This window comes from Carcharhinus amblyrhynchos, chromosome 35 (assembly GCF_965287045.1).
Source record: "Carcharhinus amblyrhynchos chromosome 35, sCarAmb.v2.hapA, whole genome shotgun sequence".
Lineage (NCBI taxonomy): Eukaryota > Metazoa > Chordata > Chondrichthyes > Carcharhiniformes > Carcharhinidae > Carcharhinus > Carcharhinus amblyrhynchos.
The window spans coordinates 7761712-8338427 of record NC_137358.1 but is presented as its reverse complement, the minus strand read 5'-3'; the positions used below and the strand labels follow the sequence as shown (position 1 = coordinate 8338427).

General features: G+C 46.5%; 9 protein-coding genes across 18 annotated transcripts; 5 read left to right on the top strand and 4 right to left on the bottom strand.

The window, feature by feature from the left end:
• The first annotated feature begins 56663 nt into the window (after positions 1-56663).
• LOC145361601 (tumor protein p53-inducible protein 11-like) lies at positions 56664-84902 on the top strand. Its single transcript, XM_080217453.1, has 7 exons — positions 56664-56794; positions 64399-64595; positions 71810-71868; positions 75302-75350; positions 78921-79020; positions 80420-80521; positions 83895-84902. Exons 2-7 carry the CDS (start codon positions 64464-64466, stop codon positions 84026-84028), a joined length of 576 nt encoding a protein of 191 aa, XP_080073579.1. The 5' UTR covers positions 56664-56794; positions 64399-64463; the 3' UTR covers positions 84029-84902.
• Positions 84903-105773: 20871 nt separating this feature from the next.
• On the bottom strand, positions 105774-174370 carry LOC145361564 (paired box protein Pax-6-like). Of its 3 annotated transcripts, XM_080217395.1 has the most exons (10): positions 174300-174370; positions 168442-168586; positions 127217-127389; positions 122565-122730; positions 119017-119175; positions 118032-118114; positions 115790-115940; positions 112433-112530; positions 109945-110104; positions 105774-106158 (listed from the first exon to the last, which is right to left on the bottom strand). In XM_080217395.1, the coding sequence occupies exons 3-10, from the start codon at positions 127223-127225 to the stop codon at positions 106073-106075; spliced, it is 912 nt and encodes a 303-aa protein (XP_080073521.1). In that variant the 5' UTR covers positions 127226-127389; positions 168442-168586; positions 174300-174370; the 3' UTR covers positions 105774-106072. The 3 variants fall into 3 exon arrangements, with proteins under 3 accessions (XP_080073521.1, XP_080073520.1, XP_080073522.1); XM_080217394.1 differs by lacking the exons at positions 168442-168586; positions 174300-174370 and adding an exon at positions 160711-160887; XM_080217396.1 differs by lacking the exons at positions 168442-168586; positions 174300-174370 and adding an exon at positions 160279-160359.
• Positions 174371-184988: 10618 nt separating this feature from the next.
• LOC145361746 (F-box only protein 47-like) lies at positions 184989-220195 on the bottom strand. The gene is made up of 10 exons (XM_080217680.1): positions 219991-220195; positions 217314-217475; positions 214730-214806; positions 210940-211017; positions 208510-208618; positions 202218-202394; positions 197838-197981; positions 195705-195847; positions 194630-194789; positions 184989-185101 (listed from the first exon to the last, which is right to left on the bottom strand). The coding sequence occupies exons 1-10, from the start codon at positions 220193-220195 to the stop codon at positions 184989-184991; spliced, it is 1368 nt and encodes a 455-aa protein (XP_080073806.1).
• An 11405-nt stretch (positions 220196-231600) lies between these two features.
• On the top strand, positions 231601-256038 carry rcn3 (reticulocalbin 3, EF-hand calcium binding domain). 2 transcript variants are annotated; one of them, XM_080217681.1, is made up of 7 exons: positions 231601-231710; positions 233709-233937; positions 240064-240257; positions 246507-246685; positions 250180-250240; positions 252459-252658; positions 255301-256038. In XM_080217681.1, the coding sequence occupies exons 2-7, from the start codon at positions 233714-233716 to the stop codon at positions 255406-255408; spliced, it is 966 nt and encodes a 321-aa protein (XP_080073807.1). In that variant the 5' UTR covers positions 231601-231710; positions 233709-233713; the 3' UTR covers positions 255409-256038. The 2 variants fall into 2 exon arrangements, with proteins under 2 accessions (XP_080073807.1, XP_080073808.1); XM_080217682.1 differs by lacking the exon at positions 240064-240257 and adding an exon at positions 239790-239983.
• A 6471-nt stretch (positions 256039-262509) lies between these two features.
• On the bottom strand, positions 262510-280735 carry nosip (nitric oxide synthase interacting protein). The gene is made up of 10 exons (XM_080217683.1): positions 280649-280735; positions 278894-279019; positions 277794-277881; positions 275427-275532; positions 274810-274891; positions 273991-274132; positions 269097-269215; positions 266682-266869; positions 263818-263926; positions 262510-262600 (listed from the first exon to the last, which is right to left on the bottom strand). The coding sequence occupies exons 3-10, from the start codon at positions 277861-277863 to the stop codon at positions 262529-262531; spliced, it is 888 nt and encodes a 295-aa protein (XP_080073809.1). The 5' UTR covers positions 277864-277881; positions 278894-279019; positions 280649-280735; the 3' UTR covers positions 262510-262528.
• A 10806-nt stretch (positions 280736-291541) lies between these two features.
• On the top strand, positions 291542-318284 carry LOC145361715 (transmembrane gamma-carboxyglutamic acid protein 4-like). Of its 2 annotated transcripts, XM_080217638.1 has the most exons (8): positions 291542-291560; positions 291788-291923; positions 304730-304854; positions 306247-306410; positions 310059-310098; positions 313123-313252; positions 314420-314590; positions 318010-318284. In XM_080217638.1, exons 3-8 carry the CDS (start codon positions 304746-304748, stop codon positions 318038-318040), a joined length of 645 nt encoding a protein of 214 aa, XP_080073764.1. In that variant the 5' UTR covers positions 291542-291560; positions 291788-291923; positions 304730-304745; the 3' UTR covers positions 318041-318284. The 2 variants fall into 2 exon arrangements, with proteins under 2 accessions (XP_080073764.1, XP_080073763.1); XM_080217637.1 differs by lacking the exon at positions 291542-291560 and having other exon boundaries at positions 291736-291923.
• Positions 318285-326139: 7855 nt separating this feature from the next.
• LOC145361592 (proline-rich protein 12-like) lies at positions 326140-399855 on the top strand. 3 transcript variants are annotated; one of them, XM_080217438.1, is made up of 16 exons: positions 326140-326548; positions 356363-356475; positions 359245-359406; positions 363170-366717; positions 367925-368444; positions 369982-370292; positions 375805-375921; positions 376229-376486; positions 377878-377994; positions 380812-380945; positions 383141-383343; positions 391064-391189; positions 392454-392551; positions 393674-393826; positions 395567-395662; positions 399659-399855. In XM_080217438.1, the coding sequence occupies exons 1-16, from the start codon at positions 326454-326456 to the stop codon at positions 399797-399799; spliced, it is 6192 nt and encodes a 2063-aa protein (XP_080073564.1). In that variant the 5' UTR covers positions 326140-326453; the 3' UTR covers positions 399800-399855. The 3 variants fall into 3 exon arrangements, with proteins under 3 accessions (XP_080073564.1, XP_080073566.1, XP_080073565.1); XM_080217439.1 differs by lacking the exon at positions 326140-326548 and adding an exon at positions 355185-355276; XM_080217440.1 differs by lacking the exons at positions 375805-375921; positions 376229-376486.
• A 23772-nt stretch (positions 399856-423627) lies between these two features.
• On the top strand, positions 423628-478340 carry med25 (mediator complex subunit 25). Of its 3 annotated transcripts, none has more exons than XM_080217491.1 (20): positions 423628-423778; positions 429314-429493; positions 431429-431474; positions 433733-433857; positions 437391-437489; positions 439069-439189; positions 442177-442333; positions 444027-444202; positions 449750-449858; positions 452491-452720; positions 454638-454754; positions 455363-455448; positions 456059-456116; positions 458552-458659; positions 460553-460741; positions 461989-462096; positions 464202-464285; positions 469851-470027; positions 474835-475039; positions 477237-478340. In XM_080217491.1, the coding sequence occupies exons 2-20, from the start codon at positions 429360-429362 to the stop codon at positions 477338-477340; spliced, it is 2433 nt and encodes an 810-aa protein (XP_080073617.1). In that variant the 5' UTR covers positions 423628-423778; positions 429314-429359; the 3' UTR covers positions 477341-478340. The 3 variants fall into 3 exon arrangements, with proteins under 3 accessions (XP_080073617.1, XP_080073618.1, XP_080073619.1); XM_080217492.1 differs by having other exon boundaries at positions 431429-431478; XM_080217493.1 differs by lacking the exon at positions 469851-470027.
• A 5588-nt stretch (positions 478341-483928) lies between these two features.
• LOC145361574 (protein kinase C and casein kinase substrate in neurons protein 3) lies at positions 483929-555465 on the bottom strand. Of its 2 annotated transcripts, none has more exons than XM_080217411.1 (10): positions 555186-555465; positions 511225-511354; positions 507098-507254; positions 502252-502487; positions 498538-498693; positions 494768-494943; positions 492705-492825; positions 489041-489126; positions 486545-486657; positions 483929-484903 (listed from the first exon to the last, which is right to left on the bottom strand). In XM_080217411.1, the coding sequence occupies exons 2-10, from the start codon at positions 511282-511284 to the stop codon at positions 484791-484793; spliced, it is 1218 nt and encodes a 405-aa protein (XP_080073537.1). In that variant the 5' UTR covers positions 511285-511354; positions 555186-555465; the 3' UTR covers positions 483929-484790. The 2 variants fall into 2 exon arrangements, with proteins under 2 accessions (XP_080073537.1, XP_080073538.1); XM_080217412.1 differs by having other exon boundaries at positions 511225-511351.
• Between the last annotated feature and the right edge of the window lie 21251 nt (positions 555466-576716).

Sequence of the window (576716 nt, the reverse complement as noted above, 5' to 3'; positions counted from 1 at the left end):
ATTCACTCAACATGAGAAGTGTTGGGAGGGAGGTTCAGTCGAGAAAGTTACGAACGCACAAACATGTGTTTTGTTGCTAAGATACTTCAAAAGAGGTCGCACTTCTTTGATTTGGACCATGGAACATGGGCGCCGCTGGCAAGGCCAGCATTTATTGCCCGTCCCTAACTGCCCTTGAGAAAGTGGTGGTGAGCCATGCAGACACGGGGAGAATGTACTAACCTTTCTCTCTTCCACTTTCTCTTTCACTCTCTCTCTCTTTGTCTTTCCACCTTTCACCCATTCACCTTTGACTCATATTAGCTGAAACACAAACAATGTTATTGACAATAAAATCGTCAATAAAAGGCTCAGAGATGATCCAAAGTTCACTGGCAGGAAACCAAGGTAATGAAAGCTCTTTCATTTACTTATTGAACATTTATGATGCCAGTCTTTCTCAAGTAACATTGCTTAAAGGCGAAATATTGAACATAATTTTAAAATATTAAACAGGATATTAAAAGTTGTCTCCAAAGTTATCCGCAAAGGATTTATATGGTGAACCTTCTCAAAACAAGTTTTTTAATACAATATTTGACTTGCAATTTTCAATTACCTTCACGGTCAACTTAATTTTCACATTTTTTCAATTTCCCGATGAGTTTTAGATCTCCTTTGTATTTCCTTTTGACCTGGTAACCTCTGCACATGATTTTAAGTTTAAGTTTATTTGTTAGTGTCACAACTAGGCTTACATTAACATTGCAATGAAGTTACTGTGAAAATCCCCTCGTCGCCACACTCCAGCGCCTGTTCGGGTTCGCTGAGGGAGAATTCAGCATGGCCAACACACCCTAGCCAGCACATCTTTTGGACTGCGGGAGGAAACCGGAGCACCCGGAGGAAACCCACGCAGACACGGGGGGAGAACGTGCAGACTCCACACAGGCAGTGACCCAAACCGCGAATCGAACCCAACTCCCTGGCGCTGTGAGGCAGCAGTGCTAACTACTGTGCCACCGTGCCGCCCTACGTATATCGTACATTTGTCCTTTAACTGCACTGTATGAGATTAAATCCCGAGTTTAGCCAAAAGATGAAACAGTTGAAAAGGATAAGAGAAGGGATTGCGGGCGGCATTCTCTGCTCTTTTCGCTTGTGTTGTAGTGGATGACATGCCCCTGTCTACATCAACGGGGATGAAGGGGAAATAGTCGAGAGTTTCAAATTTCTAGGTGTCCAGATCACCTGTCTTGGTCCCCTTACACTATAGTTAAGAAAGCCCACCAATGCCTCTACTTTTTCAGGAAGTGAAGGAAATTTGGCATGTCCACGACGACTCTCACCAACTTTTACAGATGCACCATAGAAAGCACCCTTTTCAGATGTATCACAGGTGGCTCCTGCTCTTTCGAAGACCACAAAAAAATTACAAAGGGTCACCTGGACTCGAAACATCAACTTTTTTCTCTCCTTACAAATACTGCCAGATCTGCTGAGATTTTCCAGCATTTTCTCTTTGGGTTTCAGATTCCAGTATCCACAGTAATTTGCTTTTCAAAACTACAAAGGGTAGTGAAAACAGTCCAGTCCACCACACAAACCAGCCTCCCACCCACTTGGGGGGGGGTGGAATTTGCCTGTCCCACCCACCACAGGAATTGTAGCAGGGACACAGAACATACAAAGGTCTGTTGACCTCAGGTGGGATTTTCTGGTTTTGGGTCGATCCCACCCATCGATTCCGAATACAGTTCCTGCTGGGGAAACCCACACAGACACAGGGAGAACATGCAGACTTCATCGAGACTGTGACCCAAGCCGGGAATCAAACCCAGGTCCCTGGCGGTGCAAGGCAGCAGTGCTAACCATTGCGCCGCAGTGAATTTGGTTTATGGGGCAGGCAAGGCATGGATTTGGGTTTGCCTGGTCCATTTTGAGCATTGCCTTTGTAAACTTTAAGAATGGAGTAAAAAATGTTTTAAAAAGACATAAATGTGTGAAAAGTTAGACAATATTCTTTACACAAAGACCTGCTAAATACTTTGAATGTTTTGCCAAGTGAGGTATTAAGATCGGAAAACATTAGGTACTGAAAGTAAGTCGGAGTTACAGTCACATTCCTGCGATTCTGGGCCCTCGTACATTCCTAACATGCCAACTGGTAGCTTTCAACTACCTATCTCTAAAAACTCTAGAATTCCCTCCTGAAACTTCTCCACCTCTAAGACACACCTTAAAAACCCTCCTGTTGCTTTGGCGTCAAGTACTTTCCCCCCCAGGCTCCTACAAAACCTCCCGGGGCTCTTTGTAAATGCAAACGTTGGTTTATTGGACGATATGTTTCCACGGGGGCCAGTGATCTCTTCTCGGTCCCTGGTTGTTTGCTTCTGTTTTCCTTCGTCTGAACATTTTGTCCCTGTGCGGATTATATCTTGTTGACACTGAGGTTAAGTGACACGGCACAATGTTGGATTGACGGGGGAGCGAGGACGGCATAATAAAAGCAGATCACTGCAGATGCTGGAATCTGAAACCAAAAGAGAACATGCTGGAAAATCTCAGCAGGTCTGGCGGCATCTGTTACGAGAGAAAAGAGCTGACGTTTCGAGTCCCGATGACCCTTTGTCAAAGGTAATGATTGGCTGAGCTGATTTAAGACTGGAAAGTCCAAATGTGCCACTAGCCCCATTCCAGAGAGGCCAAGTTGTATCCCAAGACCCTGCCTCTGATCTCGAACCAACAATGGCTTCAGGGCATGCGTTGGCCACATTGGGTCATGAGATGGATGAATGTAGTTGGAGGGCATATCACTATGAGTTTCGAGGCGCCAAATAGCCTTCATAAGATACTATCCAAAGATGAATAGGTCACCAATAGCTACGGTCTAGTCCATCCCATAGACCTATAGAATTGTACCCTTTAAACAAGTCAGTGATTTCAAAGGCAGGGAGGGTGAGGATAGCCCCAATAGGAAGCCAATAGCCTAGTGGTCTTGCCACCAGACTAGTAATCCAGAAACTCAGCTAATGTTCTGGGGACCCGGGTTTGAATCTCGCCACAACAGTGACACAGGAGCAGGAGGAGGCCTTTACAATCACGGCTCTATAGCCTAATCCTGCTCTCTCCCCATAACCCATTCACCCCAAGTGCTATACCCAGCTTCTTGTTTTTGCTTCCAAAGTGAATAACCTCACATTTAACCAAATGATACTGCATCTGCCATTGATTAGCGCACTCACCCACCCTGTCCAAATCCTGCTGAAGGATCTCTGCATCCTCGTCACACCCTCCCACCTAACTTGTAAACTTTGGGATGTTATATTTTGTTCCTTCACTGAAATCATTAATATATATTGTGCATAGCTGGGGTCGCAGCACTGAGCTCTGTGGCACCCCACTAGTTACTGCCTGCTAATTTGAAAAGCATCCATTAATTCCTCCTCTTTGTTTCCTCTCTGCCAACCAATTTTCTATCCATCTCAATACACTTCCCTCAATCCCATAAACATTAATCCTGCATGATAATCTGTTGTGCGGGACTTTGTCAAATGTTTTCTGAAAGTCCAAATATACCAAATCAACTGGTTTCCCCCTTGTCAGCTCTACTAATTACATCTACAAAGAATTCCAACAGATTTGTCAAGCATGATTTCCCCTTCACAAATCCATGCTGACTCTGCCTGATCCTGTCACTGCTTTCGAAATGCTCTGTTATAAAGTCCTTGATAATGGATTGGAGAATTTTCCCTGCTACCAATGTTAAACTTGCTGGTCTATAATTCCCTGTTTTCTCTCTATCTCTCTTTTCGAATATTGGAGTGCCATTCGCTACCCTCCAATCTGCAGGGACTGTTCCTGAGCCTATAGAATCCTGAAAGATGACCACCAATGCATCCATTATTTCTAGAGCCACTTCCTTAAATACTCTGGGGTGTAGATTATCAGGCCCTGGGGATTTATCCACCTTCAATCCCAACAATTAAGAATCTACTGATAACCATGAAACCATTGTCAATTGTCAGAAAAAGTCATCTGGTTCACGAATGTCCTTTAGGGAAAGAAATCTGCCGTATTTACCCGGTCTGGCCTACATGTGACTCCAGAGCCACAGCAAGGTGGTTGAGTCTCAACTCCTCTTCAAGGGCAACTAGGGATGGGCACTAAACGCTGGCCAGCCAGCGACTCCCATGCCCCATGAATGAATAAAAAAGAACAAAGAACAATACAGCACAGGAACAGGCCCTTCGGCCCATCAAACCCAAGGTGATTTGCGGTTCCTATCCCTCTGTTCGCCTCCTGTTCACGCCTCTATTCAGATACACCTTGAACATTGCTAACATGCCTGCTTCCACCACCTCTACTGGCAGTGTGTTCCAGGCACCCGCCACCTTCTGCACCTTTCCCCTAAACTTACCACCTCTCATATTAAATCTGTGCCATCTTGTAGATGACCCTTCCACCCTGAATAAAAGCCTCAGACTATCCATCCCATCTATGCCTCTCAACATTTTGTAAACTTCAATCAGGTCGCCCCTCAACCTCCATCTTTCCAGTGAAAACAATCTGAATTTATACAACCTCCCCTCATATCTAAAACCCTCTAGACCAGGCAACATAGAAATCATCGAATCCCTACAGTGCAGAAGGAGGCCATTTGGCCCATTGAGTCTGCACTGGCAACAATCCCACCCATGGCCTTCCCCGCAATCCCACATATTTATCCCGCTAACCCCGCTAACCTAACCTGCCCATCTCTGAAATGTGGGAGAAAGCAGAGCACCCAGAGGAAACCCATGCAGACACGGGGAGAATGTGCAAACTCTACACAGACAGTCACCCAAGCCGGGAATGGAACCCAGATCCCTGGAGATGTAAGGCAGCAGTGCTAACCACTGTGCCATCTTGGGAAAACCTTGTTGCATCCTATCCAAAACATTCACGCCCTTTTGGTAGTGTGGCAACCAGAACTGTATGCAATGTCCCAAATGTGGCCTAACTAAAGTTTTGTACATAAATTGTCAACCTTTATACTCGATGCCCCGGCTGATGAACTCAAGCATGTTGTGCGGCTTCCTGACCACCTTATCTACCTGTGTCGCCATTTTCAGAGAACCGTGGACCTGTATGCCTGGGTCCCACTGTGCACCAAGTGCTCAATTTGATGCCAAATCTCATTAAGGATATTAAGATATAAAACTTGGTCAATAGGTGGAGAGAGGTGGAGAGATTTAGGGAGGGAATCCCATAGCTTAGAGTCCAGCCAGCTGAGCACACAACCAGTAATGATGGAATGATCGAAGCAGAAAAGGGTGCGCGAGAGGGAAGAACGCTGAGGTCTCGGAGGGTTACGGGATTTGGGGAGGTTAGCAGAGGGGAGAGAAGTAAGTCTTGGAAGGGTCTCAAAATAGCACTGAAAATTTGAAAATGTGCACTGGACAGGGAGCCAATGTAAGTCAGAAAAATACAAGGTTGATAGGTAAATAGAAATTGGAGACAGTTAGAGGGGAGCAGAGAAGAAATGGGGTGGGGGTGGGGGGGGGGGGGGGCGCGATTGGAAATGTGCCCAGAATAGAATGCAATAAGTCTCGGGGGGAAGTGACTCATCGAAATGGCCACTTGCCTGTCTCGGGAAGAACAGCTTGTGTCTCCTGAATGTTTGTACGACTTGACAAGGCCAGATGGAATTAATAGTCGGAACTCTGCCAAGAGTCTCCCGACGAAACCACAAATGAAGGGGCCACTCATCCTGGGCAGAAGGGAATAAATAAGTCTTTTATTTGCTTGAAATATTAATATTGGCCTCTTGAAAGAAAAATACTGTCAAGTTCAAAATATTTTCTTGTCATAATAACTTGAACAGTTAGAAAACACTCAGTGATAGAATCGGAGGCAAAAGAAAACAATAATAAAGGAAACATTGGCCATTGGAGGTGGGAGATGGGTTGGAGGTTCTGAATCCCTCTCCCCCAGTTAAAAGGGACAATTATCTAAATTTGCTCACTGTCTCCATGTGGCCAGCAATGGACCTGGATCCCCTGTCAAAAAACTGTAGGGTTGCCCCAAGGAACCATCCCAACACGTTACATTACCACCCCTCCTGTTACCCAGCCCTTCAGGAAACATTCTGTCCTTAGTGCAGCACGGTAGTTAGCACTGCTGTCTCGCAGCGCCAGGGACTCGGGTTCAATTCCGGCCTCAGGTCACTGTCTGTGTGGAGTTTGCACATTCCCCCCGTGTCTGGGTGGGTTTCCTCCAGGGTACTCCGGTTTCTTCCCACAGACCGCTTGATTGTCCTTGCTACGTTGTCCCTTTGTGTCAGGGGGAATTAGCAGGGGTAAGTACATGGTGTTACAGGGATAGGGCCTGGGTGGGATTGTCGTCAGTGCGGGCTTGATGGGTTGAATGGCCTCCTTCTGCACTGTAAGGATTCTATGATCCTTGTGTCAAGAATCAAGAGTTCCCATGTTGGTGATGGTGCAGTCAGGAGTAGGCCATAAGATCATTCATCCCTGCGCCAAAATTTAGGATCACAGCTCATCTATAATCTCAACTTCACTTTCCTATCCTGCGAAAGGGGTCTTTTTTGGTTTCCTTATTTGAGGGAGGATACAGGTGGCATTGGAGGTAGTTCAGAGGAGGGTGACCAGGTTGATCCCGGGGATGAAGGGGTTGACGTATGAGGAGAGATTAAACACTTTGGGCTTGTACTCGCTGGGGTTTAGAAGGGTGAGAGGGGATCTGATCGAGGTCTATAAAATTTTAAAAGGGATTGATAGAGTAAATGTAGATCAAATGTTTCCTGTTGTGGGATAATCTGGAATAAGAGGTCACAGGAATGAGAGGCAGTCGATTTAAAACTGAGATCAGAGGGAACTGCTTCTCACAGAGGGTGGTGAAATTGTGGAACTCACTGCCCCATAGCGCAGAGGAATCTGAATCATTGAATGGGTTCAAGAATGAGATGGATATATTTCTGATAGAAAACGGGTTAAAGGGATATGGGGAAGAGGTGGGGAGGTGGATTTGAGACCAGGGAGAGATCAGCCGTGATCTGATTGAATGGCGGAGCAGACTCAAAGGGGTGAATTACTGACTTGTAAAAAACAAAAAACAAAGAAAATTACAGCACAGGAACAGGCCCTTCGACCCTCCAAGCCTGCACTGACCATGCTGCCCGACTGAACTAAAACACACTATCCTTCCGGGGACCAACCCTGCAGTTTTTTTCTGCTCCTAATTCCCATATTCCTATTTCCTATGTCTCCATATCCAGTTCCACCCTAACTCCATCTCAGAAAAGTATCTCCTATCGCGCTTGTGCGGTGTTGAATTGGTGTAGATTTGTGTGGTCTAAGACTATTTGAACTATCCAGAAGGAAAAACCAGTTCAAAGACTTGATGGGCCGAAGGGCCTCTTTCTGCACTGTAGGGTTCTATGGCTCTACGGTCAACACCGTTAGCACTACTGCCAAGGACGCAGGTTCGATCCCTGGCTCAGGTCACTGCCTGTGCAGAGTCTGCACATTCTCCCTGTGTCTGCGTGGGCTTCCTCCGGGTGCTCCGGGTTCCTTCCACAAGACGTGCTGGTTAAGTGCATTGGCCATGCTAAATTCCCTCGCAGTGTACCCAAAGAGGCGCTGGAGTGTGGCAACTAGGGGATTTTCACAATAACTTCACTGCAGTGTGAATGTAGTCACGATGTGGAGCTGCCAGCATTGGACTGGGGTGGGCACAGTAAGAAGTCTCACACCAGGTTAAAGTCCAACAGATTCATTGGGAATCATGAGCTGCTGTGGAAGGAACAGCGCTCCGAAAGCTTGTGATTCCAAGTAAACCTGTTGGACTTTAATCTTGTGTTGTGAGACTTCTTACAACATTTACGTAAGCCTACCTGTGACACTAAGAAAAAGAAAATTAAATTCCCAATAAAAATTACTAATACTGGCACCGATAGTTCCGGAATTCCGGTTTAAGGTGCACAGAACCAGTACAGGCAAGTCTTACTGCTACCCTTCGTTTCCAAGTCTTACTGGTTAGTCCTTGATTCAGAATGCTTAAAGTATCACACGGAACGGGCAGAGGAAATTTCATCCCATTGGGCAGGGGGAAACAAATCTTCCCTATTCAGCCGCCCCCAGAATTGGACCATACTGGGGTCCGCTGACCTCGGGTGGGATTTTCCACTTTCAGGGCGAGTGCAGCCGAAAAACCCCACCCTAGATTTTTGGAGTGAAGGTGTTGATTGCCAGAACACGAGCCTGATGTCACCTCGCACGATGCTACTCGCTTCCACGTTCCACATGTCAGATGGTTTTCTGACATCTGCTTTTGCCTCAAAGTGGAGGTGCTCTCAGGTGACTTTTTAATACTGGAATAAGACTTAATATTGGCTGGCCCTGATTCCTGGGGTGAAGTGATTAGCTTGTGGGGAAAGTTTGAGCAGGTTGCGCCTATACCCATTAGAGATTAGGAGGATGAAAAGTGAATGAAAGGGGCAGCACAGTGGTCAGCACTGCTGCCTCACAGTGCCAGGAACCTGGGTTCAATTCCAGCCTTGGGTCACTGTCTGTGTGGAGGTTACACATTCTCTCTGTGTCTGTGTGGGTTTCCTCCGGGTGCTCCGGTTTCCTCCCACAGTCCAAAGATGTGCAGGTTAGGTGGATTGGCCATGCTAAATTGCCCCTTATTGTCCAAAAATGTGCAGGTTAGGTGGATTGGCCATGCTAAATTGCTCCTTAGTGTCCAAAGATGCGCAAACTCGGTGAATTCTTCATGCTAAATTGCCTCCCGGTGTCCAAAAATGTGTAGGTTAAGTGAATTGGCCAGGCGGAGGAGGGGGGGAGCGATGGCTCTTGACGCACCAACTCAATCTAATCAGGGCCTAGCGTTACTTCAGACAAGTGGGAGTTTCAAACCATGTTAAACTCACTTTCCTTTTATTATCCTTGTTTATTAGCTAAGTGTATGATGTCATGCAATTTTGCAATTGATAATCAAATTATCCTGCACCGAAAGACACAGGATTAATAACTCGGTGGAATTTGCAATTGTTTTTGGCTCCCTCACAGCTCTGAACACCAACCATGAATTATGAGGTGTTAAATTAAATAAGCTCCCCCCTTGGCCTTCTGGAAGAATCTTTAACCAACACCCACCTTCTTCTTAAAGTTTATTTATTAGTGTCACAAGCAGGCTTACATTAACACTGCAATGAAGTGACTGTGAAAATGCCCCAGTTGCCACACTCCGATGTTGTTTGGATACACGGAGGGAGAATTTAGTATGGCCAACACACCCTAACCAGCACATTTTTCAGACTATTTAGGGAAACCCACGCAGACATGGGGAGGATGTGCAGAATCCGCTCAGACAGTCACCCATGGCCAGAATTGAACCCAGGTCTCTGGAGCTGTGAGGAGCGGTGCTAACCACTGTTTTTTTTAAGTTTAAAGTTTATTTATTAGTGTCACAAGCAGGCTTACATTAACACTGCAATGAAATTACGTGAAAATCCCCCAGTTGCCTCACTCCGGCACTTGTTCCAGTAACACTGAGGGAGACTTTATCATGGCCAATGCACCCTAACGAGCACATGCTTTGGACTGCAGGAGAAACTGGAGCACCCGGAGGAAACCCACGCAGATACGGGGAGAACATGCAGACTCCACACAGATAGTCACCCAAGCCGGGAATCGACCCTGACGCTGTGAGGTGGCAGTGATAACCACTGTGCCACAGTACTGCCCATACGCAAGTGCTCATTTATTTGCTTCAAGCTTAGAGATTCAGTTCTCAGCATCCAGGCACCTCAACCCCACTTCAACATAATCTTTTATTTTGCCCTTCGTCTCCTGTTTGAAGAGTGGGGGATTTGGGAAGTCATTTTCTCATTGTCTGCTATCGCATCTTCAACAGGTCAGACTGAATTTCTTTGCTATATTGTGGGACATGGGCGTCGCTGGCTGGGCCAACATTTATTGCCCATCCCTAGTTGCCCTCAGAGGGCAGTTGAGAGTCAACCACATTGCTGTGGCTCTGGAGTCACATGTAGGCCAGACCGGTTAAGGACAGCAGATTTCCTTCCCTAGCGGACATTAGTGAACCAGATGGGTTTTTCCAACAATCGACAATGGTTTCACGGTCACCGGTAGATTAATTCAAGCTATTTTTTATTGAATTCAAATTCCACGACCTGCCAAATTGGGATTTGAACCCAGGTCCCCAGAACTTTTGCTGAGTTGCTGGATTAATAATAGTCTAGTGATCAAACCGCCAGGCCATCACCTCCCCTTCAACAAGGAGTTAGATGTAGCTCTTGGGGCTAAAAGGATCAAAGGATATGGAAGGAGAGGGGGAGTGGAAATCAGGCTATAGAGTTGGATGATCAGCCATGATGATAATGAATGGTGGAGCAGGCCCTAAGAACAAAATGGCCTACTTTACGCCTATTTTCTATGTTTGCTGAAATGTAACCAACAACCTGCGAGAGGCTACTCTTCAAACAGTACTTATTTGGCTGTCTAGCTATACAGAATCATAGAATCCTACAGTGCAGAAGGAGGCCATTTGGCCCCTCGAGCCTGCACCGACCAAAATCCCACCCAGGCCCTATCCCCATAACCCCATGCAGTTACCTTAGCTCGTCCCCCTGACACTAAAGGGCAATTTAGCATGGCCAATCCACCTAACAAAAGTCTTGTTTCGTTGGGGTGTGCCTTGAATGTAGAGTTACCAAATCTGGTCGGAAAGTTATCCTGCGGGATTCATCGCGTGACCTTTTGCCCCTTAGCCCTCTCACCCAGTCACCTCAGCTCTCTTACACAATCTCGGATGGTTTGAATAAAGATGTTCAAAAAAAGACCTCTTTTTTTTTAATGCCCCTATTCTTGTAACAACATCCTGGAGATTAATGTACAATTCCTGGATACTCCAGGAGAATTGGCAACCTAAGTTATACGGACCTTGTTTTACTTGACTTGTAGACAAGAAATGATGACCAATGAGTTGAAACATTTCCTCATTGTCGCCAAGTGGCTCTTGACATTAACCGGCTCCAAATAAGTTATCTCAAGAAATGCAATTTGATAAATAACTTGGAGGAAATGGGTAGAAATCCTGTGTTTATTGCTGGAAGCTCTGGGGCTTTTCACTGAGATTAACCTTGGTCACGTTTCGTAATCATTGCGCAAGGTAAATTAATAATAAACGACCTTCAACAGAGTTGGACGAGAGAGGACAAATCCCAGTTGCAATAAGATCAGCCGCAGGCGTCAATGCTTCAACACAGTTTAATACATAGAATCTAGAAGCAGGAGTAGGCCATTCTGCCCTTCAAGCCTGTTCCATCATTTGTTATGACCATAGCTGATCATCAAATTCAATATCCTAATCCCCACCTCTTCCTCCATATCCCTTGATCCCTTTAGCCTCAAGGGCTCAACTAATTTCTTCTTGAAATCGCACATTTTACCCTTAACTACTTTCTGTGGTTGTGAGTTCCACACATTCAAAGATGTGCCGCTTAGGTGGACTGGCCATGGTAAATTGCCCCTTAATGTCAGGGGGACAAGCTAGGGTCAATGCACGGGGTTGTAGGGATGGGGCCTAGCTGGGATAGTGGTCGGTGCAGACTCGATGGGCCGAATGGCCTCCTTCTGCACTGTCGGATTCTATGATTCACCACCCTCTGGGTGAAGAAATTTCTCCTCACCTCAGTCCTAAAAGGTTTACATAAGATCATAAGAACTAGGGACAGGAGTTGGGCCATCTGGCCCGTCGAGCCTGCTCCGCCATTCAATAAGATCGTGGCTGATCTCTTCGTGGACTAGGCTTCACTTACCCGCCCACTCACCATAACCCTCAATTCCTTTACTGTTCAAAGGTTTATCTATCTTTGCCTTAAAAACATTCCATGAGGTAGCCTCAACCGCTTCACTGGGCAGGGAATTCCACAGATTCACAACCCTTTGGGTGAAGAAGTTCCTCCTCAACTCAGTCCTAAATCTACTTCCCCTTATTTTGAGGCTAATCCCCCTAGTTCCTGTTTCACCCCAGTGGAAACAACTTCCCTGCTTCTATCTTGTCTATTCCCTTCATAATCTTATATGTTTCTATAATATCTCCCCTCATTCTTCTGAATTCTAATGAGTATAGCCCCAGTCTACTCAGTCTCTCCCCATAAGCCAACCCTCTCAACTCCAGAATCAATTACCCCTTATCCTCAAACTACCACCCCTAATTCCAGACTCCCTCAAAAGAATGTATTTGATGTAAGTCTTCCAGGGGTCTACTGCCTTCAATGGCTCAGCTGGTAGAACATATGCCTCTGATCTAAAAGATCATTGGTTTAGGTCTTACTCCAGGGAGTTAAGCACAAACATCTAAGTGACACTCCCACCGCAGGCTATCTTCTGGAGGTGATCTTGAACCGAGGGTTATGTGAAAGGGGCTAAACAAATGCAAGGCTTTCTCTTAGGTCTGATTATTTGGCTTCACTCATAGTGAACAAGGCCATAGGAGGTTTGTGAGCCAATAGAATATAAATAGGTGATTAGAAATGGTCTAAAAGGGGCCCTATTCACCTCTCTCTACCAGAATAGATAATTGGTTAGAATGGAGATCCTGTGGGTCTGTCAGATAATCTCTGAGGGGCACCATTGGTCTTGACACCTTGGGCAGCAGTATGTACAATCTGAGAGATGCACAGCAGAAAATCACCAAAGATCCTTAGAAAGCATCTTCCAAAATCACAATTATTTCTATCTAGAAAGACAAGGGCAGCAGACGCAGGGAACGACGCCCCCTGCAAGCTCTAAGCTACTCACCATCCTGATTTGGGAATATATCGGTCATTCCTTCACAGTCAAAATCCTGGAATTCCCTTGTGGGTCAACCCACAACACACAGACTGCAGCGATTCAAGAAGGCAGCTCATCACCACCTTCTCAAGGGGCAACTAGGGATGGGTAATAAATGCTGGCCCAGCCAGCGACACTCATGTCCCACAAATGAATAAATAAAAACTTAGTATTAGGACAGTAACACTGGGCGATGAGAGAAGGCAGTTACTGAACTAGTAATCCGGAGACCCGGGCTATTCCTCTGGGAACCTGGGATTAAATCCCATTATAGCAGCTGATAGGATTAAATTCAATTAATTCATAAATCCAACAAATAAATCTTTGGAATATAAAGCTAGTCTTAATAATGGTAACCATGAAACTGTAGAAAATTTGAATCCAACACATTATAGCTTAAACAACTAATGATTTATCATTAATGTAATAAATATCTACAAGTTAAAGTTCTGATAGAATTAATACAAAAGTCTATTCTCATCTCTATCCCTGGTTTTAACTGAGGTTCGTCCCTGTCCCAGGATTCGGCTTCCCGCACAGCCTCTCAATAGGGTCTGCACCAATCACATGGCCCAAAAAAGAATTGCCCTCTTTAAGGGGCCTTATTACCACAGAAACTATCATCGACCGTTGCGGGAACCCATCTGGTTCATTGATGTTCTTTGGAAAATTCTGTCCTTACCCAGACTGAAACTGCCCCAGGATTGGGCACATCAAATGGGTGGCACAGTGGTTAGCACTGAGGCCTCACAGCGCCAGAGGACCCAAGTTCGATTCCCAGCTTGGGTCACTGTCTGTGTGGAGTTTGCACATTCTCCCCATGTCTGCGTGGGTTTCCTCCGGGTGCTCCGGTTTCCTCCCACAGTCTGAAAGCTGTGCTGGTTAGGGTGCATTGACCTAAACAGGCACCAGAGTGGGGCGACTAGGGGAATTTCACAGTAACTTCATTGCAGTGTTAATGTAAGCCCTTCTTGTGACTAATAAATAAACTTTAAACTGTCCCAATTCAAATTGTCCTGGGATTGGGCAAATAAAACTGCCTCAGCATTGACACATCACATTTCCCTGGGGATTGGCACATCATGGCACATCACAGTCCAAAGATGTGCGGGTTAGGTTGATTGGTCATGCTAAAAATTGCCCTTAGTGTCCTGAGATGTGTAGGTTAAAGAGATTAGTGGGTAAATATGTAGGGATATGGGGGGTAGGCCTGTCTGGGATTGTGGTTGGTGCAGACTCAATGGGTCGAATGGCCTCTTTCTGTACTGGAGGGTTTCCATGATTTCTATGATATTTCCCTAGGGATTGGCACATCACATTTCCCTAAGGATTAGCACATCACATTTCCGTAGGGATTGGCACATCACATTTCCGTAGGGATTGGCACATCATATTTCCGTAGGGATTGGCACATCACATTTCCGTAGGGATTGGCACATCATATTTCCGTAGGGATTGGCACATCACATTTCCCTAAGGATTAGCACATCACATTTCCGTAGGGATTGGCACATCATATTTCCCTAAGGATTAGCACATCACATTTCCGTAGGGATTGGCACATCACATTTCCCTAAGGATTGACACATCACATTTCCCTAAGGATTAGGGCATCACATTTCCCTAAGGATTAGCACATCACATTTCCGTAGGGATTGGCACATCATATTTCCCTAAGGATTAGGGCATCACATTTCCCTAAAGATTGACACATCACATTTCCCTAAGGATTAGGGCATCACATTTCCCTAAGGATTAGCACATCACATTTCCGTAGGGATTGGCACATCATATTTCCCTAAGGATTAGGGCATCACATTTCCCTAAGGATTGACACATCACATTTCCCATTTCCCTAAGGATTAGCACATCACATTTCCGTAGGGATTGGCACATCACATTTCCCTAAGGATCGACACATCACATTTCCATAGGGATTGGCACATCAAACTGCAAATCCAGGAAAGGCTTCTCTAAATCCGAAAAGACAGAAATCCACGGATCGGAATATTAACTTGGAAGTAGCTATCAGGGGCCTCGTGGGAGCACAGGTTTCCTAAATAGAAGTCAATGGAAACATGGAAAATACCTGGAAACCCGAGGCTGGAGAGCCAGGGAATTTTTCCATGCATCCGGCATGGGAGGAAATTGCGCTCACTTCAACAGGAATTCGATAACTAAAAATATTTGCAAGACTACAATAGGTATTCAACACCAAAATAAGAAAGCTTTTTTTACCTTTTTCTGGTTATATTCAGTTAGAAAAGGAGAGAGGGCCCTTTGCTGTTCATAGTATTTAATTTCTGTTTCCCCACTTCCAGTTAGGCCTATCTCTTTCACGTAGGCCTTGTTGTCCCGCCAACCAATGCTGATTGCTGTCTGGCCTCCCCTCACCCCCAAGACCAGAGTTAAGCCAATCCGGTTCACCAATGTCCCTTTAGGGAAGGCAATCTGCCGTCTCTTACCCGGTCTGGCCTACGTGTGACTCCAGAGCCACAGCAATGTGGTTGACTCTCAACTGCCCCTCTGAAAAGGCCGAGCCAAGGGCAACTAGGGTTGGGCAAGGAATGTTGGCCATGTCCCACGAATGAATAATAAAAATAATCATTGGAACAGCAAAGTTGCTGGATAGGAATCCATTTTACCCAACGTGCGACAGCTCAATTTGACTTTGGGGCATGGGATCCCAGTCTATATATATATATATATATATATATTACACACGCTCTCCAATAGTAAACAATTGCACCTTTTCAGGCAGATTCTGCGGGGGCGGGTCGAGGGTTGGGGCCAGGGTGGGGGGGAAGGGTGGGGGGAATGGGGGGGGTGGTGTATTGGACTCTGTGGGAGGTACATTTTGCTTTAGTTTACAGGTCACCTCCCCCCACTCAGAAGCACTTTGTGAATTCAATTCAAAAGATTGAGGGTTTGATGTTGGCCGCCTAGACCAACATTCCCAGCGCAATACTGACAGAAAAGAGAGAACTATCTTTCTGTTCAAAGAATAGAATCATAGAATCCCTACAGTGCAAAGGAGGCCATTCGGACCCTCAAGCCTGCACCAACAACAGTCTGATTCAGGCCCTATCCCTGTATCCCCAGGTTTTTACCCTGCTAATCCCCTTAACATTAAGGGGCATTTTAGCATGGCCAATCCTACAAACTGGCGCATCTTTGGACACTAAGAGGCATTTTAGCATGGCCAATCCACCCAACCTGCACATCTTTGGACACTAAGGGGCAATTTAGCATGGCCAATCCATTTAACCTACACATCTTTGGACACTAAGGGGCAATTTAGCGTGGCCAATCCATTTAACCTACACATCGTTGGACACTAAGGGGCAATTTAACGTGGCCAATCTACCTTAGTGTCCAAAGATGTGCAGGTTAGGTGGATTGGCTATGCTAAATTGCCCCTTAGTGTCCAAAGATGTGCAAGTTAGCTGGATTGGTTATGTTAAATTGCCCCTTAATGTCCAAACATGTGTAGGTTAGGGGGATTGACCATGCTAAATTGTCCCTTAATATCAGGGGGAATGAGTAGGGTAAATGTGTGGGCTGCAGGAGATGGGGCCTGGGTGGGATTGTTGTCAGTTCAGGCCCGCTGGTCTGAATGGCCTCATTTTGCACTCTGGGGATTCTGTGATTCTATGTGGTGTGGGCACAGGGGAACCTGCAGATGGTGGTGTTCCCAGGTGTCTGCTGCCTCAGCGGTGGTCACGGGTTTGGAAGACACTGAAAAAGAAATTCTAGACTCCCCAATCGTGCCATGTCTGGGTTAACACTCGAAATGTGGTCACTCGCTTGAGTCAAAAGAAAGGGGCCATTCAATCCAACAAGTCAATGCCAGTGTTTCTCGCCATACAAACCACCACATCTAATCCTATTCTAATCTCTCTGTCCTGCCCACTTCCAACACCCATTCATTTTCGAGGAACAAACTAATTCCGCTTTCAGACAGCAGTCTTGAACTAATATCCTCAGTCACGGCAGTGGGAAGTTAGTTCCTAACAACTGTGCATCATCACCTGTGTACAGGTAAATATTTAACCCTCAAACACGAGCCTTCAATGCAGGGGTTAAAGTTTTAAAGTTTATTTATTGGTCACAAGTAAGGCTTACATTAACACTGCAATGAAGTTACTGTGAAATTCCCCTAGTCGCCACACCCTGGCGCCTGTTCGGGCAACGCACACATCTTTCAGACTGTGGGAGGAAACGGGAGCACTCAGAGGAAACCCACGCAGACACGGGGGGAATGTGCAGACTCCACACAGACAGTGACCCAAACCGGGAATCAAACCCAGGTCCCTGGCGTTGTGAGGCAGCAGTGCTAACCACCGTGCCTCTGCAGGAGTACGGGGGGAATGAAAGGCCATAGAGATAAGTGAAACAAAAAACACAAAATGCTGGAAAATCTCAGCAAGTCTGACAGCATCGGTGGAGAGAGAATAGAGCCAACATTTTGAGCCAGAGCTCTGATGAAGGGTCTTCCAGACTTGAATCATTGGCTCTATTCTCGCTCCACAGGCCTGATGAGTTTTCTCAGCATTTTCTGATTTCAGAATATAATCCATACGGGTGTGGAAGGAATCGAACCTGCACCAACAACATCCCATCCTATACCTGTAACCACGTTACCCTCGTAAAACGACCCTTCCTGTAAGTATTAACACACACCTCAGGACCCTCTGTAAATATTAACACACTCCCCAGGGACCCCCTGTAAATACTGACACACTCCCCAGGGTCCCCTTGTAAATACTAACACACTCCCCAGGGACCCCCTGTAAATACTGACACACTCCCCAGGGACCCCCTGTAAATACTGACACACTCCCCGAGGACCCCCTGTAAATACTGACACACTCCCCAGGGACCCCCTGTAAATGCTGACACACTCCCCAGGGACCCCCTGTAAATACTGACACACTCCCCGGGGACCCCCTGTAAATACTGACACACTCCCCAGGGACCCCCTGTAAATACTGACACACTGCCCAGGGACCCCCTGTAAATACTGACACACTCCCCAGGGACCCCCTGTAAATACTGACACACTCCCTGAGGACCCCCTGTAAATGCTGACACACTCCCCAGGGACCCCCTGTAAATGCTGACACACTCCCCAGACCCCCTGTAAATGCTGACACACTCCCCGGGGACCCCCTGTAAATGCTGACACACTCCCCCCGGGGACCCCCCTGTAAATACTGACACACTCCCCGGGGACCCCCTGTAAATACTGACACACTCCCCGGGGACCCCCTGTAAATACTGACACACTCCCCAGAGACCCCCTGTAAATACTGACACACTCCCCAGAGACCCCCTGTAAATACTGACACACTCCCCGGGGACCCCCTGTAAATACTGACACACTCCTCGGGGACCCCCTGTAAATACTGACACACTCCTCGGGGACCCCCTGTAAATACTGACACACTCCCTGAGGACCCCCTGTAAATGCTGACACACTCCCCAGGGACCCCCTGTAAATGCTGACACACTCCCCAGGGACCCCCTGTAAATGCTGACACACTCCCCGGAGACCCCCTGTAAATGCTGACACACTCCCCAGGGACCCCCTGTAAATGCTGACACACTCCCCTGAGGACCCCCTGTAAATACTGACACACTCCCCAGGGACCCCCTGTAAATGCTGACACACTCCCCAGAGACCCCCTGTAAATGCTGACACACTCCCCAGAGACCCCCTGTAAATACTGATACACTCCCTGAGGACCCCCTGTAAATACTGACACACTCCCCAGGGACCCCCTGTAAATGCTGACACACTCCCCAGGGACCCCCTGTAAATGCTGACACACTCCCCAGGGACCCCCTGTAAATACTGACACACTCCCCAGGGACCCCCTGTAAATGCTGACACACTCCCCAGGGACCCCCTGTAAATGCTGACACACTCCCCAGGGACCCCCTGTAAATGCTGACACACTCCCCAGGGACCCCCTGTAAATATTAACACACTCCCCAGGGACCCCCTGTAAATGCTGACACACTCCCCAGGGACCCCCTGTAAATGTTGACACACTCCCCAGGGACCCCCTGTAAATATTAACACATGATGTGGAGGTGCCAGTGTTGGACTGGCGTAAACACAGTAAGAAGTCTCACAACACTAGGTGCTTTTGCTACTAAATAAACCTGTTGGACTTTAATTTGGTGTTGTGAGACTTCTTACAATATTAACACACACCACAGGACCCCCTGTAAGTACTGATACACTCCACAGGACCCCTCCGTAAATGCAGACATACTCCCCAGGACTCCCTGTAAATATTACAGGGCTCTGGGGGACACAGGTTCAATCCCATCACAGCAACCATGGAATTTAAATTCAATTAATAAAATCCGGAATATATAGACCATCTCAAAGAATCTACAAAGGATTGTGACATAGCCCAGTCCATCACGCAAACCAGCCTCCTATCCATTGATTCTGTCTACACTTCCCACTGCCTCGGAAAAGCAGCCAGCGTAATTAAGGACCCCACGTACCCCGGACTTTCTCTTTTCCACCTTCTTCTGTCGGGAAAAAGATACAAAAGTCTGAGGTGACGTACCAACCGACTCAAGAACAGCTTCTTCCCCTGCTGCTGTCAGACTTTTGAATGCCTTGCATTAAGTTGATCTTTCTCTGCACCCTAGCTATGACTGTAACACTACATCCTGCACCCTCTCCTTTCCTTCTCTATGAATGGTATACTCTGTCTGTATAGTGCAAAAAACAGTACTTCTCACTGTATATGATGTGGAGATGCTGCGTTGGACTGGGGTGGGCACAGTAAGGAGTCTCACAACACCAGGTTAAAGTCCAACAGGTTTATTTGGAATCACGAGCTTTCAGAGCGCTGCTCCTTCATCAGGTGAGTGGAGAGGTAGGTTCACAAACAGGGCATATATAGACAGAGACACAATTGCAAGATAATGGTTGGAATGTGAGTCTTTACAGTTTTTATTAGTTTACTAATACATGTGACAATAATAAATCACATCAGTTCAAATATCTGGAATTAAGAATCTACTGATGACCATGAAACCATTGTCAGAAAGACCCATCCGGTTCATTAATGTCCGTTAGGGAAGGAAATCTGCCATCCTTACCTGGTCTGGCCAATGAGTGACTCCAGAGCCACAGCAATGTGGCTGACTCTCAACTGTCCTCCAAGGGCAGCTAGGATTGGGCAATAAATGCTGGCCCAGCCAGCCACGCCCGAGCCCCAGGAATGAATAAGAAAAGAATTCCAGTGAGCTTAATCACCAGAGTCTCATTGGGTGCAACTTGTTCCCTCACCACCCAGTTCATTCCGCCTCCTTCCCTCGACTCCAATTTTCAGAAGTTTTGGTAAGGAATATTTGCCTCCGAGTTCCTTTCAAAAATAAATCTTTATTTGCATTCAAAGGTTGAACTAAACTCACACAGCATCAAAAAGAAACATCCCATAGCCCAACCAGCCTCTGCTGAGTTTGTGGTCAATGATAGTAACCCCATACCCACCACACCCCTGTATCCCACCCCCTCACTCCCCAAACCCCCGATAAGGAATCGAACGTGAGTTGATCATTCGATTCCTATTTTTCTCGGATCGTCCGCGCTTCCTTCCCAGAATCTCCGAAACCAAGGCACCCGGCTCTCCCTCAGCCATCCCCCGTCCCAGTGTCTCACATCACCGCACTGGTACAAGGGTTGGGAGAGGGAGAACTGGGGTCGGGAGGGGTCACGACCCTTGCTCCACCGGTCGTGTGCGGATTTTTCCAGGTTTTTTTTCCCCCCTGTCGGATGAATGCAAGGATGTGGGGCGGAGTGGGGAGTGAGGGGACTGAGGGGGGAGGGCGTCTTCACACAGTGAGCCCTGAACGAGGGCCGCACAGATCTGATCCAACAGTAAAGATCAGAACCCCCTGTAAATGCTGACACACTCCCCGGGGACCCCCCTGTAAATACTGACACACTCCCTGAGGACCCCCTGTAAATACTGACACACTCCCCGGGGACCACCTGTAAATATTAACACACTCCCCAGAGACCCCCTGTAAATACTGACACACTCCCCATGGACACCCTGTAAATACTGACACACTCCCCGGGGACCCCCTGTAAATACTGACACACTCCCCGGGGACCCCCTGTAAATACTGACACACTCCCCAGGGACCCCCTGTAAATATTGACACACTCCCCGGGGACCCCCCTGTAAATACTGACACACTCCCCAGGGACCCCCTGTAAATACTGACACACTCCCCAGGGACCCCCTGTAAATACTGACACACTCCCCGGGGACCCCCTGTAAATACTGACACACTCCCCAGGGACCCCCTGTAAATACTGACACACTCCCCGGGGACCCCCCTGTAAATACTGACACACTCCCCAGGGACCCCCTGTAAATATTGACACACTCCCCGGGATCCCCTGTAAATACTGACACACTCCCCGGGGACCCCCTGTAAATACTGACACACTCCCCAGGGACCCCCTGTAAATACTGACACACTCCCCGGGGACCCCCCTGTAAATACTGACACACTCCCCAGGGACCCCCTGTAAATACTGACACACTCCCCAGGGACCCCCTGTAAATACTGACACACTCCCCAGGGACCCCCTGTAAATATTGACACACTCCCCGGGATCCCCTGTAAATACTGACACACTCCCCGGGGACCCCCTGTAAATACTGACACACTCCCCATGGACACCCTGTAAATACTGACACACTCCCCGGGGACCCCCTGTAAATACTGACACACTCCCCATGGACACCCTGTAAATACTGACACACTCCCCATGGACACCCTGTAAATACTGACACACTCCCCATGGACCCCCTGTAAATACTGACACACTCCCCATGGACACCCTGTAAATACTGACACACTCCCCGGGGACCCCCTGTAAATACTGACACACTCCCCATGGACACCCTGTAAATACTGACACACTCCCCATGGACACCCTGTAAATACTGACACACTCCCCATGGACCCCCTGTAAATGCTGACACACTCCCCGGGGACCCCCTGTAAATGCTGACACACTCCCCGGGGACCCCCTGTAAATACTGACACACTCCCCGGGGATCCCCCTGTAAATACTGACACACTCCCCGGGGACCCCCTGTAAATACTGACACACTCCCCGGAGACCCCCTGTAAATACTGACACACTCCCCGGGGACCCCCTGTAAATACTGACACACTCCCCGGAGACCCCCTGTAAATACTGACACACTCCCCGGGGACCCCCTGTAAATACTGACACACTCCCCAGGGACCCCCTGTAAATACCGACCCACTCCCCGGGGACCCCCTGTAAATACTGACACACTCCCCAGGGACCCCCTGTAAATACCGACCCACTCCCCGGGGACCCCCTGTAAATACTGACACACTCCCCGGGGACCCCCCTGTAAATACTGACACACTCCCCATGGACCCCCTGTAAATACTGACACGCTCCCCGGGGACCCCCTGTAAATACTGACACACTCCCCGGAGACCCCCTGTAAATACTGACGCACTCCCCAGGGACCCCCTGTAAATACTGACACACTCCCCGGGGACACCCTGTAAATACTGACACACTCCCCGGGGACCCCCTGTAAATACTGACACACTCCCCAGGGACCCCCTGTAAATACCGACCCACTCCCCGGGGACCCCCTGTAAATACTGACACACTCCCCGGGGACCCCCCTGTAAATACTGACACACTCCCCGGGGACCCCCCTGTAAATACTGACACACTCCCCGGGGACCCCCTGTAAATACTGACACACTCCCCGGGGACCCCCCTGTAAATACTGACACACTCCCCGGGGACCCCCTGTAAATACTGACACACTCCTCCGGAACCCCCTGTAAATATTGACACACTCCCCGGGGACCCCCTGTAAATACTGACACACTCCTCCGGAACCCCCTGTAAACACTGACACACTCCCCGGGGACCCCCCTGTAAATACTGACACACTCCCCATGGACACCCTGTAAATACTGACACACTCCTCCGGAACCCCCTGTAAATACTGACACACTCCCCGGGGACCCCCTGTAAATACTGACACACTCCCCGGGGACCCCCCTGTAAATACTGACACACTCCCCGGGGACCCCCTGTAAATACTGACACACTCCCCGGGGACCCCCTGTAAATACTGACACACTCCCCAGGGACCCCCTGTAAATACCGACCCACTCCCCGGGGACCCCCTGTAAATACTGACACACTCCCCGGGGACCCCCCTGTAAATACTGACACACTCCCCGGGGACCCCCTGTAAATACTGACACACTCCCCGGGGACCCCCCTGTAAATACTGACACACTCCCCAGGGACCCCCCTGTAAATACTGACACACTCCCCATGGACACCCTGTAAATACTGACACACTCCCCGGGGACCCCCTGTAAATACTGACACACTCCCCAGGGACCCCCCTGTAAATACTGACACACTCCCCATGGACCCCCTGTAAATACTGACACACTCCCCATGGACACCCTGTAAATACTGACACACTCCCCAGGGACCCCCTGTAAATACTGACACACTCCCTGAGGACCCCCTGTAAATACTGACACACTCCCTGAGGACCCCCTGTAAATATTGACAATATCTGGAACATGAAGGAACTGAGCTGATTTTCCTGCAGGAACTGTGTTGATTGAGCAGTATTGCCATCTGGTGGTGTATATCTCACATTACAAAATTACTCTCCGGTGGCAACAGCAGAGTACAATCTTTATCAATTTTGCTCACCCGAGGACCTCGTGTGGTGGTGTCTAGTACTGCAACTTAATTTCTCCATTGGGATCTGAAATACAAAGGATCTCAAGTGTTTTAGCAAGCAATTTCCTCCTTTCTTCCCAAATGATCCTGTTATCTCCTGAATCAGTGAATGATCTCGGTACCATAGAATCCCTATGATATATAACATATATCCCTATAATCTCTGACTCCAGAGCCACAATAATGTTGTTGATTCACTACTGCCCTGCAAGGATATCAGGGATGGGCAATAAATGCTGCCCATGTCCCACTAATGAATGATAAAAAAAGTTACCACCTTTAAATTAACACTGCGGCACGGTGGTTAGTGCTGCTGCCTCACAGCGCCAAGGACCCGAGTTCGATTCCCAGCTTGGGTCACTGCCTGTGTGGAATCTGCACGTTCTCCCCATGTCTGCATGGGTTTCCTCCGCATGCTCCGGTTTCCTCCAAAAGACGTGCTGGTTAGGTGCGTTGGCTGCGCTAAATTCTCCCTCAGTGTACTCGAACAGGCGCCGGAGTGTGGCAAGTAGAGGATTTTCACAGTAACTTCATTACAGTGTTAACGTAAGGCTGCTTGTGACTATTTTTGGTCAACAGAGCAAAGTGGGTGATGGGTTATCCCAGAAAGCACACAGGCAGGGAAAGCTTCCTATTCACCTGTCATGGATTTAATAGAGGGCTTTCACTCTCCCAATGAATGATGGGATAGCCCCCCTCCATTGCTAGTGCTTGTTTCTGCTCAATTCCAGTGAGAGACAGCCAGAGAAACATTGCAAATCCCACAGCTGTGGGAAATTTAAGTAAAGGGAGACTTTTTTTTCACAAAAGGTGGAATTAAAATAAAGAAAGGTAGAAAAGATTAGAACATAGGATCAGAGTGAGGGGGCAGGAGGTTCAGGAGGGGCATGAGGGAAAATCATTTTACCCAGAGAGTGGTAACAGTCTGGAATGTGCTGCCTGGGAGGGTGGTGGAGGCAGGTTGCCTCACATCCTTTACAAAATTCCTGGATGAGCACTTGGTACATCATAACATTCAGAGCTATGGGCCAAGTGCTGGTTAGTGGGATTAGGTGGGAGATCAGCTGTTTCTCACGTGTCAGTGCTGACCCGATGGGCCAAAGGGCCTCTTCTGCGCTGTATGAATCTATGATTCTATTTGGTTGGTGCAACTTACTACTTTTTCCCGTATTTTGTGGCTGGGTTTCTGCTTTAGATCTATAGAATACCTCAAAAAATCTCACAAAGCATTTTATCCAAAGTTGCCAACATTAACTGGCACAGAAACATTGTCTGTCCCTAGGCATGAATGCTATTCCCTTCCAAAGCTCTCCCACATTCCCAGACAGGTTAAAGGGCACATCTTCTTGCCTGATAGATACTGGCCACGATTTCTCGCCAAGTATCATAGCAGTGAGGATACTGGAGCAGTCCACAGACCTCTCATATGCTCCCCTTCATGATCTCTGATTGCTCCCCTTCATGACCCCGACATGACCCCTGATATGCCCTATCAAGAAGGTAGATGAGGGTAGTGCAGCTGATGTTGCCTACATGAAATTTAGCAAGGCATTTGAAAAGGTACCGCATGATACATTGTTACATAAAGTTAAATCTCATGGGATCTAGGGTGAAGTAGCTAAATGGATAAAAACTGGCTTGGTGACAGAACCCAGGGTGTGGTTGTTAGAGAGTTGTTTTTCGAACTGGAGGCCTGTGACCAGCAGTGTGCCTCAGGGATCGGTGCCAGGTCCACTGTTACTTGTCATTTATATTAATGATTTGGATGAGAATATAGGAGGCGTGGTTAGTAAGTTTGCAGATGACACCAGGATTGGTGGCACAGTGGACAGTGAAGAAGGTTATCTAGGATTGCAACGGGATCTTGATCAATTGGGCCAGTGGGCTGCTGAATGATGGAGTTTATTTTAGATAAATGATTAGTGATGCATTTTGGTAGATTGAATTAGGGCAGTACTTACTCAGTTAAAGGTAGGGCATTGGGGAGAGTTACAGAGCAAAGAGCTCTAGGGGTACAGGTTCATAGTTCCTTGAAAGTGGAGTCACAGTTGGACAGAGTGGTGAAGAAGGCATTCGGCATGCTTGGTTTCATTGGTCAGAACATTAAATACAGGAGTTGGGACGTTTTGTTGAAGTTGTACAAGACATTGGTAAGGCCACACTTGGAATACTGTGTACAGTTCTGGTCATCCTATTATAGAAAGGATATTATTAAACTAGAAAGAGTGCAGAAAAGATTTACTAGGATGCTACCGGAACTTGATGGATTGAGTTATAAGGAGAGGCTGAATAGACTGGGACTTTTTTCTCTGAGTGTAGAAAGTTGGGGGGTGATCTTATAGAGGTCTATTAAATAATGAGGGGCATCGATTAGCTAGATAGTCAATATCTTTTCCCAAAGATAGGGGAGTCTAACTCTAGAGGGCATAAGTTTAAAGTGAGAGGGGAGAGATACAAAAGGATCCAGAAGGACAATTTTTTCACACAGAGGGTGGTGAGTGTCTGGAACAAGCTGCCAGAGGTAGCAGTAGAGGCAGGTATAATTTTATCTTTTAAAAAGTGTTGAGACAGTTACATGGGTACAAAGGGTATCGAGGGATATGGGCCAAACACAGATAAGTGGAACTAGCTTAGTGGTTTAAAGAAAAGGGTGGCATGGACACGTTGAGCTGAAGAGCCTATTTCCATGCTGTAAACCTCTGACTCTATCTGACATGCCCCCTTCATGACACCCAACATGATCCACCCCTGCACAACTCCCCCCCTTCCCCCCATTGCCCCCCTCTATCATAGACCCCATTCAAGCCCCATCCCCTTGGCACTGCCTTTGGCATTCTGGCAATACCCAAACCAATAAATAAATCTGGAAATGGAAGCTTATCTCAGCAGAGTGGTTAGCACTGCGGCTTCACAGTGCCAGGGACCTGGGTCTGATTCCCGACTTGGGTCACTGTCTGTGCAGAGTCTGCATGTTCTTTGTGTGGGTTTCCTCCGGGTGCTCTAGTTTCCTCCGTCTGAAAGACATGCTGGGCAGGTGCTAAATTCTCCCTCAGTGTACCCCAGCAGCACTGGAGTGTGGTGACTAGGGGATTTTCACAGTAACTTCATTGTAGTGTTAATGTAAGCCTACTTGTGACACTAATAAATAAATTTAAACTTACCCTTGATTGTTGTAGTTTCTCAATAATGCCCCTTTAGGGAGGGAAATCTGCCGTCCTTACTATATGTGTGGCTTATATGTGTTTCCAGAACCACAGCAATGTGGATGACTCTTAACCCCAGTCTGAAATGGCCAATTGTACCCCGAGCATTTGCATTCTTTTAGGAGAGAGCATTCTAGAATTTCACAATGTTTTGTGTGATAGAAGGATTTTGTGATTCAGCCTTTGATGGCTGAGTTTAATTTTATCACAAGGTCTTTCGCTAAAGGGAAGGGAGGTTGTGATAGAGAGAGTGAGAGAGAGAGAGAAAGAGAGAGAGAGAGGGAAGTTGGAGTTCAGAGCAGAGAGAGAGGAAGAGAGGGAGAGAAAGAGCAGATGGAGTTCGGAGCAGAGACAGAGGAAGAGAGGGAGAGAGGGAGAGAGGGAGAGAAAGAGCAGATGGAGTTCGGAGCAGAGAGAGATCTATCACACAAAGCGACCAATTCCTGTGTTGTTCCCGGGACTGAGGGAAGTGTGAGGAACACAAAAACGGGGACAGAATTTAGGCGGCAATATTGGGATCACTCTGGATCACTCCGACATCCAATCAGCACCAGGGCTGCAGCGCTCCAATCCATTTCTCAGATCTTTCTCCGGAACACCGCCATCCTGTAAAAACAGATTTAAAAGGCTTGTTAAAATCACAGCTCCATCAATAACCCAATGGGTGCCGTCAGCATCCGAGGCAGAGAGTACAGGAATGAGACAGAGAATCTGATGAACTGGTGCAACGACAATAATCTCTCCTTCAACGTCAGTAAAGCGAGGGAAATAGTCATCAAATTCAGGAAGGGCAGTGGACGACATGTCCCATCTACATCAACAGGGATGAAGTGGAAATAGAATCATAGGGTCCTGCAATGCAGAAGGAGGCCATTCAGCCCATTGAGTCTGCGCCAATCACAATCCCATCCTATGCCCATGACCACATGCATTTTCCCAAGTTCATCCCCCTGAAACCAATCTAGCTTGGCCAATTCACCTAACCTGCACATTCTTCATCAAGAGATTCAAGTTTTTAGGTGTCCAGATCACCAACAACCTGTCCTGGCCCCACCATGCTGACGCTGTAGTTAAGAAAGCCCCACCAATGTCTCTACTTTCTCAGGAGGCTGATGAAATTTGGCCTGTCCACTATGACTCTCACCAATTTTTACAGATGCATCGTAGAAAGCATTCTTTCCGGATGTATCAGAACTTGGTATGGCACCTGCTCTGCCCAAGATCACAAGAAACTACAAAGGGTTGTGAACGTAGCCCAATCCATCACACAAACTAGCTTCCCATCTATGTGGAGTTCACATGTTCTCCTCATATCTATGTGAGTTTCCTCCGGGTGCACTGGTTTCTTCCCACAGTCCAAAAGTTCTGCAGGTTAGATGGATTGGCCATGCTAATTTCCCCCTAATGTCAAAAGCTGTGCAGGTTGGGTGGATTGGCTGTGCTAATTTGCCACTTAGCATCCAAAGCTGTGCAGATTAGGTGGATTGGCCATGCTAAATTATCCCTTAATGTACAAAGATGTGTAGGTTAGGGAGATTAGTTGGGTAATTATGTGGGGTTATGAGAATAGGGCCTGGGTAAGATGTTCTGTCCAACAATAGGGGCAGACTCGATTGCCTCATTCTGCACTCTGGGGATTCTGTGATTGTTGTTAGGAATGAGTTAACAGACCTTCCGATTAAATCCTAATTAGATGTCAATTATTCAATAGACGTCACTGATATATAAAGGGGCCACAGATGGCACTGTTTGTTTGTGAATTGGAGAATTGTGTGTGGGGTTAGATCTGAGATATAAAGATAGTTTATGATGAAGCTGATTTTGTGTCTCCTTTACTGGGCTATAACCGAGAGACTCAAACGATTGTAGAGATCTGTAAATTGTAGATGGTTAGATGTGAAATATTGGAAAGAAGTTAAATTGATATAGTTTAGTCTTCAATCCCACTGCTGCATTTCCCTGTTGCCTGGTTTATAAAGCAAGTGTGATTGTCAAATTTACCATCAACTCTGAATTATTTGCAGTTAGGAATTGTGAGGAGGTCGTTCTCAAATGGAAAACCCACGTTAGCGAACAGGGACTCGAGCTGTCTGCTTTTTAAACCATTCATTAGATATGGCAAGACCATGGCTGGAATCCTACTGTCCCGCCTGCCACAGGAATCGGAGCGGGCGAGGGACGGACAATGGGAAGGTGTGTTGTCCTTGGGTGAGATAGTCCAGTCTCAGATTGAGTGAGGCCATTAAATGCCACCTCATATAGAAATTAGAAGCAGGAGGAGGCCATTTGGCCCTTCCAGCCTACTCCACTGCTCGTTTTGATCATGGCTGATCATCAAGTTCAATATCATGACCCCCCCCCATCCCCCTAGACTATATCTAATTGAGAAGATAGTCCCATGAGGAGAAGGTGTGGTGATCATGCCTCTGGACTATAGGTTAGAAATACAACCACAGCTGAAATATAAAGGTCTCGGTACGGTGACCGTGACAACTACCATCGATTGTCAAGAAAACCCATTTGGTTCACTGACATCTTTTAGGGAAGGAAATCTACTGTCCTAACCCTGGTCTGGCCTACGTGTGACTCCAGAGCCACAGCCATGTGGTTGAGTGTAGGAGGATGAGAGGGTGACCTTATTGAGGTTTACAAAATCATGACAGGCATAGACAAGGTGAATAGCAAAAGGTCTTTTCCCCCAGGGTAGGGAGTCCAAAACTAGAGGGCAAAGGTTTAAGATGAGAGGGAAAATATTTAAAAGGGACCCGAGGGGATAACTTTTTCACAGAGTGGGTGCGTATATGGAAAGAGCTGCCAGAGGAGGCGATAGAGGTGGGTACAATGACAACATTTAAAGGACATTTGGATGGGTACATGGATGGGAAAGGTTTAGAGGGATATGGGCCAAACACAGGCAAATGGGACTTTTCAGTTTGGGTAACCCGGTCAGCATAGACAAGTTGGGCCGAAGGGTCTGTTTTCGTGCTGTATTTCTCTATAGCTCTTAACTGCCTTTGGAAATGACCAAGCGAGCCACTCAGTTCAAGGGCAATTAGGGATGTGCAAGAAATGTGGGCCCAGCCAATGGAGGAATAATGAAAAAGAAACAGATGGTGGTGTGCTGCAATTCTTGAACACAATGAGTAGCTTCCATTTCAAAGGGTGAATGTAGGCCGGACCTGGTAAGGAAGGCAGATTTCCTTCCTTAAAGGGGTATTAGTGAGGCAGGTGTGTCTTTAATAACAATGTCTGACCTTAAAATTAAGTGGCTTTTGACTATTCTGCCCAGTGAAGTTACAGGGACCCCAAACCCGAGCTACGGCCCCACTCTCCACTGCACCAAACCATCCCAGCAAGCAAGCACTGACCCGGTCATAGAGCTATTCGACTGTAGGGGCAGCATGACTGAATCCAATCCTGTCCTCGCAAACATTGACACTGATACACGGACTTTGCAATGGTTGATAGGAATCAGGACAATTTTACATGTTTCTCCCTAACAATCGGCACCAATACCTCCTCTGTGATCATCCTCAACACCAGTGCCCCACAAGGCTGTGTTCTCAGCTCCCTCACTATACTCTTTATACACCTATGACTGTGCGGCCGAACTCCCCTCCAACCCCATTTTCACATTTGCTGACGACACCACTGTAGTGGGTTGGATCTCAAACAACGACAAGACAGAGTACAGGAATGAGATAGAGAATCTGGTGAACTGGCGCAGCAACAATAATCTCTCCCTCGATGTCAGCAAAATGCAGGAGATTGTCATGGACATCAGGAAGTGTAGAGGAGAGTATGCCCCTGTCTACATCAATGGGGACAAAGTAGAAAGTGTCGAGAGCTTCAAGTTTTTAGGTGTCCAGATCACCAACAACCTGTCCTGGATCCACCCGTCCCACCCCCCCACAACCACCACCAACACCCCCCCCCCCACCCTGTGCTGACACTATAATTAAGAAAGCCCATCAATGCCTCTACTTTTCAGACGACTAAGGAAATTTGGCATGTCAGCTACGAGTCTCGCCAACTTTTACAGATGCACGATGCACCATAGAAAGCATTCTTTCTGATTGTATCACAGCTTGGTATGGGCTTCTGCTCTGCCCAAGACCACAGGAACTACAAAGGGTCGAGAATATAGCCCAATCCATCACGCAAATCAGTCTCCCATCCATTGACTCTGTCTATACTTCCTGCTGCCTCTGAAAAGCAACCAGCATAATTAAGGACCCCACACACCCTGGACATTCTCTCTTCCACCTTCTTCCTTCAGGAAAAAGATACAAAAGTCTAAGATCATGTATCAACCGACTCAAGATTAGCTTCCCTACAGCCAACAGACTTTTGAATGGACCTACCCTGCATTAAGTTGATCTTTCTCTACACTCTAGCTATGAATGTAATACTACATTCTGCTCTCTCTCCTTTCCTTCTCTATGAATGGTATGTTTTATTTGTATCATGTGCAAGAAACAATGCTTTTCACTGTACACTAATACATGTGACAATAATAGCCCAAGTCTCCAATCCCAATCACAACGCCACCTAACCAAATACCAACAGATCAACTAACATAGCAGGGGTGAAGCCAACCTCACTCTATTCCACACCAAAGTGACTTCATGCCAATAGATCTTTGAACATGACAGGACAAATTGGCCAGAACTTCCAGTTGTTCATGCCCCGCCACCGCTGCCAGCGAGGATGGTGGATTTGACACTCAGCCAAATATTCATTGACTGCAGTGTGACTCGAAAATCCGACTGGCATGAACAGCTGGGAAATGCCCATTGAGAGGGTAACAAGGGAAAGCGTATGGGATCCCAGGCTTCATAAATACAGTAAGAAGTCTCACAACACCAGGTTAAAGTCCAATAGGTTTATTTGGAATCACGAGCTTTCGGAGCACTGCCCCTTCATCAGAGGTGAGTGGAGAGGTAGCTGATGAAGGAGCAGTGCTCCGAAAGCTCGTGATCCCAAATAAACCTGCTGGACTTTAACCTGGTGTCGTGAGATGTCTTACTGTACCCACCCCAGTCCAACGCCGGCAATTCCACATCATAAATACAATTACAAAAGGTGGGAAGTTAATTCTAAACTTATATAAAGCTCTGGTTAGGTCCAACCTGGAGTACTACCTCCAGTTCTGGCCACCAAACTTTAGGAAGGATGTGAGGAGCCTTCATCGGCAGAGATATATGCCGGAATTTTACCAACTCGCCCACCTGAGGCTCATTAGATCCCATCGGAGGCCAAAGGAGAAGGCTGTTCTGTGAGCCTTGCCTGCCCCAATTCCAGGGCAAGTGTGCCGGTAAAATTCCAGCAATAGAATATAAAGGTAAGGATACAATGTTGGAACTGCATTAAGTGCCAGTGAGGCCACAACAGGAATATTGTGGGCACCTCTGATCACCACATTACAGGAAGGATGTAATTGTTCTGGAGGGAGTGCAGAGGAGGTTTACAAGAATATTGCCAGGGATGGAAAAGAGTAGCTATGAGGGAGAGATTAGATGGGTTGGGATTGTTTCCCTTAGAACAGAGAAGGCTGAGAGGTGACTATCTAGAGGTATACAAAATTATGAGGAGTAGAGATAGAGTGGGCTGGATAAAATTGTTTCTTTTGGTGGAGAATTCTAGAACAGGGACGTAGATTCAAGATAAGCTCAACCAGGAGTCGGAATTCATAGAATTATAGAATCCCTACAGTGCAGAAGGAGATCTTTCAGTCCATCGATACTGCACCAACAGCAATCCCAGCCAAGCCCCAGCCTCCTAAACCCACATACTTACCCTGCTAAGCCCTCTAATCTACACATCCTTTCTGGTTGCGTAGGTTAGAGCATTCTTTCTGGTTATATCACAGCTTGGCATGGCTCCTGCTCTGCCCAAGACCACAAGAAACTACAAAGGGTCATCAATGTAGCCCAGTCTATCACGCAAACCAGCCTCCCATCCATTGAGTCTGTCTACACTTCCCGCTGCCTCAGAGAAGCAGCCAGCATAATTAAGGACCCCACGCACCCCGGACATTCCCTTCTTCCATCGGGAAAAAGATACAAAAGTCTGAGGTCACGTACCAACCAACTCAAAAACAGCTTCTTCCCGGCTGCCAACAGACTTTTGAATGGACCTACCTCGCATTAAGTTGATCTTTCTCTACAGTGTAGCTATCACTGTAGCGTTACATTCTGCACTCTCTCATTTCTTTCTCCCCTATGAATGGTATGCTCTATACAGTGCACAAAAAGCAATACTTTTCACCGTATGTTAACACATATGACGCTAACCAGAGGAAACCCACACGGACACAGGGAGAATGTGCAAACGCTACACAGACAGTGACCCGAGGCTAGAATTGAACCAGGGTGCCTAGCGCTGTGGGGTAGCAGTGCTAACCACTGTGCCACCGTGTTGAGCTCTTATTCCCTTTCTCTGACTGTAGTCACTCTGACCAGGAGATCTGCTGTCATGGTGCCCCACACCCATCTATCTTGCTCCGTTCTCACACGTACACTTGTTTGCAACCACTCTGTGACATCCGCTATCTAACGACGCTCTGGTCGACCCCTCTCTCTGCTGCCCCCTGCTGTGCTGTCCGGGAGAGATCGCTGTAACTTTTCAGCTCTGATCAAATGCTGCCATTTTCTTTGCTGAATGTCACTCTTTCAGGCTAAATCTGCTCTTGCGATGCCAAAAACACCTCTTCATTCGTTTTATATGCTGTTATTTGCGTACGATTACAATCCACACACATCTCAATGGCCTCGATTTCCTTCCACCGATCTTGCCCAGTTTTAGGAACACGGACTGAGGAGGCTATTCGGCCCTTTAAGCCTGTCCCATCATTCAGTAGGATCATGGTTCATCATGTGGTCTCAACCTCACTTTCCTCTCTGCCCAGCCATAACCTCTGACCCCCTTAGCTTATCAACAATCTGCCCTGAATAAATTCAATAACCCACAACCTCCATTCTTTCCAGGGAAGAGAATTCCACGCAGTAACGGCCCTCTGAGAGAAAAAAAGCTCCCTTCATCTGCGTCTTAGAGCTGTAATTCTTAAACTACGCCCCATGAGCCTACTCTCTACCACAAGAGGAAACATCCTCCCAGTACCCACCCAATCGAATCCCCGCAGCATCTTATCTGTTTCGATTAGACCATAAGATAAGACCATCTCTCCTTCTGAACTCAAATGGATTTGACCCAACCTGTTCAACCTTTCTTTTGTGTGATAAGCCCCTCATCCCAGGTAGAGAATCTGCTGAACTGGTGTGATCTTTCCCTCAATGTCAGCAAAACAAAGGTTTTGGTCACCCACTTCAGGAAGCATCGTGGAGAACATGCCCCTTGTCTACATCAATGGGGACAAGGTGGAAAGAGTCGAGAGCTTCAAGTTTTTAGGTGTCCCGGTCACCAACAAACTGTCCTGGTACCCCCCCCCCCAACAACACTGATGCTATGGTTAAGAAAGCCCACCAACGCCTCTACTTTCTCAAGAGGTGAAGGAAATTTGGAATGTCTGCGACGACTCTCACCATTTTTTGCAGATGAACAAAAGAGGGGTGGCACGGTGGTGCAGTGGTTAGCACCGATGCCTCACAGTGCCAGGGACCCAGGTTCGATTCCCGGTCTCGAAGTCTGTGCAGAGTCTGCACATTCTCCCTGTGTCTGTGTGGGTTTCCTCTGGGTGCTCCGATTTCCTCCCACACTCTGAAAGACGTGCTGATCAGGGTGCACTGACCCAAACAGGCAGCGGAGTGTGGGATTTTCACAGTAACTTCACTGCAATGTTACTGTAAGCCTTATTTGTGACTAATGAATAAACTTTAGCTTGGTATGGGCTCCTGCTCTGACCAAGACCACAGGAAACTGCAAAGGGTTGTGAATGTAGCCCAGTCAATCACGCAAACCAGCCTCCCATCCATTGACTCTGTCTACACTTCCCATTGCCTTGGCAAAGCAGCCAGCATAGTCAAGGACCCCACGCACCCTGGACATTTTCTCTTCCACCTTCTTCCTTCGAAAGTCTGAGGTCACATACCAACCAACTCAAAAACAGCTTCTTCCCTGCTGCCATCAGACTTTGAAAGAACCTATCTTATTTTAAGCTGATCTTTCTCTACACCCTAGCTATGACTGCACCCTTCCCTTTCGCTCTCCCCTAGATACTCTATGAGTGGTATGTGTTGTATAGCTTTGATTTGATTTATTATTGTCACATGTATTAGTATACAGTGAAAAGTATTGTTCATTGCGTACTACACAGACAAAGTGTACCGTTCATAGAGAAGAAAATGAGGGAGTGCAGAATGTGGAGTTACAGTCACAGCTAGGGTGTAGAGAAAGATCAACTTAATGCGAGGTAAGTCCATTCAAAAGTCTGACGGCAGCAGGGAAGAAGCTGTTCTTGAGTCGGCTGATACGTGACCTCAGACTTTTGTATCTTTTTCCCAACGGAAGAAAGTGGAAGAGAGAATGTCCGGAGTGTGTGGGGTCCCTGATTATGCTGGTTGCTTTGCCAAGGCAGGGGAAGTGTAGACTGTATAGTGTGCAAGAAAGAATGCTTTTCACTATATTCCAATACATATAATAAATTAAATCAAATTCTCTGAATGGCTCCAAACAGTCTGAAAGATGTACTGGTTAAATGCATTGGCCATGCTAAATTCTCCCTCAGTGTACCCAAACAGGCACCAGATTGTGGCGACTAGGGGATTTTCACAGTCACTTCATTGCAGTGTTAATGTAAGCCCACTTGTGACACTGATATATAAACTTTGAATCACCCGTAAATCTTGATCTTTCTCTACGACCCTAGCTATGACGGTAACACTGCGTTCTGCACCCTCTCCTTTCCTTCTCCCCTAAGTAATTTCATTGCAGTGTTAACGTAAGCCAACTTGCGACTAATAAATAAACTTTAACTTCAGGTTCTCTATGAACGGTGTGCTTTGCGTAGCGCGCGAGAAACAATACTCTGAACTGTATCCCAATGCGTGACAGTAATAAATCGGATCAAAGTTTTGCAGACAAAGTTCTCACCTTGCTGAGCTAGTTTTTCTCATATAATTCAGGCAGTTGGATAACTTAGCAGGAAAGATCACCTGTAATTCTTGATCTTTCTCTACAATCCTAGCTGTGACAGTCTTTTGCACTCGACTTTAATACTAAAGTTAACACTCAAATTCTGCATGACGTTTACCAGTTCAAGAGGCAGATTCCTTATCCCGCCAATAGCAGTCCACCCTCCCTAATTTTTACAAGAATCTAATGTAAATAAAATAAAATCTCAATACCTGAGTCTTGAGCTTTGCCGAGAGATCCTCTGCCGATCTGAATCATTAAAAACATTTCAGCTATTTACCCCAGCAGGGACATTTGGTTGAGAACAACTTCTTCCCGGCTGCCACCGGACCTCTGAACAGACCCAGCTCGCACTAAGTTCATCTTGAGAACAATTTTGTGCTTTTTTTCTCCCCCTTCGAAAAGAAAGCAGGAGCAAGGCTTGCGGGAGACCGGAGAGTGAGCAGGACCGGGTGATAAAACAGCGAGAAAGAGAGAGGTCGATGTCAGGAAGCGATAGAGTGAAGAGTTTCCTGCCTTCAGCCCCCCAGAAAGGAAACAGGCAGAGGTTTCGAAGTCGCGCAAGGGCCAAGCAGATGTTTATTCTGCGGAGAGAGAAAAACATGCATGAACTGCTCGGAGCACAAAACAGGAAATCTCTGGGGTCATTCAGGGGCCACCCCTTGCAAATTTAATTAAAATAGCAAGCAACATTCTGCCGACTGCAAAAACAGCTGAGTTTTATAATCAGCCACTGAGGGACCCTCCCCTGAAACAGAAATGTACTTTTACAAAGAAACATAGATAGGAGCAGGAGAAGGCCATTCAGCCCTTCAATTTGACTTACTGTCACATTTTGGGATGCAGAGAAAGGTTTTGTTTCTATACATATTGTTGTTCTACAGGCAAAACATACAGTTCATAGTGTGCAAAGCATCCCATTCATGGAGTAACTTTCCTGCTAAGTTATCCAACTGCCTGAATTACACGAGGCAACTAGCTTAGCAAGGCGAGAACTTTGTCTGTAAAACTTTGATTTAATTTATTATTGTCACGTGTATTGGGATTCAGTGAAAAGTGACCTTGGAGGGAGTGCAGAGGAGGTTCACTAGGCTGATACTGGAGATAAGGGGGTTAGCATATGAAGAGAGACTAAATAGACTGGGTCTGTACTTGTTGGAGTTTATAAGGCTGAGGGGGGACCTTATAGAGACATATAAGATAATGAAGGGGATGGATAGGGTAGAGGTAGAGATTCTTCCCGCTTAGAAAGGATAGCAGAACTAGAGGGCACAGCCTCAAGATAAGGGGGGGGGCAGTTTAGATCGGAGTTGAGGAGGAACTTCTTCACTCAAAGGGTGGTGAATGTCTGGAATTCTCTGCCCATTGAAGTGGTGGAGGCTACCTCGCTAAATATATTTAAGTCACGGGTGGATAGGTTTCTGATAGACAAGGGAATTAAGGGTGATGGGGAGAAAGCGGGAAAGTGGAACTGATCCACTTCAGATCAGCCATGATCTTGTTGAATGGCGGGGCAGGCTCGAAGGGCTAGATGGCCTACTCCTGCTCCTATTTCTTATGTTCTTATTGCTTCTTGCACGCTACACAGACAAAGCATGCCGTTCACAGAGTACAAAGCATCCTATTCATACAATACCCGAAGTTAAAGTTTATTTATTAGTCACAAGCAGGCTAACATTGTCACTGCAATTCATGCCCCTCAAATGAATAAAAGAAACATTTTTGACTTGCTCCCAGATCCTCGATTCTGGAAAGCTCTTTCGTTAGCCACCTCCCTTGGGACAGCTCAAAGTGTGCTAGTATCAACTTGGTGGAGGGGTGTCTGGGGTATGAGGAGCTGGGGGTCCAGGGCGGCACAGTGGTTAGCACTGCTGCCTCACAGCGCCAGGGACCTGGGTTCAAATCCCGGCTTGGGTCACTGTCTGTGCAAAGTCAGTACATTCTCCCCATGTCTGCGTGGGTTTTCTCTGGGCACTCTGGTTTCCGTCCACAGTCTGAAAGACATGCTAGTTAGATGCTAAATTCTCCCACAGGGTGCCTGAAGCATGTGGCTGGGAGGCCAGAGAGTCGGTCAAATCCCCCATCCAATATCCCAATGCAACATTGGGAAGGGAGGTGACAGGATCAGGAGATGGAGTCACCAGGTGTGAGTGTGATAGTGGATAGGTTGGCATGGGGTAGGGGTAGGGTGTATTGGCACACTGTGCTGGCTTTTATTTGGTAAATGGTGTCCGTAAAATTCAGTAATCTACTGGTTCCTCTACATTCTAATGAGTAATGAGGAATTCAAGAGGTGTTCTGTTGCCTGCTCATGGGGACATGGGCGTCACTGGCTGGGCCAGCATTTATTGCCCATCCCCAATTGCCTGAGGGCAGTTGGGAGTCAACCACATTGCTGTGGCTCTGGAGTCACATGTAGGCCAGACCGGGGTAAGAACGGCAGATTTCCTTCTCTAAAGGACATTGGTGAACCAGATGGGCTTTTGCAACAATGAATCATCAGTAGATTCTTTATTCCAGATACTTTTTATTGAATTCAAATTTCACCAGCTGTCGTGGCGGGATTCAAACTTAAGTCCCCAGGACATTTCAGCTGCGTTTCTGGAATAAAAGTCTAGTGATAGCACCACTAAGCCATCGCATCCCCCCCAAAAAAAACCCTTACATAAACATGATCACAACAGGACGCGAAATGCTAACGTTATATCTGATGTCAAGTAACCACGCAATGAGGTGATCAGTAAGGGGCGGACGTCTTTGATATCTGCACAGTAAAAACAGACTTGCATTTATATAGTACTTTTCATGCCCCCCCCACGATGACCCATTGCTCCTCACAACCAGTGAGTCCTGGATTGCGGGGAGAGGGGGGGGGTGGGGTGATGGGTGGGATTGAAAGCCTAATGGTGGTGACAGAGTTGGAGGGGTGGGGGGGACGACAGGAATTAATTTTAATTGGGAGATGGTGGGTTGGCAGGAGTCAGTGAGGGTGGGGCGATGGGTGAGCAGGCAAGAGAACCCCCCTCCTAAATTTCACATCAGTCAGAATTTACAGAATGCAGAGGCCACAGCGGAAGTACAGGAGATATTAGAGAGGAGGAATCGGGCTGTTTTAAAGATTAAAGTTTATTTATTAGTGTCACAAGTAGGCTTACATTAACGCCGCAATGAAGTTACTGCGAAAATCCCCCGGCCGCCACACTCCGGCGCCCGTTCGGGTAACACTGAGGGAGAATTTAACACGGCCAATGCAGCCTAACCAGCGCGTCTTTTGGACTGTGGGAAGAAACGGGAGCACCTGGAGGAAACCCACGGGGGAGAACGTGCAGACTCCGCACAGACAGTGACCCAAGCCGGGAATCGAACCAGGTCCCTGGTGCTGTGAGGGAGCGCTGTGCCTGGTAGTGCGGTGACCAGAATTGGACACAGTACTCCAAATGTGGCCTAACCAATGTTTTATACAACTGTTAACTTAATATGACAACTTTTGAGAATCATAGAACCCTACAGTGCAGAAAGAGGCCCTTCGGCCCATCAAGTCTGCACCGAACACAATCCCACCCAGGCCCTACCCCCGTATCTCTACACATTATACCCACTAATCCCTCTAACCTATACATCCGTGGACACTAAGGGACAATTTCTTAGCATGGCCAATCAACCTAACCCGCACATCTTTGGGCTGTGGGAGGAAACTGGAGTACCCGGAGGGAACGCACGCAGACACGAGGAGAATGTGCAGACTCCACACAGATAGTAACCCGAGCCGGGAATTGAACCCAGGACTCTGGAGCTGTGAATCAACAGTGCTAACCACTGCGCTACCGTGCCACCCATACTCGATGCCCTCTCCGATGAAGGCCAGCGTGCTTGTGGATCCTCTGTGAGTGTTTTTCCACATTGAAGGTAATCGCAGAGGAAGGTTGCTGTTCCATTTACTTCTGAAATTAAATCATGCATTCAATTCTCTGGAGCCAAACCGGGAAGCTCCAACCTTCTGACACAGAGACAGACTCACGGAGCCTCGGCTGACTTTCTGAGGCGAGGCCTGTGATTATTTCAATTATCTGGCAATTCTGCTCTCAAGACAAGTAATTATTTTGGCAAACACACTCCAGTATCCACCCTGTAATTTGCTGCACTTGTGACACTGGCTTCCGTCAAAGAATAAAGAACAGTACAGCACAGGGACAGGCTCTTCAGCCCACCAAGCTTGTGCCTATCACATTGTCCTTCCTAAACCAACCATCTGTACCCCTCTATCCCCTGCCCGTTCATGTATCTACCCAGCTAAACCTTAAATGTTACTAACGTGTCTGCCTCGAACATTTCACTTGGCAGTGCATTCCAGGCTCGTACCACCCTCTGTGTAAAAAAACTTCACCAACACATCCCCACTAAACCTTTCCCCCCTCTTACCTTGAACTTGTGCCCCCTTGTAATTGTCATCTCTGCCCTGGGAAAGAGCTTCCCGCTCTCTTGGTACCCCTCATAATTTTATAAACTTCAATCAGGTCGCCCCCTCAGCCCTCGTCTTTCCAAAGAAAACAAGCCCAGTTTATTCAATCTCTCCGCACAGCTAATACCCTCTGTACCAGGCAACATCCTGACAAACCTCTTCTGTACTCCCTCCAAAGCCACCAGGTCCTCCTGGTAGTGTTTCAAGTTGTTCTTGAGTCGATTGGTACGTGTCCTCAGACTTTTGTATTTTTTTCCCAATGGAAGAAAGTGAGAGTACGTCCGGGATGCGTGGGATTCTTGATTATGCTGGCTGCTTTTCCGAAGCCTCCGGAATTGTAGACATGGTCAATGGACGTCGTAAAAATGCAAGACTTTTCTTTGAAAACCACTGGGCTTCCTTTCCCAAGTAGCTGGTGGATGGAGGTTGGTTGGAGGAGTAATTTTGATCAAATTCAATCAGCGGGAAAGTCGAGGGAGGAGTTTTAGCCTCTTCCCTGCCTCACGTCCCCCACCCCCCGCTTGATACACCTGCCCTCTAGTGGAGATTCTGCAGTTTGCCAAGGGGCAGGTTTGGTGGAATTCACCTGCAGGATACCAGGAACTTAAAACACGGGTTTGGAGATGGGGCAGCACTTGCTAAACAATCCTGATTGTGCTAACGATTGCACTGGAAACCAATTAGAGATTGTCAGGCAGATTCACAGAGTGGCTCACTTAATCACGTTAGGAGATATATGTAAATCACACATAGGGGTCTGTCCTTTGGAGACAGAAGGAACATATCCTCGCACTGTGCTTTTCTGCACTAAACAAAAGCTCTGGTGGGGCAGCCCTGTGAAAGATATTGCATTCCCTAATAGCACCACTCTGGATTTCCACGCTCAATCTCTGCAGTGGAATTTGAACCTAGAAGTTCAGTGATGAGTTTTCTATTGATTGAGCCATGGTCAACACATTTGGTATGTTTGATTCCCATTATCTATATGGCCGGCACAGTGGGTTAGCACTGCTGCCTCACAGCACCAGAGACCTGGGTTCGATTCCTGGCTTGGGTCACTGTCTGTGCAGAGTCCTCTCCATGTCTGCGTAGATTTCCTCCGGGTGCTCCTGTTTCCTCCCATACTCCAAAGATGTGTGGGTTAGGTGGATTGGCCATGCTAAATTGTCTCTTGTTGACGGGGGACTAGCTAGGGTTACGTGGATAGGGCCTGGGTGGGATTGTGGTTGGTGCAGACTCGATGGGCCAAATGTGTAGAATCTGCACTGTAGAATTCATGATTCTATCTATTGGCCACCCCCGTATATATGATTTGGTACATGCACAATGCAGCATCCTGGCTTTAGCCAGGTCTGGTAATCCAAGGCTTTGAATCGAGGTCTCTTGGTGATTTGTCAATTTTCATTTACAAACCATTGAATTTTCTTCAGTGGCGTTTGAGTTTCCGGCCAATTTGCGTTTCCTGGAGGCATTTTCCTGCAAAAAAATCACCATTAAGCAGACAGCCAAGTCTTATTCGAGTATTCCTTGACATAAACAGGAAAAATTGTTTGTTATTTATTTTGCTGCTGTGGGCAGGAGGGAAAGGAATTTGTTGAAAATTAGTTGTTAAGCCGTGGAAGACAAAATGGCCTCAGGGTTGGCATCTTTCCCAGAGCACTCCATGGGAAGGAAAAGGAGCTCCCTCTGGAGGTGAAAGTAAGACAGTGCACCCGTTGGTTTGGGCAAAGATGCAAGAGTCACTTCAGTCTGTGAATGGATCACTACGTTTTGCGGGGGTCCCCTCACTGAGTCAAAACACCAGGCCTCAAAACACTAGGCCTCAGATTCCATTCTGCGGAGTGTAAAATTCTTGAGCGACCAAAACAACTCTCTGGAGGCTGGGCAGTTAGTAAGCAATGCGGGTGGCATGGTGGCACAGTGGGTAGTACTGTGGTCTCACAGCGCCAGGGCCCCAGGTTCGATTCTGGCCTCGGGTCACTGTCTGTGTGGAGTTTGCACATTCTCCCCGTGCCTGCGTGGGTTTCCTCCGGGTGCTCCGGTTTCCTCCCACAGTCCAAAGATGTGAGGGTTAGGTGGATTGGCCATGCTAAAATTGCCCCTTAGTGTCGAGGGGGGGTAAATGCAATGGGGTTACGGGGATAAAGCTTGGATGGGAGTGTGGTCAGTGCAGACTCAATGGGCCGAATGACCTCCTTCTGCTCTGTAGAGATTCTATGCCAATCATTTGAAAGTCAGTATAGACCCAGATGACCATAGGCTGCTCTAGCCTTTGAGGGGAGGAGCTGACTGGTGGTGATTTACCTGACAGTCACCACACTTCAGGCCAGATTGAGAATGCAGTGGCCTTCGTGAATAAACTCAGCCAGTACGGGAATTGAACCCAAGCTGTTGGCATCGTTCTGCATCACTAACCAGCCATCCAGCCAACTGAGCTAACCAACCAAATATTCAACCTTCAATCAATCCCTAAATAAAACAGACTATCTGGTCATTAACACATTGTCTATGGGAGCTTGCTGTGCACAAATTGACTACTATGTTAATTCAATTTGTGGGCATGTGCATCGCTGGCTGGCGAGAATTTATTGCCCATCCCTAGTTGCCCTCAGAGTGCCGTTGAGGGTCAACCACATTGCTGTGGCTCTAGAGTCACATGTAGGCCAGACCGGGTAAGGACGGCAGATTTCCTTCCCTAAAGGAACATCAGTGAACCAGATGGGTTTTTTCCAAACAATCAGCAATGGTTTCATGGTCATCAGTCGATTCTTAATTCCAGAATTTTTTTATTGAATTCAAATCCCACCATCTGCCGTGGCAGGATTCGAACTCAGGTCCCCAGGACATTAACTGAGTTTCTGGATTAATAGTCGAGCAATAATACCACTAGGCCATCACATTATAAAGGTGACTACATTTCACAAAGTACTTCATTGTCTGTGAATCACATTAGGGCAAACAGGGGCCTTCTTGCCTCTGAGGCAAAGTTTCCATTCTCAGATGAGCTTCTATCTTTGCCACCACTAAGACCGCCTTTTACCATCCCTGTAACATCTCTTAACTTTGACTTAGAATGCCTACAGTGCAGAAAGAGGTCATTCAGCCCATCAAGTCTGCACCAACCACAATCCCACCCAGACCCTGCCCCTATATCCCTAGATATTTACCCACTAATCCCTCTAACCACGCATCTCAGGGCACTAAGGGCAATTTTAGCATGGCCAGTCAACCTAACCCGCACATCTTTGGACTGTGGGAGGAAACCGGAGCACCCGGAGGAAACCCATGCAGACACGAGGTGAATGTGCAAACTCCACACAGACAGTGACCCAAGCCGGGAATCGAACCCAGGTCCCTGGAGCCGTGAAGCAGCAGTGCTAACCACTGTGCTACTGTGCCGCCCATCTCTAGTCTCTATTGCCCTCGTCTCTATTCATCTGTTGCTGAAACCATTACCTTGGCTTTGTTATCTCTACCCTTTACAATTCCAAGGCTCTGCTGGCTGGTTTCCTATGTTACCCCCTCCGTAAACCTAAGGCTATCCAAACTCAGCTGCCTGTCTCAATTCACTGCAAGGCTGGCACTCCCTGAGCTACACTGGCTCCCAGTCAGGCAACAACCTAATTTTAAAACTCTCATCCTGGTTCTCGCACCCCTCCATGGCCTCGCCCCCATACCCCCCATCTCTGTAATCTCCTTCAGCTCCACAACTCATCCACATTCCTCTAAACCTTGCAAGCGTTCCCAATCGTAATTTCCCCACCATTACTGGCTGTGCCTTCAGTAGCCCAGGCCTCAGCTTTGATGGGCCAATATTTTCTTTCCTCAGTTTGGTTAAATTGACTAGAAATCTTCAAAGTCAATGATGGAAACTTCCATGATGCCTTAAGTGAAACGACAGGAGATGTTGCAAAGATGAGTTAGGCAAGATACTGGGCCTGAGGCAAACATTTACATGAATCCTGAGGCCAGTGTTATAAAGCTTGACCCGTGCCTCATGCCTTACATGAGAAGGTTGAGGGTGAACTCAAGCAACTGGAAGAATTAGACATCATCAAACCTTCTCAGTTTTCAGAATGGGCAACACCTATCGTGCCGGTGGTTAAACCAGATGGAACCATTGGGAAATGTGAGGGCTACAAATTAACTGTCAGTAAGGCACCAAAATTGGATTGATATACCCCACCCCACCCCCAACACACATCGTTACCTCACTGTCTACTTCAAGACATTTCTTAAAACTTATTTAACCCGGCCATTGGTCGTCTGATCCAATGTCCCCTTATTTAAAGATTATTTATTAGTGCCAGAGTAGGCTTACATTAACAATGCAATGAAGTTACTATGAAAATCCCCTAGTAGCCACACTCCGGCACTTGTTCTGGTACACTGAGGGAGAATTTAGCATGGCTAACGCACGTAGCCAGCACATCTTTCAGAAAAAACCGGAACACCCAGAGGAAACCCTCACAAACACAGGGAGAATGTGCAGACTCCACACAAACAGTGACCTATTTTGTGAATTGAACCCAGCTCCCTGGTGCTATGAAGCAGCAGTGCTAACCACTGTGCCACCCCACAGCTTGGTTTCATCCTTTGTTTTATAATGCACAGCACCTTGGAATATTTCAGTATCTTGAAGGTGTTTAAAGTTTACTTATCAGTGTCACAAGTAGGCTTACATTACCACTGCAATGAAGTTACTGTGAAAATCCCCTGGTCGCCATACACCAGTGCCTGTTCGGGTACACTGAAGGAGAATTTAGCTTGGCCAATGCACCTAAGCAGTGCGATTTTAAGGCTGTGGGAGAAAACCAGAGGAAACCCACGCAGACACAGGGCAAATGTGCAGAGTCCCACTCATACAGTGACCCAAACTGAGAATCGAACCCGGCTCCCTGACGCTTTGAGGCAGCAGCACTAACCACTGTGCCACTGTACCGCCCTGCATAGATGTAAGGTACTATAAAAATGTAAGTTGTTGTAATATCTCGCAGACCCCCCCCATCACCATTCCCCCCCTTCCTCTGGTAGCAGGACATTGCAAAACCTGAACCTTTTGACTATATCCCCTGAGGGTGCAGTGGCCCAGCTGGGTAAGCATTGGGCTGCCCTGGAGAAGGAAGGGAGGGAGTCGACTGGAATTCCTCTGCCTTTTCCAATCAAGAGCTTTAAATCTTTCCCAAAGTGGCACACTGCGTCCTGGGAGATCAGAAATCAAATTGACACGTGGGCCTCTTTGAAAAGAGAGCCTATTGCTTCGCGAGGCATCTTTCAAGTCCCTTTCCCTCCTCCGCAACCCCCAATCCCCCACTGTGTCACTGATCAAGGTTTAAAGATTGTCTGAAAGACAATTTAACCCAAATCGCGACCGATCCAGTGTATCTAAACGACTAATCCTCCAGTACCTTGCACGATGGACACCTGGGTGCGAGAGGCGCAAATAAACACACTGGGGAAAAGAGCAAGGCTAACACAAGATTAAATATTCCAGAAAATTATTCTCCAATTTTCCTTACTGTCATTATAGGTGCTAGTTTAGTTTTAGTTTATTTGTTAGTGTCACAAGTAGGCTCACATTAACACTGCAGTGAAGTTACTGAGAAAATCCCCTAGTCGCCACACTCCGGCACCTGTTCGGGTGCACTGGAATTTAAATTAAATTAAAATTAAAGGCAGCCAGCAGGGGCTGAATCAAGAAACCCCTTTTTTACACAAAGCATTGTGGGATTCTAGAAATCTCTCTCCTAAAAGAGTGTAAATGCTCGGGATACAATTGGTCATTTTAAATAGGGGTTAAGAGTCAACCACATTGCTGTGGTTCTGAAGTCACATGTAGGCCAGACCGGGTGAGGACGGCAGATTTCCTTCCCTAAAGGACATTAGTGAAAAACTACAACAATTGAGGATAAGTTTAAGTTTATTTATTAATGTCACAAATAAGGCTTACATTAACACTGCAATGAAGTTACTGTGAAAATCCCCTAGTCGCCACACACTGGCGCCTGTTCGGGTTACACTGAGGGAGAATTTAGCACGGCCAGTACACCTAACCCGCACATCTTTCAGACTGTGGGAGGAAACCAGAGCACCCGGAGGAAACCCTCGTAGACACAGGGAGAACGTGCAGACTCAACACAGACAGTGACCCCCAGGCCAGGAATCAAACCCAGACCCCTGGCACTGTGAGGCAGCAGTGCTAACCACTGTGCCACCATATCAAGTTCAATAAAGAGTAATGTTTATTAACAGCCTACTGCGCCCAGCAGTACCTATGGGGCCATAGAAAGGTACAAAGCCCAATGATGACGATGAAACCATTGCCAATTGTCGGAAAGACCCACCTGGTTCACCTTTAGGGAAGGAAATTTGCCATTGTTACCCGGTCAGGCCTACGTGTGACTCCAGACCCGCAACAATGTGGTTGACTCCTCAATGCCCTCAGGGACGGGCAATGGATACTGGGCCCAGCCAATGACGCCCACATCCCACGAAAGAATAAAACCAACTCATTTTCTGTGCTACCAAGTAAATAGATTTCACGTCAGCCCTTCATTCTACACAACTGCTCCAGGCGATCGACCTGTGTTTAGGTGAGAACACGGACCAATGCAGTGCGGAAAGGCCTTTATATTCTAAGGGAAAAAAAGCCTCAGAATTAGAAGAGCAGGAGCAAAACAGAAACATTGCTGGATTATTAATCCCGAGGCCTAAACAACCGTTCAGGTGATGAGTTCAAATCCTATAAAAGCAGCTGCTGGAATTTAAGTTCAACCAATATCTAAAAACAGTCAGTTAGGACAGGCAACGGCACTTCCTCCACGATCATCGTCAACACTGGAGCCCCATAAGGCTGTGTTCTCAGTCCTCTACCATAATCCTTATGCACTAATGGCTGTGTGGCCAAATTCCTCTCCAACTCCATTTTCAAGTTTGCTGACAACACCACTGTAGTGGGTTGGATCTCAAACAACAATGAGACGGAGTATAGGAATGAGATAGAGAATCTGGTGGACTGGTGCAGCAACAATAATCCCTCCCTCAATGCCAACAAAATGAAGGAAATTGTCATCGGCTTCAGGAAGCGTAAAGGAGAACCTGTCCCTGTCTACATCAGCGGGGATGGGGTAGAAAGGGTCAAAAGCTTCATGTTTTTAAGTGACCAGATCACCAACAACCTGTCCTGGTCCTCCCATACCAACACTATAGTCAAGAAAGTCCACCAATGCCTCTATTTTCTCAGAAGACTAAGGAAATTTGGAATGTCAGCTACAACTCTCATCAACTTTTACAGATGCACCATAGAAGACATTCTTTCTGGTTATATCAGAGCTTGGTATGACTCCTGCTCTGCCCAAGACTGCAAGAAACTTCAAAAGGTCATGAATGTAGCCCAATCCATCACGCAAACCAGCCTCCCATCCATTGACTCTGTCTACACTTCAAGCTGCCTTGGCAAAGCAGCCAGCAAAATCAAGGACCCCACGCATCCCAGACATTCTCTCTTCCACCTTCTTCCTTCGGGAAAAAGATACAAAAGTCTGAGGTCACAAACCAACCAAATCAAGAACAGCTTCTTCCCTGCTGCCGTCAGGCTTTTGAATGGATCTACCTCGCATTAAGTTGATCTTTCTCTACACCCTACCTATGACTGTAACAGTACATACTGCACCCTTTCCTTTCCTTCTCTATGAACGGTATGTTTTGTCTGTATAGCACAGAAGAAACAATACTTTTCACTGTTAATATATGTGACAATAATAAATCAAATCAAATTAAATCAAACCTGGAATGAAATGTTGGTCTTATTAACAGTAAGTGTTCAGTTGTAAACATCCACCCGGATCTGTAATATCCTTCATGGAGGAAGTAGAGTAATTTACAGCACAGGAGAAGACCATTCAGCCCATCGTGCCTATGCTGGCTCTTTGAGGAGCAATCCAGCCAGTCCCATTCTGCTTGGTCCCTGCAAGTTTATTTCATAGAAACATAGAAACTAGAAGGTGGAAGAGGCTATTCGGCCCTTCGCGCCTGCTGTCCCATTCATTTTGATCATCAAATCCAATATCTTGATCCTGCCTTGCCCCCATATCCTTGAATCCCTTTAGCCCCAAGAGCTATATCTGATTTCTTCTTAAAATCAGCCAACATTTTCGCCTTAACTACTTTCTGTGATAATGAATTCCACGCATTCACCACCCTCTGGGTGAAGAAATTTATCCTCACCTCAGTCCTAATAAAGATTACCCTTTATCCTCAAACTATGACCCCCCCACCATCAGGAACATTCTTTCCATTAGAATTTTTCTATGAGCTCCCCTCTCACTCTTCTAAACTCCAGTGAATATAATCCTAACTGACTCAGTTTCACCTGAGGTAACAGACCTGCCATCCCAGGAATCAGCCTGGTAAACCTTCGATCCACTCCGTCTATAGCAAGGACATCCTTCCTCAGATATAGACACCTAACCTGCACACAATACTCCGGGTGTGGCCTTTTAATTTGATTTGATTGATTTATTATTGTCACATGTATGAGCATAGTATGGTAATCTGTGAAGCAGAATTGTGGGTCTGTGAATGTATGTGTGTGTGTGTGTGTGTGTGTGTGTGTGTGTGTGTGTGTGTGTGTGTGTGTGTGTGTGTGTGTGTGCATGTGAGTGTGTGTGTATGTGTGTAAGAGTGTGTGTGAGTGTACGTGTGTTTGTGTGTGTGTGAGTGTGTGTGTGAACGCATGTGTGTGTGTGTGTGTTTGTGTGTGTAAGAATGTGTATGAGTGTGCGTAAGTGTGTGTGTGCATGTGATGCGTGTGTGGTGAGCGTACGTGTGTGTCTGCGTGTAAGTATAAGCGTGTGTGCATGTGTGTGTAAGTGTGTTTGTGTGTGTGAATGTGTGAGAGTGTGTGTATGTCCGTGTGTGTGTCCCTAAAAACATTTTGGGAGCATGCTCTTCAAGGCCAATTTTAATTGTGTAAATGTAATCCTGTGTGCTGAAGTTTTGTTTTCTTTTGCGAGTAAAGAGTTCAATTTAATATTTAAAATCTCCCAAAGTGTTGGCAGAATTTGTGGCTTTTGGCTTGATTACCTGCATCTTCCCATGATTAAAAAATATACAAAAAGGAAAGAGTTGTGATGGCTTCCCAAGTTTCCCTTTGGGATTTAGTTTGCCTGATGCTTATCAACTGCCAGATTATAACACCCTATGGATAATGTCAACTGCATTTCCCACCATTAATCCTCTCTGTTATTTCATTGCAAAGTCAATTTATAATAAAATTATTGGGATTTGATGGGAAACTAAAGATGTTAATTCGGCAAATAATTGCCTGGAGTTCAAGGATGGAACTCAAAACAAGTCCTTAAATTACCTTGCTGCTGGAAGCAATCCCAGCCAGCTGCTTTTCCTAGACACAAGGTCCTTAAATTTGATAAAAGATAAGAATAACTTATTTTTCTCAAAAGTGGAAGTCTTTTTGGATTCAGGTGAAAATTGATTTTATACACAGAGCTCAGTTGTCTTTGGATGTAATACGATGAGTTATTTTCCCCTCGTTTTAAACATAGACAGTTCAAGAAAATCAGAAATTTTGCCAGGTTGCAAATATAATTATGTTTAACCAATATTTGTTTGTATTTACAAACTGTTTATTAAGGTAGATTGCAATTTTATATTTTAGCTTAAATATGTTGGTGTGCTATAACTTTAATTAGCACTTATGCTATTATACCTGTCATATGTAAGGGAAGGCAGTGGTGTAGTGGTATTGTCACTAGACTTGTGATCCAGAGATTAAGGGTAATTATCTGGGGACGCAGGTTTGAATCCCACCACAGCAGATGGTGAAATTTGGACTCAATTTAAAAAAAAACCTGAAATTAAAAATCTAATGGTGACTATGAAACAATTGTCAGAAAAATCCACCACTAATGTCCATTAGGGAAGGAAATCCTTACCTGGTCTGACTCCAGATCCACAGCAATGTGGTTGACTCTTAAATGCCCCCAGAGATGGGCAATAAATGCCGGCCCACATTCCAGGATTAAATAAAAAAGATACTATTCTGTTGTAAAAAGTCAGTTTTTTGCCAATAAACTTTTATAAAAAAAAGTGTAGTCTCAAATTTATATCCTTCATGGGTGGCACGGTGAATGACGGTTGGCACTGCTGCCTCGCAGCGCCAAGAGCCTGGTTTCAATTCCCAGCTTGGGTCCCCACCTATGTGGAGTTTTCACTTTCTCCCCGTGTCTGCATGGGTTTCCACCAGGTTCCTCCCACAGTCCGATAGACTCGCCGGCTAGGCATCACCAATCCACCTCACCTGCACATCCCAGGATAGTAAGGGGCAATTTAGCACAGCCAATCTACCTAACCTACACATCTTTGGACTGTGGGAGGAAACCGGAGCACCCAGAGAAAACCCATGCAGACACGGGGAGAATGTGCAGACTCCACACAGACAGTGACCCAAGCCAGGAATTGAACTCGGGTCCCTGATGCTGTGAGGCAGCAGTGCTAACCACCGTGCCACCGTGCCGCCTCTGCATCTCACCTCTCCCTCCATCTGGCACAGTGGTTAGTTAGCAGTGCTGCCTCACAGCACCAGAAACCCAAGTTCGATTCCCAGCTTGGGTCGCTGTCTGTGTGAAATCTGCACATTCTCCCCGTGTCTGCGTGGGTTTCCTCCGGGTGGCTCCAGTTTCCACCCACAGTCCAAAAATGTGCAGTTTGGTGGATTGGCCGTGCTAAATTCTCCCTGAACAGGGGCCAGAGTGTGGATTTTCGCAATAAGTTCATTGCACTGTTAATGTAAGCCAACTTGTGATAATAAATAAACTTTTACTTTAGTTTATTTCTATCTCCCTTTCTCCTTTAAACTGTTTGTTGATACCAACAAGCTTTTGCTTAGAGTCCAAATTATTCCCTTAGATGTGATAAACCTTGCTGGATAACAATCACATGAAGCATCTCGAGACATTTTACTCCAGTAAAGGCGCCATATAAATACTTGGGTGTTATGTCCCAATCCACTTGATGAGACAGAGGGCCCTATTTTACCATTTTTATTCTAAGTGCTAGATGGACTTCAATCTGGGAGTGTTTCAGATCCGACTTTTAGACCCGTTCCGAGGCGCCCCCATACACATTCTGCAAAAATATCAGCGATTCTGAATCGCGCTGCACTAGCCTGAGTTTGGGGGTTAACGCACCTGAAATCCTGCAGCTCCAATCGGCGCCTGCAACTGCGCACGCGCACAAAAAAGTGATGGTAGAACGCGGCTCCCCCGCCACATCCCAGGACTTTAACCTGGTGTTGTGAGACTCCTGACTGTGTTTACCCCAGTCCAACGCCGGCAGCTCCACATCAAGACATCCCACCCAGTCAGATAATGCCTCCCCCCGGTCCCCACAGACATTGCCCCACGCCCACAACATTACTGACCCCCTTATCCCCCCCACTCCCTCCACCACTTGGACCCTCCCATCCCTTTCCTCCCCCACCCTCCACTGATCTCAGGCAGGGAGGCAACAGACCCCCCTCCTTCTCCTCCTTCATTGATGTCAGGCAGAGTGATAGCAGGCCCCCCTTTTCCCCCCTACTGATCTCAAGCAGAGAGCCATTGGACCCCCACCCCCCCTCCCCCCCCCACCACCACCACCCCCGCCACCACCAATCTCTAGCAGACACTCGGCACTAACTGGAGCGCCCGACTTTTGTGGAGCGTACCTGTTTCTCGCCAATTCTGAATGGACAAACGCAGGGAGAAGTGCCAGTAAGATTGGGCGTGCAACCCATTAAGTCAATTTAAATGCATGCAAGTACATGGCGGTCCAGATCGTGGCCATTTTCGGGCCTTGGTAAAGGGGGAACCAGCGCGGAGGCGGGCACAGAGAGCGCGACTCGCCTCACGCCCAACTTTATCAAGTTTTTGCGAAAACGGGCACAAATTGACGGGCCCAGAATGAAACAAGTGAATGAAAATGATTCCTGCCGACACTTCAGCTGAATTCCGACTGTTCTATTAATTTTAACATCGGAACTAAAGCAATTTCAATTTGGTTCAGTTTCTGGACCTTTCGCCCTTCCTGGCATTGACCCAGATATCCGATCGCAGAAACCTCCCTCGCTCTCGACGCTCCCTGATCTCCCAATTTTCCCTGTTAGACACCCTCGTGAGTCTGCAGCTGCGGATCGGAGTCACACTGAGACAGTAATAAACACCACAAGCAGGTGGCCAAGAACAGGAGGCTGACTTTTCAAGTGGGGGAAAAATATTCTCTTGATGTCTGTTCTGTTCAAACGCTTTTGATGTAGGAAGCCGAGTTCTGTGCCTCAGTAATCTACTGTTTGCAATCCAACAAACAAGTACAATTGTTACTGAGCTTGGCAACAAGTGCTCTGTGTTCTAAAAGACAGAAAAGCCTCTGTCGCACTCAGGGGGCAGGGGTGGGTTAACCTTGAGTAGGATTTCAGTGCAGAAGGAGGCCATTTAGCCCATCGAGTCTGCACTGACCACAATCCCATCCAGGTCCTATCCCCGTAACCTCATGCATTTACCCTGCTAATTCCCCTGACACCAAGGGACAATTTACCATGGCCAATCCACCTAAACTGCACATCTTTGGACACTAAGGAGCAATCTACCTAACCTGCATACCTTTGGCCACTAAGAGACAAATTAGTATGGCTAATCCACCTAACCTGCACATCTTTGGACACTAAGGGGCAATTTAGCATGGCCAATCTACCTAACCTGCACATCTTTGGACACTAAGGAGAAATTTCATATGGCCAATCCACCTAACCTGCACATCTTTGGACACTAAGGGGCAATTCAGCATGGCCAATCCATCTAACCTACACATCTTTGGAGTATGGGAGGAAATCAGAACACCCAGAGGAAACCCACGCAGACACAGGGACAACATGCGAAATCCGCAAAGACAGCCACCTAAGGCCAGAATTAAACATCGTGGCATAATGGTTATACCAGGCACCCAGGTTAGTTCAATTCATGGCTTGAGTCACTGTCTGTGTGGAGTCTGTACATTCTCCCCACATCTACGTGGGTTTCCTCTGGGTGCTCCGGTTTCCCCCCACAGTCCGAAAGACGTGCTGGTTAGGATGCATTGGCCATGCTAAATTCTCCCCCAGTGTACCCAAACAGGCACCAGAGTGTGGCGGCTAGGAGATTTTCACAGTAACTTCATTTCCGTGTTAATGTAAGCCTTCTTGTGACTAATAAATAAACTTTAAATTTTAACTGTGCCACCTTCTTGAGCATTGGTCATGGGATCTTGTACATCCACTCTGAGAGGACCAGTGGCATCTCACCTGAAAGACAGTACCTCAGGCAGCGCTGCATCCCTCCCCTGCTGCACTGGGACGTGTAGACCTCAGGCTCCTATGAGTTTCTGCTCTAACACTTTCAACAGCTGTAGTTCAGGAAGTACACCACCCAACATAAACCTGAAAGCTTCATTTGCAAACCACAGAGTTAAGCCTTAAATTTCCCACCGCAGCTTTTAACACCAGCTTGCCAAAAACTCAGCTAACCCACAAAGAGCGACACACTCTCAGTAATCAGAAGCAAAAGTTGCATTTAATTAGCACCTTTCACACACACACCAGTTGTCACAGAGCACTTTCCAACCAATGGAATATTTCTATGTTGAGATATGGTCGCTGCTGCGCTCAAGGAATTGCGGCCATCAGTTTGTGCACAGCAAGCTCCCATAAACAGCAGTGCCATTGAATCATCAAATCCCTATAGTGCAGTAGAGACCATTTGGCCGTTTGAGTCTGCACTGGCTCTCTGACAGAATACCTTACCCAAACCTTCTCCCCCTCTCTATTTCCATAACCCCACAAATTTCCCATGGCTAATCCTTCTAGCCTATGCTTTTTTGGACTCTAAGGGCCAATTTAGCATGGTTAATCCACCTAACTGGGACATCTTTAGACATTCAGGGCCAATTTAGCATGGCCAATCCACGTATCTACGCATGTTTGGACACGAAGGGGCAATTTACCATGGCCAATCCATCTAATCTGCACATCCTTGGATACCAAGGGGAATTTAACATGGCCAATCCACCTAATCTGCACACCTTTGGACACTAAGGGACAATTTAGCATGGCCAATCCACCTAACTTGCACATCTTTGGACACTAAGGGGCGATTTAGCATGGCCAATCTCCCTAACCTGCTCATCTTTGGACTCTAAGGGCCAATTTAACATGGGCAATCCCCCTAACCTACACATGTTTGGACACTAAGGGGCAATACACTTGGCCAACCAACTTACCTACACATCTTTGGACTGTGGGGGGAAACGGGAGCACCCGGAGGAAACCCATGTAAAAACGGGGAGAACATGCAAACTCTATACAGTCACTTAAGGCCGGAATTGAATCCAGGCCCTTGGCACTGTGTGGCAGCAGTGCTAACCATTGTGCCACCGTGATAATAACTGATAATTTGTCAATTAAAGGATGAATATTGGCCTGGCTGCCATAGAGAAATTCCTCTGCACTTCATTACTATTGGATGTCATCCATCCACCGTAAAGGGCAGGCAAGAGCTTAGTTAATTCTCAGCTGAAAGGCAGTGCCTCCAACAATGCAGCACCCCCAGAAGACTGCTCTCGAAACTAGATTGTGGCGCTCAACACCTGGAGATGGACATGAATGCACAACCACCTGGCTAAGGCACGACTGACATGATCGCAAAAGGGCATTTATCAAGGCACTAAAGGAGTGAGAAGGCACCAGTGGATAGTAAACTGCCCGGTCTCAACAAGTTAGCCTGGGTTGAGCAACATAGTTTGGGGCTGTTGATGCCTATGAAATCGTAAACCAGTGAGAGTTAATAACTCCAGATGAATGCGTGGACCACATAAAAACAGAACGAGAGAGAGGGGACATGATACAAACTGCTCACTGCTTACAATCCGAAAATATTTCAACATATTCCAACATGCTTAGACACATTTCCTCTCAAACTATGTACAAGGAAGTGCAGTATATATTGCCTTTTTGAACAGACCCTTGTTCACCGATCCAATAACATTTTGTATTTGTCTACAATAAAGAAATGTCAGAAAGTAGTGTCTGGGTTCACTAAACATACACTTTTTTGTTTTTGTAAAGCCCCTTTAATACTGTATCCCACCCTCAGGCTTTTCACAGCAGTAGGATCGAGCAATGCTTGACAACGGAGGGAGACAATAGGGCCAGTGACCAAAATCTTGGTCGAATAGGCAGGTTTGAAAGAATTTATAAGAATAGATAGAATCCCTACAGTGCAGAAAGAGGCCATTCGGCCCATCGAGCCTGCACCAACAACAACTCCACCCAGGCCCTAGTCCCATAACCTCACGTATATACCCTACTAGTCCTCCTAACACTAAGGGGCAATTTAGCATGGCCAATCCACATAGCCTGCACATTGTGGGACACATTAAGGGGTAATTTAGTATGGCCCGTTCGCCTAACCTGCACATCTTGGGACATTAAGGAGTAATCTAGCATGGCCAATCCACCTAATCTGCACATCGTGGGACACTAAGGAAATTTAGAATAGCCAATCAACCCAAAGATGTGCGGGTTAGGTGGATTGGCCATGCTAAATTGCCACTTAGTATCCAAGACAGTGACCCAAGGCTGGTTCCTGGCGCTGTGAGGCAGCAATTCGAACTATTGTGTCACCATGCTGCCCCCTTCAAGAAGGACAGCGAGGTGGAGAGGTTTAGAGAGAGAATTCCAAGGCTTAGGGGCCCAGGCTGCTGAAGGCAAGGCCGCCATTGGCAGAACGGTGGGAATCGGGGATCCGCGCTGAAGACCAAGTTTGAGGGACTGCAGAGATCTCAGAGGGTTTAGGGGGCTGGAGGAGACATGGAGGGCAAGACCATTCGAAGGACCTGAACACACAGATAAGAATCTTGAGATCAACTGGGACCCTCTGTAGGTTTAGTGAGCCCAGACACTAATTTGCCTCACTTCTTTATTGTAAACAGAAGCTTTGATGTGTCAGGTAGTCCAAATCTCCTGCACCAAACCCTTGCAGGATATTTTGTCCTTTTGTGATCCTGGGGACCAGGCCCCACGGGGAAAGATTCATATCAGGGGTCTTTGATGAGGTTGACTTCAGTAAAGAGAAGTAATGTGTACGTTCAGCTGTATCTTCAACTGCACATCTATTCCACACTTTAAGGTAAGGCTATGTCTCTGCGTGCCTCTCGCACTCTCCTCCTGTTCTCGAGCACACATAATACTCACGGCAAGACCAACCATTGGAAACCGAGTGGCAGGAGAACCATTACAGCACCTCCAATTCAAAAACTTTTAGCATGAACCCCAGCCACAAGTGAAAAGGTACGTGCAGAAGGCTTTGATTTTTTTCTGAAATATTTACATTAAATTGATATCTCTGGTGAGTTGCCAGCACCACTCTGAGCTCCCAGTGGGAGAACCCTTTTTAATTTTTTTTCCTGTTTTTGTCGTTGACTCGAGCTAAAAGCTTCCCACTTTGGGGAGGCTCAGTGATGCTGCTGCCCCACGGCGCCAGGGACCCAGGTTCAATTCTGACCTCGGGTCACTGTCTGTGTGGAGTCTGTACTTTCTCCCCGTGTCTGCATGGGTTTCCTCCAGGTGCTCCGGTTTCCTCCCGCAGTCCAAAGGTGTGCAGGTTAGGTGGATTGGCTGTGCTAAATTGCCCCGTAATGTCCAAAGATGTGCTGGTTACGTGGATTGGCCATGGTAAACTGTCCTTAGTGTCCAAAGATGTGCGAGTTAGGTGGATTTGTCATGTTAAATTGTCTTTTATAATCCAAAGATGTGCGGGTTAGGTGAATTGACCATGGTAAATTGCCTCTTAGTGTCTAAAGATGTGCAGGTTAGGTGGATTGGCCATGCTAAATTGCCCCTTAGTGTCCAAAGATGGGCAGGTTAGGTGGATTGGCCATGGTAAGTTGCCTCTTGGTGTCCAAAGATGTAAGGTTAGGTGGATTTGCCATGCCAAATTTTCCTTTATATCCAAAGATGTGCAGGTTAGGTGGATTGGCCATGATAAATTGACCCTTAGTGTTCAAAGGTGTGCAGGTTAGGTGGATTGGCCATGCTAAATTGCCCCTTAGTGTCCAAAGATGTGCGGGTTATGTGGATTTGCCATGCTAAATTGCCCTTTAATATCCAAAGCTGTGCGGGTAGGCAGATTGGCCAGGCTAAATTGACCATAGTATTAAGGAAATACGTGGGGTTACGGGGATGGGACATAGGTGGGATTGTTGTCGGTTCAGACCCGATGGGCTGAATGGCCTCTGTTTGCACTGTAGGGAATCTATGATGCTTTATCATGGGTTTTGGCTACTCTTGCTGCTAGCCCAACAGAAAATGGGTGATAGGCAATCAGTTGTATTGAGTCAATCGGGCACCGTTGATTAACGTCAGGCATGGGCCCCCGATTCCAGCCAAGTGCACGTCCATTTAAATCAGCTCTTTAACATTCTGGTGGAGATACTGAGCAAATGCCACATTGCCGGAGCTGCCATCTTCCACATAAGATGGTCAACCGAGACTCTCCCAGGTGGATGTAATATAAATACCCACGGGAGATGAGTGGAGGCAGGGCAGGGGTGGATGGGCCTTTCCCTTGTGTTCTGGCTAATTTTTAATCTTCCGAGTTAACATCATGACCTTCTTACAGTGCAGAAGGAGGCCATTCAGCCCATTGAGTGCACACTGACTCTCCAGCAGAGAATCCAGGTAACCCCTTTACCTCGCTGATCCACCTAACTTGCACATCTTTGGACACTAAGGCTCAGTTTAACATGGCCAATCTACCTAACCTGCCCAGCTTTGGAGAATAAGGGCCAATTTAGCATAGCTAATCTAACTCACACATATTTGGACACTCAGGGGCAATTTAGCATGGCCAATCCACTAACCTACACACCTTTGGACACCAAGGGGTTATTTGGCATGGCCAATCCACTAACCTACACACCTTTGGACACCAAGGGGTTATTTGGCATGGCCAATCCACCTAACCTACACATCTTTGGACTGAGGGAGAAAACCAACATCACAAAAAACAGAACTGATCATTATCACATTGCTCTTTTGTGGGATCTTGCTGTGCATAAGTTGGCGGCTGAATTTCCTACACCACAACAGTGATTTGCAATTCAAACTGCATCAGTGACTGTAACGCACTTTGAGATGTCCTATTGTCTCAAAAGGCACTAGATAAATGCAAATCCTATATCTGTCACGATCCTCTGTGGTGTCATGTCCGTGCTGAAATAAGGAGTGCTGCAGGTTTGATTCAATGCCAGATACCTCATGCAGATGCCTCAGTTCCCTGAGTGGGCAGGTTGTGGGAGCAGTGGGAGTGAGCCTTTAGCGTGAAAGGTCAGCTCCCGATCGTTACCTGGTGTCCTTTGCTGGAAATTGTGCTTGTGTGTCAGGCGAGGGCAGAATTGGGGTGTTCTGAGAAGCATGCCATAGTCGAATAGCAAAGTGACACAGCAGACTGGAGAATTGCCACTTCTCAGTCTCTCAAAATTGGACAGATCCTAGAATCAGACAACACCCCATGTAATTAGACACCCCCCCAAATCCCCAAGATTCCCATTTTCCCTTTTGAAAAGGAGGTAATGTACAAACATAGAAACTGGGAGTAGGCCATTCAGCCCTTCAAGCGTGCTACACCATTCATTTATATCATTGAATTCGTAATCCTGATCCCACTTTCCCCCCATATCTGTTGATCCCTTTAGCCCCAAGAACTATATCTAAGGGGTTTTTCACAGTAATTTTACTGCAGTGTTGATGCAAGCCTACTTGTGACTAATAAATAAACTTTGCTTTTGCTTTTACTTTAATTTCTTCTTGAAGTCACATATTTCAATCTTAACTACTTTCACACATTCACCACTCTCTGGATAAAGAAATTTCTCCTCCCCTCAGTCTTAAAAGGTTTACCCCTTATCCTCAAACTATGATCCCTAGTCTGGACTCCCCCACCATTGGGAACATTCATTCTGTTAGACTTTTATAAGTTTCTATGAGATGCCCTCTCACTCTTCTAAACTCCAATGGATATAATCCTAACCGACTTAGTCTCTCCGCGTATGACAGACCTGCCGTCCCAGGAATCAGCCTGGTAAACCTTCGCTGTACTCCCTCTATAGCAAGGACATTCTCCCTCAGATAAGTACACCAAAACTGCATGCAATACTCCAAGTGTGGCACCTGTACAATTGCTGTAAAACATCCCTATTCCTACATGTAAGAGGGATTTTCCAGGGTGTCCTTCTGGGGGATCTTGTACTAAGCTGAGCTCAATCAATAACAGAGACCACAAAAACCAGCATGTAGTTAAAGAACAACAAGACGTTTATTGCTAATGCACACATCAGGAGAAGGGGTAGTCAGTCAGCAAACACCGGCTAACCTTTCTGTCATAACAGTACAAGTGGGAGATTGATGTACTCTTCTGAACACTTTGATTCCTCGCCCAGCTTGTCATCCAGACTGGAGGGTCCAATTACAACATTACACATTAATACCTTACCTAATAATGCTGTACCTATCAACAGGATTAGGAGCTTATTAGTACATTGCACCTGAAAGTTCTTCCCTCATTACGAGGAAACCTAACTACGTAAATCTGGTAGATTCAAGGATATTGCTATCGCCTACAAATTTTAATTGGTAAAGGGAGTTAATTCCCTTGCCTATGCCCACTCCCATTATCTGGATAAGAAACCGTACCAACCTCATTAATCATGAGCTAATGCATGCCCGTACATTCCAAAGCCCTGACTGACTTGCAGCTGCTTGACTCAAGCTGATAAAGAGAACTGCTCTCCTGATACTACATTGTCTCAAAAGAATTTGGTCTATCTACTTCTGTCTATTTCCCATCATGCTGAACAGTTAGATTGCCCATGGGCCAAGGTTTGCAAAACACATTAAGAGTACAATTTAATTTCATGATACTTGGTTAAATTGTGGTTATCCAGACAATACCTTTGCATTTTGTATTTGGCACATGGTGAACCCTTATTCTATATAGAAGGCACCTTGTAATCTTTACCTTAACCTAGTCTACTTATTATAGTAAATTTAATGGTGGCACAGTGATTAGCACTACTGCCTCCCTGCACCAGGGACCCAGATTCGAATCCTGGTTCACTGTCTATGTGGAGTTTGCCTTCTCCCCGTGTCTGCCTGGGTTTCCTCCGGGTGCTCCGATTTCCTCCCAGTCTAAAAGACATGCTGGTTAGGTGCATTGACCCGCACAGGCACTGGACTGTGGCGACTAGGGCAATTTCACAGTAACTTCACTGCAGTGTTAATGTAAGCCTTGCTTGTGACTAATGAATAAACTTTATGTTATAAGCTTTACATTACCCTCCTTCACTATACCTTTCCCTTATCCTTTCATTGGATGAAGACAGCACTGGCGAGCATAGGTTGCCCATCCCTAATTGCCCCTGAGCATGCTGGGTCATTGCTGTGGGTCTGGAGTCACATATGGACCAGGCCAGGTAAGGATGGGAGGTTTGCTTTTCTGAAGGGCATCAGGAAATCAGAACCAGGTGGGGGTTTTTACAACATCCAGCGATAGCTGCCTAACTTTATAGAATATAGAACATAGAAAAACTATAGCATAAACAGGCGCTTTGGCCCACAAGTTGCACTGAACATCTCTACCTACTAAGCTTACCTATAACCCTCAATCCTACTAAGTCCCATGTACTCATCCAGATGTCTCCTAAAAGACCCTATTGAATCCTCCCCCACCACCACTGCAAATATATTCCAGCTTTATTAACTGAATGGAAATTTATCTAGCTGCCTTGGTGAGATCTGAACTTGGGGTGCCAAGGCATTAGCCTGAGCCTCTTGGGTTACTAGTTTAGTGATATTATCATTGCACCACTGTCTCTCCATACCGGGAGCCCAGTCTCCCCACACCATCCCAATTTTTTGTTTCTAATCAGTCACCAATTTATGATGACTTATGAATGAGCCAGTGGTTGCCCTGGAGACAGGAACTGGGCTAACCAAATCATCTCACGTTGGGAGCCGACACGGGGAAGGCAGTTTAATGTTTATTTATCAGTCACAAGTAAAGCTCACATTAACACTGCAATGAAGTTACTGTGAAATTTCCCTGGTCGCCACAGCCTGGCATCTGTTCGGGTCAATGCACCTAACCAGCACGTCTTTCGGACTGTGGGAAGAAACCGGAGCACCCGGAGAAAACCCAGGTAGACATTGGGAGAATGTGCAGACTCCACACAGACAGTGACTCAAGCCGGGAATCGAACCCAGGTCCTTGGCGCTGTGAGACCCCACTCTGTGACAATGCCACCTCATTTTATTCCATTAGTTCTTTTTTTATTAGTCACCAGTAAGGCTTACATTAACACGGCAATGAAGTTACTGTGAAAATCCCCTAGTCACCACACTTCGGCGCCTTTTTGGGTCAATGCACCCAGCCAGCACATCTTTTAGACTGTAGGAGGAAACCGAAGTACCTGGAGGAAACCCACGCAGACACGGGGAGAAGATGTAAACTCCACACCAGTAATCACCCAAGCCAGGTATCGAACCTGGGGTCCCTGGCACTGTGAGGCAGCAGTATTAAGCACTGTGCCACCGTGCCTGCCCCCTATTGTCAGAGCAGGCTTGATGGGCCGAATGGCCTCCTGTGGGGATTCTATGAAGTAGTTTCGGAAGTAAGGTTAATGGAATGATGCCTGTGGCGAAAGAGGCAGAAAGAAAAGGTCTGAAAATGTGAAAGGGAAAGGAACAACATTCAGGAGTTTTGCTGGAATTTGCGCTCACTCTCTGCGTTGTGTCTGATTCAGCCACCGAGCTGATGTTCCCCAAGGCGCGATTAAGTGCAGAGCTCTGTGCATTTTCCCCAAGGAGCCATAACATTTTAAAAGCAAATTCACAAATGGGAAAGCCAAACAATTATTGCTGGTTGTGTTTGCGAGAGTAAAGCTGGCGGGAATGACAGGATCCCACAGAGCATTCATCTGATCTCCTCAATTTGTCAAATGTGGAATCTTACTCACTGCGGGGAGAGGGGGGGTGACTTTGAATCCCCTGTGCTCCCAAAACAAAACTTCATCCTCTTATTTTTCAGATGTTAAGCAAGAAGGGGAACTTTTGACAACACCCCCTCCCCCCAGCTTAAATTCTGGGATGGATTTTCGAGTCGCACTCGCCCCAAAACTAGAAAATCCCACCCGAGGCCAATAGATCTTTGCATGGTTGCCCTCACCCCCACACTCCTCCACATCCCCCCCCCCACCCCGCCTGCACGCTACGATTCCCGTGGCGAGCGGGATGGGAAAACTCCCCACTATGTCTTTTTGGATCTTCTAGAGAGTGTCCAGAGGAGGTTCCACGAGAATGATTCCAGGAATGAGTGGCTTGACATATGAGGAACGTCTGAGGACTCTGGGTCTCGGTGGAGTTTAGAAGGATGAGGCTTGGGGGGTAATCTCATTGAAACTTAATTGAATACTGAGAGGCTTGGATAGAGTGGATGTGGGGAAGATGTTTCCATTCGTGGGAGAGATTAGGATCCAAGGACACAGCCTCAGAGTAAAGGTAGGACCCTTTAGAACCGAGATGAGGAGGAATTTCTTCAGCCAGAGGGTGGTGAATCTGTGGAACTCTTTGCCACAGGGGAGGCCAGGCCATTAAGTGGCTTTAAGATAGAGTTAGATAGGTTCTTGATTGATAAGGGGATCAAAGGTTAAGGGGAAAAGGCGGGAGAATGGGGTTGAGAAATTTAGCCATGACTGAATGACAGGGCAGACTCGATGGGCTGAATGGCCTAATTCTGCTCCTATGTCTTATGGTGTTGGCCAACTTGAAGCCAAGATGATTCCACCCCTCGTGCATTCTTTTTCACTCTTCCCTTCTGAAAAGGCTATGGGTTCACAAATTCCATTCGGACAACCTTGAATCCAGGCTGACTCTGCGGCGCAGAGGGAATGCTGCACTGTTGCAGGTGGCAGCACTAGGGTGGCAGAGCTGGCGAGGGGTTTTTGAACCTCTTCTTTCATCTGCTATCCTAGGCAGGTATGAAAAATCGCATGGGGCTACTCTGAAGAAGGGCAAAGGACTTCTCTCAGATGCCCTGGAGCCAATACTGATCTCCCACCCTCCCCATCAACCAACAATGGAATTATGAAATAATCATCATGTTGTCCTTTATGTTATTCATTCATGGGGCCTTGCATCATAGGCTCGGCCAGCATTTACTGCCCATCCCTGGTGGCCCTTGAGAAGGTGGTGCTGTGACATTTTTATATCTTCAAGTTTTTTTTAAATCATGTTCTCTTCAGTTGTAAGCAGGCCTTTTTGGTTTCAGTGTCCCTGACCTGTCTGGAGTAGCCCATTTATTGTTGCTTCAATGGCTTAAATGGGGTTTTGTTTATTTTTATTAGCCTCAGGTGCCTTCTGGGATTTGCGTTATGACCCTCCATTGTGAGGGGGGAGACTGGTGGCAGGTCATATTGGACGGTTTTATTTCTTAATAGTGAATTCAAAATTTCAGTTTGAATTTGGCCAGCAGCAATTTTAGTTTAGAAGGGATATTAGGCTGAAAAGAAGTGTTTCTCTCTCTCCCTAATTTTGCTGAGTAATTCCAACAGTTCCAGTTTATTTTCTCATTAGCTGTGAAATTCTGGGTCCAGCAAAGGTGCTACGTAAATGCAAGTCAATAATGCTGAGTTGTTTACAAGAGTTACAGTGATTTGATCCACTTTAAGGTAAACACAACACTTCAGGGGTTTGGAGCTGAAAGCCTGGAGTGGTTTTAGTGTTGAAATATTATAAATAATAGACTCATTTGATGTTCAATAATAAATACATTCTCTATTCCAAATGCACCTCAGGATTAAAGAGCACCCCCCACCCCGCTCTTTGCTTTCTTGTTGCAGGCTCGCGTTGTGACGGGAGACACAGTTGTCCTGCAGCTGGGGGAATCGGGGGGTAAGCGAGGATAATGACGGCTGTCAAACCACAGAGCTCCCTCCTGAAGAAGCACAGCCAGACTGACCTGGTGAGCCGGCTGAAAAGCAGGAAAATCCTCGGAGTCGGCGGGAAAGATGACGAGGGGGAGGTTCACCGCTCAAAGGTAAAGCTGCCTTAGAATCATAGAATTCCTGCAATGCAGGAAGAGGCCATTCAGCCCATCAAGCTGCACTGACAACAATCACATCCAGACCCTATCCCCCTAACCCCACATATTTACCCTGATAGAGCCCCTGGCACTAAGGGGCAATTTAGCATGGCCAATCCACCTAACCTGCACACCTTTGGACACTAAGGGGCAATTTAGCATGGCCAATCTACCCAATCTGCACATCTTTGGACACTAAGGGGCATTTTAACATGGTCAATCCACCTAACCTGCACATCTTTGGACACTAAGGGGCAATTTAGCATGGCCAATCCACCTAACCTGCACATCTTTTGACACTAAGGGGCAATTTAGCATGGCCAATCTGCCTAACCTGCACATCTTTTGACACTAAGGGGCAATTTAGCATGGCCAATCTGCCTAACCTGCACATCTTTGGACTGTGGGAAGAAAGTAGAACACCCGAAGGAAGCCAATGCAATCCTGGGAGGAACACGCAAACGTGACACAGACAATGGCCCAAGACTAAATTGCCCCTTAGTCTCCAAAAATATGCAGGTTAAGTAGATGGCCATGCTAAGTTGCCCCTTTGTGTCGGGGGATTGGCGGGTTAAATGCTTACAGTTATGGGGATAGGATCTGGGTAGGATTATTGTCGGTGCAGGCTCAATGGGCTGAATGGCCTCCTTCTGCACTGCAGGGATTCTATGATAATTACATTAATATTTACTTCCTTTTGTGGGTGAGGTCCCACGCTTCAATCATGTTTTGTGTGAAAAAATGTTTCCCAATCTCTCTCCTCAATGAACCGGTTCCAATTGTGTTTTGTTCTGCCTTGTCTTGTCAACTTACTAGCAATTACATTGCTACAGTTTGTTGATGCCAATTACATTGTTAAGGCTTGTTTGTATCAATTATATGGTGAAAGGAAGCAGATATTTGAACACATAGGAATACGGGGTGGTTGGAACACTGGGTGAATGTCAGGATTGTCGAAACTGGGCAAAGTCAATAACTCTCTCAGTAAAGAAAGTCTTGAGGGGGTCGCAGGATCTTAATTAATAAATTCTAACTGCTGAATGAGCATGAAAACAGGACAGAATCCCACCTATCATCCGGATGCGCTTCCCAATGCATTCATACAGCACATAGAAAAAAAGAACCAGGATGGGATTTTCACCAGTAGGGGGAGTGGGTGGAATCTGTTCTCGCTGGGAAGCCGGCTTCTGAGCTCTAGGAGCACCATTGTGCAGGCGCACCAATCCCCTAGTGCACTTCTGTCACTCCCCTACCTATCTCCCCCTCCCCCGCCATCCCCGTCCACCCCCAATCAATAGCATCTGGGTCTCACTAATTACATTTAAATTAAGTGATGCATATTAATGCCCTCGCCCGATCTTACCAGCTCACCACACCGATCGACTGGCAGGACGAGCCGGTAAGATCGGCCCCTTAGCTTGGCCCTGTTATAATGCAGTATCACAGTGGTTAGCACTGCTGCCTCACAGTGCCAGGGACCCGGGTTCGATTCCCGGCTTGAGTCACCGTTTGTGTGGAGTCGGCACAGTCTCCCCATGTCTGCGTGGGTTTCCTCCGGGTACTCCAGTTTGCGCCTAAAGATGTGCTGGTTAGGATGCATTGGCCATGCTAAATTCTCCCTCAGTGTACCCAAACAGGCTCGGGGTTTTTCGCAGTAACTTCATTGCAGTGTTAATGTAAGTCTACTCACGAGGCTAATAAATAAAACTTTACAAGTAGGCTCATACTAACACTGCATTGTGAGACAGCTATTGTGCCACTTACCGCAGTGTTAATATAAGCCTACTTGTGACACTAATACAAAAAAAACCCCTTAACCATCTATATTCCAGGGTATAAAGTTTTTTTGTGTGTAATCTGTGCTCAGAATGTAATCCTTGCAGCCCTAATAATACTCTGGTGAATCTGAATCCAAAGTTGATGTATCATAGAATCATAAGAATCCCTACAGTGCAGAAGGAGGCCATACGACCCATCAAGTCTGTACCGACCACAATCCCACCCAGATCCTACCCCCATAACCCTACACATTTACCCGCTAATCCCTCTAACCTATGCATCTCAGCACACCAAGGGGCAATTTTAGCACGGCCAATCAACCTCACTTGCACATCTTTGGACTGTGGGAGGAAACTGGAGCACCCGGAGGAAACCCACGCAGACACGAGGAGAATGTGCAAACTCCACACAGACGGTGACCCAACCTGGGAATCGAACCCAGGTCCTGGAGCTCTGAAGCAGCAGTGCTAACCACTGTGCTACCGTACTGCCCACGTTTCCTTCCCAAAGCTTAGCATTCCAAAATTGCACAGTGCTATAGATGTGGCCAAGCCAGGGCTTTGTACTACCACAGAGAAACATCCTTCCCTCTATATTCCGAACCCTTTAGTTAAAAAGGCTAACATTCTACTTGTCTCTCTAATTATACTGTGGACCTAACCGTGTATTTTTTGTCATTTTTGCATGTAAATCCCTAAATCTTTTTGGACTTCCACTGTTCTCATGTTCAAATATAATTACTCATCAGATTTTTCTCCCTACTTTATCCTCTTTCCTTACCTTTTCTCCCCCTTTGCTTCTTCTTTCCCCCTTTTTCAAAATGTTATCTCTCTCCCACCCATCTCCCTGCTCCTCCCACATCTTCATCTGTCACAGTTTACCCTCTGATTTCAGCTTCTCTGCCGTTTGGCCATTCACACCCTTTATTCTCTCTGTGGGCTGCCATTAGCAGCCTTTCCCCTTGATTTTGTGGCTATGACTCATCTTTCATTCCCTCATCCCGCAGTATAAATATCTCCCACTGTCTATGACCTTTAGCTTTGACAAAGCCTCATCTGACCCAGGGCAGCACGGTACAACACAATGCTTAGCACTGCTGCCTCACAGCACAGGAAGAAGTTTCACAAACACCAGGTTGAACTTCAACAGGTTTATTTGGCAGCACATGCTTTCGGAGTCTCAGGCTCCTTCATCAGGTGAGGGAGGAATTGTGTTCACCAAACAGGACATACATAGACACAAACTCAATTTACAAGATCATTTTGCAAGCCCAGGCAAGTCGTGGAAGTTACAGATAGTGCGGAACTTGGCTACCAGTTTCTGCTCAGCGATTCTGTGTTGTCATGTGTCGTGAAGGCCCCCTTGGAGAACGCTTACCCAAAGATCAGAGGCTGAATGCCCGTGACCACTGAAGTGTTCCCCACAAAATCTCACTAACTATGCTGGCTTGAGACAATACACATCTCTTTAACCTGCGCTTAACGCTTTCTCCACTCACATTGCCTGTACCTTTAAGACTTGATTACCTGTAAAGACCCACATTCCAACTATTATCTAGCAAATTGAGTTTGTGTCTTTACGTGCCCTGTTTCTGAACTCCTCACTCACCTGAAGAAGGAACGAGACTCCAAAAGCTCGTGCAATCAAATAAACTTGTTGGATTTTAACCTAGTGTTGTGAGACTTCTTATTATGCTTACCCCAGTCCAACGCCGGCATCTCCACATTATGGCCTCACAGGGACCTAGGCTCAATTCTGGCCTCAGATCACTGTCTATCTGGAGTTTACATGTTCTCCCTGTATCTGTGTTTGTTTCCTCCAAGTGCTCCAATTTCCACCCACAGTCCAATGGTGCGCGGGTTAGGTGGATTGGCCACACTAAATGGACCCTAGTATCAGGGGGATTAACATAAGAACATAAGAAATAGGAGCAGGAGTAGGCCATCTAGCCCTTCGAGCCTGCCCCGCCATTCAATAAGATCATGGCTGATCTGTCGTGGCTCAGTTCCACATTCCCACCCTCTCCCCATAACCCTTAATCCCCTCTCTTATCAAAAACCCATCAACCCGCGTCTTAAAAATATTTAGCGAAGTAGCCTCCACCACTTCAACGGGCAGAGAATTCCAGAGATTCACCACCCTTTGAGTGGAGAAGTTCCTCCTCAACTCCGTTCTAAACCGCCCCCCCTTTATCTTGAGGCTGTGCCCCCTTGTCCTACTATCCTTTCTGAGCGGGAAGAGTCTCTCCACCTCTATCCTATCCATCCCATTCATCATCTTATACGTCTCAATGAGATCTCCCCTCATTCTTCTAAACTCTGAGTACAAGCCTAGTTTATTCAGCCTCTCCTCATAGCTCAACCCCCTCAACTCCGGCATCAGCCTAGTAAACCTCCTCTGCACTCCCTCCAAGGCCAAAATATCCTTGCGTAAGTACGGCGCCCAAAACTGCACACAGTACTCCAGCTGCAGCCTCACCAATGCCCTATACAGCCGGGGTTACAGGAAAATAGCCTGGATGGGATTGTGGTTAGTGCAGACTCGATGGGCCAAATGGCCTCCTTCTGCGCTGTAGGGATTCTATGATCAGGACTCAAAACGTCAGCTCTTTTCTCTCCTTACAGAAGCTGCCAGACCTGCTGAGATTTTCCAGCATTTTCATCAAGCCTCACCCTTTATTTTCACCAAAAATGAATCAGATCATTCGTAACTGCCCTGGAATCCATCTGTCACGGCCAACTAACTTAATCTTTCAAAATCATTTTGAAACTTTGTGCCTCTGTCTACAATTGTTTCTGTACGATTAGTGTCAGGGAATAAGTTGGGAAGTAGGGGCAATTTCATATTGCATCTAATCACCTCAGTCACGTTCAATTTGTGTTGGTAATTGGGTTGCCGAAGAGAAAGATTTTCCACTCTTCAGCATTTCTGTGGGAGGATGGGCAGCATGGTGTCACAGTGGTTAGCACTGGTGCCTCACAGTGCTAGGGACTCGGGTTCGATTCCTATCTTGGGTCACTATCTGTGCAGAGTTTGTACATTCTCCCCGCGTCTGCGTAGATTTCCTCTGGGTGCTCCGGTTTCCTCCCACAGTCCGAAAGACGTGCTGGTAAGGTGGATTGGCCGTGCTAAATTGCCCCTTAGTATCAGGGGGATCAGCAGGGTAAATACATGAGGTTATGGGGATAGGGCCTGCACGGGATTGTGGCCGATGCAGACTCGATGGTCTGAATGGCCTCTTTCTGCATCATAGGGGTGCTATAATTCTATGATTACAATTTCTCTTCTCAATAAGTACATTTCACATTTTAATAAAAGGCTGGATATCTGAATTTAAAGCAGCGTTCTTTGGAAAGAGACAGAAGATTGAACAGCGCCTGAGATTGCAAGGGCAGCACGGTGGCAGAGTGGTTTGCACTGCTGCCTCACAGCGGCAGGGACCCTGGTTCGATTCCTGGCTTGGGTCACTGTCTGCATGTTCTCCCCATGTCTGCGTGGGTTTCCTCTGAGTGCTCCGGTTTCGTCCCACAGTCTGAAAGACATGCTGGTTAGGTGGATTGGCCTTGCTAAATTGCCCATTAGTGTCCAGAGATGTTCAGGGTAGACGGATTGGCGATGCTAAATTGCCCCTTAGTGGCTGAAGATGTGTAAGTTAGGGGAATTAGTTGGGTAAATACGGGGGGGGCATTAAGGGGATAGGGCCAGGGTAAGACACTCTGTCGGACAGTGTATGCAGACTTGATGGACCGAATGGCCCCCTTCTGTACTGGAGGAATTCTGTAAGCTGGGTTTCTAATGTTCCAGCTGCAGGCTTCCTGCTTTTCCAGGTTTGGAGGCTTCTGCATGTGCTTGTGAATGTGTGCAGTACACATGAGCTGCCTATGTGAGCTTGTGAACCTGCACCCATGCATTAGCATGATGTAGAGTCACGTGTTTGTGAATGTGCATGTGTGTTTGTGTCTGTATGTATTTTTGAGCATGTCTTCACGTGTGTATTGGAGTGCATGTATACATGTATTTTTGAATGCGTTTCTTTTTAATTAATTAGTGGGACATGGGCGTTGCTGGCTGGGCCAGCATTTATTGCCCATCCTTAGTTGCCCGGGGACAGTTGAGAAGCAACCACATTGTTTGACTCTGGAGTCACATGTAGGTCAGACCGGGTAAGGACGGCAGATTTCCTCCCCTAGTTAACCAGATTGTTTTATGACAATCGACAATGGTCATCATTAGATCATTCCAGACTTTTATTACATTAAAATTTCAAATTTGGGGTTCAAACCCGGGTCCACAGGTATTACCCTCAGTCCCTGGATTACTTGTCTAGTGACGATACCACAACACCACTGCGTTCATGTGTGACTGAGAGTTCGCTTGTATGTAAGTGCATGAGTGTGAATACATTTGTTTATGTGTATTTCTGTCTCAGTGTGTGTATACATGAGTGTGTTTGTATGCATATATGTTTGTATCTGTGTATACGTGTGTGTTTGTACACATGCTTGTTTGTGTATGTGTGTGTGCGTACGGGTGTGTATTTTTACACACGTTTGTGTGTGTATGCATGTGCATACACTATTGTGTTTGTATGCACTTTTGTATGTAAGTGTGTGCATACATGTGTGTTTTGTATGCACGTGTTTGCATGTAGGTTGATGCATATGTGTGTGTTTGTACACGCATCTTTGTGTGTAAGTGTCTGCATGCATACGTGTGTTTGTATGTACATTTTTGTGTGTAAGTGTCTGCATATATATGTGTGTTTGTATGCACATGTTTGGGTGTAAGTGTGTGCATGCATGTGAGTGTTTGCGTGCAAGTGCTTGTGAGTACGTGTGTGCATATATGTGTATGTTTGTATGCACATGTTTGTGTATAAATGTTTCCATATATGTATGTGTTTGTACTCACATGTTTGTGTGTATGTGCATATATGTGTACATGTGTTTGTGTGTGCATGTATTTTTCAGTGCACGTTCACAAGTGATGTAGAATCATAGAACCAGAGAAAGTAGATACAGGGGTAAAGAAGAATGTAGTGTTGCAGTCATAGCTAGGGTGTAGAAAAAAATCAACTTAATGCGAGATAGGTAAATACAAAAGTCTGATAGCAGCAGGGAAGAAGCTGTGTATTTGTACATTATTGCATGTTTTTGTTCGAATGTTTTGACCATCCCTCACAGGATTATATTTTTATAATTGATCTCAGGATGTGGGCATTACTGTCAAGGCATTTATTATCCGTCCTGAGAAGTGATATGGGAACTTCCTCCTCAACCTCTGCAGGGACAGTAGTTTGATATGATTAAGATGATTTGGCCACTTCTGCAGGACAAATCTTCTCCTGTAGAGAAAGCAGCCAAATTAATATTTGTCATTTTCTTTCACAGATCAGTCAGATGTTGGGAAATGAATTAAAGTTTACTCTGCACGAGCCACTTGGCCTCAGGTAATGAAATAAAATCTACCAAAACCTCAACATTTAAATTCCATATTTAAATAATAGACTACTTTACAACACAAACTACACCCTATCCAATAGCACAGTGCTCCCTCAGCACTGACCCTCTGACAGTGCAGCACTCCCTCAGCACTGACCCTCTGACAGTGCAGCACTCCCTCAGCACTGACCCTCTGACAGTGCGGCACTCCCTCAGCACTGACCCTCTGACAGTGCAGCACTCCCTCAGCACTGACCCTCTGACAGTGCAGCACTCCCTCAGTACTGACCCTCTGACAGTGCAGCACTCCCTCAGCACTAACCCTCTGACAGTGCGGCACTCGGCACTGACCTTCTGACAGTGCGGCACTCCCTCAACACTGATCCTCTGACAGTGCGGCACTGCCTCAGCACTGACCCTCTGTCAGTGTGGCACTGCCTCAGTACTGACTCTCTGACAGTGCGGCACTCCCTCAGCACTGACCCTCTGACGGTGCGGCACTCCCTCAGCACTGACCCTCTGTCAGTGTGGCACTGCCTCAGTACTGACCCTCTGACAGTGCAGCACTCCCTCAGCACTGACCCTCTGACGGTGCAGCACTCCCTCAGCACTGACCCACTGACAGTGCGGCACTCCCTCAGCACTGACCCTCTGACAGTGCGGCACTCCCTCAGTGGTACCTCTTCTGTAAAATGTTTTTAACTCAGGTTTTTTCAAGGCTCATGTATTGGTTCTTCAGAGTAATTTGCAGCTATGGCTACTTTGAATACTTGCAAGTTGATTGTGTCTCTGACCGTACATCTGGTTGACTTCTTCCAATGAAGCTTTGATACAATCATTTTCTTGGTGAATAATTCCACTTCCCTTTTGTTGGTTTTGATTCTTCTGAACTATGACAGATTGCTTTCCTACATTCACAGCCATCTGCTCGCTCCTGCCACCTGCTGTTGCCATTTGGTTAATTATCTGTATTTTCACAAGCTCACTTTATAAGCCTCTTGGCTGTTTCTTCTTGTTTTTTCCTACCCCCACTTGCCTTGGTCCTTTGACTCAATAATGTGTGGATATTCACAATGGACCTCCGTGGAGTCTTACAGTGCACAGTGGGTTTTTCTTCCATTCTTTGGCCACTGTTTTCCTCTTCCGAATTTTTGTATTAAAATCATAGAATCCTGACAGTGCAGAAGGAAGCTCATCGGACCTGCACCAAGAACAATCCCACCCAGGCCCTATTCCCATAAGCCCAAGTATTCACTCTGCCAATCCCCCTGACACTAAGGGACAATTTAGCATGGCCAATCCATCTAACCTGCACATCTTTGGACACTAAGGGGCAATTTAGCATGGCTAGTCCACATAACCTGCACATCTTTGGACATAAGAACATAAGAACATCAGAAATAGGAGCAGGAGTAGGCCATCTAGCCCTTCGAGCCTGCCCCGCCATTCAATAAGATCATGGCTGATCTGAAGTGGATCAGTTCCACTTTCCCGCTTTCTCCCCATAACCTTTAATTCCCTTGCCTACCAAAAACCTATCTACCCGTGTCTTAAATATATTTAGCGAGGTAGCCTCCACCACTTCAACGGGCAGAGAATTCCAGACATTCACCACCCTTTGAGAGAAGAAGTTCCTCCTCAACTCTGATCTAGACCGCCCCCCACTTATCTTGAGGCTGTGCCCTCTAGTCCTGCTATCCTTTCTAAGCGGGAAGAATCGCTCTACCTCTACCCTATCCATCCCCTTCATTATCTTATACATCTCTATAAGATCCCCCCAACTAAGGGGCAATTTACCATGGCCAATCCACCTAACCTGCACATCTTTGGACACTAAAGGGCAATTTAGCATGGCTAGTCCACATAACCTGCACATCTTTGGACACTAAAGGGCAATTTAGCATGGCTAGTCCACATAACCTGCACATCTTTGAACACTAAGGGGCAATTTAACACGGCCAACCCACCTAACCAACACATCTTTCAGATTGTGGGAGGAACCTGGAGCATCCGGAGGAAACACACACAGACAGGGCGAGAATGTGCAGACTCCACACAGACAGTGGCCCAAGCCGGGAATTGAACTTGGTTCCCTGGTGCTGTGAGGCAGCTGTGCTAACCACAGTACCAATACATCTCCACGGTGTAGCCCTATCTAGATGCTGCGCTCAAGCTGGCGTCTGCTAGACGATGTCCTCAGGGTGCCAACATGGGACTCTCTGCATCATAAAGTGGGCAGTTCCCACATTAACTCTTACTGACCCAAACACTACAAGCCACAGGCAGGTAATAGGACATTAGAGTTTAGATTGCCTGTGTCTTGTGTTTATAGAACAGCAGGAGCCTCCTCTGAGCAGCAGACCTTATGTGTTTCAGAAATGTGTTAGTTCTGACCATGGGTTTGTTTGTGGACAGTAGTGACTGATAACCCACCAGACATTCTCCTCACTCTGTATCACAGAAACAGAGACATATCGCACAGAAGGAGGCCATTCAGCCCATGTGCTCCTGCCTGTCTCACCCTCTCCATGTTCCTTACCCTGCTGAAGAAACAGAAACTCCACGGCTGGGGTTCTCCTGGCCCACTGCGCTGTTCGAGCAGCGGATATCCCAAGTGCCTTTATTTTTAGCACAGTCAGATCTGTGCTGCAACTCGGCAAAGAGCTGATTATTATACTGAATTCGAATTTGATTATGATTAGTGGGCCTGGGACAGTGTTTTCTGGACAGACTAACATCTCCCCTCCCCCTGCCAGGAGTGGTCCCCTCCAGGGTGTTTGCGACTGCACCCCACTAATGTGGAATCGGCGTCTTGACCTCGCTAGGAGGGACAGAGGCCATTGAGGCCCATCCGGGAGGACGGTTTAAGGGGGGGGAGTGCCCCTTGGGCAGTGCCAGCCTGACACCCTGGCACTGCCCAAGTGGTGAACTGGCTCTGCCCATGGGGCACTGGGCAGTGCCAAAGGGAGGGGTGAGGCCAGAGATGAGGAGGCATATTTGAGGCAGGGCCAGCCTATTGCGAGGCTGGGAGGGGGGATGCTGCTCAGTGATTAGAGTCCAGCAATCAGAAGGCTGACAATGGGAAGCCAATGTGCACTCGGCAAACTCAGCGCTGACAGAACGGCGCATGCGCAGTGGCACACTCAGCGCCATGCAGCCAGCCTCTCGGGTGAGAACAGTCCCCACCCACCACTTTTCCAAATGAATCATAATAAGGTACTCTGCGATGCTCCGACTGTTGGAGATAGGCTCTGGTAAGTATGCCCAAAAAAAAGTGGCAAATACTCCCATTTTCCCACCCATTGAGCACTTCACATTTTTTTGGGAGAATCCTGACCCACAAAGTTACACAGTGAATGATCCTTACCCTGCTGAATTATCAAGAATCAAATGCAACCAGTGTGAACAACCTAACAGTTTCTACGTTACTTCTTGTTTCAGGTTCTGGCAGTTCACATCTGCAGTCACATTCACCATCGCTGGAATTCTGGTCAGTTCAAGACCTTTATCATAAATTCTTTGTGCATAATTGGTGATTTTATTTATTTCATCGTGGGTCAGGGACATGATTGGCTGAGCCTGCATTCATTGCCCATCCCTAATTGCTCTTGCTAGGGCCATTTCAGAGTCAACCATATTGCTCTAGCTTTGGAGTCCCATGTAGGCCAGAGTGGGTACGGATGGCAGATTTCCTTCCCAAAAGGACTTTAGTGAATCAGATGGGTTTTTATTGGCAATTGACAATGGTTTCATGGTCATCAGTAGATTTAATTCCAGATTAAAAAGGTGGATGGGCCATGATAAATTGCCCCTTAGTGTCCAAAGATGTGCTGGTTAGTTGGATTGGCCATGCTAAATTGCCCCTCAGTGTCCAAAAGTGTGCAGGTTAGGTGGATTGGCCACTGTAAATTGCCCCTTAATGTCCAAAAATATGCAGGTTAGGTGGATTGGCCATGGTAAATTGCCCTTTAGTGACTAAACATGTGCAGGTTAGGTAGATTGGCCATGCTAAATTGCCCCTTAGTGGCCAAAGGTGTGTGGGTTAGGTGGATTGGCCAAGCTAAGTTGCCCCTTAGTGGCCAATGATGTGCAGGTTAGATGGGTTGGCCATGCTAAATTGCCCCTTAGTGTCCACAGATATGCAGGTTAGGTGCATTAGCCGTGTTAAATTGCCCCTTAGTTTCTAAAGAAGTGCAGGATAGGGTGATTAGCCATATTTGTCCCGTGATGGGATTCGAACCCAGTTCCTCAGAGCATCACCCTGGGTCTCTAGATTACTAGGCCAACGGCAAAACCATTACGCCATTGACTCCCCTAAAACGGGTTCCCTAGGACAAATGTTTTATATAATTCAGTGAAATGTCCAAAAGCAGCAATGTCAAGAAAGAGTATTGAATCATCCACCAACTAAAAGTTTTATAATTATAAAACTTTTGTGTGATCATGAATTTTTTTATTCATTCACGAGTGTATGTCACTCATGACATACAGTGTATGTCACTGTCGGGGCAGTATTTAATTTCCTAATTGTATTTGAGCGGTTCACTTGGATACTTCAGAATCAACCACATCAACCACATTGCTGTGAGGTTTCAACATAAGAACATAAGAACTAGGAGCAGGAGTTGGCCATCTGGCCCCTTGAGCCTGCTCCGCCATTCAGTAAGATCATGGCTGACCTTTTCATGGACTCAGCTCCACTTACCCACCCGCTCACCATAGCCCTTAATTCCTTTACTGTTCAAAAATGCATCTATCCTTGCCTTAAAAACATTCAATGAGGTAGCCCCAGCTGCTTCACTGGGCAGAGAATTCCGCAGATTCACAGCCCTTTGTGTGAAGAAGGTCCTCCCCAACTCAGTCCTAAATCTGCTCCCCCTTAATTTGAGGCCATGCCCCCTAGTTCTCGTTTCCCTGCCGGTGGAAACAATTTCCCTGCTTCTATTCCTTTCATAATCTTGTACGTTTCTATAAGATCTCCCCTCATTCTTCTGAATTCCAATGAGTATAGCCCCAGTGAGCACAGCCTGGAGTCACATGTAGGCCAGACTGGGTAAAGAGAGCAGACTTCTTTCCCTAAAAGATATTGGTTAATCACTGACAAGAGTTTTGATTCCGGATTTTATGAATTGAATCTGTGCGGGTTCAAATCCCACCACAGCAGATGCAGAATTTGAATTCAATAAAAAAGAGAAATCTGGAATTAAGGATCTACTGATGACCATGAAACCATTGTCAATTGTTGGAAAAGCCCACCTTGTTCACTAACGTCCCTTTAGGGAAGGAAATCTGCCATCTTTCTGTCAGAGGGTTGGGAAACTTTGGAATCCCCTATCCCAGCGAGTTGTGGAGGCTCAGACAAGACTGGAATCATTGAAGCTTGGGCTAATGATCAGCCATGTTCAAAATAAACAGCAGAGCAGACTCGAAGAACCTCTCCTGGTTTCTATATAATAAGGGAATTCAGAGCACAGGCGTCGCTGGCTGGGCCAACATTTATTACCCATCCCTACTTGCCCAAGGACAGTTAAGAGTCAACCTCATTGCTGTGTCTCTGGAGTCACATGTAGGCCAGACCGGGTAAGGACGGCAGATTTCCTTCCCTAAAGGGACATTAGTGACCCAGGTGGGTTTCTCTGACAATGGTTTCATGTTCATTGGTAAAAACTCTTAATTCCAGATATTTAATCATTAAGTTCAAATTTCACCATCTGCGGTGGTGGGATTACGAACCAGAACATTACCCTGGGTCTCTGGATTACTAGCCCAGTGACAATACCAGAGCACCACTGCCTCTCTTGTAAATGTCAATTTCCTCGGCTGTAGAGCCCCCTAGAGGGCTGTATCCAGCTGGCCAGAGGCAGTAAAAAAAAGATTGTGTTTTGGGGGACACAAAAAGGCAACAAGTTATGATTTCAGGAATCTAACCAGTTAGATATTGTAGTGAATACTGACATCAATGCGTCAGTTACTGAGTTTTTCAGTGGTGGTGGGGAGGGTGTGTGTGTGTGTGTGTGTGTGTGTGTGTGTGTGTGTGTGTGTGTGTGTGTGTGTGTGTGTGTGTGTGTGTGTGTGTGTGTGTGTGTGTGTAACCTAACAGTTCAGGGGAAAAAAAGAGTCTATTTAATAGCAGTGCACAGTGGTTAGCACTGCTGCCTCACAACACCAGGGTTTGATTCCTGGCTTGGGTCACTGCCTGTGAAAAATATGCACATTCTCCTCGTGTCTGTGTGGGTTTCCTCCCACAGTCCGAAAGACGTGCTGGTTAGGTGCATTGGCCGTGCTAAATTCTCCCTCAGTGTATCCGAATAGGCGCCGGAGCGTAGCAATTGGGGGATTTTCACAGTAACTTCATTGCAGTGTTAATGTAAGCCTACTTGTGACTAATGAATAAATTTTGTAACTTTAAAGTCTATTTGCTCAACAGAGTCTACTTAACTGTTTCAGCGTGGGATAGAGTTTATTCAATCAGCAGTGTCTATTTAAACAGCAGCTCCATGAAATAGAACCAATAGAACTCATAGCCAAAGCTGCAGCAGAGTTTCCCAATAAAGGCAGGAGTAGTTCTCCAGTGGGTGGCACGGTAGCACAGTGGTTAGCACTGCTGCTTCACAGCTCCAGGGTCCTGGGTTCAATTCCCAGCTTGGATCACTGTCTGTGTGGAGTTTGTACATTCTCCTTGTGTCTGTGTGGGTTTTCTCCAGGTGCTCCAGTTTCCACCCACAGCTCAAAGATGTGCAGGTTAGGTTGATTGGCCATAGTAAGAAATTGCCCCTTAGTGTCCAGGGATGCATAGATTAGAGGGATTAGTGGGTATAATATATGGGGGTAGGGCCTGGGTGGGATTGTGTTTGGTGCAGACTTGATGGGCCGAAGGGCCTCTTCCTGTACTGTAGGATTCTATGAAAATGCAGGGAGTGGAGGATTGTGCCCAAGGACAGTAACAGAGCCATGGGTCGAGAGTTTCGATTTGAATAGAGAAAGGGGGCACTCTGAATCTGAAAGGGTTCCATTTCCTGGTTGGCCCGAGGTTTAATTTCTTGTTTCCTTTCTACTCCAGGCTCTGGTGTTTCCTAGGCTGCTGAATGGTTTGCTGTTCCAGGAAGAGTACACACCCTCCTGTAAAGCTTCTCTCCGACTCCATGGTGGTGCATTGCTCAGTAAGTCACCAGTCACAAATTGAAAATCTGCCTCAATGGGTAGATGAGGTTCTTTTCTGCCACGGGTTAGATGGATTGGCCAAGCTAAATTGCCCCTTAGTGTCAAGGGGGACCAGCGAGGGTAAATGCGTGGGGTTATCGAGATGAGGCCTGGGTGGGATTGTGGTCAGTGCAGACTCAATGGGCCGAATGGCCTCCTTCTGTACCGGAGGACTCTATGATTCTAAAATGCCAACTGATAAACCAGAAGCTCCAGGTTCGAGTCCCACCCCAGGACACGATGGCTAAGGAAGGTGCCTTAATTATGTGGTCAAATAGAATCATAGAGTGCAGAAAAGGCCCTTCAGCCCATCGAGTCCACACTGACACATTAGAAACACCTGAACTCACACCTAATTCCATCTACCAGGGCGGCACGGTGTCACAATGGTTAGCACTGCTGCCTCACAGCACCAGGGGCCCGGGTTCGATTCCGGCCTCAGGTCAATATCTGTGTGGAGTTTGCACGTTCTTCCCGTGTCTGTGTGGGTTTCCTCTGGGTGCTCCGGTTTCCTCCCATCGTCCAAAGATGTGCAGGTTAGCTTGATTGGCTGTGTTAAATTGACCCTCGTGTCAGGGTGGGTTTGTGGTATTACTGGAAAAGGGCCTGGGTGGGATTGTGATCAGTGCAAACTTGATGGGCCAAATGGCCTTTTTCTGCATTCTATGACCTGTTTGGCTGCATTACGAAGGCACCTTCTTTGGTCATCAAGTCTTGGGGTTGGGACTCAAGCCCAGAAGCCTAGCTCAGAGGCAGGAACACTGCCTATTGTAACAGAAGACCTTTTCTGCCAGTGGCACAGAGTTTAGTGCTGCTGCTTCAAGGCTCCAGGGACCCGGGTTCGATTCCCGGCTTGGGTCACTGTCTGTGTGGAGTCTGCATATTCTGCCCGTGTCTGCGTGGGTTTCCCTCTGGGTGCACCGGTTTCCTCCCACAGTCCGAAAGATGTGCTGGTTAGGTGGATTGGCCATGCTAAATTGCCACACTCAGAGGGACTAGCTAGGGTAAATGTATGGGGTTATGAGGATTGGGCCTGGGTGCAGATTCAATGGGCTGAATGGCCTCATTCTGCCCTGTAGCAATTCTATGAACATCAGAATGCACACCAAATAAAAAGTGGCACAGTGTAGGCGATCAAAAGAGAAAACACTGGAAAATCTCAGCAGATTTGTAATCTGTAAGGGGAATAGGGCACATCTGTAAGGCACATCTGTAAGGGGAGAAAAGAGCTGATGTTTCGAGTCCAGATGACCCTTTGTCAAATGCCTATCAAAAGCAATGCCTGTCTCAGTATTGTCCCTTCACCGTCCATTGTGAAGTTTCCAGACCATAACCAAGCTGTTTCCTTTTTGAATGAAGGTATTTCTCTGATCTTATGGAATGCCTTTTACACATCCGAGAAGATGATTATACGATGGACCCTCCTGTCGGAAACATGCTATTTCGCTGTGCAGTTTCTGGGTATGTATACTGGAGTGCTCACACTTTGTTACCGCATTGTATCCCCGTGTTCCTGTCAGAGCAACCGCAGTTAGCCCAGTAAGAATGAAAACTGCATCTCACTTAAAGTTTACTTATTAGTGTCACAAGTCACGAATAGGCTTACATTAACACTGCAATGAAGTTACTGTGGAAGTCCCCTAGCCGCCAGATTCCAATGCCTGTTCAGATCAATGCACCCTAACCAGCACGTCTTTCAGACTGTGGGAGGAAACCGGCGCACCCAGAGGAAACCCACGCAGATACGGGGAGCACATGCAGACTTTGCACAGATATTAACCCAAGCCAGGAATTGAACCCTGGTCCCTGGTGCTGTATATCGACTTCAGGGAGTGTAGAGGAGAACATGCCCCTGTCTACGTCAATAGGGACGAAGTAGAAAGGGTCAACAGCTTCAAGTTTTTAGATGTCCAGATCACCAACAACCTGTCCTGGTCCCACCACGCCAACAGAAAGCCCCATCAATGCCTCTACTTTCTCAGAAGACTAAGAAAATTTGGCATGACAGCTACGACTCTCACCAATGTTTACAGATGCACCACAGCTTGGTCTGGGCTCCTGCTCTGCCCAACACCACAAGAAACTACAAAAGGTTGTGATGCAGCCCAATCCATCACGCAAACCAGCCTCCCATCCATTGACTCTGTCTACACTTCCCGCTGCCTCAGAAAATCAGCCAGCATAATTAAGGATCCCATGCACCCCGGACATTCTCTCTTCCACCTTCTTCCGTCGGGAAAAAGATACAAAATCTGAGGTCACGTACCAACCGACTCAAGTACAGCTTCTTCCCTGCTGCTGTCAGACTTTTGCATGGACCTACATCGCATTAAGTTAACCTTTCTCTGCACCCTAGTTATGAATGTAAAACTACATTCTGCACTCTCTCATTTCCTTCTCTATGAACAGTATGTTTTGTCTGTATAGCGTGCAAGAAACAATACTTTTCACTGTATGTTAATATATGTGACAATAATAAATCAAATCAAATCAAATCAAAAAACAGCTGCCTCTAAGGAACATTATTAACACAAATTTCTCCGGTCTGTGTTGCCTTGGGGTGAATTGAGGCCAATACTCCCAGTGCGGCCTTGCAGGAGTGCTGTACGGTCACGGAATCGCAGAATTGTCACGATGCAGAAGACGACCATTTGATCCATCATGTTTGCGCCAACTCCCCAAACCAGACTTGATGCCATTCCCCAACCTTTTCCCAGTATCCTTCCACATTGGTCACGGGTGCCATCTTGTCTTTTGGATGGAATATTAAATTGTTCCCCACTCCTCCCACCCCACCTCAGGTGGATGTTAAAGATCCCATGTTCCAAAGAGTTGTAGAATCCCCAGTGCCCTGGATTAATATTCATCCCTCAACTCACATCACTGGGTAACATTATTTGGCTCATTCTCACATTTGTCGGTTGTGGGAGCTTGCTGTGCTTTTCCACATGGCAACAGAGACTACACCTCTATAAGCACTTCATTGGCCTTAAAGTGCTTTGATCTCTCCTTGGGCTGGGATAGGCACTATGCAAATACAAACCAGAACTCCACTTTAAGTCTCATCTAAGAGGCAGTTCCTTGGCAGTGCAGCACTCCCTCTGTACTACTCCGAGCAGTTGGCCTGGATGTTGCGTGCAAGGTGCCGGAATGGGACAAGAACCAAGGCCACAGAATGTTACTGACTCAGCCATCCAAATCTTAGAGAGAGTTAACACAGAAAGAGAGTTCTGGGCAAGGATTGAAGGACAATGAATGGGATTTTATGGCCTCACTCGTCCCGAAACCATAAAATCCTGCTCAAGGTTAACAGACCTTCCCATTGTTGGCCCCTCACCTGCTCTGATTCCAGTGGGCAGGATTTTCCAGCACCCCAGGATCTTCCAGTCCTGTCGATGTTGACAATGTTTTGCATGGCTCAACCGTGACACTGCTAGGTTACCCATGTGGGGGAGGGGGAGAGAGGGGGGAAGAGGGCATTCAGCAGGACTGGAAAGTCCTACCAGTGAGAAGCAATGGAAAAGGAAAGAAGAGTGCAGAATGTAGCGTTAGAGTCACAGCTAGGATGTAGAGAAAGATCAACTTAATATAAGGTAGGTCCATTTAAAAGTCCAATAGCAGCAGGGAAGAAACTATTCTTGAGTCGGTTGGTACAGACTTTTGTATCTTTTTCCCAACAGAAGAAGGTGGAAGAGGGTATATCTGGGGTGTATGGGGTCCTTGATTATGCTGGCTGCTTTTCCAAGACAGCAGGGTGGTATGATGGCACAGTAATTGGCACTGCTGCCTCACAGCGCCAGGGACTTGGGTTTGATTCCCAGCTTGGGTCACTACCTGTACAGAGTTTGCACATTCTCCCCATGCCTGTGTGGGTTTCTTCTGGGTGCTCTGGTTTCCTCCCACGGTCTGCAAGACCTGCAAGTTAGGTGCATTGGCCATGCTAAATTTTCTCTCAGCGTACCTGAGCAGGTGCCAGAGTGTGGCGACTCGGGGATTTTCACAGTAACTTCATTGCAGTGTTAATGTAAACCTAATTGTGACACTAATACATAAACTTTACTTTTCTTTAAGTGTCGACAGAGTCAATGGATGGCAGGCTGGTTCTCTTTGATGGATTGGGCCATGTTCACAGCCCTTTGTAGCTTCTTGCTGTCTTGGTCAGAGCAGGAGCCATACCAAGCTGTGTTACAACCAGAAAGGGTGCCATCTATGGTCCATCTGTAAAAATCGGTGAAAGTCATAGCAGACATGCCAAATATTCTTAACCTCCTGAGAAAGTCGAGGTGTTTAACTTCAACAATGGTTGACCATAAGACATAGAATTAGGACACTCGGCCCATCAAGTCTGTTCTGCCATTGAATCACGGCTGATGTTTTTCTCACCCCCATTCTCCTTCCTTTTCCTCATAATCCCTGATCCCCTTATCAATCAAGAACCTATCTATCTCTGTCTTAAAGACCCTCAATGACCCGGCCTCCTCTGCGGCAAAGAGTTGCACAGATTCACCACTCTCTGGCTGAAGAAATTCCTCCTCATCTCTGTTTTGAAGGATTGTCCGTCCAGCCTGAGGTTGTGCCTTCTGGTTCTAGTTTCTCCTACTAATGGAAACATCTTCTCCACGTTCACTCTATCCAGGCCTCGCAGTATCCTGTAAGTTTCAATAAGATCCCCCCCTCGTCCTTCTAAACTCCAACAAGTACAGACCTAGGGTCCTCAACCATTCCCCATACAACAGTGGATAAAAATTGAATTCCACTTGTGATTGGTTTGCTATGGACCCGTGTAAAGTTCAGTTAAGTCCTTTAACTCATAATTCTCTCTATTTTCTTGCAGTGACACTGGCTTCAGCTGCAGATGAAGGCCTGTTTTCCCAAGATGTAGGGATCATGCTTTTAAGTTATGCGTTATTTGGGAGCTCTTCGCTTTTCTATTACTTACAAGTTGGAAGGAAACCCAAGAAAGTCTAACACATCGACCAACGTTCAGGAGAGACTCTTACCTAAGGCTTCCATGTGTCAATCTAAACAAGTTGAATGAAGAGGCCCAAAGCCCCATGCCCACCCCCATCCTGTGCCACCTCGAGACAGCAGCGCCCATTGAGGTGCCAGATATTAATACAAAAGAATGAGCCACTTTCCTATCTCAGATTCTACTCAGCCTTAGAGTGACAATCCTATCTTCGGAGGAGAGGCCACACTTAGTAAGGGAATTCAGAATGGCTTGGGATCAAACCTCAGCAGATCGAGGTGGATAGGATCAGAATAGATAAGATACGGAAAGAATTACAGAACACCCGAAATATACTGCTTGCATGGAAATACATATAACCACTATTAGAGAATTTGGACATGTATTTTTGAAAACATATTTTGTATTAAAAGCATATACCTTTGTTAACAACATTATGCTCGTAAGGCATTATGGGATGTAGTTAAGTAAAAAAAACCACATTCCTTAAAACACAATATTGCTGCTGAGCAAAGGAAAAGAAACAATTCTTATTAGTGGTCTCCAAATATCCTTTATGAATGGATACACATTGAACTAAGGACAGTGGATATTTGGGTCTGGGACACATCAGGAGACGATGAGTAAGACCCTTAATGTCCATGAGCTAATCACACAATCCCATGTTGCCAAGGAGTAGATGTTATTGGCCAAGGTAATCTGTACTTCTAATGATTGACTTCTACCTGGCTGGGGTGGGAAAATAGCCTTTGAAAATTGTATAATTACAGAACTAAGAATAATGTAATTTCACAGTTGATTTAGAACTTTCTCAAGTAATTCTTCCTCGTACGTTGACCAAGCTTGGAAAATAAAGAACATCTTTTACCAGAACACTGTCTCCACAAGTCTTTATGTTAGCTGAGCTATAATTAAGAAGGGAAATCCCCCACGTAAAAGCCAGCATAGGGTCTGAAAGTTGCTCCTATAGATTGGCGCTGCGAGCAGGGTCATTCACCGGATTCTGGCAGCATGATGCATCTCCTCTGCGGGTGAGGACTTACTACCCAGTAGATAGAAGAATTGCGTATCAGGCCGCTGGGACCAAAAGTTGAGCGACCCGAACAAAATTTTTAAAATATGAAGATGCGGACACATATAGTACTGAGTAAGTATATAGCACTTAGTGAGCGGAAGAATAAAGACAGATTTTTGTATCACCCTGATCGATTACCAGAGCGAGAAAACACTGCATGAAAACAAAGACACTCAGGGACTGTGCAATGGAATAATGGCAGTCGGTCAAAAATGTAGGGAATCTGTGGTGGGGACCCGAGGATAGTTTGATACAAACGGTAATAATTGAGCATAAAAAATTAATAAAGAAAATGAGAGAAAGAGGATATGATTCGGAAAATCTCAAAGTCAAGAATAAAGCTTGGTGGCTGGGACAGACTAAAGACAAACCAGGAGAGGCAGTGACCATACCAACTGCCATGATGAAAAACTGTCTCCGGAAGGAGATGCAGTAAAATACTTGAAACTGTCTCTTTAAAAGCAAATCTGAGTGAGCCAAGCTCTCACTTAAATCAGGTGCTAGTCACAGAGTCATTGAGGTTTACAGCATGCAAACTGGCCCAACTTGTCCATGCCGCCCTTTTCTTGAAACCCCTAAGCTAATCCCAATTGCCCGCATTTGGCCCATATCCCTCTATACCCATTGTACCCATGTAGCTGTCTAAACACTTCTTAAAAGACAAAATTGTACCCACCTCTACTACTGCCTTTTGCTTATTCCAGACTACAGCTTGTTCCAGACACTCACCACCCTCTGTGTGAATAAATTACCCCTCTGGACCCTTTTGTATCTCTCCTCTCTCACTGTAAACCTAATGCCCTCTAGTTTTAAACTCTCTACCTTTGGGAAAAGATATTGACTATCTAGCTGATCTGAGTCCCTCATTATTTTATAGACCTCTATAAGATCACCCCTCAGCATCCTACGCTCCAGAGAAAAAAGTCCCAGTCTATCCAGCCTCTCCTTATAATTCAAACCATCAAGTCCCGGTAGCATCCTGGTAAATCTTTTCTGCACTCTTTCTAGTTTAATAATATCCTTTCTATAATAGGGTGACCAGAACTGTACACAGTATTCCCATTGTTAGTTAGTGTTATTCCCAGTTAATATCTCTCTGGAGGAAGGGGTTGAATTACAGCTTATCTGGCTATTTGTCAATTCCTTTATTTTGGATGTGGACTGAAGTTTTTTCCATCTGGGGAGATAACCTTATGGGTTTGTAATTACAGGGATTTACAGAACCATGAGAATGCTTACGGAATTCTGCCACCGTGAAGAATTCCAAAATCCAGGAAGCTACTCGCGAGCGGGGGAGAGGGGTAACAAAGGGAGGCGAGAGAGATAACTGAGGAGGGGAGAGGGGTAACTGAGAGAGGGGAGAGAGGGGCAACAAAGGATGTGGGAGAGGAGTAACAGAAGGAGTGGGAGAGGGATAATCGAGGGAGAGGGGTGACAGAGGGAGTGTGAGAGGGATAATTGAGGGAGGGGGTTAAATGAGGAGGGGGAGGGGGCAACTGAGAGAGGAGGGAGGGGTAACTGAGGGAGGGGAGGGGATAACAGAGAGTGGAGAGAGGTAACTGAGAAAGGGGAGGGGTAATTGAGACAGGGGAGAGGAGTAACTGAGGGAGGGGGAGAGGTAACTGAGAGAGGGGGGAGGGGGCAACTGAGGAAAGGGTAACTGAAGAAGGGGAGGTGTAACTAAGGGAGGGGGACAGAGATAATTGAGGGAGGAAGAAAGGGGTTACTTCGGAAGGGAGACAAGGGTGACAGAGGGAGGGGGAGTGAGGCAACAAAGGGAGGGGGAGAAAGATAATTGAGGGAGGAGGAGAGGGGTGACAGAGAGAGGGCGAGGGATAATTGAGGAAGGGGGAGAGGGGTGACAGATGAAGAGGGAGAGGGATGACAGAGGGAGTGGGAGTGAGGCAACAAAAGAAGTTACTGTGAAAATTCCCTAGTCACCACACTCCGCAGCCTGTTCGGGTACACTGAGGGAGAATTTAGCATGGCCAACGCACCCTAACCGCACATCTTTCAGGCTGTGAAAGGAAACTGGAACTCCCAGAGGAAACGGGGAGAATGTGCAAACTCTGTACAGACAGTGACCTGAGTCTGGAATTGAACCCAGGTCTCTGTTGTTGTGAGGCTGCAGTGCTAACTGCTGTGCCACTGACTACTAATCCAAAAATTTAGCTACTGTTTTGGAAACACAGGTTTGAAACCCGCCAAGGTTAGCATTTGTTACCCATCCTCAAGTGCTCCTTGAATTGAGTTCAAATTCCAGACCATTTGAGGGGAGGTGATGGCCTAGTGGTATTATCACCAATCTAGACACTTGGCCAATACCCTGGGGTTAGGTTCAAATCCTGTTATGGCAAATGGTGGAATTTGAATTCAATAAAAAAACACTGTAATTAAGAATCTACTGATGACCGTGAAACCATTGTTGATTGTCGGAAAAACCCATCTGGTTCACTAATGTCCCTTTAGGGAAGGAAATCTGCCGTCCTTATCCAGTCTGGCCTACTTGTGAGAGCTACGTCAACAACAAAGAACAACACAGCGTGGGAAACAGGCCCTTTGGCCAAATGAGCCTGCGCCGCCATTTTAACATTGTGAGTGCCCCCTTCTACTTATGACATTTGTCTACGCCTATTGGGGAAGATTGAGGGAAGTCTAATTTAGGGACAATTTGTTAACACCAATCAGCCCAAGAGCACGTTTTTGGGGTGTGGGAGGAAACCAGAGTACCCAGAGAAAACCCACGCAATCACGGGGAGAATGTGCAAACTCCCACAGACACTGGCCCAAATCCATGTATCTGCACAGCAAACATGGGTTTCCTCCAGGTCCTCTGGTTTCCTCCCACAGTTTAAAGATGCATGGGTTAGGTAGATGGACCATGCTAAATTGTCCCATAGTGTTCAAAGATGTGCAGGTTAGATAGATTGGCCATGCTAAATTGCCCCTTAGTGTTTATAATGTTGCTTAGATGCAGGTGTGACGCGGTGGCACAGTGGGTTAGCACTGCTGCCTCACAGCACCAAGAACCAGAGTTCGATTCCTGGCTTGGGTCACTGTCTGTGTGAAGTCTGCATGCTCTCCTCGTGTCTGCGTGAGTTTCTGCCGGGTGCTCTGGTTTCCTCCCACAGTCTGAAAGATGTGCTGGTGAGGTAAATTGGCCATGTTAAATTCTCCCTCAGTGTAACCCAAACAGGCGCCGGAGTGTGGCGACTAGGAAATTTTCACAGTAACTTCACTGCAGTGTTAATGTAAGCTTACTTGTGACAAATAAATAAACATGATCCCAGGGCACTAAAGAAGAACCAGAGATCTATCCAGGCCAATATTAACCCCTCAGCCAACACCACGATACCCAATTCTCCGAGTATTGGTTCGTATTTCTGGGATGCACGTGTTGGGTCAGGGTTAGAGGTCACCAAGGATTAAACTAGCTCTCACTCAGTGGCAAGCCCACATTGGGCGGGATATTTCCGGCTATGTTCACCCCCAAGCCGGAAAATCCCACCCAAGGTCAACGAATTTTCACACGGTCCGTGTCCTGGGCGCTCCGATGGTGGGCAGACGGGAAAATTACCTCCAGATTCTCTTTAAATTCCACGCTATCTAAATTATTTCTGAATCTCACCACCAGAGGTCCATGCTCACAACACCAACCATCACCCGTGTGAAATGGTGACTTGTGTTTACATGGAGCCTTTACTGTAACGAAAAGTCCCTGTCCTCAAAGGCACAGATAATATAGTATTTATAAACGGTGCACAAACGCATGAAACCAACCCCCGAGGCACCACAAGGCCATTATCAAAGTCTCACAACACCAGGTTAAAGTCCAACAGGTTTATTTGGAATCACCAGCTTTTGGAGCGCTGCCCATTCATCAGGTGAATGGTGTGCCCATCCCAGTCCAAAGCTGGCATCCCCACATCACAATTATCCAGTAACATTTAAGTTTAAATTTAAGTTTATTTAATAGTGTCACAAATCACGCACGGTGTTAGCACGGCTGCCTCACAGCACCAAGGACCCAGGTTCAATTCCGGCCTCGGGTCACTGTCTGCGTGGGGTTCGCACCTTCTCCCCCGTACCTGCGTGGGTTTCCTCCGGGTGCTCCAGTTTCCTCCCATGGTCCAAACATGTGCAGGTTAGGTGGATTGGCCAAGCCAAATTGTCAGGAGGGGTAAATATGTGGGGTTATGAGGATAGGGGCTGGATAGTCGGTGCAGATTCGATGGGCCAAATGGCCTCCTTCTGCACTGTAGGGATTCTATGATCCTGAGACAGCTTACATTAACACTGCAATGAAGTTACTGTGAAAATCTCCTATTTACCACACTCCAGCGCCTGTTCGGGTAGAACTTAACATGAACAATGCATCTAATCAGCACCAGTCTTTCGCACTGTAGGAGGAAACCAGAGTGCTTTACTTGTATTCTCATGTTTAATGGGCTTGGGATTTTAAAAAAAACTCATGAAATTTAAATAGACGATCTTGCTTTTTGCAAACATTTATGTATGCTCCATAAATCTGTGACTCCCACACTGCTCGGTACAATGAGAAATAGATCAGTTTGAACTCAGCACTTATTTGAAATGTATCTGCTGAGGTTGAGTTTCCCAGCTCCATTCCCCTTCCTTCTGCCGGCAAAATCGGGATCTGTTAGAAATGGCAGCCAAGCTTCTGCTCCCACGTCAACATAGTGGACAATGGTTAGCATAGCTGCCTCCCGGCACCGGGGACCTGCGTTCAATTCCAGTCACTGTCTGTGTGGGATCTGCACATTCTCCCCGTGTCTGCATGGGTTCCCTCCGGATGCTCAGGTTTTCTCCAAAGATGTGCAGGTTAGGTGGATTGGTGGCCTTCTAAATTGCCCCTTAGCACCCCAAACTGTGTAGGTTAGGTGGATTGGCCGTGCTAAATTACCCCTTAGTGTCCCAAAGATGTGTAAGTTAGGGGGATTAGCAGGGTATATCTGTGTGATTACGTGGATAGGGCCTGGGTTACTCTGTCTGTTGGAGAGTCGGTGCAAACCCAATGGGCCAAATGGCCTCCTTCTGCACCGTAGTGATTCAATGATTCCATGTCCTGCTCCCCCCACTGTTACTTATAAAGATCTGGGTCAACTTGGCAAAACGTTTAGATCGATGGCTCCAATGCTTTGGGATTAGGTAGCTGAAGTCACGGCTGTCAACATTGGATAAAATAAAATCAGGGATGCAAAGAGCCCCCAGTTGGAGGAGCACAGTGAACTCGGAGGGTGGTAACTGGCCTCAGTACCCTGCTTTAATGAGGGGGACAATCAGCCAGCTACTGATCACAATCCAGTGATCACAACCAAAAAGGTGTGCATTTGCAAATATTGGACTTGCAATTTCTCCCACAGTCGAATAGCCATTCGCCTCCGAGGAAGAATGGTCACTTGGTCAAAGTGAATGACCAAGGAAAGGAATTTGAAAGTATCTTTCCTTTCCCACACGTAGGCAAGACAACCGCAGCCGAAACCTCGCTGACAAAACCTCTCACCAACCATCCGGAGGATTACTGAATGCCTCACATGGAAATGATCAAGAGCTTTACATTTGTGGGTGCCCAGGCTACCAACGACCTGTCCTGGTCCCACTACACCAACATTATAGTTAAGAAAGACCACCAATCTCTCTATTTTCTCAGGAGGCTGAGAGAATTTGGCATGTCCACTACAACTCTCAGCAATTTTTACAGGTGCACCAAAGAAGTTATCCTTTCCGGATGTATCACAGCTTGGGATGGCTCCTGCTCTGACCAAGGCCACAAGAAACTACAAATATTGTGAACGTAGCCCAATCTATCACGCAAACCAGCCTCCCATCCATTGACTCCATCTACACTTCCCGCTGCCTCAGCAAAGCAGCCACCATAATCAAGGACCCCACGCACCTCGGACATTCTCTCTTCCACCTTCTTCTGTCAGGAAAAAGATACAAAAGCCTGAGGTCAGGTACCAACCGACTCAAGAACAGCTTCTTTCCTGCTGCCATCAAACTTTTGAATGGGCCTACCTTGTATTAAGTTGATCTTTCTCTACACCTTAGCTAGGACTGGAACACTGCAGTCTGCTCCCCCTCCTTTCCTTCTCCCCATGGACTCTATGAATGGTATGCTTTGTCCATATAGCGTGCAAGAAACAATATTTTTCACTGTATCTCAATACATGTGACAATAATAAATCAAAGCAAATTAAAAGCTGGAGCGGACGATGTCCTCTCCTCCCTCCCTCACTCCCAGGAGGAAGGATTAGCAGAATGGGTATGGCGGCTGTTTGTTCTCAGGCCCGGAATGAGGCCTGTGGCCTACAGACCAAAACAAACGTACCACATGAAAGGCAAATAAATAAGACGACGGGGGAAGAAAAATCAAATCGAGCCCCTGCAAATTGTGGGAGTTTTTTAACAATTACCAGGAATGGGAATTAAAGGGCATCCGACGGATCACAGCCAGGCCTGTCGGAGCGACTCAGGGCCGGGTCAGAAAGAGAGCTGTAAATAGGTGACAGCAGACACTGTTCCTCCAACCGCGTTATCATCTCAAATCCACAACCCGAGGCATCACCCACAGTCCCAGCAATTAGTGCTCATTCCCTCCGCTCCAGTGGGCTGATCCGAGCCGACAGGGCCCAATGTTTCTGACTAACGGACAGGAGAGGGAAACTCAGCAATCACAAGCTGCGTTGGTGATTTCAGCCTGTCTCTGGCCACCAACACGTTTGTCTGTGTTTCTGAACATCTGCCATTGCTTCCGAAGTAGTATCGGGGGGCCTGGGTTTGCACTGAGCCTTGCATTACATTTTTATAATGAAGCCTGGTTTAGGCTCCCAGCTAGCAAGTTAGGCTCTGGGATATTGAGTTAGGCTCTGGGATATTGAGTTAGACTCTGGGACATTGAGTTAGATTCTGGGATATTGAGTTAGGCTCTGGGATATTGAGTTAGGCTCTGGGACATTGAGTTAGACTCTGGGATATTGAGTTAGACTCTGGGATATTGAGTTAGCTCTGGGACATTGAGTTAGACTCTGGATATTGAGTTAGGCTCTGGGATATTGAGTTAGACTCTGGGATATTGAGTTAGACTCTGGGATATTGAGTTAGGCTCTGGGACATTGAGTTAGATTCTGGGACATTGGGTTAGGCTCTGGACATTGAGTTAGGCTCTGGGATATTGAGTTAGGCTCTGGCTTATTGAGTTAGACTGTGGAACATTGAGTTAGGCTCTGGGACATTGCGTTAGGCTCTGAAACATTGAGTTAGATTTTAGGATATTGAGTTAGACTCTGGGATATTGAGTTAGGCTCTGGGACATTGAGGTAGACTCTGGGGCATTGAGTTAGACTCTGGGATATTGAGTTAGGCTCTGGGGCATTGTGTTAGACCCTGGGACATTGAGTTAGACCCTGGGATATTGAGTTAGGCTCTGGGATATTGTGTTAGACTCTGGGACATTGAGTTAGACTCTGGGACATTGAGTTAGACTCTGGGATATTGAGTTAGGCTCTGGGATATTGAGTTAGGCTCTGGGATGTTGAGTTAGACTCTGAGACATTGAGTTAGACTCTGGGATATTGAGTTAGACTCTGGGACATTGAGTTAGACTCTGGGATGTTGAGTTAGACTCTGGGACATTGAGTTAGACTATGGGATATTGAGTTAGGCTCTGGGATATTGAGTTAGACTCTGGAATATTGAGTTAGACTCTGGGACATTGAGTTAGACTCTGGGACATTGAGGTAGACTCTGGAATATTGAGTTAGGCTCTGGGATATTGAGTTAGGCTCTGGGTCATTGAGTTAGACTCTGGGATATTGAGTTAGGCTCTGGGATATTGAGTTAGGCTTTGGGATATTGAGTTAGACTCTGGGATATTGAGTTAGGCTCTGGGTCATTGAGTTACACTTTGGGATATTGAGTTAGGCTCTGGAATATTGAGTTAGGCTCTAGGATATTGAGTTAGGCTCTGGGATATTGAGTTAGACTCTGGGACATTGAGGTAGACTCTGGAATATTGAGTTAGGCTCTGGGATATTGAGTTAGGCTCTGGGTCATTGAGTTAGACTCTGGGATATTGAGTTAGGCTTTGGGATATTGAGTTAGGCTCTGGGATATTGAGTTAGACTCTGGAATATTGAGTTAGGCTCTGGGATATTGAGTTAGGCTCGGGTATTAGTTAGGCTCACAGATATTGAGTTTGGGTCTGGAACATTGAGGCATGGTCAATAAATGCAGTCCAGCCAGCAATGCCCATGTCCCACAAATTAATTTTAAAAATTAACAGGAACCAGAGAGTGTTGGAGTTGTATAGAACTGTAGGCAGTTATTGAGATAGGGAGCAGAAAAGAAGGATTTGAACACAAGGCAGAGAATTTTAAAATCACAGTGTTGAAGGATAAGGGGTGAATTTGTAGAATGAGTGTAGGGGGTGAATGGGTACAGGAACCAATCTTTAGACGCGCACACAAACTCCAATGTGTCAGTTCATTTCCTTTGGCGTGGTCTGTACTGTGCATATGGAATGGTACAGGCTGAGGCAGTTAGTAATGTAGGGCTCGATGAGGCTGAATTATTGTCTTTTCTCCGGTACAAAAAATCAGCAACTGAGGCCCAACACCTCCTCCATAGAGTGGGGAAGGGAGTCAGGTCCCAAATCTCTCCAAGCCGGAACGAGGATCGAACCCATACTGCTGGCACTGAACTAACTCACACACACATAGCATTCAGCCAACCAAAGCAACTGGCACCCATAGGTTTCCCATGCATGTTATAGTTTGGAGCTATGGATAGCACAGGGGCAGCACGGCGGCACAGTGATTAAGCATTGGTGCTTCACAGCATCAGGGCCCCAGGTTCAATTCCCAGCTTGGATCACTGTCTGTGCAGAGTATGCACATTCTCCCTGTGTCTGCGTGGGTTTCCTCTGGGTGCTCCGGTTTCCTCCCACACTCTAAAGATGTGTGGGTTATGTGGATTGGCCGTGCTAAATTGCCCCTTAGTGTCAGGGAGGTTAGCAGGGTAAATATATGGGGTTACAGGAATAGGGCTGGGTGGGATTGAGATTGGTGCAAACTCAATGGGCCAAATGGCCTCTTTCTGCATTGTAGAGAATCTATGGATTCCGGTGATGGTCGAAACTCCAACGTGCTATGGTATCACATGGTTAACCAGGAATCTCTCCCGCTTTTACCGTCTGCTGTTGGATGTTGGGAATAGTTTTGCAGTTTGGCATTCAACCTATTTGGTTGGAGCTGTAAAGAACTTTGGTGAGGCCACAGCTGGAGTAATGTGTGCCGTTCTGGTCACCACATTATAGGAAGGATATGATTGCACTGGAGGGGATGCAGAGGAGATTCATCAGGATGCTGCCTGGGACGGAATATTTCAGTTATGAAGAGAGGTTGGGTGGGATTGGGTTGATTTTGTTGGAGTAGCAAAGACTGAGAGGCAAACTGATCGAAGTGTTCAAGATTAGGAGGAACATGGACAGAGTGGTTGAGATATGCGGGTTAGATTGACTGGCCATATTAAATTGCCCCTTAGTGTCAGGGGACTTGCAGGATAAATATGTGGGGTTACTGGAATAAGGCCTGGGTGGTGGTTGGTGCAGACTTGATGGGCCGAATGGCCTCCCTCCGCACTAAGATTCTACAATAAGGAAAAGTTGTTCTCCTTACCATAGTTGAAGGATCAGTCACGAGGGGATATAGGTTTAAGGTGAGGGGCAGGAGGTTTGGGGGTGGGGTGGGGTGTGAGAGAAAGGGTTTTTACCCAGAGGGTGGTGAGGGTCTGGAATGCGCTGCCTGGGAGGGTGGTGGAGGGCGGGATGTCTCACATCCTTTAAAAAGTACCTGGATGAGCACTTGGGCATATCACAACATTCAGGGCAATGGGCCAAGTGCTGGTAGATGGGATCAGGTGAGAGTTCAGATGGGTATTATGCTTCAGTGCATTCTTGATGGGCCGAAGGGTCTCTTATGCATTGTATGATTCTATGATTCTATTTGGCATAAAGGGTCACTTTCAGGTTGGCAAGACGTGACGAGTGGGGTGCCACTGGGGCCGGTGCTGGCAGCTCATTGTTGACGACTTATAAATATGACTTGGATAAAGGGATAAGAACATAAGAACTAGGAGCAGGAGTAGGCCATCTGGCCCCTCGAGCCTGCTCCGCCATTCAATAAGATCATGGCTGATCTTTTTGTGGACTCAGCTCCACTTACCTGCCCACTCACCATAACCCTCAATTCCTTTACTGTTCAAAGATTTATCTATCCTTGCCTTAAAAACATTCAATGAGGTAGCCTCGACTGCTTCACTGGGCAGGGAATTCCACACATTCACAACCCTTTGTGTGAAGAAGTTCCTCCTCAACTCAGTCCTAAATCTGCTTCCCCTTATTTTGAGGCTATGCCCCCTAGTTTTGGTTTCACCTGCCGGTGGAAACAACTTCCCTGCTTCTATTTTATCTAATCCTTTCATAATCTTATATGTTTCTATAAGATTTCCCCTCATTCTTCTGAATTCCCATGAGTCTAGTCCCAGTCTACTCAGTCTCTCCTCATAAGCCAACCCTCTCAACTCCCGAATCAACCTAGTGAATCTCCTCTGCACCCCCTCCAGTGCCAGTATATCCTTTCTCAAGTAAGGAGACCAAAACTGTACACAGTACTCCAGGTGTGGCCTCACCAGCACCTTATGCAGCTGCAACATAACCTCGCTGTTTTTAAACTCCATTCCTCTAGCAATGAAGGACAAAATTCCATTTGCCTTCTTAATTACCTGCTGCACCTGCAAACCAACTCCTTGAGATTCCTGCACAAGAACACCCAGGTCACTCTGCACAGCAGCATGCTGCAATTTTTTTAGGGGATGATGGGACATGAGGTTTGCTCTTGAGACAAGTAGGAAAGTAACTTGTGAAGAGGACATAGGGGGCTACGAAAAGATAGCGATAGGTTAAGTGAGTGGGCAAAACCTGGCAAATGGATTCTAAGAGGGAAAAATGTGAAATTGTCCATTTTGGCAGGAAAGATAAAAAAAGCAACATTTGTTTGCAAATAGTGGGAGAATGCAGAGCTCTGGGATGCAGAGGGATCTGGGTGTCCTAGTACATAAATTGCAGTATGTTGTTAGATTCTTGGTAAGCAAAGGAGGGGGTGAAAGGTTGTTGGAGCTGGGCGAATGCAGATTTGAGGTCACTATAAGATCGGCCATGATCTTATTAAATGGTGCAGCAGGCTCAAAGGGGCTGAATGGCCTATTCCTGTCCTTCATTCATATGATTTTATGCCCTGACTAGCATTTATCTTTCAACCAATTTCAATAAAACCAATTATCCATAATCACAGAATCCCTAAGGTGCAGAGGGAGGCCATTTGGCCCTTCAAGTCTGGATGACCCACCGAAATAGCATCTTGACCATGTCAGAATAAAATAATAGAATAAAATAACACAGATGCGGGACAGTAACCCCTGGGAAAGCTCAGAGAAACAGAGTTAATGTTTCAAGACAATTATAACTCTCATTCAGAGCGGGAGGTTGCTGTGCACCAATTATCTTCCACATTTTCTCGCATTGCATCAAAGGTTGCATTGCATCGTTGGCTGTAAGACACATTGAAACTTCCCGAGGCCGAGAAAGGTGCTATATAAATATATGCCTTCCTTTCTTACCCTGGCCCTGGTCCGGTTTCGGGACTTGACATGAGGTGGCTTCAATCTCCCCGAGTGTGTTGTGAAAAGGGCGGGGGGGTAGGGTTTGGGGTGAGGGAATGGGGTGGGGTAGTCAGCGTTTCTGTGTATACCATCCGACCCTGGTGCGGTGAACTATGCGCTGCTGCCTCTCGCAGTCCCTTCTACTGCCTCTCCCCTCCTCCAGCTTAAACCACTCCTCCCACCCATGCCCCCACCCCACCACACCGCCCCCCCAACCTCGAGGTAGACTGCTTTGAACCGACGTGGTTGAGTCTTACAGCTTGTGACAGTTCAGCTCCCTCTACACTGCCCGTGGTGAATCTCTCAATGTTCCTCGCCTCAACCCAGGTTCCTGACTGCTGCTGTTTTACCCTCCCCCGCCCCCCCCACCCCCACGCCATGCCAAGAACTGAACAATTTTTTTTTATTTTTAACAAACGACCTTTTCCGTGACTCTGAAAGGCAGGCCTACGAGCGGTGACACAAAATATACTCCTCACCGTTCTCCCATCCACCGCACTGTCGTTCCAAGTCCTTTAACTCTTTCGGGGACAGTGGCTGGGCCGCATTGTTCCCACGGTCAAGCCAGCAGAGGGTGGGGAGATGTGCAGTCTATTCCAAATAAAAACCATCATCTCTCTCTGGCCAGGTGCCCTTGGCTGCCAGGCCATAGGCCTTCATGTATGAACCAAGGCACGGTGGCACTGTGGTTAGCACTGCTGCCTCACAGCACCGGGGATCCAGGTTCATTTCTGGCCACGGGTCACTGTCTGTGCGGAGTCTGCACATTCTCCCCCATCTCTGAGCGTGTTTCCTCGGGGTGCTCTGGTTTCCTCTAACAATCTAAAGATGTGCAAGTTTGGTGGATTGGCCATGCTAAGTTGCCCCTTAATGTCCAAAGATGTGCTGCTTAAGTGGATTGGCCATGCCAAATTGCCACTTCGTGTCCAAAGATGTGTAGGTTAGGTGGATTGGCCATGCTAAATTGCCACTCAATGTCCAAAGATTTGCAGTTTAGGTGTATTGATCATGCTAAATTGTCCCTTAATCCCTAAAGGTGTGTAGGTTAGGTGGATTGGCCACGCTAAATTACCCCTTACTGTCTAAATGTGCAGGTTGAGTGGATTGGCCATGCTAAGTTGCCCCTCAGTGTCTAAAGATGTGCAGGTTAGGCGATTGGCCATGCTAAATTGTCCCTTAGTGTCCACAGATGTTTAGGTTCGGTGGACTGGCCATAGTAAATGTGTGGTCCTATGGGGATAGGGTGGGAGAAAGCCTGGATAAGATGTTGTGTCAGAAAGTCAGTGCAGACTCATTGGGCCGAATGGCCTTTTCTGCATTCTATGAATCTAAGTGAAGATTGGAAGGCCTTGCTGGGTGCAATACAGATTCAGAGTGATAGCGGACAGTGAAGGAGAAAATTCCAATAGTCTGCATGAAGTTGTTCTGAATTTCCTTGAATTTAAAAATTGTGAAAGGTGATCCAATCAAGAGCAAAAGGATTGAATGGAATAGATTCGGGGCATTATTTCCTCTGCGTGGGGGGAATACAGGAAAAGAGGGCAAAAAACTTAAAATTGGGTGCAAGCAAAGGTCTGGGTTAATTGGAGCATTGTTAGGTAGTAAAAGATCATGGGATATGGACCAAAATGCAGGAAACTGAAGTTGAGACACAGATGAACCTTGATATAACTATAGGATGGAACAGGCTCGAGGGGCTGAATGGCCTTCTGAGAACTTCAGTCAACAGGCAAGACTGCTGAGCTGCCAGTAATAATGGAATTGTGCCCCAAGCAAATACCACCTCCTATTGGAGAGGTTGGCAAACAGGAAACAAGACAATAGTGTCACAAGCCAAGGGATGGCATGGTGGCACAGTGGTTAGCACTGCTGCCTCACAGCACCAGGGACCTGGGTTCAATTCCCGGCTTGAGTCACTGTCTGTGTGAAGTTTGCACATTCTCCCCGTGTCTGCGTGGGTTCGCTCCAGGTGCTCTGGTTTCCTCCCACACTCCAAAAGATGTGTTTGTTAGGTGCATTAGCCATGCTAAATTCTCCCTCAGTATACCTAAACAGGCGCCAAATGTATGGCAAGTAGGGATCTTCACAGTAACTTCATTGCAGTGTTAATGTAAGCCTACTTGTGACACTAATAAAATAAACTTTAAAAACTTAAAAATGAATGTGGCGAAATATTTCATGCTTCTGGTTGTATCACAGCTTGGACAGCTCCTGCTCTGTCCAAGACCACAAGAAACTACAAAAGGTCATGAATGTAGCCCAATCCATCACGCAAACCAGTCTCCCATCCATTGACTCCGTCTACACTTCCTGCTGCCTCTGCAAAGCAGCCAGCCTAATTAAGGACCCCATGTACCCTGGACATTCTCCCTTCCACCTTCTTCCATCGGGAAAAAGATACAAAAGTCTGAGGTCAGGTACCAACCGACTCAAGAACAGCTTCTTCCCTGCTGCTGCCATCAGACTTTTGAATGGGCCTACCTCGCGTTAAGTTGATCTTTCTCTACACCCTCGCTATGACTGTAACACTACATCCTGCACTCTCTCCTTTCCTTCTCTATGAACGGTATGCTCTGTCTGTATAGTGCACAAGAAACAATACTTTTCACTGTATGTTAATACACGTGACAATAATAAATCAAATCAAATGTTGGTTTTTTCACAAAAAACATGAAAGAACAAGCTCAAGTCACTTACTTAACAATGTTATTTTATTACTTTGTGAAGTAAAATGCTGCCATTCTCTAATTTCCACATATATTATTCACAGACATATATATTGGTATCAAACACAAAATCGGTCAAGTTATTGATTCAGGGGACACGACACATTGATGTGTATTTGCTGTAAATATGTTTTCATGCATTACGACTAGAGGAAAAGAAATCTGTCCGGAACTTTCCATTTGCTTCCTTACACGGGCCCCATCGTTGGCAAATTTGAACTGGTCCCCACGTGGTTGACCGCCCCTGAGCAGAATCGTCACAACTAACTGAGGCCACAGCACACAAGGCGCCACCCCCCCCACCCCCCCACCTTCAACCTTTTATCATGTCTATTCTGGGGGGGGGGGGGGGGGGGCGGAATCTTCCATACGGTAGAGCTGACGGGGTCTGGTAAACCATTCCTGGTTAAAAAAAATCCCACTTAGTCACCAAACCAGAAAAACTCCCTCTTCTGCGTAGAGCAGTGTGAAAGTGAATCAACTGAATGATTTTCCAGCCACACTACACCCCCCCCCAACCCCCACCCTCCACAAGGCTGGAAAATCCCACCTGAGGCCTTTGCCAGGTCAGTGTCCCGTCCGCTACGACTCCCGTGGCGGACCAGACATGAAAATCCCATCCTTGGATTCCGACTCAAAACTGAAGCTGTACTGCGCCTCTCTGTCTCTCGCCAAAATTCTCCCGCCTCGCTCGTCACAGGAATCGGAGTGAGCAAGGGGCAGACAATGGGAAAGTCCATTATCCTGAGGCGGGATTTTACGGTTTCAGGACGAGCGAGGTGGTAAAATCCTATGGTCTTGCTAGAATCTCAATCCACTGTTGCCAGGAAGGTCAGAGGAAGTCCTGTACCTGTATTGCCAGGGTTAAAGCCCATTAAAGTAATCCAGTACCTCATTGATAGAGATACCAAACCTCTGAAAGGAAGCCCAGTCACTGTCTTGCCGGGGTTACCAAAGCCCTCGGAGTGGTTTAAGCGGTATGACTCACCCATTTTAATAGCTGAGCCAGAATCTCACCTTTCCATGTCCAGAATTATTTATTATCTTCCTATACGTGTGTAGTCTGACAAGTGATTATTTCCACCCAGTGGACACATTGCAACAAACTAAAAATGACTTCCTATCTACACAGATTGTATTCGAACCTGGACGATTGAGATTGGCGATTCCTGTAGGATGAATATTCCTGCCAACTATTTCTTTCTGATGAAATCACATCACAGGATGGATTTTTTCCGAAGGATGTTGTGGAGCGATGGAATGTTAATATACCTGATAAGCCACTTTCTGATAAATCAAATCATCAGCTTTCTCGTATCTCCCACCGGCCAGCATTCCAAATGTACAAGGGGAGAGTTGAAAAGGAATTCATTACGTCTGGGATCTGATTGTCAATATCAACCGGGATCTTGGGTTCATGTCACACTATCTGCAACCCCCACGATTTGCCGGGGCTTGCACAATCTCACTAACTGTCCTGGCTGGAGACAATACACATCTCAAAGCACAACCTGTGCTTAACCCATCTCTCCACTCACATTGTCTGTACCTGTAAAGACTTGATTACCTGTTAAGACTCGCATTCCAACTATTACCGTGTAAACTGAGTCTGTGTCTATATATGGCCAGTAAGTAGTCTCACCAACACCAAGTTAAAGTCCAACAGGTTTATTCGGTAGCACGAGCTTTCGGAGTGCTGCTCCTTCATCAGGCAAGGAAGGGGCAGAGCCCCAAAAGCTTGTGCCACCAGATAAACCGGTTGGACTTTAAGCTGGTGTTGTGAGACTTCTAACTGGGGTCTGGCTGTAAGGGATGATTTCTTACAGCTTGCGTGCTGGTTTAATATATCGTTTATATAAATAGGGGATTGGCGCCGTTAGGGGAAGAATGCATCGTCACGCCTGGGAATGACACTTTGGTTCAGATAGTTAGGTTTTCGCTAGCATTTTATATTCCTTACAGTTCCCCACCCCCAACCTTTCATTTTTGGGGTGGCAGGGTGGAGAGCAGTGGTGGCATAGTGGTACTTTCACAAGACGGGTAATCCAGAAACCTAGGTTAATTCTCTGAGGACCCAGGTTCGAATCCCACCATAGCAAGACGGCGAAGTTTGAATTCAGTTTTTAAAAGAATCTGGAATTAAAGGTGACCGTGGAACCTTTGTCAATTGTCGGAAAATCAAAACCTATCTGATTCACCAGGATGGCATGGTGGCATAGCAGTTGGCACTACTGTCTCACAGCGCCAGAGACCCGGGCTCGATTCCTGGGTCACTGTCCATGCGGAGTCTGCATGTTCTCCCCGTGTCTGCGTGGGTTTTCTCCGGATGCTCCAGTTTCCTCCCGTAATCCAAAAGACGTGCTGGTTAAGTGCATTGGCCATGCTAAATTTTGCCTCGACGTACCCGAGCTAGGGGATTTTCACAGTAACTTCATTGCAGTGTTAACGTAAGCTTATTCGTGACAGTAATATATAAACTTCAATGCCCTTTAGGGAAGGAAATCTGCTGTCCTTACCTCGTCTAGCCTTCATGTGACTCCAGTGTCACAGCAATGTGGTTGACTCTTAAACGTCCTCAGGGCTGGGCAATGAATGCTGGCCCAGCCAGCGATGCACACAATCCATGAACAAATGACAAAAGAAAGCACTGGCACACTGAGTTGAATGGGGAGAGGGCTGTGAGATGAATTAATAAACTCTGATAAAAGGTCATCTAGACTTGAAACATTGGCTCTATTCTCTTTCCACAGATGCTGTCAGACACACTGAGATTTTCCAGCTTTTTATGTTTTTGTTTCAGATTCCAGCATCCGAGTGTTTTGCTTTTAAATTAGCAAACTCTATCGGTAGAGAAAAGGCCAGTGCAGGGGTTCGCAGTGTCGAGTTCTGCACTGAAGACAATGCAAGGAACCTTAGTGAGTTGTAGGGTCTGCAGTGAGGTGTAAGGAGATCCAAGCAGGAACAAGCAATGTATAATCTGATCTAAAAACATAAATCACCAGGCAGGAATGGTGTCTGATTTTGGGCACCACTTGAGAAAAGGTGTCAAGGACTGAGACAGGGAGTGGAGGAGGTTGACTCAAAAGGTACAAGGTGGGCTTCAGTTACGTGTAGAGATTAGGGAAACTGGGATTAATCTTGAGAAGCAGCAAGGCAGATTAAGGTGTTCAAAATAATGAATGGTTTTGCTCAGAGCTCACAACATCACGAATGTAGCCCAGTCCAACACGCAAACCAGCCTCCCATCCATTGACTCTGTCTACATTTCCCGCTGCCTCAGCAAAGCAGCCAGCACAATTAAGGACCCCCCGCACCCCGGACATTTTCTCTTCCACCTTCCCATTGGGAAAAAGATACAGAAGTCTGAGGTCACATATACCAACTGACTCAAGAACAGCTTCTTCCCTGCTGCCACTAGACTTTTGAATGGACCTACCTCGTTGATCTTTCTCTGCACGCTAGCTATGACTATGACACTACATTCTGCACTCTCTCCTTTCCTTCTTTATGAACGGTATGCTTTTTCTGTTTGGCACGCAAGAAATAATACTTTTCACTGTATCCCAATACACGTGACAATAATAAATCGAACCAAATCATGGGAGAAAATGTCAGGAGGGTGGGTAAGATAGAAGGGGATTAGTAAAAGTACCGGATGGGGAGATTGAGGACAGTTATTTATTTACACACTGTGTTATTATGATCGGGAGGGCACTGCCTGAAAGCAGGTGGAATGACATTCAACGCCTTGGAGGGAGTGCAGAGGAGGTTTACTAGGCTGATACCGGAGTTGAGGGGGTTGAGCTATGAGGAGAGGCTGAATAAACTAGGCTTGTACTCGTTAGAGTTTAGAAGAATGAGGGGAGATCTCATTGAGACGTATAAGATGATGAATGGGATGGATAGGATAGAGGTGGAAAGACTCTTCCCGCTCAAAAAAGACAGTAGGACTAGGGGGCACAGCCTCAAGATAAAGGGAGGGCGGTTCAGAACGGAGTTGAGGAGGAACTTCTTCACTCAAAGGGTGGTGAATCTCTGGAATTCTCTGCCCGTTGAAGTGGTGGAGGCTGCCTCGCTAAATATTTTTAAGAAGCGGGTTGATGGGTTTTTGATAAGAGAGGGGATTAAGGGTTATGGGGAGAGGGCGGGAAAGTGGAACTGAGCCACGACAGATCAGCCATGATCTTATTGAATGGCGGGGCAGGCTCGAGGGGCCAGATGGCCTACTCCTGCTCCTATTTCTTATGTTCTTATGTTCTAACAGCACAAGTACTTGAAGGGAGAAGATAAAGGTGCAGGTGCCAAGCAGAGGGTCGATTGAATTTGTCAAAGAGCTATCATAAGACAAGAGGGGCCAAATGGCAGCATGATTCCATTCCTTAAGATGTTATTTCAGGTGGGATTTTCCAGCCTACCAACCAGCTAGACTTACCAGTGAAGTCAATGGAGTTTCAAGCTATTCAGCTGCACTTGCCACAGCAGGACTGGAAAATCCTGGCCGTAGTTAGCAATTGGGAGGATGCAGCTTCAATATACATCTAAAATCTTTCATCTTCGTTCACAGCTAGGATTTTCCAGCACCATTGAGAAAGAATGCTGGAAGGCCAAATTTTCCATGTTTGCTGGCAATGGGTCCAGCCACAGACAAGACTCCCAGTATAAAGTACCTTGAAAATGGGATGAGATACTGTTTGAGGCTTTCCAGCACTGCCAATCGTATTCACCTGATGAAGGAACAGCACTCTGAAAGCTCAATACCAAATAAACCTGTTGGACTTTAACCTGGTGTTGTGAGACTTCTTACTGTGTTAACCAGTAAAACCATGCAGTACCTTTGGAAAGAAAGTGTGCTTCATGGTTCTACTAATAGCTCAATTGGAATGAGCAGGATTCAAACTTGGTGAATTCATTGACATGCAGAGGGATCTGGGCGTACAGGTCCATGGTACCCTGAAAGTGGAAACACAGGTGGATAAGGCAGTCAAGAAGGCACACAGCATGCTTGCCTTCATCAGCCTGGGCATCGAGTATAAAGGTTGGCAAGTTATGTTGCAGCTGTATCAAACTTTAGTTAGGCCGCATTTGGAATATTGCGTACAGTTCTGGTCACCACTCTAACAGAAGGACATGAGTGCTTTGGAGAGGGTGCAAATAAGGTTTACCAAAATGTTGCCTGGACTGGAGGGTTTTAGGTGTGAGGGGTGGTTGTTTCCACTGAAAAGACAGATGCTGAGGGGGGGACCTGATAGAAGTCTACAAAATTATGAGAGGCATAGATACGTTGGATAGTCAGAGATTTTTTCCCAGGGTGTAAGAGTCGACTACAAGAGGGCACAGGTTTATGGTGAGATGGGAAAGTTTAGGGGAGACATGCAGGGAAAGCCTTCCACACAGATGGATGTTGGGTGCCTGGAACGCACTGCCAGTGGAGGTAGTGGGAGCAGACACGAAAGCAACATTCAAGGTATATCTTGATAGACAGATGAACGGCAAATGAACAGAGGGACAGAAACTGCATATCGACGCAGGTTAGATGGGCAGAAGGGCCTGTTTAATTCTAAAAAGGAAATCTCACAACTCCACCCTCCCCGCCAGGCACAAACGTGGCCAGGCTTGAGGAGAAGAACATTCCAGAACCTCAACCTGCCCATTAATATTGGCCGGTTTATAAATCGTTTTGCTTGGCAACAGTGTTGGAACATAGTAGGAAAAACTAAACCCAGAGGGGCTAAAGAGGCGATCCTTTAAAACAGAGATGAGGAGGAGTTTCTTCAGCCAGAGGGTGGTGGATCTGTGGAACTCTTTGCTGCAGAAGGCTGTGGAGGCCAGGTCATTGAGTGTCTTTGAGACAGAGATAGATAGGTTCTTGATTAGTGAGGGGATCAGGGGTTATGGGGATAAGCCAGGAGAGTGAGGATGAGAAAAATATCAGCCATGATTGAATGGCGGTGCAGACTCGATGGGCCGAGTGGCCTAATTTTGCTCCTATGTCTTACGGTCTAACATGACATCACCAGAGGGCCAGCCATGAACTCACCTCTCTTTGTTTTCCTCCATTTAACGGTGAGGAGTTAGTTATTAAGGGTTTCAATTAATCTTCAGCGTGCCAGTGAGAACAAAAAGACTCAAACTGTGACTTCTCACCCTCTACCTATTCCTGCTTTCCCCCAGTCCCCCCCTCCCCCTCGCCCCACCCACCTCAGCACGGCCTTTCACCTGGGAACCCTCGATATCTACACAACCCTGACCTGGTTACGGTGGAGATTTCAAGGTTCAACCTCTGCATATCCACGGGTTCCAATTAAATTCCTCTTCTTTTCCCCCAACAAAAAGCAAAGTGAAAATAGTGGAATTGGTAGCATGGATACAAATCTAACAGGCCATCAGTTACTGTTGCTATACCCGTAGGGTGGGTTCTTTTTAGACTGGAACCTCTGAGACGCCGTCGACAGAGTGTGGCTTCATCTCAAATGCAGCGATCTCCTCTTGCCTTCCCCCTTTCCCTACTGCAGCCTGGGCCAATACTGAGCCAGGTCCTGATCACCTCCAGGAACCTGAACTGGGACCGATACTCCTGGAGAGATAAGACCTGTGGGAAAAAGGAAAATTCAGGAAGTAAGAATAGGTTTACATGAACGCCGCATTGAAGTTACTGTGAAAATCCCCCAGTCGCCACGCTCTGTTCAGATACACTGAGGGAGAATTTAACATGGCCAATGCACCAAAATACAGTCAAGATTGAACTTACATTTTCATAGAATCCCTGCAGTGCAGAAGGCGGCCATTTGGCCCATCGAGTCTGTACTGACAACAATCCCACCCAGGCCCTATTCCCATAACCCCACATATTTACCTTGCTCATCCCTTGACGTTAGAATCAACTTAACGTGGCCAATCAAACTAACCCACACAGCTTTGGACTGTGAGAGGAAACCGGAGTACCCAGAGGAAACCCACGCAGACATAGGGAGAACATGCAAACTCTGCACAGACAGTGACCCAAGCCAGGAATTGAACGCGGGTCCCTAGCTCCGTGAGGCAGCAGTGCTAACATAAGGAAATTAGAACATAAAAACATAAGAACTATGAGCAGGAAAAGGCCATCCAGCCCCTCAAGCTGCTCCACCATTCAATAAGATCATGGCTGATCTTTTCGTGGACTCAGCTCCACTTACCCGCCCGCTCACCATAGCCCTTAATTCCTTTACTATTCAAACATTTATCTATCCAAGCCTTAAAGACATTCAGTGAGGTAGCCTCAACTGTTAATGTTAACTTGTTAAAGTTTATTAATCACAAGTAGGCTTACATTAACACTGCAATGAAGTTATTGTGATAGTCCCCCAGTTGCCACACTCCAGCGCTTGTTCAGGTACACTGAAGGAGAATTTAGCATGGCCAATGCACCCTAACCAGCACGTCTTTCAGACTGTGGGAGGAAACTGAAGCACTCGGAGGAAACCCATGCAGACACGGGGAGAATGTGCAAACTCCACATAGACGGTGGCCCAAATAGGAAATCAAACCCGGGTGCCTGGCACTGTGACGCAGCAATGCTAACCACTATGCCACTGTGCCACCCATGGCATCATGCCACCCAACTGCTTCACTGGGCAGGGAATTCCACAGATTCACAACCTTTTGTGTGAAGAAGTTCCTCCTCAACTCAGTCCTAAATCTGCTCCCCCTTATTTTGAGGCCATGCCCCCTAGTTCTTGTTTCACCCACCACTGTGCCATCATGCCAGTAGATCCCCAGTGACATTGTTGTGTGTGAGAAAAGAACGTTCTAATTTCCCTGTTCCTTTGTCTCTGACAGTCCTGAATTACCCCTCACTCCCCCTTTATTGACCACTGAGTACAATTCTTTACTTTTCCCCTTTCTCAAAGGCTTGATTTTGAAATTCATTCCCCCTCCCACTCCCCCCAAACAGTTTCGCAGATGCACCATAGAAAGCATCCTTTCCGGTTGTATCACGGTTTGGTATGGGTCCTGCTCTGACCAAGAGCACAAGAAAATACAAAGGGTTGTGAATGTAGCCCAGTCCATCACACAAACCAGCCTCCCATCCATTGACTCCATCTACACTTCCTGTTGCCTCAGAAAAGCAACCAGCATAATCAAGGGCCCACGCACTCCGGACATTCTCTCTTCCACCTTCTTCCATCGGGAAAATGATACAAAAACCTGAAGTCACATACCAACCAACTCAAGAACAGCTTCTTCCCATCAGACTTTTGAATGGACCTACCATATATTAAGCTGATCTTTCTCTACAGAAAGAAACGCTTGCACATGTAACGGCAGTGCTAACCACTGTGCTTCCGTGTCACCCAAGGGGCTTACTGCACATTCTTCCTGATGCTATTTATTTGCTCTACATGTGGGCAGTGATAGCCAACCGGTTCAAGGCCCGGTACGATGCCTTCCGTGTTGAACAGCCCACTGACCGCTGCCCTCTTGTCTCACACATGTGGGAAACAGCATGTTGGTTGGGGAGCTAGTGGTAGGGGATGGGGATATGGCTAAGGTCTTGAATAACTTTTTTGTTTCTGTCTTCACGGAGGAGGACGTGAATAATTTGCCGGGTGTTAGCGATGGAAAGGTGGTAGGACTGGAGGGTCTTAATGACATTACTGTTACTAGAGAGGTGGTGCTCGACAGACTGGAGGGGCTGATTGTGGACAAGTCCCCAGGACCGGATGGAATGCATCCGAGGGTTCTGAAAGAAATGGCGGAGGTTATAGTGGATGCCTTGGTGGTTATTTTCCAGACGTCGCTGGATTCCGGGGAAGTGCCGGAAGATTGGAAAACGGCTAATGTTACGCCGTTGTTTAAGAAGGGTGCCAGGCAAAAGGCGGGGAATTATAGGCCGGTTAGTTTAACGTCTGTGGTAGGTAAAATGTTAGAATCCGTCATTAAGGAGGAAATTGCGAGGCATCTTGAAGGGAATTGCTTGATAGGGCAGACGCAACACGGTTTCATTAAAGGGAAGTCGTGTCTGACAAATTTACTGGAGTTCTATGAGGATGTGTCTAGGGCAGTGGATAGAGGAGAGCCGGTGGATGTGGTCTTTCTGGATTTTCAGAAGGCGTTTGACAAGGTACCTCACAAGAGGTTATTGCAGAAGGTCAGGGGACATGGAGTTGGGGGTAGGGTGTTAGCGTGGATAGAGGATTGGTTGTCAAATAGGAGGCAGAGAGTGGGGGTCAATGGGTGCTATTCGGATTGGCAGTTGGTGACTAGTGGGGTGCCCCAGGGGTCGGTGCTGGGGCCTCAGCTATTTACCATTTATATAGATGATCTGGAGGAGGGAACCGAGTGCAGGGTGTCGAAATTTGCTGATGACACCAAGATTGGGGGAAAGGCAAATTGTGCGGAGGGTGTGGAGAGTCTGCAGAAGGATCTAGATAGGCTGGGCGAATGGGCCAGGAAATGGCAAATGGAATTTAATGTTGGCAAGTGTGAGGTGGTCCACTTTGGTAGGAAGAATGGTAGGAAGGACTATTACTTACGTGGTGAAAAACTGCAGCAGGCGACGGTGCAGAGGGACCTTGGGGTCCTTGTGCATGAGTCGCAAAAACCCAGCTTGCAGGTGCAGCAGGTGGTCAGGAAGGCGAATGGGATGCTGGCCTTCATAGCGAGGGGGATTGAATATAAAAGTAGGGAGGTCTTGCTGCAGCTGTATAGGGCATTGGTGAGGCCGCAGCTGGAGTACTGTGTGCAGTTTTGGGCGCCGCACCTGCGCAAGGATATTTTGGCCCTGGAGGGAGTGCAGAGGAGGTTTACTAGGCTGATACCGGAGTTGAGGGGGTTGAGCTATGAGGAGAGGCTGAATAAACTAGGCTTGTACTCGTTAGAGTTTAGAAGAATGAGGGGAGATCTCATTGAGACGTATAAGATGATGAATGGGATGGATAGGATAGAGGTGGAGAGACTCTTCCCGCTCAAAAAAGACAGTAGGACTAGGGGGCACAGCCTCAAGATAAAGGGGAGGCGGTTTAGAACGGAGTTGAGGAGGAACTTCTTCACTCAAAGGGTGGTGAATCTCTGGAATTCTCTGCCCGTTGAAGTGGTGGAGGCTGCCTCGCTAAATATTTTTAAGAAGCGGGTTGATGGGTTCTTGATAAGAGAGGGGATTAAGGGTTATGGGGAGAGGGCGGGAAAGTGGAACTGAGCCACGACAGATCAGCCATGATTTTATTGAATGGCGGGGCAGGCTCGAAGGGCTAGATGGCCTACTCCTGCTCCTATTTCTTATGTTCTTATGTTCTTATGGAACTGCACTTGCCGCCCACAACCGAGCCTTGGGCAAGAGACGAGGTCAAATGTGAACCGCCCACGATGTTTTCAGTGTCTGATTTGTGGGTCGTACCTGTGGAGGAACCCCCTGTTGAAGCCAGCGACTGCGGGTTCATGTGTGGCTGCATGTGAGGAGGAGTGTACGTATCATAACTCCGCACACTGACCGCTGGGCTGGCTGGAATCATGCAGGAATACGAGGAGGTTTGGCCTGGAACTGGCTGGACAGATTGCTGCGAAGACAAGAGACAGACAAAATTATTTCTCAAAAACCAAAACCTGTGTATTCACAGTCAATTGTTACAGCAACAAAAGAGGCCATTCAGCCCATCATGTCCATACCAGCTCTCTGAATGGGTAATTAACCGAATGGCCACAGTTCATCAGGGAATAGAATCCCTACATTGCAGAAGGAGGCCATTCAGCCCACCATGTCCACACCGGCTCTCTGAATGGGCAGTTTGCCAAGTGGCCACATCTTTATTTGGAATCACAAGCTTTCGGAGCGCTGCTCCTTCATCAGGGGAGTGGAGAGGTTGGTTTCACAAACCCGTTACCCCACATCTTTTCAGGCAATCAAGTTAATTGACTAGACTCGCATTCCAACCATTATCTCGTAATTGTATCTTTGTCTATAAATGTTGTGAAACCTATCTCTCCACTCACCTGAGGAAGGAGCAGCACTCTAAAATTTAGCATGGCCAATCCACCTAACCTGTAAATCTTTGGATTGTGGGAGGAAACCTGAACACCTGGAGGAAACCCACGCAGACACGGGAAGAACGTGCAAACTCCAACACATTCAGTCACCCGAGGCTGGAATGCTCCAGCAGCAAGCAATAAGAGAACTAACTTCACAAAGTAAATCAAAATAGAAGAAGCTTCATTACACCAACACTTGGGCCACAAATGCTCCCCACTCTCCTCATCTGCTTTCTATTTATACCAGATCAGCTGACCACCACATCATTTTGCCATTGGTTACATTATCCACCATGTCCTCTCATTCTCCATCCCATCACCAGCTGACCCTCACAACCTGTTACCATTGGTTACATTATAACAGCTGCTCCCCCACCCGCTCCCTGTAACCCTGCATATTCTCCTCTTCAGATAATAATCCAATTCAATTGAAGTTTTTTTTGAAGTTTATTTATCAGTATCAAGTCAGCTTACATTAACACTGCAATGAAGTCACTGTGAAAATCCCTCAGTGGCCACACTCTGGCGCCTGTTCAGGTACACTGAGGGAGAATTTAATATGGCCAATGCACCTAACCAGCACGTCTTTAGGACTGTGGGAGGAAATGGGAGCATCCAGAGGAGATGCTCGCACAGCCGGGGAGAATCTTTGAATCCCAACTTTACAGAAGGAGGCCATTCGGCCCATCGAGTCTGCACTGGCCACAATCCCACCTGGGCCCTATTCCTGTAACCCCACATATTTACCCTGCTAATCCCCCTGATGCTACAGTCAAAATAGCATGGTCAATCCACCAAACCTGCACATCCTCGGACTGTGGGAGGAAACCGGAGCACCCAGAGGAAACCCACGCAGACACTGAGAGAGCATGCAGACTCCACACAGACGGTGATCCAAGGCTGGAATTGAACCTGGATCCCTGGCGCTGTGAGGTGGCAGTGCTAACCACTGTGCCACCGTGCTGCCCTTTCTCTTGAACTGACCTCCTCCACTCTCTCAGACCGCACATTTCAGATCCTAACCACGTGCTGTGTTGAAACATTTCTCCTCATGTCCCTGTTGCTTCTTTCCCCAGTCACCTCAAATCCGTGCCCCTCTCATTCACAATCCTTTCACCAGTGGGAATAGTTTCTCCTGATCGATTCTGTCCAGACACCTCGTGATTTTGAATATCTATCAAATTTTCTCCCAAGGCAATAAAGTTGATTTAAAAGTTTGTTTATTAGTCACAAGTTGGCTGATATTAACACGGCAATGAAGTTACTGCGAAAATCCCCTAGTTGCCACACTCCAGCACCTGTTCAGGTACACTGAGGGAGAATTTAGCATGGCCAATGGGGGCAGCACAGTGGTTAGCACTGCTGCCTCACAGCACTAGGGACCTGGGTTCAATTCCCACTCAGGTCACTGCCTGTATGGAGTTTGCACATTCTACCCGTGTCTGCGTGGGTTTCCCCTGGGTGCTCCAGTTTCCTCCCACAGTCCAAAGCTGTGCAGGTTAGGTGGATTGGCCATGCTAAATTGTCCCTTGGTGTCAGGGGGACTAGCAGGATAACTATGTGGGGTTACAGGGATAGGGGCTTGCTGGGATTGCAGTCAGTGCAGACTCAATGGGCCAAATGGCCTCCTTCTGCACTGTAGGGATTCTAAAAAAAAGAAAACAGTCCCCAACTTCTCCAATCTATCAACATAACTGAAGTTCCTCATCACTAGAACCAAGCTCCAGAGCCACAGCAATGTGGTTGACTCTCAACTGCCCGCCAAGGGCAACTAGGGATAGGCAATAAATGCTGGCCAGCGATGCCCATGTCCCACAACTGAATATAAAAAATTGCCAACCAATTTTGGTAGGTATTACCTGCAAGGGAAGATTGTTTGCCATGGCGAAGGCTGGCATGGGCGGAAGGCCGCTGTAACTGTTTGTGAGCGAGGTCTCATTTCTGCTCAGCATTGGTCCTGAAGGGAGAGAAAAAAAAACGCAATAATCTCAATAACATTTTAACTGATTTCAGGGCGGGCAGGAATTAGGGTGGCACAGATGCCATCACCAACCCTGGAGTGGGAGGAGTAGATGGGATTTAACAGTAGAGAGGACTAGGTAAATTAGAAATTAGTTTTGGGGACAATTGAACTGTGTTAAACATTTCTGAAAAATTAACATTGAATCTTCATTCGAGGTCAATGCGCAAGATAAATTCAAACTGAAATAAAAGATATGGAAAACACAATGGATTTTTTGATGAAGAAACTGAAGCTTAAAGTATGACATATTCTGGGACAAAAGCCAGAGAGCAGGTCAATATAGAGATAAGAAAACGGCGTTTGTATCATAGAATCCCTACAGTGCAAAAGGAGGTCATTCAGCCCATCGAGTCTGCACCAACCACAATCCCACCCAGCCCCTATCCCTGTAGTCACACTTATTTACCCTGCTAATCCCCTGACACTAGGGTCAATTTAGCACAGCTAACCTGCACATCTTTGGACTGTGGGAGGAAACCAGAGCACCTGGAGGAAACCCACCCAGACACAGGAAGAGAACATGCAGACTCCACACAGTGACCTGAGGCTGGGAATCAAACCTAGGTCCCTGGCACTGTGAGGCAGCAGTGCTAACCATAGTGTCACCGCGCCGCCACAGTGTAGTTGAAAATTCTGATTAATTCTATATACTCAACTTGAGGACAATTAGCAGCTAATGTTTTAATATGTGGCTTGAGAATAATTCAAAATATTTAAGTAACATATTAATAATGTTCTCTAATATGTATTCATGGAAGATATCAGCACAAGTCAGGCACAAATAATGCAACAAAGTAAATTACCTAAACCGGGGAAAATAAATCCAATAGATAAAGGTGCCTTTCTCTGAACTGATTAGAGAAATGCTGAATCATTTCCTGGGACAGAACTTCCGCAAAACAGACAGAGTAACAACATATTTATATTTGAAGGTGTCAAAAAAATTATTGATTGAAGGACATGCCATCAGTAGGTTGGCAGATCAGTGAATGAATGAAATTGCTGTTAATTAAGTGGTGGGCTGATTAATCTAATTTTAAAAAAACTATAATTATTCTACTTTCCTGGCATAAAATCCGAGATCTTTGTGAAAAACCTGCTGGCTCATTAGCTGTGTAGATGGAACCACAGATCTCCCATCTTGGGCCAGAATGAGGTTTGTCCTGTCTTAATTGTATGTTTGTCTGAATATTGTTAATTTGTAATGTTTTTTGATTCTAACATTTCAATGTTTTAACTAAAATTAGTTTAATTGAAGAATTTTATTGAACTGAATAAACTATTTTTGCCTTTGTGAAATGAATTGTTTAATGAAAAGATTTAGTCTTTAAATTAATTTGGCCACCTTAAAGAATTTCCTGCAACAGGAGGGAAGGAGTCACTTGGGATTCCAGTGCCCAATTGCTGCGCAGTGCCAACTGTCCAGATGTGCACATTGGGCATGGACAAGGTAAACATTAAAGTTTATTTATTAGTGTCACAAGTAGGCTTACGTTAACACTGCAATAAAGTTACTGTGAAATTCCCCTAGTTGCCACATTCTGCTGCCTGTTCAGGTCAGTGCACCTAAACAGCATGTTTTTTAGGACTGTGGGAGGAAACTGGAGCACCTGGAGGAAACCCATGCAGACACAGGGAGAATGTGCAGACTCCACAGGGACAGTGACCCAAGTCAGTAACCTGGGTCCCTGGCATGGTGAGGCAGCAGTGCTAACCACTGTGCCACCGTGCTGCCCATGGCTTCACTGAGCTTCACTGTGATACTGCACAGGACAAAATAGCCCACATACCTTGGGTATTTTTGGGTGATGCAGTGGCACAGTGGTTAACACTGCTGCCTCACAGCGCCAGGGACCCGGGTTCAATTCCCGGCTTGGGTCAGTGTCCATGTGGAGTCTGCATGTTCTCCCTGTGTCTATGTGGGTTTCCTCCGTGTGCTCCGGTTTCCTCCCACAGTCCCAAGATATGTGGGTTAGGTGGATTGGCCGTGATAAATTGTCCCTTCGTGTCCCAGGATGTATTGGTCAGATGGATTAGCAGGGTAAATATATGGGGTTTCTTGAACAGGGCTTGGGTGGGATTGTTGTCGCTGTAGATTCAATGGACCAAATGATACTGTAGGGATTCTATGATTCTATGACCTGTGCTATTCCTGTCCCCACACTTGGCCTTGGATGCCAGTGTCACCCAATGCCTGTAAAATCCAACAGCTTGAGAAGACCAGGGCAATTTCTTCTGTAATGAAAGTGCACCACAGCCAAAACCTGGATGTACCTCAGCACATGGTCAGCGGAGGGGCAATGGCTCGCGGGGTAAGGGATGAAGAGGCATTGGTCCAGAGAAACGTGATCCTCAGGTCAACAATTCACAGTGTGGGTGTGATAGGAGAGTGGCAACAAGGTCTAAACTCACGGTTCCACCACTGGGTACGATTGAACCCCAACAAGGGTCAGTCGTTGGGGTGAGGGTGACAGAAAGAAACAACTTGGATTTATACCCCACTTCACAGAATCCCTACAGTGCAAAAGGAGGCCATTCGGACCATCGGGTCTGCACCACGATCCCGGGTGGTACCACAATCCCACCCAGGCCCTATCCCCATAACCTCCATATATTTACCCTAGCTAGTCCCCCTACACTAAGGGGCAATTTACTATGGCCAATCCACCCATCTTTGGAGTGTGGGAGGAAAGCAGCGCACCCAGAGAAAACCCACACAGACATGGGGAGAACGTGCAGACCCCGCACAGACAGTGATCCAAGCCGGGAATCAAACCCAGGTCTCTGGCGCTATGAGGCAGCAGTGCTAACCGCTGTGCCACCATGCAGATCAACAGGCGATGAAGTATTCATAAAATGCAGTCGCTGTTGTAATGTCGGAGACAGAGCAACCGTTTTGTGCACAGTGAGATCCCACAACCAGCAATAGAATAAGAACCTTCAACATTGGACAGGACATTGATTGGAACTCCCCCTTAGCTCTTTGCCAAAGTTACGCCTTGGGGTCTTTCACGTCCTGCCGACAGGACAGATGCAGGGCAGGAGGGCTTCAGTTTGATATCTCGTTCAAAAGGCAGAGATATTTAGCGGCGGAAACAAGAAAGGTGGAGAAATTGACAGGTTGATATGCAGGGTGGTCGAGGATGCACATTTGATGTAGGTTAAGAGACCGACTAGATTGCATAATGATGACCTGAGGTGGCGGGCTGTGGAATCGACTGGTAAAGTGTTGGCGAGAAGCTGCTGTTGATTGGCACGTGGCTGGGCCCGCTGCATGCCTGCCTCCTCTGATTGCGGAGTTTTTCCTCCCTCCTCCACTTGGCGCGCCGATTTGAAAACCAAACCTGGAGGCGGGAAAGAGGAAAAGAAACGACATTATCCAGAGCGGCGGAGAAACATCCAGCGTGACAAATAAGAATGGTGGTCTTGCAATTGGCCAGGATTTTCTTACCCACCCACTCCTGCTCCCCACTTCTGCCTCCAGTCCTGCTCCCATTCCTACCCCCCCACTCCTGCTCCCATTCCTGCCCCTACTCCCACCCCCGCTCCCACCCCAACTCCCGCCCCCACTCTCACCCCCACTCCTGCACCCCCCTCCCCACCCCCCTCCTGCCCTCACTCCTATCACCACTCCCAGCCCACTCGTGCCACCACTCCTGCACCCCCCTTCCTGTATCCTCTCCCCACCCTCACTCCTACCCCACTCATAGCCCCCCTCATGCGCCCACTCCTGCTCTCCCTCCTGCCCCCACTCATGCCCAGACTCTCCACCCCACTTCTGCACCCCTCTTCACCCTACTCCTGCACCTGCTCCCCACCTGCCTCCTGCCCCCACTACTGCACCCCCTCCACACCCCACTCGTGCCTCCACTCCTGCGCCATTCCTCCACTCTCACCCCACTGTATTCCTGACTCCCTCCGACACCACTCCCCTCTTGCCCCCAATCTCCACCCCACTCCTGACTTCCCCCACCCCACTCTTGACTTCCCCCAACCCACTCCTGCCCATCCACCCCACTCTCTCCCTCACTCCTGACTCCCCCCACTCTACCCGACTCCCCTCAACCCCACTCCTGCCCACTCACCCTACTCCTATCTCCCCCACCACACCACTCCTGCCCCTAGTTTAGACATACCCAAGGTATCTCACATAGATACACCAAAAGATACACTTTCTCAGGAGGCTAAGAAAATTCACCATAACCGCTATGACTCTCACCAATTTTTACAGATGCACCACAGAAGACATTTTTTCTGTTTGTATAACTGCTTGGTATGGCTCCCGCTCTGCCCAAGAGCACAAGAAACTACAAAGGGTTGTAGCCCAGTCATCACACAAACCAGCCTCCCATCCATTGATGTATCTACACTTCCCGCTGCCTCGGGAAGGCAGCCAGCATTGTCTAGGAACCCACACATTCCGGATATTCTCTTGTTCACCTTCTTCTATCGGGAAAAAGATACATAATCTATAGAATCCCTGCAGTGCAAAAGGAGGCCATTCAGTCCATCGAGTCTGCAGCAACAACAATCCCACCCAGGCCCTATCCCCATCACACCACATATTTACCCCGCTAATCTCTCTAACCTACGCATACCAGAGCATTAAGGAGCAATTTAGCATGGCCAATCAACCTAATTCACACATCTTTGCCACGTGGGTGGAAACCGGAGAACCTGGAGGAAATCTATGCAGACACAGGGAAAACATGCCGACTCCACACAGAAGTGACCCAAGCTGGGAATCGAACCCGGGTCCCTGGCACTGTGAGGCAGCAATGCTAACCACTGGGCTACCATGCTGCCCAAAAGTCTAAGGTCACATACCAACTGACTCAAAAACAACATCTTCCCTGCTGCCATCAGACCTTTGAATGGACCAACCTTATAATAAGTTGATCTTTCTCTGCACCCTCGCTGTAACTGTAACACTACATTCTGCACCCTCTCCTTTACTTCTCCCATATGCGTTCTATGAACGGTATGCTTTGTCTGTATAGCATGCAAGAAACAATGCTTTTCATTATTTCCAAATACTTGTAACAATAATAAATGGGGAGCTGATGCTGATGGCCTAGTGGTATTATCGCTGGACTATTAATCCAGAAACTCAGCTAATGTTCTGGGGACACAGGTTCGAATCCCACCACGGCAGGTGGTGGAATTTGAATTCAATAAAAAAAATCTGGAATTAACAATCTACTGATGATGATTGTCGGAAAAACTAGTTCATTAATGTCCTTTAGGGAAGGAAATCTGCTATCCTTACGCGGTCTGGCCTACATGTGACTCCAGAGTCACAGCAATGTGGTTGACTCTCAACTGCCCTCCAAGGGCAAGTAGGGATGGGCAATAAATGCTGGCCCAGCCAGCAACGCCCATGTCCCACAAATGAATAAAAAAGCTAAATTGAATTTAATAGCTTTTCCAGTTACCTGTATCCTGGCTTCGGGGAGGTCAATTTTAGCAGCGAGCCTCTCTCTGGCGAAAACATCTGGATAGTGAGTCCGTTCAAATTCTTTGAGAGAAGACAAAAAGTAAATGAATGCTGAAATCTTTCACGCAAAGTCACACGTCAGCTAAGTCAATCGACCCAGGGAAAGTCATCCCTCCACTGCCCACGCTCTCCCATCAAACTGCCCAGATATATTCCAGGAATATCGACAGGGGAAAGGAAACCGGGGTCTATTTCCAAAAGCAAAGCACCAACTATCCTGCAAGGGATGAAATAAAAGCAGTAAATGGTGGAAATTCTGGACAGGTCGGTGGAGAGAAGCAGAGAATCATAGAATCCCTACAGTGCAGAAGGAGGCCATTCAGCCCATTGAGTCTGCAGCGACCATAATCCCAACCAGGCCTTATTTATCCTAGCTCATCCCCCTTACATTAAGGAGCAAATTATCATTGCCAATCCACCTATTTCCGCATGGGGCGGCACGGTAACACAGGGACAGCACGGTAGCAAAGTGGTCAACACTGCTGCTTCACAGCGCCAGGGATCTGGGTTCGATTCCCAGCTTGCATCACTGTTTGTGTGGAGTTTGCACATTCTCCTCGTGTCCACGTGGGTTTCTTCCGGGTGCTCCGGTTTCCTCCCACAGTCCAAAGACTTAGGTTGATTGGCCATGCTAAAATTGCCCCTTAGTGTCCTGAGATGCGTAGGTTAGAGGGATCAGTGGGTAAAATATGTAGGAATAAGGCCTGGGTGGGCTTGTGGTCGGCACAGGCTCGATGGGCCGAATGGCCTCTTTCTGCACTACAGGGTTTCTATGATTCTATGATCGTTGGACTGCGGGAGGAAACTGAAGCACTCAGAGGAAATGTGCTCTGGATAAAGTTACGGTGAAGTTGTGGACAGGTTCCGAGTGCCGGGGCAGCGCTGAGGTTTCCGACCTCCATCCGCGCCCCAGCAGGAGTTACCTTTCTCCAACGCCTCGATCTGATCCTGCGTGAAGGACGTGCGGTTCCGCTGGAGTTTCCTCTTGAGCTGCAGGCGGATCTGGGACTCGTCCGAATCATCCCCGTTCACGTTGACCCCACTGCCATTTTCACCTCTGACCTCCAGCTGCTGGCAGCTGTCTGTTTGGTGTGGGGGGTCGGGGGGAAGGTGGAGGGGTGGTGAAGAGAGATAAGAACACAAAGGCAGACTCGTTACGACATAACGCACGTGCGACCCTCAGGATCAAGGAAAGAGCTGGTCTAAAATACCTCAAGGCCCAGGCAGGGCAGGCTCAGGGAAAAAGCAGGGGCCGATAATTGCAAACCGAATATGATCAAATGCCACCAGGAAGCCAGGCGCTACCATAACAGCTTTGTCTCAACTGCAAGCACATTCATGCCTTTCTGACATTTTCTGCTAACCTTCTTTCTTCCTCTGGGCTATTCATAGAATCCCCACAATGCAGAATGAGGCCAGATGGCCCATCAAGCCTGCACTGGCAACAATCCCACCCCGGATCCCTGTAACCCCACATGTTTATCTTCCTAATCCCTCTGACACTAAGGGGCAATTTAGCATGGCCGATCAACCCAACCCGCACACATTTGGACTGTGAGAGGAAACCTACGCTGCAGAAGGAGGCCATTTGGCCCATCGAGCCTGCGCTAACAACAATCCCACCCCATGTCCTGTCCTACCCCTGTAACATCACATATTTACCCTCCTAGTTCCCCGAAGCTAAGTTTATTTGTTAGCGTCACAAGTAGGCTTACATTTGCACTGCAATGAAGTTGCTGTGAAAATCCCCTAGTCGCCACACTCCGGCGCCTGTCTGGGTTCAATGAGGGAGAATTTAGCACGGCCAATGCACCCTAACCAGCACTTCTTTCAGACTAAGGAAACCACAGAATCTGGAGGAAATCCACGCAGACACGGGGAGAACGTGCAGACTCCACACAGACAGAGACCCGATTTGAACCTGGGACCCTGGCACCATGAGACATCAGTGCTGACCACTGTGCCGCCGGGATCATAGTGAGCTCTGGACAAAGGTCCTGTGGCCACCAACCCAAAAATAACTCAAAAGGTCACTGGAGCAAAAGAATAATTCAGTTAGCGCATGCACTCAGTAGGGGCTGCTTAGCCCAGCTGGCTACAGAATAGCACCCATAGCACTGTTTCACCTCCTGTTGTAGATTAGGTAGGCCCGGGACCTGCTTCACGGCCTTCACCCTGCTCAAGGAGGAGTGTTGCCCCAACAGGATTTATAACCATTTCCTCTTCAGCTCTCTGGCCAAAAGCAGGTCCAACCCCCAACTGCCAGCCATACCTAGGACAAAGGTCAGATCCCAAACCCCCCCCAAACTGGAATACCTGATGTTATTGGCACCAATCTATTAACTTATTAATGTCAGAAGTAGGTTTACATTAACACTGCAATGAAGTTACTGTGAAAATCCCCTAGTCGCCACACTCTGGCGCCTATTCAGGTATGCTGAGGGAGAATTTAGCACGGCACCTAACCTGTACATCTTTTAGACTATGGAAGGAAACCCACGCAGACATGGGGAGAATGCACGGACTCCACAGTCTGTGCACAGGGAGGTAGTGAATGTAGCCCAATCCATCACTCAAACCAGCCTCCCATCCATTGACTTTGTCTACACTTCCTGCAGCCTCAGAAAAGCAGCCAGCATAATTAAAGACCCCAAACACCCCAGACACTCTCTCTTCCACCCTTTTTCATTGGGAAAAAGATACAAAAGTCTGAGGTCACATACCAACCAACTCAAGAACAGCTTCTTCCCTGCTGCCATCAGACTTTTGAACTGACCTACCTCGCATGAAGTTGGTCTTTCCCTGCACCCTAGGTTTAAATGTAACATTACGTCCTGCACCCTCCCCTTTCCTTCTCTATGAACGGTATGCTGTATAGCACGCAAGAAACAATACTTTTCACTGTATGTTAATACATGAGACAATAAAAAATCAAATCAAATAGTCACCCAAGCCAGGAATCGAACCCAGGTCCCTGGTGCTGTGAAGCAGCAGTGCTAACCACTGTGCCACCACGCTGACTGCTCAGCCAACTGTAGATACTCAACTTGTTTGGCCACATTATGAAGCCACCTTCCTTGCCCACCAAGTTTTGGAGCGAGACTTGAACCCAGAATGTCCGGCTCCTAGGCAGGGCTGCACCATGAGATCTCAATGGTAACCAATTGTCTATTCTAGAGGAGAGAGATGATTGGGCCCCTTGTAGACCATAGTTAATTACCGATCTATATTTGATTGGCTCACAAACTTCCTATGGCCTTGAGTCAAGGCAAATAATCAGACCGAAAAGAAAACCTTGCATTTATTTAGCACCTATTTCAGAGCCTTGATTTAAGTTCTCCTCCTAAAGGTAACTCCTCCCTCTGCGTAACATTGGGAGTGTCAGTTGAGCATTACTCTCTGGAGCAGGGCCTAAACAAATGACCTATTAAATCAGAGGCATATAGAAACATGGAAACTAGAAGCAGGAATAGATCATTCGGCCCTTCCAGCTGTTCTGCCATTCATTTTGATCATGGCTGATCATCAAATTCAATATCCTGATCCCCCCTTCCCCCACATATCCCTTGATCCCTTTAGCCTCAAGAACTATATCTGATTTCTTCTTGAAATCACACAATATTTTGGTCTCAACTACTCTCTGTGATATTGAATTCCACACATTCACCACTTTCTGGGTGAAGACATTTCTCCTTGTCTCAGTTATAAAAGGTTTATCCTCAAATTATGACCCTAGTTCTGGACTCCCCCACCATTGGGAACATTCTTTCCGAATCTACTCTGTCTAATCCTGTTAGAATTTTCTACGTCTCTACGAGCTCCCCTCTCACTCTTCTAAACTCCAGTGAATATAATCCTAACCGACTTAGTTTCCCCTCATATGACAGATCTGCCATCCCAGGAATTAATCTAGTAAACCTTCGCTGCACTCCTTCTATAGCAAGGACATCCTTCCTCAGATAAAGACACCAAAACTGCACACAATACTCCAGGTGTGGCCTCACCAATGCTCTGTACAATTGCAGTAAAACATCCGTACTCCTATATTCAAATCCTCTCGCTATGAGGGCCATTTGCCTTGTTTACTGCCTGCTGAATCAACGCATTTACTTTCAGCGACTCATGCACAAGGGCTCCAAGAGTATCTACTTACACCCTTCCAAATAATAATCTGCCTTCCTATTATTGCTACCAAAGTGGATAAGATCACATTTATCCACATTACATTGCATTGGCCATCCAGATATCTACTCAATCAACCTGTCTAAATAACACTGAAGCATCTCTGTGTCCTCCTCACAGCTCTCCCTCCCACCCAACTTTGTATCACATGCAGATTTGGAGATAATATATTTATGGTCTACCAACTGAGCCACTGGAGGCTTTAGACCCCTAGAAGGGTGAACATTTAGATAAAATACATTCTCGCCCGCAAAACAGATGTTCTCAAGCAATGTGCCATTTGGCTTACCTGTGCTCCCTTGCCCTGGTACCGAGCTGCCCTGGTACCAGCCTGGCCGTCCGCCCCAGCTCCCTGTCTGGACGTTCAGCATCCGCAGCTTGTCGTACATCCCATCAGCTCCCATTGGATGCTCCTCCGTGGCCAGGGTGCGCAAGGCTCCGCTCGCAGACAGAACCTGAAAGAAAACAGGACACTAAAAATCCCAGCATCGGTCCAACCAACACGTTCTGAACACAACAGGCTGGGGCGGCCCAGAGGCACTGTGGTTAGCCCTGCTCCCTCACAGCATCAGGAACCCAGATTCGAGTCTCGGCTTGGGTGACCTTCTGAGCAAAGTCTGCACATTTTGCCCGTGTCTGTGTAAGGTTCCTTTGGGCGCTTTGGTTTCCTCCCACAGTCCAAAGATGTGCAGATTAGACAAATTGCCTCTTAGTGTCAGGGGATTAGCAGGGTAAACATATGAGGCTACAGGGATGGGGCCTGGGTGGGAACATTAACACTGCAGTGAAGTTACTGTGAAATTCCCCTAGTCCCAACACTCTAGCGCCTGTTCAGGTCAATGCACCCTAACCAGCGCGTCTTTCAGACTGTGGGAGGAAACCGAAGCACCCGGAGGAAACCCACACAGACACAGGGAGAACTTGCAGACTCCACACAGACCGTGACCCAAGCTGGGAATCGAACCTGGGTCCCTGGCGCTGTGAGGCAGCAGTGCTAACCGCTGTGCCACCATGCTGCCCCATGGGATACTGTGGGATTGCTGTTCCAAACTCCTGGTAAACTTTAGCTTTCAAGTTTAAGTTTATTTTAGTAGTACAAATAAGGCTTATATTAACACTGCAATGAAGTTACTATGAAATTCTAGTCCCAACACCCTAGCGCCTGTTCGGGTCACTGCACCCTAACCAGCACGTCTTTCAGATTGTGGGAGGAAACCAGAGCACCCAGAGGAAACCCACATAGACACGGGGATAACATGCAAACTCCACAAGATAGTGACCCAAGCCAGGAATCGAACCCAGGTCTCTGGCACTCTGAGGCAGCAGCGTGAACCACTGTGTCACTGTGCTGCCCCATGGGATTGCTGTTCCGAACTCCAGGTAAATTTCAATGAGTTTACTGATTCTTACACAGAATAGCCAACACCCAGAGTGAATTATGGGCTGGAGTGTGAGTGAAGGCTTGAGTTGGCATATGCAGCACTCTCACTGAAGGTTTCTGTGAACGGAGCTTCAGCCTTGATTTGATCCCAAAAAGAAGCAACAGCTTTGAAATGATCTCACGCGTGCACATTGGTAATGTCAGGCGACTGGGAGAAGGGACATGAGGGAACATCCAGGTTTACACAGCCAGCTACTGTGAGCTGTAAAGGTGCTGCCTGAATGGGGGCTGGAAGCAGATTCAACCGTAACGTGAGCCACTGCAGTGAGGAACATCTGCTAAGCTGTTAGGGAAGAGTTTAGGATTTTAACCCACCGACAGTGAAGGAGCAGCCAAAATATTTCCAAGTCAGGATGGCTTGTGGCTCGGAGGGGCATAATTCTGAGCTTCTGTGAAAGAATGGATGAGAGCAAGAGCTGGTGTGAGGCCTTCATTTTGACACAACACAGCCACAGGAAGCATAAGACTGTAAGATATAGGAGCAGAATTAGGCCATTCAGCCCATCGAGTCTGCTCTGCCATTCAATCATGGCTGATATGATTCTCACCCCCATTCCCCTGCCTTCCCCTCCTAACCCTTGATCCCCTTAGTGACCAAGAACCTATCTATCTCTGTTTCAAAGACAAGCAATGACCTGGCCTCCACAGCCTTCTGCGGCAAAGAGTTCCACAGACTCACCACCAGTATGGATGGCTTATTATGATTCTGGAAGGAGCAACAGGAAAATATAATCGTGACCAGTTTAGGGGTTTAAAAAAAAGGACGGCATGGACAAGTTGGGCCGAAGGGCTTGTTTCCATGCTGCAAACCTCTATGATTCAATGAGACACTGAGGATTGTGGTGGAGACGTTGAAGGTTAGATGTGAGAGAACTCACAGTATGATCATAGAAACCCTACAGTGCAGAAAGAGGCCATTCGGCCCATCAAGTCTGCACCAACCACAATCCCACCCAAGCCCTGTCCCCATATCCCTACATATTTACCCACTAATCCCTCTAACCCACGCATCTCAGAACACTAAGGGGGCAATTTAACACGGCCAATCCACCTAACCGGACATCTTTGGACTGTGGGAGGAAACTGGAGCACCCGGAGGAAACCCACACAGACACGAAGAGAATGTGCAAACTCCACACAAACAGTGACCCTGAGCCGGGAATCGAACCCGGGTCCCTGGCGCTCTGAAGCAGCAGTGCGAACCGCTGTGCAACCGTGCCACCATGATGCCCTCATGCACTTGCGCCACCTCTGACAACCTTCATCAAACATAATGCCCCTTCCCTCTCCCCCACGGGTGATAAAAATAATTAGAATCATAAAATCTTACAGTATTGGAGGGGGCCACTTGGCCCATCATGCCTCTGCCAGCTCATTGTACCATTTGAACTTAAATTCCGCCAGCTGTCACAGTGAGGTTGATTGCAAGTGCCCAGGACATTAACCAGGCCACTGGATTGCCAGTACAGTGAATTCACAACTATGCCACCATCTCCTCATATTGAGATATCAGGAAGAATTTGCAATTAAATTGCGCTTTTCCTAAAATGAGTTCCAGCCAATGGTGTACTTTGCAAGTGTAGTCGCTGTTGTAATGTCGGGAAGGTGGCAGTCAATGGGGTGGCATGGTGGCACAGTGGTTAGCACTGCTGCCTCACAAAGCCAGGGACCTGGGTTCAATTCCGGCCTCAGGTGACTGTCTGTGTGGAGTTTGCACGTTCTCCCCGTGTCTGTGCGGGTTTCCGCCAGGTGCTCCAGTTGTCTCCCACACTCCAGTGATTAATTACCTAGGTTAATTGGCCATGCTAAATTGCCCCTTTTGTATCAGGGGAATTAGCAGCATATCTACGTAGGTGGCAGGGATAGGGCCTGGGATTGGTGTTGATGCAGGGTCAGTGGGCCAAATGGCCTTCTTTAGCACTGTAGGGATTCTATGATTTTAACTGCATGCACAGCAAGCTCCCACAGACAGTATAGTCATGACTGAAGGGGTTAATAATCACACAAGTTTACAAATCACATAGAAAATTAAAGGTCTTAATCTAAGTCTTCAGAGATAAGCCTTTAGTCTGAGAGAACTCATTAACTTTGGCACCTGGAATTGGAAGAAGAGAATGATATCCACAGAGACTGATACAAATTGGGACATCACTGATAACTTGTGACAATGATGAATTAGGCCACCTAACATGAAGTCTTCCTGCTGATTGGATATTATAATTAAACGAACAAAAGGTGATTGTGATTGGTTTTAATATCTGTACCTTATGAATGATGTAACCTTAATCAATAACTGTGAGTGGATAGAGATCACTCCTGTCCCTTGATTGGTATTTGCTAATTGATGTATTTGAATTTGAAACTATAACTGCTTGTGTATTCTGAACTCTATGCTCCTGCTAGTTACAGACTGTGACCAGTGATTTTTCCAGGGACCTCGCTATAGTTTGCATTAAACCAACTGTTTAAAAGACTTGGTTTGATTACTTGAACATCTTTTATCATATTCCCAGGAGATGGGCATTGTGCAATTTGCATGTATATTGACTATTGGCACTATTTTATAATGACCACTTGCATTTGCTTTTTTCTTCATATCTTGGGAGCCTGAAAGCTCACTTTGTGCTGTGTTTGCATTTGTGCATTATACAATGATAATAAAGTTGAATTGAACTGATTTGAGTTGAGTTGAATTAAATTGAAGTGAATTGAACTGATTTGATTTGAATTGAACTGATTTGATTTGAATTGCATTGAATTGAATTGAATTGTGTTGAATTGAACTGATTTGAATTGAATTGAAGTGATTTGAATTGAACTGATTTGATTTGAGTTGAATTGAATTGAACTGATTTGAATTGAATTGATTTAAATTGAATTGAATTGAACTGATTTGAATTGAATTAAACTGATTTGAATTGAATTGAACTGATTTGAATTGAATTGAACTGATTTGAATTGAATTGAATTAAACTGATTTGAATTGAATTGGATTAAACTGATTTGAATTGAATTGGATTAAACTGATTTGAATTGAATTGAATTAAACTGATTTGAATTGAATTGAATTGAATTGAATTGAAGGGTAAAGTTGTGGTCAATAAAAAAGCTGATATTTAAGCCCACAACAACTGGATAATTTTCTTTTATTGGCATTAGGTGAGGGATAAACATTGGCCAGGGCATTGGGGGTGATTGGTAAGGGAATCAAAGGTTATGGGGAAAAGGTGGGAGAATGGGGTTGAGAAAACTATCAGCCATGATTGAATGGAAGAGCAGGCTTGATGGGCCAAATAGCCTGATTCTGCTCCTATACTTTACGGCCTTATGGGTGGTTCACCTGCTGTTCTTCAAAGCAGTAGCAAGAGATCTTTTATGTCTAGAGGAGAGAGAGAGGTGGCCTCAGTTAAAGGTATGAGGCGTTCTTTCCCTGTGAGAGAGAGCACAGCAGAAATGGAATCAAGCTTTAATACTGCAGACACAAAAGTACATTTATTTACCTCAGTCATGAGATCGGTGAGAATGTTTGCAAGTAGGCGGCTGGACAATGTAGCAGCTTACGCAATGTCCCCTTCAGCAGATGGACAACCATACGGAAAGGAAATAACCTTCCTGTCAACTTCTGACTCTCTGTGCGGGTCACACAAACACGAGGATGTTGGGGCCTCTAGAACTGCAGACGGATAAACAATTAAGAGTAGATTACTTGATTATGCCTTCAAAATTATCATTTCTTCTAAATCAACATGCAAAAAAAAATCCTTTTGTTTTAGTTATTGCCATTTCCTCCTCTGCCTGTTTTTACATGATGCACCTTCTGGTTTCAAGAATCTTAGTAAGTAGTCTCATAACACCAGGTTAAAGTCCAACAAGTTTATTTGATAGCAAATACCACTAGCTTTCAGAGCACTGCTCCTTCGTCAGGTGAGTGGGAGTTCTGTTCACAAACGGGGCATATAAAGACACAAATTGAGTTTGTGTCTTTATATGCCCTGTTTGTGAACAGAACTCCCACTCACCTGACGAAGGAGCAGTGCTCCGAAAGCTAGTAGCTTTTGCTACCAAATAAACCTGTTGGACTTTAACCTGGTGTTATGAGACTTCTTACTGTGTTTACCCCAGTCCAACGCCAGCATCTCCACTTCAAGAACCTTACACAGGAAGCTAATTTTCATAAGCCAAATACTGAATCTGATGCTGGAATCTGAAGCAAAAACAGGGAAGGCTCGAAAAACACAATGGGTCTGGCAGCATCTGGAGGGAAAGAAATAGAGTTGACGTTTCAAGATAAAGGCGAAAAACTGCGGAACTTGAATTGGGGGCGGCACGGTGGCACAGTGGTTAGCATTGCCGCCTCACAGCGCCAGGGACCCAGGTTCGATTCCTGAGTCACTGTCTGAGTGGAGTTTGCATATTTTCTCCCCTGTGTCTGTGTGGGTTTCCTCCAGGTGCTCCGGTTTCCTCCCACGGTCCAAAAGACACATTAGTTAGGATGTATTGACCCAAACAGGCGCCGGACTATGGTGACTTGGGGAATTTCACAGTAACTTCATTGCAGTGTTAATATAAGCCTTACTTGTGAAACTAATAAATAAACTTTACTTTATCTGAAAGAGAAACAGAAAATGCTGAAGAAACTTAGCAGGTCTGACAGCATCTGTGGAGAGAGAGAATGGAGCCAATGTTTCAAGTCTGGATGACCCTTCAACAGAGAGGAGAAATGTGGTGGATATTAAACTGTAACTGGGAGGGATTGGAACAAGATGTAACAACCTTATGAACAAGAGAGATGACCGGGGATGTCAATATTGAGTTCAACAGCTTTACATTGTAACATTTCTCCTCCATTTTAAACGCCTTTGTTTTTAATCCTGTTAATTTATAGCCTTAATGCAAAAACCACTCCCTCCCCTCCCATCTCTTGTTCTTTGAAGTTTGTCACATCTTAAGTTTATTTATTAGTGTCACAAGTAGGCTTACATTAACACTGCAATGAAATTACTGTTCTGGTCGTCCTGCGTAGAGATGACCTCAGCTGATCTAAGACCCAGAGCTATGTGCTGAGGGATGCGCTAAACTTTAGGGGAGCCTCCAACGAGGTTCAAGAGAAAAGGCCACTGTGTTAGGCCTTTCATCCATAACGCACCAAGGGATTCGATCCCGGCTTGGGCCAGGATCAAACCCAGATCCTTGGCGCTGTGAGGCAGCTGTGCTAACTATTGTGTCACTGTGCTGCCCAAGGAGGCTTGGCTTCTATTTCCTTGAGGTTAGAAGTCTGAAGAGATCTAATCGAGGTCCTTGAATTCATAAAAGACATTCAGTAGGGTGATAAAGGGAATAAGAACTATTTATTCCACTGGGGTATACAAAGCAAGTGGGAAACACATCTTCAAATGAGAGCCAGACCATTAACATAATGGCAGAGTGGTTAGCACTGCTGCCTCACAATGATAGCGACCCGGGTTTGATCTCCAGCTCGGGTCACTGCCTGTGTGGAGTTTTACACCTTCTCCCCGTGTCTGCGTGGGTTTCCTCTGGGTGCTCTGGTTTCCTCCCACTATCCGAAAATGCGTAGGTTAGGCTGATTGGCCATGCTAAATTGCCACTTAGTGCCAGGGGGAGTAGCAGGGTAAATACGTGGGGTTACGGGGATAGGGCCTGGGTGAGATTGCGGTCGTGTAGGCTCAATAGGTTGAATGGCCCCCTTCTGCACCGTAGGGATTCTATTATTCTGCAAAAGCATGCTTTGTCTCTGTATGTTTTATTTTAAAGTTTGTTTTTTAGTGTTACAAGTAGGCTTACATTCACACTGAAATGAAGTTACTGTGAAAATCTTGAGTTGCCACACTCCAGCACCTGTTCAGGTACACTGAGGGAGAATTTAGCATGGTTAATGCACCAAACATACACATCTTTGGACTACAGGAGGAAACCGGAGCAGCCGGAGGAAACCCTCGCAGACACGGGGAGAATGTGCAGGCTCCACATAGACATTGACCCAAGCCTGGAATTGAAACCGGGTCCCTGGTGCTGTGAGGCAGCAGTGCTAACCACTGTGCCACCGTGCTGCCCACATGGGTACATGAATCAGGCATGGCAGGTTCTTCCATCGCTTCTGCCCATCCATCAGACTTGGCACAAACCTGGTTTGAGTCTGGAGATCGCTCACAAACCCAGCAGCACCTCTCACCCCTCTTTCCAATCTAGCAACCCCCTTCCCACTGACTTTACTCACACCCCTCCATCCACCCTCTGCAATTGTTGCAGATGCACTCCCCATGCTCTAGTCCCCCTTAAATTTTTCACAGCGAGGGGACAGGATTAGTCATCCTGGTTTGAATGGTTGCTTTGCGCAAAGATTTCACCCAGAGTTACCGATACAATCCAGTTTCTAAGCCATGCTGTTTTCTGAAGTTCATTCACAGGATGTGGGCATCACTGGCTGGGCCAATATTTATTGCCCATCCCTAATTGCCCCTTAAGAAGACAGTGGCGAGCTGCCTTCTTGAACCGCTGCAGTCCATGTAGTTTACCCACAGTGCTGTTGAGGGGGGAGTTCTAGGATTTTGACCCAGCAACAGTGAAGGAATGGCTGATATATTTCCAAGTCAGGATGGTGTGTGGCTTGGGGCGAACTTGCAGATGGTGGTGTTCCCATGCATCTGCCACCCTTGCCTTCTAGATGGTGTGAGTGTGAGTTTGGAAGGTGCTGTCTAAGGACTCTTAGTGAGTTGCTGGAATGCATCTTGTAGGTGGTACACATGGCTACCACAGAGCGTCACTGGTGGAGGGAGTGAATGTTTGTGGATGGGGTGCCAATCAAGCAGGGCTGCTTTATCCTGGATGGCGTTGAGCTTCTTGAGTGTTGTTGGAGCTGCACCCATTCAGGCAAGTGGGGAGTATCCCACCAGGCTCCTGACTTGTGCCTTGTAGTTGGTGGACAGACTTTGGGGAGTCAGGAGGTGAGTTACTCGCTGCTGGATTCCCAGCCTCACGGTGTTTTAATGGCTAGTCCAGTTCAGTTTTTATTCAATGTTAACACCCAGGATGTTGGTAGTGGGGGATTCAGCGATGGTAATACCATTGAATGTCAAGGAGTGATGATTAGATTCCCTCTCTGTTTCTGGTAATTGAATGGTGTGATATGAGGAGGAATAAGTTAAAAATGAGGAAAAGTGTTTTCAAGTATCGAGTGGTTTGGATTTTGAGTTGCCAGAGAGTGAGGTGAAGTCAGGTTCAATTGAGGATTTTTTTTAATTTATTCATTTTTATGGGATGTGGGTGTTGCTGGCCGGGCCAGCATTTATTGCCCATCCCTAACTGCCCTCCATTTCAGAGGTTGTGGATCTGTAGTCACGTGTAGGCCAGACCAGGTAAGGACCACAGGAGCAGAATTAGGCCACTCAGCCCATCGAGTCTGCTCTGCCATTCAATCATGGCTGAAATTTTTCTCTTCCCATTTTCCTGCCTTTTCCCTGATCCCCTTATTAATCAAATATCTATCTATCTCTGTCTTAAAGACACTCAATGACCTGGCCTCCACAGCCTTCTGCGGCAAAGAGTTCCACAGATTCACCACTTTCTGGCTGAAGAAACTCCTCCTCATCTCTGCTTTAAAGGATCGTCCCTTTAGCCTGAGGTTGTGCCCTCTGGGTCCAGTTTTTCCTACTGGTGGAAACATCCTCCCCATGCCCACTCTATCCAGGCTTCGCAGTATCCTGTAAGTTTCAATAAGTTCCCCTCATCCTTCTAAACTCAGACGGAAGATTTCTTTTCCTAAAGGACATTAGTGAACTAGGTTGGTTTCTTTGACAATGGTTTCATGGTCATCAGTGGATTCTTAATTCCAGATATTTTTTATTGAATTCAAATTTCACCATCTGCTGTGGCAGGATTTGAACCCAGGGCCCCAAAGCATTACCCTGGGCCTTTGGATTTCTGACCCATGATAATTCCATTGTGCCACTGCCTCCCCAGGCATTCAAAAGGAAATTAGACCTATAGAGGGAAAGGAGAAACTTGCAGGGGAATGGCATTAAGTGAATTTAGTAAACCAGTGCAAAAACGATGGGCTGAATGATCTCCTTCTGCATTCAGTGATTCCGTAAGAAGTTAAGATCAGGAAAGCATCCTTTTCACTGGGAATGACTGAGAGTTAGCAATTGAATCAGAGAATATTAAGAATACCAAACAAATAATGGCGGACTGGCAAAGATGTTCTGGTCCATCCAACATCTCCCACCTTAAGTGCAAGAATTTGTGTATCTCAACATATACTCTCCCTGTAAACATCTTGTCAATTACATTGTTACAGTTAAGAGAGACATGTGATGGGTATTAATTGTCTTTGAGCATGAATAAACAGGGGATAAGTTACATTGGCCCTATCCGTGACTGTCACTCCCTCTCATTGTTCTGTTTAGCCTAATTTTTTTGGTCTTATCAAAGGGGAGGCGATGGCCTAGTGGTATTATTTGCTAGACTATTAATCCAGTAACTCAGCTAATATTCTGGGGGCCCCGGGCTCGAATCCTGCCATGGCAGATGGTGGAACTTGAATTCAATAGAAATATCTGGAATTAAGATTCTACTGATGACTATGAAACCATTGTCAGAACCCATCTGGGTCAATATGTCCTTTAGGGAAGGAAATCTGCCATCCTTACCTGGTCTGGCCTACATGTGACTCCAGAGCCACAGCAATATGGTTGACTCTCAACTGCCCTCTGAACAAGGGCTACTAGGGTTGGGCAATAAATGCTGGCCCAGCCATGAATGAACCTTTAAAAATTGTTAATGGGGGATAGCTGGGACACTGGGTTGGGTAGAGGGAGACTGGGCAAGTCAATTATCCCACAGCTGCCTCACTGAAACTGTGTAGGTAGCACAGTGGCTAGCACTGCTGCCTCACAGCGCCAGGGACCTGTGTTCAATTCCCGGCTTGGAACATCTTTAAATACCCTTAGCCCAGAATCCGAGCCATCTCCTGGGAAACATCGAAGCCCAGTTCAATATAGAGTGAAAGTAAATGCAGGAAATTCCTCTCTGATACACTTAACCTGATCAAAACAAGTCCAAGGCTCACAATGCCACACAGTACTTATCTTCAGTATGAGGGGATCTCTGTGCCCAACCAGATTATTATTGATGGTCGCAGGACAAGGAGATAAAGGGAAGAGAGGTTAGCTAGAGGGACTCTGGAGTGGAGATTCTGCCAAGCCCCCCAAGGAGGACAAGTAGCCAGGGCTCCGGGGAGAAGAGGCAGGCTGCCAGGCCCAGGACTGAGACACTCTGGAGCCCAGGGTGGGGGGAAGGGAGGCGGGGGGGGGGGGGGGGCAGGGGCAGGCAAGTGTGAGAGATTGAGTAAGTGTATGTGTATGGGAGTGAGAAAGGGAGTGTGTGTGTGATAGTGAGAGAGGGAATGTGTGAGAGTGAGCGAGTGTGTATACATGTGAGAGTGACAGAGGGAGAGAGAGTGAATGTGTGCACAACTATGAGAGTGTGTGTGTGTGTGTGTACACATGGAGGTTGAGGGGCGACCTGATTGAAGTCTACAAGATTATGAGGGGCATGGACAGTGTGGATAGTCAAAAGCTTTTTTCTAGGGTGGAAGAGTTCATTACAAAGGAGCATTGGTTTAAGGTGTGAGGGCCAAGGTTTAAAGGAGATGTACGAGGCAAGTTTTTTACACAAAGGGTGGTGGGTGCCTGGAACTCTTTGCCAGGGAAGTTGTGGAAGCAGATACAATAGTGACTTTTAAAGGCCGTGTTGACAAATACATGAATAGGATGGGATTAGAGGGATATGGTCCTCAGAAGGGTAGGGGGTTTTAGTTCAGTCGGGCAGTATGGTTAAAGCAGGCTTAGAGGGCTGAAGGGCCTGTTCCTATGTTGTAATTTTCTTTGATCTTTGTTCTATTAGTACACTGTGAAAAGTGCTATACAAAGCATACCATTCATAGAGAAAGAAATGAGAAAGCGCAGAGTGTAGTGTTACAGTCATAGGTGGGGTGTAAAGAAAGATCAATTTAGTGCAAGGTAGACCATTCAAAAGTCTGAGGCAGCAGGGAAGAAGCTGTTGTTAAGCAAGTTGGTACGTTTCCTTAGATTTTTGTATCTTTTTCCTGATGGAATAAGGTGGAAGAGAGAATACCCGGGGTGTGTAGGGATCCTTATAATTATGCTGGCTGCTTTTCCATCATCACAGGGAAGTGTAGACAGAGTCAATGGATGGGTGGCTGGTTTACGTGATGGATTGGGGTACATTCACAACATTTTGTAGTTCCTTGTGGTCTTAGGCAGAGCAGGAGCCATACCAAGCTGTGATACAACCAGGAAGAATGTTTTCTATGGTGCATCTATAAAAGTTGATCCTGCTTCAAGTCCCTTCCCCAGGACTTGATGCCCAAAGAAGGTGTGTTTGTGGTCAAACATGTTGACTGTTAATCTGTAAATCCTTCTGATGCTCCCTACAGCAGGTATTAAGAGAGGGAGAGTTTCCTGGCAGGATGTGGCAGAGGTGTGATTTTTGTAATCAACATCTACGACCATGGTGTGACAAGGTTCAAGTGTGCAAAGACTGCTACAGAACATGTAGCTTGCACAGTGGATGACACGGTGGCACAGCAGTTAGCGCTGATGCCTCACAACACCAGGAACCGGGATTCAGTTCCGGGCTTGGGTCACTGTCTGTGTGGAGTTTGTACATTCTCCCCGTGTCTGCGTGGGTTTCATCGTGCGCTCCAGTTTCCTCCCACACTCCAAAGATGTGCAGGTTAGGTGGATTGGCCATTTAGAAGAATGAGGGGAGATCTCATTGAGACGTATAAGATGATGAATGGGATGGATAGGATAGAGGTGGAGAGACTCTTCCCGCTCAAAAAAGACAGTAGGACTAGGGGGCACAGCCTCAAGATAAGGGGGAGGCGGTTTAGAACGGAGTTGAGGAGGAACTTCTTCACTCAAAGGGTGGTGAATCTCTGGAATTCTCTGCCCGTTGAAGTGGTGGAGGCTGCCTCGCTAAATATTTTTAAGAAGCGGGTTGATGGGTTCTTGATAAGAGAGGGGATTAAGGGTTATGGGGAGAGGGCGGGAAAGTGGAACTGAGCCACGACAGATCAGCCATGATCTTATTGAATGGCGGGGCAGGCTCGAAGGGCTAGATGGCCTACTCCTGCTCCTATTTCTTATGTTCTTATGTTCTTATGAAATGTAGCCACTGTCGCAGTGACAGCCAATTGTGCACAACAAGCTCCCATAAACAGTAATGAGCTTGTGACCTGATCATCTGTTAAGATGAATAAACATCTGGCCAGGACAAGAACAGCCAACAGGGACACATCACAGCTGGATCATCCTGGATGATAGCTGTAGATTCTTACTTAAAGGTCCCCAGTGAGTTCTTTCAGATGTTAAGCACACCAATCTCCCTTTCACTCAGGGCTTTACAGTCACAATGCATAATCCTGAGATTCTGAAGCCATCCTTCTGTTCTCCCGGTCCAGCTCCAGAGGGAACACAACAACTTGCACTTCTGTAGCGCCTTCAGCGTAGCAAACCGCCCCACCCACAGGAGAGCTATCAGACAACAGTCAATACCAAACCACATAAAGAGAGAAAGAAGGTGGCCAGTGAATGTGGTTTTTAAGGGAGAAAATCTTGGTGGAGAGATGGAGAGGTTTACAGAGCAAATTTCATAATTTAGTGCCCACAGCAATAAACATCTGCAAACAGCCTAAGGATACTGTTGGACCCAAGGGCATGTTGTAATGGAATAGCAAGAAAACGCTGGGGAATTTACACACAGATATACGAGTAGGAGCAGGAGTAGGCCATTTGGCCCCTCAAGTCTGCTCCTTTATTCAATAAGATCATGATTGAGGAGGAACTTCTTCACCCAAAGGGTTGTCATAATGGGTCACAAGTTAGCACTGCTGCCTCACAGCAGCAGGAACCCAGGTTTGATTCCCAGTTCGGGTCACTGTCTGTGTGGAGTTTGCACATTCTCCCCGTGTCTGCTTGGGTGTTCCCGCATGGTCTGGTTTCCTCCCACAATCCGAAAGACATGCTGGTTAGATGCATCGGCCATGCTAAATTCTCCCTCAGTGTACCCAAACAGGTGCCAGAGTGTGGTGACTACGGGATTTTCACAATAATTTCATTGCAGTGTTAATGTAAGCCTACTTGTGACTAATAAATACTTTACCTTTTTGTGAATCAGTGAAATTCCTTGCCCAGTGAAGCAGTTGAGGCTGCGGTGTTGAATGTTTTTAAGACAAGATACATTTTTGAACAGTAAAGGAATTAAGGGTTATGGTGAGCGGGCGGGTAAGTGGAATTGAGTCCATGATCTTACTGAGTGGCAGAGCAAGCTCGAGGGGCCAGATGGCCCACGCCTGGTTCCAGTTGTCACCATAGTTGGGACGGCACTGGTTAGCACTGCTGCTTCAAAGCACCATGACCTGGTTCAATTCCAGCCTTGTATCACTGTCTGTCTGGAGTTTGCATGTTCTCCCGAGTCTGCATGGGTTTGTTCTGGGTGCTCCAGTTTCCTCCAGCAGTCCAAAGATGTGCAGATTGGGTTGATTGGCCATGCTAAATTGACCCTAATGTCAGAGGGATTAGCAGGGGAAATATGTAGGGTGACAGGAACAGGGCCTGGGAGGGATTGAGGTCGGTGTGGACCTGATGGGCTGAATGGCCTCCTTCTGCACTGTTGTGATTCTATGATCCTATGTTCTTATCATCTTAATCTCAGTTCCACTCTCCTGTCCATCTTTGACCCCTTTTGTCCAACTAAAAGTCCACCTAGTTCAGCCTTAAAAATATTAGGGTGGGATTTTCCAGCCACGCCCAACACAAGAATTCCCAGAGGTCAATGAACCTTTGCATTGTCCACCAAATGTACTGTCCTGCCCGCTATGATTCCTGTGGGGAAAATTACGCCCTCAATACCTCACCACTAACATTCTCTTTTTACTTCAATGCCGCCCAAAATAATAGAAGTAAACTTATAATACCAGGAGGGGAGATGCAACTGACTTGACAACACTACAGAGAGGGCACATGGACTCAATGGGCTGAACGGCTTCCTTCAGCACTCTGAATGACTCTGAGGCTGTTAATATGAGGGGTACTGTCCCTGATTATGGATCATTTTGGGTAATGTTGAACATTATGAAACTAACCGCTTGTCTAGAGGGCAACTGTATTGAGCCATACTGACCGTCTCTTCCACCTGGAAGGAAAGGACAGTTTGGATGGAAATAACTGGATAGTTCTTTAAGCTAGGACTGAATGGCCTCTCACTGTATGATTATGTCGGTCTGATTTGGACTGCAGTGTCTCCTCAATTTGGCTGATTTCCTTTGTCTGGAAGAACCTACGCAGAATTCAGGACAGTCTGACCTTTGTGTGGAGGTCTTGTGGCACACTCTGGGGCAGGAGCTCTGGGTTCAAGTCCCATCTCAGGCCTTGATGGCCAAGGCTGGTGTATTCATAAAATAGCACAAGGTGCCAGCGACCTAAGTTCAAGTCCGGCCTTGGGTTACTGTCTGTGTGGAGTTTGCGTGTTCTCCCCATGTCTGCGTGGGTTTCCTCCAGGTGCTCCGGTTTCACCCACAGTCCAAAGAAGTGTAGGTTAGGTGAATTGGCCATGCTAAATTACCCCTTAGTATCCAAAGATGTGCAGGTTAGGTGGATTGGCCATGCTAAATTGCCCCTTGGTGTCCCACAATGTGTAGGTTGGGGGAATTAATAGGATAAATATATGGGATTATAGGGTGTTAGGGCTTGGGTAGGATGCTCTGTCGAAGAGCCAGTTCAGACTCAATGGGCCAAATGGCCTCCTTCTGCACTGTAGGGATCCTATGACAGGCCAGTCAAGGATGGACAATAAATACTGGGCGTAGCCAGCGATGCCCACTTCCTGGAAATGAATGAATAAAGAATGAGCAAATACTTTCTCACAAGAGGAAATTTGGAACATTCTCTCCCCCAGAGGAGTGTGGATGGGGGAATTATCGGAGATTTCAAGGCTGAGATTGAGAGATATTTGTTAAGTCAGAGTGTCTGGATATGTCACACAAATCGAGTCAAGGTGCAGGCAGCCATGATCAGCCTGAATGTCAGAACAGGCTTGAGGAGCTGAACCCTCTCCCTATTCCTATGGTTCTTAAGCACCACAGGAACATCCAGCAAAGCAGCTAATTAAGTATGTTTACACGAACCCTGCCTATTTTAGTCGAATCAATCGGCAGAATCCTTCCAGAAATAAATTCAATTTACCACCAAAATTTCCTCCACATACGGCATTTTGGAAACTGCTCCCCTGGCTTCCTGCTCCCAGTAACGTCCCCCCCACCAATCAGCAAAAAAGACTAACACCGGAATTTTACCGCCCCACCCGGCACAGAATCAGAGCAGGCGAGGGGCGGACAACGGGAAAATCCGTTGAGCTTGGATGGGATTTTCTGGTCTTGGATCGAGTGAGGCCCAAGGCTTTGAAGAGAATTTGGGCCCATTTGAGCCCCCCTTTGAAATCCTGTGTGTCCTTTGCAAGAAACTCCAAAGGGTTGTGAACGTAGTCCAGTCCGTTACGCAAACCAGCCTCCCATCCACTGAATCTGTCTATACTTCCCGCTGCCTCGGAAAAGCAGCCTGCATAATCAAGGACCCACGCACCCCAGACATTCTCTCTTCCACCTTCTTCCATTGGGAAAAATATACAAAAATCTGAGGTCACGTACCAACCGATACAAGAACAGCTTCTTCCCTGCGGCCATCAGGCTTTTGAATGGACCGATCTTATATTAAGCTGATCTTTCTCTACATTCTATCTATAACTGCAACGCTACATTCTGCACTGTCTCCTTTCCTTCTCACCTATGTACTCTATGAACGGTATGCTTTGTCTGTATAGCACACCAGAAATAATACTTTTCAAAGTATCCCAATACATGTGACAATAATAAATCAAATCAGCTTAAACCAACTGTCTAAAATTCGTGGGCCAGGATTTTACGTTCCCATTTTATGGTGGTATTGAGAATCAGTCAAACTGAATGGAGATTTAAATGGCTGCCAGGAAGAGGGGATGGGGCTACACTGTGGGCAAGATGGTGGCGCCATCTCCTGGCTGTGGCTTCAACAAAATTTCGCCAAGTCAACCTTCAGCCAAGAAGCAAAATAATCAAAAACAACCGTACCTAAAACTTATTGGCTGCTGGGGCTCCATGAAAGCGCTCCTACCTATGATTCAGAAGGTTTTAGAATAGAAGAGAGAGGCCATTCAGCCTGTACCAACAACAATTCCACCCAGGTCCTATCACCATAACCCCATGTATTCACCCTGCTAATCCCCCTGACACTAAGGGGCAATTTAGCATGGCCAATCCGTCTAAGCTACACATCTTTGGACACTAAGGGGCAATTTAGCATGGCCAATCCACTTAACCTACACATCTTTGGACTGTGGGAGGAAACTGGAGCACCTGGAGGAAACCCATGCAGACACTGGGAGAATGTGCACATTCCACACAGTCACCCAAGGTTGGAATCGAACCCAGCTCCCTGAGGCAGCCATGCTAACCATTGTGCCACAGTGAAGCCCATGCCGGTTGTTGAATCAGGTTCCATTCTACAAAACTTGCATTTATATAGCACCTTTAACATAATAAACCATCCCAAGGTGAGTCACTGGTCCGCTTCAAACCAAAGTAGGACAATGAACCATATTTGAAGGTATGTCAGAGATAGGTTTTAAGGGGTGCCTTAAAGGAGGAAAGAGATGGAGGAGAGATTTAGGGAGGAGAGATTTAGGGAGGGAATTGCAGACCTCAGCACTATCAATAATTGAAGGCAATGGGAATTACCGTGAGCAGGACACAAACATTGACAGATCATTGAAGGGTCTGTTGGCTGGGGATGGGAATTTCCAGTCTCGGTGCAATCAGGACCACCCAGCCCATTAATGTCACCAATTGCGGGACAATCAAAATTGGGGGTGTTCAAGAGGCCAGAATTGAGGAGTGGAGAAATCTGGAAGTTCATGGGGTTGGAGGGGAATCTGTGTAGAGTTTGTACATTCTCCCCATGTCGGCATGGGCATCCTTCAGGTGCTCCAGTTTCCGCCATACTTCAAAAATGTGCAGGTTGGGTGGATTGGCCATGCTAAATTGTCTCTTAGTGTTGGGGGATTAGCGGGGTAAATATGTGAGGTTATGGGAAAAGGGCCTGGGTGGCATTGTAATTGGTGCAGGATCGATGGGCCGAATGGCCTCTTCCTGCACTGTAGGAATTCTATGATTATAAAGATACAGTAAGAAGATTCACAACACCAGCTTAAAGTTCAACAGGTTTATCTGGAATCACCAGCTGTCGGAACACTGCTCCTTCATCAGCTGAGTGGAGAGGTAGGTTTCACAAACACTGTATATATAGGGAAAGATACAATTGCAAGATAATGGTTGAAATGCGAGTCCTTTAGATAGCAATTTGGTTACCTGAAAGGGCTAGGGCCTGGTTGGGATTTGTGTCGGTGCAGGCTCAATGGGCCAAATGGCCTCCTTCTGCGTTGTAGGGATTCTATGACACTTGCTGTATCTGCGTACTAAGCTTTTGAGATTCATGCACTAAGACACCCAGATCCCTCTGCATCTCAGAGCTCTGCAATCTCTCACTACTTAGATTTTTTTAAAATGTATTAGTCACAAATAGGCTTACATTAACACTGCAATGAAGTTACTGTGAAAACCCCCTAGTCGCCACACGCCGGCACCTGTTCGAGTACACTGAGGGAGAATTTAGCACAGCCAATGCACCCAACCAGCATGCCTTTGGAACTATGGAAGGAAACCAGAGCACCCACAGGAAACCCACGCAGACATGGGGAGAACGTGCATCCTCCACACTGACAGTGACCCAAGCTAGGAATTGAACCCAGGTCCCTCGCGCTGCGAGATAGTGGTGCTGACCACTGTGCCACTTTGGCTGCCACACTTCTTGTGTTGCAACTCACTTCAAGAGTAGTTAATTGCCTTGAAAACTTTTTGAAACATTCTGAGGCCATGAAAGACACCGATATGAATGCAAAACCTATATAAAAATAACTTTTGTTTCTTATTTGATCTTTAGCAACCCTCCAAGTAACTGACTCCATTTTAGGAGTTTGTTCTCCACAGAACTCCAGCTTTCGGCCACACTACGATGAAAAGAACATTCTGACCCTCAATATTCTGATTACATTTCAGCCGGAATTACTGTGGACTGTCATCAGGAATGACTGGTGATTCCCTTTGCAAACTCTGAGACACTAAGATCTAAGAGTTAACCCAAGGATGGAGATTTTATTTTCCCAAGGTTGGGGATTTTATTTTCCTAGGGTTGAGGAATCGAGGACTAGAGGGCATCAGTTTAAGGTAAGAAATAATAAATGGGGCAACTTCTTTTACACAGAGGGTGGTACGTGGGTGGAATGTGCTGCCGGAGGAAGTGGTAGAGACAAGGACATTGACAACATTTAAAAGGCATTTGGACAGGTACATGGATAGGAAAGGTTTCGAGGGATATGGGCCAAATTGCAGGCAAACGGGGTCAGCTTAGATGGGCTTGTTTGGTCGGCATGGACTGATTTGGGCTGAAGGGCCTGTCTGTTTGCTGTAGGACTCTAGATAACCAACAGTTGAAGCAATACAGTGAGCCCCAGATTCTGAACTGATAAATCTGTCGAGGTTCCCAGTCTTTGTGACTATCTAGTGAGTCCTACCGGCAAGGGTGGACGTGTCATAATGAGGAATGAACAGAATTGGAAGTAGCACCCTCCAGTGTTAATTAAGCCTGTTGACTCAGTCTAGGTCAGTGGTGGACAGTCTGCTGCCTGGGGGCCATATGCGGCCTATCAGGGTTCTGAATGCAGCCCCATGAGGCATTTTGTTGATTGTTGCCCACGCACAAAGTTACTGTGTTTCATTGGTTTTCCTTAATATAATAACTCCAGGAGTCAGCTGTGAACCATTTTTAGTGCAAAAATGAAAATAAACAATAACCACAAGCCTGTGGTGAACACAACAGGTCCCAAACGGGACTAAAAGGTTATTGGACCCTCTCCGGCTCTTGCTTTATACAGGGCTTGGTGTACGAGCTCCACCTGGTTATCTACTTGCCAATCCTCAGGGAGCTTGTATTCAATGAGCCCAACTGAGAGATCATAGAGATTCACAGCATAGAAACAGGCCCTTCAGCCCAACTTGTCCATGCCGCCCTTTTTTTTAAGCCCCTAAGCTAGTCCCAATTGCCCACATTTGGCCCATATCCCTCTATACCCATCTTACCTATGTAACTGTCTAAATACTATTTAAATGAAAAAATTGTACCCGCCTCTACTACTACCTCAGGCAGCAATAGTGATTTCCCATGCAAATCTTGGCGGTTATCACACCATCCTTTTTTATATAGTGACCTGAGGTGTGTACTGATTGCCCACAACTTTGGCTTGAGAGCTGTGTACTCCCTCTGTACCCAATCAAACTTAAATATTTATTTTGCTTTTCTCACTTGACTGTTCTATTAATATATGAACAAATTGGCGTTTTCCACTTGTTCATGTTGAAGTTTATTTATTAGTGTCACAGGTTGGCTTACACTAACACTGCAATGAAGTTACTGTGAAAATCCCCTAGATGCCACCACACTCCAGCGCCTGTGAGAGAGAGAATTTAACATGGCATGTGTACGTAACCAGCATGAGTTTCGGACTGTGGGAGGAGGCCAGGGCACCCGGCAGAAACCCACGCAGACATGGGGAGAACATGCAGACTCCGCACAGACAGTGGCCCCCGAGTTGGGAATTGAAACCAGGTCCCTGGTGCTGTGAGGCAGCAGTGCTGACCACTGTGCCAATTCCTGTAGAGAGCAAGAATAGAGCTAATGCTTCAAGTCTGGATCATCTAGACTCCAAACATTTGCCCTGTTCTCTCTCTATAGATGCTGTCAGGCCTGCTGAGATTTTCCAGCATTTCCTGATTTTGTTTCAGATTTCGGTATGCGTAGTATTTTGTTTTTATCGAGGCATTTTCTAGAATGCATGCGTGTATTAAATGTACTTCATCTTATTCATTGGGTCACAGTTAGTGAACAAGTCCAATTTCAATCTTGTGGCCCACTGAGATGAAGGAGGGCCACTCTTGGGGCCCACTCACTAGCCAAGATTGCCCATCACTGTTCTATGTTCATGCTTGAATGGCCAAAGAAGGGGCAGTGTTGTTGTTTACAAGGCCCATCTTTTCTCTCAGGTGAATGTAAAACATAGCATTATGGGATAGTCTAAAGATGTGTAGGTTAGATAGACTGGCCATGTTAAATTAGCGACCAAAGATGTGATTCGACATGGTAAACAGCCCCTAACTGTCCAACGATGTATAGGTAGATTGGTCATGATAAATTGCCCCTTAGTGTCCAAAGATATGCAGGTTAGGTAGAGTTGGCCATGCTAAATTCTCCATCAGTGTACCCTAACAGGCACTGGAGTGTGGCAACTAGGGAATTTTCATATTAATTTCATTGCAGTGTTAACATAAGCCTACTGATAAATAAACTTAAAACTTAAACTTAACGCACTCAGTGCTGCACTGAAATGTCAACTTCTATGGTGTAGGCAAGTCTCCACAGCAAGGTCTGAAGATATACCCTTCCAATTCAAAGTTACCTACATATGAACATACAAAGTAGGAATAGGCCACTCAGCCCTTCGAGCCTCCTCCGCCATTCAGTCAGATCATGGCTGATCTCATTGTAACCCCACATTCCCACTGCTTGCAACGCCCCACCCCACCGGGGCCCTGAAGTCGTGAAGTGGCAATACTAACCACAGTACCACCCACAATGTTGAAATACAGAAATGAAACTAGGTCTATTACTGCAAATCAAAGAACAAAGAACAAAAAAATTACAGCACAGGAACAGGCCCTTCAGCCCGCCAAGCCTGCAGCGACTATGCTGCCCAACTGAACTAAAACCCCCTACCCTTCCGGGGGGACCGTATCTCTCCAAAGTCACTTCAAGAGGCTGGAGCAGACAAAGGGGCATAAGCCCACAGTCTCATCTCTACTTGAGTTACTCTTTGGCCATATCATAGATGCATGTCCCCCTTAAGAGTACGAAGTCTAATTGCTGTGAATTAAATACTGGTGAGTTCATGCAGAGGTCACCTGTGATGTGGCAGATATTATGAATTCATAGGAATTAGGAGCAGAAATTTGAGTCTGCTCCGCCATTCAATCAAATCTTGGCTGATCTCTTCCTGGTCTCAAATCCACCTCCCCACCTCTTCCCCATATCCCTTAAACCCATTTTCTATCAGAAACATATCCATCTCCTTCTTGAAACCATTCAATGATTCAGACTCCACTGCTATGGGGCAGTGAGTTCCACAAATTCACCACCCTCTGCCAGGAGTAGTTCTCCTTCATCTCAGTGTTAAATCAACTGCCTCTCAACCTATACCTGTGACCTCTCGTTCGAGACTGCCCCACAAGAGGAAATGTTTGTTAGTCTGTTTCTAAAGAGCTTCCCCCATCTCGGGAATGACTAGCTGTGTTTCTTATACACTTCAACTTGATGGTGGCACAAGGGCATAGTGGTTAGCACTGTTGACTCTGGGTTCTGGGTTCAATTCCCACTTCGGATCACTGTCTACTGGAGTCTATACGTTCTCCCCGTGTCTGTGTCGCTTTCCTCCCACAGTCCAAAGATGTGCAGGTTAGTGGATTGGCCATGCTAAAATTGTCCCTTAGTGTCAGGGGAACTAGCTAGGGTAAATGCATGAGGCTATGAGAGTAGGATTGTGGTTGGTGCCGACTCGATGGGCCAAATGACCTCCTTCTGCACTGTAGGGATTTTATAATTCTTCTATGAGATAGGGTGGTGGATGGGGGTTGGAGGGCGGGGGAGAGGGGGTAGTTCAGTCTCTGAAGCAGCCTACAATTTGACAAAGTGGCTTAATAAGCCCTGGTGAAGAAAGCTCGAGGGGCTAAACGGTTTACTGCTCCTAATCTGAAAGCAGGACCCTTTCCTTGAAATTCCCCCTTTAACTATTTAGAGCTCCCCCTGAGCAATACCACCCAGATGTACAGAGTCAAAACCCCTGGTCATGAATCTGTCAAAAATCTTTATTTCAGGATAATTGGTGTTGGGCTTTACTGAACTGTCCAACCACAAGCTGGGCGTCCCTCCTCAAATCCATAACCATTTTATTCTACTGCTGTCATACCACCTCTGGCCCTGCCTATCTCAAAATTCCTAATCCCCACTTTACATCTCCATCCTCCTTGCAGTCTGAGCAAGTCCCCTTCACCCATGACCCCTGTGCCTTCTGAGCTTGGCTTCAAACACTTCTTTGACTGAAGTTCTGTTCTACACTGTTGCTCTGAATCAGTACTCCCACCTCTCCCAGCTTTGGACCTTGGAACCAAAAGAGAAAATGCAGGTCCAACAGCATCTCCCAGCATTTTCTCTTTTGGTTCCAGATTCCACCATCACAGAAACCCTACAATGCAGGAGAAGGCCATTCAGCCCATCAAGTCTGCACTGACAACAATCCCACCCAGGCCTTATTCCCATAACTCCTCATACTTACCCTGTTAATCTCTCTAACCTATGCATTTCAGGACACTAGGATCAATTTAGCATGGCCAATCAATCTAACCTGCACATCTTTGGACTGTGGGAGGAAACTGCAGCACCTGGAGGAAACCCACACAGATACTGGGAGAATGTGCAAACCCACATAGGCTTGTACTCGTTAGAGTTTAGAAGAATGAGGGGAGATCTCATTGAGACGTATAAGATGAAGAATGGGATGGATAGGATAGAGGTGGAGAGACTCTTCCCGCTCAGAAAGGACAGTAGGACTAGGGGGCACAGCCTCAAGATAAAGGGGGGGCAGTTTAGAACGGAGTTGAGGAAGAACTTCTTCACTCAAAGGGTGGTGAATCTCTGAAATTCTCTGCCCGTTGAAGTGGTGGAGGCTATCTCGCTAAATATTTTTAAGAAGCGGGTTGATGGGTTTTTGATAAGAGAGGGGATTAAGGGTTATGGGGAGAGGGCGGGAATGTGGAACTGAGCCACGACAGATCAGCCATGATCTTACAGAATGGCGGGCAGGCGCGAAGGGCCAGATGGCCTACTCCTGCTCCTATTTCTTATGTTCTTATGTGATCAAAGTCATGAATCAACCTAGGTTTCTGGAGCTGTAAGGCAGCACTGCTGACCACTGTGCCACCATGCCAGTCCAAAATATCATGGTGTAGACAATGGCCCAAGCCAGGAAGCAACCCCGGATCCCTGCCGTTGTGAGGCAGCAGTACTAAACGCTGTGCCACTGTGCTGCCCCAAATCACAGTGTTCAATATGAAAACAAAGCCAAAATATACATAATTATATTGACAACACTTCAAAGATCCTTTCTTTTCCCATTCTTTATTGGAATGTCAGTGTTTCTGGCTAGGCAGCATTTGTTGCTCATCCCTACTTCCCCTTGAGAAGGTGGTGGAGAGCAGCCATCTTGAATGACTGCAGTCCATGTGGTGGAAGTGCGATTAAATCTCATCCTTCTGCTCAAATTACTGCATGGTCTCATCCCATCCTATCACTGTAACATTCACCAGACCTACAATCTTCTGGGATCTTTACACTCTCCCCACTCTGGTCTCCTGCACCTCTTAACCATTCTCACCATTTAACCTTTGGACACCATGCCTTCAGCTAACAAGGCCCTGGGTTTTCACATTCTCTCTTTGCCTCCCTCTCTATCCTTGAGACACTCCTTAAAATCTTTCTTTCTAACCAGGGCATAGAATCATAGAATCCCTACAGTGCAAAAGGAGGCTAATTAGCCCATCCAGCCAGCACCAACAATGCAATCCCACCCTATCCCACTAACCCCATGTATTTATCTGCTAACCCCCTAACACTAAGGGGCAATTTAGCACAGCCAATCCACCTAACCGACATATCTTTGGACACTAAGGGGCAATGTAGCACAGCCAATCCATCTGACCTGCACATCTTTGGACACTAAGGGAAAATTTAGCATGGCCAATCCACCTAACCCGCACATCTTTGGACACCAAGGGGCAATTTAACCTGGCCAATCCACCCTAACCTGCACATCTTTGGACAGTAAGGGGCAATTTAACATGGCCAATCCACCTAATCTGCACATCTTTAGAAACTAAGGGACAATTTATTATGGCCAATCCACCCTAACCCACACATCTTTGGAGATCTTTCTTAAAATATGTTGATGTGGCTCAGTGTCAATTTTTTGTCTGATTCTTGCTGCTTTGAGGTGGTACCTTGGGCTATTTTAGTTGTCAAAGCCACAGTGAAAACACAAGCGATTGATCTCTCTACCTTCATATCTACAGCAGCCATTTTTGCCTGAAAGATCGTAGGAACACACATTCTCACCTGGCCTTGTATCTATTCCACTTGTTGCCATATGCAACTCTCAAATCAGATCCAATCAAATCATGGGCCATCAGAATGGGTAACATGCATGCCCTTACCAGTGATACCCACCTCCACCCCCCCCCCCCCGCCACCCACATGGGAGACAAAAGGGGGAAAAATTCCTGTCCTGACCCTTGCCGCTGTCTCAAGCAATAGCACAGATGTTCTACAAATATAACCTTGTTATTTGGTCATGGGCAGCATGCTGGCACAGTGGTCCACATTGCTGCCCCATAGCGCCAAGGACCTGGGTTTGATTTCCGGCTGTGTGGAGTTTGCGCATTCTCCCCATGTCTGCATGGCTTCCCTCTGGCTGCTACGGTTTCCTCCCACGGTCCAAAAGTCGTGTCAGTAAGGTGCATTGGCTGTGCTAAATTCTCCCTCAGTGTACCGGAATAGGCGTGTGGTGACTAGGGGATTTTCACAGTATCTTCATTGCATGTGTAAATGTAAGGCTTCTAATAATAAATCAATAATAAAACAATGAGAGTTATCCATGCATTATAGCAGAACAAACAATGCATTACTTATCATGTATTATAATCCAGAAACTCAGTTAATATTCTGGGACCAGGGTTCAAATCCTGCCACGGCAGATGGTGGAATTTGAATTCAATAAAAAAAAACTGGAATTACTGTTGACCAAGAAACCAATTGTCAAAAAAACCCATCTGGTTCCTTTAGGGAAGGAAATCTGCCATCCTTAGCTGGGTCTGGCCTACATGTGACCCCAGAGCCACAGCACTGTGGTTGACTCTCAACTGGATAAAAGCAAATTACTCCAGGTGCTGGAATCTGAAACCAAAAGAGAAAACGCTGGAAAATCTCAGCAGGTCTGGCAGCATCTGTAAGGAGAGAAAAGAGCTGACATTTCGAATCCAGATGACCCTTTGTCAAAGATAAAAGGCATGGGAAGTGAGAGATATTTATACTGCAGGGGGAGTGAAAGAAAGATGAGTCATAGCCACAAAGACAAGGGGGAAGGCTGCTAATAGCTGTCCATAGAGAGAATAGATGTGAATGGCCAACCAGCTGAGAAGCTGAAATCAGAGGGTAAGCTGTGACAAAGGGGGCGAGATAGGTGGGAGAGAGGTAAAATTGAGAAAAAGGGGAAAGGAGAAGCAAAAGGGGAGAAAGGCTAAGGAAAGGGGGATAAGGTAGTGGGGAAGAATGGAGGGGGGAAGAGAAATAAAGGAAGACGATAAAAAAAGGTTGAGAACAGTTAAAAATTAAATAATGAAACCAAAGAGATCGGAGTGGGGTATAGCTAATCATCCGAATTCGATGTTCAGACCTGGGGGCTGTAATGTGCCTAGCCTTCTATTCTCACTACGGATTGCCATTAGCAGCCTGGTTTCTGTGGCTATGACTCATCTTTCATTCCCTCACCCTGCAATGTAAATATCTCCCACCTTCTATGCCTTTTAGCTCTGACAAAGGGTATTCAGGACTCAAAACATCAGCTCCTTTTCGCTCCTCACAGATGCTGCCAAGCCTGCTGAGATTTTCCAGCGTTTTCTCTTTTGACTCAGAACTGACCTCTGAAATGGCCCATAAACCTCCCACTCCAAGGGCAACTCGGGATGGGCAATAAATGCTGACCCAGCCAGTGAAGCCCATGTCCCACAAATGAATAAAAAACAAATGCAGGATAGAAATCATAGAATCTCTGTGCAGAAAGAGGCCATTCGAGTCTGCACTGACCATAATTTCACCCAGACCCTCCCCCTACATATTTTACCTGCTAATCTACACATCTCTGGACACTAAGGGGCAACTTTAGCGTGGCCTATCAACCTAACCTGCGCATCTTTGGACTGTGGGAGGAAACCAAAGCACCCGGAGGAAACCCACACAGACATGAGGAGAATGTGCAAACTCCGCAGAGACAGGGACCTGAAGCCAGGAATTGAACCCAGGTTCCTGGAGCTGTGAAGCAGCAGTGCTAACCACTGTGCTACCGCACCGGGATTATAAAGCTTTTGAGCGTATTGTCAAATACCACCGTTCAATTGGGATCAAGATTCAGAGATCTACTCCAAGACGTAGGCAAGTAATCTAGCTGATGTTCAAGGGAGCTGTTGAATGAGAAGTGCTGAGTTATTTTAATGTTTTATCTTCCAATGAGGCATAAAATAAAGGCTGTAGAATTTTAAAGATTGTACTATTTGAATGCTAATATGCTTCCAAACACACAATCTTTACCGGCTAGAAGGACATCATGTTAATAGGAACACCATCAGCACCTACACCTGCCTCCCAACCACACACGTTCCTGGCTTAGAATCATAGAATAGAATCACAGAGTCCCTACGGTGCAGAAGGAGGTCAGTTCGGCCCATCGAGCCTGTGTCAACCACAATCCAACCCGGGCCTTATCCGTGTAACCCCATGTCTTTACCCTGCTTGTCCCCCTGATGTCAGGGGGAAATTTAGCATGGCCAATCCACCTAACCCACACATTACTAGAGTGTGGGAGGAAACTGGAGCACCCGGAGGAAACCCAGACACGGAGAACACAAACATAGAAGATAGAAGCATGAGGGGGCCATTTGGATCTTTGAGCCTCCTCCACCATTTATCACAATCATGGATGATTATCCAACTCAATAGCCTAATCCTGCTTTCTCCCCATGACTTTTGATCCCATTCACCCTAAAGTGCTATATCCAGCCGCCTCTTGAATACATTCAATGTTTTGGCTACTTCCTGTGGTAATGAATTCCACAGGCTCACCACTCTTTGGGTGAAGAAATGTCTCCTCACCTCCATCCTAAATGCTCTACCCCGAATCCTCAGACTGTGACCCCTGGTTCTGGATTCCTCCACCATCGGGAACACCCTCCCCGCATCCGTCCTGTCTAGCCCTGTTAAAATTTTATAAGTCTCTATGAGATCCCCCCCTCCTCATTTATCTGAACTCCAGCAGAAACAATCCTAACCTAGTCAATCTCTCCTCATACTTCAATCCCGCCATCCCTGGAATCAGCCTGGTAAACCTTTGCTGCACTCCCTTGGGAACAAGAACATCCTTCCTTAGAAAAGGAGACCAAAACTGCACGCAATAGAATGTGCAAGCTCCACATAGTGACCCAAAACCAGAATCAGACCCAGGTCCCTGGTGCTGTGAGGCAGCAGTGCTAACCACTGTGTCACCGTGGTGCCTTGCAGACAGATATTGCAACATATATCACCATTCCTTCATTGTCACTAGGTCAAAGAAAATGAAGGTTCTCTCCCTGACAGCACCCTGGGAGCACTTTCACGAAATCAATTGCCACAGTTCAAGAAGGCTTTATACCATCATCTTCTTGCACGGTGGCACAGTGGTCAGCACTGCTGCCTCATAGCTCCAGGGGCCCAGGTTCAATTCCTGCCTTGGGTGAATGGGTGCAGACTTGATGGGCTCCTTCTGCGCTGTAGGGATTCTATGAGTCTAAAATAAAGTTTGCAGTGTTCATCTTTGTGTGAGATTGGATTCACAGGAAGGTCAACAAGCCCAGGAAAGGACAACAGATTTCCTTCCTGAATGGATGTTGGTGAACCAGTTCTGTTTTTTCGGACAAATGAATAGCATTGTGGTTACTTCTACTGTGAAATGTCAGCTTTTGCCCACGCCGCAATTCCCAAACTGCAAAGAGATGGAGCTCACATTCCCTGGAGTACAAGTCCCGATCTTTGGATTACCAGTCCAAGAACCCAAACACAGCACAGTGTCTTTCCTGAGGCACCTTATTACTAACATGCCATAAACATACACAAAAAAGATGGACTGGAAAACACCATCAGAGGGTCCATTCGATCAGCCCTAGAATTAGAATCATAGGTCGGGACTCTACAACCTCACCCGCCATGGAATTGGAGCGGGCGAGGGTCTGACAGCAGCAATCTCCATTGACCTGTCACATTAAGTTCTGTCCTCCAGTGAGAGCTTATCAAACAGGTACTCTCCCATCCCACTCTCAGGAGCTTCCCAAAGTTCTCGGGAATTTCCAGTCTCGCCCGAGCAAGGTCATAAAATCCCGCCCACAGAATCCCTACAGTGCAGAAAGAGGCAATTCAGCCCATTGAACCTGCACCAACAACAATCCCACCCAGGCCATATCCCCACGTATTTCCCCTTGTAATCCTCACACACTAAGGGGCAACTCAGCAGGGCCAATCCACCTAACCCGCACATCTTTGTGGAGTGTAGGAGGGAACTGGAGCGCCCGAAGGAAACCCTCGCAGACACAGGGGAGAACATGGGGACTCCATACAGGACAGCGACCCGAGGCCAGAATCGAAGCCAGGTCCCTGGCGCCGCGAGGCAGCAGTTCCAACCACTGCGCTGCCCACTAATTCTCAGCCTCGTCCGCGGCTGGGATTCTCCAGTCCCGTTGAGGTGAACGGAGATCCGGTAGAGTGCCCGTTACCACTGGCAGCAGTGGTGGGGGGCGTGAAACCAGAAGATTCGGACCATGGTGACAGAGGGCAAAAATCTATAACAGTCACCCTTCACCCCACCCCCACCGTCTCCAGCTCTAACTATCCACCAACCATGCTGGGAAAGATGAAAACTATTGAAGGAAATAAAAAGATCAGTTAAAGAAAAGAAAGACTAAAGTCAGTTTCTTCCACAAATTGGTTCAATGAATGAAGCATTTCAAGACAATGGGATGATTTCAGATTTTCTATATTAAGTGCGACTATTAGGAAGGCACAGTGGTTAGCACTGCTGCCTCACAGCACCAGAGACCTAGGTTCAATTCCAGCCTCAGGTCACCATCCGTTACAGAGTCTGTGCTTTCTAATAAATTTAAAAAGCTTAAATTTAAAATAAATTTAAAAATCTAATAATTTAAACTCCTATGCAGCTACTCTGTAGATGCACCAGAACGGTACTGGGGCTAAGATATATCATTAAAAGGCAGATTGCCTAGACTAAGCGTGAATTCCTTTTGCGACAGAATATTCAGGTGACTGTCTGTGTGGGAGTCTGCACATTCTCCCCGTGTCTGAGTGGGTTTCCTCCCACAGTCCAAAGATGTGCAGGTTGGGCTGATTGGCCATGCTAAATTGACCCATAGTGTCGGGGGGATTAGCAGGGTAAATATGAGGGATCATGGTAATAAGCCTGCCTGGGATTGTGGTCTATGCAGACTCGACTGGCCAAATGGCCTCCTTCTGCACTGTAGGGATTCAATGATTATTATTTTAACCAATGTTGGAAGTTGAGTGAGTGGATTTGGGCTCAGCTGCTATGCCACCAGTCCTCCCTTCCCCCTCCCCACATAAACATGAGGCCCACTGGCATTGCTTGTTAACCTCCCGTGGAGAGAGCTACTGGAGAGCCCAAGGCATATCTGGGACCGCACTGAGTCAACACCTTCAGGCAGGAAGAAGAGAAGCGAAAGATTCCATTTAAAAATTATGTTGAATAACAAACAGAGGACAACAGTTAATTGAATATTGCATGGAATCGAACAGGATAGACATAGGTCATTCAATGCAATTGATCTAAACTGTTGTTTAAGCATTACACGAGCCTCCTCCCATCTTAGTTTATCTTCACCCCATCTATATATCGGCCTATGGCCAGGGCGGCACAGTGGAAAAGTAGTTAGCAATGCTGCCTCATACTGCCAGGGACCCAGGTTCGATTCCCGGCTTGAGTCGCTGTCTGTGTGGAGGCTGCATGTTCTACCCGTATCTGCGTAGGTTTCCTCCAGTGCTCCGGTTTCCTCCCACAGTCCAAAGATATGCGGATTAGGTGGATTGGCCATGCTAAATTACTCCCTTAGTGTCCCAAGATGTGCAGGTTGGGTGGATTGCCCATTCTAAACTGCCCTTAATGTCCTAGGTTGTACCAGTTAAGTGGATCGGCCATTCTAAATTGCCCCTTAGTGTGCAAAGATGTATAGGTTAGGTAGATTGGCCATGCTAAATTGCCTCTTAGTGCCCCGCGATGCGCAGGTTAAGGGGATTAGCAGGATAAATATGTGGTGATAAGGGAATGGGGTGGGGATGGGCCTGGGTAAGATGCTCTATCGGAGAGTCAGTGAAGGAGGAGGCCATTCGGCCCATCAAGTCTAGGGATTCTATATTGATTCTAATGCCAAAACAGCACATACTGAACTTAAGTATTGCTGAAAAGAGACATGCAGTTGAAGTTTTCCATCTTGGACTCATCAGGACAGATGCAAAAATGCCAAATTTAAAAAGGAGGAATAATTTATACTGTATTAGAAAAGGGTGCTGATTGGTTGGCAAATCAGTTGCGACATTGGCATGGAGAATGCACCAGGGAATGATTGTCCCCACATTTTTGTTTAATTCAAAAAAAAGGCGCAATACCTGGACATGTTTCTTTTGCCTGCAGAGGACAGATCCCTGCGTATAAGAACATAAGAACATAAGAAATAGGAGCAGGAGTAGGCCATCTGGCCCTTCGAGCCTGCCCCGCCATTCAATAAGATAATGGCTGATCTGTCGCGGCTCAGTTCCACATTCCCGCCCTCTCCCCATAACCCTTAATCCCCTCTCTTATCAAAAACCCATCAACCCACGTCTTAAAAATATTTAGCGAGATAGCTAAATATCAACGGGCAGAGAATTCCAGAGATTCAACTTCTGACAAACGTTAAGTGAGCATATTGTGAGTCCAACTGACAATCTAGAACTAGCTATTGGTGTAGTTATTAGCACATTCGGGATTATTCGACAAATGCTGTCCAACAGTGGAATCACATTTAATGTTAGGCATCATATTCTGAGTTTTACCAGCAGGGGCTGGTTAGGTATTGTCAGTACTCTGCATGTTACAAGCAGCCAAAGGGGTGTGCTATTTGTTACGATCTGTCAGTCGTTGGGATATATGGTCTAAGTGCTTGGGGTCACACCGGCACTGAAATTCCTACATTGTGTTACTCATTTGTGTGGTCGGCAAAACATCTTTTCAGCTTGATGGTAGCATCAAAAGTAACACTTGCATTGCTACTGCATAGCATGAAACAACAAACTTTATTACTTATATTTTTGAGATAACATTCCCTTTTGGGGTAATTTGAGGTAGACTGGACATTGTCCAGGTCCAAAAGCTGTGAGTTTAGGTCTAATTTATCTTGAAAGGGTTAAGGGGTCACAAAAAAATGAGCAACAGTTCATCTTGGAATCATAGAATTCCTACAATGCAGAAAGAGGCCATTCTGCCCATCGAGGCTGCACCGACAACAATCCCACCCAGCCCTATCCTTGTAATCCTACATATTTACCCTGCTAATCCCCTGACACTCAGGGTCAATTTAGCACGGGCAATCAACCTGATCTTTGGACTGTGGGAGGAAACCAGAGCACTTGGAGGAAACCCACGCAGACACACGGAGAATGTGCAAACTCCACACAGACAGTCCCCCCGAGGCCAGAATTGAACTCGGGTCTCTGGCGCTGTGAGGCAACAGTGCTAAGCACTGTGTCATTGTGCTAGCTGTTACACAGTGCTACTGTGCTGTAGCACACAAGTGATATTCACCATCAACAGGCTTCTGCCACCAAGCCAAAACCCACACTACTATGTATTGTGGTATAGGAATTTCAGTGCCAGTGCCATGCCAGGTATATAGGATGTACATCCTGATGATTGTCAGAACACAGCAAACAGCACATGTCTTCAGCTGTTCCCAATCGGCAAAGTACTATCTATATTCACCCAGTCCATGCTTGCAATACTCAGAATATAATCATAGAATTATAGAGTCCCTACGTGCAAGAGGAGATTATTCAGCCCATGTCCAATATTAGATGTGATTCCATGATTGGGCAGCACTTCCTGAACAATCCCAAGTGTGCTAAGAATTAAACAAACAATCAATTTCAAAGGAGCAGTTGGGCTTACAATGTGGCCGACTTGTGCTTCTAGAAGCCTTATATACTCATTCACAGGGCCTGTCCTCTGCATACAGAAGGAACATATCAATGCATTGCACTTTTTTTTGAATTAAACAAATGCTTGGGGCGATAGTTTCCTGGTACATTCTGTGTGTCAAAACCTCCAGCAATTAAAGTCAACTTTTCAACAAATTGGCAGGCTTTTCTAACACAGTATAAATTGTTGCCTCCTTTGAAATTTGGTATTCATGCATCTGTTCTGATGAGTGCGAGATGAAATGCTTTGACAGGATGTCCTGTTTGATAACAGTGCATTGGCCATGCTAAATTCTCCCTCAGTATACCCGAACAGACACCAGAGTGTGGCGACTGGAGGAGTTTCATAGTAACTTAATTCCAGCGTTAATATAAGCCAGCTTGTGACACTAATAAATAAACAATGTAGGAAATGCAGGCAACCAAATCTACAAACTACAAAGGTCCCACAGCTGCAATGTAGTCACATCCAAATAATCTGCTTTTATGAGCTTGGTTAAGGGGTAAATATTGGCCTGGCCCGATCCTCCGGGAGAACTTCCCTACCCTTCTTCAAATTATTGCCATGGGTTCTTTTATCTGCCATCTCAACTGGGCCTCACAGGGGTGGCACAGTGGCACAGTTGTTAGCACTGCTGCCTCACAGCGCCAGGGACCCAGGTTCGATTCCCAGCTTGGGTCACTTCTGTGTGGAGTTTGCACATTCTCTCTGTGTCTGTGTGGGTTTCCTCCGAGTGTTCCAGTTTCCTCCCACAGTCTGAAAACTGTGCTGGTTAGGGTGCATTGGCCATGTTAAATTGCCGCTCAGTGTACCCGAACAGGCGCCGGAGTGTGGCGTCCAGGGGATTCTCACAGTAACTTCATTGCCGCGTTAATGTAAGCATATTTGTGAATTAATAAATAAAACTTTAAATTGCCCCTTGGTGTCACGGGGATTAACAGGGGAAATAATTGGGGTTATGGGGATAGGGCCTGGATGAGATTGTTGTCAGTCTGGGCTAGATGGGCTGACTGGCCTCCTTCTGCACTGTAGGGTTTCTATGATTCTATGAATGTCCCATCTGAAATTGAGTCCCTCCAAGAGTGCAGCAACTACTGCGATGGAGTGTCAGAGTAGATTAAGGGCAGGTGCCATTATTTTTCCAAATGCCTGGTCCCAATTTTACGTAGAGGTTTCCATGTTGTAGCTTCAATAGGAGATTGATGGAAACAGTACACTGTATGTATAAAACATGGTTAATGCTGTGAAATATCTCAAGGCACTTCCCTGGCGCATAATCCTACTCAAATTGACACCAAATGTAAAAAAGAGGGAGACGTTAGAATCGGTGATTGCATGTCCCCTAGAAGCAAGATAGAGATGTCCAGCCACTCAGACAATTTTTTCAGATGTTCTGCCAATTCTACTCCACCTCCACCCCGGAAAGCCTTCCAGAAATATATTTTTCTTCAGCTAAGGACCCTCGCCTGCATTAGCCCGGTGCTTGGGTAAGATGGCACCCATTTGTCTGACTCTCAGGCTGTAGACAATGCTTTAGTTTTGATTTATTCATGTCACAAGTCTGCTGACATTAACACCTCAATGAAGTTACTGTGAAAAACCCCCCCGTCACTGCTCACGGTACACCGAGGGAGAACTTAGCACCTAACCAGCATGTCTTTTGGACTGTGGGGGGAAACCAGAGCACCCGGAGGAAACCCATGCAAACACGGGGGGGAGAACGTGCAGACTCTGCACAGACCTAAGCCAGGAATCGAACTCAGGTCATTGGCGCCGTGAGGCAACAGTGCTAACCATTGCTCCACCATCGAGATTACAAAATACAATACCACTTTAGGACACACCATACCACCGTGCTGCCCAAACTATGTCACCACGCAGTTACTCTTGATTTTTCTTTCTCTCACGCTCCCTCCAGTCCACATCCTCCCCTCCCCCTCCCCCCATATTAAAACCAGAAACCCAAGTCCGTAACAGAAACAAGCCCCTATCTTACCAATCCAAGGACAAAACAGAGTACCACTTCAGTTTCCTTGGTGACCTTCAGGGACAGAGATATTAACACTGGGGAAGGGAAAGTATACCGCAATTTTATTCCACATCCATCCCAAGCACTCTCGTACCAAGCTACAGGACCGCAAGATGTAGGTTGTAGCTCTCTCTCTCTCTCCTCTGGCCCCACAATGTGCCCTGCTCCCCAGTGCTCCGGGTATACCAGTGGCAACATCAATTTTCTGTCTTCCCTAAGCCATCCTGTGACCTATCGCTGCGAGATTACGAAATACAATGCCATCTTGGGTACAGTTGCACACTGCCCATACTGTTTCAATTTTAAAATACGATTGCCACTGCCTAGCTGCCCTGACAGAATGAGAACAAGAGGCATAACACAACAACAACATGCACCTACATGGGATTAAAATGCCCCAGATGCTACACCAGAGCATTACATAGCAGCGATCTACAGAAGGCAACATTAAGACAATTGACCAAAGCTTGGTCATGGAATTGAAGGTGCAATGTGTATTCGAGGGGTGCAGAGGAGTTGGGTTTTAAGGTTTGAAATGAGGAATGGCAGACAAGTTTAGCAAGGGAATTCCAGGCCGCAGATAATTGGGAGAGCCCTCCTGATTATCTTAACAAGACAACCCTGAATTATTAAAGTTTATTTATTAGTCACAAATAGACTCACATTAACATTGCAATGAAGTTACTATGAAAATCTTCTGGTCGCCACACTCCGGCGCCTGTTTGGGTACACTGAGGGAGAATTTAGCATGGCCAGTGCACCTACTAACATGCACATTTTAGGACTATGGAGTCCAAAATCAGAACATCCAGAGGAAATCACACAGATGCAGGGAGTATGTGCAAACTCCTCACACACAGTGACCCAAGCCAAGAATCGAACCTGGGTCCCTGGCGCTGTGAAGCAGCAGTGCTAACCACTGTGCTGCTCCATATGAAAAGTTTATTTATTAGTCACAAGTAAGGCTTATATTAACACTGCAATGAAGTTACTGTGAAATTCCCCTAGTCACCACACTCCAATGCCTATTCAGGTCAATGCGCCCAACCAGCACATCTTTCAGACTGTGGGAGTAAACCGGAGCACCCAGAGGAAACCCACGCAGACATGCCCCAAAGGTAAGATCACATAATCTTGCAATGCAGAAAGAGGCCATTCTGCCCATCATTCCTGTGCCAACTCTTTGAACTACTATCCAATTTGGCTCATTCCCCTTGCTCTTTCCCCATAGCCCTGCAACATTTTTTGTTTTCCCTTTTCAAGAATAGATCTGATCTGGCTTCTGCGGGTTACTACTGAATCATTGCTTCCGTATCCTTTCAGGCAGTGTTCTCCAGGTCAGAAACTAGCTGTGTGGAAAATAGAGCGTCCATCCCTAGTTTTACCATTTACAGAAAATCCGTATCCTCTGCTTACCTAGCCTCCCGCCAGTTTATCAAGACCCCTTGTAATTCTATAAACAGCTTATTGACTTTAACCGCACCTATGCCATACCCTCATCTTCTCCATTTCTAAGCTTTGGACCCAAAATAGCCTAGAACAAAATGCTGACTGTGTTAGATTGAATAGTGTGAGGAGGCTCATGTAGAGCAAAAAAAGGTAAGACTGGTCTTGACTGGTCAACTCAAATGGCCCATTTCCCTGCTGGAGAACGGTGGCACAGTGGTTAACACTACTGCCTCACAGCGCCAGGGACCCGGATTCGATTCCCAACTTGGGTGACTGTCTGTGTGGAGTTTGCACATTCTCCCCCGCGTCTTCGTGGGTTTCCTCTGGCTGCTCCAATTTCCTCCCACAGTCCAAAGATGTTAGGTGGATTGGCCATGCTAAATTGTTCCTCAGTGTCAGGGGAACTGCATGGGATTACAAGGCTAGGGTAATGCATGGGGTTATGGGGATACGGCCTAGGTGGGATTGTGGTCAGTGCAGATTCATAGAATAGAATAGAATCCCTACAGTACAAAAGGAGGCCATTCGGCCCATGTAGCCTGCACCAACCACACTCCCATCCAGACATTATTCCTGTAAATCCACATATTTATATTGTGTGGGGGAGGTGGTACACCCAGCTACACATTAATCTGATCTCTTTATAAAATTCCAACCCTGACTGTTGTAAAATTCTGATCCACCTGCTATATTAATATTTAGAATTTATCCTGATGTGTGGGAAGAAACCGCAGTACCCAAAGGAAACTCACGCAGACACGGGGAGAACGTGCAAACTCCATACAGACAATGATCGAGGCAGGAGTTGAACCCGGGTCCCTGGCACTGTGAGGCAGCAGTGCTAACCAGGACTCGATGGGCTGAATGGACTCTTTCTGCACTGTAAGGTTCTATGATTATCAATAAAGGATACAGCATCACTGGGCTATGCAGAGAAAGTGAGACACTGTCTAACCAACATGTCCATTATAATAATACATCAAACTGGTTATGCTGAAACCGTTACAACTCATTTTAAATACATACATCTACATATTGACAGAAAAATGTTAATCAAATATTACATCACACTTGCCACATTCACGGTGTTACACCTCGATAAGAAATAACACCTCTTAAAGTGCACTATGTGCTAAATATTCTAAAACAATCATTTGGAAATGCTTCAACCATATCGTAAGACAAATCATTAACAATAATTTCTGTACAGCCACATTAAAACGTGCCCTGAATCGATCCCAAAATAATAATCATATTAACCTGCAGAACAATTTAAACTCTGCTCCACCCAAATTAAAATTTAAAAAAATTGACTTCTCCCTCACAATAATTTTAAATCCAATCTTTATAGTCCAAAACCATTTCCCTCCCTGGACAAACTTTGATATGGGATTATCAAGAAAACAATAAGCAAATCTACAATAAATTTTTTTGCAAGTACGCCCAGTTACACATTAATTTGACCCCTTTATAAAATTCCGACCTTGACTGTGTTGTAAAATTCTGATTCTTCCGCTATATTAATATTTGGGATTAAACTTCAAACAGGTTTTCAGAACTACAGAGATGGAGCTTCAAGGCATCTTTTTTGGGATTACAGAGTAACATCTCACACACCCTTCCAAAAAAACTCTTGCCCCAGATCATTTTAAAATAATAATAATCTAAACCCACCTTTTCTTGCCGCGATTAGTTTTATTATTTGTCCCATCAACATTCGCAAGTCAAGACTAACCAACTAAAAGGGCCACAATTAAATAGCGTTTGGATCCAAGAACAATTCTCAAACGTTTAAATTTCAAACAAGCGGAGTTGGGGGAAAAAAAATACAAGGCACTTTAGCAAGCTTTTTAAGTATAAGATAGATTGTCGCACACATATAGTCAAAGGCGTTTCTGATGTGGCCAAACTATCAGTTATCAAATCAACCGGGAAGATTTACACACTGTTACAAAACGTGCAACATTTTCTTTAGATGTTGCACACCGCTGTTACATTTTCTGGGAAACACAATTGTTTATTTGTGCCTCCTGTAAATAAAAATAAAACTCTGGAGGGGGGAGATAAATAAGCAAACACACAAATTGAAAAAAAATGTGTTCATACTCAGCCGAAAGCTGGATGGGTAACTCCTGTGCGTTAGGCAGTCCAATGCTGAGAGTTGGTCTGCTTCTAAATGTGAACTCCGTATGAATAAATAAGTTCTGGGAAATGCAGAAACGGGGCGATGAGTCTTTGTGACATTTGCTCGTAACATTAACGTCAACTTTGAACTTAATTCCCCAGAATGGGCTGCAGGAGTCTGGAGGTATCATGTACGCTAGGTTGCCTGGCAAGATCATTGGGAACATTCATGGCAGGCTTGTCACTTCGGCTCAACGCCTTGCCTTTTAGAAAAAAAGTTGCCCGAGACAAAACAGTGGCATGATCGGAGGGGTCAGGCTGTCCAAGTGTGTACCGTCAAGGAGTGGAGGAGAGAGAGGGAGAGAAAAAAAAACTTCGCCAAGTAATTCCTTAAACAATTCTCCGGGATATAGAGAAGGAAGAGGCCAGCTGATCAATCGAGGAGAGGATCAGGATAATACAAAACGGGGAGGGAATAAGAAAAGCTAGCATTTCTATTTATAAAGTTTTTTTCCCCCAATCTTGGGATGTTCCCAAGTCCCTTACAGCCAATGAAGGCGAATGCTGGAACCTGAAACAAAATGCTGGAAAAGCTCAGCAGGTCTGACAGCATCTGTGGAGAGAGAATAGAGCCAATGTTTTGAGTCTAGGTAACCCGTTGTGTCTCCAGAGGCTGTCAGAGCTGCTGAGATTTTCCAGCATTTTCTGTTTTGGTCACTATTGAAGGGCAGGCGCTGCTTTAGCGACGGAGACAGTCAATTTTCACACGGGAAGATCCCACACCAACAGAAATGCAGCAATTCTCAAGAGACCTGCTTCAGTTATATTGGTAGAGGTATATATTCGTATATATGTATATATATAGACTGGGGTGGCAGAGCAAACTCCTCTCATCTTAGGATCCCTACAATGCAGAAAGAGGCCATTTGGCCCATCAAGCCTGTACCAACTCTCCAAAAGAACATCCTAGCCAGTCCCTCCCCTCCCACCCCACCCTATCACTCAACCCCTTCCATTTTCCATGGCCAATCCAATTAATCTGTGCACCTTTGCACACTAAGGGACAACTTAGCACAGCCAATTCCCCTAACCTACACATCTTTAGATACTAAGGGGCAATTTAGCATGGCCAATCCACTTAACCCACACATCTTTGGACACTAAGGGGCAATTTAGCATGGCCAATCCACCTAACCTACACATCTTTAGATACTAAGGGGCAATTTAGTATAGCCAATCCACCTAACCCTCACATCTTTGGACACAAAGGGACAATTTAACATGGCCAATCCACCTAACCTGAACATCTTCGGACATTAAGTACTAATTTAGCATGGCCAATTCCCCCTAACCTGCATATCTTTAGATACTAAGGGGCAATTTAGCATGGCCAATCCACCTAACCTACACATATTTAGATACTGAGGGATAATGTAGTATGGCCAATCCATCTAATCTAAACATCTTTGAACACTAAGGGGCAATTTACTATGGCCAATTCCCCTAACCTATACATCTTTGAACACAAGGGGCAACTTAGTATGGCCAATCCACCTAATCTACACATCTTTGGACACTCAGGGACAACTTAGCATGGCCAATCCACCTAACCTGCACGTCTTTGGACTTCAAAATAGTGCAATGGGATCTTGGACATCTGCCTGAGAAGGCAGATAGGAACTCAATTGAAATGTATCAATACTGTGCTGGAATGCCATCATTCCAAATGTCACACTGAACTCTCTGAAGTGAGATAAGATATGTTTAAAGGGTCTACAGGTGTCTGCCAGCACCCCTTTGTGCGTGAAGATGAGACTCCAAATGGTCAAACCAAAATCCTGCCTGCCCTCTCAAGCGAGTGCAAACAAAATCCCCTGACACCAGTTCAGCATGGATAGTTCCCTAGTGTCCTGGCCAGACTTATCGCTCAGCTACCATGACAAACTGTGTGATCATTGCCATACTTGTCCTTGTGGGATCTCCGAATGACTTCCACATTTACTACATTACAAAAGTGACTAGATTCTCCATCGGTTGGGAAGCCGTTTGGGGTTTCCTAAGGCAGTTTATAGGTGCAAATCTTTCTGCTAAAGAATAAACAAAGGTACAGGAGAAGAGTATTGGAAGCAAATTGAAATCAAAAGTCTGCACAATGAGAAACGTCTCCTCTCCAGGAGAAAATGAAAAGGGGTCTTTAGAATTGTGAAGGGTTTGATAGAGTTGGAAATGGAGCTGACACTTCCAATTGTGGGAGAGTCCAAAACAAAGAGCTCATAAATATTAGATACCTTTAACAAATAAGTGACACTGCTGCCTCATAGCACCAAGGACCCGGGTTCAATTCCAGCCTTGGGTGTCTATCTGTGTGCACATTCTCCCCGTGTTTACGTGGATTTCTCCAGGTGCTCTGGTTTTCTCTCTCCTCCAAAAATTTGCAGATTAGGTGGATTGCCTATGCTAAATTGCCCCTTAGTGTCCAAGGATGTGCAAGTTAAGTGGATTGGCCATGCTAAACTGCCCCTTAGTGTCCAAAGATGTGCAAGTTAGGTGGATTGGCCATACTAAACTGCTCCTTAGTGTCCAAAGATCTGCAGGATAGGGGAACTGACCATGCTAAATTGCCCCTCAGTGTTCAAAGAACAAAGAAGAATACAGCACAGGAACAGGCCCTTCGGCCCTCCAAGTCTGTGTCGATCATTATGACCTAACTAAAGTAAAGGAAAAACCTGTCCTTACTCTCCCTATTCATGTACCCATCCAGATGCCTCTTAAATGTTGCTAATGTGCCTGTTTCCACCAGCTCCTCTGGCAGCACATTCTAGGCACCCACCACTCTGTGCGTGAAAAACTTCCCCCATGCATCTTTCCCCTTCTCACCTTGAACCAGTGCCCCCTCGTAATTGACACTTCCAACCTGGGGCAAAAGCCTCTGACTATCCACCCAGTCTATGCCTCTCATCATTTTGTAGACCTCTATCAGGTTTGTTTTTCCCCTCAGCCTCTGTTTTTCAAGTGAAAACAATCCTAATTTATTCAACCTCTCATCATAGCCAACACCTTCGAGACCAGGCAACATCCTGGTGAACTATTCTATCTCTTTCCCTCATAAGGGGGATTGGCCATACTAAATTGCCCCTTAGAGTCCAAAGATGTGCAGGTGAGGTGGATTGACCATGCTAATTTGCTCCATAGTGTCCAAAAATGTGCCGATTGTATTGATTGACCATGCTAAATTGCCCCTTAGTGTCATGAGGACTAATAAGGTAAATAGGGCCTGGGTAGGCTTATTTCAGTGCAAGTATGATGGACTAAAGGGCCTCTTCCTGCACTGTAGGGATTCTATGATTCTATGAAATCCATAAGAAATTCAAGGCAGCCTCCTGTTCTTGGATAATGGCGAGAATATAGAACTTGCTATTGCACGGGCTGGTTAAGGTGACAAATTAAAGGGTTGCTGGACAAGTACATGGCGAGAAAGGAACGGAACGATTTGCTGATAGGGTGAGGTGAAGTCAGATGGAAGGAAGCTCGTGTGGAACACTAACGCGGCATGGGCCAGTTCAGCTTGTGGTCAGTTTCTTTACATCCTATATAATGCATTGGCACAGAATAAATGGAATTTAGTGGGTGATGGAAAAGCCACATGGCCAAGAGGTTGGAGAGAAGGAAGACTTATGGAAAATAAGGACCTTAAGAAGAGCAATGGGAACAGGGGCAAAACGTTCATCTGGCAATTTGGGTTGACTAAGATTGGTGTGAGAAAATGAGGAAGAGAGAGTGGATAGCGTGAAAGAGACAATGGAAGGAAGGAAGGGCTGAGAGGGGTGCGACATACAAATAGGAAGGAAAGCAGCATGTAAAATTGCAAAGGAATGAAAAAAAGAGAAAAGAAAAGTGAAAAAACCAAGGAGACATGGAAATAAAGGTGGAAGGAATGGAAAAGAGGAGAGAAAGTAGAAACAGGGAACAAAAAAAAAAGCAAAAACACAGGACCCTTAGTAGGCCTGGTCCATTTTCAGACAAGTAACTGTATAATTTATGTCTGGCTGACACGTACAGATTCATTTCAAACAACACACACTAGATTCTATCTGACAATCTCCCCATTTTCTCTGCATCTCTCCCTCGCTGGCAGAGACATCTCAGACTCTGCTGTAGGCCAGAGGCAGCAACACGCGCCCAGGCATGCTCGCAAAAAGGGTTTGCGGCTGTGTGCAGCCAAGAAAAATCAAAAATTAAAACAATATAACTGCAGGCTGAGTCCGGCAGGCACGGATATTTTAATGAGCTCGACCAGAATGTGACAAAAGAGCAGAGAATGTTTAAAAGCGGTGACAGTGATTCTGGCTGGATTTCATGCTCTGCCATAGCAAAGTAATCGCATTAGTGAAAGATCCTTCCTTTTCTTTCTCAACAAAGGTAAATAACACAGCGCCCATCTTGTGCTCACTGAAAGCTATCCATCTAACCTAGACTAACCCCACACATGGTGAAGCCAAATTCAGGAATCCCTACAGTGCAGAAGGAGGCCATTTGGCCCATTGAATCTGCATCAGCTCTCTCTGATAGGGCATCCTACTCAGGCCCTTTCCCCCATCTTATCTCTGCAACTCTACACATTTACCATGGCTAATTCATATAACCTAGACTAACCCCACACATTTACCATGGCTAATCCATCTAACCTAATCTAGTCCCACACATTTACCATGATTACTCCATCTAATCTAGTCTACTCCCATACATTCACCATGGCTACTCTATCTAATCTAGACTACCCTCACAGTTGCCATGGCTAACCCATCTACCCAAGTCTAACCCCCACACATTTACCATGGCTAATCCATCTAACCTAGACTAACCCCACACATTTACCATGGTTAATCCATCTAACTTAGTCTAACCCTACACATTTACCATGGCTAATCCATCTAACCTACACATCTTTGAACACTAAGGGGCAATTTAGCATAGCCAATCAACCTAATCCACACATCTTTGAAATGCGGCAGGAAACTGGAGCACCCGGAGGAAACCAATGCAGGCACAGGGAGAACGTGCAAACTTCACACAGACAGTGACCCAAGGCCAGAATTGAAGCTGAGAGGCAGCAGTGCTAACCACTGTGCCACCATGCCTCCATTAATACACTAGTACACTTTAAACTCATTAAGTAATATCATATAGTTAACTATTAAAAGAAAGAAAGTTCTGCATTCGTACCATGTCTTTCACAATGTCTCAAAGCCCTTTACTGTTCTTTTACCTATGCCCACTATCATAGGAACAAGGTTCAGGAGTAGGCCATTCAGCCCCTCCGCTCCACCATCCAATAAGATCATGACTGATCTGACAGCAAACTACAATCTGTATCCCGCCCACCTCTGAGAACTTTTCACTCCTCTTTCCTCACCAAGAACGCATCCACCTCTCCTGTCAAAATATTCAAACATTTTGCTTTGACCGTCTGTTCAGGGAGAGAACTCCAAAGACTCCACCACCCACTAAGGGAACATTTTTGCCTCATCTCCACTTTAAATGGGTGATTGCTTTTCTTTGAACTATGACTCCTAGTTTTAGATTCTCCCAACAAGAGGAAACATCCTCTCCAAATTCATTCCGTAAAGCAAGTCACCTTTGATCTTCTAATCTCCGGTGGATATGAGCTTAACCTATCCAACCTTTCCTCATCGGACAGCCCACCCTTTCCTGGTGTTAGCCTGGTAAGCTTTCTTTGAACTTCTTCTGGAGCATGTACATTTATTCCTTTGTGGAACATGGGTGTCACTGGCACTTATTGCCCATCCATAATTTCCCTTGGAGGGCAGTTGAGAATCAACCACATTGCTGTGGCTCTGGAGTGCGGTTAGTACTGCTGCCTCACAACACTAGGAACCTGGGTTTGATTGTGGCCTCAGGTCACAGTCTGTGTGGAGTTTGCACGTTCTCCCCACGTCTGCATGGGTTTCTTCCAGATGCTCCGGTTTCCTCCCAGTCTGAAAGGCATGCTGATTAGATGCATTGGCCATGCTAAATTCTCCCTCAACGTACCCAAACAAGCGCTGGAGTATGACAACTAGAGGATTTTCACAGAAGCTTCACTGCAATGTTAACGTAAGCCTACTTTTGACACTAATAAATAAACATTAAATTTAAACATCTGTTGCCTATCCCTAACTGCCCTCCATTCCAGGGGGTAGGTGAGAGTCAACCACATTGCTGTGTCTTTGGAGTCACATGTAGGCCAGACCGGGTAAGGACGGCAGGTTTCCTTAAATAAGATGACCAAACACTTTTTCAAGTGTCAAGGGAGTATTGGTGGGAAGCTTGCTGGGCTTTCCTGAAAAATTCCAATGAGTCCACCTTTTGTTGGAAGCAGTTGCAGATTGGATTTTTTTTTATTAATTCCGTCTGGGGACAAGAGCATCACTGGTTGGGTCAGCATTTATTGCCTGTCCCTAACTGTCCTCCATTTCAGGGAGTCAACCACATTGCTGTGGCTCTGGAGTCAAATGCAGACCTGACCAGATAGGGACGGCAGATTTCTTTCCCTAAAGGACATTAATGAACCAGATGGGTTTTTACAACACAATCGACAATGGTCATCATCAGATTTTTAATTCCAGATATTTTATTGAGTTTAAATTCCGCCTGTGGTGGGATTCGAACCCAAGTCCCCAGATTTTGCTCTGGCTCTCTGGACTACTAGTCCAGTGACAATACCACTGCATCCCCGATTACAAGCCTATTAAATGTGGGAGAGCAGATAATAAAAATCAATGCCGTGCAGGGGTGATTTTTAATTCGCAGGATGTAAGTGAGCATCCCTGTTTAGGGCGGCACTTACTGCCCAACCTGAGTTACCCTATTCAGATGCAACTCAGCATCTCATTGGGCCACTTTGGAGGGTGCTTAAAATTCAGCTGCATTGAAGGGTTAAAATAAAGCCCCTCAGGTAGACATAACCGGTCGCACAGCATAGGAGGATAAGAAAATTCTCTCCAGAATCCTCGTTAATATTTATCCTGCAAATAACATTATTAAATTAGATTATCTGGCTTTAATGCCATCGTTATTTGTGGATCCTTGCTGTGTACAAATTGGCTGCTGTCAATCACCTTGACTACATTTCGAAAATGTCTTCACTGGCTGTGAGATGCTTTGGGATGTTCTAAAAGGCTTGTGTAGAAGCAAGACCTTCTTTCCTGTAACCTTGCCAAACATGAGCACAGAAACATAGGAATTAGGAGCAGAAGTCGGCAATTCAGCCCCTTGAGCCTGCTCTGCCATTCAATCAGATCACGGCTGATCTCTCCCCAGTCTCAAATCCACCTTCCCACTTCCTCCCCATATCCCTGTAACCTGTTTTCTATCAAAAATATATCCATCTCCTTCTTGAAACCATTCAATGATTCAGACTCCACCGCCCTATGGGGCAGCGAGTTCTCAAATTCACCACTCTCTGTGAGAAGTAGTTCCTTCTCATCTCAATTTTATATCTATCGCCTCTCAACCGGCACCTGTGACCTATTTTCTCTCCTTACAGATGCTGCCGCTCCTGCTGAGATTTTCCAGCACTTTCTCTTTTGGTTTCAGATTCCAGCATTTGCAGTGATTTGCTTTTAACCTGTGACCCCTTGTTTGAGATTGCCCCACAAGGGGAAACATTTGTTCTATGTTCACTCTATCAATCCCTTTTAAAATTTTACATACCTCGATCAGATCCCATCTCATCCTTCTAAACTCCAGCGAGTACAAGCCCAAATTCTTTAATCTCTCCTCGTACGTCAACCCTTTTATCCCTGGAATCAATCTGGAGAACCTCCTCTGAACTGCCTCCAATGCCACTGCATCCGTCCTGCATTAAGGAGACCAAAAAAACAACATTTGTGCTCCAGAAACTCGCTGCTTCATCCCTTTCCGGATATTCAATCTTCTGCCCCTTGCACACCCTTTGAAACCATGCACCCACCTCCCAACCCCGGATATTTAAACGAATCCATGTCCACGATTTGGGACCTGGCAGGGGGTGGGATGCTGTGCTACTCCCCAGGGATACTGCTTTGTCAGCGGCACAGGACTTCCAGAATTTTAAGGCATTGTTGTCAAAAAATTGTCCCCTACTGGAGAAAATGGTGGGCAGGTAGTGGCAACTTGATGAAAAAAAAGGGAATGGGGAGGAGAAAGAAAGATATGGCACATTTGCTAAACAACAAATTATATGAAGGCATGAAAAATAGACAATATGCAAATCAGTATCTGAGAGAGCAGAGAACAATTGCTGTCAATATGTATAGGTTGAGAGGCGGTAGATTTAAAACTGTGAAGAGAAGGAAGAGCAAGGCAGGTTTTTTACACAAAGGGTGGTGGACGCCTGGAACTCACTGCCGGGGGAGGTAGTGGAAGTGAATACAAGAGTGACTTTTAAAGGGGTGTCTTGACAAATACATGAATAGGATGGGAATAGAGGGATATGGTTCCCGGAAGGGTAGGGGGCTTTAATTCAGTTGGGCAGCTTGATTGGTGCAGGCTTGGAGGGCCAAAGAGCCTGTTCCTGTGCTGTAATTTTCTTTGTTCTTCACTTCCCACAGAGGAGGGTGAATTTTTAGAACTCATTGCCCCATAGCGCAGTGGAGTCTGAATCATTAAATGGTTTCAGGAAGGAGATAGTTGTATTTCTGATAAAGCAAATGGGTTAAAGGGATATGGGGAAGAGGTCGGGAGGTGGATTTGAGATCAGGAAGAGATTAGCTATGATCTGATTGAATGGCTGAGCAGGCTCAAAGGGGTGAATTGCCAATTTCTGCTCCCAGTTCCAATGTTCCTATATTGTCGGTTGTTGGAAAAACCCATCTGGTTCACTAATGTCCTTCAGGGAAGGAAAGCTGCCGTCCTTACCTGGTCTAGCCTACATGTGATTCCAGGACCACAGCAATGTGATTGACTTTTAACTGCTCTCAAGCAACTAGGGAAGGGCAATTAATGCTGGCCAGCTAGTGATGCCCATGTCCCCACGAATGAATAGAAAAAAAATCTTGGCTTGACCATTTAAATATAAAATTGTTGTTGTTGCTCTATACACAGTCATACGAAAGAGGAAGTAGCCCAAGAATACTTAACCTTGACTAGGACAGAGGACAGAACAGACAGATGTTTTATTTTATTTATTGGTGACAAGAGTAGGCTTAAAGGCTTAAGGAAGAAGGGTAAGTTTGGCCATAATTTTACAGAGATAGGGACCATGTCATAGTGTACAATATGAAAACTAAGCTAAAATGTACGTAAGGCATTTCATTTGTTTAAAGTTTATTTATTAGTGTCACAGGTAAGCTTACATTATCACTGCAATGAAGTTACTGCGAAAATCCTCTAGTCGCCACACTCCGACATCTATTGAAGTACATAAGAACATAAGGACTAGAACTGGAGTAGGCCATCTGGTCCCTCGAGCCTGCTCCACCATTCAATAAGATCATGACTGATCTTTTTGTGGACTCAGCTCCACTTACCCACCCAGTTGTCATAACCCTTAATTTCTATACTGTTCAAAAATGTATCTTAACGTTGCCTTAAAAACATTCAAAGAGGTGGCCTCACCTGCTTTGTTGGGCAAGGAATTCCACAGATTCACAACCCTTTAGGTGAAGAAACTCCTCCTCAACTCAGTCCTAAATCTGTTCCCCCTTATTTTCAGGCCATGCTCCCTAGTTCGAGTTTCACCTGCCAGTGGAAACAACCTCCCTGCTTCTATCTTATCTATTCCCTTCATACACTGAGGGGGAATTTAGCCCGGCGAATGCACCTCATCAAGTAGGTCTTTTGCACTGTGGGAGGAAACCAGAGCACCCAGACACGGGACAAAAATGTGCAGATTCTGCATACCCAAAACGGGAACCGAACGCAGGTCCCTACTGCTGTGGGACAGCAGAGCTATCCACTGTGCCATCGCAGTACACACTTCTACCACCCTGTATTGGTGGTGGAGGGAGTAGATGTTGGAGATGTTATATTGCCTCAAAAATAAGAGCCTTGACCGTTTAAGTGTGTTAAGGGCACTACATGAATGCAATTCGTTAATGTTGTTGTGGTTGACTTTCACGGGTAGCTTAATGAAGAAGGGGATTTTAAACTTGAATGAGACATCCATAAAAAGGATCTTGTTTTTAACATATTTACTGAACGCACAGATAAGTGAAATCTACTGTACATCAGGTTAGATCTATTAGAAAAGCTACACGGAATGACTCATGTGTGAACAGGGCCTCAGGCTACACTTCGTTACTGTCACAGTCAATACATCGGAGTTGAACCACAGAGCAAAGCTTACAGTTTTCAACCCAATACTTATGTCGTGGTGGGGAATGCAAACCAAAATTCTTTATTCACTTTGCAAAATCAAAGTTACAATTGAACTGCTCCAGCCAGCATTAAATAGGATGGGTATTTGGGAATTTGATTTGATTTGCTTTGATTTATTATTGTCACATGTATTAACATGCAGTGAAAAGTATTGTTTCTTGCGCGCCATACAGACAAAGCATACCGTTCATAGAGAAGGAAACGAGAGAGTGCAGGATGTAGCGTTACAGTCATAGCTAGGGTGTAGAGAAAGGTCAACTTAATGCAAGATAAGTCCGTTCAAAAATCTGACAGCAGCAGGGAAGAAGCTGTTCTTGAGTTGGTTGATACGTGACCTCAGACTTTTGTATCTTTTTTCCCGAAGGAAGAAGGTGCAAGAGAGAATGTCCGTGTTGCGTGGGGTCCTTAATTATTCTGGCTGTTTTGCCAAGGCAGCGGAAGTGTAGATGGAGTCAATGGATGGGAGGCTGGTTTGAAAGTGGTGTTACTATATTCTCCAACTCTCTATTCAAAATTCTGCTTCAAGTATACGAGGAAAGACTAAGTCGGTTAGGATTATATTCCCTGGAGTTTAGAAGAGTGAGAGAGGATCTCATAGAATCTTATAAAATTCTGACAGAATAGATTCAGAAAGAATGTTCCCGATGGTGGGGGAGTCCAGAATTAGGGGTCACAATTTGAGGATAAGGGGTAAACCTTTTAGGACTGAGGTGAGGAGAAATTTCTTCACCCAGAGAGTGGTGAATGTGTGGGATTCACTGCTATAGAAACTTGAGGCCAAAACATTGCATGGTTTCAAGAAAAAATTAGATACAGCTCTTGGGGCTAGAGGGATCAAGGGATATATGGGGAAGGTGGGATGAGGATATTGAATTTGTTGATCAGCCATGATCAAAATGAATGGCACAGCAGGCTTGAAGGGCCAAATGGCTTACTCTTGCTTCTAGTTTCTAAGTAGGCACAACAAAGCATGCTGTACATATTGGGCGGGGTTTTCTGGCGACATTCGCCCCAAAACCGGAAAATCCTACCTGATGCCAATCAATCTTTCCATGGTCCGCCCCTCGTTCACTCCAATTCCCATGGCAGATGGAAGAGTAAAATTTGCCCCATTATATTTTGAGTATATCTGTTCACACCATTGTAGCTCTCACGGCAAACGAGTAAGTTTATTGATTAGTTTTAAGTTTATTTCTTAGTGTCACAAGTAGGCTTACATTAACAATGCAATGAAGTTACTGTGAAAATCCCCTAGCCGCCACACTCCGGCGCCTGTTCGGGGTACACTAAGAACTTAGCACGGCCAATGCACCTAACCAGCACATCTTTCGGACTGTGGGAGCACCCAGAGTAAACTCTCGCAAACACGGGAAGAATATGCAAACTCCACACAGAGAGTGACCCAAACCAGGAATTGAACCCGGGTCCCTGTCTGTGAGGCAGCAGTGCTAACCACTGTGCCGTGCCACCTCAAGTAAGTGGCGACGGGCTGAAAATATTAAACATGCATTTGCCTTTTTGGTGTGATCTCTTCAGGTTTAACACAAGAAAAAGGTTTTTGTTTGCATTTCTTTTTAAGTATAACCTTTCAAGTAAGAGATAATTACTTGTCCACAGATATCCAACAAACATATTCTGTGAGCCTTGCCGAAGGCCTACAAAGAGAAAAACAAATAGTGGATGGAATTCACTCAAACCACCCCGTGGCAGGGGGTTTGGTGGCAGGTGTGCTTGGTGAATGTGGCAGGAGCCAAAAAGTCAGAAACCTGCTGGCGTAAAATCATGTTACGATACTCCAAATGTTGGGAGGGCAGCATGATAGCACAGTGGTTAGCATTGCTGCTCTCTCAATATTTGGGGAACATCTGTCAATGTCAATTTGGAGATGTGTCCATAGAATTAGTGTCCAGGTGGTGTCCACTATTGCTGAAAAGATCGCCCATTGGAACATCTAGGCTTCACTAACTGGATTATAGAGCAGCACAGTGGCACAGTGGTTAGCACTGCTGCCAGGGATCCGGGTTCAACTCCATCCTCAGGTCACTGTGTGAAGTCTGCACGTTCTCCCTGTTTCTACGTGGGCTTCTTCCAGGTGCTCTGGTTTCCTCCCACAATCCAAAGATGTGCGGGTTTAGGTTGATTGGCCATGCTAAATTAACCCTAGTGTCACGAGGATTAGTAGGATAAATATGGAATGGGGCCTGGGTGGGATTGTGGTTAGTGCAGACTCAATGGGCCAAATGGCCTTTCTGTACTGTAGTAATTCTACAGATTCTGTCGAGGGCTACAGCGCAGAAAATCGCTTTTCAACCCATCACATCTGCAAACCTCCCCAACTATTGCTCCCAAAGTCCAAAAGACGTGCTGGTTAAGTGTTTTGGCCATGTCAAATTCTCCCTCAATGTATCCCAACAAAAGCGTGGTGACTAGGGCACTTTCACAGTAACTTCATTGCAGTGTTAACATAAACCTACTTGTGACTTTAATAAATAGTAAATAAACAAAATGTCAAAAACAAAAGCAAATCAACACAGATCCTGGAGATCTGAAATAAGAACAGAAAGTGCTGGAAAAACTCAACAGGTCCGGCAGCATCTGTGGAGAGAGAAACAGAGTTAACGTTTCGAGTCCCGCGTGACTCTTCCTCCTGAACTGATCTCGGAGCCAATCACTTTTGGTAAAGCGGGTGAGGAAACCAGAAATGGAGTGAAGAGTATACGTTACTGCATTTGGGAACTGTGGCATTGTCCTCAAAGTCACATCACAACTCATCAGCTTCCTGATCTCCATGCGAGAGCAAATGTTTCTCTTTATATAAGAGGTCACTGGTTATCAGTTAAGTGTCAACTCCCTTTAAAATGCGCCCTGCACTTGTACCCCTACACAATGTAACGGAAATTCACATTCATAAACACTGCTGAGCATTCATATCGACAAAAGGAGACAATATTTCACAAATAATCAGGGCTTTCTTTGGGTAGAATCGGAAGGCTGTCATCTCCAATCGACTTGCTTTGCACTGGAGATGGATGTGTCGAAGCAGAACGTAAAAGGGTTAGACTGCAAGAATGTTTACATGAGTTTTCTTGCCCCTGCCCCGCTATTCTCACCACCCTGCCACGCTCCGTCATCTCCACTTCCATCGGGTTTACATACAGCAAGCGTTGCGTGCTTTCAAACATTCACTCATTAATGTGAGGTTGGAAACTCACCTCAGCGAGACCTTGGTGTCCTCGTGTATCAGCCACTGAAAGTAAGCATGCAGATACAGCAGGCTGTAAAGATGGCAAGTGGTGTGTTGGCCTTCATAGCGAGAGGATTTGAGTACAGGGATAGGGATATTTTACTGTAATGGCACAGTGGTTAGCGTTGTTGCCTCACAGCGCCAGACACCCAGGTTCGATTCTTGGCTTGGGTCACTGTCTGTGTGGACTTTCTCCCCATGTCTGCGAAGGTTTCCTCCGAGTGCTCCAGTTTCCTTCCACAGTCTAAAAGACATGCTGGTTAAGTGCATTGGCCATGCTAAATTCTCCTGCAGAGTACCCGAACAAGCACCAGAATGTAGCGACTAGGGGATTTTCACTTCATTGCAGTGTTAACATAAGCCTATTTGTAACACTAATAAACAAACTAAATTATATAGGCTGGTGGTGAGGCCAGACCTGGAGTATATTGTGTGCAGTTTTGGTATCCTTATCTAAGAAAGGATGTTCTTGCTATATAGTACAGTGAAGGATTCCTGAGATGGCAGGTCTGTCATATGAGGACAGACTAAGTCAGTTAGGATTATATTCATTGGAGTTCAGAAGAGTGAGCGGGAATCTTATAAAAACTTGTAAAATTCTAACAGGATTAGACAGGGTATATTCAGAAAGAATGTTCCTGATGGTGGGGGAGTCCAAAACTAGGGGTCAAAATTTGAGGATAAGGGGTAAACTTTTTAGTACTGAGGTGAGGAGAAATGTCTTTATCCAGAGGGTGGTGAATGTGTGGAATTCATTGTCACAGAAAGTAGCTGAGGCCAAAACATTGTGCAATTTCAAGAAGAAATTAGATATAGCTCTTGGGGCTAACGGGATGAAAGAAGATGAGAAAAAGGCAGGATCAGGATATTGAACTTGATGATCAACCATGATCAAAATGAATAGCAGAGCAGGTATGAAGGGCTGAATGGCCTACTCCTACTTCTAATTTCTATGATGTAGTGCTCAAAATGGAATGGCTTCTCTCTCCTGGTCTCCAAAAACCATTGCCCATATCCCCCACCCACCACCCCCAACAATCCTGCCTTTTCATGAAGGCATTAAACTCTCACCTTGAAAAGGTTGAATGGATACTGGACACCCTTTAGTATCAAATTTCTGCTCTTCTTCTGCTTGCTGAGTAGCGAATATCATTGGGATGTCCAACTGCAAAAGGAATCACAATTGCAACAGGTCTCCCCTGGTGTGGGGAGTCTTAGGAGGCACAATTTCAAAATAAGAGGGAAGCTTCTTCAGACCGAGATGAGGAAAGATTTCTTTACACAGAGGGCTGTGAATCTTTGGAATTCTTTATCCCAGACGGCTGTGGAAGATCAGTCATTGAGTATGTTTAAAGCAGAGATTGATAGATTTCTAAATGCTAATCAAGTAATATAGGGGTAGCACAACGGTTAGCCCAGTTGCCTCACAGCGTCAGGGACCTGGGTTCGATTCCTGGCTTGGGTCACGGTCCATGTGGAGTTTGCACATTCTCCCCCAGTCTGCACGGGTTTCCTCCAGCTGCTCTGGTTTCCTCCCAGGGTCTGAAAGATGTGTGGCAACTGGGGGAATTTCACAGTAACTTCATTGCGGTGTTAATGTAAGCCTTACTTGTGACACTAATAAATTAACTTTACTTAACTTTGGATAGCATAGGAATAAAGACATTGATGTGGGCATTCATACTGAATGGCAGAGCAGGCTCAATGGGCTGAATGCTTTACTCCTGCTCCTATACCTTGCAAACATTCACCAAATAACAAGTTTTGATCTGTCTCATCATCGTGAGAGAGACAAAATGAGTTGTAAGATCCGAAGACCTAAACAGTGGAAAACGCTATTGTTTCACTGGGCAAGGCTGGCTCCACAGAGATTGGGGCTCTATCCTTAATCGCTTTCCAATCTGCATTTAAAATAAGTTACCCCAAACACCCCACGGACATGGTGGGTCACCCTCAAAAGCACTGGGGTGACCCTCCCCAACCACGGAAGTATCAGGAGGCATTTTCCTCCTTCACGGCCATTGCCCTCCCTGTTGCTGTCAATGGGGGTCTCCCCTCTGATCCCCCCACACACATAAGGGGAACTGCGCCCATTGAAAGAAGGTTATCCCCCAGCCTTGACCATCTACCCCCAGAGCCTCCAGGCATTTCTGCGCCTCTGGCATGGTCACTATGACTGTTTTTTGTTTTCGAGAACCTGTAGTGATTGGTGCCAACGTGACATTGCACCACCAGGGGGGGAGGGGTGGGGGGGCAGGGGCAGAGGATTCAACGTAACAGGATGCTATGATATCAAAGCAGTTTAATATTAAAATGTATTAAAATCATGCAAATCAGGTTCACACCCTTTCTACGGGCGAACCTGGTCACATCACCAGTGGGGAGGGAGGTATATCTCAAACTGAGATCTCACTGGCGCAAACTCTGTTTTGGCCCCCATGTGAGACTTATGGCCAGATTGGGATTGGGGCCTGTGGGAAACAGGCTCACGAGATCTTGCCCCATTGTTTTCAGGACTCTGGTCAGTAGCAAGGACTTCCCTTGCAACTACTTGATCCCAGTCAACTTGAGAACTCACTACAGACATCATCATATCATAGATGTGGGCTACCTATTGGTCTTGTGCCTGCAGCAAGCTCCCATTGGGAATGTGGCTGCCATTCAATCAGCACACCCAGCCCAGCCAACAGACTGACTCAAGAGGGAATATATACTGGGGAACCTGTGCACGCTGGTGTACAGCCGTACTTAGCACTCTGTCTTCCCAGCAGATGCCGAATATTTGCCTGAGGGGATATAAACCCCGGGGTTGCATGGTGGCCACATGCCTCACAGTGCCAGGAACCCAGGTTCGATTACCGGCCTTGGGTCACTGTCTGTGTGGAGTCTGCACGTTCTCCCCGTGTCTGCGTGGGTTTCCTCTGGGTGCTCGGGTTTCCTCCCACTGTCCAAAGATGTGTTGGTTAAGTGGATTGGCCATGCTAAATTCTCCCTCGGTGTCCCTGAACAGACACCAGGGTGTGGCGACTAGAGGACTTTCACAGTAACTTCATTGCAATGTCACTGTAAGTCTACCTGTGACTGATAAATAAACTTAATTTTAAAAACAAATTATCTGATTACCATGTTGATCTCTGTGGGATCTTGCTGTGTGCAAATTAACTGCTGCGCTTCCCACATTACAACAGTGACAACACTTCAAGATGCATTCCATTGCATGCCAATCTCCCACTGCAGCGAGGTTGGAGAATTTGATGGCCAGCCAAATCTCCGTTCACTGCAGCGGGATGGGAAAATCCGACTGGTGTGAACAGTGGTAAGATTCCGGCCCATTTTTCTCTCTCTCCGCATTTGCTACCAGGCCTGCTGAGCTTTCCCAGCAATTCATGCTTTTAATTTGATTGGGCTATCCTGAAAGGTCATGGAAAGTGCTATATAAATGCAAGTTGTTCTTTTATTTTGAACCTTGGCTCCAAGCCTCCACCTCATAACACAATTGTGCCTGGACCCTTGTCTCATGCAGGTCACTCAAAGCATTGCTCCCTGCTCCCAGGGAGTTTCAGAACGCATTTCTCTGTCTCTGGTCATTGCAGGTTCTGCTCTCTAGGTTCCCAACCTGAGGGGTGGGATTTTCTGGCCTCACTCATCTGAAAACCAGAAAATCTTTCCCAAGGTCAATGGACCTTTGCATGGTCCACACCCTCCCCCCACTTGCTACGATTCCTGTGATGGGCAGGGCAGGAAAATGCCCCCCACAGTCTTACCTACGCCAGTTCCCATTCTCCAGAGTACAAATGCTCCAGAAAACTTGTTACATTCTACAATTGTGAACGCAAGTACAAATGAGGCAGGCCAGACCCGAAACTTGCCTTCTACAAGTCGGCACCCAAGCCACGACTCCCACAGTTGAAGTTTACCTTCAGTTGGTTCTTTCCGTTAACTTGTCCTATTTCACATCTCTATCAGGCATGTTAGAACAGGTGTCTCTCAGAATTGAAGATTAATCATTCAGACTCTCCTGTTGACTGTCCTGGGGAAAAGTCATGGTGGAATTAAATAAATTGTCTTTTTGTTTGATTTCCGTTGAACACTCTCCTTTGTTAGTTACAAAACTAATAACACTCAAGAAACTCAACATCATTAGGATGTGAGGGAAGAAAACCCATTGTCCAAAGATGTGCAGGTTAGGCTGATTGGCCATGCTAAATTGCCCCTTCGTGTCCAAAGTCGTGTAGGGCAAGGTGTAGGTGGTTGGGTAAGGTACTGTTTAAAGTTTTAAAATTTATTTATCAGTGTCACAAGTAGGCTTACATTAACAGCGCAATGAAGTTACTGTGAAAATCAGCTAGTCGCCACACTCCGGTAACTGTTCGGGTACACTGAGGGAGAATTTAGCTTGGCCAATACACCTAACCAGCGTATCTTTGGACTGTGGGAGACACTGAAGCACCCAGAGGAAACCCACAGAGACACGGGAAGAATGTGCAGACTCCAGACAGACAGTGACCCAATGCCAGGAATCGAACCAAGGTTCCTGGCGCTGTGAAGCAGCAGTGCTAACCACTGTGCTACCCATATTGCGCCTTCAAGCTGGGATAAAAAAAAATGAACACATTAAGGCATTGTCACAGATGAATCAAAACACTAAATTCCACTCAAATGTTTTAAGCTTTAATATCCATCAGCAACAAACATGAAAAATACAATCTCCAATCTATTTACAAATAAATAATTTAAATTATTTGGCATGTTACTTTCCAACACACTAAAATAATCAAAATTAACTTGCACACATGCAAATATACTAACAAATAAATAATGCAGTTATATATTTATTTTTAAATTACAGCTAAATTCTTCTAGCTGATATATTTTGCATTTGACCCTTGTATGCATCCCTTTAAGGAGGTAGCCTCATCACTCCTATTTCTTCAAAAATTAGAGTTACAAAGAATTATGATTAATTTTAACATTATTATTTTATTTGTTTCTGTTCTGCAGCTTGGTACTGCACTAGCGCTCACAACAATGGAGTTGGACAAAATAAACAGCCACATCTCCACACCTTAGCCACATCTACTTTTTAACTAAAAGACAACAAAAAAAATGTAGTTCCTATATCATTTCACATTGTTGGTCTCAGCAGCTCCACTGAACAAAATATTAAACAGTAAGTGCAATCAACACTGAATTTTTGAACAAAATATATACATCCTCTTAGACCACCAGAAATAAATAAAAGGGCATTAAAGTTCATTACAATTCTTTGCAACTCTACATTTGTTAAGGAAGGGGGAAGAAAGTCCTCATACAGTACAGAAGGAGGCCATTTGGCCCATCGAGTCTGCACTGACAACAATCCCATCCAAGCCCTATCCCCATAACCCCATGCTAGTCCCCCTGACATTAAGGGGTAATTTAACATTTCCAATCCACCTAGCCTGTACTTTGGAGCATGAGAGGAAACTGGAACGCCCGGAAGGAACTCACGCAGACATGGGGAGAATGTGCAAGCTCCACACAGTCAGTGACCCAAGCTGGGAATCAAACCCAGGGTCCCTGGAGCTGTGAGGAAGCAGTGCTAACCACTGTGCCACCGTCCCACCCCACAGCAGATAATTTGGGCATAATTGGATAGTTGGGTTTCAGAGTAGAGATTTAATCCTACAGGATAGAGCATTAGCCAGGTGTTATGGTCAGATTACTCATGACCATGCAGCGCTTTCCTGCCGGGCTAAAAACGAGCATAAAGATCTTGAAATTGTAGGCTAGACTTTCTACTTCCATGGAAGTGAGCCACATCTCCAGTGAAGCAGGAATTCAACCTTGCACTGGACCCCAGCCAATTTTCCCAAGCTCGGGTTCAGCAACAGATGTTTGGTGGGCTCATGAATGCCTGAGAGTCTGGCTAGGGCGGGAGTGGCACTTTGGCTAAAAGACATTCTTTTAACGCTCTGCATAAGCTTCTGTAGCCACTAACTTTGAATGCCAGAGATGACGAGTTATCCTTGGTGTCCAGAATTTTTAATCACACAAATGGAAGGAAACACATTGATGCATTTCTCTCAATTGCATGGATTTCAAAAATCCCCCTGCATCAAAGCAGGTGTATTGAAGGTAACCGGCAGACGATTAAATGGTGGGTGTGCACAGGGAATTTTTGCTCCTATAACACTCAGCTCACAAATCGACGAGGGGAAACATCAGATCCCAGGCTGTATTTAGCTTTGCTTCTTTTACAAAGTAGAGTGCAAAATGGCAATTAACACACAGAAATCTTCCACATAACTGAACTATGACATAGAGATGCCGGTGTCGGACAGGGGTGGGCACAGTAAGAAGTCTCACAACACCAGGTTAAAGTCTAACTAGTTTATTTGGTATCACAAGCTTTCAGAGCGCCGCTCCTTCATCAGGTGAAGCAGCAGCGCTCCGAAAGCTCGTGATACCAAGTAAACCTATTGGACTTTAACCTGGTATTGTGAGACTTCTTACTATACCTGAACTACAATGGTTCTGATGTGCACCAACGTTAGGAAGTCCTCCATTTTCCCATTTCCCCATGTATTTTAGCTGACAGTACAAAAGTTATTGGTGGGAAAAAGATTGCTAACAAAGTTGGAAGAGACAGCTCTCGGTAAATGGGAGGATTAATTTTTAAACTAGTCATTACTCTATAATGGAGGTGAGTATAATATTAATTACTATGGCAGTGAAGTACTGTCTTTCTGCTCTGAAGGCTTTCTAATATTGTCACTGTGCTCTCAGATATGCTGGTAGCACACCAGCATCTTAAAGAAAACTATTTCTGCAGCTCTGACAAAATTCAACTGTTCCTGGGATTCAGACAGGAACCATCAAAGTTTTAGCAAAAAAATGTGGATCTCCTTCCCACAAGCCCTCGCAGGTTAAGGTTATTTATTAGTCACAAGTAGGCTTACATTAACACTGCAATGAACTTGCTGTGAAATTCCCCTAGTCACCACATCCCAGCACCTGTCAGGGTCAATGCACCCAACCAGCACTGTGGAAGGAAACCGGAGCACCCAGAGGAAACCCACGCAGACATAGGAATAATGTGCAAACTCCACACAGACAGTGACCCAAGCCGGGAATCGAACCCAGGTCCCTGGCACTGTGAGCCGCTGTGCCACCTGCTGCCCACAGTTGCCACACTCCAGTGCCTGTTTGGGTACACTGAGGGAGAATTTAGCATGGCCAATGCACCTAACCAGCATGTCATTCGAACTATGGGAGGAAACCAGAGTACCGGAGGAAACCCACGCAGACACGTGGAGAACCTGCAGACTCCGCACAGACAGTGACCCAAGCTGGGAATCAAACCCGGGTCCCTGGTGCTGTGAGGCAGCAGCGCTAACCACCGTGTCACCGTGGAAAAGGGATTGGTGACATGCAGGTTGAAAAGAAACTGCAGTGCTCAAAGGGTATGGATCTCTGCTTAAGCCAGCATATCAACATAACCATGTCTTAAGGTACCTTGCTCACAATGTCGCACAGGTCAAAATTCTAACCTCGGTTGTGTTGCTGAAGGGAAAACAACACTCAGCAGAGTTCTGATAATTCGCTCCGGGGAGCCAGGGAAATAATGGGAAGATGAGAGAAAAAAACATGGGTTTTCTCTAGTACATTTGCTTGTGGCTAGCTTGAGCTGATGCACTGCCAGGAGGGCAGGAGCAGCTGACATGCATGACCTCTCAGTAGGAAAATGCTGTACAGCACTGGAGGAACCTAAAGAGAAGGAAAAATCTGCACTATATTAAATCTGGCATGAATATCAAACAAACCTTATTTGGGCTTCACCAATCTGTGACATACATGCTTGCTGGCAAAGTACATGACTGGGTAAGCTACAGATCCCATGCCAAATTTCACAGTAACTTCATTACAGTGTTAATGTAAGTCTTATTTGTGAGACTTCACCATTCCATAACATGCACGCTTGTCTGCAATGTACATGACTGGGTAAGTTACAGATCTCACACCAAACACACAGCATCACTAACGGCAACTAACTGTATGCCCTGAGTTAGGTGGGCTATGCCATGAGAAATCCAGTCACTAATGGGCTCAAAAAAAAGTGAAATATTAGTGCTAAGAACTTGATACTGGAATTGTGTCCTGAACATAAATTATAAATTCCTTTTATTTCTCTTTGACAAGGTATGTCTTATTTGTGTGGCCTAAATTCCAATGGTCACTATTTGTGGCATACTAGTTAACAGATTTGTGTAAAGTTCCTACATGTGTGTTTTAACCAAATTTTTAACCCATTTATTTTGAATGTGTTTACTGGTTCAGTTAAAATAATGCATGGAGATCTTGCATGAAAATATGGACCAGCGCTGTGAACAAGCAGAATTTTAAACTTCACCAACAAGTGATTTATTTTCTCTTCCCTACATTGCACTGCCTTATTTCTATGTACCTTTCATGGCCAAACACTAGAATTAATAAATGATAAAGAACGGAAGTGGCGAGAACTCAATGAAGTTATTAGGACATCAGAGTTAAGTCCATCACAAGACAAAGCCGGTTTCTAAAGTAATCCTAACTAACCTAATTTTCAATTGCCTTAGCAGTAGCAGTGAACAGTAGCTTTGAAAACAGAACAATGAAAGGTTCTGAAGGCCAGAAAATCTAAGTGGGAGGGCGGGGAGGCAGCACAGACCGTACTGTATAGGTTGCCTGTTATCTCTGCCTGATATTCAATTCCATTGGCTTCAACTGGCAGAAGATGCAATTCTGCCTATTTTGCACTCCTATCCATATCCAACACTTGCAAAAGTTTCAAGATATCCTCAGCCCACAAGGGAATGCCTCAGATGCCAAGAGCTATGGTGTTAGTCACATAGTAGGCACTGTAGAACTCTACCCCAGTCTACTTTGGAGACAGCTGATAGACAAATAAATATTTTATTTAACACAACTGTGTGTCATATTCCTCAGAGTACCAAGCTTTGTGTGACTACTCTTCAGTCATGAACTCTTGCATCGCAGGCGCACAGGTTGGAAAATCGGATGCAGAAATCAGCATGGCTAATTCTCAAACCACTGATTTTAGGGACTAGAAAATCAGCAGCAATACGGCTCAGTGAACTAACCTCATGTCTGATTCTTGTATCCACGTTCCACATAAGCCAGACATTACACCAGTGTCACAGTGTCTAAATATTATGATGTGGAGATGCTGGCTGGGGTGGGCACAGTAAGAAGTCTCATAACACCAGGATAAAGTCCAACAGGTTTATCTGGTATCTTGAGCTATCGGAGCACTGTTCCTTCATCAAGTGAGAGTACACTCACCTGATGAAGTAGCAACGCTCTGAAAGCCTGTGATACCAAATAAACCTGTTGGACTTTAACCTGGTGATGTGAGACTTCTTACTGTGTTTAAAAATCAGATAGGTATTGCAAGTAACATTACTTATGTAAGGCATGGCAGGTACTATCGTAAAGTGTTACTGAAACCATATGCTATATACACCAAGTGCACTCTGTAACATGTTACCTCAGATGTGCATTATGAGACATCTGCTCGTAGCAGCAATTTCCACACAGCAAACTGGAGGTAAAGACTTGTTTTTCTTAATCAATGTACGCTGTAATACATTAACCCAACTGACTGCATGTTTCTCACTCTGGATTCCTTCTGAGGAAAATCAATAAAGGAATTTATTATTTATAGAAAATGCTAATGACCAAAAAGTTATAAATACTTGAAATTTGAGCTTGGCATTCCAGATTTTGCTCTTTCTGTTTCTGTCCATCGTTGACATGCGTCAGCTTCACATCCTAGCATCCTGGATGTAAGTTTTCGCCTATGATTCCCCATTCAGCCACTCTGCTAGCAGAGGAGCCTGGTGGATGTTGAGTCTTCACTCCAGAGAGCGGAATAAAACTGAGGATCCTGTGTCAGCACCATTTTGTTTCACTTCTTGAGTTGTACTGGAAACCAATGTTGGAGTTATACCCTCTTCTTACGCTCCAATGACCTAAAGAGAAGAAAATCAGTGCAGTATGCAGTCATAAAAAGATTGGAAAAAATTTCTGTGCGTTGACAAGATCAAGCGTTCTCTCTTCAATTTGACCCATGGTGCTCCTGAATCAAACTGTTGTGTGGCACGGTGGCACAGTGGTTAGCACTGCTGCCTCACAGTGCCAGGGACCCAGGTTCAATTCCCAGCTTGGGTCACTGTCTGTGTACAGTTTGCACATTCTCCCTGTGTCTAGGTAGGTTTCCTCCAGGTGCTCCGGTTTCCTCCCAAACTCCAAAGATGTGCAGGTTAGGTTGATTGACCATATTAAATTGTCCCTTGGTGTCAGGAGTTAATAAGATAAAGAAGTAGGGTTATGGGGATAGGGCCTGGATGGGATTGTGGTCAGTGCAGACTTGATGAGCTGAATGATCTTCTCCGGCACTGTAGGGATTCAATGATTAAATCACAGCTTTACCATTTTAGCTGGAATAAGTTTTACCCTCAGAAGGACAAGCTCAGAATGAATGCTGCCTAAGTCACAAGGAAACTATCTTGTTTTCTCAACTGGCCAGAGAAATAGAAACATATACTGCAGAAGACTTTGGTCTGACAAGAGGTTAGGTTAAAAAAGGTATTACTTTTGATTTCAAGAATGCCTTTCACGTCAGAATGTTGCTGAAGGCACAAAGCATGACTTCTTTATGAAACTCTGCTTGAGCATTCACCATATTGTACATGTTGTATGTTACAGCTTCGTCTTCATCAAGGCCACCTGTAACATAAACAGCACAACAACAAATTAACTGTTATCAGGTTAGCAAGTTTAATCACAGTTTTAATCACAGTATCATAGTATTATTATTACAGTAATACTGAAAGAATTACTTTTAGTATCAGAAACGCATATATAGAAACAAAAAATTAGAATACAGCTGCAAATTCCATTTGTTGATTTCCACAGGAGTAAAATTTGACTTGGGCAGGAATGCAAAACCACTGGTAATACATCCAGCAGTTTAGAACTCCCTCTCAATACTCAGACCCATTGAAATAAATAGAACTGAAGACACAATCAGGAGTAAGAACAGTTTTTTTTTGTTTTCAAGACATTTTTGCTGACTTAATGGGAGGAATTTCTTGATATTGTTACTTAATAGAATCCATAAAATCCCTACAGTGCAGCAAGAGGCCATTCAGCCCATCGAGTCTGCATTAACAGCAATCCCACCCAGGTCCTATCCCCATAACCCCTGTGTATTTACTCTGCTAGTCCCCTTGATATTGGGAGGCAATTTAGCATGGTCAATCCACCTAACCTACACAGTTTTGGACACTAAGAGGCGATTTAGCCTGGTCATCAATCTAATCTGCACATCCTTGGACTGTGCAAGGAAACCCATGCAGACACGGTGAGCATGTGCAAACTCCACACAGACAGACATTCACCCGGGTCCCTGGTTCTGTGAGGTAGCAGTGCTAACCACTGTGCCACAACTCAGGGAGTGATGTCAAGTATGATGTTCCATTCCAGAATAATGAATCCTATACAGCTGCAGTTATTTGTTTGGTTCTACTTCTCATTATCGTCATAGTTTTATTTATCCTTTAGGGCGGCACGGTGGCACAATGGTTACCTCAAAGCGCCAGGGACCTGAGCTCGATTCCAGCTTGGGTCACTGTCTGTGAGGAGTTTGCGCATTCTCCCCGCGTCTGTGTGTGTTTCCTCCGGGTGCTCCAGTTTCCTCCCACAGTCCAAAGATGTGCAAGTTAGATGGATTGGCTGTGCTAAATTGTCTGTCAGTATCAGGGGGATTAGTACAGTAAATATAGAGGCTAGGTCATTGAGTATCTTTAAGACAGAGATAGATAGGTTCCTGATTAATAAGAAGATCAGAGTTATGGGGAAAAGGCAGGAGAATGGGGATAAGAAAAGTATCAGCCATGATTAAGTGGCAGAGCAGACCCGAAGGGCTGACTGGCCTAATTCTGCTCCTATGTCTTATGGTCTTATGTGGGGTTGCGGGAATGGGGACTGGATGGAATTGTTGTTGGTGCAGGCTTGATGGGCCAAATGGCCTCCTTCTGCACTGTAGGGATTCCTTGATTCGAAGATTTTATGGATTCTATGAAATCATAAAGCTTTTGGAAAGCCACCATTTGACACTCAAGGCATACTCTCTTCCACCTCCTTCTTCAGGAAAAAGATACAAAAGTCTGAAAACACATACCAACAGATTCAAGAACAGCTTCTTCTCTTTTGAATGGTCCTATCATATATTAAGCTGGTTTTTCTCTTCACCTTACCTGTAACTGCAACATTATATTCTGTACCCTCTCCTTTCCTTCTCCCATATATAGTCTATGAATGGTATGCTTTGTCTGTATATGCGTGTAAGAAACAATATTTTTCACTGTATCCCAGTACATGCGACAATAATAAATCAAATTGAGTCAGGTCTCCCTGTGGAAGGATGTGCAAAATCTGGCTATAATTGTTTTCATGTGGACTGTATTTGTAGGCATATTAGGTTATACAGAAATGCATTCACGTGGGAATGGGACCTCCTCGGCTACCACAAAGCTCGGCTTAACACAAATTTGTGGGCAGGTCTCCTGGGATTTGACTCATCAGATATTGACTGTATATAAATAAAACTAGTAGTCAAGAAAAGGTGAATATTTTTCTTTCGGTAATATCATTGTCACATTCCTTTAAGATAACCTGCTGGGGTTGTAAATATGGTAACTGGAGTAGGATGCTGCAAGAATCTAAACCAACAGTAAGAAATGTTCTGATATGAACCAAGAGGAACTTTACGTAAAGCAACAGCAGGATAAAAGTAAAATGCTGCAGATGCTGGAAATCTGAAATAAAAGCAGAAAATGCTTGATAAACCGGTCTAGCAGCATCTGCGAAGGGAGAAATACTTAACGTTTCGAGCCCATATGTTCCCTCTATGATAGTTTTAATGCGTTTTGTTTTAGTTCAAAGGGGCATATATCTAGGCTGTAAAAGGTGTAAGTAAATAAGGTAAAAATAGGATAAGTTTTTTTTAAATAATCACGATGAATCACAAGGAGTTGGTTTGCAGGTGCAGCAGTAATTAAGAAGGCAAATGGAATTTTTTACCTTCATTGCTAGAGGGATGGAGTTTAAAAAACAACGAGGTTATGTTGCAGCTATATAGGGTGCTGGTGAGGCCACACCTGGAGTACTGTGTACAATTCTGGCCTCCTTACTTGAGAAAGGATATACTGGCACTGGAGAGGGTGCAGAGGAGATTGACTAGGTTGATTCCCGAGTTGAGAGGGTTGGCTTATGAGGAGAGACTGAGTAGACTGGGACTATACTCATTAGAATTCAGAAGAATGAGGGAAGATCTTATACAAACATATAAGATTAAGAAGAGAATAGGTAAGTACGAAGCAGGGAAGTTGTTTCCGCTGGCAGGTGAAACTAGAACCAGAGAACATGATCTCAAAATAAGGAGGAACAAATTTAGGTTGGAGTTGAGGAGGAGCTTCTTCACCCAAAGCGTTGTGAATCTGTGGAATTCCCTGCCCAGTGAAGCAGTGAGGCTACCTCATTGAATGTTGCTGAGGCAAGGATAGATAAATTTTTGAATAGTAAAAGAATTAAGCCTTATGCTGAGTGGTAGGTTAGTGAAGCTCAGTCCACGAAAAGATCAGCCATGATCCTAATGAATGACGGGGCAGGCTCAAAGGGCAAGATAGCCTACTCTTGCTCCTACTTCTTATGTTCTTAAAAGCTGAAGAGCTAAAGTAAAGAAATAAATCTAATCAACTCTGGAAAGAAGGCATTTCTGAAGAGTGGCTGAAACAATAGGGGGCTAGAGGGAAAAAGACACGTTTAAGGAACTATTGATACCAAGATGAGGGGATAGCTGCTTAGATCTCCCAGAATACAGTAGGATAGCCGGTCAGAACTCCCAGGAGAGTGTGAACAAAGCCGGACAGGGAGAACCAATTGCTACCAGCCTCATAGGGCACCCTCCATCATGCCTAAAAACCTGCCAGCAAGGGAACGTGAAATTGAGGCCTAGCTTCAATCCCAGATTTTCTTATTAATCATATTTAAACTCCACCAGCTGTGATTGTGGGATGTGAACTCAGGCACCCAGATCTGGGCCTCTGCATTGCTAATCTAGGGACATTACCAGAACACCACTGCTTCTCACTGATTTGCTGTGACGGAGTTTCTCTTTTAACTATTAAGCTGTGAAAAAGGCATTGGAGTCCGAGAAACATTGTAGAATGCTGATTAGCATATATTAATAAGGCTCCCAACCGAGCCAGGCAGCCTCTAACACCTAATAAAAGGGACCTAGTTAGGATCTCAGTGGGTAAGAATCAAGTGGAACAGGTCAGGAAGGTCCTTTTACAGAAATTTTACCTGCACACCAATCCCAAAAGGCGGGATGGGTTAAAATTCTCGTTAATGAGGATAAGTGATAAATAACAGAAGCATTTTGGAGTGAGGGGGTGGGATAAACTGTACTTCTATAAATTCTGGTACAAGTATACTCCATTTGCGTGTAATCATTCAAAGAATCTCGCCATTTCTCGTCGCACACAGTTTATTAAGCCGATTGTCATAATTGCTATCATATTTTTCTGTCGTTTGTTTTAGGTAAGGGAAAGCTGCGAGGCTGCATTGAAGGGAGCAGGAGCTGTCAGGATGAATTACTGTAATGGACAGAACTGGCTTTTTTTATTCCGCATTTGTTAGAGGGCGCAGGATGACATGGACTCAAAAATGGAACAAGCTTTCTGAAACAATGCATAAGGGAGCATGATTTATTATAACACAAAATCAATAATCAGTTTACCCGTAGTTTTTACTCATTTTCTCACCTAACGCTTCAACTTCTGGAAGAAAGATTGGTGGTAAAATTCATCCGGGGTGGGGTGGATTCGTACAAATGGGTGATAGCAAATCCACTGCTCATTTTACACTCAGCCGAGTATACTTTGCCATTGATGTTGAAAAGAAAATCACACGCAAGTGTAAAATATGCTGATTTGTTTACGCCATTTTGCACAAGTGCCCAGGATGAATTTCAGCTCCACTCGGTTTGAAGAACGCAGGCTAAATCATTGAGTAGGAGAAACAGCAAGGGAACAAAAACAAAACAAACTCAAATTACAAACCGATAGAATTAGCACAGCGAAGCTCAGGCTTGTGCACCCATATTGCAAAACTACAAGATAGTCCAAAGATGTGTGGATTAGGTTGATTGGCCATGATAAATTAATTGCCCCTTGGTGTCAGGGGAACTCAGAGAATAGAATCCCTACAGTGCAGAAGGAGGCCATTGGGTCCATCGAGTCTGCACTGACTACAATCCCACCTGGCCCTATTCCCGTAACCCACATATTTACCCTGCTAATCTCCCTGACACTAGGGTCAATTTAGCACAGTCAATCCACCTAACCCGCACATCTTTGGACAGGGTAAACATGAGGGGTTACAGGGATAGGGTCAAGGTGGGATTGTTGTCAGTGCAGGCTCGCTAAGACGGATGGTCTCCTTCTACACTGTAGGGATTCTATGATAAATTTTATCAATTCGGTGGATGGCCTGAAATATGTCAGCGTCCATTTTATGTGTGGCAGCCAATCAGAAGGCCGCAGTTCAGCAGCCTCAGCATTACCAAGAAACATGCAGCCCACAGAAGACAGGCAAAAAATATCTTTTAAAAATACAGGACTGAGGGCAGGAGGGGAAATTGCTGTCAGAAAATCACTGAGGCCAGGGTGCTGTCTTCTCTTTCATTTATACAACCCCCCAGGATTGCCAATAGAAGCCGCCTCCATTGAACTGATTGCCTCCTTATGCACTGTAAGGTCTGGTGCCAATGGCAAGATACCAATGGCACCATTAAATGGCTCTTAATTGGGCCTTAATTCATAGAAATTGACTGCCCAACTCCACGAGTCTGGAAGCCTCCCCTACCCCACTCCCACCATTGGTAAAATTCATAAAATCCCTACAGTGCAGAAGGAGGCCATTTGGCCCATCGAATCTGTGCCTGGTCTTCCCCAGGCTTACTCCAAAACCAGACACATTTAGCCTTCTAATCCCCCTAACCACTAAGGTGTAATTTAGCATGGCCAATTCACCTAACCTACACATCTTTGGAGTGTGGGAGGAAATCAGAGCACCCAGAGGAAACCCACTCAGACTCCAGGAGAATGTGCAAGCTCCACACAGACGCTCACCCAAGGCTGGAATTGAACCCAGGTAACTGGCACTGTGGGGCACCAATACTAACCATTGCGCAACTATGGTCATGGAGCCATATTTTTCTGCTGCCCTTCCCTCTTTGCCTTCTGGAGGTCAATAAAATTCAGCACTTTGAATCATGTCTGTCATCAATTTTTACCAGCTAACTTTTCTGATTCAATTGGCACTATTTTCCAAACACTGATTGCCAGTATGAAAGAGTTTTGAATTAGAAAAGTCTTCTGTCGGGGGGAAAATAGTGTTTTGGTAACGTCACTGGACTAGTATTCCAGTGGCCAAGTTATGCCTTGGGCAACATAAGTTTGAATCTCACCAAGGCAGCTGGTAGCATTTAAGCTCAATTAATAAAATCTGGAACCGACAACCAGCCTCAGTAATTGTGACCATGAAACACAAAAAATAGGAGCAGGAGGAAGCCCTTCGGCCTTGTCAACTTTATAGTTTTCCATGCGATCACCCCTTATTCTTCCAAACTCCAGCAAATACAATCCCAACTGACTCAATCTCTCCTCATACATCAGTCCCGTCATCCTAGGAATCAGTTCAATAAACTTTCTCCATACTCCCTCTAGAGCAAGAACATCCTTCCTCAGATAAGGAGACTAATATTCCTCACCAAGGCCCTATATAATTGCAACGAGACATCCCTGCTCTTGTACTCTAATCCTCTCTCTATGTAAGGCAACATACCATTTGCCATTTCTACTGCCTGCTGCACACCTGCATGCTTATCTTCAGTGAATGGTATACAAGGGACACCCAGGTTTCGTTGCATATTCCTGTCTCCTAATTTATGGCCATTCAGATAATAATCTCCTTCCTGTTTTTGCTACTAATGTGTAGCCACACTTTCCAAATCATACTGCAACTGCCAATCATTTACCCATTCACTCAACTTATCCAAATTACACAGGAGGATCGCTGCATCCTCCTCACAGCTCATCCTTCCACCATCAAACTATACCATAAGAACTTTTCTCGTTTGCTAATGCCACATTAGGGAAGGAAATCTGCCATCATTACTTGTTTTTACTTGTTCTGACTTGCATAACCCTTAGCAATATCGTTGCCGTCTGAAGTGGCCTAGCAAGCCACAGATGTTGGCTTTGTCAGAGACACCCAGAATGTTTTAACGCAGTGAAATGCAGAAAAATTAAATATTGAGAAGATTGTTTTCAGTTTCTACTCCAAGGTCCGTTACCAGCTCTATACCTCTCCCTGGCAAATGTCTGAGATCAAATCAGACTGTTAGTAACCTTGGTGTCATACTTTACCCAAAGATGAGCTTTTGACTACATATTCATGCCATCACTCAGGCTGTCTTTTTCTACCTCTGTAACTTTGCCCAATTTCACCCCTTTCTCGCCCCATTTCTTTGTTACGGCTGCACTCAACTATTCCAGTGCACTCCTGACTGGTTTCCTACATTCCATCCTCCATCAATATGAGGTCATTTGAGGTGATCCATTCACCTACCACCCATTGCCTATCAACCATGTGCTTGCTGACCTACACTGGCCTCCAGACAAGAAGCTTCTTGATCTTTTAAAATTCTTTTTCTTCCTTTCTAAATCCATCCAGGGCCTCACCCCTTTCTTTTCTCTGCTAATCAATCTCTTGCAACCCTCGAGATGCTCTGTGCTCATTTTAGTCATTCCACTATTGGTGCCCATGCCTTTAGCGACCTAGTCTCTATAAAATGCCTGGAGTTCCCTCACTACACCTCTCTACCTCACTTTCCTCCTTAATGTCACTCCTTAAAATCTAACTCACCAAGCTTTTGATTACCTTGCCTAATATGTGGTTTGGTGTGGTATTTTGTTTTATAATGCTCCAGTGAAGTAATTTGGAAAGTTTGGTTATCCTTAAGGCACTAAATAAATATAAGTTGCTGTTTTTGATTTGATTTGATGTATTATTGGCACATGTATTGATATACAGTGAACGCTATATAGACAAATCATTTCGTTCATAGAGAAGGAAAGGAGGAAGTGCAGAATGTAGTGTTACAGTCATAGCTAGGGTGTAGAGAAAGATCAACTTAACGTGAGTTAGGTCCATTCAAACTCTCTTGGCAGCAGGGAAGAAGCAGTTCTTGAGTCGGTTGGTATGGGGCCTCAGACTTTTTTATCTTCTTCCCAACGGAAGAAGATGGAAGAGAGAATGTCCAGGGTGCGTGTGTCCTTGATTATGCTGGCTGCTTCGCTGAGGCAGCAAGAAGTGTAGACGAGTCAATAGATGGGAGGCTGGTTTGCATGATGGACTGCACTACATTACTTTCTCCTTCTCAGCTTCCCCCACAGACCCTAGCCAACATGATCATAATCTTCAAATCGCTCAGATGAAAGATAACTGAGTAGTCCTTAAAAACATTTGATTTGAATTTTGTTTGTTAGTATTTGCCAGAGATCAGCAGCCTACGCACGCGGCAAAGCTTATGATATCAAATGATGCCATTCATTGCAATCTGATTAATGCTATCGTGAAATGATACAAAGGGACAAAGAGTTAGCATAGGTGTGCTGGACAGTAAGGCCTTTTCTTCTGCCATATGAATCTATAATTGTTCTGCATTAACAGACAAATCACTGGACCTTTGAGGTTAAAGAGAAATCAGATGGCGATGAAATAATTCAGCAAATTTAAGTTATACAATCCCAGCTATTATCTCAACCATTTGGAAAGAGAGTGAATATCCCCTTAACTTTTGTAGGAATTAATCTTTGAAAGTCATGATTGCTGAAAGAATAGAACACGTGAGCAAGATGAAACCAGTAAGTAGTTGTTGAATCAGTAGAATACCTACAGTATTGATGGAGGCCATTTGGCCCATCATGTCTGCACCAACTATATTCTCACCTGGGCCCTATTCCCTGTAACCCCACATATTTACCCTGCTAATCCCCTGACACTAGGGTCAATTTAGCATGGCCAATCAACCTAACCTGCACACCGTTGGACTGGGGGAGGAAACCAGAGCACCAGGAGGAGACCCACAGAGACAAGAGGAGAATGTGCAAACACCACACAGACAGTGACCCAAGGCCAAAATCAAACCCGGGTCCTTGGCGCTGTAAGGCAGCAGTGCTAACCACTGTGCCACCATACTGCCCAAGTGGAAACCAGTGAGTAGTTCAGTCGAATAGATGGGTGAATGAATGGATCCAGAGTGATGTATGATTATATTATCACACATATAAAAGAGTTTACATTTCAGCGTTAGATTTTCAGAATTGGTTGTCTCATTCTTCACTGGCAAAATATGAATGAGGGGGAGAGTTCTATGTTCAGAAGGTTGCTGAGAACTTTACCTCAAGTTATTTGTTAACTTACCCATTTTTTGCTTAGGAAGCCTCTGTTGGAATGTTTTATTTTGTAAAAGGTATTATATAAAAACTAATTGCTGTTTTTCTTGTCATGATGTGGAGATGCCAGTGTTGGACTGGAATGGGCACAGTAAGAAGTTTCACAACACCAGGTTAAAGTCCAAAAGGTTTATTTGGTATCACAAGCTTTCAGAACACTGCCCCTTCATCAGCTAAGTCAGGACACTCATCTAATACTGACATCAGGCATCTCCGACAGAATTCAACTGTCCCTGTGATTCAGACAGGAACCATCAAAGTTTTAGCAAAAAATGTGCGTCTCCTTCCCACAGGCCCTCCCTCACTGGTTAAGTTTATTTATTAGTCGCAAGGAGGCTTACATTAACACTGCAATGAAGTTACTGTGGAATTCCCCTAGTCACCACACTCCAGCACCTGTTCAGGTCAATGCACCTAACCAGCACATCTTTCACACTATGGGAGGAAACTGGAGCACCCAAGCAAACCCATGCAGACACAGGAAAACATGCAACCTCCACAGTGATCCAAGCTGGGAATTGAACCTGGGCCCTGATGCTGTGAGGCAGCAGTGTTAACCATTGTGCCACCATGCAGCCCCTCTACAACCAACGGTGAACATCTATACCAAAAATACTGCTTTATTTCCTCTGAACTATGAAAAAATATATAAACTAAAAGTACTCACTAAACATTAAGGATTCAATCATGTCCATGGTAACCTGTGCAAAGACCTTCTCAATAGCTTGTAGAAAGTTCCACCTGCTTTCACTGTTTGGGATCACCTTGCAGATTCTATGAACCATTTTCACAGTCCAGTCCATGCAGTATCCATCCTTTACACACACCTGCACACAAAAGTCGAGATGTTGGTATTCAGAGGAAATGGGGAATTTCACAGTAACTTCATTGCAGTGTTAATGTAAGCCTTACTTGTGACTGATAAATAAACTTTAACTTAACTTCAGTACAAGCACAAACATTATGCCAGGGATCATCGGTAAATTAAAGAAAAGTAAAATCTCTGCTTTCAATTTGAAAGAGAAAATCCTGGAAATGATCTCCAGGGCCACCTAGCATCAGATAGAGAAAGATAGGGTTAACATTTCAAATGTGACCTTTCATTGGAATCAGCAGAGATCAGAGATCAGGTGCAAAGTAAGGCTGCCTCCACTCTGCCCCAACAATATGCCATAAACCCAGCCTCTGAAGAATACCACCTGGGGCGGAAGTTAACATTTCCATTCCCCATCTCCAACCAGCCAACCTTGCAGTTTCTCTCAGTACATTTGCCAATTTAATGCCAGTTCTGTTGATTCAGGGACATTTTGTGTTGTGCCCTTAATAGGAATTGTTCAACGTGGGGCCTTACAAACAGCAGCGAAAGATAATTTTTGTCCCATTAATCTCAGTCATAGCCAAAATCAAATTTTACCTAAGAAGGAAAAGAATTGTTCTTAACACACTGGGCTTGGCTTTTTTCTTATTTTTTAAATGCTGGCAGGTATCCATGCCACGATTTGGAATGTGAGGCTGTGAGGTTACTTTTCAGTCTCCACTTCTAATTTTCAGAGTCTTCCTTAATAACATTTCCTTTCTCTGCATTTAGCCAAACTTTATTCGCTTACCACAGCACTTTACAAAAACAGATAAATTTCACTTAGTTTCACTCTTAACTGTAATAGACTGAGGACACCAGAAAGTCACAAATAGTTTCTTCCATGTCTAATAAAATCTGATTCAGTTATTTTCATTTTACTTACCAAAGACAGGAATACAATAAGTGTGGCGAGTTCATTCAGTCTCCCGTTTACAGCTTTATTGGCCAGAAATGTAAAGCACATGTTATTCCCGCAACAAATCAAAAAACGAGCACTGTTCTCCAGGAGCCACTCCTGAGGGAAACCTGGAATAGATGCAACCTCTATCATCAGTCTCTTGTAAAATTTTCCAAATTTCTCCTCTTTTCAGGCCTCTATTTCTCACGGCATAAGCTCCTTTTGGGGTACATTTTCATGGGCACCAGCATCTGCCTAGTACATTGCTCAAGTGGTCATTTCTCATGCGGGGGCCTGGGTGGCACGGTGACACAGTGGTTAGCACTGCTGCCTCACAGCGCCAAGGACCCGGGTTCGATTCTGGCCTCGGGTCACTGTCTTTCCGGAATCTGCATGTTCTCCCCATGTCTCCTTGGGTTTTCTCAGGTGTTCCCATTTCCTCCCACAGTTCAAAAGACGTGCTAGTCGAGTGCATTGGCCATGCTAAATTCTCCCTCGGTGTACTCGAACAGGCACTGGAGTCTGGCGACTTGGGGATTTTCACAGTAATTTCATTGCGGTGTTAATGTCAGCCTACTTGGTGAGTGTAATAAATAAACTTAAACTTAGATAGAGAACGTGAGCAGTCTATTCAATTCTTGAGGCATCACATTCAAGCTCCATCCTTCCATTGCTTGAAGTGCACCCAGGCACTTTTTAGCAGCGATCACTCAGGATCCGAAACAAGTTTCTTTTTGTCTCTTTTTTAATCCAAGCCTGTCTAAGATTGACTATAAGTGATATTACAGACCCAAAAAAGATCGACTAAGTTACGAATACAATTAATCAAACCTGGGATCTACTTAGTATCATTACGTACAGTGCTTTTATGTACTGAAATAAGGCTGGTACACAGATAATTCATCTAATGACCAGAGAGCACACACTGCAAAGTTGATGTCCCAAATAAAACTAGAGATTATGCAGAGTAGTAAATGCATTGTCTAGGTTTCCATCAACAACAACAACATTCTATGTTTGGTTGGCCAACACATAGCTGCTGGTTATCAACAAGATGACAATTACAAACAGACTTATAGAAATGGCTGATCAAGTCCTCTACTGGATATTACGGTCCCTGTGCTGCTGGGAATGTAGAAATGTCAACCATAAACTTTATCTTCAGATGCCTTCAAGCTCAGTTTCTTCAGTTCATGTCATTTAATTTACTTTCCCCTCAGTAACTCCTAACCCTCTATCACAACATTTTATACCTCTTATCTCCATTTTACTTATAATACCAATCAGTGCTTTTCCGAAATATATTTTTCTTGCTTATTCTAAACCTGGAATTATCCATCTGTTTTTACATTTTTCCTCCTTTAGAGTACAAGACTTGGCATATCATATAAAACTATATAAAACCTTGGTTAGGCCTCCTTTGGAGTACTGCGTGCGGTTCTGGTTGCCACACTACTAGAAGACCACGGAAGCTTTGGAGAGAGTGCAAAGAAGGTTCACCAGGATGTTTCCTGTTTTTCTCAAGGATGTTGGCTGTGGGGAGAGGTTGAATAAACCAGGATCGTTTTCACTGGAAAGCTGGAGGCTGAGAGGAGACCTGATAGAGATCTACAAAATTATGAGACGCATAGACAGGGAGAGGCTTTTTCTAAAGGGGGAAGTATCAATTGCAAAGGGGCACAGGCTCAAGGTGAGAGGTAGATATACAAGGGAATTTTTTCACGCAGAGAGTAGTGGGTGCCTGGAACATGCTGCCAGAGAAGGTGGTGGAAGCAGGCACATTAGCAACATTTAAGAGGCATCTGGATGGGTACATGAAGAGGGAGGGAATAGACAGATACAGATCGAATAAGGGCAGAAGATTATTTTTAGCTTAGTCAGGGCATCATGATTGGCATGAGCTTGGAGGGCCAAAGGGCCTGTTCCTATGCCACAGTTTTCTTTGTTCTTTGAAAGCCATGTTTGAGCCTTTTTTTAAAAACAAAACTGAGAGTCATCACATCATGGATAAGACTTCTTCATTCTTTCTCAGAGCTTCAAAACAGCAGAACTCTTTATCTTTCACAATTTTCCCAGTTTTCTGTTATGCTTTCAGGGTTTTTAATGAAAAACAATTACCTGCTAGTTCTTCTAATAAGGTGAAAATGTCATCAGCTGTCCATTCCTTGGCATTTTCATGTAGTAATCTAACTGCTGCTGCAATACCCCTAATACTGTCCTCGCTCGCAGGTAACTGGGTCATTTGATGCCAGTGGATCTGACCTGAGGATGGGACATATGCAAACAATAACATCCTGTATTTATGAAGCACCTTTAAAGTAACTGATACCGTAAGACTCGACATACAGCAGGAAAAATATTGAGTATGCAGCCTTTTCCCAAGTGGGGATCGCAACCCACAGGTAGGTAGCAGGTGGGTGTAAAAAGAATTGCAGTGTTTATTTATTAACAGTGCAATTAAGTTACTGGGAAAATCCCTCAGATGTCATACTCCGGCGCCTGTTCAGGTACACAGAGAGAATTTAGCATGGCCAATGCACCTAGCCAGGATTGCAGATTGTGGGTGGAAACCAGAGCACCCGGAGGAAACACACACAGACACGGGGAGAACACACAGACTCCACACAGACAGTGGCCCAAGCAGGGAATTGAATCCAGGTCCTTGACACTGTGAGGCAGCAGTGCTAACCACTGTGCACCCGTGTTTGCCAAAGTAATTTCATGGATCATAAATTATAGAACTCTACAGTACAGAAGGAGGCCATTCGGCCCATCAAGTCTGCACTGACCACATTCCCACCCAGGCCCTATCCCCATAACCGCACACATTTACCCTAGGTAGTCTCCCTGACACTAAGGGGCAATTTAGCATGGCCAATCTGCCTAGCACGCACCTCTTTGGACTGACATTAGGTCGCCTGATATGAATTGTTTCTTGCTGCATCCATCAACTAATACAGGCATTCAGCCTGAGAACCATAGTACCTTGAAATTAACATTCTGGGGGCACATTATGTATGATTTTGTAAATTGCAATCTTACGTTAGATGAGCTCTAATATTACAAGGTCACACACTAACTTGAATATGTACGAGGCACGTGGAGTGTAGCCAGGGCCAGGTGATTCTATGGTGTGGGCTTTCAGTACAGTCAGTGACTTAAGCCTTGGGTTGTGAGCCCAACTTAGAAAGCAGTGCATTTACCAAGTGAGGAGATCTGCAAATAAAAGGCCACAATCTTGCTCTCCATTATTTTTTCCTTTTGCCCACGCCAACACATAAATTTAAAATAAACAGACATTAACTGATACTCATATGTCTGACTGGGAGTCCAGAGTTTCACCATGCATGTATTTTAATGCAGTTCACAGGGACAGATTCTGCCACTGAATGGAGGAAGAGCAATCTGAAAGTCACCATTCACCGAACAGAGATGAGTGAAAATTTGTTTTGTCCTCAGCAGCCCGCTTGAGGTCATGGTTACAAAAGGTACAGGATTCATGCTTCAGCTTCCTCAAGGCAAAACATTTTTTACACTAAGTGCAGGAGCAGACTGGGAGGGAATAAACACCCGAGAGTTCGCTCAGAGACAATGTAGCCACCTACACTGCCAAGATGAAAAGTTGGAAGTCACGTGATTAATAGTACAGTCTCCGATCATAAGAGGCAACAGTGAGCAGGTCAGCATGCCCTGCACGTACACTTGGTGCCAAGCACCCTGCATGGACATGCTTTTGGCACAATCCACTTGGAGACAAGCTTCTGTCACTTACGAACAAGATGTCTGTGGACATGAATCATTTTGTTTCAGAAAGGAATTGGCCATAGACCTTAATTGGCAATGTACCTATTAGACCTCACATTTTGATTTGATTTATTATTGTCACATGTATTAGCATACAGTGAAAAGTATTGTTTCTTGTGCGCAATACAAAGCATACCGTTCACAGAGAAGGAAAGGAGAGAGTGCAGAACATAATGTTACAGTCACAGCTAAGGTGTAAAGAAAGATTAACTTAGTGTGAAGTAGGCCCATTAAAAAATCTGATTGCAGCAGAGAAGAAGCTGTTCTTGAGTTGGTTGGTATGTAAGAATCTGCTGGAGAGAACTCTGTGCAGTCCACAACAGGACAGAGCAATGCTACTGTTAGTTCAGTGCAGAGCGCCAGAGCCTCAGATGAACAGCCCACAAAGAATAAACTAAAATCGGGAACGAAGTAGTATAAAGATGATTTCTTGAGGCATGGTTTTATTACTTGTGCCAGTGCAAATGGGCAGCACAGTGGCTAGCACTGTTGCCTCACAGTGCCAGGGACCTAGGCTCGGATCACTGTCTGTGTGGAGTTTGCACATTCTCTCCATGTCTGTGTGGGTTTTCTTCCACATAGAATAAAATAGAATCCCTACAGTGCAGAAGGAGACTACTCAGTCCATGAAGTCAATCCCATCCAGGCCCTATTCCCATAAAACCCACCTACTGACCCTGCTAATCCCCCGGCACGAGGGTCAATTTAGTATGACCATTCAACTTAACCCACACATCTTTGGAGTGTGGGAGGAAACCCATGCAAACAACACGGAGAATTTGCAAACTCTACACAAACACTGACCCAAAACTGGAATCAAACCTTGGTCCCTGGCGCTGTGAAGCAGCAGTGCTAACCACTGTGCCATCGTGCCGCCCCATCAACATGTGTGGGTTCAGTGGATCAGCCATGCTAAACTGATCCTAATGTCAGGGGGATTAGCAGGGTAAATGTGTGGTGTTACGGGAATAAGGCCTGGGTGGGATTGTTGTCAGTGCAGACTAGATGGACCGAATAGCCTCCTTCTGCGCTGTAGGGATTCTATGATTCTAAATCAGGAAACAAAACCCAGGTGTGTTATATACTGGCAAATACTGGTGATTGAGAGTTTAAAACTCTCAAAACTGCAAGGTCTTCTGAAGACTAACCATGGTGACCTCAAGAACAAACCTACTGATTTTTTTTCAAATGATACAGCAAGAACTGTAATCATAAGCTCAAGTTCATATCAGAAGTTAAACATTGAATGATAAAGCACAATTAGCCTCTTATATGGTAGCTTATCACGTAGCTAAAGGGAAAATGCCCCATGCTGTTGCAGAGAGACAAGTTCTCTCTGCAGCATTAGACATAGCTCGCGTGTATTCTAGATGAGAGGTCAGCTGAAAAACTGAAATGCATCCCACTTAGTGATAATATAGTGACTCTCCAAATTCACAATATTGCTGAGAATCCTTATTTAAAGTTAGAGCAGTTCTGAATACAACTGGATAAAAGTATACATGTTACAGATTGTACTGGTTTACATTAAAGAGAAAATGCTGACAAAGTGTCATCTGGACTCGAAACATTAGCTCTTTTCTCTCCTTACAGATGCTGCCAGATCTGCTGAGATTTTCCAGCATTTTCTCTTTTAGTTTTCAGATTCCAGCATTCTAGTAATTTGCTTTTATCCAGTGTAAGTTTACATTGTAGGTATGTTAGGCACAATTAATTTGTTGAGGATTTTCTGTGCTGCTTGACATTACCAGCAATCACGACTAGCACACAGATCTTTGAAGTGGGATTTTCCGCTCTCACAAAGGTGAAGACAACACAAAGGAACCAGCTGAACTCTGTGCTTGATATGCCATTGCCCTCTCATCCTACAGGTTGATCTCATCATGGAGTGAGATCATGAGGACCAAGCAAACTCACCCGTCACGTTAAAGGTAACTGAACGTGGCGTGGGTCCCAAAGGTCAACCAGTTGGCAAACGTGGGTCACTGTATCAGAAGATGGTGTGACACTATTCCAACATATGGACCTTCATGAGCCAAATAAAGAAAATGAACCATAGTGGATGGCAGGGTGGCACAATGGATAGCACTGCTGTCTCACAGCGCTAGGGATCCAGATTCGATTCCTGGCTTGGTTGACTATCTGTGTAGAGTTTGCATGTTCTCCCCATGTCTGCATGGGTTTCCTCCAGGTGCTCCAGGTTCCTTCCACAGTCCAAAGACATGTAGCTTATGTGGATTGGCCATGCTAAACTGCCCCTTAATGTCCAAAGATGTGCAGGTTAGTTGGACTGGCCATGCTAAATTGCCCTTTATTGTCAAAGATGTGCAGGTTAGGGGGATTGGCCATGCTAAATTGCCCTTAGTGTCCAAGAACGTGCAGCTTAGGTGGATTGGCCATGTTAAATTGTCCTTAAGTGTCCAAGTTAAATGGATTATCCATGGTATATGCGCAGGGTTACAGGGATAGCAGGAGGGGGAGTCAATGTCCTACGAAGCCCATCATAATTGATTAATCACACACTTATTGATGAGGTTCACACATGAAGAACGATCATTTGAGTGAGGTTTAGAGACTTGCCTGCACCCACTAAACAGCTTCAGAAGGAGTGGGGAAACTTCAAAAAACAAGAGGGAAAATTGATTTTTAAAACAAGTACATCAAATTGCATTGATGTTCTATGCCCCTCCTTACCATCACTGAGGGACATAGGCCCATACAGTAAGTACAGCAGTCTTGCTTGGTTCACAATCGGCCATGGCTTCAGGATGCGAGTCAACCAGAAGGCTATATCACACTGGTGCTCCCAATGATCTAAGAGAACGTGCCGGTAGAACAGACGGATCTGTAGCTCCAGCTTTCTAGTCGCACCTATTTCAAGCACAGCACAAAAAAAATTGTAAAAGTTCTATAAATCCTAAGATTATGATGCATTATTTATGCGTTTCAGATCACCAGAATAAATATTTATGTCGTATGGATTTCTAGTCCTTCAGGCTAAATAGCAACCGTCTGGATTTGCTAGGGATGGGGGTGTAGCAGGACAGGTAATAGACAGCAGGTTGAGTAAAAGTTAATATTCTGGGGGGAATTTTTCCATCCCACCCACCACAGGAGTTGCAGAGGGTGGGGAGGGAGGCGGACCACACAAAGGTCTGTTGACCATGGGCGGGTTTTTCCGGTTTTGGGGCAAGCCAGAAATTCCCGCCCTCTATGTATAACTGATACAACCAGGAGTCTTTAATGTGTCATGAATAGAAAATTCTTGCAATTTTCTCTGTAAAATAACACCTCATCCTGATTCAACCTTCTTCACCACCATTCCTCATAATAAAGCAGGAAACCAGATGGTCAAACCAATACATTTGGTGACAATAACAGCTATGAATAATAACATTATCTGATAGTTTGGGCCAGATTTTCAAAGTGGGGTCCAGAACCCAATACCCAGACAAATTTAGGATTTGGAGTTTCATAGACGCTGATAATTTTTAAAAAGAAATTCAGTTAATAGTTGAAAGAATGACACAAGATTTCACATTTTATAACTTTTACTGTAACAAAAGACGAAAATCAAGAATGACTAAACATTATCTTTGCAACTAATGCGATTATTCAGTCACAAAATAGATGTTTCCCTTTTTCTATTAGCACGACTGAAAACATACTTCACAGATATACTTTAAGTATACCAGCCTTTAAGTAGACATTCGGTTCTCTTGGAATCAGTCCAGAATTGTGTATAATTCTGATTGCCACACTACCAGAAGGGTGTGAATGTTTTGGAGAGGGTACAGAAGAGATTTACCAGAATGTTGCCTGAACTGGAGGATATTAGCTATGAGGAGAGGTTGGATAAATTTCGTTTGTTCTCACTGGGATGACGGAGGTTGAGGGGTGACCTAATAGAGGTCTAAAACAGAGTGGATTGTCAGATGCTGTTTCCTAGAAAAGTCAAGTACTAGGGGACATAGGTTTAAGGTGTGTGGGGAAAAGTTTAGAGGAGATGTGCGAGGCAAGTTTTTTTTACACAGAGGATGGTGAATATCTGGAATGCACTACCTGGGGAGATGGTATTGCAGTATTTAAGGGGCAACTAGACAAATACATGAACAGGATGGGATTGAAAGGATATGGACTCCATGAGTGCATAGTTTTAGTTTAGGCAGGCATCATGATCGGTGCAGGCTTGGAGGGCCAAAAGGCCTGTTCCTGTGCTGTACTTTTCTTTGTTCTTTGATTTTTAGCTCCTGAGGCTTTACTTTTATTTGTTTCCTTTTTCAACTTGAAAATATTTCATCTCAGAACTGCCTTTCGCAACAAACCTTTTGCTGTCCTCCAGAAATTCTTCTACCACAAATGAGGCAAGTCTTCCAACCTCCTTTTAAGTCATCCGGGATTCAATCTTTTTAATCTGAGCATGAGCTCCCTCCTGCATGGCGAACCACAGTGTCATGCTGTTTACAGCTGCTCTCCCTCTCCCAAATTATGCAAATTAACCTTGTCTTTAAGTTCTCAGGGATATTTTAGACCATCCCCTTCTCCAAGCCCATCATTATGGCAAAAGGAATCATGTGGGCCTTGTAACCAGGTAGAAATTACTATTACCTATCCTTGGAAGTAAACGTGCCATTTAAAGCATACTGTTTACAACATGACATTCTCAACACCTTTCTGGGCCTTTGAGACTCAAAATCACTCATTGTTTACATACAGGCGGTTGGCATTGTCTCCAAGTGTAAATACCTTGCATCTTCTTCCCAGTAAAACAATCTGGGCCTTCCAACAATCTTTTACAGCCCCCTCACCCAAGCCCGTTGTCAAGTAGACTACAGAACAGACCATATGACCTCCTCCATGCTAAAGGCACAGTCCCAAAACATAACAATCTGATAAACCTTATAATTGCACAACCCTATTTCTCAACAATATCAGATTTGCAATGCTAACCTTTAAAATTTGAAAGGCTGATATAGCCAGGAGCTGAACTCAGCATAAATGGTGGGGGCTGCCAGCCAGGGATCAGTGGTAAATGCAGGTGGCATCATTTTAGGTGCTGTCAAAGAGAGCAGGCAGTTCCTCACTTGGCCAACAGAATTGATGAGGCTGAAAGAGGCCTCTAGTTCTCATATTTGCATGAGCAGGTCTCAGAAAAAACAGGTAAAAGCAAGAATAGATAAACTTTAATTGGATCTGTGGCCAATCTGACAACTATATACCAACATTTAAGTTTTTACTTATTTATTGTCACATTAACAGTGCAATGAAGTTACTGTGAAAATCCCCTAGTCGCCACACTCCAGTGGGGGTTTGGGTACACTGAGGGAGATTTTTTTAGTATGGCCAATACATCTAACCAGCATATCTTTTAGACTGTGGGAGGAAACTGAAATACCCCATGGAAACCCATGCAGACACAGGGAGAACGTGCAGATTCCGCACACACTGTGAGCCAAGCTGGGAATCGGTCAGGTCCCTGACGCTGTGAAGTAATCATTGTGCCATCATGCCACCCAGATTCACTGAAATAATGTTTAAGATTCAATTTTGCACCAAGCAAGACACTTATCAAGCTCCTTATCATCGAAAAGAGTCATTATAGAATCCCTACAGTGCATAAGGGAGCCATTCAGCCCATCAAGCCTGCACCGACTCTCTGACAAACTATCTTTCCCAGACACACCACCTTGCACTATCCCTATAACCCCACACATTTACCATTGCTGACCAATCTAACCTAACATGCATACCTTGAGAAACTAAGGGGCAATTTGCCAGGGCCAATCCACCTAACCTGTGCATCCTTAAGGAGTTTAAGGGGCTATTAATTTGCAGCATGGGGTTTCTGTTCCCTCCCCTTGCCAGCCCTTGCATTGGGATCCCAAGATGACTTCCAGGACAGTGATTTTCATGTCCAGGTCCAGAACTATGGCCCTTGGAAATGACAAAGCAGCAGGGCTGCAACGTGATTTTTAAATGCCAATCAAGCTCTGGGAGTCCTGGTGCTGGAGAAATTGCTGGTAGATCTTTTTTTGAAATTGAAAATGGTGATCGAAAGAATACAGTAATGTCATATCCAAGTGCCAATAAGCAGACAAAATAACGCTATAGAATACAGGCACAGATTCTTTCAAGTTAACAAGGGATGACCTTTCCTTAACCTTGACTGAGTACGTTTTTGCTCCATAACACTGCAAAATTTATGTTGCCTTGTTAAAACTTCATCAACAAAAGCACACAGCACGGTGTTAGATTGCTCTAATGTGTTTTGTGACAGATTGGTCGGCTGAAGGTAAATAACTGTCTTTCCTTACATTTGTCAGTTGCTATTGCAGGGATATGCTGGTGGCCAAGATACAGAGCAGACACGAGGCACTGCCCCTCCACCCCCCACCCCCACCCCTACCCCAGGAGAAAATTGGATGAACTCCCTGGTTGCCTTGTCCTCACCTTTTAACAATCAGCTCAAGAACAGCATTGGCACAAGCCTGAGAGCAAGTTGCCTGACCGATTTAATGCCTTCTCGGCAAGGAAAAAGATGTTGCACAGGCAGATCCAAAATACAGTGAGGACATCTTAAGAACACATTTAAACTGCTGCTTGTCTTTGGAGCTTCTAAAACACACAAAAGAGTTTCTATGTGGACAGAGTGCTTTGCTGTCTCCCAGGAATAAATTCCCTTCCTCTGTCCAAGGCCACATGAGTTCTATTTTCATTGGGCACAATTAGAAAATTGGATTGCACACAGTCGAGAAGATGGTGAACAGGTTAAAAAAGACTTGCATTTATATAACACCTTTCACAACCTCGAGACAATCAAGTATCATTCAATTGTGGAATGATGCTTCATCTAACGAAGGAGCAGCACTCCGAAAGCTTGTTATTGGACCATAACCTGGTGTCGTGTGACCTCCCACCTTCAGTCAGAGAATGGTTACAGCACAGAAGGTGGTCACTCGACCCATCCTGTCTGGGCAGGCTCTCCACAGAAGCAACTCAGCTAGTCCCATTTTCCACCTTTTCCCCTGCAAGTATTTTCTATTCAAATTTTTTTTTTAAAGCACAATCAAATCTGCATCCGCCACATTCTCAGGGAGTGCATTTCAAATTCTAACCACTTGTTGCACAAATTTTAGGAAGTGTAGCTGCTGTTGGAATGCAGGAAATGTTGGAGCCAATTTGCACACAGCAAATTCCTACAAACAATACAATCATGACCAACTCATCTGTTTTTAGGTGTTGGTTGAGGGATAAATATTGATCAGAATACAGGAGAACCCCCCAGGGTTTTATTTTTTTTGAAACTGTGCCACTGGATCTTTTGTGTCCACCTACTTGGTGCTTGGAGAAAAATCTGAACTCCACTCTAAATGACAACCCACTGGTGTCCCATCAGCCGTGGGATGGGGATGAGAACGCACCATGTGAGAACTCAGGGGAATGCAAACTCCAATCCCATCAGACCATCGCATAGCACATCAGTGCTCTAAGGAACCCCACAGCTTGGGCTCTTCCATGCAGTTATATGATCAGGGCTGATATGTTATACCCTCAAAAAGGAGGCAGCGCTGAGAATTTCAACTTTTAAGTCATCTGGCAAACTAAATAATTTTACATTATACCGCAGCAGCCTCTGGTGGCAAAAATTAAGTGCTGCAACCGAAAAAAACTTATTTGAAGTTTTAAAAGTTTTATTTATTGATCAGTGTCAGAAGTAGTCTTACATTAACATTGGAATGAAGTTATTGTGAAAATCCCCCAGTTGCCACACTCCAGCGCCTTTTTGGGTACACTGAGAGAGAACGTCTTTGCACGTCTTTCGGGCTGTGGGAGGAAACCAGAACACCCGGAGGAAACCCACGCAGACATGGGGAGAACGTGCAGACTTCGCACAAACGGTGACCCAAACCGGGAATCGAACCCAGGTTCCTGGCGATGTGAGGCAGTAGTGCTAATGCCCACACAGTGGCACACCCTTACGGTGGAACACAATTCAATGATCAGCCATGAAAGTTTAAAGTTTTTTAAAAAGTTTTTAAGGGTGTTAAGCCTAGGTTTGTTACTAATTTATTTTACCACTGATAATAACTTTTTTATTTTCAGACCTTATAGAGCCATTTGTTTTACTTCAATGACCACGATCATTAAGCTATTGCGATTGGAAAATCTACAGCTCACTATTATTAGCATTTTAGGAACTGGACTGTGAGTCCCATTTGATTGCGCATCTGTCTTAAAAAGAAATCAACCATCAGTTTCCTTATTACAAATCAATTAGTTACAGAAGTTGCGTATGGAACTTATTGCCCTGTTCACTTTGTATACATGCATATATTCTCTTCTTGAAGTGCATTCCTCTCATTAGTGCTGGCCGCACTCTGAAATTTTGCCCAAATGTCAATTCTTCATGTGTGAGCCTTGCATGAAAGTGTTGCCAGGCTATTTAACATATAGGGAACCTCAGGTCACTAGAAAATGATCAGGAGGAGGAACAATGGCAGATTTTCTTCCTTCGCAACCCAGGGGATGATGAAGTCAACTGCCAGCCCAGCTAGAGGCCAACTCTTCAGCCATACAGCAGAAATCAACCTGAGACTTTGTTGGTTTGTATGGCTTAGTACCATATCAAGAGTGCATTTATTCACTGAGTCATCAAATGTCTGCACGTGTTATTTTTATTTAAACAGTGATTGCTTTTGATGACTTCACTGGGGCTTCTGGCCTCAAAGAATTGCTGATCCCAGCATTGCATGGGTGCTGAATTAACAGACAGAGCCGGAATGACATGTTCACTGAAGCAAATTGCTGCTAATGGTTGAATCTCTAATATTTTCTCTCAACTCCAGAACATTGTCAGGCTTGGTAATTTTTCAAAGGCATTTCTCTTAAACATAAATTGCTCTTAGTTAAGATTTCACTTCTATCAATTTCCATGTTTTGCAATATGTTTACACTCAATGGCCTTGTCGGCTGCATTGTAATTTACCTGGTCTACTGCATACCACACTTTGCATTTTCCGTGGCAGATTTGCACTTTCATTCAGAAAGTTAAACACACGATGGCACTCCAGCTCATCCCAGCCTGCTATAAGAGTCTGCAGGAAGACCGAAAAAAATATACATTACAAGGCAAAGCAAATATAGAATCTTTTTTTTCCCATCCCTTAACTCACTTGATTGTGTTCTTCCCATCACAATTCTCACAATTCCACAATACAGGTGAAGGATTATGAGCGGGATTTTACTTGATCCGATACCGTAAAATCTCACCGGAGATCAACAGGTCTTTCCGTGGTGCGCCCTCGCCCGCTCCGATTCCCGGAGCGGGTGGGACAGTAAAATCCTGGCTTACTTCTCCAAAAATATGCCTCTATAAGCATCCTGGAGAGTGCACAGGTTAAGTCCCCCTCATTCACTTCTGCTCAAATTATGCCCTCACATATGAGTCGAATAGGTAAGAATCAAAATAAAAACTGCCCAATTAAATGCCAAAAGATGGCATCGATGTTAGGAAAGATATAAAATGGTTGCAGGTGGGAAATGGAAAATAATGGCTCAGATCTTTAGTCCCCATATGGTCATAACCAAAAAGTACCCCGAACAATGTGCTAGGGATCACTTAGAAGTCCCACTGCAAGTAATTTATAGGAATTACCCTGAAGGAAAGGAAAGGAAACCTGACTGTCTGGCCTAACTCTGGTTTCACACCAAAACAACTAATTTTTAACAGCTCTGAAAGAGGCTTATCAGGACACTCAGTTATATCAAATCAATATCAGTGGTACAAGAAGGCAGCTCACCACCATCATCTCGGGGCACTAGGGATGAGCAATAATTGCCAGTCTTTCCAATACCATCCACATCCAAGAAGGAATGAGTTGCACTGTGAGCATAGGCATCCTGTTATAGTTTAACTCAGAAACTCCAAATTGTTTTATGGAGCCTGCTTGGATCATACATTTTGCATCTTAAATTTGGCTAGGGTAAGCATGTTTCGGGTATGATTCACATGACCCACTAGGGAGCTTTTCTCGAACAAAGTTTATTTAAGGAAATTAGCAAGAACTTTTATCAATTACAAACAAGAAATAAATTAACCGCTATAATGTAAAACCCTGAATAACTACATCTAATGTGTTCTGATCAAAACCAAAGGCCCTTTAAACAAAACCCTTTAAACAAGTTCAACGCAGCAAAGACTATTGCTCATGTGACACTGGAAACTGAATCCTTTGGCTGAAGTCTGCAGTCCTCTGGATTCATTCAGAACGAGTTAAAGTCAAAACAGCTCCTCAGAATCCCAGGGAGAGACTCTCTAGTCAAGCCACCAACTGCAGAATCTTTACTGCGGGAAGATAAGACCTTTCTTTCAGATAACCAGCAAAATTTCCAAAACAACAGGGAGAGAGGGAAGACACATCTTTTTAGCTTGCTGTCCCTTCTAAAATTAAACTATAGCTCAGAACTGAAAATGAAAGAACTTCTGTCACCTGACCTGCCAACCAGTATCTTTTCCTCCTAACAATGCAGGGTTATAAAAAAAATCCCAAAGTAAAAACAAACAACTCCCATCCAAGCCACTTAAGATGCAATAAAAAGACATCTCATAATCCGCTCAACAACAATAATGATATCAGCTGAGGCTGATTTGCAGAAATCATGATTTTTAAAAAAACTTTCTTAAAGGTACACTAATGCCACAATCCCTTCAAAGTTATCCAAGGGTATGGCAAAAACATAAAAGTCATTTGGCCCTATTACACCTTTCACAATCTACACACGACTGTCTAACCATAGCCTCCTCAACCCAAATTTCATACCCTCCAAGTACTGATGCAAATCTACAAATCTATTATTATTTCTGTGACCTGTAACATTTATTTTAAAACAGGTATCGGTTTAAAAAGGGGAAAATAAACACTTGACAACAACCTGGGAAAATATAGTTAGATCATAAGATGTAGGTGCAGATGTAGGCCACTCGATCCATCAAGTCTGCTCTGCCATTGAAAGAGATCATGTCTGATCTGATATGATACTCCTCAACTCCACTTTCCCACCTTATCCCCATAACCCTTTCTTATTAAAAGTCTGTCTATCTCAGCCTTGAACATACTTAATGGCCAGCTTCTGCAGCCCTCTATGGTGAAGAACTCTATTCCACAATAGATCATTACAACTTTTTATAATATTACTAGTATGCTACACGACTATTAACAGAATCACTGACCTTTTTCTGCACAGAAGGACATTTGGCCCATTGTATCTGTGCCAGCTCTCCAAATGAGCAATGCACCTACAAATATTTCCTTTTTTTTCCTTTCTTCCCTTTCAAGTAATAATCCAATTCCTTCTTGAATGCCTTAAAAACCTTAATATAACATCACTACTTATAATTGGACTTCCTGAGCCTTACCTGCAATAATATCCCGAAACAAGCAAATCCTGAACACTGTACAAGCATAGTACAGCCACCTATCCTAAAGCATGGATTCTGACGAAGGAAAAGAAGGAGAAGGCATCTTTAAGAGCAATATTAACAGACAAGCAGAAGATATTGGAACAAAAAAATCTTGGATAACCTTTTGTGAGGGCCCATTCGGGGTTGCCTTGTTCTGATAATGAATCACATTGAAACATCAGCCTATTGCTTCCCTTCCAGGTGCTGATTGACCTGCGGTGAATTTCCAGAATTTTCCCTCTTTTTTATTTCAGATATTCAGGATTGGTCATTTTTCTTTTGATTATGATCTTAGCAAACATGTTGGAATGGGCTGATGTAGCCAAAAGTGTAGACTAAAAGCAGAGGAATTATTGAGCAGTCTGAATAGTGCTCTGGCCATGCAGATTGCACCTTGAGTCTTACATCCAGTTCTTGATGCAAAAACACATCCAATTGTTACAGGTATTGTAGAGAAGAGCCTTTGAAGTCAAAGAACTGAAAAACTGCAGAAATTTGGGCTTTTCAGCCAGGAAACAACTGAGAGGTGATCATACATGGAATTATAAATTACGCAGAAACCTGCCATTTGGCCCAACAAATCTATGCCTATGTTTATTCCACACACTTTCATCCCAAGGGCATGATGGCACAGCAGTTAGCACTGCTACTTCGCAGTGCCAGGGACCCAGGTTCAGTTCCCAGCTTGGGTCACTATATATGCAGAGTCTGCACATTCTCCACACGTCTGTGTGGGTTTCCTCCAGGTGTTCCGGTTTCCTCCCACCGGCCAAAGATGGGCTGGTAAGGTACCTTGGCCATGCTAAATTCTGCCTCAGTGTGCCTAAACAGACGCCAGAGTGTGGCAACTAGGAAATTTTCACAGTAACTTAATTGCGGTATTAATGTAAGCCTACTTGTGACACTAATAAATAAACTAAAAAACTGATTCAACCCTATTGGCACATTTTTCTGCTCCTTTCTCCCACATGTATTTATTTTAGCCTCTCCTTCAATGCATCTATGCTACTCCACAAACTACTCCATGTTATAGCAAGTTCTCTAAGTAACTCCCAATCTTTAGGTAAGGAAGTTTCACCTGAATTTCTTGTTGGAATACAAGGGCAAGTAGGGATAGGCAACAAATGCTGGTTCAGCCAGCAACGCCTACATCCCGTGAATAAACGAATACATGTAAGTAAATAAAAGTTAAAAGAATTGAAAATATAAATCTGGAATATCACTCTAACTTGCAAGACTAAGACAAAGGGAGTAAGTTCAAACTAGCAAAATGTAGGTTCAGGACTAATAGCAGGATATCCTTCTTCACATAAAGACTAATTAATTTTGGGGATTTACATCCAATTCAAGTCATAAAAGCAAATCCATGAATCATTTAAAAAGTATTGAGATCTCAGTATCTTTCCGAACGGATGAAACTGAGAGTGCTGGTCGGGAACTCTTAGTCTCACAGCCCTTCATTTTCCGTCTAGCTAAGGTAATGGTTTGGATTCTCGCCCATCAGGTTTGTAATGGTGAGGCAAAAAAGTGGGATTCTAGAAAAGGTCAGCTCAGGGGTTGTCAAGGAGGTGGACAAAAGGTGAAAGGAGCGGGAATGGTGTGAAAATGGCCTGGGAAGAGAAAAGTCCAGACCAAGTATCAAGCAGGCCTAACAGCATAAGTAAAGGTTAAACAGTCTGCCAGGTTCAAGGCAGTAAGTGGAAAAATGACAGAACAGAATAATCTTATGTTGTTTCTTGCAGTTTTAGGCAGAGCAGGAGCCATACCAAGCTGTGATACAACCAGAAAGAATGCTTTCTATGGTGCATCTGTAAAAGTTGGTGAGATTCATAGCTGACATGCCAAATTTCCTTAGCCTTCTGAGAAAGTAGAGACGTCATTGGAGATCACTGGCTGAGCCAGCACTTATTGCCCAACCCTGAAGACATTTAAGAATTAACCACATTTATGTGGATTTGGAGTCACATATAGGCCAGACCAGATAAGAATGATAGATTTGGGCGGCAAGGTGGCACAATGGTTAGCACTGCTGCCTTACAACACCAGGCACCCAGGTTCCATTCCAGCCTCTGGTGACTGTCTGTGTGGAGTTTGCATTTTCTCCATGTCTGACTGGGTTTCCTCCAGTGTTCCTGTTTCCTCCCAAATTCCAAAGATGTACGGGTTAGGTTGATTGGTCATGCTAAATTAATCCTTAGTGTCAGAAAGAGTAGCAAGGTTACAGGGATAGGGCCTGGGTGAGAATGTTGTCAGTGCAGGCTCAACAGGCCAAATATACTGTAGTGATTCCATGACTTCCTGCCTTAAAGGACTATTGAACCAGATGGGTTTTTACCACGATCGACAATGGTTTCATAGTCATAATTAGACTATTAATTCCAGATTTCGACTGAGTCAAATATCACCATCTCATAGAATCTGTACTGTGCAGAAGGAGGCCACTCAGTCTGTCTGTCATGATGGGATTTCCAGTCCCCAAAGCATTACCCTGGATCTCTAGATTATTGGTCCAGTCACAATATCACTACACCACTGCATACCCTAAGTGTCAGGTACTAATGAATTGCCAACAACTCCCCACCCAACATTTCAAACATTAACAGTTGTAGTTAAAGTTAGAGTTTATCTTATTAGTCACAAGTAAGGCTGACATTAACATTGCAATGAAGTTAGTGTGAAATTCCCTGGTCGCCATACTCCAGTGCCTGTTCAAGTCAATGCACCTAGCCAGCACGTCTTTCAGACTGTGGGAGGAAACTCACGCAGACACGGGGAGAATGTGCAAACTCCACACAGTCGGTGACCCAAGCTGGGAATTGAACACGGAAACCTGGCGCTGTGAGGCAGCAGTGCCACGTTGCCTCAAAGGGATAGGGATCTGCTGGACATTAGCAACTTGGCGACGATCTCCCAGCCACTCAGATCCTACAGCAGTCACCCCACAGGCTGCCAATATTGCAGTTCCCAAGATTTGGACATCCATCCCTTCATGGAATTGGGCCTCAGGATCACAATGACCTAGCTACACGTAATGATCACATCCCTGCTGGCAGGGCTCTAAAATCTGGTTAAGGTGAAAAATAAGATACGCCAGAGGAAGCACAGCCAGTCACAGGGTATGTGGCTTGTCCAGTTTACTTAACATACCAATTACCATCTTGAAAATAAGGACACCTGTGCAAGACTCTGGTAACCCAAATGTACTGGTTTACTGCAGTTGGCTTTATTGAACCTAGGATCTCTTGGTCAATATGAATCAGGCACACCATGCAGATGCATTTATCCAGGAGTTGTTTTTGGATGTTCTTGACCTATTTGGGGTTGTTTGGCAAAAACAACATAGTCAGCGAGGGCATAAATTTGGCACAACAATGTCATTCATCCCAAGCTGCAGTATTTCATGACCTAAAACAACTATACTGGAACACTTTAGATTTTGCCACGGCTCAACAGACTTGACATCAACTATGTAAAAACAAATTACTGAGGATAATGGAATCTGACACCAAAAGAGAAAACGCTGGAAAATCTCAGCAGTCTGGCAGCATCTGTAAGGAGAGAAAAGAGTCCATTTTGAGTCCTTAGGGTCACCTGAACTCAAAACGTCAGCTCTTTTCTCTCCTTACAGTTGCTGCCAGACCTGCTGAGACTTTCCAGTGTTTTCTCTTTTGACATCAACTTTCATTTATACTGAGTTTATCCTATAAACTGCATTTTTTAAATCTTTACAATCATGCTATCTTACCTTTAACAATTGGTTTTGCACAAATTTTAGTCTCTCTTTAGTGGGCAACAAAAGGGTACATCTTTTAAACAGCAAACCTGCGTGGGAGAAATCAAAAATTACAACTGTGATAACGTGCTGCACAGGTGGATGAAGTCCATGACTGCAAAGTGCAAAACGCTAATTCTAATCCACTTTCAGTCTTTGATGAGTTAGATGATCTCAGCTGAAGAAGCAACTGTTTGCTAGATTAGGTCCCTCTTGCTTCAGTACATGGAGGAAATTAAGGAAGACCAACAGTAAACAGAGGAATCAAGGAAGGGCAGCGGTATATAGTGGGAGGAATTGGAAGGAGTAGAAACAGTGGTGGTGAATGGTGGGGGCAGGGGGCATACTGGCAAATGGAGGAATTGAGAATGGGCCTGACCTCTTTTAAGGGAAATAAAGTTTAAAGTTTATTTTATTCGTGTCACAAGCAGGCCCACATTAACACTGCAATGAAGTTACTGTGAAAATCCCCTAGTCACCACACTCTAGCAACTGTTCAGGTACACTGAAGGAGAATTTAGCATGGCCAATGCACCACACCAGCACGTCTTTCTGGCTGCGAAAGGAAACCGGAGCACCTGGAGGAACCCAAGCAGACACAGGGAGAATGTGCAGGCTTCCGCACAGACAGTGACCCAAGCTACAAATTGAGCCCAGGTCCCTGATGCTGTGAGGCAGTAGTGCTAACCCACTGTGCCATCGTGCCACCTCTAACCAATGGACAGCAGCAATAATTCAAGGAACTGAGAGCACCAGAAATCGGGAAGGGCTCTAGTGAATGGGGGAACCAGGGAAGACACATACAGATTGAAGATGCTGGTGCTGTTCTCCTCAGAGAAGCTTGAGAGGAGGTCTGATTGAGGGGTTCAAAATCATTTGGCATTTATACAGAGTTGATAAAGAGAAGCCGTTCCTTTTGCCACAACGGGTGAGAAGCTGAGGACACAGATTTGAGGAGCTTGGCAAAATAACATGAGAAAACATTTTTTCTACGCAGGGTGTGGTTAGGATCTGGAATGCACTGCCTGGACTTATAGTAAAAACAGATTAAATTGTGGCTTTCAAAAGGGAATTGAATAAGCTCCTGAAGATTAAAAATGAAATAAAGAGTTATGGGGAAAGGTCAGGGGAGTGGGACCACTGAATAGCTGTTGCGAGAGCCACTGCAAACTTGATGGGCTGAATAGTCTCCTTCTGTGTTGTAACCATTCTCTGATTATATGACACCAGTAATAGGCTCCTTCCTCCAGGAAGAAAGCTGAAATGACCTGAAAGAGGTCTTTAAAATTGTGACAGGCTTTGATAGAGTAGGCAAAAAGATGTTTCCAATTATGAGGAGTCCAAAGCCAGGGATCAAACCATTAAATAGTCACTAATAAATCCAGTAAGAAATTCAAGAGGAACGTCATTACACATACTGGTGAGAATTTGAAACTCGCTATTATATCAGTAACTGAGATAAATAATATACATTGATTTAAGGAAAGTGGGGAAAATGTGAGGGAAAAAGGGTTAAAATGTTATGTAGCTAGGGTGGGATGAAGTAAATATTATGAAGAAGCATGTGCAGAATATGAACACCAACATACTCTTGATAGGCCAAATGGCTTGTGTTTGTGTTGTAAATTCTATGCAATCTACATATGACCCTCCTTAAAACTCAGTGTCACTGGGTGATGTCTCCACTTCTAACTGATATTCAGTGGCCTTTCTGAAGCTTCAAAGTTTTTTAAAGTTTATTTATTAGTGTCACAAGTAGGCTTACATCAATGCTGCTTTGAAGTTACTGTGAAAATCCCCTAGTCAGCACACTCCAGCACCTGTTTGGGTACACTGAGGGAGAATTTAGCATGGCCAATGTATCCTAACCAGCACGTCTTTTAGACTGTGGGAGGAAACCTGGGCACCATGAGGAAGCCCACACAGACAGCAGGAGAACATGCAAACGTGCAAACTCCACACAGACAGTGATTGAAGCCAGGAATAAAACCTAAATCCCTGGTGCCGTGAGGCAGCAGTGCTAACTACTGTTCCACCATACCACCCCGGTCATATTATGTAATTCGTTTTTCTGCTAACTGCACACAAGAAAGGCAGAGAAGGGAAAGAAAGCCAGGAATTCTGCTTGATATTGGCATAGTGTGGCCCCTGCTAATTGCCTACGTGTGAGAGCGGAATTGGCCTTGGATCTAAGCCCCCTACACTAACCACGAAATAACTTGCCGATGTAACTAGGTGCACTTATATATCAGAGCTAAACACAGGAGGCATTTCTGTCCATCGTGTCTGTGCCTTAGCTAATTCCAGACTGGAGCTACACATGACAGTGCCATTTTGCTGCTCTCTTCTGATTTTTTATATTTTTCTTTGTTCAGGATCTATAAATATTGTGATTGGGTTGGCTTCAATAGCCACTTGTGCATAAAAGAAATTCCCCTAAGCTTTTCCTTCATACTTCTGGCAAAAAGTGAATCTCTGCTTCATATAAAGAATTCCATTTGCACAGGGGGCTGCTTGTACCTGTGGATCTGTACCTTATCCTGCATTCAGGTGTTACCTAAGGATCTGTAGTGCTCCATCGCAGTTGATTTCTTGGAAATATCAGTAGAATGGAATCCTTCCAATAAAAGCCGTCTGATTCCAGATGAAGTGGCAATATAGCCCACAATCTGAGTGCCAACCACTTTTGATGCCATACTCAGAACACTGATGTCTGTTACTGAGAAAACAAGGTTAAAAAAAAGTAAGGCACCATGTTTGATTATTATACAATAATTATTTGATTATTATACAAATAATTATACATTATTTTTAAGGAGGGCATGAAGACTTTTCACTCTGTCTTTTTCTCTCCACACCAGGTGCACAGACCTATCCATGTCCTGCAACAAAAGGCAGGGGGCAATTTACTTCAGAGCCTCTGACAAATTCCAGTGTTAGAAAGCTTGCGGCTACTAATGCTAATGTTATCTGTCAACTACATATTAGCATATTGTAAGACACTTAGAGGTGTGATGATACTGTGCCTTTAAGAAATATATGTACATCATGTTTCTTGCAAGGGGTATGTTGAAAATTCAGATCTGTTTTACAAGGTGCCAATTTGTCTAAGAAATCTTTTAAATTGGTAGCTGGGAGAACAGGGTAAGTGCTTGAGGTGTTTGTTTTATGCTCAGTTAATGCATTTGTGTTTAATTCAGTTTCCATGGAGTTTCACAGTAGAGTTTTAATTAGGTTGATTGACAGGGACAGAGTCATGTGCTTCATAGGAGGAGCTAAGCTTGCAGGGAAAAACATAGGGCCCGATTCTCCCATCCCAACACCCACGCTTTTTGGCACGTCAGGGTGGGAGAATCGCATTGGCCACTTTGCGGGATTTGTGCATGTGTTTTTGCTGCATGCATGACTCCCAAAGCCGGAGAGCAAGCGCAGTCAGGGCCATGCTGAAAACCAGCGGGAAGAGAGGTAAGTCATTTAAATCTGTTTTTAATGTATTTAACTGTCATTATCGGCCCAGCACAGAATTCTCCAGGCCTGATAGCATCTCCCACCCCGCCAGGGGAGGCAATCGGGCCCTCCCCCCCAGAGGGTCAGACAGTGGAGAAGTGGTGCCCTTTGGGAATGTCAGCTTATGCCCCCTGGCACTTTGCCAAGATGACGGGTCTGGGGGCAAAGGGGCAGGGAAAGGAGTGGGCCTATTGTGGACAGGGCCAGGTGTGGGGCTTATTGTGGGCAGGGCCAAGGGGTGATTGGTGGAGGTGAGGGATCCCATTGCCATTCTGCATCGGTATCGGTCAGGGCTGAAAGGAGGCTGGTAGTCAGGGCCGGCTGGAGAAACCTGGGGGCGGGGGTGTTGGTGGTTGTCTGTCACAGGATGGAGGGGGGCTCTGCCTTCCAGGGAGATGTCTGCCTCCCACTGGGAGAGTGGGGGGGGACGTCACTGCTGGGGATTGGGGTGGGGTGGGGTTGGGTGGGCTGGAGATGGTGGTGCTCCAAGACGGGGTGGAGGGGGAGTGTTGGGGCTGCCCCGGGAATGCTTGTGTGGGCTGTGATTGATCCTGAGGGTGTGTGTGTGTGTTGAAGGGTCCTGCGCTGGCCAGTGATCGAGGTAGCCAGCAAACTGCAGGCTGACAGATCGGGGCCACGCATATGCGCAGAGTTCTGGAACTGTCAGACTCTGGTGTGAATAGGCCCCTCCCCCTCAGCTTTTAATGATATTCATGATTGTGACCTCTGTGTTGCACAAAGTGTGGGAGATTCTGAACACCCACTGATATAACAATCATGAATTACACCAGTTTTCTTGTCAATTCAGAATTTTTTCGGGAGATTCTGTCCATAGTTTCCCTTTCAATTTTGAAACGAGCAGTTATTGCCTGGTTCTGAAAGAAACAAGATGTGTCTCTGTCTCTCTCTCTCTCCGTCTCTCCAGAGCTCTATGACTGTTATTGACACATGTGCGGGGCTTATTGAAAAATGATCAGGAATGGGAACATGCCTTGCGATTAGCAATCTGAGGGTAGACAAATAATCAAATGTGGGCCTTTTGATCTGTATGATATCATACTACACAAGGCAGTGACTTTACAATGTCACAGGGTAACTCATAATGGTGCTTCAATGCTTAGCTTTAGTTTTTAGGAGCATATTGCAAAGAAAACCAGTGATGGAACGGCTTAATCATACCAGTTATTATTACCGTTAACAAACCAAAACATTACTTGCAAATTATTTTAGCAGGGATGGCTTGTTAAAATATAATACTGACACCTAATCTACATTACGGTAATTTTCAATAATGAATCACCCAATGTGGTACTGAACTTAAAGAACATAAAAATCCCAGGTTTGATTCCCACAGTCTGGACTTAAATTAGAATTGCACTCAATGCTCCTAGGTTAGGCGATAATGAAAAAGAATTTAGGTTTCCCCACTCTCGATTAATATTTAGTGGGCCAAGATTAAACATTTGTGCATACATGGACTTTGAGTGAGAACACAAGAAAGCTCTGCTGAAAATCGAATTAACTGTTGACCATCACCACCCAGGCTGCAATACACAGCTACGAGGATGAGGTAACTGGAGGGTTGCCCTCTGGAACTTCATTGCAGTATTTTGAGAGATAGGAAGAAAGTTAAGGCAATTGGGAGATCAGCAAAAGGGAGATCGAGGGAAGGGGGGGCAGAGGGGGTGCAATGATTTTCTTAAGATCATGTATGGTGATAAATATACCTGAAAGATAACACAACACCTTGTGAAAGATTTCAACTGGTATTATCTGGAAGTAGCCACAGTTATACTGTATGTGAATGTTTTCCAGCCTGCTGCCATCCTTCTTGGATTGCAGATGTCTGCAACTTCTTCTGTATTTCTGGTTTGGAATCAGGGTGAAAGCATTTATCCCCAAAGGCACCTCATCTCCCTCCATGGCTTTCATCTGTTATTTGCAAAGTAAATGAACAAGTAAATATTCAAAGCCACACAAATCCTGTGTCTGCCCACTTTATTTTCCTTACCTTGCATCTTTTGCTTTGCTCCTGAAGGTGGCAACTCAAGAGATGTATGATTTAATAGTCAACGGTCTTGTTGGCCTTCACCCAAGTTACATTTGCACCTGTATACAATTTCAGCTAGAAGTTTTACAGAAACTTCACAATACAAAGTTTGACTGGCATAATACATTCAACTGATCCTGAAAAACAAAATAATGATGTCTTGAAACCTTAAGAGTCCAAAGATGTGCGGGTTAGGTTGATTGACCTTGCTAAATTGACCTTAGCATCAGGTAGATTAGCAGGGTAAATGTGTGGGGTTACAGCAATAGGGCCTGGGTGAGATTGTGGTTGGTGCAGACTCGATAGGACAAATGGCTTCCTTCTGCACCATAGGGATTCTATCCTATTTCCAACTCTTTTCACAGAGTCCTTGAAATATATAACATGGGCACAATTCTTCCCATCTCACGGCTTTGTTTTAAATAAAGGTGAGACATGGGTGTCGCTAGCCATGGCAGACTGGTCAGCACTGCTGCCTTACAGTGCAGGGACTCGTACTGAATTCCCAACCTCGGGTCACTGTCTGTATGGAGTGTGTATGTTCTCCCTATGTCTGTGTGGGTTTTCTCCAGTTTCCTCCCACACTTTAAAGATATGCAGGTTAGGTGGATTGGCCATGCTCAATTGTCCCAAGTTCCATAGGTTAGGGGGATCAGCAAGGTAAATAGGTAAGGCTATGGGAGTAGGATCTGGGTAGTGTGCTACATTTAGACTCGATGGCCAAATGGCCTCCTTCTGCACTGTAGGGATTCTATGACTCAGTAATGGAGCATCCGCAATCCTCTGCAGCAGAGAATTCCAAAGATTCACAACAACTTAGAGTGAATAAATTTATCCTCATCTCAGTCCTAAAAGATTGCCCCCTCATTTTGAAACCATGTCCTTGTGTTGTAGATTCCCCAGCCTGGAGAAACAATCTCACTGTCTACCCAATCAAGCCCTTCATAATCTTGTATGTTTCAATGAGATGACCTCTCAATTTTCTAAACTTCAGAGAATAAAAACCAAATGAAATTTCATCTGGCTCTCTTAACACCTACTTGTTTAACGATTGTGCCAATAACACAGAGATTCCCTCTATTTGTTGTGACAGTGACAAACATGTAGACATTGCCATTTCAACAACCAATGCAACCAACCAAACAAAATGGTTGATTTTATTCTGGCTCCAAGTGGTCCTGTTAACAGAGGTGGACTACCTATCTTTGAAACTAACTGTCTTCAGTCCAGAAGTACTATGGAATGTCAACCACTGTTGGATTACCATTCTAGTCCTTTTTTTAACTTACTTAGGCCGATATCTTACACTGCTTGCCCAATCTTCCCTGGTGAAGGATATGCAGACAGCAGCTTCAGACTCATTCCAGCGTAAGGCTGCAAAACTGGGGGCAAGTGAAACTAGATCACCTTTTCATAGCACTCTCTGTCGCAAACCAGGTAGGTTTAAAAGGTGCCAACTACTTCGAGAACGAAGGGAGAAGGTAAGTGTCCATGGTAAGGTGGAGGGGAGTCAGGTGGTCAGGGGGGTAAATTGGTCAGGGAGTGGTTGGACGGTGTAGGGGGAGGTTTGGGGATAGTCTGAAGGTAGTCGTTGTGGTGGATGCAGTCAGGGGAGGGAATGGGTGTAGTTGGGGGCAGAACTATAGCTGGAGGGTAATTGGGTGTGAGGGAGAAGAGGACTGTGGAGGCAGGAGCCATGGGGAGTACTTGGAGTTGTGGGAACTGTAGTGTGGTCAGGAGGGGTGGGAAAGGATGGTCTTTGGAGAAGGTAGTCAGTGGGAACAGGGGTATAGTCTGAGTGGTGGGTGTTAAATGGGTAGTCAAGATGTGGCGGTTGTCAGGGTAGGGCCGTCACCCTGGAGTTAAAAGTGATTTTAGTCCTTCAAACATTTGCTGGGTACCTATTCTGCTAAGAACAATCCAAAATCTCCAATTTAACTTCAGGATGGTTCCAAATGCAGGCATTCTTGGAACTTCCCAGGCAATTCCCATGCAGTCCTTACGTTGGGACTTCTGGGATTCCCCAGCATATCTAGGTACCTCTGAGATACAACCCCCCTTTCCTTCCCAGGGAATAGAAGTTCTCACCCTTTGTGTGTCTGCCCCCCTTCTCATGCACAAAACCAAGAGTGTTCTTTTCAAAGAGGAACGTTCAACGCAGTCTCATTTTAAATTCACATTATATTCTTCTATTTGAAACTAATATGAGGAAGGTAGAGATTTAAGCATGCTCAAACTCTACTTCCATCACGACATTTTATTACAAGTAGTTTTACTGAAATAGGAAAATCTCTTTATCACTAGGCTATAATACTCCTGTAAGGCTTTGAAAGCCATATTTAAAACTGATTAGATGATAGCTCAAACTTCATTTTCACTCCCCAAAGTTGTATCCCAAAATTTAAATAATGGTCCGAATTTTACCACCTCAGCCACCCCGGAATCGGGACTAGCAAGGCTCACTGAACAGAATTCTCCGTTGGCCTCGATGTTTTACAAGCCTCGCCCAAGCAAGGTCATAAAACCCCACTCAATGTTTTTGTTAGAATGCAATCTGAGAGTTAACACGATAGGCCAAAGTAACAACTGTAACAATAAACAGCCCCATTCATTTCGTATAAAGGAAAAAGGATGCTGAGTCAAAGAAGGAGATATTAGGAGTGACTTGGGATGTTTGTGGAGTGTGGGTGTCACTGGCAGTTATTCCCCATTTTAACTGTCCCTTGAGGAGGTAATGGTGAGCCACCTTCTCAAACTACTGCAGCTCATATAGTGTAGGTACTGTTGGGTAGTGAGTTCTAATGAGGGGCAGCACGGTGGCAGGTGTGGTCCGGTGGCACAGTGGTTAGCACTGCTACCTCACAGCACTTGGGACCCAGGTTTGATTCCCGGCTTGGATGACTGTCTGTGTGAAGTTTGCACATTCTCCCCATGTCTGTGTGGGTTTCCTCCAGGTGCTCTGGTTTCCTCCCAGAGTCTGAAAGACGTGCTGATTAGGTGCATTGCCCATGCTAAATTTGCCCTCAGTGTACCCGAATAGGCACCGGAGTGTGGCGACCAGGGGATTTTCATTGCAGTGTCAATGTAAGTCTACCTGTGACACTAGTAAATAAACTTAAAAAGTTCCAGGTTTTGGCCCAACAATAATGAAGGAATAGCGACGTATTTTCAGGTCGGGATGGTGAGAGCCTTGAACAAAAACAGAAAATGCTGGAAAACCTCAGCAAGTCTGGCAGCACCAGTGGAGGAAGAATAGAGCCTCTGTTTCAAGTCTGAAAGACCCTTCTTCAGAGCTGGTGAAGAGTCATCCAGACTCGAAACACTGGCTCTATTCTCTCTCCACAAATGCTAAAGTAATAGTTTATTTATTAGTCACAAGTAGGCTTATATTAACAATGCAATGAAATTACTGTGACAATCCCTCGTCACCACACTCCGGCACCTGTTCGGGTACACTGAGGGAGAATTTAGCACCTAACCAGCACATCTTTTGGACTGTGGGAGGAAACCAGAACACCCGGGAAAAACCCATGCAGACACAGGGAAAACATGAAAACTCCACACAGACAGTGACACAAACCAGGAGCGAACCCGGATCCCTAGTGCTGTGAGGCAGCAGCACTAACCACTGTGCCAGCGTGCTGTGAGACCCGCTGAGATTTTCCAGCATTTTCTGTTTTCGTTTCAGATTCCAGGCTCCACAGTATTTTGCTTTTACCTTGTGAGAGCTTGGACTGAAAGCTGCGAGTGGTGGTGTTCCCAGGTGCCCGCTGCCCTCATCTTTCTAGGCGATGGATATTGGGGATTTGGGAAGTATTAGCAGAGCACTAATGCTCCTGTTCAGTATGGCTATGTGGACAATAAACGTTGTTATATTGTGGATTGGCCAGCAAATCACATTTCAGTTTTACAAATGCCTTTATATATTAATTTCTAAAACAACTAAAGTTAAATCCATTCCCCATTATCAAGATTAAAAATGAAAGACAGTAGATGTCTACGGCAAATGTCTAATTTAAACAAACTTCCTTTGTTATTTCAATGTATCCCTAGCAGCATAATATTGTTAATTGGTTGTTTCCATAAAGCCCACCATATAGTTATTCTCTGTGAATTTCTCCTGGCAATGATTGTCTTAAAATGATTGATTGTCAGAAGCTATAAATATCATCTAGATAATGCTTATTCTCTATCATGCTGGGATTCTGGAAAGATCCAAAATATAGTACACTTCTCCCAGTGCATTATGAAAATCTTTTCCATCTTCAAAGGGTCTGCATTTGCATCAAAGACACCTAGAAACACTGCCACTTGCAACTTCCATGCCGAGGTCCTCACCGTCCTTATCTAGAAATACATCGCTGTTGCTTTTTTATTGTTGGGCTGAATTAACTTCACTGCGGTAGGCGGCAGCATGTTGGCACAGTGGTTAGCACTGCTGCCTCACAGCACCAGGGGCCCAGGTTCGATTCCTAGCTTAGGTCACTGTCTGTGCAGTCTGGACATTCTCCCTGTGTCTATGTGGGTTTCATCCAGGTGCTCTGGTTTCCTCCCACAATCCAAAGATATGCAGGTTAGGTGGATTGGCCATGATAAATTGCCCCTTAGTATCCAAAGATGTACAGGTTAAGGTAGATTGGCCATTCTAAATTGCCCCTTAGTATCTGAGGACTAGCTAAGGTAAATGCCTCCTTCTGCCTGTAGGATTCTACAATTCTATTAATGTAAACCTACTTGTGACAATAGTAAATAAACATTAAACTTTTAAAAATCCTGGAATTTGCTACATAAGAGTATCTACACCACATGGGCTGTAATTCGAGAAGGCAGCTCACCATTACCTTCTCAAGTGGCAATTTTAAGGTGGAGAATAATCGCCAGTGAAAAAGAGTTTGCACGTTCTCCCCATGTCTGTGTGGGTTTCTTCCGGGTGCTCTGGTTTCGTCCCACAGTCCAAGATGTGTGGGTTAGGTTGATTGGCCATTCTAAATTCCCCTTAGTGTCAAGGACATTAACAGGATAAATACATGGGGTTATGGGGATAGGTCCTAGGTGGGATTGTTGACAGTGTAAACTCAATGGGCCCAATGGCCTCCTTCTGCACTGTGGTGATTCCACTCTATGCCTTTCACACTTGGACTGTGCCATTCACAATGAGTTGAGATTTGTGGAATGTGGATTGCTAGCTGGGGGTTATCTACAGGAAACAAGCCTAAAAGTGATGAAGACATGAAAAACAGTTTTGGAAGAGATTAGGACCAGTTAGATACAAAAAAATGTTGCAAAAGTGGAAGAAAGTGATGACGGATGTGAAAAAGGACATCCAGTTCAGATCACTTCCACACTTTTAGGCAATACAAGATTATCCTGATGTTAGATGTTCAACTAGGTTTGGCTAAAGTCTCTGTCACTATCTTACCATCTAAAATCAGCACAGTAAAACCCACCTTAAAACCTCTTAGACCAAATTTTTGTTTACAGGCAGGATTTTGCAGCCGTGCTCGCCCCGAGGCTGGAAAATCCTGTCTGCTGTCAACGGATTTTTGCAATTCTTGTGGCGGGCGAGATGGGAAAATTCCAATTTATATGCCTTAAACCGCCCTTAAATAAGGACAGAAAATGCTGGAAATAGTATTGTCTGCATCCGTGAAGGGAAAAACAGGGTTAACAAGGAAGCACATGAACAGACTGGGAATAGAGGGATACAAACGGATGGTCTAGTTAGGAACAAGATTGGTGCAGGCTTGGAGGGCCGAAGGGCCCGTTCCTGTGCTGTATTGTTCTTTGTTCAGTGGTTAGCACTGCTGCCTCACAGCACCAGGAACCTGGGTTCGATTTCCAGCCTTGGGTCACTGTCTGTATGGAGTTTGCACGTTCTCCCCGTGTCTTCGTGGGTTTCCTCCGGGTGTTCCAGTTTCTTCACACAGTCCAAAGATGTGCAGGTTAGGTGAATTGGCCATGCTAAATTGCCCCTTAATGTCCAAAGATGTACGGGTTAAGGTAGATTGGCTGTGCTCAATTGCCCCTCAGTGTCCCAAGATGTATATGTTAGATGGTAAATTACAGGGAAAAGGGCGGCGAAGAGGGCCTGGGTGAGATACTCCATCAGAGAGTCAGTACAGACTCAATGGGTGGTATTTCACAGCATTGCTCGTACTGAAAGCATAAAATCCTGCTCAAGGTCAACAGACCTTTTTGTATTCCACCCCTCGCCCATTCCGATTCTTGCAGCGTGCAGCGTGGTAAAATTCTGATCAACAGGCCAATTGGCCTATTCTGCACTGTAGTGATTGAATGATTAGGATTCACCCTTGGCTTCACTGCTTATTACAAGCCTAATTTAATTTTTAATTTGATAACCTTTAGGATTATGCAATTGATTATCAATGTTACTGTTGATGAATGAACAGTTAGGTTCCTCTTGGCACAGATGTCATTTTCACCCCATTTCGGATTTCCATTGTTAGTTGAAACAAGTCATTGAATGAAGGAATGATAAACAAACAAAATCAGCAATCCAACCTTCCCCTGCAAGATTCAGAGCAGTACTGCTGGAGGTTTTGAGATGCAAGATCACCTACCTACCTTGTCAACCACAGCTCGTGTCCAGTCTACCTGGATCAATGGGAAGAGATAAGAATGGGGAAATCAATTAGACACTAGTGAATGTCAAAAAAAACTAATACTTCTATTAGTTAAATGCCCACGGACAGGTAATTATTATTGGCATTTGCATATAATAATGGGGACAGGTTTGAGATACCCTTTAGAAAAGTCACTCCAGAGCTTTACTTATTGGCTGCTGCTTGCAAGTTTTTATTAGTTTTAAAGTTTATTTATTAGTGTCACAAGTAGGCTTACATTAACACTGCAATCCAGTTACTGCGAAAATCCTCTCGTTGCCACACTCTGGCGCCTGTTCAGGTACACAGAGGGAAAATTTAGCATGGCCAATGCATCTAACCAACACATCTTTTGGACTGTGGGAAGAAATCAGAGCACTCAGATGAAACCACGTAGACACAGGGAGAACATGCAGGCTCCACACAGACAGTGACCCAAGCCGGGAATCGAACCTGGGTCCTTGACACTGAGAGGCAGCAGTGCTAACCGTTGTGCCATCATGCCACCTACATCATGCAACAACAATGTTACAGGAAATGTTTACATACCGATTTCCATTCTAAATATTTATACACGCAGTTTTAGTTAACATAAATTCAAGGCCAAATATTATGACAAGAAGTTAAACAAGACAGGTACACACAGGCAAGAAATGCTATTGGAGTGATAACTTGCACTTATATCACATCTTTAACATTATAACTATCCTAAGGCGCTTCACACAAGCATCACATAAATTTGGCCTAAGGAGATATTAGAAGATGTCGGTAATCTGAAATGGAAACAGAAAATAATGAAAATACTCAGCAAATGAGGCAACATCGCTGGAAGAGGAAACAGAATAAAGGTTTTTCGTTCAATTTTCATCAGAACTGGAAATGATGAGGGAAGCTAACAGATTTTAAATAAATACTGAGGCAGGAAAAGCAGGAAAGGGTGTGACATATCTGTCTTCGAATGAAGCTTAAGGGAAGTTGGGAGGATAACACAGCCTCTTTCAAGTACGCAGTTTACAATGAGCCTTCCAGATTCAATACTGAGTTCAACAATTTCAGATCAAAACCTCTTTCCCCCATTTCCTCAGTCGAGTGCTGACGCTCTTAGAATCATATAATCTACAGTGCAGGAGGAGGCCATTTGACCCATCGAGCCTGCACCAACTACAATCCCACCAAGGTCCTGTCCTATCCCCGTAACCCCTCGTATTTACCCTCCTAATCCCCCTGTCATTAAAGGGCAATTTATCATGGCCAATCAACCTCTCCCACACGTCTCTGGACCATGGGAGGAAACCAGAGTAACCGGAGGAAACCCATGCAGACACAGGGAGAATGTGCACACCACACAGACAGTGACCCAAGGCTGGGAATCGAACCCAGGTCCTTGGTGCTGTGAGGCAGCAGTGCTGACCACTGTGCTGCCCCAAATTATCCTTTTTTAAATTTACGCCATCTTTAGACATATCTTTTGTTTCTTTACTTGTAGCATTACCATTGCCATTTGCCAGCACTATTTATCCCTTCACTCGCTTAGTCTCTCCTGCTCTCCACCATCACAGACTTTGCCCTGTACTCTTTTCTCCCATCTCCACTATCTCTGCCTCAATACTTTCTTAAAACCTGGCAAGGTCTCTAACTTTTTCCAGATCTGATGAAATTAGTCACTGACTGAAATGTTAACCCTGATTTTCCCTCTCTTCGCAGATGCACTCAACACTATTTCTATCCTTATTCAAGGGCAGTTTAAGACATACAAACTGGAATTTTCCCATCTCGCCCACCATGAGAATTGTAGCGGGCGAGACGCAGGCTATGCAAAGGTCCGTTGACATCAGGCAGAATTTTCCAGCCTTGGGGTAAGCATGGCTGCAAAATCCCACCCATAAACAAAAACTTGGTCTAAGAGGTTTTAATGTGGGTTTTAAGAAGAGCGAGAGGCGATGGTTCAGAACAGAATTTCAAAGGTTAGGACCCTTAGCTGTTGTGAGCAGGGAAATGGCAATAATCAAGGACGCACTACGACTCTCACCAACTTTTGCAGATGCATTATAGAAAGCATCCTTTCTGGTTGTATCACAGCTTAGTATGTCTCCTGCTCTGCCCAAGACCGCAAGAAACTACAAAAGATCGTGAATGTAGCCCAATCCATCACACAAACTAATCTCCCATCCACTGACTCTGTCTACACTTCCCGTTATCTCAGCAAAACAGCCAGCATAATCAAGGGCGCCACACACCCTGGACATTCTCTCTTCCACCTTTTTCCATCAGGAAAAAGATACAAAATCTGAAGTCACGTGCCAATCGACTCAAGAACAACTTTTCCCTGCTACCATCAGATTTTTGAATGGACCTACCTCGCATTAAGTTGATCTTTCACTACACCCTACCTATGTCTGTAACACTACATTCTGCACCCTTTCCTTCTCTATGAACGGTATGCTTTGTCTGTGTAGCACAAGAAGCAATATTTTTCACTGTTTACTAATACATGTGACAATAATGAATCAAACCAAAAGGAATTGCAGGAATACGAAGATCCCAGGACTGAAGGAGTTCAAGACAGGAGTTTGGAGGACGAAAGCAAGGATGAGAATTTTAAAAATTGAGATGTTGCCAGACAAGAAACAAATTTAGATCAGCGAGTATAGGGAGTGACAGACAAATGAGATTCGGGGGGTAAATTCTTCCGTTATAGAATGTCATAGAATCCCAGCAATGCAGGAAGCCATTTGGCCCATCGAGTCGACACTGAGCAACAATCCCACCCTGGCCTATCCCCCAACCCCACATATTTACCCCGCTAATCCCTCTAACCTATGCATCCCGGGATACAAAGGGGCAATTTAGCATGGACGGCCAATGCACCTAACCAGCACATCTTTGTGGAGTGTGGGAGGAAACCAGAGCACCCGGGGGAAACCCACACAGACACAGGGAGAACGTGCAAACTCCACACAGACAACGACCCCAGGCCGGGAATCAAACCCGGGTCCCTGGTGCTGTTAGGCTGCAGTGCTAATCACTGCGCCACTGTGCCGCCCACCACGGGGATCGTAGCAGGCAACGGGGCAGACCATGCAAAGGTCCGTTGATCTCTGGTGGGGTTTTCCAATTTGGGCGTGTTGGAAAATCCCATCCGTTGATGTGAGTTCGGTTCAAGGGTGGCAACAATTTTAGCTGAGCTAAATTCAAAGATGGTTCAATTGGTACGGCGGGGAGGGCGGCTAGTGGCGTCACAGCAAACCACCAACCGTGTGGGTTAAGCATTCGGATACCTTCATAGGAAGGCAAACGCAGGGAGAAGGAGGGGGCAAAAAAGTGGGGCGTGACTTCAAAAAAAAGACTTTTGCTGCAAATAACTGCCTTGACTTTCAATTGAATGAAATTTAATTGAAAACTATGGCTGTCATCCCAATGCAGATCTTCAAATAATTCCTGTTCTCTCTCCCTGCAGCACAAATCCTGACACAAACAATTTGCTTTTCTTTTCTTCACGAAATTTGGGTATTTAAAAAATATTAACTCTTCCGCAATTTTCTTTTTTTTCACTCCTCACCTTTTTTTGTCTTTGGTAAAAACTGTCCCTTAACCTGAGGAGGTGAGCTTTTTTATATCTGAGGCTCACTTATTTTTGTAAATATGGTTATTAATTATGATTGTTTTATGTGAGGTAAGGGAGACTGGCTGGTTTTCTACAGCGCCTCCGCCAACGCACCAGCCTCGCACCTGCGGACAACCGCCCTCGCGCCAGGTTCCCGCCCAAACCCCCGCTCGGCCCATCAACGCCGGCCTCCCAATCAGGTCCCGCCCTCTTCCGGATCCGATTGGCCCTGTCTCCCCACCTGAGCCCACTTCCCTCCTTACCATTCGCCCATAGCATGTCAATCGAATCTGAACACCGACGCTGATTGGACATTTTAGCTGTCGGTCAATCATAGCACTCAATCTCACAAGATGATTGATTGAAGGGCACGTCGATCATGGTCTGGACCGCCCTTATTCCCGGTCAGACCCGTTCTGATTGGCTGAAGGCATCCATCACACAGCAACTCGCGGTCGGATTGGCCGTTACCCAGCGAGTGAGGCGGGATTAGCGATTAAAAAATTGGAGTCCCGCCCTCCACCCGACGGGCAGCAGCGAATCAGGCTGCGAGTTGATGCATGACATGAAAATTAGCCAATCATAAATGGTCTCACCGGAAAGAGGGGCGGTCCCTGCTATGATTGACGTTAACATTAACCAATGATCTTATGGGGCCGGGTGACTTTTGCTCCAATAGGGAAGATCGGTCATTTGAGCAGCAAATCCGCCCCCTCGTTTGACGCCGAACGGGCATTCTTAATTTTTTTTAAAAATCGCGTTTTCTTTTTGTTTTACTCCGCTTATTAATTTGTGCTTATTTGTTTTGGGACCGTTAATAATAGAAACGGCAATGTTTTTGTTTTTGTCGCTGAGGCGGGGTTTTCTCGAAAATGAAATCCTGAGGGAAGAACGACAAGTACCAGAAGGCCGTACGGTCGTTGCGCAGGCGCAGAAACTCGCTCCTGTCAACGTGGCGATTCCCGACCAATCAGAAACCTCGTAAGTGGTGTGACGTCAGCCTGGAGGGTTCCACCAATCAGAAAGTCCGTAATAGATGGGCAGGCGCTGAGAGCGGAATGAAAGCGCAGCGCTGATTGGGTTATTTTCAGCCCGCCTCCCTGTGGTCTCAGTGTAACTTTTTTCACCCAGGCAATGATTTCAGCATCTTATCACACTGACTGATAACTGGTAAGATCTATCAGCTCATGTCAATAAGATAGCAGCAGATTTTAACTTATTGCAAAATAACAGTTTTTTAATGATGTTTTTATTAATGCAATTGTGTAATAACATTTTTTTATTATTAATGCAATTGTGTATTTTGCCACTTTTTAAAAAAAGTTTTAAGGAATGTTGGCAAATAGTTCATGTTAACTTTTGCTCTGGTATCAAAATTGTTGCCGCTTTGAAATTTGAGCACTTTTGCTAAGATGAATTAAATTAATCAAATCTGATTCCTTTCAAGGGGGGAAAAAAATTGTCTAAACCTTTTTTTTCAAGCGGTTTGAAGTGTCAAATTAGTGGAAAGTTAAGGCTGCTTCTGTCATATGGTAGGATAATGTTCTGAGAAAGAGGGGCAGTACTGTTTTTGGAAAAACTTGGTGCATGTTTGTTTATTGTTCAGAACTCGAGGGAAGAGTTTTGCAAAAACCCATTTACAGCCAGAAACAAGAAATGTTCTAAGTCTGCACACTTTTTTTTAACTTGTCCTTTGCGTGGCTTCAAGCTTTGTTTGGGGCGGGGGGGAACCAACAAGTGCTTAGAAAAAAAGGACTGCATTGCGGACATAGTCTTTAATAGGAAAGCAACCCGTTGTATGAACAGTTACTCCCATTTAAGCTAATTATAAACTCCCATTTGTTTTGAGCGATGAATTTCTACATGTCTTTCTGACCCAGACTTTGAAGCCAAAATTAATTTTTGTTTTGGACAAGTATATTTGACAAGCTTGGAATGTAGGGGGGGTGAATACCGAGTGTTCACTTTTAAATGTGCTGGAAATAATTAACAGATTAAATAAATCTGTCATTTGGTATACTCAACATTTAAGAACCGTTCGGTCTACTTTTCTCACAATTTTATCTACACGATCTGACAACGGTGATGTGTCCATTTATCTGTTGGATGAGGTGGAGGGGGGAGAAAACTTGGCTTTCTCTCTGGGTATTGGGACATGTTCTGTGCTATGTGAAGCACAGAAATGTGCCAATTCTTCGACAACCTGGCATGCTGTGGAACTACGTTTGCAGAGAGAGCTGTGTGAATCCTTTCCAAATACCGCCCTGGTTGTTCCTGTCCTTTTGTGATGGTAGCTGAATGAGCTGGTTCCACTAGTAAAGAGGGACGATAGCCAAAGGACACCGTTATAACATAACTGGAAAGGAGAGATGGGGGAAAGATGAGATTTACTTTTCAAATTAACTCCACAAATTTTACGATTTTTGATGTGCGTCCCCAGTAAGGGCAGGTAGTCAATCTAATGCTAATAACTACATGTATGTACTGCACCTGGCATTTGTACAGTACCTTTCTTTTAACAGAATAAAATGACCCACTGGTGCTGACAGAACACATCCTCAGTAAAGTTTATTTATTAGTCACAAGTAAGGCTTACATTAACACTCCAGTGAAGTTGCTGTGACATTCCCCTGCTTTGATCCCAATTCTGTCACCCCCCCCCACTCACTGACCCTCCAATCTCTAAACTCACCCTTCACACATTTCCCTGAGTAACGTCTCAGCCTCATTAGCGACAAGTTTGGAGTGTTACTCTTTGGCAGAGTCAGATAGCTTTTCCAAAGGAATAGCATGGGGACAGAGTGGGCTGAATAGCCTCCTCCCTCTGTGCTGTATCATGGTGTGATCTTGGTAATTTGTAAAATTTACTAGTTCATTAAGACCATGTCTGCAATGCGATCTGTTTTTTCTACTTCCCTTGAAACAAAGCTTGAAGCTGTGCAATGCACATTTCAAATAATTCACCAGCCACACCTTTTTTTCCTGTAAAAGGATCATTTGGATCCAAAACCCCCTCTACAGATGCTGCTGAGTTTATCCAGCATTTTCTATCTCAAACTTCCCGCAGCCCCCGTGTTCTGTTTTTAGATTGTATTGTGTGTTTAACTTGTTACAGCTCACATTTCCTACACTCCCCCTCTTTCTCTGTGTTCTCTCTCTCTCCTGCAGTGAGAATGAAATCGCTAGTTCTGCCTTGCCTGCTGGCTGTGTGGGCTTCCGTGGCCTTTTGCAAGCCCACCTCTGAGAAGAAGGACAGGGTCCATCACTCCATCGATCTGGGCGAACGAGACCCCGATGACCAGAAAGGCTTCCAGTTTGACCATGAGGCTTTCTTGGGCAAGGAAACAGCTAAGACCTTCGACCAACTCACCCCGGAGGAGAGCAAAGAGAGACTGGGGTAATGCAGAATAACATTTCTAATCAGTTTCCCCCCCCCACCCTTCTAAACCCCTCCCCTCCTCCCCAATGCATCCCCTCCAACCTCTAACTCAACCCTTCACACGTCCTGTTGGGTAACCTCTACATTCTGCACCCTTTCCTTCCAAAGTAAAGTTTCTCTATTAGTCACAAGTTGGCTCACATTAACACCGCAGTGAAGTTACTGTGAAAATCCCCTAGCCGACGCAGGGCGGCACAGCGGTTAGCACTGCTGCCTGACAGCGCCAGGGACCCGCGTTCTATTCCTGGCTCAGGTCACTGTCTGTGCGGAGTTTGCACATTCTCCCTGTGTCTGCGTGGGTTTCCTCCCGCAGGCCGAAAGACGTGCTGGTTAGGTGTGTTGACCATGCTAAATTCTCCCTCAGTGTACCCGAACAGGCACCAGACTATGGCAACTGAGGGATTTTCACAGTAACTTCATTGCAGTATTAATGTAAGCCTTTGGCTTAATTGGTGTACCCGAACAGGCATCAGACTATGGCAACTGGGGGGGTTGTCACAGTAACTTCATTGCAGTATTAATGTAAGCCTTTGGCTAATAAATGAACTCCAAGTTACTGTGAAAATCGCCACACTCAGCGCCTATTCAGGTACGCTGAGGGAGAATTTAGCATGGCCAATGCACCTAACCTGCATGTCTCTATGAATGGTATGTTTTGTCTGTATAGCACACAAGAAACAATACTTTTCACTGTAGCCCAATACATGTGGCAATAATAAATCAAATTAGAAGTTTCAGAGTGTTACTCTTGGTGATTTAATTGTTGCTGATAACATCCATTAGCTGTTGCAGTTGAATGAGTTGCGTTTGAAGAGATTGTTGCTTTGGATAAGCTTGTTTCTAGCACAACTTGTTCCTGATAATTTAGTTGCACCTGGCTGGCAGCAAACTAATATTTTGCAGCCCTCTCTATTGTAACATGTGAAACAGTTTGCTGGGGGCAATGTCTCTCTTGTTTTTGGGGCAAGGTGGGATTGGGAAGCTTGGGGGAAGAATCAAGGATTGAGGACTGCTTTTGATTTGGTGCAAGTTGTTGACGCTTTGAAAGTCTGAGTTACTTCTGCGTTCTGCCCTTGCTGTAAACCGGTGTGGAGACTGATTTTCTTTTTTAACCTCCCCTCCTCACTTTGTAATCGACTTGTGGTCTGTTCCTTTCATCTGGGCTGCCGCTGCTTCCCGCACTTCCTTGTCTGTGAGCTGAGTTGGCAGTGAGGGACCCATTCCCTCCCCCAGCCCCCACTCCTCCTGTGCAAGAACCAAATGTTGAATGAGACGTGGCAGAGGAATGAACTGCAGCCCACGTGGCCCCTCTCTGTGCAAGCCCAGACCCATCATTATTTCTCCAGCTATTAAATGCTCACAGCAGAGGCTGCAGCAAATCAGTTAGAATCATAGAATCCCTGCCGCGTAGGAGGAGGCCATTCAGCCCATTGAGTCCGCACCAACTCTCCAACAGGGCAGCCCACCCATGGATTTTCACAGTACCTTCATTGCAGTGTTAATGTGAGCCTACTTCTGACACTAATAAATACACCTAAACTGTATTGACCCCACTCACTTGCACATTTTGGACACTAAGGGACAATTTAACATGGATAATCCACCTAACTTGCACATCCTTAGACACTAAGGGGCAATTTAATGGTTATCAGTTTAAAACTTAAATTAGGCTTGTAATGAGCAGTGATGCCAAGGGTGAGTTCCTAATCATAGAATCAGTACAGTGCAGAAAAGGCCATTTGACCTGTTGGTCAGAATTTTACTGCACCACAAGAATCTTGAGTGGGCGAGGGACAGAGCATGGAAAGGTCTTTGAACATCGGGTGGGATTTTATGGTTTCGGTACGAGCAAGGCTGTAAAATCCCGCCCGCCAACTCTGACAGAGTATCTTAGCCAGGCTCCCCCCCACCCCCCCCCCCCCCCCCCGCCCCGTTGCATCCGTGTAATCCAACACACTTACCATCTATCCTACACATCTTTGGTCGCTAAGGGCCAACTTAGCATGGCCAGTCCACCTAACCTGCACATCTTTGGACTGTGGGAGGAAACCAGAGCACTTGGAGGAAATTTTTTTGTTTGTTTATTAGTGTCACAAGCAGACTTACATTAACATGGCAATGAAGTTGCTTTGAAGAAACCCGTGCAGACACGGGGAGAATGTGCAGACTCCGCACAGACAGTGACCCGAGGCCGAAATTGAATCCGGGTCCCTGACGCTGGGAGGCAGTGGTGCTAACCACCATGCTGCTGTGGATTGAGGGAGGGAGGGAGAGGGGGCACATTTAGCGGTGGGATTTCAAAACCTACCCCCTGCTGGTGAATGGAGGTTGGATGTTCAGCCTCAGCAGCAGCGACTGCTATTGGCATCCGGGCTGAGATGGGGAACTCTCACCAGGTGAATAAGGCATGGCCACCATCTCAGTAGGCATAGTGGCCAGTGTGACTCGCGCCAGCATGGGGAAATGTCCCCCTCATAGTCAGGGGGAAGCATTGTCACACATGTGGCCAGTTGCTCAACCATGGGAGGAGGTTACAAGACTCTAATAGTGAAGCTCAATACTGCCCTCAGCTGGCAGTGACTTCACTAACCTCTTTCCTTCCATCTGTCATCATTCAGTCATGGCCCCAGCTTTGCAACATCTGCATCCCTCAATCAACCCCCATTAGTTGCATTATTCTATCATGGGATGTGGACATCATAGAGATTTACAGTATGGAAACAGGCCCTTTGGCCCAACTTGTCCATGCCGCCCTTTTAAACCCTGAAGCTGGTCCCTACTGCCTGCATTTGGCCCATATCCCTCTATACCCATCATACCCATGTAACTATCTGAATGCTTTTTAAAAGACAAAATTTTACACGCTTCTATTACTATCTCTGTCAGCTTGTTCCAGACACTCATCACCTTCTGTGTGAAAAAAATTACCTCTCTGAATCCTTTTGTATTTCCCCTCTCTCACCTTAAACCTATGCCCTCTAGTTTTAGACTCTCCTACCTTTGGGGAAAGATATTGACTATATAGCTGATCTATGTCCCTCATTATTTTATAGATCGCTATAAGATCATCCCTCAGCTTTCTACGCTCCAGAGGAAAAAAGTCCCAGTCTATCCAGTCTCTCCTCATAACGCAAACCATCAAGTCCTGGTAGCATCCTAGTGAACCTTTTCTGCACTCTTTTTAGTTTAATAATATCTTTCCTATGATAGGGTGGCCAGAACTGAACACAATATTCCAAATGTGGCCTTAGCAACGTCTTGTGCAACTTCATCATTGGCAATGCTGGCATTTGTTGCCCATTCCCCCATTGCCCTTGAACTGAGTGGCTTGCCGTTCAGAGTCAACCACATTGCTGTGAGTCTGGAATCGCATAGGTCAGATTGGGTAAGGACGGAAGATTTCCTTCCCTAAAAGGCTACTGGCAAAACCAAATAGGTTTTCATGGTCATCATTACTGAGGCTGGCTTTTAATTTCAGATTTTTGTTAGGTTGATTGGCCATGCCTGTTTAGTGTCGGGAGGGGTTTGTCAGAGTAAATACATGGGGTTACAGGGAAAGGGCTTGGGTGGGATTGTTGTCAGTGCACACTCGAAGGGCCGAACAGCCTCCTTCAGCACTGTAGGGATTCTATCAACTGGATATAAATTCCACCAGCTGCCGTGGTGGGATTGGAATCCATCGCCCCAGAGCATTAGTCCGGACCTCAGGATTGCTGGCCCACTGACATTCTCTCAGTGCAACCCTCTTTCCCCCAATTGGTTTTTCCCATTAATGTATGTCTGTCTTGTGGCACAGTGGGTGAATTTACTGTCTGCTGTGGGCAATTACCAGCCAGAAGGTCCAGCTTCAAACTCCAGTGCCCACCATTGGAACTGCCTGGCTGGATCGAGGGGACAGCATTAGACAGGTTTGCAATTAGTGCTGAGCATTCTCACCCACTCCCATCACTAACGTTGTCAATGTTGGGGTAGGGGCAGGGTGGCTGGCTCTCATAGAATCCCTACAGTGCAGAAGGAGGCCATTCGGCCCATCGAGTCCGCTCCGACTCTTTGACAGTAGGTTACCTAGGTCTTCTCTCCTTTCCCATAACCCCACAAATTTACCCCACTAATCCATCTGATCTACACATCTATTGACACTAAGCGGCAATTTAGCATGGCCAATCCACCTAACCTGCGCATCTTTGGAGGTTGGGAGGTAAGCAGAGCACCCACAAACGCTGAGAGAATGCATTTATATAGCGTCTGATGACATCCTGAAATGTGTTTAAACCAGTTGTACTTTTTGAGATGCAGTTGCTGGTGGATTGTTCGCAGAAGTAGGAGTTATTTAGTTGCGAGTGTGGCGCAGTTGTGATGAATTAGCTGTGATATTTTTGTTAATTGTTGTGATGAAGGGAACGCAGCAGCCATTTTGTGCACAGCAAGCTCCCACAAAACAGCGATGCATTGATGATCTGTTCTGGGCATGGTTGAGAAATACTTGCCCAGGGCTTTGAGGATAACTCGCACAGCGTAGGGTGGAGGCGTTGTGGGGCGGGGAGGGTTAATATGTCATTTGAAAGGCAATGTTTGGGGACAAATCAGAATCATTACAGCACTGCAGGAGGCCATTCAGCCCATCATGTCAGCACCAGCTGTCCATATGAACAATTTACATAGTGTTGTTCTCCCACCATGCTTCCTTTTCAGATAGTCATAGAATCCTTCAGAGCAGAAGGAGGCCATTCGGGCCATTGAATCTGCATCAACAACAATCCCACTCGAGGCCCTACCCTTATAAGCCCATGTATTTACCCTACTAATCCCCCTGACACGAAGGGGCAATTCAGCATGGCCCATCCACCTAACCTAATCTCTCCTCCACCATAAACGTTGAGGTCATCCAAAACTCTGTTGCTCCATGTCTAAACTTGTGTCAAGTCTTGTTGGCCCCTCACACCTATGCTGACTGACCTGTTCAAGTAGGCGTACACTAACACTGCAATGAAGTTACTGTGAAAAATCCCTTAGTCGCCACACTCCTGTTTGGGTACACCAAAGGAGAATTGAGCACAGCCAATGCACCCTAACCAGCACGTCTTTCGGACTGTGGGAGGAAACCCATGCAGACTCCACACAGTGACCCAAGGCTGGGAATCAAACCTGGGTCCCTGGCGATGTGAGGCAGTAGTGCTAACCACTGTGCCACGCAATTCACTGAATGCCTTGATCGAACCTCCCTCCACCACAGCCCCACCGCACCTCTCCCTTGAGTACCACTCTGGGAGCCTTGGTCTGGGTCGTGTGCTCGGGTCACTGGAGTGAAACAATCTCCTAACTTTGGGAGGAAAAGTTTCAATTTTTTATTTAGTGTCACAAGTAAGGCTTACATTAACACTGCAATGAAAGTCACTGTGAAAATCCCCTAGTTGCCACACTCCGGCGCCTGTTCGGGTACCCTGAAGGAGAATTTAGCACGGCCATTGCACCTAACCAGCACGTCTTTTGGAGGAAACCCACACAGACACAGGGAAAGAATGTATAGACTCCGCACAGACAGTGACCCAAGCCGGGAATCGAACCGGGGTCCCTGGCGCCATGAGGCGGCCGTGCTAACCACTGTACCACCCATGAGAATGGTATGGTTGGGCTGTAGTTGATGGTCTATGCAGTCTGCGTCATTGGGAGGGAGGAGGGCGGGGGAGAAGAAGAGGAGGAGTTGGGGCTGGAGTGGAAGGGTGGGGGCATTTGGGTCTGGGGTGGGGTTAAAGGAGCAATTTTGGCTGAAGTGCAGAGGGTTTTTGATCAGCTCCGTAACTTGCTTGCAGAAAAATTGTAGATAAAGTGGACAGCGACTCGGACGGACTGGTTACCAGCTCCGAGCTGCGCGACTGGATGAAGCGAGTTCGGAGGCGCTGGTTGACCGAGAGCGTGGGCAGACAGATGGACATTTACGATACCAACAAGGACGGCAGAGTGGGCTGGGAGGAATACCACCAGCGGCTCTATGGCCACCTCTTAGGTAGGACCCCTCCCCCAACCCCCTTCTTGACTCTGACTTTCTGCCTGCCTTGTGTCTTCTCTTTTGCTGTGGTCTTCCAGGAAAATCGTTGACCGGATCGACCAGGACAAGGACGGCCTGGTCACAGCGGAGGAGCTGACTTCCTGGATCAAACGCGCTCAGAACCGCTACATCGACGAGAATGTCAATAGGAACTGGAAGGATTATGACAGTAATCAGGATGGGAAGGTGTCATGGGATGAGTACAAGAATGCTACGTACGGGTACTACCTGGGTAAGCTATCAGAAGGTGGCAGCTCCCCCCCCCCCCCCCCCAGCAAACCCCCTTTACAATGTGTGCACACCAGCCTCCATGATGGATGTACCACCCCCTCCCTCCGCTCTTCCCTCCTCACCCACTTTGCCAGACATGGCATCCCAGACACTGGCTTGTCCTCCAGGACTTCACACCCAAGAGGTCAACCTTGCCCATGACAGTCTTAGTGACCCTGGCACCCGTGGCTTTACCCAGCAGGGACGCTGCAGAAAAGTTCAGGACATTTCACGACTGTAAGCAACCCAGGATTGGGAGCAGGCCATCCAGCCCTTGGGTCTCTTCGGTCAATTGTAGAATCGCTACAGTGCAGGAGGAGGCCATTCAGCCCATCGAGAGTGCACCAACTCTCCCACAGAGCCCCTTAGTAAGAAGTCTCACAACACCAGGTTAAAGTCCAACAGGTTTATTTGGTAGCAAATGCCACTAGCTTTCGGAGCACTGCTCCTTCGTCAGGTGAGTCCTTTTTAACTTGGTGTTTTGAGACTTCTTACTGTGTTTACCCCAGTCCAACGCTGGCATCTCCACATCAGAGCTTCTTACCCAAGCTCTATCCCTGTAGCCTCACGTTCCCCTGCTAATCCCCCTAACCTGTACACGCCTGGGCATTCGGGGGCAACTTGGCATGACCCATACACCCAACCTTCACAACTTTGGATACTAAGCAACCATGGCCAATCCACCTAACCAACACATCTTGGGAATTTAGCATGGCCAGTCCACCTAATCCGCACATCTTTTGGAGCATGGAAGGAAACCAGAGCACCCAGAGGAAACCCACGCATACAAGGGAAGAGCATGCAAACCCCACACAGTGACCCAAGTTGGGAATCGAACCTAGGTCCCTGGTGCTGTGAGGCAGCAATGCTAACCACTTGAATGAAATTGGATGAGATTGTGGCTGATATGTGAACCAAGTCCTTATCCTTTATCATTGCTTTAACACCTTCTGGCTAACAAAAAAACTGCATCAATCTTGGTTTTAAAATTAACAATTGACCTTGCATCAATTATCATGATGCAGAGTTCCAAACGTTCTTCATCCTTGGTGTGTTTTCCTATGCATGTAAAAGATCTGGCCCTGATTTTCCAATTCTACCCCTGCCGTACCCCCTTCCCCAATTCTAGAGTCCCCACCCAGCAGAAATAATTTTACTCCATCTACCCCTTACAACTTGATTGAAGTTAAGGGAGTATTTTTATTCTTTTAATGGGATGTGGGTGTAATAAGTCCTCGGAGGCAGACGGTCCTTCACCAAAATCCCTTTATTTACAAGCCTGACAGCAGTTACAGAGCGCTTTCAGTTCACAGTCCACACTAGGAGTGCCAGAGGAACTGACACGCCTGGTTTAGTACAAAGCAAGAGGCTCCCTGATCGGCCCATCAATTTGACCCTTAATAACATTCTAACAGAGCCAAGGGTGGTGAATCTCTGGAATTCTCTGCCCGTTGAAGTGGTGGAGGCTGCCTCGCTAAATATTTTTAAGACGCGGGTTGATGGGTTTTTGATAAGAGAGGGGATTAAGGGTTATGGGGAGAAAGCGGGAAAGTGGAACTGAGCAGCGACAGATCAGCCATGATCTTATTGAATGGCGGGGCAGGCTCGAAGGGCTAGATGGCCTACTCCTCCTATTTCTTATGTTCTTATGTTCTTACGTACCTTAATTGCCTGATTGAAGTCGTTACACTGGGCCAGCATTTACTGCCCATCTAAGGGCAGGTGAAAGTCAGCCATATTGCCATGGATCTGGAGTCACATGTCGGCCAGACCGGGTAAAGACGGCAGATTTCCTTCCCTAAAGGACATTAGTGAACCAGATGGGGTTTTTCTTTTTTTGACAATTGATGATTGTCTCATGGTCACCATTATTGATACTAACTTTGATTCCAGTCCAATAATTTAATTTAAATTCCACCAGTTGCCTTGATGGGATTTGAACCCTGTCCCAAGAGTATTAGGTTAGGCCTCTGGATTACTAGTTGGAGTGACAATATCATTATGCCACCGTTTTCACCCGTCCGCAACCCCCCTCCCCCCGCCAATCTTTCTAAGTTCCAGAGAATTAGTTGGTCTCCCACATTCTGTCCACCATAAACGTTGAGATCATCCAAAACTCAGTGCTCCATCTCTGAACTTGTGTCAAGTTTTGTTTGGCCCCTCACACCTGTGCTCACTGACCTGTTTAAAATTTATTTACTTCCTGTCACAGGTAAGGCTTACATTAACACTGCAATGAAGTTATTGTGAAAAACCCCTAGTTGCCACACTCCAGTGCCTGTTCGGGTACACTGAGGGAGAATTTAGCACAGCCAATGCACCCTAACCAGTATGTCTTCTGGATGTGGGAGGAAACCCATGCAGACATGGGGAGAGTGTGCAAACAGCACAAACAGTGACCCAAGCCAGGAATCGAACCCGGGTTGCTGGTGCTGTGAGGCAGCAGTGCTAACCACCGTGCCACCATGCCAGGTCGAGTAATATCGTGATTTTATAGAGCTCGTTCTTATTTCCAGTTTCCTCCAGTATTTACACTCCACTAATTCTGGCCTCTTGTGGCCAGAATTGGTGGCCGTGCCTTCAGTTACTGATGACCCAACCTGTGGAAACCCCTCCTTACATCCCCCTCCCCACCACCATTCCACCTCACTGTCCTCCTTTTAAAACGCAACTTAAAACCTATCATTTTGACCAAGCCTTTAGTCACCTGTACACATCTCCTCGTGCCTCTCACTGTCATATTTTGTTTCATTATGCTCCTGGGAAGGGCCTTCTTATTTCATTAAAGGGGCTATTTAAATGCAAAGTGTTGTTGTCATACAGGACAGGAGGAATGAAGTGAAATACAGCACAGGAACGGGTCCTTCAGCCCTCCAAACCTGTGCTGATCATGATGCCCTAATAAACTTCAGCCCATACTCGGTTTGTATCCCTCTATTCCCTCCCTGTTCCTGTACCCATCCAGATGCCTCTTAAATGTTGCTAATGTGCCTCCTTCCGTCACCTCCTCTGGCAGCGCGTTCCAGACACCCTCTGCATGAAAAACTTCTCCTGCACATCTCCCTTAAACTTTCCCCCTCCGTAGCAGCCCCCCTCCCCCTGTGGTTTATTCACAATCTGGTCTCCAAGCTCCATTCGATTGGAGAGCCACTGGATCTACAGATCCCTCGCTCCTTGAAGATCCGGTTTGCTGCTCGATCCTCAAACTTTCCTCTGCCTGTCCAGGCATCCCAAACCACGATGGAGACGCTGGAAGAACGTGCAGACTCCGCACAGGCAGTGACTCAAGCCCGGAATCGAACCCGGGTCCCTGGCACTGTGAGGTCACTGCCTGTGTGGAGTTTGCACGTTCTCCCCGTGTCTGGGGGGGTGTTTTTCTGGGTGCTCCAGTTTCCTCCCACACTCCAAAAGATATGTCGGCTGGGTGGATTGGCCATGGTAAATTACCCCTTTAGTGTTCGAAGATGTGTAGGTTAAGGGAAGGTAAATGTGAGGTCCTGGGTAAGATGCTCTGAGTCGTCGCAAGCTCGATGGGCTGAATAGCCACTAGGGATTCTGAGTCTTTCCCCCTGCAGGGAAATGTGTGGAGATGGGTGAGACTGTGGGCATGCAGGAAGAATCTCCCTCACCAACCAGCCAAGCTGTGACCTGGTGCCTGTTTAAAAGTTCTGGTGATGAGACTATGATTCGAGTCAAATTTACACAGCGCACAACTGCCCTCCAGTGGACACCATTCAGTACTGCAAACATTCGGGAACAAAATTCAATTAAATGTAATCTTTTTTAAAGATGGGAGGTTTATGCTTGTTTAATTAGCTGCTTTTAGCTCTTCAGCTGAGGGAGAGGGGGACACATACTGATTTTCCTTTCCGCTCGTAACCTAGAGGCACTCGTGATGTTTTATTTAACTAAAACCTTTCGGCAAACTCTTTAACAAGGCGACTAACCTCCTTCGACCATGTCCCAGAGACCGAGGGGGAGAAAGGGAACAGCAATGGGTGACTCTGCTGCTGCTTTTTGTTTTAGTTTGAAATCTCCGAAAAATTAATTAGAGAGTCTCAGGGACATCACTTACCCCTTTAATCGCTCATCCATGATGGTTTGTAACCCTCAATAAGCTATTTGACCACGTGAACAGGATGGGAATAGAGGGATACGGTCCCCAGAAGAGTAGGGGGTTTTAGTTCAGTCGGGCAGCGTGGTTGGTGCAGGGTTGGAGGGCCAAAGGACCAGTTCCTGTGCTGTAATTTTCTTTGTTCTTTGTGGGCAATCACTGTAGTGATCTAGTCGCCGTTGGCTGATATCACCAAACCCTCCCCACTCTCCACAATCCCCAAGACCGGGGGAGCCAACATTGAACTGCCCTGGTCTGCGACTGAACATGTTATTTGTGAACATTCTATGTTCAGTCGCAGACCAGGAGGTGGCCATTCGGCCCATCAAACTTCCACCAATCACCATCCCACCCAGGCTCCTATCCCCGTAACCTCAAGTTTGTTTATTTGTGTCACGTACATTAACACTGCAATGAAGTTACTGTGAAAATCCCCCTAGTCCCCACGCTCCGGCACCTGTTCGGGTACACTGAGGGAGAATTTAACATGGCCAATGGTGTGTACTTATCTTGTACTTGCCCTGACACTAAGGGGCAGTGAGAGGATCCGGTTTGAAATTGTTAGTTCAAAGGGCTACTGTACCCTAGTTTTGTTTTTTTTTGGGTGGGGGGAGAGAAGAGGTGGAGTATTCGGCTGTACCTGTGAGTAATATCCAAAACGAGTGAAATAAAAAGTTGCCAGTTACCCGATCCTAATGATCTTTGATTTGAGGAGCACAGAATTTACACAAAGGTTTTTCTTGAATAAGAAACTGATCTCCTGTCAGCAAATGGGCTTTTTTTTCCTAATGAATGTTCTTAACATTCAATCATGACTGATTTTTTTTTTTCCTCATTCTCCTGCTTTTTCCCCATAACCCCTAATCCCCTTATTAATCAAGATCCTATCTATCTCTGTCTTAAAGACACTCAATGACCTGGCCTCCACAGCCTTTTGTGGCAAAGAGTTCCACAGACTCACCACTCTCTGGCTGAAGAAATTCCTCCTCGTCTCTGTTTTAAAGGATCGTCCCTTCAGCCTGAGGTTGTGCCCTCTGGTTCTGGTTTTTCTTACTACTAAAACATCCTCTCCACGTCCACAGTTTCCAGGCCTCGCAATATCCTGTAAGTTTCAATAAGATACCCCCTCATCCTTCTAAACTCCAATGAGTAGAGACCCAGAGTCCGCAACCATTTCTAATGTGACAAGCTCTTCATTCCAGGGATCGTTCTTGTGAACCTCCTCTGGACCCTTTCCAAGGCCCGGCACATCCTTCCTTAGATATAGAGCCCAAAACTGCTCACAATACTCCAAATGGAGTCTGACCAGAGCCTTGTACAGCCTCAGTAGTACACCCCTGCTCTTGTATTCTAGCCCTCTCGACATGAATGCTAACATTGCATTTGCCTTCCTAACTGCCGACTGAACTGCACGTTAACCTTAAGAGAACCTTGAACAATGACTCCCAAGTCCTTTTGTGTATCTGATTTCCTAAGCGTTTTCCCATTTAGAAAATAGTCTATGCTTCCATTCCTCCTACCAGAGCGCATAACCTCATACTTTTCCACGTTGTATTCCACTTCTTTGCCCACTCTCTTAACCTGTCCAAGTCCTGCAGCCTCCCACATCCTCGATACTACCCATCCCTCTACATATCTTTGTATCATCTGCAAACTTAACAACAGTGCCTTCAGTTCCTTCCTCCAAATCAAAAATCTGTCTTGGGGGTATTCAATATCTGAGCCTCCACTGCTCTCTGGGGGGGGAGGTGGGGGGTGGAATTCAAAAGCTCGTGCTACCAAATAAACCTGTTGGACGTTAACCTGGTGTTCTGAGACTTCTTACTGTGCCCACCCCAGTCCAACACCGGCATCTCCACATTCTGGATTAATAGTTTAGCGATAACCCCACCAGGCTGTGGCCCGAATCCATTTTGAAAATGACTGGATCCGCTTCCACCACTCGTTCAGGCAGCCACCTTCCGGATGGTCACTTGCTATGTTGGTGGTGTTCCGTTTCTTAAAAAAAAAAGTTCTCCATCTCCCCTTGTTCTTCTGCCAGTCATTCTCAAACCGCGTTACTGACCCTCTCGCCCACTTTCTTGTTCCTGCCCGCAGGTGAGGCGTTCGATGATGTTCCAGAAAAGGACAAGGAGGCCTACAAGAAGATGTACAAGCGGGATGAGCGCAGATTCAAGATGGCGGACAGAGACGGTGACCTCATCGCCACACGAGAAGAGTTCACCGCGTTTCTTCATCCAGAGGAGTTTGATTACATGAAGAGCATTGTCATCACGGTAGGCAGGGAGCCAAACTCAATTTAACTTCTGTTAGTTTTCCCTCAGCTTTTTAATTTGGTGTTAATCTTTCCCGGGACCATTCTCTCCATTCCTGTCTGCCGAATGTAGGCACTTTTTTTTTAAAAGGGCTTGCGTTTCTACAGCGTCTTTCCACACCATCTCCAAGCACCTTACAGACAATGAGGCTTTTGCGGTATTGTTAAGTCTTGGACGCAGCAAGATCCCACTAACGTTAAAGTGATCTGTATTTTTCTAATGGTTGAGTAAGGGATAAATATTGGTCAGGCCACACGGGAGACCTGCCCGTCGTGAATTCAATAAGGTCAGGCCTTTACAATCAGGGAGCTCATTCTCCCCGACCTCAATGAAGTCATTACACCTCCCCCCGCCTCTTTGAAATAGTGTCGTGGGATCCTTTGTCACGCCCGAGTAGGCAGCTGCGGCCTTGCTTTAGTATTGCATCTGGACAACGGTATCGCTAATAGTGCTGCATTCCCTCGGTACTGATCCAGAAAGTCGGGGTGTTTTCATTGCACTCCAAACCCCTGGGGTGGGACAATAGTCATGATGTGGGTATGCCGGCGTTGGACTGGCGTAAACACAGTAAAAAGTCTGACAACACCAGGTTTTAGTCCAACCGATTTATTTGATACTATACTCACAAGCTTTCGGGGTTAGTCCCTTCGTCAGGTGAATGGAGAGTTCTGGCCTCAGACAGAGCATATAAAGCACAGACAGTTTAGAGATTACTGATTAGAATGCGAATCCTTACACCTAACCTGCTGTTCAAGACCTGAAGTGGCTGATAATGTGAGTGGAAGGAGCACTGATCACAGTTTAAAGAGATGTGTATTGTCTCCAGATAGTACAGTAAGTGAGGTTTTGCAAACCCAGGCAAGCCACGGGGGTTACAGATAGTGCGACATGAACCCAAGATCCCTGTTGAGACCGTCCTCATGTGTGCGGAACTTGGCTATCAGTCTCTGTTCAGCGACTCTGCGCTGAACAGAGACTGTTCGCCAACAGGTTCCTGTTGGCGAACACTTCAGTGGTCACGGGCATTCAGCCTCTGACCTTCGGGTAAGCATTCTCCAAGGCGGCCTTCACGACACACGACAGCGCAGAGTCGCTGAACAGAGACTGATAGCCAAGTTCCGCACACATGAGGACGGTCTCAACAGGGATCTTGGGTTCATGTCGCACTATCTGTAACCCCCGTGACTTGCCTGGGTTTGCAAAACCTCACTTACTGTACTGTCTGGAGACAATACACATCTCTTTAAACTGTGATCAGTGCTCCTTCCACTCACATTATCAGCCACTTCAGGTCTTGAACAGCAGGTTAGGTGTAAGGATTCGCATTCTAATCAGTAATCTCTAAACTGTCTGTGCTTTATATGCTCTGTCTGAGGCCAGAACTCTCCATTCACCTGACGAAGGGACTAACCCCGAAAGCTTGTGAGTATATTATCAAATAAATAGGTTGGACTAAAACCTGGTGTTGTCAGACTTTTTACTGTGGGACAATAGTGCCAGAACTGATGGTGTTGTTAGCAAACCTAATCCAAACTCCGCCCAATATCCGCACACTCATAAGAACTGACCTCCATTTGGACCTGTTTCCCTGTCAGCCGTTGTGGGACCACGTGGTCCCAGGATAAGGGGTAAGCCATTCAGGACTGAGAACAGGAAGAACTTCTTCTTTGAGTTGTGAACCTGTGGAATTCTCTACCACAGAAGGCTGTTCAGGATCAGGGGCACAAGTTCATGATAACGGGAGGGGCGGAGATGTGCAGGGCCTGGGATGCGCTGCCAAGTGAGGTGGTTGAGGCAGACACATTGGCGACATTTAAGACTTAACTGGACAGACACATGAACAAATGGGGAATAGAGGGATCCACGTTGTTGGTTTAGATAGGACAGCATAATTGGCACAGTCTTGGAGGGTCGACGGGCCTGTTCCTGTGCTGTTATTTGCTCTTTATGTTCAGGAGGGAGCTGGACATGGCTAAAGGGATCGAGGGGTCTGGAGAGAAAGTGGGAGCAGGATACTGAGATCCGCCATGACCATATGGAATGGTGGTGCAGGCTCGATTGGCCTCCTTGGACACCAACTTTCTATGTCAATAATAGAGCCCTAACTGAGACAAGCTAACTCAGCAAATGACACAAGCAGGACGAGATGGGAGTTATCCTAGTTCTCGGCCTGCTAACCTGACTAGCGTGTCTCTGGAATCACTTTGACAGAGACAGCCAGTAGTTAGGGCCGTACAGCACACATTGGGCACATGCCAGCCCTTTGAAAAAGCCATCCAACTCATTGTACCACCCCACTCTTTTAACCAGAGCTCTGCCACGTACTTGGCTGGTTCCCTTCTTTACGTTACGATTGAATCTTTTTCCAAAGGGTCAGTTAGCTCAGTTGACCAGGATGTGGTGCAGAATGAAACTAACAGTGCAGCTTTGATTCCTGGCTTGGGTCACTGTCTGTCTGTGTGGAATCTGCACATTCTCTGCGTGGGTTTCCTCCAGGTGCTCCGGTTTCGTCCCACAGTCTGAAAGACATGCTGGTTAGGGTGCATTGGCCATGCAAAATTCTCCCTCAGTGTACCCGAACAGGTGCCGGATTGTGGCAATTAGAGCATTTTCACAGTAGCTTCACTGCGGTGTTAATGTAAGCCTACTTATGACACTTGTAAATAAACTTCACCTTTTTAAACCCTGCCACAACAGCCTCCTCTGGTCAATCCCAGTTTCTCCACATAACTGAGCTCTTCCCAGGTCTTGCACCCTCAGGTCACTGTCTGTGCAGAGTTTGCACGTTCTCACCGTGTCTGCATGAGTTTCCTCCAGGTGCTCCAGTTTCTTCCCACAGTCCAAAAGACGTGCTGGTTAGGTGCATTAGCTATGCTAAATTGCTCCTTAGTGTCAAAAGATGAGCCGGTTAGGCAGATTGGACAGTAAGGGGCAATTTATCATGGCCAGTGATAAGGTGGGGGAGGGGACCTGGGTAAGATGCTCTGTCAGAGGGTCAGTGCAGACTCAATGAACCGAAATGACCTCCTCCAGCCCTGTAGGGAACCTATAATTTCACAGGGCAGTTGACAAGAGTCTGTGGGCCAGACCAGGTAAGGACAGCAGATTTCTTTCACTAAAGGGCATTGGTGAAGCAAATTTAATCACTTGTATTTAAATTCCACCAGATCCCATGACGGGATTTGAACCCTTGTGCCCAGACTATTAGCCTGGATTACTAGTCCAGTGACATTACTGCTACGACACAAGAACAGTCCTGTCAGAGCTAATGGTTTTTGTAGGCTTCTCAAAAGGCCGAACATCTGCACTTATAAAGAACAATAGGTTGAGAACCCCAACCATAAAACTACTATCTGTTGATGCTGGCACAAAGTGGTTGGTTTGAATGGCCTCACTCTGCTGTATAGTCTATGACTGAATCTGTGAAAGGTGCTAACATCTTTTTCCTTCTCCAGGAAACCATTGAAGACATCGACAAAGATGGTGATGGAATGGTTGATGTGAAAGAATACATCAGTAAGATTCTTACCTTTCGCTCTCCCACTGTAATTTCACCTTTAGGTGACGATAATGTTGGGTTAATTTTTTAAGTGTGGGTTTCTTCGGGGTGCTCTGGTTTCCTCCCACAGTACAAAGATGCGCTGGTTAGGTTGATTGGCCATGCTAAGTTGTCCCTTAGTATCAGGGGGACTAGCAGGTTAAGTGTATGGGGCTCTGGGAATAGGTTCTGGGTGGGATTGGAGTCAGTACAGAGACAATGGGCCAAAAGGCCACCTTCTGTACTGTGGGGATTCTATGGTGTTGTCACGGCACAGACCCCCTACTGTCTGCAAAAACGGAATGTCATCTTCAGCTAGAAATTTTAGGGCGTCACAGTGCTGCCTCACAGCACCAGGGACCCGGGTTCAATTCCTGATCCCTGGCTCTGTGTCGAGTTTGCACATTTTCCCCCGTGTCTGTGTGGGTTTCCTCCGGGTACTCCAGTTTCCTCCCACAGTCCAAAGATGTGCCGGTTAGGTTGATTGGCTATGCTAAATTAACCCAAGTGTCAGGGGGATTAGCAGAGTAAAAAAATGAGGGGTTATGGGAATAGGGCCGAGGTGGGATTGTGGTTGGTGCAGACTCGATGGGCTGAGTGGCCTCCCTCTGCACACTGGGGATTCTATCATTCTAGCCATCCCAAAGGAGTGACTAGACCTGTTCAGAGTTTGTGTTGTAATATTGCTCCTCAGGGGGGTGCCCGCCCCTAAGCACTTAACAAGTGATATTGAAGTGTTGTAGTTGTGGAAATGCAGCACCCAATTTGTGCATAGCAAGATCCCAAAACCAGCAATGGGATAAATGACCAGGTAATTCTCTTTTTTTGTGTGTGTGATGATGACTATGGCATAAATGTGGCCAGGACACCATGGTCCCTACCCTTCTTCAAAATAGTGCCATGTAAGTTCTTGCATTCACTTACAAGGGTAGGTGGGACCTGGTTAAACGTCTGACCTCAAAAGATGAGATGTGGTTCCATCCATTTGGAACCCTAGACCCAATTTTTCTTTTTTTTTGTTCATTTGTGGGACATGGGTGACGCTAGCTGAACTAGCATTTATTACCCATCTCTCATTTCCCTTAGCGGACAGTTGAGAGTCAACCACATTGCTGTGGCTCTGGAGTCACATGTAGGCCAGACCGGGTAAGGACGGCAGATTTCCTTCCCTGAAGGACATCAGTGAACCAGATGGGTTTTTCTGACAATGGGTCATCAGTAGATTCTTAATTCCAGATTTTCTTTTTATTGAATTCAAATTCTATCATCTGTTGTAGTGGGATTTGAACCTGGGTCCCCCAAACATTAGCTGAGTTTCTGGATTTATTAACCACCAGTCCATTGCCTCACGTTGAATACAAAGGAGTGCCTCTATTTTAAATAGATTATGTAGAACTGTTTGGTTCAATGCGCTTTTTAAACGATTGTAGATTATTATGGAATACTTAAATAGACTCTGTAGACTATTTGCTGTGGAATGATGTTTAAGTAGACTGTTCTGATGAGTCCTTCAAGGAAGCCTTGCTGCACAGTGGTTAGTACTGCTGCTTCACAGTGCCAGGGACCGAGGTTCAGTTCTGGTCTTGGGTAACTGTCTGTCTGTGCAGTGTCAGCGCGTTCTCCCTGTATCTGCATGGGCTTCCTCCGGGTGCTCCAGTTTCCTCCCAGTGCTCCAGTTTCCTCCCACAGTCTGAAAGACATGCTGGTTAGGGTGCATTGGCCATGCTAAATTCTCCCTCAATGTACTCAAACAGGCATTGGAGTGTGGCGACTGTGGTCAGTCTGTGTGAAGTTTGCATGTTCTCCCCATGTCTGCGTGGGTTTCCTCTCTCAGACCGAAAAACGTGCTGGTTAGGTGCATTGACCTGAACAGGCGCTGGCTGGAGTGTGGCAGCTAGGGATTTTTCACAGTAGTTTCATTACAGCGTTAATGTAGGCTTACTTCGGACACTAATAATAAACTTTAAGAACTTCTAATGCATTGGCTGACACAGTTGTGTGGATAGATACTCTGGCTAATTAAATTGAGTTGACTGTTGTCAACATTTATAGAATAGTTAGTTATATATTCTTCCTTGATAACCTGCGTCCCTGGTTTCAGTCCTTTGTGTTGGCTTGGCTTTAGATGTTTGACTTGGAGTGCTGACGTTCCCCAGACACAACCGTAACACTCTGTCTTTAACGTGTCCCCGACAGGTGACATGTACACGCCTGAAGATGGCGAACCAGAACCCGACTGGGTGAGGAGCGAAAAGGAGCAGTTCCGAGACTTCCGCGACGCAAACAAGGATGGGAAGCTGGACCGCACCGAGATTGAACGTTGGATTCTCCCAGCAGATTACGATCACGCAGAGTCGGAGGCCAAACATCTTATCCATGAGTCAGACAAAAACCAGGTCAGAGTTCATGGGTTTTTTTATTCACATTGCAAGACTTCACCAGGTCATTCCTCTCTCGTACCCCCAACCTTTGTCTTTGCTCCTGCCTTCAGAACCTCCTGTTCTGCCATCCTGTCTCGTGCTCCTTCTCACCACTCTCTCTCCTCTCACACTGAGACATGTTTCCCTTCTATGCATACTTTGCGCACTCTCACCTTTTTTATATCATGTTTTTTCATTCACATTTGCTGCCCGTTCATTTGTGCTGTCATTTCCTTTCCTGCCGTGCCTTCCCCTCACACGACGTTCCCTTTCAAAAGTTTGTTTATTTGTGTCACAAGTAGGCTTACATTAATACTGCAGTGAAGTTATTGTGAAAATCCCTCCTCTCGCATCCTGTTGTGTGGACTTTGTGTGTGTGTGGTGTTAAGTGTAAGATCTTGCCATGGATAGGGGATGACTGGCAGAAGGCAGAGAGTGAGGATAAAGGGGTCTTTTTCAGGATAGCAGCCAGTGACTAGTGCTGGGACCACAACTTTTCTCATTAACAATTTGGAAGCAGGAACTGAAGACTTTGTTGCTAAGTTTGCAGATGATACAAAGATATTTGGAGGGACAGGTAGTATTGAGGCAGCAGGGGGGCTGCAGAAGGACTTGGACAGGTTAGGAGAGTGGGCAAAGAAGTGGCAGATGGAATACAATGTGGAAAAGTGTGAGGTTATGCACTTTGGAAGGACGAATGGAGGCATAGACTATTTTCTAAAAATGCTTTGGAAATCAAACGCAAAGGGACTTAGGATTCAAGATTCTCTTACAGTTAACATGCAGTTTAGGAAGGCAAATGCAATGTTAGCATTCATGTAGAGAGGGCAAGAATACAAGAGCAGTTGTGTACTCTGTATAAGGCTCTGGTCAGACCCCATTTGGAGTATTGTGAACAGTTTTCAGCCCCATATCTGAGGAAGGGCGTGCTGGCCTTGGAAAGGGTCCAGAGGAGGTTCACAAGAACGATCCCTGGAATGAAGAACTTGTTGATGAGGAATGGCTGAGGACTCTGGGTCTGTACTCGTTGGAGTTTAAAAGGATGATGGGGGATCTTATTGAAACTTACAGGATACTGCGAGGCCTGGATAGAGTGAACATGAAGAGGTTGTTCCCATTAGTAGGAAAAACTGGAACCAGAGGGCATAACCTCAGGCTAAAGGGACGATTTAAAACAGAGATGAGGAGGAATTTCTTCAGCCAGAGAGTGGTGAATCTGTGGAACTCTTTGCCGCAGAAGGCTGTAGAGGCCAGGTCATTGAGTGTCTTTAAGACAGAGGTAGATAGGTTCTTGATTAATAAGGAGATCAGGGGTTATGGAGAAAAGGCAGGAGAATGAGGATGAGAAAAATATCAGCCATGATTGAATGGTGAGGCAGACTTGATGGGCCGAGTGGCCTAATTTTGCTTTTATGTCTTATGATCTTGTGTGCTGCCTTGCTACCTTATCCTTTAAGCTGCTCTCCTTTCCTGTCCCTCCCCACATCATGATGTGGGTATGCCGGCGTTGGACTGGCGTAAACACAGTAAAAAGTCTGACAACACCAGGTTTTAGTCCAACCTATTTATTTAATATACTCACAAGCTTTCGAGGGGACTGCCTCTTCGTCAGGTGAATGGAGACATTGGGGAGACCATGCAGATGCTACAACAACGGATGAATGAACATCGCCCGACAGTCACCAGGCAAGACTGTTCCCTTCCTGTTGGCGAATGTCTCCATTCACCTGACGAAGAGGCAGTCCCCTCGAAAGCTTGTGAGTATATTATCAAATAAATAGGTTGGACTAAAACCTGGTGTTGTCAGACTTTTTACTGTACTCCCCACATCACCAGCAATGGATGCAAGCTTTAAAAGTTGCACGGATCAACAGGTACTAATTGTGTTTTCTTTAAAGTTTATTATTGTCACAAGTAGGCTCATATTAACACTGCAATGAAGTTACTGTGAAAATCCCCTGGTTGCCGCACTCTGGCGCCTGTTCGGGTACACTGAGGGAGAATTTAGCACGGCCAATGCACCTAACCAGCACGTCTTTTAGACTGTGGGAGGAAGCTCTCACAGACATGGGGAGAACATGCAGACTCCACACAGTGACCCATGTGGGGAATGGAACCTGGGATCCCTGGTGCTGTGAGACAGCAGTGCTAACCACTGTGCTGTCTCTACCAGCTCTTTGCAAGCAGTTAGCCTCTCAGCACCAGGGATCCAGGTTCGATTCCCAACTTGGGTCACTGCCTGTGCAGAGTCTGCACGTTCTCCCTGTGTCTGCGTGGGTTTCCTCCCGCAGTCCAAAAGACATGCAGGTTAGGTGCATTGGCCGTGGTAAGTTCTCCCTCCAGTGTACCCGAACAGGCACCAGAGACTGGCAACTAGGGGATTTTCACAGTAACTTCATTGCAGTGTTAATATAAGCCTACTTGTGACACTAATAAATAAACTTTTTTGAGCTGAACAGCCTCTTTTTATTTTTCCAAGCTGAGCTTAAGATTTTCACAGCCCAGGTGAGATTCCTGGAAGAGAGTCGGATTCTCCTGTTCCGATTGAACCTCCACCCACTTTCCCGACCCCCATATTAACCCTCTTTGTCTTTTCTTTCTGTGCTGTCTACCTGCAGGACGATAAACTGACCAAACAGGAGATTTTGGACAACTGGAATATGTTTGTTGGCAGCCAAGTGACCAATTACGGGGAGGACCTGACACGAAAGCATGACGAGCTCTGATCTTTGGTTCAATATTTTCCCCATCAATGAACCCAATCTGAATCAGCCAATCGTGACCGAATTGCAGCATTTCACGCGTAGCTAACCCAGGACTCGGGAAGATTTGAATAATCATCAAAAAACGTTAATTGTATTTATTTAATTGATTTTGATTTTTGATTTTGGCCCTCCTGAATTTCCATCAAGTTGCCCCTGCAGCCCAGCTCTGCCCACCCCCCGCTTCCTACCAACAAAAAAAAACTAGGGGCTGCAAAAGTAGTTCTGGCGCAGAAAAACTTAACACAATCTGACTTTGCAATGAATGGGGGAACGTTGCAATGTCCCAGAAATGAATCAAATCTGTGCCATCAATTTTTATTGGTGGGATTGTAATTGGAATAACTTACCCTTGGAAGGGTTTGGGATTCTTAGTTCTGTGTTTTTTTTTGAGTCCCACCCCACCCCAATAATCTCTGATTTCAGCTGGATAGCTCAAATCAGCGGGCATTCTGGGCAGGGTCCTCCGTACAACCTCCAAGGAGAACTTGATGGAAAGCTCATTTCTTGCCGTGCCAGGGCTGGTAACCTCTGTCCTAGAGCAGGCAAAGTCTGGAAATGTCCAACTGATGCCATGTACTTTTTTCCACCACCCCCCCCTCCGCCCCAACAAACACCTTGAGGGCACACACAATGCCTCAACTGTTGGCAGAGTCCAAAGAAGTAGTGGCCTCTGGGTGAGGGGTCCCAGCGAAGGAGGCATTGGAGAGCATGGCCGAGTCACAGTTTTACAGTACAGACAAAGAGGCCCTTTGTCTGTGCCGACTATCAAGCACCCATCTATTCTCATACCCATTTTCCCACACCACCGGGGGCAATTCTTGAAGTGTTCGCAAATTTGGCCATTCGCGGACTAACCCCTCATTTGTTGGCAAGTGAGGCAATGGCCTAGTGGTATTATCTATTAGCTGAGTTTCTGGATTAATGGTCTGGGGACCTGGGTTCAAATCCCGCCACGGCAGATAGTGGAATTTGAATTCAATAGAGGGGGGAAAAGAGTCTGGAATGAAGAATCTACTGATGATTAATTGACTAATGTCAACTATCGGAAAAACCCATTTGGTTCACTAATGTCCTTTTTTAGGAAAGGAAATCTGCCATGCTTACATGGTCTGACCTACGTGTAACTCCAGAGCCACAGCAATGTGGTTGACTTTCAACAGCCCCCAGGCAACTAGGGATGGGCACTATATGCCAGCCAGTGACACCCATGAATATTTAAAAAGAAAATCTTCCGTGGGAACTAACGTTGGCTGGTTCTTGTTGCCAGCCTTGGGGGCAGGAGCCAAATTGAGAATCAAACCCAGTTCCCCAGAACATTAGTTGAGTTTCTGGATTAATAGATAACGCCATCACCTCCCTAATTGGGAATCAACTTCCAGCTTGCCAAAGCAGGTTCCTCTAACTTCTTCCCCCAGCAATGTCAGAGCTGTGGACAACCATGACCTTACTCCAGTGTTGGTCAGCTCACCATACTTTTGATTTATTTGATTTATTGTCACAGGCATTAGTATTCGGTGCCTACTCCTAGACATGACCCAGTTTGTGAGCAGAATGCATAATTTCTAAGCTGCTCAAAGGGATACAAACCACAGGATTTAAACACTCCCAGTGCCCACACTGTTCCTTGCTATGCTAACTTCCTTGTGCCAAATTGATTCCCAGGGTCTGATACTGTGAAAATAGGGCTTCCTGAGCCTCCAGCGAGCTAAACTGCACACCACTGACTCCTCAGCACTGCTGATCTTTGTGCAGTGTCATTGAATGTTTGGGGATAGTTGTGCTGAATTTAGCCTCATTTGGAAAGGGTGGGGACAGAACTCCCCACTGGGAAAGACTTGAATTGGTATCAGGAGGGATGGTGCAATGGCCTGCCCATTCTTCATGTTCTGCTATGATTGGTAACCACTCAGAGGTCCCTCATGAACCATGGCTGGGAATCAGAGAATCCCTACAGTGCAGAAAGAGGCCATTCAGCACCAGCTCTCGGACAGAGGATCTAACGCAGGGCCTATCCCCATAACCGCACACATTTACACAGCCAATCCATCTAACCTACAGATCTTTGGACACGAAGGGGCAATTTAGCATGGCCAGTCCACCCTAACCTGCACATCTTTGGAGTGTGGGAGGAAACCCATGCAGACACAGGGGAGAATCTGCAAACTCCGCACAGACAGTCACCCGGGTCCGTGGCACTGTGAGGCAACAGCCACTGTTGGATACTTGGCATCAGTTGGATATTTCCAAAGTCCTCATCAACCTGAATGAAGTCGAAATGCTGCTAACAGCCAGTGAGTGAGACATCTCGCAACTAATTCCGTGCTTTTTTTTTGGTTTCTTGATGGGAAGATTAATTTTCCTGGGGAGGGGTGGGGTCGGGGGGGGGGGGGGGGGGGTGGGAAGGTCCAAGAAAGGAATGTATCTTGATTTTAAAAGACACCAATCTGTGATGTTGTTCTGTGTGCAGCAAGCAGGCTGCTGATTAGAGACTGGATGGTGTTTGTCCTCTGTGGGGACCAGTGCCATATTGTAATACACCTTGTCTGGTTTCGGTTCCAGCGGCTGAATGGGTGGGAGGGAGTGGCGGGGGGGGGGCTTTAAACGGTGAGATGAGCTCCTCTGAGGAAAGCTATCCACCAATTTGCAGCGCACAGATACCTTGATTTGGGGACTTTTTTTTATATTTTGCCCGTGCTGTTTTGGGGGGAAATGCTGAAAGGGATTTGCCCGTCCCCTGTGTCTTACCCCCCATTCCACTGAATGTTATTTGTTTAATCTGACATCGGGGCCAGATATCGTAGTCAGCACACAAAACGATTGTAGCCATGTTTTCGACTTCTGTTGTCTGTCTTGCCCATTAGGGGGGGGGGGGCAGACAACGCAAATAGAAGGTTGGCCTTGTTGGGAGGGGGGGTGGGGGGAGGGGGTGGCGCCAAAGATGAGTGTGGGTTACCCAATTTCTCCCTTCAGGTTTTCAAGGGTTACGATATCATGAGGACCAGTCTATAAGACAACCCACCTGTTGAGAATAGAGGGATATGGTCCCTGGAAGGGTAAGGGGTTTTAATTCAGTCGGGCAGCATGGTCAGTGCAGGCTTGGAGGGCCGAAGGACTTGTTCCTGTGCTGTAATTTTTCGTCGTCGTTTTGAACGTGGGTGGGTTCCCATGTTGCCCTGGGATAATGGCCACCAAAATGTGTATTGAAGTGCTGGAGCCTTTACAATTCCCTGACCCTGGTGAGAAGAACCTTGCCTTTTACTTGATTATCTGGAGACATTTAGGATATGGAATGCATGTCTTATATTAGTGCCACTCTCTTTAATCTGAGCTCAATAATATGTAGCTTGTGACAAACACTAATTCGCTTCGACAATGAAAAAAACTCTTGAACCTCACTGTGCGATACAGAGCCAGACATTCCCAGCAGTGGGTACTGCCCCTGGGCTGATCTCTGCAATTGAGAGAGCTTTCCAATGCTGAGCTGTCTGTTGCACCAGCTATAGATACAGCTCAGTCTGGATTCCCGTTCCCATACACAGTGGAGTAAGTAACTGTTCTGATGAGCACAGCCTCACGCCATGGCAGTTAGCTACTCCATTAATCACCCCCACCCCCACCCACTACAAACTCTCCGGCGGTATGTGCAGATAGAGAATGGTCTCTGGTGCAAAGTGCTGACATGCTACCAAGCTTGAGAAACCATTTCTCAGACAACAAGCCTTAAGTGTTGGGAGTTGACTGGGGGTGGGGGTAAACTGAATTGAACCTAAAACACTCCACGCTAAAACTTTAATTCACACCATATGGACCTCACAAAGACTAGTTGCAATACATTAGAGAATCGATTGTATTTTTACCTTCTTCTGTCAAGTATTAAAGCGGTTGGAGTTCTGACTGCTTCTTTTTCTAATGCAAAGTCTTGCTTCTGTACGTCAGGATGGCAAACTTTCAAAAGAAGAATTCTTGGAGAAGTACCACCGATTCGTAGGGAGTGCCATGACAGATTATGGAGAGATGATGGTCGAGCATGATGAATTGTAGTCTACGCGCGATCTCGGAGTTATGTTGCTCTTGGTCCCATCTTCCCACTAAGAGGCACAGTAAGAAGTCTCACAACACCAGGTTAAAGTCCAACACGTTTATTTGGAATCAATGAGCTTTCAAAATAAACCAGTTAGACTCTAACCTGGTGTTGCGAGACCTCTTACTGTGTCCAACGCCACCATCACCACTAAGAGGCAGCAGACTGTCCTGTAATTTTGGGAGGGATGGAGGGGGTGAGGCTTTAACTTGTCTGAATTCTTCTCCCCAGCCTCTTCAAATGGAAATCTGTGTCACAACCGCCAAGCTTGATACCTCCTGTCACTCTTCCTAGATCTAGTTGGAGCCAGGTTGAAGGGATGAAGATTTTGGTGGTATTGTGATGGGGAAGGGGGGAGTTGAAATCTGTGGCATGAATGGAGGGAGATAGGGGAGAAGAATCTTCCAGTTGTGAGGCTGGAACTGGCCGTGTTGTTGGCATGATGTAAAAGGCAATATTACTCTATAAGGGAGAAGATAGCTGGAGGTAATGGCACTGGGTTCATAATCCTGAGGTACAAACTCATGCTGTGGGGGCATGAGTTCAAATCCCACCAGCTGGTGGAATATTACACTCTAAGATCCACAGGGGAAAGCTAGTTTCAGTAAAGTGTGAAATTATTGATTTGTATTGTCAGTTAATTAAGTCCACTTTCCTATTTTCTCCCTATAACTCTTAATTCCCCTACTGGTTAAAAACTTCTTGACAATGTTCAAGGTTTGAGTCTGAACCAACCACATATCCCTATAGCTCCACCTATTTATCCCACTAATCCACACCATCTCAGGACACTGAAGGGGCAATTTAGCATGGCCAATCCACTTAACCCACACACCTTTTGAAGTAAGGGAGGAAACACACAAACTTGGGGAGAACTCATAGTTAAAAGATTACCACAGTCTCCTCTCTGCCAAAAAGGGAGGTGGTGGCGTTGTGGCATTGTCACTGGATTAACAATCCAAATACGCAGGATAATGCTCTGATCGCTAAACGGTGACTCCATGGGGAGGGAGACGGCAATTGGGTTGTTAACTTGAGTTATTGCCAACCAAAGTTTGCCAGTAAATTAACTTCAGTCCGCACCTTTGGAACTGTAGCTCAGTAAGAATTAACATCGAAGAGTCAGGAGAAGGGGCAATTTTGTGGGGATAGAGAGAGAGGCTGGAAGAACATCAAACAGGTTTGAACCTCATGGTTTTGGTTGGAATTGCTTGATCCTCTTGGATACAAAACGAACATGTGGGAATGGCATCTTGCCAAGTTCACGGACCAACCTCTGTATCTATGACAAGAAACTGTTTGTCATTAAATCTTTTATTAAATTAAGAACTTTTGTGTATTCTTTGCAAAATAATGGTCATAACTATTTCCCCTCCCTGTATATGTCATGAAATAATCACATTGATGAGTAGAGGGTGTTGGCAATTTGATTGAAATGCCTTTCAGGAGTCACCACAGTCACTAACTGAACTGCAGCAACTTGACTAAGATTATTTTGTTTGCTTTTCCTGCCCTGGGGAATGACTGGAGTAGAAATGCTCTATGAACAATCACCGTTACCTTCCAAAAGCTTCTTCCACAACCACAGGAGGTTCCAAAGTGTTTCACAGTCCATGAAGTCCTTGTGTGGTGTAATCACTGTTGCAATGTAGTAACCACATTTGTGCACAGTGTGATAAGTCATCAAATCCCTACGGTACAGGAGGAGGCCATCCGGCCCATCCTGCCTTCACCTTGAACAATCCCACCCAGGCACTAATTATCCTGCTAATCCCCCGACACAAGGGCCAATCAACCTAACTCGTACATATTCGGACTGTGAGAGGAAACCCATGCAGACACAGTCCGAGAAATTGCAGACTCCGCACAGGCACTGACTTGATGCCGGAATCAAACCTGGGTCCCTGGCACTGAGGCAGCTGTGCTAACCAGCGTGCTGCCCAAGCGACCAGATCATATTCTACTGATGGTTGTTGAGGCTCAGTAATGCTCCCCTGGTTAAAATAGCTTTCCAGTCCACACCTGGAAAGCAACAAGGCCAGTTAGTCCTATAACCCTAGACTCCCTTAATATCCAAACATCACATGATCTCAGCCTTGGAGAATGCTGCACCTCCTCTAGGGTGAGGGGGATTCAATTATTAGCTCAGATAAGATACAACAAAGACATATTTTGCCAATTTCCCCCTCCTTTCAAGGAGGTGCTGACAAGTTGCGAATACAGCTTCATGCCCTCAGATTTAACAAATAAAAATGGCCCTCAGACCAGACAGCAAATAGCAGAAAATCAGCACATTGGGACGGCTTCACTGTCTCCCCGTGTGCAGTTAAGATGCGCACTAATATAAGTCACTTTTAGCAGTCATCGTTTGTAACTTTCGCCGACTTCTCTCAAACTCACTTCCCCCCGACCCCCCCACCAATCTTTTCCCAAAGGTAGGGGAGTCTAAAACTAGAGGGCATAGGTTTAAGATACAAAAGGATCCAGAGGGGCATTTGTTTCACTTACAGGATGGTGAGTGGAACGAGCTGCCAGAGGCAGGTACAATTTTGTCTGTTAAGAAGCGTTTAGACAGTTACATGCTAAGATGGGTATAGAGAGATATGGGCTAAACGCAGGCAACTGGGACTAGCTTAGTCATTAAAAAAAAAGGGCAGCATAGACAAATTGGGCCGAAGGGCCTGTTTCCATACTCTAAACCTCTATGACTCTAACCCAGAGACTGAGGGTAACAAGGGCTCATGTGCTCCACCTAATGGGTCTGCTTATCCTCTTGATATACAGATCACATGCTTCTGTGAGAGGCAGCAGCTTGATTCTAATGGAAGCAGAGAGTGGCGTAGAGGATGACTTTATTAAATACAAGATTCTGACAAAGCAAGAGGGAATCTGGGAACAAAAAGGGATCCAAAGGACAAAAAAATTCCAATTCCACTGAAGTTCTAATGAGAGGGAATGTCCACTTCTTTAAGCCTATCTCAGGGTCTGATAGCCACCTTGTTACGCCTGCATCACTGGCCTGGACTCCTTTGCTTCCAGCTTCACTCCTGATCCTGCGAATCCGGTCCCACCCTGTATCCAAAGAAAAATGGCAGAGTCAAAACTACAGTCAGATCAAGATCCCCTAATCCCTATGTCCCCATGTCCCCTTGCATTATCTAGAAGAGATAATTAAAAATGATTATAATAAGAATTCTCTCAATGAGAGGAAAAAATTACATTCATGTACCTCCTTTCACATCCTCAGGACATCCCAAGAGTGCTTTGCACAAAAGCAAAATACTGGATCTGAGCTAAAAACAAAAGTGCCAGAAGAAAAAGCCAGGCACCCTCTGCAAAGAGAGAAACCGAGATAATGTTCTGCGTTCAAGATGACTTCTTCGGAACAGGGAACAAGATCAAACTCCAAAGAAGTGACATTTTGGACTCGCAGGCTGGAATTTTACTGTCCCGCCTGTCACAGAATCGGAGTGGGCGATGGAAAGATCTGTTAACCTCAGGTGGGATTTTACGGTTTCGGGATGAGCGAGGCTGTAAAGTCCCACCTCGTTAACTCTGTTTTTCTAAGGGCGCTGACAGAACCGCTGAGTTGTTTTCTAGCACTTTCTGTTTTTATTTTCCATCTGCAACCGGTTTGAGGACAATTCATCTGTGATTAAGCAAGGCAACCTAGTTACTCACAGTTCCCACAACCAACAGGACACGCAAACAAAAATGTAGTACAAAAGCAGCTGCTCCATCTAACCTGCCCCATACAACGACGGGTTCACTTGTTTTAGGGATGTTGACTGATGGGGTGGGGAGACGTGTTGGTCCAGATCACAAGTGAATTCATCATTCTTCAAACAAAGACACTGGACCTTCTGTGGACACTTTGCAGTGTCTGGGTTTAACATTTGATGGAAAGATAGCAGTTCCAACAATGCAGCACTCCTTTAGTATTTCACTGCTTGAATTTATTTATTAGTGTCATAGATAGGATTACATTAACACTGCAATGACGTTATTGTGAAAATCCCCTAGTTGCCACTGAGGGAGAATTTAGCACAGTCAATGCACCTAACCAGCACGTCTTTCGGACTGAGGAGGAAACCGGAGCATTCAGAAAACCCATGCAGACAGGGGGAGAAAGTGCAGACTCCGCACAGACAGTTACTCAAGCTGGGAATCAAACCCGGGTCCCTGATGCTATGAGGCAGCAGTGCTAACCACTGTGTCACCGTGCTGTGAGAGGGCAAATGTGCTGAAATCCTGAGGCAGTCGCCCGAACGCGAGAGGCTTTCACTCACCCTCTGAATGCGGATGATGTCCTTCTCTGTCAGTTTCTCCCCGTTAATCGGATCCACCATGTCATGTTTAATCAGCTTCTCCACACACTCCATGGTGACCACAGCTCCTCTGCAAACCAGTTTGAACAAAGTGTAACACAAGCATGACAAATTGAGACAGTCGTCGGAATGGCAAAGGGTCCCTGATGCCCATCACTGATACACCCAGGGGTGATTGATGCTCCTATTAATATGGGGCAACCCTTCGAAAGAGGGAGATGGTGGCACACTGGCAATACACTGGACTAGCACTCCAGAGACATCATCCCCGACCTAATGCTGCTTCTGACCCCAACAAGCAAGTGCCGAAACTTCAATTTAATTAATAAAATGAACTTAAATATGTAAATTTTTAAGTAAATTTTAATTAAATTATAAGTAAATAAATCTACAATTTAACACTAGTCCCAGTAACAATCACCATTAAACTATCGTTGAACCATTGTTAACACCCAACTAATGCCGCTTTAGGGAAGGGAATCTTATCCGGTCGAGCCACAGCCAATGTGGTTGATTGATTCTTAACTGCTTTCAAGGGCAATTTGGGAGGGGTAACATGTTGGTTTTGCCAGTGATGGCCACATTGCGGGAAAGAATGTCATAAATCTGCAGCCTGGGTTTTTTGGAAGCATTCCTTAATGGGTCACAGAGAAAGATGGCGAAGAAAGAACGAAAGATGGGCCAAATGGCCTCCTTCTGCACAGTAACAAGTCTGTGATTCTGTAATAAGAGGTGAATCATTTTGGGGCCACAGGTGAAGGAGAGATTGGAGCAAGCATAGTTCTGGATCACATCACAGACTGATCATCTCACAACCCCAATGTTAAGAAACTTGAGGCTTATCGCCTGTTAACTCAATAGTTAAAAAGAATACCACAGTCTCCCCTCTGCCAAAAGGGGAGGTGATGGCATAGTGGCATTATCACTGGTTTAACAAACCAGATAGCCGGGGTAATGCTCTGGGGACCTGGGTTCGAATCCCAGCACGGCAGATGGTGAAGTATGAATTCAATTTTTAAAATCTGGAATTAAGAGTCTAACGATGACCGTGGAATGATTGTTGGAAAACCCATTTGGTTCACTAATGTCCCATTAGGGAAGGAAATCTGCTGTCTTTACCCAGTCTAGCCCACATATAACTCCAGAGCCACAGCAATGTGGTTGACTTTTAACAGCCCTCAGGGATGGGCAATAAATGCTGGCCCAGCCAGCGATGCCATGAATAAAAGAAAAGCGATATAATTCAACAACTTGCATTTAGAAACCACCTTTGGTGTAGTCTCCATGCTTCACCGGTGAGATCACCAAACATCATTTAACATCTAAATATCTCCTAACATAAGATTGAGGCATACAAGATGATCAAAGGATTGGATAGGGTGGACAGTGAGAGCCTTTTACCTCGGATGGTGATAGCTAACACAAGGGGACATAGCTTTAAATTAAGGGGTGGTAATTATAGGATGGATGTCAGAGGTAGGTTCTTTACTCAGAGGGTAGTAAGGTCGTGGAATGCCCTGCCTGCAGCAGTTGTGGACTCGCCAACTTTAAGGGCGTTCAAATGGTCAGTGGATAGGCATATGGATAACATTGGAATAGTTTAGGTTAGAGGGTCATTAGATTGGTTCCACTGGTCAGCGCAACATTGAGGGCCGAAGGGCCTGTACTGCGCTGTAATGTTCTAAGTTCTATATGTTCTAAGAGGCCACAAGAAGAGTTTAAGGAATGACTCAAAAGAGGAATGAGCTTCAGGGAGGGAGTCGCAGATTCCAGGCAGGAAGGCTCAATAGGAATGAGTTAACAGACCTTCCACTTAAGTCTTAATTTTTTTTTATTAATTCGTGGGACATGGGTGTCTTTGGCTAGGCCAGCATTTGTTGCCCCTTGAGACAGTGGTGGTGAGCTCCCTTCTTGAATCGCTGCAGTCCCCATGCTGTGGGTTGACCCACAATGCCGTCAGGGAGGGAATTCCAGGATTTTGATCCAGTGACTGCAAAGGAACGGCCGATATATTTCCTAGTCAGGACGGTGAGAGGCTTTTTTTTTATTAGCATCACAAGTTGGTTTACATTAACGCTGCACTGTGAAAATCTCCTAGTCGCCACACTCCGGCGCCTGTTCGGGTACACTGAGGGAGAATTTAGCATGGCCAATGCACCCTAACCAGCACGTCTTTCGGACTGTGGGAGGAAACCAGAGCACTCGGAGGAAAGCCACGCAGACACGGGGAGAACATGCAAACTCCACACAGTCACCCAGGGCTGAAATCAAACCTGGGTCCCTGGCGCTGTAAGGTAGCAATGGTAACCACTGTGCCACCGTGCCATTACGGCTTGGAGGGGAACTTGCAGGGGGTGATGTTCCCATGTCTTTGCTGCCCTTGTCCTTCTAGATGAAAAGGGTCATGGGCTTCGAAGGTGCTGTATAAGGATCTTTGGTGAATTGCTGCAGTGATTCTTATAGATAGTACACACTGCTGCTACTGAGCGTCAGTGGTCGGTTATTCAATAGTAGTCACATATATATTATAAAATGTATATATGGAGGCTACAGATGGCATTGGGTGTTGGAGAGGATTGTATGTGGAGTTGAATCAAAGAAATAAAGGTAGTTTATGAAGAAGTAGAACTCGTGTCTCCTTCACTGAACTGCAACAGAGAGACTCTTGCAAGGTTGAGGCAATGAAGTCACGGATGTGCCAGAGGCCAGATTCAGCAGAGCACAGGATTGCAGATGGTTACGGACAGAAAAATCAGGGGAGGGACAGGGGAGGGAGTTCCAGGCCGGGGTCAGAAACGAGGTGCAGGAATTCACACTTCACTTACGAGGGTCGGAGCACGGCACACGGCACGGAGTTTCCCAGTACATCCCGCGTCACGGCACAGACGTAGCGTTCCTGCTTTGTGATTAGCTGCACGCGGTCCAGCTTACTGTCGACTGGGAAGAATTTCACGGGGATCAAGTCTTTCATCTTCAGGGCCTTCCCGCTCATCGGGCAGTACACAGTCTTATCCTGTGAGAGGGCAGGGGGAAAAAGGCAGCTTTACACTTACTACTTATTAAGGGCGGCACAGTGGTTAGCACTCACGGCGCCAGGTTCGATTCTCGGCTTTGGTCACTGTCTGCGTGTGGAGTCCGCACATTCTCCCCGTGTCTGTGTGGGTTTCCTCTGGGTGCGCTGGTTTCCTCCCACAGTCTGAAAGACGTGCAGCTTAGGTGGATTGGCCATGCTAAATTCTTCTCAGTGCACCAAACAGGCCCAGAATGTGACGACCAGGGGAGTTTTACAATATTACTCGAGTGGGTGCAAATTGAGAGAGACGGATACTCAGCGAGACCTTGGTGTCCTCGTGCATCAGTTATAGAATCTCTATAGTGCAGGAAGCCCATCGAGTCTGACCATAATCCCACCCAGGCCTATTCCTGTAACCCCACACATTTACCCCACTAATCCCCCTGACACTAGGTTCAATTTAGCATGGCCAATCAACCTAACCCTCAGATCTTTGGACTGCAGGAGGAAACTGGAGAACCCGGAGAAAACCCACTCAGACATGGGGAGAAGGTGCAACTCCGCACTGACCCAAAACCAGGAGCTGAACCTGGGACCCTGCCACTGTGAGGCAGCAGTGCCAACCACTGTGCCACCGTATCATCCAGTCACTGAAAGTAAGTGCCCAGGTACAGCAGGCGGTAAAGAAGGCAAATGGTATGTTGGCCTTTGATAGCAAGAGGATTTGAGTGTACGGGTAGGGATGTTTTGCTGCAATTGTACAGGGCATTGGTGAGGCCACACCTGGAGCATTGTGTTCAGTTTTGGTGTCCTTATCTGAGGAAGGATGTCCTTGCTATAGAGGGAGTACAGTGAAGGTTTAGCAGGCTGATTCCTGGGATGGCAGGTCTGTCATATGAGGAGAGACTAAGTCGGTTAGGATTATATTCAATAGAGTTTAGAAGAGTGAAAGGAGATTTCATAGAATTTTATAAGTTTCTAACAGGATTAGACGGACTAGATTCAGAAAGAATGTTCCCAATGGTGGGAGTGTCCAGACTAAGGGTCCTGGTTTGACCCGCTGCTTATACCTTATAGGACTGAGGTGAGGAAAAACATCTTCAATCAGACAGTGGTGAATGTGTGGAATTCACCACCACAGAAAGTAAAGTTGAAGTTTATTTATTAATCACAAGTAAGGCTTACATTAACACTGCAATCAAGTTAGTGTGTAATTTCCCAAGTCACTACACTCTGGCGCCTATTCATGTCAATGCAGCCATCCAGGAGGTCTTTCAGACTGTGGGAGGAAACTGGAGCACCCAGAGGAAACCCACACAGAAATGGGGAGAACATGCAAACTTCACACAGTAACCCAAGCCAGAAATCAAACCCAGGTCCCTGGCACCGTTAGGCAGCAATACTAATCAATGTGGTACCATACTGCACTGCTGCCTCGCAGCGCCAGGGACCCAGGTTCAATTCCCGCCTTGGGTCACTGTGTGTGGAGTCTGCATCTTCTCCCCGTGTCTGCACGGGTTTCCTTCTGGTGCTCTGGTTTCCTCCCACAGTCCGAAAGACGTGCTGGTTAGGTGCATTGGCCGTGCTAAATTCTCCCTTAGTGTAACCCAACGGCGCCGGAGTGTGATTTTCACAGTAACCTCATTGCAACGTCAAGGTAAGCCTACTTATGACACTTAAACTTTTTTTTTAAATAACTTTCCACGCTAACAATAAAAATCCACAGTCCAAAGATGTGTGGGTTAGGTCGATTCGCCATGATAAAATTGCCCCTTGGTGTCCTGAGATGCGTAGGTTAGAGGGATTAGCAGGTAAATGTGTAGGGACATGGGGGTACGGCCTGGGTGGGATTGTAGTCAGCGCAGACTCGATGGGCCGAATGGCCTCTTTCTGCACTGTAGGGTTTCTATGATTTCTGTGAAAAATTTCTTATGTAAAACATCACACTGTAATGATGGCCTCTCACCACTGGGAGCACTACAATGCAGAGAAACTGCTCTGTTCCAACCACAACTCACTATTTTTCCTCTGACTGTAAAGATTAAATCACTGTATATAAAAGGGGCAGAGTGGAGCAGTTTTCTTCTGCACACAGCCCCCTCTTCCTCCCTTCCTTCCTTCATGGAGCTACAGATGTGATTCAGTTTCGGGGAGGTTGGGGACAGGGGATGGAGAAGCAGGAGGACAGGAACAACACCAGACTGGAATCAATTGCCAAGAATCTTACCGGTTTTCTCATGGTGGATGCTTTGGCCTCAGGAGTGAGGGAGGGGATCCAAAAGCTGGGCAAGTGCTTTTCGCTCTCCTGCTGAACTGGTTCTGCGCTCGTACCAGCCTTGTCCTGCCCTGGGGAAACAAAAGGACAAATTCAAAAGGGGGCAGAGGGGGAAAGACCAAAAATGGTGCAGCTTATTAAACTAAAGTTAACTTATTAGTCACAAGTCAGCTTACGTTAGCACTGCAATGAAGTTACTGTGAAAATCCCCCTAGTCGCCACACTCCAGTGCCTGTTCGGGTACACTGAGGGAGAATTCAGCACAGCCAATGCACCTGACCTGCACATCTTTCAAACTGTGGGAGGAAACCGGAGCACCCGGAGGAAACTTACGCAATGTCCTTTCCACGTCCATCTCGCCAAGACCATTCAGGAACTTATAAACTACAATCAATTTGCTCCCTCACTCTTCTAAACTCTAGTGGAAACAACCCCAGTCTATCCACCCTTTCCTCCTCAGACAACCCACTCAGTCCAGGTATCAATCTAAAGTTCAAAGTTTTTTTTAAAGTTAATTTATTATTGTCACGAGTAGGGTTACATTGACACTGCAATGAAGTTACTGTGAAAATCCCCATGTCGCCACACTCCATAGCCTGTTTGGATACATGGAGGGAGAGCTTAGTACGGCCAATGCACTTAATCCGCATGTCTTTCAGACTGTGGGAGGAAACCGGAGCAGCCGGAGGAAACCCACGCAGAATAGTTTCCATTTCCACAAAGTTTTGTTGCTTTGAAACTTTGTGAACACTCAGGGCAGCACTGTGGCACAGTGGTTAGCACTGCTGCCTCACAGTGCGTGGGGACTGAGTTCGACTCCCAGCCTTGGGTCACTGTCTATGCAGAGTCTACACATTCTCCATGTCTGTGTGGGTTTCCTCCGGGTGCTCCGGTTTCCTCCCGCAGTCTAATGATGTGCAGGTTAGGTGGATTGGCCGTGCTAAATTGACTCTAAAGTCAGGGGGTTTAGAAGGGTAAATAGTAGGAGTTATGGAAATAGGTCCTGGGTGCGATTGTGGTCGGTGCAGACTTGATGGGCCAAAAGACCTCCTTCTGCACTGTAGGGATTCTACAGCATGCAGGTAGACAGCAACACAAGCCGGGAATCCTACCCGGACTTCTAGCGCTATGAGTCAAAGTTCGCCTGCTCGCTTAGTGAACACTTCTTCAGTGGGTTGCAAAACAAAACCCCCAACTTCACATCGCTGTTGCATTTGGAATTACACTGCACCCCCCAGTTGCCACAGTGTGGGGGCGACATAGTACCAACATCACTGACTAGTAACCCAGAGGCCCAGCTCGTCACCCTGGGGATACAGGTTCGATTCCCACCTCGGCAGCTTAGGTTGGGGAACAAGTTTTATGATTGCGGTCACTGTAGCCAAAGCAATAAATTATTCTCAGCCAGCCCTGTAGAAACCTGTTAATCGGGAGACTCAATGGCCTGAAGCGTCTCATCTCTAAAGTTGGTTTGTCTTGAAGTGCTGTCATAGGCAAAATTTAAGTCAAAATGTGACAACTGAGAGTTGTGTCTATCTTCTCTATATTAGTGCACACATGTACGTATCATGAATTTCACTTATAAAAACACATTATAAATTCTACCAGAGACACTTGGCATTTTCTATATATATGATTTAGAAAGGCCAATTTCTTTATCTTCTATCTCCCAATAGTGTTGCTTTTAGGCCTTTTTTTTTAAATACAAAAGACTCTTCAGGTTAAAAAGGTTATAATCATAGAATTGTTAGAATCACTGAATCCCTTCAATGCAGGAAATGGCCATTCAGCCCATTGAGTCTGCACTGAAAAAGTATCTTACCCGTCCCCTAGCACCGTAACCCCACACATTAATGCCACTAATCTCCCTAACCCACACATCCTGGGACATTAAGGGACAATTTAGCATGGCCACTCTAACTAACCTGAACATCTTTGGATTATGGGTGGACATTGGAGCATCTGGGGGAAACCCATGCAGACACAGGGAGAATGTGCAAATCCACACAGACAGACACTCAAGGTCAGAATTGAATCACAGAATTCCACAGTGCAGAAGGGGGCCATTCCGCCCATTGAGTCTGCATCGAACACAATCCCATCTAGGTGCTATCCCCATGCCTTGGGTAATCCCACTGACACTAAGGGGCAATTTAGCATAGCTAATCCACCTAACCTAAACCATCTTTGGGAGGAAACCGGAGCAGCCGAGGAAACCCACACAGATACACAGCCCAGACTGGGTAAGGACAGCAGATTTATTTCTCTAAAAGGGACATTAGTGAACCTGATAGATTTTTTTTTAACCACAATCGACAATGGTTGCACGGTCATCATTAGACATCTAATTCCAGATTTTTATTGGATTTCAAATTTCACCATCTTGCCATGGTTGGATTCCTCAGAACATCGCAAACCGTTTCACAGCCAATTAAATACTTTTAAAGTATACTCTCTGTTTTAATCTGTGCACTTTCTACAAACAGCTACTTGTTAATGGTCAGATAATTTTTTTTTAAGTGATGTTAACTGAGGTATAAACAGTGGGCAGGACACCAGGAAGAACACCCCTGCTACTCCTTGTAACAGTGCCACTGAGAGCAGACGGGATCCTCTAGTTAGTTTAACCCCTCAGCCAAAGGACAGGATCACCAACAACGTAGCAGTCAAATAACAAAGAAAATTACAGCACAGGAACAGGCCCTTCGGCCCTGAAAGCCTGCACCGACCATGCTGCCTGACTTAACTAAAACCCCCTACCCTTCTGGGGACCATATCCCTCTATTCCCATCCCATTCATGTACTTGTCACTACCGTATCTGCTTCCACTGCCTCCCCCGGCAATGAGTTCCAGGCACCCACCACCCTTTGTGTAAAAAATCTGCCTCCTACATCCCCTTTAAACTTTGCCCCTCGCACCTTAACCCTATGCCCCCTAGTCCTGGGAAAAAGCTTTTGACTATCCATTCTGTGCATGCCCCTCATAGTCTTGTAGACTTCTAGCAGGTCGCCCCTCAACCTCCGTCACTCCAGTGAGAACAAACCAAGTTTCTCCAACCTCTCCTCATAGCTAATGGCCTCCATACCAGGCAACATCTGGTAAATCTTTTCTGTACCCCCTCCAAAGCCTCCACATCCTTCCGGTATTGTGGTGACCAGAATTGAAACTATATCCCAAGTGCCTCCACACTGCACTGAACCGTCGGCCTGAGATTACTGTGCTCGCGTCCTGAAGTGAGACTTGAACCCACTACATTCCGGCTTACAGGTGGAGCCTTCATTCACAGCGCCAGGGACCCAGGTTCGATTCCAGTTTGGGTCACTGTCTGTGCGGAGTTTGCACATTCTCCCTGGGCATTCAAATTGTCTTTGGATAAACACATGGACGATATTGGAATAGTGTAGGTTAGATGGGCTTTAGATTGGGTTCACAGGTCAGCACAACATCGGGGGCCGAAGGGCCTGTACTGCGCTGTAATGATCTATATGTCTGCGTGGGTTTCCTCCGGTTCTCCCACACTCTAAAGATGTGCTGATTTGGTGCATTAACCATCATAAATTCCCCTACATTTCCTCTAACAAGGAGCTGGTGACCCTGATATGGTGAAGATGAAGTTATCCTTGAACAGCTGTAGGTCTCCAATTCAGCGCTAGTTTTCTCATTCCTCTGAGCCACTTAGAAAGGTCACCAGTTGGAGTCTGTACGGTGGCACAGTGATTAGCACTGCTACCTCACAGCACCAGGGACCCGGGTTCGAATCCCAGCTTGGGTCACTGTGTGGAGTTTGCACATTCTCCCCGTGTCTGCATGGGTTTCCTCCCACACTCCAATCATGTGTGGGTTAGGTGGATTGGCCATGCTAAATTGCCCCTTAGTACCAGGGGGTACAGCTAAGATAAATTCAGGGGGTTAAGGGGATAGGGCCTGGGTGGGATTGTGGTCAGTGCAGACTTGATGGGCCAAATAGTCTCTTTCTGCACTGTAGGGATTTTATGATTCCAGGGACTTGAGCACAAACATTGCGTTGACTCTGCAGTGGAGAGCGGACGGGGTGCTGCACTGCCGCAGTGAGAGGCTCGAAGATTGACATCAAACATTCTGTGGCACTGATTTGAAAAAAAGCAGGGCAGCCCTCCCCAACGCCCTGTTCACTAGTTATCCTTCAACAATATCACCAAGTTATATTTTTTATTTATCAGTGTCACAAGTAGGATTACATTAACACTGCAATGAAGTTACTGTGAAAATCCCCTAGTCACCATACTCCAGCACCTGTTCGGGTACACTGAGGGAGGATTTAGGCCTAACCAGCACATCTTTCGGACTGTAGGAGAAAATCGGAGCAGCCGGAGGAATCCCATGCACACATGGGCAGGCTCCGCACAGACAGTGACACAAGTCGGGAATCAAACCATGGGAGGAAACTGGAGCACCCGGAGGAAACCTGCAGGGAGAACATGCAGACTCCGCACAGACAATCACTGGAATCGAACCCGGGTCCCTGGCACTGTGAGGCAGCAGTGCTAACCCACTGTGCCCACAGGAATCAAACCCGGGTCCCTGGCGCTGTGAGGCAGCAGTGCTAACCACCGTACCGCCCTGTGGGTGGCTCATTGATCATACTACCGTGTATGTGGGAGCTTGCTGTGCGCAAACCGGCTGCTGCGTTTCCTACAATAGCTTAATCGAAGTGCTTCACTGGAGGTGAAGTGCTTTGAGACATTCCAAATGCCTTAAAGTCACAATGTGAAATGCGAGTCTTTGCTCCTACATCAAACTGACACGACAGCTGAGCTTCCCAGCAAGAAGAATCCCACTTTTCCCTACTGCCAGAGGACACCGTACCCTCGGTGGAGCTGAAGGGATTCAGGGGCTTGCTCACGATGGTTGACTCTTTCTCCAGGAACGCTTTGACTTTGGTCTCCTTCTCTGCCTTCGCCAACTCAGCCAGTTCCGCCTTCCTGACGTTCTTCTGCTTCTCGTAAGCCTGGGAAGTTGAAGAAAGAGGACAAGAGTTTCCAAACGAAGGACAGTGCAAATGACACCTAAGGCTGGCACAGGAGCACCAGGAACAGGTTAGCAGAATAAAGTGCGGGAGGGCTGGGATTCCTGTGCAGCATCACCCCAAACATCGTCCCTTCGGAAGGGAAGAGAACAAACATCGTCCAATTCCTCTTAATTGGCAGAGGGGAGGACACGGGGTGTCGCAAGAAAAGGCCAGGGTGCCGATGCGAGAGGGCGTGCCAACACTAGGAACAGCCATAGAGTGCGCTCTTTCTGCTATCAAGTCCGCGACACATGCCATGATGGACAGACCAATTTCACCCCAGGTGAAGGAGCAGGAGGAAGAGACTTTTTTTGTTAGTGTCACAAGTAGGCTTACATTGACACTGCAATGAAGTTACTGTGAAATTCCCCAGTCGCCACACACTGGCGCATGTTCAGGGACACCGAGGAAGAATTTAGCAATGGCCAATGCACCCTAACTGGCACATCTTTCAGACTGAGGAATGAGGAAAGCCTGGAAGAAACCCACACAGACACGGGGAGAACGTACAGACTTTGCACAGACGGTGACCTAAGCCGGGAATCGAAACCGGGTCCCTGGCGCTGTGAGGCAGCAGTGCTAACCACTGTACCACCCGTGAGAAAGATGATTTCTACCTTTATTTTCTTGGCAATTTCGGTTTTCTGATGCAGGATGTATTCCAGAATTGCTTCCTTTTCATATATATAACCATCAGGTCTGTATAATGAAAAAAAAACAAGGAATATTCATTAACGTAACAACTCCTTAACTCTTCAACTTAAACACGGCTGTGTCCACATTTAATAATGTTCTGACCAGGCCCACTTAATGGTTCAAAGGGTAATTGCACAATATCTACTGAGCAATAGTGATTAAAAGGTCATAGGTTTCATAGTGCAGAAAGGGGCCATTTGGCCCATCAAGTCTGCACCAACCACAATCCCACCCAGACCCTATCCCCATCTTAAACTGGCTGTTGATGTAAGTATTGACTGACTCAGGATTGTCAGAATATAGCAATCTTCAAGGATTTTATTCATTCAGTTACCATGAGGCTGCTTGAGAGCCACAGGGACTGGTCCTGCCTCCAGGGGGGCGTGGGGAAGGGGTCCGTGCCTACAAGGCCCCAGGGGCTGGCCCTGCCTGCGAGCCCAGAATCAAGATTTGAGTTTGGATCCCAGGAATCTGTAGCTGCCAGGAGATGGGGGAGAAATATCAGTGGATGGGGATTAAAAAAAAGGAATGAACTCACGTTATGACGGGATCTTTGCACGGCTGTAAGGACAGGCAGCAGCAGTCAAAATCCTTGATGGCATCCTTGCTGAGGCGGAGGGACTGGGTCCCATACCCTGAAACAGCTGGGTGAGAAGGGAGAATCAGTCAGAAACTCTGACCATAATCGACCCTGACAATGTACCCAGCAACAACTCAATGCTGAACAACTGGCAGGAGCAAAGAAAGACTTGCATTTATATAGCACCATTCATGGGATGGCACGGCAGCACATTGGCTAGCACGGCTGCCTCACAGCTCCAGGGACCTTGGTTCAATTCGGTAACTGCGAAGTTTGTACATTCTCCCCGTGTCTGTGTACGTTTCCTCCCACAGTCCGAAAGATGTGCGGATTAGATGGCTTGGCCGTACTAAATTGCCCCTTAGTGTCAGGAGAACTAACTAGGGTAAATACATGGGATTCTAAAGCCCCTCTGGCAGTGCGGCGCTCCCTCGGTACCGACCCTCTGGCAGTGCGGCGCTCCCTCGGTACCACACTGCAGTGTCGGCCTAGATTTTTGCTATCAAATCCTGGAGTGGGACTTGAACCCACAAGCTTGGTGCTCACGGGCATCCACTACCTGGTGATACCGCCTCGACCTGGGTCAACTTGCTGACGAGCGCCTTTTACTCATGCAGAACAAATAAGTCATAGAGATTTACAACATGGAAAAAGGCCTTTCGGCCCAACTTGTCCATGCTGCCCAGTTTTTAACCATTAAGCCAGTCCCAATTGCCCACATTTAAGACCATAAGACATAGAAGCAGAATTAGGCCACTCGGCCCATTGAGTCTGCTCTGCTATTCAATCATGGCTGATATTTTTCTCATTCTCATTCTCCTGTCTTTTCCCCATAACCCCTGATCCCCTTGTTAATCAAGAACCTATCTATCTCTGTCTTAAAGACACTCAATGTCCTGGCCCCCATAGCCTTCTGTGGCAAAGAGTTCCACAGATTCCCCACTCTCTGGCTGAAGAAATTCCTCCTCATCTGTTTTAAAGGATCGTCCCTTTAGCCTGAGTTGTGCCCTCTGGTTCTAGTTTTTCCTACTAATGGGAACATTCTCTCCATGTCCACTCTATCCAGGCCTCGCAGTATCCTGTAAGTTTCAGTAAGATGCCCCCTTATCCTCTTGAACTCCAATGAGTACAGACCCAGAGTCCTCAACTGGTCCTCATATGATAAGCTCTTCATTCCAGGGATCGTTCTTGTGAACCTCCTCTGGACCCTTTCCAAGGCCAGCACGTCCTTCCTTAGATTTGGGGCCCAAAACTGCTCACAATACTTGAAATGAGCTCTGACCAGAGTCCTCTACAGCCTCAGAAGTACATCCCTGCTCTTGAATTCTAACCCCCTCAACATAAATGCTAACACTGCAATTGCCTTCCTAACTGCCAACTGAACCTGCACGTTAACCTTCAGAAAATCTTGAACAATGACTTCCAAGTCTGATTTCCTAAAGCATTTTCCTATTTAGAAAATAGTCTATGCCTCCAATACCTCCTTCCAAAGTGCAAAACCTCACGCTTTTCCACATTCATCTGCTGAATCATCTGCCACATTCATTCATCATCTGCCACTTCTTTGCCCACTCTCCTAACCTGCAGCCCCCCCTGCCCTTCTGCAGCCCCCCCGCTTCCTCAATACTACCTGTCCCTCTACATATCTCCGTATCATCTGCAAACTTAACAACAGTGCCTTCAGTTCCTTCTTCCAAATCATTAATGTATATTGTGAAAAGTTGTGGTCCGAACACTGACCCCTGAGGCACACCACTAGTCACCAGCTGCCATCCTGAGAAAGACCCCTTTATCCCCATCTCTGCCTTCTGCCAGTCAGCCAATCCTCCATCCATGCCAGGATCTTACCCTTAACACCGCGGGCTCTTAACTTATTTTACAGTTTCCTATGTGGCACCTTGTCAAAGGCCTTCTGGAAATCTAAATAAATTGTGTCCACTGGTTCTCCTTTATCTAACTTCCTAGTTACTTCCCCAAAGAACTCTAACAGATTTGTCAGACATGACCTCCCCTTGACAAAGCTTGCTGACTCAGTCCTACTTTATCAAGCATTTCTAAGTACTCTGCGATCTCATATTTAATAATGGACTCTAAAATCCTGCCAATGACCGAAGTCAGGCTAACCGGCCTATAATTTCCTGTATGCTAACGCATGTGACAATAATAAATCAAATATCTGTTACCGCATCTCCTTACTCCAACCCACCCTTCTGCATCACTCCCCCCCGCCCCGCCCCCACCCCGTTATTGTCTGTCGGCCACAGGTTATCGCCTATTTAAGCCATTTATAATATTCCATTCTCCCTCCCACCTGCAGCCCCTTACCTGTGTCCTTCTTCTTCTCGTAATAGGTGTACACGGCCCCCGCCGTGCAGTTCTTGCCGTGTCTCGTCATCTCTCACACGCCTCGGTCCTGCAGGAACAGACGCAGAGAGACATCAACAAACACAATTATGGATCAATAGGTCCAGTGTCTCTGAGCTCAACCAGCTAGCACAGTCTCAAAGTTCTACCAGTGCAATATTCAAATGCTTCTGAAATATTTAATCATTGAATCCCTGTAGACCATTTGACCCATTGAATCTGCATTGACCACAATCCCACCCAGGTCCTTTCCCTGTAACCCCATGCATTTACCCTAACTCATCCCCCTGACACTAAGGGGCAATTTAGCATGATCAGTTAACCTAACCTGCATACGTTTGGATTGCAGGAGGAAACTGGTGCAGCCAGAGAAAACCCACAGACACGGGGAGAATGTGCTAACTCCTGCACAGACAGTGACTCAAGCTGGGAATCAAACACAGGTCCCTGGCGCTGTGAGGCAGCAGTGCTAACCACTGTGCCACCATGCTGCCCCCAGCCTGCACCTGCCACAATCCCACCATCGTCCTACCCCATATATTTATCCTGCTAATCCCCCGACTCTAAGGGGCAATTTAGCATGGCCAGTCCACTTAACCTACACATCTTTCGGACTGTGGGAGGAAACCACAGAACCCGGAAGAAACTCACCCAGACAGAGAGAATGTGCAAACTCCACACAGACAGTGACCCGAGCCGTGAATGGACCCGGATCCCTGGCGCCGTGAGGTAGCAGTGCTAACCACTGTGCCACCATGTCATCCACTGTTGTTGAGTTTGGAATTACGCTTTCCAGGGACTCGTTCCTCATTGAGATCGATATCACATTATGCAGAAGGGAACTGTCTTTAATGAGATGCATTCAATTTCCTGAACAGGTATCACAATCTTCTAGCTGGAATCGAACACTGGTCCCTGGTGCTGTGAGGCAGCAGTGCTAATCACTGTGCTACCATGCTGCCCACAAGGATAAGAATTTTAAATCTGGGGGATTGGGGACCAGAAAATGCAAGTTCTTTCCTTCTCCTAGAAGCTGAGTGAAAATAGCAGACAATACTTACCAATGAAGCTGCGTCGCGCTCCTGTAGAACAGGCAAAGGAGGTCTCCCGGCTGTTGAACAATGAGTTGCCTATTCCACTGCAGTTTCAGAACAGCTTTGGTGAAACTATCTAAACTCACAACTCTCCTGCGACAAGAGAAGATCCTTCTTAAAATGGGACATTTAAAAACTTTACAGTCAGCGTTTCATATCAGTCCCAGAATGTAAATTCCCTTAACTATCAGTGCCAGATAATGAATGGGGGGGAAAAGACCGACATTGGTGGCGTACAGTTTGTTTGCAGAAACTAAGAACTGCCATCATCTCCTGCACATTGAAAAATAATTTTATTACTGTCTTAAAACATTAGTCTTAGATGATAAAGAATTAAACACAAAGCGTTTTTATGCGCTAAAAACATCAATCTTAGATCAAGGGCAAGCGATGGCCTAGTGGTATTATCAATAGACTGTTAATCCTTAGCTGATGATCTGGGGACTTGGGTTCAAATCCCACTATGGCAGATGGTGGAATTTGAATACGAAGGAAACAAATCTGGAATTAAGAATTAAGAAACCATTGTCGATTATCAGAAAACCCCATCAGTTAAATTAATGCCCTTTTGGGAAGGAAACCTGCCATCCATATGGGGTTGGGCCTACCGTTACTCCAGATCCACAGCAATGTAGTTGACTCTCAACAGCTAGGGGTGGGCGATAACTGTTGGCCAGCCAGTGATACCCATGTTCCATGAATGAACATTTTAAGAAAATCAATCGCATATTGTAAGGAATTAAACTAAAAGCATAATTGCTGCACTTTTACGCACAAAGAAACATTCCCATAAGAACTCTTCACTTTGCAGAAATGTTCAAAGCATTTCATGTACATTGAACTTTAGAATAACTCACTTACATTGGCAAAAGTACAGCAACTATTCGCAAAAAGTAGGGTCCAAGGAACCCCAAATGACCGGTTAAACTTTTTTTTGAAAGTCAGCTGGGTTAGTGGGATAAACATTGGCCCAGATGCCAAGGAGGACTCCCTTATTCTTATTCAAACAGTGGCCAGGGGACATCTATCCGAGAGGACCTTTGATAATACTGCGGCCCTCCATCAGTACATATTGTAGCATCAGCCTGGATTGCAGGCTCCGTAAAGCCGAGGGACAGCACAGTAGCACAGTGGTTAGCACTGCTACTTCACAGCACCAAGGAACTGGGTTCAATTCCCAGCTTGGGTCACTGTCTGTGTGGAGTTTGCACATTCTCCTCGTGTCTGCATGGGTTTCCTCCAGGTCCTCCGGTTTCCTCCCACAGTCCAAAGATGTGCGGCTGAGGTTGATTGGTTATGCTAAGAAATTGCCCCTTAGTGTCCAGGGATGTGTAGGTTAGAGGGATACGTGGGTATAATATGGAGGGATATGGGGGTAGGGCCTGGGTGGGATTGTGTTCGGAGCAGAGTCGATGGACTGAAGGGCCTCTTTCTACACTATAGGGTTCTATGACTGTATAATAAATAAACATTAAAGACAGCATCCCCAGTGGACAGTCTGAAAGAGGCATTAAACAATATGACATGTTTTAACGTGTGATAAAGCAGATAGACGCCACTCGGCCCATAGCATTCATACTATCCCTTTGATAGTCATGTAACTCCCTTGCGAATTTTTCCCCTTCAAGCAGATAACTAATTCTTTTTTTGACAGTGATTACTGAATCTGCTTCCTCTAAACTGGCGAGAAACTGTATTTAAAATGACTCTTCCGTTACTTACTGAACAATTTTCAACCCAGAAGTATGCCTTTAATTCTAGCCCTGGATTCACCCAGGCCCAGCTGGCCGGAAATGCGTCAGATTCGACCCGGCCGGAAGTGGCATGCTCCCTTCCGGCGGAAGTGGAGCTCAGGCTGGCGGCAGCCGCCGCTGAGCATGCGCACCGGAGATCCCTCTGCCTAGGCTTGATTTAAATCCGCCACTGTCTGCTCGAAATGGAGCGTTTTATTCTTAAATCGGGGAGTTTGGGGTCGGGTGTTTAAAAAAAAGTCAAACGGGTTGTGTCCTTGGCCCCCGGGTGGGGTAACGGAGCGTGACGGTCAGTCACCTGCCCGCTGGGCTATCTGCCAGCTCGTGCGCCCCCCACTGCACGGGAGGACCAGTGACTGCCAGCAGCTCCACCTGGTACCTATCCCCAGCCTCAATCTCACTGCCTCTATATACCCACACTGGGGCATTACAGACACATAAACACGCACTGGGGCATTACAAAACACATACGCACTGGGGCATTACAGACACACTAGGGCATTACACACACACACCGGGGCATTACACACACACGTTGGGGTGTTATGCACACATACACACTAGGGCATTAGACACACGCTGGGGTATTACGTACACACAGACACACACTGGGGCATTAAACAATCCAACATGTTTTAACGTATGATAAAGCACAGATAGATACCATTCCGCCCATAGTACCTACACTAGCCCTTGATTTAATAGAAAACCTACAGTACAGAAAGAGGCCATTTGGCCCATCAAGTATGCACCAACCACAATTCCATCCAGGCCCTACCCCTCCCCCCGCCATATCCCTACGTATTTGCTCACTAATCCCTCTAACTGAAGCATTTCAGGACACTAAGGGGCAATTTTAGCACGGTCAATCAACCTAATCTGCAATCTTTGGACTGTGGGAGGAAACCCGTGCAGACACGGGGAAAATGTGCAAACTCCACACAGACAGTAATCCAAGCTGGGAATTGAACCCAGGTCCTTGGAGCTGTGAAGCAGCAGTGCTAACCATTGTGCTACCGTGCCATCCTACTGATTTATTATTTGATTTGTTATTGTTGCAGACATTGGAATACAGTGAAAAGCATTGTTTCTTTTGTGCTGTACTAACCATTCATAGAGGGGGAAGAAGAGAGGGCAGAATGATTTTGTTTTTGGTACCTACTGGTACTGTAATCCTCATGAGAAAAGCCAATCAGAGTCCCCACATAGGGGACAAACCAGATCTAAGACAACAATATACATCATTCGACTTTGATTTTTTGATTTGATTTATTATTGTCACATGTATTAACATGTAGTGAAAAGTATTGTTTCTTGTGCGCTATACAGACAAAGCATACTATCCATAGAGAAGGAAAGGAGCGAGTGCAGAATGTAGTGTTACAGTCATAGCTATGGTGTGGAGAAAGATCGATTTAGTGCAAGGTAGGTCCATTCAAAAGTCTGATGGCAGCAGGGAAGAAGCTGTTCTTGAATCAGTTGGTACTTGACCTCAGACTTTTGTACCTTTTTCCCGTTGGAAGAAGGTGGAAGAAAGAATGTCCGGCGTGCATGGGGTCCTTTATTATGCTGGCTGGAAGTGTAGACAGAGTCAATGGATGGAAGGCCCTTTGATAGTGATCTAAGTCCCTTCCAAATTTTCCCCTTCAAGCAGATATTTAATTTCATTTTTGACTGTGATTATTGATTTCTGCCCAAACAGACCTGCAGCTGGGGTGCATGCCCACTATCTATCCCCTGATAAAAGCAAAATACTGTGGATGCCAGAATCTGAGACAAAATCAGAAAATGCTGGAAAACCTCAGCAGGTCTGACAGCATCTTTGATCTGATTTGATTTATTAGCATTGATGTATGTATTAGCAAGCGGTGAAATGTATTGTTTCTAGCACAGACAAAACATACCGTTCATAGAGAAGGAAAGGAGAGAGTGCAGAATGTAGTGTTACAGTCACAGTGGGGATGGCAATGGTGGCACAGTGGTTAGTACTGTTGCTTCATGGCACCAGAAATCTATGTTCGATTACCAGTTTGAGTCACTGTCTGGAGTTTGCACATTCTCCCTGTGTCTGTATGGGTTTCCTCCGAATGCTCTGGTTTCCTCCTACAGTCTGAAAGACATGCTGTTTAGGGTGCATTGACCTGAACAGGCGCTGGACTGTGGAATTTCATAATAACTTCATTGCAGTGTTAATGTAAGCTTGACTTGTGACTAATAAATAAACTTTAAGCGTCGTTAGTTTTAGTTACAACGAAGTTTCAGAAGCATAGAACGAGATATAATTAGAAGGTGTGCTGGGCACAGCTTGCAAGAAGTCACCTCACTCTGGGGCCATTGTGCATTGTTTTAAAGTCTCACAACACCAGGTTTAAGTCCAACAGGTTTATTTGGTATCACAAGCTTTCGGAGCACTGCTCCTTCATCAGGTGAGTGTATCTGTTAGACTTTGACTTGGTGTTGTGAAACTTCTTACTGTGCCCACCCCAGTCCAATGCCAGCATCTCCAAATTAAAGTTTATTTATCAATGTAACAATTAGGCTTACGTTAACACTGCAATGAAGTTACCGTGAAAATCCCCTTGTCACAACATTCCAGAGCCTGTTCGGGTACACAGGGAGAATTTCGCACAGCCAATGCACCCTAACCAGCACATCTTTCAGACTGTGGCAGGAAACTGGAGCACCCAGAAGGAAACACAAGCAGACACGGGGAGAACGTACAGACTCCACACAGACAGTGACCCAAGCCAGGAATTGAACCCAGATCTCTGGCACTGTAAGACATCAATGCTAACCACTGTGCCACCATGCTGCCCATTCTCACTGACTTTATATATACATATATATATATATCCACACACACACATACACACGTTACAAGCATCTACCAAAAAAAACAGAGGTCCAGCTGGGGTCCATGCACACTATTTTCTCCCCCTCCCGCTTCAGATTTCTAGCATTGGCATTGTCCTTCCATCTCCAAATCCAACATTTACAAAAACATGTACAAAGTCTGAGGTCACATACCAACCCACTCATAAGCAACTTCTTCCCTGGGCCCCATATCTAAGGAAGGACATACTGGCCTTGGAAAGGGTCCAGAGGAGGTTCACAAGAATGATCCCTGGAATGAAGAGTTTGTCGTATGAGGAACGGTTGAAGACCCTGGGTCTGTACACGTTGGAGTTTAGAAGGATGAGAGGGGAATCTTATTGAAACTTCAGGATACTGCGAGGCCTGGATAGAGTGGACGTTCCCACTCGTAGGGAAAACTGGAACCAGAGGGCACAACCTCAGGCTAAACAGACGATCCTTTAAAACAGATGAGGAGCGATTTCTTCAACCAGAGAGTGGTGAACCTGTGGAACTCTTTGCCGCAGAAGGCTACGGAGGCCATTGAGTGCCTTTCAGACAGAGATAGATAGGTTCTTGATTAATAAGGAGAACAGGGGTTATAGGGAAAAGGCAGGAGAATGGGAATGAGAAAAAGATCGGCCATAATTGAATGGCGGAGCAGGTTAGATGGGCCGATTGGCCCAATTCTGCTCCTGTGTCTTATGGGGTACACTGAGAGAGAATTTAGCATGGCCAACCTGCATATCTTTGGATGTGGGAGGAAACCGGAACACCCAGAGGAAACCCATGCAGACACTGGGAGAACGTACAAACTCCACACAGTGACCGAAGCCACGGTCAAACCCGGGTCCCTGGCACTGTGAGGCAGCAGTGCTAACCACCGTGCTGCAGAGCATGGTAGCAAAACAGCAGCTGTCTGTCTAATGGCGGGGAGGGTGGTGGTGGCGGGGAACTGGGGGATGGGTCCCACAATAACAGGCCTGTTTTGTAACAGTGAGTGAATTCTCCCCCGAAGAACTAATTGTTGTCAAATGGAAGTGTAGAACCCATGGCACAAGAGTAAGAGAGATCTAAGATTGGCCTGTGGTTAGCCTGGTGACTGGAGTGAGATGATGCGGTGAGACTAATTCATAAGCGCATACTCATCTGAAAAGTACGATTCACTCACTATCATCACAGGCTGACACATAGTTAAAGATAGGTCACCACCACTTCCACTTTTCACAAACCTTACCCACCATAGATAAACAGCCAGCCCTCCACAAGAAAAAGACAATTTTGTAATAGTTCATGACAAGTTTTTTAAATCATCTTATTTATTAGCGTCACAAGTAGACATACGTTAACACTGCAATGAAGTTACTGTGAAAATGACACTTCGGCGCCTGTTCAGGTACACAGAGGGAGAATTTAGCATGGCCAATGCACCTAACCAGCAGGTTTTTTTGGATTGCGGGAGGAAACCGGAGCACCTGAGGGAACCCACGCAGACACAGGGAGAATGTGCAGTCTCTGCACTGACAGACTGACTACGGGCAGCAAAGTGCAACAGTGGTTAGCACTCCTTCCTCACAGTGACAGGGACCCAGATTCGATTCCCATCTCAGGATTACTAGTCCAGTAACAATACCATTGCTTTCTCTGACTGTGATGCTTGCAGTTGTCAAGTTTCTCTGTCCAGCACTCTCTCTCACTCCAGCCTTGGAGAATTAGGGCAGGGGATGGGGGGGTGGGGGTAGTTGGCTTGAGTTAGGGGAGGTGATTAGGGGGCTCAGTTGTGTCATCATCCAAGTTTATTTATCAGTGTCACATGTAAGCTTACATTAACGCCACAATGAAGTTACTGTGAAAATCCTTGAGTTGCCCTAATCCAGTGCCTATTTGGGTACACTGAGGGAGAATTTAGCACAGCCAATGCACCATTATTCATGTGAATGGCTAGATACTAAGGGTTGATCAGCATTGCATTAGGGGTTGGGGAGGAAAGGGAGGAGAGTGCACGATAAGCATGTCTTGTGTCCTCCCCCCCACTAAACTCTTTGGTCCAGACTACCTTGGAACCAACACTCCATGAACAGAATGGAGTCTCCAGAAATTCAGGATCAATCTCCAGGACACAGCTGCGTACGAACCTGGAGAAAAATCATCAGGATGTCAAAAAAGATCAACTTGATTTTGGTCATGCTCTTTGAACTTTTTTCCATGCCAAGGCTGATGCTTTAGTTAAGAAAGCCCACCAACGCCTCTACTTTACCAGAAGTCTAAGGAAATTTGACATATCAGCTACAACGCTCACCAACTTTTACAGATGCACCGTAGAAAGCATCCTTTCCAGGTGTCTCACAACACCAGGTTAAAATCCAACAGGTTATTTGACAGCATGAGCTTTCAGAGCTCTACTCCAAAAGCATGTGCTACCAAATAAACCTGTTGGACTTTATCCTAGCGTTGTGAAACTTCTTACTGTGCCTATCCCAGTCCAACAACGGCATCTCCAATCATGGTTTCCAGATGTATCACAGCTTGGTATGGGCTCCTGCTCTGACCAAGACTGCAAGAAACTACAAAGGGTCGTGAATGAAGCCCAGTCCATCACGCAAACCAGCCTCCCATCTATTGACTCTGTCTACACTTCCCGCTGCCTCAGAAAAGCAGCCAGCATAATCAAGGACCCCATGCACCCCAGACATCCTCTCTTCCACCTTCTTCCATCGGGAAAAAGATAGGGTAGTCTGAGGTCACGTACCGACCGACTCAAGAACAGCTTCTTCCCTGTTGCCATAAGACTTTTGAATGGACCTATCTTGCAGTAAGTTGATCTTTCTCTACATCCTAGCTAGGACTGTAACATTATATTCTGCACCCTCTCCTTTCCTCCTCAGGTGTGCTTTGTCTGAATAGAGCACAAGAAACAATCCTTTTCACTGTATGTAATACACATGACAATAATAAATCAAATTAAATCTCTTTATCTGAGAAGAGATCATTGAAAATGGGAAACAGGCTGATAATCAAGCATTATCCAATTGGGTAATGTGTTTCATTGTTTTCTGATTAAGGGCAACAAGTTTATTTATTAGTGTCTGAACTTACTGTGAAAATCCCCAAGTCGCCACGCTCCGGCACCTGTTCGGGTACACTGAGGAAGAATTTAGGATGGCCAATGCACCTAACTAGTACGTCTTTAGCACTTGTGGGAGGGAACCCATGCAGACACGGGGAGAACATGCAAAATCCACACAGACCATGACCCAAAGCCAGGAATCGAACCCAGGTCCCTGGCGCTGTGAGGCAGCAGTGCTAACCACTGTGCCACCAAAGATAGTAAGTCACAAGATGGTGTGTTGGCCAACTAATGGCAGAAGCGTGGGGGGGGCGGGAGGCAAGGTGTGAGAGGAACCCTCCAGGAATACACTGATTCACGGTTGGCAACCCTCAGTACCAATGTAGACAAAATTAGTGTACCACAGATAAGGAAGGCAAGCGCGAGGCACTAACGTCATGCCTTATATTTTCATTTCAGCCCACAGAGGTTTTTTATGTCGCTCGCAAGCAATCATAAAAGTAGAACCTGTATCACCATGGTGACAAACAACTTCTGATGTCATAACTGTACACAACACAACCTGCATAACTTTCTCTTTCCTTTCCTCACCAAAAATCTGAAAAGGAAGGGTTTCATTTATATAGCATCCTTCTCATCCCAGGGATATCTCAAACCACTTGACCACCAATGAATTAGTTTTGGAGTCCTTCCACTGTTGTCATGGAAGAAATTTGGCAATTTACACAAAGCAGGAATCCCCCTGTTTCGATGTGAAATCTGCACCTTGTACCTGTGTCTGCGTGGGTTTTCTCTGAGTGCTCCAGTCTCCTCCCACAGTTCTAAGAGTCATAGCATAGAGTCATAGAGGTTTACAGCATGGAAACAGGCCCTTCGGCCCACCTTGTCCATGTCACCCTTTTTTTTTAAACTCCTAAGCTAGTCCCAGTTGCCCACATTGGGCCCATATCTGTCTATATTCATCTTACCCACGTAACTGTCTAAATGCTTTTTAAGAACATAAGAAATAGGAGCAGGAGTAGGCCATCTAGCCCTTCGAGCCTGCCCTGCCATTCAATAAGATTCCCTTGTCTATCAGAAACCTATCTACCCATGACTTAAATATATTCAACGAGGTAGCCTCCGCCACTTCAATGGGTAGGGAATTCCAGAGATTCACCACCCTTTGAGTGAAGAAGTTCCTCCTCAACTCCGTTCTAAACTGTCCCCCACTTATTTTGAGGCTGTGCTCTCTAGCTCTGCTATCCTTTCAAAGCGGGAAGAATCTAAGTGCTTTTTAAAAGACAAAATTATACCCGCCTCTTCTACAACCTCTGGCAGCTCATTCCAGACACTCACCACCCTCTGTGTGAAAAGAATTTGGGCTTCTGGACTCTTTTCTACCTCTCCCCTCTCACCTTAAACCTATGCCCTCTAGTTTTAGACTCCCTGATCTTTGAGAAAAGTCTCAGTCTATCCAGCCTCTCCTTATTTGTCAAACCACCAAGTCCCGGTAGCATCTAGTAAGTCTTTTCTGCAAGTTAGGGTGATTGGCCATGCTAATTTAACCCTAGTGACAGGGGGATTAGCAGGGTGAATATGAGAGGTTAAGGAAATAGGACCTAAGTGGGGTTGTGGTTGGTGCAGACTCGATGGGCTGAATGGCCTCCTTCTGCACTGTAGAGATTCTATGAGACAATGTTCTATCAGCCAGATCATTTGTCTTTGTGATGTTTGTTCAAGGATCAATATTGACCAGAATACCAGGACGAAATCCCCATCTCTGGTACTGTACCATCAGGATTTGGTTTAAGATCTTATTCGAGACTCAGGATCTTTGACAATGCAGCCCTTCCTCGGTGTAGCACTCAAGGGACAACCTGGAATTATGTCTTCAGTTCTTCAGTGTGTACTTTGAATCCACAACCTTCTGACCCAGACAGGTCTTGGAGCCCTGACACAAAGGGTAGGATTTTCCCACCACGGTGGCCCAAGACCAGAAATTCTTACCCGAGATCAACGGACCTTTGCATGGCCCACGATTCCCGTGGTGAGCAGGATAGGAAAATTCTGCCCAAAGCATTGATCACGCATCACTCTCCTCCCGTCTCATTAGGGAAGGCAAGTTTAAGAATTAGGAGCAAGAGTAGGTATTCAGCCCTTTAAGCCTAGTTCTCGAATCAACCTACCTCATTATGAATGTAAAAAATAGGAGCAGGTGTAGTCCATTCGGCCCATTGAGTCTGGTCCACCAGAGTCAGGCAGCTGAATCCTGCTCTGCTTTGCAATCAAGAACCTGAATTTTAAAATCAGGATTTGATTTAATTTGATTTGATTTATTATTGTCACATGTGTTTGCATACAGTGAAAAGTATTGTTTCTTGCGCGCTATACAGACAAAGCATACAGTTCATAGAGAAGGAAATGAGAGAGTGCAGAATGTCATGTTACAGTCATAGGTAGGGTGTAGAGAAAGATCAACTTAAGATCAGACTTTTGTATGTTTTTTCTGATGGAAGAAGGTGAAAGAGAGAATGTCCGGGATGCGTGGGGTCCTTAATTATGCTGCTGCTTTGCTAAGGTGACGGGAAGTGTAGACGGACACTTTATCTCCCACCTGCTCCTTTGATTCCCTGAGAAATCTAAGATCAGCAAATCCCAGCCTGATATGGATTCAACAATGGAGCATCCACAACCCTCTGGTGTAGAAAATTTCAAAGGTCCACCACCCTCTGAATAAAGAGATGTGTCTTCGCACCAGTTCAAAATGATCAGTTCTTTGTCCTGAAACTATGCCAGAAATAACTTCTTCTCATCTCCTTCCTCAAAGGACCACCCCTTTTCACGCAGTGAGTGATTGGGATCTGGAATGTGGCGGAGGCAGATTCAGTCGAGGCATTCAAAAGGAAATTGGATCATTATCTGAAGAGGAAGAATGTACAGGGTTACAGGGACTATGTGGGTTGGCCCTTCAAACAACCAGCACAGACACGAGGGGCCAAATGGCCTTTTCTGTCCTTGTCCATGATTCTATACCTGGGTCTGTCATAGACTGATTGATAGAGACTGATCGCTCTGAAATATCCGGGATTAAGAATCTACTGATGACAATGAAACCACTGCCGATTGTCGGAAAAACCCATCTGGTTCACCAATGCCCTATAAGGAAGGAAATCTGCTGCCCTCACCCGGTCTGGCCTACATGTGACTCCAGAGCCACAGCAATGTGGTTGACTGTCAACTGCTCTTGGACAACTAGGGATGGGCAATAAATGCTGGCCCAGCCAGTGACACCCATGTCCCACAAATGGATAAAAAGAAGTATACAGGGCAGTAATATGGATCTACATCTGGAAACTCAAGTGTAGAGAACCCCCCCTACCCACCCCCCCAGGAATCATGGCTCCTGGTTTTGTAATTCATCAATGGATGTAGACAAGACCAGTGATTTTTGCCCTTTGAGAGATGGTGAGTTGCCATTTTGAATCTCTGTAATCCATGTTATATGTTTTTGATGGGAGTTTGGGATGCATACTGTCCCTTTAAGGGTGCAGGTCATGTGACCCCCTGAGGTGGGGCTAGCTCACCAGGCTGGAACCTGGTGAGGCAGCCCAGGTCCTGACTGTGGGACGTTGTATTCCCTCAGTGGTCACTTTATGTTCCTGAATCTTATCTTGGTGACGTGGTGGCAAAGCGCCAGGGACCTGGGTTCAATTCCCGGCTCGGGTCACTGTCTGTGTGGAGTTTGCACATTTCGCCCTGTGTCTGTGTGGGTTTCCTCCAGGGGATCCGATTTCCTCCTACACTCCAAAGAAGTGCAGAGTAGGTGGAACGGCCATGCTAAATTCTCCCTTAGTGTCAGGGGGACAAGCTAGGGTTATGGGAATAGGACCTGGGTGGGTTTGTGGTCAGTGCAGACTCAGTGGGCCAAATGGCCTCATTCTCCACCGTAGGGATTCTATGATCTTTGTTTATTTCCCTCCGAATTCCAGTGTCCCTATGTTGATGGGGGAATTATTACAACATGGAAGTGGTAAAGGGTGGCGCACAGAGGAATTGTATGGGATGATTCGGTGTAACAAGTTGCTGAATTCAGGGTGAGTTGATGCAGTCCATTAGATAGATCTTCAATACCACAACTACAGTGTGTCTGTGCAGGATAGGCCGGCAGGGGCAAACACCAGCCCTTCTGGATGGCATTGGGATTCTTAAATGTTTTTACAACTCTACCCACCTGCCTTCAGTCACCTAGATAATGAAGAAGAAAGAGAAAGAAGGTCTTGCATTTACATAGCACCACTGCTTGTCTCAAAACACTTTACAGCCCATGAGATCCTTTTGAAATGTTCTAAAGAAAACATAGGATCATAGAAACCCCTACAGTGCAGAATGAGGCCATTCGGCCCATTGAGTCTGCACCGACCACAATCCCACCCAGGCCCTACCCCCAAATCCCTACACATTTACTCGGTAATCCCTCTAACCTACGCATCGGGAGGGAATTCCGGGACTTTGACCCAGCCACAGTGAAGGAATGGTCGATATATTTCCAAGTCAGGATGGCGGGTGGCACAGTGGTTAGCGCTGCTGCTTCGCAGCGCCAGGAACCCGGGTTCGATTCCAGGCTCGGGTCACTGTCTGCGCCGGGTCTGTCCGTTCTCCCCGTGTCTGCGTGGGTTTCCTCCGGTTCTGGTTCCCCCCCCCACAGTCTGAAAGACATGCTGGTTAGGGCTCATCGGCAGTGCTAAATTCTCCCTCAGTGTTACCCGAACAGGCGCCGGAATGTGAGTGGGTTTTGCACAGTAACTTAATTGCGGTGCTAATGTCGAGCCTACTTGTGGCACTAATGAATAAACTAGATGGCAGTGTGTTTAGAAGGTGCTGCCTGAGGAGCGTTCCTACAGCTAACCACTCTGCCAAGTATCTGCTGTTCTTGTCCTTCCAGGGGGCGGTGGGTTTGGAAAGTGCTGCCTAAGGGGCTTTGGTGAGTTCTTCCCTGGTAGATGTGACCCTACCCACTTCTGAAAGTAACCAGGCGCTCTCCTTTTTAATTTTGTCACTATTTTTTAAAATGCAATCGCAACTTTTCTCACGTACCTGCGAGCATGTGATTGGCGGATGAGTAATCCAGTAACATTCTTGTCTTATATTTTTCTCCCTCTCTCTCTCTCCCTCTTGTTTGCCACACTCTGGGCTACACCTGACTATTAGGGAGTGGAGGAACCGAAAAGAAGATGGTGATTTGTAGAAATGTACGAGGAGAGACATTCTGCTGAGGATCTGCGATTCTTCACCAGTGGGTTTAAGCGGCGCGTCTGAAATTGACCTGAAACTGACCAAAGCGTTTGTAAGTTCTAAACATGTTTTATTTTGTGAATCGGGTTTGTTATGTTTGGGGAGGGGAGACTGACTACCGTGTCGGAATACCGCTCCTCTTCTTCCTCCCCTTGTTAAAAAGAAAACAAGACTTTGATTTCTAAAGCTGTGTGTTTTCTTAAAAGTTTTATTTTTTAAATAGGAGAGAGGGGGGCGTTTTGTAGTCAGGTAAACTCTCCAGTGTTAAACCAGATAGTCTAGCTTTTTTTAATGCCCTCATTAACACTGACATGCATAAATTTGCTCCTTTTGTTATTTAGTCACTCCAGCTCTGGGGAAATTGGAAATAATTCCTCCTTTATACGCATTGACTAAATAGTCAACACCCCGTTTCGACCAGGCTTTCTCCAGGCGGAAGTTATTGTGTGTTGAGAATTCCCTGAAATGTTGGATTTCAGTACAAATTGGAAGGGCGGATTTGTCTGGACTTGTCTTACAGAGAAAATCCTGCTATTTTTCCCCCTCCATAGGCTCCTCTTCCGTGTACTCTTTCAGCACACACACACATTTCTTCCCCCCTCCCCAGTTGTTATGCAAATAGTTTTTGTAATCATTTGAGGCGGGAGGCGAGGTTTGGGCAGGTAATGATTAGAGGAAGACATTCATTTTTCTCCTTCCATTCGCAAATCATTTAACACAGAGGGTGACACACAGTGGTTGGCACTGATGCCTCACAGTGCCAGGGACCCAGGTTTGATCCTCGGCGTGGGTCACTGTCTGTGTGGAGTTTACACTTTTTCTCCCTGTGTCTTGCGTGGGTTTCATAGAATCCTGTGGCGCAGAAGGAAGCCATTCGGCCCATCAAATCTCTACCGACCACAATCCCACCCAGGCCCTATCCCCGTAACCCTATGAATTTACCCTTGCTAGCTCCCCTTGACGTGTCAGCATGGATTTCCTCTGGTTTCCTCTGAAGATGTACAGATTAGGTGGATTGGCCATGCTAAATTGCATCTCGGTGTCCTGGGATCCTGGGTTAGATGGATTAGCAGGGTAAATATGTGAGGTTTTGGGGATAAGGCCTGGGTGGGATTGTTGTCGGTGCAGACTTGATGGGCCAAATGGCCTCCCTCTGTCCTGTAGGGTTTCCATGAGGAGGAGGTGATTTTGTGCCCCTCTGTGTGTCTTCCTCAAAAGGCAGTGAAAGCAGAGAATCTTTGAGCGGGATTATGCATCATGTGGGAGAGGGCTCGACGGTCGCCGGTGGCAAGATCTTCCAGTCTTGCCAACAGTCGTGTTTCCTGTCCTGCCGACGTCACTAATGTTTTGCCTTGTTTGACAGTGGCGCCACTGGGGAACCTGTCACCAGGGAGGGGTAGGTGAGCGGGGTGGTGCCCCATTGGCAGGACAGGAAAATCCTACTGACTGGAATTGTTGGAAAATTCAACCCATTGAATATCTTTAAGGTGGAATTAGCTTGATTAACGAGGGGGTGAATGGTTATTGCGGGTTAGGCAGGAATGTGGGGTTGAGGTTGCATAGAAACATACAGAGAAACTGAAAGCAGGAGTGGGCCATTCGGCCCTTTGAGCCTGCTCTGCCATTCATTTTGATCATGGCTGATCATTGAATTCACACAGGTCAGCCATGATCTTGTTGAATGTTGGAGCAGGCTCGAGGGGCTGAGTGGCCTACACCTGCCCCTAATTCAGGTTTTTGTATGTGAGGAAAATATTTGAAGGTTTTTTTTAAACACTGATATAGGGAAAGAGCAGGGATCTAATTAATTGCTATGTCTTTGGAAGGAGCTGGCATTGACGCAATGGGCTGAATGGCCTCTTGTGCTATCTCTTTTCAAGGAGCTCATATTGACACAATGCCTAATGTCCTTTACGGAAGGAAATCTGCCATCCTTTCCCAGTCTGGCCTACATGTGACTCCAGGCTAGTATGGGCGGCACAGAGGTTAACACTGCTGCTTCACAATGCCAGGGGCCCGAGTTTGATTCCCAGCTCGGGTCCCTGTCTGTGTGGAGTTTGCATGTTCTCCCCGTGTCTGTGTGGGTTTCCTCCACGTGCTCCGGTTTCTTCCCACAATCTGAAAGACATGCTGGTTAGGTGCATTGACTTAAACAGACACCGGACTGTGGCAACTAGGGGATTTTCATAGTAATTTAATTGCAGTGTTAATGTAAGCCTACACTAATAAATAAACTTTAAACACCTTTATAGCAGTAAAGATTCAACTTTTAACAAAGTGCAGGTGAAATTACTGCCCCTTTCCTGTTCCTGGGATTTAATTTTGGTTAAATAATTCAGATTTGCCTTTGTAACCCTCCATTTTCTTAACTGCCTGTCGCGTTCAAAGAGGTGGTGCATCAGTCCCAGGCTGGAAGTAGTGCAGACCCGATGGGCTGAATGGCCTCCTTCTGCACTGCAGGGTTTCTATACGAAGAGGCCATCAGCCAATGTGCTCCAGTGGGTGCCTGCTAAGTGAGGAAGTGGTTCGCACTGTTGCCTCACGGCGTCAGGGACCCAGGTTCGATTCCCGATTTGGGTCACTCTCTGTGCAGACTCTGCACATTCTCCCTGTGTCTGCATGGGTTTCCTCTGGGTGCTCTGGCTTCCTCCCACAGCCTGAAAGACATGCTGGTTAGGGTGCATTGGCCATGCTAAATTCTCCCTCAGTGTACCCGAACAGGCACCAGAGTGTGGCAACTAGAGGATTTTCACAGTAACTGCATTGCAGTGATAATGTAAGCTTTATTTGTAACATGAATAAATAAATAAACTTGAAAAGGAGCAAAATTACTTTGTTTTTCTCTCCTTTGCCACCTAAAGTTAAAATTTATTTATAAGCCACAAGGAAGGCTTACATTAACACTGCAATGAAGTTACTGTGAAATTCTGCTAGTTGCCACACTCTGGCGCCTGTTTGGGTCAACACACCCTAACCAGCATGTCTTACAGACTGTGGGGAGAAACCGGAGCACGTGGAGGAAACCCACACAGACATGGGGAGAACATGCAAACTCCTCACAGACAGTGAGCCATGCCGGGAATCGAACCCAGGTCCCAGGCGCTGTGAGGCAGCAGTGCTAACCACTGTGCCAACCCGTGTAAGCCCACTTGTCACATTAATAAATAAACTTTAATCATAGAATCCCTACAGTGTAGAAGGAGGCCATTCTGCCCATCCAGTCTGCACTGACCATAAATCCACAGGGGACAAAATTAAGTTGTTTGTCTCTTCCCCAACCTGCAATAATTGGGGTACTGAGGCCAACACACAATGTGGACCCGGTGTAATCGGAGAACTGGGCACAGTCAGTGTGAACTCAAACACAACACAATCTTGCTGGGTTATATCCAGCACCATCCACGCTCAGTTTTGATATTGGTAGGTTAATGATGGGGTGAAGTCTGTTAGCACCATGAGTGGCTTTGGCTGAATTCAGAGCTGAGGATTAATGATGGACGCACACAGTGGGCCAAAACAAAATGTCCAATTAGATAGTGATTGGCATTGTGTACTGTAGTGATATTCTTGCTGGATTAGTCATCCAGTGTAAAGATCTGGAGACCAAGGTCCACGCCAGATAGTAATGTTTGAATTCAATAATAATCTGGAACTATGAAATATGACACCATTGTTGTACAAACCCATTTGAGTCACTGTAGTCCTTTTAAGGGTAGGGAACCTGCCATCGTAGGAACAGGAGTAGGCCATTCAGCCCCCACCCTCCCCCAAGCCCTCTCTGCCATTCAGTCATTTAATTAAGGACCCCACGCATCCCAAACATTCTCTTTCACCTTCTCTTTCACCAGGGAAAAAGTCTGAGGACACGTACCAACCAACTCAAGAACAGCTTCTTCCCTGCTGCTGTCAGATGTTTGAATGGACCTACCTTGCATTAAGTGGATCTTTCTCTACACCCTAGCTATAATCGTAACACTACATTCTGCATTTTCTCCTTTCCTTCTCTGTGAACGTGCAAACTCCAGACAGTGACCCAAGCTGGTAATCGAACATAGGTCTCTGGCGCTGTGAAGCAACAGTGCTAACCACTGTGCCACTATGACTGTAACACTTCATTCTGCTCTCTCTCTCTTTTCCTTCTCTATGAACGCTTATTTTGTCTGTGTAGTGCACAAGAAACAATACTTTTCACTGTATGTTAACATGCAACAATAATAAATCAAATCAAATCAAATCCTGATTTAAAAATTCAGATCCTTGTTTACAAAGCCCTTCATCGGAATAGGAGTAGACCATTCACCCCCTGAGTCTGCTCTGCCACTCGATAAGATCATGTCTGATCTGTGGTCTAACTCCAGGTACCTGCCCTGGGCCCACATCCCGTGACACCCTTGCTTAATAAAAATGTGTCTGTCTCAGACTTAAACCTAACAATTGAACCAAGATCCACCACTGCCTGAGGAAGAGAATTCCAAACCGCACCAGCGTCCCCCCCCCCGCCGTGTTGAAGTGTTTTCTAATATCTCCTAAATGACGACCCTAATTTTTACATTATAACCTCGGTTTCTGAGCTCTGCTGCCTCACAGCGCCACGGACCCGGATTCGATTTCCGGCTTGAGTCACTCTCTGTGTGGAGTTTGCACGTTCTCCCTGTGTCTGTGTGTGTTTTCTTTGGGTGCTCTGAATTCCTCCCACACTCCAAAGATGTGCGGATTAGGTGCATTGGCTGTGCTAAATTCTCCCTCAGTGTACCCAACCAGGCAGCAGGGTTTGGCGACTAGGGGATTTTCACAATAACTTCATTGCAGTGTAAGCCTACTTGTGATTAATAAATAAACTTTAAACTTTGGAAACGGTTTATCCTTCTCCACGCTGTCCTTCCCTGGAAATATTTTGTGGACTTCCGTCATATCCCCCCACCTCAAACTCCTGAATTTGAGAGAATAAAAGCCTAATAAGACTTGAGGTGTCTAGACCACCAAAAACCTATCCTGGTCTCCCAACGCCGACACTATAGTTAAGAAAGTCCACCAATGCCTCTACTTTCTCAGACAGCCAAGAAAATTTGGCTATAACTCTCACCAATTTTTACAGATGCACCATAGAAAGCATTCTTCCTGGTTGTATCACAGCTTGGTATGGGCTCCTGCTCTGCCCAAGACTGCAAGAAACTGCAAAAGGTCGTGAATGTAGCCCAATCCATCGCACAAATCAGCCTCCCATCCATTGACTCTGTCTACACTTCCTGCTGCCTCGTCAAAACAGCCAGCATAATTAAGGACTCCATGCACAGCAGACGTTCTCTCTTCCAACGCCTGCCGACAGGAAAAAGATACAAAAGTCTGAGGTCATGTGCCACCGACTGAAGAAGTTTCTTCCCTGCTGCTGTCAGACTTTTGAATGGACCTACCTTGCATTAAGTTGATCTTTCTCTACACCCTAGCTATGATTGTAACACTACATTCTGCACTCTCTCCTTTCCTTTTCTATGAACAGCATGCTTTAACTGTATAGTGCGCAAGAATCAGTACTTCTCACTGTATCCCCATACATGTGACAATAATAAATCAAATCCAAATCAAACCCTAACTATGAATGTAACACTATATTCTGCACTCTCCTTTCCTTCTCTATGAACAGTATGCTTTAGCTGTATAGCACGCAAGAAACAGTACTTTTCGCTGGATGCTAATGCACGTGACAATAATAAATCAAATAATTTATCTAATCTCTCCTCATAGTTTAACCCATAAAGTCCAGGTATCATTCTTTTAAACCTGCATTAAACTCCCTCCAGAGCTAAAACACCCTTCCTAAGGTGCGGTGCCTGTTCCTGCTCACTGTGGGCTCTAATTCGGATTTTGTACAACTGAAACGGCAGTTGGGCAGCACGGTAGCACGGTGGTTAGCACTGCTGCCTCACAGCTCCGGGGACCTGGGTTCGATTCCCGGCTCGGGTCACCGTCTGTGTGGAGTTTGCACATTCTCCTCGTGTCTGCGTGGGTTTCCTCCGGGTGCTCCGGTTTCCTCCCACAGTCCGAAAGACGTGCGGGTTAGGTTGATTGGCCGTGCTAAAATTGCCCCTTAGTGTGCTGAGATGCGTAGGTTAGAGGGATTAGTGGGTAAATATGTAGAGATGTGGGGGTAGGGCCTGGGTGGGATTGTGGTCGTTGCAGACTCGATGGGCCAAATGGCCTCTTTCTGTACTTGGGGATTCTACGGAACGTAACATCCTCACCCGGTCTGGACTGCATGTGACTCCAGACCCACAGCAATGTGGCTGACTCTCTCTGAAGTGACCTAACGAGCTGTTCAGTTGGAGGGCAGTTAGGGATGGGATTAAACGCTGGCCCAGCCAGTGACGCCCACATCCCATGAATGAACAGCCTGTTCAGTCTGTCTGGAAACACTGATGACAATAATGGAGTATTTTGTCGCAGGCTAATTATAGACAGCCATTAGACACAATTTAGTCCATTTATCCTGATGGGACTCGACATTCAGCAGCGAGCTGTGTTGAAAGTATTCCGTGGTTTTTCACTTCCGCCTTTGTGGATGTGATTGCGTACGCTGATCTCTCTGTGGCCAATAGCGTTTACCATCCTCAGTTCCGACTTCACCTTGTAACCGCTGGAACGTTCGATTTATTGTGTTTTTGAAAAACAAAAGGCAGATCACTGCGGATGCTGGAATCTGAAACCAAAAGAGAAAACGCTGGGAAATCTCAGCAGGTCCGGCAGCATCTGTAAGGGGAGAAAAGAGCTGACGTTTCGAGTCCAGATGACCCTTTGTCAATTTATTGTGAGCACATGCGTTAGGAGCAGGGGTAGGCCATTTGGCCCCTCTGCTTTGCTATTCAATAAGATTGAGGCTGGTCTGTTTTGTAGAGTCTTAGAGGTTTACAGCATGGGAACAGGCCCTTTGGCCCAACTTGTCCATACCGCTCTCTCTTTTTTGCATTACGAACTCCATCTTCCTAAGCTACCCCTCGTAATTTCCGACTTCCACAGTTTGCCAAGGAGGAACTAATGTTCAGATGAACGGTTTTTTTTGCTGTATTCTACACCTCCTGTAAGACTGCCGCTGATAGAGGAAAAGACTTGCGTTTATATAGCGCCCTTCACATCCTCGATGCCCTTTCTAGCCGACAAAGCACTTTGTGCAAATTATTGCAGTAACAAAGGCAAGCTAATGTGTACACAGCAGGATCCCACAAGCCGCAGTGAGATCAATGACCCCCCCCCACCCCTTCCCCCCCACTCTTCATAAAGTCCCTACAATGCGACAGGAGGCCATTCCCTGCCCCGTGAAGTAGTTGAGGTTTCCTCACTGAATGTTTTTAAGGCAAGGATAGATAACATTTTTGAACAGTAAAGGAATTAAGGGTTATGATGAATAGGTGGGTCAGTGGAGCTGAGTCCATGAAAAGATTAGCCATGATCTTATTGAATGACGGAGCAGCCTCGAGGGGCCGAATGGCCTACTCCTACTCGTAATTCTTATGTTCTTTTGGTTCATCGAGTCTGCACCTACTCTCTGACAGAGCATCTTTCCCAGACCTGCCCCATCCCTGTAACCCCACGCACTTACCCCTACATACTTTTGTACACCAAAGATTTGCAATGCTAAGTTGCCCCTTAGTATCCAAAGATGTGCAAATTAGGTGGATTTCCCATGCTAAATTGCCCCTGTCTGGGGGATCAGCAGGGTAAATACATCCATTTACAGGGATAGGGACTGGGTGGGATTGTTGTCAGTGCAGGTTCAATGGGCCGAATGGCCTTTTCCTGCACTGTAGGGATTCTATGATTCTAACAGCCATTAAAATAAAATCTCTGAAATCCCACGGCTCTGAAAGGTGTGACAGAAATTCAGTTAATTGTTTCTCTTGACATCGAGGAAAAAAAGCAGTGATCTAAGTGACGCAACTTGGGGTTAGCTCCCCTCAGGCATCTCCGTTGACACGGCTGCTTCGAGCAGTCAGAGCTCAGTGTTGTCCTGAGCAGCGCAGTTACCAGCACTCACTGTGCAAACAGACAGATATTCCCAAGTCAGACAGGGTGAGGGGCTGTGAGGCCAACTCTGAAAACCCAACAGGCTACTACAGCAACTATCCAGAGGCAGTTACAGAGGGCGGACATCTCCCCGACACTCGGTGAGATTCACGCCAAGCGAATTCAAATCACTTTAAAATGAATGGCGGACAAATTAATTGGAAAGATAACATGTCAAACAAACAAATGTAAGATCATTCTTTCACCCCTAGTGCCTGCTTCCTTAGAATAGAAACAGGAGGCCATTTGGCCCACTGAGCCTGCACCGACCACAATCCCATCCATAACCCCATGTATTTTACACTAGCTAGTCCCCTGACACTAAGGGGCAGCTTAGCATGGCCAATCCACCTAACCTGCACATCTTTGGACACTAAGGGGCAATTTAGCATGGCCAATCCACCTAACCTGCACATCTTTGGACACTAAGGGACAATTTAGCATGGCCAATCCACCTAACCTGCACATCTTTGGATTATGAGAAGAAAGCGGAACACCCAGAGGAAACCCAAACAAACACGGGAAGTACATGCAAACTGACCACATAGAATCCCTATTGTGCAGAAAGAGGCCATTCATCTAATTCTCTGACACAGCATCCTACTAAGGCCCTCCCCTCACCCTAGCTTTATAATCCCAGCCCCACCCAGAATCATGGAATCCCTACAGTGTAGAAGGAGCCACTTGGTCCATTGAGTCTACACCAGCTTTCTGACAGAGTATCTTACTCGGGCCCTATCCTCATAACCCCACTAATCTCCCTAACCTACGCTTCTTGGGACACTAAGGAGCAATTAGCATAGCCAGTCCACCTAACCTGCTTATGTTCTGGACTGGAGGAAGCCAGAGCACCCAGGGGAAACCCACACAGATACGGGAAGAATGTGCAGACTCTGCAGACAGTGACCCAAGCCAGGGATCGAACCCAGGTCCCTGAAGCTGAGAGGCAACAGTGCTAACCACTGGGCCATCATGCCACCCATTGTATTACAGCCAATGCTGGGCTCAGGTCTCCAGCCCAGACACCAGAACAAGGAACAAAAACAGAAATTGCTGGAAAATCGCAGCTAGTCTGACAGCATCTGTTAGGGAGGGAATAAAGCCAATGTTTTGAGTCGAGATGACCTTTCGTCAGAGCTAGAGCAAGGAATGCAGAAAGGAAAAGGAGGAGGTATTGTTATGCCCTGTAATGTTCAGTCCTGCTGCACCACAGGATCTGACTGCGGCTGGGGTTAAAAAATGAACCAATACCCCATCCACCGAGGCAGCACTCATGTGCCACCCGGATCATCAGTTGTTGGCAAGCTCATCTCCGTTTCAAAGGATTGTGCCTTTAGCCTGAGGTTGTGCCCACTGGTTCTAGTTTTTCCTACTAGTGGAAACATCCTCTCCATATCCACTCTATCCAGGCCTCGCAGTATCCTGTAAGTTTGAATAAGATCTCACCTCATCTGTCTAAACTCCCCATTACCCCTGATCCCCTTATTAATCCAGAATCTATCTATCTGTGTCTTAAAGACACTCAATGACCTGGCCTCCACAGCCTTCTGCTGCAAAGAATTCCACAGATTCCCCACTCTCTGGCTGAAGAAATTCCTCCTCATCTCTGTTTTAAAGGATCGTCCCTTTAGCCTGACGTTGTGCCCGCTGGTTCTAGTTTTTCCTACTAGTGGAAGCATCCTCTCCACATCCACTCTATCCAGGCCTTACAGTATCTTTTAAGTTTGAATAAGATCCCCCCTCATCCGTCTAAACTCCAATGAGTACAAACCCAGAGTGCTCAACTGTTCCTCATATGACAAGCTCTTCATTCCAGGGATCATTCTTGTGAACCTCCTCTGGACCCTTCCCAAGGCCGGCACGTCCTTCCTTAGATTATGAGTCCAAAACTGCTCACAATATTCCAAATGGGGTCTAATCAGATTCCAATTCTTTCAACAACAACTTGCATTTATGTAGCATCTTTAGTACAGCAAAACATCCTCCAGACAATTCACAGGAGCGTATTACAAAATAAAATATGTCACTGAGCCCCCATCAGGGGGATCAAATCCCTTGCACAGGGTGATGTACAGGGAGGATGAGGTGGTCGGGTGGGCGGGGGGGGGGGTGGGGTGGGGCATGGTGGTACAGTGGTTAGCACTGCTGCCTCACAGTGCCAGGGACCCGGGTTTGATTCCCAGCTTGGGTCACTGTCTGTGTGGAATTAGTACATTTTCCCTGTGTCTGTGTGGGTTTCCTCTGGGTGCTCTGGTCCACCGCACCGCCCCCCCCGCCCACACACACACACACACACACACTGCAAAGATTATAGAATCCTACAGTGCGGAAAGAGGCCATTTGGCCCATCAAGTCTGCACCAAACAATCCCACCCAGGCCCCATCCTCACAACCCCATGCATTTACTCTAGCTAGTGCCCCTGACACTAAGGAGCAATTTGGCACGGCCAATCCACTTAACCTGTGCATCTTTGGACTGTGGGAGGAAACCCAGGCAGACATGGGGAGAATGTGCAGACTCCAGCCAAGCAGGGAATCGATGTGCTGGTTAGGGTGCGTTGGCTGTGCTACATTCTCCCTCGGCGTACCCGGACAGGCGCCAGAGTGTGGCGACTGGAGGATTTTCACAGTCACTTCGTTGCAGTGTTAGTGTAAGCCTTACTTGTGACTGATAAATAAACTTTACCGTATAATAGCATGCCAGGCTGTTGCTGAGCTACGTTTCAGAAGTTGGTTTAGTCGAACAACCCCGTTGTTGTTTGACGTGCTGTAACTTGCTCAGTACGTGGAATGGACTGATTCAGACTGTGGTTAATTTAGGGGCGTACGCCGAAAGAATGAGTCATATGTTGTCTGCAGGATTTCAAAGCTTGATAGCGATGACGGAAAGAAATCTGGGTAGGATGTTTCAGTTTTGCTTTTGGATCCGTGCTCTCAGTATCGTGCTGGGACCTATGGTGATTAGAAGGGTTAAAATGCAGAGTCCTGCATGTTTGTATATAGGTTCCCCCCCCCTCTTCTGGGGGTGGGTGGAGACCTATTGGTGTTTATTCACATTCAAGTGTGTATTATTTCCACCACCCCCCCCCCCCCCGCTACTTTCAATATGATGTTGTGAGGGACCAGACCAGACCAGAAACTTCAAGGTATTTTGTGAAATTATAACCCCAGGCAGTACGTGAATTGAACTCGCGCTGTTGGCATCTCTCCGCCTCACAAACCAGCCGTCCAGCCAGCTGAGCTAAACCCACCCTTTAGATTCCAGATTTATTAACCAAACTACAATTCCACGAGCTGCCTTGGTGGGATTTGAACCTGTGTCATCAGAGCCTGGGCCTCTGGATTACTTGTCCAGCAATATTACCACCATCTCTGGAGACGTCCATAAGAACATATGATATAGGAGCAGAATTAGGCCACTCGGCCCATCGAATCTGCTCCACCGTTCAATCATGGCTGATATTTTTCTCATCCCCATTCTCCTGCCTTTTCTCCATAACCCCGATCCCCTTATTAATCCAGAATCTATCTATCTCTGTCTTAAAGACACTCAATGACCGTGGCCTCCACAGCCTTCTGCGGCAAAGAGTTCCACAGATTCCCCACTCTCTGGCTGAAGAAATTCCTCCTCATCTCTGTTTTAAAGGATTGTCCCTTTAGCCTGAGGTTGTGCCCTCTGGTTCTAGTTTTTCCTACTAGTGGAAACATCCTCTCCACGTCCACTCTATCCAGGCCTTACAGTATCTTTTAAGTTTGAATAAGATCTCCCCTCATCCTTCTAAACTCTTAACGAGTACCGACCCAGAGTCCTCAACCATTCCTCATACGACAAGCTCTTCATTCCAGGGATCATTCTTGTGAACCTCCTCTGGACCCTTTCCAAGGCCGGCACATCCTTCCTTAGATGTGGGGTCCAAAACTGCTCCCAATACTCCAAATGGGGTCTAATCAGATTCCAATTCTTTCAACAACAACTTGCATTTATGTAGCATCTTTAGCACAGCAAAACATCCTCCAGACAATTCACAGGAGCATACTACAAAATAAAATATGTCACTGAGCCCCCATCAGGTGATGTCAAGGGGACCAAACCTCAGTGCGAGAGTTTTTCAGGCGTATCTTAAAGGAGGGAAGGTCTGGGAGTCTAAAACTAGAGGGCATAAGTTGAAGGTGAGAGGGGAAAGATCCAAAAGGGTCCAGATGGGCCACTGTGTCACACAGAGGTGGCGAGTGTCTGGAACAAGCTGTCAGAGTTAGTAATAGAGGCAGGTACTGTTTTGTCTTTTAAAAAGCAGTTGTTTACTCCAGTGGGGTTTACAACAGCCCCCCACTAACAGAGAGCTCGCGGGCTGACCACGCTGGAGTTGAAGGGAGGCCGTAAAGGGCAACCCCCCCACCCCAAGAGGTCAGGGGATTAAATTGGGGTGCCCTCTGGGCATTGCCAGCCTGGCCCCCTGGCACTGCCCAGGGTGGCACAGTGGTTAGCACTGCTGTCTCACAGCGCCAGGGCCCCAGGTTCAATTCCGGCCTTGGTCACTGTCTGGTGTGGAGTTTGCACATTCTCCCCGCATCTGATCTTTTTAGTGTGATTCACGCTGAGACACTCTGCGATGCACAGAGTGTGGGAGATTCATTTTGAAAGTCCTACTAAAAAATACAGCAGGATATACTCCAATTTCCATGCGAATTCTCCACTTAGAATTTTGTGGGAAGAATCCCGGCCTAGAGTCTTTCAAGAAATGACCCAATCTTCCTCACCAGGAGTAACTTTGTGTGAATGTGTGCCTTCTCTCTCTACTCCAGGACTAGGGCTTCCAGCATGGTTAGAAACCGGTTGCTACACTTTGTCCTTCTGATCTGCGCCCTCACCAACGCCCGTTTTGTGGATACGCGGACACTGACACAGCAAGGCAATGCTCAAAGTGATGGTATGTTTCCTTTCTCCCTCCCTTCTCTTTCTGCACGTATTTCCAAAATAATATCTTCCAAAAAGCAAAGTTCAGGCATGCACTGACGCCAGGACACGGAAGGCATGTGGAAGCACAGATGTGGTGAAGGATCTTCTAAAAGTAGAGCTAGGGGCCATGTAGATAACGTTCACTCATCAATCCAACAGGGGATGCAGGAGAACCTCCTTTACCCAGAGAATGATGCGAATGTGGAACTCACTCCCACATGGAGACAAATAGACCATAAAACCATAGGACAAAGGAGCAGAGGTAGGCCATTTGGCCCATCGCCATTCAACGAGATCATACTGCCATACTAGCCTGAAAATGCCTGATTTCTGACTCAGACTCAAGCCTGGTTAGTACTTGGCACGGCAGCACAGTGTTTAGCACAGCTGCCTCACAGTGCCAGGGACCCTGGGTTCGATTCCCAACTTGGATTACTGTCTGTGCAGAGTCTACACATGCTCCCCGTATCTGTGTGGGTTTCCTCCGGGTGCTCCGGTTTCCTCCCACAGTCTGAATGACGTGCTGGTTAGGGTGCATTGGCTAAATTCTCCCTCAGTGCACCGGAACAGGTGCTGGAGTGTAGTGACTAGGGGATTTTCACAGTAACTTCATTGCAGTGTTAATGTAAGTCTACTTGTGACACGAATAAACAAACTTTAACCTACTTGGATGGGAGACTGCCTGGGAATACCAGTTGCAGTGGACTTTATAGGCAGCACAGTGGTTAGCACTGCTGCCTCACAGTGCCAGGGACCTGGGTTCAATCCGGGCGACTGTTTGTATGGAGATTGCACGTTCTCCCCGTTCTGCGTGGGTTTCCTCCAGGTGCTCCGGTTTCCTCCCACAGTCCAAAGATATGTAGGTTCGATGGATTGGCCATGCTAAATGTGTGAGGTTACATGGATAGGACAGAGGGAAGGGTCTGACTGGGATGTTCTTTCGGACAGTCTGTGCAGACCTGATGGGCCGAATGGCCTCTTTCTGCGCCGTAGGGATTCCATGGTTCTATGACTGATCTGATATAATAATCCTCAACTCCATTTATCCCCATAACTCTTCATTAAACATCTGTCCATCTCAGCCTTGAACATACTTACCAACCCAGAATAGATGCATTTTAAGTGGAGGCTGAATACACCCAGGAGGGAAAGGAGGGTAAACAAAGGGGAGATGGGAGGAGCTGCATGTGAAGCACAAACACCAGCATAGTCCAGTTGGGCCGAATGGTCTGTTTCGATGTTGCAAATTCTGTGGAATTGTTCAACTCTCACAACCTGCGACTCAACAAACGGCACAGACCTCAGCAAGACTCTGCAGAAAGCACTGATCTTGAAATAGATATTTTTCTCTACTTACCTTCAGTGTTCCTGGATGAAAGTCAAGCGTCTGTCTTCCTGAGCCGGAAGCTGATGTACAATAGCTGGGATTTTGAGCTCATCACCCCTGGAAACCTGGAACGGGAATGCTATGAGGAAGTGTGCAACTACGAGGAAGCCCATGAGATCTTTGAGAGTGACAAGAAAACGGTGGGTATCGTTCCGGGGAGGAGGGACGATAAGGGCTGTGAAAGGCCAGTGTGTGGTATTTTATAGAGAGGGTGGCCTGTAACGCAACAGGCCCCACGGTCAAGTTGGTATCATGGACGATATGTCCGGCTGGAATATCTTTGTCCATCTTTACAAGATATATAGATTAGATGGATTGGCCATGCTAAATTGTCCCTCAGTGTATCAAGATGTGTAGGAAGGTGGATTGGCCATAATAAATTGCCCCTTAGTGTCCCAAGATGTGCAGGTTAGATGGATTGGCCGTACTAAATTGCCCCTTAGTGTCCCAAGATGTGCAGGTTAGATGGATTGGCCATGCTAAATTGCCCCTTAGTGTCCCAGGATACGTGGGTTGGACTGATTAGCCATGGGTGGGGTTATGGGGAAAGAGTGGGGGAAAAGGGCCTGCGTCCAGTACAGAGAGTTAGTGCACATTCGATGGGCTGAATGGCCTCCTTCTGCACTGTAGGGATTCTATTTCTATGACACTTTGAAAATGATTTTAAAAAGTGATAATATCCCGATGGTGTTTCTCCTGGGACGCGCACTCAACAGTGTCCCAGAGATTGACCTTTGACGCCTGGAGGGTTGAAAACCTTCCTGGTGACACGGCTCCCATTTGCTGGTTTAAGGAAGGGAGCGGGAACTCAGAGTGACCAGTCAGCTGGGCTGGAATTTCATTGAAACTCAAGCCCCAGGGATGAGTGAACAGTGTTAGATCACAGGGCCTCTGTCAATTCCAAACATTGAAAGGTGAAGGAATAAGGGCTGGAACTCTCCAATGTTGGTCACGGCTGGGATTCTCCAGTCCCGCTGCTGTGAATGGAGATTGGGTTGAGTTCCAAATTCTCCATCCTTGCTGGCAGCAATAGCAAGACTGGAGAATTCCTACCAAAGTCTGAAGTCTTTTCCCTTCAGCAAGTTTATTCTCTGAATAGCTCAGCAGAGAGCTAAGAACAGTGTCGCACAGGAACAGGCCCTTCGGCCCACCAAGCCTGCCCCGATCACGTTGTCCAATCTAGACTAACTGCCTGTATCTCTCTATTTCCTGCCTGCTCATGTGTCTATCCAGTTAGGTCATGTCTGCCTCAATCACCTCACTTGGCAGTGCATTCCAGGCCCCCACCACCCTCTGTGTAAAAACCTTCCCTTGCGCATCTCCACTGAACCTTTCCCCCCTTACCTTGAACTTGTGCCCCCTTGTAGTTGTCATTTCTGCCCTAGGAGAAAGTTTCCAACTGTTAACCTTATCCATGCCTCTCATAATTTTATAAACTTCTATCAGGTCACCTCCCCCTCGGCCTCTGTCTTTCCAGGGAGAACAATCCCAGTTTGTTCAATCTCTCCTAACAGCTGTGAATGGAGACTGGGTGGAGCGCCAAATTTTCCACCCTTACTGGCATCCTTCTCTGCTGAGCTATTTCACCCTATCCACGCCGCTCATAATTTTATAAACTTCTATCAGGTCACCCCTCGGCCTCCGTCTTTCCAGGGAGAACAATCCCAGTTTATTCAACCTCTCCCTTAGCTAATACCCTCCATGCCAGGCAACATCCTGGTAAACCTTTTCTGCACTCTCTCCAAAGCCTCCATGTCCTTCTGGCAGTGTGGTGACTGGAATTGGGCACAGTATCCCAAATGTGGCCTAACTAATGTTTTATACAACTGGTGTCAGTCTCCTTCTGTTCCACGATACCCAGATGTTCCAACTCTGTCCATTTAAAATTGAGCTAATGATCATTATCTATCTTTAACAACGCAATTGCCAAAGGGTGGAACTTACTGATAAATTGACACATCAATAGGGGAGAAGAGTTAAAGTTTATTTATTAGTCATAAGCAAGGCTTACATTAACACTGCAATTAAATCACTGAGACTCCCTAGTTGCCACACTCTGATGCCTTTTGGCTAACATTAACTGTCAGATCAAGAACAATGCCTTATCTTGGTCAGAACATTGAATACAGGAGTTGGGATGTCTTGCTGAAGTTGTACAAGACATTAGAAGGCCACACTTAGAATATTGTATGCAGTTCTGGTCACCCTATTATAGAAAGGATATTATTAAACTAGAAAGAGCAGAGGAAAGATTTGCTAGGATGCTATCGGGACTTGATGGTCTGAGTTATAAGGAGAGGCTGGATAGACTGGGACTTATTTCTAGGGGACTTCAGGTTGATCTTATAGAGGTCTATAAAATAATGAGGGGCGCAGATCAGCTAGATAGTCAATATCTTTCCCCAAAGGTAGAGGAGTCTAAAGCTAGAGGACATCGGTTTAAGGTGAGAGAGGAGAGATACAAAAGTGTCCAGAGGGGCAATTTTTTTCACATAGAGGGTGGTGAGTGTCTGGAACGAGCTGCCAGAGGTAGTAATAGAGGTGGGTACAATTATGTCTTTTTAAAAGCATTTAGACAGTTGCATGGGTGAAATGGGTATCAAGGGATATGGGCCAAACATGCGCAATTGGGAGTAGCTTAGTTGTTTCAAAAAAAAGGAGCAGATGGACTAGTTGGGCTGAAGGGCCTGTTTCCATGCTGTATGACTGACTGTATCTTGCCAGCTTGGATCTTGTTTGTCTGTTGAGGGGACCTTGAATCGGATTCAGTTGGATTTTGTGTTTGGTTGTTGAAGCTTTAAAAGAAGATACTCGGTTTATCAGATCTTGAGATATTTCGATCTCAAAAAAAATGAGAGACCTGCATTTTAAAAAGCATCCTTCACAATCTCAAGACATCCCGCTGCGCTTGACAGCTCATGAAGTACTTTTGAAGTTTTCTAACATAGACAATGTGGCAGTTAGTTTACGCACAGTTATTCTATGAAATCTTTTTATGTTCAGTTGAAAAGGTAGATGGTGCCTTGGTTTAATAGCACGTTACTTTATTATGGGGAGGTGATGGCGTAGTGGTATTATTGCTATTCATCCAGAAATTCATCTAACGTTCTGGGGGATCCGGGTTCGAATCCCACCACGGCAGATGGTGGAATTTGAATACAATTCAAAAGGAAAATCTGGAATTAAGAATCTACTGATGACTGCGAAATCATTGGAGGTTGTCGGAAAAACCCAGCTGGTTCACTAATGTCCTTTAGGGAAGGAAATCTGTCGTCCTTACCTGGTCTGGCCTACGTGTGACTCCAGAGCCGCAGCAACATGGTGGACGCTCAACTGCCCTCTGAAATGGCCAAGCAAGGCACTCAGATCAAGGGCAACCAGGGATGGGCAATAAATGCTGGCCCAGCCAGCAACGCCCAGGTAACATTTAGGGTGGCACAGTGGTTTGCACTGCTGCCTTACAGTTCCAGGGACCTGAGTTCAATGCCCCGCTTGGGTCACTGTCTGTGTAGAGTTTGCACATTCTCCACATGTTTGCGTGGGTTTCTTCCAGGTGCCCCGGTTTCCTTCCAGAGTCCAAAACTGTGTGGGTTAGGTCGATTGGCCATCTAAAATTGACCCGTAGTGTTCTGTGATGCATAGGTTACAGGGATTGGCGGGTTAAATATATGGGGTCGTGGGGTTGTTGTTGGTGCAGACTCAATGGGCTGAATGGTCGTCTTCTGCCAAGTAGGGTTTCTATGATTTTGACAAACAGATTTATATTAAAATTTTGTCTTTTTTTACAGCTTGCATTTTGGAAAACATACATGCAAGAACAAAAGCCAGGTAAGCAGTAAAACATCTCGACATCTGTGTCCAGGTTCACCGTGGTTTGCAGGTGTTGCTGGATATCAGCTAAATTTAGTCTGTTGGCTGGTAACAATTTTAGGCCCCACACTTGAGGAAGCCTGTCAAAGCCTCCGAGGGGTACTGAAAAGACTTAACAAGAATGGTAATGCAGATCTCCAACAATGACGAGACAGGGTACAGGAATGAGATAGAGAATCTGGTGAACTGGTGTGACGACAATAATCTCTCCCTCAATGTCAGCAAAACAAAAGAGATTGTCATCAACTCCAGGAAGCGTAAAGGAGAACATGTCCCTGTCTACATCAACGGAGATGAAGTAGAAAGGATCAAGAGCTTAAAGTTTTAGGTGTCCAACAACCTGTCTTGTTCTTTCCCCCAAGCCAATACTATAGTTAAGAAAGCCCACCAAAGTCTCTACTTTCTCAGAAGACTAAGGAAATTTGGCATGTCCGCTACCACCCTCACCAACTTTTACAGGTTTATTTGATTTATTATTGTCACATGTATTGGTATACAGTGAAAAGTATTGTTTCTTGTGCACTATACAGGCAAAGCACACTGTTCATAGAGAAGGAAAGGAGAAAGTGGAGTGTTACAGTTATAGCTGAGGTGTGGAGAAAGATCAACTTAATGCAAAGTAGGTCCATTCAAAAGTCTGACGGCAGCAGGGAAGAATCTGTTCTTGAGTTGGTTGGTACGTGACTTTAGACTTTGAAAGCTTTCTGCCTGGTTGTATCACAGCTTGGCATAGCTCCTGCTCTGCCCAAGGATGCAAGAAACTATAAAAGATTGTGAATCACGTGAAATAAATCAAACCAAAGATGTAATCCTTCACGTAGGTGGGGGAACCAGAGAATCTGGGATTGTTCTCCTTCGAAGAGAGGGGTTTGAGGGGAGATTGTTTGGAATTTTAAGAGGTTTGAGGGAGTAAGTGAGGAGAAACTGTTTCCACTAGCTGGAGGTTTGTTAACCGTTGGACATGGATTTAAATTCATCGGCAAACAGAAGCAGAGGCAACATGCGTGAAGCATTCTTTGTGGAAATGTAATGGTCTGGGAGAGGCAATGGCCCAGTGGTATTATCACTAGACTATTAATCCAGAAACTTAGCTAATGTTCCAAGGACCAGGGTTCAAATCCTGCCACAGCAGATGGTGGAATTTGAATTCAATTAAAAAAAAATCTGGAATTAAGAATCTGCTGACGACCATGAAACCATTGTCGGAAAAACCAAAAGGGAAAATGCTGGAAAATTTCTGCAGGTCTGGCAGCATCTATAAGGAGAGAAAAGAGCTGACGTTTCGAGTCCAGGTGGCCCTTTGTCCATCCGCAGTAATTTGCATTTAAAGAGTCGGAAAAATCCATCTGATTCATTAATGCCCCTTTAGGGAAGGAAATCTGCCGTCCTTACCCAGTCTGGCCTACATGTGACTCCAGAGCCACAACAATGTGGTTGACTCTCAACTGCCCTCCAAGGGCAACTAGGGATGGGCAATAAATGCTGACCCAACCAGCGATGCCCATGTCCCACAAATGAATAAAAAATAAAATGTGTTGCTTGATAACTTGCAGATGGTCATTTCCGGAAGGGAATTTTCATAAATAATTGGAAAGGAAAGTTGGCACGGCAGCGGGGAAAGAGCAGGAGAGTGGAGAGACTTTGGATAGAATGGCAAGGGCACAATGGGCCGAATGGCCAGCTCTGTGTGTAGTCAGGCTGACCTACTGCTGAAACCTTTGATTGAGATGGGGGAATCACAGGGTTAAGGCAGAATTGGCCGATAGGGCAGTAATTGAGGTATGATGGTTAGCCTTTGCATCCCGGGGATCAATGGATTGAGGGGAGGGGAGACGTACTTTAGGAGTGTGGTCACCACTCCAATGGATGTGGCATCTAACTTTACCCTCAGCACGATTCCACAGACAGCAGTGTGATACTGACCAGAGAATCTGTTTTAGGATGTTGATTTAAGGATAAGTATAGTGGCTTGGTAATTGCTGGGGGGAAAAAAAGACACACGCTATTGAAGTTTTTTATCTTGTATTCATCAGGACAGTTGCAAGAATACCAAATTTCAAAGGGAGTGGCTTTTTTTTAACTGCGTGAACAAAAGGTGCTAATTGATTGGCAAATCAATTCTGATTGGTGGAGGCATTGCCATGGAGAATACACAAGGAAGCTACCCCCCCCCCCCCCATACCTTTGTTTAATTCTAAAAATGGCACATTGCCTGAACATGTTCCTTTTGCCTGCAGAGGACAACTCCCTGTGTATGAATTTATGGAGCATTTACAAATGAAAAGGTTGGACGACATATCTGTAGATTTCAGCAATTAACTGTTGTCCACAGCACCAGGGAGACATCTCCCATCTCTTGTGTATGAGGAGCGTTTGAGGATTCTGCTTCTGTACTTGATGGAGTTTAGAAGGATGGCGGGGGAGAGGTCTCATTGAAACTTACAGAATACTGAAAGGCCTGGATAGACTGGATGTAAGGTGCACAGGTTTCCTCCCACAGTCCAAAGATGTATGGATTAGGTGCATAAATTAGTGTCCTGGGATGTGTAGGTTAAAGGGACGTGTAAATTCGAGGGATTAGCGGGGTGAATATGTGGGGTTACAGGGATAGGTAGGATTGTTGTCGGTGCAGACTCGATGGGCCAAATGGCCCCCTTCTGCACTGTGGGGTTTCTATGATTTCTATAAGATGTTTCCATTAGTGGGAGAGATTAGGATCCTATGGCACAGCCTCAGAGTAAAGGGGTGACCCTTTAGAACCGAGAACAGAGGGTGGTGAATCTGTGGAATTCATTTCCACAGAGGAGGCCAGGTCACTGAGTGTCTTTAAGACAGAGATTGATTGGTAAAGGGATCAAAGTTTATGGGGAAAAGGCGGGAGAATGGGGTTGAGAAACATATCAGCCATGGCGGAACAGACTCGATGGGCTGAGTGGCCTAACCCTGCTAACTATATCTTACGGTTTACGGTCTGTTCCTCAGGGGGTCCTACTGCTCACAAGTTTGACGTGGCCGGGTTGGTGGCGGGTCTGATTGGTGGATTCATCTTCATTATCCTCATGGGATTGCTTGTCGTCTATTTCTGTAAACAGAGAGGAAAACGGGCGGAAAGGTTAGTATGGGGCCTTGAGGAGTGGGCGGGGGGGTAACATATTGTGACAGAGGAGGGGGTCGTGGTCATTTATGGCCCAGAAGGAGACCATTCAGCCCATCGTGTCCATATTGACCCCCACCAAGCAACCCAGTCACTCCCACTCTCCCACTCGATCTCTGTAGCTCTCCCAAGTTCACTTCCTTCAATTCCCCATCCAATATCCTTTCTGAGGTCATTCCCGCCGCTCTCAGGAGGGGGTGAGTTCCAGGTAAGTATCGCTTGCTACGTTTGTTTTTAAACTCACCTTCCCCACCACGCCTGGCATCCCTCGCTTAAAATCTTCAATTAAATGGTAAGGTTGTCAGCCTTACCTAAACCTGTCATAATCTTGTACCCCTCCTTCAAACTGCCCCTCAGTCTCCTTTGCCCCAGGGAGAACAACCCCCAAACCCTTGACCTTCGACCCTCGTTCCTGGAACCACTCTGGTCAATCTCCTCTGCGCCCTGTCAAGAACCCACGTTCCTGGAGTGCTGCGACCAAAACAGGACAGTGTTCCAGTTGGGGCCTAACCAGAGCTTAAAAGCTTATTGATTAGTGTCACAAGTCGGCTTGCATTGCAACAAAGTCACTGTGAAAATCCCCTAGTCGCCACACTCCACTGCAGTGCTAACCACCGCGCCGCCCCTTTGCAAAAAGGTCAGCATTACCCTCCCCTGCTTTGTACTCAGTGCCTCTGCTGTTGAAACCCAAAATCCTACCCACTTTGCTAACCATTTTCGCGGATGTGTCCTCTCACGGTGGCACAGTGGTTAGCACTGCTGCCTCACAGCGCTAGGGACCTGGGTTCGATTCCCAGCTTGGGTGACTCTGTGGAGTCTACACATTCTCCCCGTGTCTGCGCGGGTTTCGTCCGGGTGCTCTAGTTTCCTCTCCAAATGCAAAGGTGTGCAGGTTAGGTGGTTGGCCAAGCTGAGTTGCCCCTAGTATCCAAAGATGTACAGGTTAAGTGGATTGGCCATGCTAAATTGCTCTTTTGTGTCAGGGGGGTTAGCGGAGTTAAGTATGTGGGATTACAATGATAGGGCCTGGGCGGGATTGGTACAGTCTCAATGGACTGCGTGGCCTCCTTCTGCACTGTAGGGATTCGATGAATCTCCTTCCTAACATCTTTCATTTTCTTCCAGACCACCGGAGTACCGAGGTGGGGGCCCAACCTCAGTCAACCAACCGGTGAGCATGCAGAGTGAAGAGGTCCCCCTAACGAATCTGGAGACCAACGCCCCGGGACTTCCCTCGTACGAAGAGGCATTGGCGCGATCGGGCCATTACGATGCCCCTCCCCCGCCATACGCTCGGTCTGTACATTGAACCTTCGCTCTTTTCCTAAAGTTCTCGCTCGCACGCAGTACTTGCCTCTTTGAGTCAAATGAGGGAAATTCCCAGAGCCTACATGGGAACGGCGCTGGGGACCGATTGTGTGCGTCCCAGCTCTTTGGTGAGGACACTCCTGGAAGTGATGTCAGATGACCTCCTGCCACCTCATCCCCAGATTTGCACCGTCAGTGGCCAGACACGCCCACCTTATGACGTCCCAATTTCCCACAGCCAATCAACGCCTCATTTAATACATTGAAGCTTTTCGGAACCCACCTTGGATATTTCTATTGGTGATAACCACGGTGTATAAGGAAAGGAACCCGGAACACCTTTTGTCTCTTGTTGTCCACTGCCCCTAAGTTGCATGTCAGCCAGTCCAGATGTTTCCGAAGGCTCCCAGGGCAACCCCAGCTGTTTCCAGTCCCCACACTGTTAGTTAGCTTCACGTTACCATGGCGACTGGCCTGGAAAAGCCTAAGGCCTTGACCCACCCCGAACTTTAGATATTTGTCGATGTCAGATGAGGTCGGCTGTGATGCACCCTGCTGGCTACACTGGGGCATGACAAGGGGAATGAATGAGGAGGTTTAGTTGGGCATGTGTCACCGGCCTCAGTCGGGGGGGGGCGCTGTGGGACCCTGACCCCAACGCCCAAGTTGAAACCTGGAGCAATTTATTTTGACCACTAAGCCTAACCATTCGACAATCTTTGAGGGACCACAAAGGCATTTATTTCTGTAATAAGAAAATAAGAAATAGGAGCAGGAGTAGGCCATCTAGCCCCTTGAGCCTGCCCCGCCATTCAATAAGATCATGGCTGATCTGAAGTGGCTCAGTTCCACTTTCCCACTTTCTTCCCCATAACCCTTAATCCCCTTGCCTACCAAAAACCTATCTACCCGCGTCTTAAATATATTTAGCGAGGTAGCCTCCACCACTTCAACGGGCAGAGAATTCCAGAGATTCACCACCCTTTGAGTGAAGAAGTTCCTCCTCAACTCTGTTCTAAATTGCCCCCCCCCCTTATCTTGAGGCTGTGCCCTCTAGTCCTGCTGTCCTTTCTGAGCAGGAAGAACCTCTCCACCTCTACCCTATCCATCCCCTTCATCATCAAATACGTCTCAATAAGATCCCCCCTCATCCTTCTAAACTCCAACGAGTACAAGCCCAGTCTATTCAGCCTCTCTTCATATGCTAACCCCCTGATCTCTGGTATCAGCCTAGTGAACCTTCTCTGCACTCATCCAAGGCCAGTATATCCTTCCGCAAGTGCGGCGACCAAAATTGCACACAGTTATTTAGTAATTATTTAGGAGTGGCTGGTTTGCTGCTGTGTAATTATAGAATCATAGAGTCGTAGGATCCCTACAGTGCAGAAGAGGCCATTTGGCCCATCGAGTCTGCGCTGACAGAGCTTTTTAGCCAGGCCCTCTGTCCCGCCCTATCCCAGTAACCCCACACATTCACCATGGCTAATCCACCTAACCTAGACACTTTGGGACACTAAGGGACAATTTAGCATCCACCTAACTAGCACATCTTCGAACCGTGGGGTGGAGGCTGGAGCACCCGGAGGAAATCCACGCCGACACGGGGAGAAAGTGTAGACTCCACACAGTCACCCAAGGCCGGAATCGAATCCGGGTCCCTGGAGCTGTGAGGCAGCGAGAGCTAACCACTCCAATTTATCTGACACATTCTCTACCATTAATATCAGTGGAGTTCTGCGATGTCTGACGCTATCGAGTGTCAGCCATGGATCCATTATAGCGAGGAGTCGCAACATTCTGACCTCAAGTCCCACTCCAGGACCTGAACACAGAATTCAAGGCCGCAGTACTGAGAGAGTGCCGCATAGTCAGAGATGCTTTCTAAAAAAAAATCTGCTGGAACATTTAGGACGGCACAGTGGCACGGTGGTTATCACTGCTGCCTCACTGTGCCAGGGACCTGGGTTCGATTCCTGGCTTGGGTCGCTGTCTGTGTGGAGTTTGCACATTCTCTCCGTGTCTGCGTGGGTTTCCTCCAGGTGCTCCAGTTTCCTCCGAAAGACGTGCTGATTAGGGTGCATTGGTCGTGCTAACTTCTCCCTCTGCGTATCTGCACCGGCAGCGGAGTGTGGCAAGCAGGGGATTTTCACAGTAACTTCATTGCAGTGTTAATGCAAGTTTACTTGTGACACAAATGAATAACCTTTAAACTTTTAACATTGAACCAATGAACTATGAAACATGTCTTCTCCGGTGGATTTAAGCCATCACGTGGCACTATTCTGAAGATGGCAGGGGGTGGTGCGAGGGGTTATTCCAGGTGCTGTGGACAATACTTATTCCCCAATCGACAGCAGATAATCTGGTAGGACCTCGGTGCTGTTAATGGGATCTTGCTGTGTGCATATTGGTGGCTGTGTTCCCCCGTCACAGCAGCAACCACACTTCCAAAGTATCTCATTGGTTGTGAAGCCTCTTGTGATATGAGAGGCGCTCTACAAATGCTTTTCCTTTTCAATTCAACATTTGGGCGGCACAGTGGTTGGCACGGCTGCCTCACAGCGCCAGGGTCCTGGGTTCGAATCCCGGCTTGGGTCACTGTCCATGTGGAGTCTGCATGTTCTCCCCGTGTCTGTGTGGGTTTACTCCGGTTTCCTCCCACAGTTCAAAGATGTGTGGGTTCGGTGCATTGGCCACGCTAAATTGGCCCATTAGTGTGAGGGGGCTAGCTAGGGTAAATCTGGATAGGGCCTGGGTGGGATTGTGTTTGTGCAGACTCAGTGGGCAGAATGGCCTCCTTCTACACTGTAGAATTCGATGATTCTATAATTTAGGATTGGGTGCGTCTCAATTTTTTTTTTGCAGGGGTTCCCTGGGGCAAAGTATCAAAGTTGAAAGTATATTTATTTGTCACAAGCAATTTTACATTAACATTGCAAGTAAGTTACTGTGAAAATCCACTAGTTGCCACACTCCGGCGCCTGTTTGGGTACATTGAGGGAGAATCTAGCACAGCCAATCCACCCTAACCTGCACATCTTTGGATTGCGGGAGGAAACCAGAACAGGAACATCCGGATGAAACCCACTCAGACACGGGGAGAACGTGCAGATTCCACCCAGGCAGTGACTCAAGCCGGGAATCGAACCAGGGTCCCTGGTGTTGTGAGGCAGCAGTGCTAACCACCGTGCTGCCCTTTGTCATAGCTTGGAATGAGGAGGGAGGTGGGGGGTGGGGTGGCCGGTGGTGGAGGGGTGCAGCTGCATTCCCAGGAACCTGTTGATACTTGCAGGATGGGGTCTTGGATGGGCTTCTTGGTTGGGGGAAGGAGGTGCACAGAGAGAAGGGAGGTGCTCGTAAGAGACAAGTTGACAATCTCTCCTAACCCATCCCCTCTCTGTCTACAGTGGATCGAGACGCGAGCAACATCCAAGATGAAACCTGGGATGATTCCCTAGAGCACTGACATGTGGAGAAGGGGGAAAGGAGAAACCGGACAGTATTTTGAGGATCGTAAAATAAGCGAAGATGATTCAAGAAGAAAAATCAAACTCCCTCGAGCATCTCGGATTGTGTTGGTCCATGAGAATCTTGGTGAAACCAAGGGGCTTTTCTTCAGTCACCCTTTTAGATTGTAATTCACCTTTTGTTTTCACTTTTTGGTAAATAATTTGTCATTGTAGATCTGAACATGTGGATTTTTTTTTTTGTTTGCCGATTGAAATTTTCTGTTAATGTATTTCTCTGCCTGGGGTCAGATGCGTACCTGACCTGGTTGTACAGTGAAACCATTCTGGTGACTGCACCTCCATCTCCCACATCCAAAATTAGCATCCTTTTGGGGTTGTGTGGCTGGTCTCGGGTCAAGGTGTCTGTAATCGGGGGTAGGTTTGAGTTGGGTGCACCCGCCCTTTCTCTTTAATCCTCCCCACTGGCCAATCTCCCCCAGCCTTTGGGGGGGAGGGCAAGATTTTTCAATTCTGATGACTTGCCAGCGATCGTTTGTTGGGATTTGGGTGGGAGGCGATACTGCTGGGTCAACTGTGATGGCCTATTTGGCTGGCAGCATACAATTAGGCAACTCACCCTGTGGCATTAAGAGTCTCCCTAGAGCTACTGGGGAGTGGGGGATGAACAAACTCACCACTGTGTGAGTTCATCCCTTTTTTTCTTTGTTGACAATCTTTTCCCTCTATATGGAAAGTTCAATCCCTCCGGCTGCTGAATGGTTAACGTGATGCCCAGGTTCATCTCCAGCCCCCTCCCCCACCCTTCCTCAAAACTGCCCCCCACCCCCCCAACCACCAGCTGGCATGTGCACGGCAACCCATCCCAATGAAATCTTGATAATTAAGTTAATAACCTGCCCCACCTATTGCTGAAAAGGGAGGCGTGTTGGTGACACAAACCAAAACACACCCTGCCAGAGGTGATTCAGCGAGCGGGCAGCACTTGCAGAGCACTCCTGAGTGCGCCGATAGCCACACTACCAACTAGTTCAAGATGAGAGTCACACCTGGGACATGGCTCATTCCCACTGGCTCAAAGTGACGTACATTTGTACACCTATTCTCTGCAAACAAAAGGAATATGTCCAAACCTTGTACCTTTGAACAGGAAATTGGGAAACCCATAATTCCCTGTTGCTTTCTCTACTGCAACACCGTATACACTGCGTTCGTACACTTTTCTCCCCAGGGACATGTTAGAAGGGGCCTGCGAAAGGATGACAGGCGGCACTGTTGGCTTATCCTTGGAGTGGGCGGAGGGGCAGGGTGAGAATGGGCCTGGGATCTCTTACGAGAATGTCTAGTGGAAGACTGCTTTCACTGTACTTGAAGCGAAGTTCTGCTTTCTATTGACACTGCCAAATCAACTAACCAGTTTCTGGATCACTCTGTAGAAGGTAGCAATAGCCAATGAAGAAAAATTCTAGTGTGCCCTCTCTTATGTCAATGATTGGGGGAGAGGGGCAAAGAATTGGGGCAAAATGGGATGCTGCGTATTCTTCATGGCCCTGCTTGGCTCCAAGGGCCTCAGTGTGAAGCCTGAAATGAAGGGCCTCTGGAGTGAGGCCTCCCCAAGCCACGTGGAAGTGTAGGCCCAGCAGGAGTTGACTGAAGGTCATGCAGCTCCAATTCCACATGGCAGCCTCATCCACTTCGGGTGAGAGGTGGGTGAGGGGTCAGCCGGACTGCAGTGTCTGCTGAGAGGAACACTGGTGTGCAACCAGAATGTGAAACTGGCTGTGACGCTACGGTTAGGCCTACGCTGAAGCATTCGCCTGACGGCCTCCTGACTCCCCAAACTACTCCCCTCAGGAAAATATTTCTCCCTCACCCTGGCCTAAAATTAACCTAAAAGGTTTATGACAAATGACCACCAGCCTTTGGCATGATTTAACAAGTTGACACTCAACCTGTTTGGCCATGTTACGAATGTACTATCCTTGGCCATCAACTCCTATAGGGGGATTCGAACGCGGAATTTCTGATTCCAAGGCAGGGGCCCTAACCCACTGTGCCACAAGACCTTCAATCCCCTGACTGCTTAAGTACAATGGTGATACTTGCTGCATTAGCTCGTGAGTCAATAATGGCTCCCTGTTGTAGTATTAGAGGCTGGTAGTGCTTATGAAACTGCAGCTGATGGGTGTTGGTGCCTCTTAGACAAGGGAAGGTGGTAATTTTAGAAGGAGGGGGTTGAGTAGAGATTGCAAAGCACTCTGACCCAAACTTGCGCCAATCACATAGCAAACTGACCACTTCAATGCAACCTGTCCCCGTCAGCAGAATGTAAATCACAGAATCCACATAGTGCAGAAGGAAGCCGTTCAGCCCATCAAGCCTGCACTGCCAGCAATCCCACCCAGGCTCTATCTACGTAACTCCACGTATTTACCTTGCTAATCCCCCTGACAAGAGGCAATTTAGCATAACCAATTAACCTAACACTGACATCTTTGGACGCTGAGGGGCAATTTAGCATGGCCAATCCACCTAACCTGCACGTCTTTGGACACTAAGGGGCAATTTAGCATGGCCAATCCACCTAACTTGCACGTCTTTGGACACTAAGGGGCAATTCAGCATGGCCAATCCACCTAACTTGCACATCCTGGAATGTGAGCTGAAATTGTATGGATTTGAAATTTCAACAATCTTTCAGAGAGCAATCTGCATGTTTACAGTAAACAAGTGACGAACATTCTCCTGGCCAGCAAACCTCCCCTCCCCTCCCCCCCCCCCCCCCCCCCCCTCCATCCCCCAATACAAAAAGCCAGATTTGGACTTAATCCCGGAATCATTGTAAGAGGAAAACCATCAAACTCCTGTATCCATCTGAATAAAATTTGGAGAGCTGTGGCGGGGAGTTGACGGGGGAGGGAGAAGCATGGGAGGGGGGCAGCACTGAAGAAGAATGGTGCAATAATTGTGGAGGGCCGGGGGGCCTCCGTCTTCATGTTTGGGGTATCCGTGGCAACCAGGCCTTGACTTCGAACAGCGCCTGGCCTTGCCAATAGATCCAAGCAGAGGTACAGGAAAGATTCTCAGGACTTGGACCGAGTGAAGAAATTGTACGTACACCCCTAAATTAGATGGGGAAGTGCGGTGGGGGGGGGGGGGGCAGTGGGAGGTAAGGTAACTTGAGGATAATCACGGCTTGTTGAAGTTATTGTTAAAATGGAAGGCCGGAAGGCTGTTTGGGGGGGAGGGGGGGGGTTTGTTTTTTGTTGTAATTCTAATTCCTACCTACAGAGGGTGGGTTTGAGGACAATGGCTGGGTGAAGGGCAGTAAGGGGGCAGGACTGCAGCTTATTCAAACTTTACTCAATCCTGCGAGTCCTTTGGAAGATTGTGTTTGGTGTCCCTGGCTTCAACAGGGGAGTGAGTGATTCTCACGCATCCAGTGACTTGCTTTGATAAGTTGGAGGAGAGGGGAGAAACACTGTATTATAAACCAATCTCCTTGCATTTTTAAAGAATCCTAAAGTGGTTCTAGTGGTATCACCTTTTTTTTGGTTCGGAATGTGTCCTCTCCGAAAAAGGTACCATAACCACAGCTGCATAAGACAGATTGCCTCACAGGCAATTAAATGGTTAAAAAATCTAGAAAATTGTGAAACCTGTTCAGGAGATCGAGTGCATCTCATTAAAGATGCTTCCTTCCACGCAACGCAATCTCGATCTTAGTGAGGAACCAGTTCCTGGAAAACGTAATTCCAAAAGAGTTTCTCAAAACAAAACTCGACGATTGTGGGCGACACGGTGGCACAGTGGTTCGCACTGCTGCCTCACAGGGCCAGGGACATGGGTTCGATTCCCAGCCTCAGGTCACTGTGTGGAGTCGGCATGTTCTCCTCATGTCTGCGTGGGTTTCCTCCGGATGCTCTGGTTTTCTCCCACGTGCCAAAGATGTGCAGGTTAGATGGATTGGCCGTGCTAAATTGCCCCTTAGTGTCAGGGGACTAACCGGGGTAAACATATGGGAATAAGGCTTCCCGTGTCTGCGTGAGTGTCCTTCGGTTCCTTCCATAGTCCGAAAGACGTAGGTGCATTGGCCATGCTAAATTCTCCACCCATATACCAAACAGGCGCCGGTGTGTGGCGACTCGGGGATGTTCACGATGACTTCATTGCAGCGTTAATGTAAGCCTACTTGTGACACTAATAAATAAATTTTAAAAAGAAATCACTGATAAATTAAACAATTCCAGGTTCAAAGCAATTTAACTGATCAGTTGTAGTAGTTCTGATCTTCATCTGAGTTCTCAGAGCTGTTGGGTTGCCTTGAGGTTGTGGCCAGGATCTTAATTTGCAGCCTTGAGTGAAGACGGTGGAACCAGCTGTGTCCGACGGCTGGATGAGTTTTGGGTGGTTGGAGGGGGTGGTGTCCTCTGGGTTTTCCCCCTCTGAGAATTACGTTAAACTGTGAACTGCTGTGTCCTTGGGAGAGGCGGGTAGAGAATTATGGTGGGGCTGCAGGAATATGGAAACAAAAATGAAATAAATTCTGAGTAAGGCTTTCCTGCAAAGGTAGGCCTCGACACAAGAACCGAACTACTTTGCCTTGTACCGGTTTGGTCATGTTAGTTTTATGTACTTTAATATATAAATTTATAGTCCTGTAAGAGCTCCATAATAAAATGGCTATTAACTTTGCTTCTTCTGTTTAATGAACTCTTGAAACAATATTCCTGCTTTTCCAGGGCAAGAATAATTCCCAACTTTTGCCATTTTCCCCCCCAAGATGGATCCACAATGTCTCTTTAATTATTCTGCCTGAATTGGTCCAAAGCTGCCTTAGTCATTGACTAAGGAATTGCTAGGGTGTAGAGAAAGATCAACTTAATGCAAGATAGGTCCATTCAAAAGTCCATTGACTCTGTCTACAGTTCCTGCTGCCTTGGAAAAGCAGCCAGCATAATCAAGGACCCCACGCACCCCGGACATTCTCTCTTCCACCTTCTTCCATCAGGAAAAAGATACAAAAGTCTGAGGTCACGTACCAACCAACTGAAGAACAGCTTCTTCCCTGCTGCCATCGGACTTTTGAATGGACCTACCTTATGTTAAGCTGATCTTCCTTTAAACCCTAGTTATGACTTCAACACTACATTCTGCACCCTCTCCTTTCCTTCTCTATGAATGGTATGCTTTGTCTGTATAGTGTGCAAGAAACAACACTTTTTGCTGTATCCCAGTACTGCAATAATAAATCAAAACGAAGGCTCCCACTGTACTGATCAAACATTCCCAGGGCATGTACAGCATAGGATTAGATACAGAGTAAAGCTCCCTCTACACTGTCCACCATCAAACGCTGACAGGACAGGTACAGCACAGGATTAGATACAGAGTAAAACTTCTTTGATACTGTCCCTATTAATCACCCTCAGGAATGGACAGCACAGGGTTAAATACAGAGTAAATCTCCCTCTACACTGTCGCCATCAAACACTCCCAGGGCAGATACAGCATGGAGTTAGTTACAAAGTAAAGCTTCCCCTACACTGTCCCCGTCAAACACTCCCAGGACATGGGTGGCATGGTGGCACAATGGTTAGTACTTCTGCATCACGGTCCCAGGTTTGATTCTTGGCTTGGATCACTGTCTGTGCGGTGTCTGCACATTCTTCCCGTGTCTGCGTGGATTTCTTCCAGGTGTTCCAGTTTCCTCCCACAGTCCAAAGATGTGCAGATGAGGTGGATTGGCCATGCTAAACTGTTCCTCAGTGTCAAGGAGACTAGCTAGGGAAATGCATGGGGTTATGGGGATAGGGTCTCGATGGGATTGTGGTCGGTGCAGACTCAATGGGCCGAATGGCTGCTTTCCGCACTGTAGAAATTCGATGACAAGTACAGTGTCGGGTTAGATACAGACTAAATGTCCTTCTATGCTGTCCCCATCAACCATTCCCAGGACAGGTACAAAGTTGCCTGGGCCTGCAAAATCTCTCTAACTGTCCTGTCTGGAGACAATACACATCTCTTCAACCTGTGCTTAACCCTCTCTCCACTCACATTGTCTGTACCTTTAAGACTTGATTACCTGTAAAGACTCACATTCCAACCATTATTTTCTAAATTGAGTTTGTGTCTTTATATGTCCTGTTTGTGAACAGAACTCCCACTCACCTGATGAAGGAGCAGTGCTCTGAAAGCTTGTGCTATCAAACAAACCTGTTGGACTTTAACCTGGTGTTGTGAGATCTCTTACTGTGCTTACCCCAGTCCAACACTGGCATCTCCACATCACCGTCAAAACTCCCAGGACAGGTACAGCATGGAGTTAGATACAGAATAAATGTCCCTCTACACTGTCCCCATCAAACACTCCCAGGACAGGTGCAGCACGGGGTTAGATACAGAGTAAAGCTCCCTCTACACTGTCCCCCATCAAACACTCCCAGGACAGGCAAAGCACGAGGTTAGATACAGAGTAAAGCTCCCTCAGCACTGTCCCCCATCAAACACTCCCAGGACGGGGACAGTACGGGGTAAGATACAGAATAAAACTCCCTCTACACTGTCCCCCATCAAACACACCCAGGACAGGTACAGCACTGGGTTAGATACAGAGTAAAACTCCCTCTACACTGTCCCCCAACAAATACTCCCAGGACAGGGACAGTATGGGGTTAGATACAGAGTAAAGCTCCCTCTACACTGTCCCCATCAAACACTCCCAGGACAGGTACAGCATGACGTTAGATACAGGGTAAAGCTCCCTCTACACTGTCCCCATCAAACACTCCCAGGACAGGTACAGCATGAGGTTAGATACAGAGTAAATGTCCCTGTACACTGTTCCCCAACAAACACTCCCAGGACAGATTGAGCACGAGGTTAGATATAGGGTAAAGCTCCCTTTACACTGCCCTGTCAAACACTCCCAGGACTCAGAATAGATACTAACATCTGAAGAATCCTGGTGCATGGAAAGTGACTTTGACACGCCTCCTGCATTCAAAATATTTCACCTGATGGCACCTGGTGTGTGTAAAGATTCTTCACAAGTAGGCCAACATTAACTATGCAATGAAGTTATTGTGAAAATCCCCCTTTCGCCACATTCAGGCGCCTGTTCGGGTACACTGAGGAGAATTTAGCACAGCCAATGCACCTAACTAGCATATCTTTCGGACTCAGGGAGGAAACCGGAGCACGCAGAGGAAACCCACGGAGACACGGGGAGAACATGCAGACAGTGACCTGAGGCCAGAAATCGAGCCTGGGTCCCTGGTGCTGTGAAGCAGTGGCTAACCACTCGCTGCACTCGTCCATGCCCAGGTTAGATACTGAGTAAAGCTCCCTCTACACCAACCTTAATAACACAACGGAGTTGCACCCTCAGAACAGTGTGTCCTTTTGTGCCAGCTTAACACTTTTGTAACTGTTGCCCTCTGAGGTTGCTGAGTTGGCACGTTCTGAGGAAGCAGAGGAGACCCATTTCACACCGGCCCTTCCTTGACCACAAGGCAAAGGGGGCACTGGTGAGTGTAACATGCTGACCCTCCAGGGACAAGACCAGGATTGCAACCCTGACACAAAAGGGGACCCTCACACGCCAGGTGCAGTCAGGTGAAATCTATTGTCTGAGCCAAAGCACTGGCCCAGATGCCAAGAATAAAATTTGGCTTACAATGTTTCCCCAGCTTATCAATGCAATGGTTTTGTGTGTGTGTGTGTGTGTGTTCTTTTTTAAAAGCAAATCTCTGGCTTGGTGTTGGGTCCCAACCTTCCTTTCTGATTTGAATGTCTTGTTTCTGTTTTATCTGGGTAGCTCTACTGCTTTTAATCTGTTGATTTTGGGGGGAATGCATGCATTTTAAGGGTTGTGGATTTTTTTTTCCCTCTCTGTCTCCATTCTGCTGTGTGTGCTTGGTACTGGATGAGTGTTGTGTGTGTGTGTGTATGTCCCCTTTTACAAGTGGGATAGCTCTGAGATATGTGATCCTCCTCCCCTCTCTCTCTCTCTCTCTGAAATGTATTCTGGGTATTGAGATCACAGACAGGCAAAGAGAGAGAGAGAGAGAGCCTGAAAGATGGCCGCACCGTGAGTTCCCCCCCCTTGCAAGAATTCTTTTTTTTTCTGTTTAAATATATATACACACATTGCATTAGTTTTTTTTTCTATTCGTCTGGTAACCCGAGACAGAATAAAGATCTGGACCACACCAACATAAAGTAGCATTAGATACAATCAAGTCTGTTCCTTGTTGGGGGGGGGGGGTAGGAGAGAGAAAAGTACAGTCCAAGAACGTCTTGCAAAAAAAACCCTTCTCTGGTCTGAACAATTTAAAAAAAAAGAAGCAGAGAGAAAAGGGAGACAACTCGAACTAAATTTAATGGATAGAAATTACCCAGCTTCCGGATTTGGAGACCCACTGGGGAGTGGACAAGGATGGACTTACGACAGATCACCCTCAGGAGTGAAAGCCAGGTAAAGATAAAATGTATTTATAAATGTAACCATCGTTTAATTCTCAATCCAACTCCCTCCCTGCCTTTCCTCCCCCCAAGAAGGCCGCTGTATCTGGGATTTGAAGCACACACACACACACACAGAGAGAGGTTGGCCAGTCTCTGCCCAGCGCTGGTCAATTTCAAGTCGGGTTGCGAATTACGGCTGCAATTTTAAGAGGTGGGGGGGAAACACACGCAAAGTTAAAGCGATACAAAAGAGGCGTGGGGGGGAAATCCCTCCTCCCAAACACACACACACACACACACAGGACACAAAGAGTCGAATAGAGGGCCTTTAATGTATCCAGTGGGAAATCATGGAGAGGAGGAGGAGGAGGAGGGGGGCATTGCCTGGGAAAAAAAAATCCTCAGAGGAGGAGGGGGAGAAAAATGAAGGGGGATTTGCAACAAATGTTGGATACATTGTCGCGCCTGGGAGCGACTGGAAACTGATCAAAGGCTGCAGAGAAATAAACATGAAATGAGATGGAGAAGGGGAAAGAATGGGATGTTATTGATAATAGCTTTGGGGCCCAGTTTTGCTTCCTTAGCCTCTCCAGCCCTCCCCTTTTTTTTACAATAACTGCAACCTTTTCTTTCTTCGATTGGTTTTTGTTTTGGGGGGGAATGCAAGGCTTTTGTTTATTTAAAAAAAGCACATGCATCTGCAAACCCTCTTATGTGTGTGTTTTTTTTCAAACACAAAACGTAGATATATCTCTCTCTCTTCCCTCCCTCCCCTCTCTGTTTTACTCCATTGCTACAGGCCCCGTTGCAATGTCTGTGTCTGGGAAAGTCCAACCCACTTTTTCACCCTCCCGCCCGCTTTTTCCCCCAAATGAGGTTGAAATGGGAGTTCTTGCACACCGTTAACATTTCCAGTTGGAAAGGGCACAGGGGAAGGAGTATAAACACGTTCTCCAAATTGCTAAAATGAAATGTTGCAGCCTCGCTGGTGCTGGGGCAGATCTGAATCAGGACTGGAATAAAACTGAGAAGTTTGTAAAGCCTCTATGCCGACTCCCTCCCCTTGTTTGTATGTTTTTTTTTGTTGGGGTTGGGGTGAAAGCCAGGCCCCTTGTAAGCTTGTGTTAGACTTGGTTAACTTCAGGGAGTGGGGGGTAACGGTATTTAAAAAGCCCATTGCAGGTCAGGTTAGATACCTTGTCAGTGTTCAAATAGATGGAGTTCTTGTTTGTACCATTGACTGGGCTGTGGCAAAGGGAGGGTGTACACCTTAATTAGGGGTGCATGCTTTGTGTGTGTGTGTGTGTGTGTGTGTGTGGGGTGGGGGGGTGTCTGCACATTAGGTAGGGGTGGACATTCTGTATAGAACGTAAGAAAAAATATGCTTTTCATTGTATTCCAATACAAATCAAATCAAAATTAGGAGGGGTTTTTTTTTTGCCTCGGCTTATGTTAACACAGCAATGAAGTTACTGTGAAAATCCCTCTAGTCGGCATGCTCCGGTGCCTGTCTGCGTGAGTTTCCTCCTGGTGCTCCGGTTTCCTCCCATAATCCAAAGACGTGTAGGTTAGGTGCAGGGGCCATGGTAAATTCTCCCTCATTGTACCTGAACAGACACCGGAGTGTGGTGACTAGCAGATTTTCACAGTAACTTCATTGCAGTGTGAATGTAAGCCTCCTTGTGACTATTAAGTAAACTTTACTTTATTGTTTAGGTACATTGAGGTAGAATTTAGCACGGCCAATCCACCAACCCTGCACATGTTTGGACACTAAGGACAATTTAGAATGGCCAGTCCACTTAACCCCCACATCTTTGGACTGTGGTGGGAGACTGGAGCACCCAGAGAAAACCCACGCAGACACGGGGAGAATGTGCAGCCTCCACACAGACAGTGACCCAAGCCAGGAATCGAACCCGGGTCCCTGGCACTGTGAAGCAGCAGTGCTAGCCCTGTGTCATCGTGCCACCCGGTGCACATTAAGTGGGGTTTATATTTATTGTGACTGTTGGAATATGCCCTGAGGAGGGTCTCAGGGAGGACCACAATCACAGTGATGCTACTCATGGCCAAATAGTCTGCCAGCAGTCACTGTCTGGACTCGGGGCGAGAGTAACCCAAGGGAATTGCAGTCCAGTTAGACGCTGTCTGCTGGTGGACAGTGGCCATTAACACTGACCACAACACCGGTGCATCGAACTGAAAATATCTTTTGAATGGGTAGTGAGAGGCAGGGTTTGTACTGAGGGTAACGAATAAGGTTCCTTAGAAAGCCCTGCTGTTAATTCCTCTTCCCAATTCTTATGATGTCCTTTCAGGTGAACTGAAATTGAGGACATGAAATATTTTTTATGCAGCAAGTTGTTGTTGATCTGGAATGTGCAACCTGAGAAGCAGGATGCAGAGGAACTTTCATAAAGGAATACCATAACTGCTTGTAAAGGAACAGTTACAGAGCTGGGGGGCAAGTGCTGGGGCAATGGCAAGAATTGGATTGAACTTTCAAAGAGCTGGCACAGGCACAATGGGCTGAATGGTCACCTCTGCTTTGATCTATTACCCAAGTTCGATGTATTAATCCCCTTTATAAGTGGACAGAGTCTTAATTAAGGCATTACATTTAAAAAAAAACCTGGTCTCTAACTATGTCTAAATATCGCCCACACTTGGGCTGGCCCATGGAGGGGGAGGGGAGGGGACGGGAGCATTGTCTCAATGTCGAGGTTCAGTCGACAAAAGTGCAGTTGGATTCAGGGCAGCACGGTGGCACAGTGGTTAGCACCGCTGCCTCACAGCGCCAGGGACCCGGGTTCGATTCCTGGCTTGGGTCACTCTCTGTGTGGAGCTGGCACATTCCCCCTTAGACTGCGTGGGTTTCCTCCAGGTACTCCGGTTTCCTCCCGCAGTCCAAAGATGTGGGGGGGGGGGGGGGGCGGGGGTGTGGTTTAGGTAGATTGGTCGTGTTAAATTGCCCATTAGTGTCAGGGGGAATTAGGACTGTAAATACGTGGGGTTACGAGGATCGGGCTGGGTGACATTGTTGTTGTTGCAGGCTCGATGGGCCAAATGGCATCCTTCTACCCTGCCGGGATTCTATGATTTTGGGTGCCAGGAGCCATTCTGTCAAGCGTGTGGTAATTCGACAACGTGGGGCTTCACATCTTATGCTGCAGCCCAGAAGCCCCTGGTTTCTTCACCAAACCGGTGACCTCCACCAGCTAGGAGGACGAGGGCAGAGGCTGCCATGGGTACCGGGAGAGGATTGGATTCTGAATTTGTTTTCCAGACAGAACAAGCCGGAACGGGCAATTAAAAATCACCTTAACTCAAATTATTCATGTTTTGGGTCCAAACCAAGATGGAATATGTAAAAGCAGCAATAATTCTCCTGAATACACCCTCTACCTTAGGAACCAGTTCACCCAGGATGGCTCAGTATTATAAAGGCAAAATACTGCAGATGCTGGAATCTGAAACAGAAAAATGCTGGAAAATCTCAGCAGGTCTGACAGTGTCTGTGGAGGGAGGATACAGCCAATGTTTCGAGACTGGACCTTTTAGTATTTGTGGCATATGTAGAGGGGAGATGAATGTTCCTTTATTATCCTCTGGGAGTGTCTTTATAAATGTTTACTGCACCAAAGGAGGCCATTTGGCCCATCATGTCCATGCCAGTCAAAGATCCGACTATATTAACCCCATTTTCTTGCCTTTTGCTCTTTGCACTGGTGGGGTTTACAGCAGCGCAAGTGAATATCTGAATGCTCCTTAAGTGTTTACGAGAGTTTCTGACTTGACCAGCCTTTCAGGCAGTGAGTTCCAGACTCTCGCCAACCTCTGAGTGAAAAGGCTTCTCCTCAATTCTCCTCTAGCCTTAAGTCTATGCCCCCTGGTTATCGGCCCCCTCTACTGATGGAAAAATGCTATCCTATCGGCACAGCGGTTAGCACTGCTGCCTCACAGCACCAGGGACCTGGGTTCGATTCCGGCCTCGGGTGACTATCTGCGTGGAGTTTGTACCTGTGTCTGCGTGGGTTTCCTCCGAGTGCTTCGGGTTCCTCCTGCAGTTCAGGGATGTGGAGGTTAAGTGGATTGGCCATGCTAAATTGACCCTTCATATCCAAAGATGTGCAGATTTGATGGACTGACCATGCTACATTTGCCCCTTAGTGTCCAAAGATGTGTAGGTTCGGGAGATTAATAGTTGGGGTTATGGGGATTGGGTTTGGGTGGGATGCTACTTGGGAGAGTTGGTGCAGACTTGATGGGCCACATGGTGCTTCTGCACTGTCGGGATTCTATGATTCTGCCTCTCCACCCTATCCATGCCCCTCATGATCTTGTACTTCTCTGAGATTAACAGAGTTTTGGGATGCAGGCATTTGTCCATTCCTTGTTGTCTTTGGGAAGGTGACGATGGACTGCCACTGCAGCCTGGGCTGGTGAAGGGTAGCTACAGAGTGCCATGATGTTGACAATGAAGGAACAAATACATCTCCAGATTGACACGGGAGTGCAACTTGGAGTTGGTGATGTTTCACCTGCCACCAGCTGCCCTTGTTTCTTCTCCGTGGTGGTGGGCTGTGGCTTTGGAAGGTGCTGTTGAAGGAGCCTTGGTGAGCACCTGCAGTGTGTCTTGCCAACAGCACCCACTTCAGACGCCGGTGGTGGGCAGAGCGAATGTTTTCAGGTGGTGAATGGGGTGCCTACTTTGCCAGGGATGGCGCTGAGCAATTTGTAAACTCTGCAGAGAGTATTCCATCAGACTCCTGGCTTGAGTCTTGTAGGTGGTGAAGAGGCCTTGGTTTTAAGAACATAAGAACATAAACTAAGGTGACCGAAAAAGGTCACCTTTTGCATGGGGGGGTGAGACTTTCACTATCGAATGTCTGGCCTCTGAGCATTTTAAGCCACCGTTTTTATGTGGTTAGTCCAGTTGAGTTTTTGGGTCGATGTTGACTTCCAGGAAGTGGTGAGGGGACTTGGTGATAAACTAACTAGATGAGATGGCTGTCTCTTGTTGGGGGTGGTCTTTGCCTGGCACTAGCATGACATAAAACTTGCTTATTCCTTATTCCCCCAACGTTCTTAGGGTCTGACTGCATGAGGGAACTGTTCCATTAGCTGGGGAGTGGCAAATGATAATGAACAAAGTAAATTGGCCCTCAGTGTCAGGGAGATTAGCAGTGTAAATGCGATGGGTTATGGTAAGAGGGTCTGGGTGGGATTGTTGTCAGTGCAGCTGCCATGGGCTGAATAACCTCCTTCTGCAAGTAGAAGGGATTCATTGACTCTGAACTGCCTTTGACAGGGAGGCCTGGTTGTATTATCATTAGACGAGTTTTTGGATTAATAATCTAATGTTCTGGAGACCCGGGTTCGAATCCCACCAAGGCAGATAGTGGAAGTTTTTATCAAATTCAAATATCTGGAATTAAGAATCTACCATGAAACCATTGTTGATTGTTTGAAAAACCCATCTGGTTCACTAATGTCCTTTAGGGAAGGAAATCTGCCAACGTTACCCAGTCTGGGTGAATCCAGAACCACAGCAATGTGACTGACTCTCAACTGCCCTCTGAGATGGGCCTTTGGTTTTGGTTCACCTTAGTTAGTCGTAGAATAATATGCTAAATTGCCCCTTAGTGTCAGGGGGAATTAGCAGGGTAAATACGTGGGGTTACGGGGATAAGAGCCTGGATGGGATTGTTGCTAAAAGGGCTTCTTCTGCGCTTCTATGATTCTATGAATATTATCATTGGATCCTATAGCGCAGAGGAAGACCATTCTGCCCATTGACTCTCCAATATTACCCAGACCCTATTGCCATACCCCCATATATTTATGCCATTAATCCCCCTTGGGACACCAAGGGTCAATTTAAAATAGCCAATCCCCTAACCTATCCATCTTGGGACACTAAGGGAGCAATTTAGCACGGCCAATCCACCTAAACTGCACATCTTTGGCTTGTGGGATGAAACTGGAGCAACTGGAGGAAACCCACAGAGAGAACATGCAAGCTCCACACAGACAGTCTCCCAAGACTGGAATCGAACCAGGGTCCCTGGCGCTGTGAGGCAGCAGTGCTAACCACTGTGCCGTCCGATCATAATTGAATATCTGACCTTCTGTTGGAGGGAAGGCCATGGAGGAAGTAGCTAAGGTCACGACCCTGAGGAACTCCTGGGAATGTGACCTCATCCAATCACAGTTACCCTCCCCTGAGTTAGGTATGAGCCCAGCTGGTGCAGATTTTAACCCCATGTGCCAAGTACTGGCACATGACCACATGATGGTCAAACGCCCCTGATATAGAGGGCAGAGACTCACCACCTGGGCCAAGGTTGCAAAACGATGTCGACTTGGAGATATGTTGTTCCTTCATTGTCAAAATCATGGTGAGGTGACCCTTCACCATCATTGGGCAGGTTGTTGCTGTGTTAGTGCCACTTGATAGCACCGTCGTCATCATCTTCCAACAATCTGGTGTTGGAGAGGAGAGTGATGAGAGTAGTAATTGGCTAGGTTGTGTTTGCCCTGCTTTTTTGTGGACGTAACATACCAGGGCAATTTTTCCGCATGGTTGGGTGGATACCAACCTTGTAACTGTTCTGGGACAGCCTGGCAAAGGGCACAGCTCTTTCTGGGAGACACAGCAGCTGGGAACCTGTAGATGCAGGCGGTACAGTGGTTAGCACTGCTGCTTCACAGCTCCAGGGTCCTGGGTTCGATTCCCGGCTCGGGTCACTGTCTGTGTGGAGTTTGCACATTCTCCTTGTGTCTGCGTGGGTTTCCTCCAGGTGCTCTGGTTTCCTCCCACAGTCCAAAGATGTGCTGGTTAGGTTGATTGGCCATGCTAAGAAATTGCCCTGTAGTGTCCAGGGATGTGTAGGTTAGAGTGATTAGTGGGTATAATATGTAGGGATATGTGGGTAGGGCCTGGGTGGGATTGTGTTCGGTGCAGACTCGATGGGCCGAAGGGCCCATTTCTGCACTGTAGAGTTCTAGATGTTGCTTTATCCAGTTTGCCCCACTGTCACTTGGCATTTCTGGTCAAGTGGATCGAGGTTGCTGAGTATTGACATCTGTAGCAGCAGAGAGCTCGGGAGGAGACTGACGGGGACCAAAACACTCCATTCTTACAGCCCCGTGATGGGTGTTGGGAGCATGTTCAATAATAACTTTCAGAAAGGGAAATAGATGTACATTTGCAAAGCCGGGCGATGGGGGGAGCTGGGGAGTGGGATTAATTTAGTGTTGCCAACTGCGAGAAGTGTATTCCTGGAGGTTTCATCATATGACTCTCCCCATCACATGACTTGTTCCCCTTCCCATTAGTCAGTCAACACGTCCTTCCTTGTGATGTGATGCCTTCCTGCACCAATCGGAAAGCAAAAGTAGTTGTTACTCTGTCTGATGATGCGTGCCTGTCAGCCAATCAGCCTTTCACTCTCCCATTCTCAATATTTTATATTTGGTAAAGAGAAATGTATAAAGAAAATATATATATTTTTAAAAATCTTTTTTAAGTCCCAATGATTTTTCTCCAGGGTCCCTGCATCCTGGACATTGATCCTGAATTACTGGAGACTCCAGGCACGTCCTGGAGAAACTTAGTGTCCAAAGATGTGTGGGTTAGATGGATTGGCCATGCTAAATCGCCCCTTAGCATCCAAAGATGTGCAGGTTAGTTGGATTGGCCATGCTAAATTGCCCCTTCGTGTCCAGAGATGTGCAGGTTAGGTGGACTGGCCATGCTAAATGCTTGGGATTTGGGTGTGGGTGGGTGAAATGCTCTTTAAGAGAGTCAGTATAGTCTCAATGGGCTTTACAACCTCCTTCTGCACTGTGGGTGTGCTATGGCAGGTGTTATACGAGTTAAACTGTCACATTTCCTTTCTTAAAGGGCATCAGACGACCAGTTGGTTTTTTTTTTAGACAGTAATCCTGGCAGTTTTATGATCTCTCTGACTGCTTTTTAAAAATTGAACTTGAATATTCAAAAATCTGTAACTGAGCTGGATTGCGAGCCACAATCCAGCTGTCTGTGTATTACCATCACTGACGGACTGCGACCTCGTGAAAATGTGGAAGCAGACACAGTCCCAGTTCAGGTTTTGATTACTTTACTCTTTGATTTTAGCTGCTGGCCGTGTTTCGATGAACAGTTTTAGCGTAGGTCAGGAGGTAGGCCTGTGGATTCAAGACAGGAGCACCAAGCCCAACCTGAACAGCTACTGCTGGTCTGAAGCTATTCACGTTTCAACAGTGAATTCACTCTTGATTTTGCCATCTCGCCGGACGCTGCTGAGTTTGCCCAGGCTGACTCACTGGGGCCTCAGACCCAAGGAACAGCCATTCAACTGGCATGGTCAATCCACCTCATATCTTTGTACAGTGAGCAGTGGGAGGCTATTTAACTACAGAGTGCTTCACAGTTGTGCCTGAGATCCAGCATGCCTGCTGGGTACATATGGAGTGGGACATTGGCCAAGAATGGGAAATCTCACTGAATTACGCCCATGGCAACAACACTAACCTATTCCTACCCCCCCCCCCCCACCCCGTCCCCACTCCTGTCTCCCTGCCCCCCCACCACACCCCCAAATGGCCCCCCTCCCCCCACCACGGCCCCCTTCCCTCCCTCCCTGCTGCCCCCCCCCCGCACAGCCTCCATCCCCCCCTCTCCCCCACGGCCCTGTCCCTTCCCCTCACCGCACAATGGCCCTGTCCCCTCTGTTCCCCCCCCCCCGCACACGGCCCTGTCTCCCGTACCACCCCCACCCCACCCCATTCAGGCCCTGTACAGCCGCCCCTCCCTACCCTCCTTGGACCTCCCTGTCCCCTGACCCCCCCCCCCCCGCCTGTCCTGTTCTCCCTCCCCCCCACCGCCCCCACTTCCCCTCCCCCTCTCCCCTTCCCACTGTGCCACCATTTTGCACATTCCCCAATCCCCTGGTCGAGAGGTTCTGAATTAGCCGTCGTCCTCTCCACATTTCTATTGCATTTGGTGCCACAGAGGCCCTTCGGCCCATTGAACCTGCTCTGATTTGTGTGAAGCATCTGACCTCCCACCTAATCCCAATTACCAGCACTTGGCCCATAGCCTTGAATGCGCCAAGTGCTCATCCAGGTACTTTTTCACCCGCCTCACCACCCTCTGTGTAAAAAGCATTTTTTCTCACATTCCTTCTGCCTCTCACCTTGGATCCCCTTGTGACTGACCCTTCAACTGCGCTCTCTCCAACTGGTTCCCCCCTCCTGCGGGTTCCGCTCCCAGTTAGCCCCTCCTTCATCATTCAATAGGCTGCTCCCCCCCCCCATCCGTGACCTTTGACTTTTTAGCTGATCAAAAATCCCTCCAAATGGATGACAAGTGGCGTTCCTTAGCGATCAGTGCTGGGATCTTTGCTGTTTGTAATCTATGTAAGTGACTTGGAGGAAAATGTAACTGGATTGATTAGTAAGTTTGCAGACGACACAAAGTTTGGTGGATAGTGATGAGGGCCACCAGAGGATACAGCAGGGTCTAGATCGGTTGGAGACTTGGGCGGAAAGGTGGCAGATTTGGACAATGTGACAATCTGGACAAATGTGAGGTAATGCATTTTGGAAGGTCTAATACAGATAGGAAATATACAGTAAATGGCAGAACCCTTAGGAGTATTGATAGGCAAAGGGATCTGGGTGTACAGGTACACAGGTCACTGAAAGTAGCAACGCAGGTGGAGAAGGTAATCAAGAAGTAATTTTTTTTGTTCTATGTAACTCGATCTTGATAGCCTTGCCGCCATTGCTCTCTGGGGAGAAGCATTCTGAACACTTAAGGACACTCTGAGAGAAGAAAGTTCTCGTTATTAAATGGGAGACACCTTACTTTTAAGCTGTGCATGCTGGACTCCCCTCTCGACAGCCAGCCAGTCAAATCCCCTTCAGGACCTTCCTTTCAATAATGTCACCCCTCATTCTTCAAAACTCCAATCAGTGTACGCCCAACCTTTCCCCAGGGCGGCCCAGTGGTTGGCACTGCTGTCTCACGGTGTCAGGGACCAGGCTTCGATTCCCGGCTTCACATTACTATCTGTCTGGAGTTTGTTTGTTCTCCCCCCTCCCCCGTACAGCATGCTTACCTTCATCGGCCAGGGCACTGAGTTTAAAAATTGGCAAGTCATGTCGACGCTTTATAGAACCTAAGTTAGGCCGCATTTGGAATATAATGTTCAATTCTGGTCGCCACACTACCGGAAGGATGTGGCGGCTTTGGAGAGGGTACAGAAAAGATTTACCAGGACATTGCCTGGTATGGAGGGCATTACCTATGAGGAGAGGTTGGAGAAACTTGGTTTGATCTCACTGGAACGACAGAGGTTGCGGGGTGACCTGATAGAGGTCTACAAGATTATGAGAGGCACGGACAGAGTGGATAGTCAGAAGCTTTCTCCCAGGGTGGAAGAGTCAATTACTAGGGGGCACAGGTTTAAGGTGTGAGGGGCAAGTTTTAAAAGAGATGTACACGGTAGATTTTTTACACAGAGAGTGGTGGGTGCTTGGAACTCGTTGCCGGGGGAGGTAGTGGAAGCGGATACAATAGTGACTTTTGAGGGGCGTCTTGACAAATACATGAATGAGATGGGAATAGAGGGATATAGTTCTTGGAACCGTCGGGAGTTTTAGTTAAGTCAGGCAGCATGGTTGGTGAGGCTTGGAGGGCCGAAGGGCCTGTTCCTGTGCTGTAATTTTCTTTGTTCTATGTAACTCGATCTTGATAGCCTTGCCGCCATTGCTCTCTGGGGAGAAGGATTCTGAACACTAAGGACTCTCTGAGAGAAAAAAGTTCTCGTTATTAAGTGGGAGACACCATATTTTTAAGCTGTGCATGCTGGACTTCCCGCTCGACAGCCAGCCAGTCAAACCCCCTTCAGGACCTTCCTTTCAATAACGTCACCCCTCATTCTTCAAAACTCCAATCAGTGTACGCCCAACCTTTCCCCAGGGCGGCCCAGTGGTTGGCACTGCTGTCTCACGGTGCCAGGGACCCGAGTTCAATTCCCGGCTTCACATTACTATTTGTTTGGAGTTTGTATGTTCTCCCCCCTCCCCCGTGTCTGCGTGGGTTTCCTCAGGGCTGTCCGGTTTCCTCCCACAATCCAAAGATGCGCAGGTTAGGTGGATTGGCCGTGTTTAATTGCCCCTTGGTGTCAGGGGGATTAGCTAGGGTAAATATGTTGGGTTACGGGAATAGACCTTGGGTGGAATTGTGATCAGTGCAGACTCGATGGGCCGAATGGCCTCCTTCCGCACTGTAGGGATTCTATGATACAAGGCAGCCCCTTCATCCCAGGAATCGGTTGAGTGAACCTTGAGGCTGAGGCCATTCGAGCCAGTCCCATCATGCCTGGATTCCATATCCCTCAGTACTCTGTGGCTGACACATATCAGTCAATCTCAGTTTGACACTTTTGCCTGTGGACCCAGCCTCAGCTGCTTTTTGTTTTTGGGCGGGAAAAGAAAGTTCCAGATTCCCAATAAAGGTAAAGTTGCCATAGACCAAAGTGACATTGGCTGAAAAAGGGGAAAGCTGACTGGTGGTGATTGAACCTGAGGATCACCACATCTCAGGCCAGGGGCAAGGCTGAGAAGGCGCACCCTTCATGAATAACCTCAGCTAGTATGGGAGTTGAACCCACGCTGTTGGCATCGCTCCTCATCACAAACCAGCCGTCCAGCCAACTGAGCTAAACCGGCCCCCAGGTTCCCAATAGCCTCCGAATGAAGCAGTGCTTCCTGTCATCTAGTTGTAATTTTAAAGATAACCTCTCCCCATTACTCCACACCGTTATCTCACCTTAACAAAGGATGTTGGCATTTATTACAAAAGACTAAAAGTAGAGAAGTGTTGTTGCAGTTGTATAAGGCGTTGGTGAGAGCGCATCTGGAGTTCTGTGTCCAGTTTTGGTCTCCTTATTTGAGGAAGGATGTGGTGGCATTGGAGACAGTTCAGAGAAGGTTCACCAGATTGATCCCTGGGATGAAGGGGTTGGCGTAGGAGAAGAGATTAAACAGTTTGGGCTTGTACTCGCTGGAGTTTAGAAGGACGAGAGGGGATCAGATTGAGGTATGTAAAATTTTAAAAGGGATTGATAGAGTGAATGTAGACCCAACATTTCCCCTTGTGGGGCAATCTAGAACAAGAGGTCACAGGTATAGGTTGAGAGGTGGTGGATTTGAAAGGGAGATGAGGAGGAACTACTTCTTGTAGAGGGTGGTGAATTTGTGGAACTTGTCACCCATAGTGCAGTGGAGTCTGAATCATTAAAATGGGTTCAAGGGGGAGATAGATATATTTCTAATTTAATAAACTGGTCAAAGGGGTATGGGGAAGAGGTGGGGAGATGGATTTGATACCAGGGAGAGATCAGCCATGATCTGATTGAATGGTGGAGCAGGTTCAAAGGGTCTGAATTGCCAACTTCTGCTCCTGTGTTCAAAATATTCACTGCACGTGTGCGCATGCACACACGCGTGCACACATACACGTACACAGACACACATACAAACATACACAGACACACACCCATACACACGTCTACAAAAACTAAGCCTTGGCTATCATTTCCAATCACCTCAGAAAAATAAAAGCCATGGGATGCACTGAAAACTCCCTCGGAATTGTCCCATAATATTGACTAGAAACCGGATCCCTGAATTCCATGGAAATGTCCCCACCTGAAACTTTAGCTGGGATTCAGTAACTGAGCACGGCACAAATTGGGGACTTTCTGATTGAGGAGCAAACAGATTTGGCAGTGGCTTTGAGATGAGCCACGATCTAACTGAATGGCGGGGGCAGGCTTGAGGGGCTGAATGGCCCCCTCCGGCTCCTTGTTTGTATGTGCAGGTTTGAGATCAAAAGTGGGAAAAAGTTTTTGAGCTCACTTCAGGAGAAGTGACAAAAGAAAGCTTTTCACACGGCGAGGGGTCGGGGTCTGGAATGCAGGTGTGGTACAGCCTGGTTCAACTGAGGCATCCAAGAGGGAATCAAAAGAGAAAATACTGGAAAATCACAGCAGGTCGGGCAGCGTCTGTGAGGAGAGGAAAGAGCTGACGTTTCGAGTCTAGACGATCCTTTGTCAAAGCTAAAAGGCTTAGAAAGTGGGAGATATTTACACTGCGGGGGGAGGGAATGAAAGATGATTCATAGCCACAGAAACCAGGGGAAAAGGCTGCTAATGGCAGTCCGTAGAGAGGATAGGAGGTGTGAATGGCCAAATGGCAGAGAAGCTGAAATCAGAGGGTGAACTGTGACAGATGAAGGTGTCGGGGGAGGGAAGGGGAATGGGCGGGAGAGAGGTAAAGTTGAGAGAAAGGGGAGAAAAAAGGTAAGGAAAGTGAGGATAAAATGGGAGAAAAGAGTGGGGAGAGAGGAAATAAAGAAAGACAATAAAGAAATAAAAGGTAGAGAACAGTTTAAAAATTAAATAAAATCATAGAATCCCTACAGTGCAGAAGAAGGCCATTCAGCCCACCGAGTCTGCACCAACCACAATCCCACCCAGGCCCTATTCCTGTAACCCCACATATTTACCCTGCTAATCCCCCTGACACTAAGGGGCAATTTAGCATGGCCAATCCACCTAACCCGCACGTCTTTGGACTGTGGGAGGAAACCGGAGAGAATGCAAACACGGAGGGAACGTGGAAACTCTGCACAGACGGTGACCCGAGGCTGGAATTGAACCCAGGTCCCTGGCGCTGTGAGGCAGCAGTGTTAACCACTGTGCCGCCCCGGAAAAGATAGAGAATGGTTGAAAATTAAATGAAGGTGAAAACAAAGGGGTCGAGGTGGGGTAGAGCCAATCATCTGAAGTTGTTGAGTTCGATGTTGGGATTGGAAGGCTGTAAAGTGCCGAGCCGGACAATGAGATGCTGCTCCTCCAGTTTGTATTGAGCTTCACTGGAACATTGCGGCAGGCTAAGGACAGACATGTGGGCATGGGAGCAGGATCTTGTGTTAAAATGGGAGATCCTAGCGGGAATTGGATTACTATCTGAAAAGGGAGAGTGTGCAAAAGTATGGGAAGAGGGCTGGGGGGGCGGGGGTGGGGTGAGGTGTGGTGACCTGCTCTTTTGGAGAGCTAGTATGCACACAGACTGGGCCGAGTGGCCAGCCCCCCTTCCCGTGCTGTACTGATGCAGTGAAAATGCAGGAAGTGCTCAGCATTGGCAGAGCGAGGGGCAGGGCTGGTTGGAGACCTTTCAGCCCTTTGTTCAAGGAAGCAACAAGAGAGGTTTTGGGCTGTTGGAAGATCAGCGACTCTGATACGTTAGTGCTGCTTGAGGAAATGGGTAGGGTTAGAAGGGTGAGTTTGGGCAGGTGGAGATGGACAGATCTGGACAGGTGTCATTCAGAACTTTGTTCAGCCCACATTCGAAGGCCATTGTAACGCCCTCCCCAGTCTTCTCACCTCGTGCTGAAGGGTACAGCTCCACGAGTATTGAGTGACTCTCATAAGTAGCATGTTCTTCACATGTGACACACTTAAACTCTGTCCTCCAGAGTCCCCCACAAAAGGAAACATGGATGGCATAGTGGTTAGCACTGTCACCTCACAGCGCGCCAGGGACCCAGGTTCGATTCCCAGCTTGGGTAACTGTCTTTGTGGAGTCTGCACGTTCTCCCTGTGGGTTTCCTCCGGGTGCTCCGGTTTCCTCCCATACTCCAAAAGTGTGTGGGTTAGGTTGATGGGCCATGCTAAATTGCCCCTTATTATCTAAAGATATGCCGATTAGGTGGATTAGTCATGCTAATGTCCCAAGATGTGTAGGTTATGAGGGCAACTAGCTAGGGCAGATACATGGGGTTATGGGGATAGTGTCTGGTTGGAATTGTGGTCGGTGCAGACTCTGGGCCAAATGGCCTCCTTCTGCACTGTAGGATTCTTTGATTTGATTCTTTGATATACCATGCTAAATTGTACCTTAGTGTTGGGGGATTATCAGGGTACATAAATGGGATTACGGGGATGAGGTCTGGATGGGATTGTTGTTGGTGCAGACTTTATGGGCCAAATAGCTTCCTCTTGCATTGTAGGATTGTATCATCCTCTCAACATCCACCCTGTCAAATTCCTTCAGGATCTAGGTTTCATTAGGATCACCCCTCTTTTTATTTGTTAGCTCTGTTTCTGGGTTGATGACCTTTCTTTGGCTCACAAACCCTCTGTTTCCTCCTTGTGGAGAGGTCTGCAAGGCTCTGCCCACCGCTGTCCTCCTCCAACTGCCTGAACTCATTCCCAAATTGGACACCTTCTCCTTCAACTCCACTCACTTCCACCAGAAGAAAGTTACAGAGACCTGTATGAATCCTGGCTGCTAATCCTTTGTGGGATGTCTGGAACATTCTTGGCCCCAATCCTACTCAGGGTCAGTTCTCTGAGCCATATATGGAGGGGAAATTAAGTTGGCTATCTCTAGGGCAACTCCAGGGAAGACAGTTATGTCGCCTGATTAGTCATCCAGAGGCCCAGCATAATCATTTTTTAGAGCGCTTTATGGGATGTGGGTGCCATTAGCTAGGCCAACATTTATTGCCCATCCCTAATTGTCCATAAGAAGGTGGTGGCGAACTGCCTTCTCGAACTGCTGCAGACCGTGTGGTGTAGGTACACCCGCAGTGCTGGTAGGGAGTGAGTTCCAGGATTTTGACCCTGTGACGGCGAAGGAACGGCCGATATATTTCCAAATCAGGATGGTGAGAGACTTGGAGGGGAACCTGTAAGTTGTTTTTGTTCCCAGGTACCAGCTGCTCTTGTTCTTCTAGATGGTAGAGGTTGTGGGTTTGGAAGGTGCTGCCCAAGGAACCTTGGTGAGTTGCTGCAGTGCATCTTATAGATGAGACACATGGCTGCCACTGTGCGTCGATGGCGGAGACAGAGAATGTTTGTGGATTGAATGCTGATCAAGTGTAGCTGCTTTGCCCTGGATGGTGCCGAGCTTGTTGAGTGTTGTGAGAGCTGCACCCGTCCAGGCAAGTGGGGAGTATTCCATCACACTCCTGACTTGTGTCCTTGTAGATGGTGGACAGGCTTTGGGGAGTCAGGAGGTGAGTTACTCTACACAGAATTCCTAGCCTCTGACCTGTTCTGGTAGCCACAGTATTTCTGTGACTGGTCCAGTTCAGATTCTATTCCGTGGTAACCCCCAGGATGTCGGGGATTCAACCGTGAGAGTGTTATTGAAGGTCAAGAGGAGAAGGTGAAATTCCTTCTTGTTGGAGGCGGTCACAGCCTGGGTGCTTGTGTGTGGGGTGAATGCAAACTGTCTGAAAATAGGAGGGAGACTATTTGGTCAAAGCGAGAACTAGGGGCATGGCCTCAAAATAAGGGGGAGCAGATTTAGGATTGAGTTGAGGCGGAACTTCTTCACCCAAAAGCTTGTGAATCTGTGCAGTTCCCTGTCCAGTGAAGCAGTCGAGGCCACCTCATTGAATGTCTTTAAGGCAAGGATAGATAGATTTTTGAACAGTAAAGTAACTAAGGGTTATGGAGAGCGAGCGGGTCAATGGCGGAGCAGGCTCGAGGGGCCAGAGGGCCGACTCCTGCTCCTAGTTCTTATGTTCAAGTTTGTCAACTGTCCGTTGTTGTCTGCGAGTAAATAAGTAATAGATTTTTAAGGATTTATAAATTCCATGGCCAGAAAAGCAAAGCTGGATTAAGGGAGCTGGAATGTCTAAGGGCAAACACTAATTTCATAGTTTGTCAAACCCACCAAAGCTGCCAAGTGACTCAATCCCCTGTTGGTACACGTTCCCACGGAAGCGACGGGCTAAAAATCTACGGACAACTCGGGATAGACTTCTGGGAAGCTCTTCCAATTTAAAAAAATACAAGCAAAAGACTGCGGATACTGGCCATTTGAAATAATAGCTCAAAATTGACAGAAATACTCAAGCATGTCGGGCAGTATCTGAGGAGGGAAATGTTTAGGGTCAGTGACTGTCATCAGGTCTGAAGAAATGTAAGATTGTTTTTATTCAGTTGTGGGTCATGGGTGAGGTTGGCAAGGCCAGTATTTATTGCCCATCCCTACTTGCCCCTTGAGAAGGTGGTGGTGAGCTGCCTTCTTGAATCGCTGCAGTCCTGTTAGGGAGGGAATTTCAGGATTTTGACCCAGCAACTGCGAAGGAATAGCTGATTTATTTCCAAGTCAGGATGGTGAGTGGCTCGGAGGGGAAATCACAGGTGGTGGTGTTCCCCGTGTGTCTACTGCCCTTGTCCTTCTAGCTGGAAGTGATTGTGGGTTTGGAAGGTGCGGCTAGAATCATAGAATCCCTACAGCGCAGAAGGAGGCCATTCGGCCCATTGAGTCTGCACCATCCACAATCCCACCCCCGCAACCCCACACATTTACCTTGCCAGTCCCCCTAAACTAAGGGGAAATTTAGCATGGTCAATCCACTTAACCTGCACATCTTTGGAGTGGGGGAGGAAACTGGAGCGCCTGGAGGAAACCTGTGCAGATACATGGAGAATGTGCAGACTCTACACTAGATAGTGACCCAAGGCTGGAATTGAACCTGGGTCCCTGGCGCTGTGAGGTAACCATGCTAACTGCTGTGCCATTGTGGGCAGAGGAAGGGTTGGGAGGAAGGTGGGAGGAGGACAGCGAGAACGAGGGTCATAGACAGGAGGGCAGGAGAGGGTCTCTAACAAAAGATTTCTTGACGCAATAACCCAGGAGGGTACTCCTGGCCACAGAGCAAACCTGCAGTCACATCCCAGGGGAAACTCTCTGACCTCCGAAGGAGATTGAGCAGGACTTGAGGTGGGGAGGGGTGTGATTGGGACCCGGTGCCAGTCTGGGTGCCGGCAGGGTTATGGGGAATGCCTGCCATCCCTCACAACTGGGGAGCTGGGTGTCTGGAAGTGGAAATGCCCCTTCAATCTGGATTGTGCCAACCTGCAGCTTGACAGATGGTGCCAGAGGAGGACGACTGGGCGAAAGAGTTGGAACACGTCAGAAACATTCATATTCAACATGTTATTTTAGATATTAGTTACAATGCTGAATAATAAAATGTGCAGGCAGTGTGATCGTTTAAAACATTTAGGGAAAACCTGGATAACCTCGAGAGGGTTATGTGGTTGTGCTGATGGGAGGCTCGGGCAGAGTTTGCATGAAAAATGGGAGAAGGAGCAGGCCATTTGGCCTCTCCAACTTGCTGCACCATTCCATAATATAGTAAGAAGTCTCACAACACCAGGATAAAGTCCAATGGATTTATTTGGATTCATGAGCTTTCGGAGCGCTGCTCCTTCACCAGATGAGTGGAGAAGTTGGTGTCACAAACACGGCATATAGAGACAAAGACACAACTGCATGATAATGGTTGGAATGTGAGTTGATTACATGAAAAGACTCGAATTCCAACCATTGTCTTGCTGTTGTGCCTTTGCCTATATAGGCTGTGTTTGTGAAATCTACCTCTCCACTCATCTTTATAAAGTTTATTTATTAGTCGCAAGTAAGGCTTACATTAACACTGCAATGAAGTTACTGTAAAAATCCCCTAGTCGCCACACACTGGCACCTGTTCGGGTACACCGAGGGAGAATTTAACATGGCCACTACACCTAAGCCTTTTGGACTGTGGGAGGAAACCGGAGCACCCGGAGGAAACCCACACAGACATGGGGAGAATGTTTAAACTCCATACAAACAGTGACCCAAGCCGGGAATCAAACCCGGGTCCCTGGCGCTGTGAGGCAGCAGTGCTAACTACTGTGCCACCTCAGCATCAGCTTTAGTGAGTTGGACTGAATGGTCTGTTTCTGTACTCTGTGTTATGGATTGCTTTAGTCTGCTTCTGAATAGAAGAAAAATCAATTGTGTGCCATCAAAGTGGGAAGAATGGTGGCCTAGTGTTGAACACTGCTACCTCACAGCGCCAGGGACCCGGGTTCAATTCCCAGCTTGACTTACTGTCTGTGAGTAGCTTGCACACACTCCCCATGTCTGCGTGGGTTTCCTCCGGATGCTCCAGTTTCCTGCCACAGTCCAAAGATGTGTGGGTTAGGTGGATTGGCCATGCTAAATTCCCCTCGGGAGGATTAGCAGGGTAAATATGTAGGGTTATGGGATAGGGCTTGGGTAGGATTGTTGTCAGTGTAGACACGATGGGCTGAATGGCTTCTTCCTGCACTGTAGAGATTCTATGATTCTAAGTGTCAGTAGATCTCCAGTTGTACCTCTGCACACCATGGTTTAGGCAGTTAAGTCTCCCAGACTAAACTGTCTGATCTTTGGTTGGGTGGGCGTTAGTTGCATCATTTGACTTTCAAACAAAGCAACCCCCTTGACCGATAGCACAAACATTCAATCCCTCCACCACTGACACTCAGTAGCAGCAGTGTGTACTATCTACAAGAAGCACTGCAGTGATTCACCAAAGATCCCTCAGACAGCACCTTCCAAACCCACGACCACTTCCATCTAGAAGGAGGAGGGCAGTAGACACATGGGAAACACCATTACCCGCTAGTTCCCCTCCAAGCCACTCACCATCCCGACTTGGAAATATATTGGCTGTTCCTTCCCAATCGCTGGGTCAAAATCCTGGAATTCCCCTCCCTAATGGCATTGAGGGTCAGGCAACAGAACACAGACTGCAGCGATTCAAGAAGGCAGCTCACCGCCACCTTCTCAAGGGGCAACTAGGGATGGGCAATAAATGCTGGCCAGCCAGTGATGCCCATGAATGAATAAAAATAACACTGGCAATTGGATGCACAGATGCAGTGGCTGTGAGGAAAAAAAAGACAAAGAAATAAGTGAATGAATAATAAAGGCCCAGTAATGTCATACGAAGGGTTGGTTGGCAATCTGTTTAATGGGGTTGAGTGAGGGTAAGGAGTTTGCAGAGCGTGAAAATAAATGTTGGGTATGTGGCATGTGTCCTTGTTATTGGAGGACCATGGCTCAGGGTAACAATAGATTTCTCATCCCACAACCAAATGCGGTGTGTGGGAAGATTACAGCGCAGGGTAATGTGGGTAGATAAGAAGCCCTCTTCAATTGGGTGTTGTGTGGAGTGGACGAATAAAGCTATTTACCATCTGGACTGTGATGTCCCGATTCTTCCTCAGTGAAGGGAGCCTATGTGGGTGGGCTTTGGCTGCCAGGTACCCACTGCATTACCACCCCTGGTAGTGAGCGTCGGGTCAAACGGTTCTGGCAGTCCTGGTACCAGGGGCGCCGGGATAAGGTTTGCGGGTTCCCCTTCCTTTTAGTCAGCGTCTTCTGGGCCGGGATTTTATTCCTGAAGCCCTGTAAATTGGGGCAGGGACCGTGGGTGCATGTGCTGGTCCTGGGGATACTGGGTGGAGGTTGTAGCTGCTTGTCGGGCTGGTCCTTTGAGGGGCATGGGTTGGGTTCCATTGTTGGGGAATCGCTGAGATGGTCGTGTAGGGTGGTGTCCTACAGTTCCGGGCAAAATGGTTGGGTTGCCTGCAGGTATAACACTGTACTTGTGGGCGTGGGCCTCTGGGCTCAGCTCTGTATCATTCTCGGTGTCGGGGGGTTAGGCCTATGTTCTGTGCGGCCTTGTGGTTCCCTGTGTCGGTGATCAGCAAGAGTATATGGGTGTGCAGGATTTGCTGGTCCCCTGAAACAATCACGGGCAAAATGGTTGGGTTGTCCACAGTTGTAACACTGTGCTTGTTGGGGTGCATGTCTGGGATTGGTTTTATCTTGTTCCCTGTGTCTGGGGTTGGGAATATATGCGCAGGGCTGCGGTCTTCTGTGTCGATGATTGACAGGGGAATATGGGGGTGTGTTTCCATGTCCCCTGTTTCCATTGTCCTTTGTCCATCTTGCAAACAAAGGCGCCGGGGTAAAACATTGGAGTAAGTAAACTGGTCGAAGGCATTAGAGATTTTAAAATTACTACAGGATTTTTCCACCCTCTCCATGCCATGTTTCCCAGCGGCATGAGGTGGCAAGCCGCTGGCTGATGGCAGGACCTTCAGGCCCTGCCGTTGTCCACGGGGTTTCCCGTTGAAAGCACCTCTCGCCTCTGGGGAGTCTGTGGCAGGAACTGGGTTTATTTAGTGAATTGCGTTTCAGCTGCCAAGGCTGTGATTTGAACTTGGTTGTCCAAATCATGAGGCTGGGCTATTAGGTTACCAGCTCAGTAACACGACCGCTGTGCGATCGTATCCTTATTTGACATCTGAGTTCACTTCTCAAAGAAGATACAGATGTTGTAGCCTCACTCGCCAAACTGTGATCCGTTGTAGGAGCGTTGGCCACTCCCTTCCCACCATTCATAAAATCCCTACAGAGCAGAAGGAGGCCATTCAGCCCTTTGAGTCTGCACCGACAACAATCCCACCCAGGCCATTTCCCCGTAACCCCATGAGTTTACCCTGCTAATCCCCCTGACAGTAAGGGGCAATTTACCATGGCCAATCAATGTAACCTGGACATCTTTGGACACTAAGGGGCAATTTGCCATGTTTAATCCACTTAACCTGCACATCTTTGAATACTAATTTGGCACTGCCACTCAACCTAATCCATGTAGGTGACACAATGGTTAGCTCTGCTGCTTCACAGTGCCAGCGACCCAGGTTCGATTCCCGGCTGGGATCATTGTCTGTGTGGAGTCTGCATCTTTTCCCTGTTTTTGCTTGGGTTTTGTCCGGGTGCTCCGATTTCCTCCCACAATCCAAAGATATGCGGGTTAGGTGGATTGGCCGTGCTTAGTTGCCCCATAGTATCAGGAGATCTAGCTAGGCTAAATGTATGGGAATAGGACTTGGGTGGAATTGTGGTTGGTGCAGACTTGATGGGCCAAATGGCCTCCTTCTGGGGACTCTATGATACATCGTTGGACTGTGGGAGGTAACCGGAGCAGCTGGAGGAAGCCCACACACAATGGGGAGAACGTGTAGACTCCACACACACATCCACCCAATGCTGGAATTGAACCCGGGTCCCTGGCTCTGTGAGGCAACATGGTGGTCTAGTGGTAAGGTTCCTGCAATGATAATTTAGAGGCTCCAGGCTTCTGCTCTGGGGCCACGGGTTCAAATCCTACCATGGCAGCTTAATTTAATTAACAAATCTGGAATTGAAAGCTAGACACAGCAATGAGACTGTCATCAATCGCTGTAAAGGATTTCCCTCTGGTTCACTCCTGCAATCTGCCATCCTTATCTGGTCTGGCCTACATGTGACTCCAGACTCTCATTATTGCGGTTGACTCTTAACTGCCCTCCGACATGACCGAACGAGCCATTCAGTTCAAGGGTAATTAGGGAAGGATAACAAACATTAATGTACGGGTTGTTATTTGATTTGATTTATTATTGTCACATGTATTAACAGAATGAAAAGTATTGTTTCTTGCGCTACACAGATGAAACATACCGTTTGTAGAGAAGGAAAGGAGATAGCGCAGAATGTAGTGTTACAGTCATAGCGAGGGTGTGGAGAAAGATCAACTTAATGCGAGGTAGGTCCATTCAAAAGTCTGATGGCAGCAAGGAAGAAGCTGTTCTTGGGTCAGTTGGGACGTGACCTCAGACTTTTGTATCTTTCTCTGACAGAAGAAGGTGGAAGAGGAAATAGACACTAAGGTCAATTTAGCACGGTCAATCAACCTAATCCGCACATCTCTGGGACTGTGAGAGGAAACCGGAGCACCCGGAGGAAACCCATGCAGACACAGGGAGAACGTGCAAACTCCACACAGCTGGTGACCTGATCCCTGGTGCTGCGAGGCAGCAGTGCTAACCACTGTGCCACCGTGCCGCTCCTTGAGAGGCCCGTCATGCGTCTCCTGCCCAGCTCACTTCATCATTGGGATCGTGTCTTCAGCTACCAGGGTTTTTAAGCTCTGGAATTCCCTCTCTAAAACCTGTCCATCTCTCTCCTTCAGGGTGCCCCCTTGTAACTTACCTCTGTGACCACACATTTCACCATCTCCATGTGTGGCTCAGTTTGTCTAATCTTGTGACGTTTTACCACAGGAGGTGTCAGGTGAATGCAAGTTTTGTTAAGTGAGTATTTTGAGTTCTGTGAAGCATCGCTAGTTTCAGGTCTTGAGGTAGAAGAATGGCAGCAATTTGAATCCTGTAAAAATCTGGAATTAAAAGTTGAATGGTGACCGTGAAACCATTGCCGATTGTTGTAAAACCCCATCTGGTTCCCACTGTCCTTACCTGGTCTGGCCTACGTGTGACTGCAGAACCACAGCAACATGGTTAACTCTCAACTGCCCTCTGAAATGGCCAAGCAAGACACTCGATTCAAGGGTCAATTAGGGATGGGCAACAAATGTTGGCCCAGCCAGTGACATCCACATCCCATGAATGAATAAAACATAGATAAATAAAGATCTCACAAAGACTTTATTCTAATATGAGATGATCTCCTGTGGTGATGTAGAGCTGGGAGTGCATGTTTAGCAGCTAGCTTGCTTTAATCTGGACATTCCCTTTTCAATTGCTGGTCAATGTACTCAATGATAGTTGCTTGTAAACCAAGACTAGTTAAGAGCCAGAAGTTGCTGTAGGTTGGCGGTTGCTTGTAAACCAAGACTAGTTAAGAGCCAGAAGTTGCTGTAGGTTGGCAATTGCTTGTGAATCTCCAGCTCCGGTTCTTGAACACAGGCCCAAAAGAAATAGGAAACTGCCACCTTTCTTCAATATACAACCAGTGTTAGATTATGGTATTTTTCATGGTGATCTGGTGGCTGTATCAGTGGACTAATAAGTCCACACACTCGCCATTCTCTGGATGAAGAAATTTCTCTTCACCTCAATCCTAAAAGATTTTCCCCTTATCCTGAAATTATGACCCCTACTTCTGGACTCCCCCACCATCGGGAACATTCTTTCTGAATCTACCCTGTCTAACCCTGTTAGAATTTTCTAAGTTTCTATGAGATCCCCTCTCACTCTTCTAAATTCCAGTGAATATAATCCTAATCTCCTCATGACAGACCTGCCATTCCCAGCAATCAGCTTGGTAAGCCTCTGCTGTACTCCCTCTATAGCAAGGACATCCTTCCTCAGATATGGACACCAAAACTGCACACAATGCTCCAGGTGTGGCCTCAGCAACACGCTATACAATTGCAGCAAAATGTCCCTATCCCTATATTCAAATCCTCTCGCTATATGAAGGCCAACGTACCATTTGCCATCTTTACTGACCGCTGTACCTGCGCACTTACTGTCAGCGACTGAAGCACGAGGACTCCAAGGTCTTGCTGGGTTTCCATCCACAGTCCAAAGATGTCTGGGTTAGGTGCATTGTCCAACCTAAATTGTCCTTTTGTGTTCCAAGATGTGTGGTTTAGGTGGATTGGCCATGCTAAATTGCCCTTTAGTGTCCTAGGATGTGCTGGTTAGGTCAATGGGCCATCCTAACTTGCCCCTTAGTATCCCAAAATTTATAGATTAGGTGCATTGTCCATCCTGAATTGCCCTTTTGTATTCCAAGATGGGTGGGTTAGGTGGATTGGCCATGCTAAATTGCCCCTTAGTATCCCAGGATATGCAGGTTAGTGAATTAGCCATGATAAATTGCACCTTAGTGTCCCAAGGTGTGTAAGTTAAGGTGATTAGCAGAGTAAATATGAGAGGTTACAGGGCTAGGGCCTGGGTGAGATGCTCTGTCAGGGAGTGGTGCAGACCTGATAGGCCAAATGACCTCCTTCTGCACTGTAGGGATTTTATGATTCCACTTATTTCCTTTTCTCGCTAGGTGCGAGATGGCACAGTGTTTTGCCAACAGGACGACAGTAGCTTGTTGAAGCCACCTCTTGCTGTGTGACTGTGGGTCTTTTCTTTCATAGTCTACTTCCAAATAAATAAAGAAAGCTCCCAGAACCGTCCACTGAGGGGTGCACTCTCACTGCTGCCACTTCTCCCCAGTTGCTCACTCACACAGCAGGAAGAACCGGGGTCCGGACACTGGTCCGTGCCAGGTGAATCTCAGTGCACAACAACAGTTTGCATCTGCACAGTGAGTTTACCTCTGCCCCATGGCATGGGATGGGAAAGGATAACTGGTGACTGCCCTCTGACCTCTACTCGGAAGGACCAGTATGGTGGCCACTTTGGGGCCTGCAAGTAATTGTAGTGAAGGTTGTACATAGAATCGTAGAACCCTACAGTGCAGAAAGAGGCCCTTCGGCCCATCGAGTCTCCACTGAACATAATCCCACCCAGGCCCTATCCCCATATCCGTACATATTTTACCCACTAATCCAACTAACCTACGCATCCCTGGATACTAAGGGGCAATTTTAGTATGGCCAATCAACATAACTCGCACATCTTTGGACTGAGGGAGGAAACCGGAGTACCCGGAGGAAACCCACGGCACATCTTAAAACCTTTGTGCTTTTGTTTCAAGAGACCATTACAAGACTTGGTGACCCTAACTGACAGCCTCAGATACTCTAAGAGGACATTGGGGTATTGGCAACGTTGCACTCTTGAGACAAGATAAGCTCACAGGCTGATGTTCAAAAGCCTGGGGCCTAGCTGCAGCCCAGGGCGAAATGAAAGGGTTGGCAGGGAAACGTTATTCCCAGCCCAAGGTCGCTAAGGGTGATAAGCAGCGTCAACTGTGGAGTCGCCAAGGTTTGAAGGTTACTTTGGTGTGAACAGTTCAGCAGCAATATCTTTTTTTAAAAGTTTATTTGTCATAAATAAGTTTTACCTTAACACTGCAATGAAGTTAATGTGATAATTCCCTAGTTGCCACGTTCCCGCACCTGTTCGGGTCAATGTACCTGACCAGCACGTCTTTCAGACTGTGGGAGGAAACCCACGCAGACACGGGGAGAACGTGCAGACTCCACACAGACAGTAAACCAAGCCAGGAATTGAACCCAGGTCCCTGGCGCTGTGAGGTAGCAGTATTAACCACTGTGTCACCGTGCTGCCCCCGTCTCGTGAGTCACAAGAGAAAATTGTGTGTTTTGTTCTAAACGTTTTTTTAAATACTAAATAAAACAAAACTTAACAATCACAGAATCCCTACAGTGCAGAAGGAGGCCATTTAGCCCACTGAGTCTGCACCGACCACAATCCCACCCAGACCCTATTCCCATAACACCACACATTTATCCTGCTAATCCCCTGACACTAAGGGTCAATTTAGCATGGGCAATCCACCTAACCCGCACATCTTTGGACTGTGGGAGGAAACAGGAGCACCTGGAGGAAACCCACGTAGGCACGGGGAGAACATTGCAAACTCCACACAGACAGTGATCCGAGCTGGGAATCGAACCCGGGTCCCTGGCGCTGTGAGGCAGCTGTTCTAACCACTGTGCTGCCATGCCGTGATTTATGATATGTGGCTGAGGAATGCTAAAGAGGATGCCTATTTCGACTATGGCACAGTGGTTTGCACTGCTGCCTCACAGCGCCAGGGACTCAGCTTTGATTCCCAGCTTCAGATCACTGCCTGTGCGGAGCCTCCACGTTCTCCCCTGTGGGGTTTTTGTGGGTTTCCTCTGAGTGCTACTGTTTCCTCCCACAGTCTGAAAGACGTGCTGGTTAGGGTGCATTGGTTCTGCTAAATTCTCCCCCAGTGTACCCGAACAGGTGCTGGAGTGTGGCAACTAGGGGATTTTCACAGTAACTTCATTGCAGTGTTAATGTAAGCTTACTTGTGACTAATAAATCAACTTTAACTTTACTGACATTCACAGATTTGACAGTTATCTATCCTAAATATTTTGTTTAAAATTTATTTATTAGTCACATGTAGGCTAATGTTAACACTGCAATGAAATCCCCTATTTTGTGAAATAGAGGTATGAGTAGTTTAGATTTCGTTCTTAAGTATTGATACAAGCATCATAATCGTGTTGTTTTGTGTCTTCTCTTAGGCATTTACAATCGAGCCTTTAGACATAGCATACAAGGCCATGGGGGAGGTGATGGCCTCATGGTATTATCGCTAGACTGCTAATGCAGAAACTCAGCTCTGGGAACCCGGGTTCGAATCCCGCCGCAGCAGATGGTGGAATTTGAATTCAATAAAAAATATCTAGAATTGAGAATCTACTGATGATCCGTTGTTGGAAAAACCCATCTGGTTCACTAATGTCCCTTTGGGGAAGGAAATCTGCCACTCTTATCCCGTCTGACCTACATGTGACTCCAGAGCCACAGCAATGTGGTTGACTCTCAACTGCCCTCAGGCAACTAGGGTTGGGCAATAAATGCTGCCCTAGCCTGCGACACCCATGTCCCACAAATGAATAAAAAGTGCTGAACGATGGGATTAGAATGGATAGGTGTTTGATGGCCAACACAGATACAACGGGCCAAACTCTATGACTTTTAATTGTTTGGTTAAAATTAGTGGTCCAGGTTAGTGGTCCAATTTCCGACCATCTGTAGACAGTTGGAGATTGGACATACGATCCAAGATGCACCTATGGAAGCCTCGACTCCCTCCTGCCTGCTCATGAGGCTGTGAAGCTCGGGAAGCCGTGAACCTCCAGTGGACAATTCCCCCTTAATCCCGGGACCGTCAAAAAAAAAACTTTGCAAAGTAGGGGAGTTCTCCCCTGTGCCCTGGCCTCCTCAACCAACATTGATTTTCTTTCAAAAAAAAAGGCAGAATTCCCTACTCATTGTCACATTGCTGTTTGTGGGAGCTTGCTGTGTACAAGATGGCTGCTGTGTGCCTGACATTACAGTACGACTAGATTCCAAAAGCACTTTATTATTGTCAAGTACCTCAGGACGTCCTGAGTTTGTCAAAGGCGCTATAGGAATGCACGTCTTTTTTGACTACTTGTACTCAGTTCTAGCCTACCGCATTTTATAGAATTTCCTACATTGCAGAAGGACGTCATTCGGCCCATCAAGTCTACACCAACAACAATCCCACCCAGGCCCTATCCCTGTAACCCCACACATTTACTCTGCTAATCTTCCTGATACTAAGCGGCAATTTAGCATGGCTGATCCACCTGACCAGCACATCTTTTGGAAACCGGAGCACCTGGAGGAAACCCACGCAAACGCGGGGGGAACGTGCAGACTCCACACAAAATGTAACCAAGGCCGGAATCGAACCCAGGCCCCTGGTGCTGCGAGGCAGCAGCGCTAACCACTGCCGCCGTGCCACACTTAACCCCCACTGGTCTTCTGTTTTGCAGCAGATGTCACTGGTAACAGAGTCTCACAACAACACCAGGTTAAAGTCCAACAGGTTTATTTGGAATCACAAGCTTTCGGAGCACTGCCCCTTCATCAGGTGAGTGCAGTGATGAAGGTGCAGCGCTGCAAAAGCTCGTGATTCCAAATAAATCTGTAGGACATTAATCTGGTGTGGTGAGACTTCTTACTGTGCCCACCCCAGTCCAACACCAGCATCTCCACATCACTGGTAACAGAGACAGACTTTCTCTCCTCTCCCCTCCCTCTGAAGCCTGGGGTGCTGAGGCCAGTTGAGACTTGGCTTGTTTGGCTCCAGCGCCCTGGCTGAATGAGCGGGTCTTTCATCTCCGAGGGAAATGATTAACTTGACGTGTAAACTGCTGTGTGTGAGGGGGCAGAGTTCAACAACATAACGTCAGGTGGGTAGCAGAAGGTGGGGAGAGAGAGAGGTCCACAGACACCTGAAGTAGTTCTGAGCGGCTTGAACTGCTGGTTTCGGAGCCCAGTCGCGCAGAGCTGCTTCTCTGGAGGTGACGCTAGGCTAGAATTCAGTGACGTGTCGAGTTTGTGTTTTGCTGACAACACCAAAAGTAATGGGTGGCACGGTGGGTTAGCACTGCTGCCTCACAACGTCGGGGAACTGAGTTCGATACCCGGCTTGGGTCACAGTCTGTGTGGAGTCGGCATGTTCTCCCCGTGACTGCGTGGGTTTTACAGAATCCCTACAGTGCAGAATGAGGCCATTCGACCCATTGAGTCTGCACCAACCACAGTCCCTCCCAGCCCCTATCCCCTTAGCCCCACATGTTCACCCTAGCTAGTCCCCCTGATACTAAGGAGCAATTTAGCATGGCCAATCAACCTAACCCGCTCATCTTTGGACTGTGGAAGGAAACCCACACAGACACGGAGAGAACGTGCAATCTCCACACAGACAGTGACCCAAGCCAGGAATCGAACTCGAATACCTGATGCTGTGAGGCAGTGATGCTAACCGCTTGCCACCGGGTGCTCTGGTTTCCTGCCACAGTCTGAAAGACATGCTGGTTAGATGCATTGGCCATGCTAAATTCTCCCTCCAGTGTACCTGAACAGGCACCGGAGTGTGGCAACTAGGGGATTTTCACAGTAACTTCGCTGCAGTGACGCTAATAAATTTTAAATGAGTTATAGTTGACAACCCTAACCAATGGCGGCGAGTAGGGCAGCTCAAAGTGGAAGGTCATGTGACAAAATCAGCAGTGACCGATCCTACCACAGTTGGCCAGCCCTACAACAGGAGGTGGATGGGATATTGGGTGGCGGGGAGTGTGGGGGTAGGGGGATTGTGATAGATTGCGGCAGAAGGTTAACTTCATCTGAAATCAATTTGGGATTCCTTGCGTCTCCCAGCCTTTCACTGCGCACTTCATAGAATCCCTACTGCACAGAAGGGGGCCATTCAGCCCATCAAGTCTACACCCACCACAATCCCATCCAGTCTCGCAACCCCCACACCTTCATCCTGCCAATCCCACTGACAACTAAGGTCAACTTAGCATGGCCAATCAACCTGACCCGCACATCTTTGACCTCTAAATGGTTGTTTAATTTTTGAAACTTTGCTTCTTATCTAGTCTGGTGTACGGAGGTTCTCGGAGTTCACATCCAGAGACAGACATCCTGCATAGGCAAGCATATGCAACACCCCATCCGCTGCAAGGCTATGCCACCAACCATCATCCGGCTGGTAAGTATCAATTCTAATTTTTCAAAATACATATTATTTATTTGCATGTTGAATCATTGGCAAGGCCCAGCTATTATTGCCCATCGTTCATTGCCCCTTGAATCATACAAACCCTACAGTAGAAGGAGGCCGTTTGGCCCATCGGGTCTGCACCGACCACAATCCCACCTAGGTCCTACCCCCATATTTGCCTACTAATCCCTCTAACCTACTCATCTCAGGACACAAAGGGGCAATTTTAGCATGGCCAACCAACATAACCCACACATCTTTGGACTGTGGAAACCGGAGTACCCAGAGGAAACCCACGCAGACACGAGGAGAATGTGCAAACTCCACACAGACAGTGACCCAAGCCGGGAATCGAACCCAGATCCCTGGTGCTGTGAATCAGCAGTGCTAACCACTGTGCTACCGTGCCGCCCAAGAGAACATGCTGGTGAGCTGCTGCCTTGAATCGCTGCAGTCCATGTGGTGTTGGTACACCCACAGAGCTGTTAGGGTGGGAGTTCCAGGATTTTGACCCAGCGACAGTGAAGGAATGGCCGATATCTCCCCACGTCAAGATGGTGATTGACTTGGGGAGCTTGTAGGTGGTGGTGTTCCTACAGTCCAGGTGGCCAAGGTTGTGGGTTTGGAAAGTCTGGCTTAAGAATTCGATTTGATTTATTATTGTCATGTATATTAACATACAGTGAAAAGTATTGTTTCTTGCGTGCTATACAGACAAAGCATACCGTTCATAGAGAAGGAAATGAGAGAGTGCATAAGAACATAAGAACATAAGAAATAGGAGCAGGAGTAGGCCATCTAGCCCTTCGAGCCTGCCCCGCCATTCAATAAGATCATGGCTGATCTGTCGCTGCTCAGTTCCACTTTCCCGCCCTCTCCCCATAACCCTTAATCCCCTCTCTTATCAATTATCAATTCAAGTGCAGAATGTAGTGTTACAGTCATAGCTAGGGTGTAGAGGAAGATCAACTTAGTGCAAGGTAGGTCCATTCAAAAGTCTGACAGCAACAGGGAAGAAGCTGTTCTTGAGTTGTGACCTCAGAGTTTTATACCTTTTTCCTGACGGAAGAAAGTGGAAGAGAGAATGTCCGGGGTGCGTGGGGTCCTTGATTATGCTGCCCGCTTTGCCAAAGCAGCGGGAAGTGTAGACAGAGTCAATGGATGGGAGGATGGTTTGCATGATGGATTGGGCTGCGTTCATGACCTTTTGTAGTTCCGTGCAGCCTTGGGCAGAGCAGGAGCCATACCAAGCTGTGATACAACCAGAAAGAATGTCTTCTACGGTGCATCTGTAAAAGTTGGAGAGAGTCGTAACTGACGTGTCGAATGAGTTGCCACCCTGCGCCTTACAGAGGGTACACGTGGCTGCCATTGTGTGTCGGTGCTGGAGGGAGTGAATGTTTGTAGATGGGGTGCCAATCAAGTGGGGCTGCTTTGTCCTGGATGGTGTTGAGTTTCTTGAGTGTTGTTGGAGCTGCACCCATCCAGGCAATGGGGAGTATTCCATCACACTCCTGACTTGTGCCTTGGAGATGGTGGACGGGCTTTAGGGAAGTCAGGAGGTGAGTCACTCACTGCAGTGACACAGGATTAACCATCAATGCACATTGGGTTGAGGCACTCAGCTGCGATGCTGAGGCAGATTCTGCCCCATCAAACAGCCCAGCCCTTTGCCCAACATGGGGGTGCAGTGGCCTGTTGGTATTGTCACTGGATTACTAATCCAGAAACCCAGGGTAATGCTCTGGGGGACCCAGGTTCGAATCCCACCACAGCAAAATGGTGGAATTTGTATTCAATGAAAATGTGGAATTAAATGTCCAATGATGTGGTATCAGAGGATTGAATACCCCAGTGTTTAGATAGTTACATGGGTACGATGGGTACAGAGAGATATGGACCAAATGCGGGCAATTGGAATTAGCTTAGGGGTTTTAACAAAAAAGGGTGGCATGGACAAGTTGGGCCGAAGGGCCTGTTTCAATGCTGTAAATCTCTATAATTCTAAGAGGTGTCCAGGTGCTTATTTCTGCCTCAAAGTTGTTGAGGAAGGGGAGAGTTATGGGGGGGGGGGTGGGGGGGAAAGGCATGTCAACAGCCATGGCTCAGTGGGGCGCACTCCTGCCTCGGGTGGGTGTGGGTCGATGCTCTCATTTCACACTGGAGATTAGGCCACCTCTGCAATATAGCGTTGTCTGAGTGAGTGAGTTACAGCCTTTACAGAATAGAATCTCTACAGTGCAGAAAGAGGCAATTTGGCCCATCACGTCTGCATTGACTCCCCAACAGAACATCCCATCCAGGCAAACTCCCTGCCCAATCTCTATAACTCCAACATTTACTCTGCTACCCGTTCTCCCCCCACCACACACACACACACACACACACACACACACACACACACACACACACACACATATCTTTGGACACTAAGGGGCAATTTAGCATGGCCAATCCACCTAACCCGCACATCTTTGGACACTAGGGGACAATTTCACATGACCAATCCAACTAACGTGCACATCTTTAGACTGTGGGAGCAAACCGGAGCACCCGGAGAAAACCCATGCAGACACGGGGAGAACGTGCAAACCCAGGTCCCACAATATGAAACAGCAGTGCTGACTACTGTGCCGCCTCTTGAACCTGTGAAAGGCACGACATCAATGCCGATTCTCTCCTTCCTAAACACACCAATGAAAATGAAGCTGTGGTTTTTAAACCTGATGTTTTTTTTTCCTGTTTGTTCTGTCGTAGGCCTGTCGGGCCTGTTCGAGACTGGACTTCATCACGCCGGGAGCACCACACCAGACGCATCAGTCATGAACCTTATCTCTGCCCTGGAATCGCGGGCTCCGCAACCGGGACCCTCTGCCTCCTCCCTCCTCTCGCAGTTCCGAACTCCATCCTGGCAGACAGGTCAGTGAACCAACCTGGAGATGTTAGCTGTGTCTTTTCTCAGCACTTTCCGTCCCCTTTCCCACTCCAGTTAGTCAAGAGCAGGGTTGTCCAATAGGGGATCAGTTATCTCAATCATAAGAAAGAGTCAGTCTTATTTAAAATCTAGCCGCAAAATACGATATCTTAAATGCCCGTGATCCAAAATGGAACAGGAATGAGAAACAGGGACAGAGACACATTTCAACAGCATCTGAACAAATTTTACAAAAAGGTTATTTATTTCCTTCCTGTGACCCGTACATCGTTAGTAAAAGTTTAAAACGAATGAAAAAAACCAATTAATAGGCATTTGATCAAACAAAATGCGGATATGAGTGACCAAATGTCAGTGTGCAGGTGCAGCAAGTTCTCAGGAAGGAAGATCGTAGAAGCCCTACAGTACAAAAGGAGGCCATTTGGCCCGTCGAGACTGCACTGACCACAATCCCACCCAGGCCCTATCCCTGTAACCCCATGTATTTACCCTGCTAATCCCCCTGATAGTAGGGTCAATTCAGCATGGCCAATCCACCTAACCTGCACACCTTTGGACACTATGGGGCAATTTAGCATGGCTAATCCACCTAACTACACACCTTTGGACACTATGGGGTAAATTAACATGGCCAGCCCACCTAATCTGTACATCTTGGGTTGCTAAGGGCCAATTTAAGATAGCCAATCCATCTAACCTGTACTTCTTGGGACACTAAAGGACAATTTAGCCTGGCCAATCCATCTAAACCACACATCTTTGGACACTGAAAGGCAATTTAGCATGGCCAATCTACCTAACCTGCACATCTTTGGACACTAAGATGCCATTTAGCACAGCCAGTTCACCTAACCCACATATCTTTGGAATGTGCGACGAAACCGGAGCACCCGGAGGAAACCCACGCAGACATGGGGAGAACATGCAAACTCCACACAGTCAACCAAGGCCGGAATTGAACCTGGGTCCCTGGTGCTTTGAGACAGCAATGCTAACCCACTGTGCCACCTTGCTGCCCATGCATTGTTGGTGTTCTTTGCGACAGGAACAGAATATGAAAGTGCAGACGTATTTGCTGCAGCTGTACAGGGTTTGGGTATGGACGTTATCATGCACTTTTTCGGTCTTGTTATTTGGAAAAGATATAACTGTGTTCAAAGCGGTTCAGCGAAGGGAGTTTTGGGGGAAAATTTCTCAATGCCAAAACATTTCTAATTTATAAATCATATTTATAAAAAAAGTCTAAAAGATGGGCTGGTGCGGTGTTGTAAAGTTGAATCAGGCTGTCAAGTTTTAAATGCCTCCAGTGTCATTCCTCAGAACTCAAATATCATAAAGTCAAGGACTGACTATATTTGATTTTCTGTGGAGCGATGCAGAGGTGATACTGGTTTAGAAGTGTGTAGCAACCTCATTTACAGAGTTTTAAACTGTTCTTTAAAACATCATGTGGATATGCCGGCATTGGACTGGGGTAAACACAGTAAAAAGTCTGACAACACCAGGTTTAAGTCCAACCAATTTATCTAATAGTAAACTCACTAGCTTTCGAGGTTTCCCTCTCCTTCAGGTGAGTGGAGAGTTCTGGCCTCAGACAGAGCATATAAAGCTTTGCTTGAAGTCAACACCCAGGATTGACCAGTCAAGCACAGTGAGCATCGATCAGTTAGCAGACTGGAGAAAAACAAATTACTGCGGATGCTGGAATCTGAAACCAAAAGAGAAAATGCTGGAAAATCTCGGCAGGTCTGGCAGCATCTGTAAGGAGAGAAAAGAGCTGACATTTCGAGTCCAGACGACCCTTTGTCAAAGCTAAAAGGCATAGAAAGTGGGAGATGTTTATACTGTAGTGGGAGGAAGTGAAAGATGAGTGATAGCTACAGAAACCAGGGCAAATTTTACCCCTTTCCCACCCATTTCGCCCCACCACCCCCACATCTTGCCTTTGACAAGGTACTGCATGGTGGGTTGTTGCATAAGGTTAAATTTCAAGGGATCCAGAGTGAGGTATCTAAATGGGTACAAAATTGATGTGGAGATGCCGATGTTGGGCTGGGGTAAACACAATAAGCAGTCTCACAACACCAGGTTAAAGTCCAACAGGTTTATATGGTAGCAAAACCCACTAGCTTCCGGAGTGCTGCCCCTTCATCAGGTGAGTCATCTGATGAAGGGGCAGTGCTCCGAAATTTAGTGGGTTTTGTTACTAAATTAACCTGTTGGACTTTAACCTGGTGTTGTGAAACTTCTTACTGTATAAAATTGATGACAGAAGATGGTTGTAGAGAGTTGTTTTTCAAACTGGAGACCTGTGACCAGCAGTGTGCCTCAGGGTTTGGTGTTGGGTCCACTGTTATTTATATTAATGATTTGGATGAATTTAGGAGGCACGGTTAGTAAGTTTGCAGATGACACCAAGATTGGCGGCATAGTGGACAATGAGGAAGGTTATCTCAGATTGCAATCAATTGGGCCAGTGGGCTGAAAGATGGACGATGGAGTTTAATTTAGATAAATGAGAGGTGATGCATTTTGGTAGATCGAACCAGAGCAGGACTTACTCAGTTAATGGTAGGGCATTGGAGAGAGTTACAGAACAAAGAGATCTAGGGATACATGTTCGTAGCTCCTTGAAAGTGGAGTCATAGGTGGACAGAGTGGTGAAGAAGGCATTCAACATGCTTGGTTTCATTGGTCAGATCATTGAATTGGGATGTCTTGTTGAAGTTGTACAAGACATTGGTAAGGCCACACTTCAATAACTGTGGCAATTCTGGTCACCCTATTACAGAAAAGATATTATTAAACTAGAAAGATTGCAGGAAAGATTTACTAGGATGCTACCAGGACTTGATGGTTGGAGGTGTAAGGAGAGGCTGGATAGACTGTGACTTTTCTCTCTGGAGCATAGAAGGCTTAGGAGTGATCTTATAGATGTCTATAAAATAATGAGGGGCATAGATCAGCTAGACAGTCAATATCTTTTCCCAAAGTTAGCGGAGTCTAAAATTAGAGGGCACAGGTTTAAGGTGAGAGGGAGAGATACAAAAGGGTCCAGAGGGGTAATTCTTTCACACACAGGATGGTGAGTGTCTGGAACGAGCTGCCAGGGGTAGCAGTAGAGGTGGGCACATTTTGTCTTTTTAAAAAGCGTTTAGACAGTTACGAGCAAGATGGCTATTGAGGGTTATGGGCCAAACGCGGGCAATAATGACTAGCTTAGTTGCTTTAAAAAAAAGAGCGGCATGGACAGGTTGGGTCGAAGGGTCTGTTTCCATGCAGTAAACCTCTACATGACTCTCTCTTCATCTATCACATTTTACCCTCTGATTTCAGCTTCTCCGCCGTTTGGCCGTTCGCACCCTTTATTCTCTCTCTGTGCGCTGCCATTAGCAGCCTTTTCCCCTGGTTTCTGTGGTTATGACTCATCTTTCATTCCCTCTTCCTTTCTAAGTAATCTCCCACTTTCCATGCCTTTTAGCCTTTGACAGCGGGACATCTGGACTTGAAACGTCAGCTCTTCTCTCTCCTCGCAGATGCTGCCAGACCTGCTGAGGCTTTGCAGCGTTTTCTCTTTTGGTTTCAGTTAGCAGGCTCGTACATAATGGAACACAGAACAGTTGAAACTTTGAACAGTACAGATCTGTTGGACTGAATGGCCTGTTTCTTTGCTGTAAAATCTACATCAAATAATCTCTCTCTCTCTCTCTCTCTCTCTCTCTGTCTCTCTGTCTCTTGTCTTTGTAGCCATGCATACCCCGGGACCAGCGGAGCTGTTCATCTCTGGGGCCATTCCGGGATCTGGGACTTTTCCATCCTCATCTGCCCTCTCAGCCTATCAACATCCAGCTTCCTTCAGTGGGCGGAGTTTCCCAGTGACATCATCGCTGACGCTTCAGGATGCCACCTTCAGCCCGAGCTCCAACGGGCTGCTCTCGCCCCACGACCCCCTGCTTCACATCAAGTCTTCTCAGTCCAGCGTCCCGTCGTCGTTGACCTTTGACCGCCTGGGCAGCGCCGTTCTGGGCACGGGCCTGCCCTCCCAGAGCTCGGCCTACCGCACGGCGCAGGAATCGGCCTCCCGGCACCTGCAGTCGCAGTTCAACCTGCTCTCCTCGCCGCTGGGGCCCTCGGAGCAGGCCTCGCAGTTGTACAACACCTCGGTGTTCTCCAGCTCGCCGGCCTCCGGTATCGAGCGGGCCATCCCCCGGCAGGACAGCGTGATTAAGCACTACCAGCGGCCCTCCAGTGCCCAGGCCCAGCTGCCCGCCTCCCACCACTCCCTGCAGCACTACCTGAGCTGCGGCGGGAGTCACAGCTTCCAGCAGATGCCACGGCACTCCACCCTGTCCTGCAGTCCGCTGGGCGAACAGTCCCCCGTCAGCAGCGAGGGCAGCCAGAAGAGTTCGCAGGCCCGGGGCGAGCACTCGCAGAGCTACCGGCCCATCATCCAGTCTCCCGGCTACTCCTCCTCCTCCTCCTCCAAGTCCAAGAGCTACTCGGCCTCCCGGCAGGCCCAGAGGGCCACCGCCACCCCCAAGTGCCAAAGCATCTCCTCCAGCGGCCCGTCCCACAGCTACTCCTCCTCCACCCCCAAGGCCAGCTCGGTAATCTCCAGCCAGCCTCAGGCCTACTCACCGGGCCAGTCGCAGAGCCTGCTCAGCATGAGCCAGTCGCAGAGCTACAGCGTGACGCAGGCCCAGAACCTGGCAGCAGTCACCCAGTCCCCCGGCTACACCTCCAGCCAGTCCCAGGACCTGCCCGCCGTCAGCAAGGCCCAGAGTTACTCGGGCAGCCAGGCGCAGAGCTACTCGCCGGAGCAACTGCAGGGCCTCTCGTCTGTGGGCTCCATCCAGAGCTACAGCGTCCAGTCGGAGCCCCACTCGTCCGTCACTCAGGGCCAGAGCTACGGCCCGGCCCACTCGCAGGGCATGCCGGCTGCCAGCCCCTCTCTCAGCTACGCCACCGGCCACTCCCCCGCCCTCAGCTCCCACGGGCAGTCGATCGTCTATTCCTCGGCCAGCCACGTTCAAAGCCTGCCCGAGGCCAGCCCCTCCCAGATCATCCGGCCCCTGCAGTCACCGACGGGGAGCCGGTCCCAGAGCGTGGCCTCCCCCGGCCAGTCTCAGAAGTATCTGTCCTCCGTCTTGTCCCCGTCTTTCATCCAGTCGTCCCACTCGCAGAGCTTCCAGGCCTCGCAGCCGCCGCTGGAGCGGACCCCCTCCTACGGCAAGGCAAAGTCGGACTCGGACCTGCTGTCCTCGGAGCGGACGGAGGACGAGGACTTCCTCATCCAACACCTGCTGGACTCGCAGAGCCCGCCGCGGGTCTCCACCCAGAGCCTGGTGGAGTGCGAGGACCGGGCGCCCAAGAGCATTGTCTACGAGATGTCCAAGTCGGAGGAGAGGTACCACCTGCAGAGCGTGATCCGCACCAACTCGAGCCTGGACAGCCAGGTCCTGGAGATGTCCCTGCAAGGCCTCAAAGACAAGAAGAAGAGTGAGCGGCAGAAGGAGTACGGTCATGGCCGCTCCTCCTCCGACGCCTTGGTCACCTCAGTAGTGCACTACAGCCATCAGCCCAACAGCATTGACAGCCTAGCCCAAGACATCAAGAAGTCGGTAGACCACCTCCAGACGCCCCACATGGACGCCTCCAGCAAAGAGATCAACGCGGGCCACTCCTACCTGCAGAAGACCCCCGAGCAAGGCTCCCGGGCCCACCACCTGGCGTCGGAGGCCTCGCAGCTGGAGACACACGGCATCCTCCAGAACCCGCCCAGCTCCCAGCTGATGCTGGACACCTCGCCCGAGATGCAGCTGCCCCTGGCCCACCAGCCCCCCGGGCAGCAGTCGCAGCTGCTGCAGTCGGTGCTGACCCACACCCAGAGCCAGCTGCAGGCCCAGCAGCAGCGCAAGGTGCAGGCCCCGCTGGATGTGCACATGATGGAGTCGCAGCGCCTGCACTCGGAGGCCCCCTCGCCCCAGCTGCAGCTGCTGGAGGCCCACCTGCAGAGCCAGCAGCTGCAGGCCCACGTGCGGGCCCAGCCGATGGACGTCCACCCCCACCCGCCGCCGCCCCTGGACGCCCACCTGCTGGACTCCCACCAGATCCAGGCGGAGCCCCGGTCGCCGCAGCTGCAGGGGCAGCTCCAGGGGGAGCGCCACCCCGCCGAGGGCATGGAGGGCCTGCCCCAGGCCGAGGGCATGCAGTCGCAGGAGATGCAGGAGTTCCTGGAGCCCGACCTGCACCTGGAGAGCCACCTGTCCCAGACGGGCCAAGTCCAGCCCCAGCAGCACCTGCTCCCCGAATCCGGCGAGTCCCTGCAGCTGGATGCCCCCGAGCCCCCCCAGCAAGTCTCCCAACAGCAGCTGGAGGCCAAGGACCAGTTCAGCTCCGCCAGCCCCCAGAGCGCCAAGCAGAGGTTCGTCCCCCTCACCTCCATCTGCTTCCCGGACTCCCTCCTGCAGGACGAAGAGCGCAACTTCTTCCCGGGGATGGAGGACATGTTTTGTTCGGGGCCTTGCGGCAACGAGGAGTACAGCAAGCAGTCGTGCAGCGAGGAGGCTGGACAGGCCCTGGACCGCAGCAACGGCATGAAGTCCGGCTTTGAGATGATGCACTCGAACCAGAGCTTCCAGGGCTACTGCTCCTCGGACACGGCCAACAACCAGCAGAACGTGCACCTGGACCTTGACTCGGTGGCCATGAAGCCCGAGCTGCAGTCCACCGTCCAGACCGAGCACCTGGGCCTGACTCAGCCGAGCCACGGGCCCACAAGCGCCGACATCAAGTCGCCCCTGACCACAGCCAGCTTCTGCTCCATGAAGACCAAGAAGTTCCTCAAGACCTCCTCCCTGCACCTCCTGAAGAAGAAGGACTCGCCGCCCCAGCCGCCCAAGAAGAACTACGCCCAGGAGTACGAGTTCGAGGACGAGGAGAAGGAGGACGTGCCCGCCGACATCCGCCTCAACAACCGCCGGCTCCCCGACCTCCTGCCGGACCTGATCTCCAGCTGCCGCACCAGGACCAGCATCAGCCCCGTCTCCGACATCGACTTCTGTTCCGGCAACAACCCGAACGGGGGCAAGAAGAAAAGCAAGCGGGCCTCCAAGCCCAAGGAGAAGGGGCCCCCGCGGCCGAGGGGTCGGCCGAGAATCCGGCCCCTCGAGCCGCCGCAGGGCGTGGCGCCGGACGGCCCCAAGAAGAGGGGTCGCGGCCGGGGGAGGGGCAAGAAGATTCCGGAGAACGAAAGCGAGGGCTTCAAAATGGAAAAGCAAGTGAAGGCGGCCAAGGTAAAGGGGCGCTTTTCCCTTATTCCCCCTGATTATTGAAGGAACTGTGAGTTGGGAAATTTCACGGGAGTTAGCTTTGTGGGAAAACAGCCGGTGGTTAGAGAAAAATTTTACCACATAAACATGGAAACTAGAAGCAGGAGGAGGCCATTCGGCCCTTTGACCCTGCTGCACCATTCATTTTGATCATGGCTGATCATCAAACTGAATAACCTGACTCCACCTCCCTCGATCCCTTTAACCCCAAGAGCCACATCTGATTCTGTCTCGGAGTCGCACAATGTTTTGACCTAACCTACTTTTTGTGGGAGTGATTTCCACACATTCACCACCCTCTGGGGCAAAAACCTCTCCTCACCTCAGTCCTAAAAGGTTTACCCCTTATCCTCAAACGGCGACGCCTAGTTCTGGACTCCTCCCCCCCCACCATCAGGAATGTTTCTTTCTGAATCTAGCCTGTGTTAGAATTTTATAAGTTTCTATGAGATCCCCTCTCGCTCTTCTAAACTCCAGTGAATATAATCTTAACCGACTCAGGCTCTCCTCATGTGACAGACCTGCCATCCCAGGAATCAACCTGGCAAACCTTGGCTGTACTCCCTCTCTAACAAGGACATCCTTCCTCAGATAAGGACACCAAAACTGCACCCAATACTCCAGGTGTGGCCCAATGCCCTACACAATTGCAGCAAAACATCCCTATCCCTGTTTTCAAATCCTCTCGCTATATGAGGGCCAACATACCATTTGCCGCCTTTACTGCCCCGCTGTACCCGCGCGCTTACTTTCAGCGACTGAAGGGCTAGTTGGCCTACTCCTGCTCCTATTTCTTATGTTCTTATGATGCACGAGGGCTCCAAGGTCTCGTTGAGTATCCACCTCCCTCAATTTACACCCATTTCAAGTAATAATCTGCCTTCCTATTATTGCTACCAAAGCGGATAACCTCACATTTATCCACATTATACTGCATTTGCCATGCAGATGCCCAACCCCTCAGCCTGTCCAAATCCTCCGCACAGCTCACCCTACTTGTGACACGAATAAATAAACTTTAAACTTGGCGCCAGCCCATCATTAAATTTGAACTATTCTGTTTTTCCTCCTTGTGTTTGTCATTGATAATCTTTTGTGTCACCTTGATTTAAAAGTTAATAATAACAACACGGCTGTGTGTGCTTGTGATTTCCCCCCCCCTCCCTTAAAGGGCAAGGTTCAAGGGTCAAAGGCAACTGACCTTCTACCCATCGAGGCTCCGGAGTCTCTCCCAGCGGAAAGCGCCTTGGAGAACAGTCAAACCCAAGAAAAGATCAAGAAGAAAATCAAAGAGGTTGAGGAGAAGCAGCCGGAGATGAAATCCGGATTTATGGCTTCGTTCCTGGACTTCCTGAAGTCGGGAAAGCGGCAGCAGCTGCCGGCCACGACCTCCAGCCCGCAGAAGGGACGGCCGTCGTCGGTCATCAACCAGCCCTCGCAGGCCTCCTTCGGCCTGGCGCAGTCCATGCTGTCGGGGCCGCTGGACGCCTCGGAGAGCGACAGCCTCATGAGCTGCGCCAGCCCCTGCAAGCGGTTCGACGACGACCTCAAGAAGAACCTGGAGACCCTGCCGTCCTTCTCCTCCGACGAAGAGGATTCCGTCAGCAAGAACCAGGACCTGCAGAAGAGCATCACCTCCGCCATCTCTGCCCTCTACGACCCAATGGATCGCAAGGAGAACGACAGTACAGGTACAGAGGTCTGACTGGTCAGGGGATTGCATGGGTGGAGCATGGATACCACTGTGGACCAGCTGGGCCGAATGGCCTGCTTCTGAGCTCCCAGTTCTCTGTGGGACACCGCACTCCAATTGGAGTGCGACCTTGTAGTTGGGGGACTGGAGGTTTCACTGGTTGTAATCCAAGCCGGGGGATGGGTTTTGCTGTGGCACGCAATGAATACGGGAAGACAAAGCAGGGAGGAGCGCGCGCCCATAAGGAGCCCCCCCTCCTCCCCTCCCCCAACACTGCACGCATTCGCAGTTGAGAAAACTGCTGGTACAAACCAAAAATGATTAAAAAAAAATTCTTCTCCCAAAGAGTAGTGAGAATTAGAGCTCATTACCGCAGGGCGTGGTTGAAGCGAATATTATGGATGTATTTAAAGGGGAACTGGACAAATACTTGAGGGAGAAGGGATTAGAAGGTAACACTGGGTGGCACAGTGGTTAGCACTGCTGCCTCAAAGAGTCAGGGACCCAGGTTCGATTCCAGCCTCGGGTCATTGTCTGTGTGGAGTTTGCACATTCTCCCCGTGTCTGTATGGGCTTCCTCCGGGTGCTCTGGTTTCCTCCCATGGTCTGAAAGAGTTGTAGGTTAAGGGGAATGGCTGTGCTAAATTGCCCCTTAGTGTCCAAAAGTGTGTAGGCCAGCTGGAATGGCCATGTTAAATTGCCCCTTAGTGTCCAAAGACTTGCAGGTTAGTTGGTTTGCATGGTGGTACAATGGTTAGCACTGTTGCCTCACGGTGCCAAGGACCCGGGTTTGAGACCTGGCTTGAGTCACTGTCTGTGTGGAGTATGCATATTCTCCCCATGTCTGCGTGGGTTTCCTCCAGGTGCTGCGGTGTCCTCTCACAGCCCAAACGAAGTACTAGTTAGGTGCGTTGGCTATGCTAAATAAACTTTCCCTCAGTGTACCCGAACAGGTGCTGGAGTGTGGCGACTGGGGGATTTTCACAGTAACTTCATTGCAGTGTTAATGTAAGCCTACTTGTGACACTAACATTGCAGTGTTAATGTAAGCCTATTTGTGACACTAATAAATAAACTTGACTTTAAGTTAGTGTCCAAAGAAGTGTAGATTAGGTAAATTGTCCATGCTAAATTGCCTTGTAGTGTCCAAAGATATGTAAATGAGGTGGATTAGCCATGCTGAATTGCCCCTTAGTGTCTAAAGATATGCAGGTTAGGTGGATTGGTCATGCTAAATGCTTAGGGTTATGGGGGTAGCGGGGGACGGACGGACGGGGTGCCTGGGTGGGATGCTCCTTCGGAGAGTCAGTGCAAACTCGATGGGCTGGATGGCCTCTTTCTGCATTGTAGGGATTCTATAATAGATTTAGATTAGGAAAGCTGGGGGAGGTTGAAGTGGAGCATTGGCATAGATTAATTGGGCTGCCCGGCCTGTTTGTGCATCCTATAATTGGTTTACTTCAAAGAAAAGCAGGGGAGGGTAGGCCACTCCGTTGATCTGACTCCATCCAATCGACCTGTGTTGCTTTTGCCAGAAAACATGGCTGTGGAAGACAAGGAAGTGAGCACTTCACCTTCTGAGGCCTCCCAGCCGGAACAGGCCGCTGCCCCATCCCCGGTCTCGCCTAAAGAGCCCGTCCCAGAAGACGAGCCCTCTCCTGCCCCCGAGTCCCCAGCGCAGCCCGAAGAGAAGGAGGCGCCTTCCCCGGTCAAGCTGGCCAAGAAGCAGGACTCAGTGGCCATTTGCGGAGAGACGGATGAAGATGATGAGGAGAGCGGCGGAGAAGGTGCCATCCGGAAGTGGGACGAGTTTGTCATCAAAATCGACGACATCAAAGAACTTAAGGTAACAAGACTATTTTCACCCACATTTTAACATGAAGTGCACCCATCAATCTGGCGTTGCTGGTTCCGCCTAGTGGCCATTCCTGATGACATCATTAATTTTTTAAAAATTCATTCATGGGATGTGGATATCCCTGGCCGGGCCAGCCTTCGTCACCCATTCCTGAGCACATTGGAGTCGTACGTAGGCCAGGCCAGGTAAGGATGGCAGATTTCCTTCCCTAAAGGGCACAAATGATCCCAGATGGGTTTTATGACAATTGGCAATGGTTTTATGGCCATCGTTTGGACAGCACAGTGGTTGGCACTGCTGTTTCACAGCATCGGACTCAATGGACCGAAAGGTCTATGTGGCACAGTGGGTTAGCACTGCTGCCTCACAGCGCCTGGGACCCGGGTTCGCTTCCCGGCTCGGGTCACTGTCTGTGTGGAGTTTGCACGTTCTCCCCATGTCTGTGTGGGTTTCCTCCAGGTGTTCAGGTTTCCTCCCACAGTCCAAATCCGTTCTGGTTAGGGTGTATCAGCTGTGCCAAGTTCTCCCTCAGTGTACCCGAACAAGCGCCTGAGTGTGGCGACTAGGGGGTTTTCACAGTAACTTCTTTGCAGTGTTAATGTCGTATTTGTGACATTAATAAATAAACATTAAATTTTATATGAAATTTGGGAAGTTTCCAACTGCGGACACGTTGTTATTTTCTCAAATTTAAAAACCAAAGCAAGCTCATCTCTCTCTCTCTCTCTCTCGAGATCTCACTGGAGGATGACCAAGAGCAAGAGGGATGTTTTTTCAGTTTGAAGTTTAAAGTTTATTTATTAGTGTCACAAGTAGGCTTACATTAACACCACAATGGAGTTTCTGTGAAAATCCCGTAGTTACCACACAACAGCACCTGTTTGGGTACACCGAGGGAGAATTTAGCATGGCCAATGCACCTAACCAGCGTGTGTTTCGGACTGTGGGGGGAAACCGGAGCACCCAGAGGAAACCTACACAGACATGGGGAGAATGTGCAGGCTCCGCACAGATGATGACCCGAGCTGGGAATCAAACCTGGGACCCGGGTGCTGTGAGGCAGCAATGGAGAACCCCAAGGTGCTCGTGTGGGGATGGCTCCTGAGAATTGAACTCGATCTTAATGAAGGGGACACGAGAGGCTGTAGTTGGAGATGTGAAGAGACTGTGAGGCTTGGAGAGGTTACAGAGGAAGGGGGGAGCTGAGATCCCAAAGGAATTTAAGCACAATTTGACACTGAGGCATTTGGGTGCTGCTCAGTGAGTGAGGAGGGGAGTGATGAGTGATTAGAAGTTCTATATAGGGATGGCATGGTGGCACAGTGGTTAGCACTGCTGCCCTACAGCACTAGGGATCTGGGTTCAGTTCTGGCCTCAGGTCACTGTGTGAAATCTGCATGTTCTCCCTGTGTGTGTGTGTGTGTGTGTGTGTGTGTGTGTGTGTGTGTGTGTGTGTGTGTGGGTTTCCTCCCACAGTTGGGGTCACTGTCTGTTTGCAATTTGCACGTTCCCCCCATGTCTGCGTGGGTTTCCTGCAGGTGCTCCGGTTTCCTCCCACAGTCCAGAGATGTGTGGGTTAAGTTGATTGGCTATGCAATATTGACCCTAGTGTCAGCGGGATTAACAAGATAAGTATATGGGGTTACAGGAATAGGGCCTGGGTGAAGTTGTAGTTGGTGCAGACTTGATGGGCCAAATGGCCTCCTCCTGCATTGTCGGGATTCTATGATTCTATAATCTGAGATTAAAATGTACAATTTACTTTTGTGCAGAAATGGGTGTTAACTCTTGAATCCTCAGCCCAGTTACCTAGAGAGAAATCTCAAATAGGTAGATATGTTTCTGAACCTAGTAATGGCGATGTCCACTCATAACAGGGAAAAAAAAAACAAGAGTTCATATCCCACCACAGGCAGTTTGAGAATTTGAATGAAATGTAAATTAACTTGTAAATCTTAAAAATAAGAGTTGGTATTAGTCAAAGCAACGATGAAGCTATTGAATTATTCATTTGAAAATTAAGCATAGGGATTAGATGACAGGATGATTTGAATGTGACCTCTTAAATAATAATCAGAATTAAAAATCGCCACACACTCTCTTATTCACTCATTCCAAAAGTAATCAACTGGGTCTCGATTACTAGTCCAGAACCAAAATCACCAAGCTGCCTTACCCCTGTAGTTTTAGAGGAGAAAAGGCATCTTTCTCAGACAGAGATGGTTGCACAGAAATGTAACAAGGATGTTAGAAGTTACAAAAACATTTTGAGTAAATGGGGAGAAAGGGTTTTCCCCTGGTTGGCGCGTCAGTAATGAGAGGTTTGAGATAATTGAGCAAAGAACTGGTGGACTGGTGCACACATATAGTAATAATTAGGGGTGGCGTGGTGGCACAGTGGTAGCACTACTGCCTCACAATGCCAAAGAACCAGATTCGATTCCACCCTTGGGTCACTGTCTGTGTGGAGTTTGCATGTTCACCCGTGTCTGCGTGGGTTTCCTCCGGGCGCTCCGGTTTCCTCCCACACTCCAAAGATGTGCAGATTAGGGAGATTGGCCATGCTAAATTGCATCGTTGTGTCCAAAGATGTGCGAGTTAGGTTGATTGGCCGTACTAAAAATTGCCCCTTAGAGTCTGAGATGTGTAGGTTAGAGAGATTAGCGGGTAAATATGTAGGGATATGGGGCTGGGGTCTGGTTGGGATTGTGGTTGGTGCAGACTTGATGGGCCAAATGGCCTCTTTCTGCACTGTAGGGTTCCTATGATTCTACGATCAAATTCAATATCCTGATATCTCATTTCCACCCAGGTCCCTTTTGATCCCTTTAGCCCCCGGGAGCTATATCTTTGGCCTCAGCTACTTGCTGTGGTAGTTGGCGATTGCCTGTAAACCAAGACTAGTTTGAGGTGGATGTTGCTGTAGGTTGTTGGTAGCTTGTGAAAGAAAGTTAGTTAGAAGTGGATGTTGCGGTATGGTGGTTGCATGTCGATCCCCAGCTCCCGTTCTTGAGCAGAGGCCCAAATGAAATGCCACAAAAGAAATAGGAAACAGCCTTCTTCCTTTTGTATATAACCAGTGTTAGATTATGATGTAAGAACATAAGAAATAGGAGCAGGAGTAGGCCCTCTGGCCCCTCGAGCCTGCTCCGCCATTCAATAAGATCATGACTGATCTGATAGTGGGTTCAGTTCCACTTACCTGCCTGCTCCCCTTAATTTCCTTATTGGTTAAAAATCTATCTATCTGTGACTTAAACACATTTAACAAGGTAGCCTCTACTGCTTCAATGGGCAGAGAATTCCAAAGATTCACCGTCCTCTGGGAGAAGAAGTTCCTCCTCAACTCTGTTCTAAATCGACTCCCCTGTATTTTGAGGCTGAGCCCCCTAGTTCTTGTTTCCATTCTAAGTGGAAATAACCTTGCTGCTTCTAGCCCCTTCATTATCTTAAGTCTGTACCTCTCAACCTTCTAAACTCCAATGAGTACAGACCCAAATACGTTTCACGGGATCTGGTGGCTATATCATTGGACAAATAATTCCACACATTCACCACTCTCTCTGGCTGAAGAAATTTCTCCTCACCTCAGGTTTCCCCCTTACCCTCAAACTCTGCCCCAGTGTTTGGACTCCCCATCATCGGGAACATTCTTTCTGAATCTACCCACTTCTTGGCCTTTTGGCTAAGATCAAGTGTAGTATTGACATGCGGTGCTTGGTTTAAGTCATTAGGTTACGTCTTAGCTTCATTTGAAGCAATTTTTAAAAGCGGTATCTCGGCCTTTTGGCTAAGATGCAAATGAGATCAAGCCTTGGAGGGGGAGCTATGCCTGCTCCGATCAGCTTGGATCATTTAGATCGAGCCCTGTCTTGTCAGCTTGGATCGGGAATGTCTCAACTTGTTGAGACCCCGAATTGGACTTGATTGGATCGAATTGGAATAAAAACAAATGAAAACCCTGTTAGAATTTTATAAGTTTCACTGAGAAACCCCCTCACTCTTCTAAACTCCAGTGAATACAATCCTAACCGACTTAGTCTCTCCTCATTTGACAGACCTGCCATCCCAGGAGTCCATCAAATGTCATAATTTTTTAAAAATTCTTTGGGATTTGGTCATTGTTGGCAAGATGAGCATTTGATGCTCATTTCTAATTGTCTTTGAATGGAATGGCTTGCTAAGCCAACTCAGAGGGCAGTGAGGAGTCTGTGGCTCTGGAGTCACATGTAGGCCAAACCGGGTAAGGACAGCAGATTTCCTTCCCCCAAGGACATGAACCAGATGGGTTTTTGTTTAACAGTGATTTGAGGATTAGTTTCATAGTCAATGTTGCAAATTTGGAGCAGCACGGTGGCACAGTGGTTAGCACTGCTGCCTCACAGCGTCAGGGACCCGGGTTCGATTCCTGGCTAGGGTCACCATCTGTGTGGAGTCTGCACGTTCTCCCCGTGTCTGCATGGGTTTCCTCCGGGGGCTCCGGTTTCCTCCCACAGTCCGCTGGTTAGAGTGCATTGGCCATGATAAATTCTCCCTCAGTGTACCCGAACAGGTGCTGGAGTGTGGCGACTGGGGGATTTTCAGTCATTTCATTGCAGTGTTAATGTAAGCTGACTTGTGACTAATAAATAAACTTTTTTAAAAATAGACAGGTTTCCAATTCCATGTCTGATCAATTGAATTTAAATTCCACCAGCTGCCATGGCAGGGATATGAACCCATGTGTCCTATTACCAGCCCAGTGACGTTAATCACCAATACCTGCCCTGCGACACCTGGTGGTTAGAAATAAAATTGCAATGAGTATTATGTGGATCGGAGTGTGGACTAATTGGAAAGTTGAAAGTTCATCTATTGGTGTCTTAAGTAGACTTAAATTAACACTGCAATGAAGCTACTGTGAAAATCCCCTAGTCGCTGCACTCTGGCGCCTGTTTGGGTATACCGAAGGAGAATTTAGCATGGCCAATCCACCTAACCAGCCATTTTCGGACTGTGGGAGGAAGCCGGAGTGCTCAGAGGAAACCCATGCAGACACGGGAAGAATGTGCAGACTCCACGCAGACAGTGACCCAAGCCGGGAATTGAACCTGGGTCCCTGGCGCCGTGAGGCAGCAGTGCTAAACCATTGTGCTACTGTGCTGCTCTTGCCAGCATAGCTTTGAAGGGCTGAATGGCCTGTTCCTGTCCTGAATCATTTTATGATCCAATCATTATATATGTGAGACTGTTGCTGCACTTTGAGTCTAGTCTGGTGTAGAGTCCATGGTGTCATTGTCTGCTTTTGCCCTGTCGTGTGTAGTGTTAGCAGCTCTTCAATAAACCTGTTGTTACTTTCGCCTAACCCTACACGCTAAAACTTCACATTCTGTTATCCTACAAACGCAGTACACAACACCAGTATCAGTCATATGGAGGGCTTTGTCTGTTGCGTGGAGTTTGATGTCACTTGCCTGATTTTTGATGTGGCTAACTGCTGGATCTACCTCCTGTTTCACAGCTCGCCATGCAGGCGGGAAGCGAACCTCCGCCAATCTGGCGGGTCCAGAAAGCCTCGCTGCAGCAGTTTATACCCGAGGTGCGAGATGGCCAGCGCCACTTCTCCTCCAGCGGTCAGGTAAGCTTATCCCTCGAGCTTACGTTTGCCCTCCACCCCATGCACTTGCTCCCGCCTCCCCCACCTCGCTCGCTCACCTCCCCCCGCCCCCTCGCCCCCTGGCTCTCGACCCTGCTTGCCCCCTCTCCCTCACGCTTGCCCCAGCACACTGGGAGGCGTGTTCCTACGCACCTGCTGCCCTTGCCATTGACGGTTGCAGAGGAGCTCTGGGGTTTTGGGAGGTGACAGTTGCGTTATTGTCTTTCCCGTTGCCGCGGTGAGCTCATTTTGAAAATGGCCAAAACGTTCTCCTCCTCTCCCCCACTAGTACATCGAGTATCCGGATGAGGTGAAGACCAACTACCAGCGTCTCTACGTGAAGTTTCTGGAGAATGTGGACAAGAAGGACTACGTGCGTATCTGCTCCAAGAAGCCCTGGCACAGGCCTCTGCATTTGGCCAAGAAGCAGGAGTCAGTCGCCATCTCCGGGGAGACGGATGAAGACGATGAAGAGAGCGGCGGTGAAGGGGTGTTCCGGGAACGCGACGAGTTCGTCGTGAAAATCGATGACATCAAGGCACTCAAGGTAAAAGAAAACCTCCTGGTTAAACAGCAGCGTGTGCCCTTAACCCGGGAAAAAGTGTCCCCAAGGACGGCACGGTTGTTAGCACTGCTGCCTCACAGTGCCAGGGACCCGGGTTCAATCACGAGCTTGTGTCACTGTCCTGTGTGGAGTCTGCACATTCTGCCTGTGTCTGCGTGGGTTTCCTCCCAGGTGCTCTGGTTTCTACCCACAGTCCAAAGATGTGCAGGTTCGGTGGATTTGCCATGCTAAATTGCCCCATGGTGTCATTGGGACTAGCTAAGGTAAGTGCATGGGGTTACAGGATAGGACCTAGGTGGGATTGTGATCGATGCAGGCTCGAATGGCCGCCTTTGATCTGTAGGGTTTCTAAGATGGGCAGCAGACACCGAAGGAATTATGAGGACAAATGGCGCTAAGTGTGGTCAAAGGGGAACTACCTTGAAGAACAATTTAGAGGCAGAGAAGCTTAGGGTGTGGATTGACTGTCAATGGTGTGGCAACGTCAACTTATGCATCTGCAAAGTGACATGAATGAGGCGTTGCCAATGACTCAAAGTGATAGTCTGGGAGAGATTGCAGAGAGGGAGGGGGAAGGGATATGAAGACAGATGAGAAATTTAAGCTCCAGTTGTTGCTGGGCCAGGGACATAATTTTTAACCCAATGGTGGCACAGTGCTTAGCACTGCTGCCTCACAGCGTCAGGGACCCAGATTCGATTCCTGGCTTCGGTCACTGTCTGTGCGGAGTCTGCACATTCTCCCCGTGTCTGCGTGGGTTTCTTCCGGGTGCTCCGGTTTCCTCCCACATTCCAACGATGTGCTGGTTAGGTTGATTGGCTGTGCTAAATTGCCCCTTAGTGTCAGGAGATGGGTAGGATAGAGGGTTGAGCGGAGTGAATATGTGGGGTGATGGGGATAGGACCTGGGTGGGATTGTGGTCAGTGCAGACACAATGGGCTGGATGGCTGCCTCCAGTACTATAGAGTTTCTACGAATCTAAACTGAACTGAACTTGAACACGTAATTGGACAGTCTAAACCCAAATATATTTCAACTCTTATCTTGTTATTGGAAGTGTTTTTCGCATGCTGTCTCTGTCTAGAAAAACAGTCTCTGCAGCTGCTGTTATGCTGTTGTTTGCCTGCATTGTGTACCCTTCAGGAATGCAGTCAATTTCTAGCTAACCCAGCATGCCTTCTGATTCTTTTATGTAGTTAAGGTAGGTACAGTTGTAAAGTGTAGCGTAGTTAATCCTTACAAATGTAATGTGTACATGGGCAGAGATATCTTAAAATGAGATTTTGAAGCAAACAGGACTACATGTACATGGGATCCCTTGCGCCTGAACAGCGATTGATGCTGCCTTGTGTTGCTGTTTTTTTTCCCCACAGCTTGCCATGCAGGCGGGACGGGAACCTCCTCCCATCTGGCGAGTCCAGAAAGCCTTGCTACAGAAATTCACCCCGGAGATCAGAGACGGACAACGGCAGTTCTGCGCAACCAGCAAAGTAAGAGCACCGGGAAGGGGAGGAAGAAAAAGCTTGCATTTATATAGCGCCTTGCCTGACCTCAGCATGTCCCCAAGTGCCAACAAAAAAAATACTTTCAGAGTGCAGTTGCCTTCATAATATTGGAAACATGGCAGCCAATGTACGCACAGCAAACTCCCACAAAAAGCAGCAATGTGACAGGACTGGATAATCTTGTTATTAAACATTGAAGATAGGAGCAGGAATAGGCCATTTGATCCTTCGAGCCATTCATTACGATCATGGCTGATCATCCAACTCAAATGTCTAATCCTGCTTTCACCCCATAACCCTTGATCCCGTTGGCTCTAAGTGCTACATCTAGCCACCTCTTGAATACATTCAAGGTTTTGCCATCAACTTCTTCCTGTGGTGATGAATTCCACAGGCTCACCACTCTTTGGGTGAAGAAATGTCTCCTCACCTCCATCCTAAATGGTCTACCCTGAATCCTCAGGCTGTGACCCCTAGTTTTGGACTCCCCCACCATCGGGAATATCCTCCCTGCATCTACCTTGTCTAGTCCTATTAGAATTTTATAAGTCTCTATGAGATCCCCCTTCATTTGTCTGAACTCCAGTGAAAACAGTGCTAACCTAGTCCATCTCGCCTCATATATCAGTCCCGCCATCCCTGGAATCAGCCTGGTAAACCTTCGCTGCACTCCCTCGAGAGCAAGAACGTTCTTCCTCATTATTAAGATATTGAATGGGCAATCGACATTAACCAGGACTCCACCGCTTATTTTCAAAGTAGGGCACCACAGGGGAGTGCTCACCAGAGAGTGTGGTTTAATACCATGGCGCAGTGGTTAGCACTGTTGCCCTCATGGTGCCAAGGACCCAGGTTCGATTCCAGCCTTGGTTGTGTAGCCTGCATGTTCTCCACATGTCTGCGTGGGTTTCCGCCAGATGCTCCGGTTTCCTCCCACAGTCCAAAGGCGTGTGGGTTAGGGGGATTGGCCATGCTAAATTGGCCCTTAGCGTCCAAAGATGTGTGGACACAGTAAGAAGTCTCACAACACCAGGTTCAAGTCCAACAGGCTTATCTGGAATCACGAGCTGTTGGAGCACTGCTCCTTCGTCAGGTGAGTGGCTACTGACCTGATGAAGGAGACTCACCTGATGAAGAAGCAGCGCTCTGAAAGCTCGTGATTCCAACTAAACCTGTTGGACTTGAACCTGGTGTTGTGAGGCTTCTTACTGTGCCACCCCAGTCCAATGCCGGCACCTCCACATCAAAGATGTTTGGGTTAGGGGGATTAGCAGGGTAAACGCAGGGTGTTATAGGGAAAGGGCATTGGGGAGGTAGGATATGGGTAATATGCTGTATCAGAGAGTTGGTGCAGATGTGATATGCAGAATGGCCTCTTTCTACACTATAGGGATTCTATGTGGGGAAGCAATGGCGTAGTGGTATTTTCACCGGACTAGTAATCCAAAGGCCCAGGGTAACGCTCTGAGGACCCAGATTCAAATCTCACCTCGTCAAATAGTGAAATTTGAATTCAGTAAAAATCTAGAATTAAAAGTCTAATGTTGACGTGGATTGTTGTAAAAACCCATCTGTTTCACTAATGTCCCTTTTAAAGAAAGAAATCCTTACCTGGCCTACATCTGACTCCAGATCCACAGCAATGTGGTTGACTCTTAACTGCCCTCTGTTCAAGGACAATTAGAGATGGGCCCAGCCAACAATGTCCACATCTCATGAATAAATTAACTAAAAGAGATTCCATGATCTCATCCCAAAGACGCCAGTGCAAGTTCTGCAGTGGTGGTTTCAGCCTAGATCTTTGTACTCCAGCCTCTAGACAGGGACTTGAACCTGTCACCTCCTGACTTAGGGATTGAGTGTTACCATCTGAGCCTCGCCTGTCTCACAAACCACACAGCTACCACAAGGCAACTTGCGATGGGCAATAAATGCCACATTCTGAAGAATAATTCTTCTTTCTTTTAAAAACAAATGTAGCCAAAGATACTTGGAAGCAGGTTGCAGTCAAAGAACTTTTTTTTTCTTTTGATTATTCTTTCACAGGGTGGGGATGTCACTGATATCCCTAATTGCCCTTGAACTCAAGAGCTTACTAGGTCATATCACAGCGGCAGTTGAGAGTCAACCACATTGCTGTGGGTCTGGAGCCGCATGTAGACCAGACCGGGTACAGACGGCAGATTTCCTTCCCTAAAGGGCATTAGTGAACCAGATGAGTTTTTCCAACAATCAATAATGGTTTCATGGTCACCAGTGGATTCTTAATTTCAGATTTCTTTGTATTGAATTCAAATTCTATCATCTGCCGTGGCAGGATTCGAACTTCGGTCCCCAGAACATTCGCTGAGTTTCTAGGTTAATAGTCTAGCGATAATACCACTAGGCCACCATCTTCTGGAGTGGGTCTGGAGTCACACATAGGCCAGACCGGGTAAGGATGGCAGATTTCCTTCTCGATAGAGCTTTGATGAAAGGGGTGGGCTTTTCCAACAATTGATCATTTCGTGATCACCATTACGAATGGGAATTTATTAATCGAATTTAAATTCCACCAGCTGCCATGGTGGGATTTGAACCCATGTCCCCCAGAGCATTAGTTCTGCTCTCTCCGCTGATGCTGTCAGTCCTACTGTTTGGTAATTTTCCAAAATTGGTTCCAGGCCCTTCACCCCTCCAAATAACTGTAGACACTGCACACCATGAGGTGGTGTTGGGTGTCCATTCAAACATCCTTCCATTGACAGTTACTAAGCAACAGGCAGGTTCCCAGGCCTAATGTTCTGTCATTTCCTGTTCCAGTATCTTGGGTACTTTGGCCATGCGAAGAATGAATACCAGCGGCTCTACGTCAAGTTCCTGGAGAACGTCAACAAGAAGGACTACGTCCGTGTTTGCTCCAAGAAACCTTGGCACAGGCCGCAGCAATCTTTGAGGTACAGGCATCACATCACGCTTGGCTTGGCAGTTTTTCATGCTTCCTCCTTTAAAAAGAACGGTTATAAGATTGTTTGGAAACAGTAACGGGTCTGTGGATGGTAGACCCCTCATGGTCACTAGGCCTACAAGATCATGTGGGAGTTAATGGCCTTGATCAGAGTCTGAGAGGGTCACGCCATGGGACCTTAATTGGAGTGGCCAGGCCACACATTCTAGTCACCCCTTTAAAAGAGGGGACCCTTGCTGACCTTGCCTCTGTGAGGAAGAAAAATTAACTGAATCTCTACAGCATTTTGCAAGGCCACCCTGACATCTCAAAGCTCTTTACAGTCAATGAAGTACTTTTTGAAGTGTAGTCACTGTTGTAATGTAGGAAACGCAGCAGCTAATTTGTTCACAGCAAGATCCCGCAAATAGCAATGCAGTAACGACCAGATAATTTGTTTCTGCAATTTTGATTGAGGGCTAGTGGAGCGGCACGGAGGCACAGTGGAGGCAGTGCTGCCTCATAGCGCTAGGGACCCGGGTTCGATTCCTGGTTTGGGTCACTGTACGTGTGGACTTTGCACGTTCTCTCCGTGTCTGCGTGGGCTTCCTCCCACAGTCCAAAGGTGTGTGGGTTAGGTGGATTGGCCATGCTAAATTGCCCCATTAGTGTCCAAAGACATGCAGGTTAGGTGGATTGGCCATGCTAAATTGCCCCCTTGGTGTCCAAAGATGTTTAAGTTATAGGAATAGGGCAGGGGACGGGCCTGGGTATGATGCTTTGTCGGAGAATCACTGCAGACTAGATGGGCCGAATGCACTGCAGGGATTCTAGGATTCTTTAATAGACGTTGTTCAGACATCGGAGAAAACTCCCCTGCTCTTCTCCTGTGTCTTCTTACAGACACCGTAGCAGGCAGATGAGGGCCTGTTTTAACCCAATGATGGCACCTCTGACAGGGCAGCAATCGCTTGGGCTACGTTGGAGTGCCAGCCTCGGTTTCTGTACTCAAGCCCTGGTGTGGGTCTAGCTCAGAGAGGCTGAGAAGTGAAGCCCCTTCATCCTGCCTCCCCAACACCCTGGCTGAGATCACGGGTGGAATTCTCCGGATGCGCTGGTCTAAAAGCCGGAAGTTCCCACCCGACCGTCAATGGGGTTTCACATTCTCCGCAACCCGCCCGCTAAAATTTCAGTGGCGGGCGGGATGGGAGAATTCCGGCCCGCTATGCGTTTTGCCCTGCTGGGGGAGGGAGACTCTACCTGCAGTGTACCATTATGATGACACGAAGGTCGGTGGTGTTGTGGATGGTCTGGAAGGATGGCAAAAGTTGCAGCAGGACATAAATAGGATGCAGGACTGGGCGGAGAAGTGGCAGATGGACTTCAACGTGGATAAATGCGTAGTCGTCCATTTTGGCAGAACCAACGGGATGAATGAGTACACTATCAAGGGCAAGAGTCTTGGTAGTGTTGAGGAGCAGAAGGATCTTGGGGCCCGGGTCCACAGGACTCTTAAATCGGCCTCGCAGGTGGAAGAGGTGGTCAAGAAGGCATATGGTGTACTGGCCTTCATTAATCGAGGGATTGAGTTTAGGAGTCAGGAGGTAATGCTGCAACTTTATAAGACCCTTGTCAGGCCTCATTTGGAGTACTGTGCGCAGTTCTGGTCGCCTCACTATAGGAAAGACGTAGAAGCTATTGAAAGGGTACAGAGGAGATTTACAAGGATGTTGCCTGGACTGGGAGGCATACCTTATGAAGTTAGGTTGAGGGAACTGGGTCTCTTTTCCCTGGAGAGACGAAGGTTGAGAGGCGACCTGATAGAGGTTTATAAAATGTTGAGAGGAATAGATAGGGTGGACTCTCAGAGGCTATTTCCCCGGGTTGAAATGGTTGCTACGAGAGGACACAGGTTTAAGGTGCGGGGAGGAAAGTACAGAAGTGATGTTAGGGGTAAGTTTTTCACTCAGAGGGTGGTGAGTGAATGGAATCGGCTGCCGTCAGTGGTGGTGGAGGCGAACTTGCTGGGGTCTTTTAAAAGACTTCTGGATGAGTATATGGGGTTTTATGGGATTGGGGGTTATAGATAGGTGTTGATGTGATTGGCGCAACTCGTGGGCCGAAGGGCCTGTTTGTGCTGTAGTGTTCTATGTTCTATGTTCTATTACCTCCGCTGGTGCTAACTTGTGGTGCTTGGCACTATAGGCGGCAGAGCCAGACGAAGACCACTCCAAATCGGGTACCCGTGGTAGTGAAACCGGAGCCACCAGCACGCCCAGCTTCGAAACCCAAACAGAGACCGTCCAAAGCCAAGGCTGAGCCCCCTCCGAAGAAGAGGAAAAAATGGCTGAAGGAGGTTGCTTCATCATCAGAATCAGACTCCACGCCCAACCAGCAGAGTGAAGAGGGTGAGTGGCTTTGTTTCTCCACTATTTTGTTTCCATGCCGTGTTGTGTTGGACTGTTGGACCACTCTGGACCACTCAGGAAGTCAGTGTGTGGAGTGAATGAAGCACCAGCTACTCTTGGGATTCTGTTCTGCTCTTGAACACTCCCAGGACAGGGCCAGCACAGGGTTAGATACAGAGTAAGTCTCCCTCTACACTGTCCCCCATCAAACACTCCCAGGACAGGTACAGCACGGGGTTAGATACAGAGTAAAGCTCCCTCTACACTGTCCCCCATCAAACACTCCCAGGACAGGGCCAGCACGGGGTTAGATACAGAGTAAAGCTCCCTCTACACTGTCCACCATCAAACACTCCCAGGACAGGGCCAGCACGGGGTTAGATACAGAGTAAAGCTCCCTCTACTCTGTCCCCCATCAAACACTCCCAGGACAGGTACAGCACAGGGTTAGATACAGAGTAAAGCTCCCTCTACACTGTCCCCATCAAACACTCCCAGGACAGGTACAGCACGGGGTTAGATACAGAGTAAAGCTCCCTCTACACTGTCCCCATCAAACACTCCCAGGACAGGTACAGCATGGGGTTAGATACAGAGTAAAGCTCCCTCTACACTGTCCCCCTCAACTAGTCCCAGGACAGATACAGCATGGGGTGAGATACAGAGAAAGTTATATTTGAGTTGAAGTGGTTTAAGACTTGCAAGCGGTGGTGTTCCCATTTTGGAACACCTGCTGTCTTTTTCCTTCACTAGATGGTCGAGGTCATGTTTTGGAAGGTGTTGTTGGAGGAGCTGCTGCAATGCATTTTATAGGTGGTGCGTATTGCTGCCACTGTGCATTGGTGCTGGAGGGAATGAATGTTTAGGGTGTGCATGGGGTTCCAATCAGGCAGGCTGCTTTGTTTTGGACAGTGTCGAGCTGCTTGAGTGTTGTTGGAGCTGTGCCCATCAAGGCAAGTGGGAACTTTTCCATCACACTCCTCGTGCTTGCCTATCAGATATGTCCAGACACGTATAATGTGGTTTAAACTGTATCTTCATTAGACCAGCAAAATAAGTGTGAAGTCTGCACGTTTTCCCCATGTCTGCATGGGTTTCTCCTGGGTGCTCCGGTTTCCTCCCACAGTCCAGTAGACCTGCTGGTTTGGTGCATTGGCCGTGCTAAATTCTCCCTCAAAAAAAGGGGTGACACAGGAATAGGCCCTTCGGCACTCTAATCCTGTACTGACCATGCTGTCCGACTGAACTAAACCCCCTACTCTTCCGGAGACCATATCCTTCAATTCCCAGCCTATTTGTGCATTTGTCAAGACGCCCCTTAAAACTCAGCATTGTATCTGTTCCACTACCTTCCCCATAGCGAGTTCCAGGCACCCTCTGTGTAAAAAAAGCTTGCCTCGTACATCTCCTTTCAACCTTGCCGCTCGCACCTTAAACCTGTGCCCCCTAGTAATTGACTCTTCCATTCTGGGAGAAAGCTTCTGACTATCCACTCTGTCCATGCCTCTCATAATCTTGTAGACTTCTATCAGGTCTCCCCTCAACCTCCGTCGTTCCAGTGAGAGCAAACCAAGTTTCTCCAACCTCTCCTCATAGCTAATGCCCTCCATACCAGGCAACATCCTGGTAAATCTTTTCTGTACCCTTTCCAAAGCCTCCACATCCTTCTGGTAGTGTGATGACCAGAATTGAACACTATATTCCAAGTGCGGCCTAACTAAGGTTCTATAAATCTGCAACATGACTTGCCAATTTTTAAACTCAGTGTCCCGACCAATGAAGGCAAGCATACAGTGTGCCTTCTTGACTACCTTCTCCACCTGCGTTGCCACTTTCAGTGACTTGTGTACCTGTACACCCAGATCCCTCTGCCTATCAATCCTCTAAAGGATTCTGCCATTTACTGTATATTTCCCATCTGAATTAGACCTTCCAAAATGCATTACCTCACATTTGTTCAGATTAAACTCCATGTACCATCTCTCCATCCTCCAACCGATCTATATCCTGCCGTATCCTCTGATGGTCCTCATCGCTATTCATAATTCCACCAACCCTTGTGTCATCTGCAAACTTACTAATCAAACCAGTTACATTTTCCTTCAAACCAATTATATTACAAACAGCAAAGGTCCCAGCACTGATCCCTGAGGAATGCCACTTGTCACAGCCCTCCATTCAGAAACGCACCCTTCCACTGATCCCCTCTGGGGTGGTTAAGAGGACATTGAACAAATATGTAAGAGAGAATGGATTTGGAATCACTGAATCCCTACAGTGCAGGAGGAGGCCATTCGGCCCATTGAGGCTGCACTGACAGCAATCCCACCCAGGCCCTATCCACGTAACCCCACACACTTACCCTGCTGACAACAAGAGAGCATGGCCAGTCCACCCTAACCCGCACATCTTTGGACTTAAAATTTAGAAGGTTAGGAGAGTGGGGTTAGATGAATGAGGGTCAGAAGGTGAAGGCTTGTGCGGAGCCTGAAAGGGCAGTGTAGACCAGATGGGCTAAACGCCTGTGCTGTAACTGCTATATATGTTTCTAATTTGGCCTGAGCTCCAGCAGACTGGCAAACTGACGGTCAATTTGTGTAGTTCTCGGGTAATCGCAGTGCTGCCGATTATAATCTCCCCCGGGGAATCATTTGTTTGAAAGTAAACACGATAGATGGACTTTGAAGTGAAATAAAAATTTCTCGGCCTGACTCGGTGCCTCTGGAAGGCCGGGGTCTGGTGAGGATGGCCGTGGTTTAGCTTTTAAGTGTGGCTGGGCCTTGACTGCTTTGTGATCCTCTCGCAGGAAGCAGCACCTGAACAGAGTTGTGGGAGCCGGTGTTCCCTCAGACTTTTCCCTGATGCGCTGGGACCTGTTGTGTCCGCAGGGGCATTCCAGATCGCTGTGCCTGCATGCCTCAGAGTGAACGTGAGGGAAAGGGGTGATGCAACAAGCATCTGTGTTGACTGCCTTGGTCAATGGTTACCGCAGCCTGGGAAGATTTTAATTTATTATTCTCACGTATGTTGGGATGCAGTGAAAAGTACTGCTTCTCGTGCGCTTTACGGACAAATCGTACCATTCATCACAGAATCCCCACAGGCCTCGTGAGGCTATTTGGCCCATTGAGTCTGCACTGATCCCATCCAGATCCTATCCCTGTAACCCCATTTACCCTAGCTAGTCTCCCTGATACTGAGTGGCTAATCCACCTAACCCGCACATCTTTGCAACGTGGGAGGAAACCCGCGCAGACACGGGGAGAACGTGCAAACTCCACACAGATAGTGACTGGGAATTGAACCCAGGTCCCTGGTGCTGTGAGGCAACAGTGCTAACCGCTGTATCACCCTGCCATCCTTCATAGAGAAGGAAAGGAGAGGGTGCAAAATGTAGTGTCACATTCGTAGCTAGGGTGTAGAGAAAGTTCGGCCTAATATAAGATAGATCCATTCAAAGGTCTGTTGGCATCAGGGAAGAAGCTGTTCTTTGATTTGATTTGATTTATTATTGTCACGTATTATACAATGAAAAGTATTGTTTCTCGCACGCTATACAAAGCATACTTTTCATTGAGAAGGAAACGAGAGCTTGCAGAACGTAGTGTTAAAGTCATAGCTAGGGTGTAGAGAAAGATCAACTTAATACGAGATAAGTCCATTCAAAAGTCTGGCAACATGAAGAAGTTGTTCTTGAGTCGATTGGTAGGTGATCTCAGACTTTTGTATCTTCTTCCCATCCAGGGTATGTGGGGTCTTTGATTATGCTGTCTGCTTTCCTGAGGCAGTGGGAAGTGTAGACAGAGTCAATGGTTTGCGTGATGGATTGGGCTACATTCATGGTCTTTTGTAAAGAGAGCAGGAGCCATAGCAAGCTGTAATACAACCACAAAGATGCATCTTTCTATGGTGCAGCTGTAAATGTTGGTGAGGTTTACCAGGATGCTGCCTTGGAGGGAAGGAGCAGCTGGTCAAACTCGGGTTGTTTTTTCTGGAGCGGTGGAGGCTGAGGGGAGACCTGATAGAAGACTATAAAATTATGAAAGGCACAGATAGGGTTGACAATCAGTGTCATTTTCCCAGAGTCGAAGTATCTAATATACGGGACATGCACTTAAGCTGAGAGGCAGTAAGTTCAAAGGAGATGTGAGGGGTAATTTTTTTAGAGAGTGGTAGGTGTCTGGAACACACTGCCAGGAATGGTGGTAGAGGCAGATACGATAGGGGCATTTAAAGGGCTTTTAGGAATAAAGGGAAATGGACCAAGGGCAGGAGAAGGGATTAGTTTAATATTTTGTCATGTTCAGCACAACGTTTTGGACCAAAGGGCTTGTTCCTGTGCTGTACTGTTCTCTGTACTACTGAATGTGCTTCCACTGTTCTGTCAAGGTGGCATGGCGGCACAGTGGTGAGCACTGCTGCCTCACAGCGCCAGGGGCTCTGGTTCGATTCCTGGCTCGGGTCACTGTCTGTGTGGAGTCTGCACATTCTCCCCATTTATGCATGGGTTTCCTCCAGGTGCTCCGGTTTCTTCCCACCGTCCAAAGATGTGTGGGTTAGGTGGATTGGCTGTGCTAAATTGCCCCTTAGTGTCAGAGAGACCAGCTGGGTAAATGCATGGGGTAAGAGGGAACAAGGCCTGGGTGGGATTGTGGTATTGATGGGCCGAATGGTCTCCTGCACTGTAAGACTCTTTGAGCGCACTCATAACAACACACTGTGCTTAAAACTAAGAATTCTCCTCATCCTTATGCAGGTTGTTCTCTGCTTGGGGCATGACCCCATGGATTGAGTCGCTTGCCCAGACAGATTCTCTTCGAGTGCGATACAGATCGATGGGCTGATCAATTATTGCTGCTGATCCGAAGTCTCTGTTTGCCCATTCTGTTTCCCACGGGTGTTCCCAGTGTATGTTGTTGGATATTGGTCAGGACGTGAAACTTGGCAAATGACCACCTCTCTACTTGAGACAACAAAAACGAAATGAAGACAGTACCCACAATCCAGAGGGTGGTGGGGGTCTGGAACTCTGCCTGGAAGGGTGGTGGAGGCAGAGATCCTCATAATATTTAAGAAGTACTTAGATGTGGGGCGGCACAGTGGTTCGCACTGCTGCATCACAGCGCCAGGGACCCGGGGTTTGGTTCTCGGCCTGGGGTCACTGCCTGTGTGGAGTTTGCACATTCTCCCCGTGTCTGTGTGGGATTCCGCCTACAGTCTAAAGATGTGCTGATTAGGTTGATTGGCCATGCTAAATTGACCCTGGTGTCGGGGGAAAGCCGGATAAATAGGCAGTGTGATGGGAATGGGGCCTGGGTGGGATTGTGGTCGGTCCAGACTCGCTGGGCCAAATCGCCTCCTTTTGCATTGTCGGGATGCTATGCAATGATGCTATCGTATGTTCACTACAAGGCTATGGAACAAGTGCCGGAAAATGGGATTAGAACAGTTGGATGGTTTATTTTTGATTGGCGCAGACTCAATGGGCCAAAGGGCCTTTTTCTGTGCTGCAGATCTCTATGACACTCATAGAATCCTACAGTGCAGGAGGAGGCCATTCGGCCCATTGAGCCTGTACTGACCACAATCCCCCCCCGGCCAGGCCCCATCTCCCATGCATTTACCCTAGCTCGTCCCCCTGACGATAACAGGCAATTTAGCTTGGCCAATCCACCTAAGCTGCACATCTTTGGACCATGGGAGGAAACTGGAGGACACCCACGCAGACACAGGGAGAACGTCCAGACTTCACACAGAGTGACCCAAGGCCGGGAATCGTACCCAGGACCCTGGTGCTGTGAGACAGCAGTGCTAACCACTGTGCCACCGTGCCGCCCTAGGCGGTTTCTGGCTCCCTGCTGAAATAAAGTGAATGATTGGGTTCAATAAACGGTTATGACTCCATCAGGGCCCTTCAATTTGCTGGTTCCATCCACAATGGGTATTATCGTAAAATTGAGGCCTGAAAATATGAATAATTCAGCAATATTTAATTGAGGGCAGCGAAGGTTAATTAGCCAATAATCTATCGTAAAAATGCAACTTGATATAATCGCTGTAAATCAGTGGCTGTGTGTAAGGAAGAAAGATTTCCATTCGCATTGCCGCTGTCACAATATAGGATATCTCAATGCTTTTATGTATGATCATCGTAGAATCTCTACAGTGCAGAAGAAGGCCATTCGGCCCATCAAGTCTGCACCAACCACAATCCCAACCAGGCCCTATCCCCGTAACCCCATGCATTTCCCCCTGACACTACGGGGCAATTTAGCATGGCCAATTCACCTAACCTGCACATCTTTGGGCTGTGGGAGGAAACCAGAGCACCCAGAGGAAACCCATGCAGATATAGGGAGAATGTGCAAACTTCACACAGACAACGACCCAAGCTGGGAATCGAATCCCAGGTCCCTGGCACTGTGAGGCAGCAGTGCTAACCATGTGCCATCGTGCCACCCTGCATGAAGTATTTCTAAACATCGAACCATAGGAATGAGGAGCGGCAGTGGGCCATTCAGCCCTTCAAGCCGTTTAACACAGTTGTGGCTGATCTTATCCTGCTCTCAACTCCACTTTGCTGCCTGCTCCCCATAGCCCTTCATCTGCTTTTCATCAGAAACATACCTTGACTATGTTAATTGATTGATTGATCAGGGAAGACAATGGCCCAGTGGTATTTTCGCTAGACCATCAATCCAGAAATTCAGCTAATGTTCTGGGGGCCTGGGTTCGAATCCCACCACGGCAGATGGTGGAATTTGAATTCAATAAAAATATCTAGAATTAAGAATCTACTGATGACCTATTGTCGATAGTCAGAAAAACCCATCTCGTTCATTAATGTCCTTTATGGAAGGAAATCTGCCATCCTTACCCAGTCTGGCCTGTATGTGACTTCAGAGCCACAGCAATATGGTTGACTCTCAACTGTCCTCCAAGGGCAAGTAGGGATGGGCAATAAATGCTGGCCCAGCCAGCGATGCCCATGTCCCATTCCTGAATGATTCAGCCTCCACTGCAGTCTGGGGCAGGGAGTTCCAGATTCGCAACCCTCTGAGAGAAGTAGTTTCTCCTCATCTCGGTTTAAAGTTTATTTATTAGTGTCACAAGTAGGCTTACATTAACACGGCAATGAAGTTACTGTGAAAATCCCCTAGTTGCCACACTAAGGCGCCTATTCGGGTACACTGAGGGAGAATTTAGCACGGCCATTGCACCTTAACCAGCATGTCTTTCAGACCATGGGAGGAAACCGGAGCACCCAGAGGAAGAACGTGCAGACTCCACACATACAGCGACGCAAGTCGGGAATCGAACCGGGGTTCCCGGCGCTGTGAGGCCGCAGTGCTAACCGCTGTGCCACTAAGCTGCCCCCTATGGAATGTGTTTTGAAATGTGGTCACTGTTGTGGTGTCTGGGCAATTGAACCAGGTTGCTCAGGAGTAAGTTTTGTACTGATAACGTTTCCGTGTGCTGTAGCCAGGGTGGCAAAGTGCAAAGCTGCAGCACTAGTGGTGGGAGGCTGGAAGTACAGTGTGATACGTTTACATAACTGGTCACTATTGTAAATGTGGACACAGGTATTTGTGTCTCTGGGGAGTGTTGAGCCTGGACGTTGCGGCAGGTGTCTGTAAATCAGGAAGTTCTTTTTTCTTCCAAATATACTGTTACAAATTTGAAAATAGGTGATTAATTGTGACCTCTTCCCTTGCCACAGAACGGATTCCCACGGGCCGCATTCTGAACACGCGGGCAATGAAGGAGATGTACAAGAGCTACATTGAGTTATTGGTCAGTGCTGCCCTTGACCCAGCCATGATCGAAACAATTGAGGCCAACAACGGTAGGAATGATCAAGTTTATTCATTATATATTTGTCACAATTCGTCAGGGAAGGCGATGGCCTAGTGGTATTGTCGCTAGACTATTAATCCAGGAACTCGGCTAATGTTTTGGGGACCTGGGTTCGAATCCCGCCACAGCAGATGGTGGAGTTTTAATTCAATAAAAAAAATCTCGAATTAAGAATCTACTGATGACCATGAAACTGTTGTCGATTGTTGGAAAAACCCATCTTGTTCATTATTGTCCTTGAGGGAAGGAAATCTGCCTTCCTTATCCGGTCTAGCCTACATGTGACTACAGAACCATGGCAATATGGTTGACTATCAACTGCCCTCAGGCAACCAGGGATTGGCAGAAAATGCTGGGGTCAATGCACCTAACCAGGACTGTGGGAGGAAACCGGAGCACCTGGAGGAAACCCACGCAGACACGAGGAGAATGTACAAACTCCACACAGACAGTGACCCAAGCCGGGAATCGAACCCGGGTCCCTGGCACTGAGACTGCAGTGCTAATCACTGCCACCGTGCCACTCTTATCATGATCAACTTGTGAACCGTATATTGGTTTTGAGTGAGAAAACTTATTTCCAAATTTTTGCTGTTATCCCCAATCCATGTTTTCATTTTCTCACTCCTTTTCTCTTGCTTCTCTGATTGTGCACTTGAGACCTCCCCCCCGCCCAAACTCCAGGTTACCTCGCCTTCCTGTCATCTCATTTTGTTTTTCAGGGGGTGAGGTTGCTGGGGTAGTGAAAGGAATTATCTGCCAATGTTTCTGAAAATGCTACCAAAAACCTGTAGGATTGAATCCTAGTATCATAGAATCTTTGCAGTACAGAATCCAACAAAACATCTTGTCCAAGACCACCTCTTTCCCCATTCCTGTGCTATTCCCGTTACTCCACTAATCCAACTAATCTGCACATCTTTGGACACGAAGGGGCAAATTAACATGGCTATTCCACCCAACTACACATTTTGGGCCACTGAGGGGCAATTTAACATGACCAATCCACATTACCTGCACATCTTGGGATACTAACGGCCAATTTAGCACGGCCAATCCACCTAACGTGCACATCTTTGGGCTGTGGGAGGAAACCAGAGAACCCGGAGGAAACCCATGCAGACACGGGGAGAATGTGCAAACTCCACACAGCTGGTGACCCAAGGCCAGAATTAAACCAGGGGTCGCTGGCGCTGTGAGGTATCGTGCCACTGCTGTTCGCTGCTAATTTATATCATTGCTTTTCGTTGCAGATGAACTTTATTTACCGACTATGAGGAAGATTGATGGCATTTTAACGGAACACAAGAAACGCGTGACAAAGCGAGTGTCTCTGAGCTCCTCGCTGCAGGTACCTGTGTGACTGTTTACGTACCTTGACTAAAGTCCATGTGTCAACGCTGTCCGAGGTATCGTCATGACAGCCTCTCAACCATTAACTCTGTCTACATTTCCCGCTGTTTTCGAAAAGCAGCCAGCATAATTAAGGACTCCGCTCACCCCGGACATTCTCTCTTCTGCCTCCTTCTGTTGGGAAAAAGACACAAAAGTCTGAGGTCACGTACCAACCGACTCAAGAACAGCTTCTTCCCTGCTGCCTTTTCAATGGACTTACCTTGCATTAGGTTGATCTTTCTCTACACCCTAGCTAAAAGTTAAAGTTTATTTATTAGTGTCACAAGTAGGGTTGCATTAACACTGCAATGAATTTACTGTCCCTGTCCCTAGTCGCCACAGTCCGGCAATAAAAAGAATCTTCAGCAACAGTTGCCACCTGGAGGGATGAGACTTCCCACTTGAAGTAGTTAATTTTTAGTTCCAGATGGGTTAACTGACAGTGATTAGCAATTATCGTGTCATTAGCAGTGAATTTGTTGAATTCAACTTTTGTGGTTTGTTTAGTTTGTAGTTAGCATTACAGGAGCCTGGTGCTACTCGATGCCAGATGGGCACCAGATGCCATTCACCAATGATGATCACCTTGGGCAGCAATTTTTGAATATTTGCATATAGCTGCACAAAGGCCTCTTGTGTAATGTTGCAGTAACATTTACACATAGAATCCCTGCAGTGCCAAAGGAGGCCCTTTGGCCCATTTGAGTCTGCACTGACTCTCCAACTGAGTGTCTTTCCCAGGCCCTATCTTCCACTCTCTCCTCATGACCCGGCACATTTAATCCGTTAAATGACACATCTTAGGGCAATTTAGCACTGCTAATCCACCTAACCTGCACATCTCTGGAGTGTGGGAGGAAACCCACGCAGACATGGGGAGAATATGCAGATCTCCACACAGACGGTGACCCGAGGCTGGAAGCTAACATGGCTCCCTGGCGCTGTGAAGCAGCAATGCTAACCACTGTACCACCGTGCCACCCACATCACAGCGAGTGTTATGAGCCTCGCTGGTCTTTGGTTGAAAGGATCTGGACATTGGGTAATATTTTGGCTCTGTGCATGTACTCTGTTACAGGAGGGGCTGCAGGCATTTCCTCAACTGGTCGTCGAAGACTGCGAAGCGGACCGCAAGGGCATCCCAGCCAACTCGGTGAAGTTAAAAGTGGCCGGTGCGCCATACAACAGGAAGACACTCAACCAGCTAAAGAAGAACGTACCGCGGCCACAGGTAGGGATCCCTCTGATTTGGCGCCAATCCGGGGAATGGCAGGGGGAGGCATTGAGCGAGCGGGTGCCACCTATTGATGCTTTTCAAGAGGTTCAGTTGTGAGACAAATTGGTTTACGTGCTGATCCTTCTCATTGGGCTCAATGGTACGTCAGATCAAGTCATCACAGGAGGGTGGGTAGAGTGGGGAGCAGGGCAGGTGAAGGTTATTTCTGACTCCCCTAGTATTGAGTAGCTGGCTGACCTGTTGTTGGGAGAGTCACTCGGCTAGACGTCGGAGAGCCGATGATACCAGTGGAATTCTACCCAAGTCAGTGATGTGGTGTTGGAATGGAGGAACAAGAGGTCATTGATCTCGTGTCCACATGTCAATCCTTGGCCAGTTGCAAGCTGGAGAAGCAGCACCTCATTTTCCAATTGGTTGCATTACAGTCCTGGGGACCCAATCTTGAATTTGGCAGCTTTAAATTTTGACCTTTTGACCTCCATCTTTGGCAGCGATTGGGTTCGGGGCTGGCTTCTGACTGGGGCAGAGATTGCCTGTTATTCGGAAGGCAAGTTACAGATGACACTCAGTGATGCTTTGATCTCCCAGACTGGATTTGACATCCTGAGAGAGCCGGAGTGGCATTTTCCCAAATTTCCCCTCTCTGAGTGGCCCTGGGGTTATTTTTGTTGGCCTCTCCCAGGACATCAGAAGACTGCGGGGATGGGGGAGGGTTGGGAGGGTGTGTCTACAGGTAGAATGCATTTAATCATGATGGCCTCCTGCAATAGGATTATAGAATCATAGAAACTTTACCGTGCAGAAGGAGGCCACTCAGCCATCGAGACTGCACCAACAACAATACCACCCAAGCCCTTTTCCTGTAACTCCATGCATTTACCCTGCTAATCCCTCTGACACTAAGAGGCAAGTTAGCATGGCCAATCTAACCTGCACATCTTTGGAGTGTGGGAGGAAACCAGAGCACCCGGAGGATACCCACTCAGATACGGGGAGAATGCGTAAATCCAAACAGACAGTGACCCAGGGCTGGAATCGAACCCCTGGCGCTGTGAGACAGCAGTGCTAACTGCTGAGCCACTGTTCCACCCTGTTCATTTAGGAGGTAAATGCTTTGGATGGGTAACACTGCAGCTAAATATTAATCATGGCATCACGGTGGTTGGCATTGCTGTCTCACAGCTCCAGGGACCTGGGTTTGATTCCCGGCTTGGGTCACTGTCTGTGTAGAGTCTGCACGTTCTCCCCTGTTTATGTGGGTTTCCTCTGGATGCTCTGGTTTCCTCCCACAGTCTGAAAGACATGCTGGTTAGATGCATTGACCCGAAGAGGCACCGGAGATTGGCGACTAGGTGACTTTCACAGTAACTTCATTGCAGTGCTAATGTAAGTCTTACTTGTGACTAATAAATAAACTTCAAATAAACTTTTTATTTTATTTTTTTCGGCCTTCGGTTGAGTGTCTGGGTGGAGTTTGCACTTTCTTCCCATGGGTGACCCGAGGCCGGAATTGAACCCTAGCGCGGTGTGGCAGCGGTGCTAAACCACTGTGTCACCCTGCCGCCCGTGGATGAAGCAACTGTTTCTTTTTCCACCCCCTCTTGCCCTTGAGTTTTGCCTATGTGTGTTTGACGGAAAGGCAATAGTTGACCAGTTTGCAGTGCGTGTAAGCTGGCATTGCCCACACTGTGCGTTCGTTGACTTTGGAGATCTTCCCTCTGTTTGTTTTTCCAGGACTTCCAAGTGGAGGCGGAGAAATTGCAGTTTTACACTTTGTTTCACTCCCTCCATCACTACAAGTACCACACATTACTGCATTGCAAGGAGCAGGTGAGTTCGTTCCTCTCCGGTCTCTTCCTCCTTTCAAAAAAAACCCCGTGTGAATTGATTTATAATACTCCACTCTCCAGCTGTCTCTTCCCCCTATGTCTTGGATTGTGTGACTGAACTGGGGACTGTTGTCCGAGTGGAGGCGGTAAGGGAAGATTTCATAAAGGCATTCAAAATTACAAAAGGTTTTGACAGAGCAAATAGGGACAAATAGTTCTCGCTGGCAGGAGAGTTGGTCACTAGAGGACACAGATTTAAGGACACAGGAGCAGGACCAGACCAGGTGGCCTGTCAAGCACGTTCTGCCATCTAATACGATCCTGGCTGATCTTTCCTGCCTGATCCCCGTATCCCTTAATTCCCTGAGAGACCAAAACTCTGTCAATTCCAGCATTAAATATATTCCAATGATACAAGATCAGCTAAAAGATATCTGCCTATCCCAACCTTAAATATACCGACAACACAAGATCAAACAACAGATCTCTTTCTCTCTCTGCTTGGAATATATTCCAATGATACAAGATCAAATAAAAGGACAAGAGGTGATGTGAGGATTTTTAAAAAATTAATATTGTGAGTGGTTGTGATCTGGAACTTGCTGCCTGAAAGGGCGGTGGAAGCAGATTCGATAACTTTTGAAACAGTGTTGGATACTTCAAAAAGAAAACTGGACAGGGTTATGGGATAAGTGCAGGGGAGTGAGGCTACTTGGATTAGCCCTTTCAAAGGGGCAGCACTGACGAATGGGCTGAATGGCTTCCTCCCCCACTGTTAAGGTTCTATTACGCTCCGCAGCTAGTTGCGGGTAGACCCTGTCATAGAAGGAACTCTTCAAAATGCAAATAGTAAAAATATTACAAACTTATTCCAACTTAAAAATCAAAGAAAGGGTTTCTCCCCATGTCTGCGTGGGTTTCCTCCGGGTGCTCCGGTTTGCTCCCACAGTCTGAAAGATGTGCAGGTTAGGTGAATTAGCCATGCTAAACTGCCCCTTAGTGTCAGGGGGACTAGCTTGGGTAAATGCATGGGGTTACAGGGATAGAGCCTGGGTGGGATTGTGGTCAATGCAGACACGATGGGCTGAATGGCCTCTGTCTGCACTGTAGAATTCTGTGATTCTATGATACGGTAGTGTGGTGCATATAATAGTGAATTAGTATGCCAAAGGTTATAGGTTCAAATCTGACCAAGGTCAGTTGTCAGATTGAATTAATATCACTCTCATAATTTGTTGCTGTGGACACCAGACACTGACCATGAAACCATTGTCAATTGTTGTAAAAACCCATCTGGTTCACTAATGTCCTTTAGGGAAGGAAATCTGCTGTACTTTCCCGGTCTGGCCTACGTGTGACTCCAGATCCACAGCAATGTGGTTGACTCTCAACTGCCGTCTGAAATGGCCGAGCAAACTATTCAGTTGTACCAGTCCAAGGATGGACAGTAAATGCTGGCCAGCCGGATAAGCCCACGTCCCACAGATGAATTAAAAGAGGTTGATTCTCAATTCCCTCAGGGTAACTGGGCACTTAGCAATGGATACTCCCTCACCAAGACCAAATAATTTGTAAAAACAAATCCTGTCTAAATTATCTAAACTGATTTTGATGAGATCTGACAGATCTGTGTGCCTTCCTCTGTTTCAATCCATCCTCTGCCTTACTACCCCTCAACCTAATGCTTTCTCATTAGAATGGTAGAAACCCTACAGTGCAGGAGGAGGCCATTTGGCCCATTGAGTCTGCACCGATGACCATCCGACCCCAGGATCTATCCCCATAACCCCAAACGTTGACCCCACTAAATCCCTCTAACCTAAACATCGCGGGACACCACGGGCAAGACAGCACGGCCCAGCAACCCAACATGCACATCTTTGAACCCACGCAGACACAGGGAGAATGTGCAAACTCCACACAGACAGTAACTCAAGCCGGGAATTGAACCCGGATCCCTGGAGCTGTGAGGCAGCAGTGTTAACCGCTGTGCTCCCCTGACCTGGTTGGATAAGGGGATGCATTGGCACTGCAGGAAATTCAGTCATAATCAAACTTGCCTCGAGGAAGTGCCAGACTGATGCTTAAAGACCTCAACTGAGGCTTAAGGCATTGTAAAACTGCAGTAATTGTAGTTTTACCCTGACCTTTTCCTGCTGCAGGAATTGTTCACTTGTGATACAGACTTAAGACTATTTTTACAATCGGTCAATGTGATGGAAGCAGTATTGGGACCAAAAGAGAAAATGCTGGAAAATCTCAGCAGGTTTGGCAGCGTCTGTAAGGAGAGAAAAGAGCTGACGTTTTGAGTCCAGCTAACCCTTTTGTCATTCCTGCAATATGCATGGAAAGGTGGCGACTCAGCCTCCCTGTGGAGGTCTGGTTGGCTCAGTTGGCTGGTGCGGGTCGGATTAGTGCCTACAGTGCAGGATTCGATCCCAGTCCCACTTGGGGTGGATTTGGGACCTGACCCTGGTGGAGACCGTGGTGCTTGTGAGAGAGGACCCGCATTCGGGGACAGGAAGGCAGAGGGTGTGGGATTCAGTCATGTTGCCCAAACGGTGGTGGAATGATGGCACGGCGCGCCAGGGACCTGAGTTCGATTCCTGGCTCGGGTCACTATCTGTGCAGAGTTTGCACATTCCCCCTCCCTGCTATGTCTGTGTGGGGTTCCTCCTGGGGCTCCATTTTCTCCCACAGTCTGAAGTCGTGTGGGTTAGGCAGACTGACCGTGATAAACTGCCCCTTGGTGTCAGGGAGACTAGCAGTGTAAGTACGTGGGGTTATGGGATAGGGCCTCGGTGGGATTGTAGTCAAGTGCGGGCTCGATGGGCTGAATGGCCTCCTTTAGCACTAATCTGGAGTTGCGGCATTGGACTGGAGCAGGTATAGTAAGAAATCTCACAATACCAGGTTAAAGTCCGACAGTTTAATTTGGTAGCACGAGCTTTCAGAGTGCTGCTGCTCCTTCATCAGGTGAGTAACCCCCACGACTTGACTGCGCTTGCAAAAATCTCACTAACTGTCCTGGCTTTGAGACAATTCACACCTCTTTAACTTGTGCTTAACCCTCTCTCCACTCACATTGTCTGTACCTGTAAAGACTTGATTACCTGTTAAGACTCGCATTCCAACCATCATCTTGTAATTGAGTTTGTGTCTATATTTTCCCTGTTTGTGAAACAAATCCTGCACTCACCTGATGAAGGAGCAGCGCTCCGAAAGCTCGTGCTACCAAATAAACCTGTTGGACGTTAACCTGGTGCTGTGAGACTACTTACTGCTCCTTTAGCAAAGTAGGGGTTCTGTGATTAAACCCCCAAAGTGAATATTTGCCGAGTGTGATTTCTCCTAATCGCTGTCCATGGAATTGAGAGGTCAAAGTCATAGAATCCCTACGGTGCAGAAGAGACCATCGAGTGTGCACTGACCCTCTTATAGAATATCTTAAACACGTGCTGGTTAGGTGGATTGGCCGTGCTAAATTCTCCCTCCGTGTACCCGGACAGGCGCCGGAGTGTGGCGACTAGGAGATTTTCACAGTAACTTCATAGAATCATAGAACCCTACAGTGCAGAAAGAGGCCCTTTGGCCCATCGAGTCTGCACCGAACACAATCCCACCCAGGCCCCACCCCCCATATCCCTACATATTATACTTAATAATCCCTCTAACCTACGCATCTCACGACACTAAGGGGCAATTTCTTAGCATGGCCAATCAACCTAACCTGCACACCTTTGGACTGTGGGAGGAAACCGGAGGAAACCCACGCGGGCACGAGGAGAATGTGCAAACTCAGCACAGACAGTGACCCGAGCCGGGAATCGAACTCAGGTCCCTGGAGCTGTGAAGCAACAGTGCTAACCACTCTGCTGCCGCGCCGCCCCATTTGCAGTGTTAACATAAGCCTGACTTTTAACACTGATAAATAAACTTTAAACTTGAGTTTTAGTTTTGCACTTGGCTTTCTCTCTCCCCCACCCCCACCCTGCAGACAGACACACTGTCGGACGTAAACGAGGACTTGGGCCAGGAGGAGATTGTACAACAGTGCATGCGGAACGTGGCGTGGTTGGAGAAACTCTTTGATTCATTCAGCGAGCTCCTCACACAGGTGCAGCAGCAGTGCGCGTGACAACCCCCCCTGCCTCCACCCGACTGCACGACAAAGGCTGCCCGGGACGATCCTCCCCCCCCACCCCCCTCTCTCTCTCTCTCTCTCGTTCTCTCTCTCCACCGCCCCCCCCCCATCCCCTCACTCTTCATCCTATTCCTGACCCTGCCCTCCTCACCAACGCCTCCATCTCCCTCCCCCCTTCCCTCCAACGGTGGACCCCTACGTCCTCACTAAAACTGTACAGGACGTGACATCAATGATCAAAGGAGAAGGCCTAACATTCATCACTGGATTTTATTTTATTTTATTTGGGTTGTTGTTGTTGCTGTGCGGTGATTTCAGTGCGAAAACTATTCAGTTAGGAGTGTTGAGCGACTTATTTTCTCTCTCGCTGCCCCCCACCCAACCCCCCCAAAAAAAAAACCTCGATGAAGCCTGGAGGCCTAGGCCCCGGCCTGCTCTCAGTGGCACCAAGAGGCATCAAGGCGGAGGGTAAGTGCTGAATTTTAAAGCCTTGCAAAGCAATAGTGTTAATTCCTTTGTTGCCCGAACTGACTCCCTACCCCTACAGCTGCCCACCTTTCAAAAACCCTCCCTGCTGTTTCTGTAAACACGGTTGCTAGGCCAGAGGAGGTGGGGTGGAGGCGGGGGGGGCGGGATTGGAATGATGCTGAAGGGGGGGCGCGAAGGATGGTTGCCAGCCTTTTAATTAACTCTCGGCCTGAACCCGGGGAGCTGTGTGGTAATTTGCCCGCTCGTGGCCTCCTTTCACTCTTGCGTGGCGGTGTGTTAGTATGGTCGGTGGGGGGGGTTGTCGGTGGGGAACGTGGAGGCGGCCGTCACGTTGGGGTGCGATGCTGAGTGTGGCTTTGTGGTGAATGGCGCAGGGATTGGGCTTGAGACAAGAGGGGGGGAAAGAAAAGGCGCGTTCGGAGGGGGGGAAAAAAAACCACTACGTTAAAACCAGGCACAGATTTTCTTCTTTTTAAAAGCGAAATATAAATTAGTTTGAGGTGTCAGATTGCCCATCACAATGTGTCTTTTTTTTTAAATGTAAATTATAATTCAGACCCTTCAAAACTAACTCCTATCCCCGCTCCCTTAACCCCCATATTCCTCCGTTCCCGAGGCGTGCTCAGTGACGGTTACAGTGCTCTCGCCTTTTTTGTTAAAATCGGAGTTTGGCCCCACTACGGGCAAACGTTCTGAAGGTCTCGCTCCGTGAGCAGGGCTGAAAGTGACATCCAACGCCTGTCGCAGGCTAAGTGAGAGTACAGGGGCCTGGTGAGCAGTGGCAAGGGGAACTTTGTCCCTTTTTGGGTCATTTTCTTTCTGTACCCCCCCCCCCCCCATTACCAACACCCCCCGCTTGCCACTTTCACTGCCCCATCCTCTCCCACTTCCAAACCCCACACAACCCCAACCCTTTCCTACGTGGATGCTAGTAGGATTCTTGTCAATATTCAAAGAGGTACACAATCCAGCCTGTTTTGCGGCTCCTTCGTCTTGCTGGTACCTGCTCTCGTGTCGCTGTTCAAGTTTAACCCACCCCACTCCGTATGCGAGTTCCCGTAAACATGATTGGGGGCGGGGAGCGTCAGGACCAGGGGTCGTTGGAGAAGAGCATGAACGTTGCACCTTTCAACCAACGGACCACTTGACTTGTCTTCCCTGACAGACGGTTTCCAAGTGGCTGAGCCCGCTTCATGGCGGTGGCATTTGTTTTGTTCCCCCCCCCCAACCCCCAACCAGCTATCGGAATTCTGTTGCTCCCCCAAAGGCTTGGACAAATCAAGAGGCGCCAGCCAACTTTGTTTCCGATTTAATCGACGGTTTTCTTAGCTGCTGTAACGAGGGCCGTGTCCCAACTATTTGAGCAGAGCCTTAACTGCAGTGTTATATTGTGGCATCCCCCTGCCAACTGCCCTGTGCAGACTTGGGATATAAAGTAGGCCACTTAACTCTACTTCAGTGTTTCCCCAGAGGTCACGGTGCTTTCCTGATCTGGAACTGCCCAACTTCAGTTCAAGTTAAGTTCTATTTCTACTTCTGGAGGTTGGAGTAAGATGTTGGCCCCCTCCAGCCGATTGTCCTTTAATTATCTGGTTAGAATTTGTGAAAACCCAGTCAGGTAAAGTCTTCACTGTTGCCATGGCTACCAGACTGGTTTGCACACTCTGACCTGATCCTTGAGGTGTACTTGCCTTCTCTGACCCCCTCTCTTCCCCCCACCACCCCACCCCATTCACAATAGGTAAAGCAAAAAAAACCTGCAGGTTTTTGTCTGTAAATTATTGTTTTTAGCGAGGTTAAATTAAAGCCAAGATGATCACGGAATCTGGGCCTGTGGGGCTGGTAATGCTGGAGCGGCTTTACGCTCCCAAGTGAGTGGATTGGGAGACAGTGAAAATGGGTGCCATTTTGGAGGACATGTGACTGCCTTCTGCCAATGGCTGCCATTTTGGAGAAGTGGCTGGCCTCTGCCAATGGGTGCCATTTTGGAGGACATGTGACTGGCCTCTACCAATGGGCGCCATTCTGGATGACATGTGACTGGCCTCTGCCAGTGGCTGCCATTTTGGAGAAGAAGTGACTGGACACTGCAAATGGCTGCCATTCTGGAGAAAAGGTGACGGTGAAGGGCTGCCAACCTCGAGAGCCAAGGGACGACTGGTTCTGTTTTACCCTTGATTGCCGTTGATTATCTGGTTAGAATTTGTGAAAAGCCACAAAATCCAGTCAGAGAAAGTCTTCACTGTGACGTAGGGTTGTGAAGGGCAATTGAAAATGGCTGCCAGTCTGGAGTACGTGACTGGACGTTCCTATTGGCCACCAGCCCGCGAGGAACAATGTATTCCACAGTCCGAAGAACCAGGTTCTTCATCGATACGATCGCACAATCAAAGAAGACAATCTGCCCCTACTAAAAAATGGCTGCTGTAAATCTCTTCTTTCCTTGCCTGACAACCAACCCACCTACTCACGCAGAGGGAGGGGATGGGGTGGTAGAACAACACTTTGGAAAAGACGAGCAGTCTAATTTTAGCACTTGCTGCAAGTGAGACGTCCTGGAGTATCCTTGACCTGACTTCTGGCCAACTCTGGGTGAATGGGGGATTGGGGAGGGGTGGGGGTGGGGGTGGGGTGGGGGGGGGGGGGAGGGCGGTTGGCGGTATGGAGTGGGGGAGGAGAGGAAACCTGCTGAGAGAGGAACCGTGCAGGAACAGCTTTGAGCTTTCCTTCAAGGGAAAAACTCAATGATAAGTTTGAGGTCGAGCGGCATGTTTTAGACATCGTTTCTTTTAGATTTTAATGGAAAGAAGAAAAAGAATTTCTCCCTCATCCTTCTAACAAGAGAATTAACTATTTAAAGAGAGGGGGGAAAAAAAAATACACAAAAAAAAACCTAACGCTGGCTGGATATAATTTAATCAGGTTTTGAAGTTATTTAAAAGTGTTTTACTTATTCCATGTCTCTCTCTCTCTCTCTCTCTCCTTCCAGTAAAACGATTTTACACAAAATCAAATTAGATTCTGTCCTTTCCGGGTGCTGAGTTGTGTGAAGCGCTTTTTAAAACAGTGGCTACATGCCAAATCACCAGTGTATATATTGTACAGAGCAAATGTCCATGTACTATATTATATTTGAGAGAGGTAATCGATACTTAACAGAGGAAAAAAAAGCAAGGTTGCTTAGCTGTGATGTTCAGTTTGACTGGACCCTATTAGTACCTGGTTTATATAATATGTTCTGAGACTCGTCAAGTGTCCTATTTTATTCAGAAAGGCAGCTTACGACAAGATGGGCGAATGACGCCCCCTCCCTCCCCCCCCCCACCTCTCCCTCGGTGAATGGCAGGATGGAGTTTGTGCACGATAGGGTCTCTCTACCTCCGTGCCCTCGTCCGGAGGCTTCAGACACTTGAGCCAGCGGGGACTGATCGCGGTTGCTGCTGGGGGGAGTTTTGGGGGGTGGGGTTGCGCGATTGCACTCCTGTCTCTCGAGTTGGGGGTGAGGGGGGGGGAGGTGGTGGTGGGAACGTGGGGGGAGCTAATTTAAGAATAATAATCAGCAGATATAAAAGTGAAGTACTGCGGCTATTGGAAATCGGAAATGAAAATAGCGGCTCCTGATTCCTCTGTGTGTGTGCGTGCGAGTAAAGAGAAGGACAACATCTGACTTCGGTGATGCCTGCCCTAGTCGAATTACCTACGGGTGCCTGTCAGCTAAATTATGCGTCCTGGTTGCCAGGCGCTGAGAGACCAGTGGGACAGTTTGCACCGCTGCCTCACAGCGACAGGGGCCTGAGTTCAATTCCCGGCTTGGGTCACTGTCTGTGTGGAGTCTGCACATTCTCCCCGTCTTTGCGTGGGTTTCATCGGCTGCTCCGGTTTCCTCCCACTGTCCGAAAGATGTGCTGGTTAGGGTGCATCAGCCATGCTAAATTCTCCCTCGGTGTACCTGAACTGGCAGCGGAGTGTGGCGATTTTCATAGTAACTTCATTGCAGTGTTAGTGTAAGCCTACCTGAGACACTAAAACATAAACTAAACCCTCCCAGTGTGTTTGGCATTTTAAGAGAATGCCAAGCTGAGAAATTGTTGGCTGCCTGGTTCTGAGTTGGAGCATCAGATTCTGAACCAAATCTTAAAGATTTATTTATTAGTCACAAGTAAGGCTTACATTAACACTGCAATGAAGTTACTGTGAAAATCCCCCTAGTCACCACAATCTGGCGTCTGACTCTTGCTTAAGCTGGTTTCAATCACCGCTCTTCCATGATAATATTTCTGCAGATGTATCTGTTGGAAAGGCGATCCATTATAAAATCAGAGAATCCTACAGTGCAGAAGGAGGCCATTTGGCCCATCGAGTCTGCACCGACCACAATCCCATCCAGACCCTATCTCCATAACCCTATGCATTTGCCCTAGCTAGTTGTCCTGACACTAAGGGACTATTTAACATGGCCAATCCATCTAACCTGCACATCTTTGGACTGTGGGAGGAAACCGGAACACCTGGAGGAAACCCACACAGACATGGGGAGAATGTGCAGACTCCACACACACAGTGACCCAAGCTGGGAATCGAACCTGGATCCCTGCTGCTGTGAGGCAGCTGTGCTAACCACTGTGCCGTAATGTCGCCCCATCAGTGCCACTGACCGGATTGCCGGACCTGATCCCACCTCAGGAATCCCCCACTAGCAGGATTACACCCGCTAATCAGACATTATCCAGGTCAAAAGTAGCTTGGAGACAGACCTCTTTTTATCTTGCTTCCTCCCCTGAGTTCTGCCACCTTTTTTATGTATTAAGTAGAAATTAGAATGAAATTCTGACAAGCTGGCCACTGATGTAGGGTTAACGCCACCAACAGCACTGTGAGAACGACCAGATAATCAGAGAGAATTGTAGAATCCCTCCAGTGTATTAGACCCAGTAACCATCGTGTCAAAGACTCACTCCAGTGCAGATGGAGGCAATTCAGTCTATCGAGTCTGCACCAACAACAATCCCATCTAGGGCCTATCCCCATAACCCCATGTATTTACCCTGCTAATCCCCCTGACACAATTTAGCATGGTCAATCCACCTAATTTGGAGACCAACCTAGCCCCAAATATTGAAACTCCCCCTGCTGTATGCAATAGTCTCTAGATCTTTCCCACATCCAGCTGAGACGTCCCGGTTTAATGTCCTAGCCAAACGTCGGCACCTCTGACTGTGCAGCACTCCTGCAACGGGAGACTTGGTGCCTGGCCGAACATAATGCCTGAATTCTGCATCTTGCTCCCCAGAGCTTTATAAAAGAGAGTGATAGATGAAGCCTCTCCCACCCACTTTCCCTCCAATTGATTCCGACCTGACTACAGTTTCTGCTATTTATCACCTTTCCCGTGATTTCAGCTTTGGAAAAGGCAGATTCCTGTCTTCCGTCTCCTGGACTTCCATTGCAGTCCCTTCTCCAGCCCTCTAGCCCTCCAACCGACTCGTGCTCGGATACAGTTCCCTGCCTGCCTGTCGATATTTTGCCTCCTTTGTCTTAAGGGCAGTGTGCGACCCTGCTGGAGGGGAAGGTGGTTCAAACCCCAGCCTGAAGTTGCATTGTTTCCCCCCACCCTCACCCCCATCCAGTGCCCCCCCCCTTTGACTGGGGTCCTCGAGCTAGCCCCTTCACTCCCCTCCTTAAACCAGGCCAGTTGCAGACCCCTTGCTGAGTGACTGTGAAGTGACCTGCATGGTTCTGAGGGTCCCAGGCCATCGTTTTACTCCCGCGTTCCCTTTACTTGTCCATCATCCGTTCCCTCCATCATCAGAACAGAACCCTTTGGTTGGTCCGAATTACCTGCTTGGCTCCAAGAACAGGCAGACTAGGAACTGTTTGAGTTGGCATTGGCTGTGCCCATCTGAATTACCTAGTGACATCAAACCCAAATGGGGGAAGGTCTAGGTAAGGGGCTAGGCTTCACCTAGAGTGTAGGTGGGTGAAAGGAATAAGCATCCACAGACAGGGGAGGCGATGGCCTAGTGGTATTATCACCAGACTATTAATCCAGAAACTCAGTTCTGGGCGATCCGGGTTTGAATCCTGCCACAGCAGATGGTGGAATTTAAATTCAAATAAAAAATAGATCTGGAATTAAGAATCTGCTGATGAAACCATTTGTCAATTGTCGGAAAAACCCCTCTGGTTCACTAATGTCCTTCAGGGAAGGAAATCTTACCCGATCTGGCCTACGTGATTCTAGAGCCACAGCAATGTGGTTGACTCCCAACTGCCCTGAACTGCGGGCAACAAGAGATGGGCAATAAATGCTGGCCAGCCAGCGATGTCCATTTCACAGGGATGAATTTAAAAAAAAAAAGCCTTGTTGCAACTGAACATTCTGGAAGTTACTGGGTTACAATCTGAAGTCGGAGCTTTAGTTGAGAGTTTTCATCAACACTGAGGATGGAGTTTATTTAAATCAAAGATTCTAGGGATTCCTCCAGGTTAAAAGGACTTTAAGGAATTATTTCCAGTTTCAGGTTAATTTTTGGATGAATAAATGTGTGTTTATGTGTGTGAATGGAGTGAACAGTGGGGAACTATTGGATGAAGGATATCTTGTGGCAGGCGCCGCTCAGAGAACTTGAATTAACGTAATGTTTTTGTTGCCAACTCTGGAAGATATTCCTGAAGGTTTCATCACGGCTACCTTCAGCCAACCTTCATTCCCAACTCCCCCAACACTTTTAAGTAAAAGAAAGTCTTCAAACAAGAATGCTCCCCAAATCTTGGCCAGGTTTAAGCTCACAACAGTTGCCCTGGAGACTGATCTTGAGTTAACCCCAGGCCAATCCTGCAGCGTTGGCAATCCTTGCCTGGCAATGCCACTTATTCTGCACTGAGTCATCCCTGTGTGTGTCCTTGCCAGTCACAGGTGTAAACTGGGTTGTCAACTCTTAGTTATGCCAATTTGAACGTTGACTGTCTCTCTTCAGAGCACTCCAGAGTTGCCCATTGGTTTGGGAAACTTGTTTGGACTTATTGAGGGGAAAGGGAGGAAAGGATTGGGGTTTTCTTCCTGAAATGACTGTAATCCTCACCCCATCTACCATCCCACAAGCATTTTTACCTTCTTGCTCCTCGTCTGGCACTTTTATTCATTCACCCACTCACTAAATGCTGGTGCCTGCGTCTAATGTCCACCATTCAGCCCATCGAGACTCGATGGGCCGAATGGCCTAATTCCGCTCCCATATCTTATGGTCTTATGGCTTCCGAGGGTGCTGCAGGTCGGGGGTCATGTGTAGGCCAGACCAGGAAAGGTTGGCAGACTAACAGTGAGCCCTGTGGAGTTTTCCGACAATCCAGTGATCTCTTCTATTCCTGGTTTTACTTTAAATTTAAATTTAAATTCTCCGGCTGCCATCGCAGGATTTGAACCCGTGACTCTGGAATCTGTAGTCCAGATCTCTGGACCATTAGTTCCAGTCACGTGAACGTAGTGTCATCATTCCCATTATGAATGAAGTAAAATAACAAGAAGTGAACGGTTAGAGCTGGGGAATCTCCTAGGGCCTTTTTTGTTAAGAGAAAGGGGAAGATGCTATTCAAAGAAATGTTCTTCCTTTTTTTCCTCTTGGTTTCTAAGAACCATATTTTAAGCAATCCTAAAACTGGCCGCTGCTGCTCTCTGCCTCGGTGAGCTGGCTATGCTGTCTGGCTCTGCCACTCGCCGCTAACCAGGCGCCAATCAGAAGGGCAATTCCTGAGCTGGGGCTCAGGTTGCCAACTGAATGTGCTCTGGAGGACGCCCAATGCACCCCCCCCCCCCCCCCCCCCCAAACAAAGCCCCATTTGCCTGCCATTGCTCATCCTCCAGCCCAACCTCACAACCCCACTACCTATTAAGGTGGCACAGTGGTTAGCGCTACTGCCTCACAGCGCCAGGGACCTGGATTCGATTCCCAGCTCTGCGCAGAGTCTGCATGTTCTCCCTGTGTGTCTGCATAGGTTTCCCCTGGGTGCTCCGCTTTCCTCCCGCACTCCGATAGATGTGCCGGTTAGGTCAATTGGCCAGGCTAAATTGTCCCTTAGTATCAGTGGGACTAGCTAGGGTAAATATGTGGGGTTACAGGGAATGGGTTGGATTGTTGACGGTGCAGACTTGATGGGCCAAATGGTCTCCTTCTGCACTTAGGGATTCTATGAATTGGAAGGCAAGACAAACTCTTCCCGAACAATCAGTTGAACAGCCTCCCTAAGCTGCCAATCTTTTTCTGACAACAACCAAAAGCGTTCAAGATATTTTTTTAAAAAAGGTGTATTTTTGTTGGCGATTTCCACCCCCCCCCCCACTTCCTGGTGTGTAGCCCGCAGCAGTGTCCTTGATGATTCAGTGTTGAAGATTCTGGGGTCATCCTGGAGGCTTTGGTGACTCCGAGGAGAGGTGCGGGGGATCGGAGGAACGTGATGCAACATTGTGGGGGGGGCGGAGTGAGAAATAAACGGTTAAGGAGGAACTCGACATTTCACAGAAGCCCCCCACCCACCCCTCCCAGCTCCTTCCCCCACCGAGGCAACACTAATGGCAACTGAGAACGTGGGTGGTCACTGCCTCGCGGACCTGTGCTCAGTTTGGAGATCTGTGGCCTGCATGGGCCCCAGGGTGAACTCTTTTTTTCCCACCTCCCCACACTTCGCCCATCGTTGTAAACTGCCTTCCTGAGTTGCAATGTTTTCATCCCTCTCTCTCTCTCACACACTCTCTCTCTCTCTCTCTCTCTCATTACGTACTACTTATTATTGACTTTTTTTAATGACGTGTTTTAACTGTACAATGTTATAGCCTGAAAGGTATTGTTACTGTTTCTGATTTGTGTTTCTTGTATTGATGTTACATATATTATATATTTTTAATTGTTTAATAATGTCCTGCAAATGTTATTCTTTTCCTACTTCTACCCTCCCCTCCCCAGCCACCTACCCCACTTCCCTCGCAAAATGTAAAACTTGCGTTGTATCCTGTGTCCACAGAATGAAAAACAAAACACATTCTTCCTCTGTATTGTTTTTTCTAAAAAAAAATAGTTTAACCTCTTTTGTGTTTTAAATGATGAATAATTCCTACGCTGCTTTCTGCATTTTTTTCATCTGGTTTAATATGCCTGTGTGTGTGAGACGGGTTGTCTTTGCTTGCGGTTCACAGAGCTACACGGTTGTCCTTTTGGATGGTGCCCCGGATGGGCACAAAGGGAGGGTGGGGGTGTAGGTGGGTTCTTGGGTAGATTTGACCTGGGGTTACTGAGTTTTTGTTCCGGGCACCGCACCTCAGCAAGGGCGCAACCCAGTTGGCCACAGGTTCAATTTCCCCTACCAGCTGAGGTTATTCTGGGCTGCACCTTCTCAACCTTGCCCCTTGCTGAGATGTGGTGACTCTCGGGCATCACTGGTTGGGGGATAGCATTTATTGTCCTTGAACTGAGTGACTTGCTAGGCCATTTTAGAGGGCAGTTGAGAGTCAACCACATTGCTGTGGCTCTGGAGTCGCATGTAGGCCAGACCAGGTAAGGACGGCAGATTTCCTTCCCTAAAAGGACATCAGCAAACAAAATGGGTTTTTCTGACAATTGACAATGCTTTCATGGTCATCAGTAAATCACCACCAGTCAGCTCTCCGCATACAGAGGGGAGAGCAGTCTATGGTACTCTGGGATTATGGTGACTTGATCTGTTTACTGGAGCAAAACCATTGAAATTCTAGAATCTACGCACAGGAGGAAGGCCTTTGAGTCAGTTCTACCATCCAGTTAAAATAATCACCTATCTGTTCCTCACCTCCCTTTATTCAGCTTGATTCTGTTACCCTTAGACCATAAGATCAAAAGAAATAGGAACAGGAGGCCATTCAGCCCTTTCAGTCTGTTCCATCATTTAATAAGCTCATGACTGATCTTATTAACTAAGGGAGGCAATGACCTAGTGTTATGATCACCAGACTATTAATCCAGAAACTCTCATAATATTCTGGGGATGTGGGTTCGAATCCCACCACGGGTAGATGGTGGAATTTATATTCAATAACAAATATCTGGAATTAAGAATCAACTGATGACCATGAAAGCATTATCAATTGTCGGAAAAACCCATTTCGTTCGCTGATGTCCTTTTAGCGAAGGAAATCTGCCGTCCTTACCTGGTCTGGCCTACGTGTGACTCCAGAGCCACAGCAATGTGGTTGACTCTCAACTGCCCTCTAAAATGGCCTAGCAAGCCATGCGGTTCAAGGACAATAAATGCTAGCCCCCAGCCAGTGATGCCCATATCCCATGAAGGAAAAAAAACCCACTCACTAAATCCACTTTCCTGTTCTGTAAGCCTCAATTCCCCTATCAATCTCCGCCTTGGAAATGTTCAAGGACTTGGCCTCCTGGTGGTCAAGTATTCCAAACTTTCGCCCCTCTTTGAGAGAAGAATTTCTTTCTCAAATCCATCTTAAATGAGCATCTTATCCTTCTGAGTTAAAACCTAGAGGAAGTGTTGGAGGTGAGACTGAAGCATTTGTAGTCATTATCATCCCAAACAGGGTGATCCATCTCGGCCTCCTCCTGAGGTTCTTTGCCATCCTGGATGTCAGTCTTCAGCCAATTCGATTCATTCGACGTGGTGTCAAGAAACGGCCGAGGCAAAGACCATGAGAGTGCTGACAATATCCCCTCTAGGATATTGAAGACGTGTGCTCCAGAACCTGCTTCTGTCTCTGGCTAAACTGATACAGTTTGAAGCCTACACATGGCTGGAAAATTACCTAAAGGTTTTTTTTAAAGTTTATTTATTAGTCACAAGTAGGCTTATATTCACACTGCAATAAGTTACTATGAAAGTCCCCGAGTCGCCACACTCTGGCACCTATTCAGGTACTCTGAGGGGCAATTTAGCATGGCCAATTGAACCTAACCACCGTGTCTTTCGGACTGTGGGAGGAAACCACAGCACCTGGAGGAAACCCATGCAGAAACGGGGAGAATGTGCAGACTCCACACACACTGACCCAAGCTGGGAATCGAACCCGGGTCCCTAGAGCTGTGAGGCCACAGTGCCACCATGCCACCTGGGTGTGTCCTGGCCACAAAAAGCCAGGTCAGATCCAACCCGGCTAATTGCCGCAATTATTGGCAAAAGCGATGGAAGGTATTATTAACAGTGCTGTCAAAGTGGCACATACTTAGCAATAGCTCGATGTCCGATGTTCAACTTCAGTCTCTTACGGTCCACTTGGCCACAGACCTCCGCGTAGCCCTAGTTTGAATGTGGTCCAAAAACCTGGATTCCAGATGTGCGGTGAGAGGGACTGCGCTTAATGTCAAGGTGGAATTTGACTAAGTACGGCATCAAGAAACAACTGAGAATTGGGGCAAATTCATGTAAACAAAGATGGTTTGTGGTTATTGGAGACTCGTCATCTCAGCCTCAGCATTCCGCTGTGCAGGAGTTTCTCCAGGCGGTATGCTGGACTCAGCCACCTTCAGCTGCTTTGCCAGTGACCTTCCTGCCATGATACGGTCAATTGGCTGATAAGTGCACAGTGTACAGGCCCGACAGCATCTCCTCAGATGACGAAGTAATCTTTAATAATCCTAGATGTTATTCAGGTTTGGGCTGATGGGTGGTGAGTTGAGCTCAAAGAAATGCCAGACAATGACTATCTTCAGTAAGAGGATGTGTAACCAGCTTGCCTTGACACTCAGTGGCATTAACACAACACAACCTCTAACGTAATCTGGGCAGGGGGTGGAAAAAGGGTATCCAATACAGGTCAGAACTTGAGTTACCAGAATCATTGATTCACCTATTGCTTCCTTAATGCCTGTCCACTATCTGCAAGGCACAAGTTAGCAGTGTGATGGAATAAGTAAGTAAAGTTTTTAAGTTTATTTATTAGTGTCACAAGTAGGCTTGCATTAACACTTCAATGAAGTTACTCTGAAAATACCTTAGTCACCATTCTCCGGTGCCTGTTTGGGTACATGATGTGGAGGTGTCGGCATTGAATGGGGGTGGCCACAGTAAGAAGTCTCACAACACCAGGTTAAAGTACAATAGGTTTATTTGGAATCACGAGCTTTTGGAGCGCTGTTCCTTCATCACTCACCTGATGATGGCCAATGCATCTAACCAGCATGTCTTTCGGACTGTAGGAGGAAATCTACACAAATGCAGAGAGAACGTGCGGATGCCACACAGACAGTGACCCAATCTGGGAAATGAATCTGGGTCCCTGGCGCTGTGTGGCAGCAGTGCTAACCACTGTGCGACCACGCTGCCCTTACTCTACTTGCCTGGATAAGTGTGGTTCAGACAACACTCAGGCAACTCAACACCAGCCAGGACAAAGCATCCTCCTTTATCATTACTGCACCCTCCACCGCTGGTGCAGAGGTGTGTACCAGCTAAAGGATGCATTGCAAACTGGCTTTTCCTAAATCCTGTGAGCTTCTAACAGCTGGGAAGACAAGGGAAGCAGATGCACCACCCACCACCTGCAAGTTCCACTCCCAAGTCACACTCCATCCTGGCCTGGAACCTCAATGCTGTTCCTTCTTCATCACTGGGTCAAAATCCTAAAATCATGGTGGGAGTAACGGGACAAGAAGATGGTTCACCAACAAACTCACAAGGGCAGTTTGGGATGGAGAAGAATCGTGGTGGCCTTGCCAGGGATGCCTCTGTCACATGAATGAACAAAGTTAAGGCTTTCATATGAACTACAGCCACTCGAGCAAGGCTTATGCTTGTGTATCTAAACTATAAAATGATCATTCGTGTCCCCCCACCCACCCAATTGTGTTCTAGAATTACTAAACCCCCTGGATTGTGTTCCAGAAATGATAGATTTACTTAGGCACTGCAGTGAAAGGCACTCGTACTTCAACATGTATCAAACATGCCTGCCTCTTGGAGTAGGCAACTTGAGACAATTCAGAAGCCTCGTAGGAAAACCTTCCTCTCCAAACAGAGGCAACCAAAAAGTGAAATCTGGTATTGGTGGAAGCAACAATCAATGGAAGTTTCATTAAAAATCTAATGGGTCCTTGAAGGAAGGAAACCTGCTCACCTGACATGATCTCTGTGACACCCTATATCAATATGGTAATGAAAAACAGGGAAGTTAGCCCAACAACAGCTGCCAGGAAAATGCTGGATTCCATTCTTGAGGAGGTGTTGGTAAGTCACTTTGGAAATTGTAATATGTTTAGGCAGATTCAACATAGTTTTATGAGGGGGAAATCTTGATGGACAAATAGTGGGCATCATAGTGGCACAGTGGCTAGCACTGCTGCCTCACAGCGCCAGGGACCTGGGTTCAATTCCCAGGTGGGGTCACCGTCTGTGTGGAGTTTGCACACATTTTCTCTGTGTCTGTGTGGGTTTCCTCCAGGTGCTCCTGTTTCCTCTCTCAGATCAAAGATGTGTGGGTTAGGTGGATTGGCCATGCTGAATTATCCCTTAGTGTCAGGGGGACTAGCTAGCGTAAATGCATGGAATCATGGGGATAGGGCCTGGGTGGGATTGCGGTTGGTGCAGACTTGATGGGCTGAATGGCCTTCCTCTGCACTGTAGGATTCTATGCTTCTAATTCGCTTTGAGGATGGATCCAACAGGATGAAGAAAGAGGACTCTGGGTGGAATATAATTAGATTTTAAAAAGGCAATCAACGTGGTGTTGGAAGAATGTGAAGGCTCTTGAGACGATTTATCAGAATGCTTTCAGATGGGTGGACATGGTGGCACAGTGGTTAGCACTAGAGCCTCACGGGGCCGCGGACCCAGCTTCAATTCCGGCCTTGGGTGACTGTGTGGAGTCTGCACATTCTCCCCTGCGTCTGCTTGGGTTTCCTCCAAGTGCTCTAGTTTCCTCCCGCACTCCAAAAATGTGCAAGATAGGCGGATTGGCCATGCTGAATTGTCCTTTAGTGTCGGGGTATTAGCAGGGTAAATACGTGGAGTTATAGGGATAGGGCCTGAGTGGGATTATTGTTGGTTCAGGCTCGATGGGCCGAAAGACCTCCTTCTGCACTGTAGGGGTTCTGCGATTTTAGTGAAGGATTTTAGCTACAGCGTTAGGTTGGACACACTGGGGTTGTTCTTGGAGCAAATGGGTTCTAAAGCGGATGTACAAGATTATGACAGGTTTTGACTCAGTACATACAAAGAAAAGCTGTTTCCCTTAGCTGATTGTACAAGAACCGAGAGACACAGATTTAAAGTTTTGGACAAGAGATTTAGGGGGATGGGATTGACTGGATTGCTCTGCAGAGAGTTGGCCTGGATTCAATGGGCCAAATGGCCTCCTTCAGTACCGTAACTCTCTGATTTGAAACCCTGGAAATGGTCGACTAAACCACTCAATTAGATCAAACCACTGCCTATGGTTCGAGAAGAAAGACTGCCGTTACCTTTTTTGAACAACTAGGACTGGGGGGGCGACGCTATGCCAATGATGGCCAGTTTCCTGAGAATGAGAAAGCAAATGTTTCCTGTGGCCACGAGGTCCAAGCACGTTCATTATTATCCTGGGAGAAAAATCATGAATCACTCATTAATTTGGCTTGTGTGCATGTGTTTTTTAAATTTTCTTGCACACTTAATATTCTAAAAATACTGGAGATAGAATTTCATCTTTCATATTAAAGGGCTAAAGTTAAAGTTAATTTATTAGTCACAAGTAAGGCTTAACATTAACATTGCATTGAAGTTACTGTGAAATTCCCATAGTTGCTACACTCCGGCGCCTGTTCAGGTCAATGCACCCTAACCAGCACATCTTTCAGACTGTGGGAGTAAACTGGAGGACCCGGAGGAAAACCACGCAGACACGGGGAGAGCGTGCAAACTTCACACAGACAGTGACCCAAACTGGGAATCGAATCCAAGTTCCTAGCGATGTGAGGCAGCAGTGCTAACCACTGTGTTACTATCCCAAACAACAGCCCACACCTTCAGGAAAATGAAGGGGGGATTATTGCAGAGAAGGGATGATAAAGATGTTCGAACAAATGCTTTTTGCTTCCTACACTGTTATTGTTTTTTACATTGCTTGAACAGAGTGAATGTATTTCTCATTCAGATCAGAATGTTGAAGCTTGATTACAACGTGATGCAGGCAGTGAGAGGTAAATGAGTCTTGTTTCTGCAATGTTAGAATCGTAGAAGCCCCACACTGCAGAAGGAGCCATTCGGCCCATCAAGTCCACACCAACTCTGACAGCATCTTATCCAGGTCCTATCCCTACAACTGCGCAGTATTTATCTCCCTAATCCCCCTAACCGATACATCCTGGGACACTAAGGGGCAATTTAGCATGGCCAATCCACCCAACCTGCACATCTTTGGATGTTAAGGGACAATTTAGCATAGCCGATCACCCTAATCTGCTCATCTTTGGACATTAAGGGGCAATTTACTAAGGCCAATCCACCTAACCTATACATCTTTGGACACTAAGGAGCAACTTACATGGTCAAACACAAGCTACACATCTTTGGACACAAAGGGTCAATTTATCATGGTCAATCTACCTAACCTGCATATCTTTGGACACCAGGGAGCAATTTAGCATATCCAATCTACTTAACCTGCGCATTTTTGGACAAGTGGGGGCAGATTAGCATAGCCATTCCACCTAACCTGCACATCTTTGGACATTAAGGGGCAATTTAGCATGGCCAATCCATCAAACCTGCATATCTTTGGACACAAAAGGGCAATTTAGCATGGCCAATCCACCTAACCTGTACATGTTTGTACTGTGGGAGGAAACCAGAGCACCTGGAGGAAATCCACAAAGACATGGGGGAACATGCGAACTCCAGACAGACAGTCTCCCATGGCCACAGTTGAACCCAGGTCTCTTGTTGTGAGGCAGCAGTGCTAAGTGCTGTGACACTCTGTTTTGTTATATTTTAGTGGCAGACCTTTTTTTGTTCCGCACTTTTATTTTTTAGCCTCATTAGTACATCTCAGCAATCGGCCACAAGGAGGGCACGGTTGCACAGTGCTTAGCACATATCCCCCTACATATAGACTTGTTCAATGGTCCCTTAAACCAACATCGCTAAAACTAATGATCTGATCAGTATTGCATTGCTGTTTATGTGATCTGAGAGTCAGAGAGTTGTACAGTGCAGAAAAGGACCTCCGGCCCATTTAATCTGCACTGACTATAACTACACTAATCCCATTTTCCTTAACTTATCCCACATCCTTCAATGCTATGATATTTCAAGTGCTCATCCAAGTACTTTTCAAAGGTTGTAAGGTTTCCGGCCTCCACTGCCTTCCAGGCTGTGCATTCCAGATTCCTACCACAATCTGAGTGACAAAAATGTTTTCTCAAGTTCCCTCTGAATTTCTCGAAATTTCTCCTCACAGTGCTAACCACTATGCCACCATGCAGGTTTTTGACCCCTCAACCCTGCTTCCTACTCATCCTGTCCATATCCCTCATAATCTTATACATCTCAATCATATCCCCCACTCAGCCTTCTCTGCTCTGGAGAAAATGATGTATAGAGATGCCGGCGTTGGACTGGGGTAAACACAATAAGAAGTCTCATAATGCCAGGTTAAAGTCCAACCAGTTTATTTGAAAGTAATCCCACAAGCTTTCGGAAATGATGTTCCTTCGTCAGGTGTGTGGAAGGTTCTGATCTGTCAGTATTCTGTAAACTGTGTGTGACTCTATATGCCCTTCTCTGATCAGAACCTTCCACACACCTGATGAAGGAACATCGTTTCCAAAAGCTTGTGGATTACTATCAAATAAACTGGTTGGACTTTAACCTGGTGTTGTGAGACTTCTTACTGGAGAAAACAATCCAAGCCTTTCCAGTCTCTCCTTGTAGCTCAAATGTTCCATCCCAGTGAACCTCCTCTGTAACCCTTCTACTGCTATCACATTCTTCCTATAGTAAGGGGACCAGAACTGTACATAGAACTCGTCTTGTTGTGCGGAAACTAGCTGGCAGTTTGATACCAAGTCTGAGCATGGTGTGCAATATTGGTCTCCTTATTTAAGGAAGGACAAAATGCAGTTCAAAGAAGGTTTACCAGACTAATAACTGAGAATAGGCAGGTTGTTTCAAAGTTTATTTATTAGTGGCACAGGTAGGCTTACATTAACACTGCAATCAAATTACTGTGAAAGTCCCCGAGTCGACACACTCTGGCACCTGTTCAGATACACTGAGGGAGAATTTAGCACAGCCAATGCACCCTGACCAGCACGTCTTTTGGACTGTGGAAGGAAACCAGTGCATCCAGAGGAAACCCACGCAGACGTGGGGAGAAAGTGCAGACTCCACACAGACAGTGACCCAAACTGGGAATCGAACCCAGATCCCTGGTGCTGTGAAACAGCAGTGCTAATCACCGTGCCACCGTGCCGGTTATCCTATGAAGAAAGGTTAGAAAGGCTAGCCTTGTATCCGCTGGAGTTTAAAAGAGTAAGGGCAATTTGGCTGACATAAAAGACATCCTGAGGGGGTTTTGACAGGGTGAATGTGGAGAGGATGTTTTCTCTGTGGGAGAATCCAGAACTAGGGGTCATTGTTTAAAAACAAGGGGGTCGCCCATTTATGGCAGAGATGAATGGAATATTTTTCTCTCAGAGGGTCTTGAATTTCTGGCACTCTTCCTCAAAAGCTGGTGCAAATGTCATCTTTAAATCTAAAGTTTATTTTTTACGTCTCAAGTCAGCTTACCTTAACACTGCAATGAAGTTACTGTGCGAGTTCCCTAGCCGTCACACTTCAGTGCCTGTTCGGGTATACGGAGGGAGAATTTAGCATGGCCAATGCACATACCAGCACATCTTTCAGACTGTGGGAGAAAACAAGGATACCCAGAGGAAACCCATGCAGACACGGGGAGATTCTGCACACATAGTGATCCAAGACAGGAAATGAACCCAGGTCCCTGGCACTGTGAGGCAGCCGTGCTAACCACTATGCCGCCCCAATTTTAAGGCAGAGCTAGACAGATTCTTGATTAGCAAGGGGGGTGGTGGTGAATGATTAGTGGGTAGGCAGGAATGTGGGTTGGATGTTACAATCAGATCCGCTATGACCTTATTGAATGACGGAGCAGGCTCAAGGGGCTGAATGGCCTTACTCCTGCTCCATGTTCTTCTGTACTTTTCCTACATTAAAACAGTGACTGACCTTCAAAAATTAATTCGCTGTGAAGCACTTTGGTATGTCCTGAGGTTGTGAAAGGTATTGTAGAAGTGGTTTATTTCCTTGCCTTTCTTTGTAGCAAGCTCCTGTGTCCTTAGAGGGCCAGCAGTTTTCCAAGTGTCCTACAGCAAGGAGAAGGAGACAGAAAATACCCAGAATCTAGGAAGTTGTGGGGTGGGTATTACTTTACATTGTCTAAGTTTCTTACTAATTGTGAAAACCTCCCAAGTACTTTGGGAAGAGGCCCATGTGGTGCATGAGCAAAAGAGAATTTGATCATTATCTGCAGAGAAAAAAACTTACAAGATCACTGGCAGCACAGTGGTTAGCACTACTGCCTCAGTGCCAGAGACCCAGGTTCAATTCCGGCCTCGGGTCACTGTCTGTTTGGAGTTTGTACACTCTCCCTGTGTCTGCGTGGGTTTCCTCCCACAGTTCAAAGATAGGCTGATTGGCCATGGTAAATTGACCCTAGTGTCAGAGGGAATTGTTAGGGTAAATTATGGGAATAGGTCCTGGGTGTGATGTTGGTTGGTACAGACTTGATGGGCCAAATGGCTTTCTTCTGCACTGTCGAGATTCTATGAAAAGACTCAGCACGGGGACTAGCTGAGCTACTCTGACAAGGAGTTTGCACAGAAACAATGATCTGAATGGCCTCCTGTGTTAGAATCATATTATTACGTGATGAAGGGCAACACTCCAAAAGCTTGTGCTATCAAATGAACCTGTTGGACTTTAACCTGGTGTTGGGAGACTTCTTACAGTGTCCACCCCAGTCCAACACTGGAATTGCCACATCAGAATCATGTAATGGTTACATGACAAAAATACAAACCAAATGGACCAAATGACCTGCGTTGTGAATCTCGTGTATTATATGTGTATTTATATATATATTTATATACAAATGCAGCTTGGTGTGGAACTGAGACACATGGACCAGGAAGATTTGAGTGCAATTCTCAGCGAGAAAATTGGTCGTAATTCAGAGAAAGAAGATGATCTACTCAGTGATCACAACCCATTCAGGATTCGCGTTTGAGGGATTCAATTGTTCTGTCAATGAGATGTGACCATGAATTGTTATTGTCCTGTGAACCTATCCTTGTTGGTAGGGAGGTAACTAGCCATAGTCCATGAAGCCATTTTGATACCTTTCAATTAGAGAGAGAGAGAGACAATTAATTATATGGCTCAAGAAACACACATCAAGGGTCTGGGTGGGATTGTTGTCAGGGCAGACTCGATGGGACAAATGGCCTCCTTCTGCACTATAGGGATTCTATTCTATTCGATGAGCATCTGACAGGAGGCAGGTCCCAAGTCTACCTCAGTCAGAGTAAGACGTCAAATTGTGCTGTTGGTGTTATTCTGAACTATGGTAACCATCTAAACTAACCGATAATCATTTAAATCCCTGCCGAATGCCTCATTTGAACCTGTCTCCACCACACTGCTCAGCAGTGCAATCCAGACCCAAACTGCTTGCTGTGCGAAAAAGATTTTGTCTCACATCATTTTTGTTTCTTTTTTCAACTACTTTAAATCTGTGCCCTGTCACAAGATCTTGTCCCAGTCCGTCTTCTATCAAATACTTCGATCAAATCTCCCCTCAGCCTTCTTTACTCCAAATCCTCCAATCTGAAGTTTCTGGGACCATTCTTGTAAACCTCTTCTGCACCCTCACCAGTGCCTTCGCATCCTTCCTAAAATGCAGTGCCCAGGAACTGTACACAATACTCTAGCTGAGGTCTAGCTGCAAGTGGACTGCGAACATGTTCCCTTATTCAAGAAAGAGGCAAAACATGAGAAACTATGGACTAGTCAGCTTGCCCTCTGTGGTGGGAAAGTTGCTGGAGTCAATCTTTAAGGAGGAGGTGACTGAGCATCTGGAAAAGCAAAGCTCAATTCACCAGTATCAGCACAGTTTTGTGAAGGGCAAGTCTTGTTTGACAAACCTGCTAGTTGTAACTGGGAAGGTAGATAACGGGGATCCTCTGGATGTGATCTATCTGGACTTCCAGAAGACATTTGATAAGGTGCCACACAAGAAATTGATCCAGGTTAGATTCCAAGGGGTTGGGGGTAGAGTAGTGGCTTGGACTGAGGATTGGCTGACTGTTGGAAGGAAAGGGTTGGGATAAATGGGTACTTCTCCAGTTGGTGATCTGTAACTATTGGGGTCCCGCAGGGTTCAGTTCTCGGACCACAACTCTTTACAATCTATATCAGTGATCTACAAGCTAGGACAGAGCGTAACATAGTGAAATTGGCTAATGACACAGAAATAGATGGGAAAACAGGCTGTGATGAGGAGATTAAAAAGTTTACAAATGGATATTGACAGGCAAGAGGAATGAGCCAAGATCTGGCAGATGGAATTTAATGTAGATAAATGTGAGGTTATGAATTCTGGCCAGAAAAATAAAAGGGCAAATTACTATTTAAATGGGAAACAGATTCAAATGGTGTTTGTGCAGAGGAATCTGGCTGAGTCTCAGAAGTGGGTATGCAGGTGCAAAATGTTATAAGGAAGACAAATGAAATCTTGGCAGTTATTGCGAAGGGCCTAGAGTATAAAAGTAGTTAAGTGTTGTTACCATTGTAAGACCACACTTGGAGTATTGTGTTCAATTTTGGTCACCTTCTTTGAGGTGGGATGTGGTGGCACTAAAGGCAATTCAGAAGAGGTTCACTAGATTGATTCCAGGTTTGAAGGTGGAGTCAAACGAGGAGCGGTTGAGTAGCTTGGGCTTGTACTTGCTGGAGTACAGAAGAATGAGGGGGGATTTGATTGAGGTATATGAAATACTCAACAGGGTTGATAAAGTAAATGCTAACCAAACTAGAACTGTCTAGGACAAGAGGTTATAACTACAACTACGAAGGGGGGAGATTCAAGACAGGAATAAAGAGAAGCTACTTCTCACAAAAGGTTGTGAATCTATGGAATTCACTGCTCCAGAATGCAGTGGATGCAGAATCAATGGATTCAAGAAAGAGCTAGATAAATATTTGATTACAACAGGAAAAAGGCAGGGAAGTGGAGTTAGGATGAGATAGATAGCAGGCTTGAAGGGCTGAATTGTCTACTCTTGCACCTAATTCCTAGTGTCTTATACAAGTTTAACATTACCTCCTAGCAAAATACGGTAGGTGCTGGAAATTTGAAATAAAAACAGAAAATGCTGGATAAAATCAGCAGATCTGGCAGTCTTGTAAAGAGGGAAAGAGAGTTAACGTTTCGAGTCAGTATGGCCCTTGTTTAGAGGGATCATATGGACTTGAAATGCTAATTCTCTTTTTCTTTCTATAGATGCTGCAGATCTGAGTTTATCCAGCATTTTCTGTTTTTTATAATCTTGCTCTTGTACTCTATGCCCCTACTTATGAAGCCAAGGATGTTGAATGCTTCATTAACTACACTCTCAACTTGTACTGTCTTCTTCTTTCTCCTCACATTATCGATAACTGCTTTCCTTCTCCTCTCTGTACTCGAAGAACGGTAAATACTTTGTCCATTTACTGTGCAAGAAAAAATATTTTTCATTGTATCCTAATATTTGATTTATTACTTGATTTGATTTATTGTCACATGTTAACATATACAGTAAAAAGTATTGTTTCTTGTGCATTATACAGACAAAACATACTGTTCATAGAGAAAGAAATGAGAGAGTGCAGAATGTAGTGTTACAGTCATAACTAGGATGTCGAGAAAGATCAACTTAATGCGAGGTAGTCCATTCAAAAATCTGACAGCAGCAGAGAAAAAGCTGTTCTTGAATCGGTTGGTATGTGACCTCAGACTCTTGTATCTTTTTCCCAAAAGAAGAAGGTGGAAGAGAGAATGTCCACGGTGCGTGGGGTCCTTAATTATGCTGGCTGCTTTACCGAGGCAGTGGGAAATGTAGACAGAGTGAGTGAATGGGAAGCTGGTTTGTGTGATGATTGGGCTACATTCACAACCTTTTGTTGTTATATATCGCAATATTAAATCAAATCAATGACTTGCGCATATAAAGTTTATTTATTAGTGTCACAAGTAGGCTTACATTAACACTGCAATGAAGTTACTGTGACAATCCCCCAGTTGCCACACTACAGCACCTGTTCAGGTACACTGACAGAGAATTTAGCACAACCAACGCACCCTAATCAGCACTTCTTTTGGACTGTGGGAGGAAACCGGAGCACCTGGAGAAAACCCAGGCCCCTTTGCTCCTGCGACCCTTTTAATGTTGCACTGTCCCTTCATTATAATATATAACTGTTCCTTCCTATAAAGCACTTGGAGCTTAAATATACGACATAAATGTAAGGTGTTGCGTAATGAATGTGCTAATAATTAAGACCTGTTGTGTTGAAGGTTATTTGCGAGCTGTCTTCCTTTCACATGTGGTGACTGAGCTGTTTTCAGGTGGAGCTGATCACAATGGCGGCCAAGATGGCAGCGCCTTCAACGTCATCAGAAAGCGCTCTATCCATTTGGCGGCGGAGGGGTGGGGTCTGACACACGGCAGGAGGCGGGGCCATTGGTTAATGAGCAGACGGGGGCCGAGACCCTGCCTGTCACGTGGCGCGAAGCGGCGGGGGAGGACGGTTGGCGGGGTTGTAGAAGGAGGCGGGGCCGTACGCCATTAGGTAAGAGCGAGAGATGGGGCTGTCACGTGACGCAGTGGCGGGACAGCGGGGCGGGGCTGTGGGCGGGGCTGGGAAAGAGGCGTGGTCTAGTCACAAGACATGGGGCAAATCTGTGGGCAGGGCCTTAGTGAGGGAGGCGTGGTATTGGCTCGACGCAAGCGCAAAAGGCAGTTTTATCACGTGACTCAGAGGCGCGAATGGGGCGGGGTCCGGAGGTAGGCGGGGCATTAGGCAGGGAGGCGGGGCGGCAGCTGTGTCACGTGACGCAGTCCAGCGACGCGACGTTGGCCACGAAGTGGGCGAGGCTGTGGGGCGGAGTCGGCGGCAGGGGAGGCGCTGCATGTCTGTCACGTGACGCAATCCGGCCACGCGGCGCGAGGAACGGAGACATGAAAGCGGCGGGGTTATGGGCGGAGTCGACAGCAGGAGGCGTGGCCCGGCGACAGCGCAAGCGCAAAGGGAGTGGGGCTGTCACGTGACGCAGCAGTCGGCGTTCGAGCGCCTTTGCGGCCTGGCTGGAGAGGCTGAGGGACAGATCGGAGCAACGCAGCAGCGGCAGTAGCTGAGAAAGGGGTTGCATTCCTCCGCTGCCATGTGGAAAGGTAGCCAGCCACCCACCAGGTTCGTCTATTGTTTAAATCGCGAAGCTGTCCTGTGATGAGTGGGAGGGAGGAGCTGTTGTTTATTGGAAAAGGAAACTGATCCTGACAGGAGCATCCGGGGGGAGGGAGTTATTGACAACAGCTGTGTGAAATGTCCTAATGAAATCTCTCTTCCTTTTGTGCTTTTGGTTGAGCTTTTGAAATGCCAGAGTGAATAGCTCAGTATTGCATCTTAGCTGATGATGGTGACAATCCACACCTCCAGGTTTAAAGCCCAGAGCATCTTTACACCAGGATTTTACTCCCCATTTAATTTAAAAGTCCCCCGTATATTCCTCCCTTCTTCAGATTTACAATGTTGGACTCATTGGGTGGCACAGTGGTTCATTGGGTCGCAGCGCCAGGGACCCGGATTCGATTCCTGGCTTCGGTCACTGCCTGTGCGGAGTCTGCATGTTCTCCCTGTGTCTGTGTGGGTTTCCTCCCACATTCTGAAAGATGTGCTGGTTAGGGTGCATTGACCTGAATGGACTGTGGCAACGAGGGGAATTTAGCAGTAACTTCATTGCAGTGATAATGTAAGCCTTACTTGTGACTATTAAATAAACTTTACTCAACAAGCCCCCACTCCTGACACAATCCGGGCTGCCAAAACTCCCAGCACACGTTACTGAAGGAGGGCTGCACTGTCATCTAAAGTTTATTTATTAGTCGTAAGTGGCCTTACATTAACCCTGCAATGAAGTTAGTGTGAAAATCCCCCAGTCGCCACACTCCTGTGCCTGTTTGGGTACACTGAGGGAGAATTTATCATAGCTGATGCACCTAACCAGCACGTCTTTAGGATTGTGGGAGGAAACCGAAGCACCTGGAGGAAATCCACACAGACATGGGGAGAACGTGCAAACTCCACGTAGACAGTGACCCAAGCCATGAATTGAACGCAGGTCCCTGGCGCTGTGAAGCAGCAGTGCTAACCAATGTGCCACCGTGCTGCTACTTTTGAATGAGATGTTAAATTCTGACTTGATTTATTATTATAGAACCCCCACAGTACAGAAGGAGCCCATCCGGCCAATTGAGTCTGTACTGACCATAATCTCACCCAGGCCCTATTCCTGTAACCCCACACGTTTACCCTAGCTAGTCCCCCTGACACTAAGGGTCAGTTTAGCATTGCCAGTCAACCTAACCTGCAAATCTTTGGACTGTGGGAGGAAACTGGAACGCCCAGAAGCAACCCATGCAGACACAGGGAGAATGTGCGGAGTTTGCACTGACAATGATCTGAAGCTGGAATTGAACCTTGGCCCCTTGTCACGTATGTTGGGACACAGTGAAAAGTATTATTTTTTGTGATGCTGTACAGACCATTCATTGAGTACATGGGGGGAAGAAAAGGAGAGGGTGCAGAATATAGTATCACAGTCATAGCTAAGATGTGGAAAAAGATCAGCTTAATATAAAGTAGGTCCATTCAGAAATCTCATGGCAGCAAGGAAGAAGCTCGAGTCAGTTCTTGACTCTGCCCTCAGGTGAATGTAGAACGCCCATTTCCAAGAACAGTAAGGGGAGTTCACTCTCATATCTTGGCCACTTTACATCCCTCCCACACACACACACCCGCCCTCTCCGCCGCCGCCAACTGACATCATTAAAAACAGAAAATGCTGGAAAATCTCAGGTCTGACGAAGGGTCGTTCTGACTGGAAATGTTGGCTCTATTCTCTCTCCACAGACACTGTCAGACCTGCTGAAAGCTTCCGGCATTTTCTGTTTCTGTTTCAGTTTCCAGTATTTTGTCAACTTCAGTAAAAACAGATTGCCTGGTATTATCGCATTACTCTCTGCATGTAAATTGTCTGCTGTGTTTCCTACTTTACAACAGTAACTACACTTCAGAAAACACTTCATTGGCTGTAGTGTTTTGGGATGACATTCAGTTGTAAAAGGTGCTATAGAAATTCAAGCATGTACATTTCTAATGGAAACTATGTAATGAAACTATTGCGCACTCACTAAGTGCCTTTGGGAGAGGGTGTGATGGCAGCATCCTAGTTTACATGCATTTGTTTTATAAATTTACAGTGCAAAAGTTTGATTGGGAGTATAGGCAGGTGTAAAATTAACTAATATCTATATCATGATTCAGTACAGAGTAAGTTTGCACTAAAGCGCTGACTTCATCGGCTGGGGCATTGAGTATAAAAGTTGGCAAGTTATCTTGTAGCTGTATAGAACTTTGGTTAGGTGACATTTAGGAAGTTGCATGCAATCCCGGTCACCACACTACCAGAAGATAATTGATGCTTTAGAGGGGGTGCGAAGATGATTTACCATGATGTTGCCTGGTTTTGGGTATGGGGAAAGATTGGATAACTCAGATTGCTTTCATTGGAAAGATGGAGGCTAAGGAGCGACCTGATAGAGGTCCACAAAATTGAGAGACATAGACAGGGTGGATAGTCAAGAGGTTTTTTTCCCAGGTTGATGTCAATTATAAGAGGGCACAGTTTCAAGGTGAGAAGGGGAAAGTTTAGGGGTGACGTGCAGGAAATGTTTTTCGCACAGAGAGTGGTGGGTGCCTGGAACACACAGGGGAGGTGGTAGAAGCAGGCACAAAAGCAACATTCAAGGCCCATCTTGATAGACACATGAATGGGAGGTGGACAGAGGGATAGAAACCGCGTATTGGTGTAGGTGTATTGATGGGCTGAAGGGCCTGTTACTGTGCTGTATTGTTCTTTGATCCTTGTATCAGTAATTGGTTGAAGATATGTATATATGTAATCCTGCAGTGCAGAAGGAGGCCATTCAGTCCATCGAATCTGCACTGACCACAATCCCACCCAAGCCCTATTCCTGCAACCCCACATATTTACCCTGCTAATCCCCCTGATACTAGGGCCAGTTTTAGAATGGCCAATGCACCTTACCCACACATCTTTGGACTGTGGGAGGAAACTGGAGCACCCGGAGGAAATACATGCAGACACCACACAGACAGTGACCCAAGCCGGGGATTGAACCTGGGTCCCTGGCGCTGTGAGGCAGCAGTGCTAACCACTGTGCTGCCGTGCCGCCCTACAGAGATTTTAACCAAGTTTCTGTGGGAATCTGGTACTGGCTGGAATGCATCTTCCTCGTCGTTGAGCGTAAATTACTTGTACAGGTAGGCAACTTGACTGTGGTCAACACACAGCTAAGCCACGTGCCACGTACACTTTTTTTTGCAGGAGACCAAGCCTAGCAACCAAGAGCAGGAGAGTTGGCTGGTAATTCTAACCAGTTTGGGGGCAGAAAGGAACAGAGACTCCTTTTAGTTACCCTAAAAAGTGGCCATGATTAGCTAACTTAAGAGCAGTCAGGGCTTAGCCCCAGAACTTTCCTGGTCTTTGGGACCTGGACACCATGTCCAGCTCCTCAGCCGTTAGAGGTGCACCCCGTCAGCAAGGAATAATGACCCAACTTTTCAAAATCATCTGCTTTAAAATTATTTTACCATCTGTAAGGCCATCCTTTTCTTTCACCCGCCGCTCACCCTTGACTTGGAATTGTGCGTCACTGAGATGGAATGCCCCAGAAAGGTTTTGAGCTTGGATGTATTAAAACCCGACTGTTTCGTCAGTTTTGTCTGGCTACTTGTCATGTAGGGTTAAGTTATTTGTGGGCTGACGAGTATTGATTTGATTGCTGGTGGTTTCCCCATATTATCATCAAAATAGGGTATAACTTAAGATCAAAGAATAAACCTCACAAAGACCATTTGGTTCATCATTCCTGTGCCTGCTTTTTGACAGAGCTATCCAATGCGTCTTGGTCCCCAGACTGTATCACCCTCATGATTTTCTTTTCCAGGTATATATTTAATCCCCTTTGACAGTTGCCACTGAGTCAGATTCTACAACTTTTTAAGGCAGCACATTCCAGATAGTCAGTGTTAAATTCTCCAGTGTTCATCTCTGCCTTTTTTGCTTAATCTATTTTATCTATACCCCAGTTACTGATTCATCTGCCAGTGGAAACAGTTTTTGCTATATACTCTAAGAAAACCTGTTATAATTTTGACCATCTCTCTTAAATCTGAAAACATGAAAACAACTGGAGGCCATTTAGCCCCTTGAGCCTGTTTTTTTTCATTCAGTGAGATCATAGCTGATCTATGTATGACCTCCCTCTATACAAGGGCCTTTGCCCCATATCCCTGAATATCTTTGGTTAACAAAAATCTACCAGTCTTATTTTTAAAACTAACAGTTGATCTAGCATAAGTTGTGCTTTGTGGAAGAGAGGTCCTTCCCTTAAATTTTTCCACTTGTAGGAAAATAATCCCAGTTTATCATGTCTTTTTCATATTACTAACATCCTCGTACTTAGAACATAGAACACTACAGCACAAACAGGCCCTTTGGCCCACGAGTTGCGCCGATCACATCAACACCTACCAATCCATAGACCTATCTATAACCCCCAATCCCATTAAATCCCATATACTCATCCAGAAGTCTTTTAAAAGTCCCCAGCGAGTTCGCTGCCTCCACCACCACTGACGGCAGCCGATTCCATTCACTCACCACCCTCTGAGTGAAAAACTTACCCCTAACATGATCACTTCTGTACTTGCCTCCCCGCACCTTAAATCTGTGTCCTCTCATAGCGACCATTTCAACCTGGGGACATAGCCTCTGAGAATCCACCCTATCTATTCCTCTGAACATTTTATAAACTTCTATCAGGTCGCCTCTCAACCTTCGTCTCTCCAGGGAAAAGAGTCCCAGCTCCCTCAACCTAACTTCATAAGGCATGCCTCCCAGTCCAGGCAACATCCTTGTAAATCTCCTCTGTACCCTTTCAATAGCTTCTATGTCCTTCCTATAGTGAGGCGACCAGAACTGCGCACAGTACTCCAAATGAGGCCTGACAAGGGTCTTATAAAGTTGCAGCATTACCTCCCGATTCCTAAACTCAATCCCTCGATTAATGAAGGCCAGTACACCATACGCCTTCTTGACCACATCCTCCACCCGCGAGGCCGATTTAAGAGTCCTGTGGACCTGGACCCCAACATCCTTGTTACCATTGTCAGCAAACTGTCCCCTACCAATCCCTCTGGGTGACACTGTGCACAACAGTTAGCACTGCTGCCTCACAGCTTCAAGGACCCTGGTTTAGTTCTGGCCTCGTGTCGTTGTCTCCCACCCTCCGTGTCTGTGTAGGTTTCCTCCAGGTGCTCTGGTTTCCCCCCACATTCCAAAGATGTGCAGGCTAGGTGGGTTTGGGCATGCTAAATTGCCCTGAGTGTCAAGTGATTAACAGGGTAAATAGGTGGGGTTACAGGGATGGGGCCTGGGTGGGATTGTTGTTGGTATAGGCTCGATGGGCTGAATGTCCTCCTTCTGCACTGTGGGGATTTTAGGTTTTCTCCCTGGAGCCAGGCAAATTTGTCTTGTGTGAACTGTACAAACCACTGCCTTCATTTGTGCTTAAGCCTGATTGCTCTTCGGGCTAGATCTGTTCGCAAAACAATCGCTCTTTATTCTTTCTCTCAATGCAGCTCCCTGAGTGTGAAAGCAAAGGTGTCGCAGTGACTTGCAGCCGTCATGGTTGTGCCCCCCATTGATACACCCACTCCTCCCAGCATGGTAGCAGATGTGGTTTTCGTTATCGAGGGCACAGCAAACCTTGGGCCGTACTTTGACACCCTCCGGAAGCATTACATCCTGCCAGCAATCGAGTAAGTGGAACCTGTGATTATCCGAGTCAGACCAGGTCGACTAAAATCTAATGCGTGGTTATTGCAGCTGAGCAGTTATGGCATTGTGCCAACACCCTCGAGGTCCTGAGTTCAAAACCAACTGGTTCATTATTATCTTTCGGGAAGGGAAGTTTGTCATCACTGTCCCGTCATGGGCGGCACGGTAGCACAGTGGTTAGCACTGCTGTTTCATAACTCCAGGGACCGGGTTCGATTCCTGGCTCGGGTCACTGTCTGTGTGGACTTTGCACATTAGAACATAGAACATAGAACATTACAGCGCAGAACAGGCCCTTCGGCCCACGATGTTGCGCCGACCAGTTACAAAAACAATGACCCACTAGCCTATACCAATCCCTTTTCGTCCATAAACCTATCCAGAGATCTCTTAAACGCCCCCAAACTAGACGCATTTACAACTGCAGCAGGCAGGGCATTCCAATCCCTCACCACCCGCTGGGTAAAGAACCTACCCCTGACATCCGTCCTGTAGCTACCCCCCCTTAATTTAAAGCCATGCCCCCTCGTGCTAGCTTTCTCCATCCGAGGAAAAAGGCTATCACTATCTACCCTATCTAAACCTCTAATCATCTTATATGTATCTCCTCGTGTTTGTGTGGGTTTTCTCCAGGTGCTCCGGTTTCCTCCCACAGTCCAAAGATGTGCGGGTTAGGTTGATTAGCTGTGCTAAAATTGCCCCTGAGTGTCCTGAAATGCGAAGGTTAGAGGGATTAGCGGGTAAATATTAGGGATCTGTGGTAGGCCCTGGGTGGGATTGTGGTTGGTGCAGACTTGGTGGGCCAAATGGCCTCTTCCAGCACTGTAGGGTTTCTATGATTCTATGCCTGTTTGTGACTCTGGTTTGACAGGATGGTGTTAACTCCCAGTGCCCTCAAAACAGCCACAATCAAAGCTTGTGATGGCATTATTTGTAAAGTAAAGCTGATTCATGAGTCACAGGTAAGACTTAGCAATTAAGTTGCTGTGAAATTCCTCTAGTCGTCACACTGTGGGTCAATGCACCTAACCAGCACGTCTTTCAGATGGAGGAAACTGGTGCATCCGGAGAAAATCCATGCAGACACAGGGAGAACGTGCAGACCCCACACAGACAGTGAATTGAACCCAGGGCCCTGGCACTACGAAGCAGCAGTGCTAACCATTGTGCCGTGTTTTGTCACGGGGTGAGACTGAGCTTCACAGACATGCTAAAGCCAAGAAAGCGACATTAGGAGGAGTTTTCCCTTCGTTCACTGGATGTGAACATCGCTGGTTGATCTAGCATTTGTTGCCCCTCTGTAATTGACTTGCTGGGGCCATTTCAGAAGACAGAAATAACTATACATTGCCGTGGATCTGGAGTTGTATGTGGGCCACGTCAGGTGAGGACGGTAGATTTCTTTAGTGAGCCAGGTGGGTTTTTGCGACAATCAGCAATGGTTTCGTGGCCATTATTAGACTTTTAACTCTAGATTTTTATTGGGTTCAAATTTGCCGTGGTGGGATTCGAACCTGGGTCTCCAGAGCATTACCCTGAATTACTGGATTACTAGTCCAGTAATTGGATTCTAGTCCATTGAGTATGCTCAATGCAACCACTTCCCCATGTAAGTCAAACAGATTGTCAATCTTCAAGGCAGTGACCTTCCATAAGTTATTGCTTCAAAACAAGCCCAGACTGAGGGAAATGATGGTTGGTTTTGTGATCTCTAGTTAAGTGGAACTGAATCATGTAGCGTGGGAGGAAGCCATTCAACCCGTTGTGCTAATTTGTCCCATTTCTGTGCACTTTTCCCATAGCCCTGCAATTTCCACTTATCCTGCCAATACAGGTTATTCCCCTTCAAAATGTGTTGCAGAGAGTATAGATCACATATCAATCAATAATGAGTTGTGTCTCTTTTTTTTTTGCAGGTATTTTAATGGCGGCCCTCCAGCAGAAACAGACTTTGGTGGTGATGTATGTGAGCGTTGTAGCATCATAGCAGTTTACAGCATGAAAACAGGCCCTTCGGCTAGCTTGCCCATCCCGCCCTTTTTTTTAAAACCTCTAAGCTAATTCCAATTGCCCGTATTTGGCCCATATCTCTCTATACCTATCTTACCCATATACCTATCTAACTGTTTTTTAAAAGACAAAATTGCACCCGCCTCTACTCCTACCTCTGGCAGCTTGTTCCAGACACTCACCACCCTCTGTGTGAAATAAACTACCCCTCTGGACGCTTTTGTATCTCTCCCCTCTCATCTTAAATGTATGCCCTCTAGTTTTAGCTTCCCCTACCTTTGGGAAAAGATATTGACTATCTAGCTGATCTGTACCCCTCATTATTTTATTGACCTCGTTAAGATCACCCCTCAGCCTCCTATGCTTCAGAGAAAAAAATCTCAGTCTATCCAGCCTCTCCTTATAACTCAAACCAACAAGTCCCAGTAGCATCCTAGTAAATCTTTTCTGCACTCTTTCTAGTTTAATAATATCCTTTCTGTAATAGGCTGACCAGAACTGTACACAGTATTCCAAGTGTGACCTTACCAATGTCTTGTACAGCTTCAACATTGAACTTGTTGAGTGTTTCTTTGTTGTGTTTGTGTGAATCCCTGAGGTGCTGTTTTCAGTTCTGGCATGCCTTAAGCTTGTTACTTTAACAAAAAGGAAAATCCTAGGCCAAAGGATTGAGCTTGGGGCAATGTCTCCCAACCAATGCTATTCATCTCAGCAATCACCTTGTGTGGCACTGATTTTCTTACCCAGCTACGTGCACGTGTAAGAATGTTCCTGGAGTCAGTTGACTTCTTGTAGTTGAGAAAAGATTTATACGTCAGCCTAAGGTGCCCCAACACTGAGGATGACGCTGCTGATACAGAAATAGTCATCCCGAAACGCTACACAATATTATCAGTGAACGGCCAGTTGAGAATAGAAGTAATGCATTCATGGTAGGAGAATTATAGGGATGGTGGGTGTGAGTGCATCTGTGCTTTCTCCCCAAGAGGGTTTTGTTTACTTTCTTGTTCCCTTGCTGTCGAGTTTCATTTAATTTGAAAATGGTTATGAAATAAAAAGACAATAAGCAGGCAACAAGCCCATGTGTATTAGATGAGCCGCAATCTAATTGAATAAAAAAAGTTTTCATGGAAGAATCACAGAATCCCTATAGAGCAGAAGGTGGCCATTTGGCCCAGCGCACCTGCACTGACAATCCCACCCAGGCCCTATTTCCGTATTTACCCTGCTAGTCCCCCTGATGCTAAGGGGCAATTTTGCAAGGCCAATCAAACTAACCCTCACATTTTTTCACTGTGGGAGGAAACCGGAGCACCCGGAGGAAACCCACGCAGACACATACAGATTCCGCACTGACGGTGACCCAAGCCGGTAATGGAGTCCAGTCCCTGGACCTGTGAAGCAGCAGTGCTTGCCACTGTGCTGCCATAAATCAAAGTGGAGAATGACTTTTCTCTCTCAACCAACCTTTCTTTTCCTCCCTTTAATTTTCTCCGTGCCTAATTTGCATTGAATTCACCTTGCGTAATTTTCACTCTTTCTCAGCACTTTCACTGTGAATTGTGTTTCATTCTTCATACTGGCTATGCAGAGTTGCTTGCCGTGCTTCCTTGGGCCTCGAGGTTCCCTGATTCTGGATATAATTTGTCCCATTGGTAAAACTAGAATTAGGGGGCAGATTTAGGACTGAGTTGAGGAGGAACTTCTTCACCCAAAGGGTTGTGAATCTGTGGAATTCCCTGCCCAGTGAAGCAATTGAGACTACCTCATTGAATGTTTTTAAGGCAAGGATAGATAAGTTTTTAAACCGTAAAGGAATTAAGAGTTGTGGTGAGCAGGTGGGTAAGTGGAGCTGAGTCCACGAAAAGATCAGCCATGATCTTATTGAATGGCAGAGCAGGCTCGAGGGGCCAGATGCCATACTCCTGCTCATAATTCTTATGTTCTTATTCTCTCGCTGCAATGTTATCAGCTCTCATTTTCAGCTGCTAATTTTTACAAGTCCAAAATGTTCAAGTTCATCTCGTGGCAGCTGGGGTTAAATGCCCTGCTACAGTGAAATCTGGCCCAATATTACACCCAACTCCGGGCATCCCATTGACCTGCCAGTCCTTAAGCATTGTCACTCTTTACGCTGGCTCACTGTATAACTGATGTGCATTAGTATTGATTTTTTTTTTCCCTTACTAAATTATATTTTCTTCCCTCAGTATGGAGGCACACAATACAGTTTAGTTGTGTTCAACACTGTGGATTGCGCCCCGGAGTCGTATGTGCAATGTCACGCACCCACCAGCAGCGCCTATGAGTTTGTCACCTGGCTTGACAGTATTCAGTAAGTAAAGAACATTTTGTATGTAGTCCTTTTCGGTATTGCTGAGGGAACTTTATTTGCACACTGGTACAGTGGTTAGCATTGCTGTCTCACAAAGCCAGGCACCCAGATTCGATTCTAGCCTTGGGTGACTGTGTGGAGTTTGCGTGTTCCCCCTTTGTCGGCGTGGGTTTCCTCTGAGTGCTCTGGTTCCCTCCCACATTTCAAAGATATGAGGATAGGTTGATTGGCCATGCCAGATTGCCCCTTAAGTGTCCAAAAATGTGTAGGTTAGGTGGATTGGCCATGTTAAATTGCTCCTTAACGTCAGGGGGATTAGCAGGGTAAATAGATGGGGTTACTGGGATAGGGCTCGGGTGTGATTGTGGTCAGTGCAGGCTTGATAAACTGAAAGGCCACCTCTGCACTGTAGGGATCCTATGGAAGATTGATGGAGAGGTTGCAGAGGGTATTTACTCAGATATTAGGAATGAGCGCTTTAATGATTTTGAGCAGACAAGACAATCTAGTTTCTTTTTATATGATCGTTTGTTGGAAGTGTGTGTTGCTGGCAAGACCCAGGAAGTAGTCTCCAACATGTTTATTTGGTAGCATGAGCTTTCGGAGCGTTGTCTCCTCATCAGGTGAGTGAAGAGTTTGGTTCACAAACAAAGCATATTTAGAGTGTCTGTATGTGCCCTGTTTGAGAGGCCAAAGAGCCTTTGAATATTTTAATGGCAGTGGTAGATAGATTCTTGAGTAACAAGCAGTGGGAGTGATGTGTGAAAGGTTATCAGGGTTAGGCAGGAATGTGAAGGTTACAGTCAGATCAGCCATGATCTTATTGAATGGCAGAACAGGCTTGAGGGGCCGAGTGGCTTACTCCTACTTCTGATTTGTATGGTTGTAAGCATGTCCTTCTGTGTTGTAAAGTTTTATGGTTCTGTACGTACCTTAGAATCATAGAATCCCTACAGTGCAGAGGAGGCCTTTCAGCCAATTGAGTCTGCAGTGACCTTAAATCATATTAACGGTTGAGAAATGCAGCAGCTGTGTTGCATACACATAGCCCCATAAAGAATAATAAGATGAATGAAAAGTTAATTGATTTGTACTAATGTTGCGAGAGGGAAGTGAGCTTTCCAGGATGCAAGGAAAACTGCATCTAAGTTATTGATATTTGGGCCTACCTTAACATCTACTGGAATATGAAGATGGAGTCTTAGTTTCACACCTCATTTGAAGAATAAATCTCTTCACCAAACTCTCAACTGCGCTGTTGTTCGAGTTTCTGTACTTCTGTTCTGAAACGCACTACAGCTCCAAGCTTAGAAATCCAAGTGTAGTGCCAACTGTCCCAAGCTGACACAAGGACTGATGATATTTTCTTTCTGGAGCGACTGGCCCCTTGCGCACTAAAATGTTTCTGTTAAAACATAAATTGTCGTGAATCAACCTGATATGGAGTGGCACAATGGCAAGCATTGCTGCCTCACAGCGCCAGGGACCTGGGTTCGATTCCCGGCATAGATCACTGTCTATATGGAGTTTGCATGTTCTCCTTGTGTCTGCATGGGTTTCCTCCAGGTGCTCCAGCTTCCTCACACAGTTCAAATGTGCAGGTTCAGTGGTTTGGCCATGCTAAAATTGCCCCTTAGTCTTAGGGGGATTAAATATGTGGGGTTGCGGGGATAGGGCCTGGGTGGCATTATTATTAGTGCAGGCTCGATGGGCCAAACGGCCTCCTCCACTGTGGGGATTCTATGATTTCAGGGAAAGAATTTTGTTTCTGTAGCACCTTTTGGGAGGACCACCCAGAGCACAATTTATACCACTTATGAAGTGCAGCCATTGTTGTAATGCAGGAATGGCAACCAATTTGTGCAGAGTGAGCTCCCACTAACAGTTTTAAAGTTTATTTATTAGTGTCACAAGTAGGCTTGCATTTACACAGCAATGAAATTACTGTGAAAATCCCCTAGTTGCCACACTTGGCACCTGTTCGGGTACACTGAGGGAGAATTCAGCACGGCCAGTACCCCTAACCAGCATGTCTTTGGACTGTGGGAGGAAATCGGAGCACCTGGAGGAAATCCCTGCAGACAAGAGCAGAACGTGCAGACTCCACACAGATAGTGCTGTAAGTCAGGAATTGAACCTGGGTTCCCTGGCGCTGAGACAGCAGTGCTAACCACCATGCGAGTAATTAAGATGTTTTTGTGCTGTCGATTGAGCGGTAGTTATTGGCCAGGATACCTAGGTTATCCCCGCTGCTACTCTCAAACAGTGCCAGCTGTTTCTTCGATCCACCTTTCATAGCCAACTGGGAGCTCTGTTTAATGTCTCATCCTAAGTGAGGCGCTGTATACAGTGCTGCGCTTCCTCAGAATCCCACTGGTTGTCAGCCTAGATTATTTTTATTCCATTTCTTCTGATTCAGAGACGAGAGCACTTCCAGCTGAGCCAATGCTGAGAGCTTTCATTGTGACAGTCTTAATGTGCCTGGTAAACACCAGCCAGTTTCTGGTTGGGTGATAATTGAGAATGTTGGCCATAGCCATGAGTCTGATTTCATTTCACAATCTTGTGATGAAGATGGTTATTCTGCAAGCTTGTTTTAAAAAAAACAAAAGTTGCCTATTAAAAACTATTGAACCGTACTGAGAATTAGTGACACACCTGACTAGCTTCTTTATTAACAAAGTGAAGAGCGCAAAGCTAACTTAGCAAACACTAAGATTTGCTGATTTAAATCTGGAAAAAATATGAAGTAATCTGTTGGAGGTTCAGTGTAGGAAGAGTTTGAGTTATAAGGAGAGGCTGGATAGACTGGGACTTTTTTCTCTGGAGCGTAGGAGGCTGAGGGATGATCTTATAGAGGTCTACAAAATAACGAGGGGCACAGATCAGCTAGATGGTCAATATCTTTTCCCAAAGGTAGGGAAGTCGAAAGCTAGAGGGCATAGGTTTAAAGGGAGAGATAGAAAAGTGTCCAGAGGGGCAATTTTTTCACACAGAGGCTGGTGAGTGTCTCGAACAAGCTGTCAGCGGGAGTAGTAGAGGTGGATACAGTTTTGTCTTTTAAACTGCGTTTAGACAGTTACGTGAGTAAGATGGATGTGGAGGGATATGGGCCAAACAGGGGCAATTGGAACTAGCTTAGTGGTTAAAAACAAAGGGGCGGCAAGGACAAGTTGGGTCGAAGGGCCTGTTTCCATGCTGTAAACCTCTATGACTCCTGTGAGAATGGAAAAGTGTTCACAGTGCATGACTCAACACACCAGGGGATCATAATAAAAGTTCGGAGTTAAAGGGAGAAGTCAGGCAGAAAATGTGCACCCAAAGGCTAATGAACCAGTGGAATACTAAAGAAGATAAATAATGATTGTTAAATGGGCTCTGGTTGAAACTGTGGATTTGAGAGAGATGAGATAGAGTGGGTTTGTATAGGTTCTGTGAAGCTATGATGAAAAGGTAGGCTTAATTTCCATGTTCCTCCTCCAAATATCCGTGAGAGCTATTTTTCATCAAAATAATCTGTTCTGTGTCCTCAGGTTCATGGGGGGTGGAGGGGAGAGCTGCAGCTTGATTGCGGAGGGACTCAGCACAGCACTGCAGCTCTTCGATGACTTCAAGAAAATGCGTGAGCAGATGTAAGATTTTTTTAAAAAAAGTCTTATTTTGTTTTGATGTTTCGATTTGATGTTTTGAAAGTTACCGTTTTTTGAACAGCACCATGGGACGCTGTGACAAGTCATGAATCTGTGCCGGCTGTTCTTGTGCTGAGAGATGTAGATGTCTTTTCTAGTTCACAATGGAACAATGGGACGATAGAAAGACTTGCAATTTATATAGCACCTTTCGCCTAGGGACATTCACAAGCTGTTTATCACCAATTAAGTACTCTTAAAAGTTCAGATGCTGTTGTATTGAAATTTGGCAGCAGATTTGTGCACAGCAGGATCCCACAAACAGTAACATAATAAATGACCCAACAACCTCTTTTTAGTGGTGTTAGTTGATCGGGACACATGGGGGAGTTTTGAAATTCTGGCATGGGGTCTTGTATGTCCATTTGAAAGGGCTAAGAAGACCTTTCATTAGTGTCTCATCCAAAAGCATGGGAGCTGGTTGAAGGATATATTGGCCGTTGAGGGAACACAGCTTAGATTCGCCAGAATGATAGGTGAACCCCCAAGGGTTAAATTACACTGAGGAGAGATTCTCACAAACTGAAGTCGTGTCCCTAGGAATTTGATTGAAGTTTTCAAATTTTAACAAGAGTTCAGAGGGTGGATTGGGAGGAACCACTGCTGTTAGGGAGTTTAGAACTGGGAGTATAGCCTAAAAATTAGTGTGTATAGTCACTTTTTGGGCATTGAAATCTACCAAAACTAAAACGTAATCAAGTGCTAGGCTCTGCTCTTGTGAAATTGAGTGTAAAATTAAAGTTTACTTATTAGTCCCAAGTAAGACTTGCATTCATTTTTGGTTTAATTTATTATTGTCACATGTATAAACATAGAGTGAAAAATTTGGGTTTCCCCTGGGTGCTCCAGCTTCCTCCCACAATCCAAAGATGTGCAGGTTCAGTGGTTTGGCCATGCTAAAATTGCCCCTCAGTATTAGGAGGATTAAATATGTGGGGTTGTGGGGATAGGGCCTGGGTGACGTTATTATTAGTGCAGGTGCGCTATACAGACAAAACATACTGTTCATACAGAAAGAAAGGAGAGGGCACAGAATGTAGTGTTACAGTAGTCATAGCTAGGATGTAGAGAAAGATCAACATAATGCGAGGTAGATCCATTCAAAAGTCTGATGGCAGCAGAGAAGAAGCTGTTCTTGAGTCGGTTGGTATGTGACCTCAGACTTTTGTATCCTTTTTCCCAAAGGAAGAAGGTGGAAGAAGGAATATCCATGGTGTGTGGGGTCCTTAATTATGCTGGCTGCTTTGCAGAGGCAGCGGGAAATGTAGACAGAGTCAGTGGATGGGAGGATGCTTTGTGTGATTAACGCTGCAATGAAGTTACTGTGAAATTTCCCCTAGTCGCCACAGTCCAGCGCCTGTTCGGGTCAGTGCAGCTAACCAGCATGGCTTTCGTTGGGGGTGAATCAAATGGCTTGTTAGTAACAGGTTGGAACAAATGTAGTGTTAGTGAACAATGAGATAGCTGGATTGGAATACAGATTTGATTGGATCTTTGTGCTGTTGTCCTTTCTCCCTTTCAGTGGGCAGACACACAAAGTGTGCGTTTTGATCTGTAACTCTCCTCCGTACCTACTGCCGGCTGTGGAGAGCACCACGTACTCTGGCTTCACGACTGATAATCTGGTGCAGATGATCGGAGATGTGAGTGTTTTCACCGGGCTAGCGCGCAGCTGAAGAATTACAGGCGCTGGGGAGATGGCAGTATAGTGATCTAAATTGGGAAAGGGATCTTCCTGAGATATCTGTGGGGAATGCGCCTTGTTAATCGAACAAAATGTTGCCAGTTGTTCCTGGAATTACCCAGCTGTGGCTTTAAATATTGCTTCACGTTTATGGCTTCTTGTTCTCAGACATACTTAACCCCCCCAGATTCTGCACTACCTGTGAGAAACCTTTATCTAGGATGCCACAGTGGTACAGAGCGGGTTAGCACTGTTGCCTCACAGCACTAAGGACCTGGGTTCGATTCCAGCTTTGGGTGACTGTGTGTGACGAGTTGGCACGTTTTCCCCACGTCTGCATGGGTTTCCACCGTGTGTTTCGGTTTTCTCCCACAGTCCAAAGATATATAGGTTAGGTGGATTGGCCATGCTAAATTGCTCCTTGGTGACCAAATATGTGTTGCTTAGGTGGATTGGCCATGCTAAATTGCCCCTTAGTGGCCAAAGATGTGTAGGTTAGGGTGGATTAGCCATGCTAAATTGCCCTATAGTGTCCAAAGATGTGTAGGTTAGGTAGATTGGTCATGCCACGCCACACTAAATGTGTGAGGTTAAAGGGATGGTGTGTGGGAGAAGGCCCAGGTAAGACACTCAAAGAATTGTTACAGACTTTATGGGCCGAATGGCTTCCTTCTGTGCTGTAGGGATTCTATGATTCTATAAGCTTGGTTATTTCCTCTGCATAAGCTCATGAATACGAAAGACGAAGAGTGAAAGTGTGGAAATTAACAAATTGGTATGGTGTCTATCTGAGTTTTCAGCCATGCAATGATTCCATTCCCCAAACAAATTGTTCTTCTAAGGTAGATCTGACATGGCATAAGGGCCAAATGGCTGCCTCTTGTTCTATTATCATTCTGTGATTAATTCTGCTTTAAAGCTGCAGACACTTTGGTAGAGGGAAAAGGAGAAGGCACCATTCACCCTTACCACTCCCAACTAATCTTCCTATGTGAGGCTAGGTAGTGAAAATGAGGAAACTGTTCTGTGCTTGGGGGTGAGGGGAATAAGCGGCAAGCTTGAATCATAGAATCCATTCAGCCCATCAAGTCTGCACTGGCCACAACCCCACTCAGGCCTTGTTCCCGTAACCCCACACATTTATCCTGCTAATCTCTCTGATATTAGGGTCAACTTAGCATGGCCAATCCACCTAACCTGCACATTTTTGGACTGTGGGTGGAAACCAGAGCATCTGGAGAAAACGCACGCACTCATAGGGGAATAATGTGCAGACTCCACACAGACAGTGATTCTGCTCCCATCTGTTATCCACACATGCCACTTGCTGGGTTCATTAGATGGTCACCTGCAGAAATCCTGATTTTTTTTTTTTCCCTCTGTTTTTGTATATCTGGGTGTTAAGACCTGATGCACGATTTTGGCTAAGATAAGCTAATTCCTATGTCTTAGGTGTGACATTATTTTTCCCTCCTTTAAATCTTGAACCCCCTGTATCTCTTAGATGCTAATAACCGTCATATCATAAGAGAAAATCATAGAATCGCTACAGTGCAGAAGGAGGCCATTCAGTCTATTGAGGCTGCACCAGCAAAAATCCCACCCAAGCCCTATTCCCATAACCCCACATATTTATCCTGCTAATTCTCCTGGCACTAGGGGGCAATTTAGCATGGCCAATCCACCTAACTCACACATCTTTGGACTGTAGGAGGAAACAGGAGCACCCGGAGGAAACCCACACAGACACGAGGAGAACATGAAAACTCCACACACAGTCATCCAAGGCTGGAATTGAACCTGGGTCCTTGATGCCGTGAGGCAGCAGTGCTAATAACTGCCGCCCATGCTAAATAGCCCCTTCATGTCCCAAGATGTGTAAGCTGTATGGATTAGCTGTGGTACATGTGTGGGGCAACTGAGATAGGGTGGGAGAGAGGGCCTGGGTAATATTGTCTATCAGAGAGTCGGTGCAGACTCGATGGGCTGGATGGCCTTCTTCTGCACTGTAGTTTATTGAACAAATGCTTCTAATAGGGCCTCTTAACAAACATCCTCGAGATAATGTAATTTATAAAAATGCTTAGGAAATCAGAAACACAAAGTGACATGGGAGTTATTATTCAAGATTCCTTTAAGGTTAACGTGCAGGTTCAGTTGGCAGTTAGGAAGGCAAATGCAAATGTTAGCATTCATGTCGAGGGGGTTAGAAAAGAAGAGCAGGGATGTACTTCTGAGGCTGTATATGACTCTGCTCAGGTCCCATTTGGAGTATTGTGAGCAGTTTTGGGCCCCATATCTAAGGAAGGATGTGCTGGCCTTAGAAAGGGTCCAGAGGACGTTCACAAGAATGATTCCTGGAATGAAGAGTTTGTCATATGAGGAACAGTTGAAGACTCTGGGTCTGTACTCGTTGGAGTTTAGAAGGATGAGGGGGTATCTTATTGAAACTCACAGGACACTGTGAAGCCTGATTAGAATGGATGTGGAGAGGATGTTTCCACTAGTAGGAAAAACTAGAACCAGAGAGCACAACCTCAGAGTAAAGGGACAATCCTTTAAAACAGATAAGGAGAAACTTCTTCAGCCGGTGAATGGTGAATTTGTGAATCTTTTTGCCGCAGAAGGCTGTGGAGGCCAGGTCATTGAGTGTCTTCAAGACAAAGCTATATAGGTTCTTGATTAATAAGGGGATCAGGGGTTATGGGGAAAAGGCAGGAGAATGGGGATAAGAAAAATATCAGCCATGATTGAATGGTGGAGCAGACTCAGTGGGCAAAGTGGCCTAATTCTGCTCCTATATCTTATGATCTTATGTTTCATGATGGAGAATTGTATACAAGTTTGGTTTCTTGTGTATTTAAGATAGAGTTGTCTATTTTCCTTCTACTCAACATCTCTTTTTTTTCTAATTTTAACATGTTGCGCCATGTGTTTGCTCTGCAGAGAGGGATTCATTTCTCCGTGGTGTCGCCTCGTAAGCTGCCTGCTTTACGTGTACTCTTTGAAAAAGCTGCTCTGGGCAACGTCGTGGAGACTCCACTTAAGGACTACAGTCAGGACCCACGCCACATGATAATGATCCGGGGAATGGTGCTTCCAGGTGAGTACTGCAGCACTATCGTTCCTTTCCCTAGCTCTTTGTTGCCCAAGTCCAAGCCATCATGGCGGGCTAATTAGCTATCAAAACCAGAAAATGTGCACTGTAACCCTTGGAAGTCCAGGGCATCAGCAAGAGAAACAGCTACATTTACATAAAGCCTTCTCGGGATCTCAGACATCCTAAAATGCCTTACAGGCTGTGAAGTGGCCAACAGTTATGATACAAACTGACATCAAAAACGATAGGGGAGAAGATGAGATGGAAGATTCCCTCTTTTTCCACTGCTCCCCATCCCCTCTGAAAGCATAGTTCCTCTGGGCTTCAGACACTCCCCGATAGTGGTTGGTTTCGTGTGTGAATCTTGGTGGTGAATGTGAACAAGATACCCAGTAAAGGAGAGCACCACAGTCAGCGGCCCATCCTGTCCTCACCAGGCACCTGTGTTTTCCAGCAACAGCCAATGGGTTCCCATTGTAGAACGGCAAGATTGTTCTTGGTGGAGGAATCCTGTCAGAGTCTGCGACTATGTGTCCGTTCTCCACACAAGCAGACATCCTGCTAGGGATCGTTCGATAGTAATCAGGTGGAGACCTGTGGTGACCTCAGTCGAGCCCCAGCCTAGATGAGCTAAGCTAGTCTGTGCTGAATTAATTCATCTCAGCCGGGCTGGCAGTGAGATTGTTCAGTGCAGATCAAGTCAGGTAGAGGGAAAGGCAGTAAGGAGCTGGGTGAAAGCATGGCCAAGCAACACTGCTTCTAGACAGCATCTAGGGCATCACTAAGCTGGCCATTCGCAGCCAGGCTCACCACGGGGAGGGTCAAGTGCATTTCTGAGCTGACCTCTGAGCAGGTTTGCAGAATCCTGAAAGTTTTCCTGGAATATTTCATTCCAGGGACCACTAACCTATACTGAACATCTCGAGCACAAAACATGATGACTGTGGACTTATTGTGAGAGTTAAAGCTGAAGTGTCACCCTGCTAATCCTGTGACACTAGGGTGGAGTTAGCATGGCTAATCAGCTTAACCCACACATCTTTGGATTGAATGGTGAAACTGGCCCAAAGGCTGAAAAGCTTCAAGTTTACTTATTAATGTCACAAGTAGGCTTAGGTTCACATTGTAATGAAGTTACTGTGAAAATCCCCCAGTGGCCGCACTCGGGTGCCTGTTTGGGTACTCTGAGGGAGAATTTAGCATGGCCAATGCACCTAACCAGCACGTCTTTTGGACTGTGGGAGGAAACTGGAGGAAACCCATGCAAACACGGGGAGAACGTGCAGACTCTGCACAGACAGTGACCCAAACTGGGAATCAAACTCGGGTTCCTGGCTGTGTGAGGCAGCAATGCTAACCACTGTGCCATGGTGCCACCCCAAGGCCTCCTGTTCTTTTGTTCCTACCACTGTTGAAAAGTGAGATTAGTTGAACATGCTCCTGGGCTCAGCAGTGGATTTGCCCTGCAGATGAATATCCTGTTGAAGATTGAGTAATAGTATCTAAACTGAGGTACTAGAAGATGTTCTGCATCCATGAAGTAACATTTCTGCAGGAGAGCCAGGTATTAAAAAGAGAAAGTAACTGTTCATGTTGCATTTGGTCCCCTCAGCACCACCATATCAATATTCGTAACTTTGGATCACTCTAAAAATGCATACTCGCTGCTGTTCTTGACCTGTTTTGTGCCCCGTAGGTGGAGGAACAGTTGCAGCTAATACAATACCACAGAAACCAGCTCCGCCACAGCCACAACCATCAGCACAGCAACAACCGAGCCTGTTGTCGAGTCAAGCACAGACACCCCAGCTATCGCAATCGCAGCCACCATCGCAGTCCCAGGCAATACCTTCAGTCTCACAGCCATATCAGGTAAATGCGCTTAACCTTTAGAATCACCCAAGAACTTACTACTTTCTCCAGAGCGTCTTCCAACACATCTCCACCATTTGAAAATTAGAGTCTTCCTGCATGATCTGTGACAACTGGCAAGCAAAATAAATTGATGTTGCTGAGGAGACAATGGTGGGCGGGTCACAGAGACATGGGGGGATTGGAACACACACAGATGAGAATTTTAAAACAAACGTTTTGCTGATCTGGGGGATTACATGGATTCAATATAGCTTTTGCTCAATGCCCCATATCCCAAGCTGTTGTGGCAATGATGATGCATTTAGATGGCATGTATTTTATTTATCACATGTCAACCCAAACTCAAGAGCCATCTACGTCCTGCTGTAGGCTGCTTCGTTATTGAACCAGTTGTGAATGGAGCTCAACATCGTAATTGTTGGTAAACGGTCCTACTTTGATTTGATTTGATTTATTGTTGTCACATGTATTGGGATACAGTAAAAGTATTGTTTCTTGCATTGCTATACAGACAAGACACACTGTTAATAGAGTACAGAGAAGAGAAAGAAAGGAGAGGCTGTAGAATATAGTGTTGCAGTTACAGATAGGGTGAAGAGGAAGATGAACTTAATATATGATAGCTGCATTCAGAAGTCTGATAGCAGCAGGGAAGAAGCTATACTTGAGTTAGTTGTTAGACTCAGGCTTTTGTATCTTTTTCCCAACGGAAGAAGGTGGAAGAGAGAATATCCAGGGAGCATGGGGGTCCTTAATTATGCTGGTTGGTTTCCTGAGGCAGCAGAAAGTGTAGACACTTTGACAGATCTATCAATGTATTCCTACTCATTAAACTCATTGTTCCTTGGGAGCACATCAGAGAGGGAGAGACTGGTGAGAGGAGAGCTTGTGAGTAAGTTACTGTGTTTCTTTTTTAAACTAACGTCTCTAGCCTTTTTTTAAAATTTAAACCGGATACAGGAAGTGGTCATAGGGAGGCCTGGGAAATAGTTTTTTTTCCCTCTGGACCCCCATAAATTGGAAAGGTGAAGAAACCTGATACTCTACACGTGTAGAGTAACCCATCCTACCCCCTCCTCTAACCTAAAAAAAGAGTGACTTGGAGTGAGAACAGGTAAGTTTAAGTTTATTTTTGTTTCTTGGTAAGGGAAGTAATAGGGATGGCAGTGCAGGCAGTGCGATGCCCCTCCTGTGGGATGTTTGAGGTGAGGGACACTGGTAGTGTGCCAGCTGATTACACCTGCAGGAGGTGCATCTATTTGCAGCTCCTTGAGGACCGTGTTAGGGACCTGGAGCTGGAACTGGAGGAACTAAGAATTATTCAGGAAGCAGAGGCAGCTGTCGACAAAAGTTACAGGGAGATAGTTACTCCTAAAAGTGATGCATGGGTGACTGCTAGAAGGGGTAAGAAGCAGTCAGAGCAGCGATCGCCTGAGGCTGTTCCTCTCCAAAATAAGTACTCTGTTTTGCATGTTGTTGGGGAGGAAGACTCAACTGGGGTAAGCCATGGAGTACAGGTCTCAGGGGTAGAGCCTGCCCCTGATGCTCAGGTGGGAAGGGGGAAGAAAAGAACAGGATTAGTGATTGGGGATTTCATAGTTAAGGGGATAGATAGGAGCGTCTGTGGGAACGAGCGAGACTCGCGGTTGGTATGTTGCCTCCCAGGTGCTAGGGTCCATGATATTTCTGAGCAAGTGTTTGAGATCCTTAAGGGAGAGGGGAACCAGCCCCAAGTTGTGGTTCGTGTAGGCGCCCATGACATAGGTAGGAAAAGGGACGGGGATATAAAACAGAAATTCAGAGAGTTAGGGCGGAAGCTTAGGGCTAAAACAAACAGAGTGGTTATCTCTGGTTTGTTACCTGTGCCGCGGGATAGTGTGGAGAAGAATAGAGAGAGAGAACATTTGAACTCGTGGCTAAAGGGATGGTGAAGGAGGGAAGGGTTCAGATACTTGGACAATTGGGGCTCATTCTGGGGTAGGTGGGACCTCTACAAGAGGGATGGTCTGCACCTGAACCAGAGGGGAACTAATATCTTGGGGGGAAAATTTGCCAATGCTGTTCAGGGGGGTTTAAACTGATTCAGAGGGGGGATGGGAACCTGAACTGTAGCTCCAATGTACAGGAGGATGAGAATAGGGAGGTCATGGATAAGGTTGCTAGGTCACAGCAGTGTATTGGCAGGCGGGAGGGTGGTTTGAAGTGTGTATACTTTAATGCGAGGAGCGTACGCAATAAGGTGGACGAACTTGCAGCCTGGATTGGTGCCTGGGACTTCAATGTTGTGGCCATTACAGAGACATGGATGGAGCAGGGACAGGAATAGTTGTTGCAGGTTCCGGGGTTCAGATGTTTCAGTTAGAGCAGAGAAGGTGGTAGAAGAGGGGGAGGCGTGGCATTGTTAGTCAAGGACAGTATTACGGTGGCAGAAAGCACGTTTGATGTGGACCTGTCTATTGAGGTAGTATGGGCTGAGATTAGAAACAGGAAAGGAGAGATCACACTGGGAGTTTTTTTATAGGCCTCCAAAAAGTTCCAGAGCTGTAGAGGAAAGGATTGCAAAGATGGTCCTGGATAGGTGCGAAAGTAACAGGGTAGTTGTTATGGGCGACTTTAACTTTGCAAATATCGATTGGAAAAGCTATAGTTTAAGCACGTTAGAGGGGTCAGTTTTTGTCCAATGTGTGCAGGAAGGCTTCCTGAGACAGTATGTAGATAGGCCAACAAGAGGTGAGGCTATATTGGATTTGGTACTGGGTAATGAACCAGACCAGGTGTTAGACTTGAAGGTAGGTGAGCACTTTGGTGGTAGTGACCACAATTCGGTTACGTTTACTTTAGTGATGGAAAGGGATAGGCATATACCGAAGGGCAGAAGTTATAGCTGGGGACGAGATTTAGGATACATAGAGTGGAGTAGGAAATTGCAGGGGCTGGAAACATCTGAAATGTGGAGCTTATTCAAGGAGCAGCTACTGCGAGTCCTTGATAAATATGTACCTGTCTGGCAGGGAGGAAGTGGTCGAGCGAGGGAGCCGTGGTGTACTAAGGAAGTTGAATCTCTGGTGAAGAGGAAGAAGGAGGCTTATGTAAAGATGAGACGTGAAGGCTCAGTTAGGGCACTGGAGAGTTATAAATTAGCCAGGAAGGAGCTAAAGAGAGAGTTAAAAAGAGCTAGAAGAGGACATGAGAAGACTTTGGCGGATAGGATCAAGGAAAATCCTAAAGCTTTCTACAGGTATGTCAAGAATAAAAGATTGGTTAGAGCAAGATTAGGGCCAGTCAGAGACAGCAGTGGGAAGTTGTGCGTGGAGCCTGAAGAGATAGGAGAGGCACTGAATGAGTATTTTTCGTCAGTATTCACGCAGGAAAAAGTCAATGTAGTCGAGGAGAATATTGCGATACCAGGTAGTAGACTAGACGGGATTGAGGTACATAAGGAGGAGGTGTTGGCAATTCTTGAGAGTGTGAAAATAGATAAGTCCCCTGGGCCGGATGGGATTTACCCTAGGATTCTCTGGGAGGCTAGGGAGGAGATTGCAGAGCCTTTGGCTTTGATCTTCGTGTCATCATTAGCTTCAGGTATAGTGCAGGAAGACTGGAGGATAGCAAATGTTGGCCCCTTGTTCAAGAAGGGGAGTAGAGACCATCCTGGGAATTATAGACCAGTGAGCCTTACTTCTGTTGTGGGCAAAGTTTTGGAAAGAATTATAAGGGATAGGATATATTATCATCTAGAGGGAAATAAATTGATTAGGGATAGTCAACACGGTTTTGTGAAGGGTAGGCCGTGCCTCACAAACCTTATCGAGTTTTTTGAAAAGGTGACCAAAGAGGTGGATAAGGGTAAGGCAGTTGACGTGGTGTATATGGATTTTAGCAAAGCGTTTGATAGGGTTCCCCATGGTAGGCTATTGCAGAAAATGCAGATGCACGGGATTGAGGGTGATTTAGCAGTTTGGATCAGGAATTGGCGAGTTGATAGAAGACAGAGGGTGGTAGTTGTTGGGAATATTCAACCTGGAGTGCAGTTACAAGTGGTGTACCTCAAGGATCTGTTTTGGGGCCACTGCTGTTTGTCATTTTTATAAATGACCTAGATGAGGGTGTAGAAGGATGGATTAGTAAATTTACCGACGACACCAAAGTTGGAGGAGTTGTAGACAGTGAGGATGGATGTTACAGTTTGCAGAGGGACATAGATAAGCTGCAGAGCTGGGCCGAGAGGTGGCAGATGGAGTTTAATACGGAAAAGTGCGAGGTGATTCACTTTGGTAAGAATAACAGGAGTACAGAATATAGGGCTAATGGAAGGACTCTTAGTAGTGTTGACGAGCAGAGAGATCTTGGGGTACATGTGCATAGCTCCCTGAAAGTTGGCACCCAGGTTGGTAAGGTTGTTAAGAAGACGTACGGTGTGTTAGCTTTTATTAGTAGAGGGATTGAATTTCGGAGCCGTGAGGTCATGTTACAACTGTACAAAACTCTGGTGCAGCTGCACTTGGAGTATTGCGTACAGTTCTGGTCGCCGCATTATAAGAAAGATGTGGAGGCATTGGAAAGGGTACAGAGGAGGTTTACCAGGATGTTGCCTGGTATGGTGGGAAGGTCTTATGAGGAAAGGCTGAGGGACTTGAGGTTATTTTCATTGGAGAGAAGAAGGTTACGAGGTGACCTGATTGAGGCATACAAGATGATCAAAGGATTGGATAGGGTGGACAGTGAGAGCCTTTTACCTCGGATGGTGATGGCTAACACAAGGGGACATAGCTTTAAATTAAGGGGTGGTAATTATAGGACGGATGTCAGAGGTAGGTTCTTTACTCAGAGGGTAGTAAGGTCGTGGAATGCCTTGCCTGCAGCAGTTGTGGACTCGCCAACTTTAAGGGCGTTCAAATGGTCAGTGGATAGGCATATGGATAACAGTGGAATAGTTTAAGTTCAAAGGTCATTAGATTGGTTCCACTGGTCGGTGCAACATCGAGGGCCGAAGTACTGCGCTGTAATGCTCTATGTTCTATGTTCTAAAAGTTTAAAATGTTTATTAGTCACAAGTACGGCTTAATTAGCACTACATTGGAGTTACTGTGAAATTCCCCCAGTCACCACATTCCAGCGTCTGTTCAGGTCAATGTACCTAACTAGCACATGTTTTGGACTGTGGGAGGGAATTGGAGCACCTGGAGGAAACCCCATACAGACACGGGGAGAATGTGCCGACTCCACGCAGACAGTGACCCAAGCCGGGAATTGAACCTGGGTCCCTGGCACTGTGAGGTAACAGCGCTAACCACATGCCATCGTGCCATCCCACCCCTGACGGTTTGCGTTGCATTGAATACAAGATGCAGGCATTGTTGATGTTGAAATTGGGTGGGAAGCATTATTGTCAGGCCATGATGTCACACCAGCAAGTGTATCTGAAATGGCCTTGAGTAAAGGAAAAACAAAATGTACACTTGCTCCAAGATTTTATGGTAACAAAGTTGTGTGTGCCTGCTTTGCCCTGGTCTAGTTTGCTTTTAACGTCTCTCTTATCCGCAGGGCCCTGCAGTGTCTGGCTCCCTCGCCGCTGCTCAAGCTGCTGCTCAGATTGCCGTGGAAACAGCGACCAATCAACTCAAGGCAGCCGTGGTTCCATCAACTAATCGATGTAAGATGCAAACACCAGAGATCTCTGTGACCCTAACCGGGTTCTGTCAGTCTGTGGCCCCATTAGTGGCTAGTGAGGTGTGGTAGGCACAGGTCTGCATGGAGCTAGATCAAAATTGCATAATTTAACTTATGCACCCTCATTCAGTTTGACGTTTAGCTTGTTGGCTTTTTAAATAATTAAAATGATGCCGAGATGACCTTTTTTTAAGTCCCTTTTTGGAACTCGTTATATGATCATACAAATTAGGTACAGCAGTGGGCCGTGCGGCCCCCTTGAGCCTGTTTGACAAGATTGTGCCTGATCCAAATGTGGCCTTATTGTCGCTATCCTAGCTATCCTGATACCCTATGATTCCCCTGTTGATGAAGATGCAATGTAGAATCATAGAATCCCTACTGTGCAGAAGGAGGCCATTCGACCCATTGAGTCTACATGACTCTCTTGACAGACCCTATCCATATAACCTCACACGCATGCCATGGCTAATCCATATAACCTACTCATCTTTGGACACTAAGGGGCAATTTAGCACGGCCAATCCAGCCAACTTGCTCATCTCCAGACTGTGGGAGGAGACTGGAGCACCCGGAGGAAACCCACGCAGACACAGGAAGAATGTATAAACTCCACGTAGTCACCCAAGACCAGAATTGACCCTGGGTCCCTGGTGCTGTAAGGCAGCAATGCTAATGACTGTGCCATGATGCCACCTAGCCTTGCCTTAAAAAAAATTCAGTGACTCTTCCTCTATTGCCTCTGGGGAAAGAAAGTTCCCCAAACTTGTGACCCTCAGAAAAGATTCTTCTCATCACTGTCTTAAATGGTGACTTTGGCAACTATTTCTGGAACAACAAAATACTAAGTAATATTTTCTAGTGTTGCTATGAAGCTACAGGTTACACTTGTTTCCCTGATGGGGCCACGGTGTATTATTAAACCAGACAAACCACAAAGATTAAATGTTTGATTCCTAGCCTGATGGGCTGAAGGGCCTCTTCTGTGATAACATTAACTCGAAAATATGTTGATTAAGGACAAGATTTGATTTGGCTTGGTGAGGTGTTACCTCCAAAATAACCTCAGGGGAGATGGTGGTATGGTGCTGGTGCTAATGCTACTGGACTAATAATCGAGAGAGAGGAAATGCTGGAATTGAATGCTAGTCTCAGTAATGGTGACCTTGAAACCATTGTGGTTTGTCATTCTTTAAAAAAAAACTGGTTCACTAATATCCCCTTCAGGGAAGGAAATCTGCCATACTTGCCTGATCGGGCTTACATGTGACTTCAAACCCACAGGGGTATGGTTTGATTTGATTTATTATTGTCACATGTATTAGCATATAGTGAAAAGTATTGTTTCTTGCGTACTGTACAGACAAAGCATACCGTTCATAGAGAAGGAAATTAGACTGTGCAGGATGTAGTGTTACAGTTATAGCTAACTCATAACTACCCTCTGAAATGGGCAAGCAAACAGTTGAGTTCAGGGGTGATTAGGGATGAGAAACAAATGCCAGTGCTGCCGTTGTCCCATGAACAAGAAATCTAGCCTGCCAGTGTCTTTTAGTTTAGACAGTCAGATGGGTAAGATGGGTATAGAAAGATATGGGCCAAAAGTGGGCAATTGGGACTAGCTTAGGGTTTTAAAAAAAAAGGGCAGCATTGACAAGTTGGGCCCAGGGCCTGTTTCCATGATTCTATGGCACTCTGTGTCTGGGCTTTATGAGTTTCAACTATTTACGAAAGGTACTTGACAAGAGGCCTTGTAGAATCATATCCCAATGAGATCAAGTGCATTTAGAAGATATATACATTTAGAAACATTTATACCGTGTACAGTTCTGGTCACCCTATTGTAGAAAGGATATTATTAAACGAAAAAGAGTGCAGAAAAGATTTACTGGGATGCTATCGGGACTTGAAAGTATATGGAGAGGCTGGATAGACTGGGACTTTTTTCCCTGGAGCGTAGGAGGCTTAGAGGTGACCTTATAGAGGTCTATAAGATAAAGAGGGATGTAGACCAGCTAGATAGTCAATATGTTTTCCCAAAGATAGGGGAGTCTAAAGCTAGAGGGTATAGGTTTAAGGTGAGAGGGGAGAGATACAAAAGGGTCCAGAGGGGCAATTTTTTCAGAGTGTGGTGAGTGTTTGGAATGAGTTACCAGAGATAGTAGCAGAGGCGGGTAGAATTTTGTCATTTAGGCGGTAAGATGGGTATAGAGAGATATGGGCCAAATACAGGCAATTGGGACTAGCTTAGGGGTTTAAGAAAAAGGGGGCGGTATGGACAAGTTGGGCTGAAGAACTTGTTTCCATGCTGTAAACCTCAATGGCTCTACGAGGGAAGAAAATTGTTGGAACGTGATATGTTCACCCAACCCTACATGACAAATACATGAGAAGGAGGGAATACAGGGTTATGGTCCCTGGAAGGGTAGGAGGTTTTAGTTCAGTCGGGCAGCTGGACAGACAGTGCAGGCTTGGAGAGCTGAAGGGCCTGTTGCTGTGCTGGAATTTTCTTTGTTCTTTATATTCTCACTATACTGTTGCTGATGGAAAAAATATTTAAAACTTTGCTGCAGAGATAGCTAAACAGTTGTTTTTCATGCTTTGTTCTTTCGCAGTTCCTGCAGTCAGCCAAATCCCTCCTGTTTCTGGTGTAGGAGCAATGTTCAGCCAGGCCACTCCGCAAGCATTAACGACCACCCCTGTGGCCAGTCTGACCAAAGTCATCCCATCCACGGCTTCCATGATGACTGCAGCAGCACAGTCTAGCCTGGTACCCACAGTTACCACTGGCGTTCCAATACCACAGCAGCCACAGGCAGCACAGCAGCCCAACCAGCAATCCATGGTGAGTAACTCGTTTTTTCTATTTCTTTTTGGCATTTTTTATCTATCACCCTTGAGAAGGTGGTAACAAAACCATCTTCCTGAAGTGCTGCAGTCCATGATGTGTAGATACTCCCTCCTGCTACTGTTGGGGAAGGACTTCCAGGATTTAGAAACATAGAAGATAGGAGCAGGTGGAAGCCATTTAGCCCTTTGAGCCTGTTCTGCCATTCATCATGATCGCGGGTAATCGTCCAACTCAGTAGCCTAATCCTGCTTTCTCCCCATAACCTTTGATCCCGTTTACCCCAAGTGCTACATCAAGCCACCACTTGAACACATTGTATTTTGGCATCAACTACTTCCTGTGATAATGAATTGCACAGACTCACCACTCTTTGGGTGAAAAAATGTCTCTTCATCTCCGTCTTAAGTGGTCTACCCCGAATCCTCAGATTCTGACCCCTGGTTCTGGACTTCTCCACCATCGGGAACATCTTCTCTGCATCTACCCTGTCTAGTCCTGTTAGAATTTTATAAGTCTCTCTGAGATCCCCTCCCCCTTCATCTGTCTGAACTTCAGTGAAAACAATCCTAACCTAGTCCATCTCTCATGCGTCAGTCCTACCATCCCTGGAATCAGCTTGACAGACTTTCGCTGCACTCCCACGAGAGCAAGAACATCCTTCCTCAGAAAAGGAGACCAAAACTGCACACAGTGTTCTAGGTGTGGGCCTCACCAAGGCCTTGTATAATTGCAACAACACATCCCTGCCCCTGTACTCAACCTCTCGCAACTTGCCTTCTTTACCGCCTGCTGCACCTGTATGCTTGCCTTCAGCAAGGACACCCAGGTCCTGCTGCACCCCACCCTCCCAATTAACAGCCATTCAGGTAGCAATCTGCCACCTTGTTTTTGCTTCCAAAATGCATAACCTCAGATTTATCCAAATTATACTACATCTGCCATTGATTTGCCCACTCACCCAACCTGTCCAGATCATTTTGACGTATAACTTTGAAGAAACAGCTATGCGTTTCCAATTCGGGGTGTTGAGTGACACAGGGTATTGTAGATGGTAGTGTTCCCATTTAGGTGGTAGAGGTCTCAGAAGGCGTTTTGGTTGGTTACTGTACTGCATCTTGCAGATGCAGTACAGTAACCAACACTGCCCCACTGTCCACTGGTGATGGAGGGAGTGAATGTCTGTGGACGGGCTGCCAGTCAAGCCGGCAGCTTTGTCCTGGATGGCGTTGTGCTTCTTGCCTGTTGGAGCTGTACTCATCCAGGTAAGTGGAGAGAATTCCTTTTATCCTGGATGGTGTGGAGCTTCTTGTGAAATTTCAACACATTTTGTGTGTAATGTTCTGCCTTCAGTAAAAGCCCTATTGTCATTGTATGTATATAATGATCCTGCTAAGATACCCTTGAAATTACAGTTGTCGAAACTGTACTCATCCAAGCAACTGAGGAGAATTCCATCACAGTCCTGACTTGTGCCTTGTAGTTGGCAGACAGGCTTTGGAAAATTGTGTGATAAGTTGCTTGCTGCAGAGTTCTCAAGCTCTGATATGTCTGGCTTGGGTCACTGTCTGTGTGGAGTTTGCACATTCTCCTTGTGTCTGTGTGGGTTTCCTCCGGGTGCTCCGGTTTCCTCCCACAGTCCAAAGATGTGCGGGTTAGATTGAATGGCCATGCTAAGAAATTGCTCCTTAGTATCCAGGGATGCGTAGGTTAGAGGGATTAGTGGGTGTAATATGTAGGGAAATGGGGGTAGGGCCTGGGTGGGGATTGTGTTCGGTGCAGACTCGATGGGCTGAAGGGCCCCTTTTCTGCACTGTAGGGTTCTATGATTCTATGATGTTGTAGCCACAGTAATGGCTAATCCAATTTTGGTATTCACCTAATCTCAATAATCTGGCTCTCTTCTTTCTGCAGAGTGTGAGCGTTGGAGCCAGTGCTGGAAATGTTGTTGGGGTCACGGTGGCGCCTCCACCTCCCGGCTCAGTGGCCAATAAGATCTTAGCATGGAGTGGGGTGTTGGAATGGCAGGAGGTGAGGCGTGTCTCTGTTTGTGTATATTTCTATTGGCCAGAATGATTGTGGCGGAGCAAATTAGAGGATTAAAGTGTCCTGCATATCTAACAAAGCCGTGACTGGCATAATCTGCAATAATCCAACTGCTTGAAACTTAAACCAAAAGAGAAAATGCTGGAAAATCTCAGCAGGTCTGGCTGCATCTGTAAGGAGAGAAAAGAGCCGACGTTTCGAGTCCAGATGACCCTTTGTCCTGGACTTGCAATGTCAAATCTTTTCTGTCCTTACAGATGCTGCCAGACCTGCTGAGATTTTCCAGCATTTTCTCTTTTAGTTTCAGATTTCAGATTCCAGCATCCGCAATAATTCGCTTTTATCCAGTGTTTGAAACTTAACATTTCTCTTTGAGCACCCACTGGAGAGAAGATTTTGAAAATGCAAAATTTGTAATTAGCTCAAAGTACGATTGCGCGGCCACTTGGTGTATAAATATTTGCAGTGATGGTTAAAAATACTCTTGCCATTGGCACATTGTAACTTCAGAGGTTAAGTTGCTTTTCAAAACTCGACTCCACTCTACTGAATGTTGCCTGGATTGAGCTCTCTTTTTGCTTCGCTTTCTGCAGAAGCCCAAACCTGCGTCAGTGGATTTAAACGCAAAGTTGACGCGGTCACTTCCGTGTCAGGTGTACGTCAACCCGGGCGAGAACCTGTAAGTGCAAGAGCTTATATTCATAGTTTGAAGAATTGTCTTACCAGAAGGGGCCCATTGAAAAATAAAAGTCAAATATGATATAATAGAATCTACAGTGCAGAAGGAGGCTGTTCGGCCCATTGAGTCTGCACCGACGACAGCCTTACCCAGGCCCTATCCCCATAATGCTATGCACATACCCTAGCTAGTCCCCCTGTCACTAAGAGGCAATTTAGCATGGCCAATCCACTTAACCTGCACATCTTTGGACTGACAGGAAACCGGAGCACCTGGAGGAAACCCATGCAGACATGGGGAGAACGTGCAAACTCCACACACACAGTGACCCAAGGCTGGAATTGAATCCGGGTCCCTGGCGCTGTGAGGCAGTGGTACTAATCATTTTACAGATCTGCATCTTTTGTTTTTATGTTGAGTTTGCTGAGGCTTTGACAGGTGAGACTCCCTCTTCCTCTCTGCACGTGAAAGACTTTCCAAATTCCTTGTTAGCTAAGGGGACGTGGTATGTCTGAGATTAGAACATAATGTTGAACCGATGCTTTAAGGGCAGTGAGCTCTGCTTCACTGACATTTTTTTAACCTCTCCCTTCTCTCAATTCTTTTACAGAAAGACAGACCAGTGGCCTCAGAAATTAATCATGCAGCTCATTCCACAACAGCTGTTGGTAAGCAGGAGAGGGCTGTTTCGCCAGATTTTATTTTCAATGTATTGATCACAGGGAGGTTACTTGATGGAATGAAAAGAGATTTAAGGGAGGGAGAGAAAGAAAATGAGCAAATAATGTAGAAGAAATCCAAGGTGATGCGGAGCTGTTTACATATTTTCTTGGTTAGCAGTGCTGGTACTTTACCACCAAGACGAGTCTTGAGAGCTGATAGGACGGCATGGAGGCACAGTGGATCGCACTTCTGCTCCACAGCTCCAGGAACCCGGGCTCGATTCCTGGTTTGGGTCACTGTCTCTGTAGAGTTTGCACATTCTCCCCATGTCCACGTGGTTTCCTCCAGATGCTCAGTTTCTTCCCGTCATCCAAAGAAGTGTGGGTTAGGTTGATTGGCCATGCTAAATTAATCCTAGGGTCAGGGATTAGCAGGGTAAATATGAGGGGGGTTGTGGGAATAGGGCCTGCATGGAATTGTGGTCAGTGCAGACTCAATGGGCCGAATGGCCTCTTTCTGCACTGAAGGGGTTCTATGGATTGTCCAATAGTCATCAGTTAGAAATGAAGCACTTTGTGGAAGAATTGAAAAATAGAGTCATCTTCTATCCGCATCTGCTCTGCTTGCAGACATCTCCTGCATACTGCAGGATTTCAAAAGTTTATAAAATTCTAGCAGGATTAGATAGGGTAATTTCAGAAAGAATGTTCCTGATGGTGGGGGAGTCCAGAATTAGGGGTCATAGTTTCAGGATAAGAGGTAAACGTATAGAACTGAGGTGAAGATACAGTTCTTCACCAAGACAGTGGTGATTATGTGGAATTGATTTGACTTATTGTCACATGTATTAACATACAGTGAAAAGTATTGCTTCTTGTGCGCTACACAGACAAAACATACTCTTCATTGAGAAGGGAAGGAGAAAATGCAGAATGTAGTGTTATAGTCATAGCTAGGCTGCAGAGAAAGATCAACTTAATGCAAGGTAGGTCCATTCAAAAATCTGATGGCAGCAAGGAAGCTGTTCTTGTGTCGGTTGGTACATGACCTCAGACTTCACTACCACGGGAAGTAGTTGGGACCAAAATGTTGTGTGATTTCTAGAAGAAATTAGATATAGCTTGTGGAGCTCAAGGGATCAAGGGATTTGGTGCAGGGGAGGGAGACGGGATTAGAATATTGAATTTAACCAAAATGAATGATGGAGCAGGCTCAAAGGTCCAAATGGTCCCATCCTGCTTCTAGTTTCTGTGTTTTGAGGTTAGGGTACATTGATCCGAACACGTGCCGGAGTGTGGCGACTGGGGGAATTTCACAGTAACTTCGTTGCAGTGTTAATGTAAGTTTACTTGTGACTAACAAATAAACTTTTATTACAATAGGTCAGGGAAGCCAGATATAGTCTGATAGGAGGAGATTGGAGATACTTTTTGCTGTTGGTTATGATGATCCTGTATTAATTATTGGGAAATATTGATTCACCTTCCACAATATTGATTAGCAGTAAAGACCAACTGACTCGTTAACCTTTTCCTGAGTAATACCCCCCCACCCCACTCTCCAACTTTTACAGATGCACGATAGAAAGCATTCTTTCTGGTTGGATCACAGCTGGTATGGTTCCTGCTCTGCCCAAGACTGCAAGAAACTACAAAAGTTTGTGAATGTAGCCCAGTCCATCACGCAAACCAGTCTCCCATCCATTGACTCTATCTACCCTTCACGTTGCCTCGGCAAAGCAGCCAGCATGATCAAGGAGCCCTTGCACCCCAGACATTCTCTCTTTCATCTTCTTGTATCAGGAACAAGATACAAAAGCCTGAGGTCATGCACCAACCGACTCAAGAACAGCTCCTTCCCTGCTGTCCTCAGACTTTTGAGTGGACCTGCCTCACATTAAGTTGATCTTTCTCTGCATCCTAGTTATGGCTGTAACACTACATTCTGCATCTTTTGTTTCCTTCTCTATGAATGTTATGTTTTGTCTGTACAGTGCGCAAGGAACAATACTTTTCACTGTAAACTAATACATGTGACAATAATAAGTCAAATCAAAATCAAATCCTAGCTATGACTGTAACACTACCTTCTGCACTCTCCCCTTTTTTCTCTATGAACGGTATGCTTTTTCTGTATCGTGCACAAGAAACAATGCTTTTCACTATTATATATGTGACAATAATAAATCAAAATCAAAAGGTGAACATCATTACTAGACATTTCCTATCTCTCTACTGTTATGTTGTTTGCTGCCAGCAGATCACCATATTTGATGGTGTTTTTTTTTTGCTCACAATATAGCTTCATCCAAGATCATGAAGCAGATATTATCATTTAGTGGGAATGAGGAAAGGAGAGCAGGGAGCTATTTCTCTGATTTGCCATCTTGACTAACTACTGTCCTTTATCCTTTTATCCTCCCCCCACCTCAACTATCTAGACAACACTTGGACATTTATTCCGTAATTCTCGAATGGTTCAGTTTCAGTTCACGAACAAGGATCTGGAGTCATTAAAGGGACTGTATCGAATCATGGCCAATGGCTTTGTAAGTACCCAAGTGTGACCTCCTCCCAAGCTCTTCAACTTTCGAATGATGTTACTGGAAATTAGCGCTTTCTTTTGTCGCTGAACAATCTCTGGTCAGGAGCCCAGTTTCCAGTTAGCCTTAACCTTCCCAGCAGGTTAACAGCAAGAATGGAAAGGGAGCAGGAACTGCATGAAGGGGTGGTGCTTGGGTGAGGCCTGGTTTGGGTTTAACAGCCTCCAGGCTGTGAGAGGAAGTGAAAACTGAGGAAAGTCTCATGAATTTGAAGCCTCCCCAAGTTGGATTGGCATTCAGAAATTATTCCAGGCATGAGGATGTAGGAGGAAATACAACCTGTGGGCTAAGTTATAAATGATGCTTAATAAGAGCAATAGGAATTCAAAGCACTGACGATAGTAATTGTGAAGAGGGAGAAAAAATGTAGAATTGCTATCAACTGGAAGATTGGAGGCTTGAAGGTTAAGGTGTCAATCCTGTAACGATAAATGGGCAGCACACAGCGCCAGGGTTTGATTCCTGGCTTGTTTCCCTGTCTGTGTGGAGCCTGCACGTTCACCCCATGTCTGCATGGGTTTCCTCCCACAATCTGAAAGACATGCTGTTACGTGCTTTGGCCATGCTAAATCCTCCCTCAGCGTTCCAGAACAGGTGCCAGAGTATGGCGACTAGGCAATTTTCATTGCAATGTTAATGTAAGCCTACTTGTGACACTGATAAATAAACTAAACTAAAACCTCAAACTAAGTGTATATTGCATTGATTTGTGGAATGTGGCCTTTTAATCTTGTGCAGTCTTCTGAACCCTTAGTCCCCAGTATCTCACTTCTGATGTAAATTATTTTTCAGTGATTTATTTAGTTGATTTTATTTTTCTGAGTGTGGTAGGATTTTGTCTCTTGTTTTCCCCCACAGACTTGTCACGATGGGTTGAGCAATGTTTTAGACTCCCCTACCCAAGGAGATGGGGAAGTCCAAAACTAGAGGGCATCGGTTTAAAGTGAGTGGGGAGAAATACAAAAGGGTCCGGAGGGCCAATTTTTTCACAGAGAGTGTGCAAAGTGTTTGGAATGAGCTGCTAAAGGTCGTAGTAGAGGCAGGTACAATTTTGCCTTTTAAAAAGCGTTTAGATGGTTACAAGGGTAAGATGGGTATAGAGGGATATGGGCCAAATGCAGGCAGTTGGGACTAGCTTAAGGGTTTTCTAAAAAAAAAGGGTGTCATGTACAAGTTGGGCCAAAGGGCCTATTTCCATGCTGTAATCCTCTATGACTGTAAATGCTGTGGCGTGGCATGGCATGCCATGGAATTGCACAGAATGGCTTGTTCTGTTCCCCACACTTGGTTAAACTGGTCTACATTGGTGTCAATACTCAGTATGAACCTATTCCTGCCATGTATGGAAAGCAGGTTGGGTGCAGAGTGTGTGTGTACATGCATGCGACAATTACTGGAAGGAGGCTAGCTAGCAAAATGAGTGACCACATAAAGATAAATGCCAAATATTGTGGATGCTGCAAGTCTGAAATATAGGTGGGCCCTGCCTTGCTGTGTTTTTCCACCATGTCCTGTTTTATTATACACAAGAAGTAAGTACATGGGGTGGTTATGGGGAATAGGGTCAGGGTGGAACTGTTGTCAGTGCAGGCTTGATGGACCAAATGGCCTCTTCCTGCGCTGTAGGAATTTTATGAAAAGGGAAACTAAAGAATTAGATGTACTAATAGAAACCCCTTTGAACAAGACCAATTGCACGAGTTGTGGGGTTACTAAAAGCAAGGCATTAAAGAATGGATTGCGCATAAATTCTAGAATAGTGGGAATTTGCCATATGTATTCACACCTAGAAACCTGTTCAACATCGATGCCATAATCCTGACTCCGCGTTTCTTCCAGGCGGGTTGTGTCCATTTCCCACACAGTGCTCCGTGTGAGGTCCGTGTGTTGATGCTGCTTTACTCCTCCAAGAAAAAGATCTTCATGGGCTTGATCCCAAATGATCAGAGTGGCTTTGTGAATGGAATCCGACTGGTCATCACCAACCACAAGAAAGCGCAGCAGCAGAAAATTGAACAGCAGAGGAATGTAAGCAGCTTGATTAGAAGCCTTGAGTTAACATTGCGTCTTTCAGACTGTGGCAATGCCTGTGGGTGGGGTTGTCGAGCGTATTTCTGTCCATTTTATCCACTGGCAGCTGAATGTATTGGTATCTTTGTGTGTCTGAGGATGCCAATGTTTAGTAATGCTGTCAAATTCAAGTATATAAATCACTCCGTAAGTAAGATCCAGAGTGTGCTTTTAAGGTGCATTATCCTTAACCCAGCTTTAAAGTTGTGTGTTTGTATTAAACTGTTGCACTATCATGAACTGGAGAAGCTATTGTATTTACTCAACTTGCTGCACCAGTTGATGGCCTGATTTTTTTGAAGGGGTCAGGTGGTTTAAGTTCACTTACGGTACCTATTCCTCAATCGGGGGAAGGAGAAACTGGACTTCACATCTACAAACCCTGGGATGGTTTTCTAAACAGAGTGGTGCCAGCATAAGGGTGGCACAGTGGTTAGCCCTGCTGCCTTACAGCACCAGGGACCCGGGTTCGATTCTCAGCTTGGGTTGCAGTCTGTTTGGAGTCTGCACGTTCTCCCCGTGTCTGTATGAGTTTCCTCTCACACTCAAAGTTAGGTGCGTTGGCCATGCTAAGTTCTCCCTCAGTGTACCCAAACAGGCGCAGGAGTGTGGTGACAAGGGGATTTTCACAATAACTTTGTTGCGGTGTTAATGTAAGCTTACTTGTGACACTAATAAATAAACTTTAAAACATTAATATCTCCATGACCGCCCCCGCCCCCCCAACTTTCTTACGTAACTAGATGGCTTATTTCCATCTTCACTGCGTAGTGTTAAACTCCTGTCTCTGAAAGCATTGAGGAAGCATTGGGCAGCAGAGTGGCACGGTGGTCAGCAATGCTGCCTCTCAGAGCCGAGGACTTGGGTACACTTCAGGTCTTGGGTGACTGTGTGAAGTTCCTGCATTCTCCCCATGACTGCATGGCTTTCTTCCAGGTGTTCCATTGTCCTCCCATGGTCCAAAGAAATGCAGGTTAATTGGATTGGCCGTGCTAAATTGTGCCTTAGTTTCTGGAGGATCAGTAGAGTAAATATATGGGGATAGGCCAGGATAGGATTGTTATCATTACAGGCCCGATGGCTGAATGACCACCTTCTGCACTGTTGGGATTTTATGATTCTAAGAAGAAAGGCAAGAAATAAATGATGGTGGGCATGTTATAATAATAGATTTATTTGTGTCATCTTTTATCTTTCTTTGGCAGCAAATTGGTGGGACACAGCCAATGGGAACCGGGTCTCTCCCCACTCCAGCATTTATGCAGAAGGCACCTGGAGCAATGCCGGTCTCTCAAGGAGTGCAGCAGCAACAGGTATGAATGATCACAAATAAATGTTCACACCTTGCCAATTTGTATTTTAAACATTGCAGGGTATATAGTGACTCTGTAGTTCAAACAAAACCTGTTTCTCAGTTCATCTGTTGCAAGGGGTACAATCAGAATAGTTGACTGATGCAAACATGCTGTGCTCTGGAGTTCTGAGTATCCTTCGTCCTGAACAAAGAATGGATGTCATTCTGGGTACAGGGTGATTGGGGGTATAATGGGGCAGCTCTTTGCTGCCTTACAGTGTCAGGGATCCAGGTCGAATTCCCGGCTTGGGCCACTGTCTGTGTAGAGTCTGCACATTCTCCCTGTGTTTGCATGGGTTTTCTCCAGGTGCTCCAGTTTCCTCCCACAGTTTGAAAGATGTGCTGAATTCTCCCTCAGTGCACCCGAGCAAGCGCCAGAGTATGGTGACGTGGGAATTTTCACGCTAGCTTCATTGCAGTGTGAATGTAAGCCTACTTGTGACTAATAAGTAAACTTCAAACTTTACTTTATAATATTTTCCCCCTGCAACTCCAACTTTTGCTGGAGCACAGTTCTCTGCTACCTCATTTGATTGCCTATCCTCCATGTGTGAATCTAGACACCATTGATGGGTAAGCTAATTGGTCAGAGCAGAAGATGGTGGTGGTTGTTGGAGGTCAATCTTCTTAGTCCCAAACTGCAGGATTTCCTCAAGATACTGTCCTATGCCCAACCTTCTTCAGCTGCTTCATCATTGACCTTCCTTCCATCTTGGAGCCAGAAGTGGGGATGTTCGCTGATGACTGCACAATGTTCAGTGCCTTTCATGACTCAGATGCTGAACATGCCATGTTCAAATGCAGCAAGACCTGGAAACCATTCAGGCTTGGGCTGACAAGTGACAGGTAACATTGGTGCCACCTGGACAGCACAGTGACAGTGATTAGCACTGCTGCCTCACAACACGAGGGACCATGATTTGATTCCTGGCTTGTGTCACTATCTGTGTGGAGTTTGCATATTCTCCCTGTGTCTGTGTGGGTTTCCTCCGGGTGCTCCGGCTTCCTCCCACACTTCAAAGGTGTGCAGGTTAGGTTGATTGGCCATACTAAATTGACCCAAGATTTGGGTGGATTTAATTGGATAAACATGTGGAGTTATGTGGATAGGGTGGGGATTATTGTCACTGCCGGCTCGATGGGCCGAATGGCCTCCTGCACCTGATTCTGTTCTACAAAGTACTGGGCAATGACCATCTCCAACAAGAGAGAATCTAACCATCGCCCCATAATACTAATGGCACTACCATTGCTGGACCTTCACTACTGATATACTGGGGTTTGCCATTGACCAGAAACAATACTGGACTAGCCATATGAACGCTGTGGCTACCAGAGCAGCTCAGAGGCTAGGAATCCTCCAGCAGTTAACTCACCTCCTGACTCCCATAGCCTGTCCGCAATCTAAAAGGTACAAGTCAGGAGTGTGATGGAATGCTCTCTACTTGCCTGGATGAGTGCAGCTCCAACAATACTCAAGCTTGGCACCATCCAGCCCAATTGATTGGCACGCCATCCACAAACATTCATGCCCTCCCTCACCAATGCACAGTGGTAGCCATGTGTGCCATCTAAAGATGCATAGCAGGAATTCATCAAGGCTCCTTTGACAGCACTTTGCAAACCCACAACTGCTACCATGTAGAAGGACAAAGGCAGAAGACCCGTTTGAATACACCACCTGGAAGTTCCCCCTCCAAGCTGCACACAATTTGGAAATATGTCACCATTCTTGCACTGTTGCTGGGACAAAATCCTGAAACTCCCTCGCTCACAGCTGAGTAGTGCATCTACATTGTATGGACAACAGCACTTCGTGAAGGCACCACCCTTCTTGAGGGCAATTAGAGATGGGCAATAAATGCTGGCCAATCAGCCAGCATTTATCCCATCCACCAATCAAAAATAGAAAAATTGTTCAGAAGGGAGACTGAATCCATTAGATGAAAGAAGAAGTTATTTGGTTTTCTGTATTTGATCATTTTTGTAAAGCATTGAAGTTACACATATTTTAACAAGTGATCTAACTTCCTTGGCACCACCTTCCCTTTCCCCACTATTCAGATACCAGGCCAGCCAGTGACCACCTCAATACCTCAGGTTCACACAGTAACGACGATGGACGACCAACAACGGCAGCAGAATCTGGTATGTGTACGTTTTTAACTTGTTGCTTGGAAACATATGCTTGTTTGGAGTTTCTGGCTTAACCTTTTTTTTAAAGTTAAGAAGTCTCCTCCTCCTCCTCCTCCTCCTCCTCCTCCCTCCCCCCCGACTTTCTGTGACCCTAGATTGACAAATTGGGAAGTATGGGAGCAGTGGGGACTGAGGAAAGGCTTCCTCAGTTGTTGAGCGGGGTGAGAGAGATGGGCTGGGGAAGCTCCAATTGTTCATCTGGAATGGGGTGGAGAGAGAGAAGCTCTAAATGAGGGTGGGGGAGCAAGAGTTGCGTGTTGGGTGAGTTGGTAAAAAAAAAGTTTGCCCACAAAAAAGGATACTTTTTGTGGTTTTTTTCTGCAATAGGAATTGGCCCTATAAGAGGAGGCCATGCCCACCAACACACAATCAATTTAAAGGGTCTTGTAACTATTAGCACTCAATCTGAGCTCCATCGTAACCTTTGCTGTCTTGGAGATCATGACCCCAAAGTCCCATCTTGTGACCCCAGTGGAGTAGCAACCCATAGTTTGGGAAGCTCTGTATTAATGCCCTTCCCTCATGTAATGAGATTTGATTTATTATTGTCACATGTATTGAGGTACTTTTTTCAAATTATTCATTTGTGGGACATGGGCATCGCTGGCTGGCCCCAGCATTTATTGCCCATCCCAAGTTGCCCTTGGAGGGCAGGTGAAAGGCAACCAGATTGACATGGTTCTGGATTCGTGTGTTGGCCAGACCAGATAAGGACGGCAGATTTCCTTCCCTAAAGGACATTAGTGAATGGTGAAAAGTATTGTTGCTTGCGAGCTGTACAGACAAAACATACCTTTCATAAGTACATAAGGGTGAAGGAAAGGAGAGGATGCAGAACGTAGTGTTATAGTCATTGTTAGGGTGTAGAAACAGACCAACTTAACAAATGATAGGTCCATTCAAAAGTCTGATGGCATCAGGGAAGATTTTTCTTGAGTTGGTTAGTACGCAATCTCAGATATTTGTATCTTTTTCCTGACGGAAGAAGTTGGAAAAGAGAATGTCCAGGGTGTGTGGAGTCCTTGATTATGCTGGCTGCTTTCCTGAGGCAGCAAGAAGTGTAGACAAAGTCAGTGTTTGGGAGGTTGGTTTGCAAATTAAGCTTATAAGTTTATTTATTTATTCGTCAGATGTAGGCTTACATTAACATTGCAGTGAAGTTACAGCGAAAATCCAGTCGCCACACTCCAGAGCCTGTTTGGATACACCAAGGGAGAATTTAGCACGGCCAATGCACCTAAACAGCACGTTTTGCGGAGTGTGGGAGGAAACTGGAGCACGCAGAGGAAACCCACTCAAACACAGGGAGAACGTGCAGACTCTGCACAGACAATGACCCAGGCTGGGAATTGAAACCGGATCCCTGGCAGTGTGAGGCAGCGATGCTAACCACTGCGCCATCGTGCCACCCTGAGTTTAGTAGTACTGCCAGCCAGGGATAGGGTTACAACATCGTGCACTGTTTCCTGGCAGATGCAGGTTGGATTCTGCTCTGTCATGTTGCTGTTGAGGCCATCGAGTTTTAGTTTTTGATAGTCTAATTGTTACTTAACTCAGTGTGGGCACAGCAGGATGGGTACCCTGAAAGGGCAATTCAGCTCTGATCAAGAACAATTGCAAAGTGCAGCCTTGTATAATGTGTGAAAGGTTTGAAGTTATTTTGCTGATTATTGACCTATTAATGCAGCTGTTTTCTCTTTCCCAGTTTATTCTCCTGCAGTTGTGCTTTGTAGTCCCAGCACTGAGTCCGAATGTTAAGTTTCTCCCTCTCTTTGAGAGAGCAGAATGGTTTGGATTGGGGAATTGTCAGGACTGCCAATGCAGTGCTACTGCTGGGCAGTCATCAGACCAGAATTATTTGAGAAACCCTCATTCCTGCCCATATAGAACAAAATATTACCATGCCATCTTGTTAATTGTATGTCAATTATATTGTTTTGTCTTATTAAAATACACAAGTGAAGTTAAATTAAGTACTTTGATCAGATATAAATAGAGGTAACTGGGAACTGGAATCATAGAAACCATGCAGTGCAGAAGGAGGCCATTAAGCCCATCGAGTCTGCACCGACCACAGGACCTATCCCCACCACCCCACACATTTACGCCACTAACCCTTCTAGCCTACACATTGCAGGATACTAAGGGGCAATTTTGCATGGCCAATGTATCTAACCCGCACGCCTTTTTGGACTGTGGGAGGAAACCAGAGCACCCGGAGGAAACTCATGCAGACACGGCGAGAATGTACAAACTCCATACTGTGACCCAAACTGGGAATTGAACCCAGATTCTTGAAGCTGTGAAGCAGCAGTGCTAACCGCTGTGCCACCGAAGGAGAGGTATAAGGCTGAACAAAGTCAATAAAAATTCTTGTTAAGGAACAGCTCTGTGTAATTAGCTATTTGGTAGTACAATTGAATATTGCTGAAAATAGAGACATTTTGTCTTGCACTCATCGGGACAACTCGCAAAAATACCAGTGCAAGGGAAAACAGTTTTGTATGGTATAAAAAAAAATTTATTTATTAGTCACAAGTAAGGCTTACATTAACACTGCAATGAAGTTACTGTGAAATTCACCTACTCATCATACTATGGCACCTGTTTGGGTCAATGTACCTAACCAGCACTCCTTTCAGAATGTGGGGGGGAACAGGAGCATCGGAGGAAACCCATGCAGACACAGGGAGAACGTGCAGATCTATGCAGACAGTGACCCAACCTGGGAATCGAACCCAGGCCCCTGGCGCTGAGAGGCAGCAGTGCTAATCACTGTGCCACCGTGCTGCCCCAAGAGAAGGGCAGAAAGTGGCAAGACCCGGATAAGGTTACAGGTGTTGATGGAAAAACAGCAATTTTGCAACATGACAATCAAAATGTTAGGATACATTCCTCAAGGCAAGTTCCTCAAAGCTAATTGGCACAGATTGTACACTGTCTCAGAACCTGATGTGGAGTTGCCTGTGTTGGACTAGGGTGGGCACAGTAAGAGGTCTCCAACTCTGAATTCACCTGATGAAGGAGTAGTGCTCCAAAAGCTTGTGCTACCAAATAAACCTGTTGGACTTTTAACCTGGTGTTGTGAGACTTCTGTCTCTCAGAACCTGAACAAGTAATAGAAAGTGAAGAGGCACCATGCAGTTTACATTGGACGAAAGCAAACAGATTATGACAGGTAAAAAGCAATAGGATGCTAAAGCACACCGTAAGGCTATTTATTCCAAAGGGTGGCATGGTGGCACAGTGGTTAGCACTGTTGCTTCACAGCGCCAGAGACTTGGGTTTGATTCTAGCCTCAGGTCAATGTCTGTATGGAGATTGCACATTCTCCCCATGTCTGCGTGGGTTTCCTCCGGGTGCTTTGGTTTCCTCCCACATTCCAAAGATGTGCAGGTTAGCTGGATTGACTGTGCTAAATTGAACTGTAGTGTCAGAGGGGCTAGCTAGGGTGAATTATTGGCGTGGTGGGGATAGGTCCTAGGTGGAATGGTTGTTGGTGCAGACTCGGTAAGCCACAAAGGCCTCCTTCTGCAACATAGGGATTCTATGATTCTTCTATGAAGTAAATCAATAGCCAAAGAAGGTAGCCTTTTTCTTTGCATGATTCCTGGTCTTGGCCCTAGGAACTTGGTTGCAGGTTAAATCTGTTGAAGAAGCAGCAAAGTATTCTTGTATCCTAGAAATTTATTCATTCTGTAGGCAAAATGCAGGGTTCTTTCTGGGGGTCAGATTTTGGAGAGATGGAAGTCAAAGACAGGTTGTTAACGAGGAGTGCTCAGAGCAGAAGACAGTCATTCGGCTCATTCAGTCTGCTCTGCCGTTCAATGAGATCGTGGCTGATTTTCAGAGGTTAAACCGCAACTGAAGGTCAAGTTCACAAGCTGTATGGTTGAAGGAAATGAAACATCTCCAGTCTCAGTTACGTGACAGGTTGGCATTGCGTCGAGTTATTCAACGAATGAGGTCTCCTTGTTAAAACCCATTGTATTTTGAGGTGGTCACTGTAGAACATAAACGAGGTTGGAGGTAAGTAACGCATACCTTTGTCCGTAACTGGCTGGTGCAGACATCGTGCTTGCTTATACGTTGTGTTGGCTTGGTTGGAATGTTTATGCACTGCAAGGTGTGTTATCCAGGTGTTTGCCACGTTAACATTTTATCTATGTTTAAACTGCTCAAACATCCAGAACGTAAGGTCAGTGGTGTCCACTTTATCAGTCCAACCATTCCTCCAGTTAAAAAATAATAATTTCATAAAAGAGCTAGGCTGACTTAGATGCACATTTTTCTTCCTGTTTCCTGGACGGGACATTATCAAATGTGTTGAGAGGAATCCAATGCAAACATCATTCTGAGAGAGGTTTGCCCTTATGTGGCTATCCATTCTCTATGGGATAACGAACAGAGAAACGGTTAAGGATTGAGTTTGCAAGCATTAAAGAAATGTTAGAAAAAAATCTCTAAGACAAGATGGATCTTCATGTCACCAATTATCAAGACTTGATATGGAGATGCTGGCATTTGACTGGGGTTGGCACAATAAGAAGTCTTAGAACACCAGATTGAAGCCCAATAGGTTTATTTGGAATCGCGAGCTTTTGGAACGCTGCATCTTCATCAGGTGAGTGCAGCGGAGCAGTGCTCCAAAAGCCCATGATTCCAAGTAAACCTGTTGGACTTTAACCTGGTGTTATGAGACTTCTTATAATTATCAAGACTGTTTTACAAAGGAAGAATGCTTGCTTGAAGAGATTGTTGGAGGTCTTAGAGGAAAGTTGTCTTGTGTTCTTAGAATCCCTACAGTGCAGAAGGTGGCCATTTGACCAATTGAGCCTGCACTGACACCAATCCCACTGACACTAAGGGGCAATTTAGCATGGCCAATCAGCATAACCCACACATCTTTGGAATGTGGGAGGAAACCAGAGCACCCAGAGGAAACCCACACAGACACAAGGAGAATATGCAAACTCCACACAGATCGTCACCCGAGGCAGGAATTGAACCTAGGTCCCTGATGCTGTGAGGCAGCAGTGCAAACCACTGTGCCACCTCAATGATGGGTTATCTGAAACGTGGAAAATTGTATTTTACCTTGATTTGTTTTGAAATTATTTGTGTTATAAAGCTTACTATTTCAAGAAAGAAATGGGAATCTGTTAATATGTTAATTATGTTAAGGTGCACTGATGACGGACATTGTTTAATTAAATAGCCTGATCCCATAAATAGGGGTCAGCTGAGACATGGTTAGAAGAGGGGGGGGCATGAGGTTGAATCAAGTCAGTAAACTCGCTAAGCTCTGTGTGCCTTGCTTTTGACTTCACTGACCAGCTTGGATTCTATTAACAATGCTTTGTCTAGCTGCTTAGCTAAGAGCTGGGTGTACAGTGTTGCAAGGAAACCTTCTCAAGCTGTTCAGACTTCAATGGTTCGCTCTCATCAAGATTTAGCACAGCCCTGCTACCCTCTTGGTTTGCATTGTTTATCATTCTTTTCCCTCTTCGCTAACAGCAGCAGCAGATGCAGCTCAGAGCGCAGCAGCAAGCCCAGGCTGCGACACAGCAGCAACAGCCGGGCGGCCCACCTCCGAATCAGCCTCAGGCTCCGCAGCAGACCGGGCCCCTGCTACGACCACCCAACCCTGGTGCTAACCCACAGCTTCGCAGCCTGCTCCTCAGTCAGCAAACAGTGAGTGTCATCGCAAATGCAAATGCCTGCTTTCCTGGAGCACTTTGGCCTCATCTTTCCAATCTTGAGCTTTTTTTTCAGCCAGCGTGTGTCCTTTTAACGATAACAGCCTTGATTGCCGTGAGATTCTGGCAAGTTGTTCATTTCGTCGTCATTTAAGAGCAGCAGAATTTGATTTTTTTAGTGATGGATAAGTGACACAATTGTTAGCAGGTATTCAAAACAGAACATACTGGTTAGGCAGCATCAATGGAGAGAGGAACCCAGTTAAAGTTCCAGGTCTATGCTGCCTTACTAGAGTATTTCCAGCATTTTCTGTTTTTATTTTGAATTCCAGCATCTACAATATTTTGGTTTCTATTTCTAAGCATTAACTATTGACTTGCTAAGATGAAAGAGATTATTTGCCTTGGTCATTTTGAATATGTACACGGCATATAAATTCATGTAACAGTTAATTTAGTTTGTTTACTTGTCAGTTACAAGTAGGCTTACGTTAACACTGCAATGAAGTTACACTGAAATTCCCCTCGTCGGCACACTCCTGCTCGTGTACACTGAGGGAGAATGTACCACCCTAACCAGCACATCTTTCATACTGTGGCAGGAAACCGGGACACCCAGAGGAAGCCCAGGCAGACACAGGAGAACATGCAGAATCCACACAAACAATGACCCAAGGTGGAAATCAAACCCAGGTCCCTGGTGCTGTGAGACAGCAGTGCTAACCACTATGCCACCGTGCCGTTAATTCCCCATATCTCAAGTTGTTGCTAACAATCCCCATTGCTTGCACTATTCTATCACAGCAACCACCTATTTTGGACTGTGACTCCAATACTGATAAATGGTTAGTTGCGTCCAACGGACTACTTGTAACTCTCTTCCATCTGACCTTCAAGCCGTTTCAATCAGCTGTAAGCACCTAGATAAAATGGATTATCCACAGTGAAGAGATTCTGGATGCAGCTGCTAAAGGGAGAGTCAATTATCAGGACTGATTTCCTGATAAAAAATGGAATGAGTATTGACAGCACTGTGGCAGACACTGTTTGGTTTGCTTGTTCACGTGTGAACTTGTTTGGGCTCTGCACCAGAATCCAAAATTACACTCAGAAGCCAGACTAGTTGCTAACAATTTTCTAACTTAGCATAAATGTGGGGATAGAATGCTTCACTCCATGTGACAAATTGGGGATCCTTTCTAGTAAAACAAACTTATTTATTTTTATTCATTTGTGGAACATGGGCATGGCTGGCTGGCCAGCCAGCCAGCATTTATTGCCCGTCCCTAGTTGCCTGAGGGCAGTTGAGAGTCAACCATATTGCTGTGGCTCTGGGGTCACATAGGCCAGACTAGATAAGGACAGCACATTTCCTTCCCAAAAGGGACATTAGTGAACCAGATGGGGTTTCCCCACAATCGACAATGGTTTCATGGTTATCAGCAGATTCTTGATTCCATTTTTTTTTAATTGAATTCAAATGCCACCATCTGCTGTGGTGGGATTCGAAACTGGAACATTAGTTGATTTTCTGGATCAGTCATCTAGTGAAAATACCACTTGGCCATTGCCTCCCTCTTATTTAATAACAGTTTAACAATAACTCTAACAAATGAAGCAGCCTAACCATTACAATTGAACAACATGAAATACAACTTCAATCTATACCTTGTCTGTTTCACTTCCAAATACGGACTTGTATTGCCACTTCAAATACAGTTAGCAACCATAAATATACATGCTATGAGTCTCAAAGCTTTGAGAGGTTTTGATTTTCAGAACAACTTGCAGACTGCTGTCTTTAAACAGCCAGAACTGAAAGCTGTTTTCTCTCTGCTACATACTTATCTCCTCCCATTAATCACATCATCACATAACCCTACATACCTAAACCTACCTTCCATTCCTTTAATCAAAACCTCAGGGAACCTTTTTTTTTGTGAACAAAAGTCCATTAGCTCTACCTTGGTAAACACTATGTGGTCAAAATGAGTAATTAACCTTCTCTCCCAGCATCTGAGTTGTATTCCTTCCAAACATACCGACTACCTGTAGAAAAAAACTGAACCTTAAAACATTTTCCAAAATAACAATACATATATCTATAGCAAGTACTATCATCCCAAACTCCAAACGCAGCAAGCAATGCCTCTGCTATAGCTTCAGTTACAACTGCAGAGTTTACTTTTCTCCACCAAAATGCAGAGAGGGAGACTGAATTCTGTGCGTAAAACCAATCCCAGTTACTTACAGCGATGATTGGGAAAGTTGCCCAATAGGGTCCACTCTCTGGATTTTTAGTTTAAAGTTTTACAGTTTTCTTTTTAAAGTTTATTTAATCGTCACAAGTTTGGCTTACGTTAACACTGCAATGAAGTTACTGTGAAATTCCCCTAGTTGCCATCGTCCAGCACCTGTTCAGATCAAGGTACCCAACCAGCGCATCTTTCAAAATGTGGGAGGAAACTGGAGCACCTGGAGGAAACCCGTGCAGATATGGGGAGAATGTGCAGGCTCCACACAGATAGTGACCCAAGGCAGGAATTGAACTGGGTCCCTGGCACTGTGAAGCAGCAGTGTTAACCACTGTGCCACCATGCTGCCCATAGAGCCACTATTATGCAGCCTTTTTAAAACTGTCTTCTTTGATGGGATGTGGGTGTCACTGGCAAAGCCAGCATTTGTTGGCCATCCCTAATTGCCCTTGAACTGAGTACCAGAGGGTAGTTAAGAGTCATTCATATTATCAGTTTCACAGTAAGGAGAGGGCCTTCTGTTTTTTGTGAACAACATATTTTATTAAATGATAATTGATAGACTAGATTTTAAGTCCAGATTTTATTAATCTAGTTTAAATTTCACCAGCTGTTGTGGTGGGATTTGAGTCCATATCCTCTGCAAATTAGCCTGGGCCTCTGGATTACTAGTCAAGTGGTTAGCACTGCTGCATCACAGCACCAGGGACCTGGATTCAATTCCAGTCTCATATCACTGCCTGTGTGGAGTTTGCACATTCTCCTTGTGTCTGCATGGGTTTCCTCCAGGTGTTCTGGTTTTCTTCCACAGTCCAAAGGTCATAGAATCCATATAGTGCAAAAGGAGGCCATTCAGCCCATCAAATCTGCACCGACCACAATCCCGCCTAGGCCCTATTACTGTAACCCCACATATTTACCTTGCTAATCCCTCTAACCTAAGCATCCTGGAACACCAAAGGCAATTTAGCATAGCCAAAACACCTAACCTGCACATCTTTGGAGTGTGGGAGGAAATGAGAGCGCCTGGAGGAAACCCACACAGACACGAGGAGAACGTGCAGATTCCACACAGACAGTGACCCAAGCAGGGGATCGAATCTGGGTCCCTGGTGACGGTGGTATAGTGTGGGTTAAGATTTATTGGCCGTGCTCAATTGACCCTAGTGTCAGGGGGATTAGCTAGGGTAAATATGTGGGGTTGCGGGAATAGGGCCTGGGTGGGATTGTGGTCATTGCAGGCTTGAATGGCCTCCTTTTGCACTGTAGGGATTCTTTGACGTGACTTTACCACTGCACCCTTGTCGCTATCAATTTTAAAAAGCATCTTGATTGGCTGCTCATTGTGTTTAATAGCAATGCATTTGCTGTAGGACTGGGACTGTCCTAACAGATTTTGGAATTTGGAATTTGGAGCTCGGATAAGAGGGCTAACTGTGTTAAAGACAGCCCTTTCCAAGTCTCATGCTGACAGATTTCCTGTTGAACAAACGCTAAGTCTAATGACTCAAGTTTCACGACTCGGTTTCAAGACACTGGGTCACCCCTCCGTGACTTGAACGATAATGCCACGCTTGGGTTTTGAGAGTGTTGAGCTGCACCGTTATAGTTCCCAATTCTCTGACCTGCACTCTCAGCGTGGCAGCTGTTTGTGATCCAAGGTAATAATTTTTGTTTGGCAGCCGTGATGGTGCTAACCTAAGCAATCCAAGAAAATCTGCTACCTTTGTGTACAGAAGATCCTCATAGAGTCATGGAATAGAATCATAGAATCCCTACAGTGCAGAAGGAGGTCAATCGGCCCATCGAGTCAGCACCGACTACAATCCCACCCAGGCCATATCCCCCTAACCCCACATATTTACCCCTCTAATCTACACATCCCGGGACACTCGGGGGCAATCTAGCATAGCCAATCAACCTAACACGGACAACTTTGGACCTCATCTTTGGACATCCTATCCTCTTTCACATAACCAGAGAAACACTGGTCCAGTATCTCAACTTGGATGAGATAATGCTGAATGTTATTGCATGCATACATTTGAGCTAGGGAGAGGTCAGTTTATTGCAGCATTTTTAAGTGAATGAAATTTGAGTTGCAGCTCGCAGTGCCTGTGTTACTTGGAGGAAGTGACAAGCCGTCATTACCTGTGACTATTTATGGCGGGACGTTTCAAAATTCTTCTTAACGTCATCTCAGCGAGAGCCCTGAAGGAACTTTCTGTTGTGCCAGCACCTCATTTGAGCTTTATTTCCTATTTTTATACATTTCTAATTTTTCATTATGATGAGCAGCAAAATATTCATGTTCACAAATTCCTCGCCCCAGAATAAACCAGAAATGTAACAAGATTATCAATGTCTTTAAATGGATTTTAATGTACTTAACTGCTACAGATGATATATGTATTGTGTAAACCAGAAGAAATTTCCAAATTCTCCCATTTTGGTAGATAAGCCTCATTCCCTTCACTATTTGCTTGTCCTGGTTTGCTTTGGTCCTGTAATTATTTTGCTTCTTATGCCCTTTTTGTTTTGGCCCAGTCGCAGAGTGGAGTTCCGCAGCCTCAGCAACCCATGCACCACATTCAGCAGCAAGCCTCACAAATGCTGTCCCATCAGTCCATGGGTCAGCAGATGCCCCATCACCCTCAAGGACAACAACTCCAGATGCAAGGGCAACAATTAATGCACCAAGCTCCTGGGCAGCCATGGGGCAGCCAGATGCAACAGCGCCCACCTTTACAAGGTAAGAAACTCCCAAAATCCTGTCCGCTGCGGTTAACTGGCATACCAACAATCTCGTCAGGGGAACAAGTGGAAACGTTGGATGGACGAATGAAAATTGTATATAAATACAGCAGTATTGCAGATGCACAGGTCGTAAAGGATCAGAACCAACCTGAATAAATGCTGCAAGAGATAATGTCAACAGTCTTTTCAGTTATAGCACTAACTATAACCCTACATGTATAATTTATCATTGGACAGGTATATCATCAGTGAATACTGGTCATAAATTAGTTAAGCTCTTGTCACTTTCCAGAGGGGGACAGTCTTACATGGGAATTATAGATTAAAAGTGTCAGAGTAGAATTGACTTGGTGATAAAGGATGAACAATGGATGGGCTCTTGGACAATGGCAGTAGTTGAGAAGAATCAGCAGCCAGGGAATTAGGGAATAACCTACAACTCCTGGGGAAAAATACGCTAACCCTCTTGCTAGGGGGTATCTCAGAGTCTACTGTCAACTATTCACAAATAGAGGTCCAAAGAATTCCTGCTTTAGCCAAAGAGAGCCTGCAATTCATAGAACCTCTACAGTATAGGAGGCCATTCAGCCCATTGAGTCTGTACCAACCGCAATCCTACCCAGGCCCTATTCTCGTAATCCCACCCTGACGCTAGAGTCACTTCAGCATGGCCCATCAACCTAACTGTCACATCTTTGGAGTGTGGGAGGAAACTGAAGCACCCGGAGGAAACTCACACAGACACGGGGAGAACATGCAAGCTCCATACAGACAGACAGTGACCCAAAGTTCGAATTGAACCTGGATCCCTGGTGCTGTGAGACAGCAGTGCTAATCACTGTGCCACCGTGTTGTCCTTGTAACATCTGCTATTAATAGCTGTTGTGTGAGGCATCCATTAAGTGAGCTTCCCAAATACTCTTTGGAATGATAACTATTCCTTAAATCTTGCCTCTTTCCGAGCCTTTTGGCTCAGTATCAAAGTTATAACTCTCCCATGTTATATTCATAACCGCTGCCCATGTGGGATGCACAAGATGGATGAAGCTTGGGCTTGTGTCTGTTTTTGTAGCTTGTTTTCCCTGAAACCAGTCATTACCCTGTAGCCAGGAGCTTGAGATGTATTATCCTGCGTCAGGTATGGCTGACTGGGGATCGCTCTTGTAGGAAGGATTTACGGGTTGATTCACATCCTGTTTGGCCGTGTTCTGAATGCACCTTTCTTGGCTGTCAAGTGCTTGGCTGCGACTTGAACCTGGAGCTTCTGGCTCAGAGGCAGGGACGCTACCCACTGCACTAGAAGACCTCGTTATTATGTATAAAGTTGTTAAGTACAAGTTGGTATTATTGAATGAATAAACAGGAAAGGGATTGATTGGAGTCACTGCCATGCACTAGGGCTGACTGAGGTTTGTACTGTCTTTTCAGACTGCACTGTTTTTAGAGTGGTGCATAGGCAGCACGGTGGCACAGTGGTTAGCACTGCTGCCTCACAGCACTAGGGACCTGGGTTCAAATCCTGGCTTGGGTCACTGTCTGTGCGGAGTCTGCATGTTCTCCCCGTGTCTCCCACAATTTGAAAGACATGCTGGTTAGGTGCATTAGCTGTGCTAAATTCTCCCTCAGTGTACCCAAACAGGCGCTAGAGTGTGGCGATTGGAGGATTTTCACAGTAACTGCATTGCAGTGTTAATGTAAGCTTACTATCGACAATAAATAAACTAAACTGGACGGCACAGCGGCAGAGTGGTTAGCACTGCTGCCTTACAGCGCCAGGGACCCAGGTTCAATTCCATCCTCAAGTGACTGTATGGAGTTTGCATGTTCTTCCTGTTACTGAGTTCCCACCGGATGTTCCAGTTCCCTCCCACAGTCCAAGATGTGCCGGTTAAGTTGATTGGCCATGCTAAATTGACCCTAGTGTCAGGGGGGATTAGCGGGATAAATATGGAGGGAGGTTATGAGAGTAGGGCTTGGATGGTATGGTGCTCAGTGCAGACTTGATGGGCCGAATGGCCTCTTTCTGCACTGGAGGGATTGTAAACATTAGCCCCAAATCCAGTGATGCAAACTCTTGGGGAGTTTGGAGAGTTTTTCCTATCACCGTTCCCATATTTAGGCTTATGTTTGCACCCCGTGGCTTGTCCTTGGTTAATGGTTTCTTTTTTGCAATTTTGTTTTCAACTCTGCAGGCCAGATGCTGATGAACACAGGACCACGGGGCCCAGTCCCTCAGGGTGGATTGCAGCAAGGCACAAGCCTGTTGGAGGAGGAGATTCTGATGGACCTCATCTAGAAGCTTCGCGCGTCTGACTCCTCTTTGTCCAAGGTGTGGACGAAACGTACGGAAGGTCGACATGGAAGTCGGCCTGATGAACTACTTCCTGTTCTGCAAGGACAAATGAAGAGATTTGCATTTGACTTGCTATCCTTTTTAAATGGGTTAGTGATAGGAACTGGAAGAGCTTGTTTTTTTTTTAAATATGTTAGATTTTCTCAGAAAATCGGAGGGGATTAGGTGAGCCAAACAACCCGTACCGAATCTCTCTCTCAACAGGACAGGTCAAGATTGAAAGCAACATCTGCTATGCTTTGAAGGTTGCATTTTCTGCTCAGTGTGCATTGATCTGATTTTTTTTTTGTAGTTATTTTTTAAAAGAAAATTATGTATTTAATTTTATTTTTTGGAAAGCAACCCGGTGTCTGTTGGTTTTGTTATTTTTCTTCACGTCCTCTCTCAGTAAGCAGATCTGAAAATAGCCGTCAAGTAATCGACATTGTAACTAGGGTGAGCAGCGCGAATCGTGGTGTGGCAGGGATCGTGCTTTCACCTCTGAGGTCTGCTTTGTTGACAGTGCAAGTTCACTGAAAACCCCAGTAATCTTGAGAACGGATGTCTCCACATCACAGCGCACCACTTGTAAGTATGAAAAGTTACCTTATTATTCTCCCCGCTGCCCCCTTCCTCACCCTCACACCCAACCCCAAGAAAATATTGGGCACGTCCCATTTTCATTTTTAGCAAGTTCTGTTAAAAAGTTCTAGTCATGATCCAGGGAATCATTGCTGCAACTGGGATGCACGGCAGCAAGAAATAAGCTGGCAAAGGACAGTTGGGTGCAGAGGGTAAGTGGATAAAGGTCATACCAGAGTGTGTGTGTCTTTGGATCAGTAGAGCTTTGTTTGCAGGCTAACCTGGCCACTTTGCTTTTCTTTACTTCCATTCAAGTTTCAGTTGTTGTTGTTTTCAGGACTTTTCTGTGATTAAATGTGGCTTCAATTCAACACCCCCCACTCCCCCTGGTAAAATTCCATACACAGAGCAAAAGGTGGTGCTTGAAACTGCAAGAATAAAAAGACATCATCTTTTAAAAAAAAAACTGACATCCGGGGGGAAAAAAGTCAGTATTTTGACCATTTGATCAGAGCTGGAAAGAGATCTCCTTTCCGGAGGACAAAGTGAGGGGCAGCAGGAAGAGGGGGCGGCCTGGGTGAAGTTAGATGATCGTCACAGGATGGTTGCAAACAAGTCACAGTGTGAGAGTGGTGTGAGACAGACGAACATTACATAACCATGATGACAGATCTCCTTGGTAGGGGCATCAGCAGTTGTGCAGTGCCTCCCATTTTCATACTGTCAGTCACTGCTCAGTCAGTCACATGCTGCTGTAGGTCAGCAGGTTATAGGTTCAAGTCACACTCCAGACACCCAAACACACGATCTAGGCTAGCACTGCTGTGCAGCTCCTCAAGGACAGATGTTAGGTCAGATGTTACCCTGTCAGGTGGCCATAAAAGATGCGGTGGCATTATATCAACAAAGCATGTGGGAGCTCTCCAGTATGTATAAAACAGATGATCTGGTCATTTCTTTCAAAGCTGTTGGTGCGCGGCTCACTGTGCACAATTTGGCTGCCACCTTTCCTGCATGACAACAGTAAACTACACTTCAAAAGGCCACTACTGGTGTTCCTCCACTCACCTTACTTTACTCTGTCCTATTGACGCCTATTCCCCCCTCTAATTATGTGTCACACTTTCCCTTAAATGCTTCCGGCACCATGTTTCCTGTCAAAATGACAAACGCAAACAGCCAGTCTAACTTAGGTGAATGTTCTTTGAAATTGCAGGTGGGTCAGAGTGTGAGATCCAGCGATTTGCGTTTTTAACTTACAACGGGTTTTTAGATGAATAATGAGTCACCTCACAACATTTTGAGAGTAGTTTTTGAAGAGGAGACAAGCAAGGACATTTCTGTCTGATGAATTGACCAACCCAAAACCTTAAATGGTTCATCATGGTATTTAAACCATGATATATATTTGTATCATTCATGATGCTCACACTGGTATTCCAATTGATCTAATTATTGCATTGATCATGGGAATAAGGAAAAAGCAGTTTGTTGGAGTTGTTCAGAGTTCCCCATTTTAACACTGCTACGTGACAGATGAATAGTTACCCAGAGGTATACTGCCATCCACAATGTCCAGAGAAGAGGTGAGTTGGTTCCACTCCCTGCCCTTCCCTTCCGTCTATCACTGAGTGACCTTTTCATGATTTCAATACATTGGACATTTATTGAATGCGACAACAGTTTTGTCAATTTTTTTACCTGTTGCATGGTGATGTAGCGGTTTTATGACCTTCTCAAATGTTGTATAGAAAAAAAACTGGAACTCTTTGTGATGTATATCAAGGAATGAGAGGGGGAATGATGTGTTTAATCGACGTTGTATAGTTTCTTTTCAGATCATTAATAAATTTATTCTTACCAGTTGCTGCTTTTCTTCCAAGTTTGAACAATTTGCATTTCTTCAGCACTTCACAATTCAGGTGTTGGGGCTGAAACAGGAGTAGGAAAGGAGATTGGGGGGTGGGGTGGGTGTGATTAAAGGTATGGTCCAAGAGGGAAGGCTTTAAGGAGGCTTTTGGAGGTTGTCATGAAACCAGTTTAGAAGCAGTCTTCCAGAATGCAGAGAGATGCTAAGAGTCTTACTGCCGACGGGGGAGCAATATTCACGGTAAGAGGAGAGGGTGTACGCTGTGCACGCAAGGCCAAGATAGTTTGATTCCATCCTGTCTGCAACTATGAAGAGAGTGTTTAATCCTGAATGACGGCCTGGCCTTTTGGCTGAAATCAAGTGTAAACACTCAGGGTAGCCAGTGAAGTTAAACTGAGACTTCAACTGATGCAATTTTTCAACACCATCCCTGGCCTTTTGGCTAAGCTGAAGCTTGGATTGAGCCTGTGAGGGGGAGTATTGTCTCATCCTGTCAGCTTGGACCTGGTTTGATCGAGCTTGAGGCAAAGCAGCCAGCATAATTAAGGACTCCACACACCCCGGACATTCTCTCTTCCATCGGGGAAAAAGACACACAAGTCTGAGGTCACGTACCAACCAACTCAAGAACAGCTTCTTCCCTGCTGCCATCAGACTTTTGAATGGACCTATGTTGCATCAAGGTGATCTTTCTCTACACCCTAGCTACAACTGTAACACTACATTCTGCACCCTCCTGTTTCCTTCTCTATGAATGGTATGCTTTGTATAGTATGCAAGAAACAATACTTTTCACTGTATACTAATACATATGACGATGATAAATCAAAATCAAAAGATGTATATCCTTGTTTTGCCAGATCTGGTTTGTCCCTTGTGGGGACTCTGAACTTGATTGGCTTTTTTCACTAGGAATACAATACCAAAAGGTACAAAAGAAAATTCTGAATAATGACCTGTTGAATGCAGAGAGCCAGTGGACTCCTTAGGACATTGTTCCTAAAGGAATTAGTGGCATCTTGTGCTTTACAGAATAGCAATGCAGAGTTCTGGCTGACCTTATTTTGATCTCCTGTTTTCCTTCCCCCTCACCCATAACATTGAGGTCACTTGTACCTTAACCTTTTTAAAAAAAACATTCAGACATTAAGGAACTAGATCATCCTCCAGCAGCCATATGAAGATAGAGGAAAACAAACCAGCAGAAGACTTTTTTTCTTTTTTTTTAAATCAAGGTGCTTTATTACCACATCTTTTATTCAAAAGCACTTGCAGAACAGAGAATTACAAATGAAACTTCCTGTCAATTAACGCCCTATATAATGTTCAAAATAGCCTTCGTATGGTTTTGTTACTTGAGGGAGAAGTCGCAAGAGGGAGCTGTAAGTAGTAGCTCCTTGCTTGGCCAGTCTGACTGATATGAAGCTGAACTGGGCCAGGAGAAGGAACTTTTTTTTATTACTGTTCTGGTCTTTAAAATAGGCTTTGATGCTCTGGGCCTTCGATTTGAATAATATAGAAACAGTAATAATTAGTATCTGAAATTCTTGGGCACTTAGGGTTTTTTTTCTTTGAGAGGTGTAAGTGCTTTTTTGCCCTTGTTCTCGATGAGAGAGGTACGGTGGTAAACACTGCTGCCTCACAGCGCCAGTCACCCAGGTTCGATTCCCGGTTTGGGTCACTGTCTGTGTGGAGTTTGCATGTTCTCCCTGTGTCTGTGAGGGTTTCCTCCCCAGGTGCTCCAGTTTCATAGAGTCCCTAAAGTGCAGAAGGAGGCCATTTGGCCCATCAAGTCTGCACCGACCACGATCCCATCCAGGCCCTATTCCCCATAACCTCCAGTAGTTAGCCTGTTAATCCCCATGACTGAAAGGGCAATTTATCGTAGCCAGTCCACTAAACCTGCACATCTTTGGACTTGAGAGGAAACCCATGCAGACATGGGGACAATGTGCAAACTCCACAGAGTCACCTGAGGCCGAAATTGAACCTAGGTCTCTGGCGCTATGAGGCTGCAGTGCTAACCACTGCGCCACCATGCAGCCAATCCCCCCATAGTCTGAAAGAGTTGCTGGTTAGGTGTATTGGCCGTGCTAAATTCTCCCTCAGTGTACCCGAACAGGCAATGGAGTGTGGTGACTAGGGGATTTTCACAGTAACTTCAGTGTGGTGTTGATGTAAGCCTACTCGTGACACTAATAAACAAACATTTTACTCTCTCTCTCTCTCTCGAGGTTTATTCAGATCTCACGTGTGTCAGTCTCCTTTTAGTGGGTTAACTGTGTGAAACTGTGCTGGTTCTCTGTAAGGAGTAAAATAATTTTGTTGACTTCTGTTCCTCGGTTGTTGTCTGCTTTCCTGAAGGTACTGATTCATGTTTAGGAGCATAGTTTAGCCACACTGATGACTCTGGGGCCTGGTGTAACTGGGCACGCTTCAACGTCCATGCCTCGACAGTGAACGTTGGCTCACTGTTCTAGCATGGAGCACGGATTATCTGATCCTGTCCCCACCCAGTATCCACATGTTTCCCAGGAGGAGGCACTGGAAGGTGACCAGAAGCTTGAATGTTTTTTGTTTCTATCCCCAACCCAGGAGGTAACACTTGAATCTAAGTGTAGCTTCCCTTAAAGACATCATTGAGCTTGCAACCTTTCTTTTGGGGTGAGTTGCCCTTAGAATGCTGGACATCTGAAATAAAATCCCAAGAATGTCTGGAAAAATCACAAGTTATTAAAAAGAGAGAAACCTGAATTAATATTGCAAGCGTCCAAATTGATGGTTTCTGACAGAAATTGACTCTTGCATTTCCAGCATCTTCAGTACCATCTTGTTTTTTTTAGATACAATCCTTGAAAGAGTAAATCTTTTTTCAAATGTTGGGGCGGCACTAGTGGTTAGCACTGCTGCCTCACAGCGCCTGGAACCTGGGCTCGATTCCCAGCTTAGGTCAGTATCTGTGCGGAGTCTGCGTGTTCTCCCCATGTGTGCGTTTCCTCTGGATACGCCAGTTCCCTCCAAAGATGTGCGGGTGAGGTGGATTGCCCATGCTAAATTGCCCCTTAGTGTCAGGGGGACTAGCTAGAGTAAATGCATGGGGTTATGGGGATAAGGCCTGGGTGTGACTGTGGTTGGTGCAGACGCAATGGTCCAAATGGCCTCCTCCTGCACTGTAGGATTCTACAGTATGTCCAGACAACTGAAGCAAGTGAGAAAGAGGACGATCTTGGAATCGATCCAACTCCTTCGTGCCTTGCTTCTCAACTTGTAATAAAGCGTTAGTCAGTTGGAGCAGTTGATACACATTCAATAATTTGGACCTTGCTTGTCCAACCTGTCACCTCCTGCAAAGCGCTTCAAACTGTGCTTAAAACTGATTCCCAGCTGCCCGATTTTCCAAGTTAATTCTTCTCTCTCCAGAGGACCTCTGAACGATCTCGGGGACATAACCTTTCTTGCTTCTACATCTGTGAAAGTCTGCGGCTTCAAGTGCCATGGTAAGTCTTGTAGATACTATGTAGAGTACTGTTCTTTGTAGTGACTGGTGTTGACAGTTTGTGCTTTATTTAAATGACCTGTAAACCATAAATAACTGAGTGTGTGCTCCTGGTGTTAAGGTCATGAGTGACCTAATAATTCAGAAGAGGAAAGCTCTGGATGCCGTGCATGATGTGTTGAGCTGTTTGATTGCAGTTGGGCCCCAAAATTGGCTTTGGGCTGGAGAGTAGCAGATTGGGCAAGATTTCTGATCTTTATTCAGTGAGATGTGGGATAAACAGGGAAGTACTACAGCAAGGGGTGTGGGGTATATTGGTGCATTAGAGTGAAGGGCTGTGAGAGATGTGGGATATACAGCAAAGTATTACAGTGAGGGGTATGGGATATATTGGTGCGTTATAGTGAAGGGTTGAGAGATGTGGGATATACAAGAGAGTCACACAGGTGGGATATATTGGTGCATTACAGTGAAGGGTCATGTGGTCTATTAGAAGACTTGTACAGTGAGTAGTGTAGGATATATTGGCAAGTGTTACAGTGTAGAGTATGGATTTATCAATGTTATAGCAATGTATTGGGGGACATTAAAAAACAGGGTATACTAGAGTGTTACAGTATTATGTTTATTATATATAAAGTGTTTACAAATGTTTGCAAGCAATTTATTTGTGCTTCTGACCATCCCACTACAACAAGATTTCTTTCCTGCTTTCACCTATTTGTTTATATACAAACTGTGCTCTCTCTCTGAACCTTGCATTCAGTAATCAAAATAATAGCTTAAAATTCGCCTTAAACGTAACTGGTCTTTGAGAGGTAAGGGAGTTCCAACATCAGGGAGCTTTTATATTTGGTATCAAATCAATCACAAAAATTCTCCTGACTATTTCTGTCTCTCAATTAAACAGTGAATGGTGATTATTGTGCTGGGAAGTTGGCTGGGAGTTATTGCTTGATACCTGCTGATGGAATTAAATTGACATCAGCCGGGGTGCAATTGTTTAACCCAGGTTTGTCATTCCCATTGAAACCGTTCATTCAGGTCTCATTCCTTGCACTGCCATTCTCCACTGCATTAAGTCAGCAACCTGTATTAATGACCTGTATCTTTACTAATTATCCAATTCCACAGCAAAATCAAACTCATCAACTCTCGTTGCCTCTCAGTGAACAATCCTGTGTGTCTTGAACTCACAAATTTCTCCTGTCCTGAACTTGAACGCTAACCTAGCTCCCTTGAATGCATCAGGCACTGCCCTCCCAGCTAAAAAAAAAATGCTGTTAACATTTGCAGGCTGAATTTTTTTTAAAAAAGTTAGTCATAGTAATGGAAAACAAATTTTAAATTGTTTTTGTTTAAAGCTGTGGGTGATGGAGAGACGAGGTCTTTGATATAGGTCCTGGTGATGATGCCTTCATTTAAAGTATCCACATTTTTAAATTAAGCAGCATTCACTCTGCTTTCTACTGTATAACTTCTACATAGTTTGCTGGGTACAGTCCAATCCGGCCTCCATCAAGGTAACCTTTGCACCATCCTTGCTCGTCCTCATCCTCTACTTTAGTCAGCTCCTGACCTGCAAACCAAACACAAAAAGCACCCAATGAAAGCAGTGTAACAGTGGCACAGTGGTTAGCACTGCTGCCTCACAATGCCAGGGAACCAAGTTCAATTCCCGGCTTAGGTCATTGTTTGTGTGGAGTTTGCATGTTTTCCCTGTGGCTGTGAAGATCCCCTCTGGATGCTCCGGTTTCCTCCCACAGTCCAAAGATATGCTGGTTAGGTTTCATTGACTGTGCTAAGTTCTCCCTCAGTTGTACCCAAACAGGCGCCGGAGTGTGGCGACCAGGGGATTTTCACAGTAACTTCACTATGTTGTGAATGTAAGCCTACTTGTGACTAATAAACAAACTTTATAAAAATTCAGAGATCTATCTCATAGTCTAAATGGGATCGATCCAGACTGACCTCAACCATTTGGTGTTAGTATTGGTTCGTAAATATACCTAAGTATCTTTGGAAAGAGCTGAGACCTGGTACTGTTTTTGACTCTTCGGCTCATTCCATCTTCCCAAGCACCATTAAACTCCAAGAGTTAACGTTGAATTGAAAGTATTTCTTTATCCCTGCAGCCCTTCTCCTCTCCCAGTTTCCTGCCCAGCGAGACTATGTTGTAGAATCATAGAATCCCTACAGTACAGAAGGAGGCCGTGTGACCATTAAGTCTGCAAAGGGCACAATCTCACCCAAACTCTATCTCCAGAACCCCATGCATTTATGGTGGCACAGTGGTTAGTACTGCTGCCTGACAATGCCAGGGACCTGGGTTCAATTCCTGGTTTGGGGTCACTGTCTGGCTGGAGGCTGCGCGTTCTCCCCACGTCTGTGTGGATTTCCTCCAGGTGCTCTGGCTTCCCACACAGCCCAAAAGATATGCTGGTTAGGTGAATTGGCTGTGCTAAATCCTCCCTTAGTGTGCCAGAGTGTGGCAACTCGGATTTTCACAATAACTTCATTGCAGTGTTAATGCAAGCCTACTTGTGACTCAAATAAACTAGTTTTGTACTTTGGCTAGTCCCCCTGACGCTAAGGGGCAGTTTAGCAGGGGCAGTCCATCAAGCCTGCACATCTTTTGGACTATGGGAGGAAACCCATGCAGACACGAGGAGAATGTGCAGACTCCACATAGACAGTGACCCAAGTCGGGAATCGAACCCGGGTCCCTGGTGTTGTGAGGCAGCAGTGCTAACCACAGTGCCACCTCATTTCGAATTAATTGAAGGGGTTCACCAGACATGCATTGAAGGCTGGAGTTGAGATACCCATAACCTGTCTCCTTTGTATTAAGCTATTTTGTTTTTGGGTGCTTATAAAAGTGAGAATTATCATTGCTTGGGAATAGAATGCACTCCCCGGGATTCTAACCCAGATCCTTGGGGCTGCTGTGCCATTGGGCTGCACAGTTGGGGGCACTTTTCCTGAGAAACGTGCTTCAATCCCAACTAGAGTGTGCCCCTTACTGCAACACTGACATTAATCAGCTCTCCATGCCTTCCTAAGGCACATGTAGCAGTTTCATGTTGGGTCAGCTTTGAACTGTCGGCCCACACTCAAAATATTAATGCAGAAGACTTTCAGCAGTGTTTGTAAGAACCTATCTACAACAATATACATTTATATGGTGCCATTGATTTAAAGTTTACGATGCAATGCTTACCTGCTTTAAAAGTGAGCTCGTCTGATTCCTGGCTGGTGTAGTCATACAGTGCTCGGATTCTGACGCCAGGGACGTTTGTGCCATCCTCACCAAGGGAATACCCTTTACTTAAACTGTGAAACCAGAAAACACAAGAGTGGAGTTGCTTGTAAACAATGTTCAGCTGTGAACCAGTGAAGACAAAGGAAGCTCAACTGGTTAAACACTTGTCTCCTGTTCCCAGCTCTCTGTCCTGTGTCACTGTTTAGATAGAATGTAATAGAACTCCAAACCCAAGACATCTACTGTCTAGAAGGACAAAGACAATAGATATATGGTGACACCATCACCTGCAAGTTCCCCTCATTCACCATCCTGACCTGGAAATATAAGTGACCCAGTGACAGTGAAGGAATGGTCAATATCCTGGAATTCTCTCCCTAATGGCATTGAGTCAACCCACAGCATGTGGACTGCAGCGATTTAAGAAGGCAGCTCACCACCACCTCCTCAAAGGGCAACTAGGGATGGCCATGCCCCAGAATCAATAAAACAAAAATTCAGTTTCTAATCGTCCAAAATTGACTTTAAGTAGTGCTTTTATTTTGGTTTGTTTAAACCTCTCTCTTCTGTTTCAGGTTCCTCCTCTTTTTTTGGCAGGACATGTGATCATGAGAAATAGGAGTAGGCCCTTGGGCCTCTCTGGCCTGTTCTGCCATTCAATAAGGTGGTGGCTTATCTGTGCCTTAGCCTATCTGACCTGCTCATGTAGCCTATGACTTCATGATCTTAGCCTTGAATGTATTCAGTCCCTCAGCCTCTACTGCTCTCTGGGGAGGAGAATTCAAGAGTAACAACCCTCAGAAGAAATTCCTCCTTATCTCTGACTCCTTAGTTTAAAAATGTCTCCAAGTTCTAGACTGCCTATAAAAAGAGCAGCATCCACTCAGCATCTATCCTTTCAAGCCTCCTCAGAATCTTATTTGTTTTGATAAGATCACCCCCCATCTTCTAAATTGCAATGAGCACTAGGTCCAATCTAACCGCTTATTGTGGGAATCAGCCTTGTGAACCTTCCAATGCATGTATAACCCTACTTGAGTGAGGAGATCAAATGTGAATACAGTACTGGAGGTGGTGTGTGCTTTCAGTCCCTCCAGTACCTCGCTGCAATGATGTCGGTGAGTGTCTGTTTAATCATGGGCAGATGTCACAGCTGAGCTGAATGCTTCTTCATTTGAAATCCAGTCAGGGGTCACTAGATGGAATTTTTGAACCCAGGTCACCATCTGTGTGGAGTCTGCACCTTCTCCCCATGTCTGTGTGGGTTTCCTCCCAGTCCCAAAGATGTGCTGGTTATTTGGACTGACAACACTAAGTTCTCCCTCAGTGCACCTGAACAGGCGCCCAGGTGTGGCGACTAGGGGATTTTCACAGTAACTTCATTGCAATGTTAATGTAAGCCAACTTGTGACTAATAAATAAACTTTACTTTTCACTGTTCTTTTCCTCCAGAACAAATCCAGACTTGAAGTTGTGCTGCTGTTTTTGTATTTGTCCACTTTGCTACTAATTTGTTCAGCCAGTTTTCCAAATACTCAGAGGTAAAGACTCATTCGTGGAGGCCAGGAAGGATTTAGATATTTTTCTCCTCGTCTGAGTCAAGCTAGCTGATTTCAGCCGCAGTGCTTACAGAGGTGTATTTAATTGACATCTTTCTCAACCATCCAGTGATGTATGGGTTAGGTTGATTGGCCATGCTAAGTTGCCTCTTGGTGTCCCAGGATGTGCAGGTTGGAGGGATTAGCAGGGTAAATGTGTGGGATTATGGGGATAGGTTCTGTTTGGGATTGTGGTCAGTGCAGACTCGATGGGCCAAATGGCCTCCTACAAAGTAGGGTTTCTATGAAGCATGGGGTGTCCCAAAGTGATTTACAGCCAACAGGTCCCTGTTGTCATGTTGGAAACATAGCACCAGTTTGCACAGAGTAAGATCCCACAGGATCAACTCATTGCACCACAAGACCTTGCATCTTGAAACCTTTTTTGGAGAGGGCGATGTGAGGGGGGATTATGCTGGCATTATCAAGCACACAGTGTGGCTCTTTTTCTGAGCCTTCAGTGAATGCAAAGTGCCTATCCTTAAACAGCAGAGGGCCAGGGTGCTTTACATGGGTTGCTATATCCTGAGATGAGTTTAGCCATGACAGCCTCACCCAGAACTGAGGACTGGTCAGACTTGGCTGGCTAGCCTATAGTGTGGAAAAGCCTGCTCACACGCACTGATGCTCACGTATAAATAATGGTCGTAAGTGTTGAGGTATTGGAGGAGCACCCAGTTTATTTTGGGATGATCTGTCAAGAGTCAGGGTCTTGGGAAAGAGAGAAGATTGTCGGACTGGGGAGAGGTGGTGGAGTGCACCATGTTTGTAATCTGAGTGAAAACAATCATTGGAAGGGTCTCCCTTTAGCATCAGGAAGTGACATCTCTAACACGTTACAATTCTAAAACTTCACCTTAAACTTTGAAGAACCACTTTGTCCCCTTCCTTCTTCCCTTTCCCCTTCTTGTCTGTAATCTTTTCTCTTTCTGGGCTCCATTCCTGTGGGGTGAAAAGTCAGTGTCAGATGTTGGTAAATAAACAAGTATAAGCCTAGTCTTTGAATTAAAATCAGCTGTTAATCACAATAATTAGCATATTTTCCCAGATCTGGAATTGAGATACTGAATTCAAAGTAAAAGCCTCTTTAAGTATTATAACTTGAATGATGAGTTATGGAATTGTTACACTATGGAAGGGTGCCATTATGCCCACCTCCCTCTGCAAGAATATGTCAGCTAGTCTTATCCCACTAACAGTACAGAAAAGCGAGAGTGCATCTGGTGAGATGACAATAATCTCTCAAACAACAAAATGAAGGAAACAGTCATCAACTTCAGGAAGTGTAGTGAAGAACATATCCCTGTTTACATCAATGGGACCAAAGTAGAAATGGTCGAGAGCTTCAAGTATCTAGGTGTCCAGATCATCAACAATGCCTCCTGGTCCCTTCATGCTGACATAGTTAAGAAAGCCACCAGTGCCTGTACTTTCTCAGGAGGCTATGCAAATTTGGCATGTCCACTACAAAACTATCACCAACTTCTACAGATGCACCATAGAGAGCATTCTTTCTGCTTGTATCACAGCTTGGTATGCCTCCTACTCTGTCCAAGACCGCAAAAAACTACAAAGGGTTCTGAATGAAGGCCAGTCCTTCAAATTCAATTTAATTGCAGTTGCCCTGAGGCTCTTACCTAACGGCAGGCAGGTAATCAGCTGAACACTTGCATGGCGCAAGAATTGCCCAAGTGGCACATAAAAAAAATACTGTCACTGTGTGATAATACATGTGACAATAATAAATCACTAGATTTTAATCCTTCAAGTGCTTATCTAGTGCCCCTTTGAAAGCCACAATTGAATCTGTCTCTGCTACTCTCCCAGGTTGTGCATTGCACATCATCCATTTGCTGCATAAAAAAGCAAGTTCCCTTTTTTTTTCCTTTATTCTTTCAATGCAAGTATCCCTGGCAAGACCAGTGTTTCTTCCTCATCCCTTATCACCCTTGAATTGAGTACAGTTAATAGTCAACTACATTACTGAGTCTGGAGACACATATAGGCCAGACCAGGCAAGGACTGCAGATTTCCTTCCCTAAAGGACATTGGATTTTTCCATCAATTTATAGTGTTTTGGTCACCATCACTGAGACTAGCTTTGTATTCCAGAATTCTTCATAGAATCTCTACACTGCAGAAGGAGGCCATTTAGTCCATCGAGTCTGCACCGACCACAATCCTACTCAGGCAATACCCCCATAACCGCACATATTTATCCTGCTAACCCCCTGACACTATGGTTAATTTATCATGGCCAGTCAACCTAGTCTGCACATCTTGAGACTGGGAGGAAACCAGAACACCCGGAGGAAACGCACACAGACATGGGGAGAATATGCAAACTCCATGCAGACAGTGACCCAACACTGGAATTGAATCCAGGTCTCTGGCGCTGTGAGGCAGCAGTGCTAACCATTAATTGAAGTCAGATTCCACCAGCTGTAGTGGTGGGATTTGAACCCACACTCGCAGAGCATGAGCCCAGATCATCCAGTGACATTCCCATTCTACCATCATCTCTCCATATTCTTATGTTGCTATTGGGACCTTTGCCAACCACTTTCTATATGCGTCCTCTGAATTTCAACCCTTCCATCAATGGGAACTTTATCCACTCTGTCATAAGAACATAAGAAATAGGAGTAGGAGTAGGCCATCTAGCCCTTTGAGCCTGTCCCTTGTGACTGAAGCTTCATTTTACATTATGTAACGCTCACCAAGTGATTCATAAACATAGAAACTAGAAGCTGCAGTAGGCTATTCAGTCCTTCGAGGCTGCTCTGCAATTCTTTTAAAAAGTTTATTTATTAGTGTCACAAATAAGGCTTACACTAACACTGCAATGAAATTCCCTAGTTGCCACACTCTGGCACCTGTTCGGCTCAATGCACCTAACCAGCACATCTTTTAGACTGTGGGAGGAAACCGGAGCACGGGGAGGAAATGCACGCAGACATGGGAGAACGTGCAGACTCCACACAGACAGTGACCCAAGCTGGGAACTGAACCTGGGTCCCTGGTGCTGTGAGGCAGCAGGGCTAACCACTGTGCTACCGTGCCACCCAATTCATTATGATCACGGCTGATCATCAAATTAAATATCCTGATTTCTCCTCCCCCCAACGTATCCCTTGATCCCTTTAGAGTATATCTAATTTCTTCTTGAAATCACACAATGTTTTGGCCTCAGCTACTTTCTGTGGTAGTGAATTCCTCACATTCACCACCCTCTGGATGAAGAGATTTCTCCTCACCTCAGTCCTAAAAGGTTTTGTCCTTTATCCTCATTACTTAGTGTCTTTCAGCTTCTCAACAAATTGCAAAGACTCCTCCACTATCCAGTTACTTAAGCACTGTTTTGTGGGCAATGCTGGTAGATGTTTGCAGTCATGAATGGGATGAAAAGTGGCCAGAAAAGTGGGAGATTGCCACTTGCTTGGCCACATGGTCTGCCTGAACGTGGAAATGAGTTCTTCGTTTCATGCTGCATCTGACAGATGACACAGTTGGCAATGTGGCATGTCTTACTAATGCAATGAAAGGTCAGTTGGACTGTTGGCTGGAGTGGGACTTGGACTTCTCAACCATCTGTCCTGGAAGTGAGAGAGCCAAGCTCATCTAAAGCAAAGGACATGGTGCCTACTATGGTCCTACTACAACAGGTGAAATACCACACATGACATAACCAGTATGTTGATTTGAAACATCTGAATCTTGGATATGTTTGGGGGTGGCACGGTGGTACAGTGGTTAGCACTGCTCCTCACAGCACCAGGGATTGGGGTTCATTCCCAGCCTTGAGTCACTGTGTGGCATCTACAGATCGCCCCGTGTCTGCATGGGTTTGCTCCGGTTTCCTCCAATGCTCCAAAAATATGTGGGTTCAGTGGATTGGGCATGCTAAATTGCCCTTGAGTGTCAGGGGTACTGGCTAGGGTAAATCAAGGGGTTATGGGGATAGGATATTGGTGGGATTGTGGTCAGTGAGACTCAAATGGGCCAAATGGCCGCATTCTGCGCTGTAGGGGTTTTAGCATTCCATATTGACCAAATGAAAGTGCCGTCACTTCTATTACGTAGGAGACACAGAAGCCAATTTGTGTACAGCAAGCTCCCACAAACTCCTATGTGACAATGAGCAAACAAACATGTTGATTGAGGGATAAATATTGTTTAGGACACCAGGGATAAATCCCTTGCTCTTCCTTGAAATCAGTGTGGGTGGCACAATGGTTAGCACTGCTGCCTCACAGCGCCAGGAACCTGGGTTCGAATCCCAGCTTAGGTCACTATCTGTATGCAGAATCTGCACATTCTCCCCATGTCGACATGGGTTTCCTCCAGGCGTTCTGGTTTCCCCTCACAGTCCAAAAGACATGCTAAGTTCTCCCTCAGTGTACCTGAACTGTGCCACCAAGATGGCACAACTTTCATCAACTTTTAAGATGCACCATAGAAAGCATTCTTTCTGGTTGTATCGCAGCTTGGATTCTATGACAGATGGATGATGCACTCACCTCAAAATGTGGCCAGTTGGTTGGCATCCCTGGACCATGTGTATTGCGCCACCATTTCAAATCATTCTGCTCGTTTACTGATAGTACAGTCTGATGTAAGTCCTTAAATATAGACCGGAAGCTGCAGAGAGAATACGGAGTGGTAATTAATAAGGACATTTCATAGAATCCCTACAATGCAGAGGAGGCCATTCAGCCCATCGAGTCTATACTGGCCAAAACCCACCCTATTCCCATAACCCCACTAATTTACTCAGCTAAATCCCCTGACACTAGGGACACATGGCCAATGCACCTAACCCACACATCTTTGGACTGAGGGGGGAAACCGGAGCACCCGGAGGAAACCCACACAGACACAGGGAGAATATGCAAACTCCACACAGACAGTGACCGAGGCTGAAATTGAACCTGGGTCCCTGGCGCTGTGAGGCAGCAGTGATGGCCACTGTGCTACCCAAATACCTTGTACCTCAGCCTATCTTTGAGGTGAGTTGCAGCCCTCAACTGCTAAGTGGGCTGAATACTAGTCAGTGGGCCATTTCTTTATAGAGGAACTTAATTGGCTCATTATTGATTACTGTAGTTGGGAATACATACAAAAAGAGAAAATAATTCTTGATCTAAAAGCTTAAACCACAGGACTTTTGTCCAGTTTTGCAGCAAAATAAGCAGCTGGTTGATAAATAAGACAAATATGTTTTATTTTTGGGATCGAAAAGCACTGAAAACAATATTGTTTGCAAGGTTTTAGTTTTGTTCCTGGACTGTTGTAACTCTTGGTGAAGTTCACATCTATCAACTGTGCCATGGCACCGTGACCAAATAACCATTCTCCACATGTGGGCTTAGGCAGAAGGTGACACTGAGTATTTGATTTGATGGGGACCTTGCCCGGACCTGATTTGACATCCATGCATGTCGAAAGTGCACGGTGGCACAGAGGTTAGCACTGCTGCCTCAGAGTGAAAAGGACCTGGGTTCAATTCCGGCCTCAGCTCACTATCTGTGTGGAGTTTGCATGTTCTCCCCGTGTCTGCATGGGTTTCCTCCTGGTGCTCTGATTTCCTCCCACTACAGTCCAAAGATTTATGGGTTAGGTGAATTGGTCATGCTACATTGCCCCTTAGTGTCAGGGGGATCAGCAGGGTAAATGTGTGGCGTTAAGGGAATAGGGCCTGGGTGGAATTATGATTGGTGCAGACTCGATCGGCCGACTAGCCTCCTCCTGCACTGTCGCGTTTCTATGATCTCAGCAGGAATGAACAACGACCAAAGTGTAGCTCTCCAACACGTGGTCCAATTCTTAGTATCTCAAATGGAGTTAGCCCTGTCAGTCATCAACTTATTGCTCATCTCACATAGTCATTCAGCCTGTGAAGATCTCTGGAGAGCAATCCAGTTCTCTCTCACTATCCTGTAACCCTGCAAGATTATTACTCTCAAGTGCCATCCACTTTCCCTTTGAAATCAGTGATTGTCCCTGCTAACAGCATCCCATTGCTGGCATATATCCATTGCATCCAAGGAAGAGATAGTTAATTTGTTACATTTTTGCCTACAGCCATACTATCTGAGAACATCTGATCTCGGCAGCTAAGTAGACTCCGTCCTGATTAGTGCTTGGATGGGAGACCGTCTGCGAATAGCAGGTGCAGTAGGCTATCGCTTCTTGATCTTTTGGCTAAGATCAAGCCTAAGATGGGGTACAATGCCACATCTTGTCAGCTTGGATCTTGTTTGTGTGTGTGTCTCTCTCTCTCGTGAGGATCACAAATTGGGTTCAGTTGGACCTTGAATTTGGATTTGGGGGGCAAGCAAGAAATGGATTTGGATTTGCCCAGTCCATTGTGAACGTTGGCTTTGTAACTTTAAGGATGAGTTAAAAATTTTTTTAAAAAACAGGAGTTCCAATTGTCTATCATTCAATGCCCAAGAAGGTTCTTTCTTACATTCTCCCTGAAATCCTGTTTCCCTTAGTCCTAGCAACATCAGCTCATGGGAACAGCTTGTCCCTTATGGTAAAGATGATTTGGAGGACTAGAATGTAGCTTCAACCTCACCTTTCATTGTTGGTGACATCGAGGTGCCGGTGAATGGACAAGAAGATCTGTTTGAGAAAGATTATGCGTTTCTGCTCCATCTGCTGACTCTGGTCAAAGACCATCTCCATTTCCTCCATGTATTTTGGATTGTACTTGTTTAAATCTTCCATTGTCTTTGTGTAGCGCGTTTTAACCTTGACATGGGAGAGAACGGAGAAGGCAGAAGATGAGTGCGAAAAGAGAGACATCCCCTACACAACACACACACACACCCCAATGGTGTCAGCAGCTGCTCTCTCGCCTCTAATTTTGGTAGATTGAGGGTTTAGAGTCCGGAGTCTTGGGCACGTACAATACAGGAGTGCTACACGATCAGAAATGACATCTTTTTAAAATTGTGTCACAAAGTGGGGCAGCATAGTGGTTAGCACTGCTGCCTTACATCATCAGCGATCCAGGTTTGATTCCGGCCTCAGGTTACTGTCTGTGTGGAGTTTGCACGTTCTCTCTGTGTCTGCGTGGGTTTCTGCCGGGTTCTCCGGTTTCCTCCCACAGTCCAAAAATAATGTAACCCTACTTGTGACTAATAAATAAACTTCACTTTAAAGTAAATTTACATTAATACTGTGAAAATCCCCTAGTCGCCACACTCCAGTGCCTGTTCGGGTACACTGAGGGAGAATTTGGCGTGGCCAATGCACCTAACCTGCACATCATTCAGATTGCGGGAGGAAACCGGAGCACCCAGAGGAAACCCACGTAGACACAGAGACTCCACACAGATAGTGATCCAAGCCAGGAATTGAACCCGGGTCCCTGACGTTGTGAGTTAGCAGTGCTAACTACTGTGCCACCTTGTTGCCTGAGATGTGATGTTAAATCAATTTCCTTCTTATCCTCAAGTTGGGTAAAAGATCCTCTGACACTATTTCAAAGAAGTGCAGGGGAGTTGTCTTGACTAATATACATCCTTCATCCAAAACATTGCTAAAATAGACCAACAATAATGGCCATTACAATAATGTTGGACCTTACAAAAAGTGCTTCATTAGCTGTAAAATTAACTGCATAGGTTTCCTCCAGGTGCTCCAGTTTCCTCCCACTGTCAAAAAGATGTGCTGGTTAGGTGGATTGGCCATGCTAAATTGACCCTAGTGTCAGGGGGATTAGCGGGGTGAATATGTGGGGTTGCGAGAGTACAGCCTGGGTGGGATTGTGGTCAGTGCAGACTCAGTGGGCTAAATGGCCTCCTCCTGCACTGCAGGAATTCTATGAAAGCGTTTTGGGCTAGCAGAGGTTGTGTGACATACAAAGAAGTTCATGTTTTCAAAAGTTATTTATTGATTAACCGTGAGAATGATAAACCCTGAGCAAATAAACTGCTCCATCAATCACGGGCTCAACGTCACCAATTGTGGCATGCACGGCTGGGACGGCTTGTGCATAAACAGTTATTAGCTTTGTACATTGATTGATGCAACACATTCCCAAGCATTGACAATGTAAGCACATCAGTAATATTGGTGATGCCCTCAGCTGGACTTTAGAAACTGAACACCGCTGTTAGCTAAATTTCTGTTATGTTGGTGGAGCTGGCAATGGGACTTCTGCAGGAAACTTGTATGATAACATCTAAATCCTTGGGTGATCTGGTAGAATAGAATCCTGCACTGCAGAAGAGCCCATTAGGCCCATCGAGTTTGCACCAACCACAATCACACCCAGGCCTTATCCCCATAACCCCCCATGCATTTACCCTAGCTAGTCCCCTTGACACTAAGGGTCAAATTCAGCACGGCCAATCCACCTCACCCACATATCTTTGGAGCATAGGAAGAAACTGGAGCACCCGGAGGAAACCCACACAGACACAGGGAGAACATGCAAACTCCACACAGGCAGTGACCTAAGCCTGGGAATCGAACCCAGGTCCCTGGTGCTGTGAGGCAGCAGTGCTAATCACTGTGCCACCGTGGCACCCATGGTAGTGCAGTACATTGTACATAAATTCATAAGATATAGGACCATTCAGCCCCTTGAACCCACTTCGGCACTCAATCAGATCAGGACCCATCTATATCCATTTGGTTCATAAGTTCATGAGACATAGGACCAGAAGTACGCCATTCTGCCCATCGAGTCCACTCTGCCATTCGATCATGGCTGATATGCTCCTCATCCCCATTTTCCAATAAATTCAGAAGATATAGGAGGGCTCCCAGGTTTGGATATCTGAGGCTGGATTTCTGAAGCTGAATGCAGACAGACCAGAGGGTGCACAGGCCCAGAAAAGGGGAGCATTATATTAATAGAGATGATGTCTTATGCACTCAAATGCAATTTACATGGGTGTAAAAGATCCTACGGGATGATTTGAGAAAAGCAGCAGATTTCTCCCAACGCCCTGGGAGAATTATTCTCCCGTTATCACCAACAAATTAACCGAACATTCATCTTAGTACATAGGTGGGAAGTTGCTGTACAGAACTTGGCTGCTGAGTTTGCTTAGGGGAAACCAAAGAGAAAATTTCAGCAGGTCTGGCAAGATCTGTAAGGTGAGCAAAGAGCTGCCGTTTCGAATTCAGATGACCCTTCGTCAAAGCTGCAAGTCCATTAGAGAGTTTCCCCGTGCAGTTTGAATCCTGCCGACTACGTAATTCCCAATTAAGTTTCACCACATCCCCTTGCAAAGAGTGGTGCCTTATGTCACCTTGGGCTTTGACAAAGGGTCACCTGGACTCGAAACGTCAGCTCTTTTCTCTCCTTACAGATGCTGCCAGACCTGCTGAGATTTTCCAGCATTTTCTCTTTTGGTTTCAGATTCCAGCATCTACTATAATTTGCTTTTATCCAGAATTTGCTCAGGGTGTCAGCTGTGGCTCAGCAAGTCACACTCACACCTCAGAATCAGACAGTTGGTGATCTGAATCTCAGGATTCAGGCTGACTCTTCCAGTGCAGTACCAAGGCAGTGCTGCACTGTCAGAAGTGCTGTCTTCCAGGTAAGGCGTTAATGATTAGGTGCATTGACCCGAACAGGCATCAGTGTGGCGACTAGGGGAATTTCACAGTAACTTAATTGCAGTGTTAATGTAAGCCTTACTTGTGACTAAAAAATAAACAAACTTTCATTTGTCATTTGCACACTGACGGCACAGTGGTTAGCATTACTGCCTCACAGCACCAGGGACCTGGGTTCAATTCCCAGTTTGGGTCACTATCTATGCAGACTTTGCAATTCTTCCCATGTCTGTGTGGGTTTCCTCCAGGTGCTCTGGTTTTCCTCCCTACTATCCAAAGATGTGTAGGTTAGGTGGATTGGCCATGCTAAATTGCCCCTTAGCATACAAAGATGTGTAGAGTAGATGCATTAGCCACAGTAAATATGCAGGATTATGGGATTAAGGCAGGGAAGAAGGCCTGAGTAGGATGCTGTGTTAGAGAATCAGTACAGGCTTGATGGGCCAACTAGACTGTAGGGCTTCTATAATCTCAAGAGACTTTTTTTTTCAAAAGAGCAATGTCATTCTCCCCAGTATCCAGGCCCATGTTAATCCCTCGACCAATATCACCAAAACACAGGATCTAATCTTCATCACCTCACTGCTGTTTGTGGGAGCTTGCTGTGTATTTCCTACATAATGACAGTGACAGCACTCCCAGAGTACATCATTGGCTATAAAGCAATTTGAGTCATTCCAGGGACATGAAAGGCGCTATATAAATGCAAGTTTTCTTTTGCTATTTGTGCATACACACACACAAAAAACACTGAATTTCTGCTCTCACCTTTTCTGCTTCCTGGTTACACTTCTCTCTCTGCCCCTGGAGTTTGCGCTGTTTCGACGCGGATGTGGCCTGATTGGCTCTGCCACTGTTCTCCCGGACGATGGCCACCCGCTCCTTTTTGCGTTTGGCGTGGTACAGTTTCTTCAGCTTTTCTGTCTGTTGGAGAGGTTGAAGGGGAGTCTAGGTTAGCGACCCCATCTCAGATTCAAATGACAGGTGATTTGATAAGAGAGGTAGAAAGTTGGGACAGGTTTAGATAAAAGTAAAAGCAAAGTTTACTTATTAGCCACGAGTTAACACTGCAATGAGGTTACTGTGAAAATCCCCCAGTCGCCCCACTCTGGGTACACTGGGGGAAAATTTAGCATAGCCAATGCACCCTAACCAGCACGTCTTTTGGACTGTGGGAGGAAACCCATGCAGACATGGGGAGAACATGCAGACTCCATACAGACAGTGACCCAAGCTGGGAATTGAACCAGGGTCCCTGGCACTGTGAGACAGCAGTGCTAACCACCGAGTGACCATGCCTCCCCTGATAAAGCTGTTCCCATTAGCAAATAGTACATGAACTGGGGGATGCAGATTTAAGGTTTTGGGCGAGAGATACAGAGAGGCTTTGAGGAAAGAACCTTTCTTTCATGCAGCAAGCAGTCAAAAGCTGGGAACCCGCTTTGTGACAATGGTGGAAGAACAGGCAATCAGTAATTTCAAAAGGGAGTCGAATGCGAACTTGAAGGAAATAAGTTTGCAGAGCTGTGGGGACGGAGCAGGGCAGCGCGACTGACTGCATTGCTCGACAGAGAGCTGGCATGTACTCAATGGGCTGAAAAGGCCACTCCTGTGGCATTAAGATCCTGAAACATCACCAGACAGTTCCCTGACTCCACAAAAACTTTCAGCTCTGAGGGACGGAGTGACGGAGACGGGTCTGACTAAGGCTGACAACATCCAGTCACCAAGCCCTGGGAATGGGACTGTTTAAAATAAAAATCACATGGGGAGGGAGGGAGGGAGGGATGGTGGGGGGTGAGATGGGGAGGGAGGGAGGGAGGGATGGTGGGGGGCGAGATGGGGATGGATGGTGGGGGGCGAGATGGGGATGGATGGAGGGAGGGAGGGAGGGATGGTGGGGGGCGAGATGGGGATGGAGGGAGGGAGGGATGGTGGGGGGTGAGATGGGGATGGAGGGAGGGAGGGATGGTGAGGGGCGAGCTGGGGATGGAGGGAGGGAGGGATGGTGGGGGGCGAGATGGGGATGGAGGGAGGGAGGGATGGTGGGGGGCGAGATGGGGATGGAGGGAGGGAGGGATGGTGGGGGGGCGAGATGGGGATGGAGGGAGGGATGGTGGGGGGCGAGATGGGGAGGGAGGGATGGAGAGGATGGGGAAGGGGCATGGGGAGTGATATGGGAGAGAATGGTATGGAGAGGGAGGGTGGGGGATAGATGGGGGTATGGGGAGGGAGTGGGAAGATAGGGAAGGGGGCATGGAGAGGGAGGGTGATGGGGTGGGGGATTGGAGTTTGGATGAGGGGCTGCGTGGTGGGGACTATGGAGGGATGGGAGTTGGTGGTGTTGAGATGGCGGTGTGGGCTCGTTGGGCCAAAGGGCCTGTTTCCCGGGCTGATTTTGTTCTTTTGAGTGGGGAGGGTTGGGAGTGGTTGGTAGTGGGCACATTAGACAGTCATGCAGCCTCAGACACCCAGAACGTTGTCACATTCCAGAGGCATCTCCAGCATGGACCAACTCCTTGAATAGAGTGGGGTCGAGAAAAGAAAAATTAAAATGCAAACTTGTAATGACTTAAAGCATCCACCAAGTGGCATCAGAAACTTTAAAATGATCAGTGATGGGGAATTTGTTTGCAATGCCAGGCAATGCCCTGAAACTAAATTAATTTGTCACTGTCACAGGCTACACAGATAAATAGTTTCACATTCCAGGAATCATAGGTTGGGAATGTTCCTGTCCGGCAGCCAGTCGCAAAGTCAAATATTATGTAAGTGTCGATTGTGGGAGAAAAGGACTGGAATGAGAGGGATATGATACCATTTGAGTTACTGGCCTCTGACATTCCCCGTCTAGATTCCTGTGTGAAAAAGAACCATTTTACTCAAGACATCAGTGGATGCCAGTACGTGCTGAGCTGTTCACACACCGTGTATCAGTCACACAGCAAGGAAATTTCCCTCTTTTAAAAAAAATCATAGAATCCTTACAGTGCAGAAGGAGGCCATTCAGCCCATCAAGTCTGCACTGACTCTCCCGCATAACATCCGACCCAAGCCCTCTATCTCCACAACCCTGCGTGTTTACCCTGGCCAATCCACCTAACCTCCACATCTTTGAACACTAAGTGGCGATTTCCCACACAAAGGGGCAATGTAGCACGGCCAATCAACCTAACCCCCACATCTTTCGGACTGTGGGGGGGAAACCGGAGCACCTAGAGGAAACCCATGTAGAGACGGGGAGAACATGCAAACTCCACACAGCGAACCAAGGCTGGAATCGAACCTGGGTCCCTAGTGTTGTGAGGCAGTAGTGCTAACTACTGAGCCCCCATGCCGCCAATAGTTCTGGTGTGGTTATGTATTTTTAATGGTGGGAGGAATGTTGGGGGGGGTGGGGGTGGTGAGAATTATATATTGTGTTTGTAATAACTTCAAATCAGGCCACTGAGGTTGGCCTACTGGAATAGGAACTCCCTGATTAAGGAGTCAATTGATTGTTTACGTCGAATATTTTAGACTACACTCCCTTTTTAGTCACCTTAAAACACCTTTTATTGATGTTTTGTTTGCACTTCAGTCCCATGCTCCTGATCTACAGACAGTGGCGGGGGTGGCAGTGGTGGCAGCGAAGACAGAGAACCTCCTCAAGAACCTGCTCCTGGGCTTGTCTAAACCTAGTAAGAAGTCTCACAACACCAAGTTAAAGTCCAACAGGTTTATTTGTAGCAAATGCCACTAGCTTTCGGAACTGGCTGACGAAGGAACAGCCAGTTCCGAAAACTAGTGGCGTTTGCTACAAATAAACCTGTTGGACTTTAACCTGGTGTTGTGAGACTTCCTACTGTGTTTACCCCAGTCCAATGCTGGCATCTCCACATCCTGTCTAACCTTGCCATAAACAGGTCCATGCAGCGGGCGACCAAGGGGGTCGTCTGGCCCGACTATCTGTCTGCCCCTCTAACACGGCTACATTCGCTGTCCCTGGTGTCCGAGGGCACTATAGAGACCTTCCGTGCCCGCTGGGCACCACAGGGGCTGGAGTGTATCATAGACTCCTTCAATCACATCCAAAAAGTTTTAAGTTTCTACTTTGGCTTTTGTTTCGGGCGGTTCACTTCTATTTTTTGGGGGAGCTGCCCCTTTTTAGTTTGTCCTTCAATTAATTTAGTTCACTTGTTTAACCAAAAAAAGGACCGGAATCAATTGATGGGCCAATCAGGGAGTCTCTTCCGTGTATTTAACCGGGAGTGTCAATTCCTCTGGCACTCCTGAAGGTAGACAGTTGACTGATTGCATTCTGTGTACTGCTATTGGAATCGTAAATAGAGGGATTTTGGGTGATGGGACTTCGTTACAGTACTGGATGACTTACCACTAGCGTGTACAATTTAGTGTATGTGTGCTGCATTCCTGTTTAAGGTGGTACCAGTTATGGAACACACACATCATGGGCCCATTATGATCTGAATTGTGACATACTTTTTTCAGTTTCTTTGTCCAGGGCTTCTGTGCTTTTCGGAATCCACCCTTCACCTCGTGGGTCTCCTTGAAGCCCCCGAAGAATTTCTTGTGGTACGTCTCCCTCTGCCAGTTCTGAATCTTGGCCGTGTCCTCGGTCACCAGTGATTTCTGGATCTCCACGTGGAGCTCGCTCAGCCGGTCTGCGGAGGTAAGGAAGGCGTGCCACGCCTTCAACAGAGTACCGTACATAGGACCTGGTGAGTACAATTGACAGGCTGGTTATACTTGGAATGCAGTTAGGTCCGCTACAAACTACGATGTGGATTGTCGGTGTTGGACTAGGGTGTGCACAGTAAGAAGTCTCACAACACCAGGTTAAAGTCCAACAGGTTTTTATTTGGAATCACGAGCTTTCAGAGGCCTGCTCCTTGAGTAGCCACTCACCTGATGAGTTTAAGTTCAGTCATTAGTGCCACAAGTGGGCTTACTTGTCCCTGGAGAGGCGGCACGGTGGCACAGTCGTTAGCACTGCTGCCTCACAGCGTCAGGAACAAGGGTTTGATTCCTGGCTTGGGTCACTGTGTGGAGTTTGCACATTCTCCCTGTGTCTGTGTGGGTTTCCTCCGGGTGCTCTGGTTTTCTCCTCAGTCCAAAGATATGCCGGTCAGGTGCATTGGTCATGCTAAATTCTCCTTCAGTGTACCCAAACAGGTGCAGAGTGTGGCAACTATTTTCACAGTAACTTCATTACAGTGTGAATGTAAGCCTATTAAATAAACTCTATTAACACTGCAAGTGCTATGAAAATCCTCCAGTCACCACATTCGGGAGCCTGTTCAGGCACACCGAGGGAGAATTTAGCATGGCCAATGTACCCTAACCCGCACATCTTTCAGACTGAGAGAGGAAACCGGAGCACCTGGAGAAAACCCACCCAGATACGGGGAGACTGTGCGCAGACAGTGACCTAAGCTGGGAATCAAACCCGGGTCCCTGGTGCTGTGTAGCAGCAGTGCTAACCACAGTGCCGCTGAAGGAGCAGTGCTCTGAAAGCTCGTGATTCCAAATAAAACACCTTAAATAGCCAATCAATCTTCCTGAGGATACAGTCACTAAAGAGAATCAATCCACTTACAAGTGGAGTCAGAACTGGTCCTGCTGAAGAAACAGTTACAACTCGGGCTACTGCTTCTACTTCAGTCAGTGTCATTAACTTAGACAAACAACTCCAAGGTAGATGCAAAAATAGGAATTGCATTTGTATAGTGCCATCCACAATCTCAGAGCGCCTCCCAACTAATAATAGACATTTCTTTTGAAGTGTAGTCACTGTTGTAATGGATGAAACACACCAGCTAGTTTACAAACATCAATATCAATGTTAAAATGGTGTAGTGCTACTATCATTTGACTATTAATGCTAATGTTCTGGGACCAGGGTTGGAATCCCAACACGGCAGATGGTGGAATTTAACTCAGTCTGGGAATTAAGAATCTACTGATGACCATTGTTGGAAAAACCCATCCGGTTCACGAACGTCCTTTAGGGAAGGAAATCTGCCGTCCTTATCCAGTCTGGCCTACATGTGACACCAGAGCCACAGCAATGTGGTTGACTCTCAACTGCCGTCCAAGGGCAGCTAGGGATGGGCAATAAATGCTGGCCCAGCCAGCGATGCCCATGTCCCACAAATGAATTTCTAAAAATATTGAGCTGAAATTCTCATCCTGGTTCCGCCAAAGGGATTTTCTGATCCCTCTGATGGTGACACACCACCCCCTCCCCCGACCCCACCAACGATTTCCCAGCAGCCACGGGTGGGAGCAATGGGAAAGCCTGGTAACAACAGCGGGGACTGGAAGAGCCCGCCACTGCCGCTAATCATGCTCTGGGGGCGGAAATCCCACCCTCGTATTTCTACAGCACGTTTCCCAATCTCAGGGTGTCCCACAGCCAATGAAGTATGACCGCAAAGTGCGCACACTACCCACAGCTGATGAACAAGTGGGAAAGAGTGTTTGGAGCTCAGCAGGAAGAAACAAGGGGTGTCTGGAACACCACTGGACACAGTGATCTCCAGATACAGGAAGAGAGAAACAGGCAGAGGGGAGAGCGAGAGAGAGACACCATCAGGGAACAAGCCTTTGCTTGTCTTGTGTCTAACGGCGGAAGAGATGTGCTGGAAGATCCTCCCCTGAACTTTAAAGAGAAGGTTTTTTGGCATGAAATCGGAAACCAGCTTCCTAGTAGCGGGTGGCATGTGAGAGTTCCGCTGGAGATCATGAGAGGTGACCAAGCCAAGATTTTCAATTTGGTGTACAGGCTATTTCTCCAACAGGGCTGTGACCATCATAGTCTATTAATAAACCATAGTACCTGAGAGAATCCAATCTAAGTCATAGTTGAGGAATAAATAGCATGAGGCTTCTCATAGAAATAGGAGGCCATCCAGCCTCTCGAACCATTCAGTTCACTCACGGCTGATCAGTACCTCGGTTCCATTTACCCAACTTTACTCCATATCCTTTGGACTCTTAGCCTTGAGCCCATAGTCTTGGAGTTCCAATAGTCCCCCAGCATCCACAACTCTTGGGGAGGGTGAGCTGGAGGATTGAGTTCCAAATTTTCACAAACCTCAGTTAAAAAAGGTGGCGCAAAAACAGAAAATCTCAGTGGGTCTGATGGCATCTGTGGAGAGAGAATAGAGCCAACATTTCGAGTCAGGATGACCCTTGGTCCGTGCAGGACAAAGTCTCTGAGGAAGGGTCATAGAGGTTTACAGCAAGGAAACAGGCCCTTCTGCCCATCTTGTCCATGCCAACCTTTTTATTTTATCGACTAAGCTAGTCCCATGTTTGCACCATATCCCTCTGTACTCATCTTACCCACATAACTGTCTAAATGGTTTTCAAAAGATGGAAACTGTGCCCGCCTTTACTACTGCCTCTGGCAGCTTGTTCCAGACACTCACCACCCTGTGTGAAAAAAATTGCCCCTCTGGAGCCTTTTGTATCTCTCCCCAGACTCAATGTTGGCTCTATTCTCTCTCCACAGACGCTGTCAGACCTGCTGAGATTTTCCAGCATTTTTTGTTTCTGTTTCACATTTGAGCAGCACGGTGACACAGTGGTTAGCACTGCTGCCTTGCAGCGTCAGGGACCCAGGTTTGATTCCCAGCTTGGGTCACTGTCTGTGTGGAGTTTGCACGTTCTCCCCGTGTCTGCATGGGTTTCCTCCGGGTGCTCCGGTTTCCTCCCACAGTCTGAAAGACGTGCTGGTTAGGGTGCATTGACCCGAACAGGCACTGGAGTGTGACAACTGGGGGATTTTCACAATAACTTCATTGTAGTGTTAATGTAAGACTATTGTGACACTAACTTTAACTTTTGATTCCAGCACCTACAGTATTTTGCTTTTACATTTGGAAAATAGCACCGGATTTAACTCCCAAAATGTCTAGCTCCAATTATAAACCTGTTGAAGACCTGATCAGTACAGATCTGATATCATTCTGGAGACTGACACTCCCAGTGTGGTACTGAATGAGTGCTACACTGTTGAAGGTGCTGTCTTTTGGATAAAGATATTAAGCTGAGGCTCTGTCTTCCCTCCCAAGCAGATGTAAAAGATTCCATGATGGAAGATGGATGTAAAAGATTCCTGCTTGCATTCAGACTCATTGTCCAAGCAGTGCTTTTTTATATTTATTCATGGGACATGGACATCACTGACTGGGCTGGCTATGGCTCAGGAGTCGCATGTAGGCCAGACCAGATAAGGATGGCAGACTTCCTTCCCTAAAAGGACATTGGTGAACCATTTGGGTTTTTCTGACAATTGGCAATGGTTTCACGGTCATTAACAGGTATTATTTATTGAATTTAAATTGCCACCATCAGCCGTGGTGGGATTCAAACCCTGGGGTCCCCAGGACATTCGCTGAGTTTCTGGATTAATTGCATAGCGATAACACCACTAGGCCATCACCTCCCCAAAAGTCTTTCCTAATGTCCTTACTAACAAAAGGAATAGTTCTATGCGAACAGGGAATGTTTGGGAAGCCTCGAATGGACACCCCACCCCCACCCCTACCCTTCACCTAGAATTGGAGGATTTTACAATACGTTCAGTCTGTCTTGTACGTTTGGCTGTTTGACAGAGTCCCTTGCTTTTTGTTATATACCCCTGCCAATGATTTCTCTGAGTACATGCACCTTCTGAAAATTTAGTTGAATCTGATCCTACCACTCTTCGAGAGACTGCCTGAAGACCATCAGGTGAAAAGGTATTCTCCCATTTCCTCTAGGATGTCTTTTCCCAATTATTTTAAATCCGTGACCTTTTGTAACCAACACATTTACCAAAACAAAGAGTTTCTCTCGATTTCCTATGTCGAACCTCCTCAGTTTTGAATAACTGATAAATTTCTCCATCAGCTTCCCCACTGGAAGGGCAACCAGCCCATCTTCTCCAACCTCACCACACAATGGCCTCCCTCATAGAATCCTTACAGTGCAAAGGAGGCCATTCAGCCCTCCAACTCTGCACCAACCACAATCCCATTCAGGCCCTATTCCCATAACTCCACATACTTACTGCGAATCCCTCTGACACTAAGGGTCAATTTAGCATGGCCAATCAACCTAACCCACACATCTTTGGAGTGTGGGAGGAAACCGGAGCACCCGGAGGAAACGCTCGCAGACACAGGGGATAACGTGCAAACTCCACACAGACAGTGATCCAAACCGGGAATTGAGCCTGGGTCCCTGGCGCTGAGAGGCAGCAGTGCTAACCACCGTGCCACTGTGTTGCCCCAGGAAATCCACTACTCTTACCTTTTACCCTTATGGACATACTCACTTGCTTCGACCAGTGGTTTCCACTTCCGTGACCAGGCTGAAATCTGCAGTGCGTACTGTTTCTCAATCTTGGCCCTCTCTTGAAAACACAAGATGATGTCGTTGCAGATCTTGTAGCCATCGTCCGTGCGTTTGGCCGTGCTTTTGTAGTTATCTGGCTGGGAGAGGAAATCAAAACACTGCTACTCACTTATGTTTGATTTGATTTATTGCTGTCACATGTATTGGGATAACACCCACCCCTCACTCCCCCCCAGCTCAACAGCCCTCCTCTAAATTCGGGCTGCTCCAACTCTGGCCTTCTTGTATTGCTTTCTATCACCCCACCATTAGTGACCATGCCATCTCAGCCCTAAACACTGGAATTCCAACCCTGAACCTCTCCATGCTTCTCTCCTCCTCTAAGACTTGACCAAGCATTTGATCAACTGTTTTCGCTGTCAGTGTTTGTCTCTAACACTCTCTTGTGAAGCCCCTTGGGTGATTGTACCACGTTAAAGATGCAATTCATAGAATAGAATCCCTACAGTGCATAAGGAGGCCACTGGGCGCATTGAGCCGCCACTGACAACAATCCCACCCAGACCCTATTCCCGTAATCTTACATATTTACCCTGTTAATCCTCCAGCACTAAGGGGCAATTTAGCATGGTCAATCCCCCTAACTTGCACATCTTTGGACACTAAGGGACAATTTAACATGGCCAATCCCCCTAACCTGCACATCTTTGGACTGTAGGAGGAAACTGTAGCATCCGGAGGAAACTGACAGACACGGGGAGAATGTGCAGACTCCACACAGACAGTGACCCGAGGCCAGAATTGAACCCGGGTCCCTGGTGCAGTGAGGCAGCAGTGCTAACCACTGTGCCACCCTAATTCTAATGCAGGCTGCTGCTTTTTGGGATTGCCTTAGGCCTGGAGAAGTGCACAATTGGTTTAAAGTGTCAACACGCTATACAATGGACCAGTGAGTTGACAGCTGTGATTCCTTGAGGTTGTAAGTGTTTCTGCTATGCCATCAGGCTGAAGCAGCAGTTGTGATCCTTCTTCATGAGGAACGGGGTGCATTGACATCCCCAAGCCTGTTTTGCTTTTACAACTTTAAAAAATGATTAAAAAAAAGTGATTTGAAAATAATTGTTTTGTGCGGAATGCGGTTAAAGTGTGTGCACGGAGCCATTTTCCGTAAACTATCTCAAAAAAATGGAATCAGACGGCATGCTGGTACAGTGGTTAGCGCTGCTGCCTCACAGCGCCAAGGACCCAGGTTTGATCCCCAGCTTGGGTGACTGTCAGTGCAGAGTCTGCACGTTCTCCCCGTGTCTGAGTGGGTTTCCTCCGGGTGCTCCAGTTTCCTCCCACAGTCCAAAAGACGTGCTGGATGGGGTGCATTGGCCATGCTAAATTCTCCCTCCGTGTACCCGAACAGGTGCTGGAGTGTGAGCGACTAGGGGATTTTCACAGTAACTTCATTGCAGTATTAATGTGAGCCTACTTGTGACACTTATAAACAAACTTTTTTTTAAAACTTTAGACATTTGATGAATAAAGAGTAATAAAACTTTTGTGAAGTCAACTGGATGGTGGGATTCAGCTAATATTCACTCCACCATGATGGGCCGAATGGCTGATTTCTGTACTGGAATATTCTACTGGGCAATTTTAACTTCTTATCCAGCTGAAAGTCAGTTAAAGTCCAGTGATGACCACTGAACCATTGTCGATTATTGTAAAAACCCACCTGGTTCATTAATGTCCCTTTAGAGAGAGAAATCTGCTGTCCTTACCCAGTCTGGGCTACATGTGACTTCAGTCACACAGCAACGTGGTTGAATCTCAGCTGCCCTCTTCTGGTGGCCTAGCAAATCATTCAGTTCAAGGACAACCAGGGAAGGGCAATAAATGCTGGCTCAGCCAGTGATGCCACCATCTCATAAGTGATGGACGATGTGGTGGACTGCTGTCTCTCAGTTCCAGGTTCAATTTGGCTTGGGTCACTATTTGTGTGGAGTTTGCACGAACTTCGCCCACCCCCCCCAACGTCTGCTTGGGTTTATCCGGGTGCTCTGGTTTCCTCTCTCAGTCCAAAGATGTGTGCATTGAGTTGATTGGCCATGCTAAATTGACCCTACTGTCAGGGCACTAAATAAAGAGAACAAAGAACATTACAGCACAGGAACAGGCCCTTCGGCCCTCCAAGCCTGCACTGACCATGCTGCCTGACTGAACTAAAACCCCCTATCCTTCCGGGGACCATATCCCTCTATTCCCATCCTATTCATGTATTTGTCCAGATGCCCCTTAGAAGTATCTGCTTCTACCACCTCCCCCGGCAGCGAGTTCCAGGCACCCACCACTCTGTGTAAAGAAAAGCTTGCCTCGTACATCTCCTTTAAACCTTGCCCCTCGCACCTTAAACCTGTGCCCCCTAGTAATTCATTCTTCCATCCTGGGATAAAGCTTCTGACTATCCACTCTGTCCGTGTCCCCTCTTAATCTTGTAGACTTCTATCAGGATGCCTCTCAACCACCGTCATTCCAGTGAGAACAAACCGAGCTTCTCCAACCTCTCCTCATAGCTAATGCCCTCCATACCAGGGCAACATCCTGCTAAATCTTTTTAAAAATTAGCGACACCCCAGATGGGATTCGAACCCACAGTCCCTGGCTTAGGAGGCCAATGCCTTACCCATTAGGTCACTAGGGCTACATTTATTACTATGTTAAATATTAGGGGGTTGGGGTATGGAGAGAGCGCCTGCGTTGGATTGTTGTGGGTGCAAGCTCTATGAGGCCAAATGGCCCCTTTCTGTAGGGATTCTGTGAATTTAAAAAAAAAGGCCTGCATATCTCAATGTAAATGATAGTTAAACTGTTAGTGTTTAGTGCCATCACTTAACTGAACCCAACCATAATTTCAGGCCTCCACACATGCATAGAATAATATGGAAGTCCAAAGATCCACTGATGAGGCACCCCAGACTGTCATAAATCAGAAATCAATTGTATTGACAAGAACTTCTAATTTTACTATTAGCCTTGATCTGAAAATTCTTGGAAAAGTTACGCCTCACTGAACGAGCTGGCCTGGGTTTTTAAACAGTATACTGACTCCATTGTTACCACTAAACAGTCTAACTGGCCCTGAAAAGCTATTTCAATTATTGTGTGATTTTTTTCATAATTTTTTTAAAAAAGCACATTGCTTTTTTAGAAACTTTTTTTTAAGAAGTTCATCTACTATGCCAACTTTATATTAATCATAGAATCCCTATAGTACAGGAGGCGGCCATTCAGCCCATCATGTCTGCACTGACTCTCTGATAGAGTATGTTACCCAGCCCCTATCCAGAAAACTCGACATATTTACCCCACTAATCCCCCGATCCTACACATCATGGGTACTAAGGGGCAATTTAGTATGGCCAATCCACCTAACCTACATACCCTGGGACACCAAGGGGCAATTTAGCATGGCCCAACCACCTAACCTGCACATCTTAAGACACTAAGGGGCAATTTAGCATGTCCAATCCACCAAACCTGCACACCTTTGGACTGGGGGAGGAAATTGGAGCACTCGCAGAAGGAGGTCGTTCGGCCCATCGAGTCTGCACTGAGCGCAATCTCACCCAGGTCCCATCCCTGCAATCCCACACATTTACCCCAGCTAATCCCCTGACACTAGGGTCAATTTAGCATGGCTAAACCACCTAACTCACACATCATTGGACTGTGGGAAGAAACCGAAGGAAATCCACACTGACACAGGGAAAATGTGCAAACTGTGCACAGACAGTGACCCAAGGCCGGGAACGAACCCGGGTCCCTGGTGCTGTGAGGCAACAGCGCTAACCACTGTGCTGCCCTACATGAGGCCATTCAGAAGGCCGAGCTATTTTGCCTCTTCTTGGGCTGAGGAGCCAATTATAGTTTCTCAATATTGCCCTGGGGCTGTCTGTCTGCCTGGCACAAGTCTCTTTATTATTTTTGGAGACTTTTTTTTGTGTCTCGGTAAAATGATTAACTTAAATCATCCTTCAGAACTAGATATCAGAGGAGTATTACTCGTGCTAAACACGAGTCACATCCCTTGAAGGTAAACTTTGATCTTGTGAAACTCACCATCCAGAAACTGTTGCTGGTTGCCTCTGGCCCCGGGGCATCACAGTACTTCAGAGACATGGCAGCGCAATCTTCTGTCTTCTCTCTCTCTCTATCTTACACTTACTCTTTGTTTTGCATCAACTTTCTTCTAGGAGTCAAGAGAAAAAGGAATTACAGTTGGAGAAATGCTTGCAGTTTCCATCCTGTAACGCCTTCCAGCTGTCAGAATGCTGTTATATGTTTAAAAGTTTACTATTGTCACAAGTCAGCATACATTAACGCTGCAATGAAGTTACTCTGAAAAATCCCCTAGTCGCCACACTCTGGCGCCCGATCGGGTACACTGAGGGAGAATGTAGCACTGCCAATGCAACTAACCAGAACGTCTTTCAGATACCAAACGAGAAAACGCTGGAAAATCTCAGCAGGTTTGGCAGGCATCTGTATGGAGAGAAAAGGGCTGACGTTTGGAGTCCAGATGACCCTTCATCAAAGTAAAAGGCGCAGAATGTGGGAGATATTTATACTGCAGGGTGAGGGAATGAAAGATGAGTCATAGCCATAGAAACCAGGGGAAAGACTACTAATAGCTGTCCACAGAGAGAATGAAGGGTGTGAATGGCCAAAAGGCAGAGAAGCTGTGAGTTGTGACAGATGAAGATGTTGGGGGGGGGGGGGGCGCGGGGGCAGGGAGGGGGGGGCGCTGAGTGGGAGTAGGATAGGGGTAGAACGTAGAAAAGGGGAAGCAGGGGGAGAAAAGGCAAGGGAAGGGGGATATAGTAGGGGAAAGAGTGGATTCAGACTGGGAGGAAACTGCAGCACCCGGAGGAAACCCACACAGACACAGGGAGAACACATAAACAGTGACCCAATCGAACCCACTTCGCTGGCGCTGAGAGGCAGCAGTGTTACCCACTGTGCCACCATGCCACCCAATCAATGTGGATCGATTTACCTGATGGGATGTGCAGTGGAGCAAAGCAAGAAGAAACCCTCCCGCCTTCCCGCCTTACTATCACCGGTGATAACAAGAATAGCACGATGTGTGTTTAATGCTTTAACGGATGTAACACATCAGGTGTTACAACATTGAGTTCAACAACTTTAGACTTCAACAACTTGAGGCGGACATGCTGGGATCATTTAAGACTTATCTAGATAGCCACATGGACCAACTGGGAATAGAGGGATACAAACAAACGGTCTAGTCGGGCTCATGAGCGGCGCAGGCTTGGAGGGCCGAAGGGCCTGTTCCTGTACTGTATTGTTCTTTGTTCTTTGACTGTGAACTTCCTCCTCCGCCTTGATCCTTTTTGTCCCAATCCAACCCTCTCCATGCTGCACCTCACAGGACCATCTGTCTCTTGTTTTTTGGTTTTCTCTCACCGCTGTTCTCCCGTTAACATACTTTGCTATCTTGCCTTTGTGTCACTATCAGCACTTTCTGTAGTCCTCAACACTGCCATTAACACTTTGATTTGATTTATTATTGTCACGTGTGTCGGGATACAGTGAAAAGTATTGTTTCTTACATGCTACACAGACACTTAACTGTATATAGTTCTTAACTATAGTGCCAGCACGGCGGGCAGGGGGAGACCAGGACAGGTTGTTGGTGATCTGGACCCCTAAAAACTTGAAGCTCTCGACCCTTTCTACTTTGCCCTCATTGATATAGGCAGGGGCATATTCTCCTCTACGCTTTCTGAAGTCAATAACAATCTCCTTATTGTTTGTCCTGTGCTCTGAACACCTTTGTAAAATCTCTCCTAACGCCCAGTTATCATTGACCTTCCATTTTACTCCACCTTTTTTCTAACTATGTGAAATCCACCACATTTATCCCTCTGTTCCCCTGAGGAAGAATCATAAGAGCTCAAATCGTAAACTTTTGTTTCTCTCTCCACAGATGCCACCATTCCTGCCAAGTTTGTACAGCATTTTCGGTTTTTATCTCAGATTTCCAGCCTCTGTAGTATTTTACTTTTATTAACACAGTGGGTGTTTGGTGAGGCTTCATGGAATCATAGATACCCTACGGTGCAAAAGGAGGTCACTCAGCTCTTCAAGCCTGCACTGACAATAATCCCAAATAGATCCTATCCCCATAACCCCACCTATTTGCCCCTGCTAATTCCTCTAAGTTACACATCTTTAGAGGCTAAGGGTCAGTTTAGCATGGCCAATCAACCTAACTCGCACATCTTTGGACTGTGGGAGGAAACCAGAGCACCCGGGGGAAACCCACTCAGACGGTGACCCAGGCCGAGAATCGAACCCGGGTCCCTGCAGCTGTGAGGCAGCAGTACAATCACTGTGCCAAGAAATATCTGTATTTATATAGCCCCTTTCACAACCTTTAGATGACACAAAGTGCTTTATAGCCATAATTCGTGCCAATTGAGAGCACAATCGGGGAGGTGGTGGGAGCGGGGTACAATAGCAGCATTTAAGGGGCAACTGGATGAATATATGAATAGGATGGGAATGGAAGAATACAGATTCCGTAAGTCCACACTGTTTTAGTTAGGTAGGCATCATGATCGGCACAGGCTTGAAGGGCCGAAGGGCCTGTTCCTGTGCTGTACTGTTCTTTGTTCTTAGTTCAGTTTTGAAGTATTGTAATATAGGAAACACACACCCAATTAGCACACAGCAAGCTCCTGCACACAGCAATGTGATAACCACCAGATAGCCTGTTATAGTGCCATTGAGGGATAAGTATTTTCCAGGACACTGGAGCACAAACCTCCCTGTTCTATTTTGAAATAAAGGTGGTAGAATCTTTTGTGTCTACTGAGAAGGGCAAGATAGACTCTGGGCTTAACGCTTCTTCCAAATGAGGGCACCTTCGACAATGCAGCACTCCCTCAGTACCACACTGGGACTGTCAGCTTAGGTAGTCTCTGAGCCCAGCTAGATAAAGTGGAGATGGAGACTATTAAATGGGGATAGAAGCATTGTCAACTAAAATCGGTTTTAGTTGATTCTGTGAATCACCAATGGTGATTCATAGAATACATACAGTGCAGAAAGAGGCCACTCAGCCCATCGAGCCTGCACCGACAACAATCCTACCTCAGCCTTATCCCCGTAATCCCACACATTTACTCCGCTAATCCCACTAACCTATACATCCCAGGACACTAGGAAGCAATTTAGCATGGCCAATAATACACCTAACCTGCACATCTTTGGAGTGTGGTAGGAAACTGGAGCATCCAGAGAAAACCCACAGAGACACGTGAAGAACATATTCATAGTTCCTTGAAAATGGAGTCACAGATGGACAGAGTGGTGAAGAAGGCATTCAGTATGCTTGCTTTCATCAGTCAGAACATTAAAGGAGTTGGGACCTCTTGAAGTTGTACAAGACATTGGTAAGGCCATACTTGGAATACTGTGTACAGTTCTGGTCATCCTATTATAGAAAGGATATTAAACTAGAAAGAATGCAGAAAAGGTTTACTAGGGTGCTACCGGGACTTGATGGATTGAGTTATAAGGAGAGGCTGGATAGACTGGGACTTTTTTCTCTGGAGCGTAGGAGGCTGAGGGGTGACCTTATAGCGGTCTATAAAATAATGAGGGGCATAGACAAGACAAGTAGTCAATATCTTTTCCAAAAGGTAGGGGAGTCTAAAACTAGAGGGCATAGGTTTAAGGTGAGAGGGGAGAGATACAAATGTATCCAGAGGGACAATTTATTGACACAAGAGGGTGATGAATGTCTGAAACAAACTGCCAGAGGTAGTAGTAGAGGCAAGTACAATTTTATCTTTTAAAAAGCATTTAGATAGTTACATCGGTACGATGGGTATAGAGGGATATGGACCAAATGCAGGCAATTGGGATTAACTTAGGGGTTTTAAAACAAAAAAACGGCAGTAGGGACAAGTTGGGCCGAAGGGCCTGTTTCCATGCTGTAAACCTCTATGACTCCACACAGACAGTCACCCAAGCCAGGAATTGAACCCAGGTCCCTGGAGCTGTGAGGCAGCAGTGCTAACCACTGTGCCACCATGTCAAAAAAATTGGAATTGAAAGCAAGACATCACTGTGGCACGACACAATCGTTGCTAGTCGGAAAACATCATCTGGTTCACTAATATCCTTTAGGGAAGGAAATCTGTCATTCTTACCCAGTCTGGCCTACATGTGACTACAGAGCCACAGCATTGTGGTTGACTCTTAACCACCCCGTAAAAGTGTCCAGCAAGTCACTCAGTTCAAGGGCAATTAGGGATAGGCAACAAATGCTGGACTTTGCCAGAAATCCTTTTTAAAAAAATGGACTGCAGTGGTTCAAGAGGGCGGCACAGTGGTTAGCACTGCTGCCTCACAGCGCTGGTGATCCGGGTTTGATTCCCGGCTCGGGTCGCTGTCTGTGCGGTCTGTACATTTTCCCCACGTGGGTTTCCTCCGGGTGCTCCGTTGTCCTCCCACAGTCCGAAAGATGTGCTAGTTAGGTGCATTGGCCGTGCTAAATTCTCCCTCCGTGCACCCGAACAGGCGCCGGAGTGTGGCGACTAGGAGATTTTCACAGTAACTTCATTACAGTGTTGGTAAGCCTGCTTGTGGCACTAATAAATAAACTAAAAAAAAAACAAGAAGGCACTTCACCAACACAAGGCATCAAGTAAGGGGAGTGTTTTGCTTTCGGCACACACATCCACGCACAGGCCTTTCTAAAAGGTGGAAATTAGATTAGATTCTCTTGGCACTGGCAAGCTGAGCTAAATATGACTTTGTAATTTAATACGGGTGTGACTCAGAGCGATTTCCCAATTTATTAGCCTCTTTCCAATGTCCCAAAGTGAGAATAAATACTGCCAGTAATCATCATCTGAATTCGCCTCACAATGTATAACCATTCTCCCCTAAAGTTAACAGAACCTCAGATCAGCGATAGATCCCTCGGCAGATTAGGAAGAAAAATAAACTTGATAAAGCACCTTATCACATCCTCAGGATGTCCTGTAAGGAAAGGGCGCTTGCACTGGCAGGATGATCAGTAACTAAAGGAAACAGAATTTAAGTAATTGGTGGGGAAGAGGGGGGTAGTGAAAGGACCAGAGTGGGGAGCGGGAGATTGTTTTTTGAATATTAAACACACAGCAGGGGCTGTTATCATCTGGAATGTTTTTGTCTGAAAGGCTGACGGAAGCAGATTCAGGAGTGACTTTCGAAAGGAATTTGGGTAAATAGTTGTAAAGGGTAAAGTTGCCAGGGAGGGGAATGGAATTGGGAGGAGGGACACAATGCCAGACAACTGAAGAGCCAGGAACAGCTAGGCTTGAACAGCCTGCCGATCGCAAGCGGCAGTGATCCCAGCTGCTTTATATATGGGATCATGTACTTAGAAATATCCCATCATTGATAAAGAACAACACAGCACAGACACAGGCCCTTCAGCCCATCAAGCTTGAGCTGATTTCTAATCCTTATTTAGATCCATTACTTATTGTCCATATGTGGTTACTATCTCTCTGTTTGCCTCCCAATTAATGTGTCTATCAAGGTTAAGACCATAAGGCACAGGAGCAGAAGTAGGCCACTTGGCCCATCTGGTCTGCTCCACCATTCAATCATTCTTGATTCTTTTTCTCATCCCCATTCTCCTGCCTTTTCCCTATAATCCCTGATCCCCCTATTAATCAAGAATGTATCTACCTCTGTCTTAAAGACACTCAATGACCTAAAGGGGCAGGAATTCTACCCAAAACCCCAGAAGACCTCCACAATGTCTCCATTAGACCATAAGATACAGGAGCAGAGTTAGACTATTTGAGTCTGCTCCACCATTCAATCATGGCTGATATGTTTCTCAACCCCATTCTCCCATCTTTTCCCCATAACCTTTGCTCCCCTTACCAATCAAGAACCCATGCACTCAATGACCTGGCCTCCACAGCCTTCTGCGGCAATGAATTCCACAGTACCCTTTGGCTGAAGGATTTCCTCCTCATAAGAACATAAGAAATAGGAGCAGGAGTAGGCCATCCAGCCCTTCGAGCCTGCCCCGCCATTCAGTAAGATCATGGCTGAGCTGAAGTGGATCAGTTCCACTTTCCCGCTTTCTCCCCATAACCCTTAATTCCCTTGTCTATCAGAAACTAACACCATCAAAAAGATTATCTGATCTATTTCATTTGTTGTTTCTGGGATCTTGCTGTGCACCCAGGCTGCCATGTTTTCCCACACGACATTTCAAAAGTAATTCATTCACGATGAAGTGTCCTGTGGAGCTGAAAGGCGAAAGTCCTTTCTCCTCTTCAACTGTTGACCCTGGTGGTTCAGCAAAGGGTGTAGGGGAACTCAGGCTAGTCGTGTCATCAGCTCCTTATTTTAGCAACTTGTTGCTTTTGGGTAGATAGGTTGCCGTAAGCCACTCAAATTTGACCAAAAAGAAATTAATTTCTCTAATCCTAAGGCACCGAAACATCAATGGCCCGCTGTCTTTTCTTGTGTGTTCTGAGGATTTGAGAAATGGTTTGTGAGTTGCCCTTGATGTTCCGTCATGTTTCTCATTAAATAGTTTGTGCAGCCGTCATGTACCCAAATGTACTCATTTATACAAACACGCCCGAATTACTGGTTGTAGTATCACTGCTGTCAGAGGCTGGACACACCAGGTTGGGAGGCAAATTATACACTAGCATTCATTGCAAAGGGAATTTTGCTGCAATTATATAGGGCTTTGGAGAGACCACAACTGGGAGCACTCTATAACTACGGTCTCCATACTCAAGGATATACTTGGCTTGGAGAGGGTGTAGTGAAGGTTCATTGGATTGATTAGATTTATAGGATGACAGAGTGATTAGCACTGCTGCCTCACAGCGCCAGGGACCCGGGTTCGCTTCCCGGCTTGGGTCACTGTCCGCATGGAGTTTGTACGTTCTCCCTGTGTCTGCATGTGTTTCCTTCAGGTGCTCCAGTTTCCTCCCACCGTCCAAAAGACATGCTGGTTAGGGTACATTGGCCGTGCTAAATTCTCCCTCAGCGTACCCAAACAGGCGCCAGAGTGTGGCGACTAGGGGATTTTCACAGTAACTTCATTGCAGTGTTAATGTAAGCCTTACTTGTGACACTAATAAATACTTTAAGTTTAAACTGGGATGAAGGACTATCTGAATATGTATGTGTTGGTGAGATGGAAAGGACTGCTGCAGGACATTAAAGGCTCCAGCGTAGCTTGGAAGGGATGTTGGAATGGTACAGGCATTCTGAGGGTTGCAAAGCTTGTCTCCACTCAGCTCTTGGGTGTGGATTTTTAAATAACTAAGTCTTTGAATTGAAATACTGTAGAGGGCTTTGGATGCTTAGTCACTGTACATTCGGTGTTGAGATAGATTTTTGGACTCAGGAATATGGGATCAGGAATATGGGATAGAATGGCAAAGTAGAGTTGAGTTCAAAAATCAGTCATGAGTAAGACACTAGTTGGACCTCATCTAGAGTAGACCATCCGGTTCTGGGTGTCATATTTGAGGAAAGATGAGAAGGCATTGGAAGGAGTGCAGAAGAGGTTCACAACGTGGCACAGGTGTTAGCACAGCTGCTTCACAGTGTCAGGGACCCAGGTTCAATTCCTGGTTTGGGTCACTGTCTGTGCAGAGTCTGCATGTTCTCCCTGTGTCTGCATGGGTTTCCTCCAGGTGCTCCAGTTTCCTCCCACCATCCAAAAGAAATGCTGGTTAGGTGCATTGGCCATGTTAAATTCTCCCTTGGTGTACCCGAACAGGCGCCGGAGTGTGGCGACTAGAGAATTTTCACAGTAAGTTAATTGCAGTGTTAACGTAAGCCTATTTGAGACACTAATAAATAAATAGACTTTAGAATGATTCCAAGGATAAAAAACTGTAGCACTGAGGATAGATTGGAGAGGTTGGGTCTTCTTTTCTTAGAGGAATGGAGGCTGAGAGGAGATTTGATATTGAACATGCTGAGGGGTATAGACAGGGTAAATAGTGAGAAACTGTTCCCTCGCAAGAGAGCATCAGGAACTAGAGGGCACAGATTCAAAATAATGAGCAAAAAGAGAAAAAATGATGTGACAAAAAACATTTTCACCCAGAGGATGGTTAGAACCTGGGACAAATTTCCTGAGAGGGGATGGGAGGCAAGTTTGGTCGAGGTACTCAAAAGGGAATTGGATTACTCCCTTGAAAGAGAGAATCATAGAATCCCTACAGTGCAGAAGGAGCCATTCAGCCCATCGAGTCTGCACTGACCACAATCCCACCCAAGCCCAATCCTGTAACACAACACTAACCTATGCATCTTTGGATAGTAAGGGACAATTTATCATGGCCAATCAACCTAACCCGCACATCTGTAGACCGTGGGAGGAAACCAGAGTACCCGGAGGAAACCCATGCAGACACGGGGAGAACGTGCAAACTCCACACAGGCAGTGACCTAAGCCAGGAATTGAACCCGGTCCCAGCGGCTGTGAAGCAGCAGTGCCACCGTGCCACCCATCCATGCAAGGTTACAGCAAAAAGGTAGGGGAAAGGGTCGTGGTAGCATTCTCTCTCAGCAAGCCAGTGCAGACATGATGTGCGAATGGCCTCCTTCTGCAAATGTAATGACTCTACAATGATCTTGTTGAATGGCGGCGAAGACACAAAGGGCTGTTTGGTCCACTCATGTATTCAGTCATGGGATGCGAGTGTCACTGGTTAGGCCAGCATTTAATGTATATCCCTAATTGCCCTTCAGAAGGTGGTGGCAAGCTATCTTCTTGAACCAGTACAGTCCATCTGGTGTGGAAACGCCCACAGTGTGTTAGGGAGGGAGGTCAGGATTTTGACCTAGCAACAGTGAAGTAATGGTGATATATTTCCAAGTCAGGATGGTGAGTGGTTTGAAGGGGAACTTGCAGGTGGTGGTGTTCTCCATGTATCTGCTGCCCTTGTCCTTCAAGATGATAGCAGTGTAGGTTTGGAAGATGCTGTCTAAGGAGTTTTGGTGAATTTCTGCAGTGCATCTTGAAGATAGTACACACTGCTGCCATTGTGTGCTTGTTATAAAGGGAGTGAATGTGCGTGCCAATCAAGTGGGCTGCTTGTGCTGGATGGCGTCAAGCTTCTTGAGTATTGTTGGAGCTGCACCCATCCAGATAACTGGGGAGTATTCAGTCATACACTCCTGGTTTGTGCCCTGTGACTGTTGGATAAGCTTTGGGGAGTCAGGCGGTGAGTTAGTCACCACAGGATTCCCAGTCTCTGATCTGCTCTTGTAGACACATAGAACATAAGAACATAAGAAATAGGAGCAGGAGTAGGCCATCTAGCCCTTCAAGCCTGCCCCGCCATTCAATAAGATCATGGCTGATCTGTCATGGCTCAGTTCCACATTCCCCCCCTCTCCCCATAACCCTTAATCCCCTCTCTTATCAAAAACCCATCAACCCGCGTCTTAAAAATATTTAGCGATGTAGCCTCCACCACTTCAACGGGCAGAGAATTCCAGAGATTCACCACCCTTTGAGTGAAGAAGTTCTTCCTCAACTCCGTTCTAAACCGCCCCCCCCTTTATCTTGAGGCTGTGCCCCCTAGTCCTACTGTCCTTTCTGAGCGGGAAGAGTCTCTCCACCTCTATCCTATCCATCCCATTCATTATTTGTATAGAACCACAGAATCCCTCCAGTGCAGAAAGAGGTCATTCAGCCCATTGAGTCTGCACCAACACAGCAAAAGAGCATCCCACCCAGGCCCTCTCTGCTGCCCTATCCCAGTAATCCCACGCATTTACCATGGCTAATCAACCTAACCTGCACACCTTGGGACACCAAGGGGCAATTTAACATGGCCAATCCACCTAACCTACACACCTTTGGATAGTTGGAGGAAACCGGAGCTCCCAGAGGAAACCCACGCAGACATGGGGAGAACGTGCAAACTCCACACAGACAGTTACTCACGGCTGGAATCGAACCCAGGTCCATGGTGCTGTGAGTCAGCAGTGCTAACCACTGTGCCACCCAAGTCCAGTTCAGTTACCAGTCAATGGTAACTCTCAGGATGTTGCTGTGTTCTGAGATGATCTCAGCTGAGATGCTAAACGGGCCAAGCCAAGATATGAAAATGGGGAACATTGACACAGGCAACCGGGAAATGATCACTGATGCTCCTGACCTTTGGAGAGATGCCGGCAGAGGCTGGGAGAGCTCAGTGGGCCAAGAGGGCAGCCCAGAGTAGACAAGAGGCTAGTGAATCAGGCACTTCCATGCCCCACTGCCTTTACCTCCAGGGGCAGCAACTGCCTTGCTAGAGAGAGGCTCCTAAGCCATACCAATGCTTAAAATAGAGTTAACCACCAAAGAGCAAAACATAATCTCATGAGATGGAAGGATGCCAAAGAAAGAACAAAAATAGGCCAACACAATTGGCCTTAAGCATCCATGGGTTAGCAAGGGACACATCTGTCAGGATTGCTACTCCTTATTAACTATTCAGTAACCACATGGTGCTGGAAAAGTGCTGATACGTGAATATTGGATCAGAACAAGGTTAGCGTAAGGCTGCTGTTTTATAATAGGCAGCTGACATGTTGAGTGATGTGAAAGATGAGGTCAAATGGGACGAGCTATTTATTCTAGGGCAGTGTAAATGTGGAGATGAGTTGATCGAGGTTCATGAAAACAATAAAAGGGTTGGATAATGTGCTTGTTGACAGATTATTTTGGTTTGACAGATCAGTGAGGACCAAAGGACATGCGTTTAGATTATGTAAGTGTAGGGATAGACCGGATGTGGGGCTGCTCTTATCTCAGAGAGCGATGAGCCTCTGGAGCAATGGGTGCTTATGTTTCCACTGGTGGGCAAAACTAGAACGGGGGTCGGGGGGGGGGAGCAGCGGGGGGCATGGCCTCAGAATAAGAGGGAGCAAATTTAGGACAGAGTTGAGGAGGAACTTGTTCACCCAAAGAGTTGTGAATCTGTGGAACTCCCTGCCCCGTGAAGCAGTTGAGGCTACCTCATTTGAGTGTTTTTAAGACAAGGATATATTTGAACAGTAAAGGAATTAAGAGTTATGGTGAGTGGTGGGTAAGTGGAGCTGAGTCCATGAAAAGATCAGCCACGATCTTATTGAATGGCGGAGCAGGCTCGAGGGGCCAAGATGGCCTACTCCTGCTCCTAGGTCTTATGCTCTTGCAACGTGCTGACTCTCAGTAATCGATTACTGACTGGGCCAGAGGTCAGATTGGACAGTGGAGTGGGGTAGGCTTGATGGACTGGTTGACCTTTCCTTGCCAGGCTTTGATAGAGCTAGCAGTGGGACTATGGTTGAACATGGAACAACATCATCTTCAGGGTGGGGGAGCTGAGTAGAGCAGGAAAAGGTTGAAACTGGTGCAGGGGGGAATAACAGAGTCAGGATCTGAAGCGCAAATTTGACATTTCTCGTTTTGTCCCGCCCTGCAACCTTAATTAAGAAGGCCTTTTGGTGACCCACCCTTTTCAAGCTATCAACATACCACACAGGAATGCAAAGAAGTATTTAATGTGTTTTGGAATGTCACATTGATATACAATCCCTATCTTTACTTCATGCTGATCGTGGCTTTGCGTGTTTAGCAGATAGCTACAAATAGCTGGGGCCTCTTGTCTTTCATTACCGACACTGTGGGTGCAAACTACTTATTACCAGCCATAGGCTGTCATCCCAACCACATGGTACACGTGCCATCTTCCCCAGTCTCCAATCGAAGAGTCAGCAGCAGATCCTGCCCTTTCTTTGCTTGGTGTACTGAACAATCGATGACCCAAAAATAAGCAGGACAGCAAGTTGCAGTGTTGCAAAGTTTTTAGGGTGGCATGGTGGGCATAATAGTTAGCATTGCTGCCTCACAGCGCCAAGGACCCAGGTTCAATTCCCAGCTTGCATCACTGTGTGGAATCTGCACGTTCTCCCCGTGTCTGCATGTGTTTCCCTCGGGTGCTCCAGTTTCCTCCTACAGTCCAAAGATGTGCGGGTTAGGTAGATTGGCCGTGCTAAAATGCCCCTTAGTGTAAGTGGGACTAGCTAGGTTAAATGCATGGGGATATGGCCTGGGTGGGATTGTGGTCAGTGCAGAATCAAAGGGCTGAATGGCCTCCTTCAGCACTGTAAAATTCTATGATTCTATGAATGAGGAAATAAGAAGCTTACAAATGGATATCGGTTTGGAGAGTGGGCGAAAAAAGTGACAATTTAATGTGGATAAGCGCGAGGTCATGCATTTTGGTTAGAAAAATGGGAAAGCAACTTATTATCTAATTTTTTTTATTCATTCATGGGACATGGGCATTGCTGGCTGGCCAACATTTATTGCCCATCCCTAGTTGCCTGAGTAGATGAGAGTCAACCACATTGCTGTGGCTCTGGAATCACAAGCAGGCCAGACTGGGTAGGAACAGCAAATTTCCTGCCCTAAGTAATATTAGTAAACCAAGTGTTTTTTTTTCCGAAAATCAACAATGGTTTCATGGCCATCAGTAGACTCGTAATTCTAGTTTTTTTTATTGAATTCAAATTTGACTACCAGCTATGGTGGGATTCAAACCTGGGTCCCCAGAACATATGGATTAAAAGTTTAGCACTAATATCACTAGGCCGTTGCCTCCCCTGTAAATGGGGAGAGACTTTGGGGATCTCCGGTGCAGAGGGATCTGGTTGTCCTTGTTCATGAGTCACAGAAAGCTAGCATGCAGGTACAGCAGATAATAAAGAAAGTGAACGGAATGTCGACTTTTATAACTAAAGGAATGGAATATAAAGGTACGGAAGTATTGTTGCAACTATACAAGGCATTGGTGAGGCCGCACCTGGAGTATTGTGCACAGTTTTGGTCACCTTGTTGGAGGAATGATGTAGTGGCATCGGAGGCAGTTCAGAGGAGGTTCACTAGATTGATTCCAGAGACGAGGGGTTTGTCGTATGAAGAGAGATTGAACAGTTTAGGCCGACACTCTCTGGGATTAAGAAGAACGAGGGGAGATCAAGTTGAGATATATATGATGATAAAAGGTATGGGTAATGTAGACGTGGAGCGGAAGCTTCCGCTTGTGGGGCATTCTAGGACAAGAGGTCACAGTCTCAGGATAAAGGGTAACAAATTTAAAACGGAGTTGAAGAGAAACTACTTTTCCCAAAGGGTTGTGAATCTGTGGAATTTGCTACCCCAAAGTGCGGTGGGTGCTGGGACAGTGAGTAAGTTTAAGGAGGAGTTAGATTTTTAATTGTTAATGGGTAGAAGGGTTATGGGGAGAAGGCAGGAAAATGGGGATGAGGAGCAGATCAGCGATGATCGAATGGCAGAACAGACTCGATGGGCTGAATGGCCTACTTCTGCTCCTAAAGCTTATGAACTGAAAAGCTTCTTGTGGGAAGCAGTCTGCTTCAGATTATCACTTTAGTCTCCCCTGGTGGCATGGCTGAGATGGCACAGCTAACGAGCGGAGGATAAAGCTGTACCCCAAGCTCTCCATCTTAGTGCTGTCCTGTTATTAAGGAATGGTATATGTCATATTTTGAAGTCCTGCTGATTTTTGTTGTGGGGATATTTAAAAGGTTATGGAAGCAAGGTGGGTCGATGGAGCTAATGTCTAAATCAACCATAATCCAACTGAATGGCGTAAAGCCTGGAAGGCCTTCTCCTGATGGGCTAAGATCCACCCATTGATGTACCAAAGCCACATAGCAGGAGGACCAGTGAGCTCATCTCATCGGGTGATGATCAAGAGGGCATCGTGGACATCAGCTCATCTCTTTTGGATCTGAGGAAGTAAGTCCAGGGATGTTCCTCTGCATCATCCCTTACCCTGCAACTCCTGCAGGAAAGTTCATGTGTGTACGGTGATGTGGGATCAGCATCAGGTGAAATGCCCAATGCGTCCGTACAAGGAACCATCCTGCAACAGGAAGAATGGGTTGTTGGACGAGTCAGTGGCACTGTTGCTTTGGGCGGCACTGTGGTGCAGTGGTTAGCACTGCTGCCTCAGTGCCAGGGACCTGGGTTCAATTCCCGTCTTGGGTCATTGTCTGTTGGGAGTCTGCATATTTTCTCTGCGCCTGCGTGGGTTTCCTCCCACAGTCCAAAGATGAGCAGGTTAGGCTGATTGGCTATGGTAAATTGTGCCTTGGGGGTTAGCTGGTCATTGCATCATTTTGTTATTGGTTACATAGTTTACTGAGTCAGCTGACCCTTACAGCTTGTTACTATTGGTCACACTCAACAGATCCAATATTATCATTGGTTGCGTTCTAACATTGGATTGGCCAGGCTGTGCGGAGTCTGCACATTCTGCGTGAGTTTCCTCCAGGTTCTCCAGTTTCCTCCCACAGTCCAAAAGATGTGCTGGTTAGGGTGCATTGGCCACGCTAAAATCTCCCTCACTGTAACCGAACAGGCGCCGGAGTGTGGCAACTAGGGGATTTTCATTGTAGCGTTAACATAAGCCGACTTGTGACACTAATAAATAAACTTTAAAAAATACTTTAACTTTAGACAGAAGTGAAGGGGTTGTTGTAAATGACAATGGCATTTTTCCACAATATCTTCAATTCCAGTAAGATATAGGTCAGGAGATAATTAGAGCAGAACAGAACAGAACAAACTGGAATGATACAGCTCCGAGGGAGGTCATGCGTTCATCCCTCCTGTGCCAGCAATGTGAAAGAACTATCCAATTAATCCCTGTGCCCTGTACTTTCCCACAGCCCTGGGAGATTTTCCTTAATTAATTATCTTCGATCTATGAAAAAGCTCACATCTGTGAGAAGTTGACTGTGTCCATCGCAAGTTGTTGTGTTATGATAGAAACCACTCATCATGCTACAATTACACCCTCCCCATTGAGAGCACTGACGCTGATGGAGATGCACCCTTGTGGTAATACACCCTGAAAAGGGGAGGCGATGGGGCGATGGCCGAGTGGTATTATTGATAGACTATAAATCCAGAAACTCAGCTAATGTTCTGGGTTTGAATCCCGCCACAGCAGATGGTGGAAGTTGAATTCAGTAAAAATCTGGAATTAAGAATCTACTGATGACCATGAAATCATTTTCGATTGTCAGAAAAACCTATCTGGTTTTCTGATGTCTTTTAGAGAAGGAAATCAGCTGTCTTTATCTGGTCTGGCCTACCTGTGAACCTGTGACTCCACAGCAGTATGGTTGAATCTCAGCTGCCCTCCAAGAGCAACTAGGGATGGGCAATAAATGCTGGCTTAGCCAACAATGCCCATGTTCCAGGAATGAATAAAAAAAAACAAAATTTCAGATGCTAAATAGATTTAAATTTATTTATTAGTGTCATAAGTAGGCTTACATTAACACTGCAATGAAGTTACTGTGAAAAACCCCTAGTTTCCACATTCCGGCACTTGTTTGGGTACACTGAGGGAGAATTTAGCATGGCCAATGTACCCTAACCAGCACATCTTTCGGACTGTGGGAGGAAACAAGAGCACCCGGAGGAAACCCATGCAGACAAGGGGAGAATGTGCAGATTCTGCACAGACAGTGACCCAAGATGGAATCAAACCCAGGCCCCTGGCACCATGAGGCAGCAGTACTAACCACTGTCTGCCGTGATTCTTTGGTTTACTGAAAAATGATCATGGAGGCAGGTACCAAAATAAATAATCACAATTTATCAATCAAGCAATCATTAAAACAAAAATAAAGTATGCAATAATGATGGACATTTCATACAAATGATTACAATGAAAATCAACTGCATGGGTCAAATATCGTCAGGGTGAATTCGACTGATTCTCAACTGTTTAAAGTTCTGTAAAGTTTATTCATTCATCACAAGTAGGCTTACATTAACACTGCAATGAAGTTAGTGTGAAAATCCCCTAGTCGCCACACTCTGGTGCCTGTTCAGGTACACTGAGGGAGAATTTAGCATGGCCAATGCACCCTAACCAGCACATCTTTCAGATTGTGGGAGGAAACCGGAGCACCCAGAGGAAACCCACGCAGACACGGGGAGAATGTGCAGACGCCACACTGCCGGGTCATTGGTACTATGAGACAGCAGTGCTAACTGCTGTGCCACCGTGCTGTATTTGCATAAATGCAAGTTGCATTTAAGTAGCGCCTCCAACGTGGAACGTTACAAGGTGATAGAATTTGAGGGAGAGGGAGTGTTGGCGATCAGGAGGGGTTGGGGAACACTCCTGATTCCACATACAAGTAATGAAATGTAAAGCAAAATCGTGCACAGATTGCAATAACTGCTTTCTCTGTGTGTGTAGATGCTGGTTTGATCTGAGATTGTGAATCTGGGGAGGGGGGGGGGTCCCCAAGAGCAATGGGTCTTTCCCCTACAGTGATTGGTGCACTCCCATCTAGAAATTGGAGACTTTCGTGGGCCAGGTAGTGCCTAGATAAAGGCCAAAGATAGAGATCAGTAATTTGCAAAAAGAAAACCTTTGGGACACGATGAAATACTCCGACCAGCCAGCAGGGACTTGGTTAATAAATAGCTCCCAGCACACTGACCCCAAATACACAGCCAACTGTCTTGGGCCAAGGAGCTGCGAATGCAACGCAACAGCTGCCCCTGTGTGCCCCACCCTGTAACATTGCATGCTAGGCAACGGGAGAAACTGGCCAGAGTCAGCCCGATGGCATCCACCGGCTTAGAACAGGAATGCCTGAGCACATTGGCTCCGACCCCCTGTTATCAGGGAAGTATTCCTGGTACTGCTAACACAGCCTCCTAAATTTATCCTACCAAGCAGTCACGACTGGCTGTAATTGGATGAAGTAGGAATGGTGGAGAGCTTCAAGTTTCTACATGTCCAGATCATCAACAACCTATCCTGGCTCCCCCACCCCCAGTTAAGAAAGCCCACCAATGCTTTCCCCCCTTCAATGCCAGAGCTACTAGAGGTTTGTGGAGGCTGTCCCAAGATCAGACTGCCCCTGATTTTCTCTTTCAATTGGTTGGACGTTGAGAGCGACTGTTGCTTGATGTTCTTTAGTGTTCCTTTAGGGAAGGAAATCTGCCGTCCTTACCTGGTCTGGCCTACATGTGACTCCATAGCCACAGCAATGTGGTTGACTCCCAAATGCCCTCCAAGGGTAATTAGGGATAGCCAATAAATGCTGGCCCAGCCAGCGACACCCTCATCCCATCTCTCCAACCCGAAGTATCTTGGCCCCGTCATTTAAGAGGACAATCTATCCCTAAATATCTCTGGCACCACCTGGCAGTATCCGGCAACCTCGCCCTAGGTGCTGTATTTCACATGCCGAATGGTACATGTTCAACTCTTAGACAGAATTTTACATCACCCCAGGGAGTGGGAGGGATTTTGATTTGATTTATTATCACATGTTCATGTGTTAGCATACTGTGAAAAGTATTGTTTATTGCACGCAACAGAGCATACCGTTTATAGAGAAGGAGAGAGTGCAGGATGTAGTGTTACAGTCATAGCTAGGGTGTAGAGAAAGATCAACTTAATGTGAGGTAGATCCATTCAAAAGTCTGACAGCAGCAGGGAAGAAGCTGTTCTTGAGTCAGTTGACGCATGACCTCAGTCTTTTGTTTCTTTTTCCCGAAGGAAGAAGGTGGAAGAGAGAATGTCAGGGATGCGTAAGGTCCTTGATTATGCTGGCTGCTTTTCCGAGACAGCGGGAAGTGTAGCCAGAATCACTGGATGGGAGGTTGGTTTGCATGGTGGACTGGGCTTCGTTCACAACCCTTTTGTAGTTTCTTGTGGTCTTGGGCAGAGCAGGAGCCATACCAAGCTGTGATACAACCAGAAAGAATGCTTTCTATGGTGCATATGTAAAAGTTGGTGAGAGTGAGTAGCTAACATGCCAAATTTCCTTAGTCTTCTCAGAAAGTAGAGATGTTGATGGGCTTTCTTAATATAGTGTTGGCATGGAGAGTCCAGGACAGGTTGTTGGTGATCTGGACACCTAGAGCCTTGAAGCTCTTGACCCTTTCCATTTCATCCCTGTTGATATGGACAGCTACTAACTATAACACTGGGGCAATTGTAGTTAGGTTATCAGACGGATAACACAGCAGCCCTGACTAATGATCCACAGAATGAACGCTGAAGTCCAGCTGTAGCAATTTCAGAACTTGAATTCAGGCAGTGTAGATGGACAGAGTCAATGGATGGGAGGCAGGATGGCTGATGGGAGAGGCTGCAAAAATGAATGCTGTGTCCAGCAGCTGTGGGGTAGGATGGAAGATCTGCCCAAAGCCAATCAATGGCCTGAAAGATTCTGAAGTTTATTTATTAGCTTACATTAACACTAATGAAGTTACTGTGAAAATCCCCTAGTCGCCACACTCTGGCACCTGTTTAGGTACACTGGGGAAGATTATTATGGCCCATGCAGCACATCTCTCAGACTGTGGAAGGAAACCGGAGCACCTGAAGGAAACCCACGCAGGCACAGGGAGAATGTGCTAACTCCATACAGACAGTGACCCAAGCTGGGAATTGAACCCAAACCCCTGGCACTGTGAGGCAGCAGTACTAATCACTGTGCCACTGTGCCTCCTCAATTAGCTATGGGGCAAGCCAGCAAACTAGACACAAGCTCCTGACTGTCTGCCCCACTACTGCTACTAATATTCACAGCCGGGCGTCCCTGCAGAAGGAGGCACAGTGTCCGAGGGTGCCATCAAGGTCTTCCGTGCTCGTTGGGCACCGCAGGGGTTGGGAGTGTATTATGGACCTCCTTAATACATTTTGTTTTAATGTTTGAAGTTTCCTTTCCACTTTGTTCTTTCGTTTTGGGTCGTTCCCTTTTTTGGAGGCTGTCCTTCTTAAAGTAAATTTATTAGTCACAAGTAAGGCTTACATTAACACTGCAATGAAATTACTGTGAAATTCCCATAGTCACCACACCCCAGTGCCTGTCCACATACACTGAGGGAGAATTTAGCATGGCCAATATATGTAACCAGCACGCCTTTCAGACTGTGGGAGGAAACTGGAGCACCTGGAGGAAACCCACGCAGATACTGGGGGTGGCGGGGATGGGGGGGTGGGGGGGAGGGAATGTGCAAACTCCATACAGACAGTCACCCAACTGGGAATCAAACCCAGGTCCCTGGCACTGTGAGGCAGCCATGCTAACCATTGTGCCACTGTTCGTGCTTTGTCCCCGAGTTTGTTTTATTCAAGTTCAATTGATTTTCCAAAAAGAACGGTGAGGGTACACAGACCCAAGGACAGAGAATTTGTGTACCAGCATTGCAGGCACAGCTGTGGCTTAAGTGGGTATGGCTCTCTCTCTCTCCTCCAAGTCAGAGCAGTTGTGGTTCAGGTTCCACTCAAGCAACTTGAGCACGTGAGCCAAGCTGACACTCACAGTACGGTGCTGGGGGAGAGCTGCACCATATCAGGTGCTGTTTCTTGGGTCAAGTATTAAACCGAGACCAAATCTACCCTCATGGGCAGGTGCAGGTAAGTAGTCCCCAACGCCCTATGTTGATCCCTCAAAAACCAACACCCCTGCAGAAAGATTTTGTGAACATCTCATTGCTGAGGGAGCTTGCTGTGCGTATCGTGGCTACAGTGCTTCCTATATTAAAGCAGTGACTACACCCCTAACACAGGACTTAATTGGCTGTAGAACACATTGTAAATGCAAGTCTCTGTAGCTCCTTGACCCATGTACAGCCAGTAACAGTGGTAAGACTATGCAGCGCCTGAAATTAAATAGGACCCCATGCATATCTCCCTGTGCAGATCTCTAGTTTCTCAGGAGACTAAGGAAATTTGGCATGTCCACTATGACTCTCACCAACTTTTACAGATGCACCATAGAAAGCATCCTTTCTGGCTGTATCACAGCTTGGTATGGCTCCTGCTCCGCCCAAGACCGCAAGGAACTACAAAAGGTCTTGAATGTAGCCCAATCCATCACGCAAACCAGCCTCCCATCCATCGACTCCATCTACACTTCCCGCTGTCTCGGCAAAGCAGCCAGCATAATCAAAGACCCCACGCACCCCGGACATTCTCTCTTCCACCTTCTTCTGTTGGGAAAAAGATACAAAAGTCTGAGGTCACGTACCAACTATCTCAAGAACAGCTTCTTCCCTGCTGCCATCAGATTTTTGAAAGGATGTACCTTGCATTAAGTTGATCTTTCTCTACACCCTAGCTATGGCTGTAACACCACATTCTGCACTCTCTCATTCCCGTCTCTACGAACGGTATGCTTTGCCTCTATGGAGCGGAAGAAACAATAGTTTTCACTGTATGTTAATACACGTGACAATAATAAATTGAATCAAACAAAATATCCAGTAACAGGACATTGATGCAAAGATAACGGCTGTTTGCTAATCATTCTTTTAACTACTTGTGCATCACCGGTTACAAACGCTTCTTTACCAGATCACTGGGGGAGATAGCAGCCTCATGGTGTTGTCACTGGAACTAGTAATCCAGAGACCCATGCTAATGCTGTGGGGACCCGGGTTCGAATCCCACCACAGCAGATGATGGAATTTGAATTCAATGATTAAAAAAAAAGCTGGAATTAAAAATCTACTGATAGGAACAAAAAAGCTAGAAGCGGGAGGAGGCTATTCAGCCCTTCGAGCCTGCTCTGCCATTCATCGTGATAACGGCTGATCATCAAATTCAAAATTCCGATTCCCCCTTTCCTTGGGGCTTAAAAGCGATATATATCCTCTCCCCATCCAACCCTCATTTCCCTCCAGCCCTCCAGACAGCATAGAGAATCCTTACAGTGCAGAAGGAGGCAGTCAGCCCATTGAGTCTGCACCATCAACAAATCCAACCATAACCTAGTGTATTTAACTTGCTAATCCCCCTGACACTAAGGGGCAATGTAGCATGGCCAATCCGCCTAACCCGCTCATCTTCAGAGTGTGACAGGAAACCAGAGCACCCAGAGGAAACCCACGCAGACACTGGGAGGATGTGAAGATTCCACACAGACGATGACCCAAGCTGGGAATTGAACCCAGGCCCCTGGTGCAGTGAGGCAGCAGTGCTGACCACTGTGCCACCATGCCTCCCATGAACATGAAACCATTGCCAACTGTAGTGAACCAGGTGAGTTTTTACGAATGTCCTTTAGGGAAGGAAATCTGCTTTCCTTATCTGGCCTGGCCTACAAGTAACTCCAGACCCACAGCAATGTTATTAATTCCTAATGGGCAATAAATGTTGGCCCAGCTGCGCCAACCAAATCCCATCAAAGAATTTGAAAAATCTTGTGCGAATTTGGCATCAGCTTAAATTGGTCTTCTAAGTTTAAGTTTATTTATTAGGTTTACATTAACACTGCAATGAAGTTACTGTGAAATTCCCCCAGTTGCCACATTCCTGCACCTGTCTGGATACACTGAGGGAAAATTTAGGTGGGCCAATGCACACATAACCATCAAGACTGTGGGAGGAAACCGGAGCACCCAGAGGAGACTCACGCAGACATGGGGAGAATGTGCAGACTCTGCACAGTACAAATAAAAGGTAGGGGGCCCCCCACTCCCCACACTAATCTGTGCTCTTGTATACAGCTCCAAGCAGGAAGTGGGATTTGAACCCGGGACCTGAGGACACTGGCTGAGTTCCTGGGTTAAGAGTCTGGCGATAGTTCCACTAGATTGCCATACTGAGAAAAGTCAATTGTGACGTGGACATCTCTGACTAACTAACATTTGTCAGCCCCCCCTCTCCCTCCTCCCTGAGCGTGGAATTACACTGCACCCCAACCGCTGAGCTACTGAACGACCGCAAGCCATGTGTTTTCAATCAGACGCCATCCACTCCTACTGGACCCAGTTAGAGTGTTTCGAAAATGATACTGATTAAAAGCAGGCGCTGCAAAGCCACAAGAATATCTCCCGAGCCAAGGCAGACAAAGCAAGTGCTTCAAATTACAAGAGCGACCCTGCCAAAAACAACAACCATTTCACTCCTGGTGCAGAGATTAGGCCACAAGGTAAAACCAGCAACTTAACACCTTTAATAAAACAGCTCTGAGAATGCCATAAAAGCATGAGAAGCCTATATACAACACAGATATTGGGCTTGATTTTACCATCACGTTGCACCCGTTTTCGGGTGCGAACATGATAGCGCAATCCGTGCCTGCCTCTGTGCTGGTTCCCCCTTTACCAAGGCCTGGAAAATGGCCACAATCAGACTGCGTGTATTTAAATTGACTTAATGGGCTGTACGCCCAGCCTTACCAGCACTTCTCCCTTTACCACTGCATTCGCCGGCCCAGAATCGGCACAAAACAAACATGGTCCACAAAAGTCCAATTCAGGCACTCCAGTTAGTGAGGAGATAGGTGCCGAGTGTCTGAAGGCCACTCTGCCCGAGATCAGTGGGTTGAGGGGGGGTGCGGGAAGAGAGAGGTGAGGAGGGATGCCCATGATTGGTCTGGGTGGCAGGGAGGTGTGGGGGGGGAGAAGGGGGTCAGTAATGTTGTAGGAGTGGGGCAATGTCCGTAGGGGCCAGGAGGAGGCATTATTCGGCCCAGGAGCGATGTGGCAAAGGAGTCACATTCTATCTTTTTCTCTGCGCGTGCACAGTTGGAGGCACCCATTGGAGCTGCAGGATTTCGGGTGCGCTACGCCCCGCCCTCAGGCTTGTGCAGCGCAATTCGGAATCGCTAGTATTTTTTCAGGCAGAGTGCGTATGGGGGCCCCTGTGAACGGGTCTAAAAGTCGGATCTGAAACACTCCCAGTTTCTAGTCCGCCCAGAATCAAAAATGGTAAAATAGGGCCCATTTGGTCAGTTGCCCAAAAACTTGATATAAGAGGTTGGATTTAAGGAGTGTCTTTAAAAGTGGAGAGAGAGGTGAAGAAGTTCAGAAGATTATAATTGTCAGTGACTCATAAATCTCCTCTTTCATGTCTCTCAACAAGGAGCACTGGGTTATATCTCACACCTTAACCACACAAGGATAGGAATCCGAGTCCTGTTTTGTTGTGTGTATTGGAGCTGTCACACCAGCAAGATCTGCTGCCTCACCACCAATCGGAAATTGGATCCGTTATGTTTGAATGGTTCAAAACTACACCAGACTCATTCACCCAGGCATAAGAAGAGCGGGAGAAAGAATAGAGCCAACACTTTGAGTCTGGATGGTCCACGCTGCTGCCTTACAGTGCCAGGGACCCGGGTTCGATTCCCGGCTTGGGTCATTGTCTGGGCAGAATCTGCATGTTCTCCCCATGTCTGCATGGGTTTCCTCCGGGTGCTCCGGCTTCCTCCCACATTCCAAAGACGTGCTGGTTAGGGTGCATTGGCCATGTTAAATTCTCCCTCAGCGTACCCAAACAGGCACCAGAGTGTGTCGACGGGGGGATTTTCACAGTAACTTCATGGCAGTGTTAATGTAAGCCTACTTGTGACACTCACAAATAAACTCAATTCTTTCTTCACAGATGCTGTCAGACCTGCTGAGATTTTCCAGCATTTTCAGATTCCAGCATCCACAGTATTTTGCTTTTAAATAAGGAGGGTAGGATTGGATTTGAATTAATGCATTTTTAAAGTTAAAGTTGATTTATTAGTCACAAGTAGGCTTACATTAACACTGCAATGATACAACCGGGTCATCATATCATTATCATAACACTCCCTGGGGAAGCTTGCTGCACACAAACTGTCCCCATTTCAAACACTACACAAGTGGCACGGTGGGAGAGTAGTTAATGCTGATGCCTCACGGCGCCAGTGTCCCAGGTTCAACCCCTGCTTCGGGTCACTGACTGTGTGGAGTTTGCACGTCTTCCCATGTCTGTGCGGGTTTCCTCCGGGTGCTCCGTTTTCCTCCAACTATCCACAGCTGTGTAGGTTACATGGATTGGTCATGCTAAATTGCCCCTTAGTATCCAAACATGTGCAGGTTAGGTGGATTAGTCATGTTAAATTGCCCCTTAGTGTCCAAACATGTGCAGGTTAGGTGGATTAGTCATGTTAAATTGCCCCTTAGTGTCCAAACATGTGTAGGTTAGGTGGATTAGTCATGCTAAATTGCCCCTTAGTGTCCAAAGATGTGTAGGTTAGGTGGATTGGCCATGCTAAATTGCCCCTTAGTGTCCAAAGGTTAGAGGGATTAGGCATGGGGTTGCAGGGGGAGGATTTTGGAAAATTGGTACAGACTCGATGAGCTGAATGGCCCCCTTCTGCACTGTAGGAATTCTATGGTATATTTCAAAAATGGATTCATTAGTTTGGGATCTCCTGAGGTTGGAAAAAGTTTAGATTCAAGTCTTTTTTGTGTAATTGACGTAATGAGTAAAGAGTTGTAACTGAGTGCAATCATTTGTGAGCAGAAAAAAATGCAGAGTGATAGCTGGTCATTGTGATGATAAGAAGAGGGAACCTGCCATCCTTACCCAGCCTAGTCTTTAACTGACGCTAGTCCACACAAAGTAATTCAATGCTTACTGAAGTAAACCATTAGAACAAATGGAGCGAGAACCCATCAGCATCTTCTCAAGGCAACTGGGAGGAGACAAGGGGAGCAACCGTGTCAGTGTCGCCCATGTCCTGTGAACAAAAACCCTGAGAATATGCCAGTCCCCCTTCTTCCTTCGGGAAAAAGATACAAAAGTCTGAGGTCACGTACCAAGCGATTCAAGCACAGCTTCCCTGCTGCTGTCAGACTTTTGAATGGACCTACCTCACATTAAGTTGATTGTTCTTTACACCCTAGCTATGACGGTAACACTACATTCTGCCCCCTCTGCTTTCCAACATTAAGGGCATTTAAATGGTCATTGGATAAACATATGGATGATATTGGAATAGTGTAGGTTAGATGGGCTTTAGATTGGTCTCACAGGTCAGCGCAACATCGAGGGCTGAAGGGCCTGCACTGCGCTGTAATGTTCTATTTTCCTTTTCTATGAACGTTATGCTTTGTCAGTATAGCGCGCAAGAAACAATACTTTTCACTGTGTTAATACACGTGACAATAATAAATCAAATCAAAATTACAGGTTAGCATTGAACTGAAGGCTTCCACTGTGTTGTGGTGCTTACAGAAGGACACTTCTAAGTTTTACACCTGTCACAGTATCTTTGTGCTTGCAGGGGGGCTTTCGTCTTCTGGTCTCTCCCTGACGCAAGTGAACGAGAATAAGTTGTGACCTGTTTCAATGCTTAATGGCTCCTTTCAGATTCCTGACAAACAGCTTCGAGGAAGTGACACTCTGTTTCCATTAGTAAATACTCTTTCGTAAGTCTCCCATTCTACTGCCAGGAGACAGCAGCTACAGCGTAAACACACTGGGCCACATCATGTACACTGGTCTTCCCAATCCCACAGCCTTGAGTTCACCTCTCAAGTGGTGCTAGAACCTGGATATGGCTGCCTCCAGTTACTGGCTTCCAAAATGTACTGAAGTTTTAAAGTTTATTTATCAGGGGCGGCACAGTGGTTAGCACTGCTGCCTCACATCGCCAGAGACCTGGGTTAAATTCCTGGCTCAGGTCACTGTCTGTGAGGAGTTTGCATGTTCTCCCCATGTCTACGTGGGTTTCCTCCAGGTGCTCTGGTTTCCCCCCATACGCCAAAGATATGCTGGTTAGGTGGATTGGCCGTGATAAATTCTCCCTCAGTGTACCCAAACAGACACCAGAATGTGGTAACTGGGGAATTTTCATAGTAACTTCATTGCTGTGTTAGTGTAAGCCTACTTGTGACTGATAAATAAACTTTACTCTAGTGCCAAGCCCTCTCAGAATCTTATATCCCCCAAGATCACTGGGGAGACAGCAGTCTCATGGTATTGTCACTGTAACAAGTAATCCAGAGACCCAGGTTCGAATCCAACCACAGTAGATGATGGAATTTGAATTCAATGATAATAAAGCTGAAATTAAAAGTCTACTGATAGGAAATAGAAACTAGAAGCAGGAGTAGGCCATTCGGCCCTACGAGTCAGAGACCCAGGTTCAATTCCCGGCTTGGATCACTGTCTCTGCGGAGTTTGCACATTCTCCCCGTGTCTGTGTGGGTTTCTTCCGGATGCTCCGGTTTCCTCCCACAGTCCAAAGATATGCAGGTTAGGGGCATTGGCCATGCTAAATCCCCCCCCTTAATGTTCAAAGATGTCTAGGTTAGATAGATTAGCCAGGATAAATATGCAGGTAATCAGGAATATTGTAGTATTAATGTATATGATTTTTTTTTATATTCACTTGTGGGACATGGGTGATGCTAGCTGGACAGCATTTATTGTCCATCCCTAATTGCCCTTGAAACTGAATGGCTTGCTTGGCCATTTCAGAGGGCAGTTGAGAGTCAACCACATCGCTGTGGCTCTGAAGTCACATGTAGGCCAGACTGGGTAAGGACGGCAGATTTCCTTCCCTAAAGGACATGTGACACTCATAAATAAACTTTGAAGTTAAACTGATTTTGGGATGAGAAGGTCCATACTTTCTGGAGTTAGTTTTAGTTATTAGGTCACAAGTAAGGTTTACATTAACACTGCAATGAAGTTACTGTGAAATTCCCATAGTCGCCACACTCCGGCACCTGTTCGGGTCAATGCACCTAACCAGCACGTCTTTCAGACAAACCCAGGTCCCAGGCGCAGTGAGGCAGGAGTGCTAACAACTGAAGTTTAAAATTTATTCATTAGTGGGACAAGTAGGCTTACATTAACACTGGAATCCCCTCGTCACCACATTCCGGTGCCTGTTCGGGTATTCTGAGGGAGAGTTCAGCATGTCTTTCGGACTGTGGGAGGAAACTGGAGCACCTGGAGGAAACCCACACAGACACGGGGAGAATGTGCAGACTCCACACAGACAGTGACCCAATCGAACCTGGGAATCGAACCTGGGTCCCTGGCGCTGTGAGGGAGCAGTGCTAACCACTGTGCTACCCACTGGACCAGTCACGTTCTGGATGAGAAAGAAGTAATTGCAATTCTGCTTTGCCTCTCACAACCTCAGGGCATTCCAAAGTGCTTTGTGGCTAATAACTGGGTGATTTTGAGTTGGCCACTGTAAGAAACTTGGCAGCCAATTTGTGCACAGCAAGCTCCCAGAAACTGCAACAGGATTACGACAAGATAATCTGTTTTTTTGGTCGTTGGTTTAGGGATAAATAATTGACCAGGAAATTGGGGAGAACCTGCTCACTCTTTAATAATCCACCTGAGGGCAGGGGAAGCATTGGTTTAACACCTCATTTAAACAATAGTGCCTCTGACAGGAAACTCTTGTCTCCTTTCCCAGGGAGTGGGTTCACACCGTTTCCATCCTGTTTCTCAATATCGTATGGAAATCATGTCACACAAGATGGATGGGATAAGGAAGACCATGAAGTCATCTGTCCCCGGCATCCTGCATCTCCCCCCACCCCGCCATCCGGCATCCTGCATCCCCCCCGCCCCCCGATTCAATAATCCAGGGTTTCCGCTCTCTCTATCTAGAAATCTCCTCCCAGCAATCGGAATTCTGCCTGATGTCAGTCCAACGCACAATCCTTGGCAGCTCGAACAATCCCAGAATCAGTGGAAAGTCTGATCTAATGCTGCTCAGAGATTGAAGGCAGGGGAAAAGGATAAGCCAAGCCATCGTCGGTTTCTCACAGCTTTATTCTGGACAGGACAAGGAACAGAGTAGCATCATTCGTTAAACCTCGGGCGGCGCGCTGGTTAGCTCCGCTGCCTCACAGCGCCCGGGTTCGACTCCCGGCTTGGGTCACTCTCTGTGCGGAGTCTGCACGTTCTCCCCACCTTGTGTCTGCGTGGGTTCCCTCCGGATGATCCAGTTTCCTCCCACAATCCGGACCATGTGCTGGTTAGGTGCTTTGGCGGTGCCTGGAAGGTTCTGCTGTGAATGGGGCAGGGTAACACAGACCATTGTGTCCCGAGTGAGCTGCTGGCTGGAGATTTTCTTACCTGGCATTTTTTTCTCAGTCTCTGATGAGCGCTTGCTTTCGAAGGGGGCGTTTTATTTAATTGCATCGAGGGGCAGTGACCCTGGGTAAGCTACTCACAGGACTCAAAGTCAGCCAATGTCAAAATTCCTAGAGTTTAACGTTTATTTATTTATTAGTGTCACAAGTAAGCTTACATTAACACCGCAATGAAGTTACTGTGAAAATTCCCTAGTTGTCACACTTGGGTGCCTGTTCGGGTTACACCGAGGGAGAATTTAACATGGCCAAAGTACCTAAACAGCACATCTTTTGGACTGTGGGAGGAAACCGGAGCACCAGGAGGAAACTCTCACAAACAGCGGGGTGGGGGGCTAGGGGGAGAGCATGCAAACTCCACAGAGACAAGCCGGGAATTGAGCCCGGTCCCCGACACTGTGAGGCAGCAGTGCCAACAAGCCACCCTATTTTGGGTCACTGTCTGTGCGGGAACCTGCACGTTCTCCCTGTGTCTGCGTGGGTTTCCTCCGGGTGTTCCGGTTTCCTCCCACAGTCTGAAGGACGTGCTGGTTAGGGGCATTGGCTGTGCTAAATTCTCCCTCAGCGTACCTGAACAGGCACCAGAGTGTGGATTTTCACAGTAACTTCATTGCAGTGTTAATGTAAGCTTAAATTGTGGTAAAAGTAAATAATATCTGCAGCAGCATATTGGGATTCTTTTTACTGATTGAGACAGCCAACACAGCAACTGTCCAGCAACCTCCCTCTCTTTCAATCTGATCTAATAGCAGACTGATTTTCTCTAATCTTAATTTTTGTCCCTCGTTTAGCCTATTCCACCTTAGCACTGATCTCACCCTCCACTGATTTTGCATCGATTTTGCTTGGATTGCCATTTGTTATCCCCGATTGCACTGATTTTGTTTTCATGCTGATTTCACTCAAGTTTCTCTACTTTCCAATACTTTTTCCATCGATTCGACACCAACACATTCTGATCCTGCTGATTTTTACCGTTCGCATTGATACAAAATAATCCAAGGGCCGAAGCAGGGGGGGGAATAAATATCACTGGAGGCAGTTATAGGACAGAAGACCCCTGGACCTGATGGGTTTCATCTCAGGATATTAAAAGAGGTTTGGGCGGCCCAGGGGGCACAGTGATTAGCAATGCTGCTTCACAGCGCCAAGGACCTGGTTTTGATTCTGGTCTTGGGTCCTTGTCTGTGTGGAGTCTGCACGTTCTCCCTGTGTCTGCGTGGGTTTCCTCCGGGTGCTCCTGTTTCCTTCTGCAGTCCAAAGATGTGCAGGTTAGGTGAATTGGCCATGCTAAATTGCCCCTCAGTATCCAATCAACCTAACCTGCACATCTTTGGACACTAAGGGGCAATTTAGCATGGCCAAAGATGTGCAGGTTAGGTGGATTGGCCATGCTAAATTGCCCCTTAGTGTCAGGGGGCTAGAAGGGTAAATATGTGGGATTATGGGGATAGGACATGGGTGGAATTGTTGCTGCAGACTCAATGGGCCAAATGGCCTCCTTCTGCACAGTAGGGATTCTATGATTCTGAGTAGCAATCTTGCAAGAATCCTTAAATTCTGGAAAAGTCCCAGAGAATTGGAATCCTGTCAGAATTACTTATTCAATAAAGGGTGGAGACAAAAAAAACAAGTAAGCTATAGGCCAGTAAGCTTAACTTCAGTCATGGGGAAAGCGTTAGGGTCATTATAAAGGACATAATAGCAGAGCATTTAGAAATGGATAATATAATCATGTGGACGTGGAGAGGATGTTTCCACTGGTCGGAAAAACTAGAACCAGAGGGCACAACCTCAGCTAAAGGGACGATCCTTTAAAACAGAGATGAGGAGGAATTTCTTCAGCCAGAGAGTGGGGAATCTGTGGAACTCTTTGCCACAGAAGGCTGTGGAGGGCAGGTCATTGAGTGTCTTTAAGGCAGAGATAGATAGATTCTTGATTAATAAGGGGACTTGGGGTTATGGGGAAAAGGCAGCAGAGTGGGGATGAGAAAAATTTCAGCCATTATTGAATGATGGACCAGACTTGATGGGCCAAGTGGCCTAATTTTGCCATGTATTGTGGTCATATGGAGTCAGCATGGCTTCATGAAGGAGAGATCATGCCTGACAAATTAATTAGAATTTTTTTTTAGGTGGTAACAAGCAGAATAGGTGAAGGGGAACCATATACTTGGATTTCCAAAAATTATTTGATAAGGTTTCATAAAAAGAGTCCATGGTGTTGGGGATAGTATATTAGCATGGGTAGAGGATTGGTCAACTGAGATCTGAGATAAGAGGGGCATTTTCAGTGTGGTGACCTGTAACTAGTGGAGTGCCACAGGGATCAGTGCTAGGGCCATAATTATTAAAAATATATACTAATGACTCAGACAAGGGGAGTGCAAGGGGTGGTGTTCCCATGTGCCCGCTGCTCTTGTTCTTCTAGGTGATAAAGGTCACAGTTTGGAAGATATTGTCGAAGGAACCTTTGTGAGTCGCTGCAGTGCATTTTGTCAGTGATGCACATTGCTAACACTCTACCATCAGTGGTGGAGGGAGTGGAGGTTGAGGGTGGCAGATGAGGTGCCAGTCAAATGGGATGCTTTGTCTTCGATGGTGTTGAGTATTCCCCTCCAAGGAAGGCAATGCCTGTAACTATTATCGCTAGACTATTCATCCACAATAATATTCCGGGTTCAAATCTCGCCGCGACAGATGGTGGAATTTGAATTCGATAAAAAATATCTGAAACTAAGAATCTAATGATGTCCTATTGCCGACTGTCGGAAAAACCCAACTGGTTCACTAATGTCCCTCTAGGGAAGGAAATCTGCTGTCCTCACCTGATCTGCCTACATGTGACTCCAGAGCCACAGCAATGTGGTTGACTCTCAACCAGGGATGGACAGTAAATGCTGGCCAGCTGGTGATGCCCACGTCCCACGAACGAATAAAAAAAAAACACATCCATGAAAGTGGAGAGTAACAAAGACTTTCAGTCTGGGATAATTTGACATTGCGTGAACAGAATCTGGAACCCCCACTGATGTGGGTGGAAAGGAGAGGAGGGGACGGTTTTGCGTTAATTGATTTTGCGGGTATCTACGTACCAGCTGTTAAAAATACGAAATCGAAGCAGAAAGTGCTGGAGATAATTGAGGGAAAGACTCAAAGGACATTTCAGATCTAACCCTGAGGAGATCAGAGGCCAGGACTTCTGCAGCGAGTAACTCACCTCCTGATTCCCCAAAGCCTGATTCCCATCCACAAGGACACAAGTCGGGAGTGTGATGGAATACTCCCCAGTTACCTGGATGGGTGCAGCTCCAACAACACTCAAGGAGCTCGACACCATCCAGGACAAAGCAGCCCTGTTTGGTTGGCACCACTTCATTCCCTCCACCACTTAGTAGCAGTGTGTACTATCTACAAGATGCACTATAGCTTATTCACCAAAGATCCTTAGACAGCATCTTCCAAACCCACGTCCATCTAGAAGGACAAGGGCAGCAGATGCATAGGAACACCACCATCTGCGAGCTCTAAGCCACTCACCGTCCTGACTTGGAAACATATCAGCCATTCCTTCACAGTTGCTGGGTCAAAATCCTGGAATTCCCCCCCTAAGGGTCAACCCACAGCATGTGGACTGCAGTGATTGAAGAAGGCAGCTCACCACCACCTTCTCAAGGGGCAACTAGGGATGGACAATAAATGCAGGCGAGGCAGCGACACCCACTCCCCACCAACCCCCTCCGCAAGCAAATTGGAACAGATACTGTCACATGCTCTGCTAACAGTCAATGCAGATGCTCACCTATAAACCGGTGAAGGGTCTCCACCCAAAGTGATGAGCCATTTTATTTCAGGCGCTGCGGAGTATCTGTTATTGCTTCCCGCCCTCAAACCCAACCCTGTAATGAGCAGCTCTATATTTGTGGCACTCACCACAACCCTGGATGAGTTAATCATCTCTCTTTCTCTGCTATATCCCTCCGCTGCCAATAAAAACACACACTGCAGCCAAATCTACTTTGATGAAGATTTTCCTTCCCCCCGCCCCCCCTCACTTATCAATTCAGAGCAGTGGTTCCAAATTAAACCCTCGAGGAGATTGCTGGGTTAATCCTTGCAAACCCAACCCCTCCAGACTGAAGTGAAGGACTGCTTTCGAAAAGTTTCCAGTGTCCAGTAAATGTGTAATGTTTCTTTCTTTTCCCCCCCCCGCTCCTCGAGGCTCCATATCACGCAGCGAGTTCCAGCCACACACTGTCCAAATCCACCGTGTCATCCCATTCGACAGCTAATTTGGACAGAGGTGGAGCAGAAATGATCCTGGCTTCAAAAGTGACAACGTAGACTGGGGGTTGTGTGGGAAGCTTGGAGACTGACTATTATTTTTTTATTCCCTGCCAACGAAAAGGCTCTGGCTCCATGCTATATTTCAAGGGGCATTGAAGGCTTTCCTAATACCTCAGCCAGCTGGCCACCACCCTACTGTTACGCAACAGGCGTTGGACGTCTATGCTAGCACTTAAGGACTTATAGAATCATATTATCCTACAGCGCAGAAGGAGGCCATTTGGCCTTTCAAGTCTGTACCAATCACAACCTAATCCAGACCCTATCCCCACAAACTTCATGCATTTACCCTATCTAGTCCCCCTGACACTAAGGGGCAATTTAGCCTGGACAATCCATCTAACCCGCATATCTTTGGAGTGTGGGAGGAAACGGGAGCACCCAGAGGATAAAAGGGGGGGCGGTTTAGAACGGAGTTGAGGAGGAACTTCTTCACTCAAAGGGTGGTGAATCTCTGGAATTCTCTGCCCATTGAAGTGGTGGAGGCTGCCTCGCTAAATATTTTTAAGACGCGGGTTGATGGGTTTTTGATAAGAGAGGGGATTAAGGGTTATGGGGAGAGGGCGGGAAAGTGGAACTGAGCCACAACAGATCAGCCATGATCTTATTGAATGGCGGGGCAGGCTCGAAGGGCCAGATGGCCTACTCCTGCTCCTATTTCTTATGTTCTTATGTTCTTAAACCCGCAGGGAGAACATGCAGTCTCCGCACAGACAGTGACCCAAGCCGGGAATCGAACTCAGGTCCCTGGCGCTGTGAGGCAGCAGTGCTAACCACTGTGCCGCCGTGCCGCCCCCAACTTGACTTGACAGCAAGACCTGACTCTTTCCTCACCCGATGCCAATGCACTTTCACTGGACGCACGATTTGAGCAGCAGACGGGGAATATAACCCGAGATCCGCCCACCTCCATGGTGGGTGAATGCTTTTATCCCTCTCTTTTGATAATTCTTCTCCTCTTCCCCCCCTGACAGGTCTCCCACACTGACACCGCCCCAACCCTAGAGAACGAAGGTGAGGAGGGGGAGGATGACCTGCCTCTCAGGCTTCTGCGGACATTTACATCGAAACTGGTTACCAAAAGATGCTGCTTCCAATTCCCTCATTCCTGGCATGGAAATCCTTGGCCACCTATATTGGCACATGCCCATCAATGATCTTGTAGCACTTTACTCAAACACTCGATGTGTGTACATACACCAATGATTATCGACATGTCCCCATTGGCCACAAAGGACAGGCATCTCAACCAATCTTGATTCTGTCCTTATCACCTCATGTTCGCACACATGCGCTGTCATCTTAACTGGGAGCTTGGCACAGTTGGAGACTTGGACCAGAGTCCTTATCATCTACCCACTTACCTGAAAGACAGGGGTTGCCTGCAGCGTACGAAGGTTAAGGATCAAAGCACCAACTCTTACTGTGGCATTCAGAGAGTCATGTTTTGGGATACGGATTCCCAAGGGTGGCACAGTGGTTGGCACTGCTGTCTCACATCGCCAGGGACCTGGGTTCAATTCCTAGCTTGGATCACTATGTATGTGAAGTTTGCATGTTCTCCCCATGTCTGCATGGGTTTTCTCCAGGTGCTCTGGTTTCCCCCCACAGTCCAAAGATGTGCTGGTTAGGGTACACTGGCCATGTTAAATTCTCCCTCAGTGTACCTGAACAGGCGCCGGAGCATGGCAACTAGATGAATTTCCACAGTAACTTCATTGCAGTGTTAATGTAAGCCTACTTGTGACTAATGAATAAATTTTACTTTTTTTCAGAACGCACTATGGCAGCCACTGGAATTTAAATGTAAGGAATCAGATTGAATTCTAATTGATAAAATCTGGAACTGAAAGCTTCTCTCAGTCATGGTGACCATGACAGTATCATCACTGCCCCCAAAAAAAACCCATCTGCTTCACTAATGTCCCTTTAGGGAGGGAAATCTGCCGTCCTTACGCGGTCTGGCCTACATGTGACTCCAGAGACACAGCAATGAGGTTGACTCTTAATGGCCTCTGAAATGAGCTGAGTGGGACACTCAATTAGGGATGGACAAGGATGCCCACCTCCTCATGGAAATAAATAAATAATGGTGTGACCTTGAACTGGTAAAAATTTATTTTATTCATTCATGGGAAATGTGTATCGCTGGCTGGCCTGCATTTCTTGCCTATCCCTAATTGCCCCTTGAACTGACTGTCTTGCTTGGCCATTTCAGAAGACAGTTTAACCATATTGCTGTGGCTCTGGAGTCATACGTCAGCCAGACCAGGTAAGGACAGTCAATTTCCTTCCCTAAAGGACATTAGTGAACTAGATGGGTTTTTCCGCCGATGGTTTCATGGCCATCAGTAGGTTCTTAATTCCAATTTTTTTTTAAAATCGAATCCAAATTCCAACGTGATGGGATTCGAAACCGGGTCCCCCAGACATTCACAGAATGGGATTCCTATAGTGCAGAAGGCAGCCATTCGGCCCATCGACTCTGCGCCAACTACAATCGCACCCAAGTTTATAATCCCACATATTTATCCTGCTAGTTCTCCTGACAATATGGGGCAATTAATTACACACGACCAATCACCCTAACCTGCACGAGCGTGGGAGGAAACCCATCCAGACACTGAGAGGACGTGCAAACTCCACACAGACAGTGACCCGAGGCTGGAATTGAACCTGGGTCCCTGGTGCTGTGAGGCAGCAGCTTTAGCTGAGTTTCTGAACTAATAGTCTGACGATAATACCACTGGACCAGCGCCTCTCCTAACCTGAACTCCAAACACATTTAACCATCAGGATGGATTTGAAACAAGACTTCTAGCTACACTTGGATACCAGTTCCCATGGAAAACAATTGGGTAAAGATCAGTGGGTCAGATTTTGTCAGCTACTATAGATAGAATTCAATCATAGAACCTCTACAGTGCAGAAGACCATTTGGCCCATCGAGTCTGCACCGGCCACAGTCCCACCCAGCCCCTACCCCCATAACCCATGCATTTACCCTAGCTTGTCCCTCTGACACTACAGAGCAATGGCCAATCCACCTAACCCACACATCTTTGGACCGTGGGAGGAAACAAGAGCATCCAGAGGAAACCCACGCAGATACGAGGAGAATGTGCAGACTCCCCACAGATACTGACCCAAGCTGGGAATCGAACCCAGGTCCCTGTCGCTATGAGGCAGCAGTGCTAACCACTGTGCCGCCTTGAAAGTTTTTGCCACGGGAGCATCCTCACGAGAGGCTGGAGGAGGTGCTGGCTCTTTCCATGGTTCTTTTGTTTGCCGGCTCTTCGTATTTCACCCAACGTCTGTTCTTCAAAGTAAATCTGGACAGTCAGTGGCCACAGGATAGTTCACCATTGGAGCTGACCCAGTGACGGTGTGCGCACAGGCAATTGCACGCAGCGAGACCGCTACAACCTGGGGTTGCAGAACCCTTTCACCCTCCCCACGTTCCTGTGTAAGCTACGGCTCAGCTGTAAGCACTCATGCCTCAGAGCTGGAGCTTTAAGTTCTGTTGCAGAGACTTGAATATAAAATCAAGGCGGACGCCTCCCTGCAGTACCGTGGGTATGCTGCACTCTCCGCGGTGCCATCTTTTGAAATGGGACATAACGGCCGGAATTCTCCAGCCATTCACGCCTGCGGGATTCTCCAGTCCCGCCGGCAGCACACTCCCTGCCAGCATGGGTGACACCTTTGGGAATTCTCACTGACAGCAGTGGGATCAGAGAATCCTGCCGCTAGCAAACAATGCGCTGCCTCATGCCAGCAGGGAACACGTCTCTGGGAGACCAGAGAACCTCGAGCGACATGTCTGCTCTCCCTGGTGGATATTAAAGATGCCTTTGGTACGACCTGAAGAGCAGGAAAGCCTCTGTCCGCAAGTACTCACATCACAAAATCATAGAAGAATCGTAGGTTCCCTACAGCGCCGAAGGAGGCCATTTAGCCCATCGAGCCTGCACGAACCACAATCCCACGAGGCCCCTATCCCCATAACCCTACCTATTAACCTCCTGACATTAAGGGGCAGTTTAGCACGGCCGATCAGCCTAACCCGCACATCTTTGGACTGTGGGAGGAAGCCGGAGGAAGCCCACACAGACACGAGGGGGAACGTGCAGACTCCACACAGGCAGTGACCCACGCCGGGAATCGAACCCGGGTCCCTGGCGCTGTGGGGCTGCAGCGCTAACCACCGTGCCGCCCCGAAGCAAAAGCAAATAGTGCGTTGCTGTTCACGTGAGCTTGCTACGTCACACGCCAGAAACGTGCTACTTCACGGAGGGATGCTTTGGGACATGAAAAACGCTACAGAAATGCAGGTCCTTTTGTTTTGTACCACTGGTATAGCCCGGAGAATGAATCTGGCGTTTTGTTTTGCTGCTCTGGCCCCTTTCTATACCATGTTATGAGTCACTGGGGAAACTTGCACAATGTTACAACAGATTGCTTGTCCTGCAACGTTGCTTTATAAGTCTCTGGGAACATTCAGAATGTAGAGAAAGTCAGAGGTCAGAATAAGCTATTGGGCCCAGTCCATACCAGACGCGGGAACAGTCTCTGAGCATCTTGACGCTCTTTGATGGCGAGACGGTGCTGCTATTTGTCAATATTTGTAAGCAGCCTGATACAGTGTCGGGAGCGTGTGCAGACACATTAGCGTGAAGCAGGTTCAGGGCCTGCAGGGAAGTGGGAGAGGTTCAGAGAATGAACTTCTGATAGCGATACAAGGCTGCCTAAAGGCACTGGCTGTCATTACGGGGTAAATTTAACTTGTTACTGAAACCATGAGATGGAGTATCTGGAATTATTTGACTGCAGCCCACCCTTCTGATGAAGTTGCAAGGCACTTGTATTTGGAGCAAAAAAATACCCGGGCAGACACAGGTGTGAGAACACATGTATACACAACAGAAACTGCGTGCACGCTCTGTACAGAGTCAAGTACGCAAAAGCAAACAGACAAGAGTCTCATTCGGCTGACTAATTGCAAATATTTACTGGTAACGGCAATGGGAAAAGAATTAACTTGAGGATTAAAGGATTAATCCCATTCTCCCATCAATGGGCAACAAGTGTTAAAGTTCTGTTAATTCCTCCACAGCCGCCTCCCTATCTCCATGATTTCCCCCAGTCATACAACCCTCTGGCTGCGAGCAATTTTGGGCCCCGTATCGAAGGAAGGACGTGCTGGCCCTGGAGAGGGTCCACAGGAGGTTCACGAGAACGATCCCAGGAATGAAAAGTTTGACGTACGAGGAATGTCTGAAGACTCTGGGTCTGTGCTCGATGGAGTTTAGAAGGTTCGGGGAGGGGGCGGAATCTCTCAGAAATTTATAGAATACTGAAAGGCCAAGATGGAGCGGACATGGGGAAGATGATGTGGGAGTGGCACGTTGGCGCAGTGGTTAGCACTGCTGCCTCACAGCGCCAGGGACCCGGGTTCAATTCAGGGCTACGGTCACTGTCTGTGTGGAGTTTGCACATTCTCCCCATGTCTGCGTGGGTTTACTCCAGGTGCTCTGGTTTCCTCCCACACTCCAAAGATGTGCAGGTTAGGTGGATTGACCATGCTAAATTGATCCTTGTGTTAGGGGAATTAGCTAGGGTAAATATGTGGGGTTATGGGGATAGGGCCTGGGTGCGATTATAGTTGGTGCAGATTCAATGGGCCAAATGGCCTCCTTGTGCACCGTAGGGATGCTATGATTCCATAATGGTCACCCAGAGGAATTCCACGCATAATGTGCATAATTATCCAAAGATGTATAGGTTAGATTGATTGGCTATGCTAAATCGTCCCATAATGTCAGGGGGATTAGCAGGGCAAATACATGGTGTTGCAGGGATAGGGCCTGGGTGGGATTGTTGTTGGTGCAGGCTTAATGGGCTGAATGGCCTCCTTCTGCACTGTAGGGATACAATGATTAGTAGGAGAGACTAGGACCCAAGGGCACAGAGATGTGGAGGAATTTCTTCAGCCAAAGGGTGTTGAATCTGTGGAATTCACTGCCACAGAGGAGGCCGGGTCATCGAGTGCCTTTAAGACAGAGATAGATAGGTTCTTGATTGGTAAAGAATCAAAGGGTTACAGGGAAGAATGGGGTTGAGAAACGTATCAGCCATGATCGATGGGCCGAATGGCCTAATTCTGCTCCTATGGTTTTAACTCCAAAAGATCTCAGAGACTTTGCACACCCTCATTTGTTTTTCACCACCATCGGGGTCAAGAATATCATCTTCCAAAGCCCTAAAAGCTCTAGAAACCCTTCCCTAAATCTCTCTCTCACTCCTTCTTTAAGTCAGGGGAACACAATATCACTCCCTAAGGTCACTGCTTACAACTTGCCTTACTTACTCTGACCTTCACACATGGTTCAGCGTCTAATTCTAATGAATGCTCCTACAAAGCACCCTGGGACGTTTTACTACACTGAGGGCGCTATATGAATGCAAGTTGTTGTTGCTGGCCCAACACAAGAAAACCTTTTGTCTGTCAAATTCAATGCTTCTTGGAGGAGGTGAAGTAGAAGGTAAAGTTTATTTATCAGTTCCAAGTAAGGCTTACACTAACACTGCAATGAAGTTACTGTGAAACTCCTGTAGTTGCCACAGTCCAACGCCTGTTCGGGTCAATGCACCATTAGCAGACTGTGGAAGGAAACCAGAGCACCTGAACGAAACCCACGCAGTCATGGGGAGAACGTGCAACCTCCACACAGACAGTGACCCAAGTTGGGAATCGAGCCCGGGTCCCTGGTGCTGTGAGGCAGCAGTGCTAACCAATGTGCCACCCCCGCTTTCATTAGTGGACTCTGAGCGTTACAGTCAGCTAGCCCAGTGCTCAGAATAAACAGGGCAGTGCCGTGCTGTAACTGGGTGGTGGTTCCACTAGGAAATGTGCCTCAGGAAGCTGAAGGGGTGCAACCTGCAATATTTTGGTCTGTTGAAATGAATGGATGGAAATAAGACCCACAGAGAGCCATATCAAGAGATACCCTGACCATGTGTGCACTGGGAGTCCTGGCTTGACACCAAAAAACCTACAGCTGAGAGAGCGAGACAGAGTTTTTCATCCCACGCCAGAGCTTCTTGCCCTATGGGTAGCATGGTGGCATAGTGGTTAGCTCTGCTGCCCCACAGCGCCAGAGACCCAGGCTCGATTCCCGACTTAGGTCACTGTCTATGCAGAGTCTGTATGTCCTCCTCATGTCTGTGTGGGTTTCCTCCCACAGTCTGAAAGATGCGCTGGTTAGGGTGCATTGGTCATGCTAAATTTTCCCAGAACAGGCACCAGAGTATGGCAACTAGAGGAATTTCACAGTAACTTCATTGCAGTGTTAACGTAAGCCTTACTTGTGACAATGATAAATAAATTCTAAACTTAACATGTACCTAGTTCAACCAGTCTGAGTTGGGGTGGAAGGGAGAGTAAGGTGGAGCAGGGGATGGGAAGGACAGCTTTCACAATGGAACCTCGTGCATTAAAGACTCTCTTGATGCACTATCTGTTCCTGAACACTGATGAGGTCACGTACTTTCTAAAATCATTCTGAGGTTGTGGGCCTCGCTGGCAATTTATTGCCATTGCTAATTGCCCTCGAGAAAGTAAGCTGCCTTCTTGAATCGCTGCAGTCGACGTGCTGTGGGTTCACCCATGCCATGAGAGAGGGAATTCCAGGACTTTGATCCAGCGACAGTGCAATGGTATATTTCCAAGTCAGGATGGTGAGCGACTTGGAGGGGAACTTGCAGGGGTGCTCCCCATCCATCCATCATAGTAACATAGAATCCTACAGTGCAGGTGGGGGACCATTCAGCCCATCGTGTTTTCACCAACCACAATCCCACCCAGGCCCAATCCCCATGACCCCAAGCAGTTACCCTAGCTAGCTCTCCCTGACACTAAGGGCAATTTAGCATGATCAATGCACCTAACCCACATATCTTTGAACACTAAAGGGCAATTTAGCATGGTCAATCGACCTAACCTGCACATCTTTGGACTGAGGGGGGAAACCGGAGCACCCGGAGAAAAACCCACGCATACACAGGGAGAACGTGCAAACTCCACACAGACCCAAGCCGGGAATCGAATCCGGGCACTGTGAGGCAGCAGTGCTAACCACTGTGCCACTGTGTCACCCATCTGCTGTCCTTTTCCTTGTAGGTGGTAGCAGTCGTGGGTTTGGAAGGTGCTATCTAAGGAGCATTGGTGAGTTGCTGCCGTGCATCTCGTAGATAGTTCACACAGCTGCCACTGTGCATCGGTGGAGGAGAGAGTGAATGTTTAAGGTGGTTAATGGGGTGCCAGTTCAGCAGGCTGTTTGGTGCTGGACGAAACCACTTGATTCGCTGCTGATGTAAGCTCGGACTGATTTGGGTGCTAAAATTAACCTTGTTGTCCATAGGCTAAGATAGGAAAAGATTGACCCAAGCCTTACTACCAAGTGACCATTTTTGGAAAGAACACATGAATTAAAATCAGAGGACAAGATTAAGTTCAGATGTGATCTCCAACTCCTCTACATTCAGAATAGCTTGTTGAAACTGACCATTTAGAATTACATTTTAACGAGTTGGGATGGTGGTGGTGGTGGGGGGGGTAGCTGTTGACATCTGTTGGGTCAAAGTCCAACTAAAGGCAAGATGAGAAAATAGTAGCGATTAAGGGGCGGCATTGTGGCACAGTGGTTAGCATTGCTGACTCACATCATCAGGGACCGGGGTTCAGTTCTGGCCTCGAGTCACTGCCCGGAATTTTACCAGCGTGCTTTGCCCCGATTCTGGGGGCGGGCGAGGATCAGAGAACGGCATTCTCCATTGGCCTCGGGGTGGGGCGGGGCATTGGACGACACTCGGGCGGACATGCTGGTAAAATTCTGCCCACTGTCTGTGCGGAGTCTGCACGTCCTCCCCGTGTCTGCGTAGATTTCCTCTGGATGCTCCCGCACTCCAAAGATGTGCGAGTTAGGTTGACTGGCCACACTAGATTGCCCCGTAGCATCAGCGGGGCTAGCAGGGTAAATACGGGGTTACGAGGATGGGTCTGGGTTGTCGGTGAAGCTTGATGGGCCAAATGGCCTCCTTCTACACCATAGGGATTCTACAATTCTATGAATTGCTAATGTAATATTCCAGAAAGCATTGCTTCTGGTCGCATATGAGTTATGGAAAGATTAACAGTGGGGTACACTTGATATTATTAGCTGTATGTAATCAATAGTTTTCATGTAAATCTGACCACATATAAATTCCCACCACATTTAAATTTTAAGTGAATATGCACTTGAAGGGCTGTAACCTAAAAAGCTAATTTTAAATTCATTCTGAGGGTGTGGACGTTGCTAGTAATTTATTGCCCATCCCTACTTGCCCCTCGAGAAGGTGTTGGTGAGCTGCCTTCCTGAACCACTGCAGTCCGAGTGGTGTAGGGTACACCCATAGTGCTGAACAGTGTGACACTGCTGTAGGTCAGAGGCCAGGTAAAGCCTGGTAGATTAATAAGCCCTATGGGTATTTACCCCAATGGCTGATTTATTGAATTTAAATTCTGTCATCGGCAGTGGTGGGATTCAAACCCGAGTCCCCGGAACATGACCCTGGGTTACTAGCCCAGCGATAATACCACTATGCCAGCCCCTTCCAAGCTAGGAAGTAGAATTCAACTGGATGGCTTTTATTCTGCCAGCATGGATATGAAGGGCCAAATGGCCTCCCTCTGTGCACAAATGGGGCGTTCACGCCCCTCTGCCGCCGTAGTCAGGACGATGAATTTGCCGCCAGCCATATCTCCATTCACGGAAGCAGGACCAGAAAATCCTGCCAGCTGGGAGATTCCACCCGTTTTCTATGTTTCAGGGCCCTGGGCAGGATTTTCCAGACCCACCCCACACGCCACATTTTCTGGCAGCAGATTGGTCAGAGGCAGGACCTTCCAGTCCTGCTGATGACTACGGGGTTTTGTGTGCCTTACACGCTCTACCACCGGGGAACACACCACAGGGAGTGGGTCACCATCAACGGGACTGGAAGATCCTGCCAGCGGGCAGGGCTGGAGAATTACAGCCCCTATTTCCTCAAATCCATTACTCAACCAATAACACTGGGAATGAGGGCATCTGCTTGGTTTGGGATTCCTCCCGCAAGAATCCGATGCACTTGCCTGGATGGGGGCAGCTCCAACACTCAAGAAGCTCAACACCATCCAGGACAAGGCAGCCCTGCTTGATTGGCACCACATCCACAAATATCCACTCCCTCCACCACCGACGCTCGGTAGCAGCAGTGTGTACCATCTACAAGATGCACTGCAGCAACTCACCGAAGATCCTTAGACAGCACTTTCCAAACCCATGACCACTTCCATCCAGAAGGACGAGGGCAGCAGATACATGGGGAGCACCACCACCTGCAAGTTCCTCTCCAAGCCACTCACCATCCTGACTTGGAAATATATCGGCCATTCCTTCGCAGTCGCTGGGTCAAAATCCTGGAATTCCCTCCCTGAGGGTCAACCCACAGCACATGGACTGCAGCGATTCAAGGCGGCAGCTCACCACCACCTTCTCAAGGGGCAACTAGGGATGGGCAATAAATGCTGGCCCAGCCAGCTACACCTATGTCCCATGAATGAATAAAAAAAAGGTCTGAGTGGACTCCCTCCGAGGAGTGACTGCTAAACCCCCCTCCCTTATGTTCAATGTCTTGGAAATCACAGCTTTGTAATGGCTCCTGCTCTGACCAAGACCACAAGAAACGACAAAGAGTTGTGAACGTAGCCCAATCCATCACGCAAACCGGCCTCCCATCCCACCTGTAACACTACATTCTGCACTCTCTCGTTTCCTTCTCTATGAACAGTATGCTCTGTCTGTATAGCACACAAGATACAATACTTTTCACTGTATGCTAATACATGTAACAATAATAAATCAAACCCATCCATTGACTCTGTCTACATTTCCTGCTGCCTTGGGAAAGCCAAACAGGCGCCAGAGTGTGGCGACTAGGGGAATTTCACAGTAACTTCATTGCAGTGTTAATGTAAGCCTTACTTGTGACTAATAAATAGGATTTAACTACGAACGGTCTGTCTGGCGTGCAGGTCACAATACTTTTCACTGTGCCCCAATACCTGTGACAATACAAATCAAAATCATTCCACGTCTCAGTGGACACCACTTAAAAGTTCATCTCCACACAGAGTGAGTGTCCCTTTAAGGAACTGTTCAGTTGCTTCACTGTGGAAAAAGAATTTGTTTATTTTCCAGCACTCGCCACTGAAAGCTGCTCCAAGATTTACAATACGCTGCACAATTCCTGGGAAATGGAGTGGGGGGGGGGTTAGTATTCCCTCCAGACCTGGCTGGCTTCCAGCCTGCATAAAAATTTTGACAAAGGCTGTAAACTGATAGCCCAACCATATGCTGGGCAGAGGCAGCCGGAGGAATTACTGCTAAGCCCCCCTCCCTTACATTCAATGCAGCCACAGATAAAGTCCATTTATTTATATCTGTGCAGCGAGCCACTTAGCTGTGGGGCTCCAAACAGACACAGCAAGCGAGAATTAAATAGGTGGGGGGGGCAGTCCTTTTTTGTTTCAAAGACCACTTTCTCTTCTTAAAAGAAATATTTGCCAAAAATTTAGCCAGGGAAATTATTGCCAGCACACGCGTAAATCTTTAACAAGACTCACCCTCAATCTTTCGCCAACTCTTTTCCAAAGGAAAGTTTGCCGGGAGTTCTTCCTTTCCAACAACTGATCAATGGGACAAAATTCTTTCTTTGGGACTGGGGAATGGAAGAAGCGTCTCTTAATCCTTGGAGCTGACTTGAAGATCAGAATGCCTGTGCTGTTTGATTGACTCTTGTCCTATCTCTCTCCCTCTCTCTCTATTTCGCTCTCACACTCTGGCTCTCTCCTTGCACGGGGGAAACTTGAGGAGTGTTCCCGCTGCGTTGAGCATGTGCAGAGTTAGTGGCAGCACTGCAGGAAAACGTCACTCCCCTCTGAAGGTTTCTGGAGTGAGCTGAGAGGGGAGGTTACTTCTGCGAAGGCTGTAGTTCTGTTTTAACCTCGCTCGAATGTGAAAAAAAAAGCAAAAGCACTGCGGATACTGGCATCTGAGATAGAAAATTAAATAGGAAAGTCTCAGCGGGGCTGAACCATGAGAGTTTACAGAATAGGGTCATCCAGCCTCTGTTCCCTCTCCCGAGGTGCTTGTCAGACCTGCTGAGATTTTCCAGCATCTTCCGTTTCGGTTACAGACTCAAATGTTCCATCTTCTCCTCTTGCTACGGCTCTAGCTCATGCTTAGGGTGAAATTATACAGCCCTTCATATCTCTCCTGTGTGACCTCTTTTCTATTTGCAGAAAGTCCTCGACTTCCCCATCCTCTCTCTCTCCCTTTCTCCTTTAAGGTGTCCAGATCACCAACAACCTGGTTCCCCTCCCACGCCGACGCTATAGTTAAGAAAGCCCCACCGACGCCTCTAGTTTCTCAGAAGACTAAGGAAATTTGGCATGTCAGCTCTGACTCTCACCAACTTTTACAGATGCACCATGGAAAGGATCCTTTCTGGTTGTATCACAGCTTGGTATGGGCTCCTGCTCTGCCCAAGACCGCAAGAAACGACAAAAGGGTCGTGAATGTAGCCCAATCCGTCACACAAACCCATCCATTGACTCTGGTTCAATGCTTCCTCAGGAAAAGCAGCCAGCATAATTAAAACCCCGCACATCCCGGACATTCTGTCTTCCACCTTCTTCCGTCAGGAAAAAGTTACAAAAGTCTGAGGCACCAACCATCTTCAGAACAGCTTCTTCTCTGCTGCCACCAGACCTGAATGGACCTACCTTGCATCAAGCTGATCTTTCTCTACACCCTAGCTGTGACTGTAACACTATATTCTTCATTTTCATTTCCTTCTCGATGAGTGGTATGCTTTGTCTGTATGGTGCGCAAGAAACAATATTTTTCACTGTATGCTAATACATGTGACAATAATAAATCAAATCAAATGTTCCTTAAAATCTACATTTTGGACCATGCGGGTCATGGTGGCACAGTGGTTAGCACTGCTGTCTCATAGCCCCAGGGATCTGGGTTCAATTCCTGGCTTAAGTCACTATCTGTGCAGAGTCTGCACGTTCTCCCCATGTCTGTGTGGGTTTCCTCCGGGTGCTCTGGTTTCCTTCCACAGTCTGAAAGACATACTGGTTAGGGTGCATTGGCGATGCTATATTCTCCCTCAGTGTACCCGAACAGGCGCTGGAGTGTGGCGACTAGGGGATTTTCACAGTAACTTCATTGCAGTGTTAACGTAAGCCTTACTTGTGACTAATAAATAAATTTTGGTCTCTTCATTTCTCCTTATTCGGCTCCTTGTCAAATTTGGTTTGATTTTTGCTCCAGGTCAGTGCCCTGGGCTGTTTTATTAGATTAAACTTGTATAGGTACAAGTTGTTGTTGTTGTATGAGCCTGGGAAAACCATGGGGCAGCAATGCTATTTGACTGTGTGGGGCATCACAGCCAAGATGGTAATCTGGCCTCACCCAGTCTGCACCCTTTCTGTTTGGGAAATGTGGCCCATTTTCTTCCTTGTGGACCTCAGAGTGCTGTCCCCAGTGGTATACCCGACCATTTCACTGGACGCACAGCGGCATCTGAGATAAAGGCACAATACTGCGGGGGGTTTATTGAATCATACAGTGCAGAATGAGGCCATTTGGCCCATCGAGTCTGCACCAACGACAATCCCATCCGGACCCTTTTCCCATAACCCCATGTATTTATTCTAACTACTCCCTCTGACACTAAGAGGCAATTTATCATGGCCAATCCACCTAAACTGCACATCTTTGGAATGTGGGAGGAAACCAGAGCACCCGGAGGAAACACAGGGAGAATGTGCAAACTCCAGTGACACAAACCAGGAATCGAACCTGGGTCCCTGGTGCTGTGAGGCAGCAGTGCTAACAACTGTGCCACCGTGCTGCCCTGAACCCATCAATGCTGGAATCTGAAACAAAAGCAACAGGCCTGACGGTGTCTGGGGAGAGAGAATGGAGCCAACCTTTTGAGTTTGGATGACCCTTCTTCAGAGCCCAGAGGAAGACAGAATGGCATCAGTCCTGCTTTAGTGTGAGTGTCTGTGTGTCTGAGTGCGAGTTGAGTGTGTGTGTGTGTGTGCCTGAGTGTGAGTTGAGTGTGTGTGTACCTGAGTGTGAGTTGAGTGTGTGTGTTTGTGAGTGTGAGTTGAGTGTGTGTATGTGTGCCTGAGTGTGAGTTGATTGTGTGTGTGTGTGCCTGAATGTGAGTTGTGTGTGTGTATGTGTGCCTGAGTGTGAGTTGATTGTGTGTGTGTGTGAGTGTGAGTTGAGTGTGTGTGTGAGTGTGAGTTGAGTGTGTGTATGTGTGCCTGAGTGTGAGTTGTGTGTGTGTGTATGTGTGCCTGAGTGTGAGTTGTGTGTGTGTGTATGTGTGCCTGAGTGTGAGTTGTGTGTGTGTGTCTGAGTGTGAGTTGAGTGTGTGTGTGAGTTGAGTGTGTGTATGTGTGCCTGAGTGTGAGTTGATTGTGTGTGTGTGTGCCTGAGTGTGAGTTGTGTGTGTGTGTCTGAGTGTGAGTTGAGTGTGTGTGTGAGTTGAGTGTGTGTATGTGTGCCTGAGTGTGAGTTGTGTGTGTGTATGTGTGCCTGAGTGAGTTTTGTGTGTGTGCGTGTGTGTCTGAGTGTGAGCATGTGTCTGCATGTGTGAATGTGTGTGAGTATGTGTGTTTGTTCTGTAGTTTGTGATAGGTGCCACAAAAATGCAGGTTTTCTCTGCATAAGGTGCATTTAGCAAGGGGCTCATTATGGCCGAGCACGGAATTAATGTGCATTTCTGCAGTTGGACTCTGAGTCTGTAATCTGGACCTTGTTTGTTCTGTAGCTTCCACTACCACCCCCACAGCATTTTTATTCCTTTGAATAGTCCTTTCAAATAAAGTTGGTCAGGCCAAATATTCCTTTTATAATCCGTGCTGGCTATTCATTGCCTCTGTCACTGAGAGTAGGTGGAGGTAATGTTTCCGCTCCTGTTAGTCTGTTTGTCTGTAAACAATTACCTCAATAAAAGACTCACGGATGGACTTTGATGAAACTTGGTGTGCAGGTCAGAAACGCCCCAAGGAGGAACTGATCGAGATACAGGAAAAATACAGATCCAGACCCTGGAATTTTCTTTAGGATCCGTAAACATTAGCGCGATTGGCACAAATTGACATTTTTTTAAGAACATTGTTATTTTATTTTAACAATTTTAGTCACAAGGCTCAGATCAACACTGCGATGAAATTACTGTGAAATTCCCTGAGTCGCCACACTCTGGCGCCTGTTTGGGTCAATGCACCCTAACCAGCACGTCTTTCAGACTGCGGGAGGAATCCAGAGCCCCCAGGAGGAAACCCACACACACACACAGGGGAGAATATGCCAGCTGCACACAGACAAAAGTTAAAGTAAAGTTTATTTGTTAGTCACACGTAAGACTTACGTTAACACTGCAATGGAGTTACTGTGAAAATCCCCCAGTCACCACACTCTGGTGCCTGTTCGGGAGGGAGAAATTAGCATGGCCAATGCTCCTAACCAGCACGTCTTTCAGACTGTGGGAGGAAACCCAAGCAGACATGGGGAGAACGTGCAGACTCCGCATTGACTTTTCACAGTAACTTCATTGCAGTGTTAATGTAAGCCTACTTGTGACAAATAAACTTTAACTTTAACCAATCCCCGAAACCTACACATCTTGGGATACTAAGGGGCAGTTTAGCATGGTCAAACCATCTAACCTGCATGCCTTTAGACTGTGGGAGGAAAGCAGAGCATCTGGAGGAAACCCAGGCAGACACGGAGAGAACGTGCAAACTCTACACAGACAGTGACCGAAACTGGAATTGAACCTGGGTCCCTGATGTTGTCAAGCAGCAGTGCTAACCACTGTGCACTTTCTCCTCTCTCCAGTAGTATCTGCATTAGGCCTCCTACCACCAATGTCAAGCTAAAGAAAATGAAGGCCGATGGGTGACCTAATTAGAGGTCTTTAACAAGATGAAAGATTTGAATAGAGTGAATACAGAGAGTTTTCTTTCCTGGGATGTGGGTAAGGCTGGCTGGGCCAGCATTTGTTGTCCATCCCTAACTGCCCCTTCAATTGAGTGGCTTGCTAGGCTGTTTCAGAGGGCAGTTAAGAATCAGCCATATTAATGTGGGTCTAGAATAACCTGTAGGCCAGCAGATTTGCCTTCCCTAAAGGGATATTAGTGAACCAGATGGATTTTTAACAACAATCATTAACAACATCAATGGCCATCATTAGGTTTTTAACTGAATTCAAATTTTGCCATCAGCTACGGTAGGATTTGAACCCAGGTCCCCAGGATTACTGGTCCACTAACAATACCACTATGCCACCATCTCCCCTTAAAGGATGCTTCCTCTTTGTGGGGAAGAGCATAATGTGAGACCATTAATATGAGATGGTCACCAAGAAATCCACTCGGGAATCCAGAAGAATGGGGAGAATGTGGAACCCGTGACCCCAGGGAGTGGTTGAAATAAATAGGATAGATAAATGTAAAGGGAAATAAGACAAACACATCTGGGAAAAGGGAATAGATGAAAGAGTCATAGAGGTTTACAGCATGGAGATAGATCCTTCAGCCCAATTTGTCCATGCCACCCAATTTTTACCACTAAGCTAGCCCCAATTGCCTGCGTTTGGCCCGTATCCCTCTATACTCATCTTAACCATGTAACTATTTAAATGCTTCTTAAAAAAACAAAATTGTACCTGCCTCTACTACCAACTATGGAAACTTGTTCCACACACTCACCCTCTGCGTGAAAGAATTGTCCCTCTGGACCCTTTTGTATCTCTCCCCTCTCACCTTAAACCTATGCCCCCTAGATTTAGACTCCCCTATCTTTGGGAAAAGATATTGACTATCTAGCTGATCTGTACCCCTTATTATTTTATAGACCTCTATAAGATCACCCTTCAGCCTCCTACGCTCCAGAGAAAAAAGTCCCAGTCTATCCAGCCTCTCCTTATAACTCTAACCATCAAGTCCTGGTAGCATCCTGGTAAATCTTTTGTGCACCCTTTCTAGTTTAATAATATCCTTTCCATAATAGGGTGACCAGGACAGTACACAATATTCCAAGTGTGGCTTTACCAATGTCTTATACAATTTCAACAACATGTCCCAACTCCTGTATTCAAAGTTCTGACCAGTGAAACCAGGCATGCCGAATGCTTTCTTCACCACTCTGTCCATCTAGGATTGGGAATGAATCATAGAATCCTTACAGTGCAGGAGGAGGCTGTTTGGCCCATCGAGTCTGCACCTACAATAATTCCACCCAGGCCCTATCCCCCTATTCACCCCACTAATCTCTCTGACATCCCCCTAACACAACTGAGCAGTTTAGCATGGCCAATCAACCTAACATGCACATTTTTGGACTGTGGGAGGAAACCGGAGCAAACTCACACAGACATGGGGAGAACGTGCAGACTCCACACAGCCAGTCACCCAAGCCAGGAATCGAACCCAGGTCCCTGGTGCTAACCACTGTGCCGCCAAGTCGCCCTAATCAACTCAATGATTTATGCAGATAGTTTATTTATTAGTGTCACGAGTGGGCTTACATCAACACTGCAATGAAGTTACAGTGAAAATCCCCTAAAACATCCATAATCTGCACAGACGGTGACCCAAGCCGGGAATCGACTCCGGGTGTTTGGTGCTGGGAGGCAGCAGTGCTAACCACTGCGCCACCTTGTGGAGAAATATTGGAGGAGGCTTGAGGGGAGCATAAACACTGGCATAGAGAGGTTGGCCCGAATGGCCAGTTTCTGTGCACGATAATCTCTCTACAAACCTCTTCAATCCATAAGTGGGTAGACAGGAGGATTCACAGCCCTGCTCCATACCTCATATTGGACTAAAGTGTGTTTGGATTGAAGTCTATGTCAACATGCTCCCTCTAGTGGCCACATTGATCATTGATGAAAACCCTTTCTAAAAGTGACAGGCAGTCTTGGAATAGATTTTGGAGTTGATTTGGTTTGATTTATTATTGGGATACAGTGAAAAGTATTGTTTCTTGCACGCTATACAGATAAAGCACATTGTTCATAGACTAATTCCAGGAGAAGGAAAGGAGAGAGTGCAGAATGTAGTGTTACAGTCATAGCTAGGGTATCGAGAAAGATCAACTTAATGTGAGGTAGGTCCATTCAAAAGTCTGACGGCAGCAGGGAAGAAGCTGTTCTTGAGTCGGTTGGTACGTGACTCAGACTTTTGTATCTTTCTCCTGACGGGAGAAGGTGGAAGAGAGAATGTCCGGGGTGCGTGGGGTCCGTAATTATACTGACTGCTTTGCCGAGGCAGTGGGAAGTGTAGACAGAGTCAATGGATGGGAGGCTGGTTTGTGTGATGGAGTGGGCTACGTTCACAACACTTTGTAGTTTCTTGCGGTCTTGGGCAGAGCAGGGGTCACATCAAGCTGTGATCCAACCAGAAAGAATGCTTTCTATGGTGCATCTGTAAAAGTTGATGTGAGTCGTAGCAGACACGCCAAATTTCCTTAGTCTCCTGAGAAAGTAGAGGCGTTGATGGGCTTTCTTAACTATAGCGTCGGCATGGGGAGTGTTGCAGGGGGGGAGGTGGTGGAGGGGAGGAATGAGGGGGAACCAGGACAGGTTGTTGGTGATCTGGACATCTAAAAACTTGAAGCTCCTGACTCTTTCTACTTTGTCCCCATTGATGTAGCCAGCTGCAAACAATAGCACTGTGGCGATTGTAGTTATGTTACCAGACAAATAACACAGCAACCCTGACTAATAACCCACAGAGTGAAAGTTGAAATCCCGCGGTGGCAGTTTCAGAATTTAAATTCAGCTTCAAGCAAAGTTTGGCAATGAAGAGAAATTGCAATTGATTTAAGTGACCACAAATCCGTCACATTTATATAAAATCTCAGTGGGGGGAGAGGGGAGTGCGACCTCAGCACTGCGATCTCCGCCATGGATAGAGCAAGGAAGCGGATCCTGAATCCACCCCAGCTGGGGATGGAACGTCCCAATCCGAGTACATCAGCCGTCTGCCCAACTGAGCCAGCCCCCTGCATACTCCACTGCAGTTCTGAGGGAGTGCAGCACTGTTGAAGGTCCTCTGTTTGGGTATCGTAGAATCATACAGTGCAGAAGAGGCACTTTGGTCATGTCTGCACTGGCGTGTAAGAAACACCTGACCACCCACCATATGGGTGGCACAGTGGTTAGCATGGCTGCCTCACAGCGCCAGGGACCCGGGTTCAATTCAGGCCTCGGGTCACTGTCTGTGTGGAGTTTACACATTCTGCCCCAGATCTGCGTGGGTTTCCTCCGGGTGCTCTGGTTTTAAATAAAGTTTATTTATTAATCACAAATTGGCTTACATTAACACTGCAATGAAGTTACTGTAAAATTCTCCTAGTTGTCACATTCTGGCACCAGCTCAGGTCAATGTACCCTAACCAGCACATCTTTCGGACTGTGGGAGGAAACCAGAGCACCCAGAGGAAACCCACGCAGACATGGGAAGAACGTGCAGACTCCACACAGACCACCCAAGCAGGGAATTGAACCCAGTTCCCTGGTGCTAACCACTGTGCCAGCGTCCACACTCCAAAGATGTGTGGGTTAGGTTGATTGGCCATGCTAAATTGACCCTTAGTGTCGAAAGATTAGCAGAGTGGGATGACTGGGATAGGTGACTCTATTGTTGTCAGTGTAGACTCAATGGGCCGAATGGCCTCCTGCACTGTAGGGATTCTTTGAAAATCCCAATTATCAGCTCTGGTAGGTGCAGAATATCCCCTTGCACTGATTGGAAGAAGAACAGGGTTGTTCTTCCCAGTGTTTGTCCTTCTAGTGGTACGGAGACTGGAATTGTGGCACACAATTAGCTGATGTGGCCTGATCTGAATGGAGCCCCATGTTCGCTGTTGGCTGGTGGCCAGTGTGCTATGAGGCCTTGGCACTCCCCCCAAGCTTCTCAATTTAACGACTCAGATCTGAGTCCATGTCCGACGCAGTATGGAGCAATACTGCTGGAGAGTTTCTCCACATCAGACCTCCAACTCACAGCAAATCCTTGCGAGAAAATCCTTGTTCCAATCCAACGCTACACTCTGCCGTGTCCAGCTGTTTCCAGTCATTCCCATTCTGCTGTATATATTACATAACAAGCAAGGCAAGCAAACAGATCAGGACACTGCCAGCTGTAGCCTTCTCTGGCTCATGTTACCATTCTCTGACTGTCTGGCAGACGAACTGAATAAAGTGTGCGGGAACGATAGGGTCGTGAGATGCAGTGTGGCTTCGAGAGAGGTAAAACATTGACACAGCATTCACAAAAAGAGACACTACACAATCCTGCCACAGCAAGACGTGTCGGATCATCGACACAGGTACCACCATCGCACACCAGGTACACGGTACAATCTCTTGCTACTCGGCCAACGTTGAACGCTGCAGAAAAGGATGTCCCGAGACTTGGTACATTGGCGAGGTGAATGGAATTTCACAGTAACTTCATTGCAGTGTTAATGTAAGCCTTACTTGTGACTAATGAACAAACCTTGCTTTACCAGGCAGACGCTACGACAACAGATGAATGGACACCGCGCGACAAGCGCCAGGCAGGAGTGAACCCTTCCAGTCGGGGAATGCTTTCAGCACTAACTGGCATTCAACCTCCGATCTTCGGGTAAGCGTTCTCCAAGGCGGCCTTCAAGACACACATCGCAGAGTCGCTGAGCAGAGACTGATAGCCAAGTTCCACACCCGTGAGGACGGCCTCAACCAGGATCTTGGGCTCATGTCACACAACCTGTGATCTCCCCCGCCCCCCCAACTATTTGGCAAAATCTCACTAACTGTCCTGGTATGCGACAATTCACACCTCTTCAACCTGTGATCATCCCCGCACTGTCTGTACCTGTAAAAACCTCATTACCTGTAAAGACTCACATTCCAACCACTCTTCACATTCCAACCATTATCTTGCAATTGTGTCTCTGTCTACATACGCCCTGTGTTTGTGAAACTTGCCTCACTTGATGAAGGAGCAGTGCTCCGAAAGCTTGTGATTCCAGATAATTCTGTTGGACTTTAACCTGGTGTTGTGAGACTTCTCACTGTGCCCACAAAAAGGGCTTGCATTTGTACGGCAGGTTTCTTGCCCTGTCCCAATTAGGAGTGGACGTGTAGGGCGTGTCTGCCCCGAAACCGGAAAATCCCACCCGAGTTTAACAGATCTTTCCATGATCCGACCCCTGCCTGCCGTGGCGGGGGCGGAATGGGAAAATTTGCCCCCTGGTCTCTGTCGCAGTGTAGGAAATACGGTTGCCAACCTGGGCACAATAAGCTCGCACAAACAGCGGGTGTGACAATGACCTGGCGTGGCACAGTGGTTAGCACTGCTGCCTCACAGCGCCAGGGACCCGGGTTCGATTGGGTCACTGCCTGTGCGGAGTCTGCACATTCTCCCCGTGTCTGCATGGGTTTCCTCCGGGTGCTCCGGTTTCCCCCCACAGTCCGAAAGACGTGCTGGTTAGATGCACTGATCCGAACGAGGCGCTGGAGTGTGGCGACTGGGGGGTTTTCACAGTAACTTCATTGGAGTGTTAATGTAATGTGACACTAATAAATAATAGACTTTAATTCCAAAGCTTAGGCACCCAGGAAGCTGAAGGCACGGCTGACAACAATGGAGTGATGTAAATCGGGCTTTAGAGCTTTAGAGGAGCACAGAGCATCTCAAGAATGTTGTGGGGCCGGAGGGAATTACAGAGACAGGGATGTCTCTATGATAGATAAGCTGTAAAATGGAATAGTTTCCTCATTGATTCCACTCCAGTTAGATTCACTGTAACCTCGTCAGATCCATGTTAGTTTGAGGTCCACGTGATGTGTGACCAGTATCTCCCACAATCCAGCAGCTGTCAATCTAAAAATAAACAGGCATCTCTCCAGTAACCAAATCGTTATCTCCTGGGGCCATTTTCAAAGAGATTTGCTGGGGGTGGGGGGTGGATCCATCCATTTTCCTGCCAAATTTGGCAAGTGATCTGTCCCTCTCCTCCCAATGTGCTCATAAAAGTGAGGAGGGGCCTATTTTTTTTTAGGTCAAACCAAGTGGACAAACTCAAATTACATTAGGACAAAGTTAAAAAGGGGCGGCTCCCCCAAAGGAAGGGGAACGGCCCCAAACAGAAACAAAAACTACAAAGGAAACTTAAGACACGTCAAATCAAAATGTGATTGTCGGGGTCTATAACGCACCCCAGCCCCTGCGGTGCCCAGCGGGCACGGAAGGCGTCGACCGTGCCCGTGGACATCGCATGCCCCCTCTCCAGGGACACCTGGCCGCGAACGTAGCCGCGGTAGAGGGGAAAAGTGAGGAGGGGAGAAATTATTTTCCATGAACCAGTGTCACAAACTGCCGTAGCACAGAAGGAGGCCATTCAGCCCCTTTGTGTTTCTTCAAGACAGCGATGCCCCCAGCGCTACTCCCCGACCTTCTGCCCAGAACCCTCCACGTTCTTCCTTTGCAGATTTTTTTTTGTTAGTTTATAGGGATGTGGGTATCACCGGCTCACCAGTATTTATTAACCATCCCTCGTGGCCCTTGAACCGAGTGGCTTGTTCGGCCTTTTCAGAGGGCAGTTGAGAGTCAACCACGTTGCTGTGGCTCTGGAGTCACATGTAGGCCAGACCGGGTAAGGATGGCAGATTTCCTTCCCCAAAGGACATTAGTGAACCGGATGGGTTTTTCTGACAATTGACAATGGTCATCAGTAGATTCTTAATTCCAGGATTTTTTTTACTGAATTCAAATCCCACCATCTGCCGTGCTGGGATTCGAATCCAGGTCCCCCAGAACATTTCTGGATTAATCGTCTAGCCATCACCTCCCCGAAAGGGGAGATAATAATCCAATTCCCTCTTGAAAGCCTCAGTTGAGCCTCCCTTCCCCACTCTCTCATGCAGCACCTTCCAGACGCTAACCACTCGCTGTGTAAAAAGGTTCGGCCTCGTGTCCCCATTGCTTCTGTCACCTTAGATCCGTGCTCTCTCGTTCTCTATCCTTCCACCAGTGAAAGAGTTTCTCCCTGTCGCCTCTGTCCAGACCCCTCATGAGTTTGAACAATCGATCAAATCCCACCATCTGCGCCTCTGAGTTTGTCACCTGGCTTGACTTTATTCAGTAAGTGGAGAACATTTTATATTGATTCTTTCATTGGGTATTGCTGAGGCAACTTTGCTTGCACGCTGATTCAATGGTTAGGGGTGGCACAGTGGTTAGCACTGCTGCCTCACGGCGCCAGGAACTGGGATTCGATTCCGGCCTCAGGTCACTGTCAGTGTGGAGTTTGCACTTTCTACCCATGTCTGCGTGGGTTTCCTCCGGGTGCTCCGGTTTCCTCCAACTGTCTAAAGATGTGTAGGTTAGCTGGATTGGCCATGCTAAGTTGCTCCTTAGTGTCCAAAGATGAGCAGGTTAGGTGGATTGGCCATGTAGTGGTAATGCCACAATGCTGTGGGGGTACAGATTCAATCCCACCATGGCACCTGGTAGAATATCAATTACTTAAATTATTCTAAAATTATAAAATTATTGCAGTAAAGATGTGCGGGTTAGGTGGATTGGCCATGCTAAATTAACCCTAGTCTCAGGGGGATTAGCAGAGTAAACGCATGAGGTTGTGGGGATGGGGCCTAGGTGGGATTGTGGTCGGTGCAGGCATGATGGGCTGAATGGTCTCCTTCTGCACTGATTCTATGATTGAATAAAAATCTGCAATTAAAGTCTCAGTAATAATGACCTGAAGCTATCACCGATTCTGACTCTATGGGGAAGGAAATCTGCTATCTTTACCTGGTCTGGCCTACATTTGACTCCAAATCCATAGCAATGTGGTTGACCCTATAACGGCCTAGCAAGCTACGCTATCGCAGCAATGCTACATGGGGGGGGGGGGGGGGGGGGCGGCATGGTGGCACGGTGGTTAGCACATCTGCCTCACAGCGCCAAGGACCTGGGTTCAATTCCAGCCTCAGATGAGTCTGCGTGGATTTCTTCTGAATGCTCCGGTTTCTTCTCACAGTCCAAAGATGTGTGGGTTAGGTGGATTGTGTCGGGGAGATGAACAGGGTGAATACATGTGGTTATGGGGATTGGTATGCTTGCTGGTTGATGGGCTGAATGGCCTCCTTCTGCTCTGTAGGGATGCTATGAAATGCTAACATAACACTTATTCCAAAAAGCATTGCTTCTGGTGGCATACGAGATGTGGAAAGATTGACGCTGGGGTATACTTGATATTATTCACTGTATATAATCAGTAGTTTTCAAATAAATCTGACCACATATAAAGTCCCACCACATTTAAATTTTTATTGGATATGCTCTTGAAGCACTGTAACTTAAAAGGCCAATTTTCAATTCATTCTGAGAATGTGGGCGTTGCTGGCAATTTATTGCCCATCCCTAATTGCCCCTTGAGAAGGTGTTGGTGAGCTGCCTTCTCAAACCAACCTTCTCTTCTCCAAGGAGAACAACCCAAGCTTCTCCAATCTTTCAACCTTGGAACCATTCTTGTGAACCTTTTCTGATTTTGTGAGTCTCTCTGATGTCTATTTACATCAAAAAATACAGGGTTGGGTGGACCGACTAATGGGTGTGATTTCTCAGAATTGCATCAATTTCCAAAATGGAAAGTAGCTGCTGCCAAAGGCCCAGGGAACCCACTCAAAACCGTCATTTCGTCCCTTGAACATGAGCCTCCTCGATGCACCTCTTTTAAGTTGCTACTTCCAGATTTGGCACGAACCACACAGGACCTTCTGAGTTTTCCCAGGTCAATAGTGGCCAAACCAGCAGTCATTAAAGGACTGCTCGCTGGGGGATTCTAATCATAGAGTCTCTACAGTGCAGAAGGAGGCCATTCAGCCCATCTAGTCTGCACCGAATCTATGACAGGGTATATTACCCCGCCCCTCTCTCCAGCATATTCCCCCTAATGCCACACATTCACCATGGCTAATCCAGCTAACCTACATATCTTGGGACACTAAGGGGCAATGTACGATGGCCAATCCACCTAACCTAGATTCATAGAACAGAATCATAGAATCCCTATAGTGCAAAAGCAGACCACTTGGCCCATCGAGCCTGCACTAACAACATCCCACCCAGGGGCTATCCCCATATCCTCATGTATTTACCCTGCTAATCCCCCAGCACTAAGGGGCAATCCACCTAACCCGCATATCTTTGGACACCAAGGGGCAATTTAGCATGGCCATTCCACCTAACCTGCACAACTTTGGTCACCAAGGGGCAATTTAGCATGGCCAATCCACCTAACCCATATATCTTTGGACACCAAGGGGCAATTTAGCATGGCCATTCCACCTAACCTGCACATCTTTGGTCACCAAGAGGCAAGTTAGCATGGCCAATCCACCTAACCTGCACATCTTTGGAGTATCAGAGGAAACCGGAGCACCCAGAGGAAACCCACATAGACATGGGGAGAACTTGCAAGCCACTCAAGGCTGGAATTGAACCCTGGTCCCTGGCGCTGTGACACCGCAGTGCTAATCACTGTGCCACCGTATGGAAAGATAGGTTCACCTTATTATTTTGCTTCCCTTTTGGTGGAGCTGAGAGGAGCAAGCCACATCCCTAGGAGTAAGTTTTAAGGATCACATCACACATTGTTACCAATACTGTCAAATGAGCAAACATATGGACACGCGGCACAGTGGCACAATGGTTAGCCCTGCTGCCTCACACCGCCAGGAACCTGGGTTCAATTCTGGCCTTGGATCACTGTTCGTGTGGAGTTTGCACATTCTCCCCGTGTTTGCGTGGGTTTCCTCCGGGTCTTGCTCCACTTTCCTCCCACAGTCTAAAGGTGTGCAGGTTAGGTGGATTGGCCATGCTAAATTACCTCTTAGTGTCCTAGGATGCATAGGTTAGCGGGATTAGTGGGGTAAATAAATGGGATTACGGCCAATTGTTGTCAGTGTAAAATTGATGGGCCAAATGGCCTCTTTCTGCAGCTTAGAGATTCTATGATTCTATGAAATCAGGAGTAGGCCACCCATCCCCTCCAGCCTGCTCCGCCATTCAGTAAGATCATGAAGGGCCAACACCACATTCCGTGCCTATTCCCTGATTGTAGAGTGAGGGCACAATGGTTACGTTGATTAGACGATGACGATTAGAAGATGATATAAACATGACATCGGGGCAAATGACTGAGATTCTAGAGGAGCAAGATCCAGAACATTCCGTGTTCAGAGAACACTGTATTTACCATGAGGTCTTGCATGTAAACAGCGTAAAGACTTCTTACTGTCTCTATGTCACCCACAGTGTGTTCACTAGAATCACCGTTAAGTCCCAATATTTTTCCCTCTCTCTGTCTCCCCACATTATCGCCTCTTTAAGTGCCTCTGTTTGTTTGCCTCCTTCCTGCCGTTGCCACCTACTCTCGTTGCTTTTCTGTCGGTGGGACGGACACTGCTCACTGCTGCTGAGCTGGTGATTCAGCCTCAAACACATGCAGTGTGATGGAATGCCATCTCTGTGCAGTGTACAGCTCATCAGGGGCCGCATGGTACATTGGAAATAGATGGAAACAGCTGGAAGAGGTGTGAAATTTCACATTTTATCTGACGGATTAAAAAAAATTCCTCCAAGAAAGCACTAAGAATGCATGAAGGCACGGATTAAGATTGGTGCAGCTAAATGGCCCCGTTGATAAAGACTCTATTTCAAGTCTAGCCCGAGAGAATGACACTAGGCGGGAGCCTAACATACCAAATACCACCACAAGTGACCCAGTGAAGCTAAAAACACATCCCTGGTGGAGTACGCCCACAGTCATGTTGGGAAATTCCAGGATTTTAGAACCATCGAATAAAAAAATCCAGCTTTCCGTCCAAAGCAGAGTGGTTAGCACTGCTGCCCGTGTCTGCGTGGGTTTCCTCCGAGTGCTCCGGTTTCCTCCCACAATCCAAAGGTGTGCTGGTCAGGTTGATTGACCGTGCTAAATTGTCCCTTAGTATCAGGAGGATTAGCTAGGGTAAATGCATGTGGTTATTGGGGATAGGGTTCGGGTGGGATTGTAGTCAGTGCAGGGACCTGGATTCGAATCCCGGCTTGGGTCTGTGGGGAGTTTGCACATCCTCCCTGTGTCTGCGTGGATTTGCTCCAGTTTCCTACCACAATCTGAAAGATGTGCTGGTTAGGGGTGCATTGGCTGTGCTAAATTCTCCCCCAGTGTGACCCGAACAGGTGCTGGAATGTAGTGACTAGGGGATTTTCACAGTGGTTTCATTGCAGTGTTAATGTAAGCCTATTTGTGACTAAGAAATAAACTTTAATATGTGCACCCACAAAGAAAGCTTGCATGGAACAGAAACGCCAGTCTCAACCTGTTGGGCTGAATGGCCTGTTACTGCGCAGTAAATTCTCTCCGTGTCGATTATCGGACGACTATTATACCAACGAGCCCCAGAAAGGTACAATTGCATTGTCTGATTTTCCAAAGCCTTCAACATTGGCTGTGCCAGAGATAAGAGGGTTTAAGAGCGCCACCAGGTGGTTAGCACTGCTGCCTCACAGCACTGGGGACCCGGGTTCGATCCCGGCTTGGGTCACTGTCTATGTAGAGTCTGCACATTCTCCCCACATCTGCGTGGGTTTCCTCCGAGTGCTCCGGTTTCCTCCCACAGCCCAAAGATGTGCTGGTCAGGTTGATTGGCCGTGGTAAATTGTCCCTTACTATCAGGAGGATTAGCTAGGGTAAATGCATGTGGTTATGGGGATGTGGCCTGGGTGGGATTGTGGTCGGTGCAGATCCGATGGGGCAAAAGACCTTATGATGCACTGTAGGGATTCTATAAAAATACACATTCCTATGTATTAGAATATCTGAAGGATGTGGATAAGAACAGTTCTCAGTTTTGGCTTCTATGTCATTCCTGGTGGGCACAATTTTTGGTTTATTTTTCCCAGAATGTTTCCCTTCTTCATTCCTGTGTTCATTTTAAATATTATGCTGTCTGCTCCGTCAGTGTCCCACATGATAACAACACCACCCAGTGCAGAAATGGGTCAAATAGGTCAGAAATGCTCTCAGTTTCATTTCTGCTCTGTGCTTAATTACTTGATTGCTGCCAGGAGGTTTAAAGTTTATATTTATTAGTGTCACAAGTCAGTTTACATTAACACTGCAATGAAGTTGCTGTGAAAAATCCCCTAGTTGCCACACTCCAGTGCCTGTTCGGGTACACTGAGGGAGAATTTAGCACAGCCAATGCACCCTAACCACGGTCTTTCAGACTGTGGGAAGAAATCAGAGCACCCAGAGGAAACCCACACAGACACAGGGAGAACATGCAGACTCCACACAGACTGTTGTTCACCCAGCAGAAGGTACTCTTAAGATGAATCCATTGACTCCTACAGCACAGAAGGAGGCCATTCAGCCCATCAAGTCTGCACTGTCCACAACCCCACCCAGGCCCTATCCCCATAACCATATGCATTTAACCTGTTAATCCCCCTGACATTAAGGGGGCAATTTTGCATGGCCAGTCCACCTAACCTGCACATCTTTGGACCAAAACAAAACTTACTCTAGCAAATGCATCAAAGAAAAAAGGCTTAATAAAGAAGCTTCATTATTCCAACACCAAGGTCTCACCCTGGATCAGTTCAAGAGCCAACAAGCTCATATTTGTAGTGAATCAGCTGGTCATCACATCATTTGTCATTGGTTCACTGGGTCAGCAGACCCTTATAACTTGTTACCATTGGTCACACTACAACCAATCCAATATTATCATTGGTTACATTCTAACAACAGTGGACCAAGCTGGGAATTGAACCCGGGTCCCTAGCACTGAGAGGCAGTAGTGCTAACCACTGTGCCACCCATGAGGCATTATCAGTTGTTGCTCTGTCAGATAATACAGTAGAACCAATGATCCCCCTCATCTAGTTCAGAGTGTTGTGTCTTGCTGTAGTGCAGTTCGACTTATGTTAGCTATCTTCTGGCACTTAATACACAGAAGCATAGAAGATAGGAACAGAAGGAGGCCATTCAGCCCTTTGAGCCTGCTCTGCCGTTCATCACGATCATGGCTGATCATCCAATCAATAGCCTCATCCTACTTTCTCCCCATAACCTTTGATCCCATTCGCCCCCAAGCCACCAGCCGCTTCTTGAATACATTCAATGTTTTGGCATCAGCTACTTCCTGTGTAATGAATTCCACAGGCTCACCACCCTCTGGGTGAAGAAATGCAGATTGCCAGCCTTCACACATTAATCCAGCCAATAAATATCAGCAAGCTATTCACCAACAGTAGCATCACACGTCAGCGCTATTCCTCCTCACTCGTAAACACTTTACACCTTCAGTAACTAGAGAGTAATCAACATACTGGCTGGTTTTACCCTCTCCAGCTCAGGATCTAGTTCAACATAAGGTGGGTGTGGAATACAGGACCTTTGTGGCCTGCGTGACACTACTTTTACCACCCCAATAGCATGACAATGTCTCTCTACACATTCTGCAATCTCCGCCACCTACAAGAACATAAACTTAAGAACTAAGGAGTAGGCCATCTGGCCCCTTGAGCCTGCTCCGCCATTTAATAAAATCATGGCTGATCTTTTTGTGGACTCAGCTCCACTTACCTGCCCGCTCACTTGTGGGGATGGGGACGGCGCTTGGAAAAGTCCACCCAACCTTCTGCAGCACGGTGGCACAGTGGTCAGCACTGCTGTCTCAGGGACGCAGATTTGATTCCTGGCTTGGGTCACTGTCTGTGTGGAGTCTGCATGTTCTCCCCGTGTCTGTGTGGTCCCACCGCTGTCAATAAGGTTTCCCGTTCTCTGCGCACCCCCGTGGCAGAGGGTGCATTGAACGCGAATCCCCACTGTTGACAGGACCAGAAGATCCGGCCCATTGAAAGAGACTTGAAAGAGATCCGCTCAAACCTCAGACATAATTCCAGTCTGTATTTAGTCATCGTCAAGAGACTGGGTGGAGTGGATCTAATTATAAGCCAGCAAAGCTCTGCTGATGTATAATTATAATGGCAAACACATGAATTCAGGCTCAGAAGTGCCATGAGTTGAAGTGCTTCTTATGGATGTGGGTGAACATTGCGAGACCTTCCCCTTTAAGAAAATGTTCTTTTTGATGATTTGCCCCACCTGTAGGTACAGGTGGATTCCATTCATTCTCTGTATCCATTCTGCAACTAATTAAAGAGACTGAACTCCTGTGTGTGTGTGTGTGTGTGTGTGTGTGTGTGTGTGTGTGTGTGTGTGTGTGTGTGTGTGTGTGTGTGTGTGTTTGAGTGTGAATGTGTGTGTTTGAGTGTGAGTGTGTGTCTGTGTGGGTGTGAGTAAGTATGTGTGTGTGTGAGTTTGTGTGTGTGAGTATGTGTATGTGTGAATATGATTGTGAGTGAGTGTGTGAGTATTAGTGTGAGTGTGTGTGTGTGTGTATGAGTATATGTGTGTATGTGAGAGTGTGTGTGAGTGTGTACAAGTGTGTGTGTGAGTGTGTGTGTTTTTGTGAATATGTGCATGTGTGAATGAGTGTGTGAAGTGTGTGTATATGTGAGTGTGAGTATGTGTGTGAGTGAGTGTGAGTGTGCGTATGTGTGTGTGTGAGTGTGTATGTGAGTGAGTTGTGAGTGTGCCTCAAATGCAAGCTATTTGACTGTCACAGCCAGATGTATCCTTCCCTTCTTCAGTGTCGTTGCCAGTGCGACTCCAGCCTGGGGCATCGGACGGTGATCAGGAGTGAGAATCCTGGCTGACTTTACCCTCTAAAGCTGGGTAATATTGAGACTACTGGTGGATTCCCTCTAAAGAGACGCCTATCTCAGCACGTAGCGGAGACCTCACCTCGGACATTCCTGGTTTCTCTGGCTCAGTTCCTTATTAAATAAATCCAGACCACAAACAACCAAATGGCACTGGAGTGAGGAGTCTTCCTGTAAGCTGTTCCCAGTATGCCATCTAATTCTATTTATTGCTCCTGTTCTATGCTGTGAATACTTGACTCTATCTCCTAAATCAAGAACAGCTTCTTCCCTGCTGTTGTCAGACTTTTGAATGGACCAACCTCACATTAAGTTGAGCTTTCTCTACATCCTAGCTATGACTGTAACACTACATCCTGCACTTTCAATGAACAAAGTGCAATGAGGATTACATCACAGGAACAGGCCCTTCAGCCCTCCAAACCTGCAAGGACCAACTCCCTTGTTTCCTTTTCTATGAATGGTATGCTTTGTTGGTATAGGATGCAAGAAACAATACTTTTCACTGTATGCTAATACATGCGACAATAATAAATCAAATCAAAAACCTGTCCCAGTCCCTCCCTGCTCCTGTTACAGTTAAGAAAGTCCACCAACACCTCTACTTTCTCAGAAGATGAAGGAAATTTGGCATGTCAGCCATGACTCTCACCAACTTTTACAGATGCACCATAGAAAGCATTCTTTCTGGTTGTATCACAGCTTGGTATGGGCTCCTGCTCTGCCCAAGACCGCAAGGAACTACAAAGGGTTGTGAATGAAGCCCAATCCATCACACAAAATAGCCTCCCATTCATTGACTCTGTCTACACTTCCCGATCCCTCAGCAAAGCAGCCACCGTAATCAAGGACCCCACGCACCCCAGACATTCTCTCTTCCACCTTCTTCCATCGGGAAAAAGATACAAAAATCTGAGGTCACGTACCAACTGACTCAAGAAAGGCTTCTTTCCTGCTGCTATCGGACTTTTGAATGGACCCACCTTGCATTAATTTGATCTTTCTCTACACTCTAGCTATGATTGTAACACTACATTCCGTACTCTCTTGTTTCCTTCTCTGTGAACAGTATGCTCTGTCTGTGTGGCGCGCAAGAAACAATACTTTTCACTGTATAATAATACATATGGCATATGCTTTGTCTGTATAGCGGACAAGAAACAGTACACGTATCCAAAATGTGACAATAATAAATCAAATCAAAATCAAATTAAATATCTGATGGAATTGGATTACTGTTTTCTGTGCAAGCAGATAGAAACATAGAACAGTACAGCACATTACAGGCCCTTCGGCCCTCAATGTTGTGCCGCGCTATGTCCAAACCCAAGATCAAGCTATCCCACTCCCTATCATTCTGGTGTGCTCCATGTGCCTTATCCAATAACCGCTTGAAAGTTCCTAAAGTGTCCGACTCCACTATCACAGCAGGCAGTGTATTCCACACACCAACCACTCTCTGAGTGAAGAATCTACAGTAAGAAGTCTGATACTATCAAATAAATCGGTTGGACTTAAACCTGGTGTTGTCAGGCTTCTTACTGAGTTTACCCCAGTCCAACGCCGGCATCTCCACATCATGAAGAATCTACCTCAGACATCCCTCCTATATCTCTCACCATGAACCTTATAGTTATGCCGATATTTTCAATAGAATGTTCATGAAAATACGAAACTATCGACAGATTCTTCCGAATATCTGGAATGTCCTAAGCTGAAGTTTATGATTAGGGCACCACTTACCTCATACTTGTCGATATTCAGTTGTTCTCAGAAAGATGATGGCGTAGTGGTAATGTCACTTGAACTAGTAAACCTGAAGGCCTAGGCTAATGCTCTGGGGAATGATAGTTCATAATCCCATCCTGGCAACTGTTGGGATTTAAATTTAATTAAGAAATCTGGAATATAAAGTCACAATGACCATGAAATCATTGTTGATTGTTGTAAAGACCCATCTATAAAGTAAAGTTCATTTATTTGTCACAAGTAAGGCTTACATTAACACTGCAATTAACTTACTGTAAATTCCCTTAGTCACCACACTCCGGCACCTGTTCGGGCAATGCACCCTATCCAGCACGTCTTTTGGACTGTGGGAGGAAACTGGAGCACCTGGAGGAAACCCACGCAGACACAGGGAGAACTCGCAGACTCTGCACAGGCAGTGACCCAAGGTCGGAATTGAAGCCAGGTCCCTGGTGCTGTGAGGCAGCAGTGCTAACCACTGTGCCAAGGTGGAGGATTAGCAGGGTACATTCGTGG

Coding starts and splice junctions, on each gene's coding strand:
- LOC145361601 (XM_080217453.1), top strand. CDS start 64,464: ATGACGGCTGTCAAACCACAGAGCTCCCTCCTGAAGAAGCACAGCCAG. Junction 64,596..71,809: donor GGGAGGTTCACCGCTCAAAG/GTAAAGCTGCCT, acceptor TTTCTTTCACAG/ATCAGTCAGATGTTGGGAAA. Junction 80,522..83,894: donor TTTCGCTGTGCAGTTTCTGG/GTATGTATACTG, acceptor ATTTTCTTGCAG/TGACACTGGCTTCAGCTGCA.
- LOC145361746 (XM_080217680.1), bottom strand. CDS start 220,195: ATGAAAGCCATGGAGGGAGATGAGGTGCCTTTGGGGATAAATGCTTTC. Junction 195,848..197,837: donor CTTATTAGAAGAACTAGCAG/GTAATTGTTTTT, acceptor CATCTATTCCAG/GTTTCCCTCAGGAGTGGCTC. Junction 185,102..194,629: donor GATTGAATCCTTAATGTTTA/GTGAGTACTTTT, acceptor TTTATGTTACAG/GTGGCCTTGATGAAGACGAA.
- LOC145361564 (XM_080217395.1), bottom strand. Junction 110,105..112,432: donor CAAACAATCTTCCCTTGCAG/GTAATACCTACC, acceptor TTGTCTTCGCAG/CAATCTGTCCAGCCAGTTCC. Junction 106,159..109,944: donor AACAGGGGGTTCCTCCACAG/GTACGACCCACA, acceptor TTTTTCCCACAG/GTCTTATCTCTCCAGGAGTA.
- med25 (XM_080217491.1), top strand. CDS start 429,360: ATGGTTGTGCCCCCCATTGATACACCCACTCCTCCCAGCATGGTAGCA. Junction 433,858..437,390: donor ACCTGGCTTGACAGTATTCA/GTAAGTAAAGAA, acceptor CTGTGTCCTCAG/GTTCATGGGGGGTGGAGGGG. Junction 449,859..452,490: donor GGTTCCATCAACTAATCGAT/GTAAGATGCAAA, acceptor GTTCTTTCGCAG/TTCCTGCAGTCAGCCAAATC.
- rcn3 (XM_080217681.1), top strand. CDS start 233,714: ATGAAATCGCTAGTTCTGCCTTGCCTGCTGGCTGTGTGGGCTTCCGTG. Junction 233,938..240,063: donor GAGAGCAAAGAGAGACTGGG/GTAATGCAGAAT, acceptor GTGGTCTTCCAG/GAAAATCGTTGACCGGATCG. Junction 240,258..246,506: donor TACGTACGGGTACTACCTGG/GTAAGCTATCAG, acceptor TCCTGCCCGCAG/GTGAGGCGTTCGATGATGTT.
- LOC145361715 (XM_080217638.1), top strand. CDS start 304,746: ATGGTTAGAAACCGGTTGCTACACTTTGTCCTTCTGATCTGCGCCCTC. Junction 310,099..313,122: donor CATGCAAGAACAAAAGCCAG/GTAAGCAGTAAA, acceptor TCTGTTCCTCAG/GGGGTCCTACTGCTCACAAG. Junction 313,253..314,419: donor AGAGGAAAACGGGCGGAAAG/GTTAGTATGGGG, acceptor ATTTTCTTCCAG/ACCACCGGAGTACCGAGGTG.
- nosip (XM_080217683.1), bottom strand. CDS start 277,863: ATGACGAGACACGGCAAGAACTGCACGGCGGGGGCCGTGTACACCTAT. Junction 266,870..269,096: donor CATCCACCATGAGAAAACCG/GTAAGATTCTTG, acceptor GCCCTCTCACAG/GATAAGACTGTGTACTGCCC. Junction 263,927..266,681: donor TGTGCCGTGCTCCGACCCTC/GTAAGTGAAGTG, acceptor ACTGGTTTGCAG/AGGAGCTGTGGTCACCATGG.
- LOC145361574 (XM_080217411.1), bottom strand. CDS start 511,284: ATGTCTCTGAAGTACTGTGATGCCCCGGGGCCAGAGGCAACCAGCAAC. Junction 486,658..489,040: donor GTGGTTCTTCAAAGTTTAAG/GTGAAGTTTTAG, acceptor CTGGTTTCACAG/TTTAAGTAAAGGGTATTCCC. Junction 484,904..486,544: donor CGAGCTCACTTTTAAAGCAG/GTAAGCATTGCA, acceptor TTTGGTTTGCAG/GTCAGGAGCTGACTAAAGTA.
- LOC145361592 (XM_080217438.1), top strand. CDS start 326,454: ATGGATAGAAATTACCCAGCTTCCGGATTTGGAGACCCACTGGGGAGT. Junction 356,476..359,244: donor CACCAACCATCATCCGGCTG/GTAAGTATCAAT, acceptor GTTCTGTCGTAG/GCCTGTCGGGCCTGTTCGAG. Junction 370,293..375,804: donor ACGACATCAAAGAACTTAAG/GTAACAAGACTA, acceptor CCTGTTTCACAG/CTCGCCATGCAGGCGGGAAG.